Below are 524,492 nucleotides of genomic sequence, written 5' to 3'. Positions count from 1 at the left end.
GGGCTGGCGTAACAAAATACCAGAGACTAGGGACTTAAATTTCTTTCCTCACGGTTTGGAGGCTGGAAGTCCAAGATCAAGACGTTGGCAAACTTGGTGTCTCCGAGGCCTCTCTTCTGTGCTGGCATATGGCCACCTTCTCCCTGGGGCCTCACATGGCCTTTCCTCTGTGCCTGTGCATGCCTGGTGTCTGTCTCATAAGGATTCCAGTCATACTGGATTAGGACCCCACTTTCATGACTTCATTTAACCTTAATTGCCTCTTTAAATCCTATCCCCAAGTATGGTTGGTCACATTAGGGTTAAGGCTTCAACACATATTTTGGGAGAATATAAATTTCAGCCTCTCTGTGCTTCCCTGCTGTGTGGCAGCAGCTGCTTCTGCCATCAGCGCAGCCGCCCACTGCCTCCCTCGTGATCTTTCAAGTAGTCCTGCTGCAGACTACAGTGGCTTCCCCTTCATAAAGTCCAAGTTTTTATCTGGTCATGAGAAGCCTATCATGCTGTGGGCCCAAACCCTGTTACATCTCTCCACTCCTCACCCCATATCTCCCTGACCTGTGGTTCAGATAGTGCCATGACCATCTGCACCATTGAGCCTCTTGGCCTTCATGTAGTTTGCTCTGTCTGGGTTTCCTCCTTCCCTTGCCCCTGTCCATCTGGCAAATACTCATCCATGAAAGCTCCCATTGCCAGGGAGCTTAAGTAGTGCACCATTTGGTACCCTAGACCTTTTTCTGTCTTCCCACCAGTTTTTTGCCTTATTGTCCTTTGCAATTTATTTGCCTCCCTTATTAGACTATGAGCTTGTTGAGAGCAGGGGCCATACTCCTCATGCCTGGTGCTGAGTTATAAGGTGCTCAGTATAGGGAATGCCTTCCCCTGCCCTAAATGCCTGTGCTACAGGAACTGGTGAGGCACAGTCTGGTGCAGGTGTGGGTGGAGGGTAGCTTTGCAGTTACCTGGAGCTCTGGAAGGTGGAGCCACACTCCACTGTTGTGGGGTGCTAGTGGAACGTGGAACAGCATCCTGTCACTGCCAGAAATTCTTCAGGAGCATCTTGGCTTCCAGTGTGGGACCTCCTCCAGTCTAGGCCTGTCCAGGTGGAGCTGCTAGCGCCTGAGCACTTCTATATACTGGGTGCTGGGTTAAGCACTTCTAATAGGTGGCTTCCTGGATCCTTACACGAACTGTAAGGTAAATGCTATTATAACTCTGGTTTTACTACTGGGGAAACAGCTCTGAGTTACTATGTGCCAGAGCTGGGATTTATATCCAGAGCTGACTTAGACTACATCAGAAATTAAGGCATGGCTATGCTTCTGGGAGGTTGGGGGTGGCCAGGTTCAAGCTCCAGGACTAAGAATGCATAGATGGCAAAGGGGCTCTTGTGCTCCCAGGCTGTTCATATTATTCTGTAATTTGTTTTTTCTTAGTATTGTGAACATCTTTCCATATTGTGGTGGTTTTAAAGTATGTCTACAAATTATTTGATACTTCTCCCACAAAAGGTAGAGCCTGATTCCCCTCCCTTTGAATATGGACCCATCTCAGTGACACATTTCTATTGAATAGAATGTGGCAGGAGTGATGCTGAGTGACATCTGAGGATAGATTAGGAAAGGTGATACAGCTTCCACCTAGCTCTTTCTTGGGATGCATGCCTTAGAAATCCCTTGGCTTTGCTGGAAAGATCACTTTGGAGGGCAGGGGCAGGAGGAAGGAGGGAAGAAGGGAGAGAGAGATGCCCAAGGAGTCTTCACAGGACAGGTGCTACCTGAGAAAGCAAGACTTTAGGTAATTCCAGCACCCAGCGTTTGAGGCTGGTGCCAGATGGAGCAAAGACAAGCTTTTCCTGCCAAACCCTCACAGATTGCAGACAGGTGAGGAAGATAGAGTACAAATCTTCCTTGACTTATGAGATTGTGTCCTGATAAACCTATTGTAAACTGAAAATATAAATCGAAAATGCATTTAAAACACCTACCAAACATCATAGCTTAGCCTAGCCCACCTTAAACATGCTAATACTCAAATTAGCCTACAGATGGGCAAGGTCATCTGACACAAAGCCTATTTTATAATGAAGTGTTGCCTATGTTGTGTAATTCACTGAATATAAAGTGACAAACAATGGTTGTACGTACAAGTTGTTGACTCCGACTCTCCTGATCGTGTGGCTGACTGAGAACTGCAGCTCACTGCTGCTGCTCAGCATGATGGGAGGATCGTACTGCACACTGCTAGCCTGAAAAAAGACCCAAATTCAAAATTTGAAGTATGGTTTCCACCAAATGTGTCTTGTTTTTGCACTGCTGTGAAGTAAAAAAATCTTACGTTGAACTATTGTGTTGGGTACTGTCTGTAAATGCTATTATTTAAGCTTCAAGTTGGGGGTAACTTGTTACTCAACATTAGATAACTGCAATAGATGTCAGCAAGAACAGTGCCATGCCCTAGTTTTGAATTCCATGATGCAGATGTATTGATTTGTATTGCCATTGGATAACTGGCCTTCTAGTATTTTATGTGAAAAATATTCCTATTCAAGTGGAGGTTTACAGATACGTAGCACAGATATCAGCCCTTTGTCTTCGATGGTTTGTCACAATCATCTAGCATTTTGTGATGGCGGGATGTTGTCTCACCCACCTGGGTCAGTTCCTCCACATTGTAGCTGTAGCTCATCTGCGCTGATTGGCTCCCCTGGGCCTCAGCTCCCTACCCCTGTTGGTCACCCCATGGAACTCCTGACCTGCCATCATCCCTGTGATGGTGCTCAGCATGGGCCAGCCCTCACCTGGCCTCCGTTTAGCTCTTCTCTAAAAACCTCTTCTTCAGACTTTGAGTGATACCCTCATTTTCCTTACCCTCTGCAGAGAACATGGTCTTGCCTATCCAGGTGCAGTGCTGAGGCCTCCTAATCTTGCCTGGTCTCTCCCCACTTTCCTCCTCCCCACCTCTCAAGGAAAAATACAGATTCTCAGCAATAATGAAGACTGCTAACAAGTAACACTTACTGAACAACTTTTCTGTTTAGGGCACTCTGCTCTGCACTTTACATGGATTACATAATTCAGTTCTCACATCAACCTTTTGAAGCCTGTGTCATTGTCTTTTTTTTAAGATGATGAAACTGAAGATCAGACATGACCTGCCCAAGGTTATACAGCTAGAAAATAATGTGGTCTCTGCTCTCAACAGCTCTGTAGAACTGCCTCCCTAGATCTCTGTTACAGAAAAGAGTTCCCTAAACTCAACACAGTTCCAAGGTAGATGGCACTTTCTGTTGTTAGAGAGCAGTGAGTCATCTTTATTCACACTCTTGCTTCCAGAGGTGCCTAATGCCCATAGATTCATTCATTCAACAAGTATTGTTTGTCTACAGTGTGTCAGGCATGTTCTAAGCACTGTGAAGGAATCAGATGATACCTCTGACTTCATGGAGCTTTTGTTCTTGTTTGGTAGATAGACAATAAAGGAGTGAAATAGGTAAAATCAGGCCCCGTTACTGTGGATGTGGAAATGGGGAGGGGAAAGGTTTTAAGCAATAAAGACAGCCTCTTGGAAGTCAGTTTCTTTCTTTCTTTTTTTTTTAAATTTATGATAGTCACAGAGAGAGAGAGAGAGAGAGGCAGAGACACAGGCAGAGGGAGAAGCAGGCTCCAAGCACTGGGAGCCCGACGTGGGATTCGATCCTGGGTCTCCAGTATCACGCCATGGGCCAAAAGCAGGCGCCAAACCGCTGCGCCACCCAGGGATCCCTGGAAGTCAGTTTCAAAGGAACCACGGGCTTCATTCTAATTTTTTTTTCTTTTGGTTTTATATTTTGAAATGGCTGCCTGTTTGGCTTCTGGGAGAAGAATGAGGGTATTTTGACTGAGAACATGGCAGTATGAAGATTAGCTTCCAGTTATAATTTCTTTACTCAATTGTCTGTGTCTGATAACTTCTTTAGGAGAAATTCCTAGAGGTAGGATGTTTGAGATTCAGATCAGTTGGAATTTTAAAAAAATATTTTATTTATTTATTTGAGAGAGAGTACATGCTCTCTATTTATTTGAGAGAGAGCACATAGGGGGGTTGGGGCAGAGGAAGAAATAGAAACAGGATCTCTCACTGAGCGTGGACCCTGACACAGGGCTCGATCCCAGGACCGACCCTGAGATCATGACCTGAGCAGAAGGCAGATGCTTACCCAGCTGAGCCACCCAGGCACTATAGAATAGTCAGAATTTTTAAGGTCATTGCTGTATAGAACCAAGCTCCCCTAGAAAGGACGTGTTGGCTTACACTCCTCCCAGCTATGCAAGCTAGAGCTTCGCCACAGGGTGCCCAAGTCCTAGTGGGTTCTAGAGGGTGCTCTGTTGGGGTTGAGCACTTTCTGTGTTTGCCTTGTGTGACAAGCCCTGGACTGCACTAGACTTTGCCATTGTTTTCCCTCATAGCCAATCTGATTCAGGGGGAATAATATATCTTTGATGTTATAATTTTAAATTCTTTAGTTACCAGTAGGGGTAAATATTTTTCATATCCTGATTATCCCATTGCATTTCTTCATTTGTGGCTTTCTTGTTCTTGTTCGTTACTCATTTCTCTCTCCACTGGACCATTGTGGTTTTTGTTTTTGTTTTTGTTTTTTTTTAGGATTTCTAAGTACTACCTAGAAGTCACCAGCAGAGGGCAGCAGCACACCAGGGTGCTGAGGAAATGGCATTGGACCCTGAACCTTACGGTGTTATTTTGCACAAAGGCAGAGCCTGGGTCCCAGGGTGTTTGCATCAGTGGACTCAGAGGGACCTGAGGACAGTCACGATGGTTAATTTCCTACCCACACTGAATTATTCACCTGAAACGGGTGGGTTTGGAACAAGAAGATGACTTTTGAAAGGCCAAGACTGTAGGTCCCAGTGTGGAAAATGAATTGTGTCTGGTAGGAGATAGCCAGGAGCCCTTAGACAAGTGGCACTGTGAGTGAGTCCAGGTTGTTGCCAGAGGAAGGGCGTTTGTCTGCATGTGTGCATGCATGTGCATGCAGATGCCTGCCCCATCCTCCAGAAAGGCAGATATAATACACTTTCATGTATGCCAGCCTCTCTTTGAGCTGTCTTGTTCTGCTCTCAGTCTCACTGGGAAATTGAAGCAGCTTAATAGGGAAGGCCTGGTGATGCTGCTGAAATGTGGAATTGTGAAGGGCAGGGGACTCAAGAATGCTGCCTCAGCCTCCTCCCCACCTCACCCCCACCGCCCCTGCTCAGGAGCCACATGAGCAGCAGGGAGATATAAAGACCTGAAATCAAATGCAGAACTGTCAATACACTTATATATCTTCTTTTAAAAAACCCTTAATTTAATACAGTAGAAGTATTTGCAACAATAGTAGCAACCCTGTCTACCTTTCACTCAGTTCCCCCAGTGTAAACATCTCCCATAATTTTAGTATAATATCTAAACCAGAAATTGACAGTAATACAATCCAGGCCTTACTCAGATGTGATCTGTACATACATTTGGCATTTCTGTGTGTGTGTGTGTGTGTGTGTGTGTGTGTGTGTGTGTGATATTGCTGAGCTATGTGAATGGTCCTAAGCCATCATCTTAGGCTATGTGATCAGCGGGAAGTCTGCTTGAGATTCTTTCCCTCTCCCTCTGCTTCTTCCCTTACTTGTGTGAGCGTGCATTCTCTCTCTCAAATAAATAAAATATTAAAAAAAGAAAACTTGCTACATTTCTCTGCAACATCCATGACTCTGCACGCTTGAGTTCTGGCTTCAGTCTCAGGGTGTCTTCCCTCAATATCAACAAAAGCTGTGGCAGTCCTAGACCTTTCATCCTCACTGCATATCACACAGAAGTGAAGGCAGGGAGGGGGATTTCATCCTTCCCTACAGGAGTTGTAAGGTTCATTCTAATTGGACAAGCGTGGGTCAAGTGCCCATCCATCAACAGTCACAGGGCCAAGGGAGTGACATTCAGTGATTGGCTTGTGCCTGGACTCCTTGAACACCTGGAGATAGGAATAGTTTATTGGTTTAATCTAAGCTTAAACTGGAGATGAGGTTAGCCTACCCTGACCACATGGGGGAAGGGAGGTGTCTAAAAAGAAATTTGAGGTGCCACTACAGGAGGGAGGGAAAACAGGTGCTGGATAGGAAATAGGAAATAGCAAAGCACAGGAGTGTACTATCTCCAACACAGGGTGTTCCTCTCTGATCCAATCAGCTATGATTAGGTGGACAGGATAATATAGCACAGGCATGTCTACCCAGATAGGGGTGCATAAACGAGGATGAGAGCTGGACAGATACCCTAGGAGGTCTCTACCACAGTAGTGATTTGTGCCTCGGAGACACTTCTGCAGGTCTCTATATGCTTCAGGACTTTAAGCTGGTTGTGACATCTCTAGCCATCGCCATTGGCCTGGTACAGGTTTTCAGGGGCCCGGTGGCCACCTACGAGATGCTATGGTTGAGACAGATCTTGCGTTTCAGCTGCATATGCTAAGTAGTGCTTAGGATATATTTAGATAGGAACCCCCACCTCCTACCCCATCTACACTGTGTTCACTGGCTTCCCCTTGTGTCCTCAGTCTGTACAGTGCAGACATCCTTTTCCTGCTCTACTCTCCCTACCACCACCATCAAGTCCACCCAGTCCAAATGGGCACAGAGGTTTTTGGAGAGACTTTCCTGTGGCAGAGTAGCTTCTAGTGCCTCTCAATATCCAGGTTTATGGAAAAGTTCAACATTTCCCAAAGTGTACTATTTGTACCATGGTGCTATGTGACATATGCATCAATTTTTTTAACATTCCTTTTCATTGTTTCCGGATTTGTTTATTTGGGGAGAGAGTGTGCGCAGGGGGAGGGTCAGAGGAGAGAGAGTCTTTTTATTATTATTTATTTATTTACGAGAGACACACAGAGACACAGGCAGAGGGAGAAGTAGGCTCCATGCAGGGAGCCTGATGCCAGACTCGATCCCAGGTCTCCAGGATCACAATCTGGGCTGAAGGCAGTGCTAAACTGCTGAGCCACCAGGACTGCCTGAAGGAGAGAGAGTCTTAAGCTGACTCTGCTAGAGCCCATTACATTACTCAATCTCATGACCCTGAGATCATGACCCCAGCCAAAACCAAGAGCCAGTCACTTAACTGACTGCACCACCCAGGCACCTCAAGATTCCTTTTTAAATAATCTTTTTACTTACAACTCTTTTGAAATAGAGATATAGAAAAATACACAAAACAAAGGTGGATCTTAATGAGATATTATGAGGCAAACACCCCAAATGCTCTTGTAACCCAAGAGATGGAATGTTGCAGTCACCCTAGCAGCACTTCCATGTTCCCCACCCAAGTCACAGTTGTACCCTCCCCCAACCCTAAGAGTAACCACTACCTGGTTTCTTTAGTAAACACTTCCTTGCATTTCTTTATAGTTCCAACATCCAAGTATGCATCTCTAGAAATGGTGGTTCAGTCTTGACCACTTTTTAAAAAAGATTTATTTACTTATTTTAGAGAGCACGCAAGCGCATGAATGGGAGAGGCAGAGGGAAAGGGAGAGAGAATCTCAAGCAGACTCTGGGCTGAGTGTGGGGCCCAACGCAGGGCTCTATCCCATGACCCTGAGCCAAAACCAATAGTAAGATGCTTAACTGACTGTGCACCCAAGCACCCCAGTCTTGCCCACTCTGCAAATATATCTTTACCTCTCTTTAATCTCCAGAGTTTTCTCTCATCCTTTTCCTTCAATTTTATCTGTTGAAGAATCCAGGCTCTTGGACCTTAGCGTTTGCCACAGTCTGGGGTTTGTTTGCTGCCCACTCATGGGCAGTTCCATATGCTCTGCTGCCCTTTGTTTTTGCTGCTCATTGTCAACTGGATCTAGAAAATCGATCAGACTCAGCTTTGTCTTTTTGGCAAGACTCTAGGTGGTGATGTGTTCATTAGGGGCCACATAATTTTAGGCTGCCTCTCCCTTTGTGGTGTTTGTAGCTATGGATGCTCGTCCCTAGATTCATTAATTCACTGGGGGTCCAAACTGGTGACATAGATTATTTTCATTGTGCTATGATTCACATTTTATTGCTTATTAATTTTATCATTCCACACAACTTATAAGTAAATAGGCTTTGAGAAAATATCTTGAGAGTGTTAAACAGATGATGGCATCATTGATGAGACTGTTCCAGTGTTCTACATGAGGTAATGAAAAGAACCACAGCTGCCACCACTACAAGATGATGATATTTTAATTCCATCATTTCTTTTTCATTTATTTGCTGGATTTCTTTATAAACAGATGCTTCCTCTCATGTACCATGAGGTTACCCAGTGGTATAGCTCATGCAGAAGAGGCAGGATAAATGCTTCCTTTATTCTCTATATTTATCAGTTTGCAAAATAATAATCTGGTTCCTTATTATCCTCTGCAGGTGACCAGTTTTTTCAATATCATCATGAACTCGTGGATTTAAGTAAATTTGGAAAATTTCAATTTGTTGCAATTATTACTATGTTCAAAGCTCAAATTGTCCTGTTATTGGCCAGTGGGAACCCCCGTGGTTTGGTTTCTGTGTTCTTTTGACATTACCCTAGTCTACATATAGCCTATCCATGATGGCTTATGTGCCATCTTTTATATCAAGATGTTCCAGACTCCTTTTGTGCATTTTCTCCCCTGATCTGCTGTCAGTCATTTCTCCACGCAGCCCTGACTTTTAGTGGGAAATGGCATTTTGTGACCACCATGTGGACTCCAGGGATGCTTATTGCTACGAACTGGTCATTGTTTCCAGGCTGTTTCAATGGATGGAGCTATTAGATATAGATAGAACAATAGATTAAATACCTCATAAGTTCATACTGTTTTTCCAATTAAATTTCAGGACTATGGATGGATTTTTTATTTAATCTTTTAAAAAATTACAGCTGTCTATTCTTTCTTCCACACTGAGAATCCTGATTTTTAGGACACAGGGGATGATAGTTAAGAAAGCTCATAATTACTCATTTGTTTTAGGCAACATTACACACACAACAGGGAATATCAGTACTAATGCTGCTACCAGCAGAATGATAACTGAGAAGAGTTTAAAAGTTCTTGTGCTTGCTCTGGCAGCACATAGACTAAAATTGGAATGGTATGGAGAAGATTAGCAAGGCCCCACACAAGGATGACATGCAAATTTGTGAAGTGTTCCACATTAAAAAAAAGTTTGCACCCCAATGTTCATAGCTTTTCTGTATCCACATCAGTAGAGCTTATAGCCTTATATGCCATATTCTCTGCTTTTTATTTATTTTTATAAGCTTATTTATAAAAGTAAAAAAATTTAAATTTATTTCTTTGAAAGAGAGAGAGCGCGCGCACACAAGCAGGGTGAGGAACAGAGGGAGAAGCAGACTCCCTGGTGAACAGGGAGCCTGATACAGGGCTGGATCCTGGGATCATGACCTAAGCCAAAGGCAGACACTCAAGGAATGAGCCACCCAAGTGCCCCTATTCTCTGCCTATTAAACTTCATATAGGGATCCCTGGGTGGCGCAGCGGTTTGGCGCCTGCCTTCGCCCCAGGGCGCGATCCTGGAGACCCGGGATCGAATCCCACGTCGGGCTCCTGGTGCATGGAGCCTGCTTCTCCCTCTGCCTGTGTCTCTGCCTCTCTCTCTGTCTCTGTGACTATCATAAATAAATAAATTAAAAAAAAATAAACTTCATATAGTTTTAGTTCTACAAGTAACTATGTATTTAATGCTCTCTGCTAGTTCTTGTGCTGATGTAGCTAGTAATTTTGGCAGTCTGAGTCTTGTTCTCTAGTAAATTCTTCAGGAAGTGCTCATGGGAACGATATTCCCTGAGTTCTTGTATCTTGATAACAGTTTGTACCTTTTACACTTGAAAATCAGTTTCCTTGAATATAAAATCCTTGGCTCACACTTTTGCCTTAGATAGCTCTCACCATTTTTTTTTCTGACACAAAGAAGTGCTGTTGTAAAGTCTGATGATAATCTAATTTTCTTTCCCTTATAAGTTACTTGTTCTTTTTCATTTCGATGATTAAAAGATTCCCCCTCCCTTAAATATCCAGTAAGTTTACTAAAATGTGTCTTAGCCGTTGCTTACTCTGAGTCAATTTTCTCAAGCATATTGTATTATTTTAATATATATGCACCAGTTATTAATCTATTATGTCTCAGCTTCCAAAACCATTTTCATTGTCTGCTCTGCAATAATGGAGCTGGACCCCATAGCTATTCCTTCTTTGAGAGCTGGCCCAGTGTTAAACTTTGTCAGTAGAGGTGCTGTAGGGGCACTGGAGGAGGAAAGGGTTTCTCTACTTGACTCTAGTGTTCCTCATGCACTGGGCTTATGCAGTGGCTGCAGTGATGGAGCTCTTAGCTTGATCAGAACCTGGTGGTCAGTAGCACAGGGCACTACCCATGGGAAGCTTCCGTTGGCATCCTTTTAGGTGGTTTCAACTTCAGCAAAGTTCACCATCCAGGAAGTCACAGCTATGTCCCCTTCCAAGGTCTTGATATCAGTCCTGAAGAAGGAGGATCTTTTGTTGATTCTTCTGTCTCAGCCCTAGATATAGAGGCTTTTCCCTTTATCTGCTACTTCTGTGTTCTTTAAAGTTCCTTTTATTTTTTATTGGCCATTCCTCCATTATTCCAACCTCCTGTTATAGTCAGTAATCCTTGATAGGAAACTTTCCTGTTCAAATTCCCTTGTGGGGGATCCCTGGGTGGCGCAGCGGTTTGGCGCCTGCCTTTGGCCCAGGGCGCGATCCTGGAGACCCGGGATCGAATCCCACATCGGGCTCCCAGTGCATGGAGCCTGCTTCTCCCTCTGCCTGTGTCTCTGCCTCTCTCTCTCTCTCTCTCTCTGTGACTATCATAAATTAAAAAAAAAAACAAAAACAAAAAAAAAACAAATTCCCCTGTGGTTTCTTTTAAATGGATCCTGACTAATGTGATGTAGTATCAAATCTCTCCTGCTCCCCCTTTTGAATTTCAGGGAAGTTTCCTTGAATTTTAGTTTCTAGTATTTGTTCTGTTCCCTTGTTGCGAGCTTCATTTTCAGGCACTCCTTTGCCTATTTTATATATTTGTTGTTTTCTTTTGAACTCCTTTATGTATGCCTCTTTTTCTTTCAAAAGGTTTTATTTATTCACGAGAGACACACAGAGAGAGGCAGAGACATAGGCAGAGGGAGAAGCAGGATCCCTGCAGGGATCCTGATACAGGACTCGATCCCAGGACCCTGGGATTGCTGAAGGCAGACGCTCAACCACTGAGCCAGTCAGGCGTCCCTGTGTGCTTTTCTTTTTTGATTAAATAAAATTTCTACTTTTCACATTTTATTTCTCATGATGCATCATCTGATTTGCTCTTGTATTTTTTCTAATTTTGTTTTCATACCTAAAATTATTGTCTCTTTTATTTATAAATCTGTCCTAAGTGCTGTCATCTCACTTCTGAGACTCACTTCTAATTATGACATTTGTAATATCTTTTTTCTTGACTTGGAATAGTTGGTATAGTTTCACTTTTTGTCCATATGGATGTTATTCTGCTTCTTATCCTCTCTTACAGACACTGTGGGTGGGATTTTTACATTGATACTTTGTGTTCCTCGTTTTTTTTTCGTTATGGGAAATTAGTTCTCTGAACTTTTGGAATGAGGTGGCCTGAGGATGATTTCCTAAATTCTGTCATTTCAATACAGTGTTTTTGAAAAAGAATTATTAGAGGTGTGCCTGTGCAGTGCAGTTGGTTAAACACCTGACTTGGTTTCAGCTCAGATCATGACCTCAGGGTCATGAGATTGATCCCCATGTCAGGCTCCATGCTTAGTGTGGAGTCTGTTTAAGACTTTCTCCCCCTATCTTTCCCCCCTGCCCTCTTTTATTTTCTCTCTCTAAAATAAATAAATCTTAAAAGAATTATTAGAACTCATAACAAGTCCAACAAGGTTTCAGGATACAAAACTAATATACAAAAATCAGTTGTATTTCTATATACTTGCACAATCTGCAAATGAAATTAAGAAAACAATTTCATTTACAATAATGCCAAAAAGGAATGAAATGAATAACTTTGACAACAGAAGTGTAAAACTTACACTTTTTTTTTTCTTAAGATGTATTTATCTTGGGAGGGGCAGAGGGAGAGGAAGAGAAAATCCCAAGCTGACTCTGTACTGAGCACAGAGCCTCATGTAGGGCTTGATGATCCCACAACCCCAAAACCATGACCTGAGCTGAAACCAAGAGTCAGATGCTCAACCAACTCTGCCACCCAGTTGTCCCAGAAGTATAAAACTTATACTTTTAAAACTACAAAATATTGGGACACCTGGGTGGCTCAGCTCTTTATTAGTGTCTGCCTTCAGCTCAGGATGTGATCCTGGGGTTCTAGGATGGAGTCCCACATCGGGTTCCCTACAGGAAGCCTTTTTCTCCCTCTGCCTATGTCTCTGCCTCTCTCTGTGTGTCTCTCATGAATAAATAAAATCTTTAAAAAACCCCTACAAGATATTGTTGAATTTTAAAATTCCAAACAAATGGAAAGATATCCTATGTTCATGGATCAAAATACTTAATATTATTAAAATGGTAATATTTCTCTAATTGATCTGCAGACTCAATGCAGTCTCTGTCAGAATTCCAGCTGGTTCTTTGCAAAAATTGATGAACTGATCCTAAATTTCCTATAGAAACTCAAGAGGCCTAGAAGGACAAAAATATCTTGAAATAGAATAAATTTGGAGGACTTTACAATTTCAAAATTTACTAAAAACACGGTGATCAAGATAATGTGGTAGTGGCATTAAGATAGACATATAGATCAACAGAATAGAATTCAGAGTCCATAAATAAACCTCATCTTTGCAGCCATTGATTTTTGACAAGGATGCCAAGACATGGGGAAAAGAATAATTTGTGTGTGTGTGTTTTGGTTTGTTTTGCAGATCTAATTGGCTTTATTAAGTGATTTATGAATGACACAGCATCCCATCTAGCAAGTAGAGGGCACTCCCAGAATAAGGTTTTTAACAAATGATACTGGGACAACTGGATAGCCACATGCAAAAAATTAAAGTTGTATATCTACTTCACACTAGATACAAAATTAACTCCAAATGAGTCATAGACCTAAATATAAGAGCTAAAACTATAAAAACCTCAGAAAAAATAGAGATAAATCTTTGTCTCCTTGGAAACTAAGACAAAAAATAGATAAATTGGACTTCATCAAATTAAAAGCTTTTGTGCTAGAGACACAACAAGAATGTTAAAAGACAATCTATTGAATGGGAGAAAATATTTACAATTATATATCTGATAAGGGACTGGTATCTAGACTATATAGAGAACTCATAACTGAATAACAGACAAATAACTTAATAGAGGTATAATAAGAAAGATACTTGGTTCTTGTTCTCAGTTCTTGGCACAGAGCTCCTAAAATCCTTGGAATTTCCTGAGTGATAAGGATGATAGGAGCGACTTTTTTTTTTTTTTTTCTAATAAGTTGACCTATCCACCTCTAGGTAGCTTCAGGACAGGGTCTGGTTCCCAGAAACACCAAGCCTTGATTAAAAGCTTGGAACTTTCAACCCCACCCCCACCCCCAACCGCCAGGGAGGGGAGGGGGCTAGAGATTGAGATAATCATCAATGGCACAGTCATGTTTACATAATGAAACCTCCACAAGAACCCCTAAATGATAGGGTTCAAGAGCTTCTGAGTAAGATGAACATATCTACATATCAGGAGGGTGACATAGGATAGAGGCTCCAGTGCTCAGGGCTCACTGGGGTTTTCCTGAGCTTTATGCATTGTCCTAGTAAATTACTGAACCTGGGGTGGGTGGGAACTGCTGACTTTTAGCCAAATTGGACAGAGTGTAGATAACCTGGGGACACAGTATTTGCACCTGGCTTCTGAAGTGGGGGCAGTCTTGTACTGAGCCCTTAAACCTGTGGAGCCTGATGCTAACTCTAGGTAGTATTAGAATAAGATTGAATTATTGGACATCTAGTTGGTGTTGGAGAGTTGGAGAACTGAGGTTGGAAAAGTTACCATGTATCTGGTGTTGAGGGAAAAAATCTTTTCACCAATTAAAAAATAGGCAAAGGATCTGAATAGACATTTTTCAAAGAAGATATACATAGGCCAATACATATGAAAAGATGCCCAACATTGTTTATCAGGGAGATGTGAATCAAAACCACAATGAGATATCACTCTACACCCACTAAAATTGCTATAATCAAAAAGATAATAACAAGTGTTGGTAAGAATGTGGAGAAATTGGAGCCCTGATACACTGCTGGTGGCAATGTAAAATGGCCACTTTGGAAATAGTCTGGTAGTTCCTCAAGAAGTTCAACATAGAGTTACCATTTGATCCAGTAATTTCAGTCCTAGGTATATACCAAGAGATGGGAAACGTATGTCCATACAGAAACCTAACACAAATGTCAGCCATTCTTTCTGTTGGGTATTGTGGTGGTCAGGCATGGGTCAGGCTGAGTCCTGACCAGGGGTATTCTTACCAGGTTCTTTTCTTTTTTCTTCCAGATTTAAAAAAAAAATTATTTGAGAGAGGGAACACGAGCTAGGGGAGGAGCAGAGGGAGAGGGACAAGCAGACTCCACACTGAGCATGCAGCCTGATGTGGGGCTCAATCTCATGACCCTGAGATCATGACCTGAGCTGAAACCAAGAGTTGATCACTTAATTGATGGTGCCACTCAAGCACCCTATCACCCAGCTCTTTTTTATCACGCTTGGAGGGCAATCTTTTCTCCCCTTCTTGCACATTTTTAGCGACTTGGGGAAAGCCTTACTGTAAGCCCCAAGGAGCACCATCATACGCTAATCTGTGACTAATCTACCTCTATATAGCAGGGCCTCTGGGTATGGGACCTGAAAAGTGGCTATGATCCTATGAAATCAGTAAGTATGGGTACAGGCATGTGCATACATCTCACTGTTTGGTCAAGCATCCCAAAGGGACAGGAGGGTGATGATCAGTCATTCTCTGCCATGAGGAGTGAGTCTGTGGGCCTCCACATTATAAAATAAAATTTTTAGCAAGTGTTCTACCACAGGAATAGCGGACTGTGGGTGGCTGTCCACCCGTTTGGGCTTTCCTCTAAGAGGCAGCTGGGGGAGGATTAAATTCCATGCAGGAGATACTTATTCAGAAACATTAGTCAGTCCTGACATTCCATGACCTCATAAAAATGCTAACACCCTTTTTCTCATCCACATGTAACCTTAGAAAAAAATTAACCCAGACTCAGCCATAATTTATATGGGCAAATAATACCCTGCTTATAGTTTAACACTGTCATCCTTATCTTTGTCACTAAATGACACACCAAAAGTTTATTATCTGCCACTGAAATTTTCTTTTTATGGCTCTTAGAAGATGTATGGCCCTCCAATACCAACAGGAGAGTCAGAATGCTACAGAAGAGTCTAACTTCCGCCACGAATGTGCTCCCTTCATAGCTATGCCTGATGCTCAGTGAATATATTTTGAACTGCTCCCCGCCAAGTGGGAACTGCCCAGAGTCACATCCAGGAGTTAAGAGCCAGGACCACTTTCAAAGTTTAGGGATTGCAAGGCCCAGGTGGTGGCCAACCCTCTGGCCCCACTTGCCTCCCACCCCAGCCATCGATGTCTCCTCTCCCAGCCCAGAACTTCACCTCCCTAGGAGGATACCCGGGCAAAATGGTGTCTCTTTATTTTTCCAGATGTGCTTCAGAATCAATTGGTCATGTTTCAAAAAAATTTCCATTGAGATTTTGATTGACATAACTTTAAATATATACATCAACTTGAAAAGAAACATCATTACAACATTGAATCTTATCACATGCATGACATGTCTTTTTATTTTATGCTCTTCTTTTTATAACTCTCTGTTTTTATATAGTTTCTGCGCAATTTATTGTTAAACTAATTCTTAGGTATTTTACTTTTACAGTTGCTGGAGTGTATGGGGTTCTTCCCCCACCCTTTTGTTTTCTAGCTGTTGGTATAGAGGAAAGGCATTGACTTATGAATTATTTTATATCTGTTCACTTTAAGTAAACTCTTATTAGTCCTAAGAATTCAATTTTTTGTTTGATTATTTTAGGAATAAAATCGCATTATCCACAAATGATCGTTGTATCTCCTGCCTCTCCCTTCCTTGAGCTGAACCTCTTTTTTCAGCTGTTTCTTATTGTGTTCGGCAGAGCGGATCCTTTCTTAAATAAACCTTTCGTTAGGGAAGACATTTAGGACTCCACAGAATATTTAAAGAACAAAACCATGAAAGTGACATATCTCAATTTCTGGGATGCTGCCAATGCAATACTTAGAAGAGATTTATTGCTCCCAGTGCTTATATTACAGAGAGGAAAAAAAGAGAAACAATAAATCAAGTCCATACCTGATGAACTTTATTCCCTTTAAGTTACAAACCAAGAGAAAGAAGAAAAAGGAAGTAATAAATTTAAACAAAATGGAGGGAGAAGAGAGAGAATTGATAAACTTAATCAATAGCACGTGGGAGGAAATGGCCCTTCTGCAGAGTGGGGCAAAGTGGAGTAGGCGGGAAGAAGGGGCCCAGACTTTCCAGGCAGCTGGCTCTTCCTTCCCATCAGATAGCTGGGGGCAGGTGGGCTTGGGGCAGGGGATTCAATTGACCCTGTAGCCACCCCCTGGCCATGGACTCCTGACTAGGGCTCTTGCCCTAATGCGTACCCCGGAAGTAATTGGGGCAGAATAGGGAATGGTCAAAATCAGGAAAGCACCCGGCAGACCCTGCATCAAGGGAGAGAGAGAGAGACACAAGCTTGAGGCAAGTGTATCCTACTGTGGGGCTTACACCCACGTGTTGTAAATCCACATAGTCTTACACTACTTATAGGGTCTTCCTTTCTCTCTTACCTGCTTTTAATTAAAACCATAAAGACAACAGCTAAATTTCACCTCAGTAGAGAAAAAGGCAAGATTCTGATTTTGCCTGCCCTCAGGCCAGAGCATCTGGGGATCAGATACCACAGCCTAGGGGAAGAGGGGGCGCACAGGTGGCAAGTGTGAGCACAGAGAAGGGAGACTGGCTATGTCAGGCTCACACGTTCTTGTGGGGCTAGTTCTTGGGAGGACTTAATATTATGTTTTTTTTGAAGGGAAGTTCCTTTACAGTCTTAAGTTAATAAGCCATTAGCCAAATTCTAAAAAAGAGCAAATGCAAATTAATATATTCTGCAAAAAGGAATGAACGAATACAAAACATGTTTTACAAGCAAAATGAGGGGATCAGATTCTTAGCAGTCTGCTTGTATGTGTTTTTGTAGCAGAATAGAAATTAATATCTTCCCAGGGGCTCATCATCTATTCCCTTCAACTCAATGTAATATGCAGCAATTTTTTTTTAATAGAGAAGAAAAAGCTCCCAGCTGCTTTTTTGAACAAGCCGAAACAGAAGGACATCTTAGAGCTGATCTGGATCTGCTGAGAGTCACTGGGTGGCCCCTTTGTTTTGCAGTGGAAGGAGAGTGGGCTCTCATTTTCCAGGTGGGGGTCAGCAAAGAGCAGGCTTAGCAGGTGCTGGCCTCCCTGGTGTGCAGAGTTCTGGCACATGCAAACCAAGAGCCTCTGGGGAGGAAAGAACTGAGACCCCAGCCCCTTCTCCCTGAGATCTGAAGTTAGGGAGGCCCATGGGGTCATCTAGCGGACTCTGGCCAAGGTTGCTCGGCTGACAGGGCTGTGCTGCTCCAGACATCATGTGGGCGGAGGCGGGGAGTCCCGGGTTCAGCCACTCTGCTGGTGTGGAGGTTTGGGGGGAATCCCAAGCCGTGGGGCTTAGATGAGGGTCGGGACAAGCAGGGGCATTTGTGCAGTGGTGCATAGCCTTCTGCAGATTTGGGGACCCGTTTTCAGCAGTGACACTGGGTGGCAGCATCAGAAACAAAGATGGCAGTAGTTCTCTTTGCCTGGTGTTAGGTGTGTATTAGGGAGGCCTCAGAATGGGAGTACTGAACTTCCTGCTAATAGGAGTTTGCAGACATGTAATTAGAAATTCAAAGACATGTGACTCCCTTTTTATCCTAAGCTGTTGAAGCAGGTCATGTTGTTCCTCTCCATGCATTGAACACCATTTATTAATTTTTAGTATTTTGCAAAATCAAGTTAGTTTGGGCAGCTTTAAGAAGGGAAACAGGGGTGCCTGGGGGTGCTCAGTCGATTAAACATCCAACTCTTAATTTCAGCTCAGATCATGATCTCATGGTCTGGGGATTGAGGCCCATCCATGTTAGGCTTCCCATACAGCATGGCAGAGTCTGCTTGTCCCTCTCCCTCTGTTCCTGCCCCTACCTTGCTCTCTTTCTGAAATAAATAAATAAAATCTTCAAAAAAAGAGAAGGGAAACATACCACAAACACTTTTAAGTTTCAAAGTTGTTGTTGTTGTTTTTAAAAGATTTTATTTATTTATTCATGAGAGACACAGAGATATAGGCAGAGGGAGAAGCAGGCTCCTCAAGAGGAGCCTCATGCGGTACTCAATCCCAGGACCCCAAGATCATGACCCAAGCCAAAGGCAAACACTCAACCGCTCAGTCACCAGGCACCCCTAAGTTTTAAAGTTTTAGAACAGGACATTTTCTCTAATGGTCAAATAGATCTTCCAACTGGCTTTACTTAAAGTAATGCCAGCTGCTGTAACAAATAAACCTCATGATATATAAGGCTCAAACATGATGGGAAGTCCAAAGTGAGTGTTGTGCTTGGCAGGCTGGCTCACCTCTAAGCACTGATTCTTGGGTCCAGGACCCTGACATCTTACTATCTTCACCTGCCATCTGCTGTCTTCAACACGTCACTTCCAGGGTCACCGTGCTTTTCTCCATTAAGCTGACTGAGGGGCAAAGAGCATGGAGGATCACACATGGGAGCTTCTCATGGGCCGGTGACACACGTCACTTCTGCCCCTGTTCCTTTGATGGGAACTGTCACATGGTCACACCTAACTGCAAAGAAGGTTGGGAAGTGAAGTCCAGCAATGCCTGGGAACAAGAGGAAATCATCTAGTGAACAGGTAACAGTTTATCTCCCAGACATGACCACCAATTATCACAAGGGACCCAGAGTGCCCCTCACCAGAGTTGGATTGGAAATGCCAAGTTCAGTGTGAAAATGTCCTTGAAATGTTTTGTTTTGGATGAATGAATAAGTGAATAGTACATTTCTCATGTAGGGAAATGAGTTTATGATTGTGATTCTTGGACCAAACTCACCAGCATTACTAAAGCCTGTTCCCTCATGCTCTGCTGATAGCCTTTCATTTCTGTTGTCCTGAGCGTTGGGGTCAAAGAGCATAATATTATACATTCTTCACCGCTCACCTGTGAACCATTGGTCTGAAGATTCTTACAACTCCTCCCATGTCATCTGCCCGGTGATGCATATACTCATGCAGGTTTGGTCTCTTGAGGTGTTCGGGGCATCAGAAGCTGTGCTGAGAGGCTATGCCAGTGCTAGGTAGGTGGGGTGGCTGTCACACAGCCTGCAGAAACTGAATGGGGCTGTCAAGGAGTTCATGTGTGATTACCTCTGTGGTCTCCCCAAAAATACCTGAAGGGAACTTTGCAAAGTGAGAGGGTCCTGGAATAAATCAGGGTTGTCCCTGTGGGCATACAGGTGACTTCCATGACTGTAATGAGGGCTAGTAGGGTCTGGACAAATGGGCCACACACAGTCCAGAGCTCATTTGTCTTGTGGGCGGTACTGTGGTCCCTTCAAGCCATTTATCACCTGATGAAGATGCCTCAGGGCCATTTAATTTCCTAGCAAATGCATGTGTTCTCTCAGCCCTTGGGTCAACAAGGCCTGACTCTCACCCCAACAGGAAGTCCAGTCTCTGTTTCTGCATTTGCTACATGTCCCACCCAGGGGACACTCAGGGTTTGGTACTGATTGACTTCTACATGATTCTGTGGGCTGCCCACCTACTCTGTGCCAGGCACTGCGCTGGGCACTCAGTGGACACTCTTCCCCAGTCCTTGTGACCTGCTGCAGGACAGGTTTTGGGGCAGACTCCTCTGGTTCTAGAAACAAGAGGTTCCTCCCAGTTCCTCAGGAAGTAGGTGTTCATTGAGGGATCCAGAAGGCCCCAAGGTGTTCTGTCTTCTGGAGTATATTCTAAATAGCTACTTTGTACTATTTTACTGCATGTGTTGAATGGTGAAAGGGGATTTCCCTCACAGGAATGCAAACTGTTTGACTCAATATTTTCATAGTCTTAATAACTTTCTAAGTCTCCATCATCAGCAACTTCCCCTGTATACCTCTCTAGACAGCCTGCAGCCTCCTGGACATTAGAGGAGTCGCCGGCAACATGCCCTGATTTCATTTTGGGGGTCCTTTCTTTGCTTCCTCCAAACTCAGCCTTCTCATTGTGCCAAGAAGTTTAATTTTCACTCTCCCTGGGGTCTGGACCTCCGTGGACAGCCCCAAACCATGAATAATCTCTGCTAAACAGATACTAAACAGATTATCTGATAAGCATTCACATTGGAATCACTGAAGAACTACCAGAGGCATCTCTTTCTTTCCTGCTTTTCTTTCTACCTTCACCACAAGGCCCTAAAGGGAGAGGAGAGCTATGTAGAGGTTTCTTTCCCCACTGATATGAAGTGGGATGCTTCCTTCATTCCCTCCCCACTCCAGGCAAACATGGCTGTAGCCTCTTGTTTTTCTTTTATAACAGGATGGAGAGGTGTCCCCCCAGCACTCCAACAGAGGGACCATGGTATACCCACCCCTAGGAGATGAGTTGTGGATTCAAGGTGGCTTTAGCACCAGGATTTGGTTATCTGATAAAAAGATGGTCTGGGCTTCCCTGTTAGGCTTCATCAGTGCCTACTGAGACACAGCTGCCCCCCAATGCCTGGTCCCTGGCCCATTCCCCTCATCAGCCACTGTGATTCGCTCTTTATTTTTCCCACTTCAGGTTTCTGAAAGGGAATCTGGCCTAATTCACTTCCACTCTTCTTTCATGCCAGACACTCATAGGTCAGATGCCCACCCTGGCCAACCAGCTGTGGTCAGGGTAGTGCAGACCCCCCACCCCCGGAGAGACTGAGGGAGTGGGCATGTCCTGCTGCTGCTGGGATGGACCTTGGAGTAGAGTCCCCTATTGTACCCAAAGTCATACAGCTAAGGATCAGGGGCAAGATGCAAATTCAAGTCTGTTTATGCCAGTCACTTAACCATCACCCCCTTGTTGTATATTCACCAGTAAGAGGTAGAAGCAGGAGACACAGGAGGGAGGGAAGGAATTCTTTGACCAGGACTAAAATATGGCCGGAATGGTGGACATAAAGTGTTAACATTTGATCACTCCTATAGTAGATATATTTATAATCCCCCTATCAAGAACAGTTATCAAGCCCCTAAACAACAACAAAAAAACATATATCCTCACACTGCAGGATACTGCAAGAAAAGAAGCCAATAAATCATTATCCCAATTTTTGAAAAGTGGCGTGAATTGTATATTAAAAAGTCAAGGGAATGGGGTGAGGTCATCTTAAAATGGCAGAAGGCCCCTCAAATTAGAGCCAGCTGTGCTCAGGCCCCACACCTGGCTGCACACACAGGCCAGTCCGCGTGACAGACGAGTCAGGAACGGAATAGAAACCATCCCGGGAACCCACAGGAAATGCAAGTCCCTCGCCAGGTAGGAGCTGAAGTAGGAACGTGAGGATATTAGCAGCCATTCAACTCTCCACAGTTCAACATTTCAGAGAAATCCTCCAGGGGTTTCAAAGCTTTCCATCCTTGTGTTTTATTTTGTGAATTTTAAAAACTGCCTTCTCCCAATCTCTTTCTCCTCCTTGGGCCTCACGATTACTTCCCGTTCCAGGCACCTGCAAGATAGTCCCAGTTTCCCCTGTTTTAAGACCTCCGAGTATTTATCCTAAGTCCCTCCAGTAAACACTGTACCCGGGGGCATCTTCTTTGAAGAATTATTCATGGATAGATTAAATGATTCCAACCAAGACAACTGGGGTTGAATCCCGATTCTAATTTTCACCAGTCTAATGAGCTAGTATCTATGCCTCCGTTTTCTCATCTGTAAAATGGGGTTAGGTCTGGTAATCACCTAATAAGGATTGTTGTGGGGATTACATGAGATGATTTATGTTAATTATTGGAATAGTGCCCAGCACATAGTAACTGTTTAATAAGTATTAGTTATTTTTACTGTAAAGTAGAAGATAGGAAAGGAGTTAGATGATATTTTTTTTGGATAACAAACCTTAGCCATTTTTGCCATTCCAGAGAAAGGCACAGTAAGGATTGCCATGGGATTGCCTGGTCTGGGGCTTAGGATACCCCTCCTGGCATCTCCTTATAGGTCTTAGTCTCTTCCAAACATCATAGCTGAGAGTGACCCTATGAACCATTGTCTGCTACCACTGCAACGATATATTCCAGTGTTCTTCTATCCATTTGTCATTGATACTTGTTTTATGGCCCATTCAATATCCATTTCCACTTTTTAACAACCTTTGGTCTCTTTGGGGAGATTCACTCCTATCCATTCATTGGGTGTTGTCTTTGGGAAGCAATAGATCAGGAAGTTCCCAACCTTATTGTTAGAGAGACCAAAGGGGTCTTCAGAGCCCATCACAGAACTCAAGACTGCTGAGCCCATGGCTCCTTGGGTTATAGGATGTACATTCCATCCATCAGTCTCTTCAGGGACTCTGAGATACCAGGACAAGTAGAGAGACACAGGACATAAAAGAAAAGAGTCAATGTTTACTCATTGCATATGTAGTACTACCCTGGTCCCTGCTCTGTTTTTGAACTTGTTTCCTTTGCTTTCCCATCAGTCTCCTGAGTTATCTGATAGCCTTCCTACATGTTTCCTTTTGGTTAGATTCACAGACTCCCTTGTTTGAAACCAAAGACCTCTAATACTCATTTGTTGAATTTCACCGAGAGCTGCTCAATTTCACAACTCTGACAGATTAAAGGGATGAAGGCCACTATTGGTTTCAAAATAGCTCCTGACCCACAAATTGGAATCCAGATGGAAGGTTGTGGAATAACTAAAAGGTTCTGAATTTATGTTTGTATTCTGATTCTTGTTAATCTGCTTAGAATGCTTAGAAGTGACCTCTCAGGGTTGCTCGCTCTCTATGAACTTTCCACACGTCACATAATCCTGGTCAGGAATCACTGGATCTGCCAGGCAGAGTGTTGACAACTGGCCCATGGAGCAGGAATCAAACATATAACTTTGCTTACCAACACCAGAATCCCCTTAACACTCAGCTTCTTGTTTCCTGGAACTTTGCAAACTCACTCCCCTGTTTCCATTCCAGGGCTGCCCTCCTACATGTTTATCTCATGGTCTTTGGCCCCTGGTCTCTGCCCTTCCCAAGTCCATCATGCTCGTGGCAGATGGAGCCATGTGAGCATTGAAGACTCATGATGACTGGAGGAGATTTTGAAAAGCAGTTAGGACAAACATTTTATGTAGAGGATGGGGTGGGGGGTGGGCATGGTGGGTCTTAAAGACTAAATGCCTTGCAGAGTTGGAGTTAGAACCCAGGACTCCAGAACCTTCTTCAGCACTCCTTCTATTATACCACATGGCCATGCATTAACCAGGACCTAAATTGTAGGAGAAGTTAGTTGGTATTAGTGGTAATCAAACTGTTCTTTCCAATTTTACATCCATGCTCTTGCTTTGAGATGCGAGTTGCCTCCCATTAGAGTAAGCAAGGTATATTTCTCTGCTCTGTGAATGTTGGCCAAACAACTTGCTATGACAACTGGAATCTGAGCAGAAGTGACTGATATGCTAGTCCCAAAGAGCATATGTGATGCTATCCACATCACGTTTTCTGCTGCACTTCCTGCTGTTTGCTGTGGGAAAAATATACTCTAGGTGGCCACAGGTCCCAGAAGAAGGACATGGAGAAAAACTAAATGGAACCCAAAGCCTGAAGCAGGCTGCTTCAGACAACCTGCAGATCCATGGATATGAAATAGACAATTGCTGCTGGAAGCTACTGTGGGTCCCAAGTTCATTTGTTACCCAGCAGGACTCAGCAGGAACCTGCCTGTTACACTGGTCTCAAGCTCAAAGAATGAACACAGTGTGAACAGCAGAGTGGATGGCTCCAGATATCCCACAGGCTGCTGCCCAAATAGACTTCTTAAGTAACGCCTGCACACCAGTCCCTGTACAATTAAGTCTACACTCCTCAGCTCTGCAGGGAAGGCTCTTCTCGCTTGAAACGCAACTGGTACCTCAACCTCCCCTCCCTCTTCTTCCCTTTATAGTAACCTTTTATTCCATGTGGTGTATACCACATGCACATTCCTGCCCCTAACTCCTCTAGTCCACCTAATTAAGTCCTAAACTTCAGGAAGACAACCAACCGAAGGCCATTCATCCCTCCTCTCTCTGAACACAGATCATCAGAGAGAACAGAGAGCTCAGTGATGCTCCCTCGCTCTCACACACTCTCCCTCACCCTGGTGCCCCAGCCTGCCCCTTCTCTCCCTCTGTATTAGAAGTAGTGTCTGGCACAGCCCTACCTGCTCCCAACCCAGATCTTTTGAGATAGAGTCCTGGCAGCCACCTCCACCTGGTCCATCCTCATGTTAACAGGACCCAGGTGACTCCTAATACAGAGGAGGGGATGTTGGAGGCCATGGGTAAAAACGTCACAGGGTGACCAAGACAAAGAGAAGAGGTCAGGTAGCCTTGGGGCTTTGACAAGACTGACTTGGATGCCAGGCTGAGTTTGTTAGCCGAACATGAGAACCTGTTGATGAAGTCCTGGTAAAGCCCTGACTTGACACCTGGTGGCAGCTTAGAGCTCACGAAGGCCCTTCTCTCCCTGGTAGCTGGACAGCAAGACATCAATGCAGTCAAAGGAGCAGGGAGACAGAATTTGCCTGATTATGGCGAAGGAAAGTAGCCACCTGAATTTTTTTGCCCAAAGGTTCACTGAAAATATTTTACCAAATGACACTTTTCCCAACTGGCAAGAGTGCTCTAGGAGTGGATCACTCGAATCATGGAGGGAGTCCTTTTGAGGCCAGGGCAGCTCCTGATGCCCTGACTCAGAACATCAAAACCACCACCGGAAAACCCGAACACGCAAGACCACACTGTCCAATTTAGTTGCGAGAAGCTGCAGCCCTTAGGGGCCCAAAGCCAGAGAATGTGCCGGAGGAGAGTTTTATTGCAGGAATCTAAATTTAACCAGCTGGAGCTCTTTTTAAACAATCATCCTATTCATATATTTAAAATAAATTGTGCATCTTTTAGCAAGCAGTCAGCGTTTCATTATTAAGATGGAAGATGGAACACAGTGTTCTTGGCTGGGTTGGTCCCAGAATCCCAGGCTCCTTTTCGGGACTTCTCAGCATGTGGTAAAGACATTTATTAAGGTAAATGTGTTTTGGACCTGACAGATTGGAGGCCCGCATACCTACACGGCAAGCATCTGCCAGCCAACTGAGTGGCACATAATGAAGCCCTGCAGAAGTGATGTCACATCCCCTGACATTCTATCAGGCTCCTGGAGGGAGCGGGGAAGCTGGAAACAAAAGGGAGGTTTGAGAATGCTCAATGGATTTACCAAAATCTCCTGGTAAGAGTTGCTAAAATGCTACCCAGAGCTACAATAATTAAAATAGCATGAAATGGTTAAAAAAAGAATTTTTCAAAAATAGACTTTAGGATACAGAGGGAGTTAACATATGTTAAAGGGGAAAATAGGAGAACATTCCTTGAAAAGATCAACAAATGATGAAACCTTCCGGCAAGTTTTACAAAGAAAAAATACACATAATTAGGCATGAATATGGAGAAATAACCCTTGAGGCAGCCCCTGACACAAAAACCTGACAAATCAGCACAAAAAGATAGTATGGATCAACTTTCTTCTGAATATTGATATAAAATCTTAAATAAAATATTAGCAAACCTGATTCATCAGCATATCAAGCCAGTTTTATTATAAGAGTGCAAGAGTAGTTAAAAATTTGGGAAGTTTGGTCTTCTTGTAATTCATTACATTAGTAGGATAAAAGTAAAAAACCTTACACATAATTATCTTCAGTGCCTCTCAAACTTTTTAATGCATATAAGAATTACCTGGGGCTCCTGTAAACACGCAGATACTGATTCAGTATGTCTGGGATGGAGCTGACTGTATGCATTTCTGACAAGCTCTTGGATGATGCCTATGCTGGTGGCTTAAGGATCCCAATTTTAGTACAGCAAATGCAGAATCTCAAGCCCTAGACCTCCTGAATCAAGATCTGCATTTTATCAAGATTGCCCTGTGATTTGTGTGCACATTAAGGTTTGAGAAGCAAAGCTCCAGCTTAATTGTTCTCACCCCTGGGTAGATGTTATAATTACCAGAAGAGCTTTTTAAAAATGCCGAGGCCTGGGTTTTCTACTCTGGGCCAATTAAATCAGAATCTAGGTAAGAGGGCACACTGGCAAGAGTATTTTTAAAGATTCCAGGTGATTCTAATTTGAAGCCAGTATTGAGAGCCACTGACCTAAGTAAATGCTGAAAAGACACTAGATAAAATTCAACATCCATTTCTGACCAAAATGGTCAGAATTCTAAAAACAGACATATGATTCCTTAGCATGGTTGCAAGTATTTATTAGAAACCAACAGTAAACATTGTACTTCCAGGAAAAACAGAGGCAAACTTGTTAAATCAAGAACAAAACAGAAATGCCCACTATCATAGAAACTATTCAAAAGCTCTAGATGCTTCAGATGATTAAATTCGATAAGAAACAAAGTTGAGGGTAAATTGGAGAATAAAAGACAAAGCATGACATGTCCAGATAACATGATTATTCACCTAAAAAGTAACATCAGCTTAATCGAGTATTAAAGCAATGAGAAACTTACATAGTATGTCCAGATACAAGGTAAATAAACAAAAATCAAGAGCCTTTTCATATATCAGAAATGAGATGGAGTAATATGATTTTCTAAAGAACCCTTTCACAGTAGCAACACATGAAATATATTCTCAAATAACTTCATAAAAAATGTGTATGGCATGCTTTTACCAAAATGACAACAGTTTACCAAAGAAGGCTTTAATAGTGAAGAGATATATCCTCTTTGTGGATAGAAAGTCTTAATAATATATAAATGTCAATTGAGCCCCAAATTAATAAATACATTTATCACAATTCCTATCATGAGTCTGATGGAATTTAAAAAAATTTTTTTATAAAGATCTCCTAAAATTCATCTGGAAGAATAATTATGTAAGACATAGAAAAGCAATTTTTGGAAACAGCAATGAAATGAGAAGGAGACTTGCCTTATTAGATATTTTTGGATGAGGTATAATTTACATATGATATAATTCATGCATTTTAAGTTACAATTAGTTCTTTTTGACAAATGTATATACTCTTGTGTATGGCCAACTCACCCAAAATATAGAACACCTCCATGGAAGGTCCCCATGCCCCTTTAAGATTGACCTCCCAAATCCACTCCCCAACACTAGGCCTGATGGAGGCAACCTCAGATCAGTTTTCTGTCATGATAGATTAGTCTCACCTGTTCTAGGATTTCATCGACATGAACTCTTACAGATTGTTCTCTTCTGTGTCCAGCTTCTTTCACTCAGCATGTCTTAGATTCACCTCCTATCAAGGCCCCTTTATTGAGCCTCTGGTAATCAAAATTGTGTTGTGCTGACATAGACATAAATAGATTGAGCAGAACAGAACAGAGTCCAGATCTGATTGCAAGTTCTGGTGGGAGTTTAGTATCTGAAAAAAAAAAAAAAAAAAGGCATTTAAGATCAGTACCAGTTAGCCAATAAATGACCTTGAGGCAACTGGCTCATCACTGGGCAAAAATGATTAGATTCCTCACTGTTTATCTTATACTGAAATAAATGACTGATGGATCAAATAGTTAAATATAAAAATAAATCTATTGGGGCGCTTGGGTGACTCAGTCTGTTAAGCATCTGGCTTTTTTTTAAGGATTTTATTTATTTATTTGAGAGAGAGAGAGCTCAACAGAGCATGAGTGAGAGAAGGAGCAGAGGGAGAGGGAGAAGCAGACTTCCCGCTGAGCAGAGAGCCTGATACAGTGCTCAGCCCTAGGACCCTGAGATCATGACCTGAGCTGAAGGCAGGCGTGTCACTGACTGAGCCACCTAGGCACCCCCAAACATCTGACTCTTGATTTCTGCTCAGGTCATGATCTCAGGGTCGTGAGGTCAAGCCCAATGGCAGGTTCCACACTGGGCATGGAGCCTGCTGCTTAAAAGTCTTTCTCCCTTTCCCTCTGCCCCTCCCTATACCACCTCCCTCTCTCTCTCAAAAAAAAAAAAAAAAAAAACTATTGGGATACCTGGGTGGCTAAGTGGTTGAGTGTCTGCCTTTGGCTCAGGGCGTGATCCCAGGGTCCCAGAACCGAGTCCCACATGGGGCTCCCTGCATGGAGCCTGCTTCTCTCCCTCTGCCTGTGTCTCTGCCTCTCTCTGTGTCTCTCTCATGAATAAATAAATAAAATCTTTTAAAAAATCTATCAAAGAAGAAATATATAGGTAACATATTTTATAGTCTTAAAGTCGGAGAACTGTCTTTAAGCACTGATCAAAAGCCAAAGCTTACATATATATGCTTATATACCTTTACATATATATTTTTATATATATGCACCTCTATCATCTATCTATCTATCTATCTATCTATCTATCTATCTATCTATCTATCTACCTATCTCTATATCAATCTATACCTAAAATAAAAGATTGATAAACTTGACCTACACAAAAATGTAAAATGTCCATCTGGTAAATAAAATCATCTGGGAAAAAGTAATTGCAATACACATGACAGATAAGGAATAAATATGCTAACTAGGTAACAAGCTACTGAAAATCAATTAGTAAGCAAACACCCAAGAAGAAAATAGGCAGAGTAAGAAAAGACCGTTCACTGAGGTAGAAATCCAAATGCCCGATAACATGAGCAGTGGGGTTCAAGGAAATATAAATGATAATTATCTATCTGATTAACTCTTGCTTAGCTCTTTGACTTTTAAAAATTAAGATACTCATTTTTGGTGTGTGTAATCAGACATACGTATTTTTTAGGATGGCTTAGTTTTGAGTGGTGTTTTATGGCATGCTCTCACCTGTCATCCCACTTGATCTTCCTGGCAACTTCGTGAAGTAGGAGGGTGAGGTGTTATATTAATTTTACAAATGAGGAGTCCTGGGTTCGGTGAACTTTTTTTTTTTTTTAAAGATTTTATTTATTCATGAGAGACACAGAGAGAAAGAGAGGCAGAGACACAGGCAGCGGGAGAAGCAGGCTCCATGCAGGGAGCCCAACGTGGGACTCGATTTCAGGTCTCCAGGATCAGGCCCCGGGCTGAAGGTGGTGCTAAACCGCTGAGCCACCTGGGCTGCCCGTCAGTGAACTTTTCTGATGTCACAGGGATAGTAGTAAGTGGTAAAATCAGGAGTTAACTTGTGGTTTTTTGGAACTTAAGAAAAAATTATTTAAGTAATCTCTACACCCAACATTGGGCTTGAACTCATGACCCCAAGATCAAGAGTTGCATGCTCTTCTGACTGAGCCAGCGAGGCACCCCTGAATTTTTATTACATCATGGCTTTCTTAGAGCCAATATGGTTAGCTTTTTTTCCCAATGAATTTCCATCAGTTCAAAAGTTTCAGAATTATTAGTGCAAATATATTATGCTCTCATTTCAGAGAAGATGAATTTAATGCCCATAGGGATCTCCAATCTTGTTTCTTAATAAAACATTAGATCCACTTAAGGGAAGGCACGATTGATAAGTGAAATATCTTAAAAATAAGGTGAAAATTACTGCATTATGTTCTTCTTTAGTATTGCAAGGAGGCTGTGAGCTCTAACACCAAAGACATTTTCAGGTATTTTAAAAATTGATAAAAATTCATCAACTAGTTAATTGACTCTGACAAATATGTGTCGAGTGCGTACTATGTGACAGGCACTTTATTCAATGCTGGGGATGCAGGGACGAGCATGATGGGCCAAAATCTCTGCATCAAGCTGAGACTCTAAATTTTTTCTTAACATATGATAAAATAATATTTGTCCTAGTTTAAGTATAAAATACATGATGGTGCTGCTCATGTTTTAAATGATCCAAATAGCATATAACTTAGCACAAGCAGATAACTTAATAAACACACATTGCAGTTTAGAGTACCCAAGGATGTTCACCATCTTTGCCTGAAAATTAAACTTAGAATTATAGGAACATCAGGGTGCCCTATTAGAGGCTAAGTTTATATTTTGTTCCTCTTATTCTTAAAAAGTTGCCAGAAAACCTCCTTGGACTCATTGGCAGAAGTCCCCACTCACCTTAGGAGCATAGGGAGGGACACCTGTGCTCCTGGCCTGAGCTTGTATTTAGGAGATGGACAAGACAGCAGCATTCTGATCTCACATGAGAGAACGTGACGACAGTCTGGGCTGAGGGGCCATAAAAATCTGACCAACCCCCTTGGAGAATCCCTGAGAGAAATAGAGGGTTTCTGCTGCAGGACTTCTGGGATATTGGCCTCAGAACAACATCTTGGAGCAGCTTACCTGGGGATGCGAATGTGGTCCTGTACGTGCCCCAGGCAGAGGCCTTGTGTGTGTGTGTAACTCTGCTGGTTCTAGAAGGGGTCGGCCAGAGCCCCAGACTCTGCTCCTGTCCTCCAGCAGGCCGCACCTGGGCTCCTGGCCTGTGGCTGCAGGACATGGTGCTCTCCAAGCTCCCAGAGCCTCAGTGGCCACTGTCAACCCTAACCCTACCCTGATGCTTGAGGGTCTTAGGGATCACATGGAGGAGAACATATACTAGGGGGCTGGGGCCCCAATATCTACCCACAGCAGGGAGGCATGGAAGAAAGCTGGTTACCTCGTGATTGAAAACACCATACGTTTTGAAACGAACACTAATGATTGGCAGTAAGGAAGGCAACAGGCTGTATGACCCACCAAAGATCAAACCTTTCCCCACCTGTGTACATGTATGAGTGAGCTTGGCATGTGCAAGTCGGCGGGGGGGGTTGTCTCTTGGCCCTTTGGACTTGGGTGCCCGCCCTGGGGAGTCCTGCACTTGGGTGTGCAGCGTCCCTGCAGAGGGTGGACCCTGCTCCTCAAACAGGTGTCAAAGAGGGCAGCCCAGGCCTTTCCTGACCCCCCACCCCCAAAAGGCCGCCCTCCAAGCAGGAGGATTTACATCTCAGTAAAAACCACTTCAGACAGATCCTTGGATGTTGGCTGTGTCACCGTCCCTCTCCTCCTTGGCCCCTGCCAGTCCCTGCCCACAACTTCTCTGTCCCTCCCTCTCCACCCCTTCCCCCTCGGCTCAGATGGACTAACTCAGCGAGCTCTGGGGACTGAGCATCTGTCACCTTCCATGTTCTCTCATAATCTTGCCTTTCCCCCAACAGTCGAGGTGTTTCTCTGCACAAAGACAGCGCCCCTCCCAGAAGGCTTCTGCTGCCAGCTGTTCAACCCGGACCCGACTCACTTCCTCTCACCTGACTTTCAACCTCTGAGTCAGGAAGCACAACTGTTCTAGGGTGAGCTACTTGATACCAGTCGTTTGTTTCAGAACCACTGATAAGATGCAAAATAGTTTCCATAAGCCTCTGGAGAGGTACTTGGGAGTTTGTTAATGGTGGTTTTTTCCCCCCAAGAGGTTGAGGTTGTAAAATATCCTTAAAATTCTATAGTGAATTGTGTGCTTTAAATGGAGAAGTGCATGATGTGGGAATTATATCTCAATAAAGCTGTTACAAAAATTTAAAAATCCTATGGCAGCTCTGAAATTTTCTCTCTTGACCAGCCAGGCTGTCATGGCATATTAGTTTTCTATTGCTGCTCTAACGAGTTACCGAAACTTTGTGGCTTAAAACCACACACATTTATCATACAGTTCTGTAGGTTAGAAGTCCAACATGGGGCTCGAATCAAAGCGTTGGCAGGGCAGCATTCCCTTCTGGAGACTGCAGGGGAAAATCTGTTTCCTAACTTTTCCAGCTTCTAGAAGTGCCCACATTTTCCTTGATTCATGGCCCCTTCTTCCACTTGCAAAGCCCTCAGTGTGCATCTCTGCTTTTCTTCTTCTTCTTTTTTTTTAAAAGTAGGCTCCGTGCTCAGCATGGAGCCCAGTGCAGGGCTCAAACTCACAATCCTGAGATCAAGACCTGAGCTGAGATCAAGAGTTGGCTGCTTAGGGCACCTGAGTGGCTCAGTTGGTTAAGCATCTGCCTTCTGCTCAGGTCATGATCTCAGGGTCCTGGGATGGAGCCCCCCACTGAGCCTCACATTGGGCTCCCTGCTCAGCAGGGAGTCTGCTTCTCCCTCTACCCCACCCCCCTCCCATTCTCTCTCTCTCTCAAATAAATAAAATCTAAAAAAAAAAAAAAAAAAGTCAGATGCTTCACTGACTAAGCCACCCAGGTGCCCCTCTGTGGCATTCTTCTGTAGTCACATCTTCCTCTGAGTGACTGACTCATCAGCCCGCCTCCTCCACTTTTAAGGATCCTCATATTGACATTGGGCCCAGCAGATAATCCGGAATCATTTCTGCATGTCAAGGTCTGTACCCTTGAGATATGATCACATCTACAAAATCTCTTTTGCTGGGGAAGGTGATATATTCACAGGTTCTGGAGTTAGGGTGTGGATGACTTGAAGGGAATCATTATTCTGCCCCCCATACACGTTAGACTGCTGAGCAAATCTGGAAATGGTGGGAGAGTCTGGCACTGCCTATAACTACCGCCACCCGTCTCCAAAAGCAGCCAATTGCATGTGAGACACAGATCTCGGTGAAGGCCTGTGAGTCATTTTACTTAGTGCGGATGCTACTCTGAGGCAAGTCCAGAGCTCTTCCAAGCAGATCTCAGGGTTATCTGGGAACCTGGGAGCAGGCAAGGCCAGACCTAGTGGGGGCCCAACCTAGCCTGAGAGGAGAATGCGGGTTTTCCAGGACCCAGGAGTGGCATGTGGGCAGTGGGCAAGGTCAGCCCTGGCCTCTTGATGTGCCCTGCAGTGCCCTGGGGGGTTGTCTTGTGGGTCACTGGGCCCCCACAGGGTATCTATGGGCAGGAGCCATGTGCATAGGGAGGCTTTTGGTTGGTTGAGGGACCTGGGCCACATGGGCAGGGCTGCTTGGCCGACTACCTCTGTCTAGGGAGGAGGCCAGGACCTCCAAGCTTCTGGGAGGGGAAGCTCCCTGCTGGGATAGAGAACAGGGTGTCAGTCTGGGGCTGGTGCAGCGGAGGCAGAGTCTGCAGCAGGTGCACGCACCTTTAAGGAGGAGCCACCTGGCCAGGGCCTAGCGCAACAGGAGGCCCACCTCCTGGGCATCAGCCAGAGCAGGAGTATCCGAGTATCCTCACCTCCCCCGTCTCAGTGGAAGGGCAGAGTGCCTGTGGTCTCTTGGGGAGGAAGGTAGGAGACTGGAGGCAGTTCCATCATTTGGCCTCCTGGAGGCCCTCCAGTAGCTCTGTTGGGGGAGGGGGGCATGTAGTCCATTAGCACCTTCCCTCTGGTCGCATGGTGCCATGCAGAGCATTCAGCAGTAGGCCCTGCCCCTTCTCTAGAAAGGGGGGCAGAGAGGGGGCAGGCAGCTACCTGCAGAGCCAGATGGCTTATGGCTGCTGCCACCCGAGGAGAGCCAGCCACAGAGGCAGCCTGGCCATGGCAAGCTCCAACCCTGAGAAGCAAGGAGAATTCCAGTTGCCAGGACACTCACCTTGTCTGCCCAGCCTCCTTTGGGAGGGTGAATTCTGCCCCAAGCCAACCAAGCACAAGTGGTCCTTGTGGAGATGGAATGCTTATCACAAAACCCCTGAACTCTGGCCACAGTCAATGGGCCTGAAGTGAGTCCTTGACCCCAGCTAGGCCAGCTGGCATCCATCCCTGGGATTTTGCTTCCCTTAGCCCCTAGATTCTCCCTGATGGTAATGCTGGCAGTTGAGGGGTGTGGGAACTGCCAAGCTCATGGTCTAGCTGGCCCGAGAGAAACTGGCTGACCCCTGAGGGGAGAGAGAGAGAGAGAGACAGAGAGACAGAGAGAATGCAGAGGAAGTCCCTGTGGCCTTGGCAATGCTGATTCTACACCCCTCACCCCTGTTCCCTCTTCCCATTTTCTCCCCCAGTCCCTGAGATGTCAGGAGCTCTTTCTGCAAAGCCAGTGGGGGCTGAGGCTCTCCTCATCTGCGGCTCCAAATCTGACCTATCAGTAGACAAGCAGGGCAGGGGCGAACACAGGTCTCAAGAGCTCTCAGAGACACAGGGGTGGGGGGGGAGGTGGGGGGGGGGAGAAGCTGAGATCAAGGGCCTGGGGCAGCCAGGGAAGAAGGGTCTGCAGCCTCCAGGCAGAAGGTGAGAGCACTAGTCTGGAGGGACAGGGGGCTGGCTGCTCTGGGACTCAAGCTTGTGTTTGGGGAGCCAAGCTGCAGGTTCCACGCACAGCCCTCCTGGTGGGGCCTTTGATGGAAGGCTGAGAAAAAGACAAAAAAGGGCCCAAGCTCTGAAGCACCCAGACCAACTTTGCCAAAGTGGTCTGTGCCTCTCTCTTGGAAGAATGGTTGTAGTAACCATTCTCCCACAAGACTGATGTGCGTTAGGTCTTTTTGTTTTGCTAAAAACAAACCCAAAAGTTATGCTCTCATTGCAAAAACTTAGGAAAACCAACAAAAACATCACCCAGAAACTATTGAAGTGGAGGGAAATGCTCATTTTCATGAATTTCCAAGCATGCAGTTCAGGATGATAGAAGCAAGGCGTACGGATGGACAAACTCAAGCCGGTGATTCTCAGTGTGGTCCCAGGAACAGCAGTCCCAGAGGCCGTGGCACCTGGGAACTGATCAGAAATGCATATTCTCCGGCCCCACCTGGGACTTTCCACTGTAGGAACTGGGGGTGAGGTGAGCTCCGGGGACTTTTGCAATTCCATGCAGTCCTGCCACTTTCCCACCAGAGGGCACCAGTGGGCTGTGATTTCCCTCTTGGCCGCTTTTCAGCTTCCCAAAGACTAGCAAGGATATTAAGATTTGCCCAGACATTTTTTTTTTTTTAATAAAAAATGACTGTCACTATGTTGGGAATTGCTGGCCAATCTTAAATGTCACCATGTTGGGACCAAATCGTACTGTCGCTCTATCCTTGCTTAACGGAGGACCCAGTGTTTTGGGTGGTGGTGATAGTGCTTGTTTCATCTGGAATGCAAAGAAACGTGAAGCATTGGGCTCAGCAACAAAGATCACCTCCTAATAAAAGTTTATATTCCATAAAAAGCAAGATACAGCTTCACGCTGGCCCATTCTGTCCTTCTGCTCTTCCTGAAGCCCTGACTTCTTACCCGCAGGGGAAGGTCCCCTGGGCTGAGAGCCTGGCGGTCACCAGTGACTCTTCTCTCCCCACCCTCCGGTTTTTTTCTTGTTATTTTCCAATCAGTCATACTGAGGTACAATTTACATGTAAGTGTGCTCATCGGAAGTGTTCGATAGTTCAATGGACTTTGACAAATGTAGCCACCATCCCATTGATTCTTTTTTAAATGAAAGTTATAACAGATCCAATTATTTGCTTCTCTCCTCCCTGCACCGCCCTACCCGCCCCCAACACAGTGTTTGGCTGCAGCTTTAGCATCAAAGGGGCTTTGAATTTGCCTTCAGAACAGTGCACTTCAGGCAGGGAAGGCTGTGTTGGCGGTGACCTGAGGGCCTTCTTGAGAGCTTCCCGTAGAAGCACAGGGGCCCAGAGCCACCTGGCTGGTTCAGTCGGTGACCTGTCAGACTCTTGAGTTTGGCTCAGCTCATGATCTCAGGGCTGTGGAATCGAGCCCCAAGTCGGGCTCCGTGCTGAGTGTGGAGCCTGCCTGAGATTCTCTCTCTCTCTGCAGCACACTCACCCCACCCTTCCACCTGTCCCTGCACTCTCACATTTTCTCTCTCTAAACAAACAAACAAACAAACAAACAGCACAGAGATCCAGGAATGACTTGGGGGATCCATCTTTCTGCTGCCTCCCTGGAGCATTGGACTTTCTTTCTTCTTCACAGCCCTGAGTTCCCTTTCCTGGGAGCAGTTCAGACCTCAGACACCTTTCTGATACACTCACACTGCTCTTGCTGTTCACAGGGCTTTGCAGGAGTTTTAATAAGAGGTACATTTTACTTATTTAAAGTTTTTATTTTGAGGTACCTGGGTGGCTCAGTTGGTTAAGCATCTGCCTTTAGCTCAGGTCACAATCCTGGCATCCTGGCATCGAGCCCCAAGTGGAGCTCTGTGCTTGGTGGGGAGCCTGCTTCTTCCTCTGTCCCTCCCCCCTGCTCCCATTCTCTCTGGCTATCACTCTCTCTCAAATACATACATACATACATACAATCTTTAAAACGATAGTTTTTATTTTAATTCTAGTTAGTTAACAAACAGTGTTATATTAATCCCCATCACCTATATCACCCCTCTCCCCCATTCGCACCCCTCTGGGAACCGTCAGTTTGTTTGAGGCACCAGGTGGTTCAGTCAGTTAGGCCTCCGACTCCTGATTTTTCTTTCTTTCTTTCTTTCTTTCTTTCTTTCTTTCTTTCTTTCTTTCTTTCTTTCTTTCTTTCTTTCTTTCTTTCTTTCTTTCTTTCTTCTTTCTTTCAACAAATTTTTTTTTTTTTGACTCCTGATTTCAACTGAGGTCATGATCCCAGGGGCGTGTGACTGAACCCTGCATAGGCTCTGCACTAAGCCTAGAGCCTGTTTGAGATTCTCTCTCTCCCTCTCCCTACCCCCCACCCCACTTGCTCACACACTCTCTCTCAAATAATAAATACATAAATCTTTTTTTAAAAAAGATTTTACTTATTTATTCATGAGAGACAGAGACACAGGCAGAGGGAGAAGCAGGCTCCGTGCAAGGACCCCGACATGGGACTCGATCAGGATCACACCCTGGGCTGAAAGCAGGCGCTAAACTGCTGAGCCACCAGGGCTGCCCTAAATACATAAATCTTAAGAAAAAAGATCCATTTCCTGATCTGTGTCTCTCTTATTTTTTCCTCTTTGCTTGTTTGTATTGTTTCTTCAATTCCACATTATGAGAGAAATCATATGATGTTTGTCTTTCTCTGACAGACTCATTTCACTTAGCATGATACTCTCTAGCTCCATCCACGTCATTGCAAATGGCAAGATTTCATTCTTTCTTATGGCTGAGTAATATTCCATTGTAAATAGGCCACATCTTCTTTATCCATTCATCCATCAATGGACACTTGGGCTGCTTCCATAATTTGGCTGTTGTAAATAATGCTGCTATAAACATAGGGGTGCACGGATCCCTTTGAGTTCATATTTTTGGAGTAAATACCCAGTAATTGTGTGCAATTACTGGATTATAGAATAGTCCTATTTTTGACTTTTGGAGGAACCTCCATACTGTTCTCCACAGTGGCTGTGCCAGCGTCCGTTCCCACCAACAGCGCACGAAGGTTCCTTTTTCTCCACATCCTCACCAGCCCCTGTTGTTTCTTATGTTGTTGATTTTAGCCGCTCTGACAGGTGTGAAGTGATAGCTCATTATAGTTTGTATATTTTAAAAGACAGATTGTATTTTCCGAACTGGCTGAAAGTCACTTCCGTTAACTTATGTGTTTTTTAAACTTGCTTGCAACTGAGCAGTTACCCAGGATTGGGCTGTAAACATGATGGTTTATTCATCTGACAAATATTTATTGAGCACTTACTGTATTTTAGAGTCTAGACGCTGGACTTTCGGTGTAAACAAGACAGAGTCTTGCCCCTGCTGAATTTATATTCTAGTGGAAAAGGGCAAGCACTAAACATGGAAGCTCATAATAGAAATGTCAGAAGAAGAACAAAGCGGGGCAAGAGGGTAACCAGTGTGTGGGGCCGTAAAGTGGGAAGGTATCCCAGATATGATGGTCAGGGAAGGCCTGTCTGAGGAGTTGGCATTTGAACAGCCATCTGAATAAGTGAAGGCACCGTGAGAATACCTGGGGATGTGACTGCCCAGCAGCAAGTGCAGAGCCCTGGGCTGGGAATGGTCACTTGGTTTGCACATGGGGAAGAGAGGGGGAAGAGCAGGTGCATGCAGGAGGCCCTTGGGAGTCTGCTGCCTGTCCCGGTGTGAGATGCATGGGGCTTGATCAGGCTGGGAGCAGAAGACTGGCAAGGAGTGGTCAGATCCAGGGTGTTCCTGGAAGGCAGGCTTGATGATCTTTGCTTCTGCATTAGATGACTTAAAACCTCTCTACCTGGATGATTGCAGGTCTTTTCTTTAAAATTTTGTCTGGGGTGCCTGGTTGGCTCAGTCGGTTAAGCGGCTGCCTTCAGCTCAGATCCTGATCTCAAGGGTCCTGGAATCGAGCTCCACATTGGGTTCCTCACCCAGCAGGGAGTCTACTTGTCGCTCTCCCTCGGCCCCTTTGCCCTCTCATGCTCTCTCTCTCTCTCAAATAAATAAATAAAATCTTAAAAAATAGAACATGATAAAATTCTATTTCTATGAAATATGGTTTTGCTTGGAATAATTGTAACCTAGGAAAAACTTCATATTCACCCCTGCGTTCAATGCACTTTGCCAGAGTAGCCCATGCACAGCTTACTGTTCTTACTATTTATTATTACCTGTGCCAACAGTGAAGACTTATTGGGGCCTCCAATACACCCCATAACCCTCTGAATTAGATATTAGCCCCGCTTTGCCAATAAGAAACCAAGGCTTGGAGGGGCAGAGATACTTGCTTAACCACACAGATCTCAAGATGTTTGTCTTAACTGCAGAGGGTCAGAGAGACTTTCCTGTGACAGGAAAAGACCACAGTGTGGGAATGTTGCCCGAAGACAGGTGGAAGCAGTAAACCAGGGAGAACGGGCTTTGCATGGTCATAAAGGAAGTCTTAAAACTTTGATGGTGGCATTGGTGGAGAGAGAGTGGCTATTTCTGTTGCTTTTGAGCAGAGATGTGCGGAGAGGAAACCAGTGCTGAGAGGGAGCCCTTATGGGAGGCATCTCTCCTTATCACATGCCTTCAATGAGAGTGCTCTTTGTCTCTGAGACCATCCTCGGGCCCTTGTGTGAGCAGCGAGGGGGGTCTCACTCATGAGAGTTACCCAGCTTCCCATTGGCAGGGATAAGCGCCCCAACCTTCAGCTTGCCCTTGGCTTCCACAAACTTTGGTTAAGCATCTCTGACATGCCAGTAACTGGGTGAGATACTGGGAACATTGAAATGAGAAAGGCTCCATCCTTGCCCTTGAAGAACTTGCAACCACTTGGCGGGGCGGGGGTGTGTGTGTGGCGGGAATCACAGAATATTTTGGCTCTGCCCAAATAGGGTTAATTTTACGGGCCTGGGAGCTAATGACCTTTCTGGTCATCTATTAGTAGACGTTGACAAGCATGATGACTTTTGGGTTTGGCTGAGGGAGGAAGAAATAGTTTTGGGGGAGTGCAGGAGGTGTTGGGTAGGCTGTCAGGATAACATAAAAGATGAACATACAGTGTGATGAGGAAGGAGGGGATGGCCTGGGGCCATCTGCCACCTTCAGCCTCTGCCCCTCCCTCACCCACATGGATTGAGTTCAAGACCAAGAGGCCAGAATGGCTCCTGGCAGGAGCTGAAGGAGTAGTTCAGAGAGACTGTGGATTTGGTCCAGCAGGACCACGTAGGAACACGGAGTCTCCCTCAGCCCACCTCCAGACATGGGCACCCGGAGAGCTTGTGGGCTCCTGTGGGGAGTTTCTGTGATCAGCAGAGTAGGGTCTCTGGGGGGCAATGACAGCGTGGCCATGGTGGGCAATGTCCTCTTTGGGCTTCTGAGCCATTGGCTGTCAACCTAGAGGGAAAGAGAAGACAGTGTGTGGTGCCTCTGGAGTCTCCCTGAAAATGGGGGTGACAACAAAGGGGTGGCCTGAATCTGCAGGCCACGGTAATTCAGGTATCTCTGTTACTGTGACTGAGGTTTCAGTCATCGTCTGGGAAGCCTGAGCACTCTGGTAGGGGAACACCATGGCACTCCCTCTGGGGAGGCACAGAGCAAGGACCCCGACGTGCATCATGTCCTGGGACCTCGCAGCTGCCTCACAAGGCAGGACTAGATTGCTCACTTTTTCTGGAGGAGGATGCTATGTGTCACCACCTGAGCCTCCCAACTGGGGCCAGGCAAAGTGGTCTGGCCACCCAACATCTGGGCTGGTGCACCAGCTCTGCATGCAACCTGGGAGACCCTACTCCTGCAAGAATTCCAGTCAAGCACAGGGATGGGTTCTGAGCACGTGATTTATTCTAAGAGTTTTCTTTCTTGAGGTTTCTGAACTCTTCTCCATTTTGAAATAACCGTATTGTTTTTTAAATAACCAACTTATTTTTTTAAAGATTTTTTAAATTTATTTATTCATAGAGACAGAGAGAGAGAGGCAGAGACACAGGCAGAAGGAGAAGCAGACATCATACAGAGAGCCTGACGTGGGACTCGATCCCGGGTCTCCAGGATCACGCCCTGGGCTGCAGGCGGCGCTAAACCTCTGCGCCACCGGGGCTGCCCAAATAACCAACTTATTGAGATCTAGGTCACATACCCTATACTTTTCCCATTTATTTATTTTAAAGATTTTATTTTTTTATTCATGAGAGACACACAGAAAGAGGCAGAGACACAGGCAGAGGGAGAAGCAGGCTTCCTGCAGGGAACCCAATGTGAGACTTGATCCCAGGACCCCAGGATCACGACCTGAGCCAAAGGCAGATACACAACTACTGAGCCACCCAGTTGCCCCCTTAGCCTTATGTTTTTAAGTTTCATTTATGTTGTAAGCATGTGTCATTGTCATCCTTTACGGATGAATGTATTTCATTGAATGGGTATACCATTTTTACTTATGCATCCCCCAGCTGATGGACATTTGGGTAGTTTCTACTTGTTGGTTATTATGAATAATGCTGCTATGAACATGTGCGTATGTATGTCCATGTGTCCATGTACATATATACCCATCTACATACATGCGAATATATATGCATATATATACACACATACATATATATACTACCTCTTCATTACATAAAACACAAGTTCAACCAAAAAGTACAAAAAATAAAAAGAGCCACCTGAAATCCCTCATCTAGAGATAATAGCTGTCACCATTTGGTAAACATCCTGCCAGATGTCACTGCATCCCCAGCTTCAAAAAATGATCTAAACCTTCTCCTTGAGCTTAGGTCCTGTCTCCCCCACTCCCACGGATCATGGATCATGCAGGAGCTGACACCATTCCTTCCATCTTGTCTCACCCCACCCACCAGGCCTTCCACGGAATGGTGCTGAGGGCTCATAGGGCTAGTGCACTTTATATGGGAATATGGGCCTAGCCCAGGGCCTGGGAAGAAAGTATATATATAAACAATCTTATAATTTTATTAACACAGAAGTGCTTGTATTTAATGTACACATAAATAAGATACCCAAGGTTTTACTGATGGGGTGCATGAGCTCACAAATTTGAGCTACTTCACGGAGCAAGAAGGAGGTAGATCCTGAGCAGCTTGGGCAGCTCTCCTGCAGCCCCATCTGTTTTGGGAGGCTGCTGCTGTGGACTGCCGGACTTGCTCTCTGCTCACTCAGAATTCACACCAGACCTGGGCCATGAGCAGCAGGGGAGGATGTGTGCACTGAGCCCACAGTTCTGACCACCTGAGCACCCAGCCAGGAGAGGGAGTCCCATAGCGCTTCCCAGGGCTCAGGGCTCAAGGCGCAGCCCGGGTCCCCCTTCTCACCCTGAACCCCCAGGCCGGGGGTCCCTGCCCCAGTTCACACGTGCTGCACGAGGCGCCTTGATGCCAGTCACTGGCCTGCGCTGGGGTGGGGTGGGGGTGCTGATGGGCCCAGAACTGTGGCGCTCCCTGGTGTCCATGCGGGTGCGGGGCGCCTTCTCTGACCTGGCTCAACTGGACCAACAGGACCCCTGGAACCTCGTTTTGTCCTGCTCGCACCCGGAGCTCCTCGGGCCTCCCCAGCAGATTGAACAAAGGGGGTGAAGGCCTCTGGAGAGGCCTTGGGGAGCCGGCCAGCCCGGGAGATGACAAGTCTGTCCAGCTCCGGATCTGCAGGTCTGCGGCCAGAGGAGCGATGTGCAGCAGCTGCGCCTTCCTCTCGGGAATGCAGCGCTCAGGAAAGCAAGGGGTTGGCAAACTCTGGGCGGGAAGCGCACTGTACTGGCCGGTGTGATGCGCAGCCCCCTAAACGCCCCCATACACACGCACACACACCCTGAACACACACACACCATACACAGGTACACTGCACAGACACATGACTTGCACACACACATACACCCCATACACCCCCAACATACATACACACACATCCTACACATGCATCCTACACACACACACCCCACACATCCCCAAACAACATAAACACACACTACACCATACACCCACACCACACACACACCACACGTCCCACAATACACATCATACACCCCTCAACATACATACACACACACATCCTACACATACATCATACACAGATACCACACACACACCCCTACATAGCATAAACACACACTATACCACACCCCCCCACACACAACATGCACACACACACACACACACACACACCACACCATACCCTGGGGCTGAATTGAAACCTCAGACCTGCAGGAGGGCGCCCCCCCCCCCTGCTGAGGTGGAGATGGACAGGCAGTGGACAGAGAGGGGAAAAGAAGTAGTGTGCAATGGGACCCCATCTGGGGAAGAGGATTAGGGTCAAAGGTCTAAATATCTTATTGCAATGGAGCAACAAAGAAAGCTGAAGGAATTTTGGAGAATGTTTTGCTGGTTTTAATGATCCAGTTAAGGAGAGTGCCCTTAACTTATGTAAATGGAGACCCAGAAAGGACAGAGGAGACCAGGGAAAAAACAAATGGGCTGAGTTCTTTGTCTTTCTTGTGAAGGAGTCTGAAGTGATTGTTTATGATTTTGATTTTGATAATAATATAAATGTGGGTTTAATAATTTCCATAAAAAAATAAGTGGAACCACTAAAAGAATTAAAAACAGGATGTCTACTTTCCAAATCATTGCAGAAGATAAAAGCAAGCCAAGCAGTCTAGAGGGAAAAAAATTAAACGTAAAGAAACAACAAAAAAGAAAAATTAAAGAACCTTAAAAACACAAAGTAAATTTCAGATGAGGAAGTTGGCTCAAGGATAAGCAATAATGGGGATCCCTGGGTGGCGCAGCGGTTTGGCGCCTGCCTTTGGCCCGGGGCGCGATCCTGGAGACCCGGGATCGAATCCCACATCAGGCTCCCGGTGCATGGAGCCTGCTTCTCCCTCCGCCTGTGTCTCTGCCTCTCTCTCTCTCTCTATGACTATCATAAATAAATAAAAAATTAAAAAAAAAAAAGGATAAGCAATAATGACAGCAAATGTGAACAATCTAGTTTCCTTATTAAATGCAAAGTGTCTCCAATTACATATAGTTTAACCTAAAACTTGAGAAGCACACATAAATAAATAAATAAATACATAAATACATAAATAAATAAATAAATAAATAAAACACAACAAGGGGAAGAATCAAAGCTTGGACAAAGATATCAAGCACAAATAAAAATAAAGTAGGACTGTTGTAATGTTCATATCAGATAAAATAGAATTTCCTAGGAAGTACAGGGCACACAATGTAGGAAGTCCTTAAGTGGCAACCTCCTGCATATGAGTCCAAGTACACTTCTGTTTCCGGGAGGGTAGGTCTCCTCCATTTCCAGGCACCAGGGAGGATCTTCAAAGTAAGGTGTGGCTGCATGACTTGCTTTGGCCAATTAAATGTGAGTGCATCACCTCCTGGTAGAAGCGCTGGACATGTGACCTCCCAACATACTGCTTCTGCACCCCTCTCCACATGGTGGAGACCTACTCTGATTTGGAGGTGCAACGCTCAGCCTTCGTTTGGTAAGGAGCTGTCCTGGAGGGCTGCCCAGACCCACAGTAGACTCTGTACAAGCAAGAAACAAATCTTTATTTTAACCCACTGAAATTTGGAGGTTTTTGTTACCACAGCCTAACCTCACATATCCTAATATATATACTAATACTGAATCTTTATGTGCTAAATAAATAAAAACCATATAACTGTTAAAATATAAAGATAAATAGAGCCCCCCCCCCATTACAGTGCATTTTTCCAACATCATGATTAATTAGTCTTCAGGAAATCAATAGAGGACAGGAAGATTTGAACATAGTAACATAAGAAACAAAATGGATTAAATGCTTACAGAAGTTTGAACAGGTGAAAACGTATTGATCTTACTTTTAAAGTATCCATGAACTGTTACAAAACTGATTATAGGGGATGCCTGGGTGGCTCAGTGGTCAAGCACCTGCTTTCGTCTTCAGGGTGTGATCCTGGGGTCCCGGGATCGGTCCCATATCGGGCTCCCTGTGAGGAGCCTGCTTCTCCCTCTGCCTATGTCTCTGCCTCTGTATCTCTTATGAATACATAAAATCTGGGGGAAAAAGCTGAGGACAAGAATGAAAAATGTAATAAAGCAGAAAATGTATAAGCACTGAGTCTAACCTCAGTAAAATTAAAGCTAATATAAATTAAGGAAAAATTAAATCCCACTTGAAATTATCAGGAAAAAAAATCAAGTCAACAGACCATTGAGACAATAAAAGTCAGAACACCATATATCAAAATTTGGACATATGAATACAGCCACACTCAGAAATAAATGTTCAACAGCAAAATTTGGGAAAGGTACAGAGAATTGTTAAGGAAACCAATATAAATAAATTATTAAGTTAAAAATATATATGAGCAAAAATATGCAGATAAGAAGATAGCAAAATAGTGGAATTCACGAAGAGCCTGTGTCCTGGGACCATGAAAAAGGGAAAACCGTGAATGAAAGAGATAAACTTCTGCCCCTCGAAAATCTGAATATACTTTGTTGGCAAATAGGTCCTGGCTTCAGAGCTATTTTTGGAGAGGGCCACATCTACAGGGAGGTGTAGATGAGGACCCAAGCTTGCAGCCCCCCAAGAGTGGCTGATGGACAATGGGATGCCGGAATCAGGAAGTACTCACCTTTATGAGGTGCCAGAGAGAGAAACACCTCCAGCCTCAGCCTGTGGCCCGTGAGGCACCAGCAGAGATGGGAGAAGGAGGAGAGAGAGAAGTTGGGGTATTCCTCCCTCATCACTTATGTTTTGGTGGCATGTCCTGCACCATGGCACAACTCCCTTGGGACGAAACCTCCACCCAGCTCCAACTAGGAGACAGTGTCCTTCCTTCATCGCCGGGGAGAAACTGGCTTCCCTCAGCTCCTTGGTGGCAGCTGCCCACACCTCTGTAAGCAGTCCCTTCAGTGAAGCCTCTTCATGCAACCGTCTGGGTCAAATTCCATTTGTGATGGCCCCGACTGTGGCTCCCTCCCCCTCACATGGTCCCTGAGAGGGAGAGCTCCTCTGTGCCCCTTATCAGGCTCTGAGCCTGTCCAGACATTGTCGCCTCTCTGATCACCCCTGGGGGCCCCTGGATCCTGTGCAGCCCATTTTGAATCACTCCTCTGGGGTTGTGGCTGTCATGGAAGGACCTCCCACGGGTTGGGTGTGTGTGTGTGTTGGGGGGTAGACTCCGGGAACCATGTGCCTGGCCGAGGACCTGCCTGCTTCCATCACCTTCATGGTAGGTGCAGGGATGGGATCTCTCTGGGGCCCTCCTGCCAGGTGGTCCTGGCTGTTGTGGTCACCCCGAATGGGACAGAAGCTGCAGGTTCCCCAGGCAGCTTTGGAGGTGAGGTGCTTGTGGAGAGGGGGGAGACCAAGACACAGACGGGAGGATTGGACGCTCTTAGGAATACCACCTGGGGAACCCCTGGAGATTTCAAAACTGTTATTTATGGAATATTTGTCTAATCCGTCTTGGCTTTTCAGCAGAAATTCCTACTGGGGAAGCAGCCACAGGGCTTCAGGTGGATAGAAACATCCTAAGTCCGCAGGCTGAGAGACTGGCTTCCACCCGGTGGGGACTGAAGTTGACAACAGAATCGTGCGTGTTCTTTGCGGGCTAAGTCATGCGGTGAGAGCTGCTTGGCGGGGTAGCTCGGCCTGTGGGCTGGAGGCTTACCGGCCCTCCAGAGAAGCTCGGCAGGGAAAGCCTGTAGCTCGGGGACTCCCTGAATCCCAGAATTCTTCATCCTCGGGTCTTGGGGCTTAGGGGAGATGTGCCTGCCTCGCCACCAGCAAAGCCCACTGTGAACCCCCTGCCTTTCTGTTCCCCCTGCTTTTGCAACCCCCTCAGTGTCCCCCTGTGGGGGGTCTGCAGACAGCACAGGGAGCCGAGGCACTGGAGAAGCCCGAGCGCTGGGACCCCTCACCTGCATTGACACAGGCACCTGAGTTCTGAGCCACGGAGATGGGGTGAGGCCGAGGAAGATGATCATGCCCAAAGAAGGGTGCCTAGCCGTCCCCTGAGCAGGGTGGGAAGGGCCCTAACCTTCCCCAGCTGGAACCTGTCTTAAAAACAATTTTCTTGGGGCACCTGGGTGATCCTGGGGATCTGGGATCGAGCCCTCATCAGGCTCCCCAGAGGGAGCCTGCTTCTCCCTCTGCTTATGTCTCTGCCTCTCTCTGCATCTCTCATGAATAAATGAATAAAATCTTTTTTTTTTTTTTTAAAGCAGCTTTCTCACCTGGGTGAGGTCCCTGGGTTGACCTGAAAACCTGCAGCTGGAGGGAAGAAAGGCCACGGAGCTCAGATGCCCGCAGAAAGGCCGGGTACCGTGGTCACCTCCCGCACCTCCTGGTGTTCCTTGGGAACCGCTCAGCCCGGCCTGCTGACCTGTGACCTCGGGGCCATGCTTTCACCAAGGGGACAGAAGACAGACGGAAGCTGCTGCCATGCCAAGGATGGTGAGATTATTTCGGAGTTATTTTATTTTCTTGCAGTTTTCAGGAAAAGAGATTCTAAATATTCATAATTTCACATTCAGGCTCCACGGGGCATTGGAATCATAACTGTTAGTAGCTTCAAGTGAAAAGAAACAGCACAACCCCCGGCAAAGCACAGCACGTGGCCAACATGAAAGCTAATACCTTCTCGTTCTTTCTGAGGTCCTTGGCCTCCAGTCCTTGTTGACCGTGACATTCACTCTGAGTTAAAACTACCCACTGTTTGCATTTGTGTACTAAGGTTCACAAGGCAACCTGACCAACTCTGCAGGCTACACAGAAACCTAAATCCCTCCCCCCACCACAGAAGGGAAGCTTCCAGTGCTTTCTGTCCTCTAACAACAGAGAGAAGATGGAGTAGAATTAGAAGACCCTCAGTCAGCTAAATTCAATTTTAATTTAATTCACGGCATCTGACTTCCCAGCTGTGAAGTGCCCTAAGCAGAGTTTCTCAATTTGGCCAAACTGGTCTGAATCACTGGAGATAAAATGCACATGGTGAGTCGTATCCTATCTGGAAGACTCAGATTCAGTCAATCAGGATGTTGGTGGCGCCAGGAGACTGTATTTTCAGCAAGATCCCCAGGATCTTTTTTTTTCCCCCAAAGATTTTTATTTATTGATTGATTGATTGATTTGCGAGAGGGAAGAGAGTAAGAGCAGAGGCAGAGGGAGAAGCAGACTCCCCGCTGAGCAGGGAGCCTGACTTGGGGCTTGATCCCAGGACCCTAGGATGAGCCAAAGGCAGTTGCTTAATCGACTGAACCACCCAGGTGCCCCAAGATCCCCAGGGGATTCTGATACAAACAAATCCTGGCTGTTAGATCTACTTAGAGGCAAAACCCTTGTCTTCACATTCTCCCTCTTCCTAAGACACATCTAAAAAATAAATGCAATAAGTAAATAAAGACAGTTTTCAAGATGTTCATGGAATGACTTTTTTTTTTACATTTTTCCACTAGTTAAGACAAAAACATTACAATGATTGACTTCTTTCATTTAGTTACATAAATAAAATTTTTATAAATATCTCTTTATAAACAATATAAATAGCTTTACAACATAAATACATTTATGCATGACATGAATTTACAAACAGCAATGTTTTACAGCTGGTCTTGTCAGTCTCTTAAAAACTGTCCCTTGTCATCATGTTCGTGTAGGTGTGTGTTGCATGTATATAATATATATATAATATATAACTTTTTATTTTTTCATTTTCAAAAAAAAAAAAACCCCAAACAAGAAAATCATATCCCCCTTCCCAAATAATAATAAAACAGCTGGTGTTGTGTATTCCCAGTACCAGGAAAAAAAAAAAAAGAAATGTAAAAGCCACATTGCGTTGGAGGTGCTTCCAGATGCTGTGAGGCTGATGACCAAGAATGACCTCAGCAAAACGGAGCAAGTTCCCGATCCTGCAACACAGAGGGGACATGGGACACTCAGTTCTGGCCCCTTAGCTGAGAAAGCCCAGCCCACAGGACAGCCCCTTTCCCACAGCAGCATGAAGCGTGCCCCAGGCCCACCTTGGCCTACTGGGCCTGACAAAGCCGTCTGGGGGCGGGAGGGGGCTGCTTCTCTGGCCCTCACCTCGTTGCCTGCTGTGTCTTTGGCACCTTTTGCCCCAGCACAGGTGGAATCAGACTGCCTGCCAGCCCTCCTCCCCCTCAGTCTCCCTGCAGACCTTGCCCTTGGCACTTGGTGAGGAAAAGAGAGTGGAAATGCCCAAACCCTCAGTGAGATGTTGGCCTCAGCAGAGGGGAGGGGAAGGCAAACATCTGAGGAGCTGGGAATTCTGGGCTCAAATCCCAACTCTGACATTAACTTCCTGGACAGCCCTGGATAGCTTTGAGTATCTCTTTCCTCACCCATAAAATGGGATAATAGCCACCTCCTGGGGCTGGCTGGAAGATTCAAGAGGGGGCCACACACTGGGCAGCGGCAAGGTGTCTGGGTCACTGATGCCCCTCATTAAATAGCACTTCCTTCTCCAGCTCGCTTTGCCTCAGGAAGGGTCCTCTTCAGACGCAGGGGAAGCAGGGTCCCACGCCAGCCCTGGGGCACTGAATGGTCATGCTGGGCTGGGTTGAGAGTCAAGAGTCCTTTGATGAGGGCTCTACTAGCTCTCTGCTAATGGGCATGTGGGTGCCCTGGGGCCTGAGAGAGGAGTCCTCCTCAGATGGTATGGTGCCCTCCCAGAGGACAGCACACACAGAAGGACCCCAGGCCTTGATGAACCCCCATGTCTGGCTGTCCCATGTGTTTAAACAGATGATAGATGTCTGTGATGTCCCTGGGGCTCAGGGGCAAGGTGTTCATTCAGGCATTGGCCACACCTCGTCTCTATCATTAGAATTTTATAACCAAGACTGTAACCATCAGCGACAGTCATTATGGTGACTGCTAAGAGCCAAAGTCAACTCCTGAGTGAAGTCAACTCCTAGTCAAAGGGGCTGAGATGTCTTAGCAATCTGGCCTCCTGCCTACCACCTCCCCACTCGCTGGGCCATCACCTGGTACCCACAGATGGCCACACCCAAGAATAAGGAGACTATGGGGAGGTGCATGCCAGGCACTGTGAAGACCCCCTTCCTTGTCTTGCCTCCTGCTAACCCATTGAATAACATTTATTTAGATTCTAAAGTTGGAGGTTGGTGTTTAAATCACAATGTGAACTGAAAATGTGACTCCATCTCTCCATTATTTCCATAGGACAGAAGAAGAGAGCCAAGCCATTACCATGGAAGCTACTAAAGGCCAGGCCCCCTGTCCCAGAATCATCTCTTCCTGTGCAGGCGTGAGTCAAGATCTCAAACGAAACTCCTGCAGAAATGGGGAGGAGCACGCAGCCCAGTCAAGTCTGGCTGCACGGAGGAAAAACCCAGGGCAGGTGGGAGAGGAGTGCCCCTGAGCTGGGTGGGGCATGTTTCTCTGGTCATCGACAAACATTTTTAAAAGCCTCTTGTGGGAGTGCTGTCGGTCCCAGATCACCTTAGGCAGGCACCTGGCCCTCAAGCTGCTCATGAGATACTTTGGAGGAGGTAAATAGGTTCCCAAACAACAATGGTTCAGATGAAAAGTGTTCTGTGCTGAGGCAATGTCCTGGAGAGCTCCAAAGAGGGGCACACTCATTGCCCTCTGGGGGAAGACAGTGTGGACATTGACAGGGCTTCTTGGGCAAGAGAACGGCTTGCCCGTGGTCTTGGAGTGGGATAGACAGGCTGTGGGACCAAGGATGGCAGCAGCCAGGCTTCAGGGAAAGGTTGAAAACCAGAGTCAGTTCTTAAATGTGAACTTCAGAGGTGGGCTCTGTTTTTCCATGGGAACTGAAGGGCAGCAGGAATGGACAGGAGGGCGGAGGCGGGGACCATCTTTGCCACACTGCCAGGATGCTGGCAGGGGCTGAAGGTAGCACAGGGGTTTCCAGCCCTAGTGGAGGGGCCCAGGCATGATGCAGGTGGGAAGCTGGGGAGGGGCTCAATTTGGGACATGCTGAGGTCCAGGTTGGGGCAAAAAAAAAAAAAAAAAAAAAAAGATTTATTTTAGTCTTTTTCCCTGCCCTGAAATAGTGCCACAAACACCAGGGTTCTATCCTGAAGTCACGCAGGCAGCAAGCAGCATCAGGACCCTGGACAGACCAGTTTGCTCATAGCCGCAGGTTAGAGAAGGGGTAAGAATAAGAAAACTTTGGGGGCAGAAGGGCATCCTGGTGATGCCAACAGAGGGCTATTCTATTGCGAAGGGGCAGGTGTTTTTCCAAGTATGTCCAAGTTAGTCCCGGGAAAGAGCCCTGACCTCTGGGCTGCCTACTGCCTGGGCACCACGATCCAGGGCTGGCAGGGAAACTTACCCTCCCTTGTGCATATGCCCTTCCTTCTCTGCTCCCACAAACCCACGGTCTCCCCTCAATACCCTCAAATGGTCAACTGGGACCAGTTCTGCTGGCTTGCTCAGGGTCCGGGTGTGAGCAGGACCCCACTCCTCCCACGGCCCCTCACAGTCCCGGTGTCCATGCAAGCTGTCGGCTTCTCTAGAGGAGATTAGGTGGCTCATCCGGGTGGAGCCGTTTCTGACCTTGCCCAAGTTCCCTAACCGCTTTATCCCTCACTTTTTTCATCTGTAAAATGGGACGATAATCGGGGTTGGGGGCAAATGGCTCTCGCGCACACACTCGCTCGTGCCGGGATCGCCTGGCTCTCCTCCAAAGGGCGCCGCGGGGGATCCGGGAGGACCGGCCTGCGGGCGGGGGTCCAGGCGGGGTTGTGGCTGCGCCGCGGGGGAGCTGGGTGCGCACAGGCTCCGGGCCGGGTTGGTGGTACTCACCGCCGCCAGGGGTCGCCGCACTAACATCCCAAGCCGCTCATGGAGCCGATCCGGTCCAGCTTGAGGCCGAAGCAGCCCTTGGACAAGCCCTTCTTGTTGCCTCCTTTGTATTTGCGCGCGTTGGGGTGCTCATGCAGGAGGCGCACCCACGCGCCCCGCGACTTGGTGTCCACGCGCAGGTCCCGGAGCAGTCGCGACCGGTCGCCCTTGAGGTTGGCGCCGCCGCCCCCGGGAGTTTTGTCGCCCTTCTTCTGACCGCCCCCCGCAGCCTGGGGCTCGGCCAGCTCCTCCCCGGGCGGAGTTCGCGGGACCTGTCCGAGGGAAAGGACCGGCAGGTGAAGGGACGCCCGGCGGCAGCGCCAGGTACTTGGCGGGACCCCTGCTGCTCTGGCCCGACGCGCCCGCCGGCGCGATTTGTCCCTTCGGAGACCCGAGCGCGCCCCCACAGACGCGGGACGGCTCGGCCCTGCATCCACCTGCCACGCAGCTGCCTTGTCGGCTCCTTCGGGGAGCCCTTGCCCTCCCGTCCTTTGCGCCCTGCCGGGCTAGCCACACTGGGGCAGGGGCTGCGCATCTGTCGACGTTCTCCTGAGGCTGGGGATGCAGACCCCCGAGGCGGTTTCGAGGGCTCCCCGGCTCGCACCTGTGCACGTCTCGGAGGAGAGGGCCGCCTTCGCGCCCTCTGCTCCCTCTCGTGCGCTGCAGCCTCCTAGGCCCCCAGCCCTCCCACGGCCCCTCACAGTCCCGATGTCCATGCAACAGCACCCACCTTCGGCGGCGCCCCGGGCTTGGCTTCGGAGGGCCGGAGCGAGAGTAGCGTGAGCAGCAGGGCGCAGGCCAGCAGCTGCGAGAGGTGCATGGTGCCGGTGGGGTCGAGGGGCGCAGACCAGCGGCAGCGAGGGCGCACGGGCCGGCGGGCAGACGGGCAGGCGAGCGCGGAGCGGGCTGGCTGGGCTGCGGTGTGGGCGCGAGTCCCAGTGCTGCGCGGCGCCGGCTGGGTGCGCTCTGAACCCGCGGCTCCGCTCGCGCCTTTATAATCCAACCTGCCGCTGATGTCATCCTCCCGCCCACCCGGCTGCCCGGGCCAATGGCACGCGCGCCGAGGGCCCGGAGGGGGCCGCGGAGGCTCCCCCACTGCCCCCACCTACATCCCACCCCCGAGGGATGCCGCTCCGCCAGCTCTCTCCCGCCGCACTCGCGGCTGCACAGCGGCGCGCACAGGGAACTCCATTTGCAGCGAGCGCGTGCCAGGCATGCCAAGCGTTGGTGCTCCCGGTGCCCCACACACGCTTGGACCTCAACACACGCGCTCTCCCTAGGAGGGATCAGTTTCCCTCTTTGCAGGTGCAAAGACAGGCTCAGAGGAATTAAGTCATTTGCCCAAAGCCGCACAGCCAGCCAGAAAGTTGGCACAGCCCGAAATCCACGCAGATCTGCCTTGTTGCCAAACTCTTCCCTGGGCACCAGGCAGGAGCAGGCCTGGTACTGCGGCTCCAGTACCTTTCACCTACTCGGGAGTTCAGGCCGCACCAACGTCTTTAAGTTAGGGAGGCAGAGGATGGGGCGGAAGCTGGGCCTGAGGCGCAGGGAGAGCGAGGTTTGAGGTTTGCCCCGGGGCCGCAGGGGGGAGCGCAAGTCCTACACCGGAGACTGCAAGCTTTTCGCCTGCGGGTGTTTTTGAGAGTGAAACACTAACCGGATGGGCTACGACGGCAGGCCGCAGATACCGGTGCCCACGCGTGTGTGCAGGAGCATCCTGTACCCGTCACTGTGGCTCTAAGTTCGGCTCAGCCGGGTCCGCTGCACCGAACCCTCGAGGTCTGACCCCCGTAGCTTTCGTGTGCGCTCACCGGTGTGTACCTGAGCCAGTCTGTCCCCGCGCCGAGCAGGACCGGCAGCGTGAGGCCGTTGGCCGCGCCGACCCGCGCACCTGCACCGGCTGCAGAGAGAGCTTTACCAGCCTCCAGCCCAGTATGGCTTCCGGGGACCGTGACAGGTGGTTGCCTTCCTTTTTTTCAGCCTTAGATAGTCAGGACAAAGTCACCTAGACCCGCTGCTCACAACTCCCTCTCCTGGGACAGGGTGTCTTAATGCCTTGGGCTCCAAGGAGTCCCTTCGGGATGGGCAGAGGAGGCAGAGAGCCTGGGACCTCAAGAACTGAGTGAGGTGCAGAAATGTATGATCCTATTGCCACCCCGCAGGACTCTGCTGGAGAGCACTCCCTGGGGCCAGGGCGGTGGTCCCTAGGCGCCGAGACCGAAGCCAGGTACAGGTGCCTGCGGGAGTTTGTTTGTTTGTTGCTTTTTTTTTTTTTTTTTTTTTTTCCAGGGAGAGGGCAGTGGCAGTGAGGAAGGGCAGGGGGAATCAGGTGCCCCATGGACAGCTCCCACAGCTGGGCCTGGGCCTGGACGCGGAGGCAATGGTTCCATGGCCCTTCAGGGTCTCTTCTTCCCACCTGGCACTCTGACTAAGAAATTGCAGACCCACTGAGCCCAAAGTCCTGTTGTGTAGGGAATAATCTACACCCGAGGCCTGAGTTTGGCGTAGCAGAATTTCCGAGTCTAGAGGAGGATTCGGACATTGATTGACAGGGCATCCTCTGGGAGTTCTGGTGAGTGGATGCAACATTTCCACGCAGCCTCCCTGGTTGCTGCTCCGTGGTAACACCCACAGAGTGGCACTACTCTTGCATTTGAGGAGTAAGAAAGAGAAGCAAGAATGGGGAAGAGGGAGGGATTTCTGCGTGGGTGATGGAGGTCCTCTCTCCTCTTTGCCTACTGATCAAAGGAGAATGTTACCACTCTGGAGCTTCTCTGAGATTTGCTTTATTTCCACCTGTTTAAGGAGCTGAGCAGATTGACTCTAGAGCCAGGCATTGGGCTCTTTTCCAGGAGACAGCAGCTACATCCTCTGAAATTCCTTATTAAGGACAGGTTGGAAGCTTCTGGTGCACAAAGTTTACCTCCTTCTGTCTGAATGTCTGTAGGCTGGTTCTTCCTGTCTTTTGTGTCCCTTGGATGTACTTGGTGACAGCTGGCTAACTGTCTAAGTCTCCCCTCTCTCTTTGAGCTTTGAGGCTAAATTAAATAAACCAACCCCACCCCAATGTGGACAAAGCCTTGGACTCTATTTCCCCTCTTTGGAAGTGGAATCTTCTGGTGAGCCCCCACTGGTGATCACTGGGCTGTGGTCATCTGGGGCAGACCAGGTCCCAGAATAGTCACCTGTGGAGCGAGGCCTCCTTGGGGCAGCTCCTGCTTAGCTGCAGCCTGGAAGGTGGGGTGGATAGAAGTTCCAGGACTAGGCTGGAGGAACCCTCAGGAAAGGAGGTAGTCAGCACGTCACTGCCTTGGGTTCCTCCCATAGTGAGATGGAGAGGAAGCTCTCTCCCTCTTGGGTCTAGAATGGGGACTCAGGTTCCTCTGTCCTGCTTTTCCCTCAAGAGGTCTGCTTTTTCTGCTCTGGTCCCAGGGACCGGGCCTGGGACAGTTGGACCCACTGAGCAGCTGAACTGGAGCTGTTGGGAGCACTTTATTGAATGCTCAATGTGAAAACTCCTCCTGATGGCAAGAGGAAGAGAAAAGGCCACTGGGCCTCAGGAGTCTGGCAGTTCTGTAGGGGATCCTGTCCTGTGTCACTTATCCAGCCACTGATTCCTCCAGTATCCACTGAGCACCCTGGCAGCCTGCGGAGTCCCATCCCCATGAAGAAGGACCCCAGGAAACAGACGCTAGCTTTGTAGGCTGGAAAGGCCAATGGTGGGGAGGGATGGCAGCTCTCCCAGCTTGGGCTAGCAGGGCGGGCTTCCTGGAGAGGGAAAGTCTGTACCGAGTTGAGCTGAGCGAGGAAGGGATCCATGATTAGAGGGTTGCAGTAAAGGAAAAATAAGAAGTAGCCTCGCCAAAGGACAAATCCTTGAAACCAAGGGAAGTGGGAGGGCAGCCCCTGGATGTTGCAGAGCCCTGCACGCTCAGACCGGGGAGAGTCGGGGTTTCAGATCCAGAGGAGGCAGGCTTGGGAGAAAGGCTGGTCAGCAGAGGCAGGTTCTGGAGGCATTGGTGATAAAGAGGGGGAGGGGCTCGTCTGCAAGGGTGGGAGCCTACTGTGCTCTGGAGGGTGGGGAGGAACAGCAAACTTGGTTGCAGGGTGGTGGGATGGTAGGGGGTGGGCATGAAAGATGAAGCCGAGCGAGGGTGGTCAGTTGAGAGGAGGAGGCACAGAGAGGGAACAGGACTTGGGGAAAGTCAGAACCAGGCTGAAGTGTGCCGAACCCCAGGCATCTGAGAGTCACACGACTGGGACCCTCTTCTTGCTCCTGGACCTCTGGAATATGGGGACATGGAGAGAAAAGACTCCATTCTTGTGGGCTCCTTTTCCTTTTTTTCTTGTCCATGAAGGCAAGGGGAGACCCTGGCACCTGCTACAGGCCAGGCTCTTCCTTGGGACAGTTGATATCCACTCGGCTAGCAAGACCCTATGGAACATGAAGGGGGCCTTGGTGAGAAAGGTGTGCGGAAGGGCTTTTCCGAGGCTGGAGACCGGGTGATGAAGGCAGGATTGTGCGGCTCCCCTCCCCAGGAGGTGGGAACTTGCTCCCTGGGGAACAGCGCCCCCTCCTGGCACTGGGGCAAAGCGGGAGGATTCTCAGGCACATGGAGGAAGGGAGGGATCCTTAGCAGCCCATCTGTTTTCTCTGCAATTATTTCATCCCAGGGGCCCCCTTCCAGCTGCATAACTTCCCAGAGAGGACACTGAACAGGCGGTGAGCAGATCTTATGGAGTCCGGGCAGGGAAATGTCAGCGGGACCCTGGCCAAGTCCCATCACTGCTCTGGGCCTTCAGTTTCACCACCTGTAATTGCGAAAAAGCTGTACGTGCCTCCTGGATGGGGGCAGAGTGAATCAGGAGGCCTGACAAGAGGCTCTCAACCCTGAGACAAAGGCAGGAAGAACAGCTGGGGGCAGACGAGGAATCTGAATGTCACTGCATGAGAACACTCGTACTTCCGAGCCCCCAACAGTCCCCAGGACCATCCAGTGGTGGAGACCCATGAAGGACACAGAGACCAAAGCTTGGCTGGGTCTTCTTGAGCTTGGTGCCTCCTCCAGGAGCTGGAGGCCAAGGAAGCGTCATCTCCTCCGTCCTGGGCCAGAAATTCCAGGAAAGCTTAACCTAATGGTGCCATGAGGTCTTTGTCTGACCCCAGGACACCCCCACCTGATGAGCCAGCTGCCTTCCTTCTTCTTTCCCAGCAGCTCTGCCAGCACCTGCTCCAGATGGCCTCCAACCCCGCTGTCCTACGCAAGCCCATGACGTCAGAGTTTATCCCTCCTTTTTTTCCTTTTCAAAAATAAAACTCAGATAGGGTTGACAGATAGCCTCAACAGATAGGCTCAGTTCCCTGGGGGGAACAACTGCTCCCCATGTGGGTTTGGCTTTTACCAGGCAGGCGAGGGAGCAGAGGGCCTAAACCCTGAGGAAGCCAGCAGGGAGGTAAAGGCAAGGGCCCTTCTGAGCCAAAGACGGTTCAGCATCCTGACCTCGGCATGTAGTGTGCACCAGATGTTTGCAGAGGGGACAGATCTGCTGCCAGGCTCTGTGTCCTGGAGACTGGGTTTGCCTTGGCTGGACTCTGGTAAAACGTTGATCATATGGAGCTTTTCCAAACAGGAAGCCACTCCTTGATGCTCTGGGGGTCCCCTATAGTGAGCCCATTTTCTTGGTGTATACCTGGAGGGGCCTGTCTACTCTCTGGTCTTGGAGAAGGAGGCCTCTGCATGCAGGTAGGAGGGGCCCCAGGTGTCTTATAGACACCTCTGAACTTGGCACCTTCACGAAAGGGAGTATGGGATGGGCTCTCAGGATCCGGGGTCACGAATCAGCTGAGGGAACCCCATCTCTAGGTTTCCCAAGCCTCACAGTCCTCTGTGGATTTCTGCCCCAGGAGTGTGTGATCATCAGCCACTTCCTGGTGAGCAGTCCACGTGAATGGCCAGCATACGCTGGCAAGAGAGAGACACGACCAAGCTAGATGCTAACAAGGGTTGGAGAGAACATACTTCTTGCAGTATGGGTTCAGCGATTGGAAAATATTTTTAAGCCCAAGCCCCGCCACCCTGAAAAAGCCCAAAGCCCATCATTTTTTAAAAAAGATTTTATTTATTTGTTTTATTTATTATTGAGGGAAGGGCAGAGGGAGAAGGAGAGAGAGACTCTCAAGCAGGCTCCCCACTGAGTGTAGAGCCCAACCTGGGGCTCGATCTCACAATCAGGAGATTATGACTGCAGCTGTATTGGAGAGTCAGACGCTTAACCGAGTGAGTCACCCAGGTGCTCTCCCCCCCCCCCCCATCCTCACCCCCACCCTGCTAAATTTTTTGGAACCCACCCTTGTGCCTGTGGGATTGTTTCTGGGTCCAATGTCTAATATAACACAACAAACCTTTTCTCAAGGACCTCCCAGTAGGGCCTCCTGTCTCAATGCAGGCTGGGCAAGGAGAAGACTCCTTTCCTCCCGAAATGAGGCCTGTTTTGTTTCATGGGTGAAATAATTTACAGTGGTAAGGATGGGAGGCAGGCTCTGTGTGTAGTGGACAGATATTAGTAGATTTTTTCTGCCTGGCTTCTCAGCCACCCAGGGAAGCTGAAATGCCAAAAGCTTGCCTGACCACCTCTGCAGACTGTGCATGGGTGTTTGACCTGGACTCCCTAGTTTTTGTTGTTTGTTTGTTTAGAGAGAGAGAGAAGAGGGAGAGAGAGGAGGGGTAGAAGGAGAGGGAGAATCTTAAGCAGGTTCCATACCTAGTGCAGAGCTGGACACGGGACTCGATCCCACCACACTGAGATCATGACCTGAGCTGAAACCAAGAGTCAAATGCTTAACTGAATGAGCCAACCTGGCGCTTGCCGGCCACGTTGTCTTGAAAAATCACGTCATAATTGTAAATTTGTAGTTTGTAAAATTGTGAATTGTCAATTATTTTGTGGGATGATTAAAAATATCATACCCACTCTATAGAATTAAATAGTTCCTGATCCTAGCTCACAGCCTGGTGGGGGAGTTCACTTCAGTAAAATGAATGTGACATATGCTCATACGTGTTACTAAATTAAGCAAATATTTCTAACTTCAGCACCTTCTTACCCCATTAAATCCAAATGTGTTTCTCAGGCAGAATGGGTTTCACGGAGTGAAGAGAAACACAGCGTGCTGAGTGATGTGTCGTGAGAAAATCCAGAAAGCGGGTGGTAACTGGGCCAGGAGTGGAGGGTGAGGGGCTGGGAGACAGGGCTCCTGGCTTCGGAGAGGAACTGGGTCCTGCCCCTTCCCTCCACCCTCGGAGGGAACTGGAATGCAGAGGCATGTGAGTGTCATGTCCTGGACAGCCCGGCCCCATACCTCTGGGCGCTAGACCCTGCCTGGGTCTGGACCAGGCCACCTTCTCTTGGTCCCCTTGAGTGGGACAGCGTGGACTGCAGGGCAGCAGAACAGCGGTTGGACTAGGGTGGCATGGCTGGGACTGCTCACTGAGAACCTTCCAGGAGGTGAACCTCATGGAGAAGGATGCGTGACAGTCGGGACTGATTTCTGAGCCCCGCTGAAGCAGGAGAGCCTCCAAGGCAGGCTTGTTTCTGGCACCAGGACCTGGCAGGATCTGAAACCATGTGGGATGGCCCGGGAATCTTCTGGTGTGATGGTCCTGCTGAGTGCCGGGGCTCTCCCTGGGCCTGCTGGTCCCTATAGACTCTGGTTCCCCACAGTCAGCAGGGGCCCAGCCTGAGTCCTCACGGCTCCTGAGCCTGTGGCTGTCACAGCCCGAATGCCACCATCTGCTGGCTTCTTGAGGAACACCTATGTCTACCTCAGCAGTTTCAGTTCCTTGCACACTGCCCGCCACACAGTAGGTGCTTCATAAATGCACAGGGTGTAAAGCCAGCAGAGACAGCCTCTGCCCTCCCAGCAGCAGGGTGCTGGCAAAGCCACCAGCAGCCCCACTCGGCGCCCCCGCCGCCTCTGATCTGCCCTCAGCCGCACACGGGCCTCGGGCTGCACAGGCCTACAGGGGGAGCTGGCCCGACTCCAGGGAGTCCGGGGACCGGGCTTGGGAGTGAGCGCCCCTGCTTCCCGCGAGGACATCTGCTGAGAGGAACAGCTGTCTCCACCCTGTGCTGAGCGGCTCCCGTGGGAACGGGCGTGCAGTTGGCAGAGGCCCGTCGCAGCTCCTCGGCCCCTCGCCGCCATTTTCTGGGTGTGGGGGGGCAGTGCTGAGTTCTGGGGCCTTTGTCACATCTGTCAGCGGCCGTTTCTCTGGAGCCACACTGTGCCCTCTTCCCATTCTTTCCTTCTTTAATTTCTGGGAGGTCTGGAGGGGATAGGGCCAGGTTGGTTGGGAGCACTGCGGTCATAAGGTCTGGGGAGCCGGAGGGCTCTGGTGTCTGGAAACCAGGCCTCTCAGGTGGCCGCCGGGAATTAGGTGGTCGGGGCCGAGCTGGCTGGGGTGGGGCTCGGTGGTGCTGGGGTGACATACCCAAGCAAAGGGGTGGTGGTTGTCTTCTCAGCTGACCTGGGACTCCCCTTGGAGTCTCAGCAGCGGGAGGCCTGGCACACACGGGTCCCTGGGGCACGAGCCAGCTCTGCGCACCTGAGAAACCTTCCCTCGCAGCAGCAGCAGCAGCGGGACAGACAGAGCCTCCGCCTGTGGCTCCAGGTGGGGGTCCTCACAGCTGACGCACTCCCCTCGCCCAGCGCCTCCTCTGCGGACACCCACCTGGGAGGCGGCAGGAGGCTCAGGCTTGCTGCGGAGTCTGGAACTGAGACAGAAACAAGACAGTGGCTCAGACGTGGGCAGGGCCTGGGGTCCAGGTGAGGTCTACCTGGTTACGCGCGAGCAGTTCCCAGACGGAGGCGAGGCTGGGACAGGGGCCTCCCCCCGCCCCCCAGACTTCTGCTGAGCTCACAGGGTGAGCTGTGCGGAGCCACAGGGTGGGAGTCGGGCAGCCTGCGTCTCTCGCAGGCACAGGGCAGAGGCAGGAGGCTGGGAAAGGAGCTGCCCCTGGCAGTTATCTGACCCCAGGAGGACTTGCCCAGTACTATGAGCTCATGGGCACAGGCACAGAGCTGGGTGGTGACAGGGAAGGAATGGCAAATGTTCGCTGGAGACCTGGAGGCGTGGCGCTTTCGCATGAGCTCATGCGATAAGACGCTCCCCAGGCCTCGCCAGGCCGGGCCCCTGCGGGCAGCTGTGTCCCCCAGGAGGAGCCCCCGCCGCCGGCCCTGCCAGCCTCTGCCCTCCGCACACACAGTCTCACTTGCTCGGAAACCTCAGGCTGAGGCTAGGAAGCCAGCCTCAAGATGGCCTGGGCAGTGTCAAGCTTAATTTGGGTGGAGTGACGTTCTTTCTTTAATTGATTTTTTGGGTGAGCGTGTATAGAATACTTAGCCAGTGTTACAGTGCAAGATCAACAGAAACGTCCAAGCAACGTCAAAATGTTTAAATACCTCCACCAGTATAATACCACCTGCCTATTACTTTCCTAGGTTTTCAGATCCTCCAAAATTTGCCTGTAGACGGAATCTAAAGTATACAGAATATCTTGCGATCAACTTTTTCATGCACTGTTATTTTGTATGACTTTTCCCATGGAACTGCACAGTCTGCAATATAATCCTTCACGGTCAGGATTGGGCTGTTTACTGTGTATATACAAATTACGCAGGTAAAAACATCTCTGTACAAATAGAATTTTTCTCTTCCTTCCCTCACTCCCCTCCTTCCTTCTGTCTTACCCTCCCTGCTCTCTCCCTGCCTCTCTTTTCCTCTTTTTTTCTTTTCTATTCTTTTCTTTTCTTTTCCTTCCCTTCTGTTTTTCTTCCTTCCTTCCTTCCTTCCTTCCTTCCTTCCTTCCTTCCTTCCTTCCCTCTCTCTCTCCCTCCCTCCCTCCCTCCCTACTTTCTTTCTTCCTTTCTTTTCTTTTCTTTCTTTTCTTTTCTTTTCTTTCTTTCTCTTTCTTTTCTTCCCTTCCTTTCTTTTCTTTCTTTCTTTCTTTCTTTCTTTCTTTCTTTCTTTCTCTCTTTCTTTCTTTCTCTCTTTCTTTCTCTCTATTTCTCTCTTTCTTTCATCAGAGGAATTGCCAGTTGGAGGATTTGATGATGTGAGCTCTCTGTGGTTTGGTAGCTCTGTGCCAACTCCAGGCCAGTGCTACATACCGACTGAGTGAATTCTCTTCTAGTTCCTCTGCTAATCCTGAAGCCTTGTTTGTATTTGCCCAAGACCCTCAGAGTGCTTTAAGTTGTCTTCCTCTAATTTTTAAGGGTTTTTGAAATATTTTACAAGCTGATATTTTTATCAGCTTGTAAAATATTTCCATATTATTATTTTTCATATATACCTTGGAATATTCTTCTACTCCATTGTTTTTCTCTAGTTTTATATACAGATGTTTACAAATTTTTTTAAAAAATGTATTCTATTCTCATAGCCTCCCATACTTTAATTACATGCTTGGACAGTTCCTTCACTCAGCTCTCTCTCCCTGGGGGCCATCTGTTCCAGAGATGCCCCACTGCATCCCTAGTACCCAGCCTGGAAAAATCCACTGCAGAAACTAAAAGTGCATACCCCGAAGTGGCTTTGATTCTCATGAATTGGGTATTTTTACCTACATCAGGTAGGAAAACAGAGAGGAAATTGAGCTTAGAAGAGTTAAGTATTTGAGTAAGCAGCTCAGATGGGACCCGAAACCCAGAGATCTGTTTGCTCTGAAACCCACACTTTGTCCTGACACCCATGTCTCAGTAGATGGAGTGAGCCCATGCTTTTCTATTCTTCTGTTGTGGGTTTGGTTTTTTTTTTTAAATGGTTATGTGTGTATGCATGTGAATATTTAACTTTAACCTGTCTGGAATGTTCTGTGGTAAATAGCATGAGTAAGGATTTGTTATTCTTGTGACATTACTATCCATTCCGCATATGAATGTAGATATAATTATTTCTTTCAACATTTTATTAAAACCTTTTAAAAAATTTTTATTCAGTTGAGAGAGAAGAGAGTAAGCATGAGCTGGGGGGAGGGATAGAGGGAGAGGCAGGCTCCCCCCTGAGCAGGGAGCCTGAGATATGTGTGTGTGTGTGTGTGTGTGTGTGTGTGTATATATATATTTATTTATTTATTTATTTATTTATGGGATGCCTGGGTAGCTCAGTGGTTGAGCCTCTGCCTTTGGCTCAGGTGGTGATCCCAGGGTCCTGGGATCGAGTACCGCATCGGGCTCCCTGTAGGGAGCCTGTTTCTCCCTCTGCTTATGTCTCTGCCTCTCTCTCTGTGTCTCTCACAAATAAATAAATAAAATCTTTAAAAAATATTATGCATATGTGTTTGTTTTTTAAGTAGTCTCCACTCTGGGTGTGGAGCCCAACACAGGACTTAAATCACAACCGTGAGATCAAGACCTGAGCTGAGATCAAGAGTCAGACACTTAACTGACTGAACCACCCAGGGGCCCTTGAATGTATAATATTTTAAAAATATTTTATGGAAACTTACAAATAGAGCTTTTTTTTGTAAGGTACAGAGTATCATATATGCAACTTTATTATCTGAATTTTCTATGTACTCTTTCTTTTTTGGCAACTGATTTGTAATATGCTGATAGAAGTAGATAACCCCCCCTCATTATTTGATCAACGATGTTTCTCTACTCTTGCCATGATTGTTTGCTCTGTCCCTGTGCAGTAACCCTCCTGGGGTTACTCCTCCATTCCAACACCCTGGTTTTATTGGGGTATGCCAATCTCAATAACCTGTTTCTTTGATCATAGACATGCGGACATGGTTCAGATCTCATCAGGCCCAGGCTGCTGAATCTGTCAATGGCAGAGACCCAAGTCAAGCTCTGAGGGACTTTATCATTTGCATAACTGGGAAGTCTACAGAGGGGGATGCTATTAGCTGATCACAACCAGGTATAGTGATTCAAATGAGGGCAAGTCCCTCTCTCCCATAGCTCAGCTCTGTCTCTGTGTAGTGTCTATATTCTCTCCTACTGTAGAGGATCTCTCTCCAGGTGTCAAGGAATGGAGGTGAGGAGGGAGATACCCTCAGGAAGATACCTGTCTAGACAGGATCTTAAAGAAGGACAACTGGTCTTGTTTCATTTGAGTCCCTAGTTACTGTGGCCAGGAAGATGGTTTTTCATGGATTGGCCAGTGTTAGCCCAAGTGCTCGTCTCTGGGACCTAGAGATGGAGTATAGATATTGGTAGCTTCAGAGAATCCTAGGGAAAGAGGACAGAGTGAGTCTCCAAAGGAAATTTGGTAACTGCTACCAAAGGGAGAGGAGAAAGGGGTCCTGGGAATTGAAGAACAATTGTCTGCAACAGGTTGCATCCCCCTGGCCATATGATGGATTCAAGGATCGGTATGTGACACAAGCCAGGCCCAGGGATTTTTTTTTTTTTTCTACCTGGAACTGACAAGAAAGAAATCTCTTTCCTATGAGGTGGCCAGCCTAGAACTGTTCATGAGCATTGTCTCTGGGCTCTGTCACTGACGCCAGTTAAACCCAGGGAACTACCTGTGGGGAGTCGACTTTTCCACAGAAAGTAGTTTAGACCCTCCAGCTCAGGGGCTGGTAGAGTATGGACTTCCCAGGGGCTCATCCCCCAAGCAGGCCCCAGGCATTGTAATTTTTTTTTAATATGAAAGCTTTATTTTATTCTACCTTTAAAAAAATGAAAATAGTTTTCTTTTCTGAGTACTATATAATTTGTACATCATTACCAAGTTAATGTGTCAAGATTTTTCATATTAAGTTAAGGTTGACCAGAAAATTCTTGAAATCTTTTTTCTTGTCCATTTCTTGAATCATTAAAAAAAAAGTATGAAGTATTACATGATCATTTTAACACAGACAACACAAAAGATACAAATAGATGTGAAGGAGAAGATTACCTCTAAGCCCACCACCTCACAACAGGTACTCTGCACATTTTGGGTTATATCCTTTCATATATTTTTCTGTGTATATAAATACATATAGATACATATATTTTATGTATGTATGTATTTAAAATGATTTTATTTATTTAGTTGAGAAAGAGAAAGAGAGTACAGTGCGGGGGTGGAGGTGCAGAGGGAGAAGCAGATTCCCCACTGAGCAGGGAGCCTGAAGTGGGGCTTGATCCCAGGACCCCAGGATCATGACCTGAGCTGAAGGCAGATGCTTAACCACCTGACTCACTCAGGTGCCCCAGGATACATATATTTTAATAATAGAGTGCAATTGGACTGTAACACTGCTTTGTAGCCTCCTTTTCCTCTTACCCAAAACTCTTGAGCACTTTCTGTGTGCCTTGTGCTGTCCTGGGCACTTGGCACAGATGGGCTCAGGTCATCTAACCACCCCTTCCTCCTGCACAACTATAGTAGGTTTGTGTCCTCATTTTCCATGGCATCCTAATGCTTGGAGATCTTATTTACTTAGTCACTTCTTTTATTGATGGATTTGTAGGTTGTTTCCACTGTTGACTATTATAAATGTATCGACATGACTACAGATTTTTGAGCTTAGATCTTGCAGTATATCACAATTATCTTAATGGGTCTGGAGAATGAGACCCCATCCAGGTAAGTGGGGGTGGAGGGGGCTGCTCCTGCAGTGACTGGGTGTTTCCACTGTCAGATGTCCTGGGATAGGAAGTGAAGGATGGAGACAGTGGTGGAAGAATGTGCTTGCTTCGCTGTGCTCCAGAGCTGACGGTTGGGTCAGCTGGGTCTAGTGTTGCCATAAGGAGAGGCCTAGAGCAGTTCTCGAGGGATGTGATGGCTGCCTCTGGAGAAAAGGAAGCAGGTGCTTCCCAGTGAATGACCCTGGGCTGTCTATGCTGTGCTTGCTGGCCAGTCTCCGGCTCTGTTGGGGAAATTAAGAGGTTTTGCTGGTCTCATGTTCTGGATGGAGCGGCCAAGGGAGACGGTATCCCTTCTCTCAAGGCCAGCTCCCGGGTAACAGGAGCATAGCTAAGTCAAAAGGTGTCCGTCTATTAAGTCTTCTGAAACATATCGAGGACTACCCTCCAAAAGGTTTGTAGTACTTAAACTGTTTCCAGTAGCATGTGAGAAGCAGTGTGAGAACCCTCACCCCCAGTGGGTGTTACAGTTTTCTTCACCTTTGCTCATCTAGTAGGTAAGAAAAGATACCTTATGGGTTCTATGGTGATGGTGCTATGTGTGTGGTTTTCTTTTTCCTCCTATTTTTCTTTTCTTCTTTTGAAATCTTCCCTTGGTTACCAGTGAGGTTGAACATCCTCTCATGGGGTCACTGGCCACTTACAACTCTTGGTCAATTACCACGTCATATCCATTGCATATTTTCCATCAGAGTATTCTTTTACTTTTAATTGGTTTGTGAGAGTTATTCATACACTGGGAACATAATCGCTTTGCTTCTCACGTGTTGAAATGTTGTTTCTCAGTTTTTGCTTTGACTTTTAAATCCATGTGAATAGTAGCATATAGAAATTTCAAATTTGTATATAGTCAAAAAATTTTGTATATAGTCAAACCCATTGTTCTTATCTATTTTTATTTTTAAATTTTATTAAATTCAACTAATTAACATACAACATATTATTGGTTTCAGAGGTAGAGGTCAGTGGTCATCAGTCTTATAGAACACGCAGTGCTCGTTATATCACATGCCCTCCTTAATGCCCATCACTCTGTTACCCCATCCCCCAACCATCTCCCCTCCAGTGACCCTCAGTTTGTTTCCTATGATTAAAAGAGTCTGAAAAAAAAAGAGAGAGAGAGACTGGTGGTTTGTCTCCATCTCTGATTTCATCGTTTTATTTTTCCTTCTCTTCTCCTATGATCCTCAAATTCCACATGAGTGAGATCGTCTTTTTCTGATTGACTTATTTCACTTAGCGTAATATCCTCTCATTCCATTCACGTTGTTGCAAATGGTAAGATTTCATTTCTTTTTGATGACTGAGTAGTATTCCGTCGTATATCTACACCACGTCTTCTTTATCCATTCATCTGTTGATGGACATCTGGGCTCTTTCCATAGTTTGGCTATTGTGGACAATGCTGCTATAAACATTGGGGTGCAAGTGCCCTTTCAGATCACTACATTTGTAACTTTGGGGGTAAATATCCAGTAGTGCAAATGCTGAGTCATAGGGTAGCTCTCTTCTAAACTTTTTGAGGAACCTCCATACTGTTTTCCAGAGTGACTGCACCAGCTTGCGTTCCCACCCACGGTGTACAAGGATTTCCCTTTCTCCGCATCTTGCCAACATCTGTTGTTTCCTGACTTGTTTGTTTTAGCCATTCTGATCTGTGTGAGGTGGTATCTCATTGTAAACCCATCATTTTTAAGTTTTATTTTATTTTTTTTAAAAGATTTATTTATTTATTCATGATAGAGAGAGAGAGAGAGAGAGAGAGAGAGAGACAGGCAGAGACACAGGAGGAGGGAGAAGCAGGCTCCATGCCAGGAGCCCGACATGGGACTCAATCTTGGGACTCCAGGATCGCGCTGTGGGCCAAAGGTAGGCGCTAAACGACTGAGCCACCCAGGGATCCCCCTTAAGCTTTATTTTAAGTAGGCTCCATGCCCAATGTAGAGCCCAACATGGGGCTTGAACTCACAACCCTGAAATCAAGACCCAAACTGAGATCAAGAATCAGATGCTTAACCAACTGAGCCCCCCAGGCACTCCATAGCCCATTATATTTTTTAATGTTTATTATTATTATTATTTTTTGCTTTGGTTATTATTTTTAGAAAGGCCTACTCCTTTATTTCCCAAGATTAAATAAACATTGCTTATCCCCCCCCTCCCATACGCTCATACTCTTATGGAGTTTTGTGTGTGTTGGTCTATGAGTACATTTTTATAGCTAGAATTGACTAAGGTGTGAGGTAGAGATCCAGCTTTATTTTTTTAACATGAAAAATTTAAAGCAGGCGTTACCAACCACCCACCACAATCATTAAAGCATCCTGTGGGGTGCTGTTGGAGACACTAATAACCAGCTCATCCAGAAAATGATATCAAGTTATTAAAATGCAACTGAATGAGAAGGGAGGGCAGACCCCAGTGGCTTTTTCCTACCTGAGCTTATATCTGATCAATGACTCCCTTTATAACAGAAGCAGCCTGGATCAGGAACTCGTAGGGCGAAGGCATCAACCTCAGATCTGTCAGGACCTGGGCTTCTCCCTGAGCATATGGGGCTCAGCCCCTCACCAATTCTGCCTTTGGAGCCCAAGATCAAGGAGACAGCAATAAACAGTCTTATGGGGCAGCCTGGTTGGCTCAGTGGTTTAGCGCTGCCTTCAGCCCAGGGCCTGATCCTGGAGACCAGAGATTGAGTCCCATGTCGGGCTCCCTGCATGGAGCCTGCTTCTCCCTCTGCCTGTGTCTCTGCTTCTCTCTCTCTTTCTCTCTCTGAATAAATAAATACAAGTCTTTAAAAAATTATAAAAAAAAAAAACCAGTCTATGCACCTGACATGGCCCCTGGGAGATCCCAGTTGCTCGTAGAGCTCCAAACTCGGGTACCAGTGTATGGATTTGCTCTGCGATGCTGATGTGCAAAACATGCTACATTTTCCCATTTTTCCAAGTTGGATTAAAAATGGCTCAGTCTTCATCTGCCTTATTTATAGGTGGTCAGTTTCACCATTTTGGGGTTGGGTCAGTTGCTGCCCACTTCTCTGCCTCAGTTTCCCCAAGAGTCCCAGAGGGCCATAGGGGTCAAGTGCGTGGCAACTCAGAAGGTTTAAATGGGAGAATTTAGAGTCGGAACACTTTGGTGGGTGTGCTGTGACGCACACACACGGGTTGTGTCTTTCCACAGTGTCTTAATTATGATTATATTGAATCATAAAGTGAGGTTAACATGATGGGAAAGCAGGTTCAGGATTCTGGACTCAAGGACATTTCACTGTGCGTTTAAACTTGGCTTCTTACATGTCACACAAAGCAAAGCACGACACAAAGTCGCACAACAAATGGGATACAACAAGGGGGTAGGCCCTTAACAAAGCAGACGCGAAGTCAGTCTGAGCGTGCAGTCAGACTGCACGAGACGTGGCCTGTCTGGTCTGGATCAGCTCTTGGCACATGCCGTTTACTATGTTCAAGCAGCAGAAGGTCTCTGTTCTGTTCTGAGTTCAAGTAGGCAGAGCCTTTGGCAGCTGTTTGACGTGGTCAGATGTGAGAGGGTCAGCATCTAGAAAGTCTGACAGTGTGCTGCCCAAATCCTCCCATTATTTTAGTTTTTTTTTTTTTCAAGATTTTATTTATTTATAGAGACACAGAGAGGGGGTGGGGCAGAGACACAGGCAGAGGGAGAAGCAGGCTCCAGGCAGGGAGCCCGACGTGGGACTGGATCCCGGGTCTCCAGGATCACACCCTGGGCTGAAGGCGGCGCTAAACCGCTGAGCCACCCGGGCTGCCCCAAATCCTCCCATTTTAAAGGAGCTTAATCAGTCTTGGCACTTTGCAGACTTCCTCTGGTTCTGCTGGTTATCAGTTCCGGGTGCCAACTGCCTGTGCCGGTTTCTGCGATATGCGGTCTTAGCTGCAACGCCCTTGGCTGCTCGTGTCACTGCCTGATGCAAGCCACCGTTTGACACGAGTGACTCCATTTTGCTCTCTACAACTACCCACAAGATAAGGGGATTAAAGGGGGTTGAGAGCTGGGGGCATGAAAGATGGGCCTTTCAGTGGTAATTTTAACCTCTGCAAGCAGCCACTGCTAGAACCGGCCAAGCAGGGCAGAGAATAAGCAGAATGGTTTAGGGGGTGAGGGGGTAAATGGAGAATAACCAGCGTAGGGACTTCTGGGAGTCCTGAAAGGAACCCCCCAGCCTGTGGTCACACTGGTGTTTCTTTTTCTTTTTTTCTTTTCAGTTTTTTCAGAGTGGGGGGAGGGGCAGAGGGAGAAGGAGAATCTTAAGCAGGCTCCATGCCTAGCATGGAGCCCGATTTGGGGGGATTGACTCAGGGAACCCCTGAGATCATGACCTAAACTGAAATAAACAGTCAGAGGCTCAGGGCACCTGGGTGGCTCAATGGCTGAGCATCTGCCTTTGACTCAGGTCATGATCCTGGGATCTTGGGATTGGGTCCTGCATCGGGCTCCCTGCAGGGAGCATGCTTCTCCTTCTGCCTATGTCTCTGCCTCTTTGTGTGTCTCATGAATAGATAAATAAAATCTAACCCCCCTCCCCCCAAAAAAAACAGAGGTTCCACTGACTGAGCCACCTAGGCACCCCACACTGGTGTTTCTTAACTCTAATCTGTGGACCTGAGCCCTCCCAGGCAGGAGCTCACACCTATCTCATGGTCACACAAACCCACAGGTATCATGGGTGGGCCTAGGGTCTTGGCTGTGGGTGAGTTGGAAAAGCTGCACTGCCTTGGGGTGCTGGTGCTTTCCCTGGACATCCTGGTAATGTGGGGGACAGCCTCTCCCTTCCCCACTCAACTAAGTGACCCAGAGGTGGGACCAGTCTCCCTGTAGCAGTCGAGACAGTAGAATAGGCACTAACATCATAGGAACTGTGGGTGAGATACCCCTGGAGCTTTTGCTGTGGCCCGACCTCCAGCTGCACCCTGGCCAGTGAGCCAGGGCCACCTTGGACATCAGAGCCACAGGGCTGGAGGTGGCAACACCAGCCAGTGAGGCCCCGGGGTAGGAGTGTGGGTGGGGTGGACTCCTGCCATGGTGGAGGCCTTTGTCCCTGAGGGACCCTCTGAATTTCTGCTTCTCCAGCTGCTGCTGGAGGACAAATTTGGGGTCATATCCAAGCACTGCCGGAAGATTTAATATATTAGGGGAGGTTACACCTTCAAATTGACCAGCCTTCCTGCTGACAAGGCAGGAAGGTCCCAGGATTAGGGTAACTTGGACATAAATGTAAATGTGATCTTACTTGGCTGCTAGGCAGGTGAAGCTTATGACTTTCCCATCACACTGGTTTTGATATTGTGGAAAAAGAATTAATGTTTCTCAGGGAAAGAACTAGAATGGATTCAGGAAATCCACAAACTTACCTCCATTGAAATTAAATAAAACCTGGGGCAGTGATAGCCTCTTGAAAATTTACTTTATGTCTCTGAGAGCTGTGAGGTTAGCTAATCACAAGAGCCTTCCCTGCGATATTGTCCCTATAGAAAAGAGAGCTTCCAACCAAATTTTTATTATAAGTCAATGCCTAGAACAGTTCACATTCCTGAAAAGGATAAATTCACTTGAAAGGTGGCAATATTTACTTAAAAAAAGAACCGATTCTCCCAAGTCTGCTGAAATTGGTTAAATACTTTCTTTTAAATTCCATATTAACAGTGAGCATGAGCGTGCCTGGGTGGCTCAGTCGGGTAAGTGTGGGACACTTGGTCTGAGCTGGGGTCATGATCTCAGGGTTGTAGGATCAAGCCCCGTGTTACACTCTGCGCTCAAGTGTGGAGTCAGCTTGAGATTCTTTCTCTCCCCCTCCCCTCACTGCTCCCTCTGCTTGCTTGTGTGTGTGCATGTTCTCTCTCTTAGATAAATAAATAAAATCTTTTTTTTTCTTAAAAAAGAAAGGTGAGCATAAAAATAAATCTAGTGTCATGATTATTCTGAGGATCTGATCTAAGGATCAGTAAATACAAGGGACTGAGGATTATAATAAGTAAGCTTAAGCCTATGTGTATACATAGGCAAGTTTCACCTGTTGGAAACAAAGTAACAGTTTTAAAACAGCTTTTTGAGATTTAAAGTGCCCATTAATCAATTCACCCACTGAAAATGTAGAATTCAATGGCTTTTAGTGTATTCAGAGTTGTGCTACCATCACCCTTGTAATCCATATTAAAACATTTCATCATCTGGAACCACCCCCACCCCTGAACCATCAATCCTCAATCCCTCTATGCCCTGAAACCTGGGCAACTACCACCAATCTATTTTCTGTGTCCATAGTGTGTTCTTTAAATAATAAAAATCATGGTGAGAGCTAAACAATCTCACGAATGCTATTGGATTATTTTTCATTAGTAATATATAAATGGCAATTATGGTAACTACATATAACATGTCCATGTTAACAGTTTAAGCCCTTGGTAGATTAAACATGTCTGTTTATATTTTTTCTATCTGTAGTACAAGCAAACTTTTAGGATTGGACAAATGTAAACTTATCCCAATATAATAAAATTATCATAAATTACATATAGTAAAATCTAAATGAGAGATCTTACTATGTATACTTTCAGGATGCTCTTTAATCATCACATTTTACAGTGACGATATCCCTACAGATCCTTCACAGCTCTCCACTGCAGACACCAGTAAAGAGTAAGATGTGAGGAAAAGTAGAAGGAACAATTTATCATATTAGATGCTTAAATAATAATGTTTATATAGAACAGGTGCTGTTCCGAAAGACACTAATTATGAACTCATCTCATCTTAGTCTCTATTTTTACCCCCATTTCATAGATAAGGAAACTGAGATACAGCAAGGCTGAGTCACTTGGTCAATGTCACAAAGCTTAGAGTAGCAGAACCAGGATCTAAACCCAGGATCTAGTTCCAGAGTTTATACTCATTAATAACATTTCTGTCATACACAGTTGGGAGGTTGCCAAAGGTATCAAATATTTATTGAAACTACCAGGTAAGCCAAACCCTTTCATAAAACTGGGACAAGCAAGCCTCCAAGGATCATCCAAAACCTGGCTGAATTCACACTAGGAGCACCCAATGGCCCCATGAGGTTCTCTCCCAAGACAGAGGAAGCAATCGTGAATTTAGAGCAAGAGGGAGACCACTTCTGACTTCTTTCCAGTCTGTGTTTTGTATCTCTCTAGGGTCAGCTTGCCTGTTGGCTTGGGCTGCTGGAGAGGTGGTTTTTTTTTTTTTTTTTAAGATTCTATTTATTTATTTGAGAGAAAGAGAATGAGAGAGAGTGAGCACAAGCAACAGGAGGGCAGAGGGAGAAGCAGACTCCCCACTGAGCAGGGAGCCCAATGTGGGCTCAATCCCAGGACCTTGGGATCATGACTTGAGTTAAAGGCAGATGTTTAACCGACTGAGCCACCCAGATGCCTCTGCCTGATAGTTTTTAAGGAGCTTATCTTGTATATTTAGACGAAAGAGGGTTTCATTTTCTGCCCAACTATTGAGGTGAGAGAGGAAATATCTCCCCGAGGGTGAGCCTAGGAGAGTCAGTTTATGAAATTTGAAAGTAGTTTGGTCTCTTCAGCCTCAGATCTCACCGATTCTGCCCCAAAGGCAGTTTGCGGTGAGAACAGCTCTGCTAGGGGTGGAAATGGACCTGTGTGTTGTGGGGGGAATGGAGAGGAGCTTGGACCAGAGGATGGTCATCAAGGATGGTGGTAAGCAGGTGTGCCTAAGCATCAGAAAGTCAAAGATGCTCACTCCAGCATACAAAGAGAAGGGCAATCAGCATTCCACTGAAGCGCCATCTCAGACTCGGATCTGTCCTATACGGCACCTTTTAGCACCATCAGGTTGTGCCACGATAATTTGCAAAGAATGGCTGATGATGATTATTAGTCCATTTGCATTTCTAAAAGTGTCCTAGAAAAAAAAATAAAGTGTCCTAGAGGCAAGAAATGTTTCATTTTTCAGTGACTGCAACACAAGATGACAGAAATAGTTAATGTGATTTTTATTTCAGTATATTTGACTTTTGAAAATTAATACATTTGATTTTTCTGAAATTTATTTGGATTTAAAACCAAGTTTATACAACTATTTTTTCCCAAATGGGTAGGCAGTTGCCCCAACACTGTTATTGGGTTTGAGGGCACATTTGTTGAGTATTCCCCTCACCAAATTAAACGTTCACTTTTCTCATGCTGAATTCTCACATGTACTTACCTAAGGTTTTGGGCTGCCTTATTGCTTTGCCTGCTTATTTTTGACCATACTGTATTATTCACTGTAGTTTTAAAATATGTTTTAATATTTAGTAGGGCATATCACTCTCAAGATACTCTTCTTTTTCAGGGTTTTCTTTATTCTTTTTTTTCATATTTATTTTCCAGAAGAATTTTAGAATAATTTATCCAAATTCCCCAACTATCCTACCAAGATTTTATGGAATTTTGTTGGATTTACACACAAATGTAAAAAAAAATTGACATCTTTTCAAAATTAAGTTTTCCTATCCAAGAACAAGTATATCTTTCCATTTCCATAGATTGAAGTTTCCTTATCTATGAGGCACCTGAGTGGCTCAGTCGGTGAAGCACTTGGCTCTTGATTTCTGCTCAGATCATGATGTCAGGGTTGTGAGATTGAGCCACACGTTAGGCTCTGTGGTCAGTGTGGAGTCTGCTTCAGATTCTCTCTCTACTTGTGCTCCCTCCTCCCACTAGGACTTGGTTTCTCTCTCTCTTTAAAAAATTTTTTTTAAATCACATATTCCTATACCTTTTTATTAAGTTATTCCTGGATTTTTATAGGTTTTATGGTTATAATAAATGAGATTTTTAAAATGTTTCCTTATTGAGGATTTTTAAAAATTACTGTTATTTTTTATTGGTTATTGCTGACACATGAATAAAACTGTTACTGTTTACATATTAATTTTAAACTTGGACTAATAACTAAATATTCTTATTGAATTAATACTTTTTTATTCTATTATATATACATTTTCTCTGGTGTGAGGGGGGAAGATTTTCTATTATAAATATGTAAATTCTCCCCATAATACTGCATATATTTGACATGCTCTCAATCAAAATTTCAATGTCTTTGTGACTGATGAAAAACTATAAGTTTTCTAAGGAATAATGAATTCATGAAAATGATCAAAAAAGAAAAGTCTTCAGGCAAAAGTCATAGAAACACAAAAATGTGTTATAAGTACTAATTAAGGATGGTTACTGGCTTTTCATGCCATTGTGGTGTGTGTGGTTGACTGTTCCTGGCCATGTCTTCTCACAAGATTATCAGAATCAACCAATTCCTGGCCAAGAAACAAAAGCAGAATCATCCCATTCCCTAGGGAATTCAGCTGAAAACTGGTAATAAAATCAGATACAACTCTAAGGGGAAGCCCTGGAGACGAACCAAGCTGGATCTATAAGACATTGCACATGAGATGGCACACATACTTAAGCTGCATGAAGATCACACATTCTTATCCTAATACTCTGTAAACATCCCTCCTATGTGACCAATAGACATGTTTTATCAGGGAAATGAGTTTTCTCTGTTACTATGCCTCTAAACCAGTATTAGTTCAGTAATAAATGTGAGACCTTTCAGCCGAAAACAAAAATGAAACCAAAAACAGATGTCTTATTGGTAAAGGACTAGATGGGTTGACAAAAATAGAATAGGAGGTTTGGAGATGGACCAAGTTTACAGGGGCAGGTCTCAACTACCTGGGTCTGACAAATAGATTTTAAAAAAATAACAGTGCATTGATAACAGTTCCCACATATGAATTAGAGAAAACAGGCCATCGGTGACACAGAACAACCAGGCAATCAGTGAATCCTCCTGCTGCTGTACGAGGCACTCCCTGCTTATACACCATCCTCACCAGTCACAAGGTGGATGCTTTAGGGGTCACTCGTAGCCTGTTCCAAGAGTATATAACCTAAGGCCTTGGGAGGCCATTCTAGGGATGTCCTGGATATACAAAGACAATGGGCTTTGCAGCTGGGTTTCTACAAAAGCCCCAGTGCTTGGTGGAACTTCTCCTCAGGATCCAGCTGGTCCAAGTCCTTTGACCAAGATGAAGTACATGTATGCTGTACCTGAGAGGAGAAGAGCAGGTGATCCCTCCTGGGTTGCCTGTACCTTTAGACATTGGGGTGATGAATGAGGGTAGCTCTCGGTTTCCTCCTGAGATTGTGTGGTTTGGGGACAGTATTGTCATCTCACAAGTGGCAGCTCCCTGGTAGTAGGAAGAACCAGAAGGAGGACTGGAAGGAGAGACTGGCCTCCAGACCAACACTTTCCCAAATCCCCACCTTGGTCTCCTCCAAGAACCCCTCCAGTTTCAGAGTTCAGGGACTATTGTGTTTCAAGATGAACAAAATAATGACACCTGAATAAGGTGAATGAGTTCATTGTTTATCTCAACTTTATTCCCCATGGGAATATATCTGTCCATCTATCTACCTCTGAATGGTGGAATTGGGCAAACATTCTTAGTTGCTTCTTCATAATCAAATGTATTATATAAGTTATTTCTAATGAACATTTACAATTTATATAACAGGGAATAAAAGAAAATTCTAAAATAAATGTTTGAACATACTAAGATACAATTTATAAATGAAAGGAGGTAAAATAGTTACACATTCTGCAACTATGCAGCATGAGTATATAACATTAGTCCTGAAAAATAGAATAAAATGAAAATAATTGTGCAAAAGAAGTAAAATTGTGTATGAAGTAATTTTTTCTGAAACTTTAGTCTTATATAGTCTTTATCTTTACAAGAAGGAGGAAAACAACCACATTTGCCTCATGAAATGAACCTGGTTTTTATTTGATACTGAAAGTATTAGTGATAACATTATCAACTCTCGTTGATTAAAAATGATTCACTGATTCATTCTACAATAGATTTTCCATGTTTCTTCCTTAAACTTTCCCTTTTACTAATCTTTTCCTGTTACCTGAGTTTTTTTTCTTGTGTAATTTGTATTTAAAATTATTAATTTCCTTTAATATTTAAAACTTATCAGTTTGGGGGTATCCCTGGGTGGCTCAGTGGTTTGGCTCCTGCCTTTGGCCCAGGGCGTGATCCTGGAGACCCGGGATCGAATCCCACATCGGGCTCCTGGTGCATGGAGCCTGCTTCTCCCTCTGCCTGTGTCTCTGCCTCTCTCTCTCTCTGTGACTATCATACATAAATAAATAAAATTAAAAAAAAACTTATCAGTTTGAATAATATTTCCTAATAATTGAAACTTTTTTGCATTTTATAGTTTTTGCACTTCATTTTTTTCATATTCTCTTGGGTAGTTAGTTGGCTATCCTAATAGTCCACAAATACTATATTAGTTACTTTCTTATCTCAGTTTTGCATATTTAACAGATATCTTCTTATTTTCTAATTTATTTGCTTTCGTATTTATTGCTTTTCCCTTTGAAATTTGTTACCTAAAACTTTAAAAAATTTAGGTGTAGATTTATTGATTATTTTTTCCTTTTTCCCTCCCATTAACATAGCCACAAGAGACAAAAGTTTCTCGACATAGCTTTAACTGTGTAAATGGTATCTTTTTTCTTTGTTTTTAAAGTAATGTCCCCAGATTTGGTATTGTTTTTTTAACTCCTTTATTCTGTCAGAGTCTTTCTTCCATTCTTGCCTGGTCATGTGCATATAGGTAGTGTATTTGCTTTCTCTTTTATTTATTGTATGAAATTCTGAGAAAGCATGTGTAAAATCTTTGTGTATCTGCTGTGAATATCTTTATCTTCAAAATTGCAATTACTTTTTTTTTTTTGTGAAAGCTTAATGTGCACTTAGGAAAGCTGTTTCCCAATTTTTCCTCCTTGGATCAGTTCCTCCAATCACCTCCTTCTGTAGGAGAAATAGAGGCCCCCGAGGTGCAGGGACTTGCCCATGATCTCTCAGTGGGGCTGGGGCAGAGCCTGTGTTTGGGGCCAATGAATGGATCATTGTGGAGAGTTTATACCAACAAGCTCCAACAGCAACCTTCCCCTGCTGGTGCCCCGTTGTGTTGAAAAGCTACAGAGCAGGGCTGCTTTAGGCCAAACAGTTTGTGTTGTGTGCACACCCTACTCTAAAGCCCCCCATCCTTACACTGCATCACATACTGGCCTGTTGTCCTTGGGCTACTCTTTGGTCTTGCCTGAAGAAGGGATTCTTTCCTAGGATGCCGCCTTCTCAGGAAAACAGACCTACAGTGGGTCCTGCCACAGGTGTTCTGGGCATGCCCAGGTATGCCGGAATCCTGGGATGAACATAACTTAATCAGTCAAGCTGAGACCCGCTATAGTTGCTTTTATGCAAGCATGATTTACCTGAGCCAGGCTCTTAAATTATTCTATCTCCTCTTTCTTTAAAGGTACTTTTTGAGAAAGATTCATAGGTGTGGATTTTGTCTTTTTAATCCAGTCTATGCTTCTGTTTTTTAAATAGGAGAATTTAGTCCATTTACATGTAATCTTATAATTGTCGTAATTGTGTTATTCTGTATTTTTCTCAGTCAATAAAATTCTTTGTTTTCTTCTTTACCTTAATATAGGATTTCTATTGGAGGATGTGTGTTTGGATTCATTTAAGTGAGATGAGACGTTCTCACCATTTTTTGAACAATTCAATTTCCTAGTGTTTTACTATGTTCTCACTTATCCAACAAAAAACAGACTGTTCTCATTCCTCTGTATTTGTTCTAATTAAAAACTACTTTTCTTAAAAAAAATCTTTTTCTTTCTTGTAAATAGGTTGAGATTTTTTTTTTCTTTTGTGTTTTCAGAACTTCTCTAAGTCCTCTTTAGTCAAATCCTCTTGGTTTGCTTTTGGTATTCTGAAAAGTTTTAACTCCAGTTAAACATTTTGAAATATGATCATACTTTATGAAAATTATACTTTATATTCTTGCTTTTCTGACTAGGGTATGTACAGATGGGCTATATACTGCATAAGATTATCACTTCTCCCTGTCTATATACTTTTAATTGAAATTCACCCCCGTTTCCCTCAATAAGTGGGTCTGAGGGTACACACATAGACACAGAGATGCTAAGGATGGTATAGACCTAAATGGTCATAATTGTACTGAGTCTGTTTCTCTGGATTAGCTGACTGGATCCCATGGACCCCTAACCTAATTCATAGGCTGGCCTTAGCCAATCAGCTGTTTTCTCTTTAGACTTCTAAAATGAAATGACTAATTCAGCATTGGGCCCTGGAATGGGAGAAACAGACTCACCTTTCATTGAAATTGTCCCTCACCCACCTTAAACATGCACACAGATGCAGAGCAAACCCATCCATCCCCTCCAGCACATGACTCCTTGGAGGAGAGTTGTTATCTGGAAAAAAATTGGGGTTCTGTTAGGAAGAGAGCATGCCAAAAGAGAAGTTTGGTAGGCTACAGCATCTGCTACAAAAAGAAGAAAGAAAGGTGTGTTTGTCAGGACCATCATCTACAGGATACCTCATTGTTTTGCATTCCTAAGGTTGACCACTGTTTAGGACAACTTCTTATCAAATAATATTAATGAATATATTTACTCTGTGCCAGGCACTGTTTTAAGTGCTTTACATGTATTGAGTCATTTACATTTCACATCAACCTTATAAGGTGGAACCATCATCATTCACATGCTGTAGGTAGGGAAACCTCAATGGAGAGGTTGAGTAATTTGCCTAAGGTCACACAGTGAGTAACCAAAGGAGTTGGATTTGAACCCAGCAGGTTGATTGCCCTCATCCTAAGTGCTATGATGCATTGCTGCTGTACTGGAATTGCCAGCTTCATGTGAGGCTGGTATCTGGCAGGGTTTGCAAGGTACAGGAGAGAAGTAAAATCCTGTCGTATAAAGAGCTGCCTCTGCAATGAATTGTCCAACAAAACGAAGGCATAAACATTCTGGGTTTAACAAGTTTCAATGTCATGCTTTCTCTTTTATTTTCTTTTTAAAGAGTTATTTGAGGGAATCCCTGGGTGGCTCAGCGATTTAGCGCCTGCCTTTGGCCCAGGGCGTGATCCTGGAGTCCCGGGATGGAGTCCCGCATCAGGCTCCCGGCATGGAGCCTGCTTCTCCCTCCTCCTGTGTCTCTGCCTCTCTCTCTCTCTCTCTCATAAATAAATAAATAAATAAATAAATAAATAAATCTTTAAAATAATAGTTATTTGAAAAAGATATATATATGATATATATATGTATATCTTTCTCAAATATATATATATATTTACACACACACACACACATATACATTCAGAGAGAGAGAGAGAGGAAAGAACACGCAGGGGGAGGGCAGAGGGAGATGGAGGAGAGAAGCAGACTTCCCACTGAGTGCTCAGTCTGATGGGGAGGCTGGATCTCAGGATCCTGGGATCAGGACCTGAGGGGAAATCAAATTAGAGACTTAACCGACTGAGCCACCCAGGTACCCCATAATTCTATTTTATTTTATTTTATTTTTTTCTTGGGGAGCTTGGGTGGCTCAGTTGGTTAAGCATCTGCCTTTGGCTCAGGTCATGATTTCAGGGTCCTGGAATTGAGCCCCTTATGGGCTCCCTGCTCAGCAGGGAGTCTGCTTCTCCCTCTCCTCTGCCTGTTCCCTCTGCCTGCGTGCTCTCTCTTTGTCAAGCGAATAAATAAAATCTTTAAGAAAAAATAAAGTGTAATAATTATTAGTTTCCATTTATAGCTGCTGAGATATGTCTGTGATTAAAAGAGAGAGCTCAAAATTAGAAAAAAAAAGGAAAATCAGAGGAAGAGATCAAAATGGAAGGATGAAGGAGCATAAAAATTAAGACAAATTTAAAACTAAAGTTGTGGGAATAAAAACTTAGAAAGAGGGATCCCTGGGTGGCGCAGCGGTTTAGTGCCTGCCTTTGGCCTAGGGCGCGATCCTGGAGACCCGGGATCGAATCCCACGTCGGGCTCCCGGTGCATGGAGCCTGCTTCTCTCTCTGCCTCTCTCTCTCTCTCTCTCTCTCTGTGTGTGTGACTATCATAAATAAATAAAAATTAAAAAAAAACTTAGAAAGAATAACATTGTAACAAACTATAGAAATGATTCCTGAAAGTATAGTCTTCAGAATAACATTGTAAATGAGAAGTTTCTAAAATTCATAAAGTAGCATAAATTAAAAAAAATAAAAGATACAAAAGAGCAAAGAGCTAGAAAACAACAAAAAAAATCTAAAAAATTAAGAATAACCTGTTGATAGATCCTGATAAAATAATATGAACAGTTAGAAGTATTCAAAAAGATGAGATTTTTAAAATAGGAACTAGAAGGTAAAAAGAGAAATTAAGGTAAAGGCTAAGTGTTATGAGGCAAAAAGTGGGAAGAATCTAGAAGGATTTACATTTAAAAAGCTAAGTGAAAAATAATACCATAAAGATAGAGGGAAGAGAAAAATGTACTTTTTGAAAACAGTTTACAGTGAGACAAGAACAAAAGCAGACTCTAATCAGATAAGGATTGCAAGTGGGAAATAGTGGTCTGGGTGGGGCTAATTGCTGGAAATGAGGAGGCCAAGATCAATTGATAGGTGATGATGAGACATATTTTCTGCTCACCCATAACACTCAGCTGGCAGCACTGTCAGCCTGCACAGGTCAAGACGAGGCTCAGGGCACTTGACTCCATCCCCCAGCTGACTGGGTCCTTCCAAAGTCATACCCCTTGGCAGCAAACACGCCTTCACTTTGGTTCTTGGAATATATTCAATTCTACCTTAGTTTTTCCTTCAACATATTTAATAGTCCTTTTGTTATCTTTTACTTCTTCAAAGGCGAAATTCACAAGTGAAAGGCAATCAAAACATGTTATTGTTGAATGGATTTATTCCATTGTATTTCCTTGAAGTTCCTGTGGTGTTTGGTTATTATACTGTTTTCTCTCACACACAGTAATTTTATCACCTGGCTTCATTTTTGATGATCCTAACACTTCTTACTGATCCTGAGTTGCTTGGTTATTTGCTCCTTTCAGTGTAATTAGTGGTAGTAGGATGGGGGGTGGGGGAGTGAGACAACCTACTGGACTTGTTCTTGGACTGGGCTGTAAGGGTGAGGGTGTGGTGGTGGTGGTGGGGAGAGTGGAGGAGTCATAGATGACGCCTAGGTGTCTGGGTGTTTGCCTTTGTGATGGAGTGGTTGTTAGTTTAGGAGACCAAGTTAGGGGTGGTGGTGGTTAAGAGTCAGGGTCAGGCTGCACCTGGAACACTCTGGGGCACTATAGCTGTCTATAATCCTTAAACTCCGAGGACAGCTTGAATTTCATGATAGACACAACCCCTCCCTCCCTGCTACCTCTGGAGGTAGCAGATGGCTCACTGTGTATACCAACAGGGCATGGTAACCCTGGTCCTCTGTTTATAATCTGGGCAGTCCTCAAAGCACTTTGCTTTATTAATTGGCTATCCATTATCCAGAGACCAAAGTCAGATAAAGCTCATCATCTGGAGCCTTTCATGCCCACACCACCTTGGAAGTACAGCGTTCACCCACAACTCCCTACAGTTCTCTAAAAATATGCCCTTCATAGCAATGATAAGTTTCCATCTCTTGAGGCACCATTGAAATCTCCTGGAACCGCAGCCAAGTTGAGCCTGATGAATCACCCTGGCCCTTCAACAGAACACAGTTCTTTAGAATTGATGCTCTATTCACAGCTGCCAGGAGAATGTGAGATAGAATTTATCGTACTTTATAGATTTGGGGATTCTTTTTTTTTTCTATATTACAAGTTGATTTTGTCCCTTCTGGTCACAGAACAATTGATTTAGCTTCCTTTTATCAACCTGTAACCACTTTCTGGTCCTGCCTTGCTCATGTTACTCCTAGGCTCCCTTGGCTGATATTTTGGGTGTTCCAAACGTGTCAGCCACACATTTTGAATTTCTTGGTTTATTCCAGAGATGGCTGGTCACATCCATTGTGGATAGATTTACAGTCTCTTAGAGAATATTCCTCTTCTGGGTGGGCCTATTGTAATACTTGATATAATGGGAATGTACTGGTTCTGGACTGGAGGTATGCTTGTGAGGCAAGACTCTCACCCCTAGTCACTCCACAGTGTTGTGGTTTTCCTTTGGTCCACATGAGGAAGCCTAGAGTTCACTCTACTTAGATGATATGGGAACATGTCCACTGAGCCCTGTAGCCTTCACATCGGCTGACTCCACACTTTGTCAGCTTGTCCCCAAATGGGATATGCCTGTTGAACTTACATACAATAATTGTCCTTCTTTTGCTCTTGTCCTTGCTCATCTATTCCTGCTTCTAATATTTTTAGTTACTTTGGCTTTATCTCCCGTTTCTGGCTCTGAACCCCCAGCTATTATGTCATTAATCCTTTATTCTTTTCCTTTTCTGGGTCTTCCCACCCAAAGCTCCATGGGCCCTCTCCCATCTACTGAATCACTGTAGCTTTGCCATCCTCTGCCTCCTGCCCCTGCTGGGCTTCTTCCATCTCATCTAGTTTGAATAGACAAGTTTTGCCTATATCACAGTTTTGCTGAGGATTCTGACCTGTGTGAACATTAAAAAACCAAAGGCTCAGAGTGCCTGGGTGGCTCAGTTAGTAAAGCTTCTGACTCTTGATGTTGGCTGAGGTTGTTATCTCAGGGTCTTGGGATCAAGACCCAGGTCAGGCTCTGTGCTCAGGGTATGTGTGTGTGTGTGTGTGTGTGTTGTATGTACACGTGTCTGCTTGAGGAGTCTCACTTTCCTTCTGCCCCTTCCCTTGGTCACATTCTGTTTCCCTCTTTCTCTCAAATAAATCTTAAAAGACAAATAGGCTCATGGGTTCATTTATTCTTTAAGCAAACATCAATTGAGGCCTTTATGTGTTGCAAGCACCATACATGCAAGATTAAAAAAAAAATATTTTCCACCTTCAAGAATTAGTAGAGCCTGGCTGGCTCAGTTCTTAAGCGTCTGACTCTTGATTTCAAGCTCAGGTCGTGGTCTCAGGGTCACGGAATTGAGCCCAGTGTCGGATTCCAGGCTTAGCAGAGTCTGCCTGAGTTTCTCTCCCTCTGCGGCTCCTCCTGCACATGCTCTCTCTCGCTAAAATAAATAAATCTTAAAAAAAAAAAAAAAAGAAAAAGAATTAGTAGAGATATCAGTAAGTATTAGTAGAGGAATTCTGGAGTTTACAAAATACTTTCAAAAACATTAATGCATTCAGGAACAATTTAATGTATCTTTTCCCCTTGTTTTAATATGGACCATATGGTGGTGGACTCCTTCACTACACAGATTCAAGCCACTGTCCACTTTGACACCTTATTCATAAACTTTGATTTTTTTAAAAAATTTTTTATCGTCATCCTTGGGCATGTGATGGCCACATCATCGGACATTGGTGACCACGTCCTTACTGGAATTCTTTCGTTTCCTGCTGTCTTCTCAACAGTCCTTCAACCGAACATCCTGCTTTGCTCTTTGGAGGTTCCTTTTCCTTTGTTCACACCTACACATTTGATGTTTTCTTGGGCTCCCTCCTTTCTTCTCTACACACTTCCCTGGGCAGGCCACACTGACCTCCCTGGAAGGCGGTTTCTCACGTGAAACACTCCTCCCAGTCCTTCAGTCTCCACCATCAGCTTAACCCCCCGCCCCCCGCCGGCCCCCGGGTCTGGGTGGACCCCGCGGCCTGTACGTATCACCCTGGGGAAGCAGCAGCCGTCCGCCTGCCGGCTCTCGGTCTGGGTGCATCCTGCAGGGACCCCGCCTAGGTCGCCCCTCTGTGCATCTGCAGGGCCAGCCCAGCCCCGGGGCATCGGCACCTGCAGGGCCAGCCCAGCCCCGGGGCATCGGCACCTGCAGGGCCAGCCCAGCCCCGGAGCATCGGCACCTGCAGGGCCGGCCCAGCCCCCGGAGCCTTCCCTCAGCAGGTGCCCAACAACCGAGTGCCTAGTAAACGAAAGAAGGAATAAGTAAAACCGTGTCCCAGGGAAGAGCCGAGAAGCGAGGCGAGAGCCCGGGCCGGGCGGGCTCAGCATCCCCCGCAGCGGCCTGGCTCCGGAGCAGGGGGCCGAGGCGCCCGCGGGCCGGCGGGAAGGCTTTCTCAGAGGTCGCCTGGCTAGAGTGACCGGCCATAGCCCGTCGCCCCCGCGACGCGAGGTCACAAAAGTCCCGCGAGCCCCCAGCCAGGCCCCGCCCCGCCCCGCGCAGCCGCGAGACCGGCGACCACCGCCGCCGCCGCCGCCGCGCTGCAGCAGCGCGCGCCGCTCTTGGCCCCGGCCGGCCACCGTCGCCGCTACCCCGCCGCGCCCCTGACCCGGAAGAGCATTCTCCTTAGCAACTGCGGGACCGCCGCGGCGCCAGCCTCCCGCGAGCAACGGTGAGGCCTCCCCGCCCCCGTCCCGCGCGCCCCACCTCGACCCCCTTCCCGCGACCGGCCCTGGGTCTGGGCCGCCGGGCGCCCGCGGCACTCAGCGGCGGCGGCCCCGGGCGTGCGCCCTCCGCCTCTGGCATCGCTGCCCGGCTCCGGCGTCGCACCTGCCCACCGCGAGCCCCCAGCTCCCCGCCGACCGGACCCGCCCCGGCCCGCCCGGCCCCTCGGCTCCCGCCCCGGCCCGCCCCTGCCGCCCCCTCCCCTTAGGGCGGATGGGAAAACCAGAATTAAACAGAGCCTGTTGCTGCCGAGCGGACGCTTCCCGAGGCTCGGTCACCTGTGGACGCGTTCTCACGGGTCCTGATACGGATGTGTGGGATGGAGCGTTTGAGGAGCCCCGAACAGCAGCCGCTTAACTAAGGATCCTTGACGTTTGCTACTTTGCGCTTTCCAGAGCGATGTTCTCTTACCCGCTTTGTTGATGGTGGAGACGGATGTAACTGAACATCTTGAACTGATCCTTTTCCGCAGGGTTAGGTTTTCTGTTTTAAGGGATGCGCGGTTAGGGATTAGGTAGTTTACTTAGATTTTTGTCTCGTCCAGTTTCCTACAGAAGGGACTCTCCCCGGGACTGAGTTTTTTTTTTTTTTGGGGGGGGGGGGAATATCAAGTGAAATCACTACTTCAAAGAAAGTAAGGGCAGGTGTTTGTTAGGATCTCTGACTTACACTTGAAAAGATACCCAACCCCCAGAAAACCTCCCTTAATTGAGTTTGTAGGTGTGGTCCTAAGAAGACAATAATATAGACATTGTCAGGTAACCGCTTTATATTTGATCTAATGATGGAGCTAAAAGTGAGGCATGTGAACAGTTTTCAGGAATGACATTGGCAGGAATTTCTTTTCTTTTTTTTTTTTTTTGGCAGGAATTTCTATACTAAAATCCACTATTCAATATGATTTCATGTAAGTTCAGTAAGCATTTAATAAGCACCCACAGTGTTTCACGTACACGAAGGGATATAAAACAAGAGAGTGTTTTCATTAAATTAGTGGGAAAACTATAAAGCAGCATTGTTTAAATGCAAAATCAGAGGGAGGAGAGGTCAGTGTGGGCTGGAGTTCTCTGTATTATGTTTATGGGTTATATCTCTGAAGTATAAATACAGTTTGTATTTGTATTGGAGGGGACTGGGAATTCTAAAGAGTTTCTTATGTTCTTAAGCATTTTGGGAAGTAGTTCCAAGTGACACTTTGTAGCTTTTATTTAAAGCTCTACAGTCACTTGATTGCAGTATCTATTTCTTCCACTCTTAGTACGAGATCTAAATGAATATAGCTACTAGCAGGGGACTTTGCCGATTAAGAGATGCGCTCCTTTGGTTCGGTGATGGTCTTACTTTCATATGAATCACCACAGTTTTTTTTTTAAAGGTTTTATTTATTTATTCATGACACACATAGAGAGAGAGACAGAGACAGGCAGAGGGGAGAAGCAGGCTCCGTACAGGGAGCCCGACGTGGGACTCGACCCCGGGACCCCAGGATCACACCCTGGGCCAAAGGCTGCACTAAAACCGCCGGGTCACCGGGGCTGCCCAAATCACTTCATTTTTCAGTAGAGTTAGTCACTGATTCATAAATACCTAAAAGTCTTGTGAAATGTTGCTCTTTATTCATTTGACAGATATTTCCAGAGTGCCCCCCCCCCCCATGTAGCAGGCATTGTATAAAGAAATACAAAAAACAAGTTGCTCAGCAAGGAGTAATTCTGCTTTATCCATGATGTGTGTGTATTTGTGTGTTTTACTTATCAGCCTTATGCTCAGCATTTGCCAAGTGACGTGGAAGGGCCAGAGAAATTTATGCAGACACCTGAATTGACTTTTTTTTTTTCCTTAGGAGTTGAGTAGGGATTTTAGGTTCAATTGCTTTGGACATCCTCAAGTGATTCATTAAGGAAACCTCTTAACGATGTTTCATTGCTTTCTTACAGGTGTAGAGACCATTTATTCACTTGTTCAACAAATATATGAGTGCTTATTGGGTACATCATTATTATGGAAACGGAGAGAGTGGATGCATCTCTGGCCCCTGTCTTCAGCAGACGATACCAAATAATCACATGAATGTAAAACTCCAACTGACACTTTTTGATTTAGGGAAGTCACAAGAATGACATTTGAACTAAGATCTGAAGGATGCACAGGAAAGGAAGAGTATTCCAGTCAGCAAACAGCAAGGGCAAAGATGGTGGGGTTCTTGGGGAGGACTGGGGATACAGGGTACAGCTCTATGTAGAGAATAGGAAGAGTGTTGAAGAATCTGGCAGGAGAGGGGGCTGGAGAGGCGGGTGCTGGGCTTTATAAGCAGGTTGAGTTTTTCTTTATCTTTGGAGTAAGGAGAAGCCTCTATACAGTTTTACTTAGAGACTTTACTTACATCTGCATTGCAGATGGTGGTGTACACAGATTGGGTTTAAATAGTCTACTTTGTATTTCTACCATTGCTTAGTATTTGTATTGTCTTCTTATTTCCTAAACATACTCCCACAGCTTTATTCTAGTTGGAGAAGCTTATATCCTACCAGCAAGATATCTACTTTTTTTTTTTAATTGGGACTAAAGGAATTTTAGAGATTAGTATTGGATAATAGAAGCTAGTTGATTTGAAATGTTCGCATCAGTATGACCACTAGGGCACTAACTTCTGTGACTCTTTCTTTTAAAGATTTATTTGTTTATTTATTTATTAGAGGAAGCAAGAGTGTGTGTATGTGTGTGTGTTGGGGGGAGGGCCAGAGAGAGAGAGAGTCTTAAGCAGACTCCACTGAGTGTGGAGCTGGAGGCAGTGCTGGAGGATCCTGAGATCACGACCTGAGCCTAAACCAAGAGTCTTAATGTTTAACACTTAACCAGCTGCACTGCCCAGGTGCCCTGTGATTGTTTCTTTTTAATTGTAGTAATGAAAACACATAAAACTTACCCTCTTAACCATTTTTAAGTGTACAGTGATGTTAACTATATTTACACTAGGCCGTTTTTTTAAATTTTATTTTACAAAACTAAAACTCTATACCTGTTGAACAACTCCCTATTTCTACTGTCACCCACCCCCAGCTTTTAGTACATTTGAGTTATTGCTGTAAATGTTTTTTTTTTTTTTTAAAGATTTATTTACTTATGAGAGACAGATTGGGAGGAGAGGCTGAGACATAGGCAGAGGGAGAAGCAAGCTCCTCGCAGGGAGCCTGACGTGGGACTCGATCCCGGATCTGGGCATCACGACCCGAGCCAAAGGCAGGTGCCCAACCGCTGAGCCACCCAGTCATCCCTCTGTAAATGTTTTTTAAGAGTCATATTCGTGGCACATTTTATAGTGCTCACCTCAGAATGCCTTCAGACCAGTTGATTTTGGGCATTGGATTGGAAATGATTTTGAGATGGCTCAATATTTTAAGTACAAAAAAGTATAACAAAGCATTTTCTTGAGGGAGATTGGTAAACTTTTATTTGCAGTTTCCCAATTTATCCTAGACTTTGGATTCCTATAGTGTTGTAGAACCAGCCTTATAGAATCCAGTTTTTAGAACGTCCTTTGGAACCTTCAGAAAATTTTTAAGTTTTATGTGGGGAGTATGCTTAATGCATAAATAAGTCGGACTGTGAGTGGGCCTGGAATAGCTCCATTGATCCCTTTGAGGTCCAGCCATCTGTGCCATTACTGGCAATGTCAGAGAGATGGCCAGAATTCTTGTTGTTAGATGAATGTTCTTTATTAGATGGAGGGTATTGGAGCTGCACAAGATGCTCCGTTGTGTCACATTATGGGACATAGAAGGATTTGATGAGGACTTTTCAGACAGCATTTTATTTGGAACCATAGCAAGAACTTGATGCCTGAGAGTTGTAATTATGTGATTGATTCTCACATTGAGGCTGGAAAGTGGTCAGGTTTAGTTTACTGTTAGTTAAAAGAAACTTATTCTTCTGTTTTTTTTTTATTGTGGTAAAATTTAACATCTTAGTCTTTTTTTTTTTATTTTTTTTAGGTTTAATATATTCATGAGAGACATAGAGAGAGAGAGAGGTAGAGACAGGCAGAGGGAGAAGCAAGCTCCCTGTAGGGAGCTAGATGCAGGACTTGATCCTGGGACCCGCGGATCACCTTGAGCTGAAGGCAGATGCTCAACCACTGAGCCACCCAGGTGCCCCACATCTTAACCATTTTTAAGTGTATAGTTCAGTGGTATTAAATACATTCATAATGTGCAAACATCACCACCATCCATCTCCATAACTGGTTTCCATCTTGTAAAATTGAAACTCTGTGCCTGTTAAACTTCATATTCCTCTCCCCAGCTTCTGGCAACCACCATTCTACCTTTTGTCTCTATGATTTTTGGGTACTCTGAGTACCTCAGAAGTGGAATTAAACAGTATCTTTCTGGGACTGGCTTATTCCATTTAGCGTAGTATTCTTAAGGTTCATCCATGTCGTAGCATAAGTCAGAACTTCCTCTTTTTAAAGGTTGAATAATTTTCCCTTATATGTATATACCACATTTTGCCTATCTGTTCCTCTGTTGGTGAACACTTGGGCTGGGTCCACATTTTAGCTATTGTGAATGATGCTGCTGCTATGAACATGGGAGTACCATCCAACTACTTTCAATTCCTTTCTTATATCCCAGTACATCTGCTTCTGGGATGCACGGATGTCAGCAAAGAGACATGGGCGGGGAAGGACTTTAATGTGGCACAAAGTACAGTGAAAATGTCATGGATGGAAATCACCTGGCTGATAAGGGCTAATAGAGGTAGCTTGCCTCAGAAAATGCCTTCTAATTAGAAAGTGAAGAAGAGGAAGGGGGTTATTATTTATGGAGCCCCCTCCCCTCATATGTGTCAAATAAGTCACATGCCTTATGTCATTTAATACCAGTTATCCGATGAGAAAGATGGTTTGGCTCTTCTACTGATGAGAAAATTGTGGCTCAGGGAGTTTACTTAAGTTATAAGGCAATATGTATTAGGACCAAAATATGGACTCATGTCTGTCTGATTCCAAAGCTCATATTCCTTCCACAGCACTGCATCATGTTACTTCTCTAAATCAGGTTCTGATTTCAGCGTGAATGCTAGGCTGAGAATATCAACATAAATACTATAGGGACTATAAGGAAAAGGACAAGTAATGAAGTAGGCTGATATAGCAGGAAGTTAAAAAAAATCTTTAAAATAAATATTGTTGGAGCATTTGGTAGATTGGAGAGCTTGGGTACAAACCAGGAGGCAGAAAGTCATATGCTAATTGAGGAACTCTGCTCTTTAGGTTCCTCGGCAGGTTTCCTTTAATGAAATTGGATTGTTTCTAACTCCCATTAGGCTTTGATGAGGAAAAGAGGTTTGCGGTGATTGTCTAGGTGCTAAGGGATTCAGGGAAAGGCCCCAGACATTTCTCTTTAACTTCTCATTTAGAGAGCATTTCTCCACATGGGAAACAGTTGCTGCTTTCTCTTTGCCCTGCTCAGCTTTAATCTGTTTTAAAGGACTGATTATGAAACTATAGCAGCAGTTATGATACTAGGGAGGAAATAACAATAAACATTGTTATTTTTGTTTAGTCCTACTTAGAGTAAAAGCAACAATTTACATAATTTGTTATTCTTTTTAGTCCTTGTAAGTTTTTTAAATGAAACAATACTTGAGTTGTTCAGAGCTCTTTTGCTCCAATAAGACATTTGTTTTCTTTACGATTTACTGAATTTTGCCAGTTTAAATCAGTCTTTCTTAATAGTTTAGAAGTAAGGATGCCCTATGAATTTTATGACTAAAATGCACATTATTAACAGGGAATAGTTTTATGTGAACGAATTTGGGTCCAGTTTGTATTTATTTGAAGGATTATTAATTACTGGTTAAGACTATATTTTTAAAAAGCTGATGTGCTGTGGAATAGTTGACATATTACAGGCAGTACATATTTATATTTATTTATTTAAAGATTTATTTATTTATCTATTCACGATAGACACATACAGAGAGAGGCAGAGACACAGGAGGAGGCAGAAGCAGGCTCCACGCTGGGAGTCTGACGCAGGACTCGATCCTGGGACTCCAGGATCGCGCCCCTGGCCAAAGGCAGGCTCCAAACCGCTGAGCCACCCGGGCTGCCTGTCTTTTTCATTTCTATATTAATTTTAGAATTAGCTTGTCAGCTTTTCCAAAAGTCTGCTTGAGAATTTGAGATCGTATTTAGGTCACTTTGAGGAACATTACCATCTTAAAAAAAAAAAAAAAGATTTATTTACTTATTTTAGAGAGAGAGAGAGTGAGCACACACAGAAGGAGGGGAAGAGGTAGATGGAGAACATATCCAAGCAGATTCCTGCTCAGCTTGGAGTCCCATCTTGGGGCTGGATCCCATGACCCATGAAATCAGGACCTGAGCCAAAACCAAAAGTCAGACGTTTAACCACCTGAGCCACCAGGTGTCCCGAGAATTACTATCTTAGTGATGTTGTGTCTTCCAACCTATGAATATGCTGTAGTCTCCATTTATTTAGATTTTCTTTTATTTTTCTCAGCAATATTTTGTAGTTTTCATTTGGTAAATCTTGTACATCTTTTGTCATGGTTATCCTTACATATTTCATATATATTTTCTAACATTTTTTAAATTGAAGTATAGATGATATACAATATACATTATTTCAGGTGTACAACATAGTGTATTTTGTATTTTTTGATGGTATTGAAACGGTTTTTCAAATTTGTGTTTTTGACTGTTGCTACTATATAGAAATGATTAATTTTTGTAAATTGATCTTTTCTATCAGGTAGGGTATGCTCACTTATTCCATTGGCTTTTTAAATAGATTCCATTGGATTTTTTATATGAAGATTATGTCATTTGTGAATACAGTTTTACTTCTTCCTTTCTAATCTTTGGGGGTTTTTTTTTTTCTTATTGTGCTGGATTTAATTCCCAGTACAGTGTTAAATAGAAATGGTGAGAGTAGACCTATTTGTCTTGTTCTGATCTTAGGAAGAAAGTGCTCAGTCTTTCACCATTAAGTGTGATGATAGCTGTAGACTTTTTATATATGCTCTTTGTAAGTGAGGAACTTTTCTTCCTAGTTTGCTGACTTTTTTCAGAAATAAAGTTGGATTTGACAAGTGCTTTCTCTGAGTCTACTGAGATGATTTTTCATTTTTAGTTTAATATGGTGAAATACATTGATTTTCAAATATTAGAACTAACATTGCATTTTTGAAATAAACCCTACTTAGTCCTGATGTATTACTCTTTTTTTTATATTGTTGGAACTGATTTCCTAAAATTATATATATATGGTTGTGACAGGCATTGGTTGGGATGTTTCTTCTTGTAATATCTTTGTTTTTGTTATGGTATCAAAGTAATGGTGGCACCTTGGATGAGTTGGGAAGTATTCGTTTTTCTTTAATTTTCTGAAATAGTTTCAATCTGTTATTTTCTTTCTGCCTTAAGGACTTCCTTTGACATCTGGCAATGCAGATTTGCTGGTAATGATTATTTCAGTTTTCACATGGCTGGAAAAGTTTGTATCTTGCCTTTTTTTAAAAAAAGGTTTTGGGCAGCCTGGTGGCTTAGCGGTTTAGCGCTGCCTTCAGCCCAGGGCGTGATCCTGGAGACCCAGGATCGAGTCCCACGTCGGGCTCCTTGTATGGAGCCTGCCTGTGTCTCTGCCTCTCTCTCTCTCTCTCTCTCTGTCTGTCTCTATGAATAAATAAATAAAAATTAAAAAAAAGGTTTTATTTATCTGAGAGAGAGCAAGCGTGTGCACAGGGGGAGGGGTGGAGGGAGAAGGAGAGATAGAATCTCAAGCCAACTCTGCACTAAGCATGGAGCTGACGTGAGCTCGATCTCATGACTCAGATCATGACCTGAGCCGGAAGCAAGAGTTGCATGCTTAACCAACTGCCACAAGGTGCCCCTTGCCTTTGTTTTTGAAAGATATATTTGCTACATAAAGAATTCTAGATTGACAGTTTTTTTCCCCACCAGTGTTATAAGGATTTTGGTTCACTGTCCTCTTCCTTGCTTATGTCTGACAGGAGATCTGATATCCTTATCTCTGTTTTGCTATACTTAATGTGTCTTTTTTTCTCTGCTGTTTTTATAATTTTATGTGTCTTAGTATTGTTTTCTTTTTTGTGTATGTGATTTGTGTCATTGAACTTCTTGGATTTGTGTTATAGTTTCTATCAAATTTGGAAAACTTTGGGCTGTTACTTTCTCAAATGTTTTTTTCTTTCTCCCCTTCCCCTCCCTCCTTTGCAGATTTCAGTTATGCATAGAGTAGGTCGCTTGAAGTTATCCCCCAGTTTACCAATGCTCTCTTAATTTCTTGGTCTTTTTTCTTTGCTTTTCATTTTGTATAATTCCTATTGTTTTATATTCCAGTTTATTAATTTTTTCTTCAGTATGTCTGATCTGATGTTAATCCCATTTGGGTGTACTTTTCATTTCAGGCATCATAGTCTTTATCCCTAGACTCTGAAATCACTATCTGAACTGAAACTGACTGTGCTACCCAGGTGCCCCAGTACCTTTGACACCTCTTAGCCCATTCAACCCTTTCCTCTTTTTGAACATGTGAAATACAGTTCTATTAACTATGACTTTCCTGTCCTTTATTTCCCCCATACATTTCTATATTGTTTGTCTTTGTGTTTCTGTTTTTTCTCTCACACACTCTATTAAATGAAGTAATGCAAGGTATTTAATAATTTATTTTGTATATCTGGAAACAAGCTTATGAAAGGTAGTTTGGTTTAGTCAGTGTTGGACAGTTAACATTTAGATTTAAATCTAGTTTTTTCACAACTTCTTTCTGTTACTCCTGTCTCAATAGGAGGGATAAAACAAATATAGAACTAAAAATAGTAGGGAGGGAACCATAGAAAAGAATTGTGCAAGATCATAAGGGAGTATGTAGATTAAAAAGACTTCTAAGGGGCACCCTGGGTGGCTCAGCGGTTTAGCACCTGCCCAGGGCGAGATCCTGGGGACCTGGGATCGAGTCCCACATCGGGCTCCCTGTGTGGAGCCCGCTTCTCCCTCTGCCTGTGTCTCTGCCTCTCTCTCACCCTCTGTCTCTCATGAATAAATAAATAAAATGTTAAAAAAAAAAAAAAGACTTCTAAGGATGCAGAAAGCTTTTGGGATGAAACCTGAAGGACAGGTAAGATTCTCAGGTTGTTCTAATGAGGGTGAAGCATTTGAGGAGGAGAGAAGTGCATTGCAGTATGTGGGTTTGGAGGGTTGGGACATGTGTTTAGCTGAACTAGTGTATGAATATGGAAAGCAGATGACTAGGGAGAGTGGACAGAATTGTGGAGTATTTTTGATGTCTGGCTTTACCACCACTTTTTACTATTATCTTGTCTCTAACTACTGCATGCTTCTGACACAGGGACAGTGTCTTTTAAAATTTCTTTTCATCACTTAATACAGTCTTGTGTGTAAGTCACAGGTTTATTGATTGATTAATAACATTTTCTTTTTTTTTTAATTTTTTTTAAACTTTATTTATGATAGTCACACAGAGAGAGAGAGAGAGAGAGAGAGAGAGAGAGAGAGAGGCAGAGACACAGGCAGAGGGAGAAGCAGGCTCCATGCACCGGGAGCCTGATGTGGGATTCGATCCCGGGTCTCCAGGATCGCGCCCTGGGCCAAAGGCAGGCGCCAAACCGCTGCGCCACCCAGGGATCCCTAATAACATTTTCTTACTGTAGTACTCTTAGTTCTACTTTTTAATTGATGAAAATTAAACAGCAACTACTACTTTTACTTCTTGTGGTTGCGTTGTTTATTATATAAGAAGTCTTAAATCTTGTGTTCATAAAATTCCTTCCACAGAAGTCAGCATACTTTATGCTAATTCATTTATTGATTGTCTCAGCAGTCAGCTTACCATACGCAAAGAGTATCCCACTTTCTTAGGCATCCAGAATTCTGTTTCAACTTAAGGGTCATTGTGTAATCTTGTACTGTTCTAATGAAAGGAATGCTCAGAAGATAGTGTTGTGGGCAGAGCCCAGGCCTGGTTCTCTGGGACTTTTTTTTACTGCTGGCTGGTAGGGAGGAGTACATGTGGTACTGTCGTTGAACTCGCAACCACCCACTACATGCAGAATTGGCTCTGACACTACAAGTGCTCAACTGGACTCACTCTCATTTTCGTGCAGGATCTCAATGGAGAGCTGAAGTTTCAACCAGGGTTTCATTGAATTTTCATCAGTTAAAAACTAATTAATGGAAAAATATATTACTGTTCAAATTGCATCATTCTTCCTGCATTGCTTTTAATTTTCTTATGCAAACCTTTTTACTCTTGAGTTCTGGCAAGTACCCTCTTTGCTAGTGCTCCCTGAAGTGATTGCTAGTGGTTCTCAGTGAATTTGATCAAAGAGTGTTGCCCTTTGTTGTAAACTCTTCCTACCCCCACGAATCTTCTTGTTAATGCAACTTCAGAAGAAAAGATGAAAATCAAGGATTTTGCTAACTCCTAACAGGTGTCTATTTGGACATGACAGAACCAAGCAGATTTTCAGTGACAAACATTGAATCTAGAATTAAAAGACTATATATATGCCTTTACATGCAATCTATACAGTGTTGTTTTATTTTTTAGTTGAGTATAGTTGACACACAATGTGACTTTAGTTTCAAGTGTACAACATAGTCAATCCCACATTATTTGTTTTTCAATTACGGTTTCTTATCAAATACTGAGAAGTTATAAAATAATGTGTGATAAATATGTGTAAGGTATACAGAATAATAGGACAATTAGTTGATTATCCAGTGTAGGAAAAATTTATTTTATTTTATTTTATTTTTTTTAATTTTTCTTTATTTATGATAGTCACACAGAGAGAGAGGGAAAGAGACAGAGACACAGGCAGAGGGAGAAGCAGGCTCCATGCACGGGGAACCGGACGTGGGATTCGATCCCCGGTCTCCAGGATCGCGCCCTGGGCCAAAGGCGGGCGCCAAACCGCTGCGCCACCCAGGGATCCCACTTTTTTTTTTTTTTAATTTTTCTTTATTTATGATAGTCACACAGAGAGAGAGGGAAAGAGGCAGAGACACAGGCAGAGGGAGAAGCAGGCTCCATGCACGGGGAACCGGACGTGGGATTCGATCCCGGGAGAAAAATTTATCATTGCCTTTGAAGATCTACATTCTTGTTTGTAATCCGTACTTTTTTTTTCCCTTTATGAGGTAACTTGAGTTTTATATGTTCTTTATACTTGAACCACATCATTTGTATCCTTAAACTGTTATTTAATCTTGCTTGTTTTTGAAATTTGTAGAATGGAATCACAATGTAGATATTTTTCAATGATTTGCTTCTCCCTAGAACATTAGGTGTGTCTGCTTTGGTCACTTTTTGCCAATAATTAATCCTGGCCTGCTTGTACTTAGGAGCATAAATTTATTTCTTAATACTTTTCCTCACTGATCTCATAAAGAATAAGATTCGTGTTTCTGCATTTTAGAAATTAAAAAAAGTTAGCGCTAAAAAGAAAAAAGTTAGTGCTTTCTGACTGGTTGCAAATAAAATTGTTTCCTTTAAGGCATTCCATCTCCATGTACTCCAGAACTCATCTCTCAGAGCCATACTTCACTGAGTGGGCACAAGTCCTTGAGGGTGTTTTATTTTTCCACTTTCCCCTTCTACTTTACTTGGGTAGCTTGGACACTCCCCATTCCTCAAATAGGTATGGTTTTGGGGTTCTTTATTCTGACTGCACAGAAGAATAATGCCATACCTACGCCCAAGACTGGCCAATTAAGTTTGAATATTTCTTTTTGTGACTGTTCCTATTTGCCTCTTCTTTTTTAAAAAATATTTTATTTATTTGAGAGAGTGAGTGATAGAGAGAGAGAGAGAGAGAGAGCGCACAAGCAGAGGAGAAGCAGGCTCCCCACTGAGCAGGGAGCCTGATGTGGGGCTTGATCCCAGGACCCTGAGATCATGACCTGAGCTGAAGGCAGACGCTTAACTGACTGAACCACTCAGGCTCCCCTAAATCCTTGAATTCTTATGTGTTGCTGATATTTTCTTTCAGTCTGTTGTTTTGTCTTTATTTATGGCTTCTTTTGGTGTACAGAAGTTTTTAATTTTTATTTATTTATTTTTTAAAAAGCTGTTTTGTTTTTGTTTTTAAAGATTTTATTGGGATCCCTGGGTGGCGCAGCAGTTTAGCACCGTCTTCAGCCCAGGGTGTGATCCTGGAGACCAGGGATCGAGTCCCACATCGGGCTCCCTGCATGGAGCCTGCTTCTTCCTCTGCCTGTGTCTCTGCCTCTCTCTCTCTCTCTCTGTGTCTCTCGTGAACAAATAAATAAAATCTTTATTATTTTTTATTTATTTTTTATTATTTATGATAGTCACACAGAGAGAGAGAGAGAGAGAGAGAGAGAGGCAGAGACACAGGCAGAGGAAGAAGCAGGCTCCATGCAGGGAGCCCGATGTGGGACTCGATCCCTGGTCTCCAGGATCACACCCTGGGCTGAAGGCGGTGCTAAACCGCTGAGCTACCAGGGCCGCCCAGAAGTTTTTAATTTTTAAAATTTGAGTCTTTTTCTCTATGGTGTCTGTGGTTTTTTTTTTTTTGTCTTGACTAAGAAGACTTTCTTTACCCATTTATTTTAAGCAATTTTTCCCCTATATTTTCTCTTAATATAATTATAATTTTACTTCTAACATTTATCACTTTAAGCCAACTGCAGTCTTATTTTTTAATGTGTAGTAATAGGACCTAACTATTTTTCTCTAAATACCCAGTTGTCCCATTATCTTGATTGAGGTGAACATACCTCAAGATTTTATTGTTTTCGTAATATGACAAAATATGAAGTTTAGAACTGGATTAGTTTTCCTTTCTCTTATCTCTTCCCAGTTCAAAATGTTTGCATCTCTTAATAGCCAGCATTCTCTTAGATCTGCAGGTGGGCTCAACACATTCAAGCATCAGCACAATCTTCTATAGCCTTTTTCTAGAAAATCTGCTTACTGATTTTCTGCCCATCATAGCCACTCTGCTTCCTGTCATGATGCCATTTTCCCTGGACATAAATAGAATTTTTGCCTTTCTTTTCTTTTTTCTTTCTTTCTTTCCTTTGTCTTTCTTTTTGTTCTTTCTCTTTCTTTTAAAGATTATTCACTTGTGAGAGAGTGTGAATGTGTGCAAATGCGGGGAGGGATGGAGGGAGAGGGAGAGAGAATACCAAGCAGACTCCCCGCTGAGCATGGAGCCCAACTTGGGGTTCTATCCCAAGACCCTGAGATTGTGACTTGAGCAGAAATCAAGAGTTGACTGCCTAACCAACTGAACCACTCAGGTACCACGAAAGAGAATCTTTGCCTTCTTTTTCTGTGTGTCATTTCGTGGGGTTGGTGCTTGCCACAGTTCTTGCACAAAGTCTGGCGGGTTTTAGGAACATTCACCATGTTAGAGTGCTATTGGCATGGAGAACTGTCCCATTATCTTTTGAGTGGTCTTCCCTCACTGAGTTGAATATATATTTTTATAATTTTCTAAGAGTCTCTTTCTAGACAGATTTCTTCTACGTCTTTGACTATTTCAAGTAAATGTCATACTCTTTAAAAATTATTAAAAAAATTTAATTCTGGTATAGTTAATATACATTGTTATATTAGTTTCAGGTATACAATGTAGTGATTAAATGATTCTATATATTGCTCAGTGCTCATCAAGGTAAGAGTACTGAATATCATACTCTTTTAATAACCATTACTTCATAGGATGTTTTTTAATCTGATAGAGTAAACCTTGTTACTCTTTTCCTTGCAAATATTTTCCATCATTCTGTATGTTTTTCTCTTCCATTTGATAGTTAAATTTTTTTTTTTACTGATGTGAAATTCACGTATAAAATTAACCACTTTAAAGGGAACAATTCAGTGGCATTTATTAGTACATTCAGTGTTGTACAATCACTACCTCTGTCTAATTCCAAAAGAAAGCCCCATACCGATTCAGTAGTTGCTCCCTATTCATCCCTCTCTTTATCTTCTGGCAACCACCAATCTCTGTCTCTGTGCATTTACCTATTCTGGTTATTTCATATACTTGGAATCATATATGACCTTGTGTCCTTCTGGCTTCTTTTATTTAGTATAATGTTTTTAAGATTCATCAGTGTTGTAGCATGGGTTCATTCCTTCAGATAAGCTCATAATTTATGGCTAAAAAGATTCAGTTTTATGTATATGCCACAATTTATTTATTTGTCCATTGATGGACATTTGGATTGTTTCTACCTTTTGGTTATTTTTTTTATTTATTTATTTTTTTTACCTTACCTTTTTATTTATTTATTTTTTTTACCTTACCTTTTGGTTATTATGAACAGTGCTGCTATGAACGTGTGTATAAGTATTTGTATAATTATTTTCAACTCTTTTGGGCATATGCCTAGAACTGGAGTAGCTAGGTCATATGGTAATTCCATATTTAACTTTTTGAGGAACTTCCAGACTGTTTTTCATAGGGGCTGAACCATTTTACATATCCACCAGGAATTTATGAAAGTTCCACTTTCTCCAAATCCTTGCCAATATTTATTATTTTTTTGTTTGTGTTTTGTTACAGCCTTCCTAGTGAGTGTGATTGGAACCTCATTGTGGTTTTGATTTACATTTTCTTGATGACTAATGATGTTGAGCATGTTTTCATGAGTTTGTAGGCCATGAATATATCTTCTTTGGAATAATGTCTATTTGTATCCTTTGCCTTTTTTCTTCCATTTGATGATTAGATGAGATTGTCAATTTCTATAAAAAAAAGTAATGATTTGGATTTAATTGTGGTTACATTGTAATTTTTAAACTAATTTATAGCTGACATCTTTATAATAATGTGTCTTTCTGGTCAAGAGCAGGGTTTGTTTCTTTAGCTCTTCTGTGTTTTTAAAAATAACTTAAAAATTTAATTTAGATCTTATATCAGTCTTATTAATTTTATCCCCAGGCATTTTGTGATTTTGGTTACTACTTAGAATTGATCTTTCTCTCTGTCATGTTTTTAGATTGATTATTGTGGGCATATAGGAATGTTAGTGATAACTTATTTGTTGATTTTGGATCGATGCTTTCTGCATTCTTGCTGAAATCATGAGTCTTAATAATTTGCGAGTATATCCTTTGAGATTTTTCTAGATAGTCATATTATCTATAAATATTGAAAACCCAGTCTCTCTTCCAATATTTATTCTTCTTAATAACTTATTTGATTACATTGACTAGGACCTCTCTGGCACAGTTTTGAGTTGTCGGGGATATCCTGTCTGAACTTTAATGTAACATTACACCATTAAGTAGGATGTTTATTGTTTCTGACTTAATTTTTTAGTTAAGGAAGTTTTGCACTATTTCTTTAGTTTAAAAACTAAAGTTTTTAAAAAAATACTGCTAAATACAATTTGGTGATAAACTGTATAATGTTCTTTTGCTGGGCATTTATTAAGAGTCCACTCCCCCTGTTGCTATGTATTAAATCATATTAATAGGGATCCCTGGGTGGCGCAGCGGTTTAGCGCCTGCCTTTGGCCCAGGGCGCGATCCTGGAGACCCGGGATCGAATCCCACATCGGGCTCCCGGTGCATGGAGCCTGCTTCTCCCTCTGCCTATGTCTCTGCTTCTCTCTCTCTCTGTGTGACTATCATAAATAAATAAAAATTAAAAAAATAAATCATATTAATAGGTAGATTCTCTTAGAATATATCTTGAGCGTGATCTTCAATATGCTGTTGGGATTCAGTTCAATATTTTATTTAGGATTTTTGCATCTGTGTTCATAAGTGAGATTGTCCTATATTATTATTATTACTTTTGTGCTTTCCTTGTTTGAGTTTGAAATCTAGAATACAGTTAACATTTAGAATGTTAGAGAATTTTTCATCTTTTTCTTTTTCTTTTTTTTTTTTTTAAGATTTTATTTATTTATTTGAGACACAGAGTGTGCCTACAAGCATGGGAGGGGAGGAGTAGAGGGAGAAGTAGGCTCCCCGCTGAGCAGGAAGCCCGGCAGGAGGCTTGATCCCAGGACCGTGGGATCATGACCTGAGCTGTAGGCATATGCTTAACCAACTGAGCCACCCAGGCGCCCCTCATCTTTTTCTGTATTTTGGAATAGTTTACCTAAGATCGGAAGCAAAATATTTGCTTTTATATTTTTTATGATATGGTATGTGTTCAATACTTACATATTTTGATTTTTTGCAGTTGAATCTATTAATCTTTTTATCATTTCATATTTTGTGGTCACTTCTTTAATCCATCCGATTTGGTGTGAGGCAATCCATTTCCTTCTTCTACATAGTTGACCTTGTTCTACCACCATTTAGTGAGAAATCTGTCTTTATTCCACTGATCTAAATGGACACCTTATTCATACATTATTTACAAATTTAGAGATGTTTAGCGTTATTATTTATTTTTCTTTGCTTCTTAACTGAGGATATTTCATGTATATTGAAGACCTGGAGCTTAGCAGAGCACTTCTGTCTAAGGAGTGAAAAACTTGTCTTGGCTTTCACATGGGATACATGGCTCAGGGGACCCCTGAAGGACATGGATTAGGCTGATAGTGGTTTAGAAGCGGCTAGTGTTTGAAATGGGGGCTAATGGGAGAGGCCCTGACTAAAACTGGATTAATGTGGGTCTGCTCTAGAGTGAGCGCCACTGACTGAGAACTTGGAATTCCTGGGAGAGTGAAGCCTCATGAAGAGGAGAGATGGTCCTGAGGGCTGCGCAAGAATGAACGCACACTGAGTCTCTTTGAACTGATTAAAGGGATTCTGGCTCCTGGCAAGATGGAGATTCTGAGCTGGAAGGAACCTTATTAACACTTGTGCAAAATATTTGAGGCCTTGGGGGACTGGAAAACATGTTTGAGTCTGCTTTCTGGTTTTTGGCTTTTTAAAAAAGATTTTATTTATTTATTCATGAGAGACAGAGAGGGAGGCAGAGACATAGATAAAGGGAGAAGCAGGCTCCTTGCAGGGAGCGCGATGCAGGACTCAATCTCCAGACTGGGATCACTCCCTGAGCCGAATGCACATGCTCAACCACTGAGCCACCCAGGCGTCCCTAGTTTTTGGCTTCTAAAGTGTTGGGTGGACTAGAGACTAGAGACACAGCAAATCTGAGAACAAATATGGTACTCAGTGGGGGAAAATTGGGAGAATATGTTTGGAGAAGCTTATTAGGCATACATAGTCATTATTATTCCTGGACAGTTTTAAAATATTTAAAAAATAATTACATATGACTTAGATAAAGAATTAAAGATAGAATGAAGTTCTTTATTACACAGTTTTCTAATTGAGTAGTAGTGGGATATAATAAAAAGGCTATTCATTTTTATATATTGTATTTGGATATTGGATACTACTGAATTCATTCTAATAGTTTTTCACTTGATTGTATTGTATTTTCTAGGTAGCAAGGATTTCATTTATAATCGTTTTGGCTCTTTTCTGATGGTCTTGTTTATAGCAATGACTAGCGCCTTTAGAATAATATTAAATAACACTGTAAGAGCCGGCATCCTTTTCCTATTTTTTTAAAAAATTTTTTTTTAAAAAGATTTTTTTATTATTTATTTAAACACACAGAGAGGAGAGAGAGAGGCAGAGACACAGGCAGAGGGAGAAGCAGACTGCATGCAGGGAGCCCGATGTGGGACTCGATCCTGGGTCTCCAGGATCACACCCTGGGCTGAAGGTGGCGCTAAACCGCTGAGCCACCCGGGCACCCCCCTTTTCCTATTTTTTAAGATTTTATTTGTTTATTCGTGAGAGAACCACATGGGGGGGGGGGAGAGAGAGGGGCAGAGACACAGGCAGAGGGAGAAGCAGGCTCCACGTAGGGAGCCTGACGTGGGACTCGATCCCAAGACTCCAGGATCACGCCCTGGGCTGAAGGCGGCGCTAAACCGCTGAGCTACCCGGGCTGTCCTCCTTTTCCTATTCTTGAAGCTAATAGGAGTGCTTCTAGTGCTTTATGACTATTCTTAAGTTATTTTTTTTTTTTAAGATTTTATTTATTTATTCATGAGAGGCACAGAGAGAGAGGGAGACAGACAGGCAGAGACACAGGCAGAGGGAGAAGCAGGCCCCATGCAGGGAGCCCGATGCGGGACTCGATTCCCGGACTCTAGGATCACGCCCTGGGCCGAAGGCAGGCGCCAAACCACTGAGCCACCCAGGGATCGCCATAAGTTATTTTCTGTTGCTATTTTTTTTCTATTTTTTGTTTTAACTTTTTTCCTTTTTAAACTTTATTTTTAAATTAAGATTTTTTACTCTGAGGTACTTGTAGATTCACATACAGTTGTAAGAAATAATGCAGAGAGATCCTGTGGATACCTCACCCAATTTCCTCTAGTGTAACTATAATATCACAGCTAGGAAATGGATGTTAGTACAATCCACCCATCTTATTTTGAATTCATCAGTTTTAGTTGTATTGGTGTGTGAGTGTGTGTGTATGTGTATTTAGTTCTATCACATCTGTAGATTTGTGTGACTGCCAATGTAGTCAAGATACAAAATAGTTCCTGCACAAGAATTTCTTGTGCTACCCTTTCATGGCTACAGCCATCTCTGCCAGCCTCTCTGCCACCTTAACCCTTGATAGCCATGACACTCTCCTCTGTTTCTTTGTCATTACAAGAATACTATGGATGGAATCATACAGTACATAACCTTTGAGATTGCTTCACTCCACATAAATTCCCTTGCTGTTCATTCAGATTATAGTACGTATCAGTAGTTCATTCCTGTTTATTGTGAGTGGCATTCCATGGCATAAATGTATCACAGCTTGTTTCACCATTTATCTGCCGAAGGGCTCATCTGGGTTGTTTTCAGTTTTTGGTTGTTACAAATAAAGTTGCTCTGAACATTCATATGCAGTCTTCTGTGTGAATATAAGTTTTTCATTTCTCTGGGATGAACATCCAAGAGTGCATATACCCTTTGCTTAGATTCACTGGTTTTAACATTTTGTCTCATTCCCTTTATAATTTGTGTTCCTTCTCTCTCTCTCCACACACAAATATAAATTTTTTTTTCTGAACTGCTTGAGAATAAATCGCATACATGATTACCCTCAATTTTACAGTATTTTCCAAGAATATAGCTATTTTCTTACATACCTACAGTTGTCAAAATTGATACAACTATGATTATATCTACCATCTTACAGTTTGCCAGTTGATTCAGTAATGCATCTTTTAGCATCTTTCCCCCTCTAGTGCAGGATCTAGTGTAGGGTCACACATGGCACTTAGTTGTCTTCTTTAATCCTTTGTCTTCTTTAATCTGGAACACTTCTTTTAGCCTTTGTTTTTTATGACATTGATATTTTCGAAAAATAAAGCCTTTTTTTTTTTTTTAAAGGATGTTCCTCAATTGGTATGTTTTATGTTTCCTCATGATTAAATTCAAGTTATGTATTATTCTTTGCCTGAATACTACGTAAGAGGTGTTGTTTCCTTGAGAAATACATCTTATTGCATTAGAAAAAATTCCTTTTAGTCCTAGTTTCCTAAGAACTCTTAATTCAGAATGGGTGTTGGGTGCACATTGTTAGAGCCTGGAGTCGAGGCCATTGGCTGGCTGTGGACTCCAAATAGTGTAGATAGTGTGCTACCTGAGCGACAATGGTCTCTGGCTCAGTGAATGCAGTTGGATAGTAATCCTAGTGATAAGTATTTTTTAAAAAAATGCATTTTGGCTTCTCTCTTCATGATGATTTGGTTCCATTCCATTGATTTACTAATATAATGAATATGTTAACAGGTTTCATGATGTGAATTATGTTAGAATAAACATTCTCTACCATGTGTTCCTGTTGTACGATTTTAAAAATTTAATTTTGGACTTTTTATTTTTTTATATTGGGTTTTGCGTTTATAATAAAAATTCTTCTGTAGTTCTTTGTGTGAAATAGTATGTGTTTCTTTGTCATATTTGGTATTGGAATTGTTTAGATGCCTAGAATAAATTGAAAAGCTTCCATAAAATTGAAATTACCTGCCTCTAAAACCATCTCTACCTGGTGCAGTTTGGGGAGAGAGTATGGATCTTTGGCAGTGTTTTCTGGTTTCTTCTCTGGTTAAAGATCTATTTAGGTTTTTACCCTCCCCCCCCCTTTTATTAAAAGTTCTGTCCCATTCTACTTTCTATCGCTCTTAGAATAAAGACCTAGTCTCTGCATTTGGGGTCATGAACTCTTCACCCTGCCTGTGTGTTGTCACCATTCTTTTTTTTTTTTTTTTTTGTCACCATTCTTTTATTTCTTCAGTTGCTAGAGCTAGAAACCTCTGAGATCTCCTATATTTCCCCTTTATGTTCAAACCAAGTCTTACCAATTCTGTGATTAATTTGTATTTTGAACCTATCTCCCTTTTTCCACCCCTACTGCTACCTGGATCCTTCCAGTTGTCTTAATGGGTTTTTTAGTCCCCAGTCTCTCCTTCCAAATCAGCCTCTGAACTGCAGCTGCAGTGATCATGGTAACATACAGATGTGATCATGTTAGGCCCCTGCTCAGAATTCTTTGGTGATTCCAGGGCGGAGCTTTACTCCAGTGCTTCTGACTTGGGTACGACACTCCTTTTGCCTGTCCCTGTTTTCTAGCTTCTAGCTTCCATCGGTGCCCCAGCAGTCAGCTGCACCTCATTACCCAGAATTTCTTTGCTCATGTTTTTTTGTTTGCCCTCTGACCCTCTTCTCAGCCTTATGCTTTCCTCTTTATCCTTGAGCGTTTCTCCTTTCTCGCAAGGCGTCGTCATTGAAGCCCTCCCTGAGGAGAATTCACCAACAGAATTTACCAGCTCCTTTCCATGCAGCTACCTTACTTTTGCTCTTTGTGACTGTAGTTCTATTGAAACTGTTTTTTACATGCCTTTTTCTGCTATATCCTTTGAACTTTTTAAGGACGAAACTTTGCATGTAGTGTTAGCACAGTGCTTGGCTCCATAGATTCTTAGATGTTTGTCAAATGACAAGCTGTGGTTAAAGGATTGTGAGAAAATTAATTTGATTGAAGCAGAAGGTTATAATAGGAGAAGGGAAGATTATGAAGTGACTAAGATGTTTGGCTAAGGAGGTCTTTAGTTAGCAAAAGGAGTGCAGGAAGGAGGCAAGAGGAGGCAAGGCCATTTATTATTGTGCTACAGATACTGATTAAAGTACTATTATGATATTCTTCAATTTTTTGGTCTTAGTGTGGGTGCTGGTTTTTCAAATTGATGAAGATTGCTACCAAGGTAAAATAAATTACCTTACATTAATAATAATTACATTAATAATAATAATAATAATAATAATAGTGAATGCTTTTTGAGTGCTTACTATCTACAGGCACTCTTGTGAGAACTTTACTTATATTACCTCATTTAGTACTCCTGACAGCTTTACGAGGTAGGTTGTAGTATGGCCTCTTTTTAGATGGTAAAATTGGGGCACAGATGCCCAGAGCCACAGCTTTTAAGAGGCAGAGCTAGGATACAAAACTTGAGCATTTTGGCTGCAGAAACCTCTTAACCACTAAGCTCTGCTGTCTTCCATTAATCTTACAGACTATTGGGTAGCACCTAGCCTTCTAGAAGCTGGCATTTTAACCTTGAACTGAGGACCGGTGAAACCATTTTCTATGTGAGTGACGAATGCAAGTATTATTGGACTTCTTTTTCTAGTAGATACTCCATTTTGTGGTGGCTTCAAATGTTTCATCTGTTGTCTCAAGTGGGAGCTAAAATTGAGCCTCTTTGCATCTGATTAGCATTTAGGGTACTTTTAGAAAGTGTTCAATATTTGAAATGAAGTTTAAACACCACCAGCTGGTTGTCTTAGCAAATTAGAAATGACAGTTAAGAGGAAGCCCTGTTAAGTTGCTTGGCTCCTGTTGTTCAGGCCAGGTAAGGATTGTTTCTTCCAGCACATTCTTCAGTGCTTGGTCTAGTCTTTGTTAATTGTCTCAAAGATCTAGCTCCACTATCCCTGAAGGAAGGCAGTTTTCTAATCTCTGATCTTAGAGTTTTTCTTTGTAATTAGATGTGGAGATTGAGATGTACTTTATTCTAAGTTTCCTTTAAGGTCAGTACCATCTGAAGTAACACAGAATACATGAGTCTGGGTTTGCCAAGATTACAGTTGCTGTGGGAAACATAACTTTGGATTTCCTCACATCTGGATTAGTGAAATTTGCACCAAGCCTCTGTATGAATATATGTTTTATATTTTATGTGCATCTAGAGATAGCAAGTCTTAGTGATATAGCTTCTCCATATATGACAAATTGAACATTGGCAGTCTGAAGTTTTAAAATAATCCTAAGATTCTGAACTTTGCTGTGGAGCCAATGTCTCATGCTCTGCTCAGAAGTCTTGCATCTGGGTAACTGGAGCTCTGGAGTGGAAGTAGAGGACCAGCTTATTTCCCAGGGGCCTGTAGACCTCAGGTTTGTTTTGTCTCCCCAAGAAGCAGGGATTCTACTGCTTCTATCTCTGTTATGAGTTCTGAAGCAGCAAGAAGAAATGCTGCAGGCCTTAGTTGCATTTCAGTATTTTCGGAATTCTTTTGGTTATTTGTTTTCTTGGATTGTCCTATTTTTCTACTATCTACCTAAAGTTATTAACTATTAAATCTGTGGTAATGCCCTTGTGGGTGGTAGAGGTTTTTATCTAGGAAATGTGGAATCTTGTAAAGCAACAAACCCTAGAGTCACCATCTTTGAAGCTCACTCATGTTGAATGGTGTGAATGTGGACCTTAATTTCTCTACAGAAAGGAGGGCTAACATCAGTTTGTCTTGGGAGGCCTCTCTCAGGTCCCCCAGTACAGGGCACTCAATTGAAAGACCAGATTCAAAATTAGCAGGTTGCCTTAGGGGTCATTAAAGTCTCCCCATCTTTTCATCTGTGGTCTGGATTTAGTCTTCGTCTTTTTGCCATTTGGAATTTGGTGTCCTGCATTCCTCCAGATGCCTCGAATAATGCTAGAATTCTTCTTCGTGATTTTGAGCGGATGGTACAGCTGCTTGTGACTTTGCACGTCTTCCCCCGAGAGTCTCTGCAATGCATGACAAGGACCTTGTGTTGTAGGCAGGAGTATAATTCTTAGCAAAGACTTATTGTAGATAGTAAATTCTAGATGTTTGTGGCTGCAGCCCTGAGAGTAGGCATTGATGTAGCAACACTTTACCAAGAAGAAAGTGATGATCTGACAGATTTTTTAAGATAAAGAACCAACAAAAGTAAAATAAAATAACTAACACAGAAGCTAGGTTCATAATAATCTCTTGTGTAAAGTGAAAGAAAAATAGTTTTCATGAAAACTGACATTTTATTTGACGTACTATGAATCTAGGGATGACTACTTTCAATTCTTGTATATTTTAGTCTTTGTGTTCATTTGATTATAGATTCTGAAAGTTACACATTTTTCTAAATTGGCATGGTAAAATCGGCCATCTGGGTAAGCTTTGCAATTCTTGCCTTTGTCTTATTAACTTTGAGATTAATGTTTGTGGGTCGATAATGGTTTCGATTACCATTTGAATTATGCTTATAGCTGGTGGATGACTTATATTCTCAGCTTTATTATTAAGTAGCTGTTCTTTATCACAGCATGAAATTTGGATTACACCTGTATGATAATCTTGTTTCATAAAATGTATGTTTTATGTAAGTAAAGGCCTTAAGGGTAACAGTAGTTATCACTGAGTTGTTTGCTGAATAGAATATTTTGCTATTTATGACCTGTAATTTAGATTTTTTACAAGGGACTTTAAAAGTCTTCCCTTGTGTTTCAGTATAATTTGGTATGTATAGGTCTATATGGGGGATATGAAACGTTTATGTGTTTGTATGTGTAAGAGTAGATGAAATAACATTGGCTATTTATTGGTAATTGTTGAATTTGAGTGATGAGCATGCATTTATTACTTCATTCTTTCTACTTTGTAGGTGTATTTACATTTCCAAAATGAAAAGATAAAAGAACCTCCCCAAAAGGTAATGAAGAAAAGTGATAAGATTCCAGACAGACTTTATTTGATGGCATGGACTAGGAGTTTGTGCAACACATGTCACGGTTTCTAATACCTTTTAGGGTGGTGTTTTCAGTGCTGCTGAAGCACTGCCCTGAATTAAGTCAGGAGAGAGAATATTCTGTGTTTGCTCAAGTTTACTGATCATGGAAGAGATATTCCAGTGTGACTGACTGCTCACACATCATGAAAATAAAACCGTGTATATTTTTGAGATGCTTTCTTTTGCTATTTGGTGCTGAGTATGAATTCTGACACCAATGGGTACCTTCCTTTACTTCTTTAGATTCTGATTTTTGTTTTAAAAAGTGAAGTTTTTATTTGGTCCCTATTCTTTAAGATTCCATTGGATAAAAAGAGATCTCTTCTTATTTCTAAAGGTACTTGTCTTTGACCTGAGCCTTTTGTTACTTGGTCTAAAATTTGTCTCCAAAATTTGCACATTTATCCCAAAAGAGAGAATAGAATAAATTTCAGGGGGTTGGAAATGATGGTTGGTTTGAAAGTCTTTAAAGCATGATCTTATTTGTACTCTTATTTGTCCCAATTTGATAATTCTGTAGATGTTTTTAATCATAGTAATAAAAAATGGGAGAGAAACACGAGATTGAATTTATGACATAATCCTGTACAAAGTACACATGGCAGGCAAAGTACACATGGCAGGGCAGCCCGGGTGGCTCAGCGGTTTAGTGCTGCCTTCAGCCAGGGGAGTGATCCTGGAGACCCGGGATCAAGTCCCGCATCAGGCTCCCTGCATGGAGCCTGATTCTCCCTCTGCCTCTGTCTCTGCCTCTCTCTGTCTTTCTCTGTGTCTCTCATGAATAAATAAATAAAATCTCAAAAAAAAAAAAAAAAAAACCAAAAAACCCAAAGTACACATGACAAATGAAGTTGCTGAAAAATGAAGCACTTTCCACTTCATAATATTTTTGGGTCTTATTTGGTAGCAAAGCTTATATTTGAGAAGAGCCTTGGTTGATCTCTTTTGATTTTGGCTTTGTATGCTGCTGAATTGCATATCTTACATTTGTTGTGTGTCATTTATGACTAGAACTCTGGTACTTCAATGGCATTAAGATGATTCTGTCTTTATTAGGCAGGGAGGTGATACTTAGATCTATTCTAACAATATCCTTAATGTACTTCTTGCCTTTGCTGATGTACTGCTATGTATTATCAAGATATGAAAATATTAAACTCCAGAATTCACTTAAATCTTATAGGCACTGAAATTCTAGTGTTACATGAATTTATAAAAGCACTTCATAAGCAGAGGAAGGCTAGTTCAATTAGCTTTAAGGATTTTTAAAAAATCTCATATCTGGGGAAATGTAGTGTTTTGAAGACAACTATTATCTCTTAAAATTAGAATTGAGAAACATTACATAGACTTTCATTCTTTATCAGTGTCAAGGTATATTGCCAAACTGTCTTTTCAATTCCCATTATGACTTTAGGCCATAATAAATTGTCATCATGTTATCAAGAACATTTATTCTACTTTGTAGGGTACTGTATAGAAATAGGCATAAGACATTGTCCCTGCTTGCTTTTTTTTTTTTTTTCTCCCCTTTCTGAGAGAGTATGCACATAGATGCGTGGGGTTGGGGAAGTGGGGAGGGGCAGAGGGAGAGAAAGAATCTTAAGCAGGCTCCCTGCCTGACTCGGGGTTCTGGGTCACCACTGTGAGATAGTGACTTGAGTCAAAATCAAGAGTCAGGTGCTTAACTGACTGAGCCACCCAGGCGCCCCATAGTCCCTGCTCTTAAATAATTTACAATTGTTGAAGAGTAACAGGGCATCTCTTCTAATTCATTCATTCAGTAAACATTTCCTGGGTGCTTTTTGTGTGGCAGCCCTGCTAGGCCCTGGGGTTACAGTGGTTAGCCAGACAGATAAGGCCCCACAGTTTTGGAGCTTATATTGTAGGATCTTAAATACTTAACATGCTGATATGCTCAACAATGTAATTGTTCAGGACTTTATAAGGGAGGTACTACTTTGTTCTGGTGTGGTTAGGATAGGCTGTATTGAGAGGGCTAGGATATGAGCTGGACAGGAAGTAGAGTGTTTATTTCCCTGTGTGTATTCTGTGGAATCTGCTGTACAGGATTTTGCAGTGAAATAAATGTGGAAAGTATGGCACATGGATTATAAAGAAAGGACCCCCCCCCAAAAAAAGGATCCCATGAGCTAGAAAAATTAGGTGAGGTTCACAGAAGGGAGAGGATATGGAATTTGAGCTGTTCTTTAAGGGTAAAATTTTAAATTTGTGTTTGGAGTAGAGGGTGAGTGGATTGTGTAAGCTTAAGGAGCACAAGATGTTTTGGGGGAGTATTAGTCAGAATATATCCATCCTTCTGTCGCCCTTCTCCCATCACAGAAGCTATCATTTATCTTTGGCCCTACATTCTCAACTCTTCTTTCCTATCAGTATTTATTTTTAATTTTTAATTTTTTTTCCTATCAGTACTTTAACACATTCAAGTTTCCCCTTTAGTGAAAATGATAGTAACAACAAATGGAAACCCTATTTTAAAATTTCATCTCTTCCTCCTCACAGCCAGACTTCACAGAAGAGTCTCCTGAACTCCTTAGTTCCATGTCCTCCCTGCCCATTAATGCCTTCTCTTTGGTTGTTGTTTTGTACTTTACAAAAATAGCTTTTGCCAAACTGGAAATCTGTGCTGCTACGTCTGACGAACACTCTGTTCTTATTTCACTTCTCCTAGCTGTGTATGACTTTATTGCCCACTTCCTTCTTGAAATCTTGATTCTTGACAGCATTCTCTCCTAGGTTTTCTCTTGTATCTCCCTCAAAGGTGCCTTCTGATTATCTTCTCCCTGCCAGTTGAGCTTTGAAACTCCTTAAGTCTCAATCTTAGGCTCCATCTCATTTTTCTCTCTACTCTCTTCCTTGGCTGATCTCATTTACGTTCACAACTTCAATTATTCTTTGTTCTCTGGAGACTCTCAGATTTGACTTCAGCCCAGATGTTGTCAGAGCTCCTGACTTGGACACATAGCTGCCTGATTGATATCGTCTGTTGGCGTTGCAGAGTCACCTCACGCTCAGCTTGTCCAGTACTGGGCTGATGATCTCTACTTATCTACCCCAAAACAGTACCCTTGTCCCAGTGAATGTCCCTGCCATCCATTAAACTATCATGAAGTTATCCTTGATCATCCTCTTTCCCTCACCTTCCATGTCTAGTCCATCATGTTTTGTTGTTTTGGCCTCCTAAATATTTCTTGATTAAAATTTCTTGATCTCAATACAATCGTTTTTTACATTATTACATTACATTTTACATTATTTTACTGATCAAATACCTACCAGACTAGGGACCCCATTCATTCCTGACCTCTCATTTCCAGCTCATTCTCTACCCTGAAGCTAGAGGGATCTTATCTGAATATAAATCTGATCATATCACCTTCCTAATTGAAAGCACTTGAGTATCTTCCCCTTGTTTATAAGAAAAAAACCAAAGTTCTTCATATATCCTGCAAGTTATAGCAGGGTGTGGTCCCTGCTTTCCTTCCAGCCTGACCTTACCACACTTCCCCCTTTTCTCTGAGCTATAGCCACATTCCTTGGGTGTGTTATATACACTCCCACTCCAGGGTGTACATTTCAGTTTGAAATTACACATCAATTTGTATAATTGTTTGAGTAACATCTTTTCTTCCACCCTAAAGTAAGCTACATGAAAGGAAAAATTGAGTCTTTTCCATTGTATTCTGTAGGGTCAAGCATAGTACCTGGTCCACTGTAGGAGCTCAGTACATTTTTGTTAAATGAGTGGGAGTTTCATTCAACAGCATAAGCCATGAGAAGATGTGTGAAGGGACACAAAAGTAGGAAGTAATGTGAGCAGATGCTGAAGAACCTTCTGAGGCAGTGGCATGAGAGTTAACTAGGGTGATGCCATGAGCAGAGCCATTCACTAGGAAGCGTAAACTGGCTGTGGGATTTAGGATACAAAGCAGAAGGGGCTATTAGCTGTCAGTTTAGGAGAGAGACAGTATGGACCAGTATTAGAACACTGTCAGAGGGGCTGTTAACATGTCTGAGAGTATAGAATGAATGCAGTGGGGCTGTGATGGATTGTGGTTGTTGGCTTTTTGGTGACAGACTTTAAGTGAGTTTCACTATTTCAGTCTCTCAAATTCAGCATTTCATTTTTCCTGGGGAAATAGTATAATTTTTCTCAAACCTTACTGAGCTGTTACTTAGCAGGCACTTTGCTAAACTTTGGGATTACAGAAGTGAATAAAATACTTCATAATCTAAGTCTCTTAATTACCCTTTCTAATAAAATGGCTTTTAAACTTAGACTAAAACTATAAATCTAAATTCCACTAAGAGTTATAATACTTGATAAGTTAAAGAAGCAATTCAAGCTAGTAGAGCATCAGCCTTTTTCTACTATGTGAGATGGTCTTTTTTCTTTATGAATAACCCTTGATTGATGCCAGCAGCCCCAGAATTATCCCTGAGGGTCTGAAACTCTTCAAGTGTAATTCCCTGGAGATTTTCATAATGAACCTGAAGTGATAGGTTGTAGGTAAATGATGTCCAGCCAATGTCTTTCATTAAAATGAAAGAATTATATATACATAAGTCCCCTCTACCTGTCCACTTTACTACTTAAGGATAAAACAGAACTGAGGAAAGGAAAAAAAAAATCCCCAAAACAGAGAGACCTAAGGTTCTAACTACTCTTTGGTTTTCTGAGAAGAGCTCTAATGTTCAACATATTGAGTAAAAATTTCTTGTCATTCAGCTATGTTAAAGAACAGGTCCTAGAAATGAAAAAAAAAATTAAAAAAAATTTTTAAAGGTTTGATTTGTTTGAGAAAGAGAGCGAGAGAGAGAGAGAGCGAGAGAGAGAGAGAGAGAGAGCGCTCGAGCACATGAGCAGGGGGGAGGGGCAGAAGGAGAGGGAGAAGCAGATTTCTCCCTGAGCAGGAAGCCTGAGGCAAGGTGCCATCCCAGGACTCTGGGATCATGACCTGAGCTGGAAGGCAGATACTTAACTGACTGAGCCACTCAGGTGCCCCTGTCCTTTTTATTTCTTGATTGATTGATTATGCTTTTGGTGTCATGTCTAAGAACTCTTTCTCTAATTTTTTTTTTCTTAGTATTAAAAAATTTAAAAAAAAAATTTTTTTTAAGTAAGCTCTGCCCATTATGGGGCTTGAACTCATGACCCTGAGATTGAGAGTTCACATGCTCTACCGACTGAGCCAGCCAGGCACTCCTCTTTACCTAATCTTGGGTCATAAACTTTTTCTCTTATGTTCTCTTCTAAAGGTTTTTTTTTTTTTTTTTTTTTTCTTCTAAAGGTTTTTATAGTTTTATGTTATGTTCATTTGAAGTTAATTTTTGTATAAGATGTGAAGTTTAGGTCAGGGTTTATTTTTTTATCTATTGATCTCCAATTGTTACAGCATCGTTTGTTGGAAAGGCTGTCTTTCCTCCCTTGAATTGCTTTTGCACCTCTGTCAAAATTTAGTGGCATATTTGTATGGTTCTGTTACTGGGTTCTCTGTGTTGTTCCATTGGTCTCTGTGTCTGTTCCTCTGTAAACATGACACTGTCTTGATTTTGTTTGCTGCATAGCTTAAAATTGGGGTGTAGTCTTCCTCCAATTTTTTTCCAATTCTAGTTCTTTTTTTTTAAATTTATTTTAGAGAGAGCGAGTATGTGTAAGCGTGGAGAGGGGCAGAGACATAGGGAGAGGGAAAGAAGCAGAGTTTCCCCTGAGCAGGGAACTCGACTCGGGGCCTGATCTCACAACTGTAAGATCATGACCCAAATCGAAATCAAGAGTTGGATACCCAGCCAACCAACTAAGCCACCCAGGCACCTCTTAATTATTTCAGTTCTTTTGCATTTCCATATAAATTTTAAGATAAGATTGTTTTCATCTGTAAGAAGCCTCGGGATCTGATAGGATTTGTGTTGAATTTGAAGATTAATTTGGGTGATAGTCTTACAACTTTAGGTGAAATGTAGGAATTTTACCACCATTTAGTCCTCTTTATTCTCCCTACTTTATAATTAATTGTCTTAAATATCTCCTTTACATAGAGAATCATATCAGACACCATTATACTTTTGCTTTTAACTATCTAATGTAATCAGGGAGAAAGATAGTCTAGTGCATTTACCTATAAAGTTACCTGCCAACATTAGTGACTTTTTATTTCTGAAAGTTCTATTTAATTCTTTTAAAATTTGTCTTTTAGTAAGCTGCTTTTACTTTTTTTTTTTTTTAAAGATTTTATTTTATTTATTCGTGAAAGACATACACACGGAGAGAGGCAAAGACATATGCAGAGGGAGAAGCAGACTCCCACAAGGAGCCCAATGTGGGACTCGATCCCAGATCATGGGATCATGCCCTGAGCCAAAGACAGATGCACAACTGCGGAGCCACCAGGCATCCCCTTTTTATTTTTTCTTGTATTTATTTATACACATTATAGTTTTAAAATGTTATGTGTCATTTTTATGACCTGAAATTATTTCATACCATATTTTGCTTTTTTTTTTTTTTTTCTGACTCTCAAACATGATGGTTTTCTTCCTTAGGTCTCTTCCTCATGTGTTTTGTAAGCATTTATCAGGCTTTTGAGTGTGGAAGTATTGTGAAGTGGATAGTTTTGAGAGGATATTTTGGTTCAGCCAGTGCCTTGGGATATGCTGACTTAGGCTCACCTTAAGTTAGTGTATGTGCTTGGGGTTAGTGCAGCTACACTGTACTCTGGCAGGCCCATGTTTATGAATCTCTAGGGGAAACTCACCTGTGTTCCCAGCCCACGCCAATGCACTCACATTTCTTGATGTTTTTCTTCACTATAGGTGCATTTTTTCTACCCTACCTTTGCACTGAGTTGATAGCCCTTTAACAGCCTTGATTTGTTTTTTTTTTTTCAGGAGGCTAACTTCTGTGTCTCTACCCTACATTTCATATGGTCAAAGCCTTATCTCCTGGGACCCTGCAGCTTTAAACTACATGCGTCTTGGCACTGACACCAGAATGTGTTCCCAGAGCCTTTTCCACGTATTCTGGTTTCTAGCTCTCACTTGAATTTTAGCTCCTGAGGATTTTCTTTTCTCTCTTGAGAGCTCAACTCTGTCCTCCAGAAGTTGGTAATATTTTATTTAGCAGTTGTGGTAATTTGCTATCAGTAGGGTTTTCAGAAAAATGACTCCACTGTAGTACCAGAAATTGAAGTTTCTGACATACCATTAGATTAGATGTACCACTAGATCATAGGTGTTTGGGTTAGGGACCTGCTCCTGCTTTCTTCAGAACTAGTCACCTGGGGCAGAAATTGCTTGCCTGTCTCTCCAGAGGGGCTGTGGATGTGACACTTGCACTTAAAAGGAAGTAGTATGAGCATGTTTAGCCCTCCTGTCATGTCTGCCAAGGAAGTAGAGAGGCTCAAGAAGAGGGAGAATGTTCAGCTCTGTCAAGTGCGATAGCAAGGTCAAGTAAGATCAAGACTGAACATTGAGAGTAGGATTTCACAATTGGGAAATCTTTGCCAGAGTGGTCTCCAGGGAATGGAGGGGGAAGAAGCCTATTGTATTTTTTAATCTTTGGGAGGATGGTCCTTGATCTAGGCAATTTCCATTTTTTTTTTCTCAGAATGAGTTGTGGTTTGTTAATATGTGGCTGTTTATTTTATATTCTCTTAATTCTTTCTGAGTTCAAACCCTGCCTTAGGTAGATTAGTTCCGTCACAAACTGGACTTAGTCATAGAGTGTTAGGACTTATCTAACGTTTGGGAGGATCCTTAAAGTTTTCATTTATATCTTCTTGAATGAGGTGGTCAGAACATAGAACTGAAACGGTAAGAGCTGAGCTGGTGTAGTAAAGTCAGAGAAAGAAGATATGAGATATTGCCACTTTTCATGTGAAGTTTCTGTTATGTGGAGTTTCTAAAAATTATGAAAAATGTCAAATGTACAAAAACCCATTTCCCTAAGTCAAAAACCCATTTCCCTAAGTCAAATTTTTGCACATTTGCTTCATTCATCCCTTTTTTATTTCTCTGTTTGGCCAAAATATTTTAAAGAAGTTCCTGACCTCATTTATTGTACAATACATATCAATTCATAAATATGCTGTGCAGTAATGAAAACCGTCATACACAGTCACAATGCTATTATCATACCTAATACAAAGCTGACAGTTCTTTTTTTTTTAATTTTATTTATTTATTCATGAGAGCTACAGAGACATAGGAAGAGGGAGAAGCAGGATCCTATGGGAGCCTGATGTAGGACTCGATCCCAGGACCCTGGGATCATGACCTAAGCCAAAGGCAGAAGCTCATCCACTGAGCCTCCCAGGTGCCCCCAAAGCTGACAGTTCTTTGGTATTGTCTATTCTACTGAGAGTAGTAATGAGGCCTTTTAAAATAACTTATTTGAACATGCTGAGATTGTTTCTCCTTTGTTGCCTTTGCACTTGTCATACCCTCTGCCAAGAAGGCTCTACTCTGAGACCTTCACTGATGCACTTCTCTCATTGTTTGGATTTTAGCTCCAGCATTATCTCCTCAGTAGAGGCTTTTCCTAATCACCACAACTAAAGTAGTGTCCTCTTTTCCTCATCCTGTTTGTGACTATTATCACTCTGTTTTACTGCCTTGTTTGTTTACTTGTTTGTTTTCTTTCCGCCTCTCCCTTCGCCCACCCCCGCCCCAATTTTAAGTACCATGGAAGTAGGGACCTTGTCAGTAATGTTGTGTTTATTGCTCTGTGTCCAGAGCTCAAGAGCATATAGTGCTGCATGTAGTAATGAAGCACATGTTCAGAAACAAGTCAGCTATTAGAATAATAGGAAAAGATTCCAAAATCTTCTTAATATTTTATAACCATTATCTCTTCCTACAACTGATTCTCATTCCAGAACTTTTCTTTTCTCAAGAGCTTTAACTAACAGCTGTGTTTGCAAAAAGTGCTGGGTTGTTGTCCCTTTCAGGACATTTAATCTTTTAAATCCTCAAAATATTTTGTAAAATATAAGTGAGTAAAGTCACTGCTGACCTGTTGAGAGGCAGTGTTTTTACTGACATAACTCTCATTTGAGATCACTTTATTTGAGCTTGCAGCTAATAAATCTGTTTTGGCCCATATGAAACAGGATGGAATGATCTTGTAGCCCACGTATCCTTTAACTGATTATTTGAGTTCCTTTTATTTAGTAATCATTTATAAAGCAAGTTAGATTATCAAGTGTTGTGAATATTCTTTAGCATGAAAAAAAAGTATAACTCAACAAACATCTATGATACTATAATTAAAGACTTGGATTCTTTCTGAAAACATAATTTAGGACCTATGGAAGAGATGCAAAAATGGTACAAAGAATTACTGTTTTCTCTTCACCAGATTCTTCAGTATTTACATTTTACCACACTTATCCTTCCCACTTGCCTTTTTTTCTTTTTTTGTGAGCTGAGAGTGAGTTGTAAACATAGCCATTTTTTTTTATGACCATTGTGGGATCAAAATAAGGAAATTAACATTGATATAATGCCATTAGCTAAGCTATAGATACTATTCAAATATCTTCAAGTTGCCTAATCACATCCTTTATGGGGGATAGAAATCCTGATCATGAGTGCATGGAGTTGTCATGTGTCTTTAGTTTCCTTTAATCTAGAAGAGTCTTTCCTTTCATGAATAATAGTTTTGAAGATTATAGGCCAGTTATTTGTAGAAGTCCCTCAATTTGGACTTTACTGGTGTTTCGTAAGTGACATGTGTTTCTTACTGTATCTTACCCCAGGAGGCATATGATGTTGATTTGTCCCATTACATGTATTTATTACTTTAATCAGTTTGTTAAGTTGGTTGTCTAGATACCTCCACTGCAAGATATGCCTTTCCTCTTTATATTTAGCAGCCATCTTTGATGATAGTTTGAGATGATTTATTTATTTATTTATTTATTTTTATTTTATTTATGATAGTCATACAGAGAGAAAGAGAGAGAGGCAGAGACACAGGCAGAGGGAGAAGCAGGCTCCATGCTCCGGGAGCCTGATGTGGGATTCGATCCCGGGTCTCCAGGATCGCGCCCTGGGCCAAAGGCAGGTGCCAAACTGCTGCGCCACCCAGGGATCCCTTGAGATGATTTAATATTCTGTCACTCCTCAAACTTTTACCCACTAGTTTTAGCGTCTATTGATGGATCTGAATTAGGATGATGATGGTTGCCCATGCTAATTTTTTAATTCCATAATTTTTCTGCATTTATTATAATGTTGGGATTCTAATGTAAGGACGAGCTTCCTCTTTTATTTGTTTTTATCAGCATGAACTCATGGATTCTTATTTAATGGGTTATAAGCCATTATGTAAAATTTTTGGTAGTTCGATTGTCATATATTTGGCCAGTAGGAGCCTTTTCAGCTGGCTCCTGTGCACTTTTGACATGACCCCATTATTTTTGGGTGTGTCCTTACTTTCTGGAACAAGAAGATATTCTATCTAGGCCAGGACTTGGCAAACTTTTTCTGTAAGTGGCCAGATAGTAAATATATTTGGCTTTGAGGGCTATACAGTCTCTTGCAACTACTTAACCTCACCCTCACAGCAGGAAAAAAAGCCACAGACAATTTGTAAATGAATGAGTGTGGCTCTGTTCTGATAAAACTTTATTTACAAAGGCAAGAAGTGCTTGACTGAATTTGGCCTTTGGGCTATCGTTTGCCAACCCTCCTTCTAGGCTCTTATTGTACCTCTCCTACTCCAGTCTCAGAATTGGCCATTTTTCTAAGGAGCCCTGGTTCCTTTTAGCAGTGAATGGTATTTAGAAACTGAGATCTGGGCTCATTGCTACTACTCATTGATTCTAGGCCCTCTTGGAAGACAGAACTAGACAACATAAGAATATATACACATTTATACTTGTCTACATTTGTGTGCATTTCTATGTTTTCTGTCTCTATATATTATAAACCATTGATTAGAGTGATAGCTCCAGGGTTTATTCTAACCTTCCTACTCTCTATAATATTTTTCTCCAACATTGACAAACCTATGCCTTTTATCCACAATATATTTACTTGTCGAATTCTAGAATATATAGACAATAAATAGTTTCAGAGTTAAAAAAATAGAGTAGGGCAGCCTGGGTGGCCCAGCAGTTTGATGCTGCCTTCAGCCCAGGGCCTGATCCTGGAGACCGGGGATAGAGTCCCATGTCAGGCTCCCTGCATGGAGCCTATTTCTCCCCCTGCCTATGTCTCTGCCTCCCCCCCGCCCTTCTCTGTATCTCTCATGAATAAATAAATAAAATCTTAAAAAACAAGGTTCTTTCTTTTAGCTTTTTTTTTTTTTTTACCTGCTTCCTTTTCATCCTGCTCATACTTACCCTCCTTCCCGGCCCCCACTGTAGATAATAATTCCCAATAGTTGTAAATTACTCTTCTGTGTGTCTTTTCGCACAGATGAGCATATGGGTGTGTGTAATTCTTGTTTTTTTTATTCTTTGTTACATAAAAGGAGGCATACTCTAGATCATCTATCCCATAATTAATTCACAAGCACAGGAGTTGATCAAAGTAGAACACTTATATATGGTGAAATGAGTGGCCTCAGCTAAATCAAGTTTCTGAAGTGCAAAAAGGAACTTTTATCAGGTTATGGTAAAGCGGAGCCAAGAACAAGAAACCGGACTGAATCAGGGAACCTGTATTGGGTTAAAAAGACAATAAATACTTTGGTGGAAGAGAGCTTGGTTATATCATTCTGTCTCTTGACTCTGCTCTAATCTACACTGTTCTCCAGTCTGGAGGTTATCCTCTGTGTCTGATGCACAATTGCCGTCCTGGGGCATCCTTTTTCTGTCATCTTAAAAATTACTTAAATACTTTTGTACCGTGCTTCCTCTTCGTTGTATCTTCACTCTTGTTTTACATGTCATTTTGGTCAAGCATATACTTTGGTGCCTTCATAAAAAAGAATACATGAATTTTTTTTAGATCTATACTTCTGAAAATGTTTTTATTCTACACCACACTTAATAGTTTGCATATAGAATTCCAGGTTAGAAATAATTTTCCTTAAGTTTTTTTTTGCATCTTTATTGAGATATAATTTATTTAAATTAAATATTTCTCATGCTTAACATTCATTCCTGAAGATCCAGTTTTTGCTCTGCTATCATTTCTTTTATCTCAAAGAACTTCCTTTTGTGTTACGTGTAGTGATGTTCTACTGGTAATGGATTTTGGTTCTCCTTTATCTAAAAAAAGTATTTTGCTTTCATTTCTGAAGGATATTTTTTACTGGATATAGAATTCTGGGTTGATAGTTTTCTTTTCAACTCTTTAAAGATGTTTTTCCACTGTCTTCTGGACACCTTGAATGAAGATGATAGGAAATGATAAGAAATCTAGTGCCATTGAAAATGTTCCCCTCTTTGTAGTATAGTATTTTCCTCTGGCTGCTTTAGGTTTTTTTCTTTTCTTTGATTTTCTGCGGTTCGATTATGAGTCTGGATCTAGTTTTCTTTGAATTTTTCCTCTTTTGAGTTCATTGAGCTTCTTAAATTTATAGATTTGTCTTTCATCAAACCTAGGATGTTTTTGGTCAATATTTATTTTACTTTTTTTTCCCCCCAAGATTTTACTTATTTATTCATGAGACACACAGAGAGGGGGGTGGGGAGAGAGAGAGGCAGAGGCATAGGCAGAGGGAGAAGCAGGCTCCATGCAGGAAGCCCGATGTAGGACTCAATCCCAGGACTCTGGGATCACACCCTGAACCGAAGGCAGATGCTCAACCACCAAGCCACCCAGGCACCCCTATTTTATCTTTTTTTGACTCATTATTTTCTGGGATTCCAATTACCCATATGTTTGATTTTTTTTTGCTAAAATAAGCCTTAAGTCCATAAGGCTGTGTTCATCTTTTTGTTCAATCTTTTTTCTCTCTTTTTTCAGATTACATAATTTGTATTGAATAAAGTTTAAGCTCACTAACTCTTTACTCTTATATCTATTTTGCTATTAAGCTCATCCACTGAATTTTTTATTTCAGGTATATTTTTCCATTTTAAAATCTCTACTTTTAAAGGAGATTTTTTATTTCTCTATTGAAATTTTCTATCTTTTCATTCAACTGTCTTTTCCTTTCCTTCAATTAGCATAGTTATCATAGCTGGTTTAAAGTCCTTATCTAATAACTTTAACCCCTGAGTCATTTTAAGGTTGATAACCTGTGATTTTTTTCACTTTAGAATGGGTCAAATTTTCCAAGTTCTTTGTATGCCAAATAATTTTAGGTTATGTCTTGGATATAGTTGTGTAGACTCTGAATGCTGTTATGTTCCACTGTAGAGTGTTGATTATTATTATTATTTTTATTTCATTGGCGATTATCCTCAGACCCCATTAGACTCAGACTGTAAGTCTTGTCTCCTGTAGGTTCATGTTTAAGTTCAATTTTTAAAGACTTTATGATGTTCTGTTGGGTCTGTTCTACACATCTGCAGTGTTAAGGTTAGCCTGAGATCTGTATAGTGTTGATAAAAATTAGGGGGATCCCTTCTTCAGCTCTCCTATTTTAGGTTGCCCCTGGCAGCCAGCTGTGATTTCCCAGGCTCTTTTGCCTTCCTTCTGGCCAGGCACTCTGTAGGATGTTTTCTTGAAGTTTCAGCTGCCTGTACTGCCCACTCCTGTGACTGTGGCCTGCTCTTGGGCAAAGCTATACACCCCTCCCCCACAAGCTCAAACCAAAAAACCAAAAACCAGAAATATGAAACTCGCTTCGGTGCCAGCTGTGTCTCCAGATTTTTCCTCCTCCCAATCTATTTCTTTTGTTTATTCTTCAGAATCTTCAGGTAGTTCTTTCTTCCTTTCTTCCTTTCTTCCTTTCTTTCCTCCCAGAGTTTATAGTTGTTAGCTCAGTCTGTCTTTAAGTCCTTTTTCAGGCTTTGATGCCAAGCTTGGGCTTTCCCAACTTATCATTTTCATTAGGAATTCTCCTAGTGTGATATTGAAAAAACCTTTAGTAAGAGATGATACCTGAAAGATGGGTATGTTTGAGTTCTCTAGAGAAGCAGAACAAATGGGATATAGATATAGGAAGGTATTTATTATAGAGATTGGCTCATGCAATCATGGAAGCTGAGAAGTTCTACAATCCACTATCTATAAGCTGAAGACCCTGGAAAGGTGGTAGTGTAATTCATTCTGAGTCTGAAAGTCTGAGAATCAGGGTAGCCAGTGATGTAGCTTTTAGTCCATTCTGAAGGTCTGAGAACTGAGAGTGCTGAGAACAAGAGAAGATCCATGTCTCAGCTCAGGTGATCAAACTAGAGGGGCCAACTTCTTCTTTCCTTGGTGTTTTCATAATATTTAGGCCCTCAACAGATTGGATGATACATAACCACATCAAGGAGACTGGACTACTTTACTGCTCACCAATTGAAATGCTAGTTTCATCCAGAAACCCCCCACAGACACACCCTGAAATAATGTGTAGCTAAATATCTGGAAACTCTGTGATCCAGTCATGTTGACGTATAAATGAACCATTACAGTAGTTTAGATTACAGAGTTGCAGTGAGGAACACTGAAAGGTTTTGAAAAATCCCTTAATAAGATACCTCCTGTGTGACGTATGGAATAAAGAAAAGAAATTAGTGGTTGAGAGACCTGTTAAGAAACTGTTGTTAATCTTTAGACTATTCTGTTGCAACAACCTGATTTCAGAGTGCTGATCAAGTTGGAGAGGAGAGAATCTACTTAGGATACATTTTAAAGGTAGAAGTGATGGAATGTGGGAATAGAGTTTTATTAATGAAGAGAAAGAGGTTAGATGACTACTGTTTGCTGCCCAGGGATGATAATGATGTCATTAATCTGGATGCAGTAAGTATGCAGGCGGAAAATCTAGTTTGGGGAGAATAATAACTTGAATTAGAAACATGTTACATTCAAAGTGCTTGCCAATATTAATGAGCAGGAAGTTGAAAAGTTAAAGAATAGCTTCAGAGAGCAGGGCTGGAGATGTAGATTTAAAATTCTTTAACAGGGATCCCTGGGTGGCGCAGCGGTTTGGCGCCTGCCTTTGGCCCAGGGCGCGATCCTGGAGACCCGGGATCGAATCCCACATCGGGCTCCCGGTGCATGGAGCCTGCTTCTCCCTCTGCCTGTGTCTCTGCCTCTCTCTCTCTCTGTGACTATCATAAAAAAAAAAAAAAAAAATAAAATAAAATAAAATAAAATAAAATTCTTTAACAGAGAAGTGAGATGAGGCTTAAGAATAGGATCTTGCAAATGGCAGAAACTTAAGAGGTAAATGAAAGAAGAGTCAACAAGAAAATTTGAGAATTGCAGAGAGAGTAGGAGGAGGCAGGAGACTGTGGTGTCCTAAAGGGTCAAGGGAAAAAGAGTTAGTAGTCCAAGGGTATGGTCAATGACATCCTATTCTAGAGGGGCTAGGAAAAATGAACTGAGAGGATGCTATTGTTTTAATAATGAAGATTTTCCTTTTTAGGAATACTGAAAGCCTTATTTCATTGTAGAGATGAGGACAAATTTTATATTCCCAGGAATATTAAGGGCTTTGTCATGAGGAAATAGAATTATGAATTTAGACTACATTTTTAAACTTTGGCAGAGATGGGAGTGAGGGAAATGGAATGGTGACTAGTAGCTTGAATTTTACAGAAGGAGAACAGGGGTAGGCCATTAGCTAGGTTGTATGCTTTTGGGTAGGCAACTATGGAGAGCAGATATAAAATTAAGAATGAAGAACACAAATTGAAGATGTTAGGTTGTAAACATGTAGGAACTTTTTTTTTTAGATTTATTTATTTATTTTAGAGAGAACAAGAGAATGCATGAACGGGGAGAGAGGGAGAGAATCTCAAGCAGACTCAACACAGAGCCCACAGTCCCCGAGGTCATGACCTGAGCCAAAACCAAGAGTCAGACACTTTACTGACTAAGCCACCTAGGTACCCTTGTAGGGACCTGTCTAACTTTCATACAGGACAGAGGGGAAGATAAATGAAATTATGGAGAATTTTTGTCAGAAGAGTGAGTCATATAGGTGGGAGTTGGGAATTTAAGGTTTTGATTGAAAATGTGAGAATTAAGAGTGAGGTTGACACTTCCAGTTATGGCATCGGAAATAGTTGGAAACTAGTCTACCTTCTTTTTTTTTTAATATTTTATTTATTTATTCATGAGAGGCAGAGACACAGGCAGAGGGAGAAGCAGGCTCCATGCAGGGAGCCCGACATGGGACTCGATCCCAGGTCTCCAGGATCAGGCCCTGGACCGAAGGTGGCACCAAACTGCTGAGCCACCTGGGCTGCCCAACTAGTCTACCTTCTAACAGAAAAGTTGGCTTATGCCCATTACAAAAAAAAAAAAAAATCTGTTGCAAGTATTTGAGGAGTAATAAGAGAGTGACTATCAAGGAAGAATAAAGGTTTAGGGAGATAATGCTAGTATTTAGGGTTGTCTCCTCTGGATGTGTACTAGCTTTTAGAGAGATCAGCTGAAAGACAGAGAAGCTGAAAAACTGAGCAATGTACTTGATATTATTTTAGGGCTAGAGTGATAGGGATTTAGGCCCTGCTAATGTGGGGAGTGTGTGGTCCTGGTGAAGCATTCTTATTTGGGATTGGGATTCTGAAGGGCTACAGTCCACATTGTAAGGTTGAAGTGATGTAGATAGGCCCTCACAGAAACTGTATCTCTATTTTGAATGCATTTAAACCCTGAAAACAGATTGGGGTAATTTATTGTATTTGTCTCAGGTGCTTGGCAGAAGCGAATGAAATCCTGTTTGGAAGATGGTAACATTATACTAGTTCTCAAATTATCACCACAGAGATCTTGGAAATATAATGTCTAGTCCATAATAAAAAAAATCAGGCACAAATGATCAAACAATATGAACAAAATCAAATAGAAGCAAAGAAGATAGTATTAGATCTCTTTGGGCCTCCGTTATTGAAGTTTTCGGGAGCAACTTTAATATAGCCATGCTTACCTTGTTCATAGAGGCAAAAGACAAGATTTACCATTGTTAGCAGAGAACTGGAAATGTGTAAAAGAAAAAAATGGAAAATCTAGACTTGTAAGCATAATAACTGAAATTAGGAACTTAATGAGTGGGTTTGACAGATTAGAGCTGATAGAGAATTAGTGAAGTGGAAGAGTTATGAAGAAATTGAGGAAGACAAGACACAGAGATACTAAAAGGTCAAAAGTGTATAATTGAAGTTCCAGACAAAGAGTTGAGAGAATGGGGTAGAATGTATATGGGACAACATTGGTTGAAGACTTTTCATAACTGATAAAAGCTGTCAAATAATAGTATTATTGCTAACACCAAGGAGGATTAAAAAAAATCCATGCCTTAGTATATTGTAGTAAATTGCTAGAAAACCAAAGATAAAGAAAAAAATTTCAAAAGCTGCTCTAGAGGGAGAGAAGGATTAGTACACTTTCTTCTTCTTCTTCTTCTTCTTCTTCTTCTTCTTCTTCTTCTTCCTTCTTCCTTCTTCCTTCTTCCTTCTTCCTTCTTCCTTCTTTCTTCTCCTTCTCCTTCTTCAGATTTATTTATTTGAGAGAGAGAGTGAGAAAGAGTGCAAGCACAAGGAGGGCCAGAGGGAGAAGCAGACTCCCCACTCAGTGGGGAGCTTGATATGGGGCTTGATCCCAGGACCCAGAGATCATGACCTGAGCCAAAGGCCAAAGCTTAACCAACTGAGCTGCCCAGGTGCCCCAGAAATAGTACACTTTCAAAGACTACAAAATTAGATTAACGACTGACTTCTTAACGGAAACATTGAAAGCTAGAAGACAATTGAATGATACCTTCAAATTAGTTAGAGAAAATAACTGACAATCTAGAATTCTAAAACCTGTGAAAATTTCCTACAATAATAATGATGAAATTCAGATGTTTCAGACCTGACAGGAACGCTTTAAAATACTCAAAAGACACATGTAGCTTGTGGCTACCCTACTGGACAGCACAGATACTGAAAATTACATAACTTCAGTAAGGATAGTACTGCTATATGTACTAAGAAAATCATAAGGATATCTTGAGCAACATTGTTTCCCCTCAAAAAGGGAAACTTTAGATGAAATTGATAAATTTCTAGAAGGATGCAAATTACTAAAACTGAAGAAATTTAAAAATCTGAATTATTTTATATGTTAAAGCAGTATTTTTTTTCTTATGATACCTTTTTCTGCCTTTGGTATGGAGAAATAATATCCTCATAGAATGAGTTGGGAAATATTTTCTGTTTTCTGGAAGAGTTTGTGAAGTTTTACGGTTATTTTTTTCTTTCAATGTTTGGTAGAATTTACCTGGGCTTTTCTTTATTAGAAGATTTAACTACTAATTCAATTTCTTGTTATATGTCTATTTAGATTTTTAATTTTTTTCTTAAGCCAGCTTTAGTTATTTGTTCCTTTCTAGGAATTTGTCCATTTCATCTGTTATCTAGTTGGCCTAAAGTTGTTTGTATTCCCTTATAATCCTTTCTGTAAGGTTGGTAGAGAGGTGCTGTCTTTCACTCCTGTTCTGTGGTCACCCTGTGGAGGTGGAATGGATCCTTTCCCAATTAGTAGGATGTATATTAATTGTACTCTATATTAAACAGGAGAATTTGAGAGAGAACTTATTACTCACCTACGAGACTCCTTGGCAGAGTAGGGTGAGTACAGGCATGTCTGGTCTGGTTTGAGTGAGGCTGAAGGAGTGGGTTAATTCTTTATAATGGGTAGGGAACTGGAGAGAAGTTCCTATGTGTAGACTGGGGATTTGTGAAATTTGAATTTCCCACTGGGGTCAAAGGTTGGGGTACTCATGGACTGTCTTCTCAGGTTGTACAGATGGATCAAATGGGAAAGAGGAATTAAGGCTAAAAATAAGTCGGTAGTCAAACATTGAAAAATGGAGCCAGGTTCTTTATCACAAGTCTTTAAATTGGATTTTTAAAAAATAATTGTACTTCATATTTCTTTTCTTCCTTTCTTTATGTTGGATCATCTTGACTGATCATTTTTATTTTCAGGTTTATCAATTCTTTTTATGCCAACTTCCATCTGCTGTTGAATCCTTCTAGTGAAATTTTCATTTTAGTTCTTTCATCTTGCAATTTACTTTAAAAAAAATAATGTCTGTTGATTTTTTCTTTTCTTTTTAAAATTTTATTTTTAGAGAAAGAATGGGGAAAGGGGCAGAGGGAGAGAGAGAGTGAGAGAGGCTCAGCACAGAGCCCGACATGCGTCTTAGTCCTCTGACCCTGAGATCATGACCTGAGTCAGACATTCAACGGGTGACTGAGCCACTCAGGTGCCCCTCTCTATTGATATTTTTTATTTGATGAGTCATTGTTATTATACTTTTCCTTTATAAGTTTTTTTTTTTTTAGTTCTTTGAACATATTTGTGATACATGCTTTTGAAGTTCTTATTGCCAGAGTCTGAAATCTAGCCTTCCCCAGAGACATTTTTTTATTGAAACTGCTGCCCCCTCTTCCTGTGTATGGGTCACACTTTTCTCTTTTTTGCCCACGTTATAATTCTTTGTTGAAATCTGGACATTTTGATATACTCTGCATTCTGATTCCTTTTCCCCTAGAGTTGGTTGTTCTTTTTGTTTGTGTAGTGACTTGTCTGGACTTATTCTTTGGAGTCTGTTTCTCCTATCCTGTGTGGATGCCGATGTCTCTGCTAATTCTTCCTTTCTTGTTTTTATTTTTAAGTCTAACTTTCTTGTAGTTGCCCTTGGGTCAGTATATCTTAATGGTCAGCCCATGATTTTCAGAGGTTGTGTTTAGCTCTGAAACTGTGAGGCCCCCTATCCTTTGTCAGTGTTTCTTGCGAGACTTGGGGGAATGCTTTCAAAGTTCAGGCAGTTTACACATCAGCCCAGGCTTTTGCTTTCTATATTTGTAAGGTTCACATTCATCCAGGGATGAGCAGCTTTCTAGTGCCATTTCATTTCATTTCATTTCATTTCATTTCATTTCATTTCATTTCATTTCATTTCATTTCATTTTTTTTAAAGATTTTATTCATTTATTCAGGAGAGACACAGAGAAGCAGAGATGTAGGCAGAAGAAGAAGCAGGCTTCCTGCAGGGAGCCTGATGTGGGTCTCAATCACTGCACTCCGGGATCATGCCCTGAGCTGAAGGCAGATGCTCAACCACTGAGCCACCCAGGCATCCCGGCCTTCTCATTTTTTTCCTGCATGTTTAAAGTCCTTTGCATGCACATAGCAGGAAAAAGTAGATTTTTGCCAAGGCCCACTTTAGTTGTCTTATTCCTAATTCTCCCTGTTAAATTTCTGGTTGGTTTCCTGATCTGTTGCTTGCCCTAACTAGTATAGCAGATTCAGGCTACTTGTGATAATTGGCCTTCCTAATTTTTTCGTTCCTTGGAATCATTGTTTCTGAAAATGCCCCTGGACCTGGAATTCTTTTTGCTCGGCTCCAAAGAAATTTAGCTCCTCTGGCTAAGTGGAGCTGCCAATCTTCATAGCTTGTTCTGTCCTGGTGGGATTTCCTTACCAAGAGTTTGGGACTGTGGGATGGTGGGAACTCCAGGTTAAACCACCACACACTTATGTTGTTCTTTACAAGAGTCAGTAGAGTTTCTGGAATAAACACTTCTCAATGTTTTATATGTCTTTGGTCAATATCCAAATCCTTAAATAATTGATTTTGATAATTTTTATCCAGTTTTATTGTTATTTTTTTTTCTAGGGGATAGCATTTTTCAAATTCCTTATTTAACCTGGATATTCCTATACATTCTGGCCATCATTTCCCCTGTCTTCTCTCTCTCACGCGTGTGTGTGCGTGTGTGTGTGTATATACTTTTTTATTTTTATTTTTTATTTTTTTTAGAGAGCACGTGTACGTGTGTGCGTGTGTGGCAGAGGGGAAAGGGGAGAGAGAGAGAGAATCTTAAAGAGACTCCATGCCCAGTGCAGAGCCTGACACAGGGTTCAATTTCACCACCCTGAGATCATAACCTGAGCCGAAATCAAGAGTTGGATGCTTAACAAACTGAGCCACCCAGGCACCCTTCTGTCTCCCTCATTTTTAAACATTTAAATTTTATTCAAACAATTTTATTTTAGAATGTGTTATAAAGTAGCACTGTATTGGCAATTTGGTTAAGTAGTGTCTTAGTATAACTTGTTGACTATTTCATGTTTCCCAATTATTTGTGGTGTAAATTGTTTATTTCTCTAACTTTAGTGAGGTTTATTTTAAACTTATTCTCTCTTTTTTAAAAATTTATTCCATCAATAGTGTTTTCTTTCATTTGTTCTTACCAGGTCTTGCTTTCTATCGGCTACATCTTAGCTTCTGAAAAGGCTCAACCTTTTCTCTCTTTATACTTTTTAATTTTATTGCCTTGGGTTTCCTTTACTACCAAGGTTCATAAATTTTATCTGCTCTTGTTTCTCATCAGGGCTGAGATACGGGGTAAGGCAAGTGAGATGCCTAGGGCACTAACATTTCAGGAGTCTCTCTTGAAGTCCTCTAAGTGCAGGGTGCAGGGTTAGTACTTGTATGATTTTGCTTTTATGAATTTTGCATCCTTGGAGCCTGGCTTCCCTCACCTTAGTCCTGGCCCTGCTACTTAATTTCTCATTAGTGGATATTTGTTGTAAGGTGGTTTCTGTTCCAAATAGGTTTCATTCTTTCAAATTTTTGAGTGTCTGCTCTGTACTATGCATTGTGCTAGGTTTGGGGAATATAAAGGCTCTCAAGACACTACTTCTTTCACCCAGATTATTTCTTCAGATTTTCTCCTTCTCGAGTCTAGGTGCCTCTCCCTGCATTCCACTTCATTCCTGCTTTTTTTTGTACCATGTGTCACTATTGACCATTACTGCCTGTTCATCCTAACCCCAGCCCAACTCTTCAGAATGTACAGCTATTTCCATGATAAGACACCCTCTCGAGGAACCAGTGGGCATTTGGGCAGTAGATCAGTGTACCCCATTCTGAAAACTGGTAAGAATTAGAAATTGACTTGTCCTTTCAGTGTGTTAAGGTAGGGGTGCCCAGGATTTCTCTTGGGTTAATAGATCTTTAGACATGTTGCTGGGAAGGTTGTTTGTTCATTCATCTGCTTAGTATATTCTCTGTTTGGAATCTTTCCTTCTCCTTCCAGTACTTTGATACCCAAAGGCAAGCTTTGATTCTCTGCCCAGCTATCTGGTTTACTTCTGCCAATTTTGTTTCCTGGCTCCCGTGTTCTTTTCCTGTTCTTTGCTGACTTGTTTTTAGTGTAATTTCCCTGAATGATCCTGCTCTTCTTGGTGTTTTCACCGCTTATTCATGAAAATAAACTCATCTACTCATTTAAGGAGTGAATAGTGAACCTATATTCTATCCTGGGTACTATAGGAATCACTGGGGTTACAACAGTGAAACCAACCAAACATTCCTTATCCTCCTGAGCTAGAGAGACAAGTTAGGGATAAATCATACCAACATAAATCATACCGAACACCAAGGGTGTTTGCTGTGAAGGAAAGTTGCAGGTGGAGCTGATCTTGGGACATTTGAGTTGAAATCTCTGTCTTCATTTCACTTAACTGGCAGTAAATCCCCGTAATTTTGAAATCTTGCCTGCATCAGGACTTGATACAAAGTACCCATTTTCAATTATGACTTTTTTAATATTGTCTTTTTCCTGCTTGCAGCTTGACTCAACCCTTCACCTTGCTCAAGGCTGCCATGAGTTGAATTCTTACTTAGTAGTGGTTGTCAGCTGTGATTGTTAACTTATTCTCCTTTGGAAGTTATTTTCTCCCAGGTTTTCTTGACATTTGACCTGTTGGTTCTTTTCGTACATCTTTGTTAGTTTTTGTGTTCTATGTCCTACTTCTTTGCATTTCCTAAAATTTGTCCTAACCCAGATTTTGTGCTGGGCCCCTTCTGTATCAACTTACCCTTTCTTGGCAATCTTGTCCTTTCTAGAGAATTTTGGTTGCCATTTTTAAGTGAATGGCTGGCCAGTTTATCTAAGTTATGCTCTAGTTTCCAACTATTTGGGATAGAGGTATACATACAGGCGCATATTTCCGTGTGCACAGGTTCATGTAGAGGGAGGGAACACTCTAAGTAGAATTCATTATCTTCTCTAACTCAGTGACTTTATAATCTCCCAATCTCCTTGCTCAAAATCTCGAACATTTGCTCCCTCTTTGCTTTTGAGACCCCGGATCTGCCTGGTTGCCATGTGGTGTGAGTTTGTCCTGCAATCCCACCACATCATGGGTTTCTTTTTTTCAGTGTGTGCTCACTCAGCTCTACTTCAGGCCTTCCTTTCTTTCTCTCTGGTCTGTTCTGGTTCTTTCCTGAGGTGCAGCTGCTGCTGTCTTTCTCAATTCCAGAGGACTCTGAATCCTGTGCCAGCTTTATTTTTCCTGAATTGTGATTCTGATCTGTTGTTCTTCTCTTCTGCTTATTCATGCTTCAGACATTCCCTACTGCCTTTGAGAAACAGGCTGGTTTTCTAGACCTTCCAACTTGTTTTATTTTCCCTGCCACGTCCCTTCATACAGGCTGGACTCTCTCCAAATGGAATTAATGTTGTAAGACTCTGCCTGTGTTTTTCTGTTTGTATCTCTATTTTTGGTTCCTTGTGCCAGTAGTGTGCTTGTCTCACATTCTCAGTTCTTCCTTCACATTTTTCCTGAAGCTCTCTCAGGTTTCCTGACCCAGAGATACTTTTTCTTCCATCATGAGTACATTTACCCATACTTAAAAAAAATATAGTGCTTATCACTTCCCAACTTGTATTGTTATTTCAGTATGATTTTGTAAGTCTCATCAGCTCTTGTATTCTTCATTGAGCCTAGTATAGTACATTGTCCAAGTGTTTGTTGCATTAATAAGTGGCTGGATGCCTTCTGAATTAAACCAGCAGACAGTCTGGCCTCCTCTGTGTGCCCTTCCCATTACCTTGTTTATCTAAGACCATCTGTTTCTCTCCCTTCTTGCTTTTTTTTTTTAAACTTTATCCCTGAATCTCTTCATGTATTGCTAAGTGGCCCATTACCCTTTGTCATTGTAGCTTCTCTTTTCCTGAGTTAGTATTAATTTCACTTTAAAGAAAAATGATGTCATTTCAGTGAAGGATGTGTGTGGGAAATTTACAGAAGATGGAAGCTAGTATTGAGAATGACATCTTGATCCATTTTATGGGAAAGAAGCCTGCCCACCAGGATTTTGGAAATTTGCAAGTATAGGCTTGAATCTCTGGGCTGGTGGCCAGCTAAGAGTAGAAAGTAGAAGTTGTAATATGTGTTCAGTATCTAGGTGGAAGGCCAGGGGCCAGCTCCAGGGCCCTGGATTCCAGTCTCCTGATCTAGGCAGCTGCCTTATGTTCCTTGGAAGCAGCTGCCTGAGCTTTTGGACAGATGATTGGTTTAAAGTGATGTCAGGTAAGAGTAGGGAAATAGATATCTAACTGCCATGTTGCCATTTTTTTGAAAGCTAGTGAAACACCTTGGGTTCCCTGCATGGTTTTGGATATCTGGTTGTGGCAGTAAGTTGGGTTTTGTTGATGAATTCCAAAGGAATTGATTTATTTGGTTTCATAGATGAATGTCATTTGTCTGATGTGAAACTTAATAGCTGTACCTTTTGAGTGCTAGTTTAGTGCCTGTTTCATTATAGTCTTGAGATTCCAGATTTTTATAACTTTTTTCAAAATTATATTCTCTCTCATGTTTACCCATTTCAGAAACTAAATGGAACTGCAGCACTCTTTCAGTCCCCACCTCATTGCCATTTGTGGAGGTTTTTGGTTGAAGTGGCCCAAACAAGCAGGCTAGCAATACCTTGAAAAGAAACTCAGGACAGATGGTGTGCTTGTCTAACTGTCTGGGAGAAAGTGACACTGGGACCCACGAGGCCCCCCGCCCCCACATGTAGTTTCTGTCACTCACATACCACATTTCTGAGAGCACAGAGGAGGCCACAGGTTAACTGCTAGTCAGTCACCTATTTCTCTTTGGTTTCAGATAGTGACAACCAAGCGACTCAAGGCAGGAAGAAGTCTGAGCTGAGCAGTAGAGGACCCCCTGGATCTGGAGAGAAGAGGCAACCTTGGAACCAGTGATGAGCCATCCTGACTGCAGGCTGAACCTCCGGCACCTGGGGACCCCCAGAGGTAGCAAAAGGAAAATGGAGTCTATTCTAGCAACTGGAGACCTGAAATAAAATAACTGGAATGGAAGCGCAGGGCAGGTCTTAGGACTGAGGGGCACTGTAATTCTTTTGGTGACCTGTTAAATATTCTTCCATATTATTTATTCTAAAATTAAGTGTGGTTTCTTATTGTCTTATTGTTATATTGAGTACAGTTGTTTAGTCTCCTCCAGAAAAGAGACAATCTTTAATTCTTATTTTATAAAATTTGTATCTATAAACAGCAAAGCACATAGAACCCATTATTCAAATTATGTTCCATGCATGTTGTGGTGCTGATTTAAAACTTAAGTCTCATCTGCATACATTTTATTCATGTTTCCTTACCCATTCTTTCTTTTTTGTGACTATTTAAAGTCATTATCAGAGCATTTCATTCTTTTGTTGGTCTTTCTACAAAAATAAAGGTAAAATATCTCCAGTTTAAAAATACAGAGATTTTTTTTGAGGAAAGAGTTGATTGCTGCCTCCTGTTCCTAGGTGTGTCCTCTGTAGCTGGCCCACATGGTGTTGGTGCTTCGCCAGGTGACAAAAAGTTGAAGAACAAGTCTGCACGAGGGAAGAAAAAGAGCGTATTTGAAACCTACATGTCCAAGGAGGATGTCTCAGAAGGCTTGAAGAGAGGAACACTCATCCAGGTGCTTAAAACATACTAGGCATCTATTCCTTGACTATGTTGAATCAGAAGTAATCTATTGCTCATAAAATTGCTTATTGCTCTGCATTGTATACTCGAGGGAAATGGTGAGTGAACAGGCACAGGGCTTCCTACTTCTGACACCTGCAGTGCAGTGTGGAAAGCACCACAAACAGACAGACAAAGTGCTCTGAGATTTGAGTGGATGGAGCCATTACTTCCAATTAGGGTTGTCTAGGAATGTTTTATTGGAAGGGATATATTTGGTCATGAGTTGGCCCAGTTGGAACAAATGAAGATAAGAGAAAGCACTTTATGGACAGAGAAACCAGTGTGTGCTACTAAGACAGAAGTGGGAAATAGGATTTGGTTGTAAGGAACATTGATAGTTCAGTTGGTCTAGAGCACTTGGATACTAAATGATGGAGATTAGAGTTGAACAGGAAATAGTAAACAGCAGACAATATTTATCGAGTGCTTTATAGTTTACAAAATACTTTTACAAACTAGGTCAATGGTTTGGCTCAGCAGATGTTTGTTGAGCATCCACTGTGAGCTGGGAACAGTTCATACTGAGGAGTGTGCTGCCTGGGTGTTCTTGAAATGAAGGCAGGTGAAACTGGCTTTCTGTTCTTTGAACTCCCAGCCCAGTTTAGGCAGGCAGTCATATGAATAGATGCTTTGGGGAAAATGGTAAGTTCTCAAATAAAAGTGTTACTGAGGTGTATGGGAGCATGTTGGGGGGAATTGGGAGACTGGAGGAGGTGACCTCTTGGTGCATATTGAAGGAAGGCTAGTTGGGGCCTAGTACATGAGTGATAACATGTGTGAGGAGGTATGGAGAGGTAGTGGCACCAATGAAAACATGTCTTGGAAAACAGTGTGGAGTAAGGCAGCATAGATCTCCTTAGGCATGAAACATGAGGCAGGAAGTAGGTAAGGAGACAGAGAGTGAGGCAGGGGCACATATTCTTTGAATTAAGTCTATTTTATAATTATTGGATTGGTATATAGAGGCATTGCCATGTGTTACCTGGCTCCCTTGAAAATGTTGGTTGTGTTCCATTCTGAATACATTCTTTCATTTCTCTCATTCTGAGAGCCCAGCTCCTATATTTGTGGTTTTGGCTAAAGATCCAGCCAGTGAACAGATACTGTCCACTTCTCCTCCTCCTCCTCCTCCTCGCCCCCCTTCTTCTTTCTTCTTCTTCTTTCTTCTTTCTTCTTCTTTCTTCTTCCTTCTTTCTTCTTCTTTCTTCTTCTTCATTTATTTATTCATGAGAGATACCGAGAGAGAAGCAGAGACATAGGCAGAGGGAGAAGCAGGCTCCCTCTGGGGAGCCTGATACGGGACTAGATCCCAGGACCCTGGGATCGTGACCTGAGCCAAAAGCAGATGCTCAACCACTGAGCCACCCAGGTGTCCCTCTTCTTTTCCTTCTTAATCCCTTTTCTGTATTTACCTGTGGTCAAGAACACATATGATTAATGTAGCCTTTTTTTTTGGCCCCCTTCATCCTTCCCCTGCCCCTTACCCTGTATCCCTGCCACCTCTGCCAACCACCAGTATGTATATCTGAGCTTGTGTGGTTTTTTCTTTTTTTTTTTTTTTTTAAGATTCCACATATAAGGGACCCAACAGTATTTGTCTTTCTCTGTTTGACCTGTTTCATTTAGCATAATGTCTTTGAGATCCTCCAGTGGTTACAAATGGCAAGATATCATCCTTTTTTTTTCTTTTTTATCATGGAGTAATATTCCATTGTGTGTGTATGTATGTATACTCTACAATTTCTTTATTCCTTCATCACTGGACATTTAGGTTGTTTTCATAACTTGTCTATTATAAATAATGCTGCAGTGAACATGGGTTGCACATATCTTTTTGTGTTAGTGTTTTGTTTTGTTTTGTTTTTTTAAAGATTTATTTATTCATTCATTCAGAGAGAGTGAAGAGAGAAGCAGAGACACAGGTGGAGGGAGAAGCAGGCTCCATGCAGGAAGCCCGATGCGGAACTCGATCCTGGGTATCCAGGATCACACCCCAGGCTGCAGGCAGCGTTAAACCGCTGTGCCATTGGGGCTGCCCTGTGTTAGTGTTTTTTTTTTTTTTTTTTACTAAAGTTTAAATTCTCTCACTTTATTTTTTATTTTTTTTTAATTAATTTTTATTGGTGTTCAATTTACCAACATACAGAAAACCACCCAGTGCTCATCCCATCAAGTGTCCACCTCAGTGCCCGTCACCCATTCCCCTCCAACACCCGCCCTCCTCCCCTTCCACCACCCCTAGTTCGTTTCCCCGAGTTAGGAGTCTTTATGTTCTGTCTCCCTTCCTGATATTTCCCAACATTTCTTTTCCCTTCCTTTATATTCCCTTTCACTATTATTCATATTCCCCAAATGAATGAGAACATACACTGTTTGTCCTTCTCCGATTGACTTATTTCACTCAGCATAATACCCTCCAGTTCCATCCACGTTGAAGCAAATGGTGGGTATTTGTCGTTTCTAATGGCTGAGTAATATTCCATTGTATACATAAACCACATCTTCTTTATCCATTCATCTTTCGATGGACACCGAGGCTCCTTCCACAGTTTGGCTATTGTGGCCATTGCTGATAGAAACATCGGGGTGCAGGTGTCCCGACATTTCACTGCATCTGAATCTTTGGGGTAAATCCCCAACAGTGCAATTGCTGGGTCGTAGGGCAGGTCTATTTTTAACTCTTTGAGGAACCTCCACACAATTTTCCAGAGTGGCTGCACCAGTTCACATTCCCACCAACAGTGTAAGAGGGTTCCCTTTTCTCCGCATCCTCTCCAACATTTGTTGTTTCCTGCCTTGTTAATTTTCCCCATTCTCACTGGTGTGAGGTGGTATCTCATTGTGGTTTTGATTTGTATTTCCCTGATGGCAAGTGATGCAGAGCATTTTCTCATGTGCTTGTTGGCCATGTCCATGTCTTCCTCTGTGAGATTTCTCTTCATGTCTTTTGCCCATTTCATGATTGGATTGTTTGTTTCTTTGGTGTTGAGTTTAATAAGTTCTTTATAGATTTTGGAAACTAGCCCTTTATCTGATATGTCATTTGCAAATATCTTCTCCCATTCTGTAGGTTGTCTTTTAGTTTTGTTGACTGTATCCTTTGCTGTGCAAAAGCTTCTTATCTTGATGAAGTCCCAATAGTTCATTTTTGCTTTTGTTTCTTTTGCCTTTGTGGATGTATCTTGCAAGAAGTTACTGTGGCCAAGTTCAAAAAGGGTGTTGCCTGTGTTCTCCTCTAGGATTTTGATGGAATCTTGTCTCACATTTAGATCTCTCATCCATTTTGAGTTTATCTTTGTGTATGGTGAAAGAGAGTGGTCCAATTTCATTCTTCTGCATGTGGATGTCCAATTTTCCCAGCACCATTTATTGAAGAGACTGTCTTCCAATGGATAGTCTTTCCTCCTTTATCGAATATTAGATGACCGTACATTTCAGGGTCCACTTCTGGATTCTCTATTCTGTTCCATTGATCTATGTGTCTGTTTTTGTGCCAGTACCACACTGTCTTGATGACCACGGCTTTGTAGTACAACCTGAAATCTGGCATTGTGATGCCCCCAGCTATGGTTTTCTTTTTTAAAATTCCCCTGGCTATTCGGGGTCTTTTCTGATTCCACACAAATCTTAAAATAATTTGTTCTAACTCTCTGAAGAAAGTCCATGGTATTTTGATAGGGATTGCATTAAACGTATAAATTGCCCTGGGTAACATTGACATTTTTACAATATTAATTCTGCCAATCCATGAGCATGGAATATTTTTCCATCTCTTTGTGTCTTCCTCAATTTCTTTCAGAAGTGTTCTATAGTTTTTAGGGTATAGATCTTTTACCTCTTTGGTTAGGTTTATTCCTAGGTATCTTATGCTTTTGGGTGCAATTGTAAATGGGATTGACTCCTTAATTTCTCTTTCTTCAGTCTCATTGTTAGTGTATAGAAATGCCATTGATTTCTGGGCATTGATTTTGTATCCTGCCACGCTACCAAATTGCTGTATGAGTTCTAGCAATCTTGGGGTGGAGGCTTTTGGGTTTTCTATGTAGAGTATCATGTCATCGGCGAAGAGGGAGAGTTTGACTTCTTCTTTGCCAATTTGAATGCCTTTAATGTCTTTTTGTTGTCTGATTGCTGAGGCGAGGACTTCCAGAACTATGTTGAACAGCAGTGGTGAGAGTGGACATCCCTGTCTTGTTCCTGATCTTAGGGGAAAGGCTCCCAGTGCTTCCCCATTGAGAATGATATTTGCTGTGGGCTTTTCGTAGATGGCTTTTAAGATGTCGAGGAAAGTTCCCTCTATCCCAACACTCTGAAGGGTTTTGATCAGGAATGGATGCTGTATTTTGTCAAATGCTTTCTCTGCATCTAATGAGAGTATCATATGGTTCTTGGTTTTTCTCTTGCTGACATGATGAATCACATTGATGGTTTTACGAGTGTTGAACCAGCCTTGTGTCCCGGGGATAAATCCTACTTGGTCATGGTGAATAATTTTCTTAATGTGTTGTTGGATCCTATTGGCTAGTATCTTGTTGAGAATTTTTGCATCCATGTTCATCAGGGATATTGGTCTGTAATTCTCCTTTTTGGTGGGGTCTTTGTCTGGTTTCGGAATTAAGGTGATGCTGGCCTCATAGAACGAATTTGGAAGTACTCCATCTCTTTCTATCTTTCCAAACAGCTTTAGTAGAATAGGTATGATTTCTTCTTTAAACGTTTGATAGAATTCCCCTGGGAAGCCATCTGGCCCTGGACTCTTGTGTCTTGGGAGGTTTTTGATGACTGCTTCAATTTCCTCCCTGGTTATTGGCCTGTTCAGGTTTTCTATTTCTTCCTGCTCCAGTTTTGGTAGTTTGTGGATTTCCAGGAATGCATCCATTTCTTCTAGATTTCCTAATTTATTGGCGTAGAGCTGTTCATAATATGTTTTTAAAATCGTTTGTATTTCCTTGGTGTTGGTAGTGATCTCTCCGTTCTCATTCATGATTTTATTAATTTGAGTCTTCTCTCTCTTCTTTTTAATAAGGTTGGCTAATGGTTTATCTATCTTATTAATTCTTTCAAAGAACCAACTCCTGGTTCTGTTGATCTGTTCCACAGTTCTTTTGGTCTCGATATCATTGAGTTCTGCTCGAATTTTAATTAACTGTCTTCTTCTGCTGGGGGTGGGTTCTATTTGTTGCTTTTTCTCTAGTTCCTTTATGTGTAAGGTGAGCTTTTGAATTTGAGATCTTTCCAGTTTTTGAATGGATGCTTGTATTGCGATGTATTTCCCCCTCAGGACTGCTTTTCCTGCATCCCAAAGATTTTGAACGGTTGTATCTTCATTCTCATTAGTTTCCATGAATCTTTTTAATTCTTCCTTAATTTCCTGGTTGACCTTTTCATCTTTTAGCAGGATGGTCCTTAACCTCCACGTGTTTGTGGTCCTTCCATACTTCTTGTTGTGATTAAGTTCTAATTTCAAGGCATTATGGTCTGAGAATATACAGGGGACTATCCCGATCTTTTGGTATCGGTTCAGACCCGATTTGTGACCCAGTATGTGGTCTATTCTGGAGAAAGTTCCATGTGCACTTGAGAAGAATGTGTATTCAGTTGAGTTTGGATGTAAAGTTCTGTAGATATCTGTGAAATCCATCTGGTCCAGTGTATCATTTAAAGCTCTCGTTTCTTTGGAGATGTTGTGCTTAGAAGACCTATCCAGGGTAGAAAGAGCTAGATTGAAGTCACCAAGTATAAGTGTATTATTATCAAGGTATTTCTTGAGTTTGGTTATTAATTGGTTTAAATATTTGGCAGCTCCCACATTCGGGGCATATATATTGAGGATTGTTAAGTCCTCTTGTTGGATAGATCCTTTGAGTATGAGATAGTGTCCCTCTTCATCTCTCACTATAGTCTTTGGGGTAAATTTTAATTTATCTGATATAAGGATGGCAACCCCTGCTTTCTTTTGAGGACCATTTGAATGGTAAATGGTTCTCCAACCTTTTATTTTCAGGTTGTAGGTGTCCTTCTGTCTAAAATGAGTCTCTTGTAGACAGCAAATAGATGGGTCCTGCTTTTTTATCCAGTCTGAAACCCTGCGCCTTTTGATGGGGTCATTAAGCCCATTCACGTTCAGAGTTACTATTGATAGATATGAGTTTAGTGTCATCATATCTATTCAGTCCTTGTTTTTGTGGATTGTTCCACTGAACTTCTTCTTAAAGGGGAATTTTAAGAGTCCCCCTTAAAATTTCTTGCAGAGCTGGTTTGGAGGTTACATATTCTTTCAGTTCCTGCCTGTCTTGGAAGCTCTTTATCTCTCCTTCCATTATAGTCTCATTTGAATGAAAGCCTTGCTGGGTAAAGTAGTCTTGGTTGCATGTTCTCATTTAGGACCCTGAATATATCCTGCCAGCCCTTTCTGGCCTGCCAGGTCTCTGTGGAGAGGTCTGCTGTTACCCTAATATTCCTCCCCATAAAAGTCAGGGACTTTTTTTCTCTTGCTGCTTTAAGGATCTTCTCCTTATCTTTGGAATTTGCAAGCTTCACTATTAAATGTCGAGGTGTTGAACGGTTTTTGTTGATTTTTAGGGGGGGATCTCTCTATTTCCTGGATCTGAATGCCTGTTTCCCTTCCCAGGTTAGGAAAGTTTTCAGCTAGGATTTGTTCAAATACATATTCTGGCCCTCTGTCCCTTTCGGCGCCCTCAGGAACCCCAATTAAACGTAGGTTTTTCTTCCTCAGGCTGTCATTCATTTCCCTTAATCTATCCTCATGATCTTTTAATTGCTTGTCTCTTTTTTCCTCAGTTTCCCTCTTTGCCATCAACTTGTCTTCTATGTCACTCACTCGTTCTTCCACCTCGTCAAGCCTCGTCGTTAGGACTTCTAGCTTGGATTGCATCTCATTTAATTGATTTTTAATTTCTGCTTGATTGGATCTAAATTCTGCAGTCATGAAGTCTCTTGAGTCCTTTATGGTTTTTTCTAGAGCCACCAGTAGCTGTAAAATAGTGCTTCTGAATTGGCTTTCTGACATTGAATTGTAATCCATATTTTGTAACTCTGTGGGAGAGTGGGCTGTTTCTGATTCTTTTTTTTGAGGTGAGGTTTTCCTTCTAGTCATTTTGCTCAGTGCAGAGTGGCCAAAAACAAGTTGTAGTGGGAAAAGGAGAAAAAGAGAGAGAAGGAAAGAAAAGAGAAAAAGAAAAAAGAGAAAGAAGAAAAAAAACGGGAAAAAGAAAAGAAAAAGAAAGAAAAAGAAAGGAGAAAAAAGAAAAAAAGGGGGGGTGGGGGAAGCAATCAGAAATCAAGAAGAAAGAGAGAGAAAAAACACAAAACAAAACAAAAAACAAAAAAAACAAAAAAAAGCACGGGGGAGTATCTTCCGATTCTGTATACTTTAAGTCCCTTGACTTCCCTTGGAACTGGTCCGTGTCGCTGGTCTTCTGGGGGAGGGGCCTGCTGTGCTGATTCTCAGGTGTGAGCACTCGGGGGAGCTGCTCTGCCCCTTGCCTGGTGCAGGGCTCAGTGGGGGTTGTTCACCCCGTGAGGCCCCGGGAGGAAGCCACAGTGGCGGGGGCAGCTCTGGGACCCTGGAGTCGGCCCCCGCAGTAGCTCCGGGGCTCTCCGTCTGCAGGGCCTGGGGGCTCCCGGGCGGGGCCGCTGATCTGCTCAGTTCCAGGCAGGAGCGTCCTTGCTGTCCTGGGCCCTCCCGGCCTCTGCCTGTCCCGGGGGAGGCCGGATCCTGGGCTGTGTCCCGGCGCCCTGTGCTACGGGGCCTGCGCTGTTGGATTCTCGCCGCCGCCCGAGCCCCTCCGAGCTGTTCCCGGAGCCGCGCCGCCCCCTCCGCGGAGCTTCTTCCTCCGCCCGAGCCGCCGCCGCTGAGCTGTTCCCGGAGCCCCGCAGCCCCCTCCGCGGAGCCGCCTCCCGAGCCCCTCCGAGCTGCTCCGGGTCCCGCCGAGCGCTGCAGCCCTTAGGGAGCTCAGCGCACTCTCCCGGGGCGCAGTTCCTCTGTTACTGTCCCAGGGAGCCCGAGGGCATCCCCGCCTTTCTGGGGATCCCGCTCCACCTCCCTGCGAGCCCCTTTCCGCGGGGAAGGTCGGTGCAGCTCCTGCTCCTCCGGGACGGGGCTCTCCTGTCCTGGGGACACTCGCCCCGGCCTCAGCCCGGCTCCTCGCGGGGCCCCTCCCCCTTGGAGGCCTTTTGTTCCTTTATTTCTTTTTTCCCGTCTTCCTACCTTGATAGAAGCGCGAACTCTTCTCACTGTAGCGTTCCAGCTGGTCTCTCTTTAAATCTCAGGCCGAATTCGTAGATTTTCAGGATGATTGGATGGTTTTCTAGGTAATTTGTTGAGGACCAGGTGACCTGGAGACCCTGCTCCTCCGCCATCTTGCCCCTCTACCCCTGTGTTAGTGTTTTTATTGACTCTTGAATGGAAAATTTTTTAACAAACGAGTTGATCTTTCTGATTTTAGAGGTACTATTGGCCTTTTTATTTATTTATTTTTAAATTTTTCTTCAAAAATTTATTTTCCTTTTTATTTATTACTATTTTTTTACTTCCCTTGGATTTCTTTGATGAGCCCTCTCTTAGGAGACTTGAAGCTGAATTTGGACATTTGTCCCCTCATTAATCCATTCATTTGCTGTTTATTGTTCAATCTACATACTGAGCTCCCATTTTATCTACAAATTTCTTGGCCCTCATCTTGTTTCATGTTTGAGGACCACTTGTGCCTTTCCCATTTTCATCTCCTTCCACTCTTCTTCAGGTACATGCTGCTCTATCCATCCTAATCTTTAAGACTTCCTGTAAAAACTCTGCTCTTTGATTTTTCTGTGACTTTGTACACACTGTTCCTAGTGTTTGGAATGCTTTCTCTCATTATCTTGATGTAATTGTGCTTGAACTTTAAGTCCCTACCTAAATGTTACCCCCTTTGAGAAGCCTTATTTTAATTCTCCCAGCAGAATTGGCCGTGACTACTTTCTGGGAGCTGACTTTGTTGTTTACCCTTTATTCTAAACTTATTACCATTTCTTGGTATTTATGTTTCCTTAAATAGACCATTCACTTTCTTGTGGGTAGGATTGTATCTTATTCCCACAAATTAGCCCAGTATGTGGAATTTGATGGATGCATAATCAGTTTATATTGAATAAATATTTATTTACCAAGTGAATAAAGGATCAAGGTACTGTCTTTTGAAGAGGGGTGAGGGAAACTCTGTTATGACTTGGAAGAAAAATTGCTTATAATTTTAATTATAGAATTTATAGAGATAAGAGGAGGAAAATATCCTGGAATGATAAAACTTTTGCTCCTTTCTATTAATTTTTGCTTTTGAAGCAACTCTTTGCTGATATTAAAAAACAAAAAGCTGATCAATATAACAACTTTCTTTCCCAGGAGTTTGTAAGTGATTCCTCCTGGCTTGTGACATCATGAGACTCTGCAGCCAGAGCCTCCCCCCACAGATGAGAACAGTTGTTCTTTGCAGATGGGGAGAGGAATGGGTTCCAGATATGAGGTCACCGTGTGAAATATACAACACTGTAAATAAGATTTTCATAGACAGGGAAACAGAGTCCATCTGCTTTCTGCTTTCTGATATGAACTTTATGTGTGCAGGCCTTGATGGATAAGATAAAAAGCTGGACAAGAAAAGCTATTTCAATGCTATTGGAGAAAATTAAACTTATTAGATATACTTGTAAGTATTTGTTAACTTTTACATTCAAATTTAAGTATATCGTGACATCTCTTTTTTCTCCCTATCCAGAGAAGAAACTTTTATTGAGAGATAAGGAGATGTTTTAAAAATAGGAGTAGAATAATACTTTTTATTATTTATTTATTATTTATTTTGTTTTCAATACTTTGAACAATAATTTGACATTTCATTGGTGTTTTGCCCTATATGGGCATGAGGAGTCCACAGTGACCAAAGGAATCTCTTTCCTTACAGCAGTAACACAAGATCATGTACACATAATTTTGAAAAAAAATTTTCTTGTAGACAAGCTCTCATGTCATACATACATCCTTTCTCCATAGGTACGGTATAGGAGATTGTTATAGAAGGTGTTGGAAAAAATGAAAGTATGGAATAAACAGGCCTGGAGGGGACTCAGGTTTGAGGTGATGACCAGAATGACATAGGTATGATGGTAGAATTGGCTGGTTTCCTCATCTCAGATGATGCTTTGACTGAAAATGCCCTAGAGCAGCTTGAGGCATGATGTCAGAGTTCCCCCTAAAACAGAATACTGGTGTAAAGTTGTTATTGGACCTTACAAGAATTCCTAGTCTAAGGAAGACAAGACAGGATGTGGGTTAGTTTCTCGGACCTTCACCATTTGTTGAGAGTGAAATCAACTGGGGAACATTTGCATATGAATTAGAGAGAAGAATAGAGGTGACTTTATAGTGGACTGCCCAGCCATTTAGAAGCACAGATGATCTTTGTAACATTACTGGCTGGGGCTGGTGGAACGGCTTCACCTCTGTAGACACACTCTAATTAGCTCATGTTTCTTGACTGCCTACTAAATGCCAGGCATATACCAGTGAATGAGATAGGTAATTCACTGGGAGAGACGGGCAAACAACCAGAGACATAAAAAGGAAATTATAGCATGTGCTGAGTGCTGCTAGGGAAATAAAAAAGATGAGAAAGAAGAATTAGAGAGAGCCACTTTACATGAAGGTGGTTAGGCTGCTCTGAGCAGGTGATTTCTGAGCAGAGATCTGAAAGATGGAAATGAGCCAGCTATCAGGAGAATTAGGCAAAGAACGTTATAGGCAGAGAGACCAGCTAGTGGAAAAATGGCAGGCAGAAAAAGGCTTGGTGTTTTTGAGGAACATGAAGGAAGCTGTTGGACATAGTGAGCAAAGGGAATTACGATATCGGAATAAGCTGGAGAGGCAGGCAGCTGCCACAGCTAGGCTGTGTGGGAGAGTTGGACTTTGTTAAAACTAAAGGGTTTCGGTAGGGAGAGGGCATGATGTATTTTATGCTTTAAAAACATCTCTTAGTTAGTAGTTATGAGGTGAATAGACTTGATGGAAGTTGGGTCGTCATGTAGAAGGCCATTACAGTAAATTGGGCAAGGAAAGAAGGGTGGTAGCAGTGAGGATGGCAGGGAGTGGATGGCTGTGGAGCCGGAACTGGCAGGAAGCTGATGGCTTAAATGTGAAGGTGAGGCAAAGGGAGGAATAAAGCAGGACTCCTAAGTTTTGAGTTGAGCCACTAGATGGATGATGTTACCATTAGCTGAAACAGGAAAGACAGAGGGCTGGAAGGTGGTGCTGGAGTGGTGGGGGAAGGGAGCAGATGGCATAAGTGAGCAAAGAGGCCCTGGTGATGACTGTGGCAAACAGAAGCAGTCTGAGGCAGTTATGCGTGAGGATGCTGGAACCAGACTGCTAGGTTTGAATGTGGTGTGGAAGTGGGCACCTCTTGACTTCTCAGTGTTCTCCTTTGTAAAAGGGAGGACAGTAGAACCTACCTCATAGAATTGATTTGAGGGTTAAATTAGTTGATGGATATAAAGCTCTTAAAACAGTGTGTAACATGTAGTATACTTATATAAGTGTTATTTGAGATTTTTTTATTGCTATAAGGGAAGTGTTTATGATTCAACTCAGGTGGTTGCTGCTATGGAGGGTTAGCTGGTTTTTCAAGAAAATGTGGAAATACATTTATGTGTGAAATTCCTTTGCTTTAAGTATTCTCAAACATCCTGTAAGCCAAATAAAACATGTTTGTGATTGCCAAGCTAGGCTAATTAGCCCAGTTGTGTGGTATTTTTCTATAGTAACATTCAGCCCCTTGGGTGTAGGCATGAAGAAGGCAGATAGGTGGGGCTAACCGAGAGTGAGGGCTGGCTAGTTGAATAGAAGAGGGCGAGTGGACTCATGGTTTGCAAGGGCAGGAGGTAATGACAGGCCCTGGCAACTAGGTGGCCAAGCAAGGGACTAAACATAGTGTGGGGACAGAATGTGGTCAGATCCATGGGTTAGAAGTCTTAAGACAAAGAATTGCTGAAGTGGGGTCTAAAGTGAGATGGAAGGATAGAAGATAGTGATCATAAAGTGTGATATTTGAGTTTTTATATTTGGAATTGGTATCATTTGCAATGATGCCAAGAGATGGCAGTGAACATGGGGGAGAGTGGTTAGGGTGAGTGGAGGAAGAGCTGGTTAGAGTGACTGACTAGGGCTCTATGTATGGTCAACCATATGGATACAAAGTTCCATAAGTGTTTATAGAAATGGGGGTACAGAGGAAGACAGTGACCAATGAGTCAAAGCATTAGTGAATCAGGATAATCAAAGGGTTTGAAGATGATAGTACTGAGGAGGTATAGCAGGAGCTAATGATATGATCTTCAAAAGATCTGGATTTTAATCAAGAATGGAGGAAAAGGGGCACCTGAATGGCTTAGTTGGTTAGGCATCTGCCTTTGGCTCAGGTCATGATCTCAGGGTCCTGGGATCGAACCCTACATTGGGCTCCCTACTCAGCAGAGAACCTGCTTCTCCCTCTCCCCTCTGCCTATTGCTCCCCCTTCTTATGCTCTCTGTCAAATAAATAAAATCTTAGGAAGAAAAAAGAATGGAGGAAAAAAATAATTTTGAAGCTACAGTGGGGAAACAGTGTGGGAAACGTTCTCCGGTCCTTCAGGCACATGGCATAGGAAAGATAAAATAGACTCTCTGAGAGCACTTCAAGGGAAGTGATCATATCAGGGGACAGCCAGGTTTCAGTTAAGTCAAGGAGCATTCACAGAGGAGATGAGCATGGAGAAGCCTCACTGATCGAGTTCCAGGCCTTGGAAGGGGTGAGGAGGAAGATGAGTGATGAGGGATTGGGGTAGATTAGGTGATGGTCATAAAAATGTGGAAATGGAAGTCCTGTACTTTTGCAGGTGAGTAAGACAAAACATTGCTGGAAGTCTCTTTTAGTTAAAAGACCATTTCTTGACATGCTTTACTGACAGCTTCTTTCATCAGGGTGTGGGGTGGACTCTGGTCTACTGTGGAATTCTGTTAGAGTTTCTTTTCTTCAGTGCGATCTGCCCTCTCAAGGGAATCGTTCCTGAGGTCCTCTCTACGTGCTCTGTACCGAAAGGCCTTTTCACAGCAGAGGGCCTTCTTACCTCTCTGCTTCTTCAGGTAGTAACTGTTCAGTGGGCTGGAAGGGATTATAGAAGAGTAGCAATTCAGGGGGAGAAACAAAACAAACCTTAGGTCAGAAGGCAGTGTTTGGAATCAGAAAATGAAATTTTTAAAAATTTAATTCAAATGAATTGACTTGATTTACTTGCAGCATCTTCCCCTCACTAGATACTGTGCTCTAGTGGAGAGCACCCTATCGTGTCCCCATCGCTTAGTGTAGTGCCTGCCATGCTAGTCTTTAGGAAATTTTGTTGAGTCGATACAAATGTAGGATAAATGTAATAAGCTTTTTGTTTCCCTTCCCCCAACAATAAACAGCTATCCTGGAAGTGAAATTGCAGTGACATTCATGAAAAGGGTCCGGCCTCAGGGAGCTTTGCCATCCTTGTCCCCTCCCCACGCTTACCCTAAGCAGAGTTCCAGTATGGTGGGAGAGTATTTGCCCTTTGAAGCTCTCTTGCTTACGTGGGGTTCTTTACCCGTATTTCCCTTCTAATTTGTTTGGCAGTTTTTCTCTTCCATCAGGACCAGGTCAGACACTGTCTGTGGAGACTTTCCTGGTGTCCCCAGCTGAAAGTCTGCTGTACCCTCACAGCATCCTTCGTATTTTCCCTCGTAAACAAGGACTGAGCTTGATCCTCACTCTCTCTCCACATTGTCTCAGGGTCTTGAATACAGTATTCAATAAATCTTAAATTAAATGTACTTGGGATGTTAACAATAGTATAAACTGTTGCATGGAAATTTGTAATTTAAACATGGTACACATTGAAGGGGGGAACTAGTTTCTTCTTTATACCCTCACTTAGTTTGTTAATTAATGTATCTTTGAATCTTTCAACATTTTAGGGGGGAAATGTTATTTAAAACACTTTCTCAAGACACCCTTTGAGTCTAGCTCTTAGGAAAATAACTGCCTGTCTCCATGTGTTCCAGTGGCCTTCAAATGCAGCTGGAACCTTGGGAGGGTGACAGCTTCCTGCAAGAGCCTAAAATACTGAACCGCTATTGAAGACGGCCCCCACCTGCACCCCTGTGCGTAAATAGAAGCAGACCCTGATTTGGTGCTGGAATAACATGAAGCTGAAGGCAGACTGGGTGGCCTGGCTGCCGGAGCCAGGACTCCCATTTACATTAAGAGCTGGTTCTGGACCATTTTGAATTATTGACTCATTCAGCTCTGCAGAAGAGCCAGAGTAAAAAATATGCATCTGGTCTCTCAAGGTTAAGTATCCAGGTTGGAAATCAACCTGTATCACTTTGAAAACTGTCACAGAAACAAGCAGCTATGGAAAGATCTCAGTGAATAAAAAAAGGCCGTTATGTAGTGGGATGTAATCCCCACATAATCTTGTTCTTAAAATGAAGGTTAAAATGTGAAGCCTAGCACATGGGGGCACATAAAATCCCCATGGTTGTCGCTTTCCTACTCCATGCCAAGCTCTGTTCCTTCTCACCTCTGCGTGTTCATAGCAAGGTGCCAGTGTGGGTTCTGTTTCTGATGGAAACCTGTGTTACATCAATATAAATCATGTTTCATGCATTTAATGAGTAGTTCTCATATGCCTAAATTGTTTTCGAGATTGAGCTGTTTAATTAATTTAAAAACTTTTATTAGAGAATAACATATGTATGGAAAACCTGTAAGTGTATATAACTAGTTAAATTTTCACAGATTTTATTTTTTTATTTTAAAGGGTGTATTGAGAATTAATCCAAAGAAGTTTCATGAAGCCTTCATTCCTTCCCCGGTAAGTTCAGTAACTTTATAATAAACTTAATGTCACATTTAATTTTTTAGATGTGCTCTGAAACTGAAATATATATTCTAACTAAAAAGTAGAGTAGTAAAACAAAATCGAGGATGGGCAAGGATTTGTTTCAAATTTAAATAAGCAAAATTTGCCTTTGGTTAACAGCCCCTTTTGCCAGTCTTAAACTCATGCTGCAAGTGAAGGGGACGGCATTTGTTACTAGGGCTGCAGAGAGCAGCTGAGCCCACATGACACCCACCAGTTCTTGCAGTTGGACGTTCTGGGTTTATAGCTTCAAGGGATTTATGGTTTTTTCCACTAATTTAAGTTAATCTTTCCCAAACAAATACGCTATCTACTTTCGATCTACTGCATGAGCTAATCTGCAAATTTGTCCAAAAAAATGTGTAATGCTTTTTTCTTTTGGTCTGAGTTTCTCACTTCGCTTTTCTGCAGGTGATAGGACTTGGTATAAGGTTCTTCACTGTTGGGTCTTTATATCTTTTCTTCTGTTCATGACTCATTTTACCAGGCCTTCTCATTTAAGGGAAGTAGTTAGCAGGAGGTCTTTGGATAAGACTTGATTGTGCAAAGCTAGGGGAGCAATATTCTCAAATTCCTGATGTGACTTTTCCAGGCTGCCATAAATAGGATAGCCATAAAATTAAGATGTTTTAACTGTGGAAGAGAGCACAGGAATAAACCTGAGCTTATTGATGAGGAAATGGAATACATATATATATTTCAGTTAACATATTTCAAGATGTTAAATGGTAAGTTTAGTGAGAATACAAGTTCAGTCATGTGCTTCCCAGGTGGTGGTGGTGTTAAAATAACCTTAAGGACCTATTCTCAAGCTTTTTTTTAGTTCTTTTTTTCCCCCTGTCCTACAGAAGCCAAGGATTCACATTTGTATCTCAAGTTCCATCTTACCCATTGGATTAGAGAAAAAGTATCACTGATGTGTCACCTTGTTCTCTCTGAATCCTATTCTGTTCCTGTGATGGGAACATGCTATGTATTCTTACCCTGGTACTTTGTTCAACTGAGGGTCAGCTTTGAGGCAGTGACTTAGCTGCAGGAGCAGTTTTATCATTCTGGGGAAGCGTAGTTCACATAGTGGTTGATTTCCGATGTTGCTTATAAGGTGAAAATCACATCCGGTAATCATAAGAATTACTCATGAAAATTTCTTAGGAGTATGCCATGTTAGAGATAGATCATCTCTCAGTAAGTCCAGCATAACTAACATTTTCTCTACTTTAGAAAGAATAACCGTTTCTTCATTGGCATGCCAGTTGAGGGAGCTAGATTATAATAGGGGCCCTGTGTATGAAAAACATGGGTTGTTAAGTATGAGAGAATCATAGCCAGTGGAGTAAGGAATTCATCTTGAGACACACCTGGGAGCTGAGAGGATTACAAAGTCTCCCATCAGTGTACACTGAAGTTTCCTTTCATTGATTGGAATGTTAAGGGGAACTACATAGAGCATTTTGAAAATTTTACTGCTTGCTTGCTTTCTTCCCTGAGAACATGGTATTGAATTTCCCTAAGTTATATCCCTGTTAGGCTGGTTCCTGACAAGTGTGGGGCCTAGGACAAGGGTACAAATGGAGGTACACATACTTTATTTTTATTTTTTATTTTTTTTGAGGCACACATACTTTATATTAAATATTTAGAAGTTCTAAATTAAACTATTAGGTAAAATATATTCATGACAAATAAAATATATTTCTTGTCAGATGTACCTCTGTGTACCTGGGTTCGCATGTAGAACTATTAGACTCCTTGGAGCTCTATCCTGAACTGTGGCCTGCATGGAGAGGGTCTGCCTCTGGCCTGCTCTTCTTCCCCTCCCAATCCTGGCTTTCTGTCCCCTCTTTGCTGTCTCCACTGTGCACCCCCTCCTCCCATTCACTGAGGGCCCTTGCGTGCACCTACATGAGCATCTTATCCCACTTGTCCAAATTCTGTCCACATGCCTTAGAAATGCCTGCCCTTTGGCCACCTGTCAAGTCCAATGGGTGCCACCATTGGATGTGGTCTTCCCGCAGGCTAGCAGACCTGGGAAAGATGCCGTGGAAGTGGGTTTGGGGCTCATGATCCCAGGGATGCACATCCTTTTGGCCCTGATCGCTCTTTACCTATGGGGAGGAGTGTGACTGAAGAAGGGCCAGAGTAAAGGTCCTCTAGAATGTAGGGCCTAGTTAGGTTCCTGTAAGTTAAAGTGATATGATTTGAATGTGCAAATAATGTGTTGTCATAGTTTAATTTGCCTATATAGTTAAAGGAAGTTAAGTAAAAGTTACTGATGTTTCAAAGATTTTATTTATTTATTCATGAGAGATATGCAGAGAAAGACAAAGACACAGGCTGAGGGAGAAGCAGGCGCCCTGCAAACAGCCCGATGTGGAACTTGATCCTGGATTCCGGGATCATGCCCTGGGTCAAAGGCAGATGCTCAACCGCTGAGCCACCTAGGCATCCCGAGTTACTGATGTTTCAAAAGCCCAAATTGTTCTCCCACTTGAAATTATATTCCTGGCATGTCCTATTAAGAATCTTTTAGACACTTGTGATATTAGGATTGGCTTGTTTTTTTGCCCCTTATTCTCCTATTTGGCCACTGATGGAGTAGTAATATTATCTCAGAGGGAGAAAAAAAATGCTAAATGATTCACCTCTAAGAAACTAAGAACTGACTGTAAAAGCACTATCAAGGCCCAGTTGTAAGTTTTGGTTGTACATACTGGGACAATCCTGCATTCTGTTTTTGTGGGCGTTTTGGTAATTTTCAGTGTTTAGAGGCATTCCAGAAAGCTCTGAGGAAGGAGATAGTAGAGGCAATAAATTATACATAGATAAATCCCACAACCACTACTGGTCTGGATTTATGAGCATACATAGCTCATGTCCATGTCAGGTGTGAACTGGTATGAACTGCAAAAATGCTCACAGGTGGACTAGGAGTAGATTATCAGAACCAGGGTCTGAATGTTCCCTGTTCCCTGTCTTAGCAGGGAGAGTAAAGAGAGGAATTGTTCAAAGAAGATGTAGCCTTTGCTCTGACAATAGGAAATTAAAAAGTTTTTTGTAAAACTTTTGTAAAACTGGGGGTGGATTAGATTGTCTGATATTCCTTATAACTTTAAAATTCTAAATTCTTACTTAAAATTTTAAAGTTTCGGGCAGCCTGGTGGCTCAGTGGTTTAGCGCCTGCCTTTGGCCTGGGGCATGATCCTGGGGACCCAGGATCGAGTCCTGCGTCTGCCTCCCTGGGTGGAGCCTGCTTCTCCCTCTGCCTATGTCTCTGCCTCTCTCTCTCTTTCTCTGTGTGTGTCTCTAATGAATAAAAAAATAAAATCTTAAAAAAAATAAAATTCTAAAGTTTCTGGAGAGACAAGAGTAGACTACATTTGATTATTTAGGTTCTTACTCTAAAAACAGTTGTGAATTTACACAATGTCATTTGCTATGTTAAAATATCTACTGAAGAGGCTAACAACAGTGAATTCATCATCACTTTGTTATTTTAAAAAAGTATTTCATTTTGGGGGATGCTGACTTAGGTTCATTATAATTGGAAGTGATAGAAAGTTGATTTTCATTCTCTTTTGACAAAGCCAAGTCACTTATATGTGTACCTGTGAGTCTTCTAGGGTTCTCAGTAAAAGTAAGATACAGAGTTAGAATAAAACCATTTGACTTTGAAGCAAACCAAGAGCAATTAATATTATTGAGATACCTTTTTATGCTGTCTGGGGATAGGATAAAGAGGAGAAATGGACCAGATATGGATACTTGACTTTTTACAAAAAGCATGGACTCCATTCTGAATTATGTTGGTACAAGAAGTTTTATAACTTTTTTTGTGCATTTTGTCATGGGTGGCACCCTTTGAACGTCTGTGGAGTTTATTTGGTCCAAAGGGAGCTATTCCATCGATAGAGAATGCTTTTGGGTTGTCCTCCCCACTCCAAAACCTCCCAAGTATTTAGTTAGATTACCCTCAGATCCCATTATTTTTCTGCTAGGTTGGTTCATTATCTATTTTCTTTTTTTTCCTATTCTTTCTGGTGGATAGAGTTAATCATTGACATTCAAATAAAGAGCTGAACTCTTTGGCTTTTATTTTATTTTATTTTATTTTAATTAATTTATTTTTTACTCTTTGGCCTTTAAAAGTGGGTGTGTCTGAGTGGCTCAGTCAGCTAAGCATTTGCCTTCAACTCAGGTCATGATCTCAGGGTCCTGGGATGGAGCCCTGCATTGGGCTACCTGCGCACTGGGGAGCCTGCTTCTCCCTCTCGCTTGGCCTGCTGCTCTGCCTACTTGCGCATGTGTGCTCTTTCTCTCTGTGCGCCAAATAAATAAGAACATCTTAAAAAAAAACATCTTTAATACTGAGTTGTTCCCAAGTTTATGGTCTTTAAAATAAGAGATTCTGCAAAAGATTCACATGTCTATTGGCCATTTGTATGTCTTCAGAATGAATCCAGTAAGAGCTGAGCAGTGACGCAATACCTGGATATTTGTGTATTGCCTGAGGTTCAACTCAGCCCTGCTTTTCTTGGTTTCTTGGAATGGGAATGTGACAATACCAGTCACATTCATCTTAAATCTCTGAGCTGTCTGGGAGTGGTGTACCTGATTATGAGAGAAGCATTTCATTCTGTGTGTTTTGACCACATGATCATGCATTGGGATGTCCTCCAAATAGCTCTTTCTTCATTCTGGGGAAGTTGGAGAGGCCCTGTTGCTACATAAATTGCAGAAGGCAGCGATTGATGATAATGTGCCACCCTGCAGTTGTTCACATTTTATTTAGTGGTTGTCTCTTCCTTATTTCTCTGAGAAGCTCAACATGAGGTCAACTACAGTGACTCTGTCTTTGTGGCTAACACAGTAGCTGTACCTCAGGAACTAGGGTGGGTCAGGTTTGACAACATGTGCAGGCCATAGCTGTCAGCCCATGGTTAGGGTGGAAATTGAACAGAAAAACTGTTCTAAAAGAGCTCTCATGATTTGTAATCAGAAACTATAAAAAATGCTGAATGTCTAAAGTCCCATTTTTGGTGCTGGTGGGGCAGGTTTGGTGAATGGAATGATAATTTTAACTGAAATGTTATAGTATTCACCTTTATTTAGTCTCTTGACTGTTAAGTCTTACCTATATCAAGTATCCCTAATAGAAAATTTTTAGTGGTGGTTTTCTAAGCCTTGTTTGCTCTTACTTCCTTTAAGAAAAAGGAACATTTTATTTATCTCTTATTTTTTTTGGAAAAAATATGGAAAAGAGGCATGGAGTATAAAACTTTGGAAGGGGGGGGTGGGGAAAAAAATAAAACTTTGGAAGGATAAGAATATATATATGCATGTTTGTTGATAAAACATTTTGAGAATGCTTAATTTTTCCGTGGATCCTTCTGTCTTTCCTGTTTCAGTATTTTTGCAAAGTAATTTGACTTACTAGGAAGATTCTGGCCTCTGTTTAAGTTTAGCAGTTGATACTTGAGTTCAGTAGGGTTACATCTGCTTAAAGTAGGTTATTATTATTTTCTTAACCAATACACTGTTTTTAAAAAATTAAATTCAGTTAATTAACACATAATCTATTATTAGCTTGAGAGGTAGAGGCCAGTGATTCATCAGCCTTATATAACATCCTGTGCTCATTACATCATGTGCTCTCCTTCATGCCCATCACCCAGTTACTGTATCCCCCCATCCACCCTCCTTCCAGCCAGCCTAGTTTGTTTCCTATGGTTAAGAGTCTCTTGTGGTTTGTCTCCTCTCTGATTTCATCATTTTATTTTTTTCCTCCCTTGCCCTATGATCCTCTGTTTGTTTCTTAAATTCAATATATGTGTGAGATCATGATAATTGTCATTCTCTGACTGATTTCGCTTAGCATAATACTCTCTAGTTCCATCCACGTTGTTGCAAATGACAACATTTCATTTTTTTCGAAGGCTGGGTAGTATTTCATTGTGTGTGTGTGTGTGTGTGTGTGTGTGTGTGTGTGTGTGTAATATACACCACATCTTCTTTATCCATTCACCTTTCAATGGACATCTGGGCTCCTTCCATAGTTTAGCTGTTGTGGACATTGCTGCTATAAACATTGGGGTGCAGGTGTCCCTTTGGATCACTACATTTGTATCTTTGGACTAAATCCCTAGTAGTGCAATTGCTAGGTCATAGGGTTAAGTCTCCGTTTTTGGTGGGGTCTTTATCTAGTTTTGGGATCGAGGTAATGCTGGCATCATAGAAAGAGTTTGGAAGTTTTCCTTCCGCTTCTATTTTTTGAAACACCTTCAGAAGAATAGTTATTAATTCTTCTTTAAATGTTTGGTAGAATTCCCCTGGGAAGCCTTTCGGCCCTGGACTCTTGCTTGTTGGGAGATTTTTGATTACCGTTTCAATTTCCTTGCTAGTTATGGGTATGTTCAGGTTTTTCTATTTCTTCCTGTTTCAAGCTTTGATGGTTTATATGTCTCTAGGAATGCATCTGTTTCTTCCAGATTGCCCAATTTGTTGGCATATAGTTGCTCGTAATGTGTTCTTATAATTGTATTTCTTCAGTGTTGGTTGTGATCTCTCCTCTTTCATTCATGATTTTATTTATTTGAGTCCTTTCTCTTCATTTTGATAAGTTTGGCCAGTAATTTATTGATCTTATTACTCCTTTCAAAGAACTAGCTCCTAGTTTTCATTGATCTGTTCCACTGTTCTTTTGGTTTTTGTTTCATTGATTTCTGCTTTAATCTTTATTAATTTTCTTCTTCTGCTGGGGTTAGGCTTTATTTGCTGTTCCTTCTCCAGGTGCTTTAGGTATAAGGTTAGGTTGTGTATTTGAGACCTTTCTTGTTTCTTGAGGAAGGCTTGTATTGCTGTCTACTTCCCTCTTAGGACTGCTTTTGATGCATCCCAAAGGTTTTGAACAGTTGTGTTTTCATTTTCATTTGTTTCTATGAATTTTTTAAAAGTCTCCTTTAATTTCCTGGTTGACCCATTCATTCTTTAGTAGGACACTTTTTAGCCTTCGTGTGTTTGAGTTCTTTCCAAATTTCCTCTTGTGATTGAATTCCAGTTTCAAAGCATTGTGGTCTGAAAATATGCAGGGAATGATCCAAATTTTTTGGTACCACTTGAGACCTGATTTGTGACCTATTATATGATCTATTCTGGAGAATGTTCTGTGCACACTCGAGAAGAATTTAGGATGGAATGCTCTGAATATGTCTGTGAAGTCTGTCTGGTCCAGTGTGTCATTCAAAGCCCTCGTTTCTTTATTAATCTTCTGCTTAGATTATCTTTGCATTGGAATAAATAGGGTGTTAGTTAAGTCCCCTACTATTATTTTATTATAGATGTGTTTCTTTAATTTTGTTATTAGTTTATATCATTGGCTGCTCCCATATTAGGGGAATGAATATTTACAATTGTTAGATCTTCTTGTTGGGTAGACCTTTTAATTATGATATAGTGTCCTTCCTCATCTCTTATTAGTCTTTGGTTTAAAATCTAATTTGTCTGATATAAGGATTGCCACCTCAGCTTTCTTTTGATGTTCATTGACATGATAAATGGTTTTCCATTCCCCCTCTTTAAATCTGGAGGTATCTTTGGGTCTAAAGTGAATCTCTGTAGGCAACATATTGATGAGTCTTGCTTTTTTATCCAGTCTGATATCCTCTGTCTTTTGACTGGGGGCACTTAGTCCATTTACATTCAGGGTGATTATTGAAAGATATAAATTTAGTGCCATTGTATTACCTGTAAAGTTACTGTTTCTGTAAATTGACTCTGTTCCTTTCTGGTCTGTGTTCCTTTTAGGCCCTCTCTTTGCTTAGAGTATCCTTCTTAATATTTCTTTCAGGGCTGGTTTAGTGATCACACAGTCTTTCAGTTTCTGTTTGTTCTCCTATTTTGAATGGCATCCTAGCTGGATAAAGTATTCTTGGCTGCGTATTTTTCTCATTTAGCATTCTGAATGTATCATGTGAGTCCTTTCTGGCCTGCCAGGTTTCTGTGGGTAGGTCTGCTGCCAGTCTGATGTTTCTATCCTTGTAGGTTATGGACCTCTTGTTCTGAGCTGCTTTCAAGATTTTCTCTTTGATTCTGAGATTTGCAAGTTTCACTTCTATATGTTGAAGTGTTGGAATATTTTTATTAACTTTGAAGGGGGGGGTTCTCTGTGTCCCCTGGACTTGAATGTCTGTTTCCTTCCCCAGATTAGGGAATTTCTCTGCTATAATTTGGTCCAATATACCTTCTGTTCCCCCGCTTCCTCTTCTTATGGGATCCCAGTTATTTTAATATTGTTTCACTTTATCATATCACTTATCTCTTGAACTCTCCCCTCATGATACAGTAGTTATCTTTTTCTCAGCTTTTTTTTATTCTGCATCATTTTGCCTCTGTATCACTAATTTTCTCTTCTGCTTCATTTATCCTAGCCATTAGAGCCTCCATTTTTGAGTGCATCTCATTAATCGCCTTTTTGATTTTGACTTGATTAGATTTTAGTTCTTTTGTTTCTCCAGAAAGGGATTTTGTAGTGTCTTCTATGCTTTTTTTTTTTTTTTCAAGCCCAGCTAGTATCTTTATAATTGTTATTCTGAATTCTAGTTCTGACGTCTTATTTATGTCCTTACTGATTAGGTCTCTGGCGATCAGTACTGCTTCTTGGTCTTTTTTCTTTTTTTCAGGTGAGTTTTTCCATTTTGTCATTCTGTTCAGAGAATAGATGACTGACAGAACAAAATACTAAAATGGCAACAATGACCCCAGAGAAATATACATTAACCAATTCAGAAGAAAGCCAAAACTGGAAAATAAAAATAAAAAAATATAATCAGACAGGTGGACAGAACAGAACAATACACTGGATCCTGTGTATATTTTGGTCTCTGTGTTAGAAAATTAGATCCCAAAAATGTAAAGAAAGAAAAGCTTATATATGTGCAAATATAAAATTAAATACAATGAAAGGATAGAATATAACTGTAAAAATGAAAATTAAAAGACACACAACAGAAAGGGAATATAAACAGATATGTGAACAGAACAGAGCAATACACTATATCCTGAGTGTATTTTTTTGGTTTATTAGAAGAAACTGCATCTCAAAATTGTAAAGAAAGAAAAATTTACATATATGCAAAAATGCTATTTAATATGTTGAAAAGATAGAATGTAACTGAGAAAATAAAAATTAAAAAAAATCTAAAAAAAGTTGATAAAATAAATTCATTGAAAAAGGAAAGAGAAAAAAATTAAAATTGAAAGACTAAAGAATTGTGGGAAAAAACCACGAATTCTATATGCTATATTCCCCTAGTGCTGGAAGTTTGCAGTGCTCAATGATTAGTCAACTTGGTTTTGGATGAATGTACTTATTGATCTTCTGGTGGAGGGACCTTTTTGCCTGATTCTTAGGCATCTTTGCCCTGGTGGAATTGTACCGCCCTTGACAGGGGGCCAGGCTAACTAATCTGCTTGGAAGGCAGCTATGCTCCACTATACCACCAACGCACTAATCTGTTTGGGATTGCTCAATGTGGCTTTTGTTCCCTGAAGGCTTTCCCCTCTGCTTTAGAGGATGAAAGTGAAAATGGTGGCTTCCCAATCTTCAGCTAGGAGCCCCACTCCTTAATGCCCCCTCAGAGAAAAGCAGCCAATCACTCCTGTCTCTGTGGTCTCTGTCTGCACTCCATACTCACCCAACCTGTGACTGAGCATTTATATTTCAGGCATGCAACTTCATTTTGAGTCTCCAAACCCTGCAGACTTCTGCAGCTTGCATCCATGACGCTCCACCTCGGGGAGGGAGGGGGCGGTTCTTGTCGTTGTTCTGCTGCTTGCTGGGCCCCTCTTTGGGGAGCGGTTGCACAGGACATGCTGTGGTTTCTGGTTTATGGCAACCCCGAGCTGAGAGCCCACTCCTGGGTTCACCAGTTGCAGCCAGCTTCCCTGCTCAGATGCCTAGGAACTCTGCCACACTTAGGCACCCTCAGTCTTCCTGTGTGACCCCAAAGATCCTGAGACTAAACTGTCCCTAAAGTGGATTATTTATAAGCATGTGATTGAGGTTGAAGGTGTCCATGCCTTGTGTTCATGGTGGGGAGTTTACCCTGCTCCTTAGTCAGAGAGGTGGAAGAGTGTGAGAATGCTTCATGAGTCTCATGTCCCTTTCCTTTTCTTCTTTGCCTTCTACTTAGGTCTCCATAAAAGCAACCACAGTTTGCTTTCTCTGTCATTTTCTTGGCAGGAGGAGTATAATTTTGCTGGTTTCTTCCTTAGAGAACTCAAATCCTGGAGCTAGTTGCTGTTCTTGTCTTCAGTTGGTGTTCTTGGGGGATTATATTTTGTTCTTCTGTTTTCTTGCAAACCTTCTATGTTTTACCCTTCTTTGATACTTAAAAATCAGTGTACAAAAGGTATCATCATGCTTTATTTTATTTAAAACAAGAAAGGATAACTTACTCCTTTCTCATTTCAGTTATGGAAACATATAATCTCAGTTTTTTGCTTTATATATTTTTGTTTGTTTTTGGTCTGCTTGTAGGAGATTTTCTCCTATGTTTTTGAAATTTTTTTTTGAAATTTTTAAAAATATTCTGCTCTCTGTGTGTGTCTCATGAATAAATAAATAAAAATCTTTAAAATAAAAAATAAAAGAAATATTCTGTTAACCTGCTCTTTTGTGTTCATTCCCATTTCTATAAGGCCCAAAGAGACTGATTGCCCTCTCTTGTTGAGTTAGTGGACAGATTGTAGAGTCTACAGTTTTTAAACCGAGGAAATAGGGATGCCTGGGTGGCTTAGCGGTTTAGCGCCTGCATTTGGCCCAGGGCGTGATCCTGAAGTCCCGAGATTGAGTCCCGCATTGGGCTTCCTGCATGGAGCCTGCTTCTCCCTCTGCCTGTATCTCTGCCTCTCTCTTTCTCTCTCTCTCTGTCTGTCTTTCCCTCATGAATAAATAAAATCTTTACAAAAAAAAAAAAGGGGGAAATAATTTTTGGTTCCAGGCCTTGGTAAACTGATTATTTTCTCTCTCCAACCTAGGATGGTGATCGAGACATTTTTATTGATGGGGTTGTTGCTCGTAATAGAGCCTTGAATGGGGATCTGGTGGTCGTGAAGCTCCTTCCAGAGGAACAGTGGAAGGTGAGTTAAATTTTCCTTTTCTAATAATAGATGACTCAGGGCCTTTTTATTCTGTGGTGCATCCATGAGACATCATAAACTGGAGTAGTCATGGACTGCTGAGGTCCTGTGGTTGCCTCAGAAGTAGGCCATGCAATGCTTAGAACTTAGAAGCATCTGGGTGGCAGACATCTAATGATTTGAGTTGTTCTCCTCGCTCCCTCCCTGTGATCTGTCTTCCCTGTCATATGCCTTGCACTGATTTCTGATAATTTTTAGGATAGAAGAAAAGCTTGCAGGGCACATTCAAACTATATGTAATATTTCCTCACATTAATGGTGGGCAAACTAGAAGGACAAAGCCATAGGCATGGTGGCAGTGTTTGCACATTCTTGCTGCCTCTATGGGAAAATTCAGCCAACACATACCTAGTTCTGTAAGTTACAGTTTGGTGATTGGGCTTCCCTTGGCAGAAAAAAATAGACTCTGTCTTTTTATAAAACAGAGATCTGGTGGCAGACGAAAATGTTTTTAACATGAGAATATGCTGGGTTTCAGTCTCCATATATGTTTGTCAATTGAAAAGAAAGATGTGGTTTTTGACTGTTGTTTTAAATAAAGGTTGGGCACTGGAAAGATTCATAGTAGCAGTTTCTTTGAATTTTCATGTAGAACTGGCAACTTGTGTGTCCAAGTCTAGATTTTTCTTTATAGCATTTCTTCATTTCTTTTATTTTATTTGGCTCAATTCACTGGTATTGAGGAATATAGTGTTGTCTTCGGTGAGTGGTACTATAGGATTAATAGAGTGAGCTTTTAGGCTAGGATCCTTGGGTTTGAATTCCATTTCTGCCACTTACCTGTATAACCTCAGTTGAATTATATAACCTCTCTGTGCCTCAAATGCCTCACCTGTAAAATGGAATAATCATAGTACCTACTTTATAGGTTTGTCATGAAGATTAAATGAGAATACATGTAAAAATCTTAGAATGGTGCCTGACCCATGGTAGCAGCTCAAGCAATGTCAGTTTTTATTGTTAGCTTTTATAGAAATGGGGAAAATACTACCTTATCTCAGAGCTTTGTCCAGATGTAAATTTGTTTTTATCTGATAAAGCTAGAGTAACTGAGTTAGACCTATGTGCCAGGGATTTGTAGGGTGTAGGGATGTTAATAATGATCAAGATAGACATCACTCTTGCCCTCATGGAGCTTTTAGTCTGAGGGAGTACATGTAGGAAGAGACAGATACTAATCACACACAAATTTAAAGATAATTATTATTAATGCCATGAAGTTAAGTACAGAGTGTTTTATGAATCAATTTCTAGCCTCGATTCCCCCAGTGCACCCCCAGTTGCTGACAGTTGTGGTTATATCCTCCCTTGATTCTGAAAAGTGCAGCTAAGGGTTGGTTCCAGGTCCTAGGAATGTTTATTGATTTAGGCCATTTACTCTTTTCTGGAAAGCAGCATCTAGCACAGTGTTGAGATCTAAGAAGATAAGAGGAGTACATTAGGGTCTGGTCAAACTAAAGAGGTATCCCTAGAAGTCATTTGAGGGAGTAAAGAGGCAGAATTAGAGTGAAGATGATCCAAAGAAGGAACAAGAAAGATGGTGGTTTCCTTTAACTTAAGGAGTGAGAATGGGTAGAATAGAAAAAAATAGAAGAGTAACTACAAATTTGTGATTCTAGAGCTGACCAGAGCAGATGCAAGGTGTTGACAGGTTGAAAAATAATAGAGAGCATATATTACAGCACCTGTTGAGCTCTGCAGAGGTGAATGAGGTTGATTCTAAAAGAGCAAGGCTGGAGCACTTGGGAGCTCAGTTGGTTGTGTCTGACTCCTGCTCAGGTCATGATCCTGGGGGTCTGCTCAGCGGGGAATCTGCTTCACCTTCTCCCTCTGCCCTTCTCCCCACTCGTGCACACTTTCTCTCAGATGGATAGATAAAACTTTTGGAAAAAAAAAAAGAGCAAGGTCAAGTTGCCTGGCATCCTTCCTACCTTGGCTATGGCAGGGGATGGCTAAAAACCCCAAACATATCAATAAACAAATCAGTTACATTATTTTCCTTGTTCTTCACTCCATTTGTATTTAAGACCAGCAAGCACAGCCTTTTCTGGTATTGTCAGATGCACCCTAGCTTTGGACAGAAAGATGAGGGTAGTTTGGAGGTGAAGGTGTTTGTTGTCAAGTTGTAGAAGGACAGTGTAAGACTTGGGCATTCTTATTTCTGCTTTGGTGCCTTTGCTTCTAGACAAAAACCTATACCTCCTTTGAGACTTAACACAGCAAAGTTGTGTTTTTTCCCAAGAGGCCTAAGTTTGTGATTTTGTAATTGCTAGGTCACTGGAGCTAGTTAAGTAGATAAAAATTTACTGAAATTCTTGTAGTGTTCCCACAGTCAATATTACACATTGACATAGCTTGTTGTTGTTCTATTTTACAGTTAGTATCTAAAGGCAGAAGAGATTAAGGGCCAGATGGGAGTTTTAAGCCAGGGAGTGACATGGTCTTATTTAGCCAAAAATCACTCTGGCTGCTATTTGGAGATTGGAATGCAGTGGGGGCTGTTACGCATTGGCATGACTAGTCAGGAGGCATATACTGGGTCATGATAGCATAGATGGAGAGAAGTAGGGATACATTTTGTGAGTAGAGCTGATGGGACTTGAATATGGATATGAGGAGTAGGGTGAGTGAAAGGGAGGAATCAAGGATTAAGATTCTAGTTTAAGCAAAATGAGTATGATATCATTAATTAAAATGAGGAATAGTAGGGAAGAACATGTTTGGGTGCAAAAATTATGAGTTCTGCTTGGCTATGTTAAGTTTTAATTTCTTTTCAGACATGTTAATAGAGATGCTGAGAATATATGGAGGCCTAGATGGTTCATTACTCATAAATTCTACTAAACATTTAAGAAAGAAATAATCCCAAGTCTACACAAATGCTTTCAGAAAATGCAAGAGGAGGAAATCTTTTTCAACTCCTCCTATGAAGGCAGCATTGCCTTAATATCAAAACTAGGAAAAGACATTAGAAGAAAGCTATAGGCCAGTACTCCTCACAAACATAGTTTAAAAAGTCCTCAACAAATTTTAGTAAATAAAATCCAGCAACATATTATATTAAAAGGATAACACAACATGGGAAAATGGGGTTTATCTCAAGAATGCAAAGTTGGTTTAATATTTGAAAAGCAATCTGCTGTAATTCACTGTATTAACTGACTAATAATAACACTATATTTCAGTCAAATGTCATCATTTTAATAGATGCAGAAAATGTGATTGACAGAAGTCCACAATCATTCATAATAAAAACAGCAAATAGAAATAAAAGATTCCTCAGTCTGGCAAAGCACATCTTGGAGATATTTATAACTAACACCATTCTTAGTAAGGTGAAAGACTAAGTGATTTTCCTTCAATATTGGGAATGGGGTAAAAATGTCCCTTCTCATCCCTGGATATTCTAGCCAGTACAATAAGGCAATAGAAAAAAAAAAAAAGCATTCAGATTGGAAAGGAAGAGGTAAAACTGTCTTTATTCTTAGACCATATGATTTTCTAAGACCATATTATAATCCTAAGGAATCTACTAGAATCCTAGGAATCTACTGCTAGAACTAATAAGTGAGATTAGCAAGGTTGAAGGACAGAAGTTTGATATAAAAAAAATCAATTGTACTTCTACATATTAGCAAAGAAAAATTGGAAATTAAAAACATTAAAGTATCTTTTTAGTAGAATCAAAATTATGATATACTTAGGGAAAAATTTGACCAAAGATGTGTAAGACATGCACACTACAACTGTAAACCTCCTGGGAAAAATTACATAAGACCTCAATAAATGGTGAGAAATACCATGCTCATGATTTTTAAAATTTTTTATTATTTTAAAGAGATTCTATTTATTTATTCATGAGAGACACAGAGAGAGAGGCAAAGATATAGGCAGAGGGAGAGGCAGGCTCCCTGCAGGGAGCCTGATGTGGGACTCAATCCCAAGACCCCAGGATCACTCCCTGAGCCAACGGCAGGTGCTCAGCCACCGAGCCACCCAGGTGTCCCCATGCTCATGAATTAAAAGACTCAGTATTGTTACGATGACAGTTCTGTTCAGATTGATCTATATATTAAACCCAATCCCAAAGAAAATAATAGCAGACTTCTTTGTAGAAATTAATAAACTGATTTTAAGATTTATATAATTATGCAAAGGCCTTAGGATAACCAAACAAAGAACAAAATTGGAGCTGCATATTACCTGATTTCAAGACTTACTATAAAGCCCTGGTAATCAAGACTGTGTGGTAGCGTTAAGATAGACAGATCAATGGGAGAGTAGAGACTCCTATACAGACCCAGGCATGTATGATTAATTGATTTTCTACAAAGGTGCCAATGTAATTCAGTGGAGGAAAAGATGTTTTTAAATATGTGCTATTTCAATTGTGCAACCATATGAAAAATAAAACTTTGACCTTTACTTTGTACGGTATATGGAAATTAACTTGAAATAGGTTGTAGATATTTTGAACTTTCTATAAGAAAAAGAGGGGAAAATTTTAGTGATCTTAGATTTGACAAATATTTCTTAAATATGAAACATAAAAGAAAAGTCAATAAACTTGGGCAAAATTGTAAACTTTTGCTCTTCATTAAATACTTGCAAAAAGGCAAGCCACAGACTAGGAGAAAATATTTGCAAAACATTTATCTGACCAAAGACTTTTATCTAGACCATAAAGAACTATTTTAATTCAGTAACAGACAGCCTATTTAAAAACTGTATTAAAGATTTGAAGAGATACTTAGTAAATGAGATATATGGATGGCAAATAAGTGTAGGAAAAGATACTTGATGTAATCAGTCATTAAGGAAATACAAATTAAAAGCACAAGATAGAACTATTAAAATAGCTAGAATGGCAAACGTTCAAAATATTAATCAAAACCATTGTTGGCAAGGATACAGAGCAACTAGAACCCTCATACACTGCTAGGGGAATATAAAATGGTACAGTCACTTTGGAACACAGTTTGGCAATTTCTTAAAAAGTTAAGCACACACCTAACATGATCCATCCCTTCTAGTCCTGTATATTTACATTAGGGAAATGAAGGCATTTGTCTGCATGAAGACTTATATAGTCATTCAAAGCCACTTTTTTTGAATAGCCCCAAACTGGAAATAGCACACATGTCCATCAGCATGAAAACCAATTTTGCTATACCTATTCAACAAATACAACTCAGCAGTTAAAAAAGAGAAATCAATGGACTGTTGATACATGCAACAACATGGATAATCTCAAAATAAATTATGATGGATGAAAGAAGCTAAGCAAAAAAGAATATACTCTGTATGAGTCCATTTACATAAAACTTTAGAAAATGCAAACTGATTTGTATGGAGAAAAGGCAAATCATTGGATGCCTGGGGCAAGAGTAGGAGAGATGGATTACCGAGGGATCCCAAGGGAGCTTTGGGGGTGATGGACATGTTTATTATCTTGATGGGATAATTTCATAATTGTGTCTGTAAGTCAAGACCAATCAGTTTGTGCCCTTTAAATATATGCAGTTTGTTATATATCAGTAAAGCCACAAAAATTACCGAAAATGAAGAAATAAAACAAGATGTTTGGACAAATGAACCTGAAGCTCCAAGGAAAGATTGAAGCTAGAGATGTCAGTTTGGAAGTCTTCAGTATATGTGTGGTGTTAAAGTCGTGCTAGTGGATGAGATCACCTAGAGAGTGTAGCTAAAGAAAAAAGGCTGAGTATTGAGTTCTTGGGCAAGCCAGCATTTAGAGATAAGCTAAGGAGACCATGGAGAAACCCATGCCCCTGCATCAAGGGGTATGAATGATGCTGGTTAAATTCCATCTATGTCTAAAGTGGAAATCAATGAAATTGAAAACAGAAAAGAAAATGTTGGTTCTATGATAAAATCAGTAAATCGATAAACCTCTCGTACAACTGACAAAAATAAAAAAGGCATAAGTCACCAATATCAGGAATGAAATAGGGGATATCATGTATTACAAGCATTAAAAAGATAACATTTGTAAAACAAAACAAAAATATCAGTGCTGCCTGGTTTAGAGAAAAGGCTGATGGATTCTGAGGGTATAGAGAGTCAGAGGTCTAGTGAAACAGGTGTCAACAAACTCAGGCTTTTCATAATCCATATGATGTGTTCAAATCTAGGAAGGCATTTTTTAATCTACTAGATCCTGAGCCCTCTCTTTATTGATAACATCCCCTTAAGCAGCGATTGGTATGGATAGAGAGGCCTAGACTGGCAAGGAGGACGCTTTCCTTTGAGTTACTAGTAATAGATTAGGGGAAATGACCCAGAGACTGCCTTGGTGTGTGCATAGGCCGTCTTCAGCTTTCAGAAGATTTGAAGTGTAGAGGATGGCCCGGGGTTCCTTGCTTATTCCTTTTCTGTGAAGCTCCTAGGGTCTTCACAGTGGCTGCCTGACAATTGCTTTTTATATTAGCAACCCCACTAGGTATATCTCATAGGCCTTGTTAGTTAGAGTAAGTATTTCACAGCTTCCCATTCTGAAGCAGGGAGCCTTGTTGGCTGTAGCCCACCTGTGACAGTTGTTGGTGACAGGGTCAAACTAGAGAGAAGAGAATATTCAGACTGTCCTCAAGCATCCCTGACATGTAGAATATAAACATCTCAAAGCATACTGGTCAATTGTATTACAGGTTTGTTAGTACAAAAGCATATTGTTATCAGAGGAATCTGTAGTCAATGGTGTGAGCAAATGTGAATTAATTGGATTATTCATCTTTGCTTCTTTATGCTTGTTGTGCTCACCCTTTTTGGGTATGTAAACTACAGGGCCTTTGGGGTTTTAGAAAAAAAACAACAATTCTTTTAGCTGTAGTAGTAAATAGTCAATTTCTTTCACAGCGTGTTTTTTTGGCAAAATAGATAGCTGTTAAAGAGTCAAGCTGTGAGGCAATCATAAACAATAATTTGCTCTTATATAACAATTTTAATTTTAGAATTCTTCCACATTTGTAGTATATATATGTAGTTTTTATTACACATGTCTAATGAAGGATAGTTGAGGGGCAAAATATAGTCTTCACTTTGCCAATTGGGACATTAAGTGACTTGAGAGCTTGGAGCTTTCGGCAGGATCAGGGAGTGGAATCCAGATCTCATGACTTTTAGCTTATGGCTCTTGTGGTTTATTTTTCTTTTTTTTCTCCCTTTGTGTGTGTGTGTGTGTGTGTGTGCGCACACACACACATGCATTTTTCTAGACTGAGGGTCTGTTGTTTTCCTCAGGTTTTCAAAGTGAGGGATGTCCTCTAAATGGTTAGGAGCCATTTCACGGATTCTGATGATTCTGCCTGGAACTGTGCAGGGTACTGAGTGGCTTCTGATCCTCCTCCCATCTGGTTCCATGCTTGATGATGGAGGTACTGTTTGGAAAGGGTCACAGGCTTTGCTGTTAAGGAGCTCATTGGCTGGCTGGGATGAGGATGGAAACGATTGTAGTATGGTTTGCAAAACAGCAAGAGAAATACATGTTTGTTATGGGAGTACTACACTCTGAGAGAACTGGGGAAGGTTTCATCAAGGAAGTTACATTTGTAGTGAGGTTTGAAGGGTGGGAATGGAGAAGAGAGGTTTGGTTTTGTTTTAGAATAAAAAAGACTTTGGTTGAGAACAATTTGGCAATAGAGGATTGTGAACATTTCCAGTTTCAGGGAGGAGTATGTGGAGTAAGGCTGTCCCTGCCAGGCCATTGGCTGAGTGCTGTGGCCCTTCTCTCAGCTCTCCCAGACATTGGTAAAGAAAAACAGTTCTCAAGCTCCTGCCCTCCAGGGAGACCCAACAGCCTTGGCCCCTTTTGCAGAAGCCCATGGATACTGTTCTTTGCTCTATAAATGCCCAAGCATTTATGCTCTTCCCTTTGTGATTTATCTGATCTTCACCCTGCCTCTTGCATTCTTTCTTTTTCCTTTTCTTTCCATTGCCCCATCAAGTTCATCTCCCATAATCATTAAAGAACTTTGTCCTTCATTTTTTTAATTAACTATAGTAAGATTATCCTATTATTTTCCTTCTCTTAATATTCCAGTATAGTATATCACAAGCATATATAAACCCTGTGGATGCTGGACAATTCCTAACTTTTTAGTGCTTACTGGGTGCCATAAAACTGTATTTAGTGCCTCACACCATTCTTTAGTCTGCTGTCGTCTCTATCTCAATTTTATAAACGAGAAACCCAAGTCTTACCTTATACATTTTACTTATTTAGGGAATATATAATTAGGGAATGACAGAGTTGGGATTCAGATTCACATCTTCTTATTTCATGATCTCATTGATATTTGTTATTTCAGAGATATAAAGAAGAGAGTTAATGGATCTATATATAGATATTGTCAGGTATCATAAAAATCAGCATAAATCCAGGAAATTTTAATATATGCCTAAGCATTAGGTAGTATCATGAGTTGCCATCATGGGTAAAAAGGATGATTGTGTCAATTGAAATGACCAAAGGCCTAGTATTAATCCTTAGAAAATAGATAATTTAGGAAAAATTGATTAGAATTCTAGTGGTTTTATTTTAAGACTAGAGAGGTATAATAGCCTCTCAGGGCATTATTGAAGGCAGGTGTTGGGAATGTGTCATAACCTTGCCAGACATCTGCTTTAGATAGTGCATCAGATACTGAGAGAGCTGATCTAAATATAAAGTTTAATCAAGAGCTACAGCCTGTAGAACAAGAGGTCACAGACTCAGCTGTCATCCTGACCCAGCTGTAGATCACAGATTTGTGAGGCATATGACGCAGGTATTCAAAAGGCAGGTAGGCAGTTGTCATGTAAGAGGTGGGTCACTCTGGGGCTTTGAGACAGGGGTCCAATTTCAGAGATATGAGACTCTTTTACTACAAACAGACTGGGCTGGGAGTCGGAGATAACATTTGACTGCCAAACTAGGAGAATTGACTAGAGCAGTACTGAGAGCAAGAACTAAAGCAGAAGACCAACTCTGAGGGCCAGAATTCTGGGCCTATTTTTAGTTGTACCAAAGGAGATCTGGGAGCCCAGAATTAAGTTCTGGTATCTTGGATCTAGGAGGTGGGTTAAAAGCAAAGGCCGCCTACAGGAGGAGCCAAAGCTGTTTAAATGTTGCCTGTCGGGATCACTGGGTGGCGCAGCGGTTTAGCGCCTGCCTTTGGCCCAGGGCGCGATCCTGGAGACCCGGGATCGAGTCCCACGTCGGGCTCCCGGTGCATGGAGCCTGCTTCTCCCTCTGCCTGTGTCTCTGCCTCTCTCTCTCACTGTGTGCCTATCATAAATAAATTAAAAAAAAATTTAAAAAAAAATAAATGTTGCCTGTCTTGCTTGATTGGGAACTAGGGTGAGGAGCTTAGTTGATGTAGCCGTAGTGAGTGACCCAGAGAAAATCAGAGGAAAGGAGAAGGACAAGAGTGTATTAAAATGAGACTCAATTAGACCGTTCCACAGTGTGAAACAGGATCTGATTAGCTGAAGAGTCAGGGTGGATTTCTTTCTTTTTTTTAAAGATTTATTTATTCATTTGAGATAAGAGAGAGAAAGAGAGAGAGAGAGGCGCAGAGACACAGGCAGAGGGGAGAAGCAGGCTCCATGCAGGGAGCCTGATGCAGGACTCAGTTGCGGGACTCCAGGATCCTGACCTGAGCCGAAGGCAGACTCTCAACTGCTGAGCCACCCAGGCGTCCCAGGGATAGATTTCAAGTGAAATTCCTCCTCGTTGAAAATTAGCTTCTATTTTTTTTGTCTGAATACTAAAAACTATAGTAAGAAAAGCAAGAGTCGATTTGATATATTGATACCCACTGGAAACCCATAATGCTGTTCATTCATCCTCCAGGTGTTTGTTGAACACTTCCATCAGAATGAGAGGATACAGTCGGAATAAATCAATTAAGTACTTTGTTAGCAAAGTCTAATTTACTTTTGGGACAGGATTATTTCACTTAATTTACAACAGAGCAAAGTCTATACATGAATTAAGGAGGGTGGAGAAGCAGGGATAATTATTCTATATTCCTAACATCTCTATTATACAGTTACTAAGAAAACTTATTTTTATGCAAAGATACTTCAGCAGAAGAATAATAGAAGTATGGAGGGTATTTTAGAAGAGATTGGCACAGAAAGAAATAATGAGTTTGAAAGAATAAAGGAAGCGTTGATAGGAGTTACCACTCTTGTTCTAAATTAAACAAACAAAAAAAAATCAGAGTGCACATTTAATCCCCAATTTTCAATGGCTTTTCCAAACTTTCTTATGGTCATATGAAATTGGTCTCATACAGTAAATTGTTTCCTCTGACAACTAGCTTTTCCTTCAAGTGATTGTTTTAAAGTTTTGTCTTCCAAGTTCTTCTTTAAATATGCACCCATCATACTAGATTATATTTAATCCAATCTCTTATATAACCACTATCATTTTGGATTGTTCTCAATTCCAGTGGAATTAGGATTTCTTAGAACTGTTTGGTTTCTTGGCCTGTGTGGCAGGCCTGAAAAAGACTTGGAAGGTACTTAATGGTGGAAGGCAAAGTCTTTGTAGCCTCCACCCACAGCAATATGGTAGGTAAGGTATATCTACTACCATGATCAGATTTTCCCCAAATTGTTATATACACAAGCCTATTTTTAACAATCATCTTTTCTTCTTCATTATTGCCAGCTCTGGGATCAAATATTTCAGGTTCTTGCCTGCTCTAAACATGCCTTCAGATCTCCGTAATTCAAATTGAAATGTCTGAAATAAGGAATGTATCATTTAAGGATAGAGTAGCTTATTTGTGCTGGGAAACTCCCAATTAATATTTCAGGATTATTTGCTAGAAAACTAATTCAATCCTCCATAACTCCATAGAGATGGTTTAGTGAAATTCACATTCATTGTACAGAATGAATTAATGTAGATAAAGTACTTACAGCAATGCTGGCACATTGTGTTTAAGAAATGTCAGATATTACTGTTATTCTTCCCTGAAGTGAAGACTGAGAGTCATAGTTTAGCTAAGCATGTAATAACTCAAATTTTCTATTCCCAGCTCTTGAATTTACCACCATAATGTTTATTTATAGTAGACATAAAATGTTGATATAAAATGTTAGCATGTCACTATGCATTCCTTTGAAGTATCTAAATTGCTGGAAAGTTGTATGGTAGCTAAGGTGGAACAACATTGTATATTTTTTACTTTTCTCTTTGCCCATCAAGATCACCAAGAGCCTCACTTTGTAGTATCTTCACTCCAGAGCCCAGGCTGAATGGAATAGCTGCCATCTGGAGTGTTCCTTTTTTCTGTGGCAGAAGAAAACAGAGCCCTGGACATTTAAAATTGGCCAGGAGAAGGGAGATGTCCTAATGGTGATTTTTTTTTTTTTTTTTTTTTTTTTGGGGAGCATGTACTACAGCAAGAGTCAGCAAACTTCTGTAAAAGCCAGATAGTAAATGTTCTAGGTTAGGCTTTGCCGACCATGTTTCCATTGCAGTTTCTCAGTTCTGCCTCTGTGGTGTGAACACAGCTATATTCTAGTGAAACTTCATTTACAAAAACAGCTGGGTGTGGCCTGTGAGCAGTAGTTTGTGAACTCCTGTTCTAGAAGTGCGGTTAGACCTTGTGAAGACCCTCATTCCGCCTACTCTAGCAAGTACCATAGGAGCCTCGCCGCAGGTCTCTCACTCTTATCTTAACAGCATGGGAACTGTGTCTTCCTGTTTTGACTCTATCTCAGTAATTCAGGCTTTTAGTTCTTGAGTCTTTTGTTATTGAATCAGAATTTTTTTTTAAGATTTTATTTATTTATTTGAGAGAGCGTGCGAGAGAGAATGAGCTGGGGTAGAGGGAGAAGCACACTCTCTCCGCTCAGCCCAGAGCTGGATGCAGGGCTGGGTCCCAGGACCCTGAGATCATGACCTGAGCCAAAGGCAGACGCTTAACCCACTGAGCCACCCAGGTACCCCTGAGTCAGAAAATTCTAAAGAGTCCTTATTTCTGTGGGTTCTTGGAAGGTATTTGACTGGAGTATGTGGTTTTTTTCTTTTCTTTTTTTTTTTTTTTTTTTGAGTTATCCTCTTTAATATGTATGACACTTAGCCATTAAGAGTTCTATATGTGTTTGTCATAGTTACAGTTCCTTTTTGATCAAGTTAGAAATAGATCCTGCAGAAGGTCTAAGTAATATTCTTAGAAGCCGGGGAAATTGATTGGAGAGCACATTGTCTGCCTTAACTTGTGGACATGGCTCTCTCTCTTTACCGCTGCTCTATTCATTTTCTCATTCAGTACCCCAGGCTTTACCTGTATGCTTCAGGCCTTTGTGGCAACTTACTTGAGCAGTGGATAGCATGGAGTTGGCACTTGGGGTGATCAGAGAAAAAATAAGTGGTTCTCCATTCAGGTCTTTTTAGTGTCAAACCAGGCCCATTTGTGTCACTGGAAAAATTGCCAGGAGTACAGGATGTAGTAGAGGTGAGCGGTAGTAGGTCAGATAAAGGTCATGGCTTGAGGCAAGTGACAAAGATCAGTTTAAAGGGATGAGTGTAAAGCTGTACACCGGAAGTGAGTTGATGATCAGGAACCCAGGGGATTTCTGTGTTCCCAGGATTGGAACACAGAATTAATGGTTTGGGTAAATGGTTTAGAATATAGCCTGTCTGCAAGGGCAGGCTCCTTCACTCATGTAACGCCTGCACCAAGGAGGTGTTGAGTGCTTGCTATGAGTTGGGCACCATGCTGTACCTTAGGAACATGGTATGGGATAAGATAGGCAGGATCTGGTTCTAAATCACAGAATATAGAAAATGACTGCAGTGACTATTTTTTCAATTCTCCCAAAGGTGGTACTTAAATAGTGCCATTCTAGATGCAAAGTAGAAAAGTCTATTTGTTATGTATAATGGGTGCCTCAGTGTGTAAGGGCTTGATTTTCTTGAGGAACGCAGGCTGAGACTGTCAGCCAAGCAGGGCAATATAGAGTGGTGAGGGTGGTGATCAAGTCCCTGGGTGCGGTGCGAGCGCACAGTAGGGATACCCTGCCTGCTTGTGGAGGGTCACGGAATGCTTTTTGGAAATAAACTTCTGGAGGAAATGAAGTCTGAATGTAAAGTAGTTTGAATTCAAGTATAATTAACATATAGTGTTATATTAGTTTTGGGTATACAATATAGTGATTCAAAAAGTCTATATATTTCTCAGTGCTCATCCAGATATCTGTACTCTTAATCCTCTTTATCTGCTACTCTGTCACCCTCCTTCCTTCTGGCAACCACCAGTGTGAAGAATCTGTTTTTTTAACGAGAGCCCCGAGTGATTTACATGAATGTTAAATTTTGAGAAGCACTGATGGTGGATAGTTAAATAATTAACTCTTCTTTCTTTTAAAATAAAAACTACTTTAGCACTCTAGAGAAAAGAGGAGCATATATGTGACATACTCTATTATAGCTAGTCTTGGGGGAGAGTTGAGAGTACAATATAATTTGTTAGGTCTTCAGAGATTTGAGGTAATGATTTCCTTATTTTAGCAGAATTAGACTCTGGTCACCTTCACTCCCACCAAACACACACACGTGCGCGCGCGCGCACACACACACACACACACACACACACACACTTCCCTTCTCTATTTAGCTATAACAAATGATGGTCTGAGAGGTTATTCTTATAGGTGTAGTTGGAAAAAAACTAGTTTATTGAAAAAAGATTTCAATCTATATCATCAGTTATTTTTATTCTAATAAATGTCATGTAACCTACCTTCTCTCCCATTTTTTAGGAAATCATCGTTTTTAGGAGATCATTTTATATTAAGTTCAAATAGTCGTATATCATTTCTCTTACTCTCTAGTTTCATTAATTTTTTTTTCTTGAAGAATTGGCTCCTACACTGTGTTTAACAAATGTTTGTTATGAGATAGACTATTTCTCGTTTCCTAAACCATTGTTTGAGGCCTGCTTTTAGTAGTTTGCAATAGTTATAGTCTTTTTGAAAAGTAAACTTACTGGATGTTGAAAAGTTATTTCAGTGTTCAGAATTTTATGTCTTGAAATAATCCATGGTATGAAAAAGCTTCTGAAATGTGAGCATTATTATTTTTTCCTTTTCCTCTGTGCTGCTATAGTATCATATGCTGTTGCATCAGATGAAATTTTATCTTTTTAATAGATTTTATTTCTGTACTGGAGAGGGAGGGGGGGAGCCTGAACACAAGCGGGAGGAGGGGCAGTGGGAGAAGCAGATTCCCCTCTGAGCAGGGAGCCCAATGTGGGGCTCGATCCCAGGACCTAGGGATCATGACCTGAGTCAAAGGTAGATGGTTAACTGACTGAGCTATTCAGGTGCCTTGTATCAGATGAGATTTTAAAGAAAAAGAACATAGCTAGGAGGGTAAAGAGCTAGAAGAAGCAAATCTAAACAAAAGCAGTCTGAAACTGTTTAAATGTCTATATTTGAGGTTTAATCAAAAAGATATATTGTTCTTTAATAAATGGGGTACCCACATTATAAAAATGATTTATTATTTATCATTTAATTGGAATTATCTTTCCATTCTGACATCTACTTTGGTAAGAGGTTAGATTATGCCATAAGTGATTAAATTAATAATACTGAGATAAAATTCACATTTTATCATTTTATTTTAAAAATCACTTTAAAGAGTGCAATCCAGTGATTTTAATATATTTACAATGTTATAACCATCACCACTGTCTAATTCCAGAACATTTTCATCATCCCCAAAAGAAACCTTGTCCTCATTAAACATTCGCTCCCTTGTCCCCTTCCCTCCCAGACTCTGGCACCACTAGTCTTCTTTCTGTTTCTACAGATTATTCTGGACAGTTCATATAAATGGAATTATGCAATATTTCTCCTTTTGTGTTTGGGTTCTTAGCATGTTTTCAAGATTCATCATTATTATAGCATTTATCAATTCTTCATTACTTTTTTATAACTAAATGCATACCACTGTACAAATGTACCACATTTTATCTTTCTATTAGTTCACAGACATTTGGGTTATTTACACTTTTTGGCTATTATGAATAATGCTACCATGAAAATTTATAAACAACCACGTTTTCAGTTCTCTTGATTATATGCCAAAGTGTAGAATTTTGGGGTCATATGGGGACTCCGTGTTTAGTAAAAATTGATTTTTGTAATGTTAATCACTAAAATATACTGTCTTTAAAATTTTCTGACTCAAAAGGAATTAGTCTTTTGAATATACATAACTTTGTCCCTGAAATGACCTGTGTTCTTTGGTATTTAGTCTATTGTATGAGCAGTGTATGAATTGTGTTGCTCCGATTCCTTTAAACATGGAGGTCATTATTCTGGGCATTTCTTTTTTTTTTTTTTTTTAATTTTTATTTATTTATGATAGTCACAGAGAGAGAGAGAGAGAGAGAGGCAGAGACACAGGCGGAGGGAGAAGCAGGCTCCATGCACCGGGAGCCTGATGTGGGATTCGATCCCGGGTCTCCAGGATCGCGCCCTGGGCCAAAGGCAGGCGCCAAACCGCTGCGCCACCCAGGGATCCCCTATTCTGGGCATTTCAAAATGGTACCCCCTCCATCCTGTGAATTGAAGACTCTTTATAGTTTTGTGAGTTACTTCTGGAGCATCAAAAGTTCTATTTTGTTGCTTTTGTAGGTGCCTTTGGCACTGATGATCGTTCTCTTTGGAGAGTGAGAGGGAGAGGTTGTCATCTGAGTGGGAAAAAAGAAAAAATGTGGGCATTTGCTGAGTTGTTTTGTTACTGCTGTTGAAGAAGAGTGTTTATTACTGTTGTTTTGAGATAGGGAATGAACACTGCATTCAATAATACACTAACACAAGTACTGTTGTCCTCTTAGCATTTTGTGTCATTGTTATCTGCTTTTCAAAAATGCCTCTATACAATGAGTATACATATTCATATTATGTATATGTAGTTTAGTATTGTGAGCTTTTATTTACTATAAATATTGTCTTAGTTTATTACCAAGATTTTTAGACACAAATAAATGCACTCAGAAAATGTTTAAATGAATCATCACTTTTAAGTACTGCATGATGTTTCATCGAGTGAATATTTTTTATTTTTAATACCCTTCCTATGTTATAGGATATTTTAGTTTATGATTTTTTTTATTACTTAAATAATATTGTGGAGAACACCTTTAAACTTTTATTTTTTAGGATTGTTTCCTTAACTTAAATCTCCAAGTGCAATTTACTGGGTCAAAAGATGAGAAAACTTTTTTTTTTAAAGATTTTATTTATTATTTATTCATGATAGACATAGAGAGAGAGAGAGAGAGAGAGAGAGAGAGAGGCAGAGACACAGGCAGAAGGAGAAGCAGGCTCTATGCAGGGAGCCCGATGTGGGATTCGATCCCGGGACTCCAGGATTGCGCCCTGGGCCGAAGGCAGGCGCCAAACCGCTGAGCCACCCAGGGATCCCCGAGAAAACTTTTCAAACGGTGTCTGTGTACCACCAGGTCATACCCATCCTTTAGTTAAATAAAAATCACAATCAATAAAAGACTTTGCATTTATTTAATTTTTGCCTTTTGTTTTCCACCCATCTTTTGACCTTGTTGATATTTTGAACATTGGTTTAATCATCTTTAATGTTAGCTATGTCTCTTAAGTGTGTTCTTTCTGTGTTTGGCAATTTGCGTTGGACCTGATTTCAGTTTGGTGGATACATAGGCATAAAGCTGAATCATCTGTACTTTGAAGTCAGAGACAGAGGTGTATATCTCTAAGTGTACAGATTCTTGTTTTGTGCACATTTCTCTTTTGTGCTTCTGTTTCTTTTCTTCTTTCTTTATAGCTAGACTTTTTGGACCCACTGCCTCTTTCTCGACAATGGTCTAGATTCTACAGTTTGGCTTCTAACCCAGTATTCTACTAAAGTTGTTCTTTTCATGGTCATCACTGATTTCCTACCCATTTTTATTGGTCACTTTTAATTGGTCACTTTTATTGGTCACTTGGTTCATTTTCTTTGAGCTTCTACAGTGATTTAAGACCATAGATTTCCATCCTCTTTGTAATAATGCCCCATTAGCTCTGTGGCCCGGTTCTGTTTCTCTCCTTGGTTTATTCTTTCTTAGTTGATTTCTCTTTCCTCCACTTAGTTGTAGTCTTTTCCAATCTCCTGCCCTGTGCCTTCTTTCTTTTCTTTATACACTTTTCCACAGAGGTCTTTATGTATTCAAAGTTTTTTTTTAAAAGATTTTATTTATTTATTCATGAGAATACACAGAAAGGAGAGAGAGAGGAAGAGGGAGAAGCAGAGTCCATGCAGGGAGCCCGACGCAGACTGGATCCCGGGTCTCCAGGATCACGCCCCAGGCTGTAGGTGGCGCTAAACCGCTGAGCCACCGGGGCTGCCCTACATTCAAAGTTTAAACTGGCACTTCTGTTTGGGTGATATCTACCATCTGTTCATTTACCCAACATTTTTCATTGGCTCCTTTGTGCCTGGCACTGACCTGGGTCCTAGGGGAGCAAAGATGAACACAGTTTGACTGCTTGAGATCACATGTAAACAGAGCAGCCATGGTGCTATCAAATATTCCTTACAGAGATTTGAAGGTAGATGCCAGAGGTCAGAGGAGGGTAGAGACAGCTCTGCCTAAATTTCTTAAAACAGTTGACATTTGAATTTCAGTTTGAAAAAAGAGTTTGCCAAATGAAAATTCAGGGGAGGGGAGAATATTTTAGGCAAAGGAACAATAAGCTTGTACTCCTCCCAAGTTTAAGCTGATGAGGGCAAGAGTTGTGTTTTATTTGTGTTTATGTTCATGGGATCCGAGAAAGAACGCGGTCTTTTCAAGTTACGTTGAGGTCTATATTCTAGCCCCTTTACTTACTAGCCCTGAGGTTCAGAGGCCTCATGTGTAAATGAACGTAAATTATTTGGTAAGGATTAATGAGTTACAACTATAACCCAAAATAGTGTCTGGCAAATAGGTGCTTTTAAAATGTGAGTTTCATTCTTTCATTTTCTTGTCCTTGCATCTAGCAGCTGTAACTTACATGCAGTTGTGGGAGATAAATACTTGTTGAACAATTTCATCGTTTCCAGAATGTAAGAAAAATGATCTTTTGATGTAAAATTTTATGACTAAAAAGTACGGGGTGAATTTACTAAATTTAGTGGTCTTTCAAAGCAAAGATTTGTTTTCTTAAGAACTAACTTTAATTGGAAGAGAATATACAGCATTGGATCAAGTTGCTGGATATAACCCCCCCCACCCCCGCCGAATATCAGAGATGGACTGTGTTGATTATAAATGTCTTCTGCAGTGTTTCTTCATTAATATTTACAGATGGTTTTTAAAATTTGTTTCCATCTTAATTTCCCTTGTTTTAGAGAGTTAAGTATGATATTGTAGATTTTAATTGTTCCAGGATAGTCCTGTTTTTTCATAGAGCCCCCAGATGCTGTAGTTCACATGTTTTTCAGTTAATATTAGCTTAGACTAGAGTCTTTTAGCTCTTTGTTACCATTCATGTTTCTTTATGTGACATAAAGGCCTTCCATGACTTGCCCTTTGCTCTCTTGGGCAACCTTTAGTGTACCCTTAGCTTGGGCACTGCAGAGGGGAGGTCTTTGAATGGGCACCATATAGCTGCAAGTCTACATTTTCTTTTCATACACATTTTGTTTCCTTTGTTTGCAGTTCTCTGCTTGTACCTCTTTTTCTCTCCCCTACACAGGTTGTTGCTACTGGGAGACTTTTCCTTTGTATCTCCAGAACTACTACTCAAGGTTTCTGTTTTATTTAATCGAAAAAGCCTTCAAATGTTTCTCACCCATAACAGAGAGCCCTTTATTATTGTCTCTGTTCACGTTCCAGTGGTTTTTGATCTTCTGGGTATTATTTGTGTTGCTTCCTATGAATGACTCCCACTATATGATGTTAAAAATGGCAACTAGCATTTATCGAGTATGTGTTGTGTGATAGGTATTCTTCTAGGGCCTTCTAAATTCTGCATATTGCAGGTGTGGATTCCTTTGCAAGATGGACTGATGGACTCTAGTATTTCTTTTTCATTGTTCACACACTCATTTCTAAACATGTCAGAGCATATTATTTATTTAATTTTTAAAAAGATTTTATTTATTCATGAGAGACACAGAGAGAGGCAGAGACATAGGGAGAGTGAGAAGCAGGCTCCCCGTAGGGAGCCTGATGTGGGACTCAATCCTAGGACCCTGGGGCCATGACCCAAGCTAAAGGCAGACACTCAACCACTGAGCCACCCAGGTGCCCCTGGAGTATATTGATTTAATTCATGAGGAGGCAATGTCTGACAACAGAGGAAAAGTCAGTTTCTAAATTATAAAATTCTTGAATTTGGGTTTTTGTTCATACTTTCAACTTTCAGGGTACTCCTGTTAAGGTTGTATGGAACTTGGAAAATATATTCATGCCAATTTTATTATTAAATTACTTAAAAATCGGGGGATCCCTGGGTGGCACAGCGGTTTAGCGCCTGCTTTGGCCTAGGGCGCGATCCTGGAGACCCGGGATCGAATCCCACGTCGGGCTCCCGGTGCATGGAGCCTGCTTCTCCCTCTGCCTATGTCTCTGCCTCTCTCTCTCTCTCTGTGTGACTATCATAAATAAATTTAAAAAAATAAAAAAATTATTTAAAAATCGAAAAAAATTATTTAAAAATCGTTTAAAATATGTTTATACAGTAAAGGGGGAAGGTACTGATATATCAGTTTTCTCTTAATTCATTGATGTGGTGATTTATTTAACAAGTATTATTTTGGACATCTGCGGTACACCAGATAAGGGAATATCTTATCATTGAATATAACAGACCATGTGCTCCCCACATGGAGCATACAGAAAGTTTATATCATCTGTTAGGCCTAAATGGATCCAGGAAGTCTTATTTTCAAAACCTGTTTTTGTTTCTTTGTTTATAACAATAAGGAATATCTTAACATTTGAAAAGTACTTTAACAAATGCAAAAACCAGAGTGCTTTTTAAATTTTTCTAATCTGAAAGGAAAATTCTGTTCTTTCAGCAGAAGTCATCTGCTTAGCTTAAGTTCCTTTGGAGAAAGATACTTGCAGTATTATTTTTGTCTTAGAATTAATAAATTAAATGACTTTCCTAAACTCATACATTTTAGAGTTACTTGACACTTCTTTTGAGGTCCAATTTTTTTTTTTTTTTAAGATTTTATTTATCTGTTTGAGAGAAAGAGAATGAGCATGGGCAGGGACAAAGGAAAGGGAGAGGAAGAAACCAACTCTCATGAGCAGGAAGCCTGGACGTGGGGCTGGATCCCAGGATCCTGGGATTATGACCTGAGCCAAAGGCAGATGCTTAGCTGACTGAGCCACTCAGGTGCCCTGAGGTCCAAAATTGATTAAAAGAGTAAATTACTATTCATTTTATTTTCCTTTCTTCTATTTTGCCTTGAAGCTTTAGCTGTTATTTCTTAGAAGCACTGTTGGGAAGGGCTCCCTGTTCTTTAGGCCATCATCCTGAATCTCTAATGTAGGTTAAGACACAGAATGTATGCATGTGCTTTTTTGTACTGCAGGGAAGACTTTTTAGGGATTTGGAGGGTACCTGCAAATAGAGGGCCCAGGATCAGAGGAGAAAAAAAGCCAAGAAAGATAAAATTCATATAAGCATGGATATGGAAGAACATTATAATATGAGAACTGCCCAAGTACATTTTAAGAGTTACTTGAACTCTTGACTGATTATTGAACTATCGTATGTATTTTGTACCCCACAATAAAAATGTTTGTGTTGTATACTTAAAAGAGGCAGAAAATCCATCTTCAGATCATCTCAGTTTCTGATTGTGTCAGCATGGTCTCTGTCTACTAAAAGAAAAGTGAATCTTCGTAGGAAGGAAGGAATATCTTTTAGAGCTCTTACAATTTTGCACTGACATCCAACATTTAGTAAAAAAGCATCATGTATGACAAATGACCAAAAACCAAGAGAAAAAAAAAAACAACAGAAACACACCCATGGGTAATTTAGATTTTGATGTTATAGGAAATTGATTTTTAACATAACTGAGCCAATATGCTCAAGATAATAGATGACAAGATAGAGAATTTCACCAGAGAACTATTATTTATAGAGAGAGAATGAATGGATAGAAATTCTAGAACTGAAAAAATAATAGAGATTGATTTATTCAATATATGTGTTTAGCTAAAATTAGATACTACAGAAGAGGGTATTAGTAGACTGGAAAATAGTTTAGTAAAACATACTTAGACTGAGGCATGGAGAAAATAAAAGGATTAAGTACATATTAAATACAAAGAAAACACATTATATTTGTATACTTTGAGCTTATGAGAAAAGAGGGAATGAGACTCAAACAGTATTTTAAGAAATACAACCGAGAATTTCCCAAAATGCATAAAAGACATCAGGCCCCAGATTTGAGAAACTCAAGAAAGACCAAACAGGATTAATATAAAGCAGATCATATGTAGGCATGCTATAGAAAAACATAATGAAAACCTACAAATTAGGAGAAAAAGAGCTCTTCAAAGGAACAGCAGCTGACTTCTCAAATGAATGTGATGGAAGCTGAAGGATGATAGAATGGTATCTTGTAAAGTACAGAAAGAAGGGGTGGGGCACTTCAGTGGCTTAGTCGGTTAAGTGTCCGACTCTTGATCTCAGCTAAGGTCTTAATCTCAGGATTGTGAGTTCAAGCTCTGCGCTGGGTTTCATGCTGGGCATGGAGCCTACTTATTAAAAAAGTATAGCAAGAAGATAACTGCCAACCTAGATATCTATACCAAGCAAAAATATTTTTCAAAAGTAAAGGCCAAATTTGGATGAAATAAACAAATTTCTTAAAATACACAGCAAAATGGTTAGAAGAAGAAATAGCAAATCTGAATAATTTTATATCTAGTAAAGAAATTGAATCTTTAATTTAGCTTTTCTTTCTTTCTTTTTTTTTTTTTTTTAAACAAGGAAAACTCCAGGGTCAAATGGCATTATAGGTGAATACTTTCAAATATTTATGAAAGATAGCATCAACTTTACAAAACTCTTTGGAGAATAAAAAAATGTCTTTTGAGGCCCACATATCCTAGCTGTTAAAACCTGACAAAGACAATACAATGCAAGAAAATTATAGGAAAACTTCTCTCATGAATAGATATGCAAATATTCTAAATAAATAATGTATCCATAGATACATAGAAAAAAATAATATATTAGAACCAAATGGGATTTATTCCAGGGATGCAATGTTGGTTTAGTATTCAAAATTCTGTTAATAGGGAAGGTGATAGTTCAGGCAAGGGTACAAAGTTTCCATTATGCAAGATAAGTTCTGGAGATCTGCTATACAGCATAGTGCCTGTAGCTAACAGTGCTGTATTGTATACTTTAAATTTGCTAAGAGGGTTGATCTTATGTTAAGTGTTCTTACCACAAAAATAAAGTAAAATAAAGAAGGTGGGAAATAACTTGGGAGGTGATGGGTATGTCTGTGATCTTGATGGTAATGGTCATGATTTCATGGATGTGTATTTAACACCCAAATCATTAAGCTGTATAGGTTAAATATGTACAGCCTTCTACATGTCAATCATATCTCAATAAAGTTGTTAAAAATGGGAAAAACTCAATACAGTGAACCACATTTAAAAAAAAGATTTTTTTTTTTGAGAGCGTGAGTCAAGTATAAGCCTGGGGAAGAGGCAAAGATAGAGGGAGAAGCAGGCTGCCTGCTGAGCAGGGACTCGATGTAGGACTTGGTCCCAGAACCCAGGCATCATGACCTGAGCCAAAGGCAGACACTTAACTGACTGAACCATCCAGGCTATATATATAGTGAACTATATATATATATATATATATATATAGTGAACCACATTAACAGAATAAAGGAAAAAATCTTATGATTACCTCAGTTTTTTCAGAAAAGTATTTGGTAAAATTCAGGGTCCATTTTTGATAAAAATTCTTAGCCGACTGGTAGGAGAAGAAATCCCCTTAATTGGATAAAGGCTTAAAAACAAACAAACAAACCCCGCAAAACATGGTATTTAATGTTGAAACAGTGAAAGCTTTCCTTCTGATAGTGGGAATGAAACAAAGATGCTGATTGTTACCACTTCTATTTCACATCATACCAGAGGTCATAGTCAGTAATAAAGCATGGGGGACAAGGTGTAAGGACTGGAAAAGGAAGACAGTGGTCATTATGTTCAGATTACTTGATTGTGTATGTGGAAAACCTAAAGGATGAAAGTTGCTAAATACAAATTCAGCCTCCAAAAATTATTTGTATTCTTATGTATCAGCAACAAACCAATAATAATGAAAAATGGTACCCTTTATATTAGCATAGAAAAACAAGTACCTTGGGATAAATTTTGTGGTTGATCTTCAAGACCTCAACATTAAAAACTACATAATATTGATAGAAGTTAAAGGTGCCCTAACTAAATGTTCATGGCCTGTAAGACTCATTATGGTAAAAATGTTAGTTCTTTCCAAATTGATCTATAGATTGAACAGATTGAACACAGTCATAGCAAGCATTTTCATGTGTGGCAACTGGTTCTAAGTATAGATGTCAATGTAAAGACCAAAAACAACCAAGGTAATTTAAAAGAACAAAGCTGGAGTTCTTGATGCTACCCAACTAAATTCCTCATACAAGTGAGATCACACGGTATTTGTCTTTCCCTGTCTGACTTTTTTCACTTAACATGATCCTCTCAGTGTCCATCCATGTTGTTACAAATGGCAAGATTTCATTCTTTTTTATGTTTGAACTATAGTATTCCATTGTATGTGTGTGATCTTCTTCTTCTTCTCCTTTTTAAAAACATTTTATTTATTCCTGAAAAACACACAGAGAGTGAGGCAGAGAGAGACAAAGGCAGAGGGAGAAGCAGGCTCCTTGCAGGGAGCCCAATGAGGGACTCGATCCCAGGACCCCGGGATCATGCCCTGAACCAAAGGCGGATGCTCAACCGCTAAGCCACCCAGGCATCCCATGTGTGATTTTCTTTATCCATTCATTCACCCATGTTTACTTAGATTGTTTCCATGACCTTGGCTGTTGTAATTAATGCTGCAGTGAACACATGGGTGCATATAACTTATCAAATTTATGTTTTTCTTTTGAATAGATACCCATAAGTAGAATTGTTGGATCATAGGGTAGTTCTATCTTTAATATTTTGAGGAAGCTCTGTACTGTTTTCCATAGCAGCTGCATTAATTTACATTCTTACCAATGGCGCACAAGGGTTCCCTTTTCTCCACATCCTCCCAACACTTGTTACTTCTCGCTTTATTTTTTTTTTGATAACTATTTTAACAGGTTTGAGGTGATATCTCATTATGGTTTTGATTACATTTCCCTGTTGATTAGTATTGTCGAACATCTTTTATGTACCAGTTATCCAACTATAGGTTGTCTTTGGAGAAAAGTTTATTTAGATCCTGTGCCTATTTTTTAATCAGATTGTTTGGGTTTTGCTTTTTGTCTTTTTGAAAAGCTGCATGAATTACTTATATGTTTTGGATATTAATCCCTTATCAGGGATTTGCAAATATTTTCTCCCATTCAGTTGGTTGCTTTTTCATTTTGTTGATAATTTCCTCTGCTATGCAGAAGTTAGTTTGATATAATCCCACTTTATTTTTGCCTTTTTTGTTTTAGGTTTTGGAGTCATACTCAAAAAATAATCACTAAGAATTTTATTTTTTATTTTTACATTTTTTAAAGATTTTATTTATTTATTCAAGAGAGACACAGAGAGAGGGAGAAGCAGGCTTCTTACAGGACTCGATCCCAGGACCCCAGGACCATGACCTGAGCCAAAGGCAGATGCTCAACTGCTGAGCCACCCAGGTGCCCTGAGACATCTTTTTTTAAAATGATTTTTATTCATTTAGTCATGAGAGACATACAGAGAGGCAGAGTCATAGGCAGAGGGAGAAGCAGGCTCCATGTGGGGAGCCCGATGCAGGACTCGATCCCAGGACCCTGGAATCCATGACCTGAGACAAAGGCAGATGCTCAACCACTAAGCTACTCAGGTGCCCCAATAAATGTCAAGGAGCTTACCACCTATGTTTTCTTCTAGGAGTTTTATAGTTTTAGGTCTTACATTTAAGTCTTTAATCCATTTTGAGTTAATTTTTGAAAATGGTGTAAGACAGTAGCGTAGTTTCATTCTTCCACATGTGGCTGCTCAGTTTTCCCAGCACCATTTATTGAAGAAACTGTCTTTCCCCATAGTATATTCTTGGCTCCTTTGTCATAAATTGACCATATATGTGTGAATTTATTTCTGGGCTCTCTGTTCCATTGATCTGTGTCTGTTTTTTTAAGTTGAATTACAGTTGACATATATTAATTTCAAATGCACAACATGGTGACTCGACAATTATATACATTAAGAAATAGTCACCACAATAAGTGTAGTTACCATCTGTCACCACTCAAAGTCATCATGATATTATTGACTATGCTCACTATGCTGTACTTTTCATCCCTGTGACTTACTTATTTTATAACTGAAAGTTTGTACCTCTTAAATCCCTTTCACCTATACCCCTGCCCACCTTCCTTCTGATAACCATTAATTTGCTTTCTATATTTGAGTATGTTTCTCTTTTTGTTGTTGTTTGTTCTTTTTTTGTTTTTGTTTTTTAGATTCCAAATATCAGTGAAGTCATATGGTATTTGTCTTTCTCTGACTTATTTCACTCAGCATCCATGTTGTTAGCTCCATCCATGTTGTTGTGAATGGCAAGACTTCATTTATGTGTCTGTTTTTATGTCAATACCATATTGCTTTGTTGACTGTAGCATCAGAATCAGGGAGCATGATGCCCCCAGCTTTGTTCTATATCAAGATTGCCTTGGCTATTTAAGGTTTTTCTAGTTCCATACAAATTTTAGGATTGTTTTATTTCTGTGAAAAATACCATTGGAATTTTTAAAAACTTTAATTCCAGTGTAGTTGACATACAGTATTATATTAGTTTCAGGTGTATAATATAGTGGTTCAGCAATTCTGTACATTACTCAGTGCTCATCATGATAAGTGTCTTTTTTTTTTAAGATTTTATTTATGTAATCATGAGAGAGACAGAAAGAGGGGCAGATACACAGGAAGAGGGAGAAGCAGGCTTCCTGCAGGGAGCCTGATGTGGGACTCAATCCTAGGACCTCAGGATCACATGCTCAGCCAAAGGCAGATGCTCAACCGCTGAGCCAGCCAGGTGTCCCATGACAGGTATCTTCTTAATCCCCTTCACTTATTTCACCTATTTGTTTAAGAATCTGTTTTTTTGGTTTGTCTCTTTTTATTTGCTCATTTGTTTTTTTCTTAAATTCCACATGAGTGAAATCATAGAGTATTTATCTTTGACCAACTTATTTCACTGAGCATTATACTCTCTAGGTCTAACTATGTTGTTGCAAATGGCAAGATTTCATTCTTTTTTATGTTTAAATAATATTCTATTGTAAATATATACCACATCTTCTTTATGCATGCATCAGTCGTCGATGGACATTTGGGCTGCTTCCATAATTTGGCTATTATAAATAATGCTGTAATAAACATAGGGATGCATATATCTTTTTGAATTCGTGTTTTTATATTTTTTGGATACATGCCCAGTAGTGGAATTACTGGATCATAAGGTAATTCTATTTGTAATTTTTTGAGGAACCTCCGTACTCTTTCCCACAGTAGCTGCACCAGTGTCCATTCCCACCAACAGTGCACAAGGGTTCCTTTTTCTTTACATTCTCATCAACACTTGTTTCTTGTATTTTTAATTTTAGCCATTCTGACAGGTGTGAGGTGATATTTTATTATGTTTTGATTTGCATTTCCCTGATGATAAGTGATGGTGAGCATTCTTTCATGTGTCTGTTGGCCATTTGTATGTCTTCTTTGGACAGATGTCTGTTCATGTCTTCTGCCATTAAAAAAAAAGATTTGTTTATTTGAGAGAGAGAGTGCACATGTGGTTTGGGGGGGGACACAGGAGCAGAGTCAGGGGGAGAGAGAAACTCAAGCCGACTCTGTGCTGAGTGCAGAGCCAGACACAGGGTTCAATCTCAGACTTTGAGACCATGACTCAAGCTGAAACCAAGAGTTGGTCACTTAACTGACTATGCCACCCAGGTGCCTTTGTCTTTTGCCATCTTTTTTTTTTTTTTAAAGATTTATTCATGAAAAAAAAAAAGATTTATTCATGAGAGAGAGAGAGAGAGAGAATCTCAAGCAGACTCCCTGAGAGCATGGAGCCTAACACAGTGCTCAATCCCACAACCCAAGATCATGGCCAGAGCTAAAACGAAAAATTGGATGCCCAACAGACTGAGCCATCATTTGCCTCTGCCATTTTTAATTGGATTATTTGTTTTTTGTGTGTGTTGAGTTGTGTAAGTTTAGGTGTACTAACCCTTTATTAGATATGTTGTTTGCAAGTATTTTCTCCCATTCAGTAGGTTGTCTTTTAGTTTTGTTGATTATTTCCTTTGCTGTGTAGAAGCTTTTTTTAAAAATGTAGTCCCAATAGTTTGTTTGTTTGTTTGTTTGTTTATTTATTTATTTATTTATTTGATGTATTTGGTTTATTTATTCATGAGAGACCCAGAGAGAGAGACACACAGAGACACAGGCAGAGGGAGAAGCAGGCTCCATGCAGGGAACCTGATGTGGGACTTGATCCTGGGATTCCAGGATCATGCCCTGGGCTGAAGGCAGGCACTAAACTGCTGAGCCACCCAGGGATCCATTTATGTATGTATGTATGTATGTATGTATGTATTTTCCTTATTTATTTTTTAAGTAGGTTCCATACTCAGTATGGAGCCCAACATGGGCTGAACTCCCAACCCTGAGATCAAGGGTTGGATGCTTAACCGACTGAGCCACTCAGGTACCCCACAATAGTTTATTTTAAAAATGCCATTGGAATTTTGATAGAGATTGCACTGTGAATCTGTATATAGATTGCTTTGGATGGTGTGGAAATTTTTTTTTTTTTTTTAAGATTTTTACTTATTTGAGAGAGAGAGAGAGAGAGAGAGAGTATGCATTAGTGGGGTAGAGGGCAGGGGGAGACAGAGAAAGAATCTCCAACAGACTTCTGCTGAGCACAGAGCCCATCACAAAACTCAAACCCACAAACCTGAGATCATGACCTTAGTTGAAATCAAGAGTAGGACACTCAAATGACTGAGCCACCCAGGAGCCCTTAGGTGGTGTGGACATTTTACCAATATTGCTTTTTCTAATCCATGATCATGAAATATATTTCCAATTATTTGTGTCTTCTTCTTTTTCTTTCATCAGTGTCTTACATTTTTAGTGTACAGGTCTTTAACTTCCTTGGTTAAGTTTATTACTAGGTATTTTTTTTTTTTTAGAGTGAGCATGTTGTGTGAGTAGGGGGGAGGGAGAGAGAGAGAGAGAATTTTTTTTTTTCTGGGAGAGAGAAAATCTTAAGCAGGATCCACACTCAGTGCAGAGCCTGATGCGAGGCTCTAGGTCATGACCTGAGCCGAAATCGAGAGTCAGATGCTTAACCTACAGAGCCATCCAGACACCCTGGTATTTTTTTTTAAATGCATTTATAAATGGAATTGTTTTCTTAATCTCTCTTTCTGATAGTTCATTATTAAAGAATAGAAATAAGCCAGATTTTTGTATATTGATCTTATATCCTGCAAATCCATCGAATTTATTTATTCTAATATTTTTTTGGTGGAGTCTTCTGGGTATTATATATAAAATACCATGTCATCTGCAAATAGAGATAGCTTTACTTCTTCCCTTCCAATTTGGGTGCTTTTTAAATTCTTTTCCTTGCCTAATTTTCTGGCTAGGACTTCCGATACAGTGACAAGGGTGTGCACCCTTATCTCATTCCTGATCTTAGAGGAAAAGCATTAAACTTTTCACCATTGAGTATGATGTTATCTGTGGGTTTGTCATTTATGACCTTTATTATGCTGAGGTATGTTCCCTCTATACTTTGCTGGGAGTTTTGATCATAAATGGATGTTGAGTTTTGTCAAACACTTTTTCTGTGCCTATTGAAATGATTGTACGATTTTTATCTTTCATTTTGTTAATGTGTGTAACTTGAATCTCATTTTAATTTTTTAAAAAGATTTATGTATTTATTTGAGGAGAGGGTGTGGAGGGGCAGAGGAAGAGGGAGGGAGACTCCCAAGCAGACTCCACGCTAAGCCTGGAGTCCAGTGCAGTTTGATCTCATGACCCTGAGATCACAACTTGAACTGAAACCGAGAGATGGTGGTTTAACCATCTGAGCCACCCAGGCACCCCTTAAATCTTATATTAAAGATGATGGAAAAAAGATAAAGATGATGGAACTCAAGCATGTTTCAAGTTAAAAGTAATGTGACATGCTTCAAGGTAAGTGTTGACCATCAAAGCCAGTACCCCAGTTCTAGAGGGCTCTAATTCTATGTCCATTTCCTCAGATCACCAGCCTTTAAATCCGGAGGATTTAAGTGCATGTTGTTTAGTTATGTTGCTGATGCAGTTTGGGTTGGGATGGATGGTATTGAGAGTGGGTGACTTTTCTCTGGTTCTAATTAGAGCTATAGGATGATATTGAGGTAGTAGAATGTATGGTGGAGAAATTAATTATAGTTGTCTACTGGACCTGTCTTTATGCTGTGCATGCACTAGGATGTCCCTGTCACACATTTTCCCTGATTTGGGTATCTATGGCCTCGAAATGGCTTCCTTCAGTTTTAAGTTATCTAAGGCTCACTGTGGTTTACAGATTTCTTCCTGCTTGAATTGGTATGAAGTTAGATAATGTTCTTTTCCTGCATGTGGAAACAGGACCTGGACTCCATCTGTGTATGGGTGAATGGGTATAAAGCCAGGTTGAAATCAATCACTGATCACAAATAATCTTTAGGGTAAAGTATCTACCCCAGATTGAAATACTAACTAAATGGTTCAAGAAAGCATTTGGAAAATTAAATGTAATAGTTATGGCAGTTAAATGCATGTGAAGGTGTTTGATCCATAAGACATATTTTTATTCCTGCCTGTTTTTAAAAATAGCTTTATAACTGAAGACTTCTTTTTTACATCTCTGATTCTGAGTTCATAGTATTGTATTTTGGAAAAGCTAGAAATATTAAATAGTGCTTCTAGGGTAAAGCATCTGTCAGTATTTCCATTATAAAATTCAATTTTAAAGGGTTTAGAAGTCAGCTGTAAAAATTTGTTCTTGGCTGATACTTTGTATACAAAAATTTCTGCCCAGGATAATTTTCAGAAGAATTTTTTAGTGGCATAAACTGAGGTTATATGGCTGAACTAGCTTACATTGAACTCATTTTTTATGCTTTTATCAAGGTAGGGGAAAGATGACAACTTTTAAAACGATTCAAATAAAACAATATGAAAATTGTATTTCCAGCCTTGTACTCTTAGAAAATTGTTGGTTAAAAAAATGTTACTCCACCAACAGAAGACTCACCACTGGCTTAAGTATCAAAAATAATAGTACCACCAAACTCAGCATAAGCCCCAAATTTAAATGACTTCAGAATAACTTTTTTTTTTTTTTTAAGAATATCAAGGGGGTGACACTAGCCAGGCTGGGTTGACCCTTCTTTTTTTTTTTTTTTTTTTTTTAAAGATTTTATTTATTTTTATTCATAGACACACACACACACACACACACACAGAGGCAGAGACACAGGCAGAGGGAGAAGCAGGCTCCATGCAGGGAGCCCGACGTGGGACTTGATCCCGGTCTCCAGGATCACACCCCAGGTTGCACATGGCACCAAACCGCTGCGCCACCGGGGCTGCCCCAGAATAACTCTTTTAAGACCAGATTTTAGCAGCTGATTTTGAAAGCTGTATCTGGGGCTGCTCATTTTGGCCCCTCTTGTTGAAATATAGTTTGTTACCTGGGCTTAGCCATCTACAAAACAAGGAAGGAAATGCTGGGAAAGTGAAGACATGTTTCTTGCATAATTGGAGATCTACCCAGGGAAGCCAGAGTGCTTCTTGTTAATATAACTTTGTTCCTAAAGCTTTGGGCAAGTCTCAGCTTGAAAAGAAGATGCACCATAATGTATATAAGCTCCTTACTTTTATATTATTGTGAACACACATAGTTCTGTACTTTACAGCTTGTGGCCAGCTTCCTTTTTTTATTCTTTTCTACTTCTTCAAATTTAAATCTCATAAGCAGATTACCTCCAGGGATAATTTTATATGTGGCAGCCAGACTAGTCTCAGAGTTCACAATAGCTTCCTCTGTGGTGTCAGCCTCTGAACCATAGAAGTATAGTCCACGTGCATAGAACCCACAGGGGACATGTGAGGTCCTGTCGGATTTGAAACGAAACATGACTTTATGTGAAATATAAATTGTAAATTTTATTGGAGTTGTTCAGAAATACAGTCTTCATGGTATACAAGGAACTACTTCATTCATGAAAAACACCCCCATCTCCCCGTTATAAAGTAATGATGATGCTATATACCATATTTAGGGCCAAATAGAGTAAAAATAATAACAATCCTTTGGTTTTTGCTCTTAAGGAAAACAACTTCCTTAGATAAATATATTTTTAAAGTCAAGTCAGTGTTTATTCAAAGGTCTTGGGAAATTTGTTTTAGATTCATCTTGTGTACCTTGGGGGCTCAAGCTCTAGGTGTGCTGGAGGTAGAAGGAAACTTCTTCCTTGGTTTCAGAGATTGAGACATGTTCCTTCCTCTGGAGTCATCTCTGCTATGAAGCCAGCTTGCCTGGTCCAGTTTTATATGGGTTGTTATAGGAAGAGACAGGCACTCATGTTGTCATGACCTACTGGTTTGGAAATGATAGTGTCTTAAAGGGACAGAAGGGCACTACTATACTATCGAGCAAATGTTTGAATTCACAGTTCCTAAAAAGTGGTTTTGTTTAGTATGTAGATGCTCTTTGGGAAAGAGCAGATTATGTCATTTCCCAGAGGAGTAGTCTGTTACTGTCATTATTTTATTTCAGTTGCCCAAGATTTGGCCAGTAGAAGCCCCCAACTTGGCTTCTGCATCATTTTAACATGTTCTCATCCTTCTTTGAACACTTTATTCTCTGGAGATGTTCCAGCCTCATCTTTCCCTGCTAGTGCCATGGAATCAGCTGTTTTCTAAGAAGCCCTCATTCCTTTTAGTCGAGAAATCCAGATGCTCCCAAGCCCTCTCAGTTAATAAAACTAGGAAATAGAAATATATATCCCCTCCTTCCTGTCTGTCTGCCTGCCTACCTACCTATCTTGAAAACTGAGTCCACACAGATAGTTTCAACACCCCAGAGTTCATTATAGTTTTCCCCTTTCCATATCTGTGACTTCTAATACTGAGAAACATGGCTTTTTTTTTTTTTTTTATGATAGTCACAGAGAGAGAGAGAGAGGCAGAGACATAGGCAGAGGGAGAAGCAGGCTCCATGCACCGGGAGCCTGACGTGGGATTCGATCCCGGGTCTCCAGGATCGCGTCCTGGGCCAGAGGCAGGCGCCAAACCGCTGCGCCACCCAGGGATCCCCGAAACATGGCTCTTATTGTCCATGCTGTATTTACGTTTTTGTTCTTCCCGTTTGTAACCAATATATAATACTGGTAATTATTGATAATACTGCCCTGCTCTTCCACTAGATCACCCTTCTTGCTTAGGCTTTAATCCCTGTTGGGTCGCTGCCTAACTCAGGCCCTGGATTCTCCACTGTTGTACCACATTGTTTTTTAGCATGGGTCCTTTGAAAGTTGGGAGTTCTAGCTTTTCTACATGGAATCCCATGACAATTGGTGTACAAAAACCTTAGTTCTACTTGTGTTTAGAGTGTTATATATCATTTTTATATTAATATCTTCCTCGAGGGCTATCTTTTTTTAAGCATCAAGTTGAGAAAAAAGAAACAAATTTTGCATTTGTGTGTACATGCATGTGATTTTAGGGTACATCTGAGTGACATTTGGGCCTCTCTCTGGCAAGAAAGAGCTTAATTTTCCTTTGTGGATTTTGCGTACATGTGTGAGATGGTAGAAATAGTGAGAGGCTCTTCAGAAGCTTCTGGCTCTAATCACACTTGTCTGTTGTTCCTCAAACATGCTTACTTCCTGGACTTTTCCATACCATCTTTTTCATCTGTGTCATCCTCTTGACCCATCTTTTATATGTCCTTCCTTGGTCATCTCAGCAGGAAGCAGTCATTCCTTTCACTGCCCAGAGCTTATGCCATTTGAAGGATGTGTACTTTTGGTTAAAGATATTTGGGGATGTGCCTTGTGGATCCTACTTATTTCCTGGTATCAGTAGCCTGGTATTAGTGATGATATTTTTGAGTGCTTTGTTAACTATTAAGTGTCACCTCACTGTAAGGAGGTGTTACCTAATGCCTGGTAGATGGCTTTCAACATTACAAGATTTTGAGAACTGTTTACTAGATTTAAAATTTTGGCAGAATGAAAAATATTTGGTTTCAATTGTTTATTTTGGCTCATACTTTCCATGTTTTAATTGAGTTTTTGCTCCCCTGTGTCTATAGATGCTAAGCTTGCTTGGCTTGGGTATAAAAGAGATTTATTTGGTTCACATATTTATATACAGTAAAATTCTCCCTCTTTAGTGTTCAGTTCTATGAATTTTAAAAGCTGCATGGATTTGTGTAACCTCTACTACAGTCAAGATGGAAAACAGTCCCACCATACCCAGGTTCCCTTGCATCTCTTTTTATCTGCACTTCCTCTCACCCCACAGCCCTTGCCAATCACTAATCTGTTATCTGTCCCTATGGGTTTGCCTTGTGTAGAATGTCATATAAATGGAATTATTTTGAGTCTGGCCTTTTTCTATGAGCATAATGCATTTGAGATCTATCCATTTTAGTGTTGTTGAATACTATTCCACTGTATAGATGTCCCAGAGTTTGTTTACTCATCCCCCATTTGAAGGACACTTGTATTCTTTTCTTTTTTTTGACCTTTAAGAATAAAACTTCTATGACCGCTGCTGTACATGTCTTTGTGTGGACATACGTTTTTATTTCTCTTGATTAAATAGCTAGAAGTAGAATTGCTGGATCATGTGGTAAGCTTGTCTTTGTCTTTATAAGAAACCATGAAGCTATTTTCCAGGATAGTTGTACCATTTTTTACTTCTATTAAAACTGTATGAGTCAGTTTCTCGACATCCTCGGCAGGACATAGTAATATATAGTTTAAACCATTCTGGTGGGCACATAGGACTATTGATTTTTGTTGTAGTTGTTATCTTTTGTTTTGCATTTCCCTGATGACAAAATGATGCTTGAAGAGTTTTTTGGTGTGTACTCATTGGCTATTTATATACGTATAGTCTTTTCTGAAGTGTCTGTGTAAGTCTTTAACCCAGTTATTAAATTGGCTTGTCTTTTTATTAATGAATTTAAGACTTCTTTATAAAATATGAATGAAAGTCCTTTGAAAAAATAAAGTTCTTTGAATGTACATATGTTATTTGTATATACATATAACTACATACATGTATTTGTGTAGTTGCTTTATCCTTATTTGTTAAAATATCTGTGATTGGGGATTTATTTCTCTCTACTTTGTCAGTTTTTGCTTTATCCTGTTTCAGGCATTTTCATTAGGTGCATATACATTTACAAACGTTATAGTTTACTAATATAATTAGTATTTACTATATTTTGCTAATGCAAAATGTTTATTAACACAGAATATGGGCAGCCGGGTGGCTCAGCGGTTTAGCGCTGCCTTCAGCCCAGGGCCTGATCCTGGAGACCTGGGATGGAGTCCCACGTCAGGCTCCCTGCGTGGAGCCCTCTTCTCCCTCTGCCTGTGTCTCTGCTTCTCTCTCTCTGTGTCTCTCATGAATAAATAAATAAAATCTAAACCCCCCCCCCCCAAAACAGAATATTCCTTCTTGACCCCTGTAATACCCTTTTTTTAAAAAAAAATTGATGTTAATATACTATTTTAGTTTTATGAGACTGTTTTCAAAGAATGGAAATGTTAGAGAATGCTGCATACAGATATTAGAAAGGTTTATAATAGAGGGAGGGAGAAATGAAATACAGTGTTGGGGGGAAGGTATTACCCAGTAAGCAGAGCCCTCAAGGCAAGAAATAGTATTCAAAGTTAGATCACTTTGTGGCTTCAGGCTAAAGAAGGATAGTTGCATATACAAGTTGATTTTCAGAGTTGGCCATACTTTAAATCTATTTTAAAAATCTAGCAGTAGGTACAGAGTTTACAGTGTGCCAGCAACCACTAATCAGAGAAGTGTGGTTTCAGTTTTTATTATCAGTATATGAAGGTGATAGTTCAGACATTGGCTGACTTTTTAGATGATTGTGGTTAATCTACTAATAGTAAATTGTTTGTAGGGAACATCATTAGCCTCTTGGGTTGTACCCCTTACATTACTGTTCTGAATCACCCTTGTCCTGAAAATTTTTCATTGTATACTGTATGGTTTTCTGAAATGGTCTGCAAAAAAATTAAAAAAAAAAAAAAAAAAAAAAAGGGATCCCTGGGTGGCGCAGCGGTTTGGCGCCTGCCTTTGGCCCAGGGCGCAATCCTGGAGACCCGGGATCGAATCCCACGTCGGGCTTCCGGTGCATGGAGCCTGCTTCTCCCTCTGCCTGTGTCTCTGCCTCTCTCTCTCTCTCCCTGTGTGACTATCATAAATAAAAAAAAAAAAAATTAAAAAAATGAAATGGTCTGCAAATTGAGCTTATTTTTCAATGAGGTCCAGGATATTGAGGTATTTCAAGGATGTGAAATCCATTTTGCTGGAGATTGGTGTGATGTGAAGGAATCTGAGGTCAGATACTACAGCTGTGTCTATACATGTAAAAATTTTAAATACAAATAAACTTTATTTGACATGTGCTTTACATTCTTGACTGTATTGTTTAAACTTTTTGGGGTATTTTCTTTCCTGCATGATGTTATATCCCTACTTTGATTTCATATCAAAAATTGTTATAATTCTGAGAGGGGAATGATTTTTGATTCAGGGAAACAGTTGGAAATTATATCAGTAGGCTTCTGTGAATAAATACAGGTAATTGTCTTTAAAAAAGAGCCCTACTTTGAACTGCTTTCTCTTTGTTTTTGCTTAAATCATGGTGCTTAAACTAATGACACTGAGATCAAGACCTGAGTTGCTATCAATCAGCTGATATCACTGATATCACTTATCACTTAAGTCAGACACTTAACTGAGCCACCCAGGCACCAATACTTTGAGCATTTCTAAGGAGACTTTGGCTTTTTTACTAGGGTTGAAAAATTGGTCACATTCCTTAGATATAGGGACATACCAGTTTAGTCCATCTCTTTGCCCTAGTGATTGATTCATGAATGGGCATGCAACCCAAATCAACCCCAGCAGAGTAATCCTGGGACTTATATGCAGAGCACCACATAAGAATTTCTTTCTTGGGATGCCTGGGTGGCTCAGGGCATGATCCCAGGGTTCTGGATCGAGTCCCGCATCGAGCTCCCTGGGGGGAGCCTGCTTCTCTATCTGCCTCTCTCTCTGTGTGTCTCTCATGAATAAATAAATAAAAAAAATCTTTAAAAAAAGATCCCCCCCCCCCCCCGGGGTCTCTAAGAAGATAGGGTATAATTCTGAAGCTACTGGATCCTTCTTTATACTGTGAGGAAGAGGCTGCCCTGGTAATGGAGCTAATATTGAGGGCATGTGAGCACAAATACCAGGTGAGCCTCACAATCTGATCAGTAGACTCAATTATATAAACTAGTAAGTTACTTAAAAAGAGCCAAGTCAGGGCCACCTGGGTGGCTTAGTGGTTGAGCATCTGCCTTCGGCCCTGGCTGTGACCCCCGGGTCCTAGGATCAAGTCCCACGTTGGGCTCCCTGTGTGGAGCCTGCTTCTCCATCTGCCTGTGTCTCTGCCTCTCTCTTTCTGTGTCTCTCATGAATGAATGAATGAATGACTAAATAAATAAATAAAATTTTAAAAAGCCAATTCAAGTTGTTTTTTGGTTTCTTGCATCTAAATTAGTCATTACAAATACATATGTTTTAGGGATTTTGGTAAAAAATACAGTAAAGATTAAGATTGAAAAGAAAGCGGTCACTGTATAGAGTTACACGTACTTGTATACATTCTTTCACCAAATCTCAATGATTATTCCTTCCATGGACTCTGTTCTTGGAAGGTCTTTAATCCAGTTCTGTCTTTTGTGGGAACTCTTCCCTGGGGTCTACTTGCCCATATTTGTTTTTAATTACCTTCCTGCCCTACTTTTCTTTATTTGTGTCTGAGCTTCAGAACTTGGTGTGACATTCTGCCAAATTCTGTTTCCTATCTCTCTGCTCGTGTCTGGCATCAAAATATTTAATACCTTACTAGCAAGATCACTCTAGTTGGAGTCTACTATGTTTTGTAAACTATGTCTCCTTTAAGGTGAAACATACCTGCTTTTTCCTCTCCTTGGTGACTAGGTCCAGAAGCTTGGTTGTACCAGAGTTAGCTTGTGATTGGTTAGTTGCTGATGATGGCCATGCAGAAGAGGAGTGAGAGTACATGTCACAGGACACCCATAATTCTGTTTTGAGTCCTGTGATCTCTTAGGAGCAGCGGACTGCCCAGAGACCCTAAACCTTGACTGGTCAGACTTTTTGCACTTCCTCTCCTGCAGTCCGAGCCTGGTCTGCATAGCCTGATCTGCTCCTTGACAGATACAGATCATTTTTGCAAGAGCCCCTTTTCCTTTTTTTCTTGAAATATTTAAGACAAAATTGAACCATTTTTAAAGGGAGTTGTATTAGTTTTCCTTATTGCAGTCACCAATAAATAAAAGAGAGAGAGAGACAGATCTTGCTGTTCTAAGTTGCTAGAAACCTGTTTTTGAGTTGCACTCTAAGTGAGGAAAGAAGTTGCAGTGGCCTGTGAATGGTATATAATGGAAGGGATTGGCAGGTAAGATTCAAATGGTCTAAAAGGTCAGTGGACATTCAAAAGGTCTTTCAATGGTAAGCCCCAAAACAGAGAATTAGTTTCTCTAAGGAAGAGAAATTCATAGAAAATTTTTGAATAAGAAGGTAATCTAATCAGATTTTTTCGGGTTGTTTCTGCTAATTTGTAGGATGGAGCATGAGAATATCAGGGAATTTGTAGAGCTGTAAGAGCACTTGTAAAAAGACAAGTGAAGGATTTAGTGAAGCAGTATGTTCAGCAGTAGGAAAGGGTCAGTTGTGGTTGTGAGGTTTTGAGTTTGCAAGGCTGGAAGAAAGTGATAATGGTGTTGGAAAGAAAAGAATAGGAAAGGGGAGTGCTTTGAGGGGAAGGACCAGGGTGATTTTTGATATTTTGAGTTTAAGGTGATAATATCACATTACGATGGGATCGTATAGGAGGCATTATATTAGATACCATATTAAGTGCTAAGAATATAACAATGAGCAAACAGGCCAAGTCTTTGCCTTTGTGGAACTTGTGTTTCACTGGGAAGGACATAAGGTATAAATAAAATACCATGTTTAATATAGCATATTCAATAGTGATTAGTAATAAAGGGGAAAATAAATAAGGAAGAAGAGATACACGTTTGGTGGTTGGGGTTGAGATTTTATTTATTTTATTTTTTAAAGATTTATTTATTTACTTTAGAGAAAGAGAGAGCAAGAGCGGGAGGGGTAGAGGGAGAGAGAGAGAATCTCAAGTAGTCCCCACACTGTGAGGCTGAACATGAGGCTCAATCTTATGACCATGAGACCATGACCTCAGCTGAAACCAAGAGTCAGAGGCTTAACCAACTGTGCTACGCAGGCACCCCTGGGATTGAGATTTTATTTTTTTATTTTTTTTTAATTTTTATTTTTTATTTATGATAGTCACACAGAGAGAGAGAGAGAGAGGCAGAGACACAGGCAGAGGGAGAAGCAGGCTCCATGCACCGGGAGCCCGATGTGGGATTCGATCCCGGGTCTCCAGGATCGCGCCCTGGGCCAAAGGCAGGCGCCAAACCGCTGAGCCACCCAGGGATCCCGGATTGAGATTTTAAATAGGGCAACCAAAGAGGACCTCCTTGAAAAGGTGATTTTGAGTAAGAATGGAAAGAAATGAGGGAGATATCCTTGTGGAGATCTTGGGGAAGAGCAAAGATGTTCCTGTCATGTTCAAGGACTAGCAAAGAGCTGAAGCAGAGAATAGCTGGAGATGAGGTCATGGGTGTAGAAGAGGGATCATAGGACAGAAGTATGGGTCAGGGAGGGCCTATGTATCAGTCAGTATTTGAGTTTTAACTCTAATAGAAGTGGAAAGCCTTGGAGTGTTTAGAGCAGAGAATTTGACACGATAGGACTTCCATTGGGAACAGACAGGGTGAGAGTAGAAGCAGGGAGACCTCTTATGAGCTATTACCCATATTCAAGTGAGAGATGATAGAGCCTGAACTAGGATGGTGGCCAAGGTAGCAATGAAGATAGAGTTGATATGATGAGCTAATGAATGTGGTAGTGATGGTGGTGGTGGTGGTGGTGGTGGTGGTAGAGTGTGTGTGAGGGGCAGGGGAAGAAGGGAGGAAGGAATTGATTGATTGAAAAAGATAATCTTTTGCCTGAGTAACCAGTAGAATGGAAATAGTTTGTTCTGTTTCTGTTAACTAAAAAAGATACTTTTGAATGAACTACTTTAGGCAAACAAAGTTCCCAATAATACATATACCTTTAAGAATGTCTGTAATATGTCTTTAAAATGATATGTGCATGGTTATACTTTATAATGAGAGAAGCTTATTGGCAAGCCTTGTCAAGAGCTCCCTGTGGAAATATCAATTGCTTTTCTTGGCTCCAAGGTATTTCCTGAACAGTGTATTATACTGTGTCCCAAGTGTGCCATTAAGGGATTTGAAAGTTTGTTAAAACATGTGTGGCAAGTGAGTGCTGTCATTTAAGCCCAGCCAGAGGAGCCAAAAAATGAAAAGCATCTCCTAGGTGGACTTCATGACATGCATTAACTCTGAATGGGAGGCTCAGGTAGTTAAGATAGGCAGGGCTTTATGTCCTTACCCAAACCCTTTAGCTGACACTTGTAAACAGCCCTTTCAGCAGAAAGTACCTGTAGACATAGGTATATGTAAATCTTTTGGAAAAGCTCCATTATATCAAGTTGGTAAGAACCCCCTACCCCCGGGAAATGTAATGGCGAATTTATTTGCTTGGAATAGAATTTTCCAGCGCTACTATGGACTTGCTGTTTTTATAAGAGGTAGCAGCACTTTTCAAAGATGGCTTTTATGTTTAAGTAAGGGTTTTTCTTTATCAGTAAACAGGAAAATTATGAAATATATCATGCTTGGAGTTTGGGTAAGCCAGCATGATGAAAATGTTACTTGGCATTTTTGTTTAGGATTCCACTGGACTTGTTTCATTACAGGAGTTCTTTCTGTTACATATCAGTTTTGAAATACATTATATTAATTATAAAAGGAAGGGAAAGAGACATCTAATCAATATCAGTTGGTGAAGTGACTAGTTCTTGATTCTGGTGAGTATCAGTTGCAGTTGATATAAATTTACCTTTCTGAGGGATGGATTGGTACTTTACAACTCTGCAGCAATCAGGAATACCCTTGGAAGCTGTGCTGGGGTCTGGGCTTTTTTCTTTTCTTTTCTTTTATTTTTTCTTTTCTTTTCTTTTCTTTTTTCTTTTCTTTTCTTTTCTTTTCTTTTCTTTTCTTTTCTTTTCTTTTCTTTTCTTTTCTTTTCTTTTCTTTCTTTTCTTTTCTTTTCTTTCCTTTTCCTTTTCTTTCTTTCTTTCTTTCTTTCTTTCTTTCTTTCTTTCTTTCTTTCATTCTTTCTTTCTCTTTTCTTTTCTTCCAGGCATTTGGGATTTTTCTTGCTAAAACTGTTGTTTTCAAGTTGGGGGATGAAGTCTATGGTTATGTTTAAGTTTATATTGAAACTGAAATTGTAATTTAGGTATGAAGGCCTAGAATTATTTTAGAAAAGTGCATTTATTTAAATGTCTTCCATAAGTTTTACCTGTGATAAAGTAACATGACTTTTTCTCTGGTTTCCAGACAGTGCCTTAACAGAGGGCAGTATGATATCATGCAGTATCATGTAGAGAAGCATCTGAATGTAGCTGGCTCTTGCTGCTTAGTAGTTATTTTGTTCATCTCTTGTAACTTCTTTTAGAATGCTTCTTTTATAATTGATTCAAGTCTTTCTCATTCTCTTTGGAAGTAAAGGAAACCAATATTTATTGAGCATGTTTTAAATGCCAAGCATTTTAGAATCCTCTGGGGAATATAAAAAATGAATGTGACATGGTTTGCTGTCTGATGGAAGAGTGAAATATGCAAAAAATTAAATGGAATATAGCCTGATCAAGATAATCTTGTAGGGCAGCCCGGGTGGCTCAGCGGTTTAGCGCCGCCTTCAGCCCAGGAGTGATCCTGGTGACCCAGGTTGGACTCCCATGTCGGGCTCCCTGCATGGAGCCTGCTTCTCCCTCTGCCTCTCTCTCTCTCTCTCTCTGTCCCTCTCCTCTCTGTGTATTCTCATAAATAAATGAAATTAAAAAAAAAAGATAATCTTGTAGTGAAAGAAAAGTTAAGGAATTAGCAGTGGAACAAAGGAAAGAAATAGAACATTTCTTAAGAGAGGGAGATTACTCAGAGAAGCATTCACTGAAGAGCTAGATTTTCAATTTTGAGTATTTTCTGGCTTGCAAAATACCTAGAGACGTTTCATGCATTGGATGTTAGTGGTGGGAGCTATATGTGTAAAACTCACTCTGAATCTATTGGCAGGAAATCTCCCCTAAGAGCATCTAGGACTAAGGGCAGTGGATATAGAATTCTAGATCTGTGTATATGTCACAGCTCTGCCATTTAGGAGCTGTGGGATTGTAACATGTCAGACCTTGATTTTTTTCCTCTTTGAGATGGACATAATCACTCTCCCATGTATCTCTGGGGGGGGGGGCATTGTGTTGATTAAGTCAGTTAATATGTGAACTGCATAGGGGAGATTGTGCATAACGAGTTATGAGAAATGGTGGGCACCTGGGTGGCTCAAGTCAGGTAAGCATCTGACTCTTGATATCAGGGTCATGAGTTCAAGCCTGGCATTGGGCTCCATGCTGGGCTTAGAGCCTTCTTTAAAAAAAAACAAAACCGGGATCCCTGGGTGGCGCAGGTTTGGTGCCTGCCTTTGGCCCAGGGCGCAATCCTGGAGACCCGGGATCGAATCCCACGTCGGGCTCCCGGTGCATGGAGCCTGCTTCTCCCTCTGCCTGTGTCTCTGCCTCTCTCTCTCTCTCTCTCTGTGTGTGTGTGACTATCATTAAAAAAAAAAAAAAAAAACCCAAAACATGAAGAGTCACAATAAAAGCCTTAGTGTTTAACATAATCATAATTATATTTAAATTTTCTCTGCTTCACTAACTCCTATTCCTTGTCGAACCCTCTTTAAATGAGTCTTTACTAAGGGCTCTATTCTCAGCTTCTCTTTTCTTGACACTTGGCCCTGGGACACCTTTGCTTAATTGTCATTCCCACTGTGTTTAGCTCCCTAATCTTTCAGTTTCTGCCTTCCAGTACGCTCATCCCATCTCCAGATCTACATTTCTAGCTACCATTTGAATGTTCCTCACCACCTTGAACTTTCTGGGTTTAAAGACTAGATTTGTTTTTCCTTAAACAAATATTAAGCCCCAGATACCTGTGCAAAGAGCTTTTCATAAATTCTCAGTTCCATCATAACCTTATAATATTGGATACTCTTACCTCAGTTTAAAGATAATAAAACTGAGATTCAAAGAGATTTAATAACTTTCCCAAAGTAGTATAGCTAGTAAGTGGCAGAGCTGTGATGCAAGCCCAGTTGTATTGACTAGAGTTCCTGCTTTTAACCATTTTTTTCCTACTTCCCTACTTCATTAACTTTATGGTAAAGACCAGACTCATTAAATTGGCCTTCGGGGGTCTTCATGTCTGCTTCTTCATCCTTCTTTCTCTGACTGTACATTGTCACCATTACTTGCCTTTATTAAAGGAAAATTTGCATTTTCTTATATCTCCTTGGTTTTGCACAACTGCCCTTTTCCAGTTTTATCTTCTCTTTTTTCATGTGTTCACCTGTCAAAATCTGAGGAAGGCAGGATAGCATGTTGGAATAAGCCTGCACAGGAATCAAATGGATCTATTTTCTATTTTACTGGATAGTTTACATTCAGGCCAGCAGTGTATTGTTGTACATTCTTGCTAACATTTGGTATGTCCACATTTTTAGTTTTTGCCTCTGTAGGTTTATAGTGTTATCTCATTGTAGCTTTAATTTGCATTTATCTGATGACTAATGAGGCCGAGCACCTCATTAGTATAGAGCACCACATTTTTATTGGCTACTAGACATTTCTTTTCTTTTTAAAAAGATTTTATTTATTTATTCATGAGTAACACACTGAGAGAGAGAGAGAGAGAGGCAGAGACATAGGCAGAGGGAGAAGCAGGCTCCCAATAGGGAGCCTGATGTGTGACTTGATCTCAGGACCCCGGGACCAGGACCTGAGCCGAAGGCAGATCCTCAACCACTGAGCCACCCAGGTGCCCCAGGCATATCTGTTTTATAAAGTGCCCTTAAGTCTTTCCCACATTTTTCTGTTGGATTTTGTCTTTCATTGATATGTAGGAGTTTTTTCATGCATTCTGGATATGAGCATATATATGGCTTATCTTTAAAATTTCTTTTGTATTAGGATAAAAGGAAAAATTTATTTTACTGCAATTAAATTTATCATTTTTCATGGCAGTGCTTTTTGTGTTTGCTTTATATATATTTCCCTATATATTTTCTCATGTATTATTTCCTAAAATTCTGCCAGGCTTTTCGAGTAGCTTCTTCCTTAGCCATTTTCTACTTAAACAGTTGTGTAGGATCTCTGATTCAGCAAACATTCTTGTCTTCAAAGTAGGGGGATTCTACAGAGCATTTTGCAATTCCTTTGCTAACACAGGGGTTATATTTCTCTTAAAGTACAGAAGTCATGCAACACCCACTCTCCTTTTCCAAAAGGTATGTCTCCTCTCTCATGTGTCTCTGAACTCAAGATTCTGGGCTTAAGCTTTTTCTTGATTCCTTTCAGTAGTAAGCTTGTCATCGCTCCCCTTAATTTCATCCTGATGGTTGTCAGGGTTCCTCCTTGGTACTGCTGAGGAGGTGAGGTTATTGCTCCCTATCCCCCAGAGTGTCAGGATTATAGCCTGATGGCTGAGGAGGATCATCTTTTTCTCTCATCACATTGCCACACCACTCTGTTGCCCAATTTCACATTCTAAAAAGAGTCAGTAGGCAGATGACAGACTTCTCCTCGGTAAAGCTAACTGAAGGGTATATCTGACAAACATTTCTGTGTGTATATGTATGTCCATTTGTGTTTGGGAGGGAGGGTTTAAGGAAATCAAAATTATTAAGTATTGTAGAGTGCTATTATTTCTTGAGCATTTTTCATAGCTTCAAGTGACACTTGTACTTAATATCTGTATGTGCCAATTGATATCTGCCTATATTTTCCTTATTTTTATTAGCAGGGTTTCTGTGATGCTCATCCCATCCTGTTCATGGAACACTCTCAAGTCTGAGAGTGAAAAAGTTCTGTGTGACCCAGCAATGTGCTTCCCTCACTAATCCGTTTCTGTCCTGTCCTCCAGAGACTAGACTAAACCTCCAAGGGAGGATAATCCCAGTTGCAGCATGCACTCGGAATGATAAGTGCAGTCAGCTGCCTCACTCTCAGGTCTGTGGAGGAAGCCAGAGGAATTTTTAAAGTCCTCAGTTAACAGGTCAGTAATACATCATTTTCCTCAGGCCCCCATCCTTTCAGTCTGAGCCCAGAGCTCCAAAGTACTGATTGACCTGAGCTGGTGGCCTTCAGCGTCAGAGCCCTGCTCTTCTTTCTTGTGCTTTCTTATGGATATTTTCTATTTGTAGATATGCATTTTTCTGTGGAGGAAGGGTTTACAGCTTTCATCTGATTCTCAGAGGGATCTGCTAAACTTCACTCCTGAACTGGAATTTTTGACATATTCAAGGTCAATCTCACAGAAGAAGGCCTCTTACATTATAGATCTAAGGAAAATTGAACTACTAGTTTCTAACCTGCATATGCATGTGTCTGGAAACTGTCCTGAAAGTTCTTTTGTATACCGATCATCTTTTATACTCATTTTTTCATTTTTTAGCTCACTTATTCATCTGTTTATTTATTGAATATGGAACACCTACATTGATTATGCAAGTTTGCTATAGAATATACAAAGAGACGTAAGATACAGCTGGTGAGCATACAGTGTTAACAGATGAGGTAAATTGTATACGTAGACAACACTAATACAGTGAAGAAATTGTGAAGTGCCATAGAAGAGGTACATACAAATTGCTTTGGCACTTTAAAAACAGGAGATTTTACTTTTGCCTGGGGTAGGTGGTAGGGGATAGGGAGGAACTGGGAAGATTGTGCAGTGGACTCTGGGTTATAGAAAATACAAGCCAATTGGACGAGGTCTTCAGAGACGGATTTTAGACATGTGGAAATGTTGGATGCAGTGTGCCACCTCTGGTTCTTTGTTCACTCAAATGAGATTGAGTATACACTGTGTCAGGCCTAGCTTTACTCATTTCATGGAGTTTACAATTTATCAGATAAGATAGACTCTGAACAAGTTATTTCCTCATTCATTGCTGTAGTCATTCATTTAACATACATTTGAGTGGCTACTAAATGCATTCTTGGCATTTAACAGTGAATAAAACAGCTGCTGAGCTCATGAAACCTACATTCTAGTTGGGAGACAGAAATACATAAGTTTGTAATATATTGTCAGGTAGGGATAAATAAAGTGAAGAAAAATAAAGCAGAATAAGAACGTAGAGTAATGACAGCCAGATGGGGCTGTTTCAGTTAATGTGATCAGGGAAGGCCTCTCTGAGAGAAGGGTATTTGGAATGAGACCTGAACAAGATGAGGAGATCGAGTCCTAAGAATAGCTGGGCATAGAGTTTTCCAAATTGAGAGAATAGCAATACAAGGACTTTAGGATTGAAGGTTTTAGTATTCTAGGAATAACAAGAAGATCTGAAGATTGGGTATAACTTGCAAAGGAAGAAGTTACAGAAAATGAGAATAGAACTATAATATGGGCCTGGTTTGACAAGGCCTTGTGGCATGGCGATGGAGTGCTGTTGGGAAGCCATTGGGAGAATGACATGGTCTTATTTATGTCTAAAAGATCACTCTAGCTGATTTGGTCCAAAATGGAAATCAAGAGACTGGTTATCTCAGCAAGGAGATAAAGGTTGCTTGTGCAGTCACAGTGCAAATGGCAAGAAGAAATATTTGAAGGAAGGGCCAGCAGGCTTTCTGATGGATTGGATATGGGGCATGAGAGGAAGATGTTGTAGTTTGGTGCTGTCTGCTGAGAAAGCCGATGCTGAGAGAAGAGTGGTTTCTAGTGGAAAACAAGAATTCTCTTGTTCAAGAGGCCAACTGACATCCAGACGAAGATGTAAAAGGAGGTAGTTGGATAGAAGTCTGGTATTCAGGGAATGATTGATGCCCAGTGTTTAATTTGGGGAGTTAATAGGATATAGAGAGATTTAAAACCATGAGACTCAATGAAATCACCTGGGGAGTAAGGTCCTCTCCCTAGTGTTGTTTAACATGCTCCTCTCATCCTTTTTTTTTTTTTTCTCTTCTCATCCTTGTTTCAAATTAGATTCACGTTCAATTTTGGGGAAAAGTACTTCATGGATGGTGTTGTGTCCTTACTGTTCTAGTCCATGGGAAGCACCATGGTTCTTTTTCTTTTTAAGATATTTATATTGATCAGTGGGTATAGGTATTGCCGCTCTGATCCATTTATTATAAAACTCCATCCCCATTACGTTATGAATTAGTTGGTTTTAGCAACCACTAATGATCATTTCCTGAATCCATTATTTCAACAGAGATGGCAAAATGGTGATAGCAAAAGTCTTTCCTTCCTTTTCAATTAGTGAAACTCTTCAGTAAAGAACTTTATCTCATCAACTGTTTGGTTAGCCCAAGGTACAATTTGTACAGGAAAGGTAGAGTAAATGCTTGGAATTTTCTAAGGATGACCAGAGAGAGCTTTTTTTCATGGTGATTCCTGAGTTTTTTCATAAGTCCCTAGTAGCCTTTGATAGCTTTCTTGTTTTCCTGGTATGCTAAGATGTTTCAGGTTCCTCTTATCTATGCCGCACTCCAGCCTTGAATTAGCCATTTCTCTAAGGGTCCTGCAACCCTCACTCTTAACCAGTGTGTGATATGGAGTAGTTTTAGGGTGTCTTTTGTATTAGGTGGTCTTACGGTGACCTTTTTCTTCTCAGAACATATTTCTGTTCTTGTGTGTACTGGTATAACAAAACAGAATGAACATACTTTTTAAATGCAACATATTAATTTATATAATTATTTTTATTTATATTTTTTAGAGAAGGAGTGGGGAGCATCAGAGGGACAGGGAGAGATAGAATCTTAAGCAGGCTCCACGCCCAGAGGCATGGGGCTTGATCTCATGACCCTGAGATCATGACCTGAGCTGAAATCAAGAGCCTGAAGCTTAACTGACTGAGCCACCCAGGTGCTCCAATTATATTTTAATTCCACAATTTTGAATGGCGTGGTTTATTCACTAAGTCCTGCTTCCTTACAACATTTTTTTCATTTAGTAAGTCAAAAGTGAATTTAGTGCCGAAAATACTAATTCTGGAATGTAACTAATCTAAGCCATGGAGATTATCATAAAGTCAGAACTGGGCTGGTTTGAAATGTGCTATACAATTAGGCTTGGCATAATCTGGTTATTGCTTTTCCCTGCTCTCCTCTTCCCAGTGACTTTTATTCGAACTTTTAATATGTGAGCCATAGCATAATTTTTAATAAGTAGCAGAATCATAATGATTCCAGAATTCTTGTTATATTTTATGCATACATAAACATGCATATGGAGAAAGACTACTTTTCACTGTAGGATAGTTGAGCATTTAAGTTTGATAGTGTCAGAATTTTGATTCCCCTTGTAAGATTTTCTGCATGGCCTGTGGGAACCAAATCTTTCGTGAAACCATTAGTGGTATTACCTGTGAGTATAATTGTAGAACAGCAGGCATTCTCCTTCAGCTCTGGTCCCACCTCTTCTCTCTGAGAAAAATTGTGTGTGGGAATGATGTAGAAAAAACAACAGAGCAGTGATCCTGTCGGAGCCTCCATGCTTTAGACACAGAAAGTGCACACATACCTCCTGCCTGTGCTATGGGCTATTTTTTTTTTATAAAGATTTTACTTATTTATTTGAAAGAAACCACAGGCAGGGGGAGGGGCAGAGGGAGAGGGACAAGCAAACTGTTCACTGATTGAGGAGCCTGATTTAGGGCTCAATCCCAGGACCTGATTGAGGTCCCAGGACCTCAAGGTCAAGACCTGATCCAAAGTCAGACGCCTGACCAACTGAGCCACCCAGGCACCCTTTCTTTGGGCTATTCTGACAATGCCCAAGGTGTGTTCATTCTTTGAGGATGATCGGAGCAGATCTTCCTAAATGTTACTAAATTTGCCAGGCACATTTAAGGACATTGACTAGGTTTGCTGATTTGAGTGGTGTCAAGTTATTTTCCTTCTCTAACTTTTCAGTGAAATCTGTTCTTGAATGATCTCCTCTGGGTCAGGTATGAAAACTAAACTTATGTAACTAGGCAGAAGTATACAGAAGAGAGCTGGGTTTTATGATTGTATATTAATTTAAAGACCTACTGTGGCTTTCCTCTTGTGCTCTCATGCAGGAAGGGGCCTGAGGAAATCTTTCTGGAGATTTCTGGCCTAGACCATTGAAATTTCTTTCTTTTACTATCAAAGAAAAGGAAACTTCAAACTTCTCATAATGAGATAATGGACAAATGAATGAGTGATAAAATAATGAAAAAACGAATGAATGAATGAATGTGACGAGTCAAAACATGGCAAGAGCTGAAAGAAAATTTCACAAAAATTATTCTGAAATTGGAAATCAAGTTTTCAAAAAATGTTATTAAATGTTATTAACTTTACTCTGAAAAATTAACTGTTTACAAGTTTTTCTATTACCACATTTTCATGAAGTCACTTTTTTAAAAACTTGAGAATATATTCCTAGAATCTTTAGAATACCTTTTTAATATTTTACTTTGATTTTCTGGGTGACTATAATATTCATTGTCTGGGGTTGGTTATGTTTATTGGAATCTGTGACATGAAAATGTTTCGGAAAAGCTTTCTTTCAGTAGCTTTTTCTGCCTTGTTTCAGATAAAGATCCCTTATTAAAGGATCCTTGTGTGGTCTAATTTGATTGGTAATCTGGCTTGTTGAAGGCGGGCATCTATTTTGAAACTTCAAGGTTCAACTCAGAAAAATATTAGACCTGTAAAGTATTAACACATAGAGAAACTGCTACAGAAATCCACAGAAATCAAATGCCGTAGAAATGAGAATACTGACATTTGACTGTTATGTGACAAACTCATTAAGTCCATTAGTGTCTAGACTCTTCTGTTTGAAAATATTTGTCAAATTATGTAATGCTTCATTCTTAGTGCTAGTATAAATATCCATCAATTGTATGCTTTCTATACTGATTTCAAGCCTCAAAATGGAGAATTAAGGGCTTTTATTCTTTCTGAGAACATTTTTAAACTCTTATTTACACTTTTTTTTCTGTTTCATCATATTCTGTGGCTTCATTTGGAGTGCAGTAACATACTATGCTGAGTTCTTTTATCTGAACATATTCACTGATCCATGTGATGTACCCTTATGAAGCAGCTTAGTACTTGTGGTATTCAGGTCCTCTGGGGGAAAGTGGATGAAAATGTACATCAGAAAAGTGGGGAGTAGATATGTCATTCATCTTGGACATCTTGAGGAGCTGAGGGCCACTCTGGCACTGTTGGATTGATCGTCTCCATAAGGTAGCCTGTGCACCTGGAAAATAAATATTCTTTTTCAGGGATCCCTGGGTGGCGCAGCGGTTTGGCGCCTGCCTTTGGCCCAGGGCGCGATCCTGGAGACCCGGGATCGAATCCCACATCGGGCTCCTGGTGCATGGAGCCTGCTTCTCCCTCTGCCTGTGTCTCTGCCTCTCTCTCTCTCTGTGACTATCATAAATAAAAATTAAAAAAAAAAATTAAAAAAAAAATTCTTTTTCAAGCTACATGGTGAGTGACCATTGCTGTCAGCTTCTGAATGTGCATTTTTCCCTTAGGAAAGAAAAACAAAAAAAGAAAAATCTGTTATTTCCTGTTCTCCCCTCCAGCGATTTAGCAGAACTTTTCTATTTTCTTCAGGTAATTAAACCAGAGAGCAGTGACAAAGAAACAGAAGGTGCCTATGAATTAGATCTCCCTGAGGAGCTTTGTGGAAGCCATCTCCCGCAGCAGTCCATGAAAGGCTATAATGACAGTCCTGATGTCATTATAGAGGCTCAGTTTGATGACAGTGACTCAGAAGATGGACATAGCAACACACAGAATGTTCTGGTTGATGGGGTCAAGAAACTCTCAGTTGGTGTTCATGACAAAGGTGAGTACTGGATTGCTGTCTGACATTTTATTTTACTAACCTGATTATTTTAGGATTGGGATTCTTTCTGTCCTGCAGACCTAATTGCACAGTGCAGTTGGGACCTTCCCAATTTCTAATAATGGCAACTATTAGAAAAGGGGGACCTTTGACCACTTCCGGCTGCTGGCTGTGAGGAGGGACTGGAGATACTGCTGGTGGCTCCTGTGGCCAGTGGGTACTGTTGTCCTTCCCTAATAGGTCTTTTTTTTTTTTTTTTTCTTTTTTTCCTAATAGGTCTTAAGTTATGTTGATAGCTAACCTTGAAGTTTTCTGTGATGAGCCCCATCCACCCCTATAGCTGATAGGAACAGAATTAAACTGATCTTTCAAATCCCAAAAAGCACTTCATTTTACCCTGAATTTTGCTTTAATTCAGTACATTTTAAAAATATTTTCATCATTGGTGGTAGGAATGGGTCACCTTAAATTTGACAAGTAGATTATCTTTACAAAGTATTGATTCTAAACCTTGAAAAAAAATCCAGTATTGCTGTCTCTGATTAAACTTTAAGCCATGTGTCTTCTGGATACAGAAGAAAGCATGTGCGAACACATAGACAAGGAGCTATGACCAAGGGCCATAGCTGACCACACTCAGGGAAACTAAAGGGAGAGTAGTAGTGAAAATTGGAATATTTTAGTGTATAGATTGCTAAGAAGTTTTAAGTGCAGGGAGTATATTTTCTAGCCAAGTTGAGTTTTCTCTATACTCTGACAGGGAAACAATTGACCTAGCAAGACCAATTAGATTATGAGCTTTTTTTAATCAGGAAGAAGTTTCTGGCACTGTGCCCTTGAAAGGCTAGAAGAAATGCCAAAAGATTACTAAAAGAGGATGTTCTGTGGACACACTGTGATAGGGACTGGTGGGCATGCCTCATTGGCATTCTGAAGTAAGCTGGAGGTGATTTCAGGAAGTGACTACATAAGGATCACCCTGTTTCTTCACTGCTGATGAAGTAGTGACCTGGGGTAGCGAGTATTTTCTAAAAACATGTCACTTTTTGATGCCAGCTACTACTAATTCAGAAGGACTTTCCAAATGTGAAATTCTTTTTGAATGAAGAAACTACTGCTTCGTCAGTGGCCCACTGGGTATGCTGACCTGAGGCACCCAGGTTCCTTTTGTTTTGTGGTCTGCTTAGTTAAATAGTGATTTCACTGTTCAGGCCTGGGCAATTTCAGTTGGATGTTATTCCTTGAAATTTCATTCTTCTGATGTATTCTCTTTCTTCTTTAAAAATAGTTGGGTACGTTTTTGGGATCCCTGGGTGGCGCAGCGGTTTAGCACCTGCCTTTGGCCCAGGGCGCGATCCTGGAGACCCGGGATTGAATCCCACGTCGGGCTCCCGGCGCATGGAGCCTGCTTCTCCCTCTGCCTATGTCTCTGCCCCTCTCTCTCTGTGTGTGTGACTATCATAAATTAAAAAAAAAAAAAAAAGTTGGGTACTGTGGCCCTCTTCTGAGAGTGCATTTATATTTTCATGGCATCAGTATTGTGAGTCGTATCTTCTCTGTGAGAAGAGAGGGAAATAACCAAGACCCTATATAGCCAAATCCTCCAACAACAAGATCACCAAAGGAGAGAGATACTTTCACGACAAAGCCAGGCAAAGGAGCGGTTTAAAACTTATTTGGTATTTGGCCCAAAACTACTTCCTGGAGACCTAGCTTTGGTGTTTGGACTTGGCCAGACCTTAAGAGCCTCTCTGAGCCCCCTTAGGCTCCACAGTTGAAGGGATAGGATTCCCTGATTTCTTGTTAGTGGTTGGTACCAATACAAGGTCAAGGAAATATTGATGGATGGGAGTGATGACAGAATTGATACCAGAGTGGATACTAATAATCTACTTTCCTCTTTGGGAAATTCTGATGCCAAACCTGTTTTTGATTTGTCCTCTGTTATAATTCTCCTCCTTCTCTCTTACCAGTAAATATCATAGAGTCCTTTACATGTCCACTGTATGCATGTTTTTTCCTTACTCTTTTTATGGTCTTCCAGCCTTACTGTTGTTTATATTCCTTCCTTACTAGGACTGACAGAGGGAACAGCCTTAATCCTTCCCTCAGTATGTGGTACAAATTTCTCTTCCCTGTTAGCCTTTAAATAGAGAGTTTGTGAAACCACATGGCTGTTTCTCATTTCTTGCCCTCTTGATATTTAGGAAAATTGCAATTTGCTCTTTTAAAAATCATGATGTTTTTAGGATATTTCAATCCGCTTCTCTTCTCCGGGTGATATAAAATCTGGTTACAGTTAGGATGTTGGTACTTTTGCACCATTTAAGGTTTTAAAATTTGTTATTGAAACAAACCATAACCTTAAGAACATCGTAAACTTTTCCTAAGACTTCTAGAAAGGTTCTTTGCTGTGTGTAGTTATTGCAAATGGTTATTAATCCTTGTTCACACTCGTGTTCCAAAGTGTTTATTTGTTTATTTTTGTTTTAATATCATGTTTTACCTAAAGCAAATGTTACCTATTGCGCGTGTACACATTGTATATCCGTGTTTGCCCAGGAAACATTCCTGTCACTTCTGTAGCTACATTTCTCTGGTAAGTGACGAATCACCCCGGGATCTGCATCCTGTGCCTATTGTTGCATGAAAAGTTTCTCTGGGCACCTCAGTCCTACCCAGTAGTTCCTTCTAGGAATACAGTGTGGATCTGTATCATCCTCAGCCCCTAGGAGAGAATGGGCCAAGACTGGTCCCCTCTTGTAGGTCTATTCCCATAGGTTTCCAAGGCTAAGCTTTTACCACAGTCCAGGCAGCAGTGTCATTGTCAACACAGAAATCTGCCAACTGGGTGGAGCCTGGGGACAACCCAAATAAATTTTCTCTGGTATCAGATATTTGGGTAATAGTTGCCTGGTTAGCAAACTCTGAAGGAGAAAAATCACGATGGCCAAGTGGTGCTATATGTAGCTCTGCCTCTTTCATCGTCAGGAATTTTAAGAGCAGTCTTGTCCCAGCTGGGTCTGCCAGAGATCTTGTTCAGTTTTCTGGTCTGGAGACAGGCCTCCACCAGTACCCTGATAATGTGGAGTCAGTGATCCTTTCATTTCTCCCTTCTATCTCCTGGCCACCTCCACCTCTTTTCTGAAGGAAGAATCTGCATGGAGTCCTTGATCTCATCTGAGATTTGAATCTAACTACTTCTTCTAGGGCCTGCCCATGTCAGCCTCAGAGTCAGGATGAGACTTTTTTTCTCACTTAAGGTCAGTCTCCTTCTCTGGCAGGCCTGCCATTGCCTGTGTTTCAGTTCTTTTCCCTTGGATGAAAAGTGCCTATATTTCCCTTTGGCTAAGAAAAGCAGACCTGTATGATTATTCTCTTGGTATACTTCTGGGTTATTTAAATCCCAAGAACTCTTTCTCCTAACCATTCTTTCTGAGCTAAATATCTTCTGTTTCCAGATTTCTGAGATCATATCTTCCCTAAATGGTGATCAGTACACCTAGAAGACAGTTCTGTTTGTTTCAGAAATTATATTAAACATTAGATACATAGTAATTTTCTATCAACCACAGTTTTCGGATAGTGTTTTGAAATCTCATTTTCAAAAATGCAAAGCTGAGACGTCTGGGTGGCACAGTGGTTGAGCGTCTGCCTTTGGCTCAGGTCGTGATCCTGGGGTCCTGGGATTGAGTCCCACATCGGGCTCCCTGCAGGGACCCTACTTCTCCTTGCTCAAGGTGTCAGTAAGAAACATCTTCAATGAAGCCTTTAAATATTTTTTGCAAAAATTAACAATTAAAACACAATTAAAACAACAATTAAAAAACAATTAAAATTGTTTTTTGACTGTACTAAAAAAGTCAAACAGTTTTGCCTTTTGCTTAACTTATAATGTATATTCTTTTTTTTTTTTTTAATTTTTATTTATTTATGATAGTCACAGAGAGAGAGAGAGAGAGGCAGAGACACAGGCAGAGGGAGAAGCAGGCTCCACGCACCGGGAGCCCGATGTGGGATTCGATCCCGGGTCTCCAGGATCGCGCCCTGGGCCAAAGGCAAGCGCCAAACCACTGCGCCACCCAGGGATCCCTGTATATTCTTTTTTGATTGAGATTATTATCTTATTCTGGTTTCTTTCTAAATCTATTTGTGGTGTTGAACCATCCTAAGAATTCAAGGATAGCCTTGCATTATCCTAGGATGAATCTCAAGTATAGCCTTTTTTTTTTTTTTAAAGATTTATTTATTCGTTTTAGGGAGAGCGAGAGAGCAAGAGAGTGCATGAGTGGGAAGAGGGCCAGAGGGAGAGAGAATCTCAAGCAGGCACTGTGCTCACAGGGAGCCTTATGTGGGACTCAATACCATGACCCTGGTCTGTTCAAGTTCTCTCTTTTCGTGCAAGTTTGGCATAATTTAATAGGAATTTATCCATTCAAATTTATTAGCCTATAGATAATCCTGATACTCTTTAATATTTTTTAATTACTTAAGAAATCTTTTGTCTGTACTTTAGCCTCTCTTTTCATCCTATATTTTGATTATTTGAATCTTCTCCCTTTTTTCTTGGTAGCTCTTGCTTGTCAAAGATCTATCTTAATCTTTTCAGGGAACGTGTGTTTTGGTTGTGTTTTTTTTTTTTTCTCTGTTTATTGTTGGTGATGTTCTGTATATCATTGATACTTGATTCCTTATTTTGAGGGTTTGCTTTTTTTGCCCCTTTCCCAACTTCTTGAATACTTAGCTCATTACTTTTAGTCTTTCTTGTTTTCTTTGAAATGTTTTCAAAGCTGTATATTTCCCCCCAAATACTTCTTTAGCTGTAGTCCATAGATTTTGAGGTATTTTTATTATTAGTTGTAAGTGTTTAATTTCCTTTGTGATTTCTTCTGTAACTAAATTATGGTTTGGTATATTTTGAAGTTGTATTGTTAGGTGCATATATGTGTTTATTATATATTTTTGTATACATGCATACACATATTGTATTTATGCATAATAATCACTGATACTTACTGAGCATTTACTGTGTGGTAAGGCCTAAGTACAGCTGACCCTTGAACAACAAATGGGGGTTGGGGCATTGAACTCCCTTGTAGTAAAAAGTCCACATACAACTTTTGACTCCCTCAAAACTCAACTATCAATAGCCTGTTGTTGAGGTGCCTGGGTGGCACAGTCAGGTAAGGGTCCGACCCTTGGTTTCAGCTCAGGTCATAATCTCACGGTTGTGGGATCGAGCCCTGCATCAGGCTCCATGCTCAGCACAAAGTCTGCTGGAGATTCTCTCTCCCTCTACCTTTGCCCCTCCCACTTGTGCTCTCCGTCTTTAAAATAAAGGAATAAATCTTTAAAAAACCCCACAATTAAAAAAAAAAAAACCCCACAATTATTACTAATAGCCTACTGTTGACTGGAAGCTTTACTGATAACATAAGCAGTTAATACATCTTTTGTATGTTGTATATATTATATACTCTATTTTTATAATAAAGCTAGAGAAAAGAAAATGTTAATGAGAAAATCATGAAGAAGAGGAAATAAATTTACATTACTATACTGTATTTATTGAAGAAATCCACATGTAAGTGGACCTAAGCAGTTCAGACTCAAAGATCTATCTTAATCTTTTCAGGGAACGTGTGTTCTGATTGTGTTTTTTTTTCTCTGTTTGTTGTTGATGTGTTCTGTACACCATTGGTACTTGATTTCTTATTTTGAGGGTTTGCTTTTTTGTCACTTTCCCAACTTCTTGAATTGAATACTTAGCTTAATCCTCATTATGTTTAGTTATTTAATTCTTACAAAATATCTAGTATCTACTTCAGGAATATTAGTAATATTTATCTCAGAGTTACTTTTAGCTTTTTATTTCCAAAGCACAGAAATGATACACAGTTGGTAAATACACTTTAAAAGAATCCCATGATAGCTTTTTAAAAATATCTATGCCTGGATACCACCCCAGACATTCTGATTCTAGTTGATCTGGTATTTTTAAAAAGCTCTCCAGAGATCCAAGGATTCTACTATGTAGCCAGAATTGAATAGTTCTAGACTTGTCTTCTTAACCATTATGTTATATATCTCTCCTCATAGCTACCAACACACATTGTAGAGGTTAAGCATTTCATGGTGGTTCAACTCTCAGTGTATAATTTGATTTGATCAAGAATCATCAGTAGGTATTAAAGCCATTGGGTGAAAGGCTGTTAGAGACTAAGATATTTACATGAACTCAAGGTATCTTGCACAGTTGACTTACTACTTAATTACACTGGGCAAAACGTCCCTTTATAGTAGACAGACTTGGTGGTCACTACTTGAACCAGGTGGTGAGGCTTCACATCACCAATAGTGTGATGACTTGAGATTTTGTGCCTTCTGATGGGATGTATTGTCACAATATCATCTCTGAAATATTCATGCCAAAAATGTTTCACTGGAATGAGCAAAGCTTCTGGTCCTGTATATCAGAAATATAGAGGACCATGAAACAGGTTAAATGACACCATGGGAAAAATAATAAGATAAAATCAATATGTGGAACAATCTGTATGATAACTAGCCTGTACCCTTCAAAAAAGTTAATGTTGTGAAGAAAAAACAAGGGGAACTCTCTTAGAAGAGGGACCAAATGAAACATAACCAAAAATAATGTGTGAATGTTGATAGATCCTGTCTTAGAGGAGTAATATGATAACAGTTGGGGAAATTTATTTATTTAAAATATTTATTTATTTTGGAGAGAGAGTAAGCATGAGAAGGAGAGGCAGAGAGAGAGAATCTCAGGCCAACTCCATGCTGAGCTTGGAGCCTGATGTGGTGCTCAGTCCCATGACCCTGAGATCACAACCTGAGCTGAAACCAGGAATTGGATGCTTAACTGACTGCTCCACCTAGGCACCACAAAATTGGGGAAATTTAAATTTAGACTATAAATTAGATGACATTTTGGAATTACTGTTAATTTTCTTATGTATAGTAATGATATTGAAGATATATAAGAGAATATCCTTACTCTTAGGGAATTACTGGTTGAAGTGCTTTGGGTAAAGTATCTTGGTGTCTTTCACTTTTAAATGGGTCAGAAAAAACAAAACAAAACTCTGTGCACATGTATGCATCGCTTGGGGGAGAAAGCAATATTGAGCAAATTGTTAACAGTGACTTAATGGGTATTTGTAATATTACTCTCTCAACTTTTTAGCAGATTTAAAAATCTTTTTTAAGAAATGGGCAAAAATTACCCATGCAATATTGAAAGAGAAGAATTACCATGTTCTATAGCCTAAGTGTGTAGTTGAAGAGCTAGTGTTGGTCTTCCTTTGGCTTTGACTCTAAAGTATTCTAGAGCATGAAGTAATTACTGCTCATTTTAAAAAACTAACATAGTTAGATCTGTTTTCAGTTGGGTATTTTTCCTACCAATTAATTTTATTTAAAGAATTACAATTTTATTTGCCATTAAAAATACCAGTGTATTGCTCAAGGTGTCAGTAAGAAACATCTTCAATGAAGCTTTTAAATATTTTTGCAAAAATTACTGTTTTTATGAATGTACTAAAAAAGCCAAACAGAATGAGACCATACCATACTAGCATATAATTTTTAAAAAGAATGTAAAAATCTTCTTGTTCTAGTCTTTGTTCTACATAGTATATGCTTGCATTGAAAACCCAAAATTTGTAACATAAGTTTTTATTTTTATAAAACAAAGTTAATTTTTCCCATTATGATCTGTAAAATTTGGTTCCCACTTGATATTAAATTTACTTGGGGCACCTGGCTGGCTCAGTCAGTTAAGCTTCTGATTTCGGCTCAGGTCATCATCTCAAGGTCCTGGGATCAAGTCCCTTGTCAGGCTCCCTGCTCAGCAGGGAATCTGCTTCCCTCTCCCTCTGCCCTTCTTCCCTGTCATCCTTTCTTTCTCTCTCAAATGAATAAATAAAATTTAAAAAAGGTTTTAAAAATAAAGTAAATTTATGAGCCTTTTTCTTGTATAACTTATCTTCAGAATATTTCGTACTCTGTCTCTTTGGCCTGGCATGGAGCAGGTGTTCAATTAGTGGTAGCCTGGGACAGTGGAAAGCGCAGTGGACTCGGAAGTAAGATGAGCAAGGTTGGAGTCTCCACTCTACTTCTGAAATAAGGGAGTTGGGCAAAATTATGCCAGAAGTTCCATCTAGCTAAAAAGTTCTATGATGAAATATATTTTTGATAATATGGATTTAGTCAGAGAGGTTGTAATGAGTCATGGACAGGAATGGTTTTGGAGGTTCTTCCTTTGGAGGCTGCTCTGTCTCAAAACCATCACAGCCTTTGCCACTTACCTTTACCACTTGTTTTTTCATCTACCCAGCATTTATGGAGTGATTATGATGCCCCTGATGCTCTGCTGAGCTGAGGCATGACAAAGGTAAAAGGAGGGTGCATGTATGCACGCCTCAGTCTAGAATATTTTCACCAAGAGTCTGCCAAGTGCCGGGCATCTTCAGTATCCCTCTGTCCTTAGTGCCTGTGGAGCTCTTTAGGAGGCACCTCCTTGCCTACTGCTCCTCTTCCTCTACCCCTTCTTTTTCATACAACTGACCCCAGAGCTGCTTTGTTTGGCTGTGAGAAGGTTAATGCTGATTACAGTAATTTATATGAATTACCTGCCTTACGGTACAGCAAGCCTGTGCTATTGTCTGTGTATCAGATAATTTCTGTTTTGAGTTTGCATTAAAGTATTTGTATGCATCTCTGCTATATTGCTCACTGAGCACAGAAGCTCTAGAATCTCTAGGCTACTGCCTTGTTCTCATGGTGTACTGTCCTTTGGAGTATGTGAGCTACAGAAAGAAAATGTTCGATCAACCCCCCACATCCTACAAGTCTACCTCTTTACCATAGACTTTCTGTGCTTTAGCAAGTGTGATGTGAGAGAAACACTACAGAGCATAAAACACATGATTGCAGCCTATTTAGAAGATTTTGTGGTTCATCCTTACTGTGGACATGAAATTGGGTGCTTTTCAGCTTCTATTTTGTGATGTGTAATGTTTTTTAACTTTAAAGCAACCCTTTTTCCTTTATTAGCAACTTATTTTCTTTTCCTGTATGAGTGATATCACCAAGAATATTAAACATTCTTGTGGAAATTCAAACAAATTATCATTGTAAATTGTAAAGAAGCAAATTACCTTATGTAAAACCAGTGATTCTCGAGTTATTTGGTCTCAGGACTCCTCTACACTCATAAAAATTATTGAAGGCTCCAGAGGCGCCTGGGTGACACAGTCGGTTAAGCTTCTGCCTTAGGCTGAGGTCATGATCCCAGGGTCTTGGGATTGGGCCCAGCTTCATTGGGCTCCCTGCTCAGTGGGGATTCTGCTCCTTCTTCTCCTTCTCCCTCTCCCTCTGCTATCCCCCCTCCCCTGCTTGTGCTCTTACCCGAGTGTGCACACTCTCTGGCTCTCACTCTTTCTATCCAATCCATCAATCAGTCAATCATTCAATCAAATATCAAAAAAAATTATAGAAGACTCCAGATGCTTTTGTGCATTTGGGTTATATATATGAACATTTCCGTATTTAAAATTAAAACTAAGAAAACTTGAAAATATTATTGCAAAATAAGTGACTTATTTCCAGTTGTGTTTCTGTGTACATTTAAGGAAAATTTCAAATTTCAAAATGATCTATTGGATATTAATGAGGTTATGATATATATAATCACAGTCAAAATACTGAGAAAAAAAGTAGAATTAACCTCTAAACTGTACTTGTTTTTATTTTAAATCTTAGAAAATTCTAGAAAATACAATGTATAACCACACATTCAATTAGAGCAGGGATTAGCAAAGGTATTCTGTAGAGGGCCATGCAGTAATTTTCAGTGTTGTGGGCCACACACAGAGGCACAACATGAATGGACATGGTGGATTTGGCCTGCTGGCCAGCTTAGTTTGCAGATCCCTACTTTACATTCATTAGAGAATGAGAGTGAAAAGAACAAATAACGTCCTAGAATTATTTTGAGAAGAGTCTTGACCTTATGGTACTTCTGATAGGGTCTCGAACCACTCTTGGAGAACCACTGGTTTAAACTGTTGGAATTGATAGTTGCTGAGCAGGACTTTAGTGTGTTTTAATTATTTTTTACTGCTAGGAAATTCAACAGTTAGTTCCTTGCTTTAAGTAGCTATTAGGATATTTTTTCCCTTTTTTGGTCCTGTGAGGTGCTAATTATAAATAATTCAGGCTAAAATCTACCACCTCAACCTTTTTCTCAGCTGTGGGATGTTTTTGGGGGAACAGTTTGTGCCTTGTTTTGCTGTTTTGAGTGTCACCAGGTCTTTGTACATCGTAATTTATCCAACCTTTTCACATTGCGAATTAAAGAATCTTAGATGCTCCCAATATGCCTAATAGTTTATGTATAGCATTATCTTGCACATTTCTTAATAGAAAGAGCTTGAGTATTTTGTGTTATTTGGTGTTGAAAAGAAATTTTTTCTAGCATTTTCCTCCAGGTAATTATTGGTATATTAAAAAACCCTTTTGAGTTTGTTTTAGATTATTTTTTGACTAGAAACCTTAATGAGTGCTCTTACTATTTTTAATAATTTTTAGTTGTTTGTTTTGATTTTGTAGCTATACTTTATACTTTAGTTTTATCTGCAAATAATAATTTGCACCTTCCTTTCTAATTTTATGCTTCTTATTTATTACCTAATTTCACTGGCCATTGCTTTTAGAACTGTATTACATAATAGTGGTGATTGCCTTCTTCTGGATTTTAATGGAAATGCTTTCAGTATTAAACCCTCAAGCACAGTGCTGGTTGCTGGCTTGAGACCAAGTTAACCAAGTATCCTCTTTCTTTTTTTACTGAAAGTTTCTATTGGAGATGGATATTGACTTTTTCTTTTTCAAGTGCCTTTTGAACTTCTTTCAAGATAGTTTTTCCCTTTGGCTTATTTACATGGCAACATAAAACACTGAATAATTCTTGCATCCCTCATATGGCCATGCTCCTCATTTAGTCATGGTATATAACATGTTTTAACATGTGATTCAATTCTGTTTGGTAATAATTTATTTATGGGTTTTGGATTTTTGTGCAAAATGTGAGATTGGTCTGTGGTTTCTCTTTATTGTGCTGTTTTTGTGATTTTGGTATTAGGCTCTATTAACTTGGTAGGAAGAATTGGGGAGCCTTTTTCTTGGTGCTTTGGAGCAGTTAAGACATTGGAGAATGATCAAATTTTCTCAATGATTGAAGCATTTAAAGAGCTCATCCTTGAAACATGGGCTAGGATTTTTTAGCCAGCAAATTTCTCCAGCTCTAATGATCATTGGTTTCTGTAGGGATTTTTTCCTCTTCTTGCATTGATTTTGATAATTTGTGTTTTCCAGTAAAATCATATATTTTAACCACATATTCTGATATATTGAGATAGAGTTGTATAAAATCTTTTCAGGTGTTTAATTTTATCTGCATCTATTATCATAACCTCTTTCAATTATCCCCTCATTTTGAAATTTCCCTAGCTAGTGTCCTAATTTTTTAAAAAAGATTTTATTTATTCATGAGAGCCACAGAGAGAGAGAGGCAGAGACATAGGCAGAGGGAGAAGCAGGCTCCATGAGGGAACCTGATGTGAGACTGAATCCTGGGACCCCAGGATCACACCCTGGGCCGAAGGCAGGCGCCAAACTGCTGAGCCACCCAGGCGTCTTGTCCTGTGTAATTTTTAATAGAAATTTATTTTTACTGTTTTTATTTATTATAACTAATTTCTACTTTCATCCTTTATTTCTAAGAACTTTCTTTTAGACATGTTACATCTGAGGTGATCTAATGTGTAGTTGGAAGTGCAAGTTGAAGTTCATATGGAAGCTTGGGCTGGAAATGTAATTTAAAGAGTCATTGGCATCTAGTTTCTTGAAGAACTCCTCTAAGACTTTTTTAAAAGAAACTGGCACAGGAGTGAGGCCTTCCCATTCTCTTCTAATTTTGGATTCCCCTCCTTGAAAGCAATAAATATTGTTTATCAAACTGTCCCCTGCCCTAGAATCTCTAATAAACAGAAGGTCCTGTGTGTTAAAAAAAAAAAATTGTGTGTTTGTGTGGTAAAATACATATGGCATAAAATGTGCTATTTTAACCATTTTTAAGTATACAGTTCAGTTGCATTAATTACATTTGTATGATTTTGTGTAACCATTGCTACTGTCTATCCCAAAACTTTTTCATCATGCTAAAGAGAACTTGAGAACTATTGAGCTATAACTTTTCATTTCACCAACCCCAGCCCCTGATAACCACTGTCATACTTCCTCTCTATAAATTTGTCTATTCTAGGTATTTCGTAAATCATACAATATTTCTCCTTTGTGTCTATCTTATTTTATTCAGCATGTTTTTACATTCTTTTGTGTTGTAGTCTGTATCAGCATGTCATTCCTTTTTATGCCTGAATAATATTTCATTATGTGTGTACCACATTTTGTTCATCCACAGACACTTGAGTTGTTTCCACTTTTTGACATTGAATAGTGAGTAATGCTGAAATGAACATTGGTGCATAAGTATCTGTATCCCTGTTTTTAATTCATTTGGACATATACCTAGGAGTAGAATTGCTAGGTCATGTGGTAATTCTCTGTTTAGCCGTTCAAGGAATGTGGGGTTTTTGAAAGGATTTTTTTGTTATGAAATACATAGTTACTAGAAGGGTTAATAAAAGCAGAAAATCATAAATAAAAAAATAGAAAATCATGATGAATTATGGGAAATCTTGAAGTAATAATAATTACATCTGTTCTTTACTGAAATATAACTGGAGCTTGCCCAATTCTTTCACTGGCTGGTCCTTTTTACTTCCTCCTCTTCCCATTTTGTATCCTGGAATCACTTCTACCTATGTGCCTGGTTTCTCTTTGACACCTCAGCAGGCCTAGAAGGTATGTATTTCAGAACATTATAAGTAATTTATTTTATAGACTATACTCTACCCCAATGTATCCCTTACGGTACCTTGAATAGACATGCCTGTCAGCGTTCTTGCCCTTTTAACACAAAATTATTGCAATAGAAATTTAAATAAAAGGAAACAATCTATAATAAACCTTGTTCATATTTTTATCTGAAAATAGGAGTTTCCATAGCTCTTGCATGTCAGTGATTATGTTGTCTGCCCTTCTCCTCAGTGGAGATGAGTGAAGACTTGAAGGTCCCTGGAATCACCTTCCCACGGCTCTTCCAGCACCCTTTTCATTATGGTGCTCCTGATTCTCTTGCTTGCTGTCCACTTCTAGCTTTATACCAGGCTCCCTGGATTATTATCTACTTTTCTTGGGCTTACTGGTAATGAAAAGGAAAAGCCAACAACTTTTTGCAGTAGTATCATTTTCTCTTTATTTCTTGTCCCTTGCTCTTCCTTGGAATCTTTCTTCCCAGTCCATCCACTCATCCCTTTCTCTGGTACTTTTCAGGGTGGGCACTTCATGCTAGTGACAAGGGCTGGGTTTGTTTATAGTCACATTGCTATAGCAGCTGTAGAATTCTGGACCTGTGTGGGGCCTACAAGATCATGTGCTCTTCTTGACATGTGATAGTCTATCCCTAGGGTCTTTCAGTGGAGCACTTCAGATTATTTATAAATATTTCATAGCAGTGAATGAAAATAGTAAATTTGCTTTCAGTAAGATTGCGAGGTCAACTTCACTTGTGATACCAATTATACCAGCCCACTATGGTAACATTGACTTTTCTCACTGATCAGAAGCAAGCTCTAATTAACAGTTATATGTTTTTAATTTAAAAAACCCCAACAACAGAATAGCAAATTAATTTCTAATGCAGTTAAGTTACTAAAAATACTTCTGAGTATGAGATAGTGAGCAAAAATTAATTTTTAAAAATGTGCTATAAAAAAATCTGTGATTAAAAGATTAGAAACAACTGATCTAGTTCATTCCTTTTGTTTTACAGACGAGGAAACTGAGGCTCAGAGAAGTTACTTGGCTTGTCCAGTGTCCCACAGGAAGTTAGTGAGTTCATAAAAGAAAAATACCTTGTACTTACAATAACAACAGACAATTTTGACATATGGATCATATTATTTAAAGAGCAAATAATACCAGATCAATTGAATTTCTTCCTATAAGAGTATGTTGGGCATTGTTTATTGCCCACTTAATGTCTATTTCCCTTTTTCGTTTTCCCATATGTGCCCAGATTTTCATCTATTCCTTCCCCAGATTTCTTGTACTTTGGGTGAAGTTGACCCCAGCTGCAAAGCTAAGTCTTGATTGCCTTATACCAGTTGCTTGATGTGCTTGCTTACCATAAGCCAATTGAACTTTCTGCAGAATTGGAAATGTTCTAATCCATGCTGTCCAATACTGCAGGCACTAGCCACAGTTGTTGTTGGGCATTTGACTTGTGGCTAGTGTCAGACTGAGAAACTGAGTTTTTAATTGTATTTGATTTTAATTAATTTTATTTTAAATAGCTACGTATGATTCGTGACTACTGTATTAGACATTGTAGCTTCATACCATTTCCTCTTCCTATAGACACATGACCTAAGCATTCTAATCATGGTGACTCCTGCTTGGAGTTCTGCAGATGTAAGTAATTTCCTGATGGATATCAACAGGAAATATTTATTCCTAATTGTCCTGGCAGCTATTCTATGACCGCTATTGAGTGTTGTGAATAGAAGAATGGAGAACTAGAAAAAAATCTGGGCCCCTACAACTATCAGTGGGCCCTAGACCAACTGACCCTGAAGCCTGCCTTAACTCTGGACTTCCAAGTGCATGAGCCATTGAGTTACCTTTGATATTAATATAAGCTGGTTTGTGTTGAATGTTTTGTCATTTCAACCAAGAGTATCCAAGCAAATACAGAGGGTATTACATGCCAGGGGTTATGCTATTTGCTGGAAGAGAAAGATGATCAAAAAGTAACATCTAGATGCTTGTCCTTAAGATGAAATTAGTCTGTAAGAGGAATTTCAGTAACAGATAGGTGTTCTGGGTCTTGCTTGCTTAACCCCCTTCAGTGGGAATTGCCTTTCCTAAAGTGGGAAATACAGTTTGCCCCTGTGCTCAGGGCTTTGATTAAACCATGAGTGGACTCCTGACCCAGGGATCTTCAACACATTGACTGGCCAGTCACCAGTTAGATTTTTTTTTCTTCACAGCTTGAGGACCCTGGAGCTAAAATGTGACATAGAATGATGGATAGAGACACTAGGGAACAGAGGCTGCTGGTGACCACAGGAAGTGCACATAGAGAAGAGGAACAGATTTGCAGAGAGAGGGAAGGGCCATTCAGAGAGGAAAGGGCAGAAGGTGAAAGGAGGAGGGAGGAAGAGGGGAAAAAAAAAAACAACAGTTTATTCTCTGAGCCTTGAAGGATAAGTAGGGTTTGCCAGGTGAAGAAGAGTAAAAACTATCCTTGGTATGAACAGGGACATAGGTGGAGTAGTATCTTCAGTACAAATACATCCATTTACAGTGGATACCTGATGCGGAGTCTGGAAAGGAGGCTGAAAAAAGAGGCTCTGGTGGAGTTTTGCCCAGTTACCTGTGGCTGCTAAGAGATTGAGGAAGTGCGAGTCATTCAGGGTTGTTAAGGAAAGGAGACTGTCAGGAAGGAAGAGGTGGGAAATTGGGGCATGGCATGGGACCAGTTAGGAATAGAGACACTTGGAGACCTGACTGAGCAATGGCAGCTGGAATGCAGAAGAAGGGATAGGTTACCGTGATATTTCAGAACTAGAATTGGCAGAGTTAGATGGCAGATCAAATATGGGACTTGAGGCAGAGGAGCATTTAAAAATGAGATTAACTTGATATATATGTTAGTGGCTGCATGAGTACTTACATTCTTAAATGAGAAAAACAAGATCAGTGGTAAGAGGGACTATGAATTCAGTTTTTGATCACATGTTGAATTTGAGTTATGTGAGGGTCATTCCGGTCATGACATCCAGTAGGCATCTGGAAATAGAAGTGTAAACCCGGAGGAGGGAAGATGAGAATTACAGATCTGAATAGTGTCACCAGTTGGAACTATGGGAAATAGATGAGATTATCAAGTAGGTGGCCCACAATTAGAATTGCCTGAAGTAGTCACTGTTCTATAAAACCAGGGTGCAAGCTGGTAAATACAAAAAAATCGGGCAAGATTGAGAGTTAGGAAGTAATTGATAAAGATTTTGAAAGCTTTGTACAAGACCTGACAGAAAAGTGGATGGAACTAAGAGGGAAGTGGTAAGTATTTTCAAGAAATGAAGGGATGCTTCTCATTCCTTAGTGAATGTCAAATGATTAAGATTATTTTCATTTAAAAAGATTAATTCTCATGATTGTTAAAACTCAACCTTTATTCAGGGAGGGCCTCTCTCTTGCATTAGAATGAATTGAAAGAGAAAAGTTCAATTGATATTTATTGAACTGGGAAGCTGAGAATCAGCTACAGATGGAGATGATTAATATCTTTATCCCTACTTCCCTCTACCTGGGATTCTGGATACTATTGTCTGTGAACAATAGTGGTCTTTAGACTCTAAGAAGAGAAGGCCCAGTCAAGTAGATTTTCCTATCATCCCTTTGGCCAGCATATGCCAGATTTATTCAGTTGAATAATGAATATTTTTTGTAATTTAGTATTTAACCTGCTTCCTAAGGTTTCCAATATTTTGTTTTCTTTTGGTAGAGACCGTTTCACTGTCGCTACACAGGATTATATGCCTGCAGGTCCATCTTCCTGGCACCGATTTCCCCTTTGGGTCACTCTAAATAATGCCCTTTCTCCCCTGAGAACTGCCTACGTTGTTCCAAGTCATGCAGCAACATGTCGGGGGAAACCTTTGCCTAATAGAGTAGTGATGACTATAACCTGTTGAGATTTACAAAAAGCTGTTGAAGATTCTAACTAAGCCTATTGGAAACAAAATAAAAAAAAACAAAAAACAAAAACAACTGGCTATGTAATGTCCATCATTAAGGGCAGATTTTATTTAACATTTTACAGGAGAAAATGGTCCCTGGTTTTCAGATATTGCTTTAAAAAACAAAAACAAAACAAGTGAAAAATGAGTGAGACACCCCTACCCCCTGTAAGTGGAACCAGCCTCCCAACCCTGCACATCCTTCCACTAGCCCCCAGAGTGAAAGCTCAGCTACGCAGTAAAGTCTCTCATCTCTGCTCCCAGTTAGCTGACCCCTGTTTGGTCAGTCCCCTCAGCTCTGACTCATTTGCTTGAGCCAGAAGCAGCAGTAATGAATAAACTCGGCTGGTTTGTCCTGGGCTCTGATGCTCTTTTTGACCCTCCTTACTTAAAATCCCCTTTGATAGCAGGTTCTGCGGCTTAGACTGTTAGGCTCTTGACTCTGCAGCTCACCCAAGCGTCACTGCACCTACTACTCCAGGTACAAGTACTCCATGGGCTTACTCTGGAACACTGGGGCCAGGATCCAAACCTATCTAGCTGGGCCTATTTGCATCTCTACCAGGGAAGGGGGATCCAACAAAATGTGGCAACACTCTTAGTAGGAAAGTACTGAAAGAGAGCTTTTTCTAGTCATTCTTGGCTCTTAGCACTTCATTTTCCCTTTTTGTAAACACACACGTACACACACCCTTCAAAATAAATACCTGTCTTGACTTCTTTATAGATTCTTTCATAAATCAAATAAGGTAATGAAAGGGAAAATGTATCAAAAAGGAGAATGCATAGCATCCCTTTATAGGCATTTCCAAATCACTTTTTTGAAACCTGTTGCCTCTTAAAACAATAATTGTGCGATGAATCTTCCCTGTAGATGTTTTCAGACCACGTATTGGTGGATGAGCTCTAATCGCTCTCTTTGCCTGTCCTTGCCACCAGAGGCCTCCTGCCTGCCTCTCCAGCTTATGTTCTTGCACCTACCCATTCAGACCTTAGGTCTAGCTAAGCTGGACTTTGTGTTGTTCCTAAACACTGCCTGACCTTTTCTGCCTTCCTGCATCTGAACCTACTCTTTTCTGTTATGAATGGTGCCTGATTACCCATCTCCTATGGAAATCATCTCTCTGATCTTCAAGTGTCAGCTGTCATTTTACATGTATATTAATTATCTATTACTATGTAACAAATTGCTACAAACTTAGTGGCTTAAATTAACACTTGTATTTTCTGTGGGTCAGTGTAGCCTAATAAGAAATATATATTTGGCCTCTGCCCCCAGTTCTTGACACAGAGCTCCTAAAACCCTGGGAATTTCCTTAGTGATAGAGGTGCTAGGGGCATTTTATTTATTTATTTATTTATTTTTTTGTTCTGATACTAGGTCTTTGACCCTGGTTCCTGACACAGAGCTCCTAAATCCCCTGGAATTTCCTGAGTGATAGCATCTATTGTTCTATGAAGCAACTCTTTGTGGACCCCTGGACAGCTTCAGGATGGGGCTGGGTACCAGAGACCAAGCCATGATTAGAAACTTGACATTTTCAGCCCTACCCACCATCCTCCAAGGAGGGGAGAAGGTCTGAAGACTAATAATTGGTCATGCCTATGTGATAAAGCCCTCATAAAAATTTCTGAACAATAGGGTTTGAGTTGGTGAATACATCTACATGATGGGAGGGTAGTGCACCCTACTCTACAGGAACAAAAGCTCCTGTGCTCAAGATCCTTCTGGATCTCACCCTGTATACCTCTTCATCCTGACTGTTCATCTGTATCCTTTATTATGTATTTTTGTACTAAACCAGTAGAGGTACATTAAGTGTTGCCTTGAATTCTTCTGTAAGCCACTATAGCAAATCATTGAACCTGACTGAGTAGGGGGTCATGGGAACTCCTCTCCCCAATATGTAGTCAGCTCAGAAGTGTGGGTACCCTAGAAACCCACTATGTACATTTGGTGTCTGAAGTTGGGGGCAGTCTAGTGGGATTGAACCCTTAACCTGTGAGGTCTGTGCTAAGTGTAGGTAGTTAGTGTCAGAATTGAATTAAATTATAGGACATCCAGAGAATTAGGGAATTGTTTGGTGTGGAAAACCCATTATTTTTGGTGTCCAAGGTATTGTGAGTAAATAAGGCTTTCATTTAGTCAGGAATCTGGACATGGCTCAGATCTGTCCTCTGCTTCAGAGTTTCTCACAAGGCTATAATCAAGGTGTCACTCATCTGAAGGCTAAGCTTATGTGGTTGTTGGCTGTATTCAGTTCCTTGTGGGCTCTTGGGCTGAGGATCTCAGTTCTATGCTCGCTGCTGGCCAGAGGCTGCCCTTAGCTGCTTGCTGCATCGGCCTCTGTATATGGCATCTGTCTTCATTGGATCCAGAAAGGAAGAGAGTGTGCTAACAAGATAGAAGATTCAGTCTTATGTAACCTAATCACAGAAGTGACATTCCATCATCTTTGCCATATTCTGTTGGTTAGAAGCGAGACATGGGTCCTTCTCTTACTCAAAGGGAGGGGATTATACAAGGGTGTGTAGCTCAGGAGGTATGAGGATCAGTGAGGATCATCTTAGACACTGCTCACCACAAGATGTTTCCTCCTTATTTTTTTCCACTGAAATATGTGATCTTTCTCTTCTGTGACTCGTCTTCATAGCTTCTTTTTTTTTCTTTTTTTTTGCTACTTTTTTTTCAATTTATATTCCATCACAGATCTTATTGTTGAATATTTTCTTTTCTTCCCTCATGTAACTGTTTTTGCTCGTCTTTCATCCACTTGCAACTCTGAGAACAGTCTTGTATTTAACAAAAGCTCTGCAAAAGACTCCCCTTCTTTTCCTTCTTTGAAACCAAAGAAGAACCAAGATTGCTCTCCTGCTTAGCACCACAGTCTTTTTAGTCCACAGCAGCCCTATAGGATCCATTATAAAACCTTCAGATTTGCCAATTTGGCATCAAAAGCAATGACTCATTAGTGTCTATATAACCTGGCTGGAAAAAAAAAAATAACCTGGCTGGGGTGATCCGCATTAGTCTGATTTGTATTTAGAGTTAGAGCTTGTTACCTTATTAAGGAGAAACAATTTTCCATCAGAGATGTTTCACACATTAGCTGTTTTTGAGTGGTGCATTGTTCTGTTTCCTAGGGGGCCTGATGGATCTCAGATAATAATGCAGTCTATAAAAACCAACTCTTTAAACTGTCTGTTTTCTTTTGCCTGCTAATGATCACATTGTGGTCCTGCTTTTTTAGGTCACAGCAAATGAATTGATGAAGAAGACTGGCTCTTAGAGAAGCAGCATTTTCATTCTGTCCCTTTTACCCAAGCAGTAGGCTGGATCTTACTATTCCTGTTGGAGATGTTCAGTAGAATATCTATCTTACGTGCTTTAAGAAGCTTGGAACATAAGAGAGATATAATATATGTTTGATATACATAGAATTGAAGACTCAGAACACAGCAAAACTCATCTAGTCTAGCTTCCCATTCTTTGAGGCCAATTTCCACTTAACCCTCCAAGATAGCTTTAGCACCTTTTTCATTTTTTGAAGTTTTGATGGATAGCTAGTCCTGAGCGATCAGGTAAAGAACACTGGTTTGATTTTAATAAACAGTTTGTTCTGGTGTTGAAATAAGCACATCAGGTTATTAAAGATTGGCCCCTTTAAGAAAAACTCAGATGAAAGTTAACTTGGAGGAATCATCTGTCTGCTGGGAAAGATGCAGAATTAGTAAGTGAAAGCCAGCTACATTGTGTGCCTACATTTTGGGTCTTTGGGGAGCCATGAGGCTAAAAGCCAATTAAAGCTTCAGTAGAGAGAAATTTAAAAGTGGTTTCTCCTGGGCAAGAGAAAGATTTGGAGCAGAGAGTGCTTGGAGAAAAGCAGGAGAGTGTTGATGATGTAATTAATACAGCTAACAGCTGGGAATGGGAATCAGTGCAGAGCTCTGAGAGGATGACCCTGTGAGAAACTCAAGTTTGGGCCTGAAAGCCACACTATCTAGGTTTTGACTTCAGCTCCAGAACCTGAAGGCATCTCTGTGTGGTCAGCCTGGTGAGGAGAGTGACCAAACCCTGCCATTTATGCAGGGTTTGAAGAATATGCAAATTAAAACAATATAGAAAAATTGGTAGTGAAGGGATTTTTCCTTTTAATGCTTGAGTATGAACTTTCTTTTCATTCATCTATTCATCTTGTTCTTTCAATATGTCAAGTCCTCCTTTTCCCAGTCTTTACCCTTCTGTCTACTCTCACTCATTGTTATCATCTAATTGATGTTCCCAACCTCTACCCTGAGATGTAGAACCATATCTCCAGCTTGGATGGAGGACATTATCATACTTGTATCCCATTGTCATCCCAAACTAAAAATTTGCCCCAGAGTTGATTGCCTTCTCTGAGTATCTTATCACTCAGGTAGATCTCTCAAAAATGTTTTCTTTTCCACTTTCACTTCCATCAAATCTATCAGGATCCCAAAGGTTGTGTGGCATCATGGGAAGAACATGAGGTGCCAGCATTCGTGAGACTGGTACCCATGGGCAAGCCTGTTATTTGATCTTTGGGAGCCTCATTTCTCCTTTTTCTATAATTGGCATGATAATACCTGCCCACCTCATTGGATTATTGGAGAGTACTAAATGTGGTAGTGTATATAAATCACCTAACACAATGCCATATATGTGCAGTAGGTGCTCAATAGCTAGTTACTAGTTTTATTGTGAATGCACAGAGCCCAGAGACTGGGAGTGTTCAGGGTCACTGTTTGGAGATGCCATTTGCATTTGATCCTCCCTTGAAATTGTGGATCTCAGCTTGGAATGTAGTGGGTTTCCTCCTCTAGCACTTTGCATGAGTTTGGCTTGTATGTTTCAGAGAAAACCTGCTCTACCTCGCCCCTCATGGACCCCCCTCAGCTTTCAGCCACCACACTCACAAATGACTTGTGTCTAGACTCCTCCCCTCCTCCATTTGTTTTCATACAGAGAAGGTGGCATCTCTTTCTTTCTGACTGAGGCTAATCTTTACCCCTGGTTTCTGATCCCAACCCTTCCTGCCCAGGGCCCCCTCCTGTTCCTTCAACCACACCTTTTTGTAGTGGTTCCTTCCTATCAGCAGTTAACCATGACCAAGACTCCCTTATCTTAAAAAAATAAAATAACAACAACGTTGTTGTGATTTCTCTGTACCCCTACAGCTCCCACCCTGTATTATTCTAGTCCTGCACAGTCAGACTTCTGGAGCCTACTCCACACCCTCATCTCCTCCATTTACCTTTCAATCAGTTCCCCATGCAGGACATTCTGACTTCACTGTGTTTCCTTCTTTCATATTAGTTTCACAAAGGTTGCCCGTGACCTTGTGATTACTAAGGCCACTCTGTTGACCACGTTGAAATGCTTGTTTTTTTGGTTTTCTTTTTTTTTTCCTTTTTCCTCCTCCTCCTCCTCCTTCTTCTTCTGTTTCTTCTTCTTTCTTCTTCCTTCTTCTTCCTCTCACCCTACATTAGCCTGAATTTTCTCCTACCTCCCTGACTGTACCTCAGTATCCTTCTAGGCTTTTCTAATTTCTATTTCATAAATATTGGTGTTTCTCCCTGCCATGACCCTTGTCATTCCAAACCATCTCTGAGGAGGCCAGTCTACTCATCCATTTGCCCTCTGTACACAGATGACACCCTCATTTCCATCTCTAGCCCAGATCAGATCACCTCTAACTCACTAAGTCTTGATAGAACTTATATCTCCTCTTGGTTGCTTGAAGATGCTCTTCCTGTGGTGGCTCACTGCCCATTTGTCTATAGTGTGGCTCTCACACTTTAGAGTGAGTCAGAATCAGAAGCCCCTGGGAAGCTTGTTCTAACACAGACTGCTGGGCCCCACCCCCCAGAGGTCCTGAGTCTCTAGATCTGGGGTGGGGCCTGAGAACTTGCACTTCTGAGAGTTCCCAGGTGATAACTGTTGCTGGTCAGGGAACTCTACTTTGAGAACTTCTGTTTAAAGAATTGAGGCAGTTTCCCCACATTTCTTACTCTACCCCATTGACCTTCCTCTTTCTCTCCCCACATAATCTTGTCACATTTTAAGTACTTTGCTATTCAGAAGTCTCCATCCCCTCTGCTGCTAGTCTGATTCTAGTTATTGCTAACTAGTTTTTCTTTTTCTTTTTTAAGATTTTATTTTAGAGAGAGAATGAACCAGGGGGAAGGGCAGAGGGAGAGAGAGAAGCAGACTCCCTGCTGAGCAGGGAGTCCAACGCAGGGCTCTATCCCAGGACTCTGAGATCATAACCTAAGCTGAAGGCAAACACTTAACCAATGGAGCCACCCAGGCCCTCTGACTGGCTTTTCTGTCTCTAGTCTTACTTCTCCTAAATCTGCTCTGTACACAGCAACCAGTGAGCTTCTTAAAGTGTAAGTCATGCTAATCTCTTGCCTAATTTGTTCTATAGCTCTTCTTTACTTTTGGGATAAATCCAAACTTCCTAATGTTGACCTAGCTTCTGCCTATTTATAGAACACCAGCTCTTGTTTCTCCTTACTTCACACAGAAGGCACCAAGCATACAGAAAAGTAATGAGTAATTTAAATATATAGCAGTTATTGAGTGCTTACTGTGTTCTAGCCACTATAGCACTTTTACACACATGAAGTTTGTTTAACTTTCCCATTAATCCTATAAAATTGGTTACATGTTACAGAGGAGGAATTGTGACCCATTTTATAATGTTGCCATCGTCCTGTACACCAGTCATGTCCAGTCAGTTGTACCCAGGATGACAGGGCTATATTCCCTCAAAACTCACTGCAAGAGATGATGATGGTGATGATGATGATGATGATGATGATGATGATGATGATGATATCAACAACAACAGTATTAATAGTATCTAACAGTTTTTGTTATTGAACTTTGTACCATGGCACTACCTGTGAACATAAATTATATAAACTATTCCTGATTTACTAGGGCGAAAATTCACAGAGGAGTAACTTGTTCAAAGCCATATAGTTCAAGGACATAGGACCGACATTTGAATTTAGATCTTGTGATTTCAAAGCTCATACTTTTAACTACTCCATCATCCCTGTGGGTGGAAGCAGTGAAATTATATGGAGAGCTGTTTATCATTTGGCATCTTATAAAATTTAAAAATTTTCAATGTCTATAACTGAATTATAAAGTTTTTGGGAACCCTCTCCTCCTTACTGAAACCCACCCACATGTACCTATCTTTCTTCCAGATCTCATCATACTCTGGTGGTTAGACTTGGAGTCATGCTGGGTCCTGACACCCCCTCTACTAACCATCTCCTTGGATGAACCCTGGGATAAGTTATTTTATGTCTTTGAACGGCTGATTGCTGTTCTCTGAAAATCAAAATAGTAGTACTTCTCTCATGGGGTTGGTGAGAAAAATGTGAGATTATCTGCCTCTTCTCTCTTTCCCTTGTGCTTCTGCCTTAGGTAATATTGGGCACTGTCACAATAGCTTCCTCACTGTCTCCCTGTTGTGTTGCCTGCACAGATCACCACTGTCTCCTCCCTTGTTCTCACTCTGTCACTCTCTAAATTATGCTCTACACTGCCACCTGAAAAATATTTGTAAAATATAAATCCTGGGGACTTTCTGTTAATAGTAATGGTGGGCTGTTATTCAGACACACTCCTGCCCGCTGAAACAACTAAAAATATTTGTGTAAAGTAAAAAAAAAGACCCAAAATTTCGAGCACTAAAGAGCTGACAAGCATTACCAGGTTAAAATTGGAATGGAGAATCCAGGGAATATGACAGATTAGAACAGCAGTAGTGAGGGACTGAAATAAAGCAGCTGGTGTCTCACAAAGAGCTGGGATGCCAAAAGGCTACACCATGTGGATGAGAGTAAACCTGAAATGTACCAGCTCTCACTTGGAATTACAGCCCAAGTTCAAGCTGATTGGCTCAACCAATCTCAAGTCTTGAATTGGCTGAAGGACAGTCATGCCTTCAGGTGCCTGGCAAAACCAAGTGGAAATTCTTTCCAAAGGAAGGGAAGGTTTCTTCAACCAGGCCTCAAATTATTTGGTGACCAGCACATAAATATAACCAGACACCCAAGGAGACCGTGCTCCAATGGCAAGAACCATCAACAACCACAAACAATAGAAACAGCCCTTCAGAAACATCATCAGATAGTGGAATCTATATTAAAAAAAACAAACAAACAAAAAAAAAACAAAACAAAACAAGAAACTACTGCATTTAAAGAAATAAAAGATAAGCTTAAACATATCTGCAAAGAATAGGAAACTGTGAAAGGTGACAAATCAAACTGAAAAAGGAAGCAATTAAAAATTCTAGAAATAGCATAACTTTCATGAAATTAACTCACTGGATAAGGAAATGTGTAATATATTTGATGACATAGTTTAAGGAAAAATGCCTCAAGGGTGAATTTAACAGAAGATTGGATAAAGCTAAAAAAATAACAAACTAGAAGACAGTAAGAAAAAATTATCTATAGTAAGCATGGATAGACAAATGGAAAACACAGAGGAGGAAGGTCTAAGTAAGTTAAAGTCCTAGAAGGAGATGGATGAAAAAATAAGCAAAATGAAATTTAAAGGTAATGGCTGAAATTTTCCATTACAGCTGAGATCCCAGACCACAGATTTAAGATGACTAATGATTGCAAATTGAATTTTTTTTTGAAAATCCTAACTTAGGTACATCAAGATGTAACTACAGAAAATCAAAAGCAAAGAGAAAATCATAAAAGCAGCTAAAGAAAATGATTTTCTTCATAGGCGTTAAAGACTGACCATTGACCATCATCAAAGATAATTCTAATCTTGTTATCCTCAAATTTTTCAATAGCTTTCTATTCCTATAAGATAAAATGCACACTCTTCAGCATGTCATATAAGGCCTTTTGGTCCCAGCAACTTTTTTAGACACATAGAACCTTCCTCCTTCTCCATTTATTCTCAATTGTGTGCCTTTGCACATGTTCCTCTCCCTTTCTAGAATGTTCCCATGCTCATCCATCTACCTAGCTCCTACTCAGCCGCCTTGCTAGTTTCAGCTCAGGGGTTTACTGTCAACCAGCCTGGCTCCCTTCTCATTGCCTTGGTGCACACTGCTTGCCAGTTGTCACCAGCACCATGTACTTTCACTGTTTGCATCTTTGTCTCATTTCTAGCAGACAAGCTCTCTGTAGACAGAGATGGGGTCATTTGCAGTACCTGATATTCCACAGATATTTAGGACCTTCACTGGGTTGACTCTTGCATTTCAGTTGGTTCCTTGGCCACTTAAGCAATATCTTAATGCAGCTTTTTGGGGCTCTTCCCATGATGGTCTGATTGCTTGTATGGAAAACTGGTCACCATAGTCAACCCCAGGGTCCCTGTACACTGCCAGCTGGGTTTGTCTCTTCATCACTCCTATTTCCTTGATGAAACTAAAATAACAATACCCACTCCACTGATAGTATGAAGTTGTGGATAGATCAAATGAGGTAATATATGTGAACACGCTGTGAAAACTCTTTGGCACCATTCGGTTCATTAGGTTTATTTCAGAGTAAGAGACATAGTTGGGCTGGAATCTTGCGAAGAAGGGAACTCATTGGTGCCCCTGAGTTTTGGCTTTGGCGTGAGCTGGTTGTGAGGTCCTACTAGAACGACCATCAATGTTATGTCTGGTACACTGGCAGCATAGCAAATGATTATAACATGAATGTTGTCTTGCCCCATGAGGACTTGTGCTGCCATTTCTATGTTTCATTGGGGAGAGGGGTACATAAACAAGTTTTCCTGGTTGTTTGATTTTGAGAGATCTGAAGGGAAATAGTTTCGTTTATAAATACATATTGCAGTTTTCATTGAGTTCTTGGTGGAAATAGTAAATTTCTGTGACCCTTCATCTAGAGATGAGAAAAGCTTGGATTTGGCACTTTGTCATTTATTTAATTGGGTAGATTGAAACTCCTTTTGCCCAATTCCTTGCCTTTTTTCTTCACATTGCCTCCATTTGGCATTATAGTCCAATCGTCTGAAATTCTTCTGATGTGTTTGTGAAGTGTTAAGAATCATCAGACTAGTCAGTCTATTTATATACGAGAAGACCAAATCAGAATAATTTTTAAAAAGATTTTATTTATTTATTTGAGAGACACTGGCAGAGCATGTGTGGGGGAGAGTCAGGGGAAGAGGAGAGAAGAGACAAGCAGACTCCCCACTGAGTGCAGAGCCTGACACAGGGCTCAATCCCAGAACCCTGATATCATGACCTGAGCTGAAGTCAGATGCTTAACTGAGCCATTCAGGCACCCTCAGAATCATTTTTCTTATCAAAATCAGGTGTTGGGTTTGCACTTGATAGATGTAAGTGGCCATATCTACTTTTTAAGTGTTTAAAAAAGAAGTTTTAAACAATCTGTAGAAAGAGATTAGGATTTCACCAGACTTTTTCTTCCTAGAGTATTTACTGGGGAATATAATATATTGTTGCTTATATTAGTAGTGTATCTATTTCTCTCTTTTATCTAAATTCTCTCTTTTGGATGAAGGATTTTGGTAGTCACTAGTTTCTAGAGTCTTTTGAACTAGAAGGGACCACAGAGAACATGGGCCACATCTGCCTTTAGTATGGCAAAACCGAAGGCTGTGGCGAAGCCTACCCTTTACCCTTGTGAGGACTCTCAGCCTACCCTGTTCTAGTAGTTTCATCATGGAGTTTTAGTGCTCTGTCAAGCCATTTTTCCTGATATTTAATCATAAGCTCCTTTAATTTGAGCCCATTTTTCATATACTAAGTCATCCATGGTGATAGAAATACGCTAGCATCATCCTTCTCAGACACATTTCTCCAGTTTGCTCTCTTAGCTCTCATTTCTACTATCTAATTCAAATTCTGATTATATCTCATCTAGACTGCAACTGCAGCTTTCTAAAATCTTTGCTACTCTTGTCTTTCCATTCAATATTGCTTCCAAATTCATAGACCTGGAATGTATGTGTCCCTTACCTTTAAAATGCTTTATAGGATAGTGTCCATGCTTGTCATTTCCATGATCTGGACCATATGTTAGGAAGTATGTTCTGTTGAGAATGGTATTAAATCCTAAAATATTAGTGGTTTAAAGGAAAGAAATTTATTTCTATCTCATATAAAAGAAGACTAGAAGTAGGCAGGCCAGGGTTCAAAGGGTAGTTCTACAGTCTTAGCTCATTCTGCTGTGCTGCTCTGCAGAGTAGAAAGCACCCTTGTCCTGTGGCTTCTGGGACCACGATGAGTGCTTGAAGTTCAGCTGTCACATCCACATTACAGCCAACAAGAAGGAAGAAAGAGGGAGTGCTGGGCCCCCATCTTTTAAGGACACTTACTGAAAATCACTTAAAACACTTTAACCTGCATTTTATTGGCTAAAACTTAGACATATATGTCACACTTAGTTGTAAGAAAGCCGAAAAAAATGTAGTGTTTTAACTAGTTTACCCAGCTAAAAATTGAAGTCCTTGTTGCCAGGAAAGAAGAGGCTAGATCTTGGGCAGTAACTAGGATATCTGCCATAGGATCTTGCCACCATCCTTGTTCCTCTCTCCACCCCAGTGCCTTCTCGCCCACCCCTTGTACCTTCAGCCCATTAGTGGCTGCAGTGAATCTCATACTGGTCCTTTACCATGTCAGGCCTTTTCACAGCTCTGGGCCTTTACCTGTAGTGCCCTTTCACTTTATCATGTCTCTTACATCTAGACATCTTTTGAGGCCATGTCACTCCATCTGTACAGTTTTCTTACCTCCTTAACAGTACAACACACAGTAATTCCTGGAGCCACATGGCAGTGAAAGAGCTTTCTGAACTTAGTAATGGAACACATTTGGGCTTGAATCCCTTTTCCCCAGCTTGACCTGGAAAGTATAAATATGGAAGGACTCAGCATATGGACCGTGTTTAAAGCCACAGCCCAGATCTCTCTTTTTGAGTTCCAGACCTTTCTATTGAACTGGTTACTCAGCATCATCATTTGAAGGTTTCTTTTTTTTTTTTTTTTTAAAGATTTTTTTTAATTTTTTATTTATTTTTGATAGTCAGAGAGAGAGAGAGAGGCAGAGGGAGAAGCAGGCTCCATGCACCAGGAGCCCGACGTGGGACTCGATCCCGGGTCTCCAGGATCGCGCCCTGGGCCAAAGGCAGGCGCTAAACCGCTGCGCCACCCAGGGATCTCCCCATTTGAAGGTTTCATAGGTGGCCTCAAATAGAAACACCTCTGAAGAAGAACTTTTGATTTCCCCCTCCTCCTCTGGACTTTCCTGCACCAGTAATGATGCCTCTATCGACCTGGCTGCACATGTCAGAAAGCTGGAAATAACCCTTCACTTCTTGTAGCTAGTGGTCCTTGAGCTCTCATATTTGATTACCCTCAAAATCAATTGGTTCAACTCCAGAATATGTCTTACATGGATCCTTGTGTATCTGGACTTCTGGGCTCCCTCTCTCAGGCTGCTTAAACTTCACCTCGGGCAGTGTCACTTTCATGCACAAAATCCTTAGGCAGCTTGCCATTGTATTAAGGTTTCAATTTAGGATGCACCCTAAAAGACCCCAGCTGCCTTGACTCCTGTTACCTCTCATTCTTATCCCTTGCCATGCCCAATCTTACGCTCACTATGCTCCGGCTACCTGGTCTTCTTTCTGTTCCTCATTTGTGCTGAGAACTTCCTACCTCTGCCCCTTTCCAAGTGCCATTTCCCACTTGAGGTCTTCTGTTCCCTTCACCACACCATCCTCAGGTGTCAGATTAAATGTCACTTCCACGCAGGGCCTTTCCATGACCTCTTAATCTAAATTGTATATTGAGAGAACTTTTCCTCCTTGGGACTTTCCTTCTTAGCCTTCATCACAATTTAATAATTTTGTATTTATTGAGTGGTTATTTATTGAATATCACTTGCACATTAAAGTATATGTTCTATAAGGGCTAAAATCACATTTCTTTTATTCACTACTGAATCTTTAATGCCCATTGCTCAATAGATACACATGGAATTAATGAATAAATGAGAATCTCATGATTAAAAGTGTGGTAGGTCTCTCATTAAACTGACATCTTTGCTATTAGTGTAGCAAGACATAGTTGTTGGAAACCTGTGAAGGTGAGTCACCTTTTTTTTTTTTTTTTTAAATTTATTTATTTATGATAGTCACAGAGAGAGAGAGAGAGAGAGAGAGAGGCAGAGACACAGGCAGAGGGAGAAGCAGGCTCCATGCACCGGGAGCCCGATGTGGGATTTGATCCCGGGTCTCCAGGATCGCGCCCTGGGCCAAAGGCAGGCGCCAAACCGCTGCGCCACCCAGGGATCCCTGATTCACCTTTTTAATCTGGCATTGCGTTTCTTCACATTCATTGAACATGTCTATGATGCTTACCTGCAGGGATATAAACTCAGTTTAATGTATTGGAATGCATTTTCGAACAAAGCTTTGTTTCTGTCAGGTTATTCTTATAAACCCAGAAGCTGAAAAGGTCATGTGCAGGTGTGATATCTGAAAATCACGATTGACTATTGTGGACATTGCTGCTAGAAACATCGGGGTGCAGGTGTCCCAGCGTTTCATTGCATCTGTATCTTTGGGGTAAATCCCCAACAGTGCATTGAGCTGTCTTCCATTGCTAGCCCTCTTTGGATGCAACTTGGCGTAACCTTTGGAACAGAAGACTTGCTTGTTGTTGGAATGGAATTAAAGCAACAGTCATTTTAAGTTGGAACCATGAGTGACTGTGATGGAAGTTTGTGTGCTCAGGATTTGGGCTGCCTTAGAAAACCCCTCACTACCTTGTATTGGTTGCCAACTTTTGAGACTGAAAGTTCAGACAGCAGATATCTGGGTAGAGTGTCCTGGTTCACAGGTTTTCCAGCTGCCTAACTTTTCCTGAATGATCTTGTTCTATAGAACACATTGGCAAGATACATTGTGGTGCAGATTAAGAACTTGTGTGGGGTTTTTTTCTCCCCAAGAGTATAAAAGATGTTGTTCTGGAAGCATCTAATGATCTTGGAATCCTGAACTAAGGTCTAAGATAAAAGATGAATATCCTCTTTTGCTGATGGACAGGCTGATCAACAATGGGAAAGGTTTTGTTTGTTTTTTATTTTTGGAAAACAGAATTCTGCTTTCAGTGGACACTATTCTAGGTATATTTCAGCATAGATGGAAAAGCAAACAGTTGATCATTCTTAAGCCCCAGTAGGTCAGATCATGTCACTGTTTCCAGAGTTCGCTCAGAATGGTAAAACTTGGCCTTAAGCTGAGCCCTTGCTAAGAAGCGGCCAGTCGTGAAAAGGATTTATTTATTTATTTTGGCCTTGGTCATGTCTAATGATGATAAGTGCAAGTCTCTTAGCTGTCTGGAGTGGGGCCCACATGAATTGGTTGTGACCCCTAGACTCCAGGAACTCCAGTATAGTTGGATAAGAATATTTTGTGGGGGAACTCTACCACATAAAAATACAAGATATTAAATGTTCAAAAGTGTGTCATTTGCTGCATTTGTTCATGAGTGGTTTTAATACTTCTGACTCCCTCTTTATTGGGGAGATGTGGTTTCAGTTTCTTGGGTGAATGTGCATTTTATAAGTTTCTTAAGAAAGGAAATTAAACATTAAAAGACTTTAAATACTCTTTATATAATGTCACTAAGAAAAGCCAGGAAAATCAGGGTTGGCTTATTTATTTATTTATTTAATAAATATAATCTATTTTCCACCATTTTGTTTGTTATGGCTGGTACCAAAGTACTTTTAAAAGTTAATGTTTATTTTGATTTCAGCAGATGTGCATAATAAATTAACCTATCTCTATTCTTCATTGTGGGCTGGGGCAGTATTTCACATCTAGTTTGCTTGGCATTTCACACACTAAGCCCATTAGTTCAATTCAGCATAGTTTGATGCTCTCTACTTGTATGACACTTAGCACTTGAATAACGTTAAATAGATTAAATGTGGCCTGCTGAGTGTGAGCATTAATGCAATTTGGTGATGTGATTGACCTTAGCTAAGTCCCTTAACTACTGTGGGCCTGGGTTTCCTTTTCCGCAAAATGAGTAGTTTAGGGTAAATGATGCTCTGAATTTAAAAATCCCATGAGATGCCTGGATGGCGCAGTTGGTTGAGTTGTTAAGTATCTGTCTGACTCTTGGTTTCGGCTCAGATCATGATCTCATGGGCTCAGCCAGAGTCTACTTAAAGAGTCTTTCCTTCTGCCCCTCTCCCTGCTCATGCTCGCATACTTGCATATGTTGTTCTCTCTCTCTCTAAAAATAAATAAATAAATAAATCTTTTTAAAAAAAATCCCATGAATCTGTATGCCTAATAGATACGTGTCTAACTGATTCCTCTTCTTTCCCTCTCTCTTCTTAATTTAGGAAAAGAGGATGCTGATGCTCTAGTTACAAAAGATGAAAGCACCTCCACGTCACAGGACACAAGAGCTTCACCAGAGAAGTCGCTGCAAAGATCAGCAAAGGTCATTGCCTACAGATTTTCTGCATTTGTCCAAATGACTGTCACCTGAACTACCTGTCAAAGGTGTCTCATGCAATTCAGTTAGGGCTGTAGTTGGTCAGTTAATCAGAAAAGTCAGTGGAAGCAAGGAGCCATAAAAAGCTAATATTTTGTGTAATTTTAAAGATATACATATATGTTGATTTGCCTGTGTTTGGATGAAGGTCCAAAGCCTTTTCTTTGTGTGTGGGTGTGTTTGTTGAAGTTCTACATTATCTTTTTCTGCTTAAACCACACTGGTAATGTGTCATATCTGATTTCCAGTTTGGGTTATGTAAAGTGGAGTGAGGATTTAGGTATTATGTGAAGCAATCTAACATAGACTCCTAGATTCTTGTTTTTTGCTTCAATTTTTTTTATTGTCATCATGTCTATATCTAATTTAAAAGTAGGTTTTAAATGTCTTTTTTAGTTTTTTCCAAATATTTAATTTAGTTATTGTAGATACAAAATTGCTTTTGCATCCTGTCTATTGATTTGCATAGTTCAATTTTATTTTTCAGTTATATATGCTGGTGGCATATTTGGATAAGGGATCAAACACATCTGACCCTGGCTATCAAATGGCTCAGGGTAGAAGAAGTGGTTCAGTAGGTGGTAATAAGCCTGAGGCTTTCTCCACCAGAGGCATCCTTCAGCATGTTTAACCTGCAGTTGTAGTGTTGCCACACAGTCTAGCAAGTGGGTTAGCACAGTACCTCTTGGATATTGACAAGAAGAATTTCTGAATCGTATTACACATATGTTGCCCTCAACTGCCTGTCCAGTCATTTTAATGAGCATTTTTAATACTAACCATATAAAGTATAGCAGGCAGCATGCTAGGTATGGAAGGTTGTAATGAATGGAAAGCCTATGGGCTAGAGATGGCTTACAGGCTTGTGTTTTGTGTGACCTGTGCAGCATTTACAAATTTTGACTAAGCAGCTTAAAAAAAAAAAAAAAAAAAAAAGTCTCCTGGCTTCTCTTGACAGAACAAAACATCCAGCAACACTAGGCCACATTCTTCAATGACTTGAGTCAGAGCTGAGTACAGACAGCCCTCTGAAGATGGAACTTGTGTTCTACAATTTGCTACTGCACCCCAATGGTCCCCTCTCTCTTGCTGGGTTTGTTTGGGTGTTTTGGATAGTTTCTTAGTAAATTCAATCTAAAATCACAAGGCAAAAGAGCACTTGTGTGGTCAAGTCATTATTACTACAACTAATGTATGAATCACAAGTAATGTAAGCTGCTTCATACACTTCTCATGTTGTCAGATAGTAAAACAATAAGCAAGGACTTCTAGATCAGACAAGATGGCATAGACTCGTTTCTCCTTGCTCTTTCCTACTAGAAAACTATAAACCCTGAAAATAACAAGAGGCAACCATAGGAGAATTCTGAAAGGTGAAGAGAGGAAGACAAGCTAGTTAGAGACTTGAGAGCAAGAGGAACAACATAGCAGCAGAGGACTTTACAACCCCTCCACCAACAGAAGAGGACCAGGCCCAGTGTTTCTGGATCTAACCTAGCAATAGAAAGGGGCCCAGGCAGACTTGCTCCTCAGTCAGATCTAGCGGGGTCCCTCTGACAACACCAGGCACTCCTGGCAGTACCTACAAGAATTAACTGGGAGCCTTGCTGACAATTGTAAGTGGCTAGGCGAAGGGCTCCCCTTTCCTGCCACAACTGAGATTTCTCTCCCCCATCAAGAGACACCAGGCATCTGGTGGCTCTGGCAGTTGGGATTCCTGCCAAAGAAGTGACCGAGCCCCAGAAGTTTCTTTGTCCCCATGGGCCTGAGATTTCTCTTCTCCCCCTTCTGCACCCCCACAGAGGTAGTAGATGGCTAGGGAATCCCAGTAAGGAGGATCCTACCACAGCAGATGTGTGGTTCAGAAAATTTAATCTCATGAGTCTGAGACACTATTTTCCCACCCAGAGACAGTGGGTCATCAGGTGGCACCAGGATCCTACCACAACAAAAAACCTTAAATGGGAAGTTTCTTTGTCCCTGCATGGACGTGGATAAGAATCTGTTCCTAATCAATACTAGAGAGACTAGGTGGCCAGCCCTGAAGAAGTTCTTTTCACCCCTTTAGGCAGAGACCAGTGGGAGCCCCAGTGGTTCCATGTTAACTAAACATCAGAATAGTACTTCAAAGTCTCTGCAAATTAATTTGTCTTTGGAACTACAGTCCACAAAATAGTTCAGGATCTCTATGCTAAACCAAAGCAGGATGACCTGCCTTCTAAAATAAAAGATTTCAGTAAGACCTTGAATCTCTAACATAATAGCCAAAGGTCCAGGATGTGATAGAAAATCATTTGTTATACTAGGAACCAAGACATTGTCACTTGAGTGAGGAGAGGCAACTAACCGATGCCGACACCAATGTGTTGCGGTTATCTGACAGTGATTTTAAATCAGCCATCATAAGTATGCTTCAACAAGCAATTAAAAATTCTCTCAAAACAAATGAGTAGATAGAAAATCTCACCAAAGAAATAGAAATTATAAAAAAAAGAACCACGTTGGAAATTTGAACTAAAAAATACAATAACAGAAATAAAATACTTTCAGGATGGGCTCAGTAGTAGGTAGAGGTGACTCAGCATAGGATTACCTACCTCAAAAACATGTCAGTAGAATTTATCCAATCTGAACAGAGAGAAAATAGGCTGGAAAAAGTGAACAGAGTTTCAGGAAGTTGTGGGGCAATAAAATGGATTCAACATTCAGATAATTGGAGTCCTAGAAGGAGAGGATCATCAAGAGAGTGGGCTTATAGATGGTGCTGACTGGAACAGGTTAAAAAATACTGTAGAGACTTTGAGATTGGAGCAACAATTGTATAACACAAATGTGTAATGGTGTCCATATGCATCATTGTAATTCTCTTCTGATGGACTCCATAGTTTGTGTTTGAGGTTGGAGAATAGCAGTGGCTGAACTGTCCCAGAATTGAGGATTTTTTAGGGTGGGTGTGGTGGAAGGCCAACAGAGGTGAGGCATTTGATGATGGAGGTGAGAAGACTAGAAGCGATGGAACATGATGTCCCTTGGAGGTAGGAAAGGATTCAAGCATTAGAAATAGCAAACAGACACAGAGAGCAGGCTGAGGTCAAGGCACTAGTAATCTTGATGTGGTGAAGAAGCCATGGAGGGGGGCACAGGAGAGTAAGGGAGCTGGATGACAGGTTAGTCTGAGATGATAAGATTTGGACCAGACCCAGAAGATGCTGAGGGGTAACCATGAGGATGAGTTGCTGAAATGGAATGGAAGTGAAGGCCACCAGCATTGAAGGGATACTAGGACTATAAGGGCAAAATATTGGCTGAGTCATTTGCCTGGAGATGTAAGCCAGGTACTGTAGAGCAGCTAGGAGGTCCATGGATGGCAGTAACAAGAAAGGGATAGCCTGAACCATGGAAGGACACAGACCCATGCATGAAGCAAGAAGAGTAAATGGTCTGAATGTGACCATATAGCACAGGAAAACATGGATGTCTCATTCAGGGGCTGTGTATGAAGAAGGAGCAGTCTCTGTGCAAAGGGCCTGGGATAGACAAGCCTATGTGAGGACAAGATCAAGGATTCCTGACAGAGGAGACAGCAGCTTGTTCAAAACAGAGTGGTGTTTTTCAAAGAAGAAGGAAGAATTAGGAGAACATAGAGCCTATCATGGGACTGAGATTTGATGAGAGGACAGGTGTCCATTGGAGCAGCAGCCAGGTGCCCCTGGGGCAGAGGAGAGGCATGCTGACTGGTTGGAGATTCTTGCTAGACAGGCTGAAGCCCCACATGGAGTCAGAGACATGAACAAGAGTGGTAGCCAACTCACCAGCAGTCTGAGCCTTGGCTCAAGGGTCAGAGTGGAATGCTGGCAAGTAATTCCAGGGAAGAGACCAAAGTGCAGACAGTCTGCAGTGGGAAAAGGAAACAGTTCAGAAAGGACTTTCCAGGGTGAGTGAGGGGATTCACTTTCTTCAGGAATGCTTCTCTTTTGGTAGAGGTAGTATGTCCTTGTAGTGGTGTGGCAGCCTGAATCTTTGCCTGGTGAAATGAAAGAGTGGATTTAATGTTGGAAAGAAGGAAGGTGAAAAGGTTTCCAACCTTTTTGTTTTTGGTTTTTGAGAGGGGGAGACAAAATCTTAGGCAGGCTCCACGCCCAGCTCAGAGCCTGCCATGGGGCTGGATCTCATAACTCTGAGATCATGACCTGAGCTGAAATCAAGGGGCAGGTGCCTAACTGACTGAGTCACCTAGGCACCCTGGTTTCCAGGTTTTAAAGGCATAATAAAGACAAATTCCTTATTTATTTTTAATAACATTTTTAAAAAGCAACTACTATGTTGTTCATGTCAGAAAATTGTAATGCAGAGCAAATTCTTAGGACCATACATCCCTGCTGGAGTCTTAGATACCTCCTTAAGACATAGGTCTTGGTTATATAAGCACTTTCATCTGATTCATCCATGTATTGCATGGTTTTCTCTGCATAAATATGCTCCCTGGATACTTAAGTTGTTACAACTTAAATATGTGTTTAGTCACAGAGCATCATGAGAGGCACTTCTTTGGGACCTAGACAAACTGCTGGGCTCAGCTAGTTGACCAGATAATATCTTGCTGACTTCTTCTGTTATTCAGTCCTATAGGTAAACAACTTTTGACTATATCTTTGGTGTTTTCAGGTGGTTTACATCTCGGAGAAAAAACATTCCCGAGCAGCAACTGGCTTTCTCAAACTCTTGGCTGATAAGAACAGTGAACTGTTTAGGAAATATGCCCTGTTTTCTCCCTCGGACCACCGAGTGCCTAGAATTTATGTGCCTCTCAAGGACTGTCCCCAGGATTTTGTGACTCGGCCTAAAGATTATGCCAACACACTCTTCATCTGCCGCATCGTGGACTGGAAGGAGGACAGCAATTTTGCCCTGGGGTAGGTGATCTTTAGTAAGAAAAACCACAGAGCCTTGTCAGAACTCAGTTCAGGTGGCCTTTTGGTAAACTCTTTTATGTATTTTAGTTATCATTTCTTTATTTAAAACATGAGTACTTGGCATATTTGGGTCATGGTTTTTCAGAAATTGCTATTATCTACCACCTGGACTGGTCACCTGTGGGTTCCTTGAATCGCCAGGCAGTCACCTTTTTTTGTTTGTTTTTGGTTTGGGGCATAAAACAAGCAAACAAGCACATCCTGAGTCTCTACTTATTTCCCATTATGTCATGAACCCTGTTTGTAGTTATGAACTGCAAAGAATTTGTTTTATCAAACAATCAGACTCCTCCTTTCAGATGCTAGTGTTAAAATATGCAAAATTCCAGGCGTTTCAGGGGATCCCAGTCTTCCATGCTTTAAAATACAAATATGAGGCAGCACGGTGGAGACAGCTGAGTGGTGGAGGTCAACAGGTTAGGGGTGCCTGGGGCCCCCTTGCAGACCAGCTGGTGTTGCAAAAAGCAGGTTCTTGATCTAGAGGAGGAGGATTTGTGGCCTGAGCTGCTAGATAGTGGCAAGATTGAGATTTGTGTCTCTGACTGATGCCAATCAGACTGTCCTGGATCAGTTCTCCACTATGCCTGTTCCCATGCTGCAGTGGAGCAACAATGTCTGCTTTCAAGTCACGCACGTGTTCTCCAACATCGAGACGGGCATCTGCTTTGTGTCTTTCAAACGCTGAGGCCAGGACATGCAGTTCTGGGCTGGTCTCTATGGAGCCTTGTGTGACCAATTGCAGTGTGGTTGTGTGGGCCCGGCTGTCTTAGTTGAGGGCTGTCCTTGCAAAACACCTTGACTGGTGCCTTCCAGGACCTGGGACCACTGGCCAGGACTTCTCATTAACCAAGGGCATGTACCTCCCTGGCATCCTGGGTACTCCAGGATCCATTCAGGGGTCCTGCTGGGCCCCCTCTTCAGGATCTGGAAACTACTAAGAAAGAAAGTTATTTCTTCAGAGCTACCCACTGCTGTTTTGGGGCAGTCCTTCCCCTGTCGGTGAACACAGAGGAGTGCTAGTCTTACAGAGGGCTCTCGGTCCTCCCCCCGAAGACCCTCTGCCCTGTCTCCTCTCCATCCTGCTCTCAGGGGCTTTACCAGTCCCTTTAGAGAAGGCCTCTTCTCTCTGAAGCAGAATCCCATCCTTATGCCTAGGACAGTTCCAGCCACCTTGGGTGGCAAACTTAACCTCTTGTAGCTTCAAGACTGGGACCAGGTTTCCCATCTGAAAGTCCACCAGCTCAAAAAATGTTTGGAGATTTTCAAGGATCAACCTGTGATTGTATGGTGCATAAAATTATTTTTTATTTTGAATTTTTTCACAAACATTGAAAGGATAATATATCAGCAACAACTATCTGCCAATCATATATAATAATTTTATAATTTGGCCAAAGAATATAAATATGAAAGTATATTTTAATGATATGCTTTTTTGGTATCGATCCTTCAGAGGTTTTACTTCAGGTGTTAAAAATTAAATTACCTGACTGGAAGTAGGAAGGGGTACCATGTTTTTATGGAAGCTGTCAGAAACCAGTCTAACTTAAATATAGATTATGGAGTCATAGAGCATCATGGATAACCACTTCATTTTGATCTGAAGGAACTGCTGAATGTAGCTGTTTGATCAAAAGCTGTATATGTTTTTTACAAAACATTCTTACAATTGTATCCATTTTGAAAGAAGAGCAATAGTAAGTTTTAGCTATATCTTTAGACCTTTAATATGAATGGCGTCTGGTTTATGCATCTCACAAAATGAAAATAAAGGTGTACAAGCAAAAAAATAAATAAAAGTGTACAAGCTATACAAGCAAAAAAATAAATAAATAAAGGTGTACAAGCTAGAAAAGTTTGTTATGACACTTACTTTTAAGCCAGTTTGGTGACTTGCTTGCTGGCCATCTGACTTGTACAGGATGGGCCGTTCTGGGAATGTCCTGTAGTTATAAGTACCAACGCTAACTGGATGGCCACAGTGTACTGCTTTTATCTGATTTGTTCTATTCTTAAGCCTCTTATGACTAGCAAAGTAAGCCAAATCAATTCTGTGTGTGACACCTCGTGCCATTTAAGAAATACTGTCCTGTGCCACTTTTTCAGTGATGTGAAGATCAGTGTGATTTATATGATCTCAGAGCCACTCAGGAACAACTCTACTTTTTTGTGCTCAAGTGGAGTGATTGCAATATCATAATTTTTAAGCCTAACTTGTTATCCAAAAGTGATGTCAACCCCTTGAGTCCTAAATAGTCCTCCTCTGAGGCTTGCCAGTTTCTCACCATCAAGTCCAAAGGCCTGATAATGGCTGTGCCACCTGGCCCCTGTTGGTTGGGCCTGCCACACTCTACTTGGAAGTGAAAAGGGAAGAGTTTCACATCAAAGCAGGAAATCCAGCCTTGTCTTTTATCTGCCTGTCTTATCCCATTGTGTATACTTGATTGGACTACTTCCTTAGCTATGAAATTGTAAGGGTGTAGTCAAGAAATCTTCATGATGTGAGTTTCTCTTATTGCTGGAATGGTCTTACAGGTTCCTTTTTCACAGCTGAGCCATTATGTCATCAAGAACTCTTTCCTTGTGGGTAAATTACCGTGACAGTTGAAAAAGGAGTCAAGCCTTTGAAGCAGCAGGGATGTTTGCAAGAAAGAACATTTGAAAAGAGTAGCTACATATTAATCATGTACTCCTCAAAATAAAAATATTTGAAGATCCTTATCCTGGGATGGAAAACACAACTAAGTTTTTCTCTACTTTCTTAGTGTCAAGACAGTAAAAGGTGTCATTTATGGAAATATGCCTTTTAAGATCTTAGTGAAGAAGAGAAAATTTATCTGGAGAAAGAAAGAAAATGTGGTAGGTGCTCATGATGAAGTTCTCAAATGGTGTCTCTCTCCTGAGGGGTGCGGACTGCAGCTGTTGGGCCTGGTGGTGGTCGCCTTGCCATTTGTCCTGGCTGTCGGTTACTGATCATTAGGCCCCAAGGTCACTGTTTCCCGATCAGAACATGCCAGGACTGCCTGGGCCCCCTCTCTCATCTTTGCTGGGTTTGGACCAGGAGTTTGAAGGTGGTGCTTGCTGTGGGTATGAGTGTTTGTGGCTAGCTTCCCCAGAAACTCTGCCCAAAAGCTGAGGTTAGCCAAAGTGGCTTCCTTTTGATTTTCTTCCCTGCCCCTGCACTCTGCTCTTAAAAATTTTCAAACTTCTTCTGTCTTTGTAATTGCTACTATTTATTCAAGTCCAGGGTCATTTACTCCTTCTATAGTTAAATTCAGTTCATGAGACAGGCATTGATCAACTATGTGTAAGTTGCTCTGCCATTTGATGTGAGAAATACAAAGGTAAACAAGGTATGGTTTCTTTATTCAAAGAAATTATAGCCTAACCCAGAAAGACTTGTATATAAACATCATAGGATTCATTTGATTCTAAGAAATGGAAGCCTAGTTGAGCTAATTTAAATAAAAGTAGAAATTAATATAACAAACTGGTGGTTCGAGACGCCTGGATGGCTCAGTGGTTGAGTGTCTACCTTTGGCTTAGGGCATGATCCTGGGGTCCTGGGTTCGAGTCCTGCATCAGACTCCCCATGGGAGCCTGCTTCTCCCTCTGCCTATGCCTCTGCCTTTCTCTGTGTGTCTCTCATGAATAAATAAATAAAATCTTAAAAAAAATAAAAATAAATAAAAATAAACTGGTGGTTCTCCTAAAACCCAGGGCAGGAAATGGATGGGGATCTCAGAACTAACAAGGTGGCAAAAGAATTGCAGCTTCTCTCTTAGCCATCCTGATAAGCCAGCTACCACATGCTATCTTTTCCATACCCTTTCTGCACATGAGCTGTATTATTTTCCATTCTCTACACAGCAGCCATCTTCCTGCTCAAAAGTATACATGATCCCCAAATTAGCACTGCCCGTCCTCTGCAGGTCACACACTGAAGTCTGGGTCACGATACAGTTATTTCTAGGGTAGAAAATCTTACTGTTCTAGCTTGAGACAGTTATTTGTCCTGATCAGTAGTTTTAACCAGAAGTAGTAGTCCAGGGTCGCATGGCCCACTGCCCAGGGGGTAGGAACTGTGGGACTTGAGCCTCTGGGAATGAGTGTGGATAAAGCAGACAGATTGAATGGCCTGTCTTTTAGCTCTAGCTTTAGTGTGAAACAGAATATTGTAAATTCTGCCATTGGAATAAAGTAGTTTTCTGGAAGTTTAGAGGACATGGGCAAAGGGAGAAATCTGGGATTGTTTCTGGGAGAACAGAAGCCTCTTTGCTGAAAGATCACTCTGATTGAGTCCAGAGAGAACAGGAGAGGATGGAACTGAAAGCAGGCAGTCCTAACAGGCTATTGTGTTAACATGGGGGTGGGGGTGGGGAGAACCGGAAATAGATGAACTGTAGTGAAGGCTGCAAAAGGAATGAAAAGATTCAGGGGGGGATGAGGAAGGTGAGTTCTCCTAGACCCATTGGAAATTGTCCAATTGGAGAAGGACAGAACCTTGGGTGAACGCGCAGATGTCTGACTTGAGTGTTGGGGAGATGACAATGGCATTTAAACCCGGTGCACTGTGAGCAGTCTCCCCAGCTCCTGCTCTTCCCTTCTCTTATGCCTCATTGTTTCCCAAGCTGACTGTGTGTGTTGGTAGTTCCGGACGTTTGCACACTACACTTGCTTTCCCAGCAGTGAATTTCTCCTCTCTGCTGTTCGTTTAGTGAAAAACTCAACTTACTTGCTTACTTAGTTTCTTAACTTTATTTATTTATTGAAAAACTCAACTTTAAACATAACTCCTTTGTCTACTTGAAAAATGTTCCCCGAGTTCTCCCTCATGGGTGCTCCCATAGTTTGTAATAATACTACCATTATTGTAGCTCTGGCTCGTTTGTATTGTATTGCTTATGCAAGGTATTTACTTGGACATGAATTCTTTTAGGACAAGGACTCTCAGTGAAAGTTTCCTGGCTGGTTAGGAGGCCATCAATGTTGGTGCCCCCTTCTGTGTAAGCTTTGCTTCTCTGGCCTTAGTGGCACTGTGGTGCCTCCCGTTAAGGGGAGACCAAAGACTATTATAGGACCGGAGACCTTTGGGTATTAGAAAGTTATTTTTCATCTTGTTCTTAGAGCTATCACGAGAGATCTCAGTTCAGCCTTGGTTACCGCCATACATCATATCTGCCACATATGCCTGCATGAATCTTAGTCCTGTAATGCTAGCAAAAACCAAGGTGATCAGTTCTTAGTGAACCCTTGCTGGCTTGTAGGGATCACTGCTGTTTGTTATACATCACAACATATTTAGTACTTTTCCTTTTAGTATGAGACTCTTGTCCAGGATACTTAAAAAGCCACATTGGCTTCCTCGCTGGAATGATTTGTAATTATGTAATCAGATTTACAGTTTTAAGAGCTTCCCAACCCTCTTAAATCATCTTTCCCTTTAGAAACTCTTACAGTAGAATTCAGGTTTATATTTTCTCAGGCTTTTGTGAAATCTACTGTGCTAAAATGTAGAGTTTATAGTCACAGCCTTTCCTTCCAGAATCTCATGAGCATGGAGATATCATGGTCACTTTCTCCTAGATTTGTCATAGTTTCTTCTTGAATATTTAAGGATAAATCTTAAAGAAAATGGAAAAGCTTTATAGGATCTACCATAAGGAACATGATAGTGTTTCTTGGTAACACTCTAGACTAACTGAAGATATATAATGTGAATTGACCTAGAGCAAATAGATATATTTATATTATTTGCTCTAGCAAACTTTGGTAGCTTTAAGGGATGGGGAGAAGGAAAAATAAATAGGTCAGTGCAGGTAGAGCAGGATTGAGAAATTTGTGGTTGAATATGAGATAGTCTAGGCTTACTGGGAAGCCATTGAAATGAGGACTAGAGAAAGGGTCACAGTGCTGCTCATTTTAATAAGCAAAGGACAGCAGCTTCTATTGGAGAGAGTGACTGGGTGAGATGAAGGGTGGGGGAAGTTCTGATTGATGAGGCATGTGGTAGAGGAGGACATGGTTGGGGGAAGGGGGAGCCTGTCATCTGTTCTGGTATTGTTATCTCCCAGCTTTGACCTGTCAAGTTCCAGTTATCAGGCAATTAGAAATATTTTTTGACCATTAGAAGGAAATACTATACTTTTACCATTCCATTCAGTTTTGATAGATACTGAATTTCTTAAGAGGTAGCTATGAATTGGGGAGGTGATCTTTAAATTGTATTAAATTATTTTTAGTAGGAAAATGAGATAATAACGAGGTTGGTAGAAAAAAAACAGGAGAAATTAGTTTCATTGATGCATAGTCTACAAGATTAGCAAATTCAAAAATAGCTCTATCCAGTCTTTTCCTCTATGCAAAAGGAGTAATTTCACCTTATTAAGAGTATTTTCCTTATCTGAAGGCTCCTCTTCTGAAGAAGAGGCTGAATTATATAATCCTCTGGCTTGAAACTTAGACATTTAAATCCTTCTCAGGACTTAAATATGGCTTTAGCTGGCTATTAAAAGTAGCAAATCAGGCTGAGGAGGGGGCTCTGTTTTTGTGACTGTTGGGCTCCACCTGGTGGCCTCTAAGATCAGCTTTGGGAAAAGCTACATCTTCAACTTTGAGAGCATTCTGGTCAAAGCAGGGCAAAAGTAAAAGGGATGGAGGAGAATGGTCCTGAGCCAGGCTTTGGTTACCAAACTGTTCTTTCCCTCACGCTGTAGCAGTCGTTAACACTTCTTCCATGGTTGTCATCTTCATCCACAGTTTCTAGGGCGTCTCCTTGAAAATGCTATCTCAAAGTATGAGAGCACCATCAGCCTTCTCTTACACTCCTTAAATGGTTTCATCCTCCTCTTTGCTCCCTTCACATCTACATTTGGCGCTTCTGTGTCAATCTTCAGGGCCTTCCCTAAAATCGTGTAATATTGTTGAGCCTTTTTTCTTCCTTTTTTTTTTTAATTTAAATTCAGTTAGCCAACATATAGTGCAGCATTAGTTTCAGATGTAGTTTTCAGTAATTCATCAATTATGTATAATACCCAGTGCTCATCACATCACATGCCCTAGAGCCTTTTTTCTTTTCCACATTCTGCTGTTTTCACTGATCTTCCCACTTTTCCTGAGTCCCCGTTCCTTACTTGCTGCTTTCTGCTGAGTCATGATAATGAGGCAGAAAAAGGGAAAATAACATGTTCCGTCCTCCTCATTATAGAAAATAATAAATAACATGTACATCAAAGATGTGTTGTACTTGCCACACTTTTTCTTTACCTGTGTTGTTATGCGGCTTTTGGGTTCCAGGTGTTGTTGATGTTTGATTGCCCTACACTTGCAGGTTTTCAAGGATCTGCTACCATTGTACCTGTTTGAATGCAGTTTCCAGCATGCACCAGTATGCCTGAGAGCGTTTACTTGAGTGATAATCATTACAGGAATGTATGTCTGTCCTCCTGCGTATAGCTTAGTTTTAAGGCTAAAACTTTATAAGAGACTATGTGGTGGAGACAGGAGGATGGATGATTTAGAACACTAAAGTTGACCGTTAAGTGTTCTTATTTTCTTTAAGGTAAAGAGGCCAATTGGAGGGGACTTGCTTGCTTAATTTCTTTTTTTTTTTATTTTATTTTTATTTATTTATGATAGTCACACAGAGAGAGAGAGAGAGAGAGAGAGGCAGAGACACAGGCAGAGGGAGAAGCAGGCTCCATGCACCGGGAGCCTGACATGGGATTCGATCCTGGGTCTCCAGGATCGCGCCCTGGGCCAAAGGCAGGCGCCAAACCGCTGTGCCACCCAGGGATCCCTAATTTCTTATATCTATAGCTTATCCTTCCCCTTAGTAAGTTTTTCACTTGTACATGACCCAGACCTAATGCTTATTTGTATAAAATATTCATACACACACACACACACACACAACCCCCACCGATGAACTACAGGAAACTAGGAATCTTGTTTCAGCACTATCCCCATGGATTCTATAGTAGGACCCAGTTGTAACATCATTGATTGTGAATGGGAATGGTATTTGTGGAAGAACTCTGGTGAGTGAGAAATATTGAAGTGGTAATCATTATAAATCATTCTAATGAGGAGAGCTCTCTATCTTAAAATGATTTATTGTATTATCAAAATTAGAAAAAAATAATTTTTTGAAATACATACATATTATATATTTACTAATACAATTATTTAAAACTTGTACCACTGGAAGTAAAAAAAAAAACTTCTAGAATTTCACTCCCAGAAATAATTGCTATTAAGGGTTTGGTGTATATTTGTCTAAAATAATGTTTTAAAAATACTTGTTAACACTCATTGCAAAGTATGTTTCACAGATAAAGTATACATGTAACACTTACATAATTTTTGAATTCTAATATTAGCTTTGCGCAGTGGCAGTATCATAGCCAATGAGGTTTATCCGAGGCGTGATTATTGCTAATTGAATTCTAATATTAAAACCAATCCACAAACTGACTACCCAGATTAAGAAATATATCACATAATTGTTGAAGAGCCCTATGTTCCTCTCTATCCTAACCACTAGTTTTTTTTTCCCCAAGAGGTAACCACTTTCTCAAACATGCTAATCACAATATGCTTTTCTTTATACTTGATCCATATTTATTATCCCTAAAAGTATTAGTTTAGCTTGTTTCTCAACCTTACAAAAAAAATCCATGCTACATATATTCTTCTGTAAACTTGCTTTTTTCGTTTAACACTGTTTCTAAAATATATTCATAGATTTCATTCATTTTAATTCATAATATTTCTATTTCCTGAAATATGCCACAATTTATTTATCTAGCATTGGATATTTGGGTTGAATCCAGGTTTTTCTAGGCTGAGCATTATTAGAAATAATGCTCCAGTGAACATTTAACTGCTTACTAACTAAAGTTTCTCTAGATTCTACTCAAGAGTAAAGTTGATACATCACGTATATGTGCATGTTAAGCTTTATAGCCAAACCATTTCCAAAGTGGTTGTGCCCATTTTTAATCCTACTAGTAGTATGTAAGAGTTTCTGTTGCTTCACATTTTTATCAACCCTGGATATAGTTAGACTCTTCCATTTTTGCCATTCAGGTGATATCTTGTGATCTTAATTTATATTTTCCCAATTACTAATGAGATTGAGCATCTTTTTATATTTATGGTTATTGTTTTCTCTTCTAGGAAATATCTTCTTATCTTTTACATTATTTTCACAGTTAAATTTTTGTTTAGATAAATTTTCAGAAATTGCAAAATGATACAGAGGTTCCTATATACATTTAACCAGCTTCTCTTTATCTTAACATCTCACACTACCATAGAATATTTATGAAAACAAAGAAATTGGCCTTGGTATGATACTATTAAAATATAGAACTTATTCAGATCTTATAACTGTTTCCACTAATATCCTTATTCTTCCTGAGAAACTGGCCCAGAGTCCTACATTGCAGTTAGTTGTCATGTTGCTGTAGTTATTCCAGTTTGTGATAATTTGTCAACCTTGTCTTTCATGACCTTGACACCTCTGAGGAGTACTGGTCAGTGATTTTGTAGAATATTTCTCAATTTGGGTTTGTCTAACATTTTCTCGTGATTAGACTGAGATTAGGCATTATTGGGAAGGATATCAGAGGGGCAATTGGTGTCATATCAGAGAGTTCATGTATTACTGGTGATGTTAACCTTGATCACTTGGCTAAGAAAGTACCTACCAGAATTTCTAACTTACTGTTTTTCCCTTGTAATTATTAGACTTTGGGAAAGATTTTTTGGGGACTATGCAATTATTCTGTTTCTCTTTAAACTTTCACCAACTCATTTTAGCATTCATTTTTTATTGGGCTGTTATTTGATTTTTTGGAGTTAAGTATTCTAGAAACTAATCTTTTTAGCAGTTACTGGTAGGGAAAATATCTTCTCTGTAGTTTATGCCTTATTTTTTCATGTTACTAATGTTAATTTCTGAAGAACAGGCATTTTAAGTTGCATTTTCTAACTTTTTGATAGTGGTGTATAGAATTATTATAAACTTCTGTATATTAATCCTGTATCCAGCCATCTTGCTAAATCTCCTTATTAATTTTAATATTTTGGACATAGTTGTCTTTGGATTTTCTGTGCAGATAATCACATCATTGGTAAGTAATGACAAGTTTGTTTCTTTCATTCTAATCCCTATAACTTTTATTTCTTTTTCTTATTTTCCCAAACTCGCAATTGAAGAAGATATTTTCCATAGTAATAAGTCATGAAAGTTCAGTTTTAAATGAAAGCAATTTTTTCCTGATATTTTTGAAGTGCTAATATTAATAACTTTGCTAATGTGACATGTAGTTATTAAAGGACTCTAGATACCTAAATACATGTCTTTGAGTTTTATTTGTTTTTACTATCTTAGTTTTCTTAGTTTTCCTTTGGAGTTTTAAGGAGGAATAGTATGCCCTTTTTCCATACTCATTTCCATAGTCCATTTCCAGGCTCAAAAGCATTAATTCATTTATTCACTAAACTATCATGTTTTGGACACCTAGGATGAACAAGTCTCAATATAAGATACAGGAATAATGTTTAGTCTCTTTAGGATGATCTTCTTCATCTGTTGGTAAAGAAGAGACATACGTAAAGCACTATGGCACAGCTAGAAAGTGGCAGGTGCCAGAAAGGAGATGAACCAAAGGACAGTGATAGCACTGAAGAGAGAGAGATCTATTCTGGAGGACAGGGCAGCTTTCTGGCCTTGCTGCTGTATTTCATGAAGGTGAAATCAATATGGTTCATGTTTTGTGGACCTACTTCACCATGAAAACTGTAAAGGGAATGTCATTAATATAGAAATATATTGCTTAAGGAAGGAGCTACTTATAGTATTTTTATGCTCTAGAGCCAATAGTATAGTACCTTGTCAATATGGAGTGAGTACCTGCAAGATATATGATGTGAACAGTCCTGAGATTTTATTTTTGGTCATAAGAGTGTTACATTTTCTGTGGCAAAGTGAAGGACAGAAAAGAGAAGTTTACTTCTCATGGAAGATACTTTAAAGTGTTTTATATTAGTTAGGATGCTATTTTATATTAGGAAGATATTTTAAAGTATTTTATATTAGGATGCTTCCAAGTGATGGAAAACCCTGACCCAAAGTGATTTAAATAATAAGGGAATATATTATTTTACATAAGTGGGAATCCAGAGGTTGTGCAAGCTCCAGGGCTCAGTGACTTGATGATGTTATCAGTTTGCCCTTTGCCATCTTCAGTGATCTAGTAGTAGATTCTCCGTGTTAGTGAAGACAGCTGCCAGGATGGTCAGACTACATGCTCTCTTGATCAATCCAGCAAGGAAGGGGAAAATCCTGTCCACACAACCATGATACTGATCACAGTCTCCAGGGGAATCATACCCTGATTTTATTACAGTAATGAAGATCTGCCTCTGGAGCTGAAAGTAAGATGAATCCCCCATGTGAAAAAGATGAGGTTTCTGTTAGAAAGGAGAAAGATGGGGAATAAATGTTGGGTGGACAACCAGTACTGCGCATCACAGGTTTTTATTAGATTATAGTAAATGTTTCTATATTTTTAATCAAAAATATCATAATATTAAAAGAAGTCTAAAAAATGAGAAAAAAGCTACTCATAATCCTTCTTCTCTAAAATAATTAATGCCAGTTTTAGCTATTCCCTTCAGTCTTTTCATAAATGGTTTTACATTGTTAAACTATACTATGTCTTTGTACATTGTGTTTTATGCCAGACATTTTTATGTTGCTACATTTTCAAAATTATTTTTCTAAAATGCATAATAAACAATTGAACAAAAATGCCATGATTTAGTTTATCCTTTACCTGTTATCAAAATCTAGATTCCTTATTTTACGGTGGCGCAGTGGTTTGGTGCCTGCCTTTGGCCCAGGGCGCAATCCTGGAGACCCGGGATCGAGTCCTGTGTCAGGCTCCCGGTGCATGGAGCCTGCTTCTCCCTCTGCCTGTGTCTCTGCCTCTCTCTCTCTCTCTCTGTATGACTATCATAAATAAAAAAAAAAAAAAATTAAAAAAAACTTTACTTTTAGAACAGTTTTAGATTTACAGAAAAATTGTTAAAATAGTACAGAGAGTTCTTATGTATCCCTGGACCTAATTCCCCTATTATTAACATATTAGTATGGTACATTTGTTGCAATTAATGAACCAGTGCTGACAACATTGTGAACTGAGGTCCATACTTTTATTCAGAAATCCTTGATTTTTAAAAATTGAATGTCCTTTGTCTGTTCCAGTATACCTATACATTTAGTTGTTGTCATGTCTCCTTAGGATCCTCTTGGCTATGAGTTTCAAAGTTATTTTTGACGGACATATTTTAATACAGAGTTGGCTGAAGTATGATTTTTAAGAGAATCAGTTAGACATTTTGATGCAACATTAAACGATAGTTGTCCAAAAGCAGCTGTAGCTGTCTTTATAAGACAATGACGAAAAAACAGAAACTACTTAGAAAGCTGTAATATTTGAACCATAGCTATGAAAGGGAAAGTTATTTTCAGTATTTAAGTAAAACTTACACCAAAATTTAAAATGCAATCAAACCCTTTTGTAAGACAGATATTATAGTAGATTTTGCTTTTGTTTAGAGCCTGGAATATTCTGATTTTGGGGGTGATGGCAGAATTTGTGAGTAAATAGCATAAGAGTCTTTCTGGGGCATCTAAGGCCCAAATGCATGAGCTCTTTCAGCATGCTGACCTGTTAGATTTTTATCTTCTGCAGGCTGTCCAGGCTATGCTGCTCTCAATTATATCTCCAGTGAAAATCTATAATAAATTTATTTAAATAAGGTACTTGAGAAATGTTCTCTGGAACTTAGTAAAATAAATGCTAATTACTACTAATAGAAACTTGGAGTCATTGATAACATTTGGAAGCCATAACCAAAATATAATTTTGTCTCTATGAGCCATATTGTAATTTTAGTAAACAAATCAAGATTCTTTGGATTCAGAATATAGCCTAGTGAAAAATTTTGCCAGAATGCAAAGCACTAATAAAATTAAAAACAATTTTTTTTCATTAAATTTCAGTAAAGGTACGATGACTGATATGACTTTGTTCAGACAATTAATATTAGGTCCATCTTTACCTGCTTACTCTTGTTCTCCTTACTTTTCACCTTCCCTCCCCGACAGAGGTAGATTCAGTACTTAGCACTAGTCTTCTTTTCAGAGAAATTTCTCCATCTCTTGGTAGGCCACAGTTCTTCATCTAGTAGTTTTTCAGAAAAGGTTTATGAAAACTATGTTCCTTGAGTTCTTGCATTTAGAAATCTTCATCTTCAAAATCCAGTAGCATCACTAGAATATGTTTCAGTGGTGATTTTCTGTATTACATTTTCAGAGAAACGGCATATATGCCCTTTCTGTGTGTAAAATTTCTCTTATTTCAGAAGTTATCTTAATAATATCTTCGAAATGTTTTCTATTCCATATATCTAGTTCCTTCCTTCAGGAATACTAGTTATGCCAATGTTGGATCTCGTTCATTGGGCTTTCATATCTGTCTGTTTTCTCTGTAAGCTCTTCACAATTCTTTGTACTTTTAAATTTCATTTTTCTCACTTCTCTCAAAGCTGTATCTTGAGGAACCTTATTTTTTTCAGTCAGTTCATTAGTTACCCTCCTATATGACCTTTGTTTTTGTAGTGGTTTTCTTTTTCTTTTTCTTTTTCTTTTTTTATTTTCTAGGTCTGAAGCACTAATTTTTATTTCCTTTTGTGATTTTTTTTTATTATGCACTTGCATCTTCACTTTGGTGACATATTCTTGGGAATACCTTTGATCAAGATAGTAATTTCTGTGGCCACATACTTAAAGAGTATGTTTTATCCTTCTGCCATTTCTTTTCCTTGTTTCTTTCTTCTTTGTTAAATAGAATGCCTGGGATGTCACCTTCCATCTTTAAATGAGGTCTTCCTAGATTTTAGTATTATATTTTAAAAGTTAGATATTATAAAATGCCTTTTGTTCAAATGTTTAGGCCCTGTTCCACTTTGGGGGTAAGATAATCCTTTTTGGCCATTCTAATGTCACCAGGTAAAAGTAGGGTGGCCAGTGTGTTTTAAGTCTACCTTACGAAGACTGTTACTGATGCTATCACCACATAGAAAAATGTTTATTTTTTTGCTAGTTTCATACTCCAATCATGATGACCTGACTAGAACACTTGCAGATGGTATATGATCTCTTCATGATCTACATCATTGTTTATACTTCTCCCAGAAACTATGTATGCTGATTTTATATAATTAATTATTTTATGTGATATTTTAATACCATAGGGTAGAGTCATGTGAAATTGTGTCTTTCAGGTAAAAAATGGTCACATATATTGGCAGTTTCATCTCTCAACATAATCTATGATTAATCTCTCTATATTATTACTGGCCATTCTTCAGTCTTATTCTTCAGTCTTTTTCTTCTGAATTATCCCTCAGCTGTCTTGAATTGCAAATATGTTTTTTTTTCCCCAAGAAACGGAAGGATGTTCCTGTTCTTTACTCATTTGTTGAGAGTCTTGATCATGAATGGATGTTGAATTTTGTCCAATGTATTTCTGCATCTATCAAAATGATTGCATGTTTTTCTCATTATTTGCTAATATAATGAATTATATTGGCTGATTTTTTGAATGTTGGACCAGATTTTTAAATCTTTAGTTGGTCATGACGTATTCTCCTTTTTATATACAGTTGACCCTTGAGCAATGCAGGAGTAGCAGCAACGACTTCTTGCACAGTTGAAAATCTGTTTATAACTTTCAACTCCCCCAGAATTTTACTACTAATAGTCTCTGTCGATTGGAAGCCTTACCAATAACATAAATAGTCAGTTAACACGTACTTTGTATGTTACATGTATTATGTACTCTATTCCTACAATAAAATAAGGTAGAGAAAAGAAAATGTTCTTAAGAAAATAAGGAAGGGAAAATACATTTATATTACTGTACTGTATTTATTTTTAAAAATCTGCATATTAGTGGACTGACACAGTTCAACCCCATATTGTTCAAGGGTGAATTATATGTATTAATATTTCATAAGAATTTTAAGAATGAGGGATATTGGGATGCCTGGGTGGCTCAGTGGTTAAAGTGTCCGCCTTCTGGAGCCCTGGGATTGAGACCCATATCAGGCTCCCTGCATGGTGCCTGCTTCTCCCTCTGCCTGTGTCTGTGCCTCTCTCTCTGTTTCTCATGAATAAATAAATAAAATATTTTAAGAAAAAAAAGAATGAAGGATATTGATCTCATGAATCCTTTGTCTGATTTTGGTATCAAGATAATGCTGGCTTCATGAGACCAGTTGGAAAGTGTTCCATCCTCTTCTTTTTTTTTTTTTTTTTTTTTTAATTTTTATTTATTTATGATAGTCACACACACAGAGAGAGAGAGGCAGAGACACAGGCAGAGGGAGAAGCAGGCTCCATGCACCGGGAGCCCGACGTGGGATTCGATCCCGGTCTCCAGGATCGCGCCCTGGGCCAAAGGCAGGCGCCAAACCGCTGCGCCACCCAGGGATCCCGTTCCATCCTCTTCTGATGAAAGAGTTTGAATATAATTGGTATTAATTCTTTTCTTAAAATACTTGGTGGTATTTACCAGTGAAGCTATCTGAGTCTGGAGTTTTCTTTGTGGGAGGGTTTTAAAGTATGAATTCAATTTTTTAAATAGATATAGGAATATGTAGGTATTGGTTTCAGCTTTAATAATCTTAGGCAGTTTGTGTTTTTCATAGAATTTATCCATTTCATCCAAGATGTTGAATCTATTGACTTAAAGTCTTCCTAATTTCCTTATTATCTTTTTAATGCTTGTAGGATCTATAATGATATTTCCTCTCTCATTCATGATTTGGTAATTTGAGTCTTTCCTTATTCTTCTTTTTTTTTTTTTTTTTCCTTATTCTTCTTGATTAGCCTCACTAGAAACGTTCCTCTTTTATTCTTTTTTCAAATAATCAGCTTTGATTTTATTGGTTTTCTTTATTACGGTTCATTTTCTGTCCCTTGATTCTTATTTCTTTATTATTTTATTCCTTCTGTTTACCTGGAATCTAATTTGCTTTTCTTTTTTCAATTTTTTAAGATAGAAGCTTTAGATTACTAATTTGAGACATATCTTCTTTACTAATATAAACATTACATTTATTTATTTTTATTTTTTTCATTACATTTATTTAAAGCAAAAATTTCCCTCAAAGCAGTGTTTGAGCTGCTTCTCACAAATATTGATATATCATGTTTTATTCAGTTTGAAATATTTTCTGATTCTCTTTTTATTTCTCATTTAGCCCACTGGTTATTTAATTTCCAAATATTTATGGATCTTCCTGATAGTTTTTTGTACTTTTTCCCCTCATATTTTTGCTGTCTTTGACTTTTTTTTTTTTATTTTTTTTTATTTTATTTTATTTATTAGTCACACACACACACAGAGAGAGAGAGAGAGAGAGAGAGAGAGAGAGAGAGGCAGAGACACAGGCAGAGGGAGAAGCAGGCTCCATGCACTGGGAGCCCGATGTGGGATTCGATCCCGGGTCTCCAGGATCGCGCCCTGGGCCAAAGGCAGGCGCTAAACCGCTGCGCCACCCAGGGATCCCTGTCTTTGACTTTTCAATATCCTTTCTGGGATATCAGCTGCTAAGTTTGAGGAGGTGACACTGGTCTGAACCCATGTTGTATGTGGGGAGCCCACAGGCAACCCACAGGCTACCTTGAACTTATGCAGGAAGGCAGGTATATGTGTCAACTATGGGCTGGCTTCTTTTGGCTGCCATGTGAGAGGTGGAACCAGCCCTGCTGCCACCACTTCTGTTGCAGTAGTAAAGCTGAAGATAGGAATTTGTTAGAAGCCTGCATTTCAGGCAACCACATCCCCAGTCTCCCTCTACCACTCTGCACCTAAGAACTCTAGCAGCCAGGCATCTACCCTTACATAGGAAACAGAATCTTCTTCAAAGAAATCTAATGGCACCAGAAAAAGCTCTAAAGCCAGAGCTAACTCCTTGTGGGAAGAGTATCATATTTCCTATTGACTATCTGTATGCCACATATAACTTTAGATTTAAGGTCTGAATGTGGCGTGCCAGTGCTTATGAGAATTGAGCACCATCAATTTTGGTATATTTATAGATGACCATAGATGATTATTAGTATTTGCCTTCTAAAAGGTGGAACCCTACTAATAGCATCAGAAATATCCCTTTAAATGCAATCTTACTTTTTATGGACCAATACCCCAAAATGAGAATGGTAATTTGCCGAATGACCAGATTACAGATAATTTTAACTTTCTTCTTGATGTATTTCTGTATTTTCTAACTTCTCTACAATGAACCTGTTACTAGTTGTTCAGATAAAATATTTTAAAATGTTAAGGCAAAAATTAGAATTGTGAAAAAATGTAAGTATCTGATCTAATTTAGTAAGAATGTCTTAAGGTATAGGCACTATTGAAACTAACAATTTAATAGCAAACTGGGCTAATCAGAATTGTCTCTCAATGTATTGCAAGAAAAGGAATTGATGAAAGCTTTTAACAATATCAATTTGACTTTTTCATGAAAAACAATTGCAAGAAACTTAAGGAAGGCCATCTGGCCCAACTCCCCCATGTCAGAATTCCTGAAGAAGGTTAAAATTATACTGTAGTTAGGGATTTAACAGGACAAGAGTATTATGGTCTCTTCTGCTTGGTTCCTCCATTCACTGGTAATGGTGTTCTTGCTGGGGGAAGGGCAGGAGGTTTAAAGGTTTTCCTACTACCCTCAGTTTTAGAGATGAAACAGATGCCTGTGATCCATTAATTCACTAACATAGTTGTTCCTCTCTGTCTTGTTCATAGGCAACTGGCTAAGAGTCTTGGGCAGGCCGGTGAAATTGAACCTGAAACAGAAGGAATACTAACAGAATATGGTGTGGATTTCTCTGATTTCTCATCGGAAGTTCTAGACTGTCTCCCTCAAGGCCTGCCCTGGACAATCCCACCAGAGGAATTCAGTAAGAGAAGAGATTTAAGGTAAATATCTGTAACTTTTTTTTTTTAAGATTTTTTTTCTTTTTTTAAGAGAGAGAGCACGTACACACATACACACACATACGGAGGGAAAGAGGGAAGCACGCTCCCCACTGAGCAGGGAACCTGATGCAGGGCTCCATCCCAGGACCCTGGGACCATGACCTGAACTGAAGGCAGATGCTTAACTGACTGAGTCACCCAGGTACCCCTGAAACTCTTTAAGAACAACTTGTTTCTACCTTTGTCTTCTAACTTCACTTTCTTAGGGATGGGGCTCAGATGTTTCCATCTTTCTAATAACATTCAAGATCAGTTCAACTGAAAATTAAATACTATGTACCAGAGGTTGGCAAATTACGGCCCACAAGCTAAATGCAGCCCACTGCCTGTTTATGTACAGCCTTTGAGCTAAGAATGGTTTTTATATTTTTAAATGATTAAAAAAATCAAAACAAAAATAATCTTTTAAGAAAATTATATGAAATTCAAATTCCAGTACCCATTAAGTTGTATTGGAATACAGCCATGCTTATTTGGTTATATTTTGTTCATGATTGTCTTTTTGCCCTGCAACAGGAGAGTTAAATAATTGCAATAGATACCATATATGGCCTGCAAAGGGCTCTCTAGCTCCTTATAGAAAAAGTGTGCTCATTTCTTTTCTAGACCATTCTGATTTCAAAAGATACAGGTGCTATCTTTCTCTCTCATTGTTATGCCCCATAGGTCTGATCGAATAAAGACAATGTTATCTGGTCAGAAGTACCTTCCTTTAAATGGGCCTCTTCAGGCACAGAGCAAAGGATTCAAAGCTTCTGTGCTTGGAGCTTCATTTTAAAGCTTTACTTTTAGGTCTGGAATTTGTTGGAAAGTACTTTTGTGGTATTTTTATAACAACATCTTCTTTGAAGATGTTTCTTCATTGTGGGATGTTAGTTCTTTTCTGATATTTCTCTTCAGAATTTGGTTTCAGTACTGGCATTCATTTTGGATGCCACATGGAGATATTTAGAACCAAGAAACTTTTCATACAACCCACTGAGGCTGTGGAAGGTTTTCTGCTAGGGTCATCCCGTGTCAGAGTCTTTTCCACCACACTAGCTCACTTCACGCAGCTGAACTTGTGATACCTTCGCTTTTGGTGCCCATAAGCCCACCTAGTTTGAGAATCCTTCTCTTCTCCCCTTTGCTATTGTATCTTTTAGGAATATAGTGCCTTTTTTTCTTTTCTTGCCAAGAGTAAGCAAGGAAAAGGAGATGATAGTCCCCTTTCCTACTTAGAACACATGTTATATATGAAGTCACTTAACTCAGGTGACCATCCTGGCCTTCAGCAGTAACCACTACTCATGGAACTCCTGCTGGTCAGTGATCTTATCAGGGACTTTGAGATCTTGGGCCCAAGCCTTATTCTCTCTGAACCTTCATTTTCTCGTATATAAATCGAGGGCTCATTTTCTGAGATCTTTCCCTAAACTAGAAATCTATATGGCTAAACTTCATTGTTTAAAGTATAAGTCAGGGTAGCCATTCTGCAGTAACTATCAACATTTGAAATGTACCTACCCTTTCACCCAAAAACTTGACTTCCAGGAATCTCTCCTAGTCAAAGTGTACAAGGATAGATGTTCAAGAATGTCCATTGATACTCTGTTGTAAAAGTGACACTACTAATATCCCTCAACAAAGGGATGGTTATTTATTTATTTATTTGTTTGTTTGTTTGTTTGTTTGTTTGAGAGAGAGCCTGTGCCACATGCAGGTGGGGGAGGAGCAGAAGGAGAGTCTCAAGCAAACTCCCTGCCGAATGCAGAGCGCAACATGGTACTCAATCCTATGACCCTGAGATCATGACCTGAGCCTACTCCAGACATCGGACACTCACCCAACTGAGCCATCTAGGCACCCCAGCAAAGGGACGGTTAAATAACCTATGTCATACCAGCAAGATTGTGTTTCCCGCAGCTGCAAACCAGGAACTAGATCTACGTGGACTGTCCTAAAGGGACTGCTATCGTATGTTGCTAAGTTAAAATGAGCAAGTTTTGGGACTCCTGGATGGCTCAATCAGTTGAATGTCTGCCCCTGGCTCAGGTCATGATCCCAGAATCCTGGGATCAAGTCCCACATCGGGCTCCCTGCTAGCAAGGAGCCTGCTTTTCCCTTCCCTCTGCTCTGCCGCCCACTTGTGCACCCTCTCTCTTTCTGTCTCTTTCACTGTCTCAGATAAATAAATAAAATCTTTAAAAAAATAATAAAAAATAAAAAAGCAAGTTTCAAAACAGTGCAAATACGAGCCTTTTTAAAATAAAGCCAAAAAAATAAAAATAGTATCCAAATAAATATACCCATGCATATATAAATATATTATATTACATATTACATATACATATTATATATGTATGTACATAGAAAAAGGTCTGGAAGGAAATGCATCAAACATTCGACAGCGATTATCATTTGTGGACTTGGAGGAGCAGTAGGAGGTAGGGAGGCAGTATTTTACTTTTTATAAATTTCTCTATTTTTCAAATTACTGTTTTAAATAACTGTTATATCTTTTAAAAATTATAAATGGAACTATCAGAAAAAAAGAAAGAGAGGTGCTCAATCTTTTCCAGCCTGATTCCTTGCCTACAGATAAATAAAGCTCTCTAACAGTCAGCCAGCCTGGCCGGCATACTCTCAGTTTCCCTATGCTGCTTCATGTTGCCTTGAGTTAGACCACGGAACAGGGGGCCTTGCTCTCCAGAAGACCTCTGTTAAAATATGCCTGTGTATCCTGTGCAAGGACTCAGAGATATATGTCTGATTCTTAGTTTCATATGTTTTGATACTTAGTTTTAGGTTTAATGGTTATCATAACTGAAAAAGATATGAAGAAGAAGTGAGTTGAACTTACTAAATCATAATACTCATTTTTTAGTCCTATTTACCAATTATTTTCAGAAATACAATCCAGCTAATAAATTTTCATCTTTCACAATGTCAGTCCGTTCTTGCAAATGAGTTGAAAGGTGCTACATTTTTAGATTTTTTTTTTTAATGGCTTCATAGTCTTTGGCTTTTCTTCAGTTGGCATCTTTACAAACTAGTTAGAAAATTCTATCAGGAAGTTCAAGTGTATACATATGAGTAGTTTTGCAGTAGTGCCGTTTTGCACTTAGATTGTTTCAGGTCCCCAGCTTGTATAACATTTCAAACAACCTTTTTAAAAAGTTTGTCTTCAAAGCCTAAGTTTCTTGTTTGATTTTGTTCAAAAAGCAGTAACTTTTTTTCTTATTAAAACATCACTTTTACCTTGACGGAACATATTTAGTGTATTTTTTTTTCTAAGGATCTACTAGGTAGCATATGACAGTCATTGTTTTGAAATCATGTAGGTGGCTGGTGATGAATTTATATTAGGAGCAGAAGCAATGTCAACTTTGCCATTTTCCTGGTATTAGTAGAATTAGTATTATTAGTTTAGTATTATCTTCAGTCCATGGATCTTTGTAATAATCTTTTTTAGCCACTTGCCTATTTTGTAAGGATTAGTTTAGCTGAAACTAGGTAATTTCCATAAATCCATGTACAGGGCATGGGCAAAGACCCATTGATCACAGTTGGCTGAAAGCATAGGAAATAATGAGAATGCCAACATCATCGCCTTTGTGTTCTGGAACACGGACTTTCATCTAGACGCTTCAGTAATCACCTGACCCACCTACCTTTATGTATCTAGGTATATGTAATCACAGTTAACTTCCTAATTTTTGCAATAAAAGATAAATATAAAGAGAAGTCTGTGGTATGCTGAAGTGTTTTGGTCTGATTACCTTTCCTTCTCTTCCGTCTTACAATAGATTCATTCAGTTTTTCAGCCAACAAATACTAATCAAATACCATTCACAGGCGGTGGGGATTCAGTAATTGGATGGGATTGTGCCAGAGGGGAGAGTTCCTTGGTACAAGTGTTAGTAATACTATGATTTCTTCTGCTCAGAGGTGCAGTGCCTTCAAAGAGGTTTTTATCAATATTAATTTTCCTAGGAATGTCACAAGAATTCCAAATGAGGCCCAGCACCCCCCAAAAAACATGTGCCATGAATAAATTAATACATATTCTATAGACTCCTAAGTGAAACCTTCTATGTCTTTCCTTTTCCTGCCTTCTCTCCTATATACATCTACTTATATATATTATTTTTATATGTGTATATGTAATAACACCAAGTCCTAAGTTAGTTACTGGAAATACAGAGACAAGAAAGGCTTGGGTCTTGTTCTTTAGGACTTTACTCTTTCTCGTAGGGACAGATTTACACTCCAACAAATTACAGCAGAGTATGGCAAGTGCTATAATACCAGTATGAATCAACTGCCAAGGGCACTGGTGCTTGAACTGAGATCTGAAAAATGAGCAGGCATAGAGGGAACTGGAGTGACTAAAGCAGTCTTCATTTAGTGATAGGCTGTGGCTGCAGAAAAGGTGACACATTCCCCTCAGACTTCCAGATCCTTCTATGCCAGGGCTCACAACTCCTATGGTTTTGATAGCTCCTTGACCCCTTCTGCTCAGCCACCCTGCCATGGAGCCTACAGTGTTACTCTGGCTCTAGCTACATAAGGACTTCTACATACCCGTTTAGGTTTGGTATTTGAACAATTATATTTGGAACAGAAAAGTTCCATCAATCTTTAAACCTCATAATCCAATTATGTCAGTAAAATTCCAGTTTTTTAGTCCAGTGGAATTGGGGTAATATTTTGCAAACTGAAGTTGAGAGAAATAGTGTTTATTTTGAAAAGAAAAATCGTTGGTTAGCAATTTTCAAGAAGGAAGACTGGTGTGAACTCCTAAGGGTGATCTGGCCCTTCTGGTCAGGAGCACCATTTTTCTGGGCCTTCACCTCCAGTCTCTGGAGAAGCCCCACTTGCATGGCCTAGAGCTGCAGCTCTCTTTAGTAGGGCATCTGAGGTTAAAGAAAAGAAAAGAACAAGCAACACCAACATTGCAAGCCTTTGGGGATCAGGAAGAGAATATATCCAATGAAACTGCTTAAAGGGGGTTGCACCAGAAGCCCAAGAAACCCCAAGGTTGTTTCTGAGACTGGCTCCAATTATTTCTAATTGCATTCTTATTATTTTGTTTCCTTTGTTGCTAAACTGGAATAGGAAACCAAAGCTTAAAAGCCCAATTAAAGTGGAAAAATAAAAACCTAAATATTGGAGGGGGAAAATACCACGCTGAACTGATTTTTAGATTTTTCCTATAGTTAGTAATATGGTAGAAGTTTGGATCACATACTTTTTGGTAAAATATGAGCTTCCTTGAAGTGGAGGTGGTGTCTATAGTCTTTCACAGGAGAGCTTGTGGATATCTATTTCCTCACTATCCCCTCAATAAAGAGGATGCCCAGTGACCTCCACCGGACCATTACAAATGTGAAACTTGGCACTTAAAATTGCTTGCTCTAAATTTTCCAATTGCTTTCTCTCTCTTTTTTTTTTTTTTCCATTTAATGTCGTTCTGCCAACTGGTGATTTTATTATTATAAACAGGACATTGTATTCACTTTTAAGAAGAAATATGAAGCTGGAGGTAAAATTACAAACTGCAGCTTCTCGGCTGCCAAAATAGAAAACAGTGAGCTAAAAATACCGAGCACAGAAAGGGTGCCGTGGCAAGAAATATTGAAATATCTTCAAGATGGAACTGTTCCAAACAGACAGAAATTTCCTTTTACTCCAGGTAAAACCAACCTTGAAATAGCTGCTTGAAAGGAGAGACATATAATACTAACCTCTTTCAGGTCAACCCTTTTGTGGGAAAACTTTCAAACATAACTAACATTAAATGACTAATGATCTTGCTGTTTATCAGGAAGTCCAGTATGATTAAATTGCCATTTAGAAAAGGTTTCCTCTGGTAAGGGAGTATGGCAGCATAGAAGGAGTGCTAGAAGTTAGTCCTAGCTCTCCTGGGAGCTAGTGGGATGACCTTGGGCAAATTAGTTAAATTTGGGAAGATGGGGGGAGAGAGAACAGAGCACTTTCATTGTTTGTAAAATGGGTTATTTGATAGGTTAGGTTTTCCCAAAAGGTGTTAGTAGGTCATATGTCCTTTGGGATTTTATTTTATTTTATTTTATTTTATTTTATTTTATTTTATTTTATTTTATTTTATTTTATTTTATTTTATTTTTCCTTTGGGATTTTAAGAGAGTAAAAGGGAGTAAATGGGTTCTATGGCCAAATATTTTTAGAAACCAGTGGGTTAGAACCAGTGGTTAGATTTCTTAGAACTTTTTCTCTTGGGTCATCTCATGGACCTAGTATTCCTTGAAATCCTATTGAAATTGTTAAAGTCAATACTTCAAAACGTACTAGCTCTGATGGAGTGTGACTCTGTTTGAAATGTCCTCTTGGAGTTATTCAAAGCCATCTCATCCTTGCATTTGAAAGAAATGGTATTCCATTGGTGACAATCTGCCACATTTATCTGACAGATGTATTGACCCTGCCTCCCTGTGGGCCACATAGAAAAATCCAAGGATCATGCTTTACATCTCAGCTCTTCATTGCCAAGGGAACCCCTTTTTTGCTTACGTGGAACAGAGCAAGGTTAAATTGTTCTGCATTAAACAAGGAAGCTGTCATTGTCATTTGAAACTGCTGCCAATATTATCCCTTTCATGTAAATCCCAATTCACTGTTTATGAAATTACAAGAAACTCATAGACAGGGGCAGCCTGGGTGGCTCAGCGGTTTAGTGCTGCCTTTGGCCCAGGGCGTGATCCTGGAGACCCGGGGTCGAGTCCCATGCCGGGCTCCCTGCATGGAGCCTGCTTCTCCCTCTGCCTGTGTCTCTGCCTCTCTCTCTCTCTCTCTCTCTGTGTCTCTCATTAATAAATAAATTTAAAAAAAAAGAAACTCATAGACAATAAAAAAGATTAATGGGTCCTAATGCTTATATGGAGTAATGCTTATATGAAGTGGCTTTTTGAATGTCTGTACCCTGCCATTCCTGCTGATCTTAGTGTCACATCTCTTCACTTTCTAATGCCTGGGCTGGAGATAAAAGAGGACAACTTCCAGCAGAAAGTTTCAGGAAAGAAACAAGCCTCCCATTGAAGATTACGGAGAGTGGGCAAGAAAGACAGGATCTGAAAATGAGATCCATGAGAAGTAGATAATTGTATGGGCAAATCATTCTTAAGACTAGGAAATGCTGGGTAGCTTGATACTCATATCCGTGCAAGTGAAAAAATGAAATTATCAATTTTATTGCTAGTTTTAAAAAAAAGAGGGAAATCAATTTCTTAGCTTCTCTGCAGTATCCTGTCCTGATTCAGCCCTTCATCTCTCCCTGAGCCATTTTACTATCTTGTAGCTTTCTGTCTTGGCCATACCCTCCTCTGCCCTTCATCTACTTCCCAGAACCCTTCTTAACTGCTGTCTTGCTCTGTCATGCCCTGCTCTCCTTCCCCTTCTCCATTTGTGTACACTAATTTGATAGCACTTGCCATACTGTCCTATAACTTCCCTGTACATAGATCTATCCTGATGGACGGCAAAGCCCTCAAGAACAAGAGTTAGGTCTTACTTGTCTTTCTGTTTCTCAAATCGAACTCAATACTTAGTCTATAATAAATATATACATGCATACATACTATATATAGGATAAAAGGAGGGAGAAAAAGGAAAAAGAGAAAGCTTTGTTTAGGAGTTTGCAGAATACGTATTAATTGGTTGATTTATGACATGTGTTTCTAAGGAAGTGCTAGGATTCATTCCTGTTTCTTTTTGGTATTCCTGGGAAAATGAATGTTAACAAACACAGTCAAGTGCCTTCAAAGAGGTTGCTGTGTGAAAATTGGGTAGGAAAACATCTTAAAGAATAAAATGTTAAAATTGCTATAATGAAATGAGGCACAACTTCTATTTCTGACAAAGAGTACGCCCATTCTTCCTGGCCCCTCCTTCTTACTAAAAACATGGACATAACACAACAAACAAGCATAGAAAGATTCAGAAATGTGGAAAAGAGAAGGTGGATTGCATGGGCGGGGGGGAGGGGTGAGTCTCAGGACTTGAGGAACATGCCAGTGATTCCTCTGGTTTTCCTCATTGCCTCCTATATAGCCCAGACAGGGTGCTGTAGAAGGCACCAACCTGGAATAACCAAAAGGCACAGGAGAAAAGATCTCCAAGAGATTCTTCCATCCTGTCTGCCACATGCAGGTGACACTCTGATTCCACTTTGAGAGATCTGAGATCTGAGCAGGGCTAGTTGTCTTTTTTTTTTTTTTTTTTTTAAGATTGTATTTATTTATTCATGAGAGACACAGAGGGAGAAGCAGACTCCATGCAGGGAGCCCGATGCGGGACTCAATCCTGGGACCCCAGGATCACGACCTGAGCCAAAGGCAGACGCTCAATCGCGGAGCCACCCAAGCATCCCAAAGGCTAATCTTCCGTCCCTTGCACAGCAGAAATTGTTGGTGGTGCTATAATTCCCCTGCTAGGATAATGTCAGTGGAACCAGATGAGGGGCTTTTCTTCCTTCCCCTTCTCAGTGGAAGGAGGCATGAACCAGTTTCCCTCTGAGGATAGTGTCTGTGGGGCCAAGTGAGGAGTAGACTCTGTTCCTCATCCCGTGGAAGCAGACTGTGTTCTGATTCCTCTCTTGGCTCATGTTGGCAGAGCTGGGAGTGGAGTTGAGCTTCTGCCCACCATCCACCCCACCCCCCATTCAGCAAAAGTAGGCAGTGTTCTAGTTGTCCCATGAGAGTAGTGTAAGCAAGTCCCAGAAATAAGATGAGCCTCCATTCCTTCCTGGCAGCAAAGAGATGTGATGAGTCAGAGATAGTTACTACAGTGCTCTCCCTGTGTCACTGGAACCCAGTGCAAACCCAGCCTGTACCTCCTATACCTCCTGCCACTGTGAACAAAGGGGTGGGAAGCAGGGGTAGTTGACACTCACCTACCCCTCATTCCTACTGTCAACAGGGAGTTGAGCTTCAAGGCAGTATAGATCACATTTTAGTTTTTCCCCTTCCTGGTGGCAATGGGGCTTAGCAGGAAGCTTAGCTTACACTCACACTTGGCATCAGTGAGACAGTATGAACTGGTGCCCCTTTTTCATCAGTGAGATGTCAAGAGGGCCGAAGGGAGAGCTGGATTGCTACCTGCAGAGAGGCATTGTGAATCTGTACTTCATTTTTGCTAGGTTTGTGGCAGTGGGATTCAGTAGGAAGTTGAAGATGCACATTCACCTGGCCCTTGAGCTACACCTTGGTAGGAAAGTGCCTACTAAAACCAAACAAACAAAAACCAAAGAAAACCCGCAAAAACTCTATAGGACCCAGTCTCCTAATATAATACCCAAAATGTCTAAAATACAGTTGAAATTCATTCATCATACTAAGAACCAGGAAAACCACAATTTGAATGAAAAATATAGCTGATATCAATACCAAAAGGAATCAAATGTTGCAACATCTGATAAGGATTTAAAGTAACCTTTATAGAGATGCTTTAACAAATAATTATGAATTATTTCAAGAGATTGAAACAAATGAAAAAAAAATCTCAGAAAGAAATGAAAAAAAAAAAAACACAATGGAAAATACCAAAGTAAGAAATACTATCACCCAAACCAAAATAAAACAAAAACTATCCAGAGCTCAATAGTAGATTAGAGATTAATAAGATAGAATTAATGAACTCTAAGACAGATCAATAAAATTTACCTAGTCTGAGCAAGAAGAATTTATGTGATAATAACAAAAGAGCTAACATTTGTATCATTGAGTCCCAGAAAGAGAAGAGAAAATGAATGGGACTGAAAATGTATTCAGAGAAGTCATCGCTGATAACTTCCCAAATCTGGCCAAACATAAGCCTTCAGTGAGCTGAGCAGACTCCTGTAAGGAAAACACACTCCTTCTATGAGTCTTCTCTTAGTACTTGACTACGACTCCTTCACTTCTGATACCAGATGTGTGGGTTTTCAACATCGTAAGCAGTTCTGAACACCACCTGGGTGTCCTACAATAGAACTCAGTTCTGACATTGTCAACCTAGAGGTAGTGTCAGATCCCATAGGCTAAGGGCTCAGTCCCACAAGACTGCCCCCTCCCACCTCAGATGCCAGTCATAAGTGTAGGTTGTTATTTGTGCTCTGGCCAATAGGCTATAAATTGAGGATTCCGAGGCCCCCTCCTCATGTTTGATTAATTTACTAGTGTAGTTTACAGAACTTGGGAAACCGTTTACTTACTAGATTACTGGGTTTTTGTTGTTGTTTTTGTAAAAGAATATAACTCAGGCACATCTAGATGAAAGAGATGCGTAGGGCAAGAGATGTGGGAATGGGCATAGAGCTTCCATGCTCTCCCTGGGCATGCCATCCTCCTAGCACTTCCACATGTACACCAACCTGGAAACTCTCTATCTTTTTTGGTTTTTATGGAGGCTTCATTATGTAGCCATGATTGATTAAATCATTGGCCATTGGTGAATAAACTCAATCTCTACTCCCTCTCTACCCTCCCCTGAGGTTGGGGAGTGAGGCTAAAGTTTCAGCCCTCTGATCACATGATTGATTCCTCTGAGAACCAGTCCCCATACCATAATGTTTTCCAAAAGTTATCTAACTAGCATAAATTCAGGTGTGGATTTGTTATGAATATCAAAAAACACCATTATTGCTTTTACCATTTGGGAAATTCCAAGGGTTTTAGGAGCTCTGTATCAGAAACAGAGATGAAGACCAAATATGCATTTCTTATTATAAGTCACAGTACAGAAGCCCAAACAGCACAAACCCAAAGTAACTGATGCCAAGACACATCATATTTAAACTTCTAAAAACTGAATACAAAGAAAGAAATCTTTGAAGCAAAGTGAAATGATGCATTACTTTTAGGAGAACACCAATTCAAATGATAATTGTTTCTCACTTGAAACCGTGGAGTCCAGAACAAAGTGGCAGATTTTTCAAGTACTGAAAGAAAAGCAATGTCAACCATGAATTCTGTTTCCAGCAAAAATATCCTTCAGAAATGAAGAGGAAATAAAAACATTCTCAGACAAAGGAAAGCTAAGAGAATTTACTCCAAGCCAACATACCCTGAAAGCATGACTAAAGAAGGTTCTCTAAACAGAAGGGAATGATAGCATAAGATGGCATGGAATTTCTGAATGGAAAGAATATGACAATGGATGCAACTGGGGGCAAATATCATGAACTATTCTCATGAGTTTCTTAAATCATATTTGGTGTTTGAAACTAAAGTTATAACACTAAATAATGTAGTGATCAGTGTATGTGGAAAAATACTGAGAATGTAGACAGGGTAAAGGAACCTAAGTGGAATTCAGATTTCTCAACCTTACTTGAAGTAGTAAATAGTTGAAATAGTAGACTGCCTAAATTACAGATAGGGTGGTACCTAGAGCAAACCACTCAGAAAACTACACAAAGTGATAACTTTATAAACAGTCAAGATGGAATAAAAAAAAATATTTATTTAACCTACAAGAAAAGAAGCAATGTAATGAGGAAAGGAAACAAACAGAAAACAAAGTGTAAAAATGGCAACTTAACTCCTAACATATTAATAATTGCCCTTAATGTAAAGTGCAGAGATTGGATGGGATGGGAGGGGGAAGCATGATCCAGTAATTAGATGTCCAAACAAACTCATTTTGAATACAATGACATAATTGGGTTTAAAGCAAAAGGGTGAAAAATGATAGACCATACAAATATTAATTTAAAAAAAAGAAAAGTAGCTATATTATTATCAGATAAAATGGACTTCATGGCAAAGAAAATTACTAGAGAGAAAGAGGGACATAATGTTAAAAGGATCATTCCACCGAGAAGACATAGTGATCTTAAATGTGTATGCACAATACAACAAAGCCATCTTGGAAAACATTTTGGAAGTTTTCAAAAATAATTTTTGACAAGGAGCAGAAGCAATTCAGTGGAGGAGGAATAGCCTTTTCAAGTGTTGAAGGAATTGAGGATTCATAGGCCAATAAATGAACCTTGATCTAAACTTCATGCCATATGCAAAAATTAACTCAAAATGGATCATAGACTTAAATATAAAATGTAGAACTGTAAAACTTATATAGAAAAGAGCATAAAGTACTTATTGATATAAGGCTAGGGAAAAGAGTTCTTATGCTAGACACAAAAAGCACAGTCCATGTAAAGAAAGATGGATAAATTCAACTTAAAACCTTTTTGTCTGTGAAAGACTTTGTTAAGAGGATAAAAAGACAAGCTAGCATAGGAGAAAATATTTGCAAACCACATATCCCACAAAGGACTGGTGTCTATAATACATAAAGAACCCTTAAAACTCAATAATCGAAAAGCACTACGTTTAGAAAATGGGCACATGACATGTTCTTGAAGAGGATATACAGATGGCAAGTGAACAAATAAAAGATGTTTAACACGATTAGCCATTAGAAAACACAGATTAAGTCCACGGTGAAATCTCAACACACACCTGTCAGAATGGCTAAAATAAAAGGAAAAAGCAAAGTCGGTGAAAAGCTGCAAGTAATACCATACAACCTGGTAATTGCATTCCTGGGCATTGTTCCCAGAGAAATAAAAACTTATGGTTCGCACAAAAACTTGCACACACATTTTCATAGTAGCTTTATTCATAACATCCCCAAACTGGAAACAGCCCAGATATCTTTCTACAGGTGCATGGTCAAACAAACCGTGGGCCATCCAGATCATGGAATGGTACTCAGCAATAAAAAAGAATGAGCTACTGATACATGGAACAGCTTGCATGAGTCTTCAGGAAATTATGCTGGGTGGAAAAAAGCCAATCTGAAATGTTACATCTGTATGGTTCTGTTATGTAACATTGTAGAAAAGTCATATTTGAGACCTGGAGAATAGATCTGTGGTTACAGGGATTGAGGGAGGCAGGGCAGGGGGGAAATTGGGGATGATTATTATTAAAAGACAACTTGAGGTGCCTTGAGATGATGGTAACATTCAGTCTCTTGTTTGAGGTGGTGCTTACATTGATAATCTTGTGTGGAACTTAATGAGCACAGTGAGAATGGGAAATCTAAAGATTGGTGCGTTTTATGAGTGTCAGTATCCTGGTTTTGGTATTGTATTATAATTTAGTAAGATTTTGCCATTGGAAATTGGGTAAAAAGTAATATCATATTTCTCTTATTTCTTCCCATTGTATGTTAGTTGACAATTATCTCAAAATAAAAGGTTCAAATAAAAAAAACAGGCACCTGGTGAACACAGCTGAGTAATTAATTTTGCATGAAGAAGCTTTAAAGTCAGGTATTCTTTTAACTTGGCTTTGAAGGATGAGTAGGATTTCTATAGGCATTTGTCTTATTATTATTGAAAAAGAAGAAGAAAAAACAACTAACACTGCTTCTGATTTTCTCAAGAAGACCTCTTAGTATGGCCTTTGAACTGTGTCAATATCCATCCTTAAGCCAAAGTGAAATTCAGGAAAATCTGCGACTGTGAAATAGAGGACAAGAATAAAATCCTTGGATGGAGAAAGATGAATGTAAAGTTTGGATATTAAGTGCCTTAGGTACCAAAAAGCAATGTCCAAGGAGCAGAAAGAAAAAGAGGCCTGGTATTTGGGAGAGAGGTCTGGGCTACAGGTACCTATTTCAGTGCATAAAAATAACAGCTACCCAAGGGAATGGACACACCACGCAGGAGCATGCGCCTGGACAAGAAAGGGGACCAGTAATGGATTGAGAAGAGCTCCAGCATTTAAAGGATGGAAGCTTTGGGGCATCTGGGTGGCTCAGTGGTTGAGCATCTGCCTTCGGCTCAGGTCATGGTCCTGAGATCAAGTCCCACTTCTTCCTCTGCCTTTGTCTCTGACTCTCTGTGTGTCTCTCATGAATAAATAAATAAAATATTAAGAAAGAAAGAAAAAGCAAGCAAGCAAGCTTCTTAGGAGAAGGTAGGGTTGGGGGTACAGGAAGGAGGATATTTTCAAAGAGTTACAGAAAAAGCAAAGACCAGGTTGATGACAAGTTCCATGCAAGGGTGAGCTACCCTGTGCTCTACTGCAGTGAGCAATAATCATCCCCAATTTCCCCTCTGCCCTGCCTCCCTCAATCCCTGTGGTTGGCCAGGGCAGAACTGGGACAGAAGTCACTGCATTTAGCCATCAGGCTCTTTTCTTTGTCTCCGGGGTATCTCATATGTTGTTGCAGTGAGCGCGATGGGAGCCCGAGGAGACTGTGACCGGCTGAGGAGAGGAAGGGAGGTGAAAAAATGGGGACACAAAGTGTAAACATCTCTTCTAAGGAGATTGCAGCACTGAGGAGGTGAGAGGGTCCCGAAGACGTCTTTAAGATGGAGGAAGATTTGAGCTTGCTGGCAGGCAGTGGGGCAGGAGCCTGTGGAGGACATACACATTTTTGGACTCCTCTTCGGAAATTGCCTTCAGAGCCTAAGGCACATTTTCAACAATGGCAAATCTTCATCTTTTGAGAGTGGATTTGAGTTTTGGAAACAGCCGAGTCAGTTTAGAGCCAAGAGTGGTAAATCAGGGGGGGTGATCAAGCTGGATAACACAACTTCAAAAAAAAATTAAGTATAATTATAAAGTAGTAAAACTGATTTTCTTGTGAAGCTCATGAATTGGCTTAGAAAGTGGTGAAAGAATTCCAAAACCCTTTTCAGCAGTTGTGGCATGATGTAAGTGTACGGCGTCCCTTTGTGACTCTCACAGGACACTGATGTGCATGGAAGTCCTGTTATGTGTATGCAGAAGTTGTTCTTGTTACATTATATTTACTCTCAGTGTGTGAAGGTCAAATTTCCCTAAAATCTTTGTGCCTGAGAGGTGACTTAGTGGAATTACACCACCGTTTGTATATGGGAGAATCAAGAGTTTCACATTGTGATTGTTTAAACAGTTCTCCTGTGGTCTTACAGATGTAATTAGAATTCCTAGGATAGGAGTGTTCCCACAAGCATAATAATGCTTTAAATGTGTGTTCAATTACCCTTTTCTATAGTCATATTTAATCGCCTCTTTTTGAAATAGAGTTACTTTGAAAATATTAAATCACTAGCACAATCTTGACTGTCAGGCAGACCCTAGACAGTGCCAGGCACATGGTAGGCACTCATTCAGCATCGTAGGCACTCACTGAGCGTCCCTCCCCTGTCTTCTTTGCCCTGGGGCTTGACACACACCAGGGGACACACCAAAAGAAAGACCAGTTCCTCTAGTAGTAGATCATCTCCATGAATGTTTAGCCCATAATATCCAGCAGAAGGATAATTAACACATGTAAAAGTTTGAAGTTTTCATTTTGCTTTGTTGTTTAATGTGGCAGGTGTACATATACCAACATATATAAATGATTGACTGTTTCTTTTATACCTTTTTACATGTGTTATTTTATACTTTTATACATTACGTTCTTTAATTATTGTAATAATTATCCCTATTTTACAGATGAAGAAACTGGGCTCAGGCAAGTATAGTCACTTATTCAAGGTCCCATGGCTGAGAAAGGCTGAGCTGGGCCTTGAATTCAGGTCCGTGGTCTAGGAAGCTCTTACCCACCATCCTCATGTGTCTACACTCTTGGTAAACACTAAACAAAAAAGTTGACCCAAAACACCACACCAATCAAGAACACGGCACCCTTTCCCTCCCCTATGTTGAGAAAAAAGAAGTCAGAGCCTTCTTCAAATTCGTGCTAGCCAAAAAGATGTGATAGCATTGTACATTGAAGTTGATTTTTTTTTTGGAAATAGACACTTGCTATTCCTCTCTCTGCCTCCCCATACCTGTGGACACTCACTCGCAGTATACCCCCCCCCCCCCCCTCAAGGGGTAGGCGGTATGGAAGCTCTGACTGGAACAGCCTGTCATGGCTTGTTAGCGAGAAAGCATTCGAGAAAGCCATGACAAGTTAGCCATTCTAGGAAACTTTCCACAGCTGTTGCATTAATTAAGACTTTTTGGTCCCAAATAACAGAAACCACTGGAGCTCGCTTAAGCAAAAAGGGGAATTTGTTTTAAGGATCCTGTGATGACTCCCAGAATCCAAGGGCAGGGAACCAGGGACTGAATGAAGTAAGGCAGGAAACCCAGAAAGGCTTCTCTCTTTACCTCCACCTCTGCTGCTTCTCCGCATCTGCTTCCCCTCCCTGAGACTAGCCTCTTTGCTTCCCATTCCTCAGTAGATGGCTGCTACCTCCCAGGCACTCGGAGGGAGCCTGACTTCTCTCTCTCCCTTCTCTCCTTACACACCTCTCTCCTTTTCTCTTTTTCACTTTCTCTGTCCTAATTCCAGATTCTAGGGTGGGGTGCATTTGTCCGGGTTTGGGTTACATGCTGGTTTGGAAGAGAAAGAGCAGGACAGGTAACGGTCTACCGCAACTGTGTTCCCTTCCACATGTATGCATGGTGTCATTCATTGTTCTGTCCCAGGAGTTTGAAAATTTTAAATGTCCCTGATTTCACAGGGGTGAAATACAAGAACATAGGTTTTAGAGACAAATTTGGCTTGAAAAATGACTTACTCTGCCACTAGGTATGTATTTTTGGATGAACAACTTAACTCCTCTGAGCCTAACTTTCCTTTACAAGTTAAAAGGAATGTACAGGTACTGCCTTCCTCATGGGGTTGTGACAGGGATTAGGCGTAGTAACATGTTTAATACTTAGCACAGGCTCTAGCCTACTTGATGCTTTATAAAATAGTGCCTCTTCCTTTCTGATGAAGATTAAGACACACTGCCTTACCAAAAAGATGTTTAAAATTTCACACCACCTTCTGCTCTTAAATTCTGTTCTTCCTTACCCAATTTTCCTGTCTTCTTCTTATCTACCCTTGCTTATCAACATATTCATAATCCAAAGGACTTTCTAAACCTAGAAAATTCTCTAGGGCTTTATTCCTAGGCCATATTCCTAGGCCATGGCTGGAGGTTCCAAGACTGGAGGTCCCTTCAGGCATCACCTAAAGTGTATTCTACTCTCACAGGTATGTTGGTGCTTCTGGTAAAGGGATGAGTAAGTGAAATCCATTTGTGGCTCTTCCATAGCCACAGCCAGTTTTCCAGGGGTTGGATTGAAAGGGCCCAACTAAAGATTCAATTCAGTAAATATTTATTATTGCTACTCTTTGCAAGACCCTGAAATAAATACTGTTGGATTTGAAAAATATGTAATCAAAACAGTCCCTTTCCTTCAAAGAGAATAGACTGGAAGAAGAGATGATGAGTCTACACAAATCACTAATTTGAGGTGTTTAGCAGAACTAGTTTACTAAGGCCCCATGTTGATGAAGTTAAGTCATCTTAAGTGAGAATGGGAAAGTAGTTTGAAGTCAGATCATGTCTTCAATGTATTGAAGGCCAAGCTGAGGAGTGTAGTGTCAGGATGGCTGGAAACCAGTGAAGGTTTTTGAGAAAGGAGCATAATCTAATGCTAAGTATTAGGAACTTAATCCTAGAAGCCAAACACTAATGGATCAGAAAGGCAGAAGAAGAGAGAGGAAACTGGAGTCCAGTTGGGGAGAGCTGCTTCAGTAGGAAAAGAAGTTGGGGTTATGAATTCAGGTCCAGTCCTAGGCTAGGTAGGGACTGGGTGGTAGGGATGGGGCTGAGCCAGAGGGAGTGTGCTGGAGGTTTGAACCCTGGAAGCATAGCAAGATGTGCAGACTGAAAATGGGGACTTCTCCTATCCTGTAGGTAGGATGGGAGTTGAGAAATAGCACTATGCACTTCACTCCGTTCAGGTGGCAAGGAGCACTTGCTGGAACTAGGAGTGCTGCCTTTAGAGCTTGACTTACTCTGCCCCCCCCCCCCAAAAAAAACCTCATGTGTTTTGGGGGTTTTTTAATTTTCAAAATTTAATTAATTTTGTTCAATTTTTGAGAAAGGAAACCTAAATGCATTTCAGTGTCTTTTTTTGGAAAATCTGGAGCAAACACATTTTTGGCTCAGCATATAAGTATTTAATATTAAAATCAGCCAGGAAGTTATTACTAGCCTCTTTTTTTTTTTTTTTTTAATGTAGAATCAGCTCTGTGAACAATGAAACAGAATTTTGGCCCAAAATGAATATTTAAAAGACATACAAGACCAGTCTTGGCTTTGCCCACTAATGAGAAGAAAGAATTCACACTTTTTTGCTGTTAAAAGTTACAGAGTTCTACTGGTATTAGCTAAAGTAATAAGAGAGTCCCTGATCATACTAAAATATAGTTGAAATTTATTTTGGCATCTTTGTTTGATATATTCGTGTTATTTTCAGAAATGCTTGTATGTATCTCTTTAATATAGTCTCTCACTTCACTAAACTGAGACTCTAGTAAATGTTCTCAGTATTTTACAGAACTGTGCAACATCTATTAAGGCTCATTCATGGTGCTTTAATCTTCCTCTTAATACAAAAACAATCATTGGGGAATACATTTTCCAAGCAGTTCCCCTGCCTCCCAGGGAAAATATTTTGAGGCCTCCCAGTGACCATTGGATTCAAAGACTTGACAGGGAAGCCCTAGAATTCTTGAAGAGCTAGGCCTTTGAAAGATTCATTGTTGTGGACTCTCCCTTTGAAAGAGACCACTTTATCTTGCTCCTAAACATCTATAGGACAAACATAGCACTTTCTGAAAAGAAATTCTGGGTAATGTAGAAGAACAAACGTATGTAGGTAATCCAGTATGGGTAGTGTGTAATTTGAAGAATGATAGTTCCATTTTTATGGTTGCCATAACAATCATACAGTTGTGCAAAAAATGTGTATAGCTTTTATAGAAGGGAGCTGGCACCATTGTAATGATTCTTCTCATATCAGAACAACTGTTTTCAGATCTGAAAAATAGGGGTGGCTTAACCCTTCCTCAGTTAGCTCAGCATGTTCCCTGAGAAGGCTCTTTGGAGCTCCAGGGCTGTTGAAATGTATTCACCACTTACATTTGCATTTTAGCCTGATAAATGGATTGAGAATTAAGGATGATGATCCTTTCAACAGCAGGTTCTGAATTCCTAGCTTGGGAATTCAAAGGATGAGAAAAAAAATACTGTTCCTCAAATAGAAATCTAGGAGAGATGTCTAGACATAGTTAATTCCTTGACTTTGTGACTATTCTTAATTCTGTCCACTAGAATTTAAATCTGTTAAATACTAGCCTTTACCCCATTGTGTTTAAGTCTCTGATAAAGTCATATGACAGTTTGGTTACAATTTGTTTTATTTTTACATATTAACTATCTCTCTTCTGGAAATTGCAAAGCAAATTTAAAAGTGTATATTTGATTTGAGTTAAAATATATCTACATGTATTCTTTCTTTGGCTATTTTTTCCTTTCCAAAAGAAAGTACTTGGGACATGGCTTTTTCTAACATACTGAGGATAATCTACTTTTTTAAAAAGATTTTTTTATTTGAGAGAGAGAGAGAGTACAAGCAGGAGGAGGGGCTGAGAGATGGAGAGGCAGACTCCCTCCTGAGCAGGGAGCCTGGGGAGGTGGGAAGAGGCTCCATCCCAGGACCCTGGGATTACAACCTGAGCCCTGAGCCGGAAGGCAGACACTTAACAGACTGAGCCACCCAGGTGCCCCAAGGATAATCTACTGTGAATAAACCTGATATCAGAACTCTGTATGTGAATTTTCAGATTAAGAGTGAAAAATAATTAGATTTGGATTTGGTACCTAAAAATGAAGTCATTGTCAACTTAGTCAACCATAGGGAAACTTTTTCTGAAAGAAATTTGGGGTATTTATTTTATTACTTAAGCCAAAATGCTTCTGGGGTGTTTTAGTCTAAAGATAGAGTGTGGAACTAAGGGCAACTAGAAGAGATGTTAACTTAATTGAAATGAAACTTCTTGGTCTACTTCACTTCTTTTAACACCGTCTCTTTTGAATTTCTGTCCTGTTAAATCAAAGCTCTGCAGCTCCATGACCTTAGGCAAGTTAGTTAATCTCTCTGAGCCTCGATTTCCCCATGCACAAAATGAGAGCAAAAGTAATATCCATCATTATTAAAATTTTATCCTCTCAAGAGGTGATTTCTAGGAGAGAGAGAATAAAAGGGTTTTCAATGAGAGCCAGATTTCCCATATATTGATGACCTCTGATAATGTTTATATTTTCTGAAGATTTTGTACATTGTATAGAATTTTTATGCTTAAATTTTTAACACTCTAGGGCCTTCCATATTTGATCCCTCCATGGGAGCATTTCCTGGAAGTTTATTGCTACTTCATTTTGTCTCATTTTGAAACTTAATATTTATCAATCAGTATTCTCATAGCCTATTTTTAACCCCACTCTGATATTTTAAATCTCAATTATAGGAAGATCTGCTAGTAGAGGTAAAAGAAAGAAAGCTGTTCAGAGAGAGAGCTTTGGATAGGGAGATGTTCTGGGCCCAGTGGACTCAGCTGCTCTCTCGTTGCTTCCTTAGGCATGCAGAACTGCATTCTGAACCCCTGCAGGCCTAGATAGAAGACTTCTTAGACAAAAAGTAAAAGAACACAGAGACCAAGCCATCTGTGCTCTACGTACAAACTCTCTTGGTTGAGTTGTGCCCAATTGTTCATCACCTTCAGGTAAACTAATTTGGTGGATTCTGGGCCTTTGCACAAGCTCTTCCTTTGTCCTAATCTTTCTTCCCTGGTGTAACCCACGGCTCACTTCCTCAGCTCCTTCAGGTCATCTTCAAATGTCGTCATCTCATTGGTGCCTACCCTGGCTATCCTAATGTAATTGGTAATTACAATTACCTACCCCCCCCTACTCTTTTCTAATTTTTCTTTTTTTTCCTCCACAGCACTTAATTACAATACTGTTTATGTTCTGTCTCCTCCACCACTAGAATGTAAGTAGGTAGGAATCTTTGTTGTTCTCAAATGTGTCCCAAACATCTAGAACAGTAGAGCCCAGTAAATATTGACGAAAGAATTTTGTCCTTCTTTCTCTTGACCTCCAATACCTTTTTTATATTGATGTTCCATTGGTTCTTACCACTTCGATTTGTTCTTTTGAGGTTCTTACCACTTCAAAATAAGTGAAAATTATTATGAAAACAACTAAGGGAGCACCTGGGTGGTTCAGTCAATAAAGCCAGTCTGCCTTCGGCTCAGGTCATAATCCAGGGGTCCTGGGATCAAGTCCTGCATATCAGGGTCTCTGCTCATCCAGGAACCTGCTTTTCCCTCTCCCTCTGCCTGCTGCCCTGCCTGCTTAGGTTCTCTCTCTCTCTCTCTCTTTTTCCCTGTCAAATAAATAAATAAAACCTTTAAAATAACTACAACTACACACAATCATAAACCATTTGGAACAAGAAAGGGATGGGCCTATTCTTGGGAAAATTCACGTTTGAAGATCTATATGGTGGAAGAGGGAGTCAGCTAATTCTTTGGGGGCTACACATAACTAAATTATGAGGTTTTTCAGAATCAATTGTCAATTCAGTATATGAAGGTATTTTCTGATAGAGCTCTCTAAATGGAATGACTGGCCTAAGGAGGCAATGAACTTTATAACCCCTCCATTCCCAATATTCAAAATGTAATTTGATCTGTCTGATTGACTTTGATTTGAAGTCATTTGGGGGATAAAATATGGACTAGGGTGACTTCTAAGGAACTTCCAGTTTTGATGATTCTATGATTCTAGCCTCTGAACTGATATTAAATAATTTCCAGGATATATTGATAAGTGAAAAAAGCAAGTTGCAAAAGAGTTTATAGTATTTGACTGTTGTGTAAGGAAAAAAAAAAAGAGAAGAAAAAAAAAATACCAGGCGTGCCTGGGTGGCTCAGTTGGTGAAGCGACTGCCTTAGGCTCGGATCCTTGGATTGGGAGTCAACTTCTCCCTCTCCTGCCACTCCCCCTGCTTGTGCTCTCTCTCTCATGATCCCTCTCATGCTCTCTCTCAAATAAATAAATAAAAATCTTTAATAAAAAGTAAAAAAGAATATCAAAAGGAAAAGCTGAAACACAGAAAGGGTAAACCAGAATATGATGAAATAGTTATCTCCAGGGCATAGGCAGAAACAAGGTAGGAGGGTAGAGATGAAAGTAAGACTTTTGTGAATACACTTGAACTTTGAACCATTTAAAATTTTAAATGTTCAATAATAAAATGAAATCAAATCTAAAAGGAGATAAAAGCAAAATGTCTAAACTTGACCTAACACATAAACAAGTGGTCCCAATGTTTATCAAATGCATAGCACCACCACAAATAGAAAAAAGAATTAATTCAAATAATTTCTGCACTATACTTTCAAACACACTTAACTATATACTCTTAGTGACCATATTCTAAGGATAAAACTCCAAAGAATCTTAATTGGTTCATTGTTGCTTTGTATTGGGATTATATTGTTCTGTGTATTGGGATTATAATTCTGAAACAATTTTGAATACTGAAGCCATTGGGTGCCAACGTTCTCACTTGGGAGAATGAAGATATAAATATGGAACAGAAGAAGATAAGATGAACTCTTTAATATTAGTTATCAGTTGATCAATCAGTGTCAGTATGAACTCATGATTTTTAAACAGTATGTTAGAAATTGCCAATTTTTAGGCCACAAATTGTCAAATATCAGCAATTCCTGTGATTTAACTCAGTATTTTCTAATTCTCACTAAAAGGGCCTAGAAGCCATGATACCCCATTAATAATGAACACAGCAATCAATCTAGTTCCCTGTATTGGTTTTTAAATATCATTCATTCCTTGTCAAAAGGAATCAGGGCTCCTTCGGGAAGTGGGTGATCATTAGTGTAGGGAAGGTAATGTATAAGGTGAGCCTGAAACATTTCCTATGTCAAAAAGCATAGAAGTACTCAAAGATTTGTTAGGGAAGACACACTTCACAGACACAGGAGATCACAAGAGCTCCCACCAGCCTAATTTGGGACAGTTTGAGTATCAGAAAGAATAGTAATGGCAATAGATTATAATCCATTGAATTAAAAAAAATCAGTGAATTGGGAGGCACCTGGGTGACCCAGTTGGTTAAGCGTCCAATTCTTAATTTTGGCTCAGATCGTGATCTCAGAGTTGTGAGATGGAGCCAGGTGTTGGGCTCCATGCTGGGTGTGGAACCTGCTTAAGATTCTCTCTCCCTTTCCCTCTGCTCTCCCCCACTCACCCTCCCCAACTCCTTGCTCTCTCCCTCTCTTAAAAAAAATTAGTGAATCTGTAATGATACTCAAAATAAGACAAACATTGGGGGCATAGCAGGAAAAGCTCTTGACAGAAGAAAGCCTACCAGTAAATGTATTTATCATAGGATCTGAAAAGCACCATTTTATAACTTGCAGAGTTACATCAATTCAGGCAAAAATCACCACTGGATGCTAAAATTGTTAATTGAAACTTTTTTTGAAAACAGGATATTATCTAAAAGTCTTATCCTACGGATTATTCATTAAATACAAAGAGTAAAAAGTAACCTTAAGATAGAAATCTGGCTATTAGCACCCTAACGAAGTAATTAATCCCACAGCCTGACTGTTGGCCCTCTGAAGGAATGCAATATGAAGTACACACTATCACCTGTGAAGTATTCAACCTAGAATGTTCACTCCAAAATCTAGTTGAGACTTAAAACCTAACTTTCCATTTAGGAAGTTCAGAGAAGATGAATTATGCCACAATTGATTTCTTTCTGTACTTTTCTTTCTTCTACCTTCCATGAGGAACCAAGCTAATAAATCCAGAACATAAGACATTCTACAAGATACCAGGCCTGGACTCTTCAAAAAAGCAATGTTATGTTTAAAAAAAAAGAAGAAAGGAAAGAAAAGAAAAAAAAAAAAAGAAAAGAAAGAAAAGGAAGAAAGGATTGTTTTACATTAAACAGACTAAAGAGACATAACTACCAAATACTGTGTGTAAATCTCGATTAGATCCTAGATCAGGAGGAAACCAAAGAGCTAGAGAAGCTTGTGGGGGACAGTTGAAGACATTTAAATAGGACCTGTAAGTCGGTTGTAGGGAATTAGTTATCTTTGGTCTATGGTAACAGTATTGTGGTTCTGTAGAAGAATGCCCTTATTCTCAGAAAATGCGTTCTAAAGTATGAAGGGAGAGCAAGATTAATGTTCTTGCAGATGATCTCTGCAACATAAGTTTAAATAGTTCATATTTTTTTAAAAAATCTAGCTATATGAAGAGGGAAAGGTGGAGAGAGAAGAAAGATAAAGCAAATATGAGTAAAGTGTTGACATTTGATGACTCTTGATGAGAAATATATGGATGTTCATCCTACAATGTTCTTTCAACTTTCCTAAAAGTTTAACACTTTTCAAAGTGAACTTTGAGGGGAAGAGAATTAATTTTAGCACATTCTTTGAGTTGAAACTATGGCTTTCCTGGCCAATGCCATAATCCCTGGCTCCCATAGTTCAGGCCAGCTTTGTCTCACAGCCTCCACTCCAGAGTATTGATTGTCAGAGTACAAAAAGTGGCAGGGAATGATGAGAGGTTCAGTGAATGTAACAGGGAAGACCATTTCAGTTGGTTCTGATTCAGTCTCATCCTATCTGTGTCCTTTAGAAAGTAACTGAGTAACTAGGTTCACTTGGTCTAGAATTTTGCTTACTCCTGAGGTCGACCTTCTGTGGGCCCTAGATTAAAAACCCAGGGTCATGTAAAAAAGGAGCCTGCCTGGGCCAGTGCTGCTTCTTCAGCTCACTCTGTGGCTTCAGATGTGTCACCTCATCCCTTGCGGGGGAGAAGGACAGATGGACCAAGGTCTCTTTCTGCTTTAAATAGACCTTAGTCTTTTTCTGTTCTGAAAAATCTGGGATTTGTGTCAGACTTTGTGGCATCTGTTGTGGCGGTAGGGCTGAGTGAAAGAGTATTAACATTTCCACAGCTGCCATCAGAAAAAATAAAAGGTCCAGCCCTGCGGCACCACAGGGGGCAGCCCTCAGTTTGGATGCCACTCCCAGCTCCCTTTGCCTGTAAGAAGAGAGGTTGGCCAGTCCCTGAGGAGAGTCACATTGAAATGGGAGCTCAGCTGAATCCAGCATCTGACTTGACTGGACCATCCAGCACCCATCTGGCTGGGCCGCCTACATAGTACCCTGTGGATGAGTGCTTGGGCTACTTAGCTGCTCTTCTGGCTGTAGTTTCCATAACATTTTCTGGTTTCAGTGTAAACTCTGATAACCATCTCACCTAAGAAAGTGTTTGTGTAAAAATTGTATTCTTTAACCTCGTCAGGTTATTTCTTAAATTTTTTCTGTTCCTTCTCACCCATTCACCATTGTCACTGACCCAGATCCTTTGCAGCAGAATTGCTTGCTAGCAAGGAGACAAACAGAGTCACGGACGGAGGAGAGAAGGGCCTCTATAAATTTTGTTAGTCTGGAGATGGTCCTTGAACCGCAGTTTGTAAAACACTGTTTTATGAGAAAAGAAGATGGGATGAAGACAGAAAAAGACACCCTTGGAAACAATAACATTGTGGTGTGACCACAGGGTTGCACGCCAGGAGGTCATGAGTTCTAATCCTAAATGTATTTCCCAAGACGCAGCAGCAAAGTTGAATGGAAAAGTGCTAACGAGAGCCCTTTGGCCGTTTGCTCATTCACTTACCCATCAGCTGTTCCTTCTGTGTATGCCTTCAATGTGCTGGAGGAGGCACAGAGGCAGACCTTGAGGAGCACCCCACCTTACCACAGTGAGAAGACATGCCCCTAAGTCCCCACCAGCATGCTGGTGACAAGGCATCAGAGAAGGGTAGGCTGCAGGCAAGGGTGGGACGGTGGACAGGAAGCGCTTTCCACTTGGTGGAGCTACAGAAGGTTCCCTGGGGAAAAGATGGCTTTGTAGCCAGTCTTTGAAAAGCCAGGTAGGTCTTAGATATTGGAGTTAGCCAGGTGAATATCCTCACGCCAGGAGCAGCAACAGTGTTTGGAGACCAGAGGGTACAGAGGAAAGTTTGACATACAAGGCACATCTTGGGACTATGCAGACTAGCTAAAAAATATAGGTTGGGGCCGTATTGTGAAAGCCTTTGAATTCTAAGCTGTATTTCTATTTTACTCAGTAAAGAGTTGATAAAGGCTTTTGACGGGACACATGCTTTAAGGTGATTAATCTGGCAGCATCTGAGACCCTAGGGAGAGCAGTTTCTTAATTTTTAAGTAGGTTCCACGCCAGCATGGAGCCCAACAGAGGGCTTGAACTCATGACCCTGAGATCAAGACCCAGGCTGAGATGAGTTGGAAGCATAATGGACTGAGCCCCCCCAAGACATCTGTGACCTTACGGAGAGGACTTTCTGCGATGGGGTAGGGGCCTGGCCAAAATCCAGCAAGGTGAGGTGATTGTAGTGACAAAGTGGTGAGGCAGTGTTGCCCTAGAGACTACACAGCTGCCTCCAGCTGCAAGGAGGCGGAGGTGCTGGTGCTTTGAGGAGGGAGCGGACGCAAGGTCAGAGGAAGAGTATGGAGTGACAGAGGAACAGAAATTCTGTCTATGCTTTGGTTGTTTCCTGGGATTCTTGACAAGGTCTTACAGGATTAGAGAAAGCCTTCAGTTACTTTTCCTGGACCAGTGGCTTTGAGGAGGACAATCTTAGAAGCTTTCTGTCACTTTAAAAAGTTCTACTAAGCCCTTCAGTCTCGTCCCTTCAGAAATTTTGGTTACATAACGTTGCATTGAATTGGAAATCTGCAGCCTCATGAACTGGAGTCTAATTCTTTCCCTCCCCCACCTGGCACTTGGTTTCCTGTGGCTCAGGGTTAGCTTCTTTCTCACCGATGTTGCGGAACTCTTGAAATATTTGGTCTCACAGGTTCTAAAAAGCTGGCAGGCCTGGCTGCTCCCTGCAGGTTGTGAGACCAAAGCCTTCCAGAGAGGGAGCCAGTAAAATCCCCAGCACGTTAACAGAGTGTAACAGCTGCACAGTGCACCCCCCTGCAGGGCCAGGCTCCCAAGTGCTGAGGCCAGCAGCTCCCGGCCACTGTGGCCTGCCACCAGAAGGAGCCCTCATGCACCACATGGTGGCTGATTCCTAACTGTGGTGATGACAACAGATTAAATCACTGGTTCTCAGTGCCGAGGACTGGGGTTTGTCAGGGTCACTCACTGTTCTCTTGGTTCTCCCAATTTTCCATAGTGAGCGAGTGGGTTTGGAGTCTGCTGCTACAGTACAAATACTTATTGGGAGCCCTCCAACTTCTACTCTGTCTAGAAGTTAGTTCTCTGAAGATCTCCTCTTCTTTCAGCATCCCCTTCAACGTGATTCTGAAATGTTGCAACCCCTTAGTCTATACACATACATACTTACACCCTGCTTTGGAAGAAAAAAAAAGGATTAAAGGTAGCTAGCAGGTGTACATATAATGCAGTTAATTTTAAAAAATTAGAATACAAGGCAAAAGGAATATATGAGTGGGATAATTGGTCACGGCCAGGATACAGGTGAGTTCAGAGTTGAAACAACAAATAAGATCCTTTTGAGGCAAGTCACAATAGTTTTCTGAGTTCCTAGAAGCCAAAGCAAAGAGGGAAACATAAAAGATACAAACAAACCATGAGCTCAGGAGGATGAGAGTGGGTCCTTGCCCTGTATAAACTTCCCCCAGAGGACTCATAAAAGGGGCCCTGAGTGAGTGAGTGGGTGGACAGGGCCCTCATTGGCTTCCCTGCATTGGACAACATAGCCATTCTGTTGACTTCCTGCTGTGGCCCTTGGGGTCGACTTGGTGGCAAGTTTCCATCTGGGACAAGGACTCCACTGCAGGCCTGTGCAGGGGCCAGTTCATCACTTCTCAAAGGATAGTGTCCTGAGGAACCTGTTGCATCTGAGAGATGCTCTGCCACAAAACAAAAACAAAAAATAAGGAAAAACAAAAACAAAACAACCAGATCAAATAGGTATGGCAACAATTGCACAACAGCAGTATGTTGAAGGCTCTTAAGAAGTTTCAATTAAAAAATTGGCCCAGCACTTCCCAAACTGATTTAATCATCAGACCTTTGAACACACACAGACACACACACACACACACACACACACACAAACTTGACCCACTGGGGAACGTTGATCTAAAACAGGAGTCAGGGCAGCCCAGGTGGCTCAGCAGTTTAGTGCTGCCTTCTGCCCAGGGCGTGATCCTGGAGACCCAGGATCGAGTCCCACGTCGGGATCCCTGCATGGAGCCTGCTTCTCCTTCTGCCTGAGTCTCTGCCTCTCTCTGTGTCTCTCATGAGTAAATAAATAAAATTTTAAAAATAAATAAAATAAAACAGGAGTCAGCAAACTTTCTGTTCAGGGCCAGATAGGTAATATTAAGTAGACAGTCTCTGTCATAGCTACTCAGCTCTGCCATTGTATCCAAAAAGCATGGCTTTTTGCAGTGAAGCTTCATGTGTGAATACTGAAATTTGAATTTCATATAATTTTCCCATGTCATGAAATAATATTTTTCTTTTTTTTTTCCAACCATTTAAAAATGCAATAACCATTCTTATCCCACAGGTCATTCCAAAACAGGTGGCAGGCCCTTTTTGGTCTGTGGCAGTAGTTTGCTGTCCCATGATCAAGGATAATGTTTGGATGGCACGTCTTTCCAGCAAGCCTTCCTGACTACTGTTCCTCAGAGTTGTTTTAATTTAGACTTTTATGTTTCTGGTTTAAGAACAGATAAAAAAAAAAAGAGAGAGAGTTGGTTTGAGTGTTTACAGTCTAGTCTAAGGTTTTTCTCAGAAACAGTTAGTGGGTCTTCTTAAGACATTTACAAATTAAAACTGAAACCCTGAAGTTTTACTCTGTCTCATGTGTCTGCATCAGTTTGACACTGTAATGTTTTCTGGGCATTATTCACTCATTCATTGAAATAAAAGTCAAAGCACCCAGAGACACTCAATTTTATGAAAGCATGACTTCCTTTTCAACAATCTAAGTAAACCAGAAAACTGTGGCCCCCACCAAGCTAACAGTGTAATTTTTAATTTTTGACTAGAGGGACATTCTTTCAGCTTCTTATAATGTCATTAAGAAAGGAGGATCAGAACATTCCCACCTCCATGTCTAACACTTTTCTTTCAAGTTCAACAAGTATTTATTGAATACTTAGTGTATATTATATATGAGGCATTTTGCCAGCTTTTATGGAGGATATAAAGAGAAACAATAAGCAGTCAATTCCTTCTTTGCCTTGTGAATCAAGTTCAAGATCCTCACCAATTCAGAGCCCATTACTTTGGTGTCAGGGTTTATTTCACTTCCCTGTTTCTTCCTGTCAGCATACATGCATTCATTCAACAAACACTTGAATTGCAGCCTGTGTTCACAATGCTGCAACACAGCCTTCAGGGAGCTTACTTTCCAGGGGACATCAGGTGTTTCTCTTCATCTGGCTCTGTGCCATAATTACATCTTCCTTGGGTGCCTGGGTGGCTCAGTCAGTTGAGCATCTGCCTTTGGCTCAGGTCATGATCCCAGGGTCCTGGAATGGAGCCCCACATGGGGCTCCCTGCTCCGGGGGGGGGGGGAGCCTGCTTCTCTCTCTCCTTCTGCCTGCCACTCCCCCTGCTTGTTCTCCCTCTCTCTGTCAAAAAAAAAAAAGAAAAGAAAAGAAAAGAAAGAAATCTTGTTTAAAATTACATCTTTTATATGGTAGAGCAGAAATCAATTCTTTATATCCCAAGACCTCCACATTTATGTTCCCCCCACATTTATGTATCCCCCTCCCCCCCGCGAGTATCTCTTCTTCAACTATTTAGTGAGAAGATTGGATGTCCTGAGAAGACAACTCTTCCTAAGACTGCTCTCTAAATGCTCTTGTGTCCTCCACCTGAGTGGCACCCACCTTTCCCCACCCTCTTCTCTTAGTATTCCAGTGAGTTTATAATTTTACACAACTCATAATTTTAAAGCTATTGACTGTATTCTGCAGTACAAGTCTACAAGGTTGCTAAATGTCTTTATAAGCACTATAAAGTATAAATTATTCTTTGGGGGATTATCTACAGTGCTAATTTTTTCCATTTATGAAAATAATAGTTATAGTGAAAATTTTGGAAGATGTGGAAAAGAATAAAGGAAAATATAAGTAATTCCAGCACCTATACGTCAAGTCCATTAACAATGAACACATATATTTTTTTACTTTCCTTGATTCAAAAATCATATTTAAAATTTTTTATTTTTAGTGGTGCCTGGGTGGCTCAGTTGGTTAAATGTCTGAATCCTGGTTTTGGCTCAGGTCACAATCTTGGGATCATGACATCAGGCCCCATGTCAGGCTCCATGCTTAGTGCAGAGTCTACTTGGGATTCTCTCCCTTTCTCTCTCCATCCTCCTCTACAACCCTCTGCTCCTCTTCCTGCTTGCATACTTTCTCTCTCAAAAATAAAATCTTTTTAAAAAATTTAACTTCAAAACTAATAAACAATGAAGTTGACCTTTGTTATACAGTTACATGAATTTTAAAATATGTATAAATTCATGACGCATAACCAGCACGACAGGCAGGATACAGGAAAGCTCTGTTCTCCCAGAACAAGCACCCTCAGCCCCTGGCAACCACTGATCTGCGGTCATATAATTTTGTCTTTTTGAGAATGTCATAGAAATAGAATTATATATTATGTAAGCTCGTGAGAATGGTGTTTTTAACTTAGCGAAGTAACTTTGAGATTCTAAGTTGTTACATGTAGGAGTAATTCATTCCTTTTTGTTGCTAATTGGTATTCCCTTGTGTAGATGTACCACAGTTTGGTTATCTATATATTCATTTACCATTTAAGAGCCTATTGATGTCTCTTTTTAACATTTCTCAAATCCTGAAATACTTTAAAATCAACGTATCTGTTTAATATGATAAGGTTTTTTTGTTTCCCCAAAAAGCTGTTGTTGAATTGATGGGGCATCTCAGAATCAGTACTGTCCTAGAATTGAGCTCCTGCAGGGATGAGCTGATCAGCGTGAGGAGTCAGAGTATGCTGCTGAGGGTTATTGAGAAGAAGGGGACAGAGGAAGGAAGGCCCTGAGAACTTTGCAAGCCAACACCAGGGCCTGCTTGGCAGCCTCTGCGGGCTTTGGGGACACTTTAAGCAGAGGAGTGACCTGAAGAAAGAAGTCTGTGGGAACCAAGCCAGTCTAGTTGTGGTGGGTACCCAGATGCTCCAGAGGAGAGCGGGGCCTGGCAGCAGTGGCACTGTTAGTACCTGGAGGACATGAGGACATGGACGGAGAACTTGGGAATTGTCCAGAGGCAGCAGAGGGCACCAGCGAGAAGGCCTGTGTGTGGGAAGAACAGGTGCTTTCTGTCCGGCACCTCAGCCCCCATGCCAGTGCCCAGGGAGGGAAGGGAGGAGGTATGGAGAACTGTGGACAGACTGCCCAAACCATAGGTATTTATGTGGTCAGACTGGGAGCTAGGTAGGGCATGTTATTTGGGAAGCTGGAAAGGAAAATGAGAATGTCCCTGCACTTCACAGATGAAGAGTGGGATATGCACAGGGGTACTGTGTGAAGATAAATGGGGAGGAGGCATACTGATTCTGTGAGCTTGGGGGAAATATATAACTATTCCGTGGACACGAACTGATTGGGTACATTTCCAAGTATAGTTGTATTACAGCTAACTGTATGGCCCAAAGTTTTGTTTGTTTTCGTAAAACTTATTCTTGGGTCCTGTCCCCTTTGTCACAGTAAGTCAGGTGATTTATTCTCTGACAAACCCCCACTTTGGGGAGATAGGAGAAGGAGCAGTAAGTCATCCTCGCACAGATCCTTGAAGGACAGGTTCCCATTAGCCACTGAGGAAGAGGGCAGCAAAAGCAAGAAGTGACCTTTGGAGAGTAATTTATTTACCAAGAGCACTTGCTCCTCATGTCAGAAAACTCTGGGAAGCCAGAGTCCATGGAAGCCACCTCATTCTACCTGCTTGCACTTCTCCACTCAGCCTCAAGCAGAAGTGGTGCTAGCTCACAGAGTGGGAGAGGAGGACTCTCAGAGATCCTGTGGAGTCTTGGTAGCATCCGCCATTTCCCTCTCCCGTCTCACAGTTGACAAACGATCCCCTTCTCGAAGAGCCGTAACAGAAGTTCCTCTTCCCTTTGCCTACCATTTGCACATTTGCAAAGTAGCTGTTCTTTAAAACTCTAGTACAGTGAGATAAAGGTTCTGGTATTTGTGGCACTGCTAATCATGTCTTCAATCTTTCCTAGGAAGGACTGTATCTTCACCATTGATCCATCAACTGCCCGCGACCTCGATGATGCCCTCTCCTGCAAGCCACTTGCTGATGGTAGGATGGAAATTTCTATACCTTTCTGGGTAGCAGGCAGTCTGCTTGTCTTTCTGGTCAGCCTGGTGGCCAAGTACTCCCAGGGTTGGGTTTGCTTTGTTCCTGAGCCTGCACAGTATGGGACCTAAAGATTGCGTTCCTATGGTGACTTTGATGAGGGTGAGAATAAAAAAGATCCTCTCACGGGGACCCTTCCAGGCCTCAACAGAGGTAGCAGTGAGGGCAAAAGGACTACTTCCAGGCCTTGGCTCCTCAGGAAGTTGCAGTTTAGGTGTAGTGTGTTAAAGAAGAAAGCCCTTAAGCACTGCTTAGGTGAAGCATTGGGTTCTTTACCTGTGTTTACCAACAGATGGGGATAAATTTGTGGTGCTCTCCAAAGGCAAACTCAGCAGCCAGTAGTAGGAGCACCTTCCCTGCCAAATGTCCTTCAGAGTTGCACTGGGGAAGCCTGCACTACTCCCAGCGGGTCTCCATCTATCCAGCAGATTATTGAAAGGCAGCCAGTAGGGGCTCTTTAAACATTCTTTTGGGATGGAGCTAAGTAGGAAGGAGTGGGATTTGAAAACTACGGTTGGTTGGTTGGTCGGTTGGTCAGTCAAGGGAGTGTAGTATGTGGGATATGAGAAGAGGAAACCCTACCAGTCCCCGTTCTAATGCTTCTCCCATGTGCTGCTCCTAGACTTTAGCTGCCTCTTTCCCCTCTCTAGGATGGCATCTAGGTGACTGCTTTGGCTTTAGTCATTCTTGGATACGGCTTCAGCACTATCCTGGGCTTTGACGGCTTGCCTGTGATGGCTATCCCCCATTGAGGTTTCAGTCTGCGGCAAAGTGTTGATGGCCTAGTGGCCCAGTCTTTTAAAACATCTCAGAGGTGTTTGTATATTTCATTGATGCAAAACTCCACATAGATTCCGTGTGTGTTCTCTTCTCTATAGTAGATAGGAGGCTGAGAGACAGAAAATGTCATTCCCTAAAAATGCTTTTATCTTCTTTTAGTGGGAGTCCTCTTTGAAACTGTAGGCAAGGTTGCTCGGCATATTCAACTAAAGAAAATTGAAAGAAACATAAAACATAAACAGAGAAAAATTCCCGTAGAACTTTTGGAGCAATTACAGATTTTTAAAATCCAGAATGTGAGCTGCCTACTTAAAAAAGCAAATACTGGGTTGGTTTCTCATCTTCTGGGCAATATTCACTAAGTGCAGAGACTTGAGCCTGTCTCTTTCTGTGAGCTGCCACCCCAGCACCCCGCCCAATGTGAAAAGTGCCACCAGGCAGAAAGCCAGGTGACAATGAACTTCCCTTCTCCAGGTCCACAGCCCTGCTCTGTTTGGAGTCTGATGCTTGAAAACAGTCATTTCATTTATTTTGTCCACTTTTATAGTTGTTGATGGCAGAAGGCTATAGTTCTAACACCTGTTACCACATCTTAGCTGGCCTGGATGGTATTCTTGTAGGGACCCCAGGGAGCAGACACATGTCCTGCCTCACTTGCCTTACACTACACTCTACATCTTCTGGTTAGGGTAGCAGATTATCAGCAGGGGGTTCCTGTAAGGAAAAGGTAGAAGATAGGGCAGGAAGAGTGGATTAGGGACAAATCATATATGTTTGTAAATTTCCAACCAAAGAATGTTCTGTGTCAGACCATTGAAAACCAATTGTTTCCAGTCTCTTGTTCAAGGAGAACTGTCAAAATAAGGAAAATAATCTAGCAGTACAAGATGAAGGAGAAGAGGAGGAAGTAGAGGCAGAGAAGCTTTATAATCATTTAGAGAAATAGATAACAAACTGGACTAGAGGGGATGGCAGTACTAAGGAGCGTGAGGAGGGCAGATGTGACAAAGGAGTCATGACAGAAGAATCAGTGGAAATGGATGTTGAGATTGAGGGAGAAGAGTCTTCGAGCTATACAAGATGGAGCAGAAGTTTCAACTTGGATGATGAGGAGATAGAATTTACAAGTGAAAAGCCAGGACAGCAAGAGGATGAGCTGGTTTGGAAGAGACTGTGTCTACATGGAGTTGACTGTCTGATAATACACATCTGTCTAAGCCACCACACATCCTTTTCAGAGGACAAATCAGCTAAATGTAGGTAGTCCCTACAGCTACATACACAGAGCGCCCTGGAGAAAAGTAGACAATGCATCAAAATGCAAACAGCAATTTTATTAGGATGATGGGATCATCAGTGATATTTCTCTTTTCTCTAGTTTCCAAATTTTTATAATGTAATAATAGTTTTATAATGAAAAAATTTTTGTAATAAAAAAAAATTATGAGGTGCCAAAAGTCACAGGCTGCCCAGTAGCGCACTGCACCAGGTGATCAGATACCTTCCATCTGCTTAGTTATTCTTGCATTCCAGAGGAGTAATTAACATCTGGTCACTTGGCAGAGTAGCAGAAAAAGGACATGGAAAAGGAATCAGGGAAGAATCTGAAAAGGCCGGAGTTGGTCAGTCAAGCGTTTTTATGGTGGCACTTCTACAGTTGGCCTTTGTGACAAGGGTTTCTGCCAAGGCTATTTATCCAGGGGGATGAAAAGTGAAAGTCAATTCCAGTTTGGATTGGGGTGAGGTTGGCTGAGTTCAGGTTCCGTTAGTTACCAGTTCATGTCAATTTTTGCTTAGAGGAAAAAATGTTTAATGTTTCAAGAAGCAAATAGTGTATTCTGGGCATATTTACATCATCTATAACCATTTTTATTTAAAGAAAATATAGAGGTCAGACTTTCATTTGGTCCTATTGAAATCATCAGAATGACCATTCTGTGCAAATAAAACAGATGTAACTTATCTGGTCTTCACTGTCCCATTCCATAAAGTTCAGATGTACCCTCAGGACTTGTGACCAGTGTCTCCTGCAAGTGTGAGACTTAGACCTTATAGCCTGCAGATCAGTTCTGCAGAAAGGCAGTGACACCTGTTTTCCAGGAAGTCAGAATTATGTGGGCAGGCTGAGGACGAGGTGCCCCCTCCCTCGAGGAATCTCAGGTCTGTAAGGGATTCTAACAGCCATCTAACCTGCTGATTATCACCCCACTTCCTGGAGCCTAAAAATACACTCAAGTGGAACATTCTCATGGGCATTACCCAGCCCACTAACTTGAACATGGAGTAATCCACTTTCGCTTGAGAAAATACAGAATAATGCAAGTGAAGAAGAGTGGTGTTATAAAGACAACCCAGGACCTAAAGATGGTAAAATCATCCACTCCTGTGTTTTATTATTGTAACAGATTACTTGCAACACACCTCACAGTTGACCTCACCACTCAAGTGTGGGAGCACCACAGTTGTCACATCACTCTCTGGTTTTCAGATTACCTCCACAGCATCTGCTTATTGAATATCCAGATTGCATTTTAACTCTCTACCTTACAGGCAGCCCTTTGACCTTAAGATTGTATGACCCTTAGGAAGTCCTTCCCTGTCATGATCTGAAATACTGCCATCTTGCAGTTTTCCTTCTCTTGGTCCCATGTGTACCTGTTGGGGCCTCCAGAATAAGTCGTCTCTCATGTGACCACACCTGAGGTATGGGATGATCGCTGTTAAGCGCCTCTGCATCCCAGCCCCTCAGCTGAGCATCCTGTATGTTCTTCCATATGCTGGAGCCTGTTACCCGGGTCATGGAGTCACTTCTGCCCTTATGAAGTCCAAGGTACATGGCAGCCTGTGTCCAGACTTCTCGGTGGCTGTTAGGGCCTCCTTATTGGCCCCATCCAAGTCCAGAGTAATAGGAACCCATTCTCCTCTACTAGACAAGCCTTATTGCTTCGCTTCTGTCTTGAGAGGAAATTTTTAGGTGGGACCTTTACTCAGCTTAGTCTATCCAGGCTGCTACCAGATCCTACAGGAAATTGGCATTCCCGGCCTCTCTCAAGGCTACTTTCTCTAATGTTTTATTCTCTAATGAGTGCTCTGCCTTTGAACGTGGCAGAATTATCCTACCCAGGCCTTAGACATGATGAATTTGGGGCCTGGGGAGAAGGGAGAATGGAGAATGACTGCTAATAGATTTGGGGGTTCTTTTTGGGGTGACGAAAATGTTCTGGGATTTGATAGCTGATAGTTGCACAATGTTGTGAATATGCTAGAAACCACTGGGGGAAAATGAGTGAATGAGTGAATAAGAATAAGTAAACAAACAAACCCATTCCTCCTGGAGGCTTTCTGGGGACTTTACACCTTAGCCACAACGCAGCAGAGGTCTGGAGGGAATGCCTGGGCTGGAACCCACAGTCAATCCATCTTGCCTGCCTGTCTCCTTGCTTTTTTCATCTCTGAACCCAAGGAGCAGGAGCACACCCCTCTATTTGGCCACCTGCTCATATTTCCCATCCCCAGAGTAGAGCCATCTGACTCAGAGCAGGAGCCATCCTGATGTCCCGGTGTAAGAAAACTGCTCAGATAAACAGATGTCATCCAGTCTGATGGGCCTCAGGAATGCAGGTTACCTACTTTTCTGTAGGGGGCGCCAGTCTTCCTGCCTGGTTTGCTTGTGTTGCCTTCCTGGTTGCTTGGCTTTCTCTTTCCGAAGGAATGGGGACTAGGGAGCTCTGTCCCAGTAAGGGAATAGGAATGAGAGACTAGGAGCAGAGCCTCTAAGAATTTCATAGCATTCCTAAACTCTGTAACTTCCCGCGTGGCTGTATTTGTCACCTGCTGAGAGTCCTTGTCATGACTAATGCTTTTGGAGGCAGTGCGGAAGTCAGAGCTGGAGAGACTGGGCCCTGTGTTCCTGGCTTAGACTAGAGAACCTAATCGATAGGATGGGTGGTGGTAGCTTTAGAGAGCAAACTGCTGGGAGGATGTCTCCAAATCTGCCTCTGGGAAGGAAAAGAGAGCATGGAAGTCCTGGAGCTTGTGGGTAAACATTTGGGTAAATCCCAGCTACCAGGCCAGAACCCCCTCCTAGACTCCATTCTCCTCTCTGGACGGATCTCACCCCACCAATCACTCTCTCCAACTCTTGACATTTCCCTTTGGCCTGGCTTCCTCTTGTCTGTGCACAAACTTCAGTCTCTTCATCCTACAAGATCTTTCCACAGCCCTGCTCCACCTCAGGAACTCCTACCTTCCTGTGTCCATCAGGACACCTTAACAGAGTGCTCCAAACCTGCTGCTGCCACTTCCTTGCTTCCAGTTTGTTCCTATTCACTCTGCAACATAGCTTCGGGAAGTTCAACGAAACAGGTTGTCCCTGACCTCAGTTCACCCAACATCTGTGCAGCGTTTGGCTCTTTGCTCTTCCTTCTTGACACTCTCTCTTCCTTGGACTCAGAGGGCCCTACTTGCTCTTGGTTCTGAATTTTGGACTACTTTCCCCCAGGTGCCTTCTTTAACTCTTCTTTCTCTGCATCCCTCTTCATGGGAGCCTGCAGAGCCTCCGCTCCAGCTCCCCTCATCCTACGCTCTTCAGCCTTTGTGCTTCTCTCCCTTTGCCTGTAGCACCATGTCCCAGGAGAGCCCGGTGGCTGCCTCAAGATTTGACTGTTTTCTCAGTAAGGCCCTCCCTCCCCTTTCTGCTTCACCTGCCCCCGCCCCCCACTCCTTCTCCTCCTTTCCTCACCAATCATCCACTGTTGATTTACCGATCTCTGTCTGTTGATTTACCGATTTTCTGTCTTCCCACCATTCGCTGCCACAGATGCCCAAGCCCAGGGTATGTGCTCGGTGAATCTTTGCGGTGTTTGCAGGCACTCAAGAGGGGAAGGTTTTCTAGGAAGAGGTAGGAGTGTATACAAAGCCCCATGGTGATTTAGAGGTGCTTGGAATACCAGGAGCGTGAGGTCCAAGTAGGGTTGGTGGTTGTAGACAAAGCAGGGGGGAAACCATGAATTCCTTCAAAGGCCCTGCTGGGAAGTTTAGATTTTATGGAGAAGGTAGTATTTTATCTCGGAGAACAACAGCATCTATTCATTCAAGAAATATGATCAAGGACCACGCTCTGTGCTCTGTGCTAGATATACCTAGCAGAAAACACTTGATGAATTTCCTGTCCTCTCCAGGTTAATATCAAATGAAATTGGGGCTCCTGGGTGGCTCAGTCGGTTAACCATCTGCCTTCAGATCAGGTCATTATCCCGGGGTCCTGGGATCAATCTCACATGGGGCTCCCTGCTCAGCAGGGAGTATGCTTCTCTCTCTACCCCTCCCCGCTGCTTGTGCTATCTCTCTCTCTCTCACTCTCTCTCTCACTGTCTCTTCCAAATAAATAATAAAATCTTAAAAAAAATAATATCAAGTAAAATTGAATAAGTAAATGTGGGAATGACCCATAGTATAAATGTGGGACTGGGATGGGGGACAGATAACATTTTAACCTAGACTTGAGAATGAACAGGGGTGAGCCAGATGAAGAATGTGGAGAAAGAACATTTCAGGCTAAGTGAGTGGAGTGTGTGGAATCCCTGAGGCAGAAAGACTTTGGTACTGAAAAGAACCAAAAATATAGCGTGGCTGAAACTTGGTGGGATGGGGGGAGCCCATGAGGCAGCTGGGGCAGGGGCTTGCAGGCTCTGGGAAGGAGTTATATCCTGAGTGTAATGGTAAGCAAAGAGTCTTAAGCAGGAGAGAGTTAGGATCCAACTTGCAGGTTGGAGAGATCACTCTGGCAGCAGTGAGGAGGCTGGATTAGAGCAGTGGCATTAAAATAGTCTAGGTAAGAGGTGGCAAGTGCCCAACTGCGGCAGAGGCCGAGGAGCCAAAACTGGAGGGAGGCATTAGCCAGGAAAGGAAATTGGGGCAGGACTTGGTGTCCGGGCAGCTCCCCGAGCCTCTTAACTGGTCTCCTGCGTCTGCCCTTTTCTTCCCACATATTGAGGTCAAGGCAGTCCTTACAAAATGCCCGTCCCATCAGGCCATCCCCCTGCTTCACTTCTTCCAAGGTTCCCATTGTGCACGAAGGATAAAGATCCAGGTCCTTACTGTGACCCACCACTAACTCTGCCTCTCCGGCACCATGGCCCACAGTCCCTCTCTGGCTCACTCCCTCTGGCCCTCCTTGCTGTCTTGTCCCTCAGACATACCAGGCTGCTCCTGCCTTAGCACTTCTGCTTTCCTTGCCTCTGTCCTGATCCCGCCTCTCTAGCTCCCTCCCCACTCTTAGGTTCTGCTCAGATATCAGCTCAGAGGGGTCCTTCCTGACCATCCCTGTCACCACAGCCTTCTCTACATCTCCGAGTGTCTTCTTTTTTTTTTTTTTAAATGTAGTTTTTTTTAATATGGATATTTTTTAAATTTTTATTTATTTATGATAGTCACGCAAAGAGAGAGAGAGGCAGAGACACAGGCAGAGAGAGAAGCAGGCTCCATGCACCGGGAGCCCGACGTGGGATTTGATCCCGGGTCTCCAGGATCACGCCCTGGGCCAAAGGCAGGCGCCAAACCGCTGCGCCACTCAGGGATCCCTCCGAGTGTCTTCTTGATCTTCTTTAAGGCGCTTCTGTGGGTCTGCCCCATTGGATGGACATCTTTATGAGAGCAAGGACATCATTTTGTTCGCTGTTGAACCCTCAGGGCCCAGAACACCGTGTTTTACATAGTTGGCACACATGCAAATGTTTGTTGAGCAAGTGGACGAATGAGTTAATAAACTTTTGATACTGGAATTAAGAGAAGAATCTAGAATGTCATGTAAGCATCTGTCTTGGACACTGGGTAGAATGTAATGCCCTTCAATAGGAAATATTGAGGGGAACTGGTTTGGGGGGAAAGACAGTTCAGCTCAGCACAGGTTGGGTTTAGAGGCCCTGGGAGATATTCAGCTAGAAATACCAAGGAGACAAGGAACAGGAGTTGAGCTGGAGATGGGATCTGGGCCTAGGACAGGCAGCCCAGGAGAAGTCAGACACAGAGGAAGACTGGCTGACCCCTGGAAGGGAGGTCCAACAGGACATCCCCTGGGATGAGGTTGTGGAGATTGGCGGCCAAACAGAAGGGAGAGGAGGTAAGTGGAGCAGGGTGAATGGCAGAGGGTCATAAAGGCCACGTAGAAGAGAACCAAGTCTTTGGGCTTAGCAGTGGGATAGCATTGGTGACCTCGGTGAAACTGCTGTCAGTGGCTTCCAGGAGGGGAAGCCAGGCAGCAGGTGGTGGAGAACAGAGTGGAAAACAGAAATGGAGATCGTTTTCTTTGGGAAGCTTGACTGTGAAAGGTACCAGAGGCAGAGAGGGCAGGGTCAGAGGAGGCTTTTTTTTTTTTTTTTTTTTTTGCTTTTGCTTTTAAGATGGAAGGATTTTTAATGTTTCTACATTGGGAGATAAGAGACTTTGGAGAAGGAGAAATTGAAAATCTAGGAAAGAGAGGATTGAATATTTTCCAGGGTCTCAAAGAAGAAAGTGAGAATGATTCAGAGTGTTAAGTGCAAAGTGAGGCTGAAGCATGGAGGGTGAACTCCTCTTCCTCCGAGACCAAGAGGCCAGACCAGGTGCAGCTGCTGAGTATCCACACCTGATAAGATCCCTTTTAATTGGGGAAGGAAGCCCTGCTGAGGGCCAAGGGGACAGGGAAGGGTCTTGGGGGGATTGTAGGAGAAACAGGAAAAAGGGAAGGGGAGGGAGCTGACCGGAATCCCATCACACAGAGCTTTACTGAACGCTCTTCAGGTGTGCTGAGGTGTAATACTACCAAGGCCAGGTGATTTTCTTCGGTAATCTTCATACTCCTGGGTATGGGAGAAGTTGTAGTGATCCAAACTTGGTATTTTGCTGGGAGAAAGAGCCTGGCAGGCACCAGGACAAGGCTGCTGGAACCTTGCTTCCCCTCTGAACCTGTTTCTTCTCTGACTCCTTCTTTTATTAAAGCATCCACCTGCCACTCAGTCAACCAAAGTTTCTTATTCTAAGAGATCCTGGAATCACATTTGGATCCTCTTCTTCTCAGCCCTGTTGTCATAGCCTTTTCAGTAACTTCCTCCCCTCCTCTCTGGCCACCCTCCACCTTCCTACCCAGTTATCTTTTCTATTATGTACACACAGAAGCAGATCAGATTGCTTTTTTGCTTGAAAATCTCTTTGACCTATGGATATGGTCCTTACTATTTTTAGTAGAGCTTTGTTATCAAAGTTCTTCAAGATTAGTCCCCACTGCCTCCTCTCCCACCTTCCCCACCTCCCAACACACATGCATATGCATATGCATGCACACATGCTCCAGGTTCTGGGCAACCATAGCACTCTACCCCACCTCTGAGGCTGCACTTGCCCTTTGCCTTCTACTTAGTATGCCTGACCTCCTTGCCTACTTCTGTATCAGACTTCTAGAGCAAGATAAAACCTCTGCAGAGCTTTTCTTTCTTCCTGGCAGAATGAATTGTTCCTATCCTACTAGCACATCTTCTTCTTGTCTTTAATGCAGCGATAAACATCAGAGTTTCCCTATTTAATTCCCCTTTCTGTTTGCTTCCTAAGGGCAGGACATTCCTTGGATATCTTCATATCTGGAGAATCATGCATGGTTCCCTGTATTTGGTCTAGTCCATCTAACCAGGCAACCAGTTGTATACTTTCTGTGTTTCTTTTTCTGTTTTTTTTTTGCCTTGCCTTTTTTATTTTCAGCACACATCCAGCCCTAGGTTTGTGGGTTGCCTATAGGCTTCTATGCTGACATATAACCCTCCTCCATGAGGTCTCCTGAAAAAGAGTCTGTTTCTTTGGAATTAGGTGTACCTTTCCCCTGTCACAATCAGTTTCTTTGGAATTAGGTGTACCTTTCCCCTGTCACAATCAGGTCTTTCAATCCATTTCTTCATGTATCAGCGAGACTGAGATCACTGACTTCTATCTTATGTTCATGACATTTGTTCCTCTAGCTCTGTGAGTTGGCATATCTAAGGCTCACTTCCCCATTTTCTCTTGCATGAATCTCTTTCATGGCCTGCTCTGCTCTCTCATTTCATACCTGCAGGCTTCCACAGCAACTTGCTTCGTGATATCATTTTGTCATTTTTGTCCATTATTCTCCTATCTGTATCTTTGCTATTTCCAAACTCCATGACCTGCTAAAATTCACTTCCTGAATGAACTTTAACATGATAGTAAACAAGCAAACAGAAAAAAGTTTGTGATACAAATGCCAGAATTTTTTTCCTTGAATTCAATTGGCAAACAGGCTTGCTAGTTAAGAAAGGGCCTTTTAACAACCAAGTATATCTGCAGTGGCAATATGCTTGTCTGTCAGTTTGAAGAAATAGAAAGCTGGATCAGTGAGGTTTTAGTAGTATGTTGAGACATTGGAAATAAGTTTGTTTTTAATTTCACTCTCAATGTTTGGAGGATCCATTGGTATATAGAGACAACTCGAAGGTAATACCAGAACATAGAAATCAAGTGACATTTTGAGAATGAAATCAACTTTAAATGATTTTTTAAAAATTTTTATTTATTTATTCATGAGAGAAACAGAGAGAGAGAGAGAGAGAGAGAGAGAGGCAGAGACAGAGACACAGGCAGACGGAGAGCAGACTCCATGCAGGGAGCCTGATGCCGTACTCAATCCCAGGACCCCGGGATCACACCCTGAGCCGAAGGCAGATGTTCAACCACTGAGCCACCCAAGTATCCCAACTTTAAATGATCTTAATCTGCAGAATTTCCTCTTACCTGGAGATCTGTGAAACATCAGATAAAACCTGCTATTTTAGTTTGTACAAGGCTGAAACAGAACATATGACAGTGATTTTAATCTCTTCAGCATCATGCCTTCAAGCATCTCAGAGCAAGACTCTCTTTTCAGAAAAATATACATGTGTATATATACAATATTTGCATATCACATTTTTGGTAATACTGTAGAATGGATAGCCTGAAAAACCTTCATTAAAACCTTTTAAAATGATGCATCTTTGGGGTACTTGGGTGGCTCATTTGACTAAGCATCTCCCTTTGGCTCAGGTCACAATCCCAGGATCCTGGGTTCAAGCCCTGAGTTAGACTTCCTGCTCAGCAGGGAGTCTGGTTGTCCCTCTCCACCTTTTGCTCCCCCTACTTGTGTTTGCTCGCTCTAAAATCTAAATAAATAAATAAATAAATAAAGTATCTTTTTAAAGTGTATGGCTAAGCTGACCAGAGTGTGTAATAATTTAGGCACTTATTACCTCTTATCAGGACTAAAACAAGAGCAGATGATCAAAGAAGGATGTGTGTGCTAAAGTAGCTAACCTAATGGCATCTTCTGATGTCTGAATTAACACTATCTACATAGTCCATAAAATCCTAAGCCAGTTGCTTAAAGAGGCACCAGGTAGACAATGTTTCCATAAGCCAGGTAGAATGATAAGCATATGCTTTCTGGAGGAATTGGCCCTAAACCAAAGCCTTAAAGATTTGCCAAAGATAAACTTCTAGTAAATGTCAGCATATATAAAAGTCATGAAACATGCAAGGGTGCAGCTACAGCAATACTTCGAGGAAAATGTATAGCTTTAGTTGCTTGTATTAGGAAAGGAGAGCCTAGGGGAACCTGGTGGCTCAGTCAATTAAGTGCCTTTCAGCCCAGGTCATGATCCCAGGGTCGTGAGATGGAGCCCCATGTCGGATTCCACAATTAGAGTGGAAGTGTACTTGAGTTTTTCCCCCTCTCCCTCCCCATCCCTCAAATACATTTTTTTCTCTCTCTCTCTTTCAAATAAATAAATAAATCTTTTAAAAAAAGGAAAGTCTATAACTATTAGCTTCACAAATGTTTAGAGATAAGGGGAAGGTGGGCAGCCCTGGTGGCTCAGCAGTTTAGCGCTGCCTTCAGCCCAGGGTGTGATCCTGGAGACCTGGGATCAAGTCCCACGTCGGGCTCTCTGCATGGAGCCTGCTTCTCCCTCTGCCTGTGTCTCTGCCTCTCTCTTTCTCTGTATGTCTCTCATGAATAAATAAATAAAATCTTTAAAAAAAGAGAGAGAGAGATAAGGGGAAGGTATAAAGATGACTTACAATGTAAAAATACACTGTGGGTTCAGGTACTGAATGAAAAATGAGAATTACCTGTTATAAATGTAACAATAGAAGCCCCCTCTACCCCTCTAAAAAAATACACAAAACAAATAACCAAACTCTATTCTGCCTTTCATGCTTGTCATAGTGAAAACCATAATTCATTTACTTGACTAAGAACAATTCCTATTTCTAATTTTGGCCCTGCCACAAATGGAAATCTTAAAAAAAAAAAAAAAAGGCAAAATATCAAACATGGCTATAAGATCTTATTTTCATTTTTCTAGTATTAGAGTGCTATTAATTATCAAGCCAAGGGTCTTTTTCCAAAAACCATTAATATTTTTAAAAAATTGGCATGTAGGTTTTAACTTTGGAACAGAATTTTGAACATATAAACATATGCTTTTTAATAATTTCTGCATTTTATATTTCATATCATATATACTGTATTTATAGTGTTCATGTTCCATAAACATTTCAAATATCTTTTAAATAATAGTAGAAATACTGTAAATAACTTCCAAACTAGTTGAGAAAGGACTGAGAAAAACAAAAACACTTCAGTCTAAAAGAACACCTGACAAAAGAAAAATATAGAAGCAGGACAAATAAAAAGCAGATAAAAAGGTGCCAAATTAATAAGCACATCAAATTTCACTCTATAGTTAAAAAGCAAAGACTGTTAGACTGGAAAAATGAACACGAAGACACAAAGATTAAATAGATAAAGATTAAATAGATAGATCTGGGGATCCCTGGGTGGCGCAGCGGTTTGGCGCCTGCCTTTGGCCCAGGGCGCGATCCTGGAGACCCGGGATCGAATCCCACATCAGGCTCCTGGTGCATGGAGCCTGCTTCTCCCTCCGCCTGTGTCTCTGCCTCTTTCTCTCTCTCTCTCTGTGACTATCATAAATAAATTTAAAAAAAAAATAGATCTGTAAGAAGAAAAGCTATAGCAGTCATGTACTAAGCAAAAGAAAGCTAGTGTATTTTTTGTTAATTTTTGTTAAACCAACTTTAAGATAGACTACATTACTAAATGTAAAGAGAGTCACTAAATGATTATTAGAAGGGTTGCTTCATTGGGAAAATGTCTGAATATATATGATGAAATAATATAGCTTCAAAATATATAAAATAATAGTTGACACAGATACAAGAAGAAGTTGATAAATCCATCTTCACACTAGGTTAATGTAATAGGCCTTTCCCAGGAAATGATGGTTCAAACAGACTAGAAGTTCACTGAAACTGTAGAAAATGTGAATAGCCCAATTAACAGGGGTGCTCTCATAACCGTATGTAGAACACTGTACCCATGGATAAAGATTGAGATTGTTCTCAACAGACAGAAAACATAAATGGCTTTGCGTTAAGCAATTAAACATGTTTTTAAAGTCATTGGTATCACACACACCATTTCTTGGATCACTGTACAATTAAATAAGAAATAAGTGCAGAAACATTTTTTAAAGATTATTTATTTATTCATTCATTCATTCATTCATTCATTCACGAGAGAGACACAGAGAGAGGCAGAGACATAGGCAGATGGAGAAGCAGACTCCCTGTGGGGACCCTGATGTGGAACTTGATCCCAGGACCCCAAGATCATGATCTGAGCCAAAGGCAGGTACTCAACCACTGAGCCACCCAGGCATCCCAGAAACATTTTTAACTTAAGAAAAACACAGTATAGGGATCCCTGGGTGGCGCAGCGGTTTAGCGCCTGCCTTTGGCCCAGGGCGCGATCCTGGAGACCCAGGATCGAATCCCACATCAGGCTCCCGGTGCATGGAGCCTGCTTCTCCCTCTGCCTGTGTCTCTGCCTCTCTCATTCTGTGACTATCATAAATAAATAAAAATTAAAAAAAAAAAAAAAAGAAAAACACAGTATATTTGAAGATTTTAAGTACCTGCTTAGATCCATGGCCAGATGAATGGCATAAATCAGAATATACCTGATATTATGCTTCCTATTAATGATTGAAGGATGAGTGAGTTACCTACCTTCTCATGGCCACGTTTACTTACCTTCCAGACAGGACACAAAATGCTCCTTTACATAGCAGTTAAGGGTTTCCACCCTGACTACTTCCACCTTCAAGCACCTTCAGGAGCTTCCTAACTCTTTGAAATGTATTCATACTGACCAGAGAGCCAAGAATTGCTTGAAAGCCTGTACTACCAAGAGACCAGCAAAAAGGAAACTGCCTTCTCTAGTAAAAGAAACCCAGAGTTCCAAAGGTTAGCAGTAGAGAAGGATTCCCAAATGGGAAGACAGCTGGACCACGTGGATACTCACCCTTTGGATGTCCATTTCCTTCTTCCTAATCACCATTCTCACTGCCCACCGACTCTAGGGGCTGGCAGGACTTGTTACCGCTTTGGTTCATGTATGGTCCCCATAATCCTTTGCTTGTTGTACCTCAGGCACAGCTGAAACTAGAGTATAACTTTTCAATAGGAGTTTCCTAAAAGTTAGAGGACACCTCAGGGAAGATGGACAGAGAGTAACACAAAGCATCAGGAAGTGGCTTGCTTTGCCCTTGCTCCCAGATCCAGGCCCACCCAGGTCCTGACCTGCCTCCACACTATGAGCATCATCCAGGTACCCACACCTCAACATCTGCCTTTCGAAGTCTGGACTTAAAAGGTTCTAGAAAAAGGCCGTGGACTTACTTTTTCCATTCTACATTTCCTGTCTGACAACTTGCCCCTTCCCATGAAGAGTATCGTTGAGGACATTCATTCCCTTTAGGGAAGAATGTGCCCATGCCTTGCTCTGCAAGCCCCAACATGAGAACTGTTTTATCAGTGCGCTCTGGTGGCTGTATAATTGCTGCATTCTTACAGAAGCCAAAGTAGGACATCTGGTGGGAGACCTGATCTGCTGTTCCTCCTGCTGCATACACAGCACCCAGCCCTGAGATGACTTAAAGCATTGCATCACATTGTGCTCTGCACTACTCCTAACCTGGCACAGGATATTTTACCATGCCTAGCAATCTGTAGCTCTGGCTGGGCCCCACCTTATACCCCATGTCCTCACAACACATACACATACACACCATTGGCAGGGGTCCTAGGCTATTGTCACTTACGTCATTAGGTGGGGAAATACGCTTTACATCAGAGTCTTTCTTCCAACACCATGTAGAGAACACAGCCTTTTGCTGTGTGAGCCTGTTAAAGCTCCATCACTGACCTGCCAAAGCTCTGTCCCTGACCTGCCTCACAAGAGTGCCCAAGCAGACAGATATATATGCACATAGACATCAATCCTGTATATTCTCCCAAGGCCCTTAGGAGGCAACCTGGCACAGGTCTGCTCTCTTACTACTGGGCCACTCCTTCCAGCCATCCTCCTCATCTTGAATTGTCTTTCTCAGCTTTCTAGGTGCTGCTCTTGCAGTTGTTTTCCTATTTCAGCCTTCTCTAGCCTTTTGGAATATAAATTTCATTTAAACCCCTGGACTCAGGCTTGCCCCTCTCTGCCCTCCCCCACCTCGCCCCATTCTCTTAGTTCATTGGTTATGCTTCTACCTGGTTCATCCACTTCAGTGGGCTGGACTTGAAGTGCCATGTTTCAAAGGGAAGTCCTTCCTGAATGTTGAACACTATACAGGAAGAGGCAACTCAACTTCATTAGGAAAGTTTAATCAACCAGCTGGAAACATATGGCAGGTATGGCTTAAAAATAAGATCCAAGTGCAACATTTAACTTAGCCAAAAAACAAAATAAAACAAAAAACAAAAAACCTCTGTTTAAAATCTGTTCCTTGTGTTCTAGAAGAGAACCTCTGATAATCTTCCACAGATTTTGGGAAAGAAAAATTCTACTTCAGGGCACCTTTCTACTTCGATATGTTTCTGGGTTTGTCTCTGACATATTTATGATGCCTGGTATTTTCAATGCTGTTAGTCCTATGCTCCTCTTCTATGTGAAGTCATTTCTAATCTTGGTTTTGAAACACTGATTTTTTTTTCCTCTCGCAATCTCTTATGTCAGAGGGCATTCTGACCTCAGGCAGATTCCAGGTAATCTAAGTACTTGGTCTCAGACAAACCTTATTTTCATAATGTGACCCTAGATAATGAACTTGGGAAGAAAAATGGAAAATTCTGTAGAACTGTCGACTCATAAGGAAGTACACGTCTTCTCCATTCATCTGGGGCATCGATGAGTGAACAATTTTAACTCTCCTTGTTGTATGGTCATTTTTTACTGAATCATACCTTGACTCAAAAAATCCAAGTAACTGAATAGTCATGCGAGGCCTCTGGCATGGAAGTGGGCTTCTGGGATGCTTGCCAATGAGTTCCTGTTTTGAGGACACAGAATCTAAATGGAAAGATTAAGTGGAGAGGCAGCTCCACCCCTCTAAGTCTTATTCCTATGTTCCATTCAAATCTTGCTAGCCTGATTTCTGTGGGGTCTGGGCTTCGGAAATTCTCTTTTTTCATGGATGTCTCAGTGCACCTTGTTAAACCAAATTTGGACTGTGGCCTGTTCATCTGCTTCCAGCTCTGCTGATTGGTTCCAGTTTCCTTGCTCATTAAAGCCAAGATAATCTGGCACCCACCAGTCAGGCATCCTCAAGTATCTGGCACCAAGGTAAACTTGGAAGCCAGCTCAGGAGTCTCAGTGATCCAACACATTCATTGCATGATGAGAGGCAGTTGCGGTATACCAGAGAGAGCACTGGGATGGGAGCAGGAGAGTTGGGTTCTTGTCTTATCTTTGCCTCAACTGCATCATGTAAGTTTGGGCATGTCTGTGGTTCCTCTGAGGTTCTCCTTCTTCGGCTATATGGGTGCTTGGACTAGACAGTTTTTTGGGTGTCTTCTAGTTTCAAAATTCTGAGTGAATGAAAAGCTAAAGGAACAAAGCTCCTCTTATGCCTGTTGTTGCAAAAACACAACTTCACTTTAAAGATATTAGCAGTAACTGCCTAAAGTTGCTTGTGCTACTTACTGATGCTTCTCCACAAAAGTAGATGGGAAGAGATACAGTCCATATTCCAAAGGAAAGAATTAACCTGTCCATGCCTCACATTTCCCAGTCTATAAGATGGGGATAATAATACCTAACTTAAAATTGCTGGGAAGATTAAATGAGATCAATCCCTGGCATTTAAAACCACACCAGACAAAAAGTAAGTGTTCAGTGAAAATTATTATTAATATAAAATGGAAAGATTATATTGAGGTATGTTAGATTGAGCTGGAATTCTAGTGAGGTGATGTTGAGATAATAAATATTCAGTTGCTATTCAGAAGTGAAGGTGGAAATAGAATTGAAAGTCCAGAAACAGACCCATATATATGATCACCTGGTTTTCAACAAAGGTGTCATAGTGTCTCTACAACACAGTATTTCTCAGTGTAGTAGAGAAAAAAATTCTAGATCAACTGTGTATCCATATGGGGAAAAATGAAATTTGATTCCTCCTTCACATCTTCTATAAAAGTCAACTCCACGTGGCTCATAGATCTAAGCTGGAAAGGTAAAACATACACTCTAGAAGATAATATAGAAGAATAGCCTCATGACCTTGAGATAGGCAAAGATTACTGCAGTGGGACACAGAAGGCATTCACCTTCAAGGAAGAAAGTGATAAGTTGACTTTCATTAAATTTAAGAACTTCCGTTTATCAAAAGACACCATCAAAATAATGAAAAGGCAAGCCTCAGAGGAGAAGGCATTTGTAATGATCTATAGAAGCAATATGAGAATATGTATTGAGAATATGTAAAGAGTTGAATAGGCACTTTCTAAAATAGATAGCTGGTAGTCAGAAACATAGGAAAAGTTCTTAATATCATTAGTCCACAGGGAAAATGGAAATCAAAACCACAGTGAGTTACTACTATGTTCCTACCAGAATAGCTAAAGATTTTTGAAAGCTGATAATACCAATTGTTAGTGGAGGTGTAAAGCAATGAGAACTCTTGTACACAGAGTAGTAGTGCAGTTTAGGACGACCACGTTGGAAAAACGGTTGTACAGCATGTAATCGAACTGAATAGATCCACACTTGTGGCCTAGCAGTTTCATTCTTAGATATATAGGCAACAGAAATGAGTACATATGGACAAGAGTATTCCTGGAAGTGTGATTCATGATACCAAAACATTGAAAACAACCCAAGTATCTATCAACAGTAAAATTGATAAATTGTGGTGTAGTCTTACAATGGAGTATGGAACAGTGGTGGTACAGACCAGATTTAAAACTCAACATGGATGAGTCTCAAACACGTTGAGCAAAAGAAGGCGGATATCCCCCCACGCACAATATACCTACTGAACGAATCCATTTGTGTAAATGCAACTCTGATCAATGATTGTAGATTGCAGAGGTCAGAAAAGCAGTTATCTTTGGTGGGTAGAAAGACTGAGTGGAAAGCACAAAAGAAGCTTCTGGACTTTTGGTTATATTCTATATCTTGAACTAGGGAGTGATTACCTAAGTGTATTCACTTTGTAAAAATTCATACTTGTGGATTGTATACTTTGTATTTTATACCTTTTTTCTTTTGGGGGGCTCCTGGCTGGCTCACTCAGGAGAGCATGTGACTCTTGATGTTAGGGTGTGAGTTCAAGCTTCACATTGGGTGTAGACATTACTTAAAACAAATCTTTAAAAAAAAAAGTTTATTTTAGGAAGTGAAGGGGCATAAAAAGTAGAAACAACCCCAATGTCTGTCAACTCAAGAATAGTTAAAGAAATGCAGTATTACCATCTCAATCATTATTCAATCATAAAACATTATTCAATCATAAAAAGAAATAAAGGACTGACTGGAAACATTGTTAGGTAAAGGAAGACAATCACAAAAGACCACATACTGTACCATTCCATGTATATGAGATGTCCAAAAGAAGCACATCTATAGAGACAGAGTAGATTAGTGGTGGCCTGAGGCTGGGAAGGTTGAAGAGAGATAGGAAGTGGCTGAAAACAGGTATGCAGCTCCTTTTAGGGGTAACACAATGTTTTAATGTTAGTGTTGATGGTGCTGATGGTGGCACAACTGTGCATGTATTAAAACTGTACACTTTGCATGAGTGAATGGTATAGTATGTGCATTCGATCTCATTAGAGCTGCTAAGAAACAAGAAGTCAAGGGGGCTGCTTGTCAAGGGATGACTAAAACCCCTCAGGAAATGGTGGGACCTTGTGGCCCTGTGGTGTGATAGGAACATTGATAGTAGAGTCCAACGGTATTCTAATGCAGGCTTCCCCCATCAGGCAAGTCCTCTAACCTCTCTGAGCCTGAATGTCTTGACCTATAAAACACTAAAATTAATAGTACCTACCCCATAGAAATTTTGTGCAGTAGATTCATTTAATTAAGAAGTATTTGAATATTTTATGTGCCAGGTCCAATCAGTGATAACTGTGATTACAATTAACCAGGAGGTTTTGCATCTGAACAATGTTAATTCCATTTTGGTGACACAAGTGACAAGTAAATTTGAGAGTACATCCTAGGAACTGGACACTGTGCCCTACTCAACCACACCAGCATCTATTGGAAAGTATAAAAGAAATATTCAGCATAAGGACCTTAATATATTAATAGTGAATTATATTCTGCTATTAAGAAAAGGAAATATGTAATACACTTATAGAGGATTTCCATCCAGAAGTGTTAAAACCATAAAGGATTAATAATTAAAGCATTGGCATCTAGTTACCAAAAAATTTAACAATTCAAAATACTTTATATGAAAACTAAATTAAAACTGATATTGATATATGGATATTCATAAATAGAAAGTGACCACTGGTTGTAGGTTTTCTTTTTTTTTTTTTTTTTAATTTTTTATTTATTTATGATAGTCACAGAGAGAGAGAGAGGCAGAGACACAGGCAGAGGGAGAAGCGGGCTCCATGCACCGGGAGCCCGATGTGGGATTCGATCCCGGGTCTCCAGGATCGCGCCCTGGGCCAAAGGCAGGCGCCAAACCGCTGCGCCACCCAGGGATCCCTGTAGGTTTTCAATTTCAGTGAATATTTACTGTCCTTATAAAGGAGTCAATTTTGGCTGTGTTTAAAATCATACTCTCTTCTACCTATTTGTCTTAAAGTGTGTGTCCTGCAAAGTAAATGTATGATCCTTTACAAACTGGTACAGTAAGAGCGCTTGTAGCATTATAGGGGTTAAGAAAGAAGCAATTACAAATTAGTCAGGTACCTGATATTAAGGCGCAAATCCCATAAAGTGGTAATCAAGGGCTTAGGCTTGGGAGCCAGACCTTGATGCAAGCTGTCTGCCTGCCCTAGGTCTATTTCCTCATCTGTAGGAAGAGATCCGTCTCACAGCATTGTGAGGATTAAATGAATTAATGTAAACAAGGAAGTAAGCAGTTAGTGTGCTCTTGTTGGGGGACGGCCAGTAAGGGTGAGCTCCTATCATCAGCTCATAAGCATGCATATGTGACAGTATCATTTCTTGTTAACTTAGAGAAGCAGAAAACTGTTTCTCCTTCATGAAAAAGAAATTAATTAGTGAAACTGAGTAATTAGATCCAAAAAAGATGAATTTGGTATGGCAAAAAAATAATCAGAAACTAAAACAGCTTCTCCAGAATGTGAGAAAAGCCCTTAAGGGGTTTTGTCACAGGACATAATTTGAAAGGTATTGCCTCTCCAAATTCAAGGGGACTATGAAAGCTGCTTTGATTCTAGCTGAAAGGAAGGCTGGGATCAGGTTAAGAGTTGTTGGGAGCAGTTGCATCTAGTGAACAGGCGTTTAAATTCACAGAGATGCTTATTAGATTTCTTAAATACTTGTCGAAAATGGTACCCCTCTTTTAAATCTGTCTATTAGAAACCAGTAATTATGTTTTGTAGAGAGGCTTTTCTAAAATAGAAAAATTCATAAATGGGTGTGAAAATCTGCTGAAATCTGGTGTTCAAACCTGTGTCTGTGGGCAATGGTCTGCTGGGATCGTGCATGCGTTCCCTGTACACCACAGGCAGGAGGAAGGGTAGGTTCCCTGGGCTAGCCACACACGCTGGACCTGTAAAGTGATGACAAAAGCCACAGGCTGCCGTGAACTGGAGTCACATTTTTGGCATGAAAATAGTTGTTTCTTATGTAGAAGGAACATGCCTGCTCGTGCTGCCTCATTTACTGAGCTCACCTCTAATAGAACTGGCCTGTAAAGTGCTTTCTTCACCCTTGCCCGCCAGGAGACCTGTCAGATGAGCTGCTACCACTCGCTGCCCCCTGCCCAGGCCAGCCAGTGGTGCCTTCTCTTGCTGTGTGGTGGGGCATCCAGGATTAGGAGGTGGCAAAGCAAGGACATAGTGTGGTGTTGGTATGTTTTTATTTGAAAGAAAGAGGGGGGAAAAAAGGAAAGAAGGAAAGAAAGAGGGGAGGGAGGGAAGAAAGAAGGAAAGAAAGACCTTTAAGCCATCCATTTATGATGGAAATATTAATATTTACATACAAACAAAAATAAAAATTCATAATCCTACCACTTAGAGAAAACCATCACCATCTTGATATATTTCTTTGCAGCCATTTTTTTAAAGCCAGGTTTGCATTTTTTTATTTTGTACTTTTTAATCTTTATTTCTTTTCCAGCCTTTGAAAGCTGGAAACATTACAAATGTGTATAACGTAAAAAGGAACAGTCCCCATATCCTTGGCCTCCAGAAATCATCACTGGGGACATTTTAATTTTGTTCAAGCAGTAACCCTCTCCTGCCTCTATTGGCTTGTCCTTCTTTCAAAACTCATAACTAGTTTTACTTAACTGGATTTTTCCCTTTTAAACTTTTTTCTTTTCTTGGCTTCAGCTCCTGCAAATTTTTTTTTTTTTTTAATTTTTGGATAGAGAATTTCGAACATGCACAGAAGTAGACAGAATAGTATAATGAAACTCCTTGTTCCCATCACCCAGCCCTGGCAACCTTGAAACTATGACCAGTTCACCCCATTCACACCCCACCCACACCCCCGTCTACCACCCCCACTTCCACCCGTAACTATTTGGACCTCCTATCTTTGAAATTACTTCCCAGGGTCCTTCATGGTCCCTCTGACTTCACTCTCTCTCAGTGTTGAGGAAAAGACCAAATGCCTGCCCTCCTGCACTCAGAGCTTTGCACGAGCCTGTGCTCTGTCCCAGGCCTGACCAGCTGACCTGGGCTTTCCCCACTCACTTCTGAAATGCCTGGAAATTCCCAGACGTTGGTTGTGCCAGCCTCACATGTTCAGCTCCTCATTCTCTTTCCTGTTAATGAAGGAGGCCATTGCTCAAATCATTTGGAAGGGGAAGAGTGGAATTTACTACCTGGGTGTTCCTCTTCCATGCTGTTCATATAAATTTAAACTTAGATTCCTGAGAATTAGATTGAACATGACAAAAATTGCTGTGTGGGCAGTTTAGTTGAGTACTTGCAGATTGATAGAGCCCTTTGTAATAATGAAGGAAAAAGGTTCTCTAAGCTGCTTAGTTCCAGAAGGTGACCTCACCAGTTAAGGAGTTTGCAGCTAAAGGTCCTCATTAACCCTTTGCTAGAGGCAAAAGGAAAATTAAAAGAGACAATGTACAGACCCTTCGAATCCTGGCCTTCAGGAGGGTCTGAGAAATCCTCTTGTACAACTCCTCTTCATATGCGGGTACCTTACATTGCATTCAGATATACTTGTCCTAGAATTTTTTCACTTTTACTCCTTTCAAGTTTATGAAATGTCTTCAAACCATTGCCACGTCATGGCCATGGAGTACTGCCATGGCTTGCTGTACAGTGGTCAGCTTTTGTGTTTCATTACATAACTGAATACCACACAGAACTGGAAGACGTCAGAGTTTGAGTTGTCTCTCTTACCCAATCAGTGTTTCCATCAAAGTAAGGGGGAGTTTGCTTACCCCAATAAAAGATGGAGTTTATCGTGTGGCTACAAGGTGATCCAAGCCCAGTTGTTCCTCAGCTGTGAATCTGTCTCTAAAATGCAAGGGGCCAAGCTAAGGTCGGGACCCGCATTCTGACTGGATGTGCGGCCCTGAAGGAGGCCCATCACTGCTGGGGAAGTCTTGACAGCAGAAGGCTGCTGGCCCCTCCCTATCCTTCCCTGCCACCCCCCCCCCCCATTCTCCCCATTGGACTCCCCTTCTCAAGCTTTCAGAACACAGCTTTCTATCTCTGTTAAGCCTTGTGTTGTTGGAAAGACTAATAACCACAGGGTCAAGAGAGTGACCCAAGCAAGAGAATCATTTTCCCATCACATAGGCCAGTTGGAGGCCAGTCTGTGAGATGGGAAGTCCAGTGTCTGTGGTGTCTATCACTGCATCTTGTAGATTAGCTTCTTTTCATCATCTACATCTGTTTACCAAACATATTGCTTCCCAGAAGGGTTGGTTGAATTTGTTTGCCTGGCAGCATCATTCCTAAGAGATTGTGTTCTTCCTGACTCCTTTTCAGTCCAGTACCACCTGAGACCGCATTTGCAGAAGCACAATATGCAGAATGAAGAAGTGATAAAATGAGAAAGTGAAGGTGCTATATTTGCTTCTCTGCTTAAAACTCTCTAGTGGTTTCCTGCTGCACTTGAAATGAAATCTAAATGGCTCATCTTGGCCCAGCAGGGCATCTCTCATCAGGGCCCCAATCTACCTCACTAGCCTCCTGGGTTCCAGATCTCCTCTTCTTTTTATACCTTCCATGCAGCCAACTTGCTCCCACCTCTGACCCTTTGTTCTGGTTGTTCTGCCTCGATGTGCTCCCCTGTGCCATTATGTGATGTCCTTTTTAGACATACAGGCCTCCATTTATTTCCTCAGAAAGACCTTTCTTAACTAAATCTAAAAGGGGCCCAGGCATTCTCATCACCTCAGCCTGTTTTATTTCCTTCAGAGTCCTTTTCACTGCCTTGAGTAATCTTAACCATTTATTTGTTTGCTTGTTGTCTTTCTCTCCTCACTAGAATGCACACCCCACAAGAGAAGGGACCCTGTCGATTTTATCTACTTGTATGTTCCTAGTAGCCTAGAAAGTACCTGCCATGTAGTAGGAACATAATAATATCTGTTGAATGGCTAATTGAATGAATGAAGGTGGTTATTAGGAACATGTTTGGGGGAGGATGTTGAGGATTATTAGGTGACTCAAAGCCAAGTCATATGGTAATTGGGCCTGAAGGAGAGAAGAAGATCCAGGGGGCCACATGTTATCTAAATATGTCAATGCTGTTGCCAATCCCAAAGCAGAGCCCAGCCCTGCTGGGAGAGATCTGCCACTGCACTTATATCTCCTAGCCACATTGCTATCTATCCTCAGGAGTGGGGTTTGTTCTGGGCAGCCCCGTGGGTAGAAGTGAGCCAAAAAGTGAAAGCCGTAGGAAGACATATCTTGGCTTTGAAATGGGAGAAATTTTTGTCATTGCTATCTGAGGATGGACTGGACTATGCTGAGAAGTAGTGATTTCTGAGTCACCTGAGGTGTGCAAGCATAGATTGGTCTCACTCTGGAAAGACCTGGGATGGGGAGGAGTCTGCACAGTTAGACCAGGCAGGGTTTACAACCCCTTTCAGCCCAGAGTGGCAATGAGTCTACCTATATGTTGGTTATTTTCTGATTTGTTCAGCAGACATCAGACACTGACTATGTGCTGGGCCCTTTCTCTGCCTTTTGTGCTGGTGACAGAGGGTGGGGGAGATACCTCATGACCTACTTCGAGTAAGTGGTATTGAGCCCTGGTGAGGGGCACAGTGTAAGATGCTGTGGGAAAACCTAGAGGAGTGAATGGACCCTGTCTAGGTCATTAGGGGAAGCCTGCCAGGGGGAGTGGGCTTGATGCAATGGTCTGCGGGACCAGCAGGAGTCATCAGGAAGAGAAACAGGGTGACAGGGAGGTTTGTATTTTAGAAGGAGCATTATCTTCAGTGTGGAAAATGGGCTTGAGAAATGTCAGGGAGTACAACAAGGCGGTTTTTAGATCTTCCTTCAAAGAAACAATGGTGGCCTTGGCCACAGTGGGGATGGTGGGAAGAAGAGAGACCAGCAGATTTGGGAGATAGAGTTCAGAGTGATTGGTTGACACAGGCAGAGACAGGCCTAGTTTCTCTTAGGTTCAAGTAGTGACGGTGCCCCTTTTGATTTAGGGGAGGTGATCCCACCTCCTGGGATGGAGAGCGCAGGAAGAGACATGGTTTGGCTGCAGGTAGGGACTTTCAGAGGTGTGAGTGTGAGATGTCCGTGGAACAGCTGAGTGGCATGTCATTCTGGAGCTCTAAGAAGTCTAGGTGGCTGGCACAGAATAAGGAGACCAAAGCACAGAGATGATGTTTGAACTCCTGAGAGTAGATGAGACAGTCCAGGGAGAGAATAGGATGACCAGAGAAGGCAGCCCAGGGCAGGACTAGGAGACATGCCAACGTATAAGGGACAGGAGAGGAAGAGGAGCCTGAGAAGGAGTAGTCAGTCACACTGCTAGACATGCTCAAGCCATGGAAGCATGTGTCAAGGAGGGAGAAATCATTAGATCTCAGATGCCCTGTAAGGTCAGGCCAAGTCAGGCCTGGATTTAGCAACACAATGGTCATTAGTGAGGCAGACAAAAGCAGCTATTTTTTGCTGGTGAGGTACATTTGCAGCATTATTCCCTGATGTTCTGGATCAAAAGCAATGTCCTGGTCAAGAAGAGCCCCTGTCACCACTGTCTGGTCTTAGCAGTGACCCAAGTCTGGAAGGCCTTGGCTTGGTCCACAGAGGGGTAGCACAGTCCCTGGCTGTATGAGGTGCAGCCCCTTCGGGTACTGAGGGAGAGTCATTCTGCCGCAAGCTGAGGAGGACACATGGGAGTAGCTGGATCCTCAGGACTCATGGTGAAGTTGACCTGCAGTCGAGGACTTAGTAGTTGTTGTCCAGCCAGGCTGCAAGCAGCGAAGGGGAGTGTCAGCAGGAGCCCAGAGAGACCCAGGGACAGGGAGGTGGCTGGGAACAAGGCTGGTGAAAGTCACCAATGGGATTTCTAAGTCCCTGACCGTGAATGGCTTCTGTTGAATCTCCTAGAGATAGGGAGAGATTTTGAGCTGCGGCTCCTGAGATGAACAATTGAGTTGTATCATCTTGGAGTCTAGGGGAGGGGAAGGTAAGAAGAGGAGCAGAGACTCTGAATCTGACCTGGTTTTGAATCCGGGGGTGATTACTTACCAGGCAGGTAACCTTGGATGAGTGACTCGGAACCTCTGTGAGCCTCAGATGATTCATCTGTGAAATTCAGTTTGTGTGCCTGTGTCAAAATTATATTAATGTATGTGGAACCCTTGGCTTGGAGGAGACCTTAAGCAGCCACTACTGCTGTCCTTCTGATCACCTTATGATCGTTGTCAGCACTGTGTTCATAAGCTGATCCTGGTGCCAGAGCACTTTCACCTGTTGTCACTGAAGTGGCAAGATGTAGAGCAAGTGGCTTCAGTAGTCAACGCCCCACCCGAGGGTTATGTCAGCGGCCACCAGGCAGGGACACCGCTGGAAAGTGCCTGAACTGGCTGGGAGGCTGGCTGAGACAAGGTGGTTTTTAAGCCGCTGCTTTCAGTTCCATTTGTGTTTTAATTGGATGAAGCAGCTCTCATGTCCTCTCAGGTTCATTCCAAGGAGCATTTGTATTCATTTAAGTTTGTGGGCACTGAGCAAGGCAAGCCAGACATGGCCAGCCCCAGGGGCTCTGCTTCCCCGGCTCTTCAAGAACTTTCTGGGGTTACCTTAACCTGTAGGTGAGAACTTTTTCACATAAAAAAAACTGTTTTAAAGAATTCTTTTATATGGAAGACAATTTTTTTTTTTTTTAAACATCAAATCGATCCTAAATGTCTTGGCAGCAGATACTACAGAACGTTTGGATTTATATTTTCTCTTTCATAGAATAAAACCTTCAGTGCCACTGCCTCAAGAGCTCTGCAAGTTCACATTATGTAAATACATGTAGTAAAATATTTACTTAGGGTTTCCACACCAAAAAAAGGGTCCAAAGGAGAGAATAAGAGAGCTTCTCTTTGCTGGTCTTAGAGGCTCTGCTGGGAATTCTGAGTGAAATTTAAGCCTCTGAAATATGTTTTGATTGGCCTTCTTCATGTTTTATCTCCCGTAATGAACTCTTTGTCAGTTTGTCAATTTTGACTAAGGACAGAAAGTTCATGTGTAGTAACAACACACAGACTGAATTTAAAATTATGGTTTATATCATGATGTAATAATCCTCTCCTTTCCCTTGGTCAATATTTACCTGTTAGGCCAATATATTATAATTCTGACTTCAAAAGAAGACACTTTATTTTACCTTCCCCAAGTGTTGGTTTTAGATACTTGTAATATCAAAATTGGAAGTTGAGCCGTCTGAGGCTCTTGGCCACATTCTCTTAGGGTTGAGTTCCTCGATCATTGCAGGGCAGGTGTCCTTGCTCCCAGTGACCCAACAGCACAGCTGTGTGGCTCTTAGAGTAAGGCCGCTGACCTCTGAGCCACACTCCTTTCTCTTTGCTTTCCAGATGGCCCTCTTCTCTGTGGGAAGTAGGTCTTTAATATTATCCCACTGCAGCCAAGATCTCCTAGATGGACTTCAGTTCCCCAATGTGTTAACATTACAATACTAGGCAGAAAAACCCAATGAACGCCCTGTAGGAGGGTGGTCCTCGAGTGTGAGACAGATGAGGAATGGGGAATCTTAAGTTCTGTTCTGTCCCTGAGCCCCTTCTTTTAACTACCCCATGCTTAAACAATTTTCCATTTGAAAAAAACTGAAGGAAGAGTGGTCCCCCAGAGAAGAAGAAATAGGGGGATAATAAATTGCTTCAAAAATCTGCAGATAAAATGTGTGACACTTTCAGGTTGATTATCTAGGCAGCCAGAAGCAAGTAGTGATGTGCTCGGAAGCTCTTCTGAATCAACTTGGGTATCAGTCAGGACTCTTCCTGTGAGTCATAACTGAAAGGGAACTGATTGATTCATGAACTGCCAAGTCAATAGGTAGACTAATTTCACATTCAGCTGGATCTTAGAGTTCAAATGAGGCCATCATGACTCTCCCTTTATTTCCTAGACTCTTTATTTTCTATATTGGCATGATTATGTGGCATAGATGTTTCCTTGGCAGCTCCAGACCTATGATGGTCCTTACTGTCTGGGGTCCCAAAAGAGAAATCCTCTTTCCTGAAGTCACTATAAACAAGCATAAGGTGTAGTGGAATTACATCAAGCATATATTTAAAGATTTTATGTATTTATTTTAAAGAGAGAGGGAAAGCATGTGTAAGCAAGCAGGGGTGAGGGAGGAGCAGGGGGGAGGAAGAGGGAGAGAAAGGGGAAGATTCTGAAGCAGACTCCATGTGCTCAGTGCAGAGCCCAATGTAGGTCTCCATCTCATGACAAGATCATGACCCAAGCTGCAACCAAGAGTCAGATGCTCAACCAACTGAGCCACCCAGGCACCCCAAGCATATATTTAAATGTAAGCAAATTCGCCTTTGTGTTGATATCAGTGTGCCTGTCTGCCCATGATGTACTCGTCATACTACACCCTTATTTTACATGTGTAATCTTTTTTGGATTCTGTCCATTTTCATATATGTATGTAAGTGTGTATAGTCACATATGGTGCATGTGAGAGATGATTCATGGGATGTTCAACCTAACCATCCACTCAACCACATTTTTAAGTGATTCCACCAGCCTACATCATCTGCCCGTCTCTCTGGTAGAACTGGTAGGCAGGACCTGCTGAAAAACAGCCCCACCAGGAAGGGACAGAGCAGTTTACAAGGGTCTTTTATCAGAAAAGACAAGACAACAGGCAAACAAACCAGCTATTGATTGATTCATTCACTCAACAGGTATTTACTGAGTGCTCACTATTTGTCAGGCATTCTTCTAGGTACTGGGCTGAGACCAGTGAACTTTACACAGAAGATTCTGCTTTGTTGGAGCTTACATTGTAGGAAGAGAGGCAGACAGTACATATGTAAGCCAGTAAAGATATGCTGTGGTGTCTGGCAGAGATGAGTGCTCTGAAGAAAAGACAATGGTAATCATCTTCATTGATAGATTAGGTGCTTTGACCATGGCAGGTAGAAGAAACAGGAGGCAGAGAATCTCCTCTTGTTCTAAAATTCTCTTTGAATTGATCCTTAAAAGATAAGAAGGAATTTGATAGGCAGGTCCTGTTGAGATGATCCCAAACATAAGAAGAAAAAAACATGAGCCAAGCAAACATCTCAGTGGGATGAGATAAGGTCTGTTCTGGGAATGGAAAGAGGTGTCCCATGACAGCTGCGTGCAGAGATGTGAAAGGGGAAGGTGGAAGGCTGACGAGGTTGGGGGACACCAAGGGAGGATGTGGCTTCCAGGCTAAGGAGTGCTATCACCAGGTCCATGGCTGAGAAGAGTCCAGGCCACAGTGCACAGGGCTAGGTGAGAAGGGGCAGAATCAAGGAAGGAAGGCCAGGTATAGGGCTCGACGTGAAGACTGTGGTCAGAATGGACAGGAGGAACAGAGACTTCAGAAACAATCTGTGGGAATCAGAGATTCATTCATTTCTAGTGCCCTGAAAGGGCTTGTTCACCATGCCAAATGAGTCTGCCTTTGCAAGTCAGCTGATGTTTACAAACACAAGAGGCCTTTAGAAACAGGAGACATCTTGCGAAGATGGTTAATGTTGTTTCTGGAAGATAAAAATCTCACTGTCTGTTAGTGTATGGTGAGGAACATAACCATGCAAATCACTGGGGGAGCAGGTGGAGAGCCCTGCAAGACTGGAAACAGTGACCCACACCTCAGGTCCCATGGCCTCTGAGAGTGCGCGCAGTCCTAGGAGTGATTCCCGGGGGGAATGGCCCTGCCTTCCATCCCACACTGATCAACTTCCTTCTGCATTTACAGGCAACTTTGAAGTGGGGGTTCATATTGCGGATGTCAGTTACTTTGTTCCCGAGGGATCCCCTCTGGATAAAGTAGCTGCTGAGAGAGCTACAAGTGTCTACTTGGTTCAGAAGGTAAGTCTCCCGTTTCTTGGATTGAAAGGCATCCTATTTAGTCTGCCCCCTTTGTTTCTCTTTTCTTACCAAAAAAAAAAAAAAAAAAAAAAAATCACGAGGAACAGCAATCTCATCTGAATATCTTTTCTCACATCCAATGAAATCTTTTAAAAAAGGTTTTCTTTGAAAAAGTTATTTCCCCTCTGTGGTTGCATGTTTTTCTTATATATTTAAGATGAACCAAACTGAAAAAAGATACCACAGCAAGACGCAGGGACCCATCTCAGGTTTCAGATTGGTCCTGCCACCTAAGTCACGCAGACAGGTGCTCATGTTCAGAAAGAAATGAGGAAAAGTAACTGCTTTCAAGCTATTGTTTCAAAGTGGGGCTTTGCAAAGTCAGCCCACACCAGCCACAGTTTTTTTTTAAATGTTTTTACAACACAGCCACATGCTGTAATGTGGCACTGTAACGTCTACGACATTGTCACACTATGACAAGAGAATGGAATCAAATGCCTTTTGAGAAAAAGTTTCAGGCCCTTTTCTAATCTGCTTCTGACCTGCCCTTTACAAGATAATCTGGAACCTCAGAGATGGAAAAGCATTTTACCAAAAATGTACAGATGACAAATAAGCATGTGAAAAGATGTTCCACATCATATATTACCAGGGCAATGTAAATTAAAATAACAGTGTAATACTACCTAAAAAAACAACAACCCAGGAACGATTCAGTACCCATCCACTGTAGAGTGAACAAGTAAATCGTGGTAGATTTGCACAGTAGAACTCTATAGAGCAGTGAGAATGAACAGCTGCCTGACAATGAATGACAACTCCACACATAAACATGGTGGAAGAAACCAGGCACAGGTGCACCCACTGTAGGGGTCCATTTGTGTAAAGTTCAAAAATGGGCAAAGCTACTAGGAGTCTGGATAGTGGTGACCTTTGGAGAAACAGAGCCAAATGATGAGGGGACTGCTAAGAGTAATTAGTACCCAGATCACTAATTACATGAGCTTTTACAAGAGTGAAAATGCACAAGCTTTTCCTTTATAACTTATGCACTTGTACGTGTATTATACTTTAATAAAAATGTTTTCATTTTGAAGCTTTTTGGGGGATGACTATTAGTCCACTCTGGCTCCTTTTAGTGTAGGAACCCAGTCTACTCAGACAAAGGAGCCACTCAAAGACCAGGTCCCTCACTCATAGCTTGGCTTTCCTGAGAACACAGCTCTGATATTTGTACATTGCTTACACTTAATATAACCTCATGTTGCAGACATCCCATCCATACCTCCTGCCCAAAAATGCAGTAGGCCAACTCCTGGCCTTTGCCTGGCCCAAGGCTTCTGACAACAGAGATCAGACTCCAAAATCCCTTATATCTACAGAACTGTAATGTTATGATGGAAAGAGAAACAGAAGTGGCAATCTCTTAGATTTTCAAGGCCACAGAAAGTGAATAAATGTGAATTGTTCTCCCCATGTAGAAAAATTTAACTCTGTCATTCAGATTCAAATAGTTAAGAATCCCAGACACAATTAGAGGTTCTTCTGCTAAGCAGGTGGCTTTCCCTTATCTAGGTTTTGCATTCTCCTTTTATAACCAGGAATTCTCTTTCAAAATCAGAAAATGGAAAAATAAAATTGGGTTAAATAACAAAGCACATTTCCTTTCCTATTCTCTTTACTTTGGTTTCTTGATTGCCGCAGTTCTAGAATTTCCCTTCAAGACTGCAGAGTTGGGGCTCTGCTCCTGACCTCTAAAAGTGCAGAGCTAGGTGGCGGAAGGGCCCATGTGCCCCTGAGTGGCTGTGGGCTCCCGCTGCCCGCTGCCCGGCTCGGCCCCCAGCTTGGCTGGAGCAAGTGGCGCCAGCCCACAACCTTGGACAGCAGAAGCTGTGCATTCTGGTTCCTTTGAACCACTGCTCTGACCTTTCTTCCTACTCATTTTTGTTTCTTAAAGGACTGTGTCCAGGAACTTTTCTGCTGTTTTCACTTTTCTTTGCCTGTAAAGGTCTTCTTAAAAGCTGGATGAGCTGCTTTCCTCTTCCTCCAGATTCTCTGCTTTCTCATTTGGCAGAATCAGTTCTCCCAACTTAATCAGATGGGGGAAGGCATACGTGTGTTGGGGGTGGGGGGCCGGGTAGTTCCCACCTATGGGGAATGCGGCCTCAATTTCTTTCCATCAAGCGCTGCTGGCTTATAAGTAACTGATACCAGAATTACAGTCTAAGCTTGATTTGGGGTATCATCCCATAGATCAAGACTATACAACAGATGTTGGGTCCAGATTCCATTTTACTTGTCTTTAAAATGAAATTCTTTTTGTTGGGATTTTACTTACAGTAATAAGTATTTGGTTATTCTCAGTAACAATGGAGTGTACTCAGGAGGAAAGATAAATTGAAATATTGCCCATTTAAGTCCCATGAAAGGATACACTCTTTCTTTTTGACAAAAATTAGGCATCTGTTCATTTTACCGACAGAGGCACCCAGGCACACTTTGGCATCTGTTCGTCAAAGGGACAAGTGTCTACCTGAGTTCAGGCCTGTCCTTCTCAGAAGGACATGAAATCTACCCAGTGAGTGTCTCTTGTCTTCCCTGAGAGGGAAATACAATGAAACTGTAAAATGTAAGGTCATTTTTAAAAATAAGTGAATTAAGTTTTAAAAGTAAAAGAAACGCTAAACAGTTGAAACCTAAAGCTAAATTGTCTGCCTGTTGGCCCTAATTCTCATGTTATTTTAGGTGTGAAACAGCTCAAATGAAAGTTCGCCCATAAATCTCTACGATATTTTATTGGTACTGCTTTATAATAGAGATCAAAGATCGGGATTGGAAGCCTGTCTTAACGTGGAGTCCAAAGAGTTTTAAGATGTTCCTTTCTGACCCCAGCAGGTTGTCAGAGTGTTGATGTTTTGTTAATGTCCAACTGTGTAGCAAAGAGTTGATCAAATTCAGAATTCATGGAAGTGTTGATATGAAAAAGAAAACTCTTTAAACAGAGATGTTGGCTGGCAAATGAATTATCTCTTTCCTTTTAAGTTGTTTCAGTGTGTGAGTGGAGAGCTAGCAGTACCTTACTGTTAAAACCTCGAAGTCCTCAGAGAAAAGGAGAAAAACTGCCTAAGTTCTCAGGCTCTGACAGCCAATGAGCTCCAAGGGTGTGAGGGAGTTTGGGAGCCAGCGAAGGCCTGGGCTGGAAGGGGCAGAGGAGGTCCGTGCTGCCCCTCCCAGCTGGGTCACGGACATCTAGCTCCCCTGGGCTCTGGGAGCCCCCCTGTCACTGCCAGTCCCTCCTGATCCTCTTGGCGTGGATGGTCGATTATTCCCCTCTGTGGCCCTTTCCGTTGGTCACAGGGCTGTCCTGGCTAACCCGTTGCTGAACTTGGCCAGCCTGCCCGCTGTGGCTTTAGCAGATGTTTCTGCTCTCTGAGGCTAATATAAGATTTTATAGTCTTGTTGGTACCCCCACCCAGCTGCCTTGGGCAGTGGCGTATTTACCTAAATGATCAGTTTCTCTCAGTTCTCCCAAGCCCTGGTCCAGAATGCTTAGAAAGTCGGTGTCCTGTCACCATGTCCCTTTTTTTTTTTTCCATGACCAGCTTTTAAGCTGTATTCTGACCCAACTTTGATGCTGGCCTGAAACATACTTAAGGAGACCAAGCACCCTCTAAGTGCCTTTCCTTTCTTTCTCTGCTGCCTGAAGTGCTGCCTGTCTTCGTCTGCTTCGTAGTCGTCGAGGATCTGCTGTGTGCCAGGTGGCAGGTGTATAAAAGTGGGGGAGATGCTGATCTTGCCCTGGGGAAGCCAGAGAAGAAGGGTCATGTAACAAGCACAGTATGCTGGCCATGTGCAGGTACAGAAGGACTGCCAGAGTGAGGAAGTATTAGGGAAGAGAGAGAAGGTATACCTGCCCGAGTTGGTAGTAGGAGAGGAGCTTCCACAAGAGCCAAAATGGCTTCACCAAGCTGTCGATTTTTTGAGCAATGTCTCAAATTTTGAGTTGAAAATTTCTAGGTAGACATGTGAGTGGAGAGGACATTCCAGATAGCGGCTCGAAAAAGCATGGGATGCGCAAGGAGCAGGATGTAGTTTAGGATTGCTGGGGTAGAAATTGCAGGAGGAGCCAAAAGATGAAGCTATAACAAGAAGCCTGAAGTGGCAGGCTGAGGAGGATGGGCTTCATCTTGAGGGCAATTAGGGCAGAGACATGGCCCTCTTTGTCTCAAGTAGAAAATCACCTCAGCAACCATGTGGTTGAAGAATAGTGAGGCCAGAGGGAGAAAAACTGTTATCGATACCAGGGCCCTTTCTCTCTTTCCCTCAGCCATGGCCCCTTGAGGCTTTGAATAATGGCCCCAAAACACACAGGGATTTTTTTGCTCACAGAATTGTAGGAGAGTTTATCAACTGGACCCCAGGAGAACTAGAGTAGTAGATGTCTTCAGCCTGGTATTAAAATAGACATCGTGAGCAAGGGATGTCCACCTGCATTCCCTCCCTGTCTAGCACAGCAAAGAGTTGAACTAAGCAAATAGGGGAAGTTGGCTTCCCCCTGTCATCTTTGCTTTCTCCTTGGAGACAGGGTCTGGATGCCCTCTGCCAGCTTCTTGTTGAGAGCTCTTGGCCACCGTTGACCATTGACCACTGATCACAGAGGGTCCAGACTTCCCCGGAGACCATGCCACCCCATCCAAGGTATTTGGACCTTCCCTCATGAGCAGGACAAGCAAAGAATAAAATTACCAAATTCAGTTCATCAGCTATTGAAAAGATAAAGGCCATGTGTCCTACTATAAGTGAGATTGCAAATTATCATGGGGCAGAATAGAGTAAGAAGTTGCAGAAGTCTGAAGAATAATAAGGAACTCTGCCCCAGAATAATTTCTACCCCAGATCTCGGCTGCTGGCTTAGGAGACTTTTAGAATATAACCCAAGAGAGATGAATATGTCCATACTAAAAAATGGAGAGGAAAGAAGACTCATTTGAGAGAGATTTAGATGTAAAACCTACAGGACCCGGGGACAGATTGGATGTAGCAGGAGGAGGAGAGTGGAGAAATCACAAGAGAACACCCAGTTGTGCTCCATGGGAGAGATGTGTGTATATGTGGTTTGGTTTTGTTTGCTTGCTTATTTAACTGGTAACCAGATGCTGCTCTTATTAGAGATAGGAAATACATCATAGCAACAGTTGCAGGGAAGAAAGTGCTGAACTTTGTCTTCTTCTTCTTTTTTTTTTTTTTTTGTTTTTTGAACTTTGTCTTCTTCATGTGAGGTTTGAAGTATGTGTGGGACGTCCAAGTCAAGGTGTTCGGAGGGCAGGGTAGTTAAAGGGATCTGGAGTTATCAGGAGATGCAGGGCTGTAAATGCAGTATGGATGGGACTTGTGTATCCATGGAAGTGCAACCCTAGGGGTGAGGGAGCCCCCGGAGAACACGTTCAGGGAGAAGGAAGGAGAACAGGGGGCAGAGGGTGAGAGCACTAACATTTAAGGGGCCAGCCAAGAAGGGGGTCCAGTGAGGACCAGTGCAGCAGGAGTCTGAGAGTACCCACTAGCTCTGTGTTTCAAAAAATATATGTGGGGCAGCCCAGGTGGCTCTGCGGTTTAGCGCCACCTTCAGCCCAGGGATTGAGTCCCACAGTGGACACCCTGCATGAAGCCTGCTTCTCCCTTTAAACAAAAAATATATGTACCTAAAGCATGTAATATTTTACCTGATGTCAGGTCATTTATGAGTGCACAGAAGGAAGACAAAGGTTTTGAACCAATATGTTAACATTGTTTATTCTAAGGCATGAGGCCTCACAGTTTTTATATTCTCATGTTTTGGTTTGTTATCACCTAAAATTCCTACCACAAACTTATTTTTGTAATTTAAAAATGTCATATAGAGGGCCACCCAGCTGGCTCACTCAGTCAGTAGAGTGTATGACTCTTGATCTTAAGGTTGTAACTTCGAGCCCCACATTAGATATAGAGATTACTTTCTAAAAAATCTTAAAAATAAATAAATAAAAATAAAAATGTCACATTGAGTTGAGAAATGAAAGGAATATGTGAATGAAAATAGGAAGCATGGGGATGCCTGGGTAGCTCAGCATTTGAACGTTTGCCTTGGGCTCAGGGCATGATCCTGGGGTCCTAGTATAGAGTCCCACATCGGGCTCCCTGAAGAGAGCCAGCTTCTCCCTTTGCCTATGTCTCTGCCTCTCTCTCTGTGTCTCTCATGAATAAATCAAAAAATAAAATCTTAAAAAAAAGACTTGCCAAGGTTGAAATTTAACCTTCAAAAAAAAAAAAAAAAGAAAAGAAAATAGGATGCATGAACTATGTTGAGAACCTTAATGACGTAAAGAGGGACATCCAGAGTGGGAGAGGGGAGTGTTTTTTCCGGTTGCTAAGAATGGGAGACTGATCCTGTGATTATGGTCTATGGGAAAGACAGCGCCGAAGACGTAGCCGATGGAGAAGCTTTGGCAGGGCGGGGTGGATCAAAGCCCAGACCTTGCACAGAGAGGACACTGAGCTCCCAGGGGACTGAGGTGCACACATGCAGAGCTGAAGAGGGGTGTTGGGAGGAAGGGGCTGGAAGGGTGTTTGGGAGGGGCTGTGTCCAATGGTCTCTGTTTTCTCTGTGAAGACAAGAGTTAAGAGAGTCTTGGGATGGAGTCTCAAGGCTTGGAGGAAAGAACCAGCCCCAAATGAGGGAAAGGTCTGCCAGCCTCCAGTGAGGTAGGAGCTGAACCTGGCTTTGGGGACAGGGTCCAGTGACTGGCTATCACTGCTCAGCTGTGAATTACAAACACAGGAAAGGCAGATCATGGGACTGACCGTGGGGCTGTAGAGTTGGGACAGTGGAAGTAGGGGAGTTTGAGAACTTTGAGGGACTTATCCCCGGGGTCTGTACCTTGGAGTGAAGCTCATGAGCACAGTGCAGACCCGACTGGGACAACCGTCCAGGGGCTGGGGGATGCATAAGTGGTCGGGTGACGCTAATGACAGCCAGCAGTTTCTCAGCCCCCAGAGGGACTTTCTTCTCTTTTCCACTTGCCCACTGTTTTCGGCACTCATCACCCCTACCTCCGAGTCTCCCCAAGCTCTGTGGCAGATACCATTTAGCTGCTGAGCATGTGGAGACCACATGCTGTTGTACAGGTGGGGCTCCCCTGAAATAACAGGACTTGTATTTGAGGAGGCAGCTTATTGGGAGTGGCTGCCTGTCTCTCCAGCCCTCCTCCCATGGGGGTCCCTGCTGTGCTATGGACTTGACACATGTGCCAAGTGTGTCAAGTGGGAATGGAGCTCATTCCCAGTGACCTTGGCAGAAATCAGGCCCAATTTATGAGAGGTCATGGATATGCCAAACCATAGAAGGATTGTAACATCGTCATTCCTTCACCTTTGAAAGAGAAATAACTGTCCATTTGTAAAACTATATGCACATAAAGACTGTTTTCTCTGAATACCATCTAAATTCTGCTCCATGATCGGCTGAAAGTTATTTGAAAGAAATACCCTTTACAAATTAAAGATAACTATACTACCTGAAAATGTTTTAATGTTTAGCTTCTTCATAAGCACTTAGGTTATTTGGCATCTGAATATTAAAATGTTGTCCTCTATATAAGATATAAGGTACCAGGGTGCCTGAGTAGGTCAGTCAGCTAAGCATCTGCCTCCAGCTCAAGTCATGATCTCAGGGTCCTGGGATTGAGACCCGAGCCAGGCTCCCTGCTCAACAGGGAGTCTGCTTCTCCCTCTGCCCTTCCCCCCTGCTTCTGATCGATCTCTCTCTCTCTCTCTCTCTCTCTCTCTTTCTCTCTCTCCCTCCCCCCTCCCTCCCCTCCCTCTTTCTCTCTCCCAAATAAATAAATAAAATCTTAAAAAAAAAAGATACAAGGTGCCAAGCAGTGTTTATAACCTGGGCAGCCACTGAGTTATAAACTAGTTAAAAACTACTGTAGTAGTTTTTAGGAGAGGATAGTCACAGCTCTTTATCTTATACTTGAAATACCAGCTGTCTATGAAATTTTTATGTAAATATGTTTAAGTAGAAGTCCACTATGTATTTCATAAAATGTTTTATGCAATGCAATAAATAGTAAACACAGAAAGAATGATTCATTTTCTGGACAAAAGTCAGTCATTTGCAGACAGACTGCCTGCTGTGTGTCATTTCTGAGGGTGCTATGGTGTAGAGGAAGAGTAAGGCACATAAAGAAGCAATTGGGGTGTGCTAAGAGCTATAGAAATGTCCCAGAAGAGCTGAGAGGGTGGAATAAGTTTCTGACCTTTCAGAACTGCCTCAGATCCTTTTTGTAAGAACAAAAGTGGTGGGGAAAGTATACAGAACATTGTACATCCTCCCCCAGGGGAATCTGGATAAGCCTTTGAGGAATTATGATGAGCCGAATCTTCAAGGATGTGCAAAAGTTGACCAGATGCAAAACATCCAGAAAGATGTCCCAGCAAGAGAGAACAATTTGGCAAGAGTTAGAGCAGTCAGCAGGTGTGGCAGACAAATGGTGTGTAGTGAGCACCTGGCTAAGCCAGGTGACCAAAGGACCTGCTGGACCATGGGCTGGCCAGTGAGCTGACTTGTATTGAGCATCTTCAGTATTGTTTTACCAGTAAGGAAACTGAGGCTCAGAATTACACTAGCTTGCCCAAATTGTACAGAAAGTGATGGGCCCAGGATTAGACCTCAGTCTGGCTTCAGATCCTTTGCTTTCTCTTGCATTGTGCTGCTGATGAGTATGGACTTCACTCTATTGGTTGCTGATCTTTAGACTTTTTTTTTTTAAGTGGTAAAGGCCTTTTTGCAAATAAAATCTTAATCCCAAACTACTATATAAGAACAGATCAGTTCATATTTCATTAGCTTAAATTTCTTTGATATTTAAATGTATAACTTATGAGATCAACTGGTGAAAGCAGTGGCTTTCTTTTTAACTAAGCTCTTTCATTTTGAGATAATTTTAGACTTAACAGAGAAGTTGCAAAGACAGTATAAAGAGGTCCCACATATCCTACACCCAATTCCCCTCAGTGTTAACATCTTACAGTAGTACCTCGGGACATTTGTCCTAAGAAGCTGATATTAAAATATTACTATTAACTACAATCTATACCTTACTTGGATTTCACCAGATTTTCCACTAATGTATTCTTTTAGGGTTCAGTTCAGGATACCACATTGCATTTAGTTGCAACAACTTTCTTTTGCCAAACACTAAAACATGAAGCCAGGAATTGCATTATATTCTCATACGCTCAGCTTCGTGATTCACAATTAGATAGTTTCTTGAACACTTTGAAGAAACTCTAGCTATATATAAAGAAGTATTAAGTCCTGGACTACAAGCATGCAGGGTGAGTAGCCTACTACCAAAATACAATTGGTATAATTACCAGCTAATGCAGCCCAGAGAAGAATCCTAGAATGCACACACCACAAATTTGATTTAGTCTGTCTTAGCTTGGGCTGTCATGCAATATGGTATTGACTAGGCAGCTTAAACTACAGACATTTGTTTTTTTCACAGTTCTAGAGGATAGAAGTCTTAGATGAAGATTCCAGCAGTTTGGTTCCTCATAAGGACTCTCTTCCTGGCTTGTAGATGGCCGTGTCCTCACATAGCCTTTTTTCTGTGTCTGTGCAGGGTAGGGGGGAGAAGGGAGTTACCTCTCTCTATTGGATCATGACCTCATTTAACTTTAATTACCTCCTAGACTCTTCCTTCAATGCAGTGACATTGAGGGTTAGGGCTTCCCCCAAAGGAATTTGGATGGGAGAAGAGACAATTCAATCCATAGCACAATCCAAAAGCTGAAGTGATGGGAAATTTTTACGGTTCAGTCACAAGACAGTATGGTATTGAGACTTTCTCCATTTTACACCATATGCTTATGCAGGTAAAATTATATTATTTAGTAAAACACTTAATACTTGGAAGGCAATGTTAAATATATAGATCATATTTTAATACTCAATATTAAATAAGTTAAAGAAAATGTAGTGTCATCTGAACAGAGGATGCAAAAGCAATGGCAAGAAAAAAATTTCAAAAGTGATTGTGTTATAAAAGCTGTTACCTAAGCTGTTTTCAGGTGGTCACTGGATTTTACATAGGTGTTAAAAAGAAATACCACATCCTTCATAATAATGCCAAGTAATGCCATACAATTATTAATTATTTGTTACTAGTGTAGGCTGTGAGTTCTAGAATATACTTTTCCATACAAAATGTTACTTACTGTATTAAAACAGGATACAGGTACCTCACACAGAGTAAGAGGCCACTGGAATTATCTTGCTTTTGCTGACAAACTTAACTGGATAACTTTACCTCAACTAGTGCAGTTATATCTCTTGCCTACTACCTCTCAGTTACTTAATGCAGGGTTACAGCATTACCTGTGTTACGTGTGATTGATACTACGATTCAAGGAGTCAACGGCCAGCATAAATCAAGGGCTATTCCTGTGGCTATTTTTAGTTTGGAAACAGGGTGAATGATGCTGTTAATCAAGAAAAGTACAAAAAAAAAAAAAAGAAAAGAAAAGAAAAGTACAGGATTAGGAATAGATTTAAAGGGAGGAGAGAGTGAGTCTGAAGTGTCTTCAGGGCATCCAGGTAGAGATACAGTCTTCACCTTGGGAACTTTAGAGAAAGCAGGTAGCATTCTGAGATAGTTGTGAAGTCATCATTTGAAAGTAAGTTGAAGAAGGTTGCTTCTCAGCCTTTTGGCTAAGATCAAGTGAAAGTAAGTTGAAGACAATTTTTCTTTTTTTTTTTCTTTTTTTTTTAATGAAAGAGAAGGTATACCACTGGATCAGTTTATTACGGACTAGAAAAATCAATAAAGGGCAGCCCCCGTGGTGCAGCGGTTTAGCGCCACCTGCAGCCCAGGGTGTGATCCTGGAGACCCAGGATCAAGTCCCACGTCGGGCTCCCTGCATGGAGCCTGCTTCTCCCTCTGCCTGTGTCTCTGCCTCTCTCTCTGTGTGTCACTCATGAATAAATAAAATCTTAAAAAGAAAGAAAGAAAGAAAGAAAGATCAATAAAGAGAAGAAATACTTTAGGTTTAAAAAACTACAATATGAGTGACTAGTTGACTACAGTGTTCCTCTAGGAAACTGGTGATATTTTATTGGAGTATCTTGTTAATGTTCAAACAAGAGATTTGGTCAGTTGTGATATTTTCAATCACTAAAGTGTTGATTCTGCAATTTTACTATAATGAAATCCCATCATGAATTTACACTCAGCCCTTGGGTTCTTTGATTTATCCCAACTTTTTTTGGTAAATCATTGACAAATATAATTTTATATATTGAAAGTGTACAATGTAATGATTTAAGATACATGTACATTGTGAAATGATTGCCAATATGAAGACAGTGAACACATCCATCACTTCACAGTTAGCTCTTTTGTGTATGTGTGGTGAGAATGCTGAAGATCTTTCGTCAGCAGATTTCAAGTGTGCAACACCCTATTATTAACTGTAGTCACATTGCTGTACCTTAGATTGTCAGGACTTATTCATCTTATAACTCAAAATATGTGCTATTTGACCTACATCTCCCCATTTCTCCTCCCCCTGGCCACTGCCATGTAAGTGGCACCATACAATATTTGAGTTCCTCTGTCTGGCTTATTTTACTTAGTATAATGCCCTCCCAGGTCCATCTATGTTATCACAAATAATAATATTCCATAATGTATGTGTATATACACATTTCTTTATCTGACAAATGTGTCAATAGACACGTAGGTTGTTTTCATGTCTTGCTATTTGGAATAACGCTGCATTATTCACAAAGAGCACTGATATCCCTTTAAAGTACTGATTCCATCTCCTTGGGGTATACACCCAGAAGTGAAATTGCTGGATGAAATGGTAGTTCTATTTTTAATTTTTTGAGGGACCTCTATATTATTTTCCACAATGGCTACACCAATTTATAGTCCTCCCAACAATGTACAAGTGTTCTCTTTTCTCTACATCCTTACCAACATTTTTTTTTTTTTGGTCTCTTTGGTAATAGCCATTCTAGTAGATGTGAGACGATTTAGAAATTAAGAAAGCAATTCCACTTACATAGCATCAAAAACAATAAAATACTTAGGAATACACTTAACCAAGGGATGAAAGACCTGTGCACTGAAAACTATAAGACATTGATGAAAGAAATTGACGAAAGCACAAATAAGTGTCAAGAGAGACACCCTGTGTTCTTGGATTGCAGGAATTTATATTGTTAAAATGCCCATACTACCCAAAGTTTTCTACAGATTCAGTGTAATCTCTTTCAAATTCCAATAGTATTTTCCACAAAAAAATAGAAAAATATATCCTAAAATTCACACGGAGGCATAAAAGCTAGCCCTGACTAGCTAAGAGCTATCTTGAGACAAGAGACCAAAAAAAGAAAAAAAAGGAGACAAAACTGGAGGCATCACATTTCTGATTTCAAACTATATTACAAAGCTATAACAATCAAAGCAGTATGGTACCAACATAGAAACAGACATATAGACCAATAGAACAGAATAGACAGCTCAGAAATAACCCCATGTGTATATGGCCAAACTAATCCTTAACAAAGGTGCCAAGACCATACAATGGGAAAAGGACAATCTTTCCAATAAATGGTGTCAGGAAAACTGACAGCCACACGCAAAGAATGTAACTGGACCTTCATCTTACACCATACACAAAAATTAGCTTGAATTAAAGACTTAAGTATTAGACCTTGGGCTCTTAAGTATATAGTTCAACTAGAATAGTAGTATCCAAAAGTACAAATCATCCTTGAGTCTAGAGCTTCAGTTTTATTGTGTGGTAAATAGTAGTTATTTTTCAGCTGTAATGTATTTTTTCCCTGGTACTAATTCTTACCTTTCCAGTTCACGTTCCCATTTCTCTAGAGGCTCGTGGAAAAAGTACCAGATGTCATGGTTTTTCTGCAATCTTCAGGGAAAGAAGCTACCTCCATCCTCAGCTTGTTCCAGAAGCCCAAGCTGTTCACCAAAACTCTGCCCTCCGGGCTGCTCCCAAGCCTGCAGTAAACTCCTACAGATTGTAGGAAGGAGCTCATGGGTCTGTTCTCTGTTTGCAGGTTATCCCCATGCTTCCCAGGCTGCTGTGTGAGGAGCTGTGCAGCCTCCATCCCATGTCTGACAAGCTGACCTTCTCTGTGATCTGGACACTAACCCCGGAGGGCAAGGTAATAATTTACACCCCTGACTATTTCATTCAGTGCATCCTGGTGCCGAGATGGAGTCCCGTGATGGGGGGATGAGGGCACTGTAGGGGCAGTTGCCATAGAGAAGAATGGAAAAGAGCCCCCTGCCTCTGAGGAGCTGCCAGTCCATTTAGAAGGCCAGACTAACCTTAAGCATTTAGAAACAAGTTATTTGTTTCTTATCATTTATCAGGTGAAGGAAGAAATTGGGTAAACAAAGTTAAGTAGGGAGGCTCAGTGCAGGAGATAACATGTATGTGAAGGTGAATGTGGCTTGGCAGTGGCTGGAGGAACATCCCGAGCTGCAGCTAGGACAGCAGACCCTATTTTAGGGAAGACATCTAGGGAAAGGGTTGTGAGTTTGGGTAGGTGTTGGGGGGTGGGGCATCAAACTGTGAGGAGCCTCAAATGCCAGTCAAAAGTGAAGTCTGCATGTTAGGGTTCTTCTGAAGTGTCATGAGAAAAGTGACATTTTAGGAAGATTAGTGCCATAGCATTGTGCCGGTGACCTGGTAGTTTGAAGATAAATTGGCACAAGGCTATGCCATAATCAAGCCCGTGGTGATGAAGCCGTGGATCAAGAACAGAAAAGAGAAAAATGTCAGCAGGCATTCCCTAAAGATAGGGCCTAAATAAGACAGATAAATAGAAGATAATTCCAGGAAAAACTGGTCTCCTCCCCACAAACAGAAACAACCCTAAACTTCCAAAAATAAGGCAATGATTAAGTAAGATAGAACATTCTGTAGAATGTGACGCAGTTACTAAAGCTGTGACAAGGACCATGTAAGAGCATAGGAAATGTTTATGCTGTGATATTAAATAGAAGTAAAAAGCAGATATTTAATTATAAAGCGGTTCCAAATAAAGATGGAGGATCAAATACCCACATTTACTTTCATTCCCTCCCAAAACCTCACTAAAACAACAGTGAAGAGATTTTTTTTTTAAGACATAAACCCACAAGGACAAAGAGAATGGGAGAGCAGACAACAGCAACAAAATTTTGGAAGCTTGGAAGCAGATGGATGAGTGGTAACTGACTTAGCAGTCCTGAGAAAGCTGAATCCTGGGCCAACAATAGAGAAAGCCAAGAAACAACCCGATTTTACGTAGCAGAACCCTAAAGAAATTCCAAAATCAAAGGCACCGGGTAACTTCACAAAGTAGGGGAGAGGTGGGTGAGGAAGAAACTGACCATATTGGTTAAAAATTTGTTTAGAAAGATTGTCCCTCCCATAAGTTGAAAGAAGACCAGAAATTTATTCTCTGAACAGGTTAAAGTTCAGGATGTCTGAACTAGAGGACACCAAACACACTTGATGGTAGTGGGCCTTTGGTAGAGACTTGAATGAGTGCTGACATCCTGATTGTTGAAAATCCCAGCTTTCTTTTCCAACCAAGCCCAGAATTCTGGTTGCCAAGCCTTATACCCTTGAGTCAGGAGCTAGGAAACTTTTTTTGAAGAATCTGCCTGTCAAGAAGATTTAAAGATAAGAACCTCAGGGGCTTCTTTACCAATAGCCCCACTGTGTCTCCCTGCAGGAAAGCCTAAAAGGAGGCAACTCCGCTAACACAAGCAGAGCTTTTTAGGATTTCACCAAAAATCAGCATTTTAATATTTTACTTTCACCTATGAAGAGACAACCAAGGAGCGCCTGGCTGGCTCAGTTGGTGGAACATACAACTCTTGATCTTGGGGTGATAAGTTCAGGTCCCACACTGGGTGTAGAGATTACTTAAAAAAGAGACAACCAACACCAAAGCCTCTGCCATGAAATAGAAAAACCAAAGCAAACAAACAGAAAAAAGCAACAAGTGCATTTATATCCTTTGAGAAATGTTTAAAGAAATTATATCATAAGATCTAAATACTTTACAAAAGAAACAGGGGTGAAGAAGAAGAGCTCATTAAAATTTAAAACATGATAGGAGAAATGAAGACTTGAGACTCTGGTTGGCAGATGGAGTTGAGGAATTGTCCCAGAAAGAGATAGAATGGATAAGAAAATTGAAGGACTAGTCCAGGATATCCAATATCTATCTGTTCACTGAGCATTCCAGAAATAGAGAACAGTCGAAATGGGAAAGAAATGACCAACAAAATAATTCAAGGAAATGCCCTTTTACCAGAGGATGTGACTTTCCAGAGAGAAAGAACCAGTGCCCAGTGCTGTGGTGGTGTGCATCATCCCCAGGCCACAATGTTCTACATAGGTATAGAAGACAGTCGATCCAGATTGCAGTGGGCCAGAAGGCTCTAGGAGAGATGTCTTCAAGAAAATGAAATGGTTAAAACATCTATGTATCTGAATTTCTTGAAAAATTATTTAGACCAGCAGTTATAGAACTTGTTGGTCCCCAGAATTCATTACACTAAAAAAATCTTTGATGACCTCAAAGTGGTTTTGTTCATGTGAATTACCACTGTTTACCCTATTAAAATGGAAATTAATAAAAACTTAAACATCAAAGTAATAATAATAAGCCCAATTCATTATGTTAACATAAATAACATTTTATGAAAAATAATTACATTTTCTAGAATTTAGGAGAGAAGCTTGTTTTATATTTTTGTAAATCTTTTCACATCGGTACTAAAGAAGGCATTAAACCAGGTTCTCATATATGCTTCTATATTCAATCTGTTAGGGTAAGTTATTTTGGTTGAATTATAAATGTGAAGAAAATCCAGCTTCAGGCAGATATGTAGGTAGAAAAGAAAGGTGTATTTTAATAGTTTTTTCAAATAATTGTGGATATTTGTCCTTGTACTACACCAGAATGTGGCAGTTTCTTAAAAATTAGTTCCAGTCTAGAATCTGAGACTGTATTTGCTACCACCTAATTCTGTACCTACAAAATTCATATGTTGAAGCTCTAACGCCTCTAGTATGTATTTGGAGGTAGAGCCTATGGGGAAATAATTAAGGTTAAATGAGCTCATAAGGGTGGGGCCTTGATCTGATAGAATTAATGTCTTTGTAAGAAGAGACCAGAGAGCTTGCTCTCTCTCCCTGTCATGTGAGGATCCAGTGAGAAGGTGATCATCTGCAAGTCAAGAAGAGAGCCTCTCTCACTAGGAACCAAATTGGCCTTCCCAGCCTCTAGAATTGTGAGAAACCAGTGTCTGTTGTTTAAGCCCCCCTGACTAGGGTATGTTGTTATGGCAGCCCTAGTAGACTAATACAAAATCAACTGAACTTTTTTTTACTGGGTTTCATTAAAATCTGTCTTATCCTTTAAATGGATCCTTTACCTAAACAGTGATTTTTTTTTATCATGCACTTAGAATGTTTACATCATTTAGAAAATATTAGCTCATTATGCTGATCTTCTTTTTTTTTTTTTTTCATTATGCTGATCTTCTAAATGTGAACATATTTCATTATATATCAGATCACATGGGTTAATATCATTGCTGATCTTAGACAAGTCTTCAAGTATTAGGAAACATGTATCACATGCCAGATACAGGTTTCCAAAATTCTAATTTTGGTGAAAGCTCACATTTTGTCACGGGCAATAAATGATGTCCGTTGTTTTCCTCGAAGTGCCAAAGAACCATAGTTTGAGTGTTACTTGTTCCTTCAAGTAAAAATGGTGTCCTATAAAAAAAGCAATCAGTTCAGCTTATAGCTCAAAGTTATGTGAATGCTTTTCCTCAAGACGACCATCATACTTCAGCAAGCAGCATAACGGAAGAAGACAAGGACTCAAGGATTGAGACATAATAAAACTAAAAACTTTCACTGCATCATCAAGAACATTCCTAAGCTAGCTAACTTTTGTGCCTTTGAGCGAGGTGTTAAAGAGTATTCCAGCCCCTGATACAGTTTTACTCTACCTGATTCATGCCAAGGCAGTGGCACTTTCCCTCACCAGTGCTTTTGTTCTGCCAGGGTAAACGTCAACACATGGGAAAGGACAAAGAATGCCTTAGTATTGTTATGAAAATAGCACTGACCCCATAGGTCCCTCAGGGACCCCCAGGAGGCCAAGTAAATTAAAACAAGACAGTTATTAATTCTAGTGAAAATAAACAAGTTGTATATGAAAGAAAAGTCACCCTTAGTATGTACATAACCATAATAGTTAACTCTGATAGTGATGATATAACTATTGGGAGGGCGAGGGCCTGGAATGGTTGTGTGGATTTGGTTGGGGGAAGGGAGTGCATGTGGAAAGATAAATAAATTCTCTTCTTCTGTAATGAAAGGTTTTGAATAACACCTAAAGGTGAAAAATCTAGAGGTAGTAATCAAGCAGGCAGTATAGAAAGATGGAAGTAGTGCTCGCTTCGGCAGCACATATACTAAAATTGGAACGATACAGAGAAGATTAGCATGGCCCCTGCGCAAGGATGACACGCAAATTCGTGAAGCGTTCCATATTTTTTTTAGGCATTTAGATCATGTTAAGATAGCTTTGGAATAAATTATGTATGAAAAAAAAAAAAAAAAAAAAGAAAGATGGAAGTAAACACTAACAACCTGCTGGAAGAGGTTTACCCTTGGAGAAGAAAGAGACAGAGGGCTGCTGTTTTTCATAACAAGCTTTTAACACTATTTGTCTGCTTGAACTATGGATACTTTAACTTTTCAATTATCATTTTGAAAATTTTCAGGTATACATTAAATTAAAATAGCACAATAAAAACTCATCATCCTTATCTCCCAGATTCACTACTGGCAACCTTTTTTTTTTCTTTTCCTCTTTCTAAACTATTTTAAAACAAACCAGAGACATCATGTCATTTCACTCATATTCTGATATGTGACTTACAAATTTGGACATTTTCTTCTTTTTTTAAAAGATTTTATTTATTTATTTATTTATTTATTTATTTATTTATTTATTTATTCATGAGAGACACACAGAGAGGCAGAGACAAAAGCAGAGGGAGAAACAGGGTCCCTGTGGGGAGCCCCATGTGAGACTCTATCCCAGGACCCCAGGACCATGACCTGAGCCAAAGGCAGGTGCTCAACCACTGAGCAACCCTGGTGCCCTGGATATTTTCTTACCCAACAACAATGCTGTTAGCACACCTGACAATTAATACTAATGTCTTGGTGTCATCAACAACCCAGTCAGTAATTACATTTCCCCAGTTGTCCCCAGCTGATTTGTCACAACTGGAAGCAAAACAAGTTACACACATTACATTTAGTTTTTGCAATTCCTAAATATCTGATTATAAGTTCCTTTATAAGAGTCAAGAAGCAAATATTATGTGAGATACAAAGAAGGAATTGTGAAGACAGTATGCTAGCAATCACATTTTGGGTGGGGGTGGGAACGTGCATGGGGAAAAAAAATGAATGGAAAAAGACCTGAAGGAAATAAAATAGAATGCCAATAGTGGTTGTATTTGGGTTGTAAGAGTATGAGTAATTTTTTCTACTTTTTTGTATTTTCTAATGTTTTTTGAAAACATGTATTAGTTTTATATTTTTATAAATGCTTATTTTTACAAAAGTTTAAATAGAAAATAAAAGCCCATAGAAGAAAACTGACTTGAGTCAACAGAAAAGAACTTTGAATCTGAATTATGCCTGCCAGCATCAAACCCAAGAAATAAAAAGCTGCCTGATCTAATGAGCTACTAAAATATGAGGGTCATAAAAGAAGCACTCGAAAGAGGCAAACTCTGAAAACTCCATTGGTCTTTAAGGTTTCTGTTGGAGGCAGTGTCGAGTGAGCAAGCCTTCTGGCATGTGAGGCCTGGAGAGCAGGTGTGAAGTAGGCACAGGGTCCAGGAGGGCATGCCGGGCCTCCATCAAACCAAGCCAAATAGGAAGCACAAGGATTTGGACTAGGGACTGCCAAGGAGCAAGACCCACTGGCCGCACCCTGCACAGACCAAGGGACCACGTGGTGGGTAGGCCTGGTTGGTTGGTTGTCCTGAGATGTAGTTTCACAGGAGTATCTCTTACTCACAGCCAAGATGCATGAAACGAGAGGTCAGATGCCAGACTCATGTCCAAGTGGTGGGGCTTGTTCAGGACCCTGGCAAGGAAAGTCTGAATTAAGCGGGCATGGGCGGGATGGGGGTGGGGGTGGCCAGGGAGCAGGCAGGAGGGTTAGGGAGCCAGAGGAGGCCATTGAGAAGGAGAGAGGCCAAAGCCTGAGGCCAGGGAGGCCAGGTTTGTATGCGGTGGTGGCTTCTCCAGGGTAATGGCTTGAACCTTCGATTCAGTGGCAATGCACGAGTGGTACGAGGAGACGCATGCTCGGCACCAGGCGCTGGGCATCACCGTGCTGGGCAGCAATAGCACCGTGTCCATGCAGGACGAGGCCTTCCCCGCCTGCAAGGTGGAGTTCTAGCTCCGTTCCCGACACCTACCCCCTCAGCCCAGAATCTGCCACTGTCCCGAGATTCCCCTGCATCAGAAATAAACCAGGTACTCCAAAAAAAAAAAAAAAAAAGTTAGAAGGAGCCAGAGCAGAGCCACCAGCAGCGAGCCACTCCTACTACTGCAGCATGGCCCCAATCTCACCTGGAGTTGACGCAGAGAAAGTTTTGCATTTTTCCTTAGTCTACTAGAATGTCTTACTTTCTGGAGCAGGCATGACCAACTATAGAAAGGCCATTCCAACTTTTTAAAAACACCCACTAGATTTTTTTTTAAAGGAGCCACTAGAAACTCCTGGTCGTATATGCTTTCATTAAGCCAGTGCCCAGATTTTTAGATCAGTAAACTCTGAAGGGTCTGTTTTGGGCACATTTCTCACATATTGCTGGTGAGAGCATTGTTCTCTGATTTAGATATTTACATTGTCATGAGAGAAAACAAACCCAGTTACATCTTGTGCTTTGTAAGATCCAGTTCTGGTACCATGAAATCCACTTTGACCATGTGAGCCAGTGACCTGATGTTCCGAACACCTCCAGCACTTCTGCTCACCCGGCACTAAGGCCCTGCAAAACAATGCCGTGTCCTTGTCCTCCGCTCATCAGAGACCTCTTCATTCGAAGTCACCTTTGTAAACACACCAGTGTGATGCTTTAAAGAGGTCATAAGCAGTAATCGGACTCGATTACTGAGTCCTTAGAGTGTAGAACCATGAAACCTCAGGGTCAAAGGTCAGAATAATAAAGGAAGAGTGTCACAATGACAGTAGCGATCCACAACTTGCATCTGCCACCACATCCCTGCCATGTGCCATCTGGCTCAGGGAGCCAGAGGAGGGAGCATGTTCCAGAAGTTGCTTATTTCAACTTCAATCAAGGGCAGCCTCATTTCAGCCATTTATGTAGGCCAAAACCCAGAAGGTCATTATTGACTTTGGTCTTTCTCTTACCCCTCACATCCAGTCAACCAATAAATCACCTCAGCTTTGCCTTCTAACTGCCTCCAGAACCTGCCCCCCTTCCTAAGTGCTGCAAGCACTGTCACCGGAGGCCACGTTGCCATCCCCCACCTGGACCGCACTGGCCTCCTAAACTGTTCTCGCTTCTATCCCACTTCCTCTTCTCTTGACACAGCAGTCAGAGCGATCTTTCTACATCAGACATTAGGACTTGTCTTTCCTTTTCAGAAACTCTCCAGTCCCTCATTCAGGATAAAATCTAAAAAGTCGTTAGTGGGATTTTTTTTCCTGTTATTTTCTCCCTGTCTTCTCTGCTAGAAATGCAGAGACTATATTCGTCTTGGGACTAGAGTCTCTTCTCACTTCCTGGAGCCCCTTTGCTCACATGCGAAAAGCTGGCTCTTAGTATAAAACTACCATCTCCACTAGGTAGCAGCTCCCCACCCCAGCTTCCACGACTCCACTCCAGTGGAGGTCAGACTTCCCAAACTGCCCATTCCCAAACTTAGAACGTGCCTCAGGTCTCTGCCCATTCCCAGGAGTTCTAGGGAAATCTGTCCAGGCCCTGCCTGATGCATGGAGAACAGTGGTGTCCACCAGTTCAGGCTGCTACTTAGGAATCCTTTTATTTATTACTAACACAGCTATTTCTAAAATTTTTTTTTTAATTTTTATTTATTTATGATAGTCACAGAGAGATAGAGAGAGAGAGGCAGAGACACAGGCAGAGGGAGAAGCAGGCTCCATGCACCGGGAGCCCGACGTGGGATTCGATCCCGGGTCTCCAGGATCGCGCCCTGGGCCAAAGGCAGGCGCCAAACCGCTGCGCCACCCAGGGATCCCTTAACACAGCTATTTCTAACCTTTATTGGTGGCTCCAGCCTTCCACTGTGCCGTGTGCTCCTCTTCCCTCAAGATCCACCCTTTCCCAGGTGACTTTCAATTCTTCATGAGAACCGGAGGGACCGGCTGCTTGATCTGGCGAAGCCCCCCATTCAGAGAGTCACAGTCCTCTCTGCCTCCCTCATCCTTTCCCTTCTCTTCAGGCAGTGAAACATGTGCCCATTCCAACCTGGGTGCCACATCCATTCTGAGTGCTAACAGCTCTCCCTTCACAAAATGTCTCCAGTCAGTCATCTTTCTTCTGTTCCCACAGTCACCACCCCTGCTCAGGTCCTTTCCATCCTCCCCTGGGATGCCAATAGAGACTGTTCATGGCTCTCCATTCTATTTACCCAGTGCTGTTAGATGACCTTCCAGAAAGTGAATCTGGTCCCATCACTCTGTTGCTCAGCCTCCTCTCACAACATGGTGGTGCATTGCCCACAGAAGTCCAATCTCCAGAGCATGATGTGCAAAGATGTCCACGAACTCTTCCACCATGCTGGGACCGTCTGCTGCTCATCCTCCAGGCTCCTCAGCTGCTACTCTTGCAACTGAAGAGTTTCTTTGGCCTCAAAAAATTGCCTCACTCCTGAGACCTTGCATGTGCTTGCCCCTCTTTGTAGCTTATTCTTCCCCTCATCTCTACCAATACCAGTCCTGCTTACCTCTGAGGTCCATCTAAAGTGCCACTTCTTCCACGAAGCCATTATTAATCCTTCATCCATTCATTTGGTAATGACTCATTGAATATGTCCTCTGTTCAGATATGACACAAGATATTGAAGATACAGGAATTAAGTCACCAAAATAGTAGTTATCTCCTGATGGTACATTTATAGGGGATTTCTTTTTCTTCTCCACTTCCCACCTGTAGGTTTTTTAGTTTCCTACAATTAATGCATATTAACCACCGTAGTGAGAGAAAAGAGAGAATTACTTTGAGATTTTTTTCCTGGTGTTTTTGTTTGTTTGTTTGTTTAGTAACCAGATAAGAGATCTTAAAATATGTTTGTAAGGCTATATGAGAAGGAGAACAGAAAAGGAGAAGTTGAAAATGAGGAAAGAAGGAACAGATTTTTGGAGCCAGGTCAAAGGACTGGGAGGCTCAAGACCTAAACCTCAGGTCAGGGATTAGCCCTCAGTAGGAGGAGAGGACCCCCCAGCACTCTTGGCCCAGAGGGAGTGAAGAGTGGGGACACCTACTGATGTCTGGGAAAGTGCTTAGACCTGGGGACCCCCCTCGACCTTTCCTCAGAATCCATCCTCCCATCTCTGTCTCCGACACTCAAAAGCCATTTGTGCACAGATCTGTTGTCCTTGATTTTAACATCCTTGTAAACAGAGCCCACTCTTCATTCTTTTTTTTTAACCTTTATTTTTATTTTTTTATTGGAGTTCAATTTGCCAACATATAGCATAACACCCAGTGCTCATCCCGCCAAGTGCCCCCCCCCCCCCCCAGGGCCTGTCACCCAGTCCACTCTTCATTCTTTAATCTCCTCCCCACACAGCACACTGCCAGGTACGCTCAAAAATGATCTCATAAAGTGAACTGCATACCTGTTTCCACAGCTCTTTTTTTGGCCTGCTCACTTGGACTGGTGTCCCCTGGGTGAGACGCCTTCATCTACAGCAGCCTCCTTGGCACTCCTGAGCTGTGTCCTGGTAGCCGAGGAGAGCTTCACCTGGCTCAGGTCGTTGGCAAAGCCACGCCACGCCGCCTGCTCCCACACCCCTCCACAGGCTGTCACCCTCACCGTCCCCCTCGCTCACCCTGCCACCCCAGCCGCCCTCTGCGGGTATCCTGTGACACTTGAAACATGAAAATGATGTGTCGTCCAGGCCATTGTGGCATCTGCAGCCCGCAGAGCCAGGGCTTATGCACATGTCCTGTCACTTGGGGCCTCAGTTACCAATAAAGAAACGCATTGTTGGGTTTTGTGTTTTATCCTTAGACCCTGCGGTGGGAGTCAGTAGCTCCCGGTGAGAGACAGTGGCTTCCAAGGCTGATTCTGAGAATAATAGAAAAGTTTCCCGAATATCCACCTTTAATCCTTAGCAGAGGCAGGGGCAGAATTGTTTTATGTCAGGCCTGTAGAAACAACCCAGGACCAAAGGAGCCTCTGGAAAAACTGTGCTATTTGGGGCAGGCGGGGGGCAGGGGTGGTTGTCTCATGTCCCAGTTTGCTAATGAAGGCCCTGAGCAATTAGAGGCTCACCTAAGGTCACTTCAGGGTAGCAGCAGGCTACATTTTGAGCACAGGCTTTGCTGTGAATCCTTGGGACGAACATAAGAATTCAGAACAAAATATTTTCAAGAAATAAAAGACAAAAGACATTTATCATTTATAAGGCAGTCATGCAAAGAGCTAAAAAGTATTCTTAATCAGTTCATCTCCTGCATTTTGATGTTAGTAATGGTATATTTGATTTAAATCTAAAGACTTGGGCCCCCGGGTTAGGGTCACTGTGGTTGGCATCTTTGAAAGGACCTCTGTTTTTGACAGACGGGCCAGGCTGGCCTTGTTGAAAGGCTGGGGTTGAATGAACGAACATCAGCGGCTTGAGAAGTTCGTCATTTTGTGTTTCCTGGGTCGGTCTGAACCCAGTCCTCCGAAGCCTCCCTCCTTCCACCTCCAGCTTCCTTCCCACACAGCCCATGGGCCTCCCAGCCCCATGCAACTGTCTGAGGTGAAGAGAACACTTTTCAAGGACTGCTCAGGCATGGTGCCCTCATCCTCTGTCATAGGAATGGAATTCTTGTCTGCTCACCACATCCGGGCCTGCAAGCTCTTCTCACGTTCCTGCCATTTCCTAGGTTTGCGAGGCAAACCCTTGAGGAAGTTCCCTTGTTTCCCTCCTCTTAGGCTTAGAAGTCTAGACAACTGCCTCCCTATCAGGGTAGGAAGGGGCCCAGTTATAGTCTGGGATCAACAGACGAGGCTGGTGGCAGGTGGCTTGAGACAGTAGGAGAGGGCATAGTTCACTTGGGCTTGTTTTCTATAAATCTTCCAGGAAAGTCTAGCACATGAACAAACTGCCTTATAAACTGAAACAGGCTGGCAGACTCATAGCCCTCTGCTGCCCATCCTTCTTCCTCAGCACTGTTGGCAAAGGTCTCTGGTGGGCCCAGAGAGACTTCAGAGCCTCTCCACACCGTAGGAGAAGGCCTAGCTAGGTCTAAATGAGGTGTCCTGCTGACTGTGCTTCCAGCTGTAATTTACTCTTCAGTCCTACCATGGCCTTCCTCATTCTTTAAGAAGTGCCCCGGGCCTCACCCAGACAGTGGGCCTAGCAGAGGAGCCCCCCGCCCCCGCCCCTGCTTGCTCCTCAGCCAGCTGCCACCCACCCTGGTGCCTGTGCCCACTGCAGTCACTAGCACCTTCTATCACAGATGGGTCACTGTCTGCCCCTCCAGCTGTCTTGAAGTCATTCTTTCTGCCCAGTTCCTTTTCTGAAATGTCCTTGGCACCTTTGACGTCTCTCACCTCGTGCTGTGCTGCCCCCAGCGCCCACCCCATGACTGCCTCGGGTTCAGAGGTGTAAGGAGTTGCAAGAAATCTGCCCCACCCCCACTGCTGGCCACCCCAAAAAGCCTGCTTTTGTTCCAGTCAGGAAAAATGCTTCTTCCTGATAAGTTTTTTGAACCAAATATTTTACGTGCAGAAGCCCAGAACTGCTGCAGGAGTAATTTTGCATCAATTTCCTTCAAATTACAAATTAACTCCATTAGCAGTTTTTTGAATCAGAGATTTCTTTCTTATAAGGGAGGCACTAACCTTTTTTTTCTTTGTTTTTTCTTTTTTTCTAAAGACTTTTTTTTTTAAGATTTTATTTATTCATGAAAATACACAGAGAGGACACAGAGAGAGAGGCAGAGACACAGGCAGAGGGAGAAGCAGGCTCCATACAGGGAGCCTGACGTGGGACTCGATCCCAGGTCTCCAGGATCACGCCCTGAGCTGAAGGCGGCGCTAAACTGCTGAGCCACCTGGGCTGCCCTGACTTTTTTTTTCAAAATAAATCTTAAAATACACTTGAATGGAAACGGACAGTTTTCAAAGGATATGTTTCCTCACAATTTTCTATCTGTAAAATATAGAAAATTGATATGTATTTGAGGTATACCTTGTTTCCTTTACCTCACTGTCCATCTCAGCTAAAATATATTCAGCTGAGGTAAAACAAATATAACACTGGAGCACCTGGGTGGCTCAGTCGGTTCAGTGTCTGCCTTCAGATCAGGTCACGATCTCAGGGTCCTGGGATCCAGCCCCACATTGGGCTCCCTGCTCAGCCAGGAGACTGCTTCTCTCTCTCCCTCTGCACCCCCCACCCACCCGCTTGTGCTCACACATGCTCTCTCTCTCTCTCTCTCAAATAAGTAAAATCTTTAAAAAACAAAAATCACATAACACTAAATTTTGAATCTTACATATTTAGACGCAGATCCAGTCTTGGCTGCCACTGAGGAGCTTGTGTGAGTTTTCACAAACCGCCAGTCTATTTTCTCAACTGTAAAATGGGCTGAACGGTGTGTTTAAGAGATTCTAAAAGGTAGTAGGTGTGAGAATGCTCTGCAACCAGACGGGGCCAGGGGCTCTCAAATGCTGTGCGGTTTCCCGGCCTACCTGGTACCAGAAAGTAGGTCTCGAGGTATATACATCGTTTGCTTCTTTCTAACCTTTTAGCCGTGAGCCTTCAGTGGCTGTTGGCATGGCATTTAATCTGACTTGTAAACAGTAGTGCCCTAGAGTGTATGCAGGAAACCTGCCGCCTGCAGAAAGGGAGTAACCCAAATCCCGTGATTAAAGCAGAGGAAAGAAGGACATGATCTTCTTTCTGAAGGGTTTTGTTGGTGAAGCTCCTCGTGGCTTTTTTACTTTTTCCATGAAAAACTCTTTGTCCTTTTGTCTTCTGCCACTGGCCCTGGTTTTGGACAGGGCGTTGATGTGAAGACAGTTTCCAAATTGGAAATTAATGAGGTGTTCCATCCAAAGAAACCTTTCTCCCATGCTGCAAGGCATGCTGCCCCTGGGAACCTCACCCCCACCCCCCACTTGGATCTTTGCTTTCCTGCTGCCCTTGTCTGTAAAGCAGGGTTGGGCATTCTTGTTTCTCTGTTGCCTCCCTCATGTTTTCCTGACCTAGAACTTTTTTTTAAGGTTTTGTTTGTTTATTGAGAGAGAGTGTGTGCGTCTGTGTATGCTCACAGGGGGATGGGCTGGGGGATGGGAGAAGGAGAGAATCTCAAACAAACTTGGCACTGAGCGTGGAGCCCGACCCAGGACTCAGTCTCCATCCTGAAATCATGACCTGAGCTGAAGCCAAGAGTTGGATGCTTAACTGACTAAGCCACCCAGGCACCCCCAGCCTAAGAATTTTTTAGGTCTCTGTATCATATCAGGTATGATTTTCCCACAATCCGTGGATGGTGTTAAAGCAGGATAGATACTGTTGCCTGAGGCCACTGTCACTGAGCCAGAAAGTTCTCAATGGCTCTTCAGAGCTTCCACTACAGCCCTTTGTGTATATTCAGAAAGAAGGCTGGTGCAGGTTTCCTAGGATGCAGCATGAAGGGGAGAGGGTGCTCCAGGAAGGTGAGGGCACTCTAGGAAACTTCTCGTCAGCACCATAGTCTCAGATTTGGTGGTGTTCATGTGTGCTGGTAAGAAGGCTGCCCATCATTGATAAGGAAACAGCTAAAAGAGCAGAGAGGTGCCCATTAGGGAAAAACTGGCTCAAACTGACTGAGATAGTGCAGCCAATGTGTGTTGTTCTCAGGCTTTGGTAAGGAATGGTAGACTTCTGATTTTGCCAAGTTATAGGTAATAAATTTTAAGAACTCCGAAGATGAAAAGTGGCCTCTAGTCAGCACTCAGCACTATAATGAGAGGGTTTTGAGGGAGAAACAAAGCTCTGTTTAGAGCAAGGACATACAGGCTTAGGGTTGGCAGAGTGTCTAGGAACCTTGTGGAACTTACTGCAAAATTTTATGCATAATTATTTCAAAGGAGAGGATCCGGGGCTTTCATTAGATTTTTAGAGCAGTTCTCGAACCCACTAGTTATATGAAAATAGATGCTCTGTCAGGGTGGTGGAGGTCTGACTGACCTGTGTGTGGTAGTCACCCATGTAAATGTGCTGTGGTTTCCTGTATCCTCCGGAAAAAGGGACACAGACCCCAGGAGGCCAGATATTGTGTGACTCAGATACCTGAGGGAATCTGTGGAAGGAGTGTGCAAGAGAGGTGTGGAATCGAATGGAAAGTTTCCCCCCAAGCACGCTAAAGACAGCCTGGCAAACAAAATGTGGACACATAGAAGGAGGAGGGTTGACTGGGTTTGGAGTGAAACGGAGAAAAGGAAACAAGCTAAATCTCCAGGGGAAATCTTTGTGACCACAGGAATGAATAGGTCGTGGCCCTGTCATTCTAGAGTAGCTTGGAGCAACTCCATTAGTGGGGAGTTTTCAGGAAATGTGGATGTAATAGAAGGACAAGCATGGGCTGACCTTGAAAGGGGCTCTTCTGGAGACCTGCACGCACTCCTTCCCCACCGGGACTGTTGGACGATACCTCGAATTGGCTTTATAATTTCTCTTGCATTCAGCACACACACGGACCTGCTAAGAGCCAAATTCAGGACCTACTTGCTGCAGCAGAAGAGTCATGAGCACAGTGTTTGAATCACTTATATTTTTGGGTAGGTGTAGTTTTTGGAATAATCCAGGAAGTGTAGTTTAAGAGTTGTTTGTTTTGTTTGTTTGTTTGTTTGTTTGTTTTTAAAGAAAAATTAAGGTCTGATATTACAGATCCAAGACTCTATAATGAGGCTCTTTGCACTGATTCAAAGGAAAATGAGAGTAGTTTCTACCATTCTCTTCCTGTACTTCTTGGCTGCCATTTTAAGAGTATTGGTTCTTCCTTCAGGGGAAAGTTAGGGGAGCAGAGGGGTCTCTCGCGCCCTCCAGGGTGGTAGCTAGCCATGTTCCATAGAGGCTCTGTGGCGTGGACAGCTCCTCTGGGCTGGGCTCTCTCCTTTCCCCCTGGAAACACCCAGGGATCCTTCAGATGGCTTTTTTTCAGGAAGCACACTTCTGAGGTTGTGAACAGAATGGCTTGGCCTGTGGAAAGGAAGGCAGAGGGGATGTTTGCAAGCCCAGGTTGAGAGGTTCCACTGCTCATTAGACCTCTCTCCCTCCTCCCGAACCCCTGCTGCCTCTCAGTATGTTGGCGTTTCCTTGCCCATGAATCCATCCCCCACAGTATTTATCTCAGAGCTTTTCCACTTGCTCATGCCTTTGAGCCCCACCTCGCCCCCTCATCCTTTGCCTCCCAACCCAGAGAGTGGGGCTAGCCTATGTGAGTGCTCTCGCCTCCCCATGTCTTCCTGCCACAGCTGCCTCTCTCACGGATGGGTGCCTCCACTTAGCCTGAGACCCGTTCCTTTTGTACTGGCTTCTTCCCCTCACCCCACAAACCCAGCATAATCCTCTGGCCTGCCAGCCCCCTGGAAGCGGTCATCCACACTCATTGCCTCCACCAACCATGCACTTGTCTTTAACCCAGACTTCTTCACATCATGATGCACAGAGGAGATGCCACTGTTTGTGTGGCACAGGGGTTATGTGTGCCAGACTGATGGAAGGCGGGCTCTGGCTGCCCTGAGGGTAGAAGGGACCAGTGTGACAACATGTCTCGAATCCACTCACAGCACAGGGCCTGAAATCTTTGCAGTCTGACTCTGCTCCCACCCCATCCCACCCCATGCTCTTCCCCCTACAAAGTCTTCCTAAGATCACGGATAAGCAAATGCTAAATGACATTTTCTTTATCTTCCTTGACATGCAAGTGGCATTTGACTCTCACTAGTGGTTGAGACCCCAGACTCAGTTTCTGGCTGTGCCCTTCTCCAGCCTGTGACCTCAGACAGGTTACTTACTCTGAGCCTCAGAATGAAGATACTACGTCATAGGGTGGCTGCCTGAGTGAGATGGCAGCCTGTGGGAAGTGTCTTGTCTCCTTGTAAGTGCTCTGTATGTGTCTGTTGTGGCTTTTGAGTATTTTTGTTGTTGTTAAAATTCTATTTATTTATTCATGAGAGACACACAGAGAGGCAGAGACACAGGCAGAGGGAGAAGCAGGCTCCCTGCAGGAAGTCCGATGTAGGACTCGATCCCAGGCCCCCAGAATCACACCCTGGGCTGAAGGCAGATGCTCAACCACTGAGCCACCCAGGTGCCCCTGAGTACTACTTTCTTAAAGGACACTTCTGATTTTTCTCCTATCCCTTGAGCTCTCTTGGTTTCTGTTTTCATTCTCCAGATTCTCTTTTTGTCCTCTCCCAAATGGAGAAGGTGGTAAAGAATGCAGCCTTGGCTCTCCCTTGCCCTTTCTTTCTTTGTTGGGCCTCTGGCCGGGGCTACCAACTTTGCCCCTGTAGATAAGTCATCTCCCCAGGCCCACACCCCAGCTGCCTGCTACAGAGCCCACCATCTGGACCTCTTCCCTGCACCTCAGACACAGGAGTCCCAAAAATATTTTAATATTTGTGTTGTTTCTGTTTTAACAGCAATAAATGCTCATTATAGAAGATATAGGGAAATTTAAAGGATAAAAAATACAAATCAGCAGTTATCCCACCACAGCAAACAGCACCACTCACCTCGGGTGTATGTTTTGAGCCCAGTGGGCCTCAGATTGGGCCAGGTTTCCCCCAGGGGATGTCTGGCAATGTCTGGTGACATTTTTGGTTGTCAGCTTGGCTTTGTGGGAGGGGCTACTGGCATCTATCAGGTGGAGTCCAGGGATTATCACCAAACGTTTTACAGGACACAGGCTAGGCCCCACAACAAAGAATGAGTCCACACAGTACTGCTGAGGCTGAGAAACCCTGCTCTGGACCTTTGTCTTTACAGAACTGGCCCAAATAGACTAAGTTGGAATTACTGTTCTCTCTCTGCCTCCATCCTGCCTCTCTCATCTGTGTTCTCTGTTTCTGCCAGTGACCCCACTTTCTCCCTCACCCCACATCTGACCCATTACCAACTCCACAGATTCCCCACGTGTCACACCTTTGGCATCTACCCTCTGTCCCTTCTCTTTCTTCCAATTTTGCTACTGATGACTACTCACTCAAGGTAATGAAAAGGCATTCCAGCAGGCCCTTCACCTTGAGTTTCCCTCCTGCTGTGCCTTGCCTGTGCCACCTGTGTGCTTGGAGACCTTCTGTCGACCTCCATGCCTGTTAAATCCATCCCTCAGAATCTGAGCCCCCTGAGGGCAGCAGCTGCCATATCTGATCAGTCTTCATGCCTAGCTGGAACCTACCACCGTGCTGAGCACAGAGTCAGTGCTTGGTCAATCTCTGTAGAATGGTATGGATGAATGGTTGCATGAAAGAAAGGCCTGGAAAAAAAATCCTCCTCTTAATTCCCTCATAATCTGTCTTTGCAGATCCTTGGTGAATGGTTTGGTCGGACCATCATTCGCTCCTGTACAAAACTGAGCTACGAGCATGCACAGAGCATGATTGAAAGCCCAACCGAGAAAATCCCTGAGGAGGAGCTGCCCCCCATCTCCCCCGAGCACACCAGTGAGGAGGTACACCGGGCTGTCTTGAATCTCCACAAAATTGCAAAGGAGTTACGCAAACAACGGTTTGTGGACGGCGCACTACGTCTGGATCAAGTCAGTCACTTCTTTTTTTGGGTGCAACCAACAGATTTGACTTATGCTTGAACCCAGAATGCATGAGGTTCAACATGGCAGTCTTGGGATCTTCCCTTCTTCTTTCCCCAGTCACAGCACTAAAACAGCATTCTCTGAGGCAGACAGAGACTAACTGCCATCCATCCTCTGAACTTCACAGGCACACGAGGCCCACTGACAGGACCCAAGACAAAAGGGTGGTGTCTGTGTGGGTGGCCTTGTGACCAGAACTGCCAGCTCGTCTTTCCTGGCCAGACTGAGTCTTACCTCAGTTTCTACCTCACATCCCTCTGAATGGAGGGAGAAAACATGGAAGTTTATAGGTAGTTGACCAGTATCTGATCATGAGGCTTAAAAAAGAAAGTATTTCTTTTTATTCCTTACCTTCAAAAAAGAGTCCTATGTTTATAAATTCTGGACTCGTATTTGAAGAAGCAGAGAACTGAGGAAATTGGAGAATGTTGACTGCTAAGGAAAATGATGGTCCACAATGGCACCATTTGCTCTTCAGTATCCCAACCATGCCAGCGGCCCTCTGGGACATAGGTAGCTGTCACTCAAACTTGGTCACATCTCCATGTCCGTTTCCATGTGCAGCAGCTCTTAAGACCTAGGAATCCTTTCCTCATTAGTTGTCAGTATGTTATAGAGTAGGACCTGTGTTCCAAATCGTGCAGAAATTCTCATTTCTATTTCTTACCCAAACCCCCGAGAACCTGCTCTTCCTGCCTGGTCACTGTTTGTGTTGGGAAGTCTCTGGGCATTGAAAAATGAGTTGAGCAGCAGACCTGGCTGATGGAGACCACTGGCAAGAGAGTAACCTCACAGAGCGTCTTTGTCTGAGCCTTCCAGCTTGGAGGGATCTCAAAACCTTTGTTTTAAAACTTTCTAGTTGAAGATTTCATTGCATCCTAGCTTTTGTGATAAACATCAGTAATGCTTCTCAGCAGGCACTGCAAACGCTTGCTGCCCTGGGCCTGGGAATAAGCAGTAACTGGGGCAAGTGGCTAGTCGTTCCACCTGTGCTTGCGGGGCTCAGGGCATCTTCTGGAGCTCTCATGCTCCTGCTTCCCTGGCCTGGGCCCCTGCAGCCCAAGAGCGGCTGCTGAAGAAGACAGCAAGGCCAGTAGAAAAGGGACCAAAAGGTACAGGGGATGATAGGACATCTCCTTTGCTTCCTTCAGTGAAGTCCTTTGTGGGGCATGAACACCCCAGTTCTTACTCAGCAGTGGCTGCCCTCTTATCAGATCCAAGGATGCTTCTCAGTTCTTGCTTCCTGGACTTTTGTTCTGCGTTTGGCCCTTGGAAGCTCAGCTCCTGGTTCTCTGCTTCTCCCCATACATCTCCAGCAATGTCCTGCTGGTCCCTTTGCAGATGCCTCTTCCTCTGCTGTCCCCCGTGAGTGTTCACGTTCCCTGGAGTCTACCCCACCCTCTTTTTTGTCTCTATCCACACTCCCTTCCTGAATGAATTCCTCTCCTCTTAGGATTGTTACTACTTACTAGATGCTGAGGTGACCAAAATCTGTCTCTCCAGCCCTGCCCTCCTTCCTAAGTTCTTGACAAGCTTCCCCTCCTGCCTTCTTGAACTCTTTACCTGGATGCCTTGCGATCACCTCAGCCAGTGCTTGTCCTTCCTTGCACAGGACACAGTGACCAGTGTGGGTGGCGTGCTGCGTAGGCTACCTCCCGCTCCCGCCTACCTCTGCTCCCACCAGGGCAGTTGTGTGTATCAGATAATCATTCAGTTTAGCTGAGTCAAAGAAGGTACACGGGTCAAATAAGAACATAAAAAAGGAAGCCGTCATCTCTGAAAACTAAAATTGCTTGAAAAGATTCAATAAGAATGAATCTGTACAAATTCTGTTTGGGTGTAACAACTATAAAAGAATAGGGGGGAAATCATAAAATTCAGGAAGAATTTTGTACTCAGATGGCTTTACAGATGTCTAAGTTCTCCCTCTCTTTTAAAGAAACAAAAACTATAGGGGCACCTGGGTGGCTCAAGCAGTTAAGCATCCGACTCTGATTTTGGGCTCTGGTCATGATCTCAGGATTGTGAGATGGAACCCCTTCTTCTGTTCACTCTAGTTCTCTCTCCCTTTCTCTCTCTCTCTCTCTAAAACTAAAGAGAAACTATAAATTATAGATAATGAATTATGAATATAATTTATTCAGAAAAATGTAAAAATCTAATTGTCCTCTCTTTAAAAGCTTTACATTTTTAAAAATGAATTTACGTTTATATAAATTAAGGTAAATGATTAGCTATATATAAAGATCTCTTGTATATGATTCCCCTCTATTTTTTTTAAAGATTGTATGTATGTATATATGTATGTATGTGTTTATTTATTTATACACATGTGCAAGCGGGGGTGGGGAGGCAAAGGAAGAAGGAGAGAGAGAATCTCAAGTAGACTCCATGCTAACCAGGGCCCAACAAGGGGCTCAGTCCCAAAATCCTGAGATCATGACCTGAGCCAAAACTAAAAGTCAGATGCTTAACAGACTGAGCCACCCAGATGGCTCTGATTCCCCTCTGTAGCCGGTTCCTATGATAACTTACTAACTACTGCTTCAAGCACATCAAATGAGAAGGCTTGTTATAACATCTCAGAGATCTTACCCTATCAGATTGTTACAGTGTTTGATTGGACCAAATATAAGAAATGCTCTCTAACTGCAAAACTATAGAAGATCACTGTTAGGTGATGTCAACTTTACAGTAGGAGGGCTATGGCAGTCAAGGTAGAAGAATGATCATAGATTATTAATTGATACTGATCTGTTGGCTTATCTTAGAATCAGAATTTTATTACTGAAAATAACCTTAGGTATCTACATCTCATTGTCTCTCACAATTTACACATTGGAAAGCTGATGCCCCGCAAAGGTTAAATGAGTTGCTTATATGCAAGAAATCCAGATAGCGAACTCTTTGTTCAATTTTCCTCCATTTACACCATGCTGACTTAAGAGAGAAAAGTTTCCCTTCAGAGTGAGGGTGGGGGGAGAGCCCTCAAAAGTCCTAATTAGGTTCCAGTTAATTAAGGTTTGAAAATAATGGATGTACATCCTTGGAGTTGATTCCTTGGTTCCCCAGAAAACAAGTTGTATGGACCACAGCTTTAGAAGGAGGAGCACATCAATCTCCCACAGCAAGGGACACTGGTGAGATCCTTTATAAATCAGCTAAATGGCCCCATTCAGGAGTTACCGCATTTGTTCCCCCTGGGCCTGCTGCCTGCATTTGCCCTCGCAAAAATCCATTTTTCCTTGGTGCTTTTGGCACAGCCTGCTGTTTGGAGTTTCTCTCTGATGCTTTGTTTGCCTCATTTCACCATGTCCACATTTTTGGTGGTGTTCCTGAAAAAATAGGCCCTTTTATACCAGCCTCCATGAGAGAGGCTCTGTGAGAGGGGACGCCTTCCATGTCACACCGTGTGCCCTTGGATATAGAATAAATCCGCTAAACCAGAAGTTTTACTTTTCCAAGAAATCAGTTCACCACGATGATCTTCAGAATGAGTGAGGTGGGGATACAAGGGTAGTGCCTGTTTGTTGAGTCAGGGTCAGACTGATTTGGAGGCCATAACTACAGGAATAGAGAGCTCCTTGGCCATTGGGTGATTGCAGTCAACCCGTTAGGCTGGAGCTGCCTCACTCACATCAGATGGTGTGCCCTCAGCCCTCCGGGCCACCTGACTAGCTCCGGTTCCCCAGGGGACCACCTGCTGATGTTTTGCCTGCTTGCCCTAGTGTGCTATCAAATATGAGCACATTCTCTACATACTGTGGTGTGGGACAGAATGGGAAGTACTGCCTTAAAGCCTGATCTTCTGCTTCACATCACATGTCTATTCTACCTAGAGGTCAAACCTCATTGTACGGAGGTTCTAGCTCAGGGAAATGACACTCCTTTGTTTCACTGCCCAAAAAGCAAATGCAGATGCCGAGTGCATTCTTTGTACTTTTTGGTTGGAACAGTTGGAATAGTATTCCTTCCAGGTGGCTTCTTCCCATCTTCACATTTCCTGCTGCCATGTTTTGTTTTTTTTTTTTTAAATAAATTTGTTTTTTTTTTTCTTTTTTTTTTTCTTTTATTTTATTTATGATAGTCACAGAGAGAGAGAGAGGCAGAGACACAGGCAGAGGGAGAAGCAGGCTCCATGCACCGGGAGCCTGATGTGGGATTCAATCCAGGGTCTCTAGGATCGCACCCTGGGCCAGAGGCAGGCGCTAAACCGCTGCGCCACCCAGGGATCCCCTGCTGCCATGTTAATTCTAGACTCTGACACAGATTCTGGTTTCATTTTCTTTGTTATCGTGTATGTCACCCCTGTTTCTTGAAAAGAGATGCCTGCCTGTAAAGGGAACCAGATATCTTTGTGTTTGTAGTAGAAGGAACATGATTATGCAAATCTTGAGTTGTGGGGAAGAGGGACTGTGAGAAGCCCTCCCTCCATGCTCTGGTTCTTGCTCCATGACTTGGGCCTGCCTGACACTTCTGTTTATGCTGACACAAAGTCTGCTCCCGGGCATCTTCCTCTCTAGAGAGGAAGATAACACTGCCTGTGATCTGACAAGGCCTCAAACTTATTTTAGAGTCCTGTGTCTTAGTGGTTACCTTAAAGAAAGATGGGTAGCAGCTTGGTCAGTAGAATCAATATTCCCTGAGAGTCGGACATCTCAGGGAATATTGATTATCTTCAGGAAGCTACACCTACAGCTTTCCAGGGCTTTCCCTCCACATTCCCCAGTCAGGAGCTAGCACTTAGAGAGCAACCACTCTGTGGGTGGACTTCTGTGAGAAACCACCATAATGACCTGCAAGAAACTGGGTTCCCCCATCAGGTTGGCAGGGATGTGCATGGCTTCCACTAAGCCTTTGATTTTCTGAACTGAGAAGAAGTTGTAGTGAAGGAGAGTTTATATTTCCTTTTTTTTTTTTTTTTTAATTTATGATAGGCACACAGTGAGAGAGAGAGAGAGGCAGAGACACAGGCAGAGGGAGAAGCAGGCTCAATGCAGAGAGCCTGACATGGGATTTGATCCCAGGTCTCCAGGATCACACCCCGGGCCGAAGGTGGCACTAAACCACTGCACCACCCAGGGATTCCTATATTTCCATCTTAGGTGATTCCTCCAAACTAAAGGAGCCTTTATGAAATTCTCAGCTATATCTTATATGATGCCTTCCTGGCACGATTTTGAAGTTCAAACATCAGGCATATTCTTTGAGTGGACTTGGTTGTAAAGATGAACTTGTTGGTGAAATAACTTTTAAATACTTTGGGACCCAAGCAGCTGTGGAATGCCATTCTGGATGTCCTTGGGCTATCCCAGTCATTAAGTCAGGGGTCAGCAGACTTTCTATAAAGGGCCAGATAGTAAATATTTTAGGCTTTGTGGGCCATATGGCCTCTGTCTCAACTCTGTTGTTGTGATGTGAGAGTAACTACAGATGGACAATGGGCAGGCTGTGTGCCAATAAAACTTTAAGGACACTGGGATTCGAATTTGATGTAATTTTCATTTCACAGAATAGTATGCTTCTTTTGGTTATTTTTCAATCATTTAAAAATGTAAAAACCATTCTCACCCCATGGGCTGCACAAGAGCAGATAGAAGGCTGGATTTGGCCTGTGGTCCATAGCTCACTGACCCCCGCTCACATGAAATTCAGCTCTGTTACCCAGGCCGCTATTAGTAGCTCATCGTCATTGCACCAGGGAGGTGAGGTAATGGAGAACCATTGTGCTAAGTTAGCTCTGGGGGTGGTTTCATGCAATTAAGTAAATTATTCCTTTGATTAGTACCATGTTGAGCAGATCCAATTGGAGGCCAGAAGTAGAGGAATGAATCCGTTTAGCACCAGTTCCCTTACCCTAGTTACAGTCAGGTAGCTTTAATTAGCCAGAAGCAAGAAGAGCAGTGGCTCTCATTTCCCACCTCTGTGAGCTAGCAGCCTCTGCACAGTTGGGTCTCACCCCCAGCCCGCCTGCAGAGATGCTGGCTCATAGGGCGAGACTGCTCATGGCCAATGCCGGCCCAAAGGAGTCTGGGTGGCATTTCTCTCCCCACCCTGCCCCTGCTGTTGTATGTAGCAATATGTTTTGTTGAATCACATGTTTAAAGTTATAGTTTAGAATTCTTTTTTTCCTCCTCTCCAACACAGTTGTTAGTAAGAAATGAGCATTCTGACCCTCTACTGTTTAGTTTTTGTAGTGTGATATTTGGTGCAAGGTAAAAAGAATGGGCTGTTCATCCTATCTGGCTCTTCCTTGGTCTTGTTATTTACATCACCACTGAAGCACAAGAATAAGTTACTTATCCGATGGTCAGACATATTCGTAGAATTGGTCTCTATTATCTTAGTCATAGAGTCCTTCATTCCACATGTCTCCTGAAAGCATTTACTGGGTACCTTGTATATGCAAGGTGCTAGAGATGAAGGAATAAGGAATGAAGGAATGAGACTCAGTCCAGGATCTTAGGTTTATAGTGAGCTGAAGGAGCCAGTAGACCACACAGAAAATTAAGAGTGTGGTGAGTATGTTGGAGAGAACCAGCACAGTCTCGGGGGATCAGGGAGGATTTCCCAGCAGAGACAGTGTGTACTCTAGGGCTTTTAAAAGGTTTAGGGGCTAGCCAGGCCCCGAAGGCAAGGGAAAGCATTTCAAGCAAACTGGTGGTGCAGGCATGGGAGGATCAAGAGATAGCACATTTGGGCAATGGCAGATTGTTCCAGATTATATGGTGTAGATGCAGTGAGGGGAATAGCTAGGGAAGGAGGCAGAGGCTAGGCCCTCAAGTCTGCAGGAATGAACTAGGGGAGCCATGTAATGATTTTAACTATGAAAGTGACATGATCAGAACTGTGTTGTGGCAAGAGCTGATGCCTATGGTATGTAGAGTAAACTGAAAGGGAACAAAAGAGGAATTGCACAGTCCACCAGAGAAATGACAAGGACCTGACCTGAAAGAGAGGCTGTGGGGCAGGAGAAAATCACAGATCCAAGAGAGGAAAGGGCTTTGGTAAGCCTTGACAAACTGATGATCTTTTTTTTTTTTTTTTTTAAGGTTCTTTATTCTTTGGGAGAGAGAGATACAGAGAGAGCACAAGCAAGAGGATGGGCAGAAAGAGGAGAAGCAGACTCCAGGGACAGAAAGGGAGTTGGGGGAGGTACAGAGGGAGGGAGAGAATCTCAAGCAGCCTCCACGTTCAGTGCAGTGCCCAACCTGGGGCTTGATCTCAGGACCCTAAGATCATGACCTGAGCCAAAATCAGGAGTCGGATGCTTAACCAACTGAGCCACCCAGGCGCCCCAAGAGTCCCAAAATTTAAAATGGCTGGAGAGACGTAGTTGAAAGCATTTTTGCTAATCCCTTGCTGAAGCTGAGACCAGAGAGCAACTTCCTGCCCCAAAGTGAGGTCCTTCTTTCCTCTCATTAGAATCCATAAAGATACCCATCCTTTTTAAAATGGTGCTAAGAATTATCGTTGCATTTTCAGATCCTCAGAGAACATTTGAAATTCACTAGCCCAAGGCTCTTACCTCCTGTGTATAATAGCCTTGGGTTGGCCTGATGTGAATGATTATAAAGAAATCCAATTGAATTAAGACTAAATAGCACAGGGGTGCCAGAGTGGTTCAGTTGGTTAAGCATCCAACTCTTGGTCAGCCCAGGTCATGATCTCAGGGTCATGAAATCAAGCTCTGTGTCAGGCTCCACGCTCAGCAGGGAATCTGCCTGAGTGTCTCTCCTCCCACCTTGTCCCTCCCTCCATTTGTGCTCTCTCACTCTCCCTCAAATAAATAAATAAAATATTTTAAAAAGAGCGAGAGAGAGAGACTAAAGAGCACAGAGTAGCTCTACAACGTAATCTTACTGTCATATGAATCGCAATACTTCTCTTTAGGGGAGTAGTAAACAGTACAGGAAGGCTTCCACTAGAAGTTCAGGGCTTCTGTTTAAGCATTGATAAATGTGCATTATTTCAGGCATAGAGAGAGTTCTAGAATTAGGTTTGAAGAATATCAGCCTGTCAGGTTTTCCCCCTACTTTTCCCAGTTACCAGTTTCATACTCATTATATCAGCAGTTTTCATTCAGATGTATCCAGCTCATTTATAAATAAATTGCCAGCCAAGAACCTGTGGTCCTTTGAACGAATGGGCACCCAGAGGCCATCTAGCACGGCCTCTGTGGAGGAGAGGGGAGCAGCTGGGCAGAAGGAGCTGCAGCCTCAGGCTTCAGGGAGAACCTGGGAGCACAGGGAGCCCTGGTCATTCCTCAGGGAACAAGAGAGATGGATCAATGGCACTCTAATTTCCTATGGAATCAGGGAAAACAGTCCATACTTAATACATCCCAAGGCATGAGCAAGAGACAGACCTGAAAACTTGACCTAGTTGTGTATAAGGAACACTAATTATAGCCCCTGTGGGAGCTAAGCGCTATTTGTGGCTTGTTAACATGTGCATAAAAGCTAACATATGTCATTAAGGGTCAGAGTAACTGTGCCGAGCAGCTTGTTATTAAAACCCCAAACTCTTCATGTGCTCATCCTTCCTTTAGGCGTGTCACATCGTCATTTACTCATAATTTTCAAAAATTAGAAGGAATACAGGTAGTATTATTCTGGAAGTTGTTAAAATACAGACTCAGACATGATCTCGGACCCTCACTGGACAGATATTTCTTAAGTTCCTGTTGTGTTACAAGTACTGCTCATAGTCCTAGGAAGGAGCCTGAGGCAATGGAAGACGAACTTCCTACCTTCCAGTTGCATAGTGAACTTGAGAAGAATTCTGTGTACTTAGAGGAAACTCCAGGAAGATAAAAGCAAGGGCATAGCCCGTTGACATGGAGCAGGCTGAAGGAATGGTTTGTTAGATGGGATGGGATTTGTGAAAGAAGGCTGGCTTGGGAAGGGAAACCCTAACTCACACAGTGGTGCCAGGCAAGGGCACGGCAGGTGAGGAAGAGCTGAGGGCCAAGGAATATCCCCCCTGTTGCCACAATATGGCATGTACCCTGTTGCACTACTCTCTCCTCTTGAGTTCTGAGCCCACTGAGAACGAGACACACAAGGCAGACTGAGACGGGTATATTCTGTGACTGATAAAGTTTGGATCAGTGAAGGCAGCTTGAGTGGGTTCAAGCATTTGGAACAACCCCGAAGTGAATGTTATAAAAAGAAACTCTGGTTGGAGTGACTAGAGGGAGCAAAAGGTAGCCAGAAACAGACAGAAGTGTGTCCCCCTACCAGGCCAGGTACCCCAGAGATGGTCCTCGTGTGACCTTCACCATGTGGTGCCTTCCAGTGCCCCTGGGAGCCCGCCCACACCATGGCCACTGAGGGAACCTAGAGCTGATGCTTCTGCTCTTGCTCAGAATGGCCAGTCCAGATCCTCAGCAGAACTTGGCCTCTACCCTGCTTCTGGAAGCTTCTCACTTGCCTGCTGTCGCTTGCTGCTTGCAGGTTTCCCAGAACCTAAAGATTGAACCTGCAGTCCTGCTGCAGAGAGGTTTGCATCAGCCAGCGCCCCCCCTCCCACTTAGGGCTCCCCTAGCACTTGATTTATACCTGCCACTTGTCTTTTTTTTTTTTTTTAAGATTTTATTTATTTATTCATGAGAGACACAGAGAGGCAGAGACACGGGCAGAGGGAGAAGCAGGCTCCCTCTGGGGAGCCTGACACAGGACTCAATCACGCCCTGAGCCAAAGGCAGATGCTCAACCACTGAGCCACCCAGGCTCCCCCACCCTGTCACCTGTCCTGATCCCATTATCTCATTGCTTTGTCATTTTCCATTTTCTTCCCTGTTTCCATCTCTAAGACTGACTTCTGAAGGGTAAGGACAGTATCATATTCATCTCTGTATCTCCACCCCCTGCACAGTGCTTGTTTCTAACAGGCATTTCAAGGCCTCTGAGCATCTCTGTACATATTGCTCTTTTTAAAAAGAAGATGGTGGCTATGATCTGGGAGAGGGACCTAGAAGAGAGGTGTGCTTATGTAAGAGAATTAAATGCACATTATAAATCAGAGAGGTTTCCTCTCCCTTTGAATAGAAGGGTTGGGTGTTTGATTCCTTGCCAAGGCATCCAAGGTTTAGAACAGGGTGTAATGAGGACTTTCTCAAGGTGGAGCTGCCTGGACAGGTGTGAAGAGACAGGAAGCTTCAGCACCCCAGGGGGCTGGCAGTGCTTCTAAGGCATCCTGAGCACTTCTGTGTTCACCTCTGTGTCCTCAGACCAGGGAGCCTATATCCCTGAGGGGAGCCTGGCAGAGGAGGCTCTCCAGGGGAAGGCAGAGACCCCCAGTATGCTGCCCTGGGAACGGAAATGTTGAGGCTTGTTGGAGACCAGGCTTGCTAATGTGGACAGGTGGGCAAAGCACCAGATCTGTGCCACCCCCACCTGCCTTTCACAGAGGTTCCCTGTGGGGTGAGCTAATGTCAGCTGCTGTCCCCTACCCACGTGACAAAATGGGAATGATTTGTGTACCACGATGGGATCCCCGGTCTCTGCTCCCTCTGTGAATTCCGATCAGAGCCTAGTCTTGCTTCTCATGGAAATGATTTGCACAAGACAGAGGTTCTATGTTAGTTGTTGCTGGGCTGTCTGGGAAGAGTAGATAACTCACATCACAGCTGGAGTTGAGAGTGTGCCCAGATGACTCAGACTTAAGTCCCTAGCATTTCCAGGGGGCAGAGAAGGGAGGCAGAGGACTGTCACGCTTATGGGATGATATATCAGAAACTTCTGGGGGTCAAGTGGAGCAGTGGCCGGCACCCCCTGTTCCTCTGAGATGTAAGGCTTTCAGGTTAGTGGCCTCGATGACGGATTCGGCTCCTCCACGGCTCTTTCGGGTAATTGTACTTAATGCTTAGCAAGTGCTTGGATTCTCCCCCTTTCTATTCACAGGACACTCTGCACATCCTCACCCTGCCCCCATGTCACACCCCACGTCACTCGAATGTTAGCCAAACAGCTACATAAGAGATGTGGAATCCTTTGACGTTAGTAAAACCTGCATTGGGGAAAGGGAACCCATGCAGCTGACCCTTGGATTTTACCATGACTGCTTCTCAGGGCTGGCTCAATTGATTTTGGTTTCCATGGTCCAGTGAGCCAGGGGGGGTCTGTTCCTGTTCACTGCCTGTGCTAAACTCCTCTGCCAGACTGAGTTTCCCCAAACCCTGCTTTCACCTGTCACTCAAAGACCTGCCGTCTCCTGAAACAAGTTTTAGGGAGCAGTAAGGTTTCCATAAATATTCCAGGACAGGATATAGGATGGCTAGGTTTTAGTTTTGCCAAACAAGGATATTGTCTTAAAAAGCTAGTTATCATCTACTGTCATCACGATTTTCAAATGAAAACATTTTAGCACCAAAATGACAAAAAGACTTGGTTGAGCTTTGTGGAACACCTCTTTCTCATTTTGCTAATCTCAGACCAGCCTTTGCAAGCGACTAGATTGCTCCATCAAATCCCAGTGCCTCCTGGCTTTGAAGGCCCTCTGTGCCATGGCCCATGTTTGATGCTCCCTGTGTCCCACCAACCCGTCTACCTTCCTCGTCCTTCCTTGGCTTCTCAGAGCCTAGGCCTCCGCTGCTCACTGCAGTCCCACATACCTCACTTCCTCCAAGTGAGCCACCTCATCCCTTACTTCTCTAGGTCCAGATGCAGCACTTCATAGGTTTTCATTCATTTCATGTTATAATTTCATTTCTTTATCACCTCCATCTCCCTCCTTGCCTGCATTCTTGAGTATCAGCTGTGTAGAAGGCAGATACCTTGCTGCAACTTCTCACCCATCAGTCTGTGGTGTTGGCACAGAAGAGACATGTTAAAGCAGTTTGCAGCGCTGTGAATGTCACCTGAGGTCAGTGGGTGCTCAAGGACATGGTGTCCATTTTATGTCAAGTCTAAAACTTGAAGATATGGTCCCGTTCTTCCTCAAGGAATTCCCACATTTTTAAAGAATAATATTGTTGTAACACAGTTTGTTTTGTAGTACTTTTTCCATTCTCATTTTAAATAGCATGTGGCAGACATTTTTAAACTAAAGAGAATTTAAGAGCTTTAAAAGTAGTTTGTAACTTGATCCCTATTTTGATTTATTTATCTTTTTTATTTCCCACATTTTTTTAAACATCTACCAGGAAAAAAAAAATAAATAAACATCTACCAGGTACAAGGACTGTGCCAGGTATTGGGGACAAAAAGAAGAGAACATGGCCTCAGCTTTCCGTGTCCCAGAGCTCCAAGTAGCCTAATGTCTCACGGAGGGACTGGAAGAGGTGGGTGCCAGGGAAAAGCCTGGATAATAGGCCACATTGGGTTTGTGTGGACATGGCCGCCTAGGTGTTTTATATGAGAACGCTTGCTATGGTTTGAAGGGCCTACTTTAAAAGTCAATTAGAGACAAGGTCAATCTGTTTTTAAAAGTTTTCTCCTGTACAAAATAGAAATTAGCAATTTGCTATAAGAAAAACGCTGGAAATGCTGAAAATAAATTAGAAATTCTTTAATTGCCCCTTGAATTGTGACCCCCTGGGGTAAAGGAAATCTGCCAGAGTAGAAAGAAATGAGCCAGACCCCGAAGGGCAACATCCAGGGAGGGAATCCCAGCAGGTTTCTTATCTGCTTGTCAGCATTAAATTGGCAAGCTCCTAAATAAGAAAATTTGCTAATGAATAACAGTCTGCAGGGTTTGAAGTACATTTGAGCAGGGAGCCTTTACTGAGCTCCCAGAATGCATGCTTGGCCATGGGGCAGTTTGAAACTGATTTGCTACAATCAGTTTCCTTCTGTAAATAACAAGGGGCTCTCCGCTTCCCTTCTCCTGCCCTCCACCCTGGCCAAGTACTGGGACCAAGCTCTAAGTCTCGCCTGCGTCCCTGTCTGGCCTGTAGGGACACACTCCTGAGCTCAAGCAGAGCAGGAGCAAAGCTCTGAGCTTCTCCCTTTCCTCGGTCTGCCTGGCCATCCAGCTTCCTGGCCTGGATTCCTGACTCCTTGTTGCCGGGATTTCTCAGTTTCTGTAGAGATCTGTCCTGGTTGCCCAGAGGCCTAGCTCTGAACTCCTTTTTGGTACACGCTTTTGCTCCAGACTGCCCCAGGCCCAGATTCCCTTCTCTCCTTGCCACCAGCTACAAAGCAGTGAAGACTTGGAGCGTGGACCCTGCACTGGACCTCCTAGATTCTGACCCTGACTCTTGCACTTAGCCATGGGACTTTAAGTTTTCTGTGCCTCAGTCTCCTAAGATAATGAGTAAAATGAAATAACTTATCCCCGAGGTAATCATAAAATGGATATAATGGGGGACACCTGGCTGGTTCAGTTGGTAAAGCATGCAATTCTTGATCTCAGGGTTGTGAGTTTGAGCCGAGTTTGAGCCCTGTGTTGGATATAGAGATTACTTAAAAATACAATCATAAAAAAGACTAGTGAAGATACTGTTCCTGAGACAACCATCATTAAAATGGAGATAATAATAGTACCTATGCCATTGGGATACTGTTAGGTTAGTGACTTGTACCCATAGGACAGTGCTGACACGTAACAGTAAATGGGTGTTAGCTGTGTGGCTGGGCGCTGAGAAGGACCCCATTGCTGTCCTCACAGAAGAGCCAGCTCTAGCAGAGCTACGGTGGAGGTGCAGGGGTCACTGGCAGTCTTGGTGTGGAAAGACTTCCCTCCATTTGCTATCTTTCACTTGCCTCTAGAGAGAGGGGAAGGATTTGAAATGGAGGTGGAGGGGTAAGGACAGGTCCTCTCCTACTACTCCACAGGAAGGAGTGATCCAGTTGGGCCAGGTGGGTAGAGGAAGCACAGTGGCAAGAGGTCAGACTGGAACAGGGGTTCAGGCACTTAGGACATGATACTGGATTCACAAGCAGGGGGTATCTTGCAGGGTTTGTGAGCAAAGAAGGGAAGAAGATGAAACACCCATCCTACTCCCAAGTTACTCAAAGAAGAAAAGATGCAGAAGTTTCAGTTGACATAAGCCTTCCTCAATGTTGTTATAGTTAGACTGCTTTTAGCTTTTGTTATCATAAATAGCACTGCAATTAATATTCTGTATGAAATTAAAATCATTTTGTATTATTTCCTTAGAGATACACTCTTGGAATGACCGGATTGTAGGGAATTAACTTTTTTTCTGTGACTCTTTTCTCTTTTTGATTAGCTTTACTATTTTATTTGTAATGTGTGGTTTGTCTCACAAAAATTTAGAAATTAACAAGTAAGGCCAGTATAGGCATTCGTCGCTCCTCATCTAGTAATAACATTTTTCTCTGTATCCTAAAGAGTGTACATTTTTAAAGCTTTTGATACAAATTTTCCAGAAAGGTTAAACTGATTTAGGCTTTCCCCAGCAGGAACAATAGTGTATTGTCATTGCATCTCACCAAATTGAGAGTTTGTGGGTTTTATTTAATCTTCATTATTATGATAGGTTGAAAATGGTGTTTCATGATTGTTTTGACTTGCATTTGTTTTATTGCTTGTGGGCTTGATCACCTCCCGCATCCTGAGTCCTCTCTTTGCCATTTCTATAAAAGAGCAAATTTTATATACAATCACTAGGCACTCCTTAGACCCTTAGCATTACACCCACCAGCCGTATTTTTAGCCAGAATTACTTTTTTCCCTAATGAGGTATAATTTACATACAGTAAAATTCCAGGGTTTTTTGTTTGTTTGTTTAGTTCTCTCACCCTAGACAATTTCTACTTCCCCCTTTGTACTCATGCCCTCTCCCTACACTCAGCCCCTGGTAGCCACTGATAGTTTTCTGTCCCTATCGTGCTGTCTCCTCTGGAATGTCATACACATGGAACCACACAGTTGGTAGTTTTTTGAGTCTAGCTCTTTCACTTAGCATCATGCCCATGAGGTTTCTTTACCACGTGGTCGTGTGTACCTGTGGTCATTCCCTTTTGTTGTAGAGAAACATCATTCCATGATGTTGTAGGTGGTCCAGTTTGTTTATCCATTTACCAGTTGAAGGGCTTTTGGGTGGTTTCCAGCTTGGGGCAATTATAGAATAATGGTGTCATAAACACCCACAGGCTTCAATGTGATGGTTAAGTTTTCATTTCACTGGATAAATACCTAGAAGGGGGAATTGCTAGATCATATGGCAAGTGTGTATTTAACTTTATTTTTAAAAACTGGCAAACAAGGGGTCCCTGGGTGGCTCAGTCAGTTGAATGTCCAACTCTTGATTTCAGCTCAGCTCGTGATCTCAGGGTCATGAGATGGAGCCTTGTGTTAGGCTCTGTGCTGGGCATGGACCCTGCTTGAGATTTTCTGTCTCCCTCTACTCTTCCCCACCCCCCTCAAGAAAAAAACACAAAAAACTGCGACACTTTTCTACACTTTTCTTGACATGGCTATACCATCACCAACAATTAGAGAGTTTTCGTTTCTCTCCATGCTTACCAGCACTAGGTATTGTCAGGTTTTTGTTGGATTGTTTATTTTTTTTAGCCATGTTAATAGGTGTGTAGAAGTATTTCATTGGTGGTTTTAATTTGCAATTCTCTACTAATTCATGTGCATATTTGCTGTCTGCATATCTTTTCTGGTGAAGTGCATGTTCATATCTCTCACCCATTTTTTAATTGGGTGGTTTAATTTCTTATTACATATACCCTTTATCAGGTATGTGATTTATAAATTTTTTATCCAGGTCTTTGGCTTGTCTTTGCATTCTGTTACTTTTCACTCTTTCTGTGAAGAGTAGAAGCTGTAGATGTTGATGAAGTCCAGTGTATTGAATTTTTCTGTTACAGATTTTACTTTTGGTGTCCTAGCTAAGAAATGTCTGACTAACCCAAGGTCATAAAGATTTTTCCCTGTTTCTTCTGGAAATTTTATAGTTTTAGGATTTACATTTCGGTTCTTTCTTCTTTTTTAAAACGCTTATTTCCTAGGCTCAGTTTTTTTTTTTTTTTTAACATAGTTCCAGTAACTGAGACAGACATGTAACTGAGCATAGTTGGGATGGGGTAGTCCTGAGAGCCTTGCTAGGCATGGTGCCCATCAGGAACCATCTAGAAAGGAGGTGCGGGCATCAGAAACTGCTTCAGGAGTGGCTTTTAAACAGATATGAGGTTTCTTGGGCTTAAGATTTGGCATAAAAGTGAAGATTGTATCTTCTTAAAGGAGGATGAAGATGATAAGAGAAAAACCTCTAAATTTTCTAGATAAATCCTTCTGACTGCTGCACAAAGTCGGGTTGGTAAATGGTGCCAAGCACAGGACTTTGTCAATTACATGCAAACACCCATGTCAGTGAGTCACCCAATCATGCTTTAATCTCATAACCAAGAGGCTTTTAAAAATTATAGTCAACAAAGCAGCTTGCTAGTTATGACTGCCATTGGAACTGGGTTTTCCTTAGAACAGCTGGAGTGTAATTTGGTGGGAAGAAAGCCTGATGTGGGTGAGAGGCCAAGGATTGCTTGCCTGGGAAGGATGTGCTGCTAACGTCTGATAGAAATCTGTGAAATGACCAACCTCGGCCAAGCTAAGTAGAAGCCTGCCATCTTTCTTCCATGGGAAAAGATACTGTAGCAAAAGAATTCAGAAAAGAACATTGATTATCAACTTTGTATCAGTCACTGTAAGACAGGTAAAACATGGCCCTGTCTCTAAGAAACACATGGTTCAAACATGCTTCGTGCTGGGTTATAGAATCTGGGAAAAGATTCCTGTTCTAGTAAAGGACAGCAGTTGAGAGTTGGTTGGGAATGTCTTCTTCAAGGGTGTTTCAGGCAGAGCAGTGCAAGAGTTTGATATGTTCTGGGAGGTGCGGGCCATTGGCATGGTGGGTCATAGAAGGGTTCACGGTGGCAGTGGGAGATATGACGAGGGCCAATCTTGGAGGACCTTTTTTCCTCTGCCCTGAAATATGAGTGCATTTCACATATGGGAATGATGGGATGGGATTTTCTTTTTAGAAAAATCTTTCTGGCAGCTCTCTAGAAAGTGAATTGGAAGGGGTCAAGGTGGACCACAGTTGAGTCAGTGAGATGGCTGCATCAGGAATCCATATGAGACCCCCTGGGGCCCTAACTTGAGGTCACACAGCTGATGGGAAGGCACAGATGAGGAAGATGCTGAGTAGGTGGAATCAGACCCCTAAAAGGGAGGGGGTGCTTCTAGATACTCCTGGGTTTTCTGACTGGGTGGCCAGGTGGTTGCGATGCCACCCAGGAGGGCCCCCACCCCCCAGGGAGAAAGAGCAAGCATCAGTTGGGGACCCCCTGAACTTGAGGTGCTTCGGACCATCTGGTTAAAGACACCCACAGAGCAGCCAGCCAAGCAAGTCTGGTGCGTTTACGTCCCCCGCCACAGGTTCTTCCCCTGTTCAAGGGAAGTGAGTGTTCCTGGAAGCTGCAGAAGCATGTGTGCCTTCCAAAGGACAGTAAGCAGGCCTGGAAACACAATATGCAGTCTAGTAAGCAAGTCCGGGGGTGCACATACGGGCCCTGAGTAGCCATATGTGGCACACCCCCAAAAGCTTCTGTCCCCTCACCCAAGGCCTAGATGCCACATGAGGGCTTCCCCTGAGTGTGGAGCTGGAAGAAAGCAGCCAGCACTGGCTCTTGTCTTCCCTCCCTCCCTCCTTCCCTCCTTCTCTCCTTTTCTCTTCCCAGCTGAGCCCTTCTCATTTGTTTAAAAAAAAAAAAAAAAAGTGAATTCACTCCCAGTCCCTTTGAAACCCAACATGTCAGTGATAGATGAGGCAGTATTCTTTAACTTCAAAGGAGAAAAAGTGAGAGTGAATGCAGGCCAGGGGAGTTGAAAAGTCCAAGGGAACAGGAGACACATGGGGTGACCCTGCCATCAGGAGGAGCGCCCTTGATCCCACCCCTGCTGGTGCCATGCAAAGGCACAGACAATGCCACTTTCACTAAATCATGAAGGATCCTGAATACCCGTTTTTGTCCATTTTCAATGGGCCTTGGGGATATTGCTTAAGATATAGCCGGCCATTTGTGCTGGGTTCCCAGCTACTCAAAGGCTCAAAGTCAAGTGCTCTCTGGACTATATAATGGAGTCTTTGCATATGTGATTTTTGGGGGAGTTTTTTTCAGATTTCCATAGCTAGTCATAGGAAGGGTGACCTTGTGGGTAGCGTGGGCCATTGTCGTCCATCTCACATCCAGCCTTTGAGTGATGCTGAGCTTTGTGGGGTATCCATGCAGCACCTAATTCAATCACACATCTGACCCCTGCCTCTCTTTGGCACCATCCCCTTCTCTGCGCTCAGTGTGCTGCCGGGGGCCTCTGCACAAACCCTGGCTGTCCTCTGGAGGCATTCTGTGCTAAACAGAGAGCTCTTGGCCATTTGTCCCGCTTTCAGAATTCTCGGCCCCCTGGTGAATCTGGCATGGGGAGTGGCTGCTTGTTCTCATGAGGGTGTGCGCCCGAAGATGCCTGTTGGAAGTGCCTTTTAAAAGTCCCCAGTTGTTTCCACGGTGGAGTCTTGGGAAGCATGACCTGAGGTCATTTAAGGGCTGGCGTGGTCACTTCCTTAATCGTCTGTGACCGTTAAGAGCCTAATTTTCTATAAAGAGGCACAGAGGCTTCCTTGGCTTGTTATTAATAATAACAAACAGCTAGAATTTATTGAGTGCTTGCCGCTTGCCAAGTGCTTTCACATGTTACCTCATTTAATCCTTAAACCTTCGACCCATTTTTACAGACAAGGAGACTGAGATTTGGGGTAGGTAATTCATCAAAAGTCACATAGTAGAAACAGCAGAGTGAGAACAGAAACTTTCCTTATTCTGCTTCGTTCTTTCATTTCTTTTGTTGGCTGTTTTATGTTCTTTTACAAATCAAACAAATGGATAAAGTCTTACTCTTAGGATAACTTTGAAGAGCTATCATAAAATACTGTATGATTCCATTTCTCTAACATTCTCGAAACGACAAAATTACAGAGCTGGAGAACAGAGCGGTATTGCCAGGAGGTTGAAATGGTGGGGGAGAAGAAGGTGGTGTGGTGAGGGAACAGTTCTGTATCCAGATGGCAGTGGCATTTCCACAGACCTACAGTGTGACCACAAGACATGCAACTAGGCACACATGCCACACCAGTGTCCACTTTTTTTCTGGACCTGATACCATGTTCTAGTTATGTAAGCCGTAACCTTTGGTAGAAATGGGGGAAGATGACACAGGACCTCTCTGTAGTAGCTTTGCAGTTTCTGTAAATCTGTAATGATTTCAAAACAAAAAATGAGTTTTTTATTCACCTGTGTGGTGCACCAGCATTGCACCTGGGAAAAGCCAGGTCTCAACTCAGGAGCTGCCTGCTGTCAGAAAGTGGTACGCATCAGAGAGCTGCCGGTGGCCTAGGAGGGGACACAGGTGGGAAGAGGGTCCAGGTTTGAGCCTCTGTCAGATGTCTCATGAGAACAGGAGTCAGAGCCCCTGGGCTCACGTGTCACAGCTGCAGCTGTGTGACCCGGGGCCAAGCTGCCCAGCTCCCAGGAGCCTCTGCGCCCCAGCTATAAAGTAGGAATGGCAACAGCACCCACCTCTGAGGTTATTGAGAGAATCCAGGGAGAACATATTAACATGCTTAGCAGAGAAGGATGTACTGAGTAAGCTCAGTAAATCCTGATCATTTTTTGTTGCCATCATCTATGTTATGTTACCTGTCCCCAAGTTGTACCCTCCACTTGGTAGTCAGACCAATCTCATTCGTATTCACAGAACAGTGCATATTAGTTCCTACTTCACTGATCATGGTCATTTACTCCTTCAACAGTTATTTGGTGAGAACCTATATCGCCCAAGACTGGTAGGTCCTGGCGGTACAGTGATGGACGTGACCCATGGGGTCTGTGCCATAGGAGGGGTAAAGCTCCTCTATTCTCCTGTTACCTGGAATTTCTCATTTGTGTTTCTCAAATTCTCTCTGTCCTGCCAGACTCACCTGAGGCCTCATCCACTCCATGCAGGCCACTCTCCCAGATCCTTCTCTGAGCTCCAATAGCGTTAGAGCTCGGATTTAGTCATCTCTGCCAGCCTCAACTCTCCTTTTCCTCCTGTGGCTGGCACAGTACCAAGCAACACAGGCACTGTGCTCCACAAGTGCTTGCTCACAGAATTGTGAAATGGATGGCCAGAAGGAACCAAAGAGAGTATCTCTTCTGGGGCTTTCATTTAACAGAGGATGTCATGGAGAGGGGCCCATGATTTCAATAGTAGAAACTGGCTATGTTAAAAAAAAAAAAAAAGAAAGAAAGAAAGAAAGAAAGAGAGAGAGAGAGAAAGAAAGAAAGAAAGAAAGAAAGAAAGAAAGAAAGAAAGAAAGAAAGAAAGAAAGAAAGAAAGAAACTGGCTATGGGAAACAACCCATGTTTCCAATACCATAATAATAGGTCCTATATTAATCTCTTTTTTTGTTGTTGTTGCCTTGTTTTTCTCTCTTTATTCCTGCTATCCAGTATTTTGACTAGCCGACTGGCATGAGAAGCCCTTGGCTCTACTTCTGGTCTCATTACTGTGTGACTGAGCATGTCAACCAGAGGACAGGCTCATTGCACCGGAAAAGCAGAGCCAGCCCATCTCTCTCATCCTCACTTGCTCTTACTTGAGTAGCCTTACCTGCCATGTCCAGTGTCCACACAGCCCACTGCCTCTGGAGGGCCCACCCGGGCGTCTTCTCCCTTCAGCCCAGCTTCTCTACCTGATACTGGGCAGCTCCATCTGCTCAGCCTCTCACTCTGGCTTCTTGGCTTCAATTCTGCTGAACAGAGGAGTCCCCTACCTTGTTCTCTGGTGATACCTTTGCCAGTGAGCCTTGGGAGACTGACACCCAGAGCCCTCCTACCCCCCTCTCCCTCCCTCTCCCTCCTCCCTCCCCCTCCTCCCTCCCCCTCCCTCCCCCTCCTCCCTCCCCCTCCCCCCTCCTCCCCCCTCCTCCCCCTCCCTCCCCTTTCTTCCTCCTCCCCCCTCCCATTTACTGCCCTGTGTCTATAAGGATCTAGAGGAGAGAAGTCAATTGTTGCAGGCCCTATCGGTGAGAGAAGCAGCAGCAGGTGTGGCGCAGTGGGAAATGCACTTTGGACTTAGGTAGGTCTGGGTTCCGCTTCCAGGTGTGCCACCTGCTGATTTACATATCGCTGACTTCCAGGAGGCAGGTAACCTAGCGCCCCTGAGCATCTGTTTCTCCACCATTAAAATAGGGGCACCTGTACACATGAAGCTCTTGGCACCATGTCTGGTTGCATATGGAAGCTGTATTCCTCCTGCTAATTGCAGGGCCCTCTGTCACCTAGAAACCCTTTAGTTAACAAAGGCTTGTGGGAGACTGCAGAGAGTCATCAATCAGGATTTCTCTATCAGAATTTCCAGTCTAGTTGGGATGGTACGATAGTTAAATACATCGTTAAATATGCTATGACATGTTCCAACTTGAGAAGAAATGAGAAGAATCAGACCATGATAGAAGCAATTTGCTTGTATCCGGACTGTCAGAAGCCAGCCCTCTGCCGTGCTCTAGCAGGTCGTTGCGGCCTCTTCCTCTCCCAAGCAGGGATTAGCAGGCAAGTTGTTGCCGGTGCAGAAGTACTGGGCAGCGTCCGCGGTGAAGCCTGTCTGCCAACCTGCGGCCTCCCTGCCTGCCGTCTCCGTGGAGAGCAGCCCAAGAGGCCTGGTCACCAGAGAAGAACCGTCAGGGCTGCCCCAAATGGCAGGCCCTGGGTGGGTGCGCTGCCGAGAGCACCCGGCTGTGGAACACGGGGAGGCTTCAAAGCCTCGCGTCCTCCTACTGAGCAGCCTGGGAGTCCCACACCTAGAGGAGTGGCTCCCCAGCTACTGCTCTGGGTGGGGGGAAAGTGTGTACTGCTACTGTGGAAATCCCCCAGGTTTAAGAGTGGTCACATTTGGAACCGTCAAGTCCCAGTTAGCTTGTTCCAACGTGCCGTGCCATCGTTTCCATTTTGATCTCAATTCATTACAAGACATAACCTGAGGTCTGGTGGTGACAGGAATATTTATTGGCTGTTTGCCATAGACAGGTGCTGTTCTCAAGTGTTTTTCCTCATTTAATTTTCATAAAAACTGGGACACCTGGGTGGCTGAGTGGTTGAATTCCTGCCTTTGGCTCAGGGCATGATCCCAGGGTCCTGGGATCGAGTCCCACATCAGGTTCCCCACAGGGAGCCTGCTTCTCCCTCTGCCTGTGTCTCTGACTCTGTGTATCTCATGAATAAATAAAATCTTTTTAAAAAATTTTTCATGAAAACCCCATGAAATTGGTACTAGTATTATCCCAGTTTTACAGAGGAGGAAACCGAGACACCAACAGGTAAAGTAACTCCCTGAGGGAATAAAACTAATAGAGAGGAAAGGCCAGGATTCAAAACCAGACAGCCAGAGGTAGAGGAGGAGGCTGTGCTCTTTCTTTGTGCTCCATGCAGCCAGCCGCCCAGCAAAGGTGGGTAGTTGTAGGTCCACCTTTTCACAAGTAGAATGACCTCCTTCCTGACCTAGGAAAGTCCAAGTCCCAGGGAGGAGGGTTGCAGCAAAAGCACAAGTCCTTAGAAGTGCTATAAAGAGAACTCGTCCAGTCTGATGGGCTAATGGGCAAGAAGTGAGAGCAGAAGAGGGCCCCTGAGGGCCATGCAGACTGGGAGAACTTCTGACTGCCCTCCACCACCCAGCTCCAACCTGCAGCCCCTAGCCAGAATATACCAGGGCTAGAGGGAAATCAACTGTCTGCTTAATGAAAATGTTCCCCTAAGATTCTTGTGAAACTTATTTTTGTAACATTTAACATCATATGTAGTTTCTTAAATGATTTTCAACCATGTGAGATTATCCAAGGAGTCTCTGTTACCAAAGCTGACTTTTCAGTTAGCAAGGCAAACAAAGTCTGTCCATTTTCCTCCTTCCTGGATCCTGGCCCTTGCTAGCATCCTCCACCAACCTCTGCCCATAGTTTTTAGTCTCTGCATTTCATCTTAGGGCAAATTTCTTTCTGTACTTTTCTTGAAACCTTACAACACGCAGGTGTTTGGTTTTTACCATACTTAGGATGGTATCTATTAGATATTGTTGTTCATAAATAAAACAGCTAAGATACTAGTGATTATCTTGGATGAGAATTGGAACCTCAGGTACCCGCAGGTATGGGCCTCCTAGGTGTCCCTTCCAGATTGTTCTGAACAATCCAGTAAAGTGTTGTCAAATCAACAGGCGGTTTGTGACTGGATCGTGGTGGTCTGTGATTCTTCTGCCAGGGGATGCTGCTAAGCCCTCTGCTGCAGGCAAGGCCAGGTTGCAGGAGCCAGGGAGAACCGCAGATTGACTGCCCCAGGACCGGAAATGACCTTAGAATGTTGTCCTAGAATATGGTGTCCAGACGTTTGGCTTTGGGAGGAAGGAAATGGAATTAACATGGAATCAAGTCATGAACTTTGACAGTTTCTCTTGGCTACACAAGATAGCCGTAGGCAGAAGACTTATTCCCTGCCACTTCTCTCTCATTAAATCATCTCAACAGGTGAGCACTGGTCTTTCTGAAATCTTCAGAGCTCTTCTTCTCCCAGATAGAGCAGGGATTTATCATGGGTCCTTTATTCCAGTAAACCTAGAAAGTATTTCACATTCATCCATAAAACAAGCCACAAGGGTGACCATAGAGGAACTCAGTTCCATTTTACAGGTGGAAAGGTTAAGGCCAGTAGAACCCCACCACCACCCCGGAGTCTGGTAGAGAACAGAGGTGAGGCCAGAGCTGCTGGCTCCCAGCTTGGGGTTATATAACTCCCGGACTCCTCAAGTCCCTGGAAACTGAGGCCAATTCCCTGGAAGATCATTCTGTTCTCTCCTGTTTTTTCAAGAAGAGAGCCAGCTTGATCATTGGCTCTGAGGATTGTATGAGAATGTCCCGTTTTCTTTCTTCCATGAACTGAATGCCTACCATCATGATCATTGTTTAATCAGGTTGTATTTGAACCTGCCTGGATCTCATATTTTTATGTATGTTTGGCTTATATTTTGAAGACCCTTATTTCATTTATGTATACCCTCTTCTGTTTCCAAAAAGGATTTGAGAAGACTTGCAAAAAGGAAATAAACAGTGAAATGAATACAATAGAAAGAAAGATGGAAAACCAGAACCACAGAAAGGAGACAGAAGTAAAATGACATCGGTAGGAGTGAACATAGTTCCTGTGACTGGGCATCCTATTTTCTGATTCCAATATCAGAAATACAGTAGTCCCACTTTGGGGGAGAGATCAGGCCATGAGAATCATCCAGAATGCTCCAGCTGTGAGTAGGAGGAGCAGCTGGGCTGCATGTCCCTGCTTCTGACTGTATGTGACACATGCACACTTGTTCACGACATTTTGCCATAACTGTTGTCATGTTGCTCAGAAATTTAAGGAGCCAAAACGTGGCCCAGTGACCAGATAAGGCCTGATCAAGAAAGCTAGAGCAGGGTGATCCTGTTCTGCTAAGGAGGATGCTGGTCTCACCTGGTAGTAAAGGGAGAGAGGGTGTGGGGCAGTGGCTCTTCTTCCTTGGCCTTGCTGGTGAGCAATGAAATAAACCCCAGAAGGGGAGGCAACATGACAGGCAGGCAGGAGAAACCAGGGCCCTCCTCACCTGAGAAAGGCTTGTTTTAGCTGAAGCAAACCTATCATGAACCAACAGGCATGGTTTCCTTGCTGAAGAGCAGCCTTCCCTATGGATTGACCAGAGCTCTAGAGACCAACGTTTTTCTTCTGAGCACAAGTGAAACTTCAGCATTGAAGAATCCTTGTCCTGTCAGATTTAACCTTAATGAGAATAGAACGAGCCTCTGGAACAAGGTGCAGTGGAGTCAGGAGAAGTGGCCTTAAGTGAAAACACAGCTGTGGGGTTTACAGACGCCCCTGCAGGGAGGCGTCATCCAGTGGTGCGGCCAGCCTCACCATAGACTTTCCAACACTAATGAATCGGGAACTCCATGCTGAACAGGATTTAGTTTGATGGGTCCCTGTGCCAGCAGATGGATGTATTTTTCTTGAAAGACCAAGGTGCCAGAAATCTCCATGATTACGTTACTGGAGCAAGGTTCTTTTTTGTGGTTTGGGAAGTTGAGCGTCAGGACTGCAGGATCCTCTTGCTCTTTCTCACTCTTATTTTTTCCAGGTCAGAACCAGAGCTTTGGGGTGGGGAGGAAAATCCTGCTGAATGAGCAAGTTCTTTCTTAAAAAGCTCTCTCCAAGTCCAAAAAGACTTCAGTGGACTTAGGAGAAAGAAACTTAATACATTGCCATAGAATCGTTGTGAACCAAGTGGAAGCCAAGTCCACAGCATCTTTGTCTTATAAAAGAAAGCAAAGAGGAGATGGAAAAAAAGAAATAATGCTCAGGAGATCCAAACCAAACAAGAAAAACTGAAGAAGAAAAACGAAAGATCACCTCGGAGAACGTGAAGATTTCCTTCTAATAAGATTTTTCAATTACAGAACCAAGGTTCAGGTAGAAGTAACTTGTGCGCTTTGAAAGTGCCATCAATGGCATGCCTGAAATGTTTGAAGAGTGATGGCGTTTGCCACTTTCGGCTTAAGGAAGAGTTGGACACCCCGCAAGACCAGTGGACTGTGAGGGGAAGAGCCGACCATACAGCAGCTGGAGGCTTCCCAGGCTGCTCCTTGACCTGCGTTTGAACCTCGGTCCTAATAGCTAGCAGATTGAAGGAGGCTCCCAGGCCTCCCGGAGAACCCATGTTGGTTTGAACCAGAGCGATCCTGGCCACGGAACCCGCGCTCTGCTGTTAGCAGCCAGCCGCCTCCCTCAGTACACCCCCGGGACGGGGGCTCGGAACCTGGCTCCCAGGTCCCCACCTCGGTCACGAAGCAGCCGGCACGTGCTGCCTGGGCCACGGTCAGAGACACCCAGTTGCCCATCAGAGGTCATTTCGAAGCTGTCGTGGACGAATCAGGCAACTCCTAAACCTCTTAATGTATTTCTTGCCTTCCAAAGGTCAGGCCAGGTGTTTTCAAAAGCACCAGAAGCTCTGAGCTGGTATCTCCCTTAGCTGATGGAGTTTCATGCCATGTGGCCTGTGCGTAATGTTCTCCAGAAATGAGGCTGTTTGGAACTGGATACCTGAGCAAGCTGGAGCCCAATTTGCTCACTGGCCGAAGGGAACACCTGGCACGCCACCTTTAGCCGCCCTTTCCTGTCCTGTTCCATTACTCTTTTTTGGTTATTCTTGTGAATGTAATCTGGCCCAGCGGCTTCATGGATTGGCGTACAAAGAAAGGTCACGTTTCCTTGAAGAGTTATATTAAATGACTCTGTGGTCCCCTCTGCTGCTTGGCCTGGGGCGTGCCTTCTTCCCCTAGGTCCACCTGAGGAGGCTTCCGTAGTCCCGAACCAGTCACTCTTGCTTCCTTGTCTCCTGTGGGAAACATGGCCCTGCTGCCTCCCTGGCCATCTCGCACCCGCAGAGCCCAGTGGGACTGAAGAAGGGGCTCTTGCAGGCATGACAACCCCAACGGCCCTGTAACCCACACTCCCACAGCGAATGGGGAGGGTCTATTCTCTCCCAACAGCCCCAGTCCCTTCGAGCCAGCCCAGCTTCTCATCACTCACACTGGGGCCCGGCCTGGAGCAGGAGGGCTGGGTCTAAAGAGGTCCTAGCAGGAGTCTCCTAAGTTCCCCAGCACCTGTCCTCCCCTATGACCTAGCCTGAGTCCCTAGAAGTAAGAGGCTTTTCCATTCCCTGCCCAAGGAAGATTGCCTGGCCTTTGTCCAGAGGAAAGCCTTACTTCTGACTAGACTCATTTAAAGGCCTTTCTCCTCTGCTGGTGGAGGGTGACAGTGACCTGGTTACTGCCTTCTCTTCTCACCTGACACCAGGAATGGGGTGCAATTGGAAACTGTCCTCCCCGGCAAAGGTTGACTAGTAGCAGCTGCCTCTGGAAGAGGGAAAGATGGACCTCGTCAGGTGTCGTCACAACGGTCATTCCAAACCAAGTGACTCCGTGGGTGGTCCCGGCAGTCTCCACATAGCCAGCAGTGGCCCCCATGGCAGCCGCAGGCCTGCCTGCTTCCTGCTGTGCCAGGCTCGTAGGACACAGTCAGTAAATATTCTTGAGTGAAAGACCGACTGTGCGTTTCTTCAAAGGCGCTGGCAAAATGCACCCGGGCAGCAGGGGGATTTGAGCCATTGCTGCTCATCTGGTGGCAGTTACTGAGGGGCACAGAGGTGAGGCAGAAGTTCTTCGCTGAGGTGAGAGGAGGCAAAACAAACTCAGGGATGAGATCGGGGGACTCCAGATCTGTCCAGCCAGAACCAACACGTGCCAGGGGCCCAGAAACCTGCAGGAGTGAGATCCTGCCTGTGTATCAGATGACTGGACATTTGTTCATAAGTAAACAGAACGCTCCCCGTCTCCACTTGGCAGGTCAGCTCACCAACACACATTGAGCGTCTGCGTGGACAGTGATGAGGCCACTGCCTGCGGGGGTACCCGGTGAAGGTATCTGCCCTGAGCCCTTGGGCACACTGGGAGAGAGTTACCAGAGGAGGGAATAGTGAAGATTGACTTTCCCAGAGAAAAGCTCAAAGGATGTGTGGGGTCAGGGTGGGGTAGACAGGAAGGGCACTCCTAGAAGCAGTCACAAAAGTTCCTCTTCATAAGGAAGAGCCAGAGGTATGAAAGTACATGATCCAGACTCACACAGTGAGCTGTGCAGTGTGGGTGAAGTGCATGGGATTTTGCAGCAGGAACGGAGGGGGTGGGGGCACCCTTCCCTGTCAGGCAGACTCATGTTTCTCCCTTAAGACTCCTGTCACCTACCTTGAGGTCCTCCCTGGTTGGCACCCTCTCCTCAGTGCATGTCCCCTCGCCATCCCTCCATTATAGCCCATTTTTGTTTGTGTGAGAGAGCCAAGAGAGCCCAGGCTGTTTGACTCATACCTGTGGCACATAGCAGGAAGCCATCAAGCTTGTGTTTTAGAAAGGTAACTCAGCTGCCTTGTGGAGAGTAGAACCAAGAAGTGAGTAGACATATTATGTGTCTGTGTCCTCGAGAGAAATGATGTGCAGTTACAAAAGAACAGTAGAGTTCTGGAAGGCTGGCAGGGACCAGGCACAGCTCAGTCAAAGCTCTGGCTCTGCTCTTCTGCGGGTCTTCAAAGTCTGTTCCTTCTGTGAGTTGGCTTCATTCTGGTTGCAACAGCTCTGGCCGCTCATGCCCAAAAGCACTCAGCAAACATCCCCTCATACCTCATTGGCTTCAGTTAGGTCACATGCCCTTTACCAAACCAGTTCCTAGGGCCAGGAAATGCCATGCACGGATTGGCTCGGGTTCCTGATCCATTACTGAGGTGTATGAGGTTGCCTTAGAACTGTCAGGCTCTGCCCAGGAAGGAAACCCGATCTGCTTCCCCCTGGATTCCCTGGAGGGTGTGGGAGGGTACCTAGTTGAATAAATCGAGGATGTCATTGGGAAGGAGGAAGGGAATGCTAGATATGCATCTGGGTCTGCTGCATAGACCAGTTCAATTCATTCATTGACGTATTGAATCTTGCACATAGTAGGTACCTACAAACATACCTGCACATCCAAAGTGACACACTTTGTGGATTTAATTTGTTTGGGAAACATCATATTATCATCCTGTGTGAATTCAGACCTCTCACAGAGGACCTTTTCCCCTGAACCTCTGACTCTCCATTCCTCGACTTCTGCTCATGTCTTGAGACTGACTGCCCCATGTCAAGGTCAGACAGGACCTACTCTCTGACCGTAGTCTCTGGTGCCTCCCATTCCTCACACAGCGATTCTCAGTTCCTCTCCTTGACCTCATGGACACTTGTCCAGTGGTTAGCAACGTGGATCACACTTTAGTTCTGTGACTGACTTGCTAACTTGAGCTAAATACTTAAAAGTCCTGTGTAACATTGATAGGACCCAACCTCACAGGGCCATTTAAATAGAGGATTCAGGACCAATAATGTGCTCAATAAATATTAGCTCCATACAAGACATTGGTCACCCAGATCTTTCTGTTGAATTCTTCCAGTCAGCCCCTTTTGTTTTTATTTCTTGCCTGATCTCCCCTTAGAGTCTCTGGCCCATCTGTTGCCAATATTGTATCTCTGCTCCCTTGCTCCATTATTCTTCCCTCAGACCTTCCTGGCAAATGCTCAGCTTTGGACCAACCTAACTTTCTTTATGCCAATGTCTAAGTTGCTAGAAAAAAAAATCAACTTCTGGGCAGATGGTTGCTACAGTAACTTCAGTTCCTGTGGCCTCAGCTGGACCGTTAACACTCCCTGGCAATCCTCATGCTCTTCCCTGGTCAACGGTTTTTCCTGTTCTCCAAAGAAACAATTTCAAGCCTTCATCACTTTCCTCCAACCTCCTTTCCTTCCCTCACCAAACCCTCCATTCCTTGTGGATAATTTGACCTCCTAATTCTCAGAAAAGAACAAAAATCAGACTGGAACATTCCAAACCACCACCATCCCCTATCCTGCCCCCCCCCCCCAAATCCACAGATCTGCATCCCTGCCCAGCCTTCCCTACTGCTACAGTGCAGAAAGGGTCTTCCACTTGTATGTTGGTTTCCAGTCCCTTCTGTCATCTCGGACACCTTTGCTCTTTAGTTACGTCCATCTCTCCTGTATCTTCAAGCCTGCCCTCTGTAGTACTTCTTTTATATCAGCATTGAAACAGCCTGTTGTCTTACAATATACTCTCCTTTAAGCCCACATCTTCCTGCCCCGTCCTGTTCCAATCCATTCATCTTGACTCTTGCCCACCACCATCTAGTTTACTAAAAGAGTTACATACATTCATGATCCCTACCTCCTTACCTTCTACTCATTCTTCACCCATCACACACCTTGATCTCTGCTCCTACCACCCTCCTGAGAGTCCTTGTTGCTAAATCCAATGAACTCTGTTTTGGATGCTTGTTTCTCTCTTACTTGAACTCTTAGAAGGATTTAATGCTGCTGACTACTCCCTCCTTAAGACATGTTCTCCTCTTGGGTCCTGTAACATCGTAAGTCAAAACCCCATTGCCCTTCCTCCTTAATCTCTACTGCCCAGCTCTGAAGTACAGCTGTGCTATCAAAGACCTCATTTTCACTCTACATACTTTCCTGGGACATTCCCAGCCACACCACTGTCTTTAGTCACCTTCTTACCATCTAGAGGCTTCCAAATTTGTACCTCCAGATAACTGTCTTGCCTACAAAATCAGAATTGTTTGTACAAGCTGCCTACTATTCATCTCCAATAAGGTGCCTCAGAATCAGCAATCCCAAACAAAACTCAAATTCTCCTTCTAAACTTGCCATTTCTCCTTGTCACAATGAGTGGCAGCACCATCTGCCCTGCTGCCCAAGGCAGAGCGCCTTAAACATTATCTTTGACTTCTCCCTCCCCGGCAGGCTTCACATCCAGACCATCACCAAGTCCTCTAATTCCAGTGAGGTGGAAAGAGTGTGGGTTTTAGCTGAAATTCTAATTGTGGCTTGGACAAATTACTTAACCTTTCCTAGCCTCATTTCTCCCCTATAAAAAGGAAATCATAATACCTAATTCAAATGGTTGTGGTCAGGGTAAAGGAGAGCCTTTACTTGGTAGGCATTCAACAAATATGAGTTCTCCATTCAGTAAATATGAGAGCTCTTCTGGCCTGTTCCTTCCCCACACCCCCATCACCACCTCTACTCATTCACCTAAGTTTTGAATTGGTATTTACATAGTTTCTTGACCTCAGGAATGAAATTTCCCATGATTCCATGACTAAGGACTATGGCTTATAGCTCCTCATATTTATCATAAAGAATTTGGAAAATGCAAAGAAAGGAGAGAAACACTGTTGCCATCTTTCCTTCCAGTCTTTCTTCTATGTGGTCTTTGTTCTGTTTTACATAGTTTTCTTGGCATATAATCAAGTATGCATCCTGCTTTTTTCCATCTAACCCAGATATTTTCCCAGATTAAGAAAAATTCTTCATAAAGAGTTTAAGGGCTGCTGTTCTGCATGTGACTATGGTATAGTTTACCTAACCCCTCAGCTATTGCTGGTTGTTTAGAGTCTTTCCAATAAACAATACTGAAGTGAACAGTTTTACAAAAAAAACTTTTCCTCTTACATTTATGATAATTTTTCTAAGCCATAAATTCATAAGTCACTGAGTCAAAGGATTTGAAAATTTCTAAGCAGAGCAGTCTTTGAAATGGACTAAATGAATATAGGCCTGGCCTCAGCTGCAGAAAGAGGTAAAGAAAAAACAGTATAGTTAATAGATTTTTTTAAAAAACAATTATTTTCGGTTTTACTGAAAGAGGCTTGGGAAGATCCAAGCAGTGCTCTGTAGGGAAAACATGCCTTTGACTTGAAGTTCCTGGCTTCATGATGGTGAAGAAGGGCTTGTTTCTGTTTTTGTATTTTCATCTGGGTCAGTAAGAGGACAAGCCATTCCTACAAGCTCTTTTCCCTCTCAGGAAGAGAAAAATCGTCCAGCATCTAATGATGCAGATCTGTGTTAACAGCCTTGCAGTTAAAAAAAAAAAAAAAAGTTATAATAATGTATCTTCCTAATGTGCAGTTAATTTTAGTTAAAATTTCCCTGGCAATTTAAAAACCTGGTGAATTTGTAAATCTAGTAATTGGCACTAGGTTTAGAAATGTTAAAGCTGCCATAACCAACTCAACTCTAGCAGGACACACAGAACTTCCCTGAGCTCTGGCTTCCTGGCAATGCAGAAGGAATTCTGCACTCACCTGAGCACTTCCCTCCAGAATCCAGAAAGAAACCAAAACCTCATTACCAGATTCTTGTTCCTGATCATCCCTAATCAGAGAAAGCTACTGTGTGCCTCAAAGTTAACATGTCCAAAATAAAACTTTTGGCTTTCTAGCCACCCCCAGATTCATTCTCCTCATTCAGCAAATGGAACAGCCACCTACCCGATTCTTCAAATCAAAAACTTGAAATGTCCTTGATTTCTTTTCCAGTATCACCAACATGGAATCCATCAGCATATCCTATAAATTCTACTTCTAAAACTACCTTTTTTTTTTTTCATTTCAATTTTTTACTTAAAATTCTAGTTGGGTTGGGTGTCCAACTCTTGGTTTCCACTTGGGTCATGATCTCAGAGTCGTGAGATTGGCTCCATGCTCAATGTGGAGTCTGCTTGGGACTCTCTCTCACCCCCTCTCCCTCTGCCTACCTCCCTCCCACACACACACCCACTCTCTTTCCCTTCTCTCTAAAAAAATGTAAAATCTTTAAAAAATAAAATTCTAGTTAGTTAACAGACAGTGTAATATTAGTTTCAGGAGTAGAATTTGTGATTCATCACTTACGTAAAACACACTCATCTCAAGTGCCCTCCTAATGCCCATCACCCATCTAGCCCATTCCCCACCTGTAGTTAAGAGTCTGTTTTATGGTTTGTCTCCCCCTCCTTTCCCCGCTATGTTCATCTGCTTTGTTTTGTAAATTCCACATGAGTGAAATCATATGGTATTTCTAATGTAGGTCTTAAATTGTCCATTTCTCTCCTCACCACTCCCTCAACCCCCTCTCCACCCCGTAGCCCCAGCCCCCCATCACCACTCACTTACATTGGTCAGTAGCCTCCCACAGGGCACCTGCTTCTGCTCTCACCCCTACAGCCTGTTCTCTACACAGTAGCCAAAGGGATCTTGCTAAAACATAACTTTGATCATGTCATCCACCCCATCCTTACCAAGGTAAAAGTCACAAATCCTAACGTGGCCAGCAAGGTTCTACATGTTCTGACTTGGTCTCCCTCTCCAGCATCACTGCCCACCATGGCCCCCATATCTGCTGGGTTCTGGCTCACCAGCCATCCTTCGGTTCCCAGACACCTACATCAGGGCCTCTTTACGTGCTGTGCCAAGAAGAACCTTCTCACCCCATCCTTCCCTCCTCCTTCCCTCACTCCCAGTCTAGATCAGATTATTTACTTCTGGAGAAGCGCAGGAGTCTTTTTCCTGCTTCAGAGAATGTATTTTATTTGGAAGTTTTGTATTCATTCATTCATTCATTCACTCATTCGTGTGGGTACGTGACTTGTACCAATCTTTTCGACCAGACAGTAAGATCCGTGAAAGAGGCCCCTCTCTGCTTCTCTTCCCTGTTCTTTCCCCATCCACTAGCTCAGTATCTGGCACAAAGTAAGTGCCTAGTAAATAATTGGTTACATGCTAACTGAGCAAGTAGAGTCCCGGTAACAATCCTCACTGATGACGGTGTCCCTGTAAGGCATGGCTCTGCCCAGAGGTGGCAGGCCCAGGCTCTCCACAACATGTCAGCTGGACGGAATGTGATTTTGCTTTACTTTTTTTTCTCGTTTCAGCGGCCAGAATGAATAGCACATGCCTGCCTAGACTTAATTTTTTTCTCTCTCTCTTTATGCAGCTAAAGCTTGCTTTCACTCTGGATCACGAGACTGGATTGCCCCAAGGATGCCACATCTATGAGTACCGTGACAGCAACAAGTAAGCCACTCAGTGGGAAAGAGCATCCTGCAGAGGTAGCGCCTGTGGGCTTTCTCACAGCGGGCTTCTCTGACAAAGGGGTTGGCAGGAAGGGAATCACATTTTGGGGGACTCAACCGGAAAGCAGTTCCGGCCCAAAACTGTTTCTCCTGTAAGATCTCTTTGACTCCTAAGTATAGGACTTGAAGTACTGATATGAGAGATATTAGAAGTATATGCAGAAGCAGACCTTCCCTTCTAGACTTCAGCTCTCCTCTAGGGAACACCTCCCTCCCCACTCCCGGCCCACTCTGCAATGACACACTAGCTAATTTGGTTCACTGTGTGATTCTGGCCTGTGCTGTTGTCATGTCTGACTGTACTTCTGTGGATAGGTCTTGTTGTGTTAGTCTACCTTGTGAATTTTGTAATTGGGGAATTTCTGGGCACTTACAGAGATTTAAGTTGGTAATCTTGTCATTAGAAAGGTGACACCTGGCAGGCTGTCACAGCAGCTCTTTTCTTCACCACAGACTGCCTCTCTGACTGTGCACTTTTATCTGTGAGACAGTGAAGTGGTGGCAGGTGCCTGCTGATGACAGTGACAGTGGTGATGATAGGCGATAATGGCAGCTACCAGTGAGCACCCGCTGGGCCGCAGGCACACTCCTGGGGACTCTACATTTGTTATCCCGTGTAATCCTCATAGCAGCCTGAAGAGTTTTCTTCTGTTGTTATCACTGGTGGGTTTGCAGAAGCTGAAGTCTAGGGATCATAAGTAACTTGCTCCAGGTCACTTGGCACAGCCACATGAGGAGTCACCATGATCACATTTGCTCTGAGAAGAGAATAAATGTCCCACATTGCTACTTTTGGAAACCCTGGTCAGTGACAGGATCAGTCCCAACCTGGACTTGAGGACTAATTATTTAAATATCCAAGCTAGTTAATTGTACCCCGTAGAAAGAATCCAATAGACACAGGCCAGTGGAACTGTCCTTTACATTCCAGAAGAGAAAAGGGTCTTCCTGAAGAACTCTTGCTCTGTTATGGGTGGAAGACTGGTGCCTTCATGACCAAATCTCCATTGGTATCACTTTCAAGGCATGACTCTTATTTGTAATTTATCTTTAGTGGATGCCATGGTAAGCTGTTGTTCCTACCAAATCCATCATTTAGGAAGGATTGACCAAGTGCCCTCAACACCATCATTTGTCCTCTTGGATGGCACTGTTTCTGGAAGTTTCAGGGTTTCTAGGCCATCAGAGATACCATCTCAGCTTCTCATAATGCTTAACTGAGCAGAGAAGCAGGGCCAGCCTGCCTAGGTCCAGGGAGAGGTGGGGACCATTGAGAGAAGCCCACAGTGGCAAGTGCAAACATCACTAGGGAGTAAGAGAAACATCAGTCATAAGCTGCTTGTCTGTGCTGCCCTGCGCTCCCTGGGTTGGTGCTTGTTGGATGGCATGGTTGGTAGCCCCCCACACACACACAGACCATGGCAGCAGAAACCGATCTTTCAGCCCAGGGGTGTTGCAAGACTCCAGTTCTGCCTTGACTGTGCTCTTTGGGGAAAAGGTTGGCAGTGTTTTTGTTCACTGGGAGGACGACACCAGCCTTCCTTCCTTTATGTTTGTCGCAGTACAGAGGTGCAGTGACAACAACCTAGGTAGTCTCTGGAGCTGAGAGGGGAAAATAGCCTAGCTCTGTTTCTTGGCCTGATCCCCAACTCCTGGCATGTCATCAGAATAAGTGACATAAGAGGAGAATTTAGGGGTTATGAATATTGATAAGCTTTGGTCCCCAGAGACGTGGAAAAGAAAGCATTTGTGTATGACACTGGAAAGGAGCCACAATCTGGGAAACCATGGCAATCAGACATCTCAATGCCCCTTCTCTGGTTCTCTCTTGCTTGTCTTAGTGGCAGTCTTGCGGTTCATCCTCAATCTGTGGACAGATTTCTTAACCTCTGAGCCTCGGATTTCTTCCTGTGTTAAGAACAATGGGACTAATGATACTTTCTGCCATAACTGGGGTAATGATTGTCCTGGGGATTGGAATAGCATGTTAAAGACATCGTCACAGCCCAGCATATAAAGTGCCCACCGTAAGCATTGATTCCTCTCCTTCCCAAACAGGAAAGTTACCTCATGACTTCCATTCTGTTTTCCCAGCGCCGGCAGGGCTGCATCCATGAGCTGTGACTGCTGCTACCAGAGTAGGAGTAGGGAAGAGGCTGGTGCACCTGCCTCTGGCAGCCCCCGGCTGTGGGCAAGGCACTGTGTCTAAAGGCACCCTCCTCTGCCCAGGACTGAATTGCGGAGCAAAGCATTGAGAACGCCATGAGCTTGACTGTGACTTTCTCCTCTCCCCTGGAGTCTGCCCTGTCTGGGTTCCTCTGGTCACTTTTAGAGTCATCTCCCCTAGAGTGCCTGAACCCCGATATTGGTGTAACAGTGGTGTGGGGGAAATGAGGGTATTTCACCCTGAGCCCTAAGGAGTCCATGTTGCCTCAGCCAAGTAACATGAATACAAGAGCAGCAGAGGAGAAGGTTCTACATATGCAAGAAATTAGCTTGAAGTCTGAATATTAGTTTGGTACAGTTAATTATTGAAACTACTGCTTTCACCTGGGCATTTCCCCATAGTATAATTCAGAGTCATTTTAGTATTCAGCTCTGCCAAATTCAGTCCATCAGCAAAGAAAGTGTTGTGAATAATTATTGAAAGTGTTAGACGGTTCACCCCAGTGGTCTTTTGCTTTCTTTTCAAATGGAGTGGCCCTGAAAATAAGCACTCTGCTTTTTATTTTCCCTGGAAACATCCTGATAACCCCAATTTTTGGTTCCATGGCTTCCTGTTCTCCATCTGCATAAAGGGGCTCATACTTGCCCCTGGGCTCCAGGGAAGACAGGCCCTGGGACTTGTCTGTATCTGATATCTGGCTGGACTTGGATCCTGCCTCTTCTTGGGCTGGAGGGCACAGTCATCAGGTAAATATTCTTAAACTCCAAGGCCATTAGAAGAAGCTTCCCTGTTGTGCCTGGAGCTAGATTTTAAAGCTCTTCACTCAAATTATCCCCTCAGCCTCCCAAAAGCTGGTCACATCTCTACCTAAGAGAGGTGAGGCCTCTCCCCTGACCCTGGCCAGTGCTGCCAGTCTCCACCCGGGATCTTCTTTTTTTCTGTTGCAGAAAACTTTACCACCTTTAATAAGCAGTCCAGTGAATCTGGAACTCTCTGAGATTCATTTCTCACACTGGGGTTTGGAGATCTCTTCACAAAAGAAGGCCTCAAAGGGCGAATAAGTGATTCATGAGAAGTCACTTATGCATTCATCAGGCCCCTGCCCCACACCACATGTTGTGCTGGGCACTGGGGCACAAAAGATGACTTACACCTGCTCCAGGGCCTCGAAGAGTTTGTGTAAATAGTGGACCTCACTGCAGCTCCTCCCCCGAGGAGAACTTTGTCCAGAATGTTCCCTTGCCTCCATCCCCACTACCCTCCTCCCACTGCCGGGGACGGGGAGCTTCCTAGAAGGCTTCTCCCTGCCTCTGGCTCTCTGACCTCCAGCCTGTCCTCTGTACTGCCTGAGGGAGCTTTGCATGGCTCTTCCTCCTGGTTGCTTTTAAGTCCTCATGTTTGACTTTGATGTTCTGCAGTCTTACTGCAGTCTGAGGGTGAATTCATCTTTATCAGGTTGCTGGGGACTCAGTGTCATTCTTCACTTTGGAAGTTCTTCTCTGCTATCTCTTTGATTCTCTTTGATCTTTCCTAGAACTCCTGTTAGAAACCTCCCATATTATTCTTTCTTCCTTTTTTCTCTGTCTCCCTTTCTGCCAGTGGTGTATTCCAGCACTTCCTCAAAAACACCTGTGAGTTTACTAATCTTCTTGTAGCTATTCGTAATCACCTGTTCAATACTCCTTCCAAACTTGAGGGTTTTTTTTTTTTTAATATTTAGAACTTCTATTTGGAGCTTTTTAAAATCAGCCTATTAAGTTTTGTTTTTTGTTTTTCAGTGTCCTAGTTTTTAATCATGATTTCTATTCCTTTCAACTCTTCGTTTATTTTGATGACACATATAGCATCTTTGAGAGTGTTTGATTATTTCTAGTTTAAGGGTACCAGTTCTCTCATGTCTTGTGTCTGTTGCCTTGCCTTCATGGTGGTTCATTTCTTCATGTGATTTGTTCTTTTTTATCAAGAGACTGTCTTAAGGGATTGTTTTCACCATGGGAGCCATGGGTTGTAGATGTGTGTTTTCATCACCTTGGCATTTGTTCTGCCAAGACCCCAGGAGTTCCAGAGGCCAAGCTGGTTTGGCGTGAACTGCTTCGCTCAGGATTCTCAGTACCTGGGTAGCGTGTATTCAGCCTCTATCCCCACCCATGCAGCGCAGGATGGGGATCTCCTTTCTGCAAAGGAGAAATCTCTGCTCCACACCACATACAGACACCCTCTGGGTTGTGAGAAAGGTCTTCCTGGTCCCTGTTTAAAGACCAGCAGCCAAGGATGCCTGGGTGGCTCAGAGGTTGAGCATCTGCTTTCAGCTCAGGGTGTGATCCTGGTCCAGGGATTGGTCCCATTTCGTCCTCCCTGTAACGAGCCTGCTTCTCCCTCTGCCTAAATCTCTGCCTCTCTCTCTGTGTCTCAAGAACAAATAAATAAAATCTTCAAAAATATAAAATAAAGACCAACAACCCTTCCTGGATTCCTGGCTTTCTGCGAGGCTCTCAAGTCCAGTTCCCTGGCCAGGTCTTCTTCCTCCAGTGGACATTGAAATCCCAGCTCCTGGGATCCCTGGGTGGCACAGCGGTTTGGCGCCTGCCTTTGGCCCAGGGCGCAATCCTGGAGACCCGGGATCGAATCCCACATCGGGCTCCCGGTGCATGGAGCCTGCTTCTCCCTCTGCCTATGTCTCTGCCTCTCTCTCTCTCTCTCTCTCTGTGACTATCATAAATAAATAAAAATTAAAAAAAAAAAAAAAGAAATCCCAGCTCCTGTAACTATATCAGAGTCTGATAATCCCAGTTCTAGTTGCCATGGTAATGATTCTGGCTTTGACTTCGTTTCCTCTTTATTTCAGCTACCTGGGCATTGTCCCATTATTCTCTCATGCTCAGTTTTATATTTAAATATTCGTCCCATATATTTTATCCATCATTTCTCTGTGTTCGTGTCAGGAAAGAGGCCCACATCAGCTCAGTCCACCATCTTGTCAGAACCCAAAGTCTGAATGAACTTTTTAAAATGCAAATCTGACCACCACTCATGCATTCTTCAAGCATTCAGAGAGTTTCTGCGAGGGACCAGTATAGTCCTCTGCACCAAGGCTGCAGAGCTAACTGAACACTCCAGAGGCCCTCAGAGGCCCTGGGCTAGTGGGAGGGGCTGGGCCCCCACCTGCTGCAGCATTCCCTGCATCCCACGCCTACCAGACCACCTCAGTCTCTATGTGCAACATGTCTCTGTGTGACGGGTTGCTCCCTGTTTCTAGATCCCCACCTTTTCCTACAGCCCTCTCCCCCCCATCTGGGTAGCCCCTTTCTCTCCTTCCACTCTTAGCTAGGTATTACGTCTTCTGGGAAACCATTCCAGCCCCTAACAAACTTCCTCCAGGAAGCATTCCAGCCCCTAACAGTGGGCACTAGAGGCTGAAGCCACTGCCCCTTCTCCATGGTCCTGCAGCTCACCTGTCCAGTTCTCCAGCACTGAGCATGGTGCAGTTCAGGCAATGGTTTGTTCACTTGCTCCTCCCGCCATGGGGCTGGGCCCTTGTAAGGTCAGGGCCTTGTTTTATTCACCTCAGCATCTCTCGTGCCTAGCCCAGGACCTGGCAAATAATACCTGATGAAGGGAGTGGGTGGTGGGGACCTCTAATCTTTTAGAGAGGAAATCTGGCTACTGGGGAGTCAAATCTCTTTCCCCCCTTTGTCTTTTTACTCATTGTAGGATTACGATGAGGATTAAATTGCTCCTGACATCAGGGAAAACTGTCTCCTTGGATAGTTTATGAATTCTGAAGAACTAACATGTAGAAGAAAGAAGCTATAAATATTTGATTTAACTCTGTAAATATAGTAGTGATTATAGTCATTTATATCAACTGCCTACCATGTTTTGCCTGAGAGTGAGGCATAGTAATAATTATGATGAGGATTAAATATGCCAGACACTTTGTCAGTGACCGCTCGAGTTTCTGAACCTTGCAGTGTGATAGTGACAGGAACTACCAGCTTCTGAATGCCCACAAATCACCAACATGAGGCTACAGGCTTATCTGGGTTATTTCTAGTTCCAAAGCTATTCAAGACAGATCTTATCTTCATAATTTTATAGATTTTCTTTTTTAAAGAGGGAGGTTAACCTGCTCAAGGTCACACCATGGTCAAGAGCAGAGCCTGGATTTTACCCCAATACTAGCCAGTTCCAAAGCCCATGCTGTGCCTTCACACCACCTGCCTTTCTCTCCACAACTTAAATCTTGGAGCTGAGGGCGGGGGTAGCTTCTAGTTCTAGCCTCTCCTTGGCAGGTCTGCCCTAAAAGCTCTCTCTCAATTCTGGCAATCCCGTGGACCCCTGGGGGAGCAGACCGCCTGGTCTGATACAATGGGCTCCTGACCTCTTATCACAAACCTGTGTCTTGTCAGTCTTCTCCAGGGCAGGTCATTGTCCTCTCTGGGATGCAGCCTCTCTGTTAGGAACATGATGACCATACATCTCAGGTCTGGGGGAGAATGAAATGAGGTCATGTGTGATGTGGCTGTGTCAACAGTTATTGAACGCGGTTGTCACCCTTGTACATGCCTGCGTGGCTCATGCCTTGGGTCCCGGCAGACCCTGGCTGTGACTTCGCAGTGCCCTCTCCTCTCCCTGTGGGCAGCCAGGCTGGTCCCGGGGCTACCTCACTCCCACAGCCAGTTCCCCCACCTCCGTCTTACTATTGGGACAGGTTCATTTGCTAAATTTAATAAAACTAAATCTTTTGTTTTTTCCTGACTTTGCTAGATAACTCATTTTGGCACCTTGAAACCTGTATCAAATAGCCAACATCTAGAGGTGTCTGAGAAAGCTTCCCTGCAGGATTGATTTTCCTCAGCTGAGGTGCCTTCCCACCTTTGTAAACCCGTGTTGAAAGATAGCAGCACTGCAGCCTTCCAGAGGAGAGGGCAGTGCCAGTCCTCAAGTCCTCTGCTCTCCGCAACCCGTGGGCACTTCATCACTCAGGTTATTGGCCCTTCTGGCAACAGAGCTCAGGCAGGGTCCTGGGGCCACCTGGCTTCTTTCCCCTAGCCTCTGAGCAAATGGTGCTTTCTGAACCTGGGGGCTCCCCCACATGCAGGCCTGCCCAGAGGACTGGCCTGCTCAGTCAGCATCTTTGCTTTGGTCTCAGGATGCTCTTGGCACCATCACAGCAGACCAAGGGTCAGAGAGCTTAGCATCACACCGGGTTCTCTTTCTGTTCTCATGTTTCCCTCATAGAGGACATGACAGGTATGACAGGTGAGCTCAGGTCCACTGACTAGTAGCCTCCCAGTCAGGATTAGCATGCAAGAGATGCACAGGGGGATGAAGGGCTGCAGGCCATGGCACCTGCCCCCGTGAAGCAGGGGGCGAGGAAAGGAGGGCCGGCAGGCAGAGGCTCAGCCTGCAGCATGATTCCAAGAAATCTTAGGCCTCAAACCAGCCTTGTTTGTTGGAGGAATCTCACATCCCATGGAAGCCGGCCTGCCTCAAGATCCCTGCTGTGCTTGGAGTGACCCAGGTCTTCTCATGGCCACAGCCCACCCCTTGCACTGCATGTGTCGGCCTCTGTGCTCCACTACCTGGAGAGCAACCCCTCTGTGGTTCCTGTGGGCCTCTCTTCCCTAGGAGGAGCTTTGAAAGGAGAAGTCAATGGGACAAACTACCGCCTCCATCAGGGAATGGAACTTGGGGCCCCCACTGGTCCTCCCCTCCCTCTCCCCCACTGTCCCTTTCAGATTCTTCTCACCCTCACCCAGAGCCTCAACAGGTCTTGGCAGCTTAGCTGGTGGCTTGACCCAAACCTGCCTCATGAGGTTTCCAAGCTCTTGGCTGTCATATCCTTCTCAAGCCAGGGTAGGCACATGCCTGTGTGTCCACTCACAGTGGGGCAAGGGAGCACCAGAAGGTGCCCCTGAGTTCCACATACCTCCGCCTGCCCCTCCTCTGATCAGAGTGGGTTATCCCTCCCTTTACCCCCATGGTGACTGCTCCTGTCGTCTCCTGGCCACTGCACACTTAGGAGTCTGAAGAATCCTAGCAGTAGCCGGCACTGGCAGTTCAGAGGGGCCGGTGCCACGTTACTGCTGGCCTCTAATACCTCAGGCAGCGTCATCCCCAGGAGCATTAGAGCCCAGCTCCGTGATGGCCTCTCCTGCTGTCCTCTGTAGCCTACAGAGGCATGGTACCAGCAAACTCCTTAATGATTGATCTTCCTCTCCTAGTACATTGTGGATGATGGTGGTGAAGGAGTGTCCTCCCGCAGAGGCCCTGAGTGAACAGAGGCCTCTGCAGGGTCTTCTGACCTCAGCAATACTTCCAGTCCAGCATGGCCCCTTCCCTCAGCCTCTTTACTCCTTCCTCTGCTGTCTGCCAGGGCAGTTCATGCTTTCCCACTTCTCTCAGCCTTAGCTGTCACTCACTCTGGGCTTCTGAGGAGCACCCCGGGAGCAGTGTGTCTAGGCCCTTTGCCAGGGCGCTCAATTGCACATCCCATGAAATACCCTAAGTCCATGAATTCTTGCTCATCTTGTCTGATCTCCTGGCCCCTTTGATTAAGCCCTCAAATCCTGCCGGCTAAGTCTTGCTCGAGGTATATAATCCCTTTCCTCTCTTATCAGGCCCAGCATTCCCCCAGCAGGACTGTCATACTGGCATTTAGTCCTAGTCAGGGCCGTGGCTGACCGGAAAGGAGGCAGGGGACACTCTGCCTGTCTTCTTTTATCCACTGCGACACTGCTTGTGTTTGTTCCCATCTGCTGACAAGCAGAGGCCAGGGCAGCATCAGAAGAGAAGGCGGCAGGAGAGGGCAGGGAGACAGTCTGCAGCCCTCCACATAGTTCGGCCCCTGTGGAGGAGGTGGAAGGAGGAGGCCTGGCTAGGGAGAGACTCGGGCTGCAGCCAGGTCCATGGGAAGCCATGGAGCTAAAGTCACCTGCCAGAGCAACCCTGGGGAAGTGCGCCTCGGCACCAGTGCAGTGGTGGCTTGGAGAGGCTGCAGCCCAGCTGTAGGGTGGTTTATGCTCCTATGGCTGGAGGTCTGAGAGGCGCCTTTCCATGGCTGCCACACTGAGGCGGGCAAGAGAGCAGGGGTTCCCAGATAAAACCCCGATAATTCGTCTCCACTCTGCTTGATTCTTGTTCTCTTCCTTCACCTCAAATAAGCAGAGGAGGTGTTTCCCAGCAGCCTTAACAACTTCAAACCAACACCAACACTTCCCAGTGCTTTGGAAATGACACCTTGTGTCCGCACCTTGGACCTCCTGCCAGCTCCTCGGGCTAAGTGGTGACGTTACCTGAGAGCCCCCAGACCTCCCACCGACACTGCCAGGTCCAACTGAATGAAGAAAGCCTTTCTTGTTCCCAGTGAAGCCCTCAGTTAGGAGAATGGGGAGCTGGAGGCATTGCAACCAGAGACAGGTGCCAGGGGTGACCTCACGGGAGCAGGCCTGCAGCTGCAGCATGCGTGTTGGAGTTGGCTACGTCCAGTACAGGTGTGAGCTCACCATTTCCCATCACAGCCATGAGTGTTGGGCACTGTGCAGTGCAGCCACAACTCCAGCTCAGGCCGCCCCAGTCAAGATGGTGATGGGGGGGGGGGTACGCTTCTCCCCCTTTCGCACCATGCAGAGAGATGGTGGGTGGTTCGCTGGTCCCTCCCACTGCCTCACTCCTCACAGCATCCATACCTTGGATGCCAACACTGCAGTATACATTTGACTTCATCTCTCCCTACAGAAAGGGAAGCCAGGATCAACACTCTCATTTTACAGAGAGGGGAACGGATTCCCTGAGCGGCGTCCTGCCCAAGATCAAGCTATAAACGGGAGGTGGAGGCAAGTAGCCTTCTCCCTGGGATACAGTATCCACCAAATGATTCAGGCAGAGGCAGGGGCTGGCTCAGCAACACAGAGAAATGCTGAACTGCCCTCGGGCCCCCGGCAGGGAGGATAGCAAGGCCTGGGTCAGCGTGGCTGCCTCCTGCACTGCCTACGTGACTTTTGGGTTACAGTCACCCAGTCTCCTGCAGATGTAATGCAAGCCACAGCTGGCCAGGGCAGAGAGAAACTCCTGATCAGCCGTGTGGAATCAGCACCCTTTTTCTGCCCACTGAGAGAATGGGGGAGGAAGGGAGTATGAAGTCAGGTTTTAGAGCACTGGATTGCGTGAGCAGTGGTTTCCCATGCTGTGGGCCAGAATGCTCAGCCCAAAGAGGAATCTCTAGCTGCTCGACTCTTGCTGCATTGATTTCTTTTTCCTTTTTAAATATTTTATTTGTTTATTTCTTTGAGAGAGAGCACAAACTGGAAGCAGGGGAATCTCAAGCAGACTCCGTATTAAGTGCACAGCCCAATGTGGGGCTCTATCCCAAGACCTGAGATCATTACCTGAGCTGAAACCAAAAGTTAGACATGGTTAACTGACTGAGCCACCCAGGGGCCCCTCCTGCTGGCTTTCTAAGTCCAGAACCCATCAGAGTAAGAGTGTTGGACCCAGCAACAGTGGGGAGATTGTGCAGATTCATTAGTGCACTCACACAGGCACATGAATCCATGTCTCAACATGGAAGGGGGGCTCCATTCTGCTGTTTTCTTCCATAGCACATGCACTGGAAAATAGATTTTTACGGTAAGCTCACCTGTAAAACTTATTTTTGTCAACCATGATGTACACAGAGAAAAGCCCACAAATCCTATGCATCTAGTTCAAAGAGTAGAAATGAACACACCCATATAAGTATTACTCAAATCAAGAAATGGAACATCTCAGTGCCTGGGAGCTTCCCCCATACCCTGCTCTCCTCCAGGAAGGAATCTGCCATCACAGCTTCTAACACTTACAGATTTGTTTGGCCCCACATCCCCGTATACTCTCTTCCATGTCTGATTTTTTTTCTTTCAGCATTATGTTGTTAGCATTAATCTTTGTTGCTGCATCTAGCTACATCTGTTTGTTCTCATTGCTGGAAGACTTTACATTGTATGAATCCGTCACGTGTCGTCCAGTCTACATGATTCAGACATTGGGTTGCTTCCAGTTTGGGGTTATTATACATCACTGAGTGTATACCTAGGAGTGAAGTTGCTGAATCATAGAAAAAATATCCACCTTAGTGGACACTGCCAGGCAATTTTCCCAAGTGGTTTCCCGGCTTAACCCACCAGCAGTGTATGAGACTTCATGTTTATTGTACATTCTGTAGTGTGTCTTTTCAAGTTTCAAGTATATTTTTCTACTGGGTTTTCTGGTTTTCTTGTTGATTTATTGTTCTATTTTAATTACGAGTCATTTGTTGGTTATACATGTTGCAAATATCTTCTAATCAGTAGCTTGCTTTTTTACTCTCTTTGGTAGAGTTTTAATGAACAGAAGTTCCCCATTTCAATATAGTTCAGTGTATCAATCTTTTTCTTTATTGTTAATTCTTTTATATCCCATTTAAGAAATCTGTATCAAAATCCTGAAGACTTGCTTGTGTTAGGGTTCTCCAGGGAACCAGAACCAGTATATTATATTTATATATCAATATATTTGTATAAAATGAGATTTATTAGGAGGAATCAGCTCATGTGATTATGGAGGCTGAGAAGTCCCATGATCTGCCATCTGCGAGCTGGAGGATCAGGAAAACTGGTGGTGATTTAGTGGAATCTGAAAGGTCTAAGAACCAGGAAAGTCGATGGTATAAATTCCAGTCTGAGGGCAGGAGAAGAGGAGATAAGATGCCCCCACTCAAACAATAAGACAGAGAAAAAGGGATCAATTCCTCTTTCCTCTGACTTTTGTTCTATTCACGCCTTCAGCAGAGCAAATGATCCCCACCCACCTTTGGGAAGGCAGTCTATTTTTATCGACTTCACTGACTCAAGTGCTTATACCCATGCTGGAACACCCTCATACATACGCTAGAAATGATGTTTAATCTGGGCATTCCCTGGCCAGGCAAGTTGACACAAAATTCACCATCAAACTTTTCCTACATTAATTTTAGAAGCTCTATTCTATTACATTCTCGATCTTATATCTATAATGTAGCCAGAATTGATTTTGGAATATGGTACAGCAAGTTTCATTTTTCCCATGAGTTCATGTAGTTGACCTAGCATCATTTGTTGAAGAGACTTTCCTACTGAAGCACAGTACCACCTTTGTCAGAGGGTCTGTTTCACTTCACGATCTGTATGTCTGCTCCTGTGCCAATGCCACACCGTCTCAATTATTGTACCTTTGTTAAAAGTCTTGATCTCCAGTAGAGCTAGACACTCCCACCTTGTTCCTCTTCTGTGAAGGGCATCTAGGCTGTTCTTGCCCCTTTCCATTCCCATATTAATAATGTTAGGGTCAGGTTGTCAGTTGCTACACACATGCACCCAACCTTGCTGGGATTTACATTGAGATTACTTTGCATCCACAAATCCTTTTGGGATTTTATGATACTGTTAGGATACTGAATCTCCTACTCCACAGACATGGTATATCCTGCTCTTTATGTCTTCTTATTTATCTCAATACTGTCTTATAATTTTCTATGTAGAAGTCTTACATTTTGTATTAGGTTCCTCCTAGGCATTTGATAATTTATCATACTGTTTTAAGTGGTATTTATAAATTTCCTTTTTTCCTTGTTGCCAACTTGTGTAAATACAACTTATTTGTATTGATCCTGTATCCATTGATCTTGCTAAATTTATTTATAAAACCCAAATAATTTATTTATAAGTCCTTTTTGATTTTTCATATACCCAGTCATGTCATCCACAAGTAGTAACAGTTTTACTTTTTCCTTCCTGATGCTCACACCATATATTTCTTTTCCTTGCATTATTGTGCTGTACAGTGTTTAATGGAAGTGATGAGAGCAGACATCCATGTCTTGTTCCTGATCTCAGAAAGGAGTTTTTGCCACAAACTCCCATAAGATTATGAAATCTTACCCTTTAATATACACCTGATTTTACTTTTCCCCAAGATGAGCTTTCAGTATGGAAATACTTTTAGGTTTGAAATGTGGCAGTGGTAGTTTGTAGGCTAAGAACTGGGTGAATGAAATCAGTGTTTTAAGAGAACAGAAATTGATGTTTATCCCAAGACTGTGTCTCATTGTAACTTTGTGAGGAATATTTTGCCTTGTACACTTTACAGAAGAACCTATAGCTGACCAGGGATTCAAACAGATGTGTCAGACCCAAAGCCCCAAATTATTCCCACCCCTCCCAGATTGCCTGCTAGAATATTGAATGCGAAATCTCCAAGGTCACAAAACTATCACTTTTGTCACAAATCTCCTGGAGAAGCATTGTTAAACTACCTCACGGGTACATTTAACATCTTCTTCCTCTGCCTCCAAATCCCCTTATATCACTGTCCTCTTCCCCATCCCACCTTTCTCTGACTTCCGTTGCCATGGACGCAAATGTGGGCAGCTGGGAGTCTCACGCTGAAAGGCGCCCTCCCTGTTTGCCTGAGACCCTGAAGGGCTGCACCTGCATCTCTCCCCAGCCACCTGGTTGAGCCACCCACCAGGCCAGGGCCTTCCCAGGCTCCTGCCACTCAAGCTCTTATCTGATGCCAGGGGATAGGATGTGGAGACTGAAGGCTTTCCTCCCATCAGGTGGCTCGGGTTGTGGAGTAGAACCATGTATGTTGAAGCCCTTTGCATTGTCAGCTGTCCCAATTTGAAGATTGTGAATCCTGTGCAGATGCACAGAATCTTTCCCCGCTGAGATGTGGAGAGGGGAAGACAGAGCACAGGGAGGGTAGAGAACCAAACCCAAATAGGCCCTGGGGCTGGCAGGGGCTCCCTGGGCCCAAGCCTCAGCAAGAATGTCCCCATTATTCTTACACCCCTCCTTTTGCAGCACAAATAACTACCCAAGGATGACTGGGGAGATTTCCCTGCAAGACAGAAAATTCTAGGACACCAAGAACTCTCGAAACTGAATACTTTGAAACTCTCAAAGACCTTATAACAGAGAGTAGATGTTTCTTTGGTTAATTTAACACAGGGTTACATTAAGCAAACAACTTTTTCTCCTTCTGGAGCTCAATGTCCTTTGTACAGCTCTGCCTTTCCTTTATGCATCTTCTGCAACAGACCACAGTCTCTACATTCTGGGGCTCCTGCTGGGGCTGCAGCAACCCAGCATGACTTGGAGCCCTTAGGTTATTTTTTATTTCCAGATGCTTCTTAGCATGCGGTGACATGCTTTGACCTAGGAAAGAGAATTAGCAGATTTGTTTTCTCTGTGTGTCTACCTGCTGTATCCATACCTTTTTCAGAATGTTCTGACATGACTCTTGCCTCTTTTTTTTTTTTTTTAATTTTTATTTATTTATGATAGTCACACACACACACAGAGAGGCAAAGACATAGGCAGAAGGAGAAGCAGGCCCCATGCACCGGGAGCCCAACGTGGGATTCGATCCCGGGTCTCCAGGATCGTGCCCTGGGCCAAAGGCAGGCGCCGAACCACTGCGCCACCCAGGGATCCCTGACTCTTGCCTCTTTCTCTGCATCTCCAGAAGGAAGACTTCTCTTTGGCCTTGAAGGCTAGTTATATGAGCTGATAGCTCAGCTGGGCAGTTTTTAAACCCAAGGAGGCCTGTCCCTTTCCAAGACTTTAGGGGGGTTCTAGAAGAGGCTGGCAACGTTGAGGCCAATCCCATTTGATGACTAGGCCAGTTCCTGGCATGTGGGGCGTGACCTCCCGCTCCCTCCATGCTGGTGTGCTGCTCCGGACTCTAGGGCATGTTCAGATACTTAGAGTAGCAAGTGCCTCTGCATAAACATCCTGTCTGGGGTGCATGGAAGTCCAGAGCCCGGGCCCAGGCCGCAGAGGCCTGAGGTACTCTCAGGGAGGCTAGCCCATACGAAAACCAAGCCACAGGATTGTGTGTTGGCTCCAAGCCTAAAGAAAGGTGCCCGTGGCTGTCACCTCCTACAGCTGCCTGGCAAATAACCAGAACGTGCTTGGCTCTCTCAGCGTTTGGCTGTGCTCTCTGCGGGGAAGTGTTCCTGATCCGTCTTCACTGCCACTCCCCAGCTCTCTGGGGCATTGTGGCTTTTTCTTGGTGGTTGGGCAGGAAGCCTCCAGAGCCTGAAGGGATTGCTGTGCTTGATGACAAAGGCCATCAATTAATAGAAATCACTTAGAGGCTGCTTCATTTATTGAAGAGGAATTGAACACGACTTACTCTCTCTTCTGAGCACACTGCTTCCATGGCAGGCACTCAGGTGACGAGAGATCTCACAGAGTGACTCAGCGCAAGCTCCCCGCGCCTGGCCATTGAGTCAAGTGGCAGGAAGTGGCCAACATATGCAGCTGCTCAGAGAACTCAGCACAGCAAGGCCTCCCAGACCCAGAATGAACCCCTCTGCTGACCTGGAGCTGCCCCTAGGCCAGCCTCATGTGACCCCATGTTTGCCCCAAGGACATGCCAGGCACTGCTAGGCCAGGCTCCAAGGTGAGACACCACATCTATCCCCAAAGCCCAGGCAGTCAGTCACCCACCCTCACAGGGGGCGAGTACCAACCGTGAGTGGCCTGAGATGGCAGGGGACGTGGTGAATTTCTTGGGTCTGAGGACCCCGCTCACATCACCTGTAACTGAAGGGCTGTGGGGAGTACTCGCAAGTGAGGTGCACAGAGGCAGTGGCGCCAAGCTCCCCCATGCCCCCCCCCATCACCAACTCCCTCTCTGAATGCTGGGGCGCCACCATTTGTCCCAGGAGCCCAGACTCTTACGTGGCTTCCTCACACTGTACTTCTCATTGACATGTCGTACAGGGGTAGGCCAGCTGTGATCTTTAGATAAATACCTTAATGTCTGAGTCATCTGGAAGCTTCTAACCTATTCTCTGGAACATTATTTTCACCTGGAAAGAGATTCATTCTTCCAAGCACCAAAGTTTAAGTTTATACACCTACTGTTTGCTTTAGTAGTGTTAACTGGACATAAACGGAGCCCTTTCTAGTAATCTGGGATTATTCACAGTGTTTATATCATGCTATAAAAATGTTTTCCTTGAGGTCTAGCATGCTGTGCCGTGCCTTTTCTCCCCACACAAAACGCTCCATAATATGTGTGGTCACTCAACCTGCTGAGTCGCCGCCCCATCTGCCTTGTGTCTGGTTACAAGCAGGGCCGGTTGTCACTTCACCACTGTCCAGGAGCATGAGGCCCCGTGGGGAGTGTGGACTCAGGGAGCTGAGTCAGGCGCTTAGAACCGTTGCTCAAGAGGAGGAAGGGCTCCTGGTGAGGGGCAAAGGAGGACGCCTAGCCCCTGCACCTGTGTTGGCCACTCACCGGCTTTGTTTTGGTGTTTGTTTCCTGGTTCTGCCCCTTACTTGAATATTCTAGATTGCGTGCAGTTGAGTTCCAAAGAAGCACGACAAATTGGTGCTTTTAAAACCAGCTGTGAACTGAATCATGCGGTACATTTGTCATGTCAGGAGGCTCTTCCTCATTTCTCACCGCCTCCAGTTTCACCTCCACATGCTCCCTCACATTCTTCTTCAGCGCAGATGAAAGACCATCTAGCTGGCCACCAGCTTCTGAGTCATAAGCATCCCAAGAAACCATCAGATTCCTCAGTGTTCCGTGCCTGAAGCTGAAGGGATTCTTCACTCCTGTGGGCCTTCTTCCTGGAGTGTTGTCCAGCTCCCTGTGTCATCAGACTTAACTCTCGTGTTGTTTATGTGCCTGTTTGTCTCCTCAGAACCAGTCCTTGGATGTGGGTCCCACGAGGCAGGTTCCTGCCTTTGGCTTGGTGACCCATAAACTCCTTGCAATGAGATGGATAAGTTTTCGTGGGTAGAGGGTGAGAGTGAGGGTAAAACCTCCCTCCTCAGACTTCTGAGGGATTCACTGCCACAAGTGCTAAGAGCACTGCTGTGGGAGCCCCAGGGAAGAACCAGCTTGTGACTCCAAGAAAATTCTGACAGGGGATAGGGGGTGAGTGTGTGTTCACCCTCCGCACCCAAGGGCAAGGTCACCATCCCTGCCCAGCCCCCAGCACAATGCCTGGAATGCCACAGGTGCCCAGAAATACTGCATAACCATCCCTGGGGCTTTCTGCTCTTTTCCCCCATCATGTTCTGTGTTCCTTTTTTTTTTTTTTCCAGATTTTATTTATTTATTCATGAGACACAGAGAGAGAGACACACACACACATAGGGAGAGGGAGAAGCTGGCTCCCTGCGGGGGAGCACGATGCAGGACTCGATCCCAGGACCCCAGGATCACACCCTGAGCCAAAAGCAGACACTCCATTGCTGAGTCCCAGGCATCCTGTGTCCTGTATTCCTAACATTCTTTTTTTGACCAGCACCAGACTCTTGTCACCTTAAGGTCTTCATGGTGATAATAATTAATATTTATGGACTACTTAACAGCATGCCAGGCTTTAAATGGTTTATCTCATTTAATCCTTACAAGGGGAACTCTGCAGGGTAGGGAGTGGAGGTCAGAGGTTAACCTGCCTTAGGTTAGCTAGGCAGCCTGTGGTGGATGACTCCCGACCTTTCCCTCTGGACTTTTAACAAACAAGGAGTAGGAGGTTGTTGCTGCCACTATGCTCAGTGAGAAAGCGAAGCTGTCCGTCCACAGGGAGAGTCCGTCTTCCTGGTCCATCCTTGCCATCCGCACCCAGCCTCCCTGGAGGCCTGAGGCCAGCACTGGTCAGATCCCTGGGAAAGATGGGCCAGAGTGGGGGAACCACAGGAAACCCCTTTACTCAGAATTGTGTTGTGTGCCAGATTGGTCAGTTCCCACCTCCAAACTCTGAAAGTGACCTCAAGGAGATTCCCTAGCACATGAGCCGTGGGTCCTGCCCATGTGTTTTGTGGCTTGGAGAACCAGTTGCCAGGCGTTTTCAGCCCAGATCTAGACACCTTTCCTTCCTGATCCACCAAACCTTATTGGACACCTGCTGGTGCCAGCTACTATGCCCAGCACAGGCAGTGAGAAAGGCCCTCCTCCCTGAAGTGTGCAGCCCTTTGGGGAAATGGGCACCTAAAACCACATTCTCAAGCAGTGACAAAGGCCATGGTGGAGGTGCGCAGTGTGTGCAGAGCAGGCTCTCAGTGCCGTGCCCATCCCATGTAGGAAAGCCCATGCTGCCCGGTGCCTATGAGATCGGGGTGTCCGTGTGGGAGGCCCTGCAGGGTGTAAGGTCTGGAGGGCCCCAGCCCACCAAGGGTGGGGGGCAGTTTCTCTGTGGCAGGTGGCAGGCCGAGAGACAGGAGCTAGGAGAGGAGCTCAGCGGGGCTCTGTGTTCCAGCTTGTCAGCCTTTGTTGGAGTGAGAGAACTATGGCTAGAAGGAGCATGGTTCTGCCCATCGATACTGAACGCCTCTCCCCGTATCTCCAGGAGATCGGGCACGGGTGGCTCTCCTCCACTCACAGCCCTCGCGTGCACTGACCATGCTGCTGCTTCCTCAGAACTCAGTGCCAGGGTATGAGGCACAGCTTGCTTCAACACTCGGCAGGGTGAGTGTCGCCATTCCTGGGCAGACATACAACACCCACTGTATGTAGGGTTGGCAGTGGAACCACCGATGTGCACACTGTCTGCAAGGAAGTCTGGGTCAAACTAGCACCAGTCTCTCTGTTGTTGACATCTGGCAGTAATACCACCAATACACAAATGTGACATATGAGGAACTGGGCTTGAGTCTCACAGAGGTTTGCTAGTGAGTGGACTGGCATGACACCATTAACTGGGGGGGGGGGGGGGGGGGGGGGGGCACTGTCACTCGCCCCCTGCAATAGCTGCATGGAGAGATGAGAGGCATGGGCATGGGAGGATAGCTGTAGCCTGGGAGCTACATAGACCCCCTAGGGCATTGGACAGGGCCTCCTTCCAGTTGGGGACAGTCTGAGGCCAGGGAGCCCTGGGTGCAGCAGCCTCTGCCAGCAAGAGCAGTTCTTACCCTGAGAGAGGCCAGGATGGAATGGACTAGTCCTCCCGGTCATGAATGACCTATAAAGAAGCTCCCAGAAAACCATCCTGACACAGAAATCTGGTCAGCATCCTGGGTGCTGGGTGCAATTTTCTTAGAGCCGTCTTGAAATCCTCATTAAACAGGGCTCCCCAGGATGAACTTGGAGTGGGTGCTTAGGAAAGTGAAACCATTGGATCCAGTCAAGCTTTGACATCTGCTGGCCTCACCGTCTGACTTACCACTGACCCAGCTCACCTAGAGGGATAAAGGGCCTGATCCAGATTGTTCTGGCCTTGGGTCTAAGGTCGAGTTGAGGGTAACACCCGGAAAGGGCTGGAGTCTTCCCACAGCCTATATCTGAGAGCTTTCCTTGGCCCGACAGAGGGTGGATGTGGGGATAAAAACCAGCAGTCCCCCTGCTGGCCCTCACCCACCCTTCAGAGGGAGAGCCGGTGCCTCAGTGTGTCCTGGAGGTTGCCCAGGCAGAGACATTATAATGTTGGGGAAGCCCAGAGGCTCTGGACAGGAACATATCCATTTAAACCACTCTGAGCCTAGTTCATAAAACGGTAGGTCAATATTTTAAAAGTCACTTAGCTAATGAATACCTCTGCCAGACTCAACATACCACATCCCAGTGGGTGATAAGACAAGTGTTAGTTCATTGGAAACAGCCTGGAGGAGAGAATTTTTTTTTTCTGTAATCTGCCGGGTTTCATATTTAGAGAGAGTGAGGTGGCCTGCCTTTGGACAAGAGTATTCATTTGTCAGGTGACCAGCAAATGAGCCCTGGCCATACCATCACCCCGTGTCCGGTCTAAGCAATAACCACCTGCAGGCAAGCAGGAGTTTCATCAGAGCAGACTCCAGAGGTCCCGTTCTGCTGGCTAAAGCCATCTTGGGTTCTGTCTGCCAAGGTCACACTCTGCCTTCCAGTGGGTATAAGCTACAGGGAAGCCACAGGAACTGTAACCCCACTCCTGGGCCCACCTGCGGTCTCCACTTCCACCTCCAGAGACAGGCCTCATTTTCCCCTCAACATTGTCTGTGGAGCACCAAGCAAATCAGTTCTCTGAAATGCCTCGGTTGTTCCCTGAGCATTTTATTACCACCTACACATGCCCTTGGCTGTGACCTACACGTGCCCTTGGCCATGGGAGTGCAAGGAGCCTGGAAGCGGTCCTGGGGAGTCTGGGCCCCAAGAGCACTCCTGGAGCAGAGGTGCCAATGAAAGGTGCCCACTCGTGACTTAGTGGGGGCACCCAGGCTGAAGCCAGGAGCCAGCCAGCAGGTGCACAGGAACCAAGAGAGCTGCAGGAAGCCAGATCTTTTTGGGGGGGCTCAGCCCCTCCAAGAGCTCTGTCCACAGTCGGGCTGGCCATGGGACTGGCTGAACAAGACTGAGTGAGCTTTTTCTGACAGTATGATGGGACTCACCAGGATAAGCATAAAGGGGGCCTGGATTCTTTGCCCAACTCAGTTCAGGATGGAAATACCCTTGCCGATCAGCAGCTCCCAGGGCAGGCTTTCAGACCAAGGTGTCTGAGGGTCAGGATGGCCATGGCTCTTCAGAAAGCTCTGCCCTCCCTTCTGAACCGGTGGAGCAATAGCATTAGAACAACAACAAAAAAAAGGTTGTAGGTGAAATGGGCCGAACCTTTGAGCCTTTAGCTAGTGACCAGAGGCAGGAGTGGTAGGGGCAGCCGTCAGGATTAGAGCAGTAAAAATAAATGTGCTCGGCACCAGTGCTCATCCAGTGGTAACACTGAGATGACGCAGAGGGGGCCTGAGCCCCAACAGAGATGAGAGGAAGCATTTCCTTGGGGAAGTGCTGATATACAGGCAATTCTGATTCCTGAGCAGAAAAGAGGCAGAGGCCAAGCCAGGGCTGCAAATAAGACTTCCAAGATTATAGAAGTATCCCGGCCCAGCCAGGCCTGTAGGTGGCCTTATGTGTTTGCCCAGTGTGGCCAGATTCAGACACGGGGCAGGGAGCAGTGCTTGGGAAAGTCTCCGTCCCTCTGAGGTCGCTGAGATGAATGACCTTGGCTCTGTGGCTGCTGCAACCCTTGCTGAAGGGAGGGGGGTGCCCTTGACAGTTGGGAAGAAGGACTGTAGTGATGTTGCAGTCTACCACGGCGGCCTGTACCCAGTACCACTGTGTCCTCGGGGCAGTCTCTCAATGGGGCACTAATACTGTAGCAGAGCCCTTGGTCAGGCATCGCTCTGGAAACCCTGCTGCCCAGTCCTCAGGGAGCTTTGGGCAGGCTACACAAGATGACCTGAGGAAAAAGCAGTGGACGGGACGTCTGTGTCCTTGGTCTGTGAGCTCAGAGGGGTCACCCAGTCTCTCTGAGCCTCCCTTTGCTCATATGAAGAGTAAGGAGTCTAAGACTTGTGAAAACAGCATAAAGTGCTGTGGAAATAGAGGTATTGATCTTGCATAGACAAAGTAGACAATTGCAGATAAAAACATATATTTGGAGAGTACCTAGTGTATACGAGATACTTCCCTAGGCCCTGGGATTAAGGTAAAGAACCAGCCACAGAGAGGTTGGTGTGGGACAGGCATGAGTGAGGAGCTGGGGGTGTGTGTGTGGGGGGGGGGATGTGCAGAAGCCAGCACAAGGCCATGCTAGCAGAGCATAGGATTTGTGGCAGCTCAGAGGTAAGAGGCATCATCAAGTCCTTGGACCCCATCTGGGCTGGATTGGGCAGAGGACCCTCAGAGCAGCGGCCCTGCCCCCTCCCCAGCAGCCTCAAGCATTAAGGACTCAAAGTTCCAGCTCCAGGATGACCCTCAGGTCTAGACTCTTGGGTCTGAAAGATTTTACAAGATGTATTGTCTTTGAGGAAGCTGGTGGCACCCACATGTCCCTTGTTCATAAACAAAGGCATAAATAGTGTGTCCAGGTGATGAGGAGCCCACCCCACAGGGGCCTTTTCAGAGACTGAAGCTCTGTCCTGCCATGTCCTCAGCAGTGCCCCAGAGCGGTTTCACAGCCCAGATGGCCCTGACCACAGCCCCGTGCCAGTGCTTTCCGCCTGTCCCTCTCCTCCCCATGGCTTTGGGTGAGGTACATACATGGGGTTGGCATGACCGGGGATCAGTGGATTGGGGCAGGAGCAGCCTGTGAGCAGCACACTGCACCGACCACAAGGCCTCCCCCAGGACCGAGCCCACCCAGGTAGCCACCAGCATCTACAGGTCTTGATGGCTAGAATGCATGGGGACATTGGAATACAGATTCCCTCTTTGTGACCAAGGAAGCAGTGCTTACCTTAAGACTCAGATTCCCTTTTGCTCATTCCAGAAAACCCTCTCCTCCACTTGGTTGGGAGTAGAGGAGACACTGGAGGCAAAAAGACCACAGTCCACAGACCACAGCCCCACCACACTCTGGTGTGTGGAAAGCCCAGGCTGAGACCAGCAGTTGTTTGTTCTTCCTTCCAGCCTTGATGCCCTGCTCAAGGGGAGCTGCTCCCCAGCAGCAGAGAGAACAAGAGTGTCTTTGGGGAGGTGAGAAAAGGATGTCGTAACTTGCAAAAGCAAAGTAGCTTGAGTTCCCAGGAAAACGTTTCTCATCCTCTCTTAGCTAATCGTCTGTTGCCATGGGGGGATGGGGGAGACATGAGAGGGGGGACACCTTTACATACTGGAATACTCTTCTCTCCCAAATATCTCTGTGGTCGAAGTCTGACTTTAAAATCAAAATTAATCTCTCCCATTGTCAGTGATGACCAAGCTGGCCCCCTACTAGCCTTACCAAGCTCTGCCCCTTGTCCAAGGCTATGGAGCCAGGCCTCATAGTTTGATGAGCATGAAAGTGTCCCCCAGGCCAGGGAGTCTGAAGAGGACAGCAAAGCTGTTGGGGGGGGTCACAGCGATGGCTCCTGAAGGTGGCCGGGCCTCCTGGCCCCACCTCCTCCGGTCAGGGGTTCTAATTCCAGTTGGACAGCTGCTAGAAGTGGAGAAAGGCATGTGCGTCCACACCACAGCGCAGCCAGCAAGCCCTAATTACCGGGCTCTGCGAGGCCACAGGCACACACTGCCACCTGGTTCTGCTTAGGGGGAGTTTTGTGCCATGAGCACCGGCCTTGTGCCTCCTCGAGCAGAGTCCTGAACCTCGGGAAGGGAGCTCGGCTTCTCAGCTAGCTTTACGCTGACAAAGGGCTTTCTGCCTGTCAGCCCAGCTCCCCAGCAAACCCCCATCCCCTCCCTACCGCAGCCACTGGGCCCCCCTTTGGCAAGGCCCGAGGGCCCACGCTCCGGACGCCTAGCCTCTGGAGACTTCCTTTGGAGCTAGAAAAACAAGCGGCTGAAACGTGCCTCGCTGCAGCTGGGCCCCACCCGCTGAACCTATAGAAAGGCCCTGGAGTGAATTCAGCCTCACAGAAGAGGAAACCTGGCTCCGGCCTCACCCGCAGGGCCTGTTATGTCTGGCTCCAGAGGCCTTCTCCTCTGGGCTTTTCCATGCCTGTGAACTAGGCCCCATTCATTTCCCTGTGGTTTCGTGGGAATGTCCAAAACACTCCGCAGGTTGCAGCAAGCCCAGGAGGAGAGGGGTCAGCGAGAGGCCCGAGCTGTGACGTGTGCTCAGCCCCACGGCCCCAGCACCCTCCACTCAGCTGCTGGCCGCGGGGTGCCGGGCCGGCTGTGGGTGGGTGCCCATCGATCCTCCTGCCTGTGCCCCCCACCCTCACCCCGGCCAGCTCTGCTTGCAGTGCGCTCTTTCTCTCGGTCTCTCTCTCTCCCGCGGCCTCCACTTTCCAGCTCCCAGGCCACCAGCCCCACCCCGGCCTGGCCTAGGCGAGAACCGCAACAAAGATCTCTTGAAGCTTCCCATCCCTGGCGGCTTCCCCTCAACTCCAGCCAACCATCATTCCCATCCTGCCCCGATTCCCAGGGCAGCAGGTCCTCTGCGAGGGTGGCCGCCCCCACCCCCCACCACTGCTCAGGCTTAGGAAGGGGCCACACTCCATGCTCAGCGCTCAGGACTCATGAGCGAGCGGCCCAACTGCCAGGGCCAAGCCCCAGGGATCCCAGGCCTGCGGTGAGGCTGTGCCCCTGCAGGGGAGTCTGGTCCTGAGCAGAACTGATTCAAAACTGGCTGGGAGCAGTTCTTATCAAATTTCAAAGTTAGCAGTTTTCACCCAGTGCTAATTGAACAGTCCCAGTGAGCGGCCTGATTCCATCTGCATGACATTCCCACAGAGCTGTGACAAGGACCCCGGTGGCTGAGGGCAAAAGAGGCTCTCACTTGCTTTTGGTCTTTGAAAATGGATGCATTCTCAGGGTTGGGTCACAGCCATGCCACTGTGCCCTGGCTGCCCGGCACCCCAGTCCTTTCCAAAGCCACTTTCTGAGCGTTCTGGGTATGGAAGGGGTGGGGCGAGTTTCTCCTCTGGTTTAGCTGGTAAAACGAATCTGGAGATGGAACATCCTTGGAGGCCCCGCTGCTCTGGGTGGGCAGGGTTGAGAGGGTAAGTGCAGAGGAGCCAGGAGCCCAAGGGCAAGGGCTGTTGGGGTCCGAGCAGTTGGGCCAGAGAGACCCTGTTGCCGGCACCAGCCTCCCTGCACTCATCTAGATCTGCTGCCTTGCAGAAACCAACAGCCCCACCCACCCACCCCCAGGCCGCCCTGTCCCAGGGCCTTGTCTTCGTCAACCTGATGGGAGTGGGCCTTTTTCTTCTCTCCTCTGCCCAGTGGACTTGAAAAGACAGTTTCAGGGACAGCGTCCTGGTGCCAGTGCCCTGAGGTTACCCAGCTGCTCTTCACACAGGGGCCTGTTGTGTTCCGGGGCTGCTGGTGACCAGATGCCCTCCCTAAGCGCAAGGACAGCCTGGGACAAGGGGCTGGGGAATGTGGGCTCCCGCCCCTCCCTCCCCTGCCTGGCTGTGGCCTTTGTCTCCTGGCCGGAGCGCCAGGCTGCCAGGAGGAAGCAGCCCGCCCCTTCCTGCAGGACCGATGCTGTTCCGGGCCCTCCCCAGGGCCCTCCTCAAGCAGAGGGTGTTGAGGACAAGCCTGCCCCTTTTTGCGAGGCAAACCACATGGCCCTGAGTCCCCTCCTGAGAGCTCCCAGCTCCGAGGGGACATCTGACTTCCTCCCTGGACAGCCCCTCCCGTCGGATGCAGGCTGGTCACATACCCACCCTCAGGTGCTGCCTCGCCATCAGCTCCTTCGCCTCCAGAAACACGTGCAGAGCAACCTTTCAGATCCTTAGAACAGTCATCAGGAAGTATTACAGAGGCCCTCCTCGCCCTGGCTTTGGTTTCCTGCACCAGCCGCCCCAGCCCCAGGGCTCTGGTACCTGGCTCCTGCTTGCTAAACCCAGGGCCCTCCCCCACCCCCCCACCCCGCGCAGCCTCCCCATCTTCCCCACCGTGGGGCAGGGTGCACCCTGGGCAGCTTCTCCCTGACCTTGGTCCCCCTGGCACGCTGCCCCGCCAGCCTCCAAACTCCGTTCCTCTGGCGCCTCGGTGCCAGGGGCCAGTGTCGCCCCCTCCCAGAGCCTCGCCTCATGTGTGTATCTTGGACTCTGCCTTGACCTCCCTTTCTTGCTGCCTCCGGCCGCTTCTCACAAACTATCCATCTCTCCACATTGATCCGAACCATACTTGGCCTCTGGGCCCCGCATGCCCTTCGTCATGTTCTTTTTCGGTCCCACCCCTGGTCTGGCAGCCTTTCCCCGCTCCCTAGAGAAGCACTGGTGCCGGCCGGCGCCCGCGGCACAGCCCTCCTCCCTCTGCCCTTGGTTCCTGGTTATCTAGATTCGGTTTGCCACCACACTTGTACTTGTTCATCCCTTCTGTGTAAAGTATTTCCCTCCTCCTTGCCACCTCTTGGAACTGATCTGCCCACAAGGCTTTCTGGTGGCAGTGGGGCCTCGAGGTCACACAGGCCTGTAGTCAATTGGCTGTGGGACCCGGAGCCAGACACCTTTCCTTTTTGTACCATATGCTCCCCTCGCACAGAAAGGGATAGAAACCCCTTCCAGGGCTGTGGGAGACTCTCAGGGGCTTCACGTCCAGGTTCCTCCTACCGTGACGCCTGTCACCGGCACCCCATGAGTGTCTCTCCCTCTCTCGCCGCACATGGGGCAGAATTAGGCCACAGCAGCAGCTCAAAAAAGACATGAGGACAAGTAAGAGAACAAAGAACCTAACAAATGGCTCTAGCTGAGGAGGCTTACTACCCTGGGATGGCAATAAATAGCAATGCCACGGTCTTGTAAGTGGAGGGTGCTCCCCCTCAGACCAGGGGGAAGCCAGGAGGGTGCTCCCCCCTCAGACCAGGGGGAAGCCAGGAGGGTTGTTGCTTCTCTTGCACCTAGTTCAGGAATGGGCTCAGTCGAGCTCTTTCCTTAGGCAGGGCTTTAAGTTGTCGACGACTCCTGGCAGCAGGTGTTAGGGGTCAGACGTGTATGCACAAGGGCTGTACGCCTAAGCAGAACAGGGCACGCTGGCAGGGACCCAGCCCCCCAGATCCTGACTGTGCCCATCCTGGGAACCTGCACTAATTTCTGGAGCATCTGTGCTGTGCCAGCTCGGGGCATCCTCCAGCCTTGTGCTGGGACCAAGGTAGACGGCTCTGGGATGGGGAGGGGAGATTCAGTGATGATCAGGGCAATCACAGCAGCATGAACGAAATGCTGGGGTGGGCTGCCCAGGACGCACGGAGGGGTCGCCCCTCATGCTGCCTCCCTGGAGGAAGAAGAGAGGCCAGGGGGCCAGCATATCAGCTAAGAGAGCAGCAGTGCAGTGAGGCAGCAGCAGGGAAGAGCCACGAGAAGTCAGCATGTCTAGATTGTGAGGGCTGGGGTCGGGGAGAGGGAGAAGTGATTCCAGGCACGTGACAAAAAGCCTGCTAAACCTCATTTTACCAAGGAGATGGACCGTCCAAAGGATGGGGGTGGCCAGTTCCAAGGATGGTGGTGGCCACTGAAGCACTTCAGGCAGGAGAGGGACATGACCAGGTTTGCCTTCGAGGAAGAATGCCCCACTCTGGGCGTAAGGAAGTAAACAGCACGGCGACACGAGACGTAAGGAGGCAGTTGGTCAGGGCTGGAGGCCTGACCAAGGTGGTGGCGTTGGGGCAGGAGGGAGAGCAGGAGCCTCCAGGAATCCTGCCATGTGCTCAGCCCAAATCCTGGGGTCGGGGCGCCCAATCACATTCCCGGTGTGCGTAATAATAGTATAATATTTCACGAAGGCCAAGCGCTTGTATATACCGTGCCTCGTGCCTCCATTTTGCAAGTCTATCAGCTGAGATTCAGAGAGGCTTCAAAATGTATCTGAAATCACACAGCTGGCGAGTGACTGAACTGGTGACCGCTAGCCTCTCCTCTCCACATGGCTTGGCCTGTGCGAACAAGGAAGGAATCAGGACACGTGGTAGGAAGTAGCAGGAACAGGGAAAAGCAGGCACCGCACCTAGGACACCTCGCTCCCCTACCCCACCTGAGGGGCTCCTTGTCCGCAGACACCCCCTGGGCCCCTAATGAGCAAGACAGAGCCACAGTCTCCCAGACAAGCAGAGAACTCAGGCCAGTTCCTTTGATGGTTGAGAATGGGCAGCCTTCCTCTGAAAGGGCAGATGTTTTAGCCCATTTCTCGTTTAGCCACTGTCTGACCCCTGCCAGGTAGAGTGTCTTTTCCCAGACATCATCCTTCAGCTGCGACACAAGTTCAATCAATGAGCAGCAAATGCTACATCCGGGAACTTCTTGTCTTGATGCATATTAGCCTCTTAAAGGCAAAAGAATGTCCTGTAATAAAAACACCAGATAAATTCATCCCCTAGCATTTCATATATCTAAATATACTTTTTTCTTTAAGTAACTAACACACTTTGGGAAACAGCATTCTGGACCAAAGTCGTCTTTGCCGTGTGATAATGTGTGTACTTTTGAAGAGGTTGCTTTTGGCCTTTTCCCACCATCTGCCCTAGCTGGTGAGGGACTCCAACAGTTCTAGGCTTGCTCAGCTCCTCCCCGGGATGAGAGGCCTCTCACCTGCCCCCCATGCCCATGTCCTAGCGCCTGGAAACCCAGAGCCTAGGTAGGTGGGATGTGGAGAATGAGTGCTGACGAGCATGCATCCTGGCATGGCCCCCGGCTGGCTGTGCACCTGTATGCCACAGACACCCCCACCCCACCCCAAGACCTCCAGAGTTGCGGGCCCCCAGTGGCACTGGGCCGCAAATGCTCAGCAGATGCCAGCACTGGGACCGAGGCCCCATATCCAAAGGCTTGGCTTGCTGTTCTGGAAGGTGATCCTGGCTGGTGGCCATGACTGAGCGTCCATTAGAGCAGTTGTCAGACGGTTGCTCACTGCCAGCCCCCTCCCCACCACCCTCTGAGTGGGGCTGACTGATCTCATGCCCGTGCTGTGCTGTAGCAGGAGGAGGAGGTGGGTTACTACCTGGACAGGTACCCAGATCTGGGAGCAGGGTCTGAGGCCAGGGCAACATGCAGGCCTCCATCCCCACCTCCCTGACTCTGGTGTGTGGTGTTTGTTCTCAGGGGCTCATCCTAAGCACCCAAAACAGCTTCGGGTGTCATCTGAGGTCTGGCTGCTGGACCTATGCATGCAGCACTGGCCCCCAGCAGAGGAGGGAGATCGGGGTGAAGGGGTGCTTGCTGACGAGCCAGCTATTGAGGCTCCTCTTCTAATTGCCCTGTGTCCCAAGGAGGGCAAGCCTTCAGCCCCTCTGGCTAAGGAGAAAACCCCTGAATGGGAGCCCAGAGACCCCTGGACCTTGGGCCACAGGACTGCAGTTTATAAACTAGGGCTCCTCCTGCCCACAAGTTCCTAGGTTCTAGGCTGCTCCTGCCACGTCCCAGGTCCTGTGGAAGAAAGATGCTGGGGGCCCCCTGCTGGCCAGTTCATGGAACTGCCCCACGGGGTGACCTGTTGAGTCGGGTAAAGGGGGCCTTGGCTGGCCTCCGATGAGAGCCAGGACACCCCCCTGCCCCACCCCAGTCCTGGCCAGCCCGCTTCTCCCTCCGTGGTGCCTGGCCCTGTCTTTGAATCCTGAACTCCGTGGAATCTGGCCTTCCTGTTCCCTCGCTTCCCGGGGGACCCTCCTTCGCAGCTGCGCCGGGCCCCCCACAGCCCCCCAGGACCCGACTGCCGTGGCTCACAGTTTGCGTGCTCTCTCTGCCCCTCCCTCTCCCACCTGCCGGTATAAGAAGGATTTTAAGGACAGGTTGTGGGGAAACGGTCCTGCAGCTATCCTGGAACACTAATGAGCCATGGCAGCACCCGGGGAGTCGGGCTTACTGCTATGCCTCCTCCCAGTTTGGTGACATTGATGTTTTTCTGGGGTGAATGCTTGATATCAGCAAAGTGTCAGGGAGAGAGTTGCACGGGCTGCCCTCTCAGCTCCTGCCCCCTGTCGTGAGGGAGGGACTGAGCCGCGGAGCCCCCAGGAGGCACCAAGGGACCTGTCCAAGGTCAGCCTCTGCATCTCAAGCTTTGCCAGACTCTTCTCAAGGTTAACAGGAGTACACTCGTTTTTCTGCCACCGGCTACAGGCAGCTCATGGGACTATACTGGGGGTCCAGGGAGGACAATGCAGAAGCGGCTTGATTGGGTCTGTTGTCACCGCCTGGGGCTCTGGGCATCGGCCCCACATTCTCTATCCCTTCCTTCCTATTCTCCACCTTACATGAGAACCTGAGAGATGAGGCAGGAGAGCCCCTGCAGGGACTGGGAGCAGGAGCACGCCACCTGGGGAAGCCCCCCACGCATTCAGTTCCTGTGACCCCGGGGGTGGGAATCAGGTTGGGGTGACAGGCTAGAACCCCACCGCCCACCGCCCCTGTACCCTGCCCAGCACTCCTCAGCGCTGCTGTGGGGTCATGCTGCCCCCTGCTGGCCATACCGGCAAAACACAGCCCAGGGTCAGCCCCAAGGTTATCCAGGGGTTCCCTCCCCACCGGAGTGTGCGCTGGAGAGTGCGGGGCTCCAAGGAGCAGACCTCGAGCGTCCCGCCCACAAACATTCTCAGGCTGCGTGGGGAGACAGGTCTAGAGGCACCTGACACACAGTAATGTTCGCTGAGTGAACAGAGCGACAAAGGTACGCGTCTGAAGCATTCAGGGGATGACAGCCTCTAGTATCTGACCCAGAACACAGTAAATCAAATCAGACGCTTACTGAGCAGGAACGGAGACTCCTCTTGGGTTGGTAAAATCTAAGTCGGGAAACCAAGTATGAAGAGTCCAACAGTGCTAGGCTGTGACACAGGTGACCATACAACAGCCTGGTTCTTTTTTTTTTTTTTTTTTAAGAATTTTATTTATTTATTCATAGAGACAGAGAGAGAGAGGCAGAGACACAGGCAGAGGGAGAAGCAGGCTCCACGCAGAGAGCCTGACGTGGGACTCGATCCAGGGTCTCCAGGATCACGCCCTGGGCTGCAGGCGGCGCTAAACCACTGCGCCACCGGGGCTGCCCAACAGCCTGGTTCTTGTTGCCAGGTGGCTGGTTGGCAGTAAGTACCCAAGGGGGTGACGGGGCAGCCTTCAGCCTGGGCCTTCGGGGAAGGCAAGGGAAAGGCAAGTAAGAGGAGATAAATGACAGGGGTGAAACTCACAGGGCGCCTTGGAGGGACCCCGGGCTGGCCATTTGGCATGGACAGTGGGGAGAGGGGGAAAGTACATCCTGTGTCCTGACGCCAACAATGTGCCAGGCACAGGGTCTGCCCTGACAGCGTGTGATATTCCCACTGATTGTCACAACCCCTTTGTGGAGCAGGTGCTACTACCCTGTTCTACGTTTGAGAAAAAGGAGGATCAAGAAAGGTCCCGGAGTCGTCCTGGTTCCTACAGCAGGAACATGGAGCCAGGATTCAGACCTCCACTTAGGAAATGGTGGTCGGGTTCAGGTGCCTGAGCCCAGGCACTTCAGCAGGAAGTGTCATGCACGAGGACAGGCTGGGGGCACGGGGAAGCAGAACGGTCACTTAACTGACTACGAGTGCGCAGGAGGGGATAAAGAAACTCTTCATTCCACACCTAGGGTTTCCTGCATGGTGCAAGGGCCAGTTGACGCCTGACCTTGCAGCCTGACGCCCAAACTATACCCCTGGCCCAGTATATCCAGTAGGCCAGTCCAGAGTCATCCTCACAGAGGAGGGGCTATGAGTAAGGCTCGAGCTAGCCCTGTCCCAAGGCCCAGACCTGGCCCCGGTCCCTCTGATCATGCCACCACCAGAGGGCCATTTCCACAGCCCTTCTTCCTGGTAGGAAGGGCTTCTGGGAGACAGATGTGTTCTCAGGACCAGAGCCACAATTCTTCCATGGCAGGCCCAGTCTGGGGGGCAGAGGGGCTGTAAGCTCATGCTCATTCTCTGCCCTCATCCCGGGCTGCTTTCCCTTCCAAGAGCTTGGCGAGGTGACGAGGCTAACCCTGAGGCATTACCCACACTTCCAGGAAGAGGAAGTTCATCTCAGGCCTACGGCTGCTGGCCAGCAGGACGACCAGAGCTTAGGCCCTGACCTATTCTGCATCCATGGGAGAAGCACAGGCTTGTCATGCAGCTTGGGATCCAGGATGAAAGCAGGGGAAAAGGCAGCCCCCACACAGGGTACCCAGGCCACGATGGCGGCAGTGTGCCCAAGCCCCCTTTCCAGGGGCTTCAGCTCTTGTGCATGTGTGTGACTCATCCTGCCACCAGAGCCCTGGGTGAGGGAAGCAGCACGTGGCCTCCTGCCCCACATTTGAGGGGTGGGGGCACCAGCCTTAGGCCTGTGTGACCCAGCTTCCCACTCAGCCTGACTCCTCGATCTTGGCTCTCATCTTCATCCGCCCTCAGCCCCCGCTCCTCTCTCTGGGTCCTTTGTGCCTTCGTCTCTTCACCTGGAGCCATATCTGCTCATACCTGTTGATTCGAATTACACTCAAGTGCAGCAAGAGTCCAGTGTTAAATCCTAAGAGGTTAACTCTCTGGGATTTGAACACCTCGACGGCACTTTGGCCTTGCCCCCCAGGATATGTACGTCCTCTTGCTGTCCGTGACTCTCCTGGTCATCCTTAGAAACCCTTCTCTCCTCCCGGGGAGCAGGGAGTCCTGGGTCTGCTGAGCGCCTTCTACGGCCTTCTACACACCCCCAGGAAGCACTCGGAGTTCTCATGGCAGCCTGGGCCTCTTGTTTCCTTACAGCGGAGGACACTCCCAAGCATCCCAGGAGGCTAGTCATTCAGCAGACAGCTTTGTTGAGCACCTTCTCATTGTCAGGCAGGGTGCTGGGGTGCCAAGCACAGGGGCCATGGTGGGGATAAGACAGATGCCATCCCCCTAGTCTCATGGGGGAGGTGGTGCACAAGCTCACACATCAGAAGAGAAGAGTGGTGCTGACTGGTTAGCTCCAGGGGGGGCACGAGGGAGTGGGGACGAGACTGGGTGGCAGGAGGGCGTCTCCAGGCTGAGACCGAAGAGCCCAAGAGGGCCAGCCTGCAGCTAGCCTGGAAAAGGGCCGGTGGCCCCTGGCCCCTGCTGATTGTCCCCGCTGCAGGCTCGTGGAGGAGTTCATGCTCCTGGCCAACATGGCAGTGGCCCACAAGACGCACCGCACCTTCCCTGAGCGTGCCCTGCTGCGCCGGCACCCCCCACCCCAGACCAAGATGCTCAACGACCTCATGGAATTCTGTGACCAGATGGGGCTGCCCATGGACTTCAGCTCTGCCGGGGCCCTCAATGTGAGTGCGGGGAGTGCAGGGGAGGGGGAGGCCCTGAGGGGAGGCCTCTAAGTCACAGAGGCCCGGGCCATGGGCCATGCTCCCCACCAGGACCAGGCCAAGGGAAGCCACTCAATGCTCATCTGTGGGCAGGGATCCCATGGCCAGGGATGGGCTGGGCTTGGGCCCAGAAACTTTCAGTAGGGGGCTGAGATGACTGGAAGCCAGAGAATGTTTTATATGTTAAGTGGTGTCAAGTGCTCCCTGCCTGGAACTAAGCCTTATGGGGCTCAGGCCTTAGCTTTGATCCCATGGAAGGGAGGATGTTCCCATCTGTGCTTTTAAGCCTGGGGTGGGCAGAGAGATGCCTTAGGTCAGACAACTGGAAACCAGTGTCTCTATCCAGCCAACGAGACATGGAAGGACTGACCTCAGAGCCACGGCCCAGTGTGGGACACGGACCGGAGCTGCTGGCCCCTGCGCTCCACCATGGCCATCTGAGCAGGGTTGAGCCCCTTCTTCCCCAGGTCTCAGATGGTCAGAGGGTGACAGGGGCCCCAGAGGTCCCCAAGCTTGACTTCATATCACACGGGTTTGCTTCTAGAAAAGTCTGACCGAAACATTTGGAGATGACAAGTACTCACTGGCCCGGAAGGAGGTGCTCACCAACATGTGCTCTCGGCCCATGCAGGTAAGGAGGGGCCAAGCCCCCCAACCTCCCCCTTCTCCCAGGGGAGTCTGTGATCACCACACACAGAGGATCTAAGGGGAGGAGTGGGGAGGACAGCCCCATGTGTTACCTCTGACAGGTGAGCCCTGGACTCCTGAGACTTGCCTGCCTCACCTGCCCAAGGATGGCTTCCATGGGCCATTAAAGGGCCCTATTTGAGCCCTGCTGCCCCCTTACCGCCCGGCCTCTGGGGCTCCGTCTCCTTGCTGAAGGCAGGGAAGGGGCAAACACCAAGCCTTCGGTGCGCAGGCCCCGCAGACCAGACTGGCTTGGCGAAGGAATGGGGGCTGGTCAGCACTCAGTTGGGTGGACACCCCAGAGGGGAGAGATTGTCCCCCACAGCAACCTACCCAGAGGAGAAGGCGCAGCCCCCACTGTGCCCTGTGGACCCCAGGCAGAAAAGTCTCCCTCTGGCAGCTGGGAGAAGAGGAGTCGGGCCGTGGGCCTGTGTCCGCATGCAGTGTGATGGGCTGGCAGCCTGGGAGGTAGACAGTGAACCTGCTCCTAGCAGCCCTCTGAGCCTGAGCTTTGGCCCCTGCAGGCTTAAGCATCTTGGGAAGGAGCCACCCCACCCATCTGTCGGGTCAGCAGGAGCTGCAGACGCTAATGGGGCGGCTCTGGGCCCCGTTCTGGCCAGGGGACAGTGACAAACCATTTTTCAGGGGCTCAGTCACTCTGCAGATTCAATCTGTTCACGAGAACCAGGTCACCTCCGCTGGCCACAGCTGATTTATTTCCCAACAGTCATATATTCTGCCCAGAATGGAGTCATCAGGGCCCTTTTGGGTCTGGCCGCTTTTACCCTGTCCCCAGTCACAAGTGCCTGCCCCCACACACACCTTTAAAGCACACCACACAGAGGAAGTTGTGCCTGTGGCCAAGAGACTCGAGGTCACTCTGTCCCCTAGCTACTCGGAGATGCAGTAGCCTCTGGTCCCAGAACTGCCTGTTGACTGCCATGCAGGGCCACTTGGACCCCCGTTCACTGCCCCCAGCCTCTGGAAGGCATCCACCTCCAAGGTCAAACTAGCCCTGGAGCTCTGTGGAAAGGATCCTTCCTCTTCTGTGTCAACCAGAGCCTGAAGGAGTGGACTTCTGGCCTTTCCTGCCAGTGAGTGACCTTCAAGGCTGGCCTTTGTGTGGGAAGCTGATGGCAAGGGGTTCCAGAGTGCCGGCGGTGCCTCCTGAGAACCGGGACAGGGACAGGGAACAAGGCAGCAGCAGCAGCAGCAGTGAACACCAGAGTCCTGAGTAAGCTGCTGAAATAGGAAAGCCCCCCTCCCCCACCCTGCCCACCCTGCCCAGAGATACCTTCCCAGGCAGGTTGGGACCAGGGCCTCTGGGTTCCTCAGCCCAGCCCATCTGGGGAAGTGGCCCCGCCGCTGAGAATGACGCCCAGACATGGCTTGGAGTGGCGGCTGCTCCCACCTCCCCCCGTGACTTGCCCCCGATGTAACCCAGGCCCCAGCAGGAACTGGAAGGGAGGTGGACTTGGGGAGCTGAGCGGCTCATTGCCAGCTGTGCCCTGGATTCCACAGTAACCAGAGCTGGCTGTCCATTTGGCTGAGCGCACGGGCGGGTGGGTGTGAGCAGAGAGCAAGGGAGCAAGCGAGTGAACGCACAAGGGTGTGACCTTGGCCCTCGATCAGGAACCTGTTCACTTGCTCCTTGCAGCATTCTTAATTCCCGGCCCCGAGAGCTTGGGGACCACAGGACAAGCAGCTTCAGGGACTGTGGCTGAGCCCCCCCAGACAGCCCAAACCATGGTGGCCCAGAGCCATTTGTTGGGCCCCTCGAGAAACTTGGCCTCTCTTAGTGACCCAGGTCATCACTCCTCCGCTGCAGGAGGGCCTCTTAAACTCGGACCTCTGAGTCTTGGTGCCAGGACAGCTTGTCAGGGACAAGGAGGGCTGAGGCTGGCGGCTGGCAAACCACCCCCTCCCTTGGCTGGCACGGGGTTGCCTGTGGGGGGCCCAGAGGTGCTGGGGTGCCAGCACGGCTTCTGCAGGACAGGGATCAGGGCCGGAGGGCGTGAGGTCGGTCACAACCAAAGACTTGGCCTGGGCCCCAGAAGAAAAGCCCAGTGCCCACTGCCCGTTTCACTATACGCGGGTAACAGGCATCCCAGGCCTTCCGTCCTACTTGCCATTCTGGCCGGGTGGTGGTGGCAGGCTCCATGTCCAGGCAGAGCCACCCCAGCTTCCGCTTGTGCCTCCACAGCTGATCTGCAGCCCCTTGCCCGGCCCGGCCCTGGCCTCCTCTCCTCCCTGTTCTGGAGTAGCTGCCCCATCCCCACCCCTTGGAGCAAACCAAACTGCTCCCTTCTTATTGCTGGCGGTGCAGCAGCAGCAGCTCGTCCTCCCCAGGTGCCATCAGACTTTGGTACCTGGCTGGCTGGCTGCGAGGGCTGGGGTGGCCCATCCCACAGGGCTCTGAGGGAGGAGGCCGTCTAGCATGTTGAGGTTCCCAGCACCCCTTGGTCCCCCAGAGGCGAGGTGGGCCCCTTGCAGTGCTCTCCAGCCTGTTCTCCGTGCTATCACCACAAGGGGTCTGCACAACCCAGGGCAAGGCCCACTTCTGTCCTCAGCAAGAGAGGGGCATGGACACCCCGTGGCTCTGCACAGCCCCACGGCAGCCCCATGGGTCCCCTTAGAGAGAATGGCCCCTGGCGTCCTGCAGCCTGGCTGGTCAGTCCACTCCAGAACAGCCCATCACGAGGCCCTGAGTGTGACAGCCTGGCAGCACAAACCCAGCCCTGACCCGGCCTGGCCAGGTTGTAAGACTCCGTCCTCTGTCCCCCCAGATGGCACTGTACTTCTGCTCGGGGGTGCTGCAGGATCAGGCACAGTTCCGGCACTACGCCCTCAACGTGCCACTCTACACCCACTTCACCTCTCCCATCCGCCGTTTCGCTGACGTCCTGGTGCACCGCCTCCTGGCCGCCGCACTTGGTAAGAGGCAGCGCACAGGAGGGTAACACTGACCTGTGCCCACCTAAGGGCCGCCCAGCCCCAGAGCGGGTACCTAGCAGCCAGAGGCCACACTGCATGGCTGTAGAGGCCCCAAGAGGTGGCCAGGGAGCAGCAGGGGAGCTGGGGCCCAGAAACACTCCCCCTGTGAGTCTGCTAGGCATCAGCCCCAGGAGAGCTCACTGAAAGTCCTGTACAAAATCCGGGGCTCAAGGCGGCCCTAACAGTGGCTGCCCACCTTCCCAGCCCTTGGAGCTGGGCCCTAGGAGGCTCTGGCTCCGCATGGGCCGCCCAGGCCCCACCTTGCCTGGCAGGGAGCACTGTGCTGCCTGTCACCCAGCCATGGCCAGCATACAGACAGCACCCTGACAGCAGCCCCACCAGCACCCTCTTCCCAGGCTATAGGGAGCTGCCAGATGTGGAGCCCGACACCCTGCAAAAGCAGGCTGACCACTGCAATGACCGCCGCATGGCGTCCAAGCGTGTCCAGGAGCTCAGCACCGGCCTCTTCTTTGCCATCCTGGTTAAGGTGAGGCCACCAGCCCGGTGCCCCCTCCCCCTCCTCCACCCCACGTCCCCTCCTGGGCACCTGCTCACAAGGAGCTCTTAAGGAGCTCAGGGCCTTCGGCAGCTGGCCTGGGCCATGGGGGTGATGCCACATCCCCACGCCCCGTGGCCAAGCCTTGGCTGGAGCCCTGCCTTGCAGGAAAGTGGCCCCCTGGAGTCAGAAGCCATGGTGCTCGGCGTCCTGAACCAAGCCTTCGATGTGCTGGTGCTGCGCTACGGGGTGCAGAAGCGTATCTACTGTAACGTGAGTACCCACAGGCCCCCCCCGGGCCAGGGTCAGGGACCTGCCGGCGGGCAAAGGCCAACTCTGGGTGCTGAAGTGCATCTAGTGTGATGCGATTACCAGGGACCTTGTGGCTTCGGGGCAAAGGTCCCTCTCCCCTCACAGACATCGAGCTGTGTCCACTGCACACTCTGTTTTCACCTGCGTGTTCCCCATCCCTCTGCTGAGGTCTCCTCCATATTTGCCTGGCATGTGGGGGAGCCTGGCCCGGGGACAGCCCTTGGCAGACACACAGGCATGGAGGATGGGAGCACGGGCCAGGGTCCTTGCTGTCCTCGCCGGCACTGGAGAATACAAGCCTTGGGGGTGACACCGGCCCTGTGGTGGCAGAGGGTATGCGGTCCCAGACCTCGCTTCCTGCCACCACCCAGCACCAAGCCCACCTGATGGGCCATGCTGGGACAACTGGCCACACCTGCCTGAGGTGAGGGATCCAGGCCAAGGGTCAGGCTTGAGGGAATAGGCCCCTCCCTACCCAGTGCCGGACGGCAGAGTATGCAAGTCTTGGGGGATGATTTATAGGAATGTGCAGGAAGGAAAGATCAGGGAGGATGGTCCTTGGCCACTCTGGAAATTGTGTCCCCTGAAGAGAAGGAAAAGACCAGCCCTTGCCTCGGGTCTTGCCCTGTGTGGCTATTTATTTGGGGTTCTTTCCAAGGGTACTTGGTGCCTATGCAATGCCATCTGAAGGACCTATTTCAGATGACCTTGTGGTTAGCAAGTCAGCACCTGGCCCCTGACCCTGGCTTTGGATTCCCTGACATCCAGAACACTTGGGGGAATGCAGAGCCCCCACCCAGAGTGGACCGAGCGTGGCATTAAGGCAGTGGGGAAAAGCAGGAGAGACAGACTGGGGTCCAGCTGGAATCCGTCAGGGCTCCAGTCCTGAAGTTCTGAGCAGGACAGAAGTTCAGGTCTAGGTCTGCAGACAACCCAGCCCTCAGCCTGTGCTAGCAAACCCCGTGCCCGCAGGGGTCAGCCCCCCTCTACCCTTAGCTGCCTGGTCCACCTTGTCCCTGGTGAGCCCCTGCCCCTCAGCACTTGGTCACCCTCGGGTGCTGCCTCAACGGAGGACAGCCTGGCAAGGCCTCCCTGCAGCCGGCCAGAGACAAGAGGCAAGGGTGGGATGGTCCCTAATTAGAGGTCAGCAGCCAGCTGCTGGGTGTGGGGCACAGGTGGTGGTGGGGGACGCGGCCTCCAAGCAGGGGGTTGGGGGGTGGGCTGCAGGGTCAAAGGTTAGGAGGTGGCGCCCAGAGCTTACAACCTGAGATACAGATGTGTGTCCCCCCAGGCACTGCCCCTGCGGTCCCACCACTTCCAGAGGGTGGGTAAGAAGCCGGAGCTCACACTTGTCTGGGAGCCTGAGGACATGGAGCAGGAGCCAGTGCGGCAGGTCAGAAGCCAGGGGTGGGGCAGTTTTTCCAGAGTACCACTGTGTGCCTGTCCACCCCAGTTCTTCGTGAGCCCTCCTCCTGCCTCCTGGGGCGCAGTTGCCACGCCTCCCCTGCTGTCCCTCCTGCCCCCCACCCAGTGTATGCCCCAGCATTTAGGTTCCCCTGTGGGATTTCAGATTCCACATGGGGAGACCAGCACAGCTCACCCCCATCACCTCCTTTGGGCCAGAGCTTTCCTGTACTGCCTTCCCTGCCCTGGGGACACCCACTGTGGGAGGAACGGTGGGCGGGGGGGGGGGGGTGGCGCACTGCCTATCCCTCTAAAGCAGGGTTTTAACTTTTGGGGTCCTTTTAAGAATCTAAGGAAAACTGTGGATCTTCCTACCCAAGATCTTGTATCTAATGGTGTTCACCTATGGCATGCTCTGAAGGCCAGCCCCACACCCCAGTTCCCTGCTCCCTGACCCCGGGCACTCAGAGCACCAGACAGCGCACACTGCGGTGACTGGCCCATTTTACTTCTCACCGGAGCCCCAGGGCCTCAGCTCCCGAGCAGGCGCAGCTGACGACAGGCAAACAGGGCAAGTGGTCCCCAGGGCCCAGCCAGGGTGGGTGGCAGGGTTGGGCAGGACTGGCCCCTCATGGCCCACTCCTGTCACCATGCCGGGCTCTGCTCTGCTGCAGGTTGTCACCATCTTCAGCCTGGTGGAGGTGGTACTGCAGGCGGAGACCACGGCCCTCAAGTACAGCGCCATCCTGAAGCGGCCGGGCACCGAGGGCCTCCTGGGCCTACAGCACCACGAGGAACGTGCTGATGGTGGCCAGCTGGACTGAGGCCCCCCGCCCCCCGGCCAGCCACACCCACCCCCACGCCCACCCCACCCACTGGCTTTTAGGGATAGGACCTTTTGACACCAAAGGGGATTTTTAATTTGGTTTTTAACAACTCAGGGTTTTGTTTTTATTTCTTCATTCTATCTTATTTTTGCAGCTCAGTTTTTAAATAGACTGGAGAGGAGAGAGTGGGGCTGGATGGAAGGCTGAGGCCTGGCCAGTGCTTGACCGGAATGGGACAGGACCCGGTCCTCCTGGGAGGCCAGCCCCACTTCAGCCAGGCTGCCCACTGCCTTCCCCTGCCCAGGAAACCGGGGGATTTTCAGCAAATCAGTGTCATGGAATAAAATCAAGTGTGAATTACTGTTTGGCGTGTGGGGCACCACTGGGAGGCCAGGGCAGCAGGGTGCCCCAGGACCCAGGACGAGAGACCCGGCTCAGGCTCCAACCCCTCACAGCTGAGCTGGGGTCACCACCCTCCGGAACCTCTCTGTCAGTTCCAGGATGATTCACAGAGCTGGCCACATGTCAGGTTGAGGCCGGTGCCTCATTCTGGCTGATTAGAAACATAATTAGTATGCAAGACAGCAAGCTCACCCATCGCCCTCCTCAAGTGACTGTGTCTGCCCCCACCACACCATCTTTTGCCTGCCTGCTAGCCTCAGGAGGGGGGCCATGGGTCCTGTGACTCTCCCTCCCCCAGGTCCTGGGCCGGGGCTCTGAGTAGCCCTGTCCACACCCCGTGGTTCAGGCTGGTACCTTCGCACCTCCAGTGCCAGCCTTTGCACCTCCACTGGCAGCCCTGAGGGAGCAGAGGGGCAGAGGGGACCTAGGCCTGCAGAGAAGAGGAGGGCCCTCAAACTGGCCTTCCCAACCAAGGTGCCTGGGGGCCCTGGCCTGGCCTAGTCACCTGCCCTGCATCATCCTGAGCACCCACCGATTGCACCATCCTGGGGACCCAGGGACCGAGATGGAAGGCCGCTGGGTCGTGCCTTCTCCCCAGCTGGCCTGACCACAGCCTGCACTCCTTCCCCTCCTAACTAGGGAACCACAGGTCAAACTGTGGTGAAACTAGGGTGAAAACCATGGTGACCCCGGCCTTGGGTCCACCGTGCTATTTCCTTGGGCGTCAGAACTAACGAGCCCATTGGATCTGGTTGCAATGAATTCTCTTCAAAGAAAAATCCAATACGGTACCTTGTAGGAGGGCCTCTCGGGGACCAGAGGGCCGATGGTGTGGCTGCCTTTGTCCACCACCGACAGGCCAGGGCTCGTCCTCTGCCCGGCCCCAGCTGGGTGTGAGAGGGGAATGGAGGACGCGCCACCGTCCTGCCTTCAGCTACTTTCTCCTCCAGCGCCTCAGCCAGCCTTCCAATGTCTGTCTCACCACCCTGAGGATGTCCCTGAGGCCACCACCCCCCCCCACCCCCCCCCACCCCCCGTTCCATCCCCACAGCCTCCTCCTGCAACCAAGGATCTGAAGGGAAGAAGAGGTGAGAGGGTCTGGTGGTTTGATATTTAGATGAGATTTCTGGGTGTTTCCTGTCCTAGGCAGCCCAACAGAGCCCAAGGGCAAGAAATCCCAACCCTGACTCCATCCCCTCAACTTCCAACCCTCTGAGGAGGAGCAGCCCTGTCCTGTCCTGGTGCTGTCTCCTGACAGCCTCCCTCAGAGCCTGGGAGCTGAGGGCAGAGCAGGGGCCCCCGGGGAGTGACACCTGTCAGGGAGGCCACATGTCAGAGCACCTGGGCTCCCTCTTGAGCAGCATGGACTCAGCCTGGACCCCCGTCCTTACTGCCCCAGTGCCCCCTGAGCCCTGGTGAGGCATAGCCAGCTCGGTCAGCAAGGACTCGCTTGGATGGCAGAGGTGGGTTTCACCCTGATGCACCCTAGAGCCATGGGGGCCATGGCAACCCCAGCCCACCCCTGCATCATCAGAAACTGCACCCAGAGAAGAGGCCAAGGAGACAGCAAGCCTGCCCAGCCAGGACCAGGAATCAGGCACCTGCCCTCCACCGTACCCCCCCACCGGTAGGCCCAAAGGAGGCAGCCCAGCACTCTCCCCAAGGTAGCCGGGTCCGTCTTCATCCCCTGTCCCAGCACACCCAGCTTTGGCGGAGGCCCCCTGAGGGAGCCAGCCCCTCCTGTGTCCCCACGTGATGGAACTATGACAAAAGGAAGACGAGACACAAAACCTCATCATAAAGGAAGACATCCCTCCGGCCTCTCCAGAGCCGCTGCACACTGGTACAGACAAGCCCAGGGCCCAGAGCGGGGCTCTGCCTTCCTCAAGGGGCCACCACGGATCACCACGGCAGAGGGAACCGTAGATGCAAACAACGTCACGGCAGGACGAGGCTCTAGCTAAGCTCCAGGGCTAGAGAGTGTATTCCCAGCCCTGAAGGGACAGTGGCCAGAAGATGATGCACCGGCCCCTCGGGGGTGAAGGGACTGAGGCTCCAAGGTACTTGCCTCACCACGAGGTCGCCAGGATCAGAGAGTGCCCAGAGCTCACGCAAGAAGATGCTGTAACGGTAGATCGGTAGATCGGTAGATCGCGTGGACCCTGAGCTGGCCAGAGAACTCACGGTTTCTAACCAGGGCTGCTCCTTCACTCCTTTAACAGGGGGAGCCCGCGGTGCTCTGTGCTCTGGGCCGGACGCTGTCCAGAGGGGAGTGGTGACGGCGGGAGGGTGAAGGCCAAGAGGGAGGTGGCGCGGGGGCAGAGCCCAGGGGGCAGCCTGATGGCTCTGTGCAGGCCGGGCTCTGAGGCCCGGGGCTGTGTGGGCGGCAGAGGGGGCCGGAAGCCAGAGCACAGGTGCGGAGGGAGCCAGGAGAGCCAGGGGGCTGGCGTGAGGAGGACTTTCCTTGCTGGGGCAGAACATACGAGGGTGCAGGCCATCGTCCCCAGGCTTCATGCTGAGGGCAGGCCCCGAGGGGCCTCAGGACAGAGGCTGGGCAGGGGTGGAGGGTCTGGGTGCAGCAACAGGGGTGGGCGGGGGCCTAGGTCCTGAAGCGCAGGGGAGAGTGGGGCTCTCGGGGGGGGGGGGGGGGTCCTCAGCACACAGCCCAGGTTAAAAGCCTGGGAAGGCTCAGGACTGAAAATCTGGAATCAGAAAGATGAGAAAGAGGTGGAAGGAGGAGCCCGAGAAGGGTTCTGAGGCTCCAGGGGGACTCCTGTCTTTTGATTTCAAAGGAGAGGAACCCAGTATGAAGTGGCTCTGGGAGGAAGGGAGCTGGCAGGAAGGCCGGAGAGAATACCGGAGGGTGAGAAGGCCGCCTTGGGGGGCAGGGAGGCACCAGGCCTCGGGGTCACCGGGAGTGGCCCTGTGCCCCTTCTGCTTCATTTCCTCCTGGTGCAGGTCACTTCCTCCATGGTGACCTTCTGGAAGCGTGTATCTTCTGTATCTTGCAGCCCACCCTCCTGGAGAGAGACTGACAGCCTCTCCCCGCTGCAGTCAGACCCCAGGAAAGAATGGGGCAGCTGCCCAGCCCTGGCCCATCAGGGAGCAGAATGGAAGCTCTTGGGGTCCCTGGCAGTTGGGAGGGATGGACAAGAGGACGGGGAGCAGGTCCCAGGAAGAGGCGAGGCCACCACTGTGGCCGCTGCGAGCACGGGGCACTGACGGGCCACAGGGCAGGAAGCAGGAGTCCAGGTTGGAGGGGCCGTGACAATCCAGGTGAGATGAAGGCCTGAGAGGGAACAGATCCAAGATGTTGGGACAGAGCAGGCGCAGGCAGGTGCTGGAGTCCCCGGCAAGGGTGGGCCCCCGACAGAGGCGGCGGGGGGAGCGCCCCGGGGTGGGGGGGTGCAAAGGACGGAGCAGAGGAGGGCTGGGGACAGCAAGGCCAGAGTCGGACTCCTGGGGACAAGAGAGCCTCAGATGCCGCTGCCGGGCGGTGAGAGCACGAGGCGGGGCGTGCGGAGCGTTGCGACTGCACGGGGGCGAGCAGCTGTCTTCACGAGGCCGAGACCAAGAAACAGCCCAAGTGCCCGGCAGCCGGGGAAAGGATGCTACATGCACGGTGACACGACCCCGCCGTGAGAAAGGACACCCTGCCGGTGTGGCAACACGGATGAAGCTGGGGGACAGGAGTCCTGCGAGGTGAAGGGAGCCCGGCGGGAGACGGCGCATGTTCTGGCTCATGGGTGGGCCCTCCAATGATCGGACTCATAAAAGCAGCGGAGAAAGCTGGTCTCCGGGCCAGGGCAGGGAGCAAGATGGGGACACTGGGTACACAGTTTCAGTTGTAAGATGGACACGTTCTGGGGACTCTCGTGTACAGCGTGGCCGTGGAGTTAACAATACCGTGTCGTGGACTTGAAAGCCACCAAGCGGGTAGCTCTTGAGTGTTCTCGCCACAAAAAGAAAATGGTCACCCTGAGGTGACAGATATGTTAACCCACTTGATTGTGGTGATCGTTTCGCCATATGTACACACGTCAGAACAGCAAGTTGTACTTCCCGGGTATACACAATTCCTATTTGTCAATTATACCTCAGCGAAGCTGCTAAATAAACAGATAAATACAAACCGAGTCTGTGCACCTTCCCCTTAAACCTGGACAGGCTCGATGGCTGCTAATATGCAGAAATGTGGCAGGAGTGACACCGCCAGGGTCGAGGCCCAGGCCTCAAGCTGGCAGCTTCCACTCCCTGTCTCTTGGAACCCGGCGGCCTCGTGGTGAGGAAGCTCAAGCCACTCTGTGGAGAAGCCCTCAGGGGAACGAGCCAGTGTATCTTGGAAGTGGCTCCCCCAGGTCCCCTCTGGCCACCGCCACGGAAGCTCCATAGATCAGACACAAACTGTCCCCCCCAAGCCCTGCCCGGACTACAGATTTGTGATCAGGTAAACGGGGAAGGTAGTTTGGGGATGGTTCGTTATACACACACCGCTCCAGACACCGAGAACAGAAGAGCCATAGACCGTGTCAGCAGATAGAGCTCACGGTAGAAAAGTGAAGAAGTGAGAAATATCAACATAGAGAAGTGGTTGCCTCGGATGTGGGAAAATGCAGGGAGAACACAGGGAACTGCTGCTTTTGTTTTGTTGTAACAAACCCTACAGATCTACTCGACAGTCTAAACTATATTCATGTACAACTGGGATAAGAATAAAAATCCCAACACCGCCCCCCAAAAATCTTTTTTCTTAGCAGGAATGGATCTACGGTTGGTTTAAAAGGCTTTTTGTACATTCAGCAACAGGGATATTAAACAGTCCATCATTCCAGTAAGTGAGATAAAATTCCTGCTGACAGGTGGCTGATCCTCCCAGTGAGTTCAAATGGTGCCTGAGGCCTTCTACTGAAAGACTCAGGGGGCAGTCTTGGCGGGGACGGGTCCACTGGTGGCCTCAGGGGAGCCCCTAGGGGCCCTGGTGGCCCCTTGTCTGAGCCAAGGCAGGGAGTCCAGGGCGAGGGACGAGGCCCGGGGCAGCTAGCCAGCCAGGAAGCAGCCGTGTGGCATTTGCAGGGGGGAGGGGGACAGAACTGCAGGTGAGGCTCCACAGTGGCTCTGCGGGCGGCCTGAACCCCGGCCCTGGCTGGCACCCACTGCTGAGGCCCGGTTCGTGGGCCCAGTCGCACACTCCAGAGCCAATTGGAGTTGAGAGGGGTATTGCAGCAGATGAAAGATGTGAGCCCTGCTGAGTGGGAGGAGGAAGAAGATGCCTTTCACAGCAATAAAGAAGATTCTGGAGATGTGGGCGGGGGGAGTATATGAAGGACTTGGAATGAGGAGTTTGAATTTGCACATATCTGAATCAGTTACATATTCAAAGCCTGCAAGATTATCTCCTTGAACCTCTTTTTACGAGTTTTTATGGTTTGGGGGTGTTTTCTTTTAATACATAGAAAGCAGTTTTATGGGGGGAAGTCCCATTTAACGAATTTGTTTTACTTAAAGCTGTTTTACTCAGTTTCGTGAATTGTGTTGTGTTCTCTAACGTTCATAAATTGTCTGTTGCTCAGTTCTGGAAAGCATGTAGGGAAATATTGAAGAAGCAACAGAAACGGAAATGCGAGACAGAACGTGAAGCCAGATGTCTCGTTGAGATTTCACCTTCGTAGATTTTCAAACCAAGCTGCTCTTGGAATAAGACGGCCCCTGGTTCTCAGGATCCAGAAATCAGAGTTAAAGTTCTGAATGCAGTTACAGGAGTGAGCCTTCCCTCCCTCTCGTTGTTCATCCAGACCAAACCCCCTGTGGGCCACGGACAGCCATTGCTGCCTCCGCCCTGCATCAGCCTAGGGACACCGACCTTGAGCCCCACGGGAGAACAGCCACCTGCCAGCCCCCACACACCTGCCCCTGCCCTCACCCCCGCCCCCACCCCCCACCCCCAGGCAGAGGGGAGGCCTGGCTGCAGCCCACTCCGCCAACCTGGAGCACGCTGAGCCCCCAGGAACCATATGGGAGGGGCATACGGTGGCCTTTGCTGCCCTGCTGGTGGACAGTCTCCTTTTCTGCGCTCCCCCCCCCAAAGATACGTGACCCAAGGTCCCCTGGGGAAGGGTAGTGCCTGGGCACCCCCCACACAGGTAAGCGGAATAGCCCAGAAGGAGGCTTTTGCCCACACAGACCTTAATCATAAATACTTGCTTTTTAGGAATGAGCCACTTTGTCTAACATTTGGCCACTTGGTGTTCAAACCCTCCACTAGCTTTATTTATTACTTATTTTTTCAGCTAGCTTTAATTATGTTCAAGACCTGCCTTTTTACAAAAGTTAGGGTTTCGCCCTTCCTCTCCCCCTCCAGAATTGTCTCTGTCAGGCCCTGCGCTGACAGCCCTGGGACCTGGGTCCTGTTCTTCACATCTCACAGAGGGGGACCTGAAGGCTTGAGAGAGGTTAAGTGCAGAAGGGCACCCATTGGAAGTGGTGGAGACTGAGCCCAGGCCCCAGGGTGCTGTGGGTGGGCTTCCTGGTCTTTGCCAGCCTGGATCTATAATGTGGTTTATTCTGCAGCCGTTGAGCACCTTTTTGGTTTGGTTTTGTTTTTAAGATTTTATTTACTTATTTGTCGGAGGAAGAGAGAGAGAATCAGAGCGCACAAGCAGGAGGAGCGAGTGGCAGGCAGAGGGAGAAGCAGGCTCCCGGATGGGGACTCGATCCCGGGACCCCGGCCAGGATCATGACCTGAGCTGAGGGCAGACGCTTCACCCACTGAGCCACCCTGCGCCCCGAACACCTTTATGATAATCATCCCGCATGAAGAAATGTCCAGTGGGAGGGGAGGCCAGAGCTCGGGGAGGCAGGCCGGAGGGTGGCTGGCCGACAAATGGCAGTGGCAGGAGAGGGATTTGGGAGGTAGGTGATCTGAGAGAGGGAGCCAGGGAGGCGGGTGGGCACCGAGGAGAGAGCCGATCCCATGATCCCACGTGGGGCCAGAGTACAGAAAGCCACACAGTGTCGTAGCGTCCCTCCACCGTGTCCATCCCTCCTCTGCCAGTGGCTCCTCACCTGCTCCTGCCTGTGCTCCCCACTCTGCCCACAGACCCCCAAAGCCCGGACCAGCCCCAACCCTGCCAGTTGGCTGGCCAGGCTTCCATGCTGCCCGGATGCCCCCCACCCTGGCATTACTTCCTGCTCCTCCACAGTGGGGTCTGACACTGGTCGAGGGAACCTCAATTCTTCCCCTGGGACAGTGTCCAGGAACACAATTGGGTTTAGGGTCCCCCCGCAACTTCTAGACAGGAAGCCCCCAGCTGGTTGGGTCGGATTTGAATCCTCTAGACCTCCAGGATGATTTACATAAGCTTGGTGCTCCAGAGACTTCGACTGAACAAAATCATCTCCTTTAAACAACTAGGAGCTGCCCAGCTTCTGGGTTGTGCCCCAGGACCCTCGCTGAGGGTGGCTGCAATGGCCTCATGAGGTTCGCAGGGCTTCATGCTCCTCCCAGGCCTCAGTTTCCAAGGCTGGGGTAATGGGCTCCCTCTATTAACGCTTGCCTTCTGGAGCCTACCTTTGGGCTTTGCAACCTCACTCTGGCCCTGGACACAGAGCTGGTGCTGACCCCCGTGCAGGTCAAAATACCCAGTGTGAGGGGATTCCCAAGTGACTGGGTACAGTGGAACCCCTGGGGTTCTTGGGTGTGCCCCAGTGCGCGCTTGAGCTCCAGCCTCAGAGGCACACCCCTCCACTGAGCCCCGGAAGGGACCTCGGCAAACCTTCCCCTCCATGGCCCCATGGGTGCCCCCAAGGTCTGTGCTGTCGCTGCTTCCTTCCAGAGGCACCCCCTCCTGGGGCTTTCTCTGGTCCGTGCCCCTCTACTCCTGGGGAAGGGCAGGGCCTCAGTCTCTGGGCGTGCAGCAGGGACCCCAGACACGCACCATAGCTGCAAAGGAAGGCTGGGGGCTGCTCCCTCCCCTGCTGCCTCTAAGATCTGTCTCACGGAGCCTGTGACCCTGGCCGAGCCTGTTGCTCTCAGCTGAGTGTCCTTCGTGGTCCATCAGTTCCCCAGGCCACAAAGCGGCGAACTGTTCCGTGAGTGGCGCAGGCCCCGTGACTTTCTTGATGGCACCCCTGCTTGGGCAAGGAGGAGAGATAGGTGGGCTGGCCCCAGAACTAGCCAGAGAGGGGAGACATGTCATCAGAAGGGCGGGGAGGTGGGGTGCCTGGGTGGGCAGTTGATTGAGCTTCTGACTCTTGGTTTCAGCTCAGGTCTTATCTCAGGCCGTGAGATGGAGCCCCAAGTTGGGCTCCTCCCTCAGCAGGAAGTCTACTTGAGATTCTCTCTCCCTCTCCCTCTGCCCCTCTCCCCTGAATAAGCATGCTCTCTCTCGCTCTCTCTCAAATAAATAAATCCAAAAAAAAAGAAAAGAAAAGTGCAGGGAGGTTCAAGCACTGCCACTGTGGCTGAGTGGAGCTGAGATAATGCCTCTGCCCCCATTGCTCACCCGTGCCCTCCCTCCTGCCTGCCGGGCCCCCAGGGGCCTTCAGGAGCCTTCCTACTCCCTGATCCCATGAGGGCTACCCATGAAAAGGGGCAAAACCCAACTGTGTTTGCTCCCAGCATCCCAGCCTGAGTGGGGACACTCCTACCTTTGCTACAGGGCTCAAATGAGAGAAACTGGCCCCTAGAAGGAGAAGCCTCCGTTTCCCCAAAGTGCTCCCCATTGTGCTGAGGGGTGTTGTCTTTTGATGATCGGCAGTCGTTCCCAGCTCCTGCCCCGCACCCCCTGAGTGGCAGGGCCTCACTACAGTTCCCAAGGGGGGTGTCGTCGGGAGGGCAGGAGGGCAGGAGGCAAGAAGGAGCCATATACGTGGGTTGGCAGCAGCTGCTCCGGGGGTGGGCCCAGCATCACCTTGCCCCTGGCAGGGCCGACATGCACCCGGTGCTCAAGGCTCGGACACGGCCTGGACAGCCTCCGGTGGTAAATGAGGATGATGGTGGAGGGTGCCTGAGCTCCAGATGGGGCCCTACAGGACAAGCCCTTCCTTCCCAGGGAGCAGACGAGGACAGCCAGACTGCAGGCTGCACAGATTACCCCAGAGGCATTATCTCTCACTCCACACCAGAAAGACCTTGCTGCCTGCGGACCTGTAATCCTGGGCCCTGGGAGAAGGACTATAAGCAGATGTCATCACAGGTGACTCAGGCACCCAAAGGTGCCTGCCTGACTCAGGGAGGCAGGGTGCCCTGGCAGCTCCCGCACAGCCAGGTCATAGTTGCAGGTTTTGAATGTGGACAGACATGCTTTGTTTCCTGCCAGTGACATGGGGTCAGTCCCTCTCAGGCACATGACAAAATTCACAAGAAACCAAGGCTGATCACAACTGATGATTACTTAATGCCACCATAAGCAGTGCTAGCAGCTGCACTCCTGGCATTTTATTACAGAGAAATGAAAACGTATGTCCCCTCCACCAAAAAAAAAAAAAAAAAAAAAAAAAAAAGCCTGAGTGAATATTCACAGCAGCTTTATTTATAATCCCCCAAACTGGAATCAGCACAGGTGTCTGTCCTTGGCCATGTGAAGGGTTAAACACTGTGGTCTACTCATCCCACAGAAGACACTCAGTCATACAAAGGAGCCAGCTACTGATCCGTGTTTGGATGAATGAATCTCCAGGGAAGTGTGCTGAGTGAGAAAGAGCCAACCCCCAGAGACCGTATGATGCCATGTATGTAACTTACTTGAATTGACAAAATTTTAGAAATGCAGGAGAGGGGTTAGAGACTGAGCAGGGGTGTGTGTGTGGGGGGGGGGAGGGGGGTTATAAAGCATCTGTGCCAGTGCGTGGGGTTGGAGCTGCTCAGTATCTCAACTACAGTGAGTGGCGTTCACATGAGCCCATGCATGGGACGAGATAGCGTAGAGCCCACACAGCCGCACAAAGGAGTCCACGTAAAAGGGGGGGAGATCCGAATAGAAATCTGAAAGTCGTGGATTTTGTACCTTTGGGGGAAACTGGGCACCACACAAGGGATCTCTGTATTTTTTCTCACAACTGCATGTGAGTCGACAAGTTATGTCAAAAATTTTGATTGAAAAAGGTATGGAGGTGGGGCACGCCTGGGTGGCCCAGGGTGGCCCAGTCGTTAAGTGTCTGACTCTTAGTTTTGGCTCAGGTCAGCTCAGGTCGTGATCTTGAGCCCCTCATCAGGCTCTGCACTGGGGGTGGAGCTGCTGAAGAGCCTCCCCCTGCCTCTGCCCCTCCACCTGCCTGCACATGCACTCTCTTGCTTGATATCTCTCTTAAAAAAAAAAAAATCCAATTGGAAAAGGATATGGGGAATTACTGGAAGGCCGACTAATCTTGGCATAACCTTTCACCTACAGCCTGGTAAAAAGAACCAACTAATTAATTAAGGACCTGCCCAGGGATTAGTATTTCCCTGAACTTTAGCCTAATACAGCAAGACTCTACAGGGAACAGAGGGAGCTCTGGGGGCCATTCAGAGGCCTGGAAGTTTCCCTCCCAAGGTGGTACCTCTCCAGAGATTTAGGGGACAGCCAGGACAGTGTGGTTGGTGAGCTGGTGGGAGGAGGTCAGGGGAGGGGAACCCAGGAAAGCTCTGCTTGAGCAGAGTGGGGGTGGGCAGGGAGGACCCAACAGGAGGCTCGGTGGCGGTGGCAAGGAGGTCAGAACCACCCCCCCTACCAAGGGAGCTACATGGCCCACTGGGGTGGGTGGAGCCAGGATGAAAGTGTTTCTTTTTTGAATATTTTAAAAATCGTGATGAAAAGCACAACATAAAATTTACCATCGTGACCGTTTGTGTCTGGTTCAGGAGAGGTAAGCGTATTCACACCGTTGTAGGGCAGCTCTCCAGAACGTTTCCTTCTTCAGAACTGGAACTCTGTGCCCACTAAACCCCCTCCCGGGCCGCCTCCTCCTCCCGGCCCCTGGCAACCAGCTCTACCCACCTGACAACTTTAGGTTCCTAGTCTAAGTAGAGTCACGCAGCGTTTGTCCTTCTGTGACTGGCTTATTTCACTTAGCATCGTGTCCCCGGGTTCATCCATGGTGTAGCAGGCGACAGATGCCCGCCTTTCTAAGGCTGAATGATATTCCACGACATGGATGGAGCACACCTTGTTTACACGCTCACCTGGCGATGGGCACCGGCACCGAGCTGCTTGCCCCTTTTGGCTATTGTGAACAATGCTGCTATGAACGTGGGAGGGCAAATATCTCTTCTAGACCTTGCTCTGAATTCTTTGGGATATCACCCAGAAGTGCGATTGCTGGATCGGAGGGATGCTTTTGTTTTTTTAAGATGTTATTTATTTATTTATTTATGAGAAACACACAGAGAGAGGCAGAGACACAGGCAGAGGGAGAAGCAGCCTCCCCGCGGGGAGCCCGATGTGGGACTCGATCCCGGGACCTGGGGATCACGCCCTGGGCCGAAGGCAGACGCTCAACCCCTGAGGCACCCAGGCGTCCCTGCACCAGCCTGGCTACTGAAGCCTCTTAGCTCTCTAACAGAAGCTACACCTGTGGGTGTGCGCGGCCGGTGGAGAGGAGAGACTCACCCCTGCGTTCTGTCTGCCTGTCCAAGGGAGCAGAGATCAACCTCACGTACACTGGGCTCCCCTCCCCCCCCCAGACACACGCACGTGCACACCCCCCCACAAGGCCCGCCCGGTTCTCAGTAACTGGACACACAGACAAGGTTCTGCTCTGTCACCATCAGTCCCACCCTTTTCCACAGCACGGGAACTCTGGGTCCGGCCTCCTGGGTGCCCTCTGAGCCCAGCCCCTCCCCCACCTGCCCACACCAAGCCTGGTCAGAGCCAGGCCACCCCACATTTCCCGCGTCGCTGGGCCTCGGCAGCATCAGGAAGCCAAGCCCAGGCCTCTGGCCCAGGCTCTGTGCTTCACACCCCATCCCCTCCTCTCAGCACCCAGCACCGAGCCCGGCCAGAGAAAGCTGCTTTCAGAAAACACTGAACAAATGCGGTGCACGAAGGAGTAATGGTTCTCCACGAGACCGTGGGAGCAAAGGGTCAGGAGCAGCCCCCACGGGGCCCTGCAATGCTCCTGACCCACAGGGGGTGTGCCCCCTGGTCCCCACCCCACCCTGGGGAGGCTGCTGGGATTATTCCGTGTGGACACACCTGCCTCTGCCAGGACCCCTGCCCCGAGGCCTGCTCGGCCACACCTTGCCATATCCCTTCTGCCATCGGACTTAGAGTCACAGGGCAGGGGCGGGGTCAGGGTGGCCACCGGGGACAATGGGAGGGACATGGAGACTTTTACAGCCAGGGACAAAGTCCTGCCCCGACTAAAGGCCCGCTGGCTGGTACGGCAGCTGGTACCCTAGCTCTGGCCCCGCCGGGGTCCCAGCCTGCCCGCAGTCCTGGCTTTGCCGCGCCCCCGCCATCCCACAGCCATGCAGGGCACCTGGGTGCTGCTGCTGCTGCTTCTGCTGGGCCCGAGGCCACGGCTGGCCCTTGGCATCATCCCAGGTAAGGAGGCACCTCCCAGCTTCCCACACACACACACCTGGGGCACTCCCCCAAACACTGACCTGACCTCCACTCTCCCCTTGGCCAGCTGAGGAGGAGGACCCAGCCTTCTGGAACCGCCAGGCAGCCCAGGCCCTGGACGCCGCTAAGAAGCTGCAGCCCATCCAGACGGCTGCTAAGAACCTCATTCTCTTTTTGGGGGATGGTGAGTGTGCAAGGCCTGTCCGTGCCCTGTGGGCTCCCACACCCTGGCACCCAGGGCTGCCGGTGGACACAGAGCAATGCTGCAGACTCAGGCCTGACGAGGTGTACTCCTTCAGGGATGGGGGTGCCCACAGTGACGGCCACTCGGATCCTCAAGGGGCAAATTAATGACAATCTGGGACCTGAGACGCCTCTGGCCATGGACCAATTTCCATACCTGGCTCTGTCCAAGGTAAGGGCAGGGTGGCCTCAGGGTGCTCCCCACCAGCGCAGTGAGGGTGGGCCCCGGGGCCTGGGTCAGGATCTTGGCCGTCTGATGGTGTCATGACACAGCTGAGGGTGTCTCTGTTCCCCAGACCTACAACGTGGACAGACAGGTGCCAGACAGCGCAGGCACAGCCACGGCCTACCTGTGCGGGGTCAAGGCCAACTACCAGACCATTGGTGTGAGCGCAGCCGCCCGCTTTAACCAGTGCAACACGACACGTGGCAATGAGGTCATCTCTGTGATGAACCGGGCCAAGAAAGCAGGTGAGCTTGGGGCCAGCTTAGCAGGCAGAGGTAGGATTAGAGACCTCAGGGGCTCACCCTGACCTCTGCCACCCTCAGGGAAGTCCGTGGGGGTGGTGACCACCACGAGAGTGCAGCATGCCTCGCCAGCCGGCACCTACGCACACGTAGTAAACCGCAACTGGTATTCGGACGCCAACATGCCTGCCAAGGCACTGGAGGACGGATGCCAGGACATCGCCCAGCAGCTCATCTCCAACATGGAAATTGATGTGGGACCCCAAGGGTGGGGAGGGGGGCGTGCACGGGCCATAGTCCCAGGCAACTGACAGCCTAGCTCTGGGGCCTGGTGGGGTCTCCCAGATCTTGGGGAATGGGGGGGCGGAGGGGGGGATGGTGTGGAGGTGGTACAGCTGGGCCCAGGCCACACCCACAGACCTGGTAGGGGAGCTCTGGCTGTCTGAGGAGGGAGCAAAGGGCGAGCCAGGCCCCAAGCCCTCCTCCCCAATCCTTTGGCTACAGGTGATCCTGGGCGGAGGCCGAAAGTACATGTTTCCCAAGGGGACTCCGGATCCTGAGTATCCAACTGACGCCAAACAGAACGGAATCCGGCTGGACGGGCGGAACCTGGTGCAGGAATGGCAGGCCAAGTACCAGGTGATGGGGGCCTGTGGACGCCAGGGATACAACAGGGACAAGGCTCGGAGGGCTCTGGACTGAGGCTTGCTTCTGCCCCTCCCAGGGTGCCCGGTATGTGTGGAATCGCAAGGCGCTCATTCAGGCATCCCAGGACGCCTCTGTGACACACCTCATGGGTAATGACCCCAGACACCCCCACTTTCCTGCCTGGCTTCCCGAGTCCTCAGAGAGCCAAGCATAGACACAGGGGTCCATGCCCCTGGCCCTCCCGTCTCCCCAGCAGTCACCACCGGGACCCCTTTCCCGCAGGCCTCTTTGAGCCAGGAGACACCAAATATGAGGTCCACCGAAACGGAACCCAGGACCCATCCCTGATGGAGATGACAGAGGTGGCCCTGAGGCTGCTGAGCAGGAACCCCAAGGGCTTCTACCTCTTTGTGGAAGGTGAGGGGCAGGCGTTGCTGAGCAGAGGAGTGGGGACGGTCGGGGCAGGTTGCGCCCTGGACACCTTGCCCGTGCCCTGCTTGCAGGAGGCCGCATCGACCACGGTCATCACGACGGCACAGCTTACATGGCCCTGACGGAGGCCGTCATGTTCGATTCCGCCATTGACAAGGCGGGCCAGCTCACGAGCGAGAGGGACACACTGACCCTGGTCACCGCCGACCACTCTCACGTGTTCTCCTTCGGGGGCTACACCCTGCGAGGGAGCTCCATTTTCGGTAGGCCCAGGGAGGGGGGCAGGTGCTGTCCACCAATCGGGTGGCAGAAATGGCTCGGGGTCTCAGTTTCCTCGCCTGTCAAGTGGGGTAGTAGCAACTGCCTCGTGGGGCGCCTGTGAGGACCGGGCCAGTGGGTGGGCAGCCTGGGTCTGGCACGTGGGGGCCCCTCCCGCGGCCGGTCGGGTGCTCGCAGGCCCCTCCTCCCCGCAGGGCTGGCCCCCAGCATGGCCAAAGACAGCAAGACCTACACCTCCATCCTTTATGGCAACGGCCCCGGCTTCGCGCTCAGCGGGGTCCCCCGGCCCAACGTCTCCGACAGGGAGAGCAGTGAGCACCCCGGCTTGGCTGGGGGGGGTCTGAGGGCGGGGGGGCACAGCGGGGGAACCCGGATGGGGAGGCCCCCGCCCTGCCGGCCCTGAAGCCCCCCTCCCCGCCCCGCCAGGGGACCCCGCATACAAGGCCCAGGCCGCGGTGCCCCTGGACTCCGAGACCCACGGCGGCGAGGACGTGGCGGTGTTCGCGCGCGGCCCGCAGGCGCACCTGGTGCACGGCGTGCAGGAGCAGAGCTTCGTGGCGCACGTCATGGCCTTCGCCGCCTGCCTCGAGCCCTACGCCGACTGCAACCTGCAGCCCTCGGCCGCGCCCACCCCCACCCCCACCCGCACCTCCACCCGCACCCCCACCCGCACCCCCACCCGCACCCCCACCCCCACCCCCACCCCCACCCCCACCGATGCCGCGTTCCCCGGCCCGGCCGCGCCGCTGTCGCTGCAGCTGCTGACCGGGGCGCTGCTGCTCGCGCTGCTGGCGGGGGCCGTGCCCTGAGCGCCCCCGGCCCCGCCCCCATCCCGGCCCCGCCCCCATCCCGGCCCCGCCCACTCCTATTCCGCTCCCGGCCCCGCCCCCGGAGCCCCCAGCGCGGACCCCGCCCCCAGACCCTCGCCCGTAGTGGTGGCTTCCCCTGGCACCCACGGTCCCCCTGAGCTGTTCTCGATTCCCCACCCTCAGCCTCAGCGCCAGGGTAAGGACGGGGTCGGGTGGGGGTGCGGGGTGGGGCGGCTCCGACCACCAGGCCCTGCGCTGCAGAGAGCCCTGGCGGGGGACCAGGTGAGCCCCATCCTGGAGGCGTCCCCCACGGGGCCACCGCTCGCCCAGACCCCGCAGTACGCATGTTTCTTGGCCTCGGTCTCCACAGCACCTTGGGGACCCGAGGACTCGGGCATGTCACCGTGCCTGGAAAGGGGTGGCTTCCTGTCACCCCGCAACACGCCCTGCAGGCCCCTTGCTGACTGAGGAGGCTGCGGGCCGGGTTCGGTACCACCCACCTTGGGCACCTCCTGGGGGCCCAGCCTACTACTGCACAGAGGACATGCTGACCCAGAGTGGGAGAGAGGTCCCAAGTCACTTAGCTACTGATGTTCACCCCCCAGTGCCCATTCCAGGCTGGGAGATCCCAGGAGCATGTCTGTGAGGAAATTCCCCCTCCTCCCCGCGCCTCTACGCTACTGAGAGGGACAAAACAATAATCAAATAAACTGTTATGCAGAGTAATGCCAGTTGTGATATGTTCTAGAAAGAAAAATCATTAGTGTGTGGGAGCACAGAAGTAGTCTGTGAGTGAGGGGGGGGGTGGACAGTTCAGATCAGGAAGTCAGGGAGGGGCTGCCTGAGGAGCAGACCATGGAGCAAAGACAAGGAAAGGAGGCCCTGAGCAAGGCAGAAGGAACAGCTGTGCAAAGGCCCTGAGGCAGCGATCAGCAAGTGTTCTTCCAGACTAATAGCTGGATCAGAGTTCGGGTGGCACAGAGTAGGGAGTGAAACCTGAGGGATAATGAGGGATGGGAGCTTGACCCAAAGTGTGGTATGTGATTGGAAAGGCTTTGAGCAGGGGCATCCGTAACATGACCTGACTCTTAGAAAATGCCACTCTGATTATTTCAGGGATCAGAGTTTTGTTTTGTTTTGTTTTGTTTTGTTTGTAGGAAGAGGGTAGAGGTGGAGCTGGGAAACCAGAGAGGAGGTGCAGATTCCAAACATTTCTGACCTCCATCCAAAAATATTCCGGAGCACCCCCTCCCTTAGAGCTGCACTTGTTGAGTATCTAACTCCCCTCCCTCGGGGAACACTGAAAAGAATTAATGAAAATGACATCGACTGTATTTTTAAATAAATTTTACAAAATTACAGATTTATTTGTACATTTGCAAAGGTGCAAAAAAGCATTTTGCTCTCACTGGAAATATCAATATGATTGAGTATGCTTTCTTATTTACTAAAATCTTTTTAAAAATTGAGGAATAATTGACATACCCGATTGTATTAGTTTCAGGTGTCCAACACGGTGATTCGATAGACATATACAATGAGAAATGGGCCCCCACAGTAAGTCTAGTTACCATCTGTCACCATACTGAGTTGTTATAATTCTTATTTACTAAACTCTTGATTTTGCACTGTAAAACATCAATTTGAAGGCACGGCCCTCAGGGCAGTTTATTTCAATTCTGGATCTTAGTGGCTGTCACAAAAATATGGGAGCTGCATGGAAAAAGGGCATGATTAGCTAGGCTTGCTAAACCATCATATTCATTTTTAAACTCCATCCACCAGTTATCAAAGATTTGATCAAAGATTTGATCAAATCCAGCTGCTATATTTCTGTCTTCCCTGTTGTCAATGAGTTGGTCTTACAAACCAGTGGGAAGGTGCTGAATGTTTATGTTTCATAAATGGGTTCAAAGTCCAAGGAAACTCTACATTTTAAAACTCTACAGGTTTAGGGGGTCCTGGATGATTCAGTGGGTGGAGGGTGCGACTCTTGATTTTGAAGGTCGGAAGTTCAAGCCCCACGTTGAGGGTAGAGTTTACTTAAAAAAAATAAAAATTTTAAAATGTAAAACTGCACAGGTTTAAAAAGCAGGTTATTCTGGAGTTAGTGGTAACGATCGCACCACTTTGACTATCCTAAAAACCACGGATTGTACACTTTAAAAGAATGGGTTTTTCAGCACAGAAATTACATTCAAAAATTACACTTTACCTGGAAGAGGCAGATGCAGCGAAGGTGAATCTATTTTTCTAATAATTTTACTGGGTGCCTAAAACAGCTCTTGTCGCCTCAAGAAATGTCTCCTCCTCCGTGTTTAAGGAGGAAAAGCTGAGAGGAAAGAGAGGGAGGGGACTCCACGACAGCCCTTTTCAATTCTTTGCCATCAAGATGACTCCTTCTGTGTGGTCTGGAAGTTTCCCTGGTCACACCCGATCTTATTACCAAGTATCATAAAGACTCAAGCCTGCTAGAACAACCTTGACTTTCTAAAGTTAACACCCCTGGGGGCTCCTGCAGCATTTTACGGGCCCTCTGGCTTCTAATTCTTTCCTGCATTGGGTTGACTGGATGGGCCGGTGCGTGGGCTGGGGAGCTGCCGCTACCTCTGCACCTTTCCCTCGCCCAGAAGCCTTTAAAAAGCCTTCCCCGGTAGCTGTTCGGCGTCGGGTACCCTAATGCTGTGTGCCCCCCCCCCGCCCCCGCCGTTTGCAATTGCTCTTATTTATTTATTTATTTATTTATTTATTTTTGCAATTGCTCTTAGTAAACAATGCATCCACTGTTGGGCACCTATCTTTTCTGCTACAGGTTTCCTTTCCTGACTCTCTCTCTCACACACACACACACACACTCACACACACTCACACACGCAAATGGTTTGTGTATTTCATTATGGGACCAGAACCCAGCAGATACCTCGAGCGCAGCTGTGTAGACACCGCGCAGCAAGCCTCCCACACAGGGTAATTTGCACTAACACTTCCCTCCAATCTGTGGTAGTGTTTTCTCTACATCTTTCAACAGTATTTGCTGACAAAGAAATGCCTTTCGGTTTGTCGACAGATCATTTTCTGTTCATTGTTTCTGCCATTTTTACTGCGGCAGAGAAAAACGAAGTGTTTGCCTGGTGGTAGGTGTTTTGGGTTGTTTTTTTTTTTTTGTCTCATGCTATTATGCAAGAAACTTTAAAAGAGCTTTCCAAATATTTATCATCGCTAAGGGAAATATCAAAAAGTAACTGAGTTGAGAAGCACCTAACTTTAAGCATCCCTGGAAAAAGAATTGCGGGGGGTTTTGTCTCCAAGTTCTGAAAGCTTGTGTTTTTTGTTTTTTGTTTTTTTGGGGGTTTTTTTTGTTTTGTTTTTTTGTTTTTTTTCCGTGAGGATGTCGTGCTGCTGTTGACTAGCTTCTCTCGGCACCTGTCACTCGGGGCAAGCTTCCCCAGTAATGATGGCAGTGGAGTTGCTTCAAACAGTTCAGTTTTGTTTATTTTTTTTTTTATATTTAGAGCTAATTTCTCATCAGGTCTGCGCCGGGGGGATGATGAGCATGTGTCAGGAGGGGGGACGTGTCAGAGCTGCCACTTCTGTGGTTGCTTACCCCGTGGGGATTATCCGTATTATTTGCAGTTTCTTTACGCAGCTCTTTCAGAAGCTACTTGATTGTTTTGGAGGATTCGTTTGTTTAAAATTAGACCACATTATCCACAAATCCACTGAGGCAGACACACTAAACTCTAAGAAATGGACAAGTGGGGAGGGGATGTCCCTCATTGGAGGGGGTGTCCCTTGCTGGACACCCTCATTCTCTTCCCCCAGGACACCGGTAACCATGTCGGGGTGGGGGCCCAGATGACAGGGCACAGGTGCCAGCCCGGAGCTAGATGTTAAATATGAATATGTGGTTCCCGCTGAAATGCCCTTGAGCCCCTGTCCCTGCACCCAGCCCAACGGGGCTCAGGTAGCAGATATGGGGTGTGTCACCATGGGGAGCAACAGGCATGCTGTCTCTCAGGGACAGGATACCCGATATGCCCTCGTCCTGACCTTGAAGCTGTCATTACCATCTGATTCTGTTAGTCCCTCCCCACCACCCCCGTCCAGAAACAGGTCTCCCGCCTGGTGAGCATCTGAATGACAGGCAGTTGCCCCTGTGACGCTGCCACCCCCGGTCCCCGCCTGCCCTCCCTCGGGCGCCCCCACTGCCACCCCCAGGCCTCCAGGAAGGTGCCCAGTGTTTTCAATCGCACCCTCTGGTCTAAAGGGACCCCAGGGCCGCCTACTCGAGCTGATCAGAGCTTCAGCACTTGCCACCAGCGCCCACACAGGCCGGGGTCCTGACAGCACACAGCCGGAGCCCCCCTGGGTGTAACCTTGGCGCCTCCGTGGGTCTCCCCGGGGGCACCCGCTCCCCAGCCCCGCAGCCTCGGGCCCTGCCCGGTGAGGGAGCCAGGGCCAGCCCCCCACGCACATCGTGCCTCTGGTCCCACGGGAAGGTGGGAGCGGCGGGTTTTATTATTATTATTTATGCAAACGATAGCCGAGGAGAGATGCGGCTTAAGAGCACCATGTGGCAGTGGTGGTGGCGGTGGGGGCCCGGGGCGGAGCTGCCGCCAGTGAATCCGCTGGAGCCGCTGCCAGAGGCTTGGGGCACCGGGAGGAGCTCACACAGGGACCGGGCCCAGGGACCAGCCGGTGCCGTGCAGCCCTCTGGGCCCCTGCAGCCCTGCCCTGAAGGCGGAGCAGCCGCAGAGCCCGACCGCCAGGCCCCCGGGGTGGAGTCGGTTCATCACAGGGGCTCTGCGGGCAAAGCCACGCCAGTGGGCAACCAGTTTCCCCACAGGGCAGGGCACCTGGGACCTGGCAGCCCCCACCCCTGGCAGTTCTGCAGACAAAGCCGGCGACCCGGTAGACGCAGAGGAGAGGCTGTCACTCGGTGATGTGCCATCCAGACTCGAGTGGCCCAGGCTCACGCAGAAGCCGGGGCCGGGGATGGGCAGCTGCCCTGGCCCACCTGCCGCCTGCGCTGTCCCGCCGCTGGGTGGCCCGAGGGGACGCTCCCAGGGCTACAGGCTGCGCTGGCCTGGGCACCAGCCTGGAGCCAGCAGGGGGGAAGGGAAATTGTTCTTAATAAATCCAGAGGAAGTGGGTCTCTCAGGCCATGTTGGAGGATGGGGAAAAGGCACAGAGAGGGCCCCTCGGGCACCCCAAACCTTCAGTAAAGTCGTAAAATCGGTGACTCCACCTAGTGTCGTGTGGGTGGTCCCGGGCGGAGGGGATCGGGGAGCTGCCCAGCTTAGAGGGCATGGGTGGGAGAGGAGGCAGGAGGAGAAACCTAGGCCCCCTGAGATCCCAGCCCCCAGAGGTACTTACAGACCGAGGACCCTGGGCTTCCCGACATTTTTAGAATGGGGGCTCAAGCCATTTAAAAATATTGCAGCTAGGACACCTCACTAGGGGGGCCCCCCAGGGCCCCCAGGCCCCCAGGCACCTGGGTCATCACAGAAGCAGCCACGGGGACCGCGAATCTGGCTCCCCTGAGCTGGTTAGAAAGGCCTGGGCTTACAGCTGCTCGGTGGCACTGGGCACCCTGTGCCCCTTCCTGGGTGCCACAGAAACCCCAGGGCTCCCCACACCCACACTCCCTTGGAGACCCTAGGCAGGGAAGCTTGGGCACCCCTCTCCAGCTGGCTTCCAGCCCTTCCCAGATCTGTACAGAGCCAGCACCCAGAGGGCCCCAGACCAACGGCCGCCTGGCCTCCTTGGCCCTGAGGACCCAGAGTCCAGAGTCCAGCCAACGTGCTGAGGCAGCAGCCACGCGGCCGCGGAGGGGTGGAGGCAGGGGAGGCTCGCAACTATCCTTCGATCCTTCGGAGGCAGGCCCCCCTCACAGGCACCGCCGGGGCTGCCGATGGTGCTCCTGGGACACAGACGCCGTGAGTCACTTGCCCAGGTCACCCAGCAGGGGCCCTTGGGCTCAAGGTCTCAAAGCCAGGGACAGCCCATCCAGGCACAGCAGGGACCGTGAGGCGCTCTGCGCATGGGCACAAGGGTGGATGCCTGGAAGCTTCAACGCAGCTGTAAACTATCCCCAGCTCTTCTTTCCCTGCTATTAAATGCTCAGCTGGAGGGGATCCCCGGGTGGCTCAGCGGTTGAGCGCCGCCTTCTGCCCAGGGCGTGATCCTGGAGACCCGGGATCGAGCCCCACATCGGGGTCCAGAGACTGCACCTTGTCATCTCAGGGGGCTGTGGGCTGTGCCCAGAGGACACCCTCACCCTGGGGGGACAGATGGGGGAATGTAGGGGATCAGCCTTCCAACCGCCTGCCCCCTTGCCACCGAGAAGACCTTCCCTGCACTCATGGCCTGCGCTCAACAAAGGGAAACTGAGGCAGAGCAGCAGTTGTGCCCACCTCGTTCGGCTCCTCCGCCCCAGAGGAATCAGGCAGCTAATCCTCAGCGTGGCCGTGAGCACAAGGCCCGGCAGACAACAGCAGGGCGGCATCTGCACGGGGTGTGGCTTCCTAACAGGACACGCAGAGAGCTGACGCTGAGGGCAGGAGGGACACCTGGGGCCCAAGGGGACTCGGCAGCCACAAGGTGCCCATCACCTAACACATGCAGCTTGACCTTAGGGCATGTGCCCCCTCCCATTTCCCTGTTAAAAGGGCTGTCCCTGTCACTCTGTCCACCTCACCGGGTTGCAGTGAGGATGCTCCAAGCATCTGTCTGGAAAAGCAGTTTGGGAACAAGTGGGTGACACACTGTCACAGCTGTGCCTTGCTGGGCCACACCATGGCTCTAGGTTATATGGCCCTGTCTGAACATCGTGGGCCCCGTCCCAGCACCAGGACTCAATGCTCTGGGTGCCCTTGGCTTGAGGTGCCTCTGACCCAATGACCTCCCTCCATTCTTCCTAAAGAAGTATGAGAAGGCCCGAAGGCCCAGGGAGCAGCGACATCTCCGCTGGTCGCCCAGCAAGGAGCCAGCAGGCTGAGGCGTCTCCGGTGGCTTCACGGCTGGTCAGACCACAAGCCTGCCAGCAGGGTGGGCGCTCCCCGGCTGGGATGCACACGGGGCATTGGGCTCCCGGCAAGCAGTCGGGTCCCACAGGGCTCAGACCAGCCTCTCCCAGGGGCCTGCCACCCCAGTGCCCAGGCCCCTCTGGCCCCCTCAGTGGGGCACAGGGGGAAGGAGGGACTCAGCTCCAGGAGCGCCAGGGCTTCACCCCTTCCCGAGGCAGGGCGGGAGTGACCCTGCTGGGCCTGCTGGTGGCTCACCCCCGGCCCCGTCCACCCACCCAGGCCTGCCCCTAGCTGGGTGGGAGACAGGAGGGATGGGCCTTGGGGGGAGCTGGGGAGCTCGGGAGAGCCACTGGGGCACTGGGTGCGAAAGGGCTGGACCTGGGGGCTCCGATTCCAGCCAGGATCCCAGGTCAGGGGGATGGGGTGCAGTGTGGGGTACGGCGGGCCTAGACACCGGGCCCCTCCCGGGGGGCGGCAAGAGGAGAACTGTCCTGCTCTGGCTGCCAGCAGCTGAGGGATACGGTATACACGTGCCCAGCACACGTACACACCGGGAAGGGGCTTCGAGGGGAAACCAAGGTAAGTCCACAAACACAACCCCTCCACCAGGCTCTGAATCCCCTTGTGCCCCCCACGCCCATGAGGGGCAGCTCTGCCCTGATGGACGCAGCCTCCTGAGTCTCCTGAAGTGCCCCTTGGGGAACTCGCCTGTTCCCATGGGGTCCTTCTAAGGTCCTGCCTCTTCTCTGTAGGGCGCCCCCTGCACCCCAGCCCCAGGGCCCCACGACGCCCGCCTCTACTCTGGCTCCATCCGCCGTGGCCTGTGCCCTGTCTCTCACTCCCCAGGGTTGGTGTGCCCGAGGCTCTGACACAGGAACTTTTAAAATGTCACTCAAGGCTAATATGGGGACAGGCGTTCTCTGAGCATGACAGGAGCTGGGCTAGCAGGAGATTCGTCACTGCAGTGGGAGATGGGGACAGGCCACACCGGATGGGCTGGCGGGGAGGGGGCTACCACCCCATCTAGGCTGTCCCTGAAGTAAGAGCGACGGACTCAAGGAGGAAAGGCAGGAGGCCCACTGGTCCCCCCCACACTGTCCTCAGATAACCCAGTGGGGCTGCTCCATCTGCCCCCCTGCACCCCCACCCTCCTGTTCATGAGGCAGCACCACTTGCCTCCTGCCTCCACCGTGGGCCATGCCTGGAGCCTCGGCTCCAGCCGCTGGTGGAGGCTGGAGGTGGGACAGGAAGGGACCAGGTCTTGTCTAGGGTCCCGTTTGTGCAAAGGGCCTGAGCTCCTTTTTCTCACCCCTGGAGCCTCCACTTTGGGCTGGAGGGGGACACGACTGACCCCCAACTCTGTAAGCAGGTGTCACAGCTCCCCTCTCGTGGACATGCTGAGCCCAAGGCCTGGCCTGGGCTCCATGACTGGCTAAGGTTACTGTCGGAGCTCCTGGGGTGTCTAGACATTCGGGGGCAGTGGGCCCCAGGGTCATGCTGGAGTACAACCCCCTCGGGGCTTGGTGTTCCGGCACCGCCAAGCCTTGTCTAGGGGCACCCCCAGAACCGCATGGGAGCAGAGGCAGGACTGCAGGGAAGGGAGGAACAGCTGATTGGTGGAAAAGACAGAAGACCCAGGGAGGTGGGACGGGAAGGGGCCAGGTCTTGTCTAGGGTCCCCGTTGTGCTAAGGGCCTGAGCCTCCCCACCAAGGGGGCCCCTCCAGCCCCACCCGCTCTGGAGGCCCCTGAAGAAACCATGGCGACAGTACAGCAGTTTATTGACCAGACTTAGCAGCAAGAACACAGTGAAGGTGGGGCCTGTACAATCCGGCCTGGCCGGGGGGGGGGGGGCAGTATTGGGGACCCCCGCATCTCTCCCCCGCGCCCTCCTGGAGCCCAGCCTCAGGCCTGCTCTGGGCCCCTCCTGAGGTAAGGGACAGCAGGAAGGCCAGGTCCCGGAGGGGCTCAGAAGGCGGGTGGCGCCCAGCGAGGACCAGTGCCGGGTTCATGCCTGCCCCGGCAGCTGGCAGGGAGGCAATTCGTGCAGGGCAGGCAGCGAGGGTGTGCGGGCGAATGGCCAGGCTCACCACACAGAGCACTTGTGGGCAGGGTTCATGGGCGAGTCCTTGGGGCAATGGAAGGCCCGGCCAAACTCCTCGAACTGGGACACGCTGCCCAGCACCCTGGGGCAGGAGGAGAGATCTACCTGGAGGGGATCCCAGCTGCCCCTTCCCCTTCCCGTCTGCTCCCACCCCAGACACAAGGAGGGGATGGGGCGCAGGCGGGCAGGCAGACGTACCTGTAGTGCTCAGGTGCATGCTTGTCGGTCAGCACCTGCAGGTAGATGGACTGTGACCGCCGCTTGATGCACCAGTTCTGGGCCCCGTGGTGGGGGAAGGAAGGAGAGGGAAAGAAGCCAAGGAGTCCGTTGAGCAAGCCCTGCAAACCTTCCCCGCAGCACACTGGGCCCTGCTGCCTGAGCAGAACCCACGGGACCACCGCCTCCCAGGGCTGGCACCCACGAGGACAGGCTGACAGCTGTCCCCATCCCCACCATCTCCCACCCGCCCCCACCTGGCCCACCTGGGCAAAGGCAATGAAGAAGAGCTGGTTGTGCGTGTACTTGAGCCGGTGCAGCGGGTGCTCCGGGCCGTGCTCCCGCACCCACTTCTGATAGGCCTGGGGGTGACAGTGTGGAGCTGCGGTGCCCCAGGGTGGTGACCTGACTCAGCCTCCACCCAGTCAGCCCCTCACCGGCCCCTGAGCCCTGGGCATCCTGCCTCCCAACTTCCCTGAGCTGTGCTCCTTCCCAGGAGGGCTAAAGGCAGGCAGTCCTCACCCCCTCCAGGCAGCCCTCCTTGCTCTCCCAGAAAAGCAGCCTGGGAATCCCTCCTTTTCCCATGGTGCCCCCCCCCCCCTCGCCAATCACAGGCCCCGCCCCTCCCGGGCCAGAGCTCCTAGGGCTGGGAAGGCAGGGGTGCCTATGTCCCTAGTTGCATCCTTATCATCCCCACCCTCCCCCCACGGAATGAAGGGCCAGGCAGGGGCAGCTCACATAATAGGCCAGCTTGAGGCCACCCATGTCCGCGATGTTCTCACCAAGGGTGTGCTTCCCGTTCACCTGCCGAGAGCGGAAGAGGCCCGGGCTGTCTGCAGTCCACTGGCCTTGCCGCCCTGGGCCCTGCCCACCCTCTTTCCTTTTCCCAGAGGGTTTACGTGGCTCTGAATGCTTTGTGCCCCATGTCCCAGGAGTCTGTGAGAACTTGTTCACAGTTCTCACAGTGAGTGTGTGCAAGACCCCGGTGAGTGTGTGCAAGACCCCGGCATATGGGGATCCCTGGGTGGCTCAGTGGTTTAGCGCCTGCCTTCGGCCCAGGGCGTGACCCCGGAGTCCCGGGATTGAATCCCACATCAGGCTCCCTGCATGCTCCTCCCTCTACCTGTGTCTCTGCCTCTCTTTCTCTCTGTGTCTCTCATCAATAAATAAAATCTTAAAAAAAAAAAAACAAAAACCGGGCATGCGTACAGGGACCCAGGCACACGTGTGTGCACACGAGTGTGCATGCCCCTAGTTGGTGCCCAGCTGGGCCTGGAGGGGAGCAAAGGGGTCTCACCCGCTGGTTGTAGACGGTGAAATTGTCGTACAGGTGGACGATGCACTCCGCCTTGCGCAGGAAGCGGCTGTAGGAAGCCTCCGTCCACCAGTGCAACAGATTGCCCGAGCGGTCATACTGGCCCCCTGTGGGCAGTGGGGGGGGTGGCTGAGGCTGACCCTCATCCCCAAAACCCCTCCCCCATCTACCCACTGGCCAGTGGGGACAGAAGGGCTGCAGGGTCTCACATCAGCCCGTCACCACCCTGCCCCCCGCTGCCTGTCCTTCCCCTCCCACAACACCCCCTCCGCCACCGAGGGCCTCACCCCAGTCGTCATAGCCATGGGTCAGCTCGTGTCCGATGATGGTGCCAATGCCCCCGTAGTTCAGAGACCTGGGCCCAGGGCAGCAGCGTCAGGCCCAGCCTCGCCCACCTCCTGGGAGCTGCACGCTGCTGCCCAGGCCCCGGGAGGCCCCAGGCAGGCCAACCACACTGGCCCGGAGAGGCCATACCGGAGTCCTCCCAGTCCTGGGGCAGTTATGCCTCAGGTTCCTCATGCAATACGTAAAAGGGGCAGTGAGGCCTTTGCAGCTGCTTTTTAGGAAACAATCCCTAACAGAGCTGGGATAGGGGAAGAGACCGAGTTGGAGGAAGACAGGAGGGAAACTGAGGCAGCCCACTTGGGACCTGGCCTGTTTCCTCATCACTAGGGTCACTCCACTTTTGAAACACCTGATGAAGCCTCAAACCGGGAAAGGAGGAACTCAGGACCGAGAGGAGAGGAGAGGAGAGGAGAGGAGAGGAGAGGAGAGGAGAGGAGAGGAGAGGAGAGGAGAGGAGAGGAGAGGAGAGGGGAGGGGAGGAGAGGGGAGGAGAGGAGAGGAGAGGAGAGGGAGGGGAGGGGAGGGGAGGGGAGGGGAGGGGAGGGGAGGGGAGGGGAGGAAGAGGAGAGGAAGGATGAAAAGCTACACAGTTTTCTAAATAACCAAGGCTGACCTAAGGCTATGGGGACCCAGGGTGGTGGCCGTGGTGACTGCTGGGCCCAGCCCGGGGCAGGATACCCTGAGCAGCGTTCATGCAGCCCCAGACGATGGCCGGGCTCTGGCCAGGCGGGGCACTCACTGCGGGAAGTCCGGGTCATAGAGCGTGGGCTGCAGAATGCCTGCGGGGAACACTGCGCAGAGGGCAGGGTCAGAGGAGCCCTGCCTGTGGGGGGGGGGCACCCCCACCCCATGCGGGACACGCCCCCTTACCCATCTGGTTCTTGTTGGGTAGGTAGTAGGCGTTGAGGGCCTGCGGTGGGAGCAGCCACCTGTGCAGGGAGGTGGGGGTCAGCTAGGGGTCCGCACTCGCTCCCCCACCACCCCCACCTCCCACGTGCGCTCCTTGAAGGAGTGGCCCAGCCTGTAGCCATGTCCTGTCCCACCCCCACCACCTCGGAGCCCCCCCAATCACCCCCCAACACCTGCACCGCCAGCTTTGAGGCCGTCTGCCCCACCAGCCGCCTGGCCCTGGCAAGGAGCCTCTCTGCCCCGCCCGCCCACCCTCTCTGACTCCCCCAGCTCTGGGCCAGGCACCCACGTGGACTTGTCCACCTCCTGCCGGATTTTCTTGACTGAGAGCTGGATGCTGAAGCGGATGCTGTTCAAGATGTTCTTGAAGTAGGTCTTCTCATGGACCTCGAACTGCACAGGGGATGGGCAGCTCTCAACGGCAAGCCAGGGATATAAATGGCCAGACCAGGGCTGTGCAGGCCCCATGTCCGCCCAGGGGCCATCAGCCGAGGGCCATGACTCCTTCTCTGTGGTGGTGCTGGGCCTCCCTGGGGGTCTTGACCAAGGGTCTTGGTCAGGCAGGGCAGGGCCAGGGGGAGACCCACCTCGTACTCCTTGTCCACAGCCTCGGGTTTGAGCAGGAAGTCCGGGTAGCCCACCATCACCATCATGTACTGGAGCTGTGGGCGAGAGGGTAGCAATAGTGGGCCAGGGCCTTGGGAGACGGCCCCCCAGCCCCAAGGGAGAAAGCTCTAGGCCTAGAAGTGGGCTCTAGGACAGGGGGGACCAACCCAGGTGATGACAACTCCACAAGGGGCATCTTTGCCTCTTCTGCTACCCCAGCCTGGCACACAGTAGGCATTCAGTGTTTGTGGAACCTACGAATGGGGACAGGGTCCACTTCACCTTGGCCCGAGCAGCTGCCTTGGTCTCGGCATCCATCCAGTCCAGCTCCTCCAGGCGCCGACCCAAGATGAACTTGATGTCTTCCACAAGCTGCTGTACCTGCAGGGTCAAGAGCCAGGGATCAACGGGGTTGACCCTTGACGAGAGGTACCACTAATTCAGTATCACTTCCTCGTCCTAAGGCTCGGTGCTGAGCACTGAGGGGAGCCCTCCCAGGTGGGGATCCAGGTCCTGCACCCCCAACCAGAAGCTCATAGTCTGAAAACAAACTGCTCCAGCAATGATCACATACATTCCTAAGGCCGCACCTACTGAGCATGGTGGAGAGGGGGCCAGGAGCCTGAGGGGGAAGCCCTCCTGGGGCTGCTAGACCAGGTAGGCTTCCTGGGGGAGGTTCCCTGGTGAGAAGTAGTCTGGAGACTCAGAGAGGGCTGAGCCCCTGTCTGCAAGGGGATCTGTGGGACTCCCCATTCTCAGACCAAGGCCATGGGAGGACTCTATGCCCAGCCCAGCACCCGCACCCAACCCCCAAGCCCAGGGCAGCCTGACCTTGGCCTTGCTGGCAGCTGAGAAGTGCTCATGTACAAAGAGAGCTCCAAGTGCCATGCCAAAGTGGCGGTTGGCCTGGCCCAGGCAGACACGAGCCAGCTCCTGTGGCTTGTCACTGCCCTCCATCTCACGGGCCAGCTCGTGCAGTGCTTCTCGGAATGGCGGTGACAGGTGCTCACTCAGGACCACCACTACACGCCACACCAGGTAGTTGTGCAGGATCCTGAGGGCCAGGTGAGACAGCTGGGTGTCCAGACAAGCTCGTGTGCAAGGGCCACCCAAGGGCACCACCCCATCCCACTCCAGATCCTCCAGGCTGGATTAGACCTAGCACCCACAAAGGAGTGAGGATCATTTGGGTACATGGAGGCAGAAGCCGGAGTGGCCTGAGCCCCGGGCAGGGAAAAAGGCTGGGCCCACACGTAGTAGGACACACCTCTGGCCACCTAGCAGAGTGCCAGTGCTGACTTGAGACAGGGTAGGACAATGGGCACTCCAGGTGACTATCTGCCCCAGGCCTGGCCTTGAGAGGCGCTCTGCTCCTCCCCAAGGTGGGCAGAGATCAGGGAAGCTCTTCCCTAGGTGGCCCCTCTAAAGTCTGGACTCACTCAGCCTCACTATCCCCAGATGAGCAAACTGCACCTCAGGAAGCTCACAAGCCCTGCCCAGGGGCCCAGGGAGCAGGTGAGAGCCTCGTCTGAATCTAGGGATCTGGACTCCTGTTCCAGTGCTCTTCACATGCCTCCCCAGGACAGAAGTGAAAACGGGAATTCAAAGCTCACCAAGCAGACATGTAGAGGGTGCAGGGGAGGGGCCCCGAGGAGCAGGTGTGCAGGGGTGGGTGATTGGCCGCTGTACCTGCGGGGTGTGGAGCGGATGAGCTGGGACACCTGCTGCATGTAGTCTGTGGCCAACAGCACCACCTCCTCATCCTCTGAGAAGTCCTCCTGGAAGATCTGGTCCAGCAGCCACTTCCACTGCAGCTGTCGTGGGTAGAGGACAGTAGGACTGGGTGTAGCAGGGACCACAGAGAACAGGAGGGAGTCCGAGAGAGACACAGGAGGACACAGGAATCCATGGCCATGGAAGGCCTCGCTCGGCCCTGAGGAAGGGACAGGCCGGGAGCCCCAAGATCCGTACCCCCCATCACGGTGGTCTGCACTCACATGGGGGGTGATCTTCTGCAACTGCCCCAGCGTCACCTTGTTGTACATGGAGCTGACATCTCGCCGGAGGTCATCGTACTCTGACACTGTGATCTGGGGGTGGAGATGAGAGTTGACCCCCCCTGCCTATTCCCCTCCCCCAAGCCCATGGCTGTGCCCTTGCTCACGTTGGCCAGCCGCTGCTCCAGCTGCAGGATCTCCTGCGCTTTCTGCTCCACGGCTTCGGCTCCCAGGAGGCTGAGCAGGCGCTCCATGAACACCCGGTACGCTGCCAGGATCTGCACCCAGAGGGGACATTTCACGAGTGGGGTCAGTGTCAGGCCCTAGTCCCTCTCTCCTGGAGCCCCAGGCCTTCCCTGCAATCCCAGCCCATGCCCCCACACCTTCTCACTCTCCTCATCCTGAGCTAAGTACAGGGTCCTCTCTGGCAGAGTGAGCCCATCCTGGTCAATCTGGGGAGAAGGAGGAGGTCAGAGGTCAGCGATCAGAGGTCACCATGCCAGGTTCCTGCAAACAGACTGATGTTCTGTCCAAATGGCCAACCAGGGGATGCGCCAGATGTCCACTGTCACAAGCCACAGGAGCACAAATACACTACCCCTGCCTCCATCCAGAGAAGCTGTTAGAAGCCCCCACGGCTCTGTCAGGGACAGTGGGAGGCCTACCCCCATCCTTCCTCCCGGAAGCCTGCACCATCCCCACCTATGAAGGGCACTCGAGAGGGCCACGCGGAGCGCTGGGGCCACTGGCACGCTGGCCCGCCCCAGTCCATTGGCACACCCCTCGTTCCGTGCGCTCTGTGCTCTCGCGGCCTGCTGCCGGGTGGGGAAATTGCGGCTCCCGCGGCTCCACTAAACACCGCAATTACTCGAGGGAAATTACTTGCGGCCTCCTCCCGCGCGATGCCGGTGCGCGCTCCCCCTCCCCGCCCGCCCCGGATGCACGGTGGCCCAGCGCGGGGTGCGCGCTCCCCCCTCCTCGCCCCGATGCACAGGGGTGCGCGCTCCCCCTCCCCACCCCGATGCACGGTGGCCCAGCGCGGGGTGCGCGCTCCCCCTCCCCACCCCGATGCACGGTGGCCCAGCGCGGAGGGCCGTGCTCCCCCCTCCCCGCCCCGATGCACGGGGGTGCGCGCTCCCCCTCGCCGCCCCGGTGCACGGTGGCCCAGCACGGGGTGCGCGCTCCCCCTCCCCACCCCACTGCACGGTGGCCCAGCGCGGAGGGCCGTGCTCCCCGCTCCCCGCCCCGATGCACGGGGGTGCGCGCTCCCCTCCCCACCCCACTGCACGGTGGCCCAGCGCGGGGTGCGCGCTCCCCCTCCCCACCCCGATGCACGGTGGCCCAGCGCGGAGGGCCGTGCTCCCCCCTCCCCGCCCCGATGCACGGGGGTGCGCGCTCCCCCTCGCCGCCCCGGTGCACGGTGGCCCAGCACGGGGTGCGCGCTCCCCCTCCCCACCCCACTGCACGGTGGCCCAGCGCGGGGGGCCGTGCTCCCCCCTCTCCACCCCGATGCACGGGGGTGCGCGCTCCCCTCCCCGCCCCACTGCACGGTGGCCCAGCGCGGGGTGCGCGTGCCGGGCCGTGGCGCCCCTCCTTCCCGGTCCGGGCCCCCGGGGTCACCGCGGAGGGGACGCACTCACGCGGATGACGTAGCGCGAGGAGTTCCTGTCGTCCAGGCTGACGGTGAGCGAGAAGAGCGCGGCGGCGCTGTACACGCCCTGCGCCTTGTAGAGCAGCCGGTTGAGGTCCCAGCGCGCCGCGGCCCCCGGGCGCTCGGCGCCGCCGCCCAGGTCCCAGCCCCCGCAGTCCTCGATGACTTCGAGCATGGGCCGCGGGCCGAGCCGCTCGATCTCGCGCATGTCGAGGCACGAGCGGAAGAAGGCGCGCACCTTGCGCTGGGCCGCCCCGCCGGGCCCGCCCCCGGGCCGCGCCAGCAGGCGCCGCAGCCGCTCCTCGTTCTGCTCCCCGATGGCCGCGATGGTGCCGTAGGTGAGCTTGTCGTCGGGGATGGCGTGGCGCCGCAGCCAGCCGCCGCACGCGAAGGAGTAGAAGTCCTGGCACGGGTCTATGCTGGCGTCCAGGTTGGCGGCCAGGAAGCGGGCGGCGCGCGCGAAGGCCTTGCGCTCGGGGCAGCCCTCGGAGCAGCCGCCGCCGCCCGCCGCGCCCGGGCCCAGGTACTTGAGCGCCAGCATCGCGGCCAGGATGGCGCACAGGCCGGCGGCGAACACCAGCCCCGACAGCAGGCACACCTCGCGCCGGTTCCAGCGCGGCAGCCCCGCCCGGGCCCCGGAGGCGCCGCGCCCCGCGCCCCGCGGGAAGCCGGGCGGCAGCGAGGCCCCGCGCGCGCCCCCCGCGCCGCACCGGCTCACGTATTTGACCTCCTGGAACTCGTCGTAGTGCGCCGTCATCGAGTAGGGGGTCTCCATGCTGCGGCCGCCGCCGCCGCGCAGCCCTCGGCGATCTCAGCTACGCGCCGCGCCGCGCCGCCGGCCTCCGGGCGGGCCTCCGCATGGCTCCCGGGCCGCGGCTGCGGGGAGGGGCGCGGGTCAGAGGCGCGGGCCCGACGGGGCTCACGGGCGCCACGCGGAGGGGTCCAGAGGCCGAGCCGCGCCGTGGCTCCTACCGGAGAGGGCCTGGGGCCCGGCCTCCGTGGGCGCCCGAGAGTGGGGCAGGCGGGAGGCCCCGGGGGGCCACCAGCTCCCGCACGCGCCGCGGCGTCCCCGACCTGCCTCCTGCCGCCCCGCGCCCGGGTGCCACCCGGGAGGCCGCTGCGACGCGGAGGGGCGCGGGGCACGGGCCGGCGCGCGGGAGGCCCTCCGCGGAGGCCGGCCTCCCCCCACTGCCTCGCTCGTCTGCGACCCGCTACAGCCAGGGCCGGGTGGGGGAGGGGAAACGGAGGCCGGGGAGGGAGGCGCGGCCAAGGGCGAGTCTACGCCGGCCCAGGAGCCGCGCAGGAGCCAGACGCTAGGTAAAGCGGCTAAAGAACCAAACTTTGTCCTTGCGGATGTCCGTAGGGCCACCCCCAGCCGTCCTCTATGCAAGGGCCAGGATGCCCACCAGCCCCGTCCCCAAGCGGCGCGCTCCGACCGACCCCGGGCGGTGGACAGACCCCCGACGGCCCCGAAAACCGGGAACCGGGAACCCTCCGCCCCCGCCCAGGGCCGCTCCCGGCTTCAACAGGTTTTCCCCAGAACCCAAACTTGGGCGAAGTTTCACCCCCGGCGCGGAGCGAGCCGGCCCCGCGCGCCCCAAGGTCCGGGCGCGGAGCCTCGGGAGCCTCGGGAGCCTCGGGAGCCTCGGGCGCAGCGCGCGGAGCCGGAGGGCCGAGCCCGGGAGTCGCAGCCGCAGCCGGAGCCGGTGCCGCGAGGACGCAGACAAAGCCCGGAGGCTCGGCGCGGCGGCGGCGGCGGAGGCGGCGGATGTGGCTGCGGTGGTGGCGGCGGCGGCCTCGGATGCCACTTACCCGGCAGGTGCGCGCCCGGGCCGAGCGGGAACCGAGCGGGAACCGAGCGGGAACGGAGCGGGCCGAGCCCGGGCCGGAGCGGAGCGCAGCGGGGCCGGGCGGGCAGCAGCTCTCCGTGCGCCCGCCGCCGCCTCTGTGCCGCGCCGCCCGCTGGCCCCGAGGGAGGGGGCGCGCCGGCGGCTCCACCCTCCTCCGCCCGCCCCCCGCGCCCCCTCCTCCTTCCACCCTTCATCCCCGCTACCTGGCAGCTCGGGGGCGGAGACGGCGGCGGCGGGACCCGCTCCCGAGGGGCTGGCACGGGCTCCGGGATCGGGGATCCCAGATGCAGCCGCGTCCCGGGAAGAGCGGGGCGCCCGAGACTCCCGGGAAGGGGTTCCCCTCTGATCTGATGCCCCCACTAGGCGCCGCCGACCAGCGCACCTGCAAAGGGCTCGAGCTGAGCCTCGGAGCCTCGGGGATTGTCCCAGCCGAGCCCACAGGACCGGAGCGCCGCCCGGGGATGGCCCCCCCAAGGCCGTGGGGTGCGCTCACACAGCGCGGACGCTCGCCGCTGGCGCCTGGCAGAGCAGCCTTCAGTAAACGGGCGTCGGGGCCTCCCCTCTAGCCCCTGCCCTTGGCCAGCCCTCCCGAGGGCGCCTGGGGATTTGGTGAAGGCTGGCCTTCACCTCGGTGGAGGGAGAGCCTCGGAGGCCACTGCAGGAAGGGGCATGCGGCTGAGACTGCACCCCACCCCCAAAGCTTGGTTGGCCTCCGCGCCCCCTGCTCCGGAAGCCCCTGATCTGGGAGAGAAAAAAGGACTAAGGAATAATGCAAGAGCCCCTCCCCGCTGGGGACCGGGAGGGACGGAGGCTGCCTGCCTGCCCGCCCTGCAGCCCTGGTCCTCAGAGTGCAGGCCTCAGGGCCCGCGTATAGGACCAGTGTAGGGGTCAGGGTTGGGGCGCCTCTGAATTTATTCACCGGCTACCTTCTAACCAGACAACTTGCTCTTTCCTTGTGCGACCTCCCCCTCCCCAGCCCCCAGCCCCTGAGGCAGGGCACACTTCTCCCTGGCTCACCCCCCTGTACCTGCAGGGCTGGGCCATGTGGGGCACAGGGACTTCGGGGCTTCTTGGACCAGTGTTACTGTTTCTGGAGTCTCTGCTCTCTTGGTCTTGTCCTTCCCACCCTCTCGGCTTCCCGTGTCCCTAGCAGGGGACCCCACAAGGCGCCAGTGCTCACAGGCCTGCCAGTTCCACGTGTGGGGGACAGGCCTAACCGATGAGACAGCCCAAGACTGCCATGGAGCCCCCGCTGGTAAAAACCACAACCAGGCAGGGGTTCAAAGGACCCATCACCGCGTCCCCTCCCTGGGGCTCTTCAGCAGCCTGGCCCCGAGTGGCCACCTCTGCCCCCATCCTGCGTCTCCTGTGTCTGTCCCTCTGTCCATCTCGATGCCACTGCTCTGGAGACTCTCTGCCTCCACCTCCAGCCATTTCAGGTCCTCCCCAGCCCCACGCGTTCTTCTTGGGTCCAATTAATTCCACCAAGGAGAGGTGGAATTATGTAAAACGTGGTGATTCCGTAAGGGAGGAGGGGAGGGCAGGGCGGTGGCAAAGTGGCTCTTTGTGCTTTTAATCTGCATTTTTTCCCCTCAACGTTCCGTCTCCAGGAGGATAATTTTCCAGCCTTTTCAGGCCCTGATTGGTATCATTTCTCCAGCAATGACAGCTTTTATTTTCCCTGAAATGAATGCCGTGAAATTTCCAAGAAATATAAAAATGGATATTGTCTCAGGGAGCCGACTCTCTTCCGACAGAAAGGCACAAAGGCAAACGGGCTTCCCTGGGGACCCTGCTGTTCCAGCCACTAGGGGGTGGGGGACCCAAGCCCTCAGCCCCTCCTCCCTCTGGGGTCAGCTGCAGGAACCCTCCGGGCCATCCCTCTCTGGGGCTCCCAGCTGCCATTGATCTGTTCTCCTGTCTCCCCAACTCTCAGCCTGGCCGCCCTAGCTGCCTGCCTCACCCCATCCCGCCAGCTCTGTGCAGCAGCTCACCCCCCCCCCCCCCCCCCCGCCGGCCCCAGGGACTCCCAGGACAGCCCAGTCCTGAGCCCGGTAACCAGGGCCCACCAGAGTGGCCCGGGGATTGGGCCCATGAGCACCCAGTCCTGCACCCCCTAGACAGTCCACCTTTAGAGAGCGACCAGGTCCTTTGCTCCTTCCTTTCTCAGAAAGAAAAGCTGAGCCCAGGTGGGGAGGACGCCAGGGTCTGGCCTCCAGCTCCCCCACATGCGCTCTTGGAGGCATCCAGTTCCAGCGCTCCTCCTCCCCACCCCCAGTTGTCAAGGTGACCCCCTAACTCAGGAACAGGAGGACCACAGGACTCAGCAGCACCCAGCCAAGCCCTGAGCCAGGCAACTGGGGACCGGGGATGCAGGAGTTTGGGGAGCATCCACCAGAGCTGCCTTGGAGAGAGAAGGCCTGAGGGGGCACAAGGGGCAAGGTGAGGGGTGTGGTTCGACCCCCAAAACCCTCAAGTCAGCCTCTTCCCTGACCACGGGCCACATCCCAGCCTGCCCCTCCTGGGTAGGGGGTCACCAGGTCTGGGTGCTGGGGAAGGGGCAAAGAGCAGCCCCCCTCTCTGGGAACAACAGGTCTCACACCAATGGCGTGTCTGCTGAGCTTTTACCAAGCATGACGCGAAATGCTTCCTTCCAAAGGGGGGGTCCCCAAGCTGAAGCCAGGCCTGGATCACCCTGGAGCCCCAGCTGCGATCAGAACTGGTTTTGCACCCCTCTGGCCTGCACAAAAGGGGATAGACTGGGCCCCCACTTGCCTGTCACCCCAGCACACAGGCCTAGGAGCCCCACAGGAGCTGAAGTCCTCAGTCCTGCCTCTGCTCTGGGAGATGCCCCCCAACCTCCACCCTGCCCAGCCAGCTCCCCTTCCCACCACAGACTGTTCTGCAGTATCTTCTGTGTCCTGGAAAACACCCCCCAACCAGCTTCCTGTCCTTTGCCCAGCCTCCCAGTGCTCATCCCATCTATTATTCACAGCACAAAATGGATTTTTAATTTGAGAAATGAAATGACTCTCCCAAGTGGCCGGGGTGGCGGGGAGGGGGCGGGGGAAGGCCGGAGCCTCTAGGCAGCCGCCACGATGCTGACTCAGACTTCTGTGGGAAAGCCAGGTGCCCACCGCAGGCTGGGGGGGCCCCCAAAGGCCCACGTGCCCCAGAACCCGGCCCGTGCCTTTATTCTTCCCTCTTGCTGTGACTAGGTGGTGTGAAGGGGTGCCCTCTTTCCTGCCTGAGCTCCCAGTGGGGTATCCACCTGACCAGACGGGGGGATAGGGAGGGCTGGACCCTGGCTCCTGCACCCCACTTACTGCAGATATTTGGGCCTCGAGGGTAGCACTTGGGCTCTCTGGCCTGCTCCACCTCCTCCCCAAAGTGCCTGGCCCTCACGGAGCTGGACTCCAGAACCTCCCCCGTGCAGACCCTTAGCTGAGCCCCTCTGCTGGGTCCCAACACCACGGTGCGGTTCGGCCCCCAAACCTGGCTCCAACCTGGACGCTGCCCCAGCCTCCCACTGGCCTCAGGCTCCTGGCACCCCTCCTCTCCTCTCATGATAGAACTCCCACACCTAGTGCGCCCACGGGGCAGTGACCTCTTCCCCACCCTTCCCTGCCCTTCCCGCTCTGTCTCCCCACCTCCCACCTCTCTCTTCTTCTGGGCACCCTGATCTAGTTTCATTTCCCAGAACTTAGCCACCTCTTCTGCACCTCAGGGCCTTAGCACTTGCTAAGTGCTAAGCTTCTGCTGCTGAAACACCCTTCTCACATCACCTCTTGTCCTCTTACGTTGGCCAGTTGCCACTCATCCTTCTTGGGATGTCAGCCTCTCCTGTCTGGTCAGGTGACGTGTCCATGGGCTGGGGCCTTGCCCCCCTGAGCCCCCACCACACTGCCTACACCTTACTCTGCTGTGTAGCCCAGAGCGCAGCACAGATGACACACCGCGTAGACACGGAAAGATCTGACACAGCTGTGGTCAGCTCCCAGGACCCCTGCCTCCTCCCGCTACCCCCAGGCAAAGTATCTCCCAGGCCCAGGCCTCCTGGAACCAGGCACAGCGCCCCCACCTACAAACCTGCCCAGGCTCTCAGATCCTACACACACTTCTCCTCGGCCCTGGGGTCCATCAGATGACAAGAAGGGGCCATCCCTGCTCTCTGCCCCAGCTCCCCTCACTTCTCTTCTCCTGCCATGTAGCAGGCTTCCATCCCACTAGGCACAGACTCTTCTCTGGGGCCATCTACCAACCTCTGGCTCAGTTTTTATTTCATACAAGAAACATATAGGGACGCCTGGGTGGCTCAGTCAGTTAAGCATCTGCCGTTGGCTCAGGTCATGATCTCAGGGTCCTGGGATCGAGCCCTGCATTTGACTGCTCACTCAGTGGGCAGCCTGCTTCTCCCTCTCCCTCTGCCAATCCTCCTGCTTGTGCTCTCTTGCTCTCTCTCAAATGAATAAATAAAATCTTTTTTTAAAAAAAGGAAATAATATAAATATATCCTGGTTTTAAGGGACTTACACTATATAAGTAGGTGGGAAACAAATGTGAAGCCCTCCTTCACACATGTCCCCCTCCCAGGCCTCCCCAAGGTAACATAGAATAAGCTCTATGAGCACTTTAGCATGAGCCTCTAGGCCCACGTGGGCATCGCTTTATTTTTTAAAATCAATGGGACATCACAAGAGGGGTGATTTGGTGCCCTGTACCCGGAGGCCCACAGCAGCACCTCCCCCAGAGAAGTCCTCCCTGCCTCTCACCCTCCCTCCTGGCCCACCTGCCCTGCCCTCCCTGGCTCCGACTCCTCTCCATCCCCTGGAGGCTGTACCCCGGTGCTGGCCTGGCTCCCAGCTCTGCCCCGGGGCCCACCTGGCTCACCTCTGACTCCCTGGTGTCCTCATTCTCTACGTCTGGGCCCAGTCTGAGTCCGGCAACGTCTCAGCCTTACTTCCTCCCTTCCCCATCCATTCTGACTCCGTTCTGGTCCCTAGTTGCCCATCCTTGCTGGAGGAAGCTGCTGTCCTCCTTCAGCTTGCTCACCCAGGTGCTGCTGCCTCCTGCCCGTTCCCACCCCATACCCTCCTCTGTGACCTCTCATCATGGCTCCTGGGGCCTCCTCAGTCTGGCCTCAGACCCTCTTCCAGGGCCCTGGGTCATGCTCCCCTAAATGTCCCTCCTCTTCAAGGGGACTGGACGCCCAAATCTATGCCTTTGTGCTATCCATCCCCTGGGCCTGAGGACCCCAGCTCCAGCCCTCCTGTCCTCTGCTTCCCTCTCAGGCTTCCGGGATCCCCTAACAGCCCCCCTGGTTGGACAGGTGCCTCCTGAGAGCCTCTGCTTGCAGGAGAGATTTGTGCCCCTGTGTGCCCAGCCTGGAACCCGGTGCCAGGCTGGCCTGAAAAGAGGAGGCCTTGCCCCCATCCAGACAGGCCCCCCACAGCTGTGGGTGGAACCCCCAAAATAGAAGAGGTGGGAGCAGCCAGGCCTTCTACCTGCTTTACCACATTGAGCCTTAGAAATCCTAGGAGGGGGTCCCTGGCATTGACCCCAATTTACTTGCAGGCAACCGAAGCCCAGAGAGAGAAAGAAAGTTGCCCTGTTCACGCGGCTCCCGAGCCCTGAAGCTGAGCTTGAAGCCGGCCTGCTGTATTCAGCGTCTTGGGGATGCATACACGATGGCCAGGAGATGAAGGGTCGGCTCTGGAGGGGACAGACAGGGTGCCTGGGACCCAAGTGAAGGCAACACAGACAGGGGCCCAGCTCTGAGCTCAGCCGGGAACTGTGTTGGGGGGCGGGGGACTGCCTCCGGGGCACCAGGCACGTGCCATGGTGGCTCTACCCAGAGACCTCAGGAGGGATCTCAGGGCCTGCAGCCAGGCCCTGGCCTCCCGTCCAGATGTCCCCACCTCCAAAGGCTCTTTCTGGATCTTCCTGTCTGGAGCACCCAGAAAACACAGTTTTCTGTCTGTTGCTCTGGGTACATCTTGTACAGCATTTGTCCCCACCTGACGTTATCTTGTGACTTGGCATTCTCCCAGCCTCTCTTCCTTAGCTCTGTTGGGACCCCAGATTTCCCAGCACCCTGTCCTTGCCCAGCCCGAGTGTCACCGCCTTGACCACAATGCACTTGGGGGTGGAGGCCAGATGGACAGAGTCAAAGCAGGGCGTTGGCAGTGGGGGGTAGGGAGGAAAGAGGGGAGACAGGCTGAGGCCTGTGGGTCTTCAGTTCTGAGACCAAGGCCTCTTGGGTTTACTGTTTGATGGACAGGCCGTGACAGGGAGTCAGCTCCTAGTACAAGATGAGGATAAAGCCAGGGGTGTTTGGGGGATATAGGAAGGTGGACCCCAGAGCCTGGGGAACTTCCTGCCAGGATCAGCAGGGCCCATTGCCGGGGACTGCAAGAAGCAAGGGGGCTTGGGATGGGCAGAGCCCAGAAAAGCCAGTGGGACCTGAAGGGCCTCTTCTTTGCCTCACAGGGTCACTGGGCCGAAGTCCCCTCCCCCAGCACTCCACCATCATTTCAAGTGATTGGAGCTGAAGGGGATCTTTAGCTAATTAAAGCCGAGGCCACTAATTGCCCCTTGTAGGAAAGCACGGCTGTGGCCGGGAGGAGACTGAGGGCCTCAGAGGGCCTCAGGGGGCCAGGCACAGGGCTGTGGCCCTGGGTGGGACCTCCCTCTAGACCGCGTGCTTTGCAGGGGGCACTGTCAGAGACTCCCTGGAGTGGAACTGTGGGATAGAGTGCCAGGACCAGAGTTCCCACTGAACACCTGCATGTCACCGGGACCACCCACGCCCAGCTCTAGCTGTGGGCTGAGGCAGGGGATGCTGAGGGGCCCCCACAGACATTCTATGTATGATAGGTCAGAGGTGAGGACCGCTGGCAGCAATCCAGGGGCGCTGGCCCCACACTGGTGTCCCGAGCCGGAAGCCTGGCTGCCAGTCTCTGCCATCCTTTCCTCTCCTCAGAAGTGCCACCAGCCACACGTCTGAAGGCGCTAACCTCACCTGGGGCTGCCCTTAGCCCAGCGCCACGCAGCTCCCCTCCCAGCAGGATGTCCCAGGGCCTTCCCTCAGAACTACCACAGAGGGTTATTAGTTTTCTGTGTAACAAATTTCCACAAATGTAGGAACTTAAAACAACAAATTGGGGCACCCGGGTGGCTCAGTCTGCCAAGCGTCTGCCTTTGGCTCAGGTCATGATCTCAGGGTCCTGGGATAGAGCATCACATCCCGAATCCCAGCTCAGCAGGAAGCTGCTTCTCCCTCTCCCTCTGCCCCGCCTCAGGTCATGCTCACATGCACTCTCTCTGTCTCAAATAAATAAATAAATAAATAAATAAAACCTTATAAAAAATAAAATAAAACAGCAAATTTATGATCTTAGCTTCTGTAGGTCAGAATTCCAGGCTCCACTTGGCTGGGTTCTCGGCTCAGGGCCTCATGGGGCTGAAGTCAGGGTGGGTGGGGGCTGGGCTCTCTCCCTGGGGCTCAGGCTTCTCTTCCAAGTTCACTGGTTGGGCCAGAATCCAATTCCTTCAGTGTAGAATCAAGGTGTCCATTCTTTGCTGGCTGTCAACCAGGGGCTGCTCTCAGCAACTAGAGGTCACCTGCACCCCTTGCCTGGTGGCCCTTCCAGCCAAAGTCATCAGTGGACAATCTTGTTGGCACTGAATCCTTGTCATGCTTTGAATCTGTCTTCCTCTCATCGACCAGCCGGAGAAACTGCTTTTAAAGGGCCCAAGTAATTAGATCTAATAACCTTCCTATCTTAAGTTCAACTAATTCAGAATCTTAATTACAATTACAAAATCTCTTCATAACAGTACCCAGGTTTGTGTTTGATTGAAAAATGGGGAGAGTCTGTGTGTGTATGTACAACAGGGGCCAGGAATCTTAGGCGACATCTTAGAACTCTGCCTACCACAAAGGACACAGGTCAAAGAGCAGAGGCCATGCTAAAAGTACGAGTAGTTGATTTCTGGAAAAGGTTTTGGACTCTAAGTGCTACTTTGTCTCATTTAAATCCTCATAACAATTCTAGGAGTAGATGCCACTATTATCCCCATTTTTCAGAGGCAGAAACTGAGGCCTGAGAGGTTAAGTGACACTCATAAAGTCACACAGCTGGCAAGTGACCAAGCTAGGATACGACGGTAACACAAGGTCTGATCCAACCTTTACTGTGTGTTCTTGGGAAAGTGTGTAACTTCCCTGAGTTTCTGTGAAGTGAAAGGTTCCGAGGCCTGTTCCCCACGGACAAGCAAGCCCAGTTCCAAGGCCCACATCGCAGGAGATCAGGGGGCTCTGGCCTGGACCATCCTCAGCCGATGGGCAGGAGGGCTGCCTGAGTGGCACCTATGGCACCCAGTGAGATGGGGTGGGGCTGGGGTCTCTGGTGTCAGCCACCTAATTGCAGCCATCCTGGCTTCTGCAGCCCAATGACATGCTATCCCCTGGTGCCGAGACTTACGGTGGCCAGGGAGCCCCTGACAGCCACAGGAACCCCAAGATTAATGGCCAGGAAATTGCTGCTAACCCCGGGGTTGGGCCCCTTAGAGCACAGAATAGGGCTTTCAGACCGTCGCCCAGGGGTGTGTGTGCCGGGGGACACAGCTCGGCTCTCCCCTCTCAGCTGGGCAGGCTCCCGACCCGACAGTCCTGGAGGGGGAGGGGACCACAGAGGCGGCAGTGGCAGCCTGCTCCCCCACCCCATGAGAAAGACTATCAGCCTTGGCGCAGGCCCCCCCAGAATCAGCCTCCCTGCCCTCCCCCCGCCCCCGCCCCCATGCTCCAGCGGCCTCCCTCCATAATGGGGCTTAATCATAACATGCATTAGCTAGGGCCTGCTGCCTGCAATTACCTCTTCAATCAGCCACCCACCACCGCCGCCCCCAGCCTCAGGCCACCTGTGGACACACCCCCCCCACCCTCCCCGCCCCCCCCCAATGCAGTGCTGCAGGCTGTGCAGATGGACCAAGAAGTGACCCCAGGCAGCAGGGGCCCCGGGCGGGGGTGCCCAGTGGACACGAGCTTCCAGCTTCAGCTCAGGGTCACAGGCAATTATTTTAAAAGCCTGTTGAAAACTGTGCAGCTTCCCCAGCGCAGAGGGCTCATCCTGAGGGCTGCACTGCTCTGGGGTGCTAAACACTTGCGTGCACACACATCGGTCACACAGGCCACACACACGTACACACATGTGCATGTGCGTGCACACAAGGGATGGGCAGGTACCGGAGTACATGTGGACCCCCAACATATGGGTACTGGCTGTCTCCAAGGTGCAGATACACAGGGAGACCCCACCTGAGTGACCAGCCCTCAGCCATCGGGGGGCTTCCCTGTGTAGCTCTTTGTCCCCTCTGCCCTGTCCCTAGCACAGACCAGCTCATGGCCTTTGGCTCCCCGTCTCCAGACCCGGGGCACAGGGTCCTGAGCTGACTCAGAGGACTTCCTGTTCCATCCAGCCTCAGAGCTGGGGTGGGGGCCAGAGAAAAAGGGGAGAAAGACCTGGCGGGGGCAGTGGAGGAGGAGACTGTTGTTGGGCTGTGATTCTCTCTAATTGCTGTTTTGCTGAGAGGTAATTAAAATCCCTTTTTATTTCACACGTCAGAGCCCTCACCAGCCTGTGGAGAGGGCGCAGGGGGAGGCCAGGAGGTGGGGGCCATGGAGGGCCGGGCTGCCTGGCACAGGGAGGGGACAGGGAGGTGGGCCATATGAGCCCAGCCTGCCAGCCCAGCCCGCCTGCCAAGAGGCCCAGTGGCAGGGGTCGCCAGCCCAGCCCCTCTCCCAGCCGTGAGCACCTGGGGTCTGGTGCTGGCAGGATCTGCGGCAGCCCAGAGGAGCCAACAAAGGCCATAAGAATGAAGACAGTGACCTCTCCGGAGTGCCTCCTCCATGCCAGGCATTTTGCTGAGCCTCCAACTTGCAGGATTGTTGCAAAAATCACTACTACCAAGTAGATAGCATTATCATCCCGTGTGCCAGGACAGTGATGAAGCTGAGACTCGAGGAGATTATGAAACAGTGAGTCGTCCCCCACCCCCTCACCCCTGCTTGTCAGTGGTGGAACTGGATTTGAACCGGTCTGATCCCAAATTCAGAAGCACCATGTCAACCTGCCCATGCCAGCCCACATGACCGTCCCTTCCTGCAGAGCCTACCTTATTCCACAGCTCTGCCTCCACCCTCCTCAGAGCCCTGAGGGAAAGGCCACAACCTTGGGACCCTTGCCCAAGGCCCCTGCACCAGTACCGTGCCTGTCACTTTGGACCCCTGGTCCCCTGCTGACAGGGCCCCTGGTGCAGGAGAGCTGGGGTTCACCCTGTCTGTCGGGACCTATGCGCATGCTCCAGGTGCCTGGTCAGACCCCGGCTGGAAAGGAGCAAGGTCCCAGCCTTCCCATGGCTAGCTGAGGAAATGGGCCTCACTGGGTGGGGCAGGTGAAAGGTCAGTGAGCGGCACCTCTCTGCATGCATCACCACCCCTTTCTCTCTTCTCTCTGCCGGTGCTTTCCCCTCATTTGGGCCTGGACTTGCATCACCCCCTCCTTTCCATCACCCCCATATCCACCCCATCAGCACACGATCCCCACCGTCAGCATCATCGGGTACCTACCACCCTGCCTGAGGTCTGTTGGCAGTGGGGGTGGGATGTTGGGGACTGCAGGGGAAGGACCAGAGGGGCCCCGAACCCCACTAACAGGTGTCTCAGCTTTTCCAGGGCAGGCATGGAGACTCCCGGATCCATGTAGCTCAGCGCAATGGCATACCATATGCAAGTAGATGCAGAAGGGGAGGGTGGGCAGGCAGAGGTGCAGATTAGGGGGGCCTCCTTGGGTCTGCTAGTGAGGCAGGGCTGATCTTTACCGCATGGAGCAGCCAGGCCCGGGTAGGGAAGGGCCTTATTCATCTTGTGTTCCAGTGCATGGTGCTGGCATTAGGAGGGGCTTAACATTTAAGGGATGAAAGAATGAATGAACACATTTTCAGGATTAAAACTGTCTCCAAATAGGACGTGACACCCAGTGAGGTCGCTCCCCATCACTAGAGCAATAGGATTAAAACCTCAGGTTCTGGTGTCATACTAATCTGGATTAAACACCAGAGCCACCATTGCCCAGCTGTGAACAGGTCACTGGGTCTCCTTAAGCCTCAGTTTTCTTATCCGAGAATGGGAACAACGTGTCTGTCTGAGATCCTAAACAAGGAGATCAGGGAAGAGCCGGGGCCCATGACTAGGCCCCCAGTCTGGGGAATGCCTCAGGTGGGCAGCCCCTGTCTAAGCTCCCCCAAGAGGGAAGGCAGGGGCCAGCCGGAAGCCCTGAGCCTCCCTCCCCATCCTCCTCCAGACACCTGGTGACCTCCACACACCTCATTTCTCTCCACTGAGGAGCAACTGGGCATGGCTGATCCCAACAAGACCACCTTTCTGGCCAGCTGCCCCAGTGAGGGACACCCCCATGAGGCAGGACAGGCAGGACAGGGATGGGACAGAGGGCAGAGACTTCAGGAGCAAGGCCTCTGGGGTATTTGGGGAGCCACTGGGATACCCAGGAAGGGGGCTCCAGGGAGCCCAGTGGAATTTCAGACCAGGGGTAAGTCCTCTCCTGAGCAACGGTGCTCTGAGCCTCACCTTCCTCATCTGTAACATGGGAACAATTACAGGGCCAAACTCTCAGGGCCTTTGTGGGGTTTATATGAAGTGATGGTGTGGAAGCCCCTGGCAGTATGTCTGGCATAGAATAGGGCCCCAGACACACACCCACACCCACACACACCCTGGCAACTGACCATTCCCTGGGCATCGCTGGTTTCCCAGGGGAGCCCTGGAGCCCCCTCCCTCTGGCCCTCTTGGCACATCTGTGGCAGCAATACACTCCACTCCCCGCTCCTGTCAATGTTCCCTGCCAGCTAATGGGCCAATTTTTTAGCATTACGGAGATTTGGCCAATTTGGCAGCTCTGACAGAAAGGCGCAGAGTGAACAGTTGCCTGGGGGCGGGGTGGGGTGTGGAAGCAAGGGTGGGGGAGGAGAGCGCCTGGGGAAGGGGAAGGGGCAGCGGGCCCTCCAAGTCCAGGGCCAGGGCGCGGGGCCAGTGGGCAGTTACGTAATTAGCCCCGCTATGGCCCTCCTCCCGCCCTGCACAGGCCTCGTGCTAGGCGCTTCACATATATTTTCTTTTAATCCTCCAATAACCCTATAAGGCCAGTTCTATGATTCGCTCCATCCTTGCCGGTGTGGAACCGGGTTCACAGATGCCCAAGGTCACAGAGCCAGGAAGTGATGGAGCTGAATGCGAGCTGAGGCTGAAAGCCAGGCCTTTTAACCATGACTGAGATTAGTTTTTAGCTAAAGGCTGAGAATTAGGCCAGGACTCTGTTCCCCCCACCCCACCCACGTCATCCACCCCCATCAACACACACACACACACACACACACACACACACACACAATCTCCAAGAGTCTCAGCCTCTCCATGGAGGCTGCTGAAGATCCTTTCCCTATGAGGCACACATGGATCCTATGACCTTCCCTTCCTGGCTGAGGATGGATGCCTCAGCCCTGAGGCCCCCAGACCCAGCATCTTTGCAGGGAGAACCCTGAGCTCCATGACTGCCAGGCATGGGCAGGGGTCCCAGCCCTGGGCTCTCCCCTCCTGCCCAGACTGTGGGCTGGGGTCCCCATGCCAGCTGTGGCTTCTGGAGCCCCTCCTGGGGTCAATGCCAGACTGGAAGTGAGCATCAGCTGTGCCCTCCACCACACACTCTGGGCCATTTGGGAGCGAGGAGGCAGATCTGCCAGGGAGGATCAGGAGGGGAGGGGAGTGGAGGGGTAGGGGAGGGGACTGCCTCTGAGCAGGGGGAGGGGCTGCAGGACTCTGTGCATTAAGCGATCAGAGAGCACCATATTTCATTGCCGGCAATCGCAGCCAAGACATCAACTACTTGGGGAGAGCAGCCTTAAAAGCCTTTTGATTTTATTTCTTCCACTTCATTTTTTTTTTTTCCTCTTTCCTTGCTGGTGTCCTTGACGAGGCCTCCCTTCCCCCTCTGCTGCCCCTTCCTCACCCCACCCCCCACAGGAGGCCCAGGAGTCTGAAGAGGGGCTGAGGCCAGGGGCTAAGAGACTGGGGGGCCTGCAGGGCGTGTGTGCGTGGGCACATATGTGTGCACGCGTGGCTGGGATACTACCGTGGCTCCCTGTGTCCCTGTGTGTGCCCCTGGGCACCACTGTGTGCTCGTCTGGAAGTATGCTCCGAGGCCATACACCTGTGTGTCCAGGTAGGCTCTGTGTGCACTTGTGTGTGCATGCCTGGGTGTGTATGCACACACGTGGACCTCACTGTGACACACTCACCAGAAAGCTCCACCAAGGTAAGAGACCCGGGGGGCGGGGGGGCCCCCCCGTGGCAAATTCAGAGGGCAAAGAGGAGAAAGGCCAGGGCGGGGGCGGTCGCACCCTTAGGAGTCAGCCTAGCTGGACCAAACCGTGGACCTAGTGGAGACCCCCGAGACCCAGGGCGTCCCCTAGAGGGGTGGCGCATGGAGCTACAGGTGTGCACACCACACGCGCAAGCAAGCACTCACTGCAGAAGCCTGGGAGGGCCGGGTCGCTGCGGGACTCCTGGCTGGGCGCCCATGACGTCAGCTACCGGCCCTGACGTCACCGCCCCGCCCCCCGCCCGCGGGGAGCTCCATCTCCGCCCAATAGCAGGCGGTGGGGAATTGCACATCTGTCTTGTCGGGAATTAGTTAATTGAATCAAGCGGCCAGAGATGCCGCAGCGACCTTGGCTCTGGCCCAGAGGGGGGTTGAGCTGGGGGTGGGGGGTGCGGAGGGGAAGGCTCAGCCCGGAGGGCGACGTGGGGGAGGGGGCCTCCTGGCCTGCGGTGGGGAGACCCAGCTCCCGGGGGAATATTGGTGGGGGTCCGGCTCAGCCCTGCCCCAGCCTGGCGAAGACAGGGACCGGGACCTGCGGAGCTGGCAGGCTGGGTCGGGCCGGGCCTCTGGGCACAGGGCGAGGAGGGGGGTTGTCGCACCCTCCCCCAGGGCACTCGGGCCTCAGGCTCCCCCCTCCTCGCACCTGCCTCTCGGGCTTGACCCCTCCCTTGGACCCTTGCCTGCCTCCGCCAGTGGGTGTGGAGAACCCTGGCTGATCCCCGAGCCAGCGCCCCCCCACCCCCCTGCCTCTGCCCTCCCGAGAGGGTTCGGGTGGGGGGGAGGCACAGCCCCCAGGCACTTTGTCCGCACCGGTTAAGGTGCGGGATTTCCCTCCTGCCCCCTGGCACCCTGACCCCTGCCTCAGGTGCCGCGGCCTGTCCCAGGGTCTCCTGCCCCCCCTCCTCGGGCACCTCCCTCCTTAGTCACCCCTCCTCTCACACTCGCTCCTTCTGGATCACGATCCAAGGGAGAAAGAAAGGGACAGGTGGCAGGACTCTAGCTCTCAGAGCCGGGGCTCCAGCTCCCTCTTGCCTGCGGAGAGCCGGGACAAGCCAGCCCAGCGCATGGCCTCTCTGAGCCCCGGTTCCACAACTGACACCCGCAATAACAACAGAACCTAGCTCGGTGGGTAAAATGAAGCGGTCCACGTCAAGGGCACAGAACATATCTGATTCCGGAAGCCAACACACTGCGGTTTTATAAGGGGACAAGCAGAACCATCCCCGGCGTGTGGTTTGTCTTGGAGAGTCCTTGGGGCCCGTGGTGATCTCTAGGGCCAAGGATTCTGGGCGGGGGTGCCCGCCGGGCAAGGCTGGGGTCTCTCATGATGGACCCGGACCCAGACTTCACCTCCCTCCGCTCGCACCCAGGCCCAACAGTGCCCCCCTGGCCCTCTCACATTATTTCCACACCTTTGCATAACCCTTTGGGTTTCCCGGGTTGTCAGCTCTGTCCCAAACGCTTCATCCCTGAGCAGTGTCATCTCCATGTCACAGAAGGGAAAGCAGGGGTTCAGAGAGGTTAAGCGACCGGCCAAAGACCTCACAGCTCTGACATCGCATCGCCAAAACGCGAACCTGAGTTCTCTGGCCTCAAATGTCAGCCACTCTCCACTCCTCTGCCTCCCCCTCGGAGGACCACTCAGTTGCTAGGAGACAGCAAGCCAGTGGTTACTATGGGAACCCGGCTGATGTGGAAAGTACCCGGCTGATGTGGAAGAGAGTTGGTGTCCAGGCGGCTGTGGGAAGGCTCCAGGTGTGCGCCTCAGCCCCTCCCCAGCCCCTCCCAGGAAGGCAGCTCCTGGCTGTCAGCTCTGGGGTCTGGGTTCCAGGCAGCAGGTGCTCGTGACAAGGCCTGAGAGAGGTGTTATGATCTGGGGTCACTCTTGACACAGCCCCTGCAACTCCAGAGCCCTGGGGGGGGGGGGTGGATCTGGCCCCAGAGATGGAACTGAGGGGCAGACGGGCCAGGCCAGGCTAGGGAGCCCCTCACTCTTGCTTCCCCCACATGGCTACAGTAATACTTGCTCTGCAGACAGCAGTGCGGAGCTGAGCTTGTCCCTGGGAAAGATGAGAGACGGAGGGAGGGCAGGACCATACAGGGGAACAGAACCATGCCCAAGGGCTCTAGACCTGGACAAACGCCTGTTTTCTCACCTGTCAGAGGGGATGACATTGGTCCCTCTCCCACAGACGTTGTGTTGAGAAAATTAACAAAAATACAAAGCACCATGGCTGACAGACTTCACTAGCTGTGTGGCATTGGGCAAGTCACTTCGCCTCTCTGAGTCCCTGTAAAATGGGGGTAATAATAGTGCCTACCTCCTAGGGCAGTTGTAAGGATTGCATGAGTGAATCCAGGTAAAGGGCTTTCAAAGGGTCCTTAATAAAGGGCCTTCTCGAGCTAGCTGCTCTATTTTTTATAGTAAATGTTCAACAGCCCCCAGGGGTAGAGGTCACTCTGGACCCAGCTCCTTTTTTTTCCTCTTCCTCACTTGGGAGAAAAGCTCCTACTACCCCTTCCCCTTGCCAGGCACTCTGAGGAGTAGAAGCTGCAACAGGACTCCCTGGGGCCTCAGACCTCCCCTATGCAAGGTTGAGGGACCTGGAGCCCCAGAGGCTGGGGTGGGAGGGAGTGAGGAGGCAGCACCGGCCGCTAAATTTGTTCATCCTGACTGTCAATCCCTTAATCTGATCCCCGAGGAACAACGCAGAGGCTTCACTCTGGATGACAAACGAGGAGGGGAGAGGCCTGCCCTGCCTGGACTCCGGGTGAGTAATGGCCTTGCATTAAGATATTAGGCCTGGACAAGAAGAAATGTGCTCCTGCTCCCCCTCTGCCCCAACTCGGCTGGCTGGGAAGAGAGATGGGGAGAGGAGGAGGCTTCCTGAGAACGGAGCCCTGGGGAGCGTGGGGGGGGTACAAAAGGACTTGGGAAGGTGGGGGGGAAGCCGGGGGGGGGGGGGGGGGTGGGGGAGGGGCACAGAGAGAGAACCAGAGACAGCAGAGACAGGGGAGGGGGAGGGAGGAGTCCGAGAGACGGAGGTTGGGATGTTAGAGAGAGACAGTGATAGAGACAGAGACCCCGCCCGACTCACTGAGAGATCAAGGGGGCAGGGGTGTCTGAGAGAGGGAGAGAGGGACAGAGAGACAGGCAAGGACTGGGGGGAGGGTACAGAGAGGTGAGATGCCTGACCCATACAGGGCAAGGATGCCATATGGCTTCAAGACTTTAATGTCTCTGCACTTGATCTGGAGCCTCCTGGGCTGGGAAGGCCCTGGGTGGGGAGAGTGGACCTGTCGGAACTGGCTCAGGCCGAGGGGCAGGGCCTCTGGCGCCATGGACAGCACCCTTCCCTGGGCAGCCTGCTTCTTGGGGGACGGGAGACCAGACACCAGGGTTCCGGCTCCAAGCACCAGCACTCCTTGAGGAGCCCCTCACTCAGCAAACCCCACATCCCCCATAGCCTGGGTCCCATGATAGGGCTTGAGAATTGTGGGGACGCCCTAGAGAAGATGGGGCCAGGCCTGAAGCAGAACTCAGAGACAATGTGGCTCAAAGTTGAGGGAGCAAGACAGAGCACAATGGGACGGAGATGGACCCCAGAGAGACCAGGGGGCAGTCTGTCCCTCTGTCCCTCTGTCACCATGTTGGCCTCACCCAGCACCCTCAAAGGTATGCCACGTACTGGCTCAGGCAGGAGACCTTGCCTGTCTTTATTCAAATCCTACCTTAGGGACACCTGCGTGGCTCAGCAGTTTAGTGCTGCCTTCAGCGCAAGTCGTGATCCTGGAGACTTGGGAATGAGTCCCACGTCGGGCTCCCTGCATGGAGCCTGCTTCTCCCTCTGCCTGTGTCTCTGCCTCTCTCTCTCTCTCTCTGTCTCTCATGAATAAATGAAATCTTTAAAAATATATCTTACTCTCCCCTTTCTGTCGTGTGGCCCCCAGCAGGGTGTGTGACCTGACTGTAGCTCACATGGTCCCTGTCTGTAAAGTGGGGTGACTATGGCTCCTACTGCATGAAGCTTCTGTGAGGGATCCCTGAGTCAGAACCTGTAGGATGCCTGGAGTGGAGCCTGGCACATGCTAACAGTTCCTTGAACTCCACAGATTACTGTAAATTATTTTATTTCCCCCAGGCCATAGCCAGGACTGTGTAAGCTAGACAATAGCTAAAGCAAGTTCCCACAGCCCTCTTAATTCCTCAGAGGGGTCTCCCCCACTGTCCATGCCCAGACCTAGGGACTCTGACTCCTCTTGGTAAGCCATCAACCTCTCTGTGCCTCAGTTTGTTCATCTGCAAAGTGGGTATATCTATAGGCTTAGTGTTGCTAGTGCATGTAAATAAGCACTTAATAAAGCCCGCAGGGCCTGGTTCTGATGGGCCGGCCCTCTGCTCAGAGGAGCCCCCTGACCCGGTGCGCATATGTGCATGAGCACTGCAGTGTGTGCGCACATGAGTTGGGCAGCAGGGACGATCCGGAAGATGTTCAGACCTCATGATGCTCAGAGGAGATGCTCAGACACAAGGATGAGGTGAGGGGAGCCACCAACCCCAGGCCTAGGAGCCCGTGTGCCAGGGATTAGAGGTAGGAAGCCCAGCCACCCCACCCTCTGTGTCCCCCCTTCCACCGCCACCTTCACAGCAGCCCTGGCTTCTGGTCCCACTCAGGTTCACAGTCCTGCACTCACATGCCCCACTTGGCTCAGTGCTCTGCAATCACCATTTTGAATTCTTTATTTTATTTTATTTTATTTTATTTTATTTTATTTTATTTTATTTTATTTTATTTTATTTTATTATTTTATTTTATTTTTTGGCCATTTTGAATTCTTAATAATTGTTTGACAAGGAGCCCAGCAAATCCTGCGGCGTGTCCTCCACTTTGCGCCTCCGGGACTCCACAGGTGGGCAGAGCTGCTCCGTGCTGTGCCTTGAGGAGGAGGGTGATTCAGAGAACAGGTGCTGCCTTGGAGAAAGAGAAGGGCAAGGCGGAAAGATCATAGGAAGGGCGGAGACACAGGAGGTTCCCCCCCTGCGCCCCAAAGGGCGCCAGGCAGGGCAGCTGTGCCCTTCTGATGGGTAGGCCTGAGAGAGGGCAAGGGCGGTGGGGGGAGTGGGGGGGACAGGGCTTTGGAAACCAGCTGGCGCAGCCCATCGGCTGCAGGTCGGCCGGGGACAGCCACAGTCACGGAATCTTCCTTCCTTCGGTTGCCCCAGGATCTCTCCCTGAAGCTGGGGTTTGCATCCCTTGTCCCAGCTGTGCGACCCCTTGGTTTCACTTAGCCCTCCACGCCTCCCTGGGGTGCTGGACCCGTCCCGGGCTTCTGGGTCCTTCAAGGCCTGCGTGTCTCCCGGACCGCCACCAGGAGGCGCCCCGCACCTGCTCGGCCCTGGGGAGCCTGGGGCGCGGCCGGGTCGGTCGGGGGGAGGGGCTGCCTCGGGGGCGGGGGTGCAGGGAGCGCGCAGCCTGGAGCCCGCGGGCAGCCCCGGAGCAGGGCGTCCTCGCGAAGCCGCGCTCCCTGTCTCCCTCCTGGATCCCCATCGGCTGGGGGGGTGGAGGATGGGGGGTAGGGGTGGGGGGTAGGGGGTGGGGGTCCCTCCAGACACTCCCGGGCGCTGGGTCCCCTGATCGGGTCACTCCTCCAGCCCCCCCCCCCCGCGCCCCCGTGGAGTCCCGGCCCCTCCTGGGAGCACCGGGCCCAGAGTCCCGCCGGTATGGGCCACACGTGCGGAGCCTCAGGTGCCTCCCTGAGGCTTGGTTGTATTTGTTCAGAATAGGCCAGCGCTCTCGAACCTTCTTAGTCGCTGGCCGCTGGGCTTGAGCGCGGGCCTGGAACCAGTAAATCTAACCAGCTCCCTCCTCTGGCGTTTCTAGATGCTGCGATGCCACCCAGGACCCCCCCAGTCCTCCAGGAAGAAGCCAAGGCCCTCAAACATTACTTAAACAATATATTTTTTTGCAGCGGAGCATACGTTCAAATGCTTCAAAAACCAAAGCAATGCAAAATACAAAGCCTCCCTGCCTCGCTGTCCCCATGCACGGCTTCCCTCCCACATGACCCCTGATGGCTACTCTTGCAATTCCTTGTGTAGCCTTCTGAGGAAGATAAAAATCTGTGTTCTGTTTTTCCTCCTTTCTTACATAAAAGGGAGCGTACTCTGTACACTGTTGTGTGTTTTGTTTTTACTAAATCTATCTTGACTTTCTCTCCATAACAATAGATGCCCTGGTCCTTTTATACAGCTGCATAATATTCCACTGTGTGGTTGTTCAGTTTACCTAATGCTGTCTTTTTTTATGAATACTTGGGTTGTTATTTTTTTGCTCTTAACAACAACGGTGCGGTGAACACCTGTGTAATCTATTCCTGCATAAATGTACTTTTGCACATATCTGTGGGGTAAAATGCCCTAAGCAAAGAGCTCATTATGGAATAAGAGTGTTTGTGATTCAGGTAGGGGTTTGAGCAGGTACTTCTCCCCAACCCATGACAAGACTATTTCCCAGCTACAACCCAGCAATTGCACTGTTGGGGTTTTACCCCAAAGATGCAGATGCAATGAAACACTGGGACACCTGCACCCCGATGTTTTTAGCAGCAATGTCCACAATAGCCAAACTGTGGAAGGAGCCTCAGTGTCCATCGAAAGATGAATGGATAAAGAAGCTGTGGTTTATGTATACAATGGAATATTCCTCAGCCATTAGAAATGACAAATACCCACCATTTGCTTCAACGTGGATGGAACTGGAGGGTATTATGCTGAGTGAAGTAAGTCAATCGGAGAAGGACAGTGTATGGTCTCATTCATTTGGGGAATATAAATAATAGTGAAAGGGAATAGAAGGGAAGGGAGAAGAAAAGGATAGGAAATATCAGAAAGGGAGACAGAACATAAAGACTCCTGACTCTGGGAAACAAACTAGGGGTGGTGGAAGGGGAGGAGGGCGGGGGGTGGGGGTGAAAGGGTGACGGGCACTGAGGGGGGCGCTTGACGGGATGAGCACTGGGTGTTATTCTGTATGTTGGCAAATTGAACACCAATAAAAAATAAATTTATTATTAATTTTAAAAAAGACTATTTCCCAGCAACCTCACTAACAGAGGATACTGTCAAAGTTTTGCATTTCTGCCCCAAATTCTCTTGTGTTCAGTGCCCCCCAGAAACCTACCTTGACTTCTATATTGTAACCTCCAGCACTTAGGCTTTTTTTTTCCTTCACAGCACCTTGTGCATTTGAAATGACTTCCATATTGTGTCATTACGATTATGATTTTCTTTTTTTTTTTTTTCAAGATTTTGTTTATTTATTTGAAAGAGAGCACAAGTGAGGTGGGAGGGCAGGGGAAGAGAGAAGCAGACTCCCTGTTGAGCAGGGAGCCTGATGTGGGACTAGATCCCAGGACTGTGGGATCATGACCTGAGCCGAAGGCAGATGCTTTAGCTAAGCCACCCAGGTGCCCCCGTGATGACGATTTTCAGTGTTTACCTATAAGGTCCATGCAGGCAGAGACTATACCCTAGTCCCCAGCACAACATGAACGTGGACACTTCAGAGATGCTGACTACCCCTTTGTTGGTTGGGATGGCCTCCTGAGAGCACCTCAGCCACGTAGGGGCTTTGCCTGCGGCCTCAGCTATGCCTCTCAACCACCTTTGAGAGAGGCACAGGTAGTAGCTCCACTGAGCAAACCGGGAGACTGAGGCCCAGACCGGGAGTGATTTGCTTAAGAACTCACAGCTCTCCAGTAGGGAAGTCCCTTCTCCTCAGCCCTTGTCCCTCCTCCTGAGACCCTAGCCTTACTTTTTCCCCACTCTGGTCCATGGGGACCCCCAATTGCCAGGAACAGTCAGACCCAGGTCAGGGTAGCTCCAAGCTGGGGATCAGCCCCCTCCACGTTTCACCTGTGATGATGGAGAGCCACGCTGGGGCCTGGCCTGAGCCCCTGGTGGCCCCATCCTCCTGCAGGCTCAGACCCCCTGTTTGGTGGCAGTGGCAGGGCAACCGTCACCCCTGTGACTGCAGAGCCACTAGAGCCCCTTCCCTGAGGCCCCATGGCAGCGCTGGCTTTGTGCCCGACTGTCACTCTGTTCCCCAGCGGCTCTTTGCGGCGGCTGCCTGCCTCCCTGCCTCCCATTAATCATGTGTGCAGGATTTATTTTCTCCAGCAATTTATTTCAGCAAATGCAATCTGGGTGTGCCCGCAGGTGGGCAGGATGCTCTGCTGCCACCAGAGTCATAGAGCCCTGGCTTTATTGTCAGGCTGGCAGGCATGATTCACCAACACCCCCATGTCAGACAGCAGGCCTGGCTGAGCCCTGGGTGGGGGTGGGGGGGATGAGGGCCCCCATATCAACATGACCTCCAGGTCCCAAGCAGCCTGGAAGATTCAGCTTGCCCCATTTTCTGTACTGAGGCTTTGCTGCTCCCACCCAGGCTAGGGGCTAAAGGGGGGCAGGAGATGAGCCCCCAATATCCTCACCCTGAAACAAGCATTCAGAAGCCTTTTCTTAGAACCCAGGTGGTAGCTCTTTTCAGCTTCCTGTTCTGGGGAAGGAAGGAGCCCTCCCTCCTTAACCCCCTCCTCCCTGGCACTGCTGCACAACCTGGCCCCAGTTCCTAGGGCAATCACAGAGGGAAACGACCAACTGACACCAACCCTGCCACCCCTGTCACCACGACTGGAGCGCTGCCCCCCCTCCTGGGGTTCCCTTTGGTCCCTCCTGGCCTCTTTCTGTAGGCTGTCGGCAGACACGGAGTCTGGGGCTGAGAACCCCTGAGGCCAGGACAAGTGCAGGGGGATGGGGTTGGTCATGATTTCAAGGGGTTAAGTTACTGCTCCTCATTGTCTGGCCACTTATAGGTCTTAGAAGCAAAAAGGGAGGGACTGTGGACAGCAGAGGTAGGGGCCATCCTCCTGGCCCTGGTCTTCACCGAGCCCTTTACAGTCCCCACGGATGCCTCTCACCTCTGTGGCATCCTCAGGGGCACAGCTCCTAGCACCAGGGTCCCTGAATCCTCCCCTCCGTATCCTGGAGGCCCAGCCTGCACCCCTGTCTGCCCCACCCGGTCTGGCTGCCTCTAATGCTGCAGATAATTCCTGCTGTCGCAAAGCCATTACCCTGCAAATGGGCCACGCTTTAGTGTGTGTGTGTGTGTGTGTGTGTGTGTGTGTGTGTGTGTGCGCGTGTGCGCGCGCACGGGCAGGAGAGGGGGCGGCTGCAGCAGGCGAAGAGCTGTGTTTATGCCTTACCTCCATAATTGCCTTAGAAGATTTATTGGCTCCACCCTCCGCAGGCCCCTGCCCCCCACTCCCAGCCTCTGGTCCTGGGCTGGCGGCCTCTGCTGGACCCCAGGTGATAGGGCCTGGGGCTCCATGCAGGGGGGCCGGGGTGGAGTGGGGGGACAGGCCGTGCCTAGCTGGAGTGTGGTTAGGCCTTGCAGAGGGGCCCTGGTGTATGTGCTCTCCCCTTCTACCCCACGCCTGGCAGCAGGACTCAGAAAGGGGAGAGTGGCTGAGACACCCCTAACGAGACCTTCTAGACCTCAGGGGCCCTGGGGAAATAAGACGGGTACTGAAGGACATTGGTGGCAGGCATCTGAAGCCTTGACTTCTCGTCCTCCTTGCTCCAAGTCCTCCTGGCCCCTGGTCTCTGCCTGCTGCTTTGCCATTTGCTAGACCTCACCCCAGGTGTCATCTCAGCTGCCCCACCTTGTCCCCTCTGGTCCCCCTTCCCAGGCACAGCCAGCTCTCCTGGAGGGGGAGGCACCCCCCCCACACACTTTTTCAAGAAGAGCCTTCCACCTTTGTGATAAACCCTGGACAAACCCAGGCCGGTGGGCATGGTCAGGAGACACCTGTGGACTTGGGAGGCGGGGCTGGGCTGGGGTCAAGGGCGTGACCCTCCTCAGCAAGCAGGACCGGTTTGCATCTCTGCTCCTCTAGTGATAGGGTCTGGGGCACATCACTGACTTTCTCTGAGCTTCAGTGACCTTCCCTGTAAAATGGGTCTGGGAACACTTGCCTCAAACAATTTAAGGGTAATTGTAATGCACTGAACCACAGGAAGTTGCCTATATTCAACCGACTTTTGACTTTAGCATTTAGTGGGTGAATTTGTGTTAAGGTTCCTCCTCCCGTCCCTACTTTTCTTTCATACTCTTCCTGTCTCCCATTTGTATAAATGCTACCTGCTGGCTTTAAAGAATTCAGGCGAGGCAGGGCAGCACAAAGAAAAGAAGTAAAAAGCAAAACAAAATAAGTCTCCCTATCAGAAGTAGCTGTAATTAATGAATAACCATCATTTCCAGAAATCTCTTGTCGTGTTGATGCGGATGAGACGTTTAGAGAGATAAACTGATAGGAGGCTTGCTATAAAGGGATCTGATTGAATATTTTAAATGTAATTTATTAAATCTGATTTTGGTTTATCTTAACAAAAGAAGATAAACAGAAGGAACACCGACGGGAACCACATGACTCCAGGAAATGTCTCTGTCAGAGAGACAGTGTTTTCTAAAACGATCATCTCGTGGTCGCAAAAAGATTTGGAAGCAAGAAGAATAAAAATTATTGATTAGGGAGGATCTATCATGTAGGAGGAGGAGCCATGTGAATATTACAGTGGAAACCGAGGGCATTTCGTTAAATTAGCGAGTTTCAAAGAAATGCAACCACAGCGCGCCTGGGAAAAGGGAAGGGAAGCCTCCGGAGAGAGAACCCAGGAAAGATAATACACACAGAAAGGGGGGGGCAAGCAGAACCTCGAAATGGCCTGCGTTCTTTCCATCAGGAGCTTGAGCAGCGGTATGCAAAATTCTGCACCTTTCTGACTTCAAAGAATTTGGTCTTGACACTGTCTCCTTCTCTAAAGGTTTCCATCATGTTTAAAAGTTAAAAAAAAAAAGAAAAAAAAGGATATGATTTCTGACACATTGTAAATATGACATTTTTCAATAAAGCTGTTACAAGGGTCTTTTTCGAATGTACCTGACCATTTTGATGAACAGAATGGGGAGTTCATCTGGTTCAGCCTGAGAGGGGAGCCGCCCACCCCGCGAGTTGTAGAACAGGACTTCATGCTATAGAAACTCGGGTGGACTTGTGCTTTCATGTATTTTCTGTTTCTGTTTTCCTGGAAGTTTTAGCAAAATTCCTTTGAACTGATTTTTCTCACTAAATGAAAAGAAACGAAGTTGAGGGTCTCTGATTAAAGCAGAAAAGCAGAGCCCCCACCCCCACCCCAACCAAGGATCCCAGCAACTAAGGTAGGGGGGTGGCCCCACTGGAGAAGGTTGGACTGGCCTGGCCGGGGTTGGGGGGACTGGTGGGGATGACCCCCTCCCTCTCCCAAGCACTTGAGAAGAGACTGACAGGAAAGTCTGGTGGGAAGGGATGGAGACTGGGAAGACTGCGGGATGAGAATGAGACGTTGATTCTGAAAATGGGGGGTGGACTGGATGCAGCCCTGCTCTGTGGCTCCTGCCCAGAATATTGGGTGAAAAGTGAGCCCTGAGGCCCAGGGGTCTCACCAAATTCAGAGTCCTACATGCAAGGCTCCAGGACTACCCTCCTCGTTCTCAGAGACCCATTCAGCCTGTGGGGGGGGGCAGCCCCCCCAACACCCTCCACCCCAGGCTTCTCCCTATTAAAGTCAAGTTCAGCCCAGAGGGAGGAAGAAGGTCACAGCAGAAAGCAAAGCTGAAGAGCTGAAGCGGCCTGGCAATCCAAGAGGAAGGAGCCCCCTATGCAGATGCCCTCAGAGCAGCAGGCCGCACAGCCTGGGGAGCCCCACCCACGCTGCTGCCCTGCACCCTCATCTCCCTTGTTCTCTGGGCTCCCCTGATGCCGCGCTGGATCCGGCCCTTGCTGCTGCCCCCACCTCATCCTCGCAGGGAAATAGCATCCTATCAATTCCCATGGGGTCACCGAGCGCTGATCTAGAGCATGATGACAACCCCTGCCAGCCCTCTGCCGGACGCCAACGGGTGGGTGTTCCTTAATTCTCCCTGCCAGGTGGCTGTTAGTATCCCATTTCACAGGTTGAGAACCTGAGGTTGAGAGAGGGCGAAGTGTGCTCGTTTCCTGGGGCCACGGTCACAGATCACCGCAGACTGACTTAAAACAGCAGAAATGTGTTCTCTCACAGTTCTGGAGGCTAGACATCCAAAATCAAGGTGTTGGCAGGGTCACGCTCTCGCAAAGTCTGTGAGAAAATTGGTTCCAGGCCTTTCTTTCTTTTTAAAGATTTTATTTATTTATTTATTTATTTATTTATTTATTTATTTATCTATTTATTTATTTTTATTTGAAAGAGAGAGAGCAAGCAAAAGCACCAGGTGGGAGGGGCAGGTAGGGAGCCTGACTCAGGGCTCAATCCCAGGACCCTGAGATCATGACCTGAGCCCAAGGCAGACGCATAACCACCAGGCACCCCTCATGCCTTTCTCTTACTCCGGGTTTCCAGTGTTACGTGTCGCCAGCAGTCCTTAGCTGGAAGCTGCATGAGCCCAGTCTGTGCTCCCACTGTCACACCGCACTCTCTCCCCGATGTCTCTTCTCTTCTGTGAGGACGACATACTCCAATGTGACCTCAACTTGAATTGCATCTGCAACAACTCTTTTTCCAAATAAGATCACATTCTGAGCTACTGGGGATTAGGACATCAGCATGTCTTTTGGGGACACAATTCAACCCATAACAGGAAGTGATTCACCCAAGGTCACTCAGGCAAGCAATCAGAACCCCAGGCCTGAGCGCTGAATCATTGCCTGAGCTGCCTCCCGTCCTGAGAAGACCCTTGTTCCTCAATATGCCTGGGATGCTGGTTTGTGGCCACTTTTGTGCTTCACAGGCCATTTTTGGTCCGTGGAGCTGGCATAGTTGTGGGTCCCACTATCCTGTCCAGAGGCACTGCCCCCCAAAGGCGGCCTGCTCAGTTGTTGGCTAAGTCTCCCTCCCACGGCCCTGGCAGGGCCCGTCAGCATGAGCACACCGTGGCAGGAGGGTCCTAAAGAGGGAGGAGGAGGAGGAAGCTCCTCCCCAGAAGACAAGTGTACAGACCTGGTGCTGGAGTCTCTCCTTCCCATTTCCAGAGGCCCAGGATCCTCCCACCATCCTCCTCAGAACACAAAAGAAGGCTCTGTGCCAGTGGGGAGGCTGCGGGGCTGGAGCCTCCTGACATGAACTTGCTGTAACTTTCCAGAAATATAAACAAAAAGGTCCAAGGTTCTTTCCCTCCCTCTTTTTGAAGTGGGAGATTGGGGCTGAGGCTTTGCCTGAACTTGCAGGAGGGGTCAGTGTGGGGGACCTGTGACCATGGGGAGTGGGGGTGGGGTGGAGAAACCGGGGGCTGTAGATGCCACTAAAAGTCCCTCCTGTCCCTTTGGGATCCCTCCTTCACCCTGGACAGTCACACTGCTCCTCCCACCCCCCAAAACAGGGCAGCAAAGAGGAAAGGACACAGGAAGGGCAGAAGAGGGAAGACCCCAGCTCTGCTGGGCCCCAAGATCACCAACCGTGATCAGACACCCAGAAGACGTCACCTCTCACACCCACACTCCAGGGAGAAGAACAGCACTGCACAGCCAGGACATGGGTGTGAGGAGGAAGGGGCAGCGGACCCAACCCCAGCCCCTGCACGGGACAGGGGAGCAGGAGACCCCAGGACTGCTTCGGACAGATTGAGGTTGATGTGCAAGAGGCAGAGACTTCAGCTCTGGAGCCGGAAGAGGGGCCGGTACTGATCTTCATTTCCTCAGCTGTTTAGCAAATATAGGGTGTCAGGCTCCGTTCTGGGTAATGGGGACACCAACATTCGAACACAAAGCCCTGCTCCCTGGCAGCACAGAGACAAGTAACCAAGCTCACAACGGCGGATGGCTCTAACCAGATTATCGGGGAGTCTCGACTCCTGGGGAAATAGACTTGAAGTGATTTCATTTTTCCAGGCTCTGCCTTGGCTGTGCGGGCAGAGGCTGCTTTCCCACTGGAGATTCTGAGACTTCTCCACCTGCCAGGTTAGAATCTTCTCTTTCAAGGACGCCTGGGTGGCTCAGTCAGTTAAGCCTCTGCCTTCAGCTCAGGTCATGATCCCCGGGCCCTGGGCAGGTCCCACATAGGGAGGGAGCCGAGCAGGGAGCTTGCTTCTCCCTCTCCCTCAGCCCCTCCCCCTGCTTATGAGCTAGTTTTCTCTCGTGCTGTCAAAGAAATAAATTTTTTAAAAAATCTCCTTCTGGGCATTGCCCAGTGAAACTCTGGTTTCTTAGTTTCTCGCTTGATGCAAAACTTTTGTCACCTCCCTGTGCTCAGGAGGAGCTTCAGAAGCTCTATGGGGGTGGGAGGCTGTGGGGGGGGGGTCCTCTCACCCCCAGTTCTGCACTGCTGTGTAGGGAGAGAGAAAGGGGCACCAGCTCCTGATGTGCGTGGGCCGGGGACCCCCAAAACCACAGCACCTTTTCTTTTTTTTTTTAAGATTTTATTTATTTATTTGAGACAGAGAGAGAAGCACAAATGGGGGGGGGGGCAGGACAGAGACAGAGGGAGAAGCAGATTCCCCACTGAGCAGGGAATATGACATGGGGCTCAATCCCGGGATCCTAAAATCATGACCTGAGATGGTGACCTGAGCTGAAGGCAGATGCTTAACTGACTGAGCCTCCCGGGCGCCCCCACAACACCTTTTCTGTGAACAGTACCACAGGGGTCTAACTTGCCTGCCAATGGAGTCTTTGCTCACTTGGGGCACTCCCCTGGGCACAGGGCCCCATGCTCAGCAAAACCCCACATTTGGCTTAATGTCCCGCTGCCGTGGTCTTGACATTCTTGATCATTGTTGAACAAGGGGCCCTGTTTTCATTTTGCACTAGGACCCCTGCAAATTCCGGAGCCAGTCCTGCCTGCCGACACGGATGTCACGGCAGTGTACTGCTGGCAGCACCACGTCGCACCGCGCTTTGCACCTAATGCTACAACATGGTCCCCAGAAGCCTGAAGCCACACACTCATCCACACTCGGGGGTCAACTCTCCGGCCTGCGGGTGTGGGTGAGATTACCTTCTGTAAATTCTGAGGGCCCGGGAACCTCAGTGTGGGGTATCAGCCTCTCCTCACTCAGCAGCCCCCACCCCGCTGTCCCGCCGGGAGTCCCCAGCAGCTCAGTGAGTCCTCTGGCTAAGCTGAACCCCAATGGGACGCTGAAATGCCAGCCTCTCCCTCCTGCCAGCTCCCCTGATTCCTGGGTAAGGGATTCCTTCATCCCTCTGGGGACCCTGTTCCTCCTTCCAGCTCTGCTCCAGAAATGAGGGAAGAGGCTCTCTCCCCCAGCCCCGTGACAGCCCCACGGCTCTCACTGCCCCCACGCCACCTCCCCAGCCTCAGACGTTTTTCCTCTGCATGTGGGCAAGGGCCTGTGGGGAGGATGTGGGTCTGAGGGGCCAGCAGTGAGCCCTGCAGTGGGAAGGAGGTCTGGGGGGATGGCCACTCAACCAGCCTGTGGACGCCGAGCCCCTCGGAACCGGCCAGACCCCGCCAAACAGCCTGCCACAGAGAAGCGACTGCTCCGAAGAAGCTGCCAGAAGGGATGTGGTGGGGAAGAGGAGGAGGAGTGGCGGGGTGGGCCACCATTCCAGTGGAAGAGGCCACTGAGGAGCAAGAGGACCAATCACTAATCATACACAAAATAGTTGCATGCAACATGGATTTAGGCCGGGTTCTCAAGAGGTGGCCTGAGGAAGTGGATGAAGCTGATGGCACTTGGGGTGCTGGGGTGCAGGTGCGGGAGCTGAGAGAGCCCAGGCTGGCTCTGGTCACAAGAAGTGGCAGAGGAAAGGGGGCCAGGATTGGGGAGGAATGACTCATAATCCATGCTGTGAGGCCCCTTGTTTTCTTTGGCAGCAGGAGGGTTCTCACCCTGAGGGGAGCTGGGGCAGGAGGGGCAGTAAGCAGACCAGCAGCTCTAGGTCTTTCTATTCCTCCCACGGCACGCCTTGAAGGCTCTGGCCTGGCCCGCCTGGCTTTGGAGGGATCCCAATGGCCTCACTTGGCCAAGGAACTGAGGTGCCCAACGTGCAAGCAGTGTGCTCCTCCTTGAGGAATTCCCCAAGACCTCTGGCTTGCGGGGCACACTCCAGGCCTTAATCCCTCTATCCCTCTAGTTTGGATGCCAGCCCCCCCCCCCCCAGGATGGCCTGAAGCATTGGCCTGTCGCCCAGACGCCTATGAGGCTCTCCACCCACCTTCTCTGCTTTCTGGGTCCCCTACCCCGCTGGCTCTTTCTTGGAACCACAGGTTATTCCCTTGGGAAGCTTTTTCAAACTTCTGTTTATACCTCAAGTACAGGCCGTGTTAACACCCTCTCTGCCAAAAATTTGAGATCATGGATAAAAAAAAGATAAACCCTATCTAGATATACATCCTTTCTAGAGGGATATTCAGATGCAAATGGGTGACTTCCAACTTTACAATATTCACTCACAATAACCCACACTCAGACACCATCTCACGCACTCCTGAACCAGAGGTACTGTCTTCGCGAGGTGCGGTGGTAACGAGGCAGGGGAAGGGAGGCATATACACTGGTGGGCTGCGTAATGTTGAGCCGGCTCTTGGGGCAGGCGCGGAAGGCAGGGGGGCTCTGATTTATAGCGCGTGCTGATTCCCGTGGTGTATGCTCCCACTGTGGCTGGTTTCAAGCCCCCCATGTGAAGTCACCCAGGGCAGACCTGGGAAGAGATGCCAATCTTCAGCTCTCAGGAGCCAGTATGATCTGACTCCCAGCACACCACCGGATGGGTGGCAACCTCCAATGGAGTTCGAAGAGTTCCACAAGCTTCTTTGTGGCCAGGGCCCAGAGAGGGAGGGGAGAACCAAAATGATGGCGACATCTCGGTGATCACAGGGGAAGAGAGTCTCAGCGAGGACAAAGAGGTCGTGCACATTCTCTGCTGCCCGGTGGCATAGAAGGAAGAGGCCTGAGAAGCTGCTGGATCTGACTGACCCCACCCTGCTCCCCAAGTCTCACCCATCACCCCTGAGACCCAGGCTCTCTCTGCAGGTCTGGGGCTCTGTCTTATGAAGGGGGGCAGGCTCCCATCAGAGGCTTGACCATCTGCACAGAAGGAGCAAGGGCTGGAAAAGAAAGGACAATATGTTGGGGGGGAGGAATGTCCTGACAGGATCTGCTCTGGGAAGGCACCAGGCCTGCCAAAGCCACCCTGGGTCACCAACATGAATTGGGGTGCCAAGATCCTCGCTCTCTCTCTCTCTCTCTCTCTCTCTTTTTTTTTTTTTGTCCCAGGACATTCTGTGGGGCAGAAGGGCACCTCCTCTCTGCCCCAGGTGGGAGCTCCCAGGAGAGCTGCTCATTTGGGCCCTTCCCCATGAGATTCCAGAAGATTCCCTCCTGCCAGATCAGGGTCATAGCAACTGAGAACAATGCTGGACAGGCCGAGCGAGCTCTGCATAGGGGCAGGGGGTCTGGGAGAGCGTCAGAAGCTGCTGGGGCCTGTCCGACCCAAACTGGGCCACTGGTGGGGCCTTTCATGTCCGCCTTCCTCTCGGGGCCTGCCTTTGCCTCTTCCCACCCCACTACCCCCAGTGCGGCAATTACGGCGCTAATTAGGGCGCTTTGATCATCTTTAGAAATGGCTACATGGGGGAGAGACGCTGCCAAGCAATTAGGGGCAGAGGGGCCGGGAGCTCAGGCACCTCCTCGGGGGGTGGGGCTGCCGAGGACCCTCAGACACCCCCTGCCCTCCTCCCTCCAGGAGTATCTGCCCCCAGCATAGCCATAAACTCCTCAGGGAGTAGAGGCAGATGGGAATCCCCCCCCATCTGAGCCCTGGAGACAGGGCCAACCCCTACCCACTGGCCCCCCTCTGCCTGGCCCCCAGCCCAACCGTCAGCTCTTCTGGCCTGTCCAGGCCCCTTTGATGGAGCCGCAGAAACAAGGGCTCCTTTGACAGAAGGGGGGCCTCAGAGCCGGGACTATGAAACTTCAAAGGTGAGGGTCGAGCCCACTACCCCGATCCCTCCCCCAGCCCTGGCCCCCCTCCCGAGTACCCCCCCAGTCTGTCCTCTATATAGCCCCCCAAGCCCCATTCCCCTGTGGGCTCCGGGGAGTTAAGGGCCAGGTGAGGGACCAACTGAGGAAGGTGGGTGATTTTGAAGGGCAGGAACAGTCAGATGATTTGAGGGACAAGAATCCAGTGCCCAGGGGCAGAAAGGCAGTGGGAGGCAGCCACCAAAGGATTAGCACCTGCAGGGTGGACCCCAAGGGGGAAAAGGGCCAGGGTCGCCCCGGCTCCCAGTCATCATGCTGCTTCCCGTGCTGCTGCTGCTGTTGCTGCTGCCCCTCCCAGACCCATGGTCTGCCTACGGGCACCCCCTGTATATGCGCCTGCCCCCCAGCACCCTGCAAGGTGAGCCTGGGCTGGTCTGAGGGGGCGGCCGAGGTGGGAGGAACACAGAGGAAATGGGTCCAGGGCAGGGAGTATGACCTGGCCAGCTCCCACTCGTTGGGCCCTTTGGTCCCTTCTGCCCACCCTGCCGGGAGAAGGGGCCAGGAACTGAGGCACAGGTGGGAGAGAAACGGGGAGGACAAGTGTGCGGAGAGAAGGGGACCTGGCAAGTACCACCAAAGGGTGTGCTTTGGGGAAGGTTCCGGGTTCAGCAGGAGGAAGGGTCCAGGGTGGCATCTCCTTGGCTATCTGGGCCCAAAGGTGGGCAGCTTGACCACAATAATTTTGTCAAAAATCCTGAGTTTTGTGATGTCTCGACCTTTGGGGTGCTGTTTTCCTTCAAGGTTTTTAAGGAAAGTCCCTTTTCAAAGATTCCAGCCCAGCTCAGCTGAATTACAGAGAGCTCTTGGGTTGAGAATCTGGGACCAACTGCTCTGAGTGCTGGGCCCTCCGGTCCTGGGGCTCCCTCTCCTCCCCATTCTGCCCTGGTGCTCCCGGGCCCCCACCTGCTTCTCCCTGTCTCCCAAGGCAGGCCTGGGGGCTGGAGCCTGAGACTCTTCCCCAACCACACATGACTTGTGCCCCATGTCCCAGCAGCTCTGTCAGCCCAGGGCACGAAAGCATTGCAGGCTGCCCAGAGGAGCGCCCAGTGGGCAGTGAATCGAGTGGCAATGGAGATCCAGCACAGACTGCACGAGTGCAGAGGTTGTGCCAACCACACCATCCCATGCCCTGGTGAGCTCGCAGGGACTTCCCTGGCCGGATCGCCTGTCCACCCCATCCCTTCCCTTCACATTTGACTTGGGGACAGAAAGTAGGTGGGGCTGCCACCAGGCTGATGAAGGTCTCTCGGAGTGGGAAGGGCACTCCAGGCATAGGGCACAGCATTTGCAAAGGCAGGAGGGCAGGAAGGAAGAGTCTGGGCTCGTTAGCTGAATAGTGAGAAGTTTACGGCTGCTGACTAGACCCTGACTGCTCCGGGTGGAGTCACAGAGGGGAGCCCCAGGGCAGGGAGGTGGCCCGGGCTCTGCCTGGGTGCAGGAAGGGTGGGAGGCTCAAAGGTCTATGTCTCAGCAGGACCCTGGCGTTCTAGGCCTCAGGCTCCCCTCCTCCAAGATCCAGCAGAGCCAGGTGAGGCTGAAAGGGCACAAGGGGGCAGGGCGGGGGGCAGGGCGAACCCTGGAGGGGCCTCGATGGTGAAGGCGGCCAGGACTTGTCCCTTGTGACGCCGATGCCACCTTTCCAGGGCCGTGCGGCGAGAGGCGCCCGAGCGCTGTCAACGTGACCCGTGCCCACGGCCGCATTGTGGGGGGTAGCGCTGCGCCCCCCGGGGCCTGGCCCTGGCTGGTGCGGCTGCACCTCGGGGGGCAGCCTCTGTGCGGCGGCGTCCTGGTGGCGGCGTCCTGGGTGCTCACCGCGGCGCACTGCTTCGCGGGGTACGTGCCCCCCGCCCCGCGGCCAGCCCACGTCCCCGCGCGCCCTCCGACTCTTCCGGGGTCGCCAGGCGGGCGCCCCGCGCGAGGGCTGGTCTCTGCTGCCTCCTGGCGGCGGCCACCGCCCTCCCGGCTCCGGCTCGAGGCGCCCAGCTGGGGCGCGGAAAGGGGGCTGGGGCTCGTGGGGGCCGCCTGCAGCCTGGGGGCCACCGCCCCTCCCCGGCCCCCTCCCTGCCCCGCGAGCCACGCGGAGGAAGAGCCCGGCAGGCGGGAGGTGCGGGTGGGCGGAGGGCAGGGTCTCCGGGACTCGCTGCACCCCCGTCCCGCGCATCACCCGCTGCACCCCGGTCCTGCGCATCACCCGCCGCTCGCCCCGCAGCGCCCCGAACGAGCTTCTGTGGACGGTGACGCTGGCCGAGGGCCCCCGGGGGGAGCAAGCGGAGGAGGTGCCGGTGAACCGCATCTTGCCCCACCCCAAGGTGAGACGGGAGACCCCAGGCTCTGAGGTGGGAGCAGCGCCCCTACCCCACGCGTCACCGACGTTGCGCCGCCACCCACCCCGCAGTTCGACCCGCGGACCTTCCACAACGACCTGGCCCTGGTGCAGCTGTGGACGCCGGTGAGCCGGGCGGGGGCGGTGCGCCCCGTGTGCCTGCCCCAGGGTCCCCGGGAGCCCCCAGCCGGCACGGCTTGCGCCATCGCGGGCTGGGGGGCCCTCTTCGAAGGTATGGGGCAGGCCCGGGCCTGGGTGAGCGTGAGTGGGAAGAATTGGGGGGGGCTGGGGTGATGGAGTTCAGGAAAGCGGGGTGTAGGGAATCCCACCCACCTCCAACTGCCTTCGCAAAATGCTTCCTGATCTTGCAAAGGGGGAGGAATCCAGGAAGGGGAAGGGGAAGGGGAGGTGGGACCCTGGAAGCTAGGCCCCTGCCCTGTGGGCCTGAGCCCCCTCCACCGCTTCCCTGTAGACGGGCCTGAGGCTGAGGCGGTGAGGGAGGCGCGAGTGCCCCTGCTCAGCGCTGACACCTGCAAAAGGGCGCTGGGGCCCGAGCTGCACCCCAGCAGCATGCTCTGTGCCGGCTACCTGGCCGGGGGCATCGACTCATGCCAGGTATGAGCCCTGACTGGTCGCAGGATGCTGGGTGGGCTGCCCCCAGGGACAGGACAGCTTCTTTCCTTCCACAGTCAGGCTGTCACTCAACTTGTCTGAGCTTCTGTGTCCCCATTGCTAAAATGGGTACAAGAGTAATAACTCCAGGAGAGCCCGGAGCTGCCTTACCCTGCCAAGGGTCAGGGGCATATGAGAGGGGCAGGTCAATGTAGTATCCTCCCCTTTGGCTCGGGTCCCCGCAGGGTGACTCCGGAGGCCCCCTGACCTGTTCTGAGCCTGGCCCCCAGCCCAGGGAGGTCCTGTACGGAGTCACCTCCTGGGGGGACGGATGCGGAGAGCCAGGGAAGCCCGGGGTCTACACTCGTGTGGCCGTGTTCAGAGACTGGCTCCAGGAGCAGATGAGCGGTGAGCACCCCGTTCCCATTCACCTCTCCCGGGAGTATCTTCATCCCCGCCGCCGGGAAAGCTTGTCTCCCTGCGGGGGAGGCTGCGGGGGCTAGGGCCCAAAGCCGGGACTGAGTTGACCGCCCCCCCGCAGCACCCGCCTCCAGCCGGGAGCCCAGCTGCAGGGAGCTGCTGGCCTGGGACCCGCCGGGGGACCCCGTGGCAGACGCCGCCGCGCCCTGCGCCTTCTACGCGCGCCTGTGCCCCGGGCCCGCGGCCGCCTGTGCGCGGCTGGCGCAGCAGCAGTGCCTGCAGCGCCGGAGGCGATGCGGTCAGTCCGGTCCCCAGGGCTGGGCCGGGGGGACGGGGAGGGCCTGGCCCGCGCCTGACCGTCGCTCGGACCTTGTCCCGCCCGCAGAGCTGCGCTCGCTGGCGCACACCCTGCTGGGCCTGCTGCGGGGCGCTCAGGAGCTGCTCGGCCCCAGCCCGGGGATGCGGCGCCTGGCCCCCGCCCTGGCGCGCCCCGCCCTGGCGCTCCTGGAGCCTCCCAGGCACCCCGCCCGCGAGCAGCGGCTGCACCCAGGTACCCCGCCGTCACATTCCGGCCCCCGCGCCCCGCACCGCCAGCTGCGCGGCGCAGGCCACCCCCTAACCCTGCGTCTCCCCAGGATCGCGGGCTGCCGGCGCTCGGTTCCCGAAGCGGAGGCCGGAGCAGCGCGAGGAAGCGAACGGTGAGGACGCCCCCTGCCGGCCTTTGCGGGGCGGGGTGTGGTGGGGGGAGGCCGACCGAGGGCTGGCGAGGCCCTGGGGGGATTCTTGGGGCCACCAGGCTCGCTGGCTCTCCCCACCCGACCCCCCCCACCGCCACGCAGTAGGCAGGGTGACTCTTTGGGGGGACTTGTGGCTCTGGGCCCCCCTCAGTGTCCACAGAGGCCATCTGCTTTGGGTTGTCACTTAACCTCTCTGATCCTCAGTTTCCCATCTGTCACATGAGGAGAAATCTGCCCACTGGGAGGCCATCTCGAGGTCCTGGTGGGCATCCCACGCCCAGATCCTTGCTGGTATCCGTTTTTGGCTATTCCCAGGGCCTCTCTCCTTCCTGCAGGCTGCCCTGGGCTGGAAGGCCTGCGACAGAAGTTGACCACCCTTCAGGGCACCCATGCCTGGATCCTACAGGTTCCATCAGAGCACTTGGCCATGGACTTTCAGGAGGTAGGTTCCCATATTCACTCACAGTGGCCTCCGGAGGCTGACCTGGGTCAGCCCTGATGGGTAGGGGACAGAACGGGCACCCTTCACAGCAGGAGGCAGGACCTCCAGCCACTTGGGGTGTCTTGGAGGCAAGGAGTGGGGAGAGCAGTTGTGTGTAAGCAGAGGTGCTGCCTGGATGGGAAGGTCTGGGAGGGGGTGTGAGTGGAAGGGCATGTGTGGGGGGTATCCAAGTGAGCAGGAAGTGTGCAGTCTTCCGGGGTAGGGGGCCCAAGAGCAGGTTTGTGGGACCCTGAGCTCCCTCCTCCTTCTGCAGGTCCTGGCCGATCTGGGCTCCAAAACACTGACTGGCCTCTTCCGAGCATGGGTACGGGCAGGCTTGGGGGGCCAGCATGTGGTCTTTGGTGGCCTGGTAGGCCTGGAGCCAGCCACGATGGCCCGCAGCCTCCCCCGGTTGCTGGTACAAGCCTTGCAGGCCTTCCGCTTGGCCGCCCTGGCAGAGGCAGAGGGACCCCAGATGGGGGCAAGGCAGAGACAGGGGCTGGGGACCAAGGGGCATCACTCACTCAGTCCTCAGATTTCTCCAGCCAGGGGGCCATGAGCCACATCTGGGCCCCCAACCCCTGGTGGGGACCTACCACTCTGGGAGGCTCCTGTGATGACAAAGTGTCACGGCCACAGCGGGCTGGGTGTGTGGGGTGGGGGACCAGGGTCCATGTGTCTTCCAGGATGTGCCATCAGAAAATCACAGCTGCTTTAATAAACATTATTTATGATCTACAGCAATAACTCTGGAGCTTTCTTGGGATGAGAACCGGGGGGGGGGGGGGGGGGCATTGGACAGGGCCAAGCAGGGCCCAGCCTCCAACAGCAGTTGGCAGAGGTCACAAAGACACTGGAAAGAGGCTGCTAAGTCCCCATTTCCACATTCTTGTTTCCCCCAAGAAACGGCAACAGCTGACCTGTCGCCACTCCCCTATCCCTGGCTGACCAGTGCTGCCCCCAGTGTCCAGTGCTCTAATCCAGTCCCCGCCCCTAGCTGTGGGGAGTTCCAGCCTGGGATCTTTGCCTCCTGTCCTTGGGCTCCTGCCTGGCAGCCAGTCCCTGTCCCCACCCCCTCATCACCACCTGCCTTAGGATTTCTATCCCACAGCCATGCCCAGAGGTATCAGATTGCGTTTCCGGATGCCTCCTCCCTTTGAACCCTCCCCCCCACCCTGCACCTGTCCCTTCTCCTACCCACCCACATTCCCCAGCCCTGTAGACTGGAGGGGCAGAAGCCACAAGACCCAGTCAGAAGGACAGGATGGAGGGGCCCGTGTTAACGTTGGGGCTGCTGGCTATACTGGTCGTGTGTGGTAAGAGTGGACATCACCCTGCCCTGAAGGGTCCCTCAGGACTCTCACCCAGGGCTCCCACTGCATGGTCCCCTCCTTAACCTCCTCCCTGGCACATCAGGCCCAACTCCCCACCCCCACTGCCATTTCCCCCTGGAGGGGCTGACCACCAAGCCCCCTTCCTGGGGAGTGGTTGGATCCCTCAGCGGAGCCCAGCCCGGTGGCCCAGCAGGATTTCAGGGCAGCTCCCTTCCTGGCCCCCACTCCCAGCACCCTCGTCCCTACCCCTCCCCAGGCAGCTGGGGTCTGAACGAGGAGGAGAGACTCATCCGCTACCTGTTTGAAGAGAAAGGTTACAACAAGGAGCTCCGGCCTGTGGCGCACAAGGAAGAGAGTGTGGAGGTCTCCTTGGCCCTCACGCTCTCCAACCTCATCTCCCTGGTGAGAGGCCCCTCGGTGGCTGGGCTGGGGGGCAGGAGGCCAGGAACAGCCTCCTGCAGGCCTGTCTCCCGGACTGGGATGGACGTGGAGGGACCTGGGCGCCAGCTTGGCCTATGGTAGCTCCTCTCCCAGGGAAGCAGGCTCCAGTGCTCTGCACGCTCAATGCCGCCCACTGGTCTTGGGCTGATGCCTCTTCCCCTCCCCCCTTCCGATGGGGGGTGCCCCGCATCGGACCCATGACACACTGCTCCTTGGTCTGCCCACCCCTTCCTGACTGTGAGTGCTTGCTGCGGGAGTCAGGCCAACTGCCATGGTTTCCCCTGGGTGGCTGCCAGGCATAGGTGCCTGGTGAATGTGTGCAGGTGAAAGAACCAGGTGTGCCCTCGGGGACAGGTGTCTTGTGTGATTACAGAAAGAAGTAGAAGAGACCCTGACCACTAACGTGTGGATTGAGCACGTAAGGAGAACACCCCACTCAGATCTGGGGGCGGGGAGGGGGGTGGGTAAGGGTGCAGGGTCCAGGCTCCCCTATGCTCCCTTTTGCTTGGGCATCTCTGGGAGGGGATCTGCCTGTCCTCCAGGAGGAGCTGGCTCCTACTACAGGCCCAGTTGCCCTTCCCATCACCTTGTGGCCACTAGCTCAGATAGAGACTTCTGGTAGATTGGGATTCTTCATCTATGGGAAAATTATCACAATATCTTGATTTTATTAAAAGACACTCTTCTGCCACCTGTCAGCAGTTCATAATACAGACGTACATTTTCTTTTTTTCTTTTTTTTTTTTTTTTTTTATTTTATTTTTTTTTTTTTTTTTTTATTTTTTTTTTTACAGACGTACATTTTCTATGTCCACAGTGGAAATAGGCTCCCTTGGTTGTGCAGTGTACATTCTACACAACTGTGCATGACAGACCTGAGTCCTATCTCTGGACTCAGCTCCCCTAAACCTCTTTGTCACAGCTCCCAGACCCTTTCCAGTCTTTCCCCAGGGACGTGAGGAGGGTGGGGGCCTTGGGCAACGGCGGAGCCCACTGCTGACACACCTTTTGGGCTTCCAGGGCTGGACAGACAGCCGGCTGCAGTGGGACGCTAAAGACTTTGGAAACATCAGTGTCCTGCGCCTGCCGCCTGATATGCTGTGGCTCCCAGAGATTGTGCTGGAGAACAAGTTGAGCCGCAGGCCTCCCTGGCATCCCCTCCCCACTCTGCCTCCCCCACCCCTACTGGTTCCAAGCTGGCCGGCATTCAGCATTCACCGTGGCCCTTGTCCTTGTCCCTCAGCAATGACGGCTCCTTCCAGATTTCCTACTCCTGCAACGTGCTCATCTACCCCTCGGGCTACGTGTACTGGCTTCCGCCTGCCATCTTCTGCTCCTCCTGCCCCATCTCTGTCACCTACTTCCCCTTCGACTGGCAGAACTGCTCCCTCAAGTTCAGGTGCACCCACTTGTCCAGCCACCCCGCACCCCAGGGCCCAACACCAGGGGCTGGGGGAGGTGCAGAGAGGCCCCTGCTCTGTCCTGTTTAGAGCTTCCCCGCACCCGCCTGACCACGGACCTCCTCAGCTAGCCTTCCCCCTGCCCCCGCTCAGTGGCCGCAGCCCAGCACTGATGACCGCCCTCTGCCCACTGCCCTCCCCAGTTCCCTCAAGTACACAGCCAAGGAGATCACCCTGAGTCTGAAGCAGGAGGAAGAAGAGGGCCGCTTCTATCCGGTGGAGTGGATCATCATCGACCCCGAGGGCTTCACAGGTGTCGGCAGGAGCCTCTGCGGATGGGCGAGGCGTTGGGGGGGGGGGGGGGCTCAGACACACTCCCGCCCTGATGCACGCGTGCGCACACACACCTGGAACGTGGGCCTACAGGCACCCAGACGGGCAGAGAGACACAGATGGGCACCCACAGAGAAGCACACGCGGACATACCTACCGACACAAATCTAGTACGTTGAAAGGAAAGAAGTCCAAACGGAGGGGATTGTGTCCCAAAGGCAGAGACAGGTGCCAGCACCCCACCCCTTCCCCTGCGCAGGCCAAGAGATCCTCCCAGGTCTGGACAGGGTCCCTGGGGATGGTTGTAGCTGATCGATGAGAAGGGTAGTCAGACTTCTGTTCCCAGTAAGCCCAGGGGTGTGGTTGGGGCTTTAGCGGGCATCCTAGTGTGTATGTCACCCCCTCCCAATGCCTCCACCCCTATCTGTGATCGGACTCAGATCTTCTATGCACCCCCCACCACATGCCCCTGTCCATCGGAGGAGACTTACGTCACACTGGTCCCAAGGCTGTGATTATCACAGCCACGTGGAGGGGGAGGTGGTCTCACTGCATCCTTATCTCTAAGACTTCTTATTTGAACCATATGTGGCCTCAGCTTCTCTGTTTTAGAAGAAGGAAAAAAAAAAAAAAACACTCCCAGAAGAGAATTTCCCTCTTGCAGATTTCCCCAGGGAAAGACACCCACAAACAGAATCTGAGCTCTCCCCTGGGTGCCCCCTCGGGCTGGCTCACTCCATCCGGCCCCCGCCCTGCCCCAAGGCCCCCCCAGCCCCCTGACCTGACACCAAGGCATCCTTCTGCCACCCTTAGAGAACGGGGAATGGGAGATAGTGCACCGGCCAGCCAGGATCAACGTGGACCCCAGCATCCCACTGGACAGTCCCGGCCACCAGGATGTGACCTTTTACCTCATCATCCGCCGCAAGCCCCTCTTCTATGTCATCAACATCCTGGTGCCCTGTGTGCTCATCTCCTTCATGATCAACCTGGTCTTCTACCTGCCGGCTGACAGTGAGCTTCAGAGCCTGTCCCAGCTCCTCGGCCACCTGGGGCAGCCCCTCCCTCTCCCCCAAGGGCGTCTGAGCATCGTCTTCCCCAGCCCTCTCCTCACTTCCTCCTGGGAGCCACAAGGGGGTCACCACGCCTGGGGGCTCCCTGCCCAGGGTCCAGGCATGAGAGACATGTGGCCAGCCAAGTGGAGGGTTTTGTGACCCTGTCTACATCCCCAGGTGGACAGGGCCCCGGGGACTGGGGGTGGAGGGTATCTGTCCCTCTGGGATCCTGCTTCTGCTTCTCACCATGGGGATTCCCAAGGACCCAGGGAGAAGCACTAGACTGTCCCTCTGTCCTTGTCACCATGTGTGACCACGGGCCTGGCACACAGAAGGCCCTGCACTTTGAACCAGTGAGTGGGTGATGGCATGTCTAGGAAGATCTCTAGGAAGCCAGGTGTGGAGGCGTGCAATCTATGCTCACCTGGTTCTAGAAGGCCATGTGTAACCTATGTTACTTGGTTTCACTATAGTTCCAGAATATTTACTACAAGCAAGATGTAGTGAGTCCCTGGGGACAAATGTGATCCAGCCTCTGCTGCTGGCAGAGATTGTAGAAACCAGAGGACTAGGAGCACAGCCCCGGGGAAAGTAAAATGGGGGAAGCTTTCCTGGAGGAGGCGGTGCTTGAGCTGGAGATGGGTGGGGAGGCCCTCTTCAGGTAGAGAAAGGGCCCTGGGGCAGGGCTGTAGGCCTGTGACCACAGTGACCCCCGCACAGCAAGCTCAGGAGCTCCGGTGGGAAGAGCCAGGCAATGCAGATCGGGGTCTCTGAGGGGAGGACTAAGAGTTGGTGAGATATTGATGCTACGAAGATGCCCTGGAACTTTCCGTACAGGGGTGATTTTTGGAGGGTGGCAGGGAGCCGGCTAACGGTGACAGCTGGTGATCATTGAGCACTCGCCCCATGCCGGGCAGCGTGATGAACATTTAACACTCACTCTCTCACTTGGTCCTCACAACATTTAGCAGTTGTGAAAACTGAGGCACAGAGAGGTCAGGCTGATTGCCTAAGGTCACCCAGCCAGTAAGTGGCAGAGCTAGGACTTGAACCCAGGTGCTCTGGCTCCATAGCCCATGATGTTAATCAGGGCACTGTGGCTTTGTGAACAGTGGTGCAAGGGGCGCAGGGGGAGCCCCTGGGCCCAAGGCCAGAGGTAGCAGCTAAGTCCGGCCTCCCCCAGGTGGCGAGAAGACCTCAATGGCCATCTCAGTGCTCCTGGCTCAATCCGTCTTCCTGCTGCTCATCTCCAAGCGGCTGCCCGCCACGTCCATGGCCATCCCCCTCATCGGCAAGTGAGTGACAGCCGTGCCACTCTGCATCTCCCCCACCTCCCCCTGCCTTGCCCCACCCTGCCCTGCCACACCCCACTGTGCCCCGCCATGCCCCACGGGCTCCAGGCTGAGCGTGTGCCTACAGGTTCCTGCTCTTCGGCATGGTGCTGGTGACCATGGTCGTGGTGATCTGTGTCATCGTGCTCAACATCCACTTTCGCACACCCAGCACCCACGTGCTGTCTGAGGGGGTCAAGAAGGTGAGGGCTCTATAGGCCAAAAGCTGGAGGCTGTCCAGCTGTCCATCTACAGGAGGGCAGGGAGAGACCCTGCGTATCCTTGCACGGGGGAGTGCCACCCTGCATGGCAAAAGTGCCCCAGGCTGCTGCCCACACCACATGGATGACCCTCCCAACGTGCTGCTGCTTGAAAGGAGCCAGGCACAAATGAGCAGAAGCTGCACAGTTTCCTCTCTATGAAGTTCAAGGACAGGCAAAACCAGCCTTTAGTGATAGAAATCAAGACTGTGGTTACCCCGGGGGGTGGGTAGGAAGTGACTGGAGGAGGCACGAGGAGACCTTCGAGATAGTGTTTGAGATCTCATCTGGGGGAATGTTTACACAGTTGAATGCATCTGTAAAAATTCATCTAGCTCTACACTTAAGATCAGTTCATTTGACTGTTGTGTTTGCTATACCTCCATTAAAAAAGAAGGTGAGGAATGTGGGGACGGCGTGCCCAGGAGGGGATGTCCTTGACTCTGGGCCACTGCAGGGCTGCTAGCAGTTCTGGGATGGCTGAGGGTGCTTTAGCAACTTGTTGGGTCATTAGCATAGAAGAGCGCTCAACATTTGGGGGATTTTTCTTACTTGTTTGTTTTTCCGCGAATGAGTTCTGCTGTGTGCTGTGAGCTGAGCAATAGGGGAGAGTTGGAAGCAAACTAAGTGTCCATCAGTAGGGGATCGGGGGAATCAGTGACAGCATCAGACTCAGGAGTACTTTGTGGAGCCAGGAACTTAGTCACAGCAGTTTTGACGTGTAAAGGTGACCCCATGTCTGTAAAATAGCTTCCTTGTGTCCCCCAACCTGCCGCAGCTCTTCCTGGAGACCCTGCCGGAACTCCTACACATGTCCCGCCCAGCAGAGGATGGGCCCAGCCCAGGGGCTCTCGTCCGGAGGAGCAGCTCCCTGGGCTACATCTCGAAGGCTGAGGAGTACTTCCTGCTCAAGTCCCGAAGTGACCTCATGTTTGAGAAGCAGTCCGAGCGGCACGGGCTGGCCCGGCGCCCCACCACTGCACGTGGGTCCCCGGTGGCTTGGGAGTTTGGCCCATTCACGGGAGGTGGGCTGGGGGAAGGCCTCATGCCTGCCCCTGGCCTGGTGTCTGCAGGCCGGCCCCCCGCAGGCTCCGAGCAAGCCCAGCAGGAGCTCTTCAATGAGCTGAAGCCAGCTGTGGATGGGGCCAACTTCATTGTCAACCACATGAAGGACCAGAACGATTACAACGAGGTGTGTAGCCACAGGGTCGCCGTGCACATAGGGTGTATCCCGTCAAAAGGCAGCTGGGTTCCCCTCGGAGACACACACCCACTTAGATGGAGTCCACTGTGGGTGCAGACTCCGGGCCCCCCAGGAGGCAGAGCCCCTTGGGCAGGGCTCAGTGCCCAGGGCGTACACCCAGGCATAGCTGCAGGCCCACGGCTCCCTTAGGGGCCCTTCTGTCCCAGTGGTCGATCATTTCCTGTCCCTGCTCAACGTCAAGTCTGATACTCCAGACATAAGCAGACATTTATTTTCTTTTTAAGATTTTATTTATTTATTTGAGAGAGAGAGAGAGAGAGCACAGAGGAAGGGGGAGAGGGAGCAGCAGACTCTAGGCTGAGCAGAGAGCCCGATGCGGGGCTCCATCCCAGGACCCCGAGATCATGACCTGAGCCAAAGGCAGATGCTGAACCGACTGAGCCACCCAGGCGCCCCCATAAGCAGACATGTAAAAGGCAGCCTTAGGTGATTGTTCAATATGATACAACTTTTAAAACTTCTCTCTTGAGAAAGGGGAACTGTTTGCCGGTTCACATATGGGCTAGCACAGCAATGAGAGGCTGGGAGGGGGGACAAGGGAGGGGGGACAGTTTACCCTCCTTAGACCCCTGAGAGAGACTCCGGGGCCCCCAGCTCTTCCTCAGGCCCTGGAGCCCTGCAGCAGGGTGAGGAGGGAGGCTGTGGCCCCGCTCTCGGTCTCCTGGATAGAGACCCTGGCTTCAGGGGGGGCCTGGGCCCTGCTTGAGGCAACCCCCACAGATCCACCAGGGCCATGCCTCTGTCATTGGGCGCCCAGCCTGGGGTGTGGGCCTTCCTCACTCCGCTGTCTCTGTCTCCACCCACCCCCAGGAGAAGGACTGCTGGAACCGAGTGGCCCGCACAGTGGACCGACTCTGCCTATTTGTGGTGACACCCATCATGGTGGTGGGCACGGCCTGGATCTTCCTGCAGGGCGCCTACAACCAGCCTCCACCTCAGCCCTTCCCCGGGGACCCCTTTTCCTACCACGAGCAGGACAAGCGCTTCATCTAGAGTAGGCCTGCCCTGCCCCACTGGCCCAGCTCCCAGACAGCTGCGGGTGGGGCCTCTGGCCTGGAAGGGATGAGCAGGTGGGGGGGTAGTCGTGTGGACAGGGGTGTCTGAGGGAGGACAAGTCCTTCCTGGGGCGGCCAGCTTCTGGCCCTGCGGCTTGAGTCCAGCTGATCCTGCAAGGCTGAGGCAGGGAGAGCTGGGCTTTCCTGAGATTAAGAGAGGAAGGGAGAAACCCCACTCTTCAACCGCAGATCCTCTGCAGGTAAAGACAGGAACCATCGAGCAGGTCTGAGAGTGGACATCGGCTGGGGGGGAGGGGCTGAACAATTTGGGGGAAAAAGGGGGCTGGCTCAGGGGACCAGGGAGGAGCCACTCAGGCTGGCCTTTTAAGACCCCTCTGTGACGAGTCAGAAAGGCAGAGGCCTCTTCTTGCCTCCCCTCCCCGAGGTGGGGGTAGAGCAGTGGGATCCTGTGCCTTCACTTTCCTGTTCCTCCAGCCACTCTCCTCTCCACAACCCCTCACCCTTGGGCTTCTGGGGTACCCCCCTGGGGCTGATGTGGGGATACCTCCCTCTCTAGGCCTCTTAAGGAAAGAGGCTTCCAGCAGGGGTGGGAGCACCAGGGTTGCAAAATGGCCTTCCCCAGCCTTTTCTGCCATGGTGACTCTGTCTGGGTGCCTCAGGGAAACTGAGGACGGGTGGAAGGGTCAGGGTCAACACCCACAAAGACTAAAGGTCAGCTTGTCAACCTCGGGTCACACACACAATCCTAGAGCCCCAGAACTCAGCCCTCCCCAAGGAGTGTCCCCTCTTGGGCTTCTATTCTCCTTCCCAAAGTAGGGTTTCCATATGATATTTGGGACATACTCTTAATAAGAAAAATTATTCATTGTTTATCCAAAATTCCAACTTAACTGGGTATCCTGTTTTGTTTCATTCTGGGGGGAGGTGGCAGAGAAAGATCTTAAGCAGGCTCCATGCCCAGCACAGAGCTCAATGGGAGCTCAAACTCACAACCCTGAGATCATGACCTGAGCCGAAATCAAGAGTCAGATGCTCAACCAACTGAGTCATCCAGGCGCCTTGTATTTTTATTTGCTAAATTTGGCAACTCTATCCCAAAGGGAGCCCCCGGCCATCCCATCCCAAGAGCCAAAGGCTGAGGCTGCAGATGCTGGGAGACATGGTTGCCTACCTCCAAGATGGCCCCAGTGATCCCCACCCCCTGGTATTCACACCCTGTGCAGCCCCCTCCCTCACTGCACCAGACTTGGTCTGTGTGACCAACAGAATGAGGCAGAAGTGATGATGTGCCACTTCTGAGACTAGGCTCTAAAAGACAGGGCGGCACCACACACCCCCCCCCCCCGGCTCCTGCTCCATTGCTCTTGCTTTCAGCCGGATCTCTCACTTTGGGGAAGCCAGCTGGCACGGGGAGCTGTCCTCTGGAGAGGCCCACCTGGCAAGGATCGGAGGCCCTCTGCCTATAGCCCCATGAGTGACCTTGGAAGCAGATCCTCCAGCCCCGGTGGGGCCTTCAGATGAGACCACAACCCCGCTCAGCATCTTGGGCACAGCCCCATGAGTTCCTGGCCAGAGCCATCCAGCTAAGCTGCTCCTGGATTCCTGATCTTCAGAAACTGTGTGGGATAGTATATGTTTGCTGCTTTAATAGACAAAATTTTGGGGTGCTTTGTTACACCAGAGGGCCATCTGGGACAAGCCACTCTCATGTCTTAGGTTTAGTTTTCTTATCAACAAAATGTGTGTGTAAGTCCCATTTGTGAGGTGTTGTGAAAATCGAATTTGCTAGTAGGCATAAAGGTCCTTACATGTGTCCTACAAATTTAAGGGGTGGTTATGGTTTTTTTAAAAAGGGATTTTATTTATTTATTCCTGAGAGACAGAGAGAGAGGCAGAGACAGGCAGAGGGAGAAGCAGGCTCCCCTCGGGGAGCCTGATGCAGGACTCCATCCCAGGACCCCGGGATCACGACCTGAGCCAGAGGCAGATGCCCAACCACTGAGCCACCCAGGTGCCCCAAGGGATGGTTATTTAACTCATTCCTCAGTTGTGGGACTAGATCACAGGGGATGAGCCTGTGGTCTCATGTCTGAGGCTGGCAGGGGGTCTGAGGGCAGATGGGAGCAAGCACAGGGGACCCAATTATTCTCCTCCTTGACACACACAGTTAAGATCTTCACAGCTCAACCCATTTCCCTCTGAGGTAGCTGGTGACCTCGTTAGCTCAGGTATTCAAAAGGTGAGATTTTGGGTCTTTCAATGGAAATGAACAAAAGACAGACCTTTTTTTTTTTTTTTAAGACAGACCTCTTAACTGCAAACTGACCCATTACTTCTGACTTCCAATATGAACCATGCGCAGATTCGAGGTACACATCTTTAATGTTTTTCCCTCCAAATAGGAAGAGTAGCTCAGACTTACACCTACCAGATAAGCCAGAAGTCTGGGGCTTCCCTAGGATCATCCTCCATGAGAGGGTCCCCATCTCAAGCACCAACAGAGGCCCTGAAACAGATCCCTCAGCCACTGTCCTTGCTTCTCTCTGCCACACGATGGCACTGTTGGCAACTGCCAGGTGAATCCTCTGGCGTCCAGCCCTGCTCAGTGGCAGTGGCATGGAACCTTCCAGAGAAGACAACCACAAAATGCCATACCCGATCAAGAGTGCCCCGTGCAAGGTTCCCAGGGTCACAACGGGACCCTCACCAGCACCCATTCCTCCAGCAGTGCAACCCCAGGGGCCTGTCAGCACTGGTCCCCTCTCTGGGTGACACAGATTCTCCCCAGGAAGTCACAGCCACAAGGAGCCAGCTTCCTGTGGAACCACAGAGTGCCCCTACCCTACACAGTCTCCCCAGGCCATCAGGGCTACTCACCTTCCTTCAAACAGTGATGAATCCATTAGGGATGCACTGGGCTGCAAGGAACAGAAACCCAAAGAACCGTGGTTCAAACAAATAAGGCTCCCTCTTTGTTGCATAATAAGATCACGAGGCAGTGGTTGCACCATTGGCTCAGCTGCCCCACAAAGCTATTAGCCCCCCAGGCCCTGTGCTCTCTGCCCAGCCCTCCCTTCTTAGCATGTTGGCTCTGTCCTCATGCCTGTCGCTCCAGGTTGCAAGCTGACTGCCACAGATCCGCAGTTCACATCTGTGTTTAAAGCAGGAAAGGAGCCGGCCACTTCTAGCCCCTTAATCAGAAAGCAAAGGCTCTCTCCAGAAGCCTTCCAGCTGACTTCTGTGGACATCCCACCAGCCAAGATGTTTTTACATGGCCACCCCTCTCTGCAAGGGAGCCTGGGACATGAGCACTCCACTTTTCCAGCCTCTGGAAGACAAAGTGGAAAGGGGGACTAACTATCAGACACACTGCACCTGCCCCTTTAGCCCCTCCAGGGCAGCACCACTCTCCTCAGGTGACCCACCGTCCTGAGAACTCCAAGGAGACTTTGCCTCTTCTCCCATAGCAGGAGAGAAGGAGAAAAGACAGGAGCTGAAATCTCTTCATACGTAGGGAAGTGGTGTAATTCGTATCAGAGGGACGTCAATCTCCACCATCGCCCTTTCCCCTCCTGGACACTTGTAGAGAAGGGGAAGGAGAGTCAGAAATGTTGGAGCATCAGCCAGACCACCACTGACCAGGGCGGTGGGGTTGAGGGTGAACAGGTGGTCCGCTATTTAGCAGGTGCCATTAGTGGTCTTGGCAAGGACTCCAGAGGGGGAGAGGTGCTGCTCTGGGAAGCACCAAGGGGCAGGCTGGGGAAAAGGGGCAGCTGGCTTTACAAACCCAGGGAAAGGGCACCATACTCCTCAAGATCGAGGTTTGGGGGTGAGATCAAGGCTTGGGGGTGGGGCCCAGAGAAGGGTGACTGGGAAAAGCAGGTGCCACCACTACTGTCCTCCTGACCCCAAAGTCCTTGTGAGGACAGACAGGAGGGACGACTTGCAGCTGTGGAGGACAAAAGACAGGTGAGCCCATGGCCACAGCTGGCAGCAGGGCCCTCAGCTCCTAGACCCGCCTCAGCCCTACCCTTCCCCTGACTTCAAACTACAAACTGGATGGAGCATGTTTTCTGGCCCAGGTGGGTCCCCTCACCTGACACTCTGGGGGCACAACCTTGATCTTGTCCGCCTGCCCTACTGAACTGTGACCTCCTGTGAGCCACCCAGGCTCAGCCTGGCTTCCCTTGCAGTCCCCCTGCTGCCCGTCTGGCCTGCTGCCTGCCACATGTGAGGGACTCCCTAAATTTATGGATACACTTAAGAAATATGGAGGCCACACAAAGGACCCCCTATCCAGGGGTTGTTCTGTTCCCAAGAGCCCCAAGTCACAGATCTTCCTCAACTCTCCTTCTTTCAAAGCTTACCAGGCCCATGTCCCGTGCCTCAGAGCCTGGGTGGGCCCTAAACTATCCCCCTAATTTGCATTAAGGTATCAGGACTTGGACAACATAGTACATCTCTCTCCTAGGCTTTACCTCCAGTGTCTGGGCCCAGTGCACCACCCATGTTAGGCTGGTAGGACAGGTTTGGGGTCCTCCATCATGTCACAGAGAAACTTGGGTACAGAACATGCCTCCATACCTCCTCAAATCCTGACCCGCTGGAGGAACAGAGGAGGGAGCCCAGTTCTGGGCCCTTCCTCACACTCTGCTCCCTCCCATGTCTGCTTGTGTCTTCAGGAACATAGGCTGGGACTGCAGACTCAGACAGAGGGGATGGAGGCTGGGCTGTCTCTATTGGGGCAGATAGGCCCCCTCTGTCCCCTCCCCAGCCCAGGTAACCTGAGCCTGGCATTTTGTCCATCTTGTAACAGCTGACAGTGCTGTGGTCGGACAGCTGGTGGGGCTGGGCTGGCCTGGCTGGGGTGGGAGCATGGGCTGTTATATGAGATCCAGAGTCGACAGCTCTCTACCCTGAGCTGGGGAGCGGTTGTCCCACCCGTCACTGTAGAGGGCTGTGGCACCATGCTCCGGGGCCAGGGGCTGCTGCTCCTCCCACCACTGCTGGCCGTCTGCCTAGGTACGGACTCAGGGGGTCAGGAGCCTGGGGGGCCTGGAGTAGAGTTCCCAGGCCTCAGGGGACAGAGGGTCTGGAGGCTTTTGAAGCCTTCTCCCACCCCCAGCGCCCTAATTCTCCATATCACACCCTCCTGTGGCCTCCCCCTCTTTCTGCCCCAAGGCCCCTGTGGCCAGGCTCACTGCTGGCTGTTGCAGGAGCTGAGGCCCGGAACCAGGAGGAGCGGCTGCTCGCAGACCTGATGCACAACTACAATCCCCACCTGAGGCCCGCTGAGCACGATTCGGATGTGGTCAATGTCAGCCTGAAACTCACCCTCACCAACCTCATCTCCCTGGTAAGCCACAGGCCTGTGGGACAGTGGGGGACACAGAGGCCCAGTGTACCGGGCCCCTGGGACCTGCTGGGGAGAAGGGGCTGGCTCTAGCAGCCAGGCCAGGGCAGAGGGGGAGGAAGGACTCTACAGAGAGGAGGCTGGAGATCTGGAAAGCTCCCAAGAGGCTGGGGTCCTGGAGTACCCAACAGGGGTCTATAGGGACTAACATCCGGAGAGGGCAAGTAATGGGAGCTTAGCCTTCTGTAATGCACCCCCAGAATGAGCGAGAGGAGGCACTCACCACCAATGTCTGGATAGAGATGGTAAGAGGCCACCTTGCAGTGCTTTCCTGTCTGGGCTCCCACCCTGGGGTCCCAAGGCCCTTAGAGCTGCTTGCCTTCCCCCGCCCCCTCCCTGCCTCTTCTGGCCTACCTGGGCTCAGCTCCTGTTTCTGGGGTGGGGGTGGGGCGTCCCAGAGGAGAGCAGGGCCTGGCAACCCCACTCTCCCTGCAGCAGTGGTGCGATTATCGCCTGCGCTGGGACCCGCAAGACTATGAAGACCTGTGGGTGCTAAGGGTGCCGTCCACCATGGTGTGGCGGCCGGACGTCGTGCTGGAGAACAAGTGAGGAGGGGTGCCAAAAGGACACCAACTGCAGTGCCCAGCAGGACAAGGGGGCTCTGGGGAAAAGGGACAGGTTGACAGAAGGTGCAGATGGGGGAACACTGGTTGGAGCAGGTGCTGCTGAGGGTGGGGCCCGGTGCGCGCGCGGACCTGCCTCTGGAGGCCTGGTTCCTCCTCGTCCTCCTCCACCTCCTGCCACCTGTCATCTGGTGGGCTCCCTCTCTCTGACCTGGGGATGAGGGCAGCTCCCACAGAAGCTGTCAGGAGTCAGTAGGCATGAAGTGCTGCCGTCGTGGCGCTGGCACTTTGCAAGAGCTGAAGAGATGTTAGTACCATTAGGACCAGGCCCCGGTGACGAGGGAGTGGAGTGGAGGAAGTCTGGGGGCGATGCAGGTGGGGAGTAGCGGACCCTGTGGCTGTGAAGGGCTGGGGTCCCCGGTCCTCATCCACGCGGGGCAAGGGCTGGCCGAGGGTGTGGGACTGGGGCGAGCCGGGGCTGCCAGGGACGTGAGCCCCCAGCCTCGGGGCCTGGCCTGTGCGCAGCGTGGACGGCGTGTTCGAGGTGGCCCTCTACTGCAACGTGCTCGTGTCTCCTGATGGATGTGTCTACTGGCTGCCACCTGCCATCTTCCGCTCCTCCTGCCCGGTCTCTGTCACCTACTTCCCCTTCGACTGGCAGAACTGCTCCCTCGTCTTCCAGTGAGGCCATTTATGGGGCTGGGGGGGGGGGGGACGGGGAGGGAGGATTTAGAAAGATGCCCTAGGAGGAGCCTGGCTGGGTGGCGGACGCGAGGCTTCTCACCAAGGGCCAGGCCTCATCTCTCGGGGGCCTCTCTACCCATCTCACACCCAGACACCCACATACCTCCCTGCTAAATCACAGTCCCCTGGCTCAGCCTCCTTCCCTGCCTCAGTTTCCCTGCCTGTGACCCAAGGGAGCAATTCATGACCAAGGCTGCTGGGCAAGAAGGCACACGCATGCCCGCGATGTACATACATGCCCACACGAGTGCCACCCACACCCCATGGAGAGGTAGAGGCTGTCTCAGTCTCCTCATCCAGAAATGGGGGAAAGGAGGTCTTTCCCATAATTTAGAGGAACAGTCTTTTTTACAAGGAGACCCTACAGGGAGACCCTCCTTAACAAACAGACCAGACAGGGACAGACCATCATCCCTCCTGCCCCGGAGGCAGCAGAGGGGAGGAACACAGGGGACTGAGCTCCAGCCTCCCAGCCCTTCCACAAAGACTCCTCTGACCCCCAGGGGGCCCGAGTCCCCATCCCGCCCTTACCCCAACTCCCGGCCAGGGTTCTGTGGAGAACTCAGGAATTCTGAGTTTTGCACTCTTTGAGGCAATACTGCCCTCAGTTGCCCTCAGATGACCCTCTGTGTGACCTCAGAGCTGGATCTACACACACTTCACTCCCCATCGTCCAGGTCCCAGACCTACAGCACCAATGAGATCAATCTGCAGCTCAGCCAGGAAGATGGTCAGACCATTGAGTGGATTTTCATCGACCCCGAGGCCTTCACAGGTATCCTCTTCCCAGGACCCCTGCTGGACCTGGCCCCCAGGGCACGGCCAGACTAAGATCGTACCCCCCCCCCCCCCCGCCCCATGTCACTCAAGGTGAGCACTACGGTAAATCATTAAAAAGTGTATTTTTAAGGGCCCAGCAAAGTTCTCACTTCCCCACGATAATGTCTCCAGTTTGGGTGGGAGGGGGTCAGGCATCCAGTCTCCCCCGATGGCGCTCTTTGGGCGCATGCTGGCCGCCCCGTAGCTAGGTCGCCGGGGCCGTGGGGATCTGCCCGGCCTGCCCTCCCTGTGCCCACCCTGGCCTGCTGCCCGCAGAGAACGGGGAGTGGGCCATCCGGCACCGGCCCGCCAAGATGCTGCTGGACGTGGCCGCGCCGGCCGAGGAGGCGGGCCACCAGAAGGTGGTCTTCTACGTGCTCATCCAGCGCAAGCCCCTCTTCTATGTCATCAACATCATCGCGCCCTGTGTGCTCATCTCCTCGGTCGCCATCCTCATCTACTTCCTTCCTGCCAAGGGTAGCTGTAGCCTGGGGGAGGGGGGCCATGGCCCCAGCTGGCAGCTCGGGGAGGGCACGGCGTTGGGGCATCACACACGAGACCACCTGTCCTGGGGACCAGGGGCACTGGGCTCCTTGTGGGGCAGGGGAGGTCCCCATGGCAGGGAACTTGAGATCTGCTCTGAAGGCCTCTTGGTTATGGGCAGCGGGCGGCCAAAAGTGTACCGTCGCCATCAACGTGCTCCTGGCCCAGACTGTCTTCCTCTTCCTTGTGGCCAAGAAGGTGCCCGAGACCTCCCAGGCAGTGCCACTTATCAGCAAGTAAGGCTGGCCCTCGCGCCTCCCGTCTGCCTCCTCCCCTCCATTCCCTGGAACTCGGGGCACTACCCTCCTGCCACTCCCACCTCACCTGTCCTTGGTGCCAACCCCTCACCCAGCTGAATCTGGGGGAGTCAGCTGCTAAGGGTGGGGGTGCATCTGGAGATGAGGTGCCAAAGGGCCAGCCCCACCTCCTGCCTACCCAACCCCGGCAGGTACCTCACCTTCCTCCTGGCGGTGACCATCCTCATTGTTGTGAATGCCGTGGTCGTGCTCAACGTGTCCCTGCGGTCCCCACACACACACTCCATGGCTCATGGGGTCCGAAAGGCAAGGCCTCTCCCTGCCCACTCCAGCATCCTCCTGTCCAGTCCACTCACAAGCATCCTCCTGTCCACCCCTTCCCCTTCTCTACTCCCCTGCCACGTTCAGCGGCACACCTACCCTGTATCTTGAAGCATGTCCCCAAATGGATTAATAATGACACCGAGTGCTATGTGGCAGGTGTATTATGCACACTAACAACTGGATCTTCATAAACTCCTCTGAGGTGGGTGTTAGTACCATCTCCTGTCGGCCAGTGAGGAAGCTGAGGCACAGAGAGATTGATTCGCTCACCCAAGGTCGCACGGCTAGGAAGCAGAAGCAAGGTGCTGCCCAGGCAGTCTGGCGCCAGAGCCTGTGTGATCTGCAGCCCACCTGTAGCAGTCGGCTGGGACCCTTGCTGCAAATGCAGATTCTCAGGCCCACCTCAGGCATTGTGGGCCAGAACTGCCAGGGTGGGGCCCGGGAACCTGTGTAGTGAGCGCCCTGGTGATTCTGATGTGCACACAGATGTGAGGACCTAGGCTCACGTCTGGCACAGAACAGTCCAGCTGTACTGGGGTCAAGCCACTGACCCTCATGTGCTTGCTGCCCCTGAGCCCCTGGTGGCTCGAGCCCTCCGTGCCAAACTTCACCTTCTGCTCTGAAGCCTAGCCTGGCTGCCCACATGCCCAGGTCTGCTGCTACTGAGCTAAGCCCACCAGAAACCCCTCTCTCCAGGTGTTCCTACGGCTCTTGCCTCAGCTGTTGCGGATGCATGTTCGCCCACCAACCCCAGCAGCTGTGCGAGACACCCGGCGCCAGCTACAGAACGGCTCCTCCTTGGGATGGCCAATCACCGCTGGGGAGGACATTGCTCTCTGCCTGCCTCGCAGTGAACTTCTCTTCCGGCAGCGGCAGCGCAACGGGCTGGTGAGGGCAGCGCTGGAGAAGCTAGGTGAGGCAGGGGGTATGACACTGGGGACCCTCCTCCCCAGGGACTCCAAACGGGCAGGCCTGTCGGCCAAAGCACCAGGGACAGCAGATGAGCGTCCAGGTTGAGGAGAGAGAAGCTAGGCCGCTCAGGAGAGACTAACTTCTCAGACTACTTCTTCTCCACTCTATCCCCAAACCTTACCCTCTCTCACCAGAGAAAGGCCCGGAGCCAGGGCAGAGCCAGGAGCTGTGTGGCAGCCTGAAGCAGGCTGCCCCGGCCATCCAGGCCTGTGTGGAAGCCTGCAACCTGATTGCCCTCGCCCGGCACCAGCAAAGTCACTTTGACAGCGTAAGGGGGATTGAGTACCCAGGGAGGGACTTGGACCTGGGACGGGGGCCAAGATGAGTAGGGTGGCCATGGTTGGGCAATGGGATGGACCAGGGGACTATGGCAGAAGCCAGGTTAAAGTCTGGAAGGAGATGAGAAGGGCTGAAGGACACGGAGAAGAGAGGCCTGCTGGATGACCAAGGATGGCACAGTGACCCAGGTCAGGCTTGGTGTCACTGCTGGCCATCCCACACCCTGCCTCTCACCCTCAGGGTAGCGAGGAGTGGTTCTTGGTGGGACGCGTGTTGGACCGTGTCTGCTTCTTGGCCATGCTCTCGCTTTTTGTCTGTGGCACCGCTGGCATCTTCCTCATGGCCCACTACAACCAGGTGCCCGCTCTGCCATTCCCTGGAGACCCCCGCTCCTACCTGCCCTCACCTGACTGAGCTGACCAACTGCTGAGAGCCATGTGGAGTCTTATCAGCTGTGTTCTTCAGTGGCTGGGGTCATGAGTGTGCTCTTTGGGAAGTGGCCTTCAGGACCACCAGGCCTGAGAAATAAAGCACGGGAAATAAAGAGACCAAGCTGGAGTCCTTGAGTGGTTGAGAATGGCTGTGGGCAGGGTGCACTGTTGGAATCAGCATCCACATGGCTCTGGCTAGCTAGTCCTGGCAATCCCCTCACCTCAGCAAGACGTTAGCAACTCCTGCCATTTCTGAAGCCCTAAGGACTCTGTCTTGTATGACGTCCCCAACTAGGCAAGGTCCCATCCCTCCAGGACTGGGCCTCCCTACCTTTGTACGAGTCCCTCCCCACAGGCTCCCAGAGGACAGAGGTCAAGAGAGATGTGAAGAATAGCAGGCAATGTTCTCTTGAAAGAAGGGCAGCAGCCCACGCCAGCTGGTATGTCCCTTTTCCACTTTCTGGGTGCTATAAGCATCCGAGACTCTGCTGCACAAGTGACCTTTCCATTCATATGCATTTTTTTTGGTCATTGATCACAGAAGAGTTACTCATGTCATCAGCGACAAGCAAGGGTCACTATTTCCCCACGTTTCATTTGGGCAGATTAGGGCTCCAAGTGAGAGGGGACTTCCCAGAACACTGATGGCTAGGGCAGCCATCATGAGAGCCTGTGTCTCTCATGAATAAACATTTAAAAATCTTTTTTTAAAATATTTTATTTACTTATTCATGAGAGACACAGAGAGAGAGAGAGAGCGAGGCAGAGACACAGGCAGAGGGAGAAACAGGCTCCACACAGGGAGCCCGACATGGGACTCGATCCCAGGTCTCCAGGATCACACCCCAGGCTGCAGGTGGTGCCAAACTGCCGCACCACTACCCCTAAATATTCAAAATCTTAAAAAAAAAAAAAAAGAACACTGGTGGTTAAATAAAGTTTGGAATGCAGAATTCCCAACCCAATTTTAGACACTCCCAAGAAAGATTCGGTGGCCTGGAAAACAGACCCCTCTTCCTTCTCTTCTCAAAGGGCGGAGCATTTGCACTGGTCCCAAAGGATGCTTAAGACAAGGAGGAGCTGGGCAGAGAGGCTGGGAGGTGATGGGCTGGGCTTTCCCTTCCGGAAGGAGATTCTGGATCCACTTAGAAAACAAGATGATGGGATCCCTGGGTGGCACAGCGGTTTAGCGCCTGCCTTTGGCCCAGGGCGCGATCCTGGAGATCCGGGATCGAATCCCACGTCGGGCTCCCGGTGCATGGAGCCTGCTTCTCCCTCTGCCTGTGTCTCTGCCTCTGTCTCTGTGTGTGATCATAAATAAATAAAAATTTAAAAAAAATAAAAAAATAAAAAAAAAAGAAAGAAAACAAGATGACCAGCTGAGGTCTTCCTGGAGGGAGAGGCAAGGCCCGGCTTTGAGAATACAGCTGGGGCCCGAGTTCTGTTGGTGAGGAGAGAACCCGAGCAGGTCATTTGTGCCCTCTGAGCCTCTGTTTCTTCATCTGCAAATATGGGTTCGGATTTCCCTTTCCTATCCGCCCCCATCAGAGGATCAAAGGTGCGGGTGACAGTGAATCAAAAATGTGCATAAGGGTCAGCCCCGGTGGCGCGCGCCTGCAGCCCGGGGTGTGATCCTGGAGACCCAGAATCGAGTCCCACGTCGGGCTTCCAGCGTGGAGCCTGCTTCTCCCTCTGCCTGTGTCTCTGCCCCTCTCTCTCTGAACAAATAAATGTCTTTTTTTTTTTTTTTTTTAAAAGGGCATAAGACCTGACAATGGGACATCGTGGGGGCGGGGGGGGGCTGGTAATAACCGCCTTCCCCAAGCACAGGGGTGCTGGCTTGGCGGCTCCACCAGCAGCAGGTTCGCGTCCTTAACTCCCGAGCGCGCCGCCCCTGTGTCCCCGGAGCAGACGCTTCGGATCCGGGAGGCGCTCGCCCCGAGCCTGGCGGGCCCATCTGGGGTTCCGGTGAGCTTCGCACTAACTGCGTCACCTGGGGTCGGTCTCCCAACATCTCCGACCGCCTCGGGGGGCGCGATGAGCTCCTTCGCTCCCCCGCACAGGTCAGCAAGACGGAAGACTCCGCGCGGGC

General features: G+C 45.9%; 8 protein-coding genes and 3 non-coding genes across 18 annotated transcripts; 8 read left to right on the top strand and 3 right to left on the bottom strand.

Annotated features, from left to right (window-relative positions):
• Positions 1–9,108: 9,108 nt before the first annotated feature.
• Positions 9,109–9,214, top strand: LOC121498309. Its single transcript, XR_005989704.1, has one exon. It is a non-coding gene; the product is annotated as a U6 spliceosomal RNA (small nuclear RNA).
• Positions 9,215–48,052: 38,838 nt separating this feature from the next.
• NPPC (natriuretic peptide C) lies at positions 48,053–52,559 on the bottom strand. The gene is made up of 3 exons (XM_041765195.1): positions 52,208–52,559; positions 51,439–51,749; positions 48,053–48,530 (listed from the first exon to the last, which is right to left on the bottom strand). Exons 1-2 carry the CDS (start codon positions 52,295–52,297, stop codon positions 51,459–51,461), a joined length of 381 nt encoding a protein of 126 aa, XP_041621129.1. The 5' UTR covers positions 52,298–52,559; the 3' UTR covers positions 48,053–48,530; positions 51,439–51,458.
• Positions 52,560–82,946: 30,387 nt separating this feature from the next.
• On the bottom strand, positions 82,947–84,634 carry LOC121497070 (translation initiation factor IF-2-like). Its single transcript, XM_041766116.1, has 3 exons — positions 84,536–84,634; positions 84,101–84,432; positions 82,947–83,236 (listed from the first exon to the last, which is right to left on the bottom strand). Exons 1-3 carry the CDS (start codon positions 84,632–84,634, stop codon positions 83,161–83,163), a joined length of 507 nt encoding a protein of 168 aa, XP_041622050.1. The 3' UTR covers positions 82,947–83,160.
• Positions 84,449–434,036, top strand: DIS3L2 (DIS3 like 3'-5' exoribonuclease 2). Of its 6 annotated transcripts, none has more exons than XM_041765746.1 (22): positions 84,475–84,500; positions 108,560–108,607; positions 133,727–133,875; positions 134,394–134,551; positions 149,476–149,529; positions 160,612–160,713; positions 211,225–211,459; positions 243,837–243,937; positions 248,657–248,904; positions 266,862–267,035; positions 299,263–299,342; positions 329,182–329,294; positions 342,433–342,540; positions 360,218–360,451; positions 393,954–394,033; positions 426,733–426,916; positions 427,500–427,586; positions 430,429–430,576; positions 430,993–431,123; positions 431,301–431,405; positions 432,736–432,837; positions 433,270–433,418. In XM_041765746.1, exons 3-22 carry the CDS (start codon positions 133,824–133,826, stop codon positions 433,300–433,302), a joined length of 2,529 nt encoding a protein of 842 aa, XP_041621680.1. In that variant the 5' UTR covers positions 84,475–84,500; positions 108,560–108,607; positions 133,727–133,823; the 3' UTR covers positions 433,303–433,418. The 6 variants fall into 6 exon arrangements, with proteins under 6 accessions (XP_041621678.1, XP_041621680.1, XP_041621677.1 ...); XM_041765743.1 differs by lacking the exon at positions 433,270–433,418 and adding an exon at positions 433,523–434,036 and having other exon boundaries at positions 84,478–84,500; XM_041765744.1 differs by lacking the exons at positions 108,560–108,607; positions 433,270–433,418 and adding an exon at positions 433,523–434,036 and having other exon boundaries at positions 84,449–84,500.
• Positions 257,344–257,489, top strand: LOC121498418. Its single transcript, XR_005989782.1, has one exon. It is a non-coding gene; the product is annotated as a U4 spliceosomal RNA (small nuclear RNA).
• Positions 346,850–346,956, top strand: LOC121498269. Its single transcript, XR_005989666.1, has one exon. It is a non-coding gene; the product is annotated as a U6 spliceosomal RNA (small nuclear RNA).
• A 12,362-nt stretch (positions 434,037–446,398) lies between the features above and the next one.
• ALPI (alkaline phosphatase, intestinal) lies at positions 446,399–450,227 on the top strand. Its single transcript, XM_041765159.1, has 11 exons — positions 446,399–446,601; positions 446,690–446,806; positions 446,922–447,037; positions 447,162–447,336; positions 447,415–447,587; positions 447,838–447,972; positions 448,058–448,130; positions 448,264–448,398; positions 448,485–448,676; positions 448,887–449,003; positions 449,119–450,227. The coding sequence occupies exons 1-11, from the start codon at positions 446,526–446,528 to the stop codon at positions 449,499–449,501; spliced, it is 1,692 nt and encodes a 563-aa protein (XP_041621093.1). The 5' UTR covers positions 446,399–446,525; the 3' UTR covers positions 449,502–450,227.
• Positions 450,228–458,319: 8,092 nt separating this feature from the next.
• Positions 458,320–466,445, bottom strand: ECEL1 (endothelin converting enzyme like 1). Of its 2 annotated transcripts, none has more exons than XM_041767378.1 (17): positions 465,660–466,445; positions 464,403–464,471; positions 464,187–464,297; positions 464,020–464,112; positions 463,712–463,836; positions 462,854–463,076; positions 462,305–462,403; positions 462,004–462,078; positions 461,706–461,809; positions 461,378–461,436; positions 461,247–461,298; positions 460,450–460,517; positions 460,145–460,269; positions 459,586–459,651; positions 459,114–459,209; positions 458,830–458,906; positions 458,320–458,713 (listed from the first exon to the last, which is right to left on the bottom strand). In XM_041767378.1, the coding sequence occupies exons 1-17, from the start codon at positions 466,443–466,445 to the stop codon at positions 458,614–458,616; spliced, it is 2,328 nt and encodes a 775-aa protein (XP_041623312.1). In that variant the 3' UTR covers positions 458,320–458,613. The 2 variants fall into 2 exon arrangements, with proteins under 2 accessions (XP_041623312.1, XP_041623313.1); XM_041767379.1 differs by having other exon boundaries at positions 461,712–461,809.
• A 30,015-nt stretch (positions 466,446–496,460) lies between these two features.
• On the top strand, positions 496,461–504,320 carry PRSS56 (serine protease 56). Its single transcript, XM_041766115.1, has 13 exons — positions 496,461–496,599; positions 499,296–499,406; positions 500,043–500,180; positions 500,692–500,881; positions 501,258–501,357; positions 501,444–501,603; positions 501,844–501,986; positions 502,229–502,391; positions 502,525–502,701; positions 502,789–502,953; positions 503,039–503,101; positions 503,476–503,582; positions 503,896–504,320. Exons 1-13 carry the CDS (start codon positions 496,461–496,463, stop codon positions 504,178–504,180), a joined length of 1,941 nt encoding a protein of 646 aa, XP_041622049.1. The 3' UTR covers positions 504,181–504,320.
• Positions 504,321–504,885: 565 nt separating this feature from the next.
• CHRND (cholinergic receptor nicotinic delta subunit) lies at positions 504,886–512,032 on the top strand. Of its 2 annotated transcripts, XM_041767393.1 has the most exons (12): positions 504,886–504,937; positions 505,212–505,357; positions 505,770–505,814; positions 506,417–506,526; positions 506,640–506,795; positions 507,000–507,109; positions 507,943–508,143; positions 509,368–509,479; positions 509,604–509,718; positions 510,554–510,758; positions 510,849–510,967; positions 511,850–512,032. In XM_041767393.1, exons 1-12 carry the CDS (start codon positions 504,886–504,888, stop codon positions 512,030–512,032), a joined length of 1,554 nt encoding a protein of 517 aa, XP_041623327.1. The 2 variants fall into 2 exon arrangements, with proteins under 2 accessions (XP_041623327.1, XP_041623329.1); XM_041767395.1 differs by lacking the exon at positions 505,770–505,814.
• Positions 512,033–517,022: 4,990 nt separating this feature from the next.
• Positions 517,023–522,655, top strand: CHRNG (cholinergic receptor nicotinic gamma subunit). The gene is made up of 12 exons (XM_041766743.1): positions 517,023–517,077; positions 517,272–517,411; positions 517,669–517,713; positions 517,904–518,013; positions 518,557–518,712; positions 519,453–519,550; positions 519,871–520,071; positions 520,259–520,373; positions 520,586–520,700; positions 521,415–521,631; positions 521,825–521,958; positions 522,210–522,655. Exons 1-12 carry the CDS (start codon positions 517,023–517,025, stop codon positions 522,381–522,383), a joined length of 1,560 nt encoding a protein of 519 aa, XP_041622677.1. The 3' UTR covers positions 522,384–522,655.
• Positions 522,656–524,492: the final 1,837 nt, after the last annotated feature.

Source organism: Vulpes lagopus, chromosome 8 (assembly GCF_018345385.1).
Source record: "Vulpes lagopus strain Blue_001 chromosome 8, ASM1834538v1, whole genome shotgun sequence".
In the NCBI taxonomy this organism is placed as follows: domain Eukaryota; kingdom Metazoa; phylum Chordata; class Mammalia; order Carnivora; family Canidae; genus Vulpes; species Vulpes lagopus.
The sequence above is the reverse complement of the archived record's forward strand: the minus strand, read 5'-3'. Positions and strand labels throughout refer to the sequence as shown.

Coding starts and splice junctions, on each gene's coding strand:
- NPPC (XM_041765195.1), bottom strand. CDS start 52,297: ATGCACCTCTCGCAGCTGCTGGCCTGCGCCCTGCTGCTCACGCTACTC. Junction 51,750..52,207: donor AGCCCGGGGCGCCGCCGAAG/GTGGGTGCTGTT, acceptor TCCCTCGGACAG/GTCCCGCGAACTCCGCCCGG.
- LOC121497070 (XM_041766116.1), bottom strand. CDS start 84,634: ATGCCAGAGGCGGAGGGCGCACGCCCGGGGCCGCCGCCGCTGAGTGCC. Junction 84,433..84,535: donor GTCGCGGGAAGGGGGTCGAG/GTGGGGCGCGCG, acceptor CTTCCGGGTCAG/GGGCGCGGCGGGGTAGCGGC. Junction 83,237..84,100: donor CGGCTCTTCCCTGGGACACG/GTTTTACTTATT, acceptor TTTTTTTTTAAG/ATTTATTTATTTTAGCGAGA.
- DIS3L2 (XM_041765744.1), top strand. CDS start 133,824: ATGAGCCATCCTGACTGCAGGCTGAACCTCCGGCACCTGGGGACCCCC. Junction 394,034..426,732: donor GAGTACCGTGACAGCAACAA/GTAAGCCACTCA, acceptor TCCCCGCTGCAG/GCTCGTGGAGGAGTTCATGC. Junction 432,838..433,522: donor AGCAGGAGCCAGTGCGGCAG/GTCAGAAGCCAG, acceptor GCTCTGCTGCAG/GTTGTCACCATCTTCAGCCT.
- ALPI (XM_041765159.1), top strand. CDS start 446,526: ATGCAGGGCACCTGGGTGCTGCTGCTGCTGCTTCTGCTGGGCCCGAGG. Junction 446,807..446,921: donor CATTCTCTTTTTGGGGGATG/GTGAGTGTGCAA, acceptor GTACTCCTTCAG/GGATGGGGGTGCCCACAGTG. Junction 448,677..448,886: donor GCGAGGGAGCTCCATTTTCG/GTAGGCCCAGGG, acceptor TCCTCCCCGCAG/GGCTGGCCCCCAGCATGGCC.
- ECEL1 (XM_041767378.1), bottom strand. CDS start 466,445: ATGGAGACCCCCTACTCGATGACGGCGCACTACGACGAGTTCCAGGAG. Junction 464,472..465,659: donor CCTCGCGCTACGTCATCCGC/GTGAGTGCGTCC, acceptor CCTTCTCCCCAG/ATTGACCAGGATGGGCTCAC. Junction 460,270..460,449: donor CCATGGCTATGACGACTGGG/GTGAGGCCCTCG, acceptor CACTGCCCACAG/GGGGCCAGTATGACCGCTCG.
- PRSS56 (XM_041766115.1), top strand. CDS start 496,461: ATGGCCACTCAACCAGCCTGTGGACGCCGAGCCCCTCGGAACCGGCCA. Junction 499,407..500,042: donor GCCCCCCAGCACCCTGCAAG/GTGAGCCTGGGC, acceptor ATGTCCCAGCAG/CTCTGTCAGCCCAGGGCACG. Junction 503,102..503,475: donor GCAGCGCGAGGAAGCGAACG/GTGAGGACGCCC, acceptor TCCTTCCTGCAG/GCTGCCCTGGGCTGGAAGGC.
- CHRND (XM_041767393.1), top strand. CDS start 504,886: ATGGAGGGGCCCGTGTTAACGTTGGGGCTGCTGGCTATACTGGTCGTG. Junction 505,815..506,416: donor CTAACGTGTGGATTGAGCAC/GTAAGGAGAACA, acceptor TTGGGCTTCCAG/GGCTGGACAGACAGCCGGCT. Junction 507,110..507,942: donor CGACCCCGAGGGCTTCACAG/GTGTCGGCAGGA, acceptor TGCCACCCTTAG/AGAACGGGGAATGGGAGATA.
- CHRNG (XM_041766743.1), top strand. CDS start 517,023: ATGCTCCGGGGCCAGGGGCTGCTGCTCCTCCCACCACTGCTGGCCGTC. Junction 518,014..518,556: donor GACGTCGTGCTGGAGAACAA/GTGAGGAGGGGT, acceptor GCCTGTGCGCAG/CGTGGACGGCGTGTTCGAGG. Junction 518,713..519,452: donor AACTGCTCCCTCGTCTTCCA/GTGAGGCCATTT, acceptor CCCATCGTCCAG/GTCCCAGACCTACAGCACCA.